At 42.7% G+C, this 576,716-nt stretch overlaps 1 protein-coding gene across 1 annotated transcript; it reads left to right on the top strand.

Moving 5' to 3' along the window:
• The first annotated feature begins 47,073 nt into the window (after nucleotides 1–47,073).
• On the top strand, nucleotides 47,074–421,988 carry LMO7 (LIM domain 7). Its single transcript, XM_029603031.1, has 34 exons — nucleotides 47,074–47,144; nucleotides 160,351–160,417; nucleotides 192,497–192,566; nucleotides 233,868–233,974; nucleotides 309,813–309,843; nucleotides 311,926–312,039; nucleotides 312,229–312,427; nucleotides 315,587–315,839; nucleotides 316,170–316,466; nucleotides 316,820–317,107; nucleotides 317,887–318,075; nucleotides 319,935–320,636; nucleotides 321,493–321,522; nucleotides 342,841–342,967; nucleotides 344,805–344,944; nucleotides 347,066–347,600; nucleotides 348,767–349,105; nucleotides 360,541–360,655; nucleotides 361,717–361,878; nucleotides 363,222–363,410; nucleotides 364,721–364,727; nucleotides 372,388–372,428; nucleotides 375,910–375,966; nucleotides 377,406–377,431; nucleotides 379,067–379,171; nucleotides 379,764–379,856; nucleotides 382,602–382,945; nucleotides 389,271–389,330; nucleotides 392,922–392,977; nucleotides 405,150–405,357; nucleotides 406,555–406,842; nucleotides 409,267–409,375; nucleotides 410,874–410,976; nucleotides 421,179–421,988. The coding sequence occupies exons 1-34, from the start codon at nucleotides 47,135–47,137 to the stop codon at nucleotides 421,199–421,201; spliced, it is 5,484 nt and encodes a 1,827-aa protein (XP_029458891.1). The 5' UTR covers nucleotides 47,074–47,134; the 3' UTR covers nucleotides 421,202–421,988.
• Nucleotides 421,989–576,716: the final 154,728 nt, after the last annotated feature.

The raw sequence follows: 576,716 nt of genomic DNA on the forward strand, positions 1-576,716 counted from the left end.
TAAATGTAACCCCCTCTTGGATTAAAATCCCTAATACAGGGATCACACAGGCCCAGGGCCACACTCATTCTCCCGGACCTTTCGCTTTTCTCACAACTTCTCTGCAGTAGTTAGCACCTGGGAAGCCGGGGTCCAATGAGCAGGGAAGAGGGCAAGCATCCACGGCCCTAGGTTGTTTTTTTTTTGGGGGGGGAGGGGGTTGAGTACTCACACTTGTAAATGTCAGCAAGTTTCAGCAGACTGGTTCTCAGCTGGGAAGAAGCAGGCACAGACTTGGACTGGTATTCAAATAAAATTATTTTACTGCAACTTAAAAAAAAAAAAAAATAGAATTCAGGCGACCAATGGCAAAAATTAATTCAAGCACAAGATGGTGCCGGCCATCCATTGCTCCTACCATGTGACAGGGGCTGACCAATGGCACCGGTAGCCCCTGTGACATAGAAGGTCAAAGGCTATCGGTGCCATTTTGAATACCGGCAGCCGAGGGTGTGAGTGCAGGAGATGGCTCCCGGACCCCTCACTGGACCACCAGGGAGTTTTGGTAAGTCTTGGGGAGGGTGGGGGGTTTGTTTAAATTGGCTCCTTTAGATGGCCGAATAATTTGGCGAAGATTCATTGTATTCGTGGGGAATCGTGATTCGTTTCGCTTCCCCACGAATACAACGAATATGGCCCTATACATTGTGGATTACAAATACGTAGGAAATGAATGCACACCCCTATTAGCTGGGGGTTGTGTCTGTAAGAGTGAAGGGAAGTGGGGAAGAGAACAATGTTGGTGTATGTGAGAGAGAAGGGATTAGTGCTGTGTGTAAAAATGCCAGATTGTGTGGGAAATTAGAGAGGGGGAGCAGGACAAAGCCTGGTAAAGAAACCTGCTCCCCTCCCCCTCCAAATACAATTCAGATCATCTCTCCCTTGATCTCAGATACTATCCTAGAACCTTCCTTTCTACCTCTCTCTCCCTTCTCCCCATATCCTGGAACACCCACCCCCCTTCCATATAGACACACACACATTTTCTTTTCTACTCATAGTAATATAATAACGATGGCTGAAAAAGCCCAAATAGTCCATCCAATCTGCCCAGCTAGTTTCTGATGGTAGTAACTGCTGCTTCGTGCAGGTTTCCCCCCAAGCCTTATGATAAGGGTAGTAATATTTGCAATCAAAGCCAGGCAACTGTCAAACCCATAACAGAATTACTGCTAGCAATATTTTTACAGAATGAGCCATTTTTCCTGATAATTCATACAATGCTGTTGCTTGAATGTGCTTTGCTTTCGGACTTGGCCGTAGAAGCAGTCCTGCACTTTTTCCCTAATATCTGCGTATCAGTACCCTGGACTCCCTCAATTCCAGAACCTCTCCTATCCCAGATTCCTGTTCTTTTCCCCTTTCTCAACCTTCCCCATCTCCAGCCCTCTCTCCCTCTCCTCCTCCCATTCCCAGTCCTCTCATCTTCTTCCTACCCTTGGTCCTCCCAACCCACTCCTTTTTTTTTTTCTCCCCATCCCTGAGATCTCCTCCCTGTATGGATGTGTAAGATTAGTTTATCTCACCCATCAGAAAAATAAATAAATTATACAGACACAAGCAAGGCTTGCAAATTACTTCATTTTTATAACGTAGTATAAAGGATGGCAATGTTTACCAATGTGCTTTAGAATTTTCCAGTTTTTGTTGCAGAATTTGCCCCTGGGCTGCCACACAAACTGTAGGATTGTGCCTTAGACTTTCTACTCCCTGTTGTCTGAAATCACGGGAGTGGAGGGTTGCTGAGGGTGGCAAAACCCTAAATCCGTCACTGCTAAACTTAAGTAGATAGAACAATGAGGCCAGATGGGATGTTAAGAAAACTTAGGGAAGTTCTAGCAGCTCCACTGGCTGACCTTTGCATGCTTCTTTAAAGTCAGAAACAGTTTGGCTGTGGTTCCTAGTCACAAAAAACGGAAGTAAGGAGGAGGCTGGAAGTCTGAACAAATTAATGGAATTGCTGCTAAAAGAGAGGATAGTGCGGTTTCTGGAATCGAATGAATTATAAAATCCGAGGGAGCATGGCTTTACCAGAGGTAGGTCTTGTCAGACAAATCTGATCAGTTTTTGTGATTGAGTGACCAGAGAACTGGATCAGGGAGAGCGCTAGATGTAGTGTGCTTGGGTTTCAGTGTGGCCTTTGACATGATTCCACATAGGAGAAATAACATGGAGTGTTCTTGGTATGGGCTTTAATGTGACTGGGTTAGATACGGGTTGTGTGGAAGGCAACAAAAGGTAGTGATAAATGGAGTTCACACTAAGGAGAAGGATGTTACTAGCGGTGTGCCACAGGAAGAAGTCCTTGGGCCAATTCTTTACAACATTTTCGTGAATAACATTGCAGAATTGTTGGGGAAAAGTTTGTCTTTTTGCCAACTATATCAAAATCTGCAACAAGGAAGACAGTCGGGGGAAGATGTGGAAAACATGAGGAGGAATCTAATGAAGCTCAAGGAACGGTCTAGGGTCTGGCAACTGAGATTTAATACTAAAAAAAAAAAGCAAAGTAATGGATTTAGGCTGCAAAAATCTAAGGTAGATGTACAGTAAAGAGGATGAAATTTTAAGCACAAAAGAAGTGGGATCTGGAGTGATTGTATCTGATGATCTTAAGTGGCCAAAGCAGTAGATAAAGCAATGGCAAAAGTCAGAAAGATGCTTAGGTACATAGGAAGAATGGTCAGCAGAAAAAAGGAGGTGATATTGATCCTGTAAAAATCCCTGGTGATCCTTCAATTGGAATATTATATACAGTTCTGGGATCCACATCTTCAAATTAATACAAGCCAGTTGGAGGCAGTCCAGCTACTAAAATGGTCAGTGGTGTTTTTCTAAACCATATGGGGACAGACTTAAAAATCTAAACATGTACACCCTAGAGAAAAAGTAGGGGAGATATGACAGAGACAGATACATTTAAATACCTCCAAGGTTTTCATGCAGAGGAGGCAGGCATCTTTCAAACAGGCCAATACGGAACTGTGCGCTCAGCCAAGCGCACCGTTAGCCTCCGTTTGAATGCGCGTTTTTAATGCGCTATTATTACCCCTTATAGAGTAAGGGGTAATAGCACGTGGAAAACGTGTGCCCAACCCCCTGAAACTAATAGCGCTCATCACATGCAAATGCATGTTGATGAGCCTATTAGGTATTCACCCTCAATACAGAAAGCAAAATGTGCAGCCGAGCCGCACATTTTAATTTCAGACGGCACCGGGCAAGTGTACAGAAAAGCAGAAAAAACTGCTTTTCTGTACACCCTCCGACTTAATCATAGCAATATTAAGTCGGAGGCTCCAAAAAAAAAAAAAAAAAAGAAAAATCTTATAAAAGAAAAAACCCCAACAAATCTGCCCGCGGGTTGGAAATTGGATGCTTAATTTTGCTGGCGTCTGTGTTCCAAACCCGTGGCTGTCAGCAGGTTTGACAACCAACGCTGGTAAAATTAAGCGTTGGCTGTCAAACCTGCTAACGGCCGCTGCTTCCGCCAATAAGGAAGTGCTAGTGTCCCTAGCGCCTCCTTAGTATCGCGGGCCCTAATTTAAATCCAGAATTGCACACCCAGGAGAGCTGCCTGGGCGCGTGTTGGGAGAGCGGGCGCTTGCCTCGGAGCGCCGGCTCTCCCACGCGGTTTACTGTATGGGCCTGAAAGAAAGGGAGGCTGTAGAATGAGGTGTTATGGGATGAGGGTGAAAAGTGGTGGGACTCAGGAGTAATGTAAGGAAATATTTCTTTACAGAGAGGATAGTGTGCAGGCTAAATATTTTGTGGTGTTTCATTTCCCTGGGGGGTGCTTATCACCCAAATTTTGGTTTGTTGAAGGATATTTTCCTCTTTTTTTTTTTTTTTAATTTCAGCAAATAGTTATAGCGTGCATTGTTTGTAAATCGGGACCTTCATTTTCAGTTTTCATTTTATTTTGCCTGGGAATTTCAATGTTAGAATAAAAAGAAAATAAGTGGAAAACTGACTTTTCCACTGACTCCTGTGTGTTATAACAAAGTCCTTTTTCCACTCTTGTTTTTTTTGTTGTTTTTTTTTGTTATAACATTGAAATTTCCAGGCAAAATAAAATAAAAACTAAAAACAAAGGTCCCTACAAATGTTGTGCTCTAAAAATGATAAAAAAAATCAAGAAATTATATTGTTTCTTTTTTAAAATAGCATGAAACAATATAACAAATGAAAGCACATCCCTAGTAGTAGATGCCGAACAGCCTCCCATAGAGGTGGTGGAGACGAGGACAGTGTCTGAATTCAAGAGAGCACGGGGCAAGCACAGGGGATCTCTGAGGGAGTGGCAGGAACTGTAGAGCTGAATAGTTGGACTGGATGGGCTGCAATGGTCTTTCTCTGCCATCCTCTTTCTAGGTTTCTAATTCCTTTCCTTACTCTGTTTTTTTTTCCTCTTTAAATTTTCTTGCCATTTCTTCCCTTTCTGTTTCTTGTGCCTCTCTTCACCTCCTTCCAAGTGTCTCTTCTCTCCCACTCCCCTTTGGCACTCTTTCCTGTCCCTCGTTTCCCATACATTCTCCCTTGCTGCCTTTCTTCCTCCCATGTACCCTTCCTACCACGGTCCATCCCCCACCCTGATTATGTTGCCACCATGTAGATCAGCTCTGTGAGAAGTGGTAAGGCTGACAGTAACTTTAAGGACTTGGTTACAGCCTGCACTGCATGGCAGTGCAACCAACTGGAGAAGAATGTAGAACATGAGAGTAAAAGGGTGAGTGTTGAAGGAAGCCCTGCATGGGCCAGAGAAAAAAATGGAGGCAGGTGATGGATGGAGCATTTCTAGACTTTTGCAGCTTGCTTACTGCAGCTATGAAATCACAGATAACCAGGGGGCTGGTGTAATAAGCTGTGCTGAGCCTATCGTGGGTTTTTCAGCACTAACCTTACTCGTGTAAAAAAGAATTCATGCTAAGAAACCTGTGCTAGGCTTATCACAGATGCATGCAAATTGCATTTAAACAAAGCTATTAGCTATTACAGGGCAATGCAGAGAGCCGTGTTAGCAGGGACACATTTTAGTGCATATTTATTAATAGGGAAAATTTTAACACGTGGGTCAGGGCAGGAGTAAAAGTTAACTCACATTTCTGGTGGCCATTGTGGTGCTGCATGTAGGTGCATCTCTGAGCTTTTCTATGGCAAAAATGAATTACATACCATTTTTTTAGGCTTTGGTACATTTTGCAGGGGGCCTGAAGAATTAGTGACAATCTTTACAGCAAAGAAGAGAGAGAAAATATTTTATCGCCAAGGAAGAGAGGAAGGTCTGAAAGGAGCACGATGTCCTGGCTCAAGCCATTTGCAGAAGGGCACTCCGGCAATAGTTTTTTTGCCTGAGAACAACACTGCTGGTCCACTACAGGTTACCAGATACAGATGTGGTGCAGATGTATAAACTGATCTCTAGGGTAATTCTCTCTATGAAGAAATCAGAGATGATATTGATCTTTTAACATGCCATTCCAAGCTTGGTCAAATTTCTCACTACCTTGCATTTTCTTGCCATTGGCTCATTACAGAATACAGTGGCTGTGATGGCTGGCATGGACCAGTCATCATTATTTTTCAAGGCATTTCAGCCAGGTACTGAAGAGCTTTAATGAAACGGGTCAAAGAGTACATCAAGTACCTACTGCAACTTACAGAGTGGCAAGAGATGAAGTGTGCTTTCTTTGATATAGCTGGCATGCAGAATGTAACAGGCACAATCGATTGCACCCATGTGGCTCTCACACCCCTACATTTATTTATTTATTTATTTATTTATTTATTTAATATACCGACGTTCGATCGAGATATCACATCGGTTTCCAGATAACTCAAAGAATAGGGTAGTAACAGCCCTATTTTACATTATAACATTGTCACATGGGAGAGAAATGGCATATCATAACAGGACACATTTTCACTCCCTGAATAGTTGTGTGCAATGCGCACATGAAGATCATCAGCGTTGTCTCCAAGGTTTCTGGAAGCAGTTATGACTCCTTCATCTTTACACAGTTGACACTGGTTCAAAATTTCACCAAAGAGGAAATAGGTCAAGGGTATGGTTATTTGATAAGTTTGAAATAGAAGTCAAAACAAAGTTTAAGCTAAAATGTCTAAATGTAATCTCTCTGGTGTGGGTAATGAAAGCAGAACAGTGCATACATTCTGGTGCATGGTGCCAGAAGCAGGTACTATTCTGCTGTATATCCAAATTTTAGCTATCTGTGCTGTGTAAATGTAAACTTTCTGGGATAGGTACCAAAGGCAGAATAGTACATGCTTTCTGGTACATCCTGTCAAAGTGTGCACTATTCCACAGCACATGTAAAATGTATGGGGTGAGTGCCAAAAGCATTGACAGAAAATCTAAAATGTGAGCTCTTTGGGGTGGGTACCAAAAACATTTCATAATTTCCAATTTTTTTTTTGCAAGAAATGCTGGTTGCGATTGCAAAGTATGGCTGCTCACACCCCTGTCTGTGCCATGTACAGCAGCAGAAAAACACTACAAGGCACAAATGAGAACCAAAGTGGTCATAGAATGTACATTTGGTGTCTTAGAAAGCTGGTTCTGCTGCCTTAACCACTGTGGAGGAGCACTACAGTATTCACTGGAGAAAGTGACGGATATCATCATGGTGTGCTGTATGTGTCTTAATCTTGCCCTGGATCCAGACCTGAAGCCAGAGCTGAATATTTTTGCACCTGCCGCAGACGGCGATAGTACAGCATGGGTGAATGAGCTCTGTTGCGGTGTCATAGCAAACTATTTTGGATGTACATTTCAACACATAGGAGGGCAAGTTGACAGGGTCAGGGACGGTTGTACAGAAAAGTGTTCTAACTCCATTTGTCGTCTTATAGATTGGTACAAACCCCAAGAAAGATGAATATCAGGAGAAATATGCTCTGTGGCCATCTGCCTTTTTAATTAATAGATTTTTAAATGTGTTTTTATGCACTGTGGCCATGTTCCTGATTTTTAAAATGTTCCAATGTTTATTAAAACTTTATTTAAGTGACATGTGTATTGACAGACAGGTCTCTTTCTCCATCAGCATCACTTCATTGTATCACATTTCTAATCCTAGGACCACCCCTTAATAGGCCCTGCATGCTTGGTCCAGAGATTTTCAAGAATGGTGCCAGGTGTGAAAATCTCTGGGCCAAGGAGAAGCCTGTGACCCAGTTGCCCACCTACTAGGAAAAAAAACATTACACAAGTAACATTTTAAGATTGTTTGTTTATTTCATTTCAAAAGTAATTGCAGAGGTAAAAATATAAGTTTGACTTCAAAGCAAGTGCATAAAATTCAAGATTGCCTATTCAGCAAGAGTCAGTAACATTACAAGTGCCATTCTGACACACTGGGAAGTAGGAGCAGGAAAGCAAACACTATTTCTGCATCCTGCAGAAATAAGCAATGATGATGCACCCACATGCAAAAGAAAGGGAAAAGAGGAAAAAAAATGATGAAAGCATGTCTGGAGCTGTCCAACACCCACTTGGAACCAGCAAGAATAGTGCTGTGGAATGCTAAAATGTAAATACTTACAGGAAGAGAAGAGACAAGCATTGATAGCAAGTCCAGCGATGGCGGAGATGAGAGGGAGAAGCAACTTCTTAGAAATGAGGTGTCCAAGTGAAAGAAGCATCTGTGGAGGAAGGAAGAAAAGGAGTGCAATCAGCATTTCTGCATATTGCAGCAATGAGCGACAATGATACATCATTGGAAAATAAAGCCTCTCCCACCATGCAGCCCTAAGAAGACAGTGCAGTGGAGTTCAGAAATAGTCATTGGTGGTCCGGTGTGGCAGATGATAAACTGATGTCTTGAGTTCTCCATGGGAAGTAGTTCCTGAGGCTGTCATTAGTCTGGCATGGGTTGGGTGGGGTAGTCCAGCATGGTATTTGACTGCAGTATGATTATTGCTGGTCAGGTTTGGGCCTAAAAACAAAAATGGACCATACCAAAGGGTCCAGCTCTGACACTAGCATCAGCTGCATATCTCAGGGGGAAGCAATGCCCAGGAAACCTGATGGGCAACCAGTCATAGAAGAGAACTGAAAGTCATCAGTGGTCCAGCAAAGCAGTTGACTGTGAGATAGTCAAGGGTGGTCCAATGTGAGGTCAGTATAGATCCAGGTGGAGTCATCAGGGGTCCAGTGCAGGGTCGGGTCCAGCTCAATCAAACAGTTTAGTGCTGTGGGAATGTGCCTTGAGGATATGGCTTTTGTCCATTGTTCCCACCTCTGGATCTACGTGGGAGCTGCTGCATTCAGTGGTTTCAGAATTTGATGAAAAGCTTGTCTCTTGGGGGAATATCAGCTGAATTGCACGGGTAAAGGTTCAGTCCATTTCCTTTATGGACAAGTCAAGTCCTTGTAGGATACCAACAGTGTCATTGGATGAAGCTTGAACTCTATCAGCCAAAACATTGGTTGTGAAGGTGATCTCCCTCGCAGACTGTCTGGACTCTCTGTGCAGCCGACATATCTTCTTCATGTGTTCCATCTCCTGTTGTATTGCCATCCATCCTACCATCATAATGGCCTCAATGAGTTTCAGCCTTACAAGCAGTTCCACTGTGATCTGTTCTGACATTGCATCAATGCTGGAGAGTAGTGTTCCTATTGGTGGGAGAATTTTGTGATGTGGCACCCTATCGCTGATCACAGTGGCATCTGTAAAAATGCCTATGCTGGTGCCAGGTATTACTGGGATGACTGACTTGGCTGTATCTGGCCATGTTACATGAGGCTCAACCATCTGACTGTCATCCATCAGAGGAGGAGGTGGTGGATCCAGAGATGCAAACTGGTTCTTTGTGGCAGCTCCCCTGTGGCAGGCTCCTCTGTGACCATTGGACAATGATCACCTAGGAAAATAATAAGAAAAGACATATCAGAGCCAAGTACTATTACATCCTTCTGATTGCAGCCCACCAATCAGGTCTGTTCACCCCAGAGAAACATTCCCCGCCATACTTACCTACTCCGTCTGCAGATTCTGTGTCCATGCCACCAGTACGCACACCAGCAATGTTTTCCCGCTGGAGAATTGCCAGTATCAGCTATATGTCACATGGTGGGATGCCTCCTGTCTGGTGCTTGGACCTCTCGATCAGCATCACCTTGGCCTTGACAGCTTCTCTGTCATTGATGCTTCAGTTGTTCCACTGTCCTGGTTGTCACTGACAGATTGCTGACATCCTTGGCAATGCACACCCAGATCATCATCTTGAGCTTTGACAAAGTCTTCTGCCTGAAGAACGTACTGTACCTCTCGCAGACCTGCCGCACCAGAAGATCCTTCTCTTCCTCCATGAAGCACACATCGCATTGATGCTGCTTCTCCTCCAGCTGCTGGCTGCTGGTTCCCACTTGTTCATCACTCCCAAATGATGATTGGGATGAGTTCCTACCTCCCTGAGCACTACTCTCACTACCTGCTCCCCTCCCCTTCCCCCTCCTCTGAATCCTCCACCCACTTTCTTTTCTCCCCCCCCCCCAATTGCCTCCTCTAGTTCATGCATGCCACTGTCCTCCTACCCCCTCTCCTCTTCTTGGTTACAGTCCACGACTCGTGCACCACACTCCTCATGGCCTCTCTATCACCACTCGCCCACTTGACAAACTCATCCACTTTCCCACTCGCACCCCCTCTGTCACACTTAATTCTCTCCCCAGCACAAACACCCACGCCAACCTTCAGAAACTTAAACACAAAAGTGGGCAGACAATAATCAGATGCACTCAAGATTCATCAAAGCACAGACAAAAGACTAAAGAATGGGAAACAGCAAGAGAAAAACAAGAAGCACAAAAGACACCACTCAGCCATCACAAAGCACCAAGAACAACCATTAACTCCAACCTCCAATGCCTAGTCCAGAGCTCACCTAACATCACCCAGCACTGACAAAATGGCCCTGGAAGAAGATGCCTTTTATTTCCATGCGAGGAGGAGTGTCTAAGAAAGCATCTGCTGTGAAAGGTCACCATGAGGTCTAAGATTACGTTTAAAAGAACTACAGAGTTTTCTGACTGAGACTGGGAAAAATGTCGCCTATTCAACTATTTCAAGATTATTCTACAACCATGGCCTGATGAGAGGTTGGTAAGAAGGAAGTCACTGCTGAATAAAAGCCTTATGATTTACAACATAGTTTTTGCAAAGAAACACTTAAGGGACATTGAAAACATATGGGAGAAGGTTTTATGGTCTGAGACCAAAGTGGAACCTTTTGTCTTAATGCAATGTGTGGTGCAAAAGAAACATAGAACTTCACCCTGCTAACACCACCCCTATGGTAAACCATAGTGGCAGGAGCATTTTGTTGTGGGGACGCTTTGCAGCAGCAGGGACAGGGAGACTTGTGAAAATAGAAGGAAAGATGTCAGGTGCAAAGTATGGTGGAAAAGGTGTTCCAATCTGCCATAGACTTGGGACTGGGAAGAATTGCCTTTCAGCAGGGCAATGATCCTAACCACAAAGCAAAAGCAACAATGGAGTGGCCCAGATCTGAATCAGATAGGAAATATGTGGCAAGACTTGAAGATTGCAGTTCAGACAATCCCCAGTCAGCTTGAAAGAGCATGAGCTCTTCTGCAAAGAAAAAGGAGCAAAAACTGCACCATCCCACTGGGCGGCATTTGTAGATAAATGTTCATCCTAAATGACTCGTGGTTGTTGCAAAAGGGGCTTCCACCAAGTATTGAGCCATAAGGTGTGGAGACTTATGCAATCAAGACTGTGTGTTTTTAAATTAATTACTTTTATGTTCAATATATTTTTATTGAGCGATTGCACACACAAAACACAATGCAACATTGAAGAATACAACCAAGATATGAACACCATAGAAGCACATTAAGTTGCTATGAAAGCCTGAACAAATAAATTAATTACTTTTAGAATATTTCTATAATTGTTCCGTCATGATGAAATGATAGAGTATGTTGTGTAGATCAGTGAAAAAACTCCTACTTTGATGCATTTTGATTTGTATTCCTAATAGATTGGTAAAGCAAGACTTCCCTTTGCTAAAACCATGTTGACATGGCCCCATTAAGCCATATCTTTCCAAATGGCCAGTAATTTTGTTTTTAAGAACAGCTTCTACTATTTTGCCGGCACCGTCAGCCTTGCCAGTCTATAGTTTCCTGGATCACTTCGAAGTCCTTTAAAAAAAAAAAAAATGGTTACATTGGCCATCCTCCAATCTTCAGTTACTGTGGCTGTTTTAAATGATAGGTTATAGATTACTGGTATCAAGTTTCAATTTCATATTTGAGTTCTTTTAGCACTCTGTGGTGTATACTATCCATTTACAGTGATTTGTTCCTCTTTAGTGTGTCAGTTTGCTCTATTACATCTTCTCCTTTTACAATGTTTTGTTTTAGTTGTTCAGCAGCATTGCCATCAAAGAATGTTTGTGGTGTGGGACTAGGGTTGTCAGCTGGCTCCAGATTTTCAGAACAGGTTGATCCAGTCCTGATTTTACCCCATTGCATGCTGGACTTATTCTGATATCCCTATTGCATTCCTTAAGAAAAGCAAGACTATAAGTAGCTGCATTCAGGGGAGTAAAACCAGGCCTGGATTAACCTGTCCTGAAAATCTAGAGTCAGTTGGCAACCCTATGTGGGAATGTCCCCAACATCCTTCTCAGTAAAGACTGAGGCAAATAATTCATTTAGTTTTTCTGCTATTTCCTTGTTCTCCCTAAACACCCATTTTAGCCCTCAGCCATCTAGGGGCCCAACTGACTCCCTCACAGGCTTTTGGCCTGGAATGTACTGAAAAATATTTTTAGTTCTTACCTCTGTCACTGTTTCCCAACCAGTTTTCCATCAGATTTAATCAGGTGTGCCATGGAAAAGTCCCCACTAATGGGACTCAGGTCTAGACCAGGATTTGGACTCTGCTATCACAGCAGCAAGAGATACCAGCAGAGCTCTTTTCTAAGCACATGTGTAGTACTGCATGCCTCTCCTTCCTACCTACAGCATGAGACCTGGAATGTGGAAAATAATGTGGATGTAGGGTGTGGTCCTGCATCATTTACCACACACATTGTACCCAGCACGTCCTCTTCCTCCTCTTCCTCCCCTGAACCACCTCCTCCGTTGAGTCCGTCCAGTGTTTGTCTTATCGCCAGGCTGAGACAGAGAGAGTATCCACTGAGCACCAGATTTGATTCACTTTGAGTCTTGGAAGCAGCAGAAGTGAAGCTGTGGCAGCCACAGTAACTAACCAACGGGCCGATTCAATAAAGTCTGTGGGAGAGCGGGCGAATGCCTGCTCTCCTGGCGCGCGCTTCAGTATTTAAATGAGGCCCAGCGGTAGAAACGGGCAAAAGGAGGCGCTAGGGACACTAGCGCGTCCCTAGCGCCTCCTTTTGGCCCGGATCAACAGCTGTCAGCGGGTTTGACAGCCGACGCTCAATTTTGCCGGAGTCTGTTCTCGAGCCTGCTGACAGCCACGGGCTTGGAAACTGGACGCTGGCAAAATTGAGTGTCCGGTTTTCAATCCGACAGCTGCCGGCCAACTTCAAAAAATTTTTTTTTTTTTTTTTTTTACTTTTGTTTTTACTTTTTTTACCCTTCAGGACCTCCGACTTAATATCGCCATGATATTAAGTCGGAGGGTGCACTAACTCTAATGCTTCATTGGAATCCTTCGAAGATACCTCCCGCCGAACCATGCGCTGCTGAGCGATTGTCGGCTTTCCCTTTTGATCTAGTTTAAAAGCTGTTCTATCTCCTTTTTAAAGGTGATCCTTTTTTTGATTACATCGAATATATTTTGTCTCGCTTCCAAAATGGTAATTATAAATAATGTGCATACTTCTTGCAAACTTTTAACATCGGCACTCCATTTAGTTGTTTCCTAACTAATGCACTTTGCACTTTTCTCCAGCATAGCACACTTTGCTGCAGGGAGTTACACAAGACTCTAACACTATTACTTGGATCAAATTGACCCTTTAGAGGCCTGCAACCTGCATCCCTCTCAATCAGCTGCTGGCAGCTGAGTCCTGTTTTTACAAGGTGTTATCAGTCAACATCGCCAATTTTCCTGATTAAAGGTGAGGGTAGGTGGGCAATCGCCAGTGCGCCAACACTGATGGGCCCACCAAAGAGCCTGCATCTTTGTGAGCCCCTTCGTGAGGCTATGAAAGGAATTCTAATTCTTTATCAGTCGGTGTTAATGGTTTTCCAGTTCAGATATGTTACATTTCTTACCTTCTGGATGGCTGATATATGTGGTGCCAGAGACAATATGGAATGCCTCCTATACCAACCTGTGGTTGTAACTTGACTCGTGGGAGATGGCTTGTGCATCCTTCGGTTACACCTTTGAATATTGATGAACTTCAATTTTTACAGCTTGCCTATATTAATGCATGTTCAGTGAAACATAAATCTCTGGAAATTTGTGAAACATTGTTACATTTAAATGTTAATATGTTTTTCTATAGCTAAATCATGGCATTCTGAGGCTGATATATTTATTTATTTAACATTTTTCTATACCGACCTTCATGGATAAATACCATATCAGGACGGTTTACATCGAACAGGGGTGAAAAATAACTAGGTAAAGGAAGAAACAAAGTTACATTAAACGAGGACCGTGAACTTGGAAGCTTAGGTAGCTGGAAGAAAAAAGATAAAGTTAAGTTAAAAGGAGAAATAACAAATTCCGGACTAGAGATAGTTCGGATTAGAGTTAGTCCACATGTTAGAGTTGGTATCCATGCTGTCCAGGATGGCTGGGCCTGCTGTCGAAAATGCTCGGTCCCTTAATTTATATCCCTCAGATTACACATATGAGGGTGTGTCAGTAGGGGTAGAGTTTTGGTCATTTAAAAAAAAAACTGGGAGTGGTGAAAATTCCTTTTAAATGTGAATGGATATTTTGCTTGTCTTATATAAATCCTAATCAAAATATGTCTATAGTTAATGAAGTCATAAGAGTTGCTTGCATCTTTGCATTTACAGTATAGTACCACTTGGCAGAGATCAGAGAACGGGCAATCTCAGTTGCAGGACCCAAATTGTGGAACTCATTACCCGAAGAATTAAGGTTACAAAAGGACTAATATTTTTTAAAAACAACTGAAAACTTTATTATTTAAAAATGCTTATGAGCTAACGGCAGAGCAATAATCAATATGACTGTGCGAGAAATAATCCCTTATTCTGTCTGTTTTGTTGTGCTTAAAGCTATAATATCTGGCTTATGTGTGTTTTTATATTCTTTCATTTTATTTTATTTTAATTTATTTTTTTTCTTATTTTATATTTCTCAAGTTTAAGTCTATACTTTTACCATATTAGTTAAAATGTTTGTATTTTATTTTGAATTTAATTTTATTATGTAGCAAATAATTTGTTTTATTGTAATATTATATAGGGTTTTCTATATAATTGAGTGTACACCTTGAGACTGCTTCAGATTGATGGTACATAAAACAAATAAATAGTAGATTGATAATAATAGATTTTAACATACATTTTGATGCTGATGAGTCAGCTACATAATTCAGGCTTTTAAAAAACGTTATCTCTGCAATAAAGTTGCATCAGTTGGTCACAAGTCCCACACATGGTGTTGGCCATATTGATTTTGTACTAGTGGACAAAATGCTGGCCAATGATAACTGTGTCTCTCTTATTAGAGATTTATATGTCCAATGGTCAAACCATAGACTCCTGGTCTTTGATCTACAAATAGGACAAAAGTTAGATTACGCTTATTTTATAGATAACTAGATCAGGGAGAACCTAAATATGGAACTATTTGGGGAACTATGGTAAGAAGCCAAATCAAAGGCTGTATTTGTTTCTCTATAACAAACAATTGATTGGTGAAATGCTATTTTACAGCAAATATATGAAACTGCTACACCAATAAAATTGGTTCATCAGAGATTATGCCATGATTGTGCACCATGGTATACCGAGGAATTGCTTGAATGTTATAAAGTTTTACGTAATATGGAGAGGAAATGGAATCTGATGAGAATAAACAGCTTATGGTGCTGCATTAGCGACATATAGTCAATTGTTGAGTTCTACTAAAGGGAGTTATTATTCTACCTTAATAATTCCTTGAATAAGCCATTGTAGTTATTCTCTGTAATTAGAGGTTTATTAACCCATTCAAGAGGTGAGGATGATAGTCTTCTGATGAGCAATGAATTGGCAAAGATTTTTCCTGAAAAAGTTCAGGGTTTACAACCTGCTACATCCCTGAATTATGAGAGACTAACTTGTCAAGAGGAAAATAATACAGTGAAATGGGCTACCTTTGTTGTCTTGTAGGAAATTACAAGACATTATCCCTATGATAAAATGCAGGCATTGCAGTTTAGATCTATGTTCACTGGGATATTAAAGAGTTTGATATCTCCTGTTGGGGATATTTTGCTTCATATTATTAATTAATAATTGCATACAGAAACATTATTGGGTTCTTTGTTAGATGATATATATCAGAATTTGGAACAGAAAAAAAATCATACTTATTCAATTCGATATTACATCTGCATTCAATAGCATCTCTCATGCCAATTTATTATCTAAATTGGGGGATATGGCATAGGTGGGATGGTATTGAAGTGGTTTCAATCTTATTTATGTAAAGGCCGCTCCAGGCACATTACCATTAAGGATCTGGTAACTCTTGGTTCAGTTAGGGTAGTATAGGATTGGAAAGTGGGGAGGTGCCATTCCTTACAGCCTTCCCATTGAGGGTGCTGGAATGGCAGAGTTCTTTAGAGGTTTTAAAAGCAGCTCTCTCCTGAGAGCTCTGGGGGCAGTGCAGTTTTGGTTTAAAGTTTAGAGGAGGTGTTGGAGTTTGGCTTCTTCTGGATTTTTGGCCTACCCTGAATTCAGGTACCACCGGTCAAGGTTGAGGTAGTTGCCTTGCAGCCCACTCCTTGGCTGCTGGGTGGCATTCCAGGTTCTTTTGGGCTTTTTGCAGATTTTTTTTATTTGTAAGAAGCCTGTAAGGCCCCTGGGTGTTGTCTGAGTAGAGGGTTCAGGGGAACCCTCTCCTTGGGGGGGGGGGGGGGGGAGAATAAGGAAGACCTGCCACCTCTGTGAGGAGAGAGGAATGGTGGTAACCCACTGCAGAGACCTTCTGGTGATTTTACCTTTCAGTTCAGGAAAAGACTTTTGGTTAAAAGATTAGGGAGGAATTGTTTTGCTGCCCCTCTTCCTGCCCTGGAAAAAGGATCATCGAGAGCTATGTGTACCAGTGGGGATCCCTTCCATCTTGGGAGAGTTGAGAAAGGAAAAAGAATAAGAGAGGTCAAGAAAAGAGAGAGAAAACTAACTGTGATTAAAAACAACTGAACACTTACTGAGGGACACCCATTTGGAGTCTTCAGCCCATGGGGAAAGAGGATTGTGGACTCTGCATAAACTTGGTTACCATCTTGTACCAGATTTTGGAAGGGATTTTCCTGATACCCTGCCCACTCGGGGACCTCACTTAGCCATAGCCAAGTCCTGGAGGGTGAGTGTTTCCCATGCCCTGGTATGTGAAACACATGCACAGATAGAGCAAGAGACTGTAAGAAAAGAAAAGACTGTCTACAGTGCTTGGAACTATATTTATGGTGCCATTCATCCATGCGATTATCCATCAGTAAAGATTTTCCATTTTGGACACTAAACCACAGCTTCAGGCATACATTGGCACATACAGCACCTACAGTGGTGAAGGAACACTATACCTCTCCCTTGGGAAAAGAGTACAACGACACCCCAGTCACTCTGAGCCTTGAAAGGAAATTGCTTTCTCCCCACCCAACAAAGGACTCAGGCCTTGGGGGATAGAGATTTGTGCAAAGTCCATGTAATCTAGCCCCAATAGACTTGCAAAATTCTTTTATGGCCCCCACTGGCATGCAGCCAGCAACCAGGGATGGGGTTACATTAAGATGGGCGGAAACAGCAAGTTCATTTTAATAATGATTGCTCTGAGAGGTTTTCCATGTCTAAGGGAGTGCCATAAGATTTATCTTTGTCATCAATACTTTATTTATTCATTTATGTAGACATGCTGGGGTACATTTTAAAACACAGCGCACGTGTGTACTTTTGTTTGCGCACCAAGTGTGAACAAAAATCCGGGGTTGGCGCGCGCAAGGGGTGCACATTTGTGCAACTTGCGCGTGCCGAGTCCTGCACGTGCTGCCCGTTCCCTCCGAGGCCGCTCCAAAATCGGAGCGGCCTCAGAGGGAACTTTCCTTCCGCCTCTCCCCACCCCCTGGCCCTATCTAAACCCCTCCATACCTCTGTCGCACAAGTTATGCCTGCTCGAGGCATAACGCCCACGGCACCGCCCCCGGATGATGCGCCGACCGCGTCATGCCCATCCCAAGAAAGCCCTGGGACTTATGCGCATCCCGGGGCTTTGCGTACCTGGAAGCCTATGCAATATAGGCTCAGCACGCGCGTAACCCTTTTAAAATCCGGCCCATTATATACCGTCATTCCATGATTAATTGACAACGGTTTACAATGTGACATTCATAGTTATAACAACAAACAAACAAGGATTGCTTACAGTGGTGGTATTCATAGACAGGCATTAATATCTATCAAGTGAAATTTTCTAGTACATTTAATAATTGATCTAGTACTTGAGGCAAAGATAAGGAAAATTAAAAACGAGATGATTGCTTTCACATCTTAGTCAGTGGAATATTTTGAGAATCTTACATTTTCTCGTTTGATTTATTCTTCATGATTTGATTATGATCTTTTGTCCTTCTTGCCTTTGTGGCTCTGTATATTCTGATGTTTTTAAGTTAATTTATATGTATTTTTGAATAGTCATAGCTCACATTTAAATCTCTTTCTATCTGGTAAAATACGTAACATATCAGCAAAGAATTCTAGAGTTTTGGACCTGCTATGGAAAACGCATGATCTCTTATTTGTGTCAGATGTGTGTGCTCCATATTGTGGGAATAGTCAATCCTTTATTTTGAGATCTTAGTGTTCTCTGACGATTGTACGGTTGTAGTGACACTCCTAAAAAAGCCGATGTTATTGGTATGAATGATGTTGAATATTATCTTTAAAACTTTATAGTATATTCTGGATTGTACTGGTAACCAATGCAGTGACATCAGCGAGGGTGTAATGTGATCATATTTCCTAGATGCTAATAAGTGTCTTGCTGCGGCATTTTGTAATAGCTGTAGTGGTTTTAAATGACATGCTGGAAGACTTAGTAGTAAGGAATTGCAGTAGTCCAGGTTTGAGAAGATTAGAGTTTGCAATACAGTACGGAATTCCACAAAAGTTAATAATGGTTTCAACTGATGTAGTATTCGCAACTTGGCGTAACGTGCCTTGATTAATTTACTGATGTGCATTTTCATTGTAAGGTTCTCATCTAGCTGTATACCTAAATCCTGTACTTGGTTTGAAGGATTAATTTCGTACCACATTCCAAACATGATCCCTTTCAATTTTGTGTGGACATTGAAAAATGTATGCGTTCATTATCTCTCAAATTACATTTTTCTAAACAACCATTTGAATATATACAGTCTTCAAGAGTATTTGATAAATCAAGTTGGAGTCCACCAGATCTGATGGATCCCATATCTTTGTGAGCGACATTGCGGACGGGATAGAAGGTAAGGTTTGTCTTTTTGCGGATGACACTAAGATCTGCAACAGAGTGGACACGCCGGAAGGAGTGGAGAGAATGAGACGGGATTTAAGGAAACTGGAAGAGTGGTCAAAAAATTGGTTATGAGAGATGTAGACCTTTATGAACAACATCAATTTAAGAAAGGCATTTTTAAAGCTAAAAGAACAGCATTCAAGAAATATAAAAAATCCCAAAGGGAGGAACACAAAGAAGAATATCTGATTCAACTGAGGGAGACAAAGAAATTAATCAAGTTGGCAAAAAGTCAAGCGGAAGAGAGGATTGCCAAGGAGATAAAAAATGGTGACAAAACATTTTTCAGATACATCAGCGAAAAGAGAAAAGTCCATAGTGGTATTGTGAAATTAAAAGGTGGTAATGATCAATGTGTGGAGAGAGACGAAGATATGGCAGAAATATTAAACGAATACTTCACTTCTGTGTTCACTAAAGAAGACCCTGGAGAAGGACCATCTCTACACAACAAGAAACTGGAGGGAAGTGGAATAGATGAAAATCCTTTTACAGTAGAAAATGTATGGGAAGAGCTAAAGAATCTGAAAGTGGACAAAGCCATGGGGCCTGATGGGATTCATCCAAGGATACTGAGGGAGCTCAGAGATGTTCTGGCGGGTCCGCTGTGTGACCTGTTCAATAGATCCCTAGAAACGGGAGTGGTACCGAGAGATTGGAGAAGAGCGGTGGTGGTCCCGCTTCACAAGAGTGGGAACAGAGAGGAGGCTGGTAACTACAGACCGGTTAGCCTCACTTCAGTGGTGGGAAAAGTAATGGAGTCACTGCTGAAAGAGAGAATAGTGAAATATCTACAGTCCGGAGAATTGATGGACCAGAGGCAACATGGATTCACCAGGGGAAGATCCTGTCAGACAAATCTGTCTGACTTTTTTGACTGGGTAACCAAGGAATTGGATCAAGGAAGAGCACTCTGTCATCTACTTGGATTTCAGCAAAACTTTTGATACAGTTCCGCACAGGAAACTGGTGAATAAAATGAGAAGCTTAGGAGTGAGTGCCGAGGTGGTGACCTGGATTGCAAATTGGTTGACGGACAGAAGACAATGTGTGATGGTAAATGGTACTTTCTCTGAAGAGAGAGCGGTTTTAAGTGGTGTACTGCAAGGATCGGTGTTGGGACCGGTCCTGTTCAATATCTTTGTGAGCGACATTGCGGACGGGATAGAAGGTAAGGTTTGTCTTTTTGCGGATGACACTAAGATCTGCAACAGAGTGGACACGCTGGAAGGAGTGGAGAGAATGAGATGGGATTTAAGGAAACTGGAAGAGTGGTCAAAGATATGGCAGCTGAGATTCAATGCCAAGAAGTGCAAAGTCATGCATATGGGGAGTGGAAATCCGAATGAACTATATTTGATGGGGGGGAAAGGCTGATGTGCACGGAGCAGGAGAGGGACCTTGGGGTGATAGTGTCTAATGATATGAAGTCTGCGAAACAATGCGACAAGGCGATAGCAAAAGCCAGAAGAATGCTGGGCTGCATAGAGAGAGGAATATCGAGTAAGAAAAGGGAAGTGATTATCCCCTTGTACAGGTCCTTGGTGAGGCCTCACCTGGAGTACTGTGTTCAGTTCTGGAGACCGTATCTACAAAGAGACAAAGACAAGATGGAGGCGGTACAGAGAAGGGCGACCAGGAAGGTGGAGGATCTTCATCGGATGACGTACGAGGAGAGATTGAAGAATCTAAATATGAACACCCTGGAGGAAAGGAGGAGCAGGGGTGATATGATTCAGACTTTCAGATACTTGAAAAACTTTAATGATCCAAAGACAACGACAAACCTTTTCCGTAGGAAAAAAATCAGCAGAACCAGAGGTCACGAGCTGAGGCTCCGGGGAGGAAGACTAAGAACCAATGTCAGGAAGTATTTCTTCACGGAAAGGGTGGTGGATGCCTGGAATGCCCTTCCGGAGGAAGTGGTGAAGTCTAAAACTGTGAAGGACTTCAAAGGGGCATGGGATAAACACTGTGGATCCATCAAGTCTAGTGGGCATAAATAGAGAGGAGGCAGCAAACACTGCACGGAGCGGCAGGAGCCACTGAGGCATTCACGGAGCGGGATGCCAGTGGCCAGTAGTTGGTGTTCCACCTTCAGGCAGCAAAACACTGCACGGAGCGGCAGTAGCCACTGAGGCATTCACGGAGCGGGATGCCAGTGGCCAGTGGTTGGTGTTCCACCTTCACGGAGTGGAAGGATGGAGGGCTGCCATCTCAAAAAATAAAAAAAAAACAAACAAGCAAACAAAACAGGGGTGGGTAAGGGGCAGGGGTGTGGCCTGCTGGTTGCGGTGGTTGCTACCCCTGATTGAGCTGGATGTTCACTAGGATGGCGCTGCTCTCTGCATTGGTGGAGGGGTGGAAGGGAATTGGGGCCGGAGGGTGCTGGAAGCCAATAGAGACAGGTGGGAGGGAGTGAAAAGGGGGAAAAAAAATGGATAAACTGCGTAGCTTGCTGGGCAGACTGGATGGGCCATTGGTCTTCTTCTGCCGTCACTTCTATGTTTCTATGTTAAATAATTTGAAAGAAAACTTGTCCATAGTCATTATTGGAGCTTGCATAGGCCTTGAGCTAGGGACATTCAAGGCTTCAGCAATTCTGTTGGAGCTTGTGTCGGCGTTGAGCTTGGGCTGCTCAAGGCTTGGCAATTCTGTTACGCTGACGATGGGACGGAGCGCAACTGAGAACTCTCCAGCATGGGACAAGGAGAATGTATGCCCTTGCGGTGAGAACAGTCCAAGTCTGGGAGTCAGGAACAGACGAGGAAAATCCATGAAGACTTGGAGCAGATGTGAATGAGGAAAGTCCTTGAAGACTTGGACATAGACACAGAGGGGATGAGCAAGACCCTCAAGCACCCTACACAGCTCAGAGGCTGGTCGTGGACCACGCTGTCCTCTACGCACCCTACTCAGCCTGATGGCTGGACCACGTGAGGAGCGGGACAGGCTCGGGAGGTCTCATAGCACAGGAGTGAAGCAACCCCTCGCCTCCAGAGTCAGGACTGGATTCAGAAGCAGATAAAACGTGGAACTTGGAACTCAAATTAAAAACAAGGCATGGGTTGATCAGGACCTGGAGCATCAGGACCGGGATGAGACATCGGACATCAAGACTGGAACATCAGAACTGGAACCAAGGTTGAAGATCAAGGATGCCAGGCAAGAGCTGGAGAACTTGGGAGGACTAGCCCCTTGCCAAAGCAAGGACTGACTGGCAGAGAAGCCCTTTTATAGGGCTGGAAGAAGGCAACTCCCTGGAAGGAGTTCAGGAGGACCACACCTGCTTGGCCCTTTAAATCTGAGGAAGCCACTGGCCCATCCCTAGAAGAAAGCTGGGCAGAACCCTGGACAGCAGCCATGCTGCCTCTGTGAGGAGAGAAGACTGAGCAGGGCTGGGCTGAGAAAACAGGCCCCGACGAGTGGTGGCGGCGTCCAGCTGCCAGAGAAGGAGCTGGAGGCAGCCCCCCTGCCGCAGACAAGTCTGGGGATGCAGCCTTTGGGCCATGGAATGAGATGGCGGCATCGGTGGCTCCCAGGTACAGACAAGGCTGGGGCTTCTGCGGCCTCCGGGCTGTGGAACAGCGGCGGGAGATCCACGCCGCAGGAAAGGCCCCTGCTTCTGTGGCCTCCGGGCCGTGAAGGTAAGTGCCTCCCATGGCACAGCCGCAGGAGGAGTGCAACAGCCATCATACATGCTGATAAGGGAGGGTCCATAGTTATACAGATCGGGATAAATATGTTGATGAATTAAACAATCAATTGGAGGACAAATCGGTATATAATATACTTAAATCAGATCCAACTAAACAAATACAATGTGAAATTAAAATTTTGACAGATCAGGCTTTGGAATCTGGTTTTCTGTCTAATAGAGAACATAAATTTTTGACTGTCATATATCCCAGTATACTGACAATATACACACTACCTAAAATCCATAAAAACATGAGAGACCCTCCAGGAAGACCTATCATATCAGCCAAGGGATCTGTTCTAGAAAAATTATCAATGTATGTGGATACTTTTTTGAAGTTATGTCTTTGAAATGAAATCTCACATCAAAGACACTACTCATTTTCTAAACATTTTGAATAATGTGGAAAGTGATTGCAGTGATTATCTTTTAGTCACTTTAGATTTATTTATTTAAAAACTTTTCTATACCATCGCAACGGTTTACAAATGTTAGATGTTAAATCGTTGTATACTTCAATACCCAAAGGTCCTCTTATGAATATTATTAAAACTATTTTGAGCCAGAGAATACGTCCCTATGATGTGCTGACTAGTTTTATCATGTATTTTTTGAGGTTAGCTTTGACAAAACATTTTTTCATTTTTGAAACCAGATTTTTCCAGCAAGTTTCAGGGACTGCCATGGGTGCCACCATGGAGCCATCCTTTGTGAATTTATATATGGAAAGATTTGAAAATGATTGGGTATTATAAATCTCCTTTTTTTGAGCACATTGCCCTCTGGAAGAGATACATTGATGATGTATTTGTTTTATGGTCAGGAATTGTGTTCGAATTAAACAATTTTGTAAAGTAGCTCAATTCATGTGAAGAGGAAATACAATTTTCCATGTCATATAACTTCTCAGAGATTTCATTTTTAGATGTAAAAGTTTACAAATCTGTACAGGGCAACTTGGAGACAACTTTATACAAAACCCACAGGGGCAAATTTTCAAAGGGTTACGCGCGCCAGGCCTATTTTCAAAAGGCCTGGCAGCGCGCGTAAAGCTCTAGGATGCGTGTAAGTCCCGGGGCTTGAAAAAATGGGTGGTCCGAGGGCAGGGTGGGGGCGTGACCAGAGGCCTCTACATGGCCGCTGGGCTGGGGGATCGCGCGCCAGTAGTTGGCCAGCGTGCGCAAACTTGTGAAATAAAGGTACGGGGTTTTTTTTTTCAGGCTGGGGAGTGGGGAAGGAAGGGAAAGGTGGAGGGCAGAAAGGAAAGTTCCTCAGAGGGAACGGGGAAAGCCAGCTGGTCTCCCTGAGGGCTCGGCACGCGTAAGGTGCACAAGTGTGCACCCCCTTGCGCGCACCAACCCCTGATTTTAAAACATGTATGCGGCTGCACACGTATGTTATAAAATCGGGTGTACATTTGTGTGCGCTGGGTAGTGCTCACAAATGTGCGCCGCATGCGTACCTTTTAAAATCTGCCCCACAGATTGTAATACTTTTTTGAATTTCAACAGTTTTCGTCCTATTCATCTCAAGGAGAGGTTACCATATTCATAATTATTAAGGATCCGTAGGAAGTGTACTAATTTGAGTGAATTTAAAACACATTCACAACGTAAATGCATTGATATGTTGGAACGTGGCTACCCCTATATATTGTTGAAGTGTTACAAGAGGGCTCGCTACGCAAATAGAGAACAGTTGTTAATGAAAATAAGATCCGAGTCTAATGACAGCAACAATTTAAATTTTGTGACTAGATACACAACCTTAACTCCAGGTCTGGTCAAAATATTAAGATTGCATTTCAATATTTTACAATTACTTCCATGTGTTAAAGATTCAAGGATAGGTACATCGTGTGTATGCTCTAAAAACATCAAAGAGATTGTAAGTCCTTATCTACCGTAGACAAAATGTGACACAATTCAAACATTGTCGGGAGATAGGGTTTGTGGTCACTTTCGTAGTGGACAGTGTGTTTTTTGTTCAAATATGATCCAAGGAAGATTTTTTGTGAATCCTCAAGATTCAAAAAAATACTTTTTGAAGGAGTTCACCAATTGCAATTCAGATCATGTTGTATACGTCCTTTTGTTCTCCTGCGATCTTGTATATGTTGGCGAAACCATTAGACCCCTCAGGGTCCGTTTTGCAGAACATTAAAGCTGTTTAAAATAGCAAATTGAGTTAGGTGGTTGGTGGCTTTCAAAGACCGATGATTGGAATAACCTCTTAAAATACCATATCGTTCTAGCTAGAACAGATATTGAAGCTCTGAGGTCTTTTCTACTCCTTATATCAATATCTTTTGTAGTTACATCTTTAAGATTTGAATAATGATATATACATAAAGAGCACTTACACGTGTATAATCTTTTGACAATTCAAGGGCATACATTGTAGCAATTTTAAAAACTTATATGGAAAAAGTGCATTTATACATCTAGTTCCCAGTTATATTCATGTAAATCATTTTCAAAATTAACAGCTTATATTGTGAGCCCTTTGGGGATAGGGGAATACCTACTGTACCTGAAAAGCAGAATATAGATCAAATAAATAAATGTTATCGTAGTCTTCCTTTTTAAAGTTAAATGCTACTGAAGAGGTTTTGCTTAGTATCCACTGTCCAGTGATTATGTCAAATTTAATTGTTTTATGATAATAAGTAGATCCATCACCATTACCCCTTGCATTTTACTGAAAACTAGATCTAAAGTAGTTCCCCCCCCCCCCCCAATTGATTCTATGACCAGCTGCTGCATAAAGCAGTCATTTATAGCAACTAGGATCTTTACCCCCCTAGCATGTCCTGATGTGACATTTAATCAGTGAATACTGGAGTAATTCAAATCTCCTATTATTACCGAGTTGCCAGTTTCAATAGCCTGTCTAATCTCTGTTAGCATTTTAAAGTCTGTTTCCTCATTCTGGCCAGGTGGGTGGAAGAATACTCCCACTATTGTACTCTTCCCCATCACATCCATAAGGATTATAGTGTGCAGTCTATTTCTTGCAAAACTTTTATCCTGCTTGACTCTATGCCACCCTTAATACATAGTGCCACTCCTTCACCAATTTGATCTGTCCTGTCATGTCGATATAATTTGTACCCTGGTATCACGGTGTCCCATTAATTATCCTCCTTACACCAGGTTTCTGAGAGGCCTATTGTGCCCATATCTTTATCTAATGCCATACACTCTAACTCCCCAGTCTTATTTTCCAGACTTCTGGCATTCACCTACAGATATTTGAAAGTAAGCTTTTTAAATTTGTTTTTCTAATTTTATTTGTATTCACAACCTGCTTATTAGCAGATGCAACAGGCATTTTTGAATCATTCATATCTGCAGGCCCGGATGTAGGCATAGGCAATGTAGGCAACTACCTCTGGTGTCAAATTTTAACACATGGAGCATTGCCGATGCTGCCCCCATGCAGGCCTGCAACCCTTTCTTCTTCCAAGTCTTTTCCCTGTGGCAACAAGAACTTCCTCTAAACAAACATGGGGCCTTTGCACCAGTGCATGCACGATCCCAGCAGGCCCCCATAGTACTTTACCCCGAGTACGGGTTGCCTTGGTAGCAGGAAGGCTCTGCTGTAGCAGTTTATGGAGGTTCTGTGGGGCCTGCTGGGAGCATGTCTACGCTGGTGCATTTATTTAGTGGAAATTCTTGCTGCAGTGCTGACAGGATGGAACCTGGAATGGGAATAGAGGGTTGTAGGTCCCGTGGTGAGACAGCACCCATTGATTTCTGGGGGAAAGGAGGATACTGCCCCTCCCCCACCCTGATGATTTCTGAGGGGGTGGGACTCTCCTCTCCCCCTCACCCTCATGATTTCTGGGCGGGGGGACCAACCCCCTTTAATCCATACCCTTGAATGATTTCTGGGGTCTCCCCAAACAAAATTGCTTATGGGCACCCACATTGTAAATCTGGCTTTGCATACCTGTGTGCTCTTTATTTAAATACAACTGGGATACTTCAGCCTTTACCACCGCCTCTCTATCAGGATTTTCTAATTTCCCTATTTTGAAGATGCCTCTCTCCAAACCATGTGCTTCTGACTGACTGTCTTGGATTTCCCCCTGTGATCTAGTTTATAAGCTGCTCCTTACTAAATATTAATGCTAGCAGCCGGGTTCCACCCTGGTTAAGGTGGAGCCATCCAATCGGAATAGGCTGCCCTTTGCCAGAATGTTTCCAAGTTCTTAAAAAATCTAAAAGTGCATCTGCTGAATAAAATAAGTGGTTTGGTTAGGGTGTTTGCAAATCGTAAATTTTATTGAAAAATTCAGCACACAAGGGGAATCTTTATAAGTTCTTTGGCCACAGAGGTGCAAAGATCCTTGGCAGTGAGGAGGTTAAGCTGACAAATGTTAAAAGATGTAAGCTTTCAGAACTACTTCCCTCCTTCCCTCTGGCAATACATTAAATGCCATAAATATGGTGGCATTTGAAGTCAATGCCCTGTTTTGTTTGGTGTGGATTAGGCTGTGCTATTTTTCTCCCAACTAAATAATGTTTTCTTTGTTTTAAATAAATAAACATGGAATTTAATAGGTGCTTTGTGCAAGAGGGGAAGTAGCTCCTGATGGGTGTGTGGCTAGAATGTGCCTATTCCTTTTCAGTACAGATGTTTTGGAAGCAGATCCAAGCCATCAATCTGTATTATTTATTTATCTGTCCATCTAGGTTTAATAGACTGCTTTTCCATACTTGCTCAAAACAGTGACCAATAAAACATACAGAATATAGTAATAGACAAAATATTAAAAAGTAAAAAGTTTGCATTGCCTAAAATACAAGTCAGCAAGAATAAAATAGTAAATACTATCCTATCTAATATATAATTTTTCCAAAGTTTGTTTGCCTGTTCTTTATGCATTTGGACCCCATTTGAGTAAACGTAACCAGACTTGGCAGAGGACACCTTTTTGTCCAGAGGAAGGTCATAGACTCTTTTTTTTAACCAAAACGTCCAGTCTTTTCCAATCTAGAGGCTTCAAATGGAGACCTTAACATTTAAATGACAGATTTAATTTTGTTATCCTTGCATAATCTAGCATGCCTTGCAAAAAAAAAAAAAAGTGTAAATTTATATTTTCTTTGAAACAAATGGTTTAAGAGAGTGACCTGCAAAGATATAAATGTAAACTCTGTAACAACTATGGGAGGGGCCACAAAAATACCTCTGCCTCTAACTCCAGCTAACTCTGGCCGTGCTGTAGGCAGATCTAAAGTTATCCAGATGTACCCATCTGGCTAACGTTTAAGATAGCCGGGTATATGAAGCAGCGCCGCTGAATAACCCAGTTAACTTAGTAGAATAGGTGTATCCGGCTAACTTAACTAGCCACTCAGCAGTTGAATATGGATCCCAACATAAAAGAAACACACAATATTACTATTACAAGTAATATAGCAGAATCAGTGCATGCACATTTATATAAGACATTTAGATTCTCATACTCCATAGGATATAGCTTTGGAAAATAATGAAAATTATCTTTTTGTAAATTATAATGGAAAACTACTAATCCTGCCCAATATTTCAGTTCAGTTCATTTTAAGAAAATTTAATATTGGGTTTCGAAATTCTTTTCTAATCTCTGGCCAGAATATTAGCATAATTTCTCAGTTTAATTTCAAGTGATGGTTGAATCCTTTAGATGAACTTCTCTGCAGTCCAGATGAGCAATGAAGCAGCTGCTGCTGCTAGGGAGATCTGTGATCTGCATTGACAAGATACTTCTCACCAAATTAAAAGAAATTCCCTCTCTACTTTGCATAAACTCACAGCAAATCTTCTGAAATTCCATGTGATTAATTTAAGCTAATACTAATAGTGTAAGCAATGGGATCACCAGTTGTGTCCCCATTCACGAGTTAATATTTCAAGGTATTTTGAGTGAGGGAGACCCTGAGGTGTCCTGATGAGGTGCAAGTTTGGAGATTTTGGGCCAGAGGATTCCTGAAAACTGGGGGGGGGGGGGGGAGAGAGCAAGAGAGAGACAGAATCTGACACTCTATATATCTCCCACTGTGAGAGGGCACTTTCAACTCAGGGTGGGTTTAGGGGTGCTGGTGTTACATTGGTCTGTCCAGGGTGCAAGAGTCTATAGACCCTTGTAACACAGCCCCCCAAAAACCACCCTGAGTTGAAAGTGCCCCTGTTACAATGGGAGATATATAGAGTGTCAGATTCTGTCTCTCTCTTGCTCTCTCCCCCCCCCCCCCCCCCCCAGTTTTCAGGAATCCTCTGGCCCAAAATCTCCAGACTTGCACCTCATCAGGACCAGTAGTAAAGTTATACAGATAACATGATGCACGTTACCATGGTCAGCCTTGCAAAATTCGGGGGTTACATGCATACTTCTTGGCCCCACCCCGGAATGCCTCTTTTCTGCTTCCTTTTTCTTGACGCTCGCAGAAGTATGTACACGCATACTTCCTGGCTTCTTAAAATTCATGTTCCTTGCATGCAGCCCACATACACGTATATGGGGCCGTTTTTGCACGAGCAGTGCTTTAAAATCTACCTGTTTGGTTGTCTAGCATGAACTGCATATTTGAGTTCTTCCCAAAGTGGTTCAATGATTATGAGGTCAGGAGACTGTGATGGCCACTCCAGCACCTTCACTTTCTTCTGCTGCAGCCATTGAAGGGTCGATTTGGCCTTATGTTTCAGATCATTGACATGTTGGAAAGTCCAAGTCCACCCCTTGCACAGCTTCCTGTCTAGTGAATGCAAATTCTCCTCCAATATTTTCTGATAAGATGCTGCATTCATCCTGCCATCAATTTTGACTAAATTCTCTGCACCGATGTAGCTCATACAGTCCCCAAACAGCAGAAATGCACCTCCATGCTTCACAGAAGGGATGGTGTGCTTCTCTTCATAGGCCTTGTTGACTTCTCTCCAAACACAGCATTTGTGGCTGGGACCATAAAGTTCAATTTTGGTCTCATCACTCCAAATTATTTTGTTCTAGAAGTTTTGAGGTTTCTCTGTGTGCTGTTTGGCATATTGTAAGCAGGCTGTTTCGTGGGGCTGGTGCAGTAATGGCTTTTTTCTGGCAACTCTACCATGCAGCCCATTTCTGTTCAAGTATCTACTTATTGTGCATGCTGAAACTGTTGCAGAAGTGGATCCTTGGGCTGAGGGGGAGTTGGCGGAACCTGCAGGGAAGAGACCTGCATGTTCCCATGGTTGGCAGGATTTGCCGGCTGATGCAGAGGCTCAACTCGAGCTTTACCAATACCAGCCCTCATTCCCCTTAGCTTGAGCCCTCGGGTGCCAGGACCAACTGGACTTAGGCATGGGCATCTGTGGAGGTGAAGATCTATCGTGAAGAAGATAGTGGGCCAGTACAGTAAGAGAACGTGGAGACTGGACAAGCAGCAGTCAGGGCAGGTGGCAGGCAAACAGAATCAGAATCAGGTTGTGGTCAGAGTTGGGTGGAGTTCACTCATTATCATGGTGCAGGCAGTGGTCAAGGCAGGCAGAATTGAATCAGTAATGATGAGCAGGTAGTGGTCAGAGGCAGGTGGAAGTCAAGCAGTGTCAAGGTCCAGTAGACCAATCCAAAGTCAAAGCCAGAAGTCTGATCTGATGAGAAATGAAGAGGAGAATGAGGGACCACAGGAGCAAGATGAGATGCTGAAGACAGATGAAGGGAAGACTGACCACAAAGATGATAACTCAGAAGACAAACCAGTCAGCCAGGAAGCAGGAACTTGGACACAAGAACTCAGGAACAATACACAGTGGATCCAGAAAGCAGGGATCAGGAACCAGGAGCACAGAGGCAAAGCACTTCTCCAATAGTTGACCTATTATCAAGGCAAGGAGAGGTAGGAGAAATGGCTTTAAGTAGTCCCTGTCCTGTGATAGGGCATCCTTGGGCTTTTTCCATTGTAGACTCTTTAAAGGGAGCTCAGTTAGGTGTGTGCGAGTGCCTATGGGACACCTGGGGAGCAGAGTTGGAGAAAGGTTGAGTGTGAGGCCTGCTGTCAGAGTCGGCAAGGGTGGCCATGATGCCAGTGATGCCCAATGGGCCACAGTGCCCTGGAGCACAGACCTCCCCAGGTGTCGGCAAGCATCATATCAGGCCTGGGGCTGAAGGCAAGAGTGGTGGTCCAAGGGCAGACCTGCAGACCGCCGATCGCAACAGAAACACCCATACCACTTTGTTTCAGAGAAGCCTGTATTTCAGTAGAAATTGCTTGTGGGTTTTTCTTTGCATCCCAAATTTTCCTGGCAGTTGTATCTGAAATCTTTCTTGGTCTACCTAACCTTGGCTTGGTATTAACAGAACCCATAATTTTCCAATTCTTGATCAGAATTTGAACAGTAATGATTGACATTTTCAAATCTTTGGATATCTTTTTATTTCCTTTCCCTGATTTATATACTTTTGCTCACAGATCCTTTGACCGTTCTTTTGCTTTCCCCATGTTTCAGTAACAACCAAAGTCAGTGCAGCCCTGGATGAAATATACAGATACTAATTATACAGATACTAATTACAATCAAACAAGGCACAGGTGTGGATACCTACCCTTAATTACCATCTCAACCTGTGTGTGTCAACTTGAGTGAAATAATCAGCTTAAACATTCAAGTGTATGCAAACTTTTGAACCAGACCATTTAATTATTTCCTTTATTACTATAGATTGTTTAATGATTGTGTTATTCTGTTATGCATAATAGTTTAATTTGAAATGCTTTAAAAATAACAGACATATGTTTTGTCTGATTACTCATGTTTTCTTGAAATGCTACACATCTCAGAAATTCTGCCAGAGGTATGTAAACTTATGAGCACAGCTGTAGTATTTCATGGAAAGTTAATTATAATAAATCCTAACATCATCTCCTTCACTAATGTCCACTTGGTGTCAGTGTAATCTGCCAAATAATACAGTACTGCCAAAGGGGCTCCTTTAAGACATCAAGAGAAAGTGTTAATGACACTTCCGTTGACTTTCAAAAGGTACATTTGGCACTTACATTCCTCTGAAACTATCAAACAAAAGGACTGCAAATAGTTGTTTACACATTACCATTTATCTTTTAAACTTAATTTTGCCAGCATGACAGCAGTGATTTTGAATTCATAAATGCTGAGGGGGAGTTGGCTGCTTTTTGATTTGAAAAAAAAATGCAGCTGAAATGAAGAACTGGAATGTGAAGAAGAATTTCATCTGTAAATAGAATGGCAGCTTCTTGAATAGCTGAAAATGTAAAAGAGAGGCACATTTGGTTAGATAGTCAAAGAATATGGCAAGCAGCCTCATGAGCCACAAAAATGTGGCAGAAATGGGAATTTGGTTAGATACTCAAGGAATAAGACATGCAGCTTCATTAGCAGCCGCAAATGTAGAAGTTACTTTTCTCATGGGCAACTTTATGTAATGTGCTCAACAGTTCAAACTAGAAAAAATTTGTATCTGTTCAAACCTAACTCTAAAATAAAAAACATTGTGTATCCTACCGCTTTGAAATATAAATTTGATCTAATATATATTTTACAAAGTTTTATTTTTTTTAACGCTTTCTAATACATCAACCATTAGATTCTGGATTTCCAGAGCAATACCAGGTAACTCAACTAGTGACATTATAAAATCCAATTTATGAATAAAACAACTAAAAATGTAATGAATTAAACTAATACAGCTAAAAAAAAATACATAACAAACATCATAACTCCTGTTACAGCAGAGATTCAAAATACAGCTGGAGATAGAGGGAGGAGTCAATATGGCGGCATGAGTGCAGCATTGGTCTGATCTGCTCGTTTGTTTCCCCTTACCTCTTGTTTCTTCGTGTTGAGATGCCTCCTAAGCAGAAGGGAAGAGTTCGGGTGTATCCCTCAGCACCCTCTCTTCCTTTGGGGCAGTGTACTATCCCCGAATTAGCTGTAACCTACCCGACAACAGGGGTGGTGATCCCTGCTGATGGGACAGGAAGGAGGAGCTTCTATCTCATCGAGGGAATTTCTCTGAGCCCCCCCCCCCCCCCTCTCCTAAGGATGCCATTGGCAATTTCCTCCCTGAGCTCTCCGGGAACGGCGCTTGCAGCTTCAGAGTTGGAAGGCCCTGGTTTAGCAGAGGAGGGGGCAGCCGCAGAGGGTTAGGAGTGTTTCAATTGCAATGACAGTGGGAAATGAAGGCTTGATGGTCCCAGCAGCAGTATCTCAGGTGGATTATTCCAGTGGAGGTGAGCCTACTGTGATATTGTCTCAGAAATCTCAGACTGTTTTGGATTCTACTGTTATCATAGATCTTTGCTCAGATATATCTCCATTCCCCAAACCTGTAGTCGTGACCTTAGATTCCCTATGGGAATTAGTGGCCCAGCTAAACAAGGTTGTTTCTCACAAATTTAAGCAATTTCATCCAAGTTGGATGCTCTGACACAAGAACATAACTCTCAACTCAAAGAACATACCAATAGAATTCAAAATCTAGAAGACCAAGCAAAAACAGTGCAGAGAGTTCAGACAACTATTATCCAGGAACGTATAGTTTAGAATAGGAAAATTTAATTTATTGAAAATTGATTGAGGCGTCTGAATTTGCGGCTTTTGAATTTTCCTAGAATAATGGATGAACAGCCACGAGTTAGCCTTCGGAAATATATGATAGAGATTTTACAGATTTCCCCAGAAAATATTCCTTCATTCAACAGAGTATATTTTCTTTGGTTTGCACAAGCAAGAGAGAATGCTGTACAACACCAATTGGACTTTGGGAACTTAACTGAATTCCTGGAATCCTCTACAGTTGAGATTTGTGAGAGAGCCACTTTGTTGGTTTCTTTCATATACGATCAAGATGTAGGCTTGGTCATGCGTAGCTATTTCCAAAATCTGGGGGTTAATTTCTTTGGCCAGTTTTCCCAGACTTGGCCAAGGCCACTCAGGAGAGGAGAAAGGGCTTCTTGATATTATGTCAAGAATCTCAATCTTTAGGCACAACCTTTCAGTTGAGATATCCCTGTAAATGCATTATAAAGCTTAATAACGACACATATATCTTTTTTGTTCCAGAACAACTTAAAATATTCCTTGAATCACGTAAACGGTTATTGCCAACTTCCTCTCCTCAAGAAAGCCCTATAACTTAGGTAAACAGGGGTAGTAATTCATGTTAAGCTGTTTCTTAATTCTATATAGCTTATTTGATGTGTTCCTCAATTAGTTCTGTATATATTACCTGACTGTGTAAACGGTGCTTCTCTGCTACAGGACTCACAAGGATATCACAAGGAATTTAGTTGAAGCAAATATGAATTTATTATTGTATATCCTTGGAAGACACAGACTGCCAAACCTTCAATATAGGCAGGGCATTACTGTCTCTTCCAGTATCTTGTAAAAGCTGTATTTTATAGGTTCAAACCATACACAGAAAATGCCTGTGACGAGGATTACTTACGCAATATGACAGTGAAATAAGCTAACCTTTTTTAGCCTGAGTACTCCCCACCCACCTTAAGGTCCCTTTGTTTTAGCTTTGCTTTTGATGTTCCCTGCTTCTCCTGGTTTTCTGTGTTCTGTCAATAGATCAACCATTTCATTTCCAGGGGGCAGGGAGAAACTTTGATTTCAGTTGGAGTCTCTTGGAGCCAGATAAGCAAAGAATGCAGTTTCATCTGCCATCGATAACCTCATGACCTTTAAATATAGGCTTTGCAGAGCCTAAAGATATTCCAGATACCATTCACGCACAGGTCAGCTTAAGTTCATTGTATGCCAGCAGTTTCAGTTAAGTCAGACAGCAAAGGATTCTGGGGTAAGCTGAGTGAGCCAAAGGCCTGAGCCAAAGTCTTCATGTTACGCTGCCATATATCATTTCCCTCTTGTGCCACCTTCAATGGCAAGAGTGGCACACCAATAGGTCCACGACGATGGGCCATAACAAAGGGGCCTAAAAAGTGTGTCCTAACAACTAACCTTGGAATTTATCAAGTGTAAAGCATAGTTGTGTGTGTCTCTCTAGATTCCAAATTAATGTAAGTGATACTCATATAAGCATAGGCATTCACTAGTTAATCAACCAATAACATTAAAACTGAATTACAATAAAAATCATCCAGTTCTATAGTTAAACTGCAAGTATGATAATATCATAACTTGAGATTACATTGTATACGTATCAAACAAACACTATAAAAACTAAAAAAAAACTGGCAGAAGGAAGAAATTATTCTTAAAAGGAATAGAGAAAGTAATAAGAGGCAGTTCATTAAAGTGGACATAAAAAAAGAAAACAGACTAGCAGAATAAGAACAATGTTTTAGAGCACATATAGTGTTTAGTAGGTCAAAGCACTACATAGTGCTGGAGCCAAGATAAGAAGAAAAGAACAATGAGCAATTAGTATGCCAAAAGATATAGTAATAGTTGCATAGCCCTATGACAGTAGGCCTTATTTCGAATGGGTGAATCTCTGCAAAGAGATCAATCTCAGACTCTAAGCAAAATCTAATAGGTAGTATTATAGGAAGAATATTCAGAAAGAGTTTCAAGAAAGAAATCAGAGTAAAAAGGGAATAGGATATTGAGATTTAAAAGATCAGCAAAGTGATTACCATAAGTGCAGACTGCAGAACAAAAGAATAGGAATAGCTTATAGCAAATAGATCAGTATGTATTTAACATATGCTGGTGTAGAAGAAAAAAAATATATATAAATATATATATCTATATGTATATCCCTCTTGAATCGTAAGTTATCATATTTGAATCACACTGAGACATATCACTATCTACGTGATCAAAGCAGCTTTCATAGATAAAGATAAAAAAAACATAGTACATAATCATTTAGCTGATTCAGCAAAGAAATACATATAAGTATTAGAAATTTTAAGACTAGACTTGAACACCTAAGTACTGGCAGAGAACAAAAGAACCTAGATTCTGCATAAAGTCACTCCCACAGAACAAAGAAAAAACATAACGATCAGGTATATATGGTAAGAGCATGTCAGTCCATATAGTATGTGATGAGTCTATGTCGAAGGATAATTTCTGCAGTCAGTGCGAATACAGTTCTTTTAATAGGATTCAGTGCTGGTGGCAGAGCAGAATCTTTCAGCTCCTTATTAGATTAGATGCATATTTATGAATTCGAGCCTAGATGAAAGTACAACAAATCAAATTAAGCAATAAGAAAATGCCATCATTTCATGAACTCCCTACATAATAGTTCCACATTGTGTCAATGCAGCATGCAGAGGTCCAAACCACAAACAACTATTCAGGCAATACATAAAAACATATATTTCACAGAACTGACTACGTAATGCATGCATTCATTCATTCTGCATGCTCAGTATTACACATTTAACACATAACAGACAACATGACAAACTTTTGAGCTCAAAAATTAAAAATAAAAAGTACTTAAAGATTTAAAAGAATTGGATCGATCCACAAAAGAAAACAAAAAATCAGGAGTAAAATTAAAATAGATCTATAAAAAATGGAATGGAATCAAACTGGGAAAAAAAACTATAATCTTCATCTCCCATGGGACAGAGACAGATGTGCTTTGTTCCTTTGTACTCTGGAAAGAAATCTAGCATATGACAATTAATATAATGATTAAAATGAAATTGAAAAATGACATTACAGTTTCCTTAAAATTCAGCATTCTGTTATACCTTAATTCAGCAGAAAGCAGTCATAAAGCTACTTTCCTGTCTATAACATTCCACCTCTAGGAGGCACTGTCCCCTGTGATAAGAGCTACTTCCATTTACAAATCTAAAACCTTTTTTATTTCCTGTACTATAAACTCCTAACTCACTTCCTAAAAAGAGAAACCTAAAACAGACAATTTTGCACTTAATTAGAATTGATTTTATTTCCTTCCTATACTAATATGCTTCATAAAATTCCTACTAACAGCTCCTGTAAATACCTTAAATAAAAGTACAGATCATTTCCAGAAGCACAGACATATCAGCTGGGAGTCTGAAAGTCTACAAAATAAAAGAACGGACTTTATATTATACTAGAGAACAGTTAATTCCCTACTGTGCACAACCCTGGGCACTCATTAATATGCATTAGCCAAGACCTGCAATTCTATGTGAGGGATTTCCCTGTTTTGTTTTGTTTTTGTTTCAATCTATTTCTCCTTTCGGATATGTATACCTGAGCTCCCATCAAAATAAAAAACCACCACCATCCCTCTTCCAAAAGTTAGCATCTAGTGAGGTATAAGCAAAACTGAGAAATATCTATCATCATTAGAATATAACATAAATGCTGTAATTAACAAATACTGCAGCATGGAGTTCATGCATATTAGTGCCTTCTGTTCATTTCTAACCTTTGTTTAATTAAATACATCATATATTCGCACAATTGTTTAAAAGCAAACCCACGGTGAGAGGTTTAAATGCAACTGACTCATATTTTTGTTTCTAACAAAGACATCCAGAAGCTCCCTCAAAACAGTGAGCTGTACTGTAAAGCACGTTACACTGTACCCCATAACCAATTCACCGACAAAGCACTTCATACACCCGCATCCAGCATAAAAATAAATCTCTTCCCTCTTTCACATTACTATGTCCCTGCTAATGCCATCAAATTCACTTCCACCTACTTTCAACAACACAAATTTCTGTTTTCAAACTAAACAGATCAATTCATTGAAATGGAGTCGCTCTCTTTTCTTTTTTTCTGTCTCTCTGCCCATGCACTCAAACGAAAAATGCCCAAATCCCTCTACCATGGATATTATTTCCTCTGGGTGTAATTACTGCACCTATTAATTGATTCTGGGGGTAACCTGCATTACACCCATCCTGTCCATGTTGTATTTCTAACTCAAATTCCTTATCTGGACATGCTTTAACTCCTACTGTCCCAGTTACCTTATTTATCTCTCCATCTTTTTGTTTATTATGTATAATAATACATCCCTGAGTTTTACATTGTCTGGGTGGCTGTTTTCTACAAAAGTCCTTTCCTAGCTTACTCTGTTTTATCTTTTCCTTTTTCCTTATGCTTTTGTCCTCTTCCTCCTCTATGCTATCACTTTCCTCTTCCTTCTCTACACTTTCAGCTATTGGAAGCTTAAGTACCTCTCCAAACCCTTTTCTTAGCTCATCTACAGTCAGACCTAATTGCACAATGTTGGATGGATGCATTAACCCTTTCAAAATGCAAGTCATCTCCTGCCATCCTTCCTGTAATTCTACCTTAGGTGGGTACCTAAGTACCGCAGAAGCAGGGGAAACCACTGCTGGCAGAGAAGCTGCAGGAGCACCTGTGGACAGATTTTCCAGACATACCCTCTCCTAGATTATCAATAACAGATAATGGAGTCACTGGCAGAGGGTCTAACTGCAATGGTTTATAACCTGGAGCCACATCTTTTGGATCTACAGGTCCTAACTCAGCAGGTACAGCATGTAATGGAAATTGCCCTAGACTGCCATAAACATCTGGCAGTGCTGGGTACAAGCCTGAAGAACTAGAGGCAGGGAGCATGGAATAATTAACAGAAACTTTCTCAGGTGCATATGGTGGAGGCCTCTTATCCCACTCAGTATCCTGATGGACAGAATCTCTCTGCCTATACCATAAATCAAATACTTGCAAATGCTTAGCTAAAGATTTTCCTGTCTTTGAATCTCTAATATATTTAAGCAAATGTAACAACACAGAAGATTGTAATGAGCCGTCTTTCAGCCAAACAAAGTCTGGAAATGCTTTAGATTTCTTACACCATTTAATATGATATTGTTTAACTTCCTTAATATTAAGTGGATTTGCCTCTTAAACTAACTCTAAAGGAGTTTTCATATTGTCCACTAGATGGCACCCCTACAGCAGAATACACACCACTGACTCTAATCAACACGAACTGTAACCTGCTAAACTGCAAAAATTTGCAAAAATGTATTCTGATCCCCCTCCTTCCTTTCTTTTTTTTTTTTCTTTTTCTTTTTTAAATAGTAAACAAGGCTATCAGGGTAGAGAAGAATAGATGGAATCCCAAGATGTTAAACTCAAAAGAATTGAATTACCATCAGTCCATCTTCGGGAACCAATTAGAACACAAAGAGGTATAGCTCGGCCAAAAAAAAGACCAAAGGGAAAAAACAAAGGCAGCCCTAAAACTCAATATCTAATGTGAGATTTAACACACAATCACTATACACTGTACATGTGCACACAAACAATCAAACAATGGAAAATATATATATATAATTAAAAAAATATACTCACAGATCATTGAAGATTGATTTACATACTTACAAAACTGGATCCATCAGACGCATAACCGCCAGGGAAGTGCGAAAATCTCTTTAAGCCTCGTCTCTGAGCTCAATCTCCTCCGGGTATTACTACTCTAGCAATGCTCCTCCAGACCACTTAAGTCTGGGTACTCTTCCTTTGGACTTAAAACCAAATTAAATGTCTGAGAACTTAGTGTGGAATTGGATCCTGTCCACCAGAATTCAATGCAACACTACCCAAAATAAGAATAGCCTCAGCTATTGCTAAGTCCCTTCGTGCAGTCGCCAAAAATGTATATATTACCTGACTATGTAAATGGTGCTTCTCTGCTACAGGACTCAAGGATATCACAAGGAATTTAGTTGAAGCAAATATGAATTTATTATTGTATATCCTTGGAAGACACAGACCGCCAAACCTTCAATATAGGCAGGGCATTACTGTCTCTTCCAGTATCTTATAAAAGCTGTATTTTATAGGTTCAAACCATACACAGAAAATGCCTGTGACGAGGATCACTTAAGCAATATGACAGTGAAATAAGCTAACCTTTTTTAGCCTGATAACTCCCCACCCACCTTAAGGTCTCTTTGTTTTAACTTTGCTTTTGATGTCCCCTGCTTCTCCTGGTTTTCTGTGTTCTGTCAATAGATCAATCATTTCATCTCCAGGGGACAGGGAGAAACTTTGATTTCAGTTGGAGTCTCTTGGAGCCAGATAAGCAAAGAATGCAGTTTCAGCCATCTGCCATCGATAACCTCATGATCTTTAAATATAGGCTTTGCAGAGCCTAAAGATATTCCAGATACCATTCACGCACAGGTCAACTTAAGTTCATTGTATGCCAGCAGTTTCAGTTAAGTCAGACAGCAAAGGATTCTGGGGTAAGCTGAGTGAGCCAAAGTCCTGAGCCAAAGTCTTCATGTTACGCTGCCATATTTATTTTATTTATTTATTTATTTGTGGTTTTTATATTCCGGACTTCATAGGATAACATCAATTCTGTTTACATTATAACTTCAAAATCAGCAAAACAGAGGCTTTACATAGAACTTATAGGAAAATAGTGAATAAAGTAAAATTAAATAAACTATATAATGAACGAGGCTTAAATAGAGTGACTTAAATAGAAGTTGTTGGATAACTGAGATGGTAGTGAGAGAAATGGTATCAGTTCTCCCCCCCCCCCCTTTATTTCTAGCTTGTGGTGTGAAATACTATATATTTTTCTTATAAAGCAGTGATTTCATAGTTTTTGTTTCCATTCTTTATTTCTGTAAAAAGAGTAATGCTTTGTAAAATTGTTAAAAATTAATAAAAATAAAATGGAAAAAAAATACAGCTGGAGATAAGACATTAGATATCACTAACAGGAAAATCTTGCTGTCATTATTAATGAGGTATGCCTCTCTATGTATAAAGATGAGGGAATTTAGACATGGGGGAACTTGCCTTCTGCCTGATAGATTATCTGTTTTTTGTTTTTATATAACTACAAACAAAAGAGAAAAATGTGGCATCTAGTCTGACTTGCTGCTCTTAATCCTGCTGTAACCATCTGTGGACTGTATTTGATATTATGTGGTTCCTTGCATAGTGATCCAGATCTAGAGTGGGCCAAGTTCAAGAGTATTCCAGTCTCAGCCCAGGCCATGCTCAGATGTGTTCGCCCATCAGCAGCATGGACTGCGGCCAGCCCTGGGGTTGTGCAGGTCGCGCCGTGGCACAGGAGCTCACAAGCACATTCTGTGCTCCGACTTCAACACTCTATACCAAGTGTAAAAAGAATGGATTTTTATTACTAACTACTTTCAGTGTTTACAAAATATGAGGATTCTCCAAGTTATCTTGTAGGAGCTCCTAGGACTATTAAAATGGAAAACAGACCATATAAATTGTTTTGTCAAAAGTGCACAAGAAGCAGGAAAATATAAGCAATCAAGGATTAGGGGCGTATATGGAAGAAAATGTTGGTTTGTGTCATTGCATCATATCATTTCAGCATTATATTTCTGTCATCTTGTTTCCTCTTCAATATCATTCCATGCATTTGTTTCATTTTAGTGGGAGACAAAACATTTTAGCATGCACTAAAATGATGAGACCAAATGAAATTTTATTAGGTTCTTTTGTGTTTCTTTGGTTGGAAAACAAGACAAATGAAAGAGGAGATGGAGGGGATGTGGATTGCCTTTTCTCTGCCTATTAGATAATGAATATTAAGATCAAATATGCTGGGACAGTTATGCAAGACTGACTGCAAGTAAAACTAAAAATATGCCTCTATTAAGGTAACTGTGAATCTAGTTTAAGCTGATTGTAATTCACATTGAGACCATTCTTGTAAAAAAATATGCGGAATATAAAATGTTTGTAAACAAAATAAAAAAAAAATATTGTTTTAAAAGGACAGTGCATCCCTATCGAGGATCACATAGTCCCAATTTGAACAAAGTATAGCAATTATATAGTTAAGGTCCCTGTTTCCTGTCATTCTGCAGATGAAATTGTCATAGGCTGTGATAATTACTACAGACACTTTTTTTTAAAACATAGTCTTGCAAGGGAACGATGGCAAAAAAACCCCTGTTATACATAAATAAATAAATCAAATAAGCCATGGCTGCAAAAGCCACTTTTTAAAGAGACAGTACCGCACATTAAAAGTGTTTGGTTAGACCTTACATCAAAGACAACCGCTTACAATTTACACACATCCCCCTCACTCTAAGGTGTTAACTGGTCCCTGGTTAGTTTGAAAGGGCCATACTATAGGTGAGAGGCTAGTTCAGGTGACAGAAAACCACAGATTTTCCTAGTACTGATCACTCTCAAAATCCCACTACACAATAGATGTACCAACTTTGCACACAAGCATGGCTTTCATATAAACAAGATTTAATCTTATGGGAGTAGTGGTGGGGAGGATAAGTCCCTCATCAATGATCCACAGAGACTCCGGCATAGCCTCTAGCACCATTTTGTTCCTAGGACTCGGGATTGAGCTTCCTCTAACTCTCGTCTGCCTTTATAGGTCCCTAGCCAGGACTTCCTGTGGTGCTGGCTGATGTCACATCTTCCAGAAGTATATAAGGAAGTCTCTTGCAATCAGCCAGTGCCTCGGCAACAGGTCTCCTGAGTGGCCTGCCTCTCAATCAGGTCAATACAGTAAAGTGCGGCCTCGGTTACCCTGCTCCTAACCCGCTTTCTACTCACTTTTCGGCTGCGTTAGTCCAACCCGCGATACACTATCCCCTTTAACTCATTCTTACCGCCTCTTTAAATCACCGGGTAACCCCTTCCTCCCGTGGCATGTATATTAGATGTAAACGATCAAATTAGCTATTCCCTCCCATACAGTAATGTGCGCCCCGACTATCGCTTTTTTAACCTGCCATTTTGCCGCGCGTTTAACCTGCTAACTTACCGCCTACCCTTACCCCTGCATTAGAGGCAGGGGTAAGGGTAGGCGGCAAACTTTCCCCCAGCCCCCGCTCACCTGCCCTGGCCGCGTCCATGGGTGCTCGTCTCCGGGGCAGCCCCAGTCCTCTCCCCTCCTCCCGAAGCAACGAAAGTGGGAAAAAGCGAAAAAAAAAAAAAGTAGCAACGAAGGCGTTTGACAAAGTTCCTCATGAGAGGCTTCTAGGAAAAGTAAAAAGTCATGGGATAGGTGGCGATGTCCTTTCGTGGATTGCAAACTGGCTAAAAGACAGGAAACAGAGAGTAGGATTAAATGGACAATTTTCTCAGTGGAAGGGAGTGGGCAGTGGAGTGCCTCAAGGATTTGTATTGGGACCAACGATTTCAATGTTATCCACTATGACGCCTAGATCTCTTTCTTGGGTTGTAGCACCTAATATGGAACGCAGCAATGCAAATACCAAACCAGGCCCCATAACCTTAATTCACCACCTACTGGAGAGACACCATACAGAGAAACAACATGCTAGCAGCAATACTGCTCCTCAAATTGCACACAGACAGAACACAGACTGACCCTTATCTAATACAGGATAAGGACTTCAAATTAGAAATAGGAACATGCAAACAAAACCAAAATAGAAAGCCTGAGAAACCAGATTCTGAGCAATGGAACTCTAAAGAGTGAAACACAAAAATATAAGAGCTGCACATACCCAAAGATGGCATATTCCAATCACTAAATACTCAGTTGTTGTATTTTTTACCTTTGTTTTGTTGTCTAATCTTATTTTCTAATCACTTGGTCCCAGTCTCTTTTTTTTTTCCACTTTTCCCTTGTCAGTCTTTTCCTAATTCCTTCTCCAGAGTTGCTTTCTTTCTGTTTCTTTATCTCCCCTTCCTCACATACACACACAGGCTCATGCTTTCTCTCACAGACTCCCTTACACATACAAGCTCTCATTCTCACATACTCTACCACACACAGAAGATCACTCTCTCACTCACACACCCAGACTCCCATTCTCACACACAAATATGCACAATCGGCCTCCCATTCTTACACACACGCACAAAAACTCAGGCTCCCAGCCACAATTGGGCAGGAAAATGCCCAGAGGAGGAAGAAGGCAGCGGTATTGTGAGGAGCCTGCATGCTGTGAAGAAGAAGGAGTGTCATGGGAGCAAGGAGCAGGCTGATGAAGGGAACTATGTCAATGACAGCATCAGGTTGTACCAGGAGTGCAGTAGGAGGAGGAGGAGGAGCCCCGAGGCACGCAACATTATCGAATCATGGCCTGCCTGTTTTCTTCGCATTGGGGCTTTCTCATGGCCCTGATGCCCTTTGCTGCTCATTTTCCTTTTCGTTTTGAACTGTGACGGCGCTGATTGAGGGCACTCACCGCTGCTGCCTCCTATTAGCTGTTCTGGCCTGGTTGCTGCTGCCTTCTTTCTGCTCCTCCCAGTGCTGCATCTGGGCCAGCGGCAGGGCAGGGAATGCTGGCCTGCCCCCTCCTCTCATCTTTGTTCCGACGCCTGTCTGTATCGCAGCTCTAGCCGTCACTGCTGCTCTGCTTCTCCCAGCTGGAAACGCTGAGATAAGCAACAGGAGGGCCAGCTTCCAGCTGACATGGCCCTTCCCTCGCCGCATCGCGTCGGGCCTAGCATTGCAGTTGAGAGCCACCATTTCTGTCTCCTTCCCCCCATTGCAGTCAAATGCCTTGGGGAAAGTTCAGCTTTCTCAGCGGCTCCTCCTCACATTGTGCTCTCTTTCATTGCTCCTGCTACTCTGCTGATGCTGTCTCTGGCTTACTCCTTGCTCCGACTCCTTACTCCGACGCTCTATTTTCTTCTTTGCAGCATTCAGGCTCCTCACAGTACCATGGCCTTCCTCCTCCTCCGGGCATTTTCCTGTTCTGTTTTTATTAACTTTGGATACCCCTTTACATGAGATTTCATCGCCACCACGGGTATGGCCTTGCATCATGGATTCTCTTTGTGGCTACAGGGATGGTGGTTTAGTGTGTGGTGCACGGTAGGGATGTGAATCGTTTTTCTGACGATTGAAAATATCAGAAGATATTTTAAAACTCGTCAGAATTCAAGGGGGGGGGGCCCAAACCTGATAGGAAAACCCCATGAAATTTTTGTGGGGGTTCTCTTATCATTTGGGGGGGGTGGTGGTGGGAAGAAAGGGCATTTAAAAATAAACCCCAAACCAACCCTGACCCTTTAAATTTAATTCTTTCACATCCCTCACTCTCCTAACCCCCCCCAAAACTTTTAAAGTACCTGGTGGTCCAGTGGGGTTCCCGGCAGCGATCTCCCGCTCTCAGGCCGTCAGCTGCCACTAATCAAAATGGCGACGATGGCCCTTTGCCCTTAGCATGTGACAGGGTATCCGAGCCATTGGCCGGCCCCTGTCACATGGTAGGAAAAATGGATGGCGCCGGCACGACACAGCCGATTAAAACAGGTAAGAATCGCAGGAACGAAGATTTCCCGCGGTTTTTACCCGAACTCGACACCAGAAACGAGTCCGGTACTGATTCACATCCCTAGTGCACGGCCCACTCTTTTTGAAAGTTGGTGGTGCCTGTGTACCACTGTGTGCTATGAACGCTATGCCCATGGGCAGGATTCCAGGGTGTGGCTTCTTATCTGAGTAACTTAGATTAAGTGGCAATATTCAGAATTATCTGGCTAAATTAGCAGGATAAGTTAGACCTGCTATTGAGTGGGTTTAAAGTTAGCCCGTTAAATGTATCCAGCTAACTTTAACTTATCTGGTATATTCACCAGCGTGGCCATGCTGACGAATATCCTGGACAAGTTAGCTGGCTACTTTTATCCAGCTAACTTGTTCAGCTGGATAGTGGCCTAATATCGACCTCAATAAGCTTAACTGTGCCACTGCACAGTTCCCAGATGCTGATGTCAGCAGAGTGACTTAATGTCTGAAAAAGGATAATGAGTCTCAAATATATTATAATGAAGCCACTAATGTATTATGCACTAGAGAGCTGCATGGGGCCTTATGACAACTTTTGTTTTAAATCAAATTCAAAATATAATACAATGTATTTCCCTAAGGCAGTGAATACCTTTTAACCAGAAATGTGTTCTGTGTTGTGAAGTGAACTGACCTCTTTGTCTATGGCTTTTATGCATGGAAATTTATTTTCTGGATCTTTAAATAAAGTTGTTTTTTTTTTTTTTTAATTGTGCCGTGTGCTGTCATGTAGAGGACTTGGGTTTGATTCCCTGGGTCAGCTCGGGCTGGGGAGTCTCAGCCATTGCTCAAAAGTGACATCTTCTGGCCAAACTTGGAGTGCGCACATGACAGCATCGGGAATTAGCCCTACTCTGACTGTCATTGGGCTAGGCGCGCTGTTAAAATAGGGGAAAACCAGGGAAAACCCCCGTTAGTTAAGCCCAATAGAGGATGGTTTTGAGTGAAGTAAAAGTGAAAAACCTCACAATGGAGCAGTAGGAAACGAGGGGCTGTGCAAAAAACAACCAACCACACAAAACAAAACAAAAAAAGTGTTAGAAATGACTATGTCCTACTAAGAATTACATGTTTATGCTAATGAAATGCTCAAAATATAAGTGGGGAATACTAAACGGCTATGAAAATAAAGGACACGTGTATACACGAGAAAGGGAGGGCCAGCTAGGAGAGGAGAAAAAGAAAGGCGAATTGACATTTTGCAGCTTCCAGGTACATTTTGTATTAGACTTGAGGCACTGAAAAAAACCCAACCCAACAACAGGTGTAAACTGAAATCAAAAGACTTCCCAGTCTGAAAACAACCTGTCAGCTGCTTTCTCTGGTACTTTTCAGAGGCGTGACACTGTCCCCTCGGGCTTCGTGGCGCTTTCAGTGCTGAGCTGCTGTACCGTAGGACCGAATTACAGAGACATCAGGGCTCTCACTCTTGTTTGACCTGAATGATGACCTGCGTGTTGCAGCTTTTAAGGTGATATCTGACATAGCTATTGCATTTTTTTGCACGCGATTTTATTTTTGTTGTTGCATTTATTATTTTTGTCTTCTGTGCTGTGGATCGCCCCCGGCCGATGGGGGATGAAAAATGTTAAGTAAATAAAGAGCTGCTCTAATGAGACGATAATGAACCACCGGGAAATGCGGACAGCAGTGGGGTATTGCCCGACGAACCCATCCGATGCAGCACAGAAATATTTGGTAGCCAGGAGTAGGGATCCTCCCTGCCCGGCTCCTTTGCTGGGTTTCTTTTCCCGGCAAACTGGCTCGATCCCTCTTTTGAGGCAGCCGAAAAAGATAAAAGTACGAGACGAGAGGCTCCGGGAGCCCGTCATTCAATTACTGTGAGAAAGGGAGAGAAAGCTGTGTGCGGGCTCCGGATTCAGATCCCGCCCCCACCCAAGCACAGGTCTGAGGGTGGGGCCGAGAGGCTGCGCACCCTCCCCACGCCCGGCGCAGAGGGCAGGTAAGCGCAGGAGCCGCTGTCTCCTCCCTTTCGTTATCCCGGGCCTTGGAGCGGAATAAGCGAGACAGAAACCGCGGATCGGCAGCGTGGGATCTCTCTCTCTCTCTTTTTTTTTGTCCTGGTCACTCAATAAGTCCGGGCTACTCCTCTCTCTCGAGGTTTGCAGTCGCCGATTCCCACTCCGTGAGTGTTTTTCCCAGGTCCGCTGTCCCAGCAAGGCGCCCAGCCCCCCCCCCCCCCCGGTACAACAATGCCCGCGAGGAGGAGGAGGAGGGGAGGCTTCTGCTGAGCACCGGCTCCTTCCTCCCGCCCTCAGCGCGCGGCTCAAACCATTGCTGTCAGCTGGCCGAGAGGAGGACTCGAGTGTCACTTTTTTGTGATTTATTTTCTATTTTTTTTTTTTTTTTTTGCTTTTCTTCAGTCATGGAGCGGCGAGGCAGCGTGGATCCCAGCTGCGACTTAGCCTTCGCGGAAGCTCGGAGATGGGTGGAGGTGAGAGGATTGTTTCCATTCTTACTCTGTTGCTCCGAAGGGCAAGTTTGTTTTTTTTTTTTTCTTTTCTCTCTTTCACGTGCACGAGCTTCTTTTGCTACATTTAAAAGTTGCACGTTTTGGAAGATTATTAAGGGGACGAGGAAGACCTTTTTTTGAAGGAGTTGCTACTTTTTTTTTTTTTAATTTTTTGAAAGGAATTGAAATTGTGTTGCGGTTAGGGCGCGTAATCTCTTCTGTCCAGCTAGTTCCCGCAGCGCTGTGCTTTTGTACGTGAGCGTTTTGTTTGGTGCGTTTGAGAAACTTTATTAGCATTTCTATTAAAGGGGGCAGGGGGTAGAAACTTCCCGCGATTTTATAGTGGATGACTTCTAGTGCCTTCTCCCTCCCTCCCCCCCCCCTTCCAGCCTGCTGAAACATTTCAGATTTTCCAGTCCTCCTCCTCCTCCTCCTCCTCTGTGGTTGCAACTGCTGCTGTGGAATGGCAGAAAGATGCCAAGAAGACCACATCTTGAAAATGAAATGAAGTAATGCACAAAAAGTGCCAGGGTTGGACTCCCCTTTTTATTTCATGTCTAGTACTAATTAGAACCTTAAGCCTTGGTTCTGGTTCCTGGAGAGGGTGATGGCTGTGCCCTTGCATACCTACGCTAGCTGCGGCGCTTACAGGCTCAGGAGTTAGCCGTGCTACACTTCCGTCAGTAGGGGGCCGACTTTCAGCCCTGGGGATGTGTGCGCGCGCGCCCCTCTGAGGCCTTCGTGCTTCATCTTATTAGCAGGAGCCACTGGAAAGGTGTTAGCATGTGAGGGTTACTAAAATGCATGCCTCGCTGGGTGGTAGTTGGAGCCTTATACTGCAAGGCAGGGTTGCTCTTGCATCTCGTGACCAGGCTAGAGGGACGTGATTGTTTTAAAAAGAAAAAAAAAGTTCAGGAAACGCTTTCTCCTTTTTAATAGTAAATGTGCAAGTTAAATAATTTGGCATGCACCCTCCAACCAGGTATAAAAATCCTGATTACTTTAGCAGTGTACAGATTCCTGGTGGTTAGTACTTTTTGTTTTCGTTTTAAAGACGTCAAACGAAATCTGAAAATCCTTAAAGCTTCTTATCACCCCATCCAGCTGTAATCAATTAGAAGATGGTTTTCTTTGGGTCATTGAGCTAGTTCATTAGAAAGCCAAATGGGTAGCGCATGGAGAAATTCATTTATTTATTTATTTTAAGATCTGGACCTCTTCTTGCTTTGGTGTTCTCTGGCATTTGTCTGCAAACAATCTGACGCTGTGAGGATGCTTTGCCTGGTTGGATAAAGCATAGTGCAGTGTAATGGGCGTCATCCTATCTGTTAGGTTCCTGAGGGTTGGGGGGAGCTTCTGAAGGCCTTGGGACCAGCTGGCAAACAACAAACCACCAGCCAGATCAATACTGCCCCGCAGTTAAGAAAAAAAAAGCAAAACCCCAAAGAAGATTTTAAGATTTATGTTTGAGTGATTTCTTGCTTCTCTTGTTGAAGGCACAAGGGATGTCTCTTGCTGGGGGAAAAGACATAATTTAAGTTCCTACTTGTCTGCTTGCCCCATTTGTAGTCTGCAAAATCCGGGAACCGACCAGCAGCGTTCCTTTACCCATCTTCTTGCAGGCATGGCGCTGAATTAGGAATATAGTATGAGCATATCTGAAGAGTGAACTTGGATGTTTATGCAGAGAAGTGGTGTGGCCCAAGTGTCAGTTTAACCCATTATGTCCCAGTGCCCTATTTAGAGGATAGCTTCTTAAAATTTGGGACATAATGGGATAAACTACATAAAGTCAATGATAGAGCCAAGAGAGAGAGTGATAAGCAGATGATCGATTTTCAAACTATAGCTAGAAGAGGATTTCAAATTCATTGTTGTGAATTAGTTGGTTATCATCTGATAACGTATGTATAGCCTAGGCTCAGTATGGTGATGGCAATTTTTTTTGTGTATCATGTACATAACTTCCCCTCGCATTTTAACAATTACAGATATTACATCTGAAATATCTCTTCTCTTTTCTCTCTGTATGGTCTGAGCATCTGATGTGCGGTGCCAGCTGGCTGACGTCTCCCTGTAGCATGAATAGCCAGCTGGACCCACAGGTACCATGGGCTCAAATTCACTCTAATGGGCCACTTAGATGAGGTTGGTAGGATAAGACAGTGACCTTGTACCGTGGAGCAATGGCAGCACAGGTGGGACTGAGGTGACTGGATTTTACTCCACCCTCTTCGCTAGCTTTTCCTTGCCAGGTGGCCCATGACCAGGAAAGCAGTCCACTGGGAACCCTTCCCAGGGCCCCAATGATCCAGTTTGCTCCTGCTTTAGACCTGATCTTTTCATAAGGCATTGATGCAGTGTGAACATGCAAACTGCCTTCAAAATGCAGGTTGCCCAGTCTTGTATAGGGAGACCAAAAAAAAAAAAAAAGATCCTTCTTTCTCTTCTCAGATTTGAGAACTATATATGAGGGTAGATATATCAAAAAGAAAATCTACATCCTCCTCCACCCTCCCTTTAAAAGAAAAAACAAAACAGTGGAGGAAAACTGGAACAAATTTTGCCCTGGAGCAGACTTTGATATGTTGGCCTCACAGTCATAACGGTGTAACAGAGAAAAATCTAGGACAGATTTTGTGGAGTCTATTGGTATTGTTTATATTGGTGCTGGTGGAAGATCATCTTTAACTATGCCAGAGACTGTTAGGTGACATGAGCTGGCTAACTATGAAGATCAAACTTAATTTATTTAAAAAAAAAAAAAAAAGGAAGTTATTTTTTATTGTAATAAAAAAATTCAGGTTGAAGGAGACTTGTGAAGGTTGAAATGCACGAAAGACATTTGTGTCAAATAGTGTTCAAGGTATCTGCTAAGAGTAATGGTGATGATAATCCGTTACCAGATGGCTTTAGTTTGCAAAGTAAGAGCTGGTAACGTGATCTCCTTGCTAAAGCAGCAAAAACATTATGTCCATGAAAATTCAGCTACTGCAGAAATATGTGAAGGAGCCCAGGAACCTCTGCATGTTGGTGATGAGGGGAAAACCTCCCCGGGAGTGTCAAGACAGCAGTGTGTAAGTTATTGCAAAGATGCAAAATTTTAAAGAGGCGAAAGCCCATCAAGTTTTTTTTTTTTTTTTTTTTTTTTTTTATTTAAAAATTTTTTATATACTGACGTTCATCCGGGATATCACATCGGTTTACAGTGTAACTGAAACAGGCGCCTGGGATGGCGGTTTACATCGAACAGATATAACGAATTTAACATAAGAACAAATGAGGAGGGGGAAAAGAGGAGGGAGATAATTAAACAAAACTTATGAGCAAAATTTACAAATATATATAGAGTATCACTATGTACAAAGTATTCATAAATACAGCAATGCCATGGAAATACAATTGTGTAGAGTTATACGGGAGGAGGGGGGGATGGGGAGGGGGTTGGGGGGTGTAGGTGGGGAGGAGGGGTGGATGGGGTAAAAGGAGAAGGCGAGCTGAGAAATCAGGAGAAGGTAAGAGGACTGAACAGGAAGGGGGCGAAGGAGGAATTTAGAGGTGGGAGTGAGGAATGGGGGAGAGGGAAGGAGAGTATGGGTGTGAGTGTGAAAGTGGGGGAATTAGGTGTATGCTTTGGTGAAGAGCCAGGTCTTTAGCTTACGTTTGAATGTTTTTGTGCATTCTTCTTGTCGTAGTCGACAGGCATTGCTTTCCAAGGGTGGGCCCGGCGATAGAGAGCGCTCGGGCTCTCGTGGAGGTAAGTTTGTAATGTTTGGGAGAAGGTGTAGGCATGGAGGCGAGGTGTTGGTGTCTGATGGGCCTGTTGGATTGGTGGAGGCGGAAGGATTCGTTGAACCAGTTCATTTCAGGGTTGTATAAAGCCTTGTGGACAAGGGAGAGAGTCTTATATTGGATGCGTGATGCAATTGGGAGCCAGTGTAGGTCTTTTAATACCGGTGTGATATGGTCATTTTCTGCGTGAGTTAGTCAGGATCCGGGCTGTTGTGTTTTGTAATATTTGAATGGGTTGAATGGCATTGTTCGGTAGGCCAAGGAGAAGAGCATTACAATAGTCGGTTTTGGCAAAGATGGTGGTTTGAAGAACTGTGCGGAAGTCGGGGGGATGTAGTAGGGGTTTTAGTTTTTTTAGGGAGTGTAGTTTAAAAAAGCCCTCTTTTAGTATATTGCTGATGAATTTCTTAAGCGTGAGATGGTCGTCAAGGATGACACCCAGATCACGGACTTGCTGGGCGAATGGTGTATGAATAGGAGGGGGGTTAGGATGATTTTGGGGTGAGATGAGCATGATTTCAGTTTTAGTAGTGTTAAGAGCTAAATGGATGGAAGCTAAAAGCTTGTTTATGGATTGGAGCGTATCATTCCAGATATCCATAGCTTTTGGTAGGGAGTCAGTGATGGGTATGAGCAGCTGAACATCATCAGCGTAGACAAAGTGAGGCAGCTTGAGACTAGAGAGGAGGTCACAGAGGGGTAGCATGTAAATATTGAAGAGAGTTGAGGACAGAGCTGAGCCTTGTGGTACACCCTGATTGAGGTGGATAGTTTTGGATTCGTGATTTCCTAGTTGGATTTTGAAGTTTCTGTTACTGAGGTAGGAATTGAACCAGTTATGGGCAATACCTGTGACGCCAATTTCAGTTAAGCGTTGTAGGAGAATTGAGTGGCTGATGGTATCAAAAGCGGAGGAGATGTCAAGGAAGGCGAGAATAAAGGATTGCCCTTTGTCAAATCCTTTAAGAATATGGTCTGACAGGGAAGTAGAAGTGTCTCAGTGCTGTGGGATTTCCGGAAACCGTATTGAGCAGGTGCAAGGATACGGTTATCTTCGAGGTATTCTGAGAGTTGTTTGTTGACAGTTTTTTTCGAGGAGTTTGGAGATGAAGGGGAGATTAGAGATGGGGCGGTAGTTGGCGAGGTCAGAGGGGTCAAGTTTAGGTTTTTTTAGGATAGGTTTGACGATTGCCTGTTTAAGGGGAACAGGTACTTGCCCCGAGTTGATGGACAGATTAATGATGTTTGTTAAGGGTTTAGCGATAAGGTTAGGGATGGAAAGTAGATGTTTGGTAGGGATTGTGTCCGAGGGATGGGAAGAGGGCTTGGCTTTCTTGATGAATGATTCTATTTCAAGTACTGAGGTGCAGTCTAATGAGGAGAGAAGTTTAGTGTTGTTACTAGTGATGGTGTGGTTGAGGTTATGATTGGAGAGGCTGAGGGGAGTGGTAGGTGTAGTATAGAAGGTGGACAGCAATTTGTCTATTTTGGTTTGGAAGAACGTGGCAAGTTCTTCACATTTGGATGTGGCTACTTCATCTGGAATGTCGGGAGCTGCTGGCTTGGTGAGTGAAGCTACGTAATCAAAAAGTATTCTAGGGTTGAATTGGAATTGATGTATTTTATTAGCGAAAAAGTCGCGTTTTGTCTTATTGATTTTTTCGCTGTACAGATGTAAGGAGGACTTAAATTGGGCAAGGTGTGTAGGAGAGGGATCGTTACGCCAGATCTTTTCAGATTTTCGAAGGCATTGTTTTAGGTTCTTTAATTCTTGGGAATACCAACGTTTCCTTTTTTCATTGTGTAGAGGAGAGATGAGTTTTGATTGCAAGGGGCAGATAGTGTTGGCTATATTATTGGTAATATTGTGCCAGGAAGCGAGTGCTGTGTCTGCATTGGTGAGATCTAGTTGGTCGAGTTTGTTAGAGATAGCTGAGATGAGGTAATCTCTAGTGCAGTTTTTCCTGTAGTGGATAGTTTTGTTAGTGTTATTATGTCGGGAGGGTGTCTTGTATGAGAGAGAGGCTTCGATGAGGTAGTGGTCTGACCAGGGAATAGGTGTGTGGGAGGGGGGGTCAACCTGAATGAGAGCATTAGTGAAGAGGAGGTCAAGGGTGTGACCCGCCTTGTGAGTGGGGAAGTGGATGGTCTGTCTGTATCCTAGTGCGTTCAGTGAATCTAGGAATGCGTCACAAGTGGGGGAACGGGGAGAAATGTCGACGTGGAGATTAAAATCTCCTAGAAGTTCTACTGCCCTGGATTTTAAGTGTCTGATTTTGTGGTAGATCCTGAATGTGTCTCTTCCCCCTGCCCTCCCCGGCTCAATATTGCAAGAAACCCAAGTAACATGAAAGATCAGAATTCCTTCAGTAACTTTCAGTGGATGCTAAACTACTCCCCCCCCCCCCCCCCCCCCCCCACCAATTGAATTAGAGCAAAAGAAATGATGAGTTGAAAGCAAGGAGGAGGGGCTGGGGTAGGTAACTTTTTTTTTTTTTTAACCTCTCAACCACACGTAAGGAAAATATAAAGGAATTGACACACAGCTTTTGATGTTTGCTGCCTGTGCAAGATTTGGCTCTGGTGTACAGACAAGATCGAGGGCTTTTTTTTTTTTAAAGTACAGGTGCTAGAACATGTTTTGGTTAATTCAGTTGGCATTTTAAACAAAATCACTTGCCTTCCCCCCCCCCCCCTCCTTTTTTTTTTTTCTCGTTTCATGCCTTAGCAGAAATCCTTTTTAAAAATTTTTATTTTCAAGAACTTCTCTTGCTGAGATGCTCAGATTGTTAGGAATGTTTGTAGAGCAGGTGTTCATAGAGATGATTCCCTGCGGGCATCGCACACAGATCCATAGAAAGCAGGAACTGAAGAACGGAATGAGGGAGGGAAGATTTTATTTTTTTATTAAAGACAACGTTGGTGTGTCTTTTAATGTGCATTCTTTATTCCAGTCAGGGTGTGACCATTTTGGGAATGATGCTGATTTTTCTCTTTTCATCTGTTCATTTTTTTTAAAAAATAATTCTTTCTAAATCCAACCCCTCTTAACACGCAGGTCATTCATATTCACCGTGGTTTCTCCAGATCTTGCTTGGTCATCCTCTTGTCTGTTGGTTCCACTGAACACTGTCCATCACTGCCTGACTTTCTTCAGCTCTTCACCACTTTCCCATTTTTTTTTCTCCAGCAGTCCCTACTTGTCCTCAGATTTTGCTGATCCTGACCCTTCACAGCTTCAGTAGTCAAATTCTTAGACTCTGTCACGCTGTGTTTTCCACTTCCATCATTTTTGATGTTCCCATTCTCCCCCCCCCCCCCCCCCCCGGTCTCTGTGCTTTCTTCTGCTACTCATTATTAGGCTCGCTGCCTTCTGTAAATCCAGCTCTCCACCTTGGCTGCTTAACACACTTAACTTCTAGCATTGTCTGCTACATCAGGGTGAAGTGTGCCGGCAAAACCCCAGTGGTCCATTCAGCCAGCTTTACATCTTGTGTAACGCTGCTCTTCTGCCAGCCAAATCTTCCCACTCCAGTCTCATTTCGCAGTCCTCTCGTACTGCTGTTACTTTACACTTTTAGAGAGTTACTAGACATGGGACACTTCCTGCTCCATGGAGTTTGTAATTTACGGGGCGATACAGTACAGTGCGCGCCGATGGAGCGCACTGTTGACCCTCTATTGGACGCGCGTTTTCGACGCGCTAGTGTTACCCCTTATTCAGTAAGGGGCCGAAAACTCGTGTCCAACCCCCCGAACCTAATAGCACCCGCAACATGCAAATGCATGTTGATGGCCCTATTAGGTATTCCCACGTGATTCAGAAAACAAAATGTTCAGCCAAGCTGCACATCTTGCTTTCAGAAATTAGCGCCTACCAAAGGTAGGCGCTAATTTCTTCGGGCAACGGGAAAGTGCACAGAAAAGCAGTAAAAACTGCTTTTCTGTGCACCCTCTCACTTAATATCATGTCGGAGGTCCCGAAAGTTTCCACAAGTGGGGGGGAAAAAAAAAAATTTGAAGTCTGCCCGCGGCTGTCGGGTCAAAAACCGGATGCTCAATTTTGCTGGCGTCCGGTTTCCGAGCCCATGGCTGTCAGCGGGCTCGAATCGACGCCAGCAAAATTGAGCGTCGGCTGTCAAACCCGCTGACAGCCGCCGCTCCGGTCCAAAAGGAGGCACTAGGGACGCGCTAGTGTCCCTAGTGCCTCCTTTTGCCTGTTTTTACCGCCGGGCCTCATTTGAATAGTGAATCGCATGCACAGGAGAGCGGGCGTTTGCCCGCAGACATAAGAACATAAGAAAATGCCATACTGGGTCAGACCAAGGGTCCATCAAGCCCAGCATCCTGTTTCCAACAGTGGCCAATCCAGGCCATAAGAACCTGGCAAGTACCCAAAACTAAGTCTATTCCATGTTACCATTGCTAATGGCAGTGGCTATTCTCTAAGTGAACTTAATAGCAGGTAATGGACTTCTCCTCCAAGAACTTATCCAATCCTTTTTTAAACACAGCTATACTAACTGCACTAACCACATCCTCTGGCAACAAATTCCAGAGTTTAATTGTGCGTTGAGTAAAAAAGAACTTTCTCCGATTAGACTTTACTGTATCGGCCCGTTGGTCAAGACAAAACACACATAACAAACGAATCGATATCGTGTGTGTATTGCAGGGAAGTGGTTAGTATTTCACTGCTGCCTGAAAGTGAGTTTTTAGACTGGACTCTGAGATGGCTAAGAGGGTAGAGCATGTCACACCGAATCAATTCTCTTCCTTGCATATACAGCACAGCAGGGTGGAAAGCATGGAGTGGGGCTGTGGTGCTGGAAGAGAAGGGCACAGATTCTCGCTACCCTCATTGCTGCTTCACATCTTTAACTCGTTCCTTTGACCACCTCCTCTCCTCCTAGCCACTCTTCCTGCTAGTCCTTCTTTAACTCTTTTCCTAGAAATGACTTCTCTGCAGCCATTGTGTTCTTGCCACTCCTTAGGATAATGTTGTTGTGTTTTTTTCTGCTCTCCCCGGATGCACTGTGCTCTTCTCACGGTTCAGAAACTGCTACCTCTCCTAGTAATTCTCTACCCGCTGTCCTGACGGTGTGTTAGCTGTCTTCAGTCTCTATCTGCCAGCCCTTTCCCTCCATTTTACGAACAAGCTACAGCATGCTCAGTGACAGATTTAGGATTTTGCCAGACCTAGGCACTGCTGGTGGTGTTGCCCGCCCCCCCTGACCTGTAAGGTTGGGCCACAGGAACTGGAAGGCCTAAGGCACAGGCCCCCCAGTTTGCAGAGCTCAGGGGTTGATTCTGTGGCAAAAATGTGAAATTCGAAAGCACATTGACACACATTCGATCTTTAATTTTACTTTAGGAGAATAAAGGACTTTTCCAGCCTTGCTTTTGTCCCCTCAGCCGTCTCTTCTTCAAGCTGAACAGTCCTAACCTCTTTAGTCTTTCCTCATAGGGGAGCTGTTCCATCCCCTTTATCATTTTGGTTGCCCTTCTCTGTACCTTCTCCATCGCAACTATATCTTTTTTGAGATGCGGTGACCAGAATTGTACACAGTATTCAAGGTGCGGTCTCACCATGGAGCGATATAGAGGCATTATGGCATTTTCTGTTTTATTAACCATTCCCTTCCTAATAATTCCTAATATTGTTTGCTTTTTTGACTGCTGCTGCACATTGAGCCGACGATTTAAGTATTATCCACTATGATGCCTAGATCTTTTTCCTGGGTGGTAGCTCCTAATATGGAACCTAACATCGTGTAACTACAGCTTGGCAAAGAACTGGCCTTGGTTGTCTTGTATAAGTAGATGCCAGTGGGTATAAAACTTTGTCACCTTGTTACCTGGCAGTTCTGGCAAAAAATATATATTTTTTTTAATTAAAAATTTTTTTTTTATGATGGATTCTACAACTTGGAAATGTATCGTAATATTCTCATTAAAATTCATCTTTTTAAACTGCCTAAAAAATAACAGGGGTAATTTTAGATGTCTCACTTCAACTCTGTGTGAAGTACCTGTAATGTGCGTGATTGACCGTGGATCCCATTATTGGCAATGGGGCTTATGTTAGAAATCCTAAGTATTCACTAATGCATGATAATGAGTGTTTCTGTGCATTAGCAAATAGAAGTGTGTTTTTTTTTTCTTTTTTCTTTTTTCAAGAAGAAAATGATTCTGTAGTATGAGGATAGGAATTTAGGAGAAATCTTCATCAGCCTGTCATCCCCAGTAAAGGCAAAGATAGCAATCCCCTTGGCCATATGGATGCATGTTATGCTCCAAGTAGTTTACAACTGTTGTGCTTTGAAAATGTATGCTACAAAAGATTTTTAATTGGGAATTTTGGAGTCTCGGGAGGGGTGTATCTGTGGTAATTTTGCTTGGCTATGAGAGAGTTCAAGCTGACAGGGTAGTCTGGTATTTGGAGGATGTGTTCTAGAAGGATCTCTTGTGTTCCTCTCATCAGTGCAGCTCGTGCTATTTATTGTACTCCTGTGTTAGCGTCATTGTGTGTGGTGCCTGTAATTCATGCTAAATATAAAATGGCACACCACCCACCTCCTTTATATATATATATATATATATACACTTTTTAAATATATAGTTGCTTTATTGGCCCTGGTGGAAACTGACTTAATCGCAGGTTGTGACTCAAATTTTTTTTTTTTGAGTTGTTAGACCCACAAAATTATTCAAAGATGTTTCTTCCCTGTGAAAGCTTTGGAAACCTAATAGATGACTTGCAGGATGGTCTCACACTTTTCTTTTTTCCTTTTTTTTTTTTTTTTTTTTTTTTTAAAAGAAACAGTACCTAGGAAAGATTACAGTACACTTTTTAAAAAAAAAAATTTCAGAATTTTCTTTTTGAAGAGATCACTAGTTAATAGGTAAAGTCCCCCATTCAGTAATTTAAATTCTGATCCTATGAGCGCTCCGAGGCTTTCAGCTGTTTGGGCAGATGTGCTAAATATATATAAAGGGCAGGTGTGTGAGGATCCTGGTCTGTCATGATGTGGATTTTGCTCTTCCATTTGTAGAGTTCAGGTGAAGGAAAAGCTTCACCAAGCATGTTTGAGTTCCTTCTGCATGATATTGTCTGGTTTTCACTGAAACATGCATGTCTTTAAACTTCATGTATGTTTTTTACATTACCGTATTGCAGAACAATTGTGGTCACTCTCTCACCTTACGTGGGAGAGGCCAATGGAACATCGGCTTATTTTTCTATGTAACATAGAAGACAGGCAAGTAAACCATGTATTCTTTTAAAAATGTCTCGGTGCAAGAAACCCTTCTTTATCAAATGCATCAAACTGCTTATCCCTCTATCTCTTTGCCTTGTTTAAAATTTTGAAACTTGGGCGGTACAAAGTGAGGCAATTTCTGGCAGAGTACAAAGGGTTGCTCTTGCATCTCAAAGGAGAGGGTAGAGCTGGTCTCATTAGATCCTGAAGTTAAATATATATACACACAATTCCAAAGTTACAGCTGGTTTGAATCAGCAAACTATACCCGGCTCTGGCTGCTCGGGCCAGATGAAGGGAGTCTTAACTTTCTGACAGCTAGTTAAGAATATTTTATTACTATAGTGGAGGTGCTAGCAGTTTTGCTGGCGTATTGTTTTGTGCCATAAATCTGCAAGAGCAGACTATAAAACCTTGGCTCCCTTGCTGAGAAGAAATGTGCCTGTGGCCTCAGAGTCCGTATACTTTGAACAGAGAAGTACCTGATAACACTAACCAGGGAAAAAACCCCACAAATGCTTTGGTGGTTGTGAAACTTGAAATGAGTGCTCAAAGAGCTGCTGAAGCAGTTTCGAGTGTGCATGGTGGCCAACTACCAATAAAGTTATCAGTTAAAAAAAAAATAGAAAGTTAAATCTGGCAGATACCAGTAAAAAAGAGAGAAATACAAAACAAAACCTGGGGGTGAGGTTTGAAGCGTTGCTCTTTCACTGTATAAGGTCTCCATTTGGCAGCATTTGGGGTTGGCTTTGGGTACTTGTTTTCAACAAAAATATCCAAATGATACAAAAATGGGGGCCATTAAGCTGTTATAAAGATGCAAAGGCTTATGTATTCTGAAGAAAGATGATGGTTTTTAAGATATGTGGCACCAATATATTAGAGGACCATACCAATGTCCCCTGTAACATTTGAAAGGCTGCATGCACATATTTTCTTTTTGCAGTTTTTCTTTTATTTTTTTTAATAGGATTGAGTTCAAATTTGTTTGCTGTGAGCCAGTATAATGCAAATAATATTGGGATTTCTTATGCATGCTATGCTTTTGCCATGCTCACGGGGTCAGAGTGTGTGTGTGTGCATAGCTTAGAGGGAACAGAGGACCCTACAGAAAGTTTAGCCTTACAAAGGAATACTATTTCAGACTAAAAAGAAATGCTTCTCCATATTCAGTGGCTGGATTGTTTATCTAGTACGGAGGAATTATGGAAAATTTTGGCTGACTGAGATGGGCATGGTACAGCGTTTTAAGTTGGTTCAAAAGAAAATTGGACAGAGTTGGTGAGCATGTGTGGAGTGTTTTTCATTTTATTTTTATTTTTTTTTGTGTTTACCACCTCTGTCAGAATGTGGGGACCCACAGATCCTGTGAGATTCTAGGGTCTAAAAGTAAGAGTGAAGCTGGCAGAGGAGGGAACACAAAGGTAAGAAAGGAGAGAGGATAAAGTCCCAGATTCACCCACCAGAAATCTGGTAACTCTTGTTCCCTGTAGTGTTACTATTTACTGAGCTGTTGATTTTGGAAGAAGGGGGTTCTTGTGTAGTGAGTTGTCCCCATGGGAAATTGCAGTAATCCTCAAAATATACCTAAAAGTATATTCTTTAAGTTTTTGTTATATCACTGTTTGGGCCAAATACAAAAGACTCTGGGCCGAGGGGGATATCCTACATGTAAGAACTAATTATGTACCAGAAAAAATCTAATTAGCCAACAAAATGCCACTGTTTCTCACATGTAAATTCTATATGGGAGATAAGCTAGGTCAAACTTTGAACCTGATTCCAGAGCATTCAATGTACTCCTGGAGCTATAAAGCTACTATATCATCACTGTTACATGTTTCAGATTACTAAACCGAAAAAAAAATTGCTTTATTCTATCTTTGTCTGGGTATGTGGGTTTTCTAATCCTCTTGGTCCTGGTTTTTTTTTTTTTTCCTGTCTTTTTTCTTAATTCTTTTTCCAGGCTCTCTTGCCTTTCTTCATCACTCTTAGTCTTTTTTTCTTTTTCTTATTTTCCTTCATTTATTTCTTTAATGCCTTTAAATCACTTTCTGCCCCCTCCCACCATATCCTTCACTTCTCCAGTTTCAACACTTGCTCCTCTTAGCTCTTGGTCTTTTTGTCTCCCTCAGTATGCCTCCCTTATTTTATTTATTTTATTTGTTTTTATATACCGACATTCGATCGAAATATCACATCTGTTTACATCGAAACATAACAAATAAGGCATGAACTGCTTATTTTTACATTGCAAGAAGTTAACTTGGTGGGAGGGATATATTTAAATAAAAGGATTGAAACATTTTACCATTGTAACATAGTAATAGTTAAATAACATAGGAATAATAAATTAAAACGGAGCTATCTATATGTATCACCATCCCCCTGATAATCTCCCTTCCATCCCCAACCACTCCTCTTAACATTTCGATTTTACTATCCTCCCGTTTTCCTCTGGTATGACTCTACTCTTCTGGTCTCTTCCCTGCCCCCCATACTTCTCTTATTCTGTCTTATACCTTCCTCCTTCATTGCTTGGTCTCCCTCCCAAATCGTCGCCTTTTTCACTGGCTCCACTCAAGTCGTCCCCTGTGCTTCTCTGTTACCCTCCTTCCCCTTTCCCCCATCTCTGGATCTCTCTCACTCCCATTACCACCTCTGCCCCGCACCAACACGATCTCTCTGGTTTTCTTTCATACGTACTCTGAACCCATGCAGCAAGGAGGGGGAAAAACACAGCAACCCTTGCCCCGGGTTTCTCATGCTTGCTGCAGAACACATGGACCTAGGAGAGAAAGAGTTGACTTTCAACATTCCCCTCCTTTCCCCCCTCTAAAGTGCACTCAGAAGTCACATTTGTGGCCTGGGGCTGACTGGGCTGTAGCCCTAGACTCTTGTTCTTGCTGGCAAAGATGGTCCCAGAAGAGAGAGAGAAGATGGGCTGAAGCGGATACAGCAGGGAGAAGTAGTGTGTAAAGTGTTCCTTCCCCCCACACACACACTTCATTCACGGAGGCAACGTTTTATTTATTTATTTAATTTTTTTGGTAAAGTTTTTGGGCTACTGCACAGAAAAGTTGTTAGGGATTAAAAGCTGGTTAGGCTCTGACCTCTGGTCTTCCCTCAGTGTAACCACCTGTATCTAGCATTAAAATTAAAAATCTACAATTTTTTTTTTTATTTTGTCATCACCTGACTTTTTAGTACATAGAGTACGTTTGTATCGTGGGTGTTATCTCTACATGTTTAAAAAAACAAAACAAAAAACCCCCAAAAAACTGAGAAATAAGGCTTTTCAAAGTTTTATGTTAGGTGAGTAAAAAAAAAAAAAAAAAGTAATAGGGACTCTAAAAGTGGGAAGCTGCTTTTGTGCCTGGAAGTAGTTTCTCTCTCCCCCCCCCCCCCCCCCCGAAACAGGAACAGGAGAGGGGAGCAAAGCTGCTGATCGGCCCGTGGCAGCATCTACACATGAATAGCTTGCGAGCAAAGCAGGATGAGGTGCTGGGCGGTGATGTCAACATGACGTCAAACTTTGGCTAATGGAATGTGGCCTGGGGGGCTGTGAATCCTCCTGGATATTGGGGAACCTTTGAGCAAAGCTCCTCTGCTGTACCTGGTAGAAAAGATTTGCACGGCGTTCTACAATACTCGTGCTTTTTGTTGTGTGTTGAGAGAAGGGGGGGGGTGTTATAGGCTTGGGGAGGAAAGGTATTTGTGCTGCACTTCACATTTTGTGCCCTTTTTTTTTTTTTTCATACAAAATTCTGCTCGTGTGTAAATCCCGCATAAGAGACTGCACCTAGTTTGCACCTGCAGCAGTTTTTTGAAAGAACTGGTGGGAAGTACGCATGATCTTTGCCCCGGTTTGGGCCAGCAGGAAATTGTCCCTCTCCCCGTTAGCTCCTCTGCCAGCTTCCCTGCACACAATAAAAATGAGCATTTCCCAAACGCTTTGAGACATACCATTATGTGGTGGTGCTTTTCAGTCGCCTGCGGTGCATGGGCAGGTTTCCAAGACTTCTGTTGAGCTGGCCCATGGTCTCTTGGCTCTATAACAGGGGTAAGCAATGCCAATTCTCGACTCCAGTGCTGCAAGCCAGTCGGAGTTTCAGGATCTCCACAGTGAATACACATGAGATGGCATTTGCATGCCATGAAGGTGGTATATGCAACTGCATCTCCTAAATATTCAGTGTGGATGTCTTGAAGACCAGAATGGCTTGTGATCAGGGGAACTGGCATTGCCTATCCCTGCTCTGATTTTCTTTTTCAGAAGCAGCAGCGCTACATAGCTGTGCATTGCTTTTTTTGAAGTGCATAAAATATTTCCCACCATGTGAGGGGAATCTTCTTCTTCTTTTTTTTTTCTTCTTTGGCATATACTCCCCTTCAGAAAGTAGTGGCAAGATTCTAACCAGATGCTAGAAGCAATTCTTTTTACTACTAAAAATTATGGGCAAAATTACTGTAAGTATGAATTCTTTTTTTTTCTTATTGTTGAATGTGAATGAACTCAGGAAGTCTTTTGAAACTTGCACCGTAATGAAAGCGATATCATCTGAAATCAATCTTCAGCAGAGCTTTTCTACAGGGAGCCAACTCCCGTTTTAGAGGGAGAAGATGCAGCCTGCTTCAGAAAATCATTGTATTCCTCTGCAGGAAGTGCCTGCTCATGGCTAGGGTTAGGAAACCTCCAGTCCTCGTGGATACCAGTGCGCTCAGGTTTTTAGGATATCCCTCATTGAATATGGCATGATTTGCTTGCATGAACACTGATGCACCCCGCTATCTCATGCACACTTCTTAGCTGTATCCAGAAAACCTGAGTGGATTGGTGTCCATAAGGACTGGAGGTTTGCCAGCTTCTGCTCATTGCAAAGGGTGGGATTGTTCTGTTGCCACAGTAAGTGCTTTTTGGGAGAACTAGTTTTCCAGTTTATTCCAGACTTTTGTTCTAAAAGAGTAGGCTGGCTGGAATGATGCCAGATGTTTCCCTTGCCCATACACTCTAGGTAACAGCACCACCCCAGGCTTTCTCTGTGTTGCACTACCCTCCCCCTTCCATTGCATGCCAGTTCTATAGCCCTGGTGTTCATTTGCCATGATGCTCGGCATTGTTTGGAGTTGGAGAAAAACATCTGGGGCAATGTGGAGTAGGGCTGGAACACCTGTTTGCAAAAAACTGTTCACAGTGTAAGTAAGTATGCTAAGTAGGAGACACGGTCAATTGCAAAATAACTTTTTTTTTTTTTTCTTTTTGGTGTGTGTAGGTTCCAGCTACAATAAGTAAATGCACTGCAGAAGACTTTTTGGCTAAGGAAGCTTTGAGCACCTTTAAATTTAGGAGAACTGGGTAGGGAGAGTTTTTTTTTGTAGGATTCATTATTGCCATGAGTTATTTTTTTCTTTATCAGGGATTAGAAAATTCCTTTCTGGCTTACTTGGCCGGGTAGTAATGCACTTGTATCCCCTCCACCCAAGCTCACTCTTTCCTTTCCTCCGTGTGACTCTTTGGATTCTGATGGGGATGTGAAGATGCTGCCTTCTTTCAGCCATGAGAATCCACTTGGATTTTTGAAACCCTAGTCCTTTTTTTTTTTTAAAATTTTTTTTAAATTTTGAAATGTCAGAACATACACCAGGCACTGAAATACAAAGTAGAACAGCAGCACACCTCATAGTGAAATGCAGAGTATTAGCAAGGAGTAAAAGCTTCTATTAGGAATTATAAAACTTCCAGTATGAGTCCCAAATCCTGTCATACAATTTAACATTATCACGTAACATAAAGGTTAACTTCTCGAGCAAGGCTGCAGAGTGTAGCTGAGATCTCCAGTCACCCAGAGTCTGTACAGACTTCCGTTTCCATGCAATAACAAAATGGGCAACATGTAACATTTGATGCATAAGCAACCTTTGCTTACTCACTCTGTGTGCCTTCCACAGCTCCAAAAGACAAAGTTCTGGAGAAGAAGAGAAAGCAATTAGCAATTTCCCCAATGAGTCGTCCAACCCTCTGCCAGAAATAGGATATCAAGCCTTAATGCAGTCTTGAAACTGCTGTCCTGTCTGTGCTTTTGGATTTTCACTACAATTGAGCACCATTTTGGAATTTCCCTGCAAAGGTGCTTTTTTTTCCAACTTTTATTTTGTTACCTGACAACATACAAAGCCACATTTTATTAAATTCTCAAGTCATACAGAGTAGAATATTATATAATGTAACCCCACAACACCTGTAGTCAGAATTATAAAATTTCCAGTATGGATCCCAGAACTTATGATATCTCAAAGCATGTAAATTAACTTCTCTGATAAAGCAACAGAATGTACCTGTGTTCGCCAGTTTTCCAGGGTAGGAACAGATTTCCATTTCCATGCAATAGAGAAACTAGCAGCATTCAGCAATTGCTGAATGCTGCTTTTTAAATTTCCCCAACACTTGGTCTCCCCATAACCCAAGGAGACATAACTCCGAAGTTAGAGGGAACAGTCCGTGATTTACCCTATAAGCCGGCCAATCCTAATCCAAAAAGTGGAAATATATGGACATTCCCACCATGTATGTGCCCCTCTGCCCACAGCCTCGCCAACAAATTGGTGATGCAGAAGTTGAAAATTTTGAGAAAAACACCGGATATCTATAACTACGCATGAGCCTCACCATTAGTTCAGCCCTTTGCACACAAAGAAGACCTGTGAGCCCTAGTCCAAATCCTTCTCCAAACCCTAGTCTCCAGTTGTAACCCCAGCTCACTCGCCCAGTGCATCTCAGCCTTTTAAGGTGGGCTCTAAGTTAATATGACTGAGTAATCGCCCGATACAGCATAAAGCATACTTTCTGCCTAACTAGCCCCTTCATGAAAGCATGTTCCACTGGGGTGGGTTGCACCCAGTTCCAGCCTTTATTTCCAAGTTTGGCCAGCACATTTTTCAGATGATCATAGTATACCTGAGATTGAGTTGAAATCTCAAACTTTTATACTGCTACTCCACAAAAGATTTGTCTATCATCTTCATACAGATGACCTAGGCAATAAGAGTTCAGACTTCCACCACTGCTTAGCTTCAGGACTAAATGTATGAATTGTTAGTGTTGGATTTTCCAAAGGGGAGAAAAGGCCAGGGGACCCTGACCCTTCATACACAGCCCTTTGCATATCGCCCTCCAAACCTTGATCGTGCATGCAATCGGGAGGGACAGTTACGGTATGCCAGTCTACCTCAGGAGAAATAGATTTCTCTGTTATCAATGAAACTAGATCCATCCCTTCAGCCAGGTTTCTCTCAATAGCCAGGGAGAGGTTCAATCCTTATATAACCATACAAAAACCCCTACCAGTCTTGATGCCCAAAAATACACCTGAACATTTGGAAACGCCATACCTCCTCACTCCCTGGGCCTCCACAATGTACTTAATCTCACCCTAGCAAGTTTGCCATCCCATTAGAAGTCCAGAAGCATGCTATTAATAGAAGAATCTATTTGGAAGAAAACAGGGTACATGTTGAAATGAATATTCTTCCCTGTTTGTTCTATTTATTATCTTCACCACATTAACCTGTTCTCCTCATGAAAAGTAGTATCCCTTCCAATCCAATAAGTCTGTCATCTTCGTAAATACAGGAGCATAATTTAAATTTATATAGTTCCCCAGATTACCAGGTACATTGATCCCCAGTGCCCTTCCTCGTAGAGAAAAAACCCCTGTCAGAACATCCATTAGTAAGGATCATACCTTAGGCTGATCATATAGTGCTTGGATCCAACCACAGAACTTCATTAGCACTCCATATTTCTCAAGAATAGTAAATAAAAAGGACCATTGATACCTGTCGATGGCCTTTTCAGCATCTAAGCAAAGGAGCTTGCCCCTTTGTGCACTCCTTCGTGTAAGCCCGAAACGCTTATACCACTAGATACTAGCCTCTTGGCCGATGCCACTAAAATAGAACAAATATGCTTTATTGAACCTATACTTGGACAGGGCTTAAATGGAGAGCTAAGAGGAAAAAAAAAACCCCTAAAAAAGAGGTAAAAGAACACAAAGCTGATCTCCGCCATGATAAATAACAGCTCTTCCTCACTGTCTTCCTGCTTCATGTTTACTCCTATTGAATGTTCAGTCTCCTATAAAAAAAAAAAAAAAAAAATTCCCTCCAACGATCTGCTAGAGGGTTTAAATCCCTCTATTTTTTTGCATATCTGAAACCTGGCTGAATGACAAAGATAATGTGCTCTTAAACCACATTTCGAATGCTAACTACAATCTATTTCATTTTCCAAGACCCAAATAAAAAGGTGGAGGATTATTAATTAGTAAAAAAAAACCCAAAATAAAAACCCAACAAACTAAAGCTGGAACCTTACAAGGTAGAGACTAACCAACCTTATAAGGCTGCAATTTTAAAATCTCCTCAAACATAGGACTGATCTACTATCCTCCAGGCATACTACAAAAAGATTGCTCACTACTGATAAACACCTTAGCAAATAATTCAATCACCACAATCTACATTAATTGTAGGAGACTTTAACCTCCATGTAGATGAAATGTTTTTAAAACAATGGAAGCCCTGTGATGTCACAATTGTCTCAAAAGCCACTCATAAAGCAGGTCACACGCTAGACCTAATATTTGCTAATTCTAGTAATTGCCTAATCAATACTTCGCACACAATATTGTCCTGGTCTGATCCATTAATAAAAGCAGAAATAGCCTTCACCAACCAAATCCAGAATAGTATAGATATAATCTTACTTTCAGGAAAAAGATGGAGATGGAAGTACATTCTGAAACATTAGAAAATAAGCTCCGTGAACTAAATCAAACCAATTTCACATCTGCATTTGATTCCTTGGATAAGATTGTCAATGACATAGCTGAAAGCTTTAGTCCTGTCCAGATGAAAACTACTGAGACAGAAAGAAACATCTCCAAACATAAGAAGCCCTGGTATAATGATGAATTAAGAATCACAAAAGAAAACCTTAGAAAATTAGAGAAACAATGGTGGAAATGCCCATCTGCTGAATCCCTAGGAAAATATAAATCTTTCCTTACAAAATACTGTTCATTAACAAAGCAAAAAAAAAAAAAATTACTATGCTCAACAGATTCACAGAGTTGTTTTTAATTCTAAACTGCTCTTTGATTAAATGTTAAACATTTAAATTTAACATTTAAATTTGTTAAACATTTAATTAAAGACCCATCTTCCATCTTGAGAAGTTATAACTTCACAAAGGCCGCTTCCAATGAATATGCCATCGCACTCTTAGGGAATCATGTTTTCAACTTATTGATTTTTGTCTATCTGTTCTCTAACAAAAGCACCTGAAGATTCTAATGGCATGGTTAAGTGGTCCCTATTCAATAAAGTATCAAAACTGGAAATTTGTCAAGTCAGTAGTAAAATTAAACCTGCCATTCACTCACGTGACTCAATTCCAGCCAGTTCCTTGAAACAAGTACACGGGGTTATCACCGCACAACATTAATTAACCTGTGTCTCAGAACTGTTCCAAATGGGTTAAAACAAGCCTTGATGAAGCCGATCCTAAAAAATAAGACTGACGATTGGGACAACTATCGTCCAATATCCAACTTGTCTTTTCTTGCAAAGGTTCTTCAGAAAGCAGTGTTATCCCAGCTTGTGAATCACCTGGAAGATCAAAACATTCTCTTCTGAAATCAGTTTGGATTCAGGAAACATCACTCAACTGAGACATTACTCCTCTCATTAATGGACTTGGTTTTATAAGGGCTTGTCACAGAAGAATCTTATTGTCTTGTGCTAATTGACTTAATGGCTGCCTTTGACACTGTGGACCATAACCTGTTATGCCATCAGACGAGAAACATTGGGATCGATGGCAGGGTTCTCAGATGTTTCTCTTCATTTCTATCTAACAGAACATTCCAAGTCAAATGGGCAACCATATATCTAATACATTCCAGTGGCTCAGCCCTCTCAGCAACACTATTCAATATTTACATGCTCCCACTGTGTAAATTACTGATGAATCTAGGAATAACTTTCTTCTTGTATGCTGATGATTTACAGTTTTACATTCCACTCTCCAGATCATTTGAAAATACAACTTGGATACTACCTATTTGAAAACAATACAAGAACTTTTGCAGCTTAAACTAACATTAAACCCTAAAAAGACTGAAATCATTTGGCTGAGTAGAAACTCATTGATAGCTAAACCACTTGCCCTTAACCTGGGTAACTTTCAAATTAATCCCTCAAAATATTGGATTTAGGTGTGCAGCTAGATGAGAACCTTACAATGAAAATGCACATCAGTAAATTAAGACAGGTTATGCCAAGTTGTGGATACTGCATCAGTTGAAACAATTATTAACTTACATACTATATTGCAAACTCTAATCTTCTCAACCTAGACTACTGTAAATCTTTACTACTAGGTCTTCCAGCATGTCACTTAAAACCACTACAAAATACCATAGCAAGACTTATTAGGATCTAGGAAATAATGATCACATTACACCTGTGCTTGTCACTGCATTGGTTACCAGTACATGCCATAATCCACTATAAAGTATTAATGATAATATTCAACATCAATGAATCCAATAACACCGGCTTGTTAGCAGTGACACTATAATCGTACGATCCACAGTGAATGCTAAGATCTCAAAATATCTGCCAATATTACTGAGAATGAGTATTGGATGATATCTTATCTTCCCCCTCCATAACCAGATTGATCCTAACCTGGTTGGTTTTTGGTGAGGATGTGAGGGAAATGGAACTATGTTGCATGTCTGGTGGAATGCGCTGAAATTCAGTTTTATTGGGGTAAAGTAATACAAGATATGACAAGGATCAATTTAAGAAAGGACCCTCTGCTGCTTCTGTGCTGGGAATTGATTCTAAGATGGATAAATGAATTGCACCTTGTATAGTAGCAGCTTATTTCGAGAGTGACTCGATCTGAAAGAAGCTGTCCTTTATGCACATTTACTGATCCGTCGTATCTAGCATGCCTGGTTGATGGGGGGGGCAAATGGACTGTTCTGGGCAGAGACAAACTCCAACAGTATGAGCCTGTTTGGAATCCATTCGAAGAGCAGTGTGACATTGATGCATTTAATTCACGAAACAATATAATTGCAGAAGATTTTTCCCTTTTAAATGGGTTTTATAATATGATAGAGTGGGTGGGATTGAGTTAAGATTTATATTATATATAAAAAAATTCTGAATGTGTCTGCAGGTACTGGCTATGTTTTTGACTAGTTGGTTAATATTTTTAAATACCCCCCTTCCCCCAGTGAATAATATAGTGTATGGAAGAAAATTTCTGTTTAAGTGGTGACAGAGCTATAGATACACTGCAAAACCAACCAACCAACCGGAAAACTACAAATTTCTATATGGGGATTTTTGTGTGTGGGGAGTATATTTGCGTGCTAATGTCCCAAATATTCAAACTTAAGAAATGTAAATGTGCGTGTGGGGGAAAAAAAGTCTAGTTAGTGCACAGTAACACTTTTAGTGTGCAGTAAATGGGTTTACACAGGAAACAGCCTCCACAACAAGTGCTTTAAAAAAAACAAAAAACCCCAAACAAACTGTGCCTAAAAAGCAAACACTTTTAACTTCAAGGTTTAGAGTTCGGATTAGAATCCTATAAGAGAAAAAAAAAGAAAATTGGTGAGTTAGACATGTTTGTATATCAGATGGGACTTGGATGATAGTGAATTAGACCCTCAAATCGAATTTTAGTTTTTTTTTTTTTTTGTGAAACTAAGTGCAAAGTTCCAATGGAACTCTACTAAGAGGCATAATCCATCTGTGTAGGTCGAAGAGAAGTATCCTTAGCAGTTTACAGCTCCCCCCGTGGGCTGCTGTATTGGAAATGTCTTGGGTTCTCATCAGGATATAGCGTACCACTCAGTCCAGGGTCCTGGGGGGAGGAGCTCAGCTTCAAGACCCTTTCTGTGTTAGTCACACCCCAGTCCCTCTTCATACACCCAGTAAACAGCACTGATGATCTCTTAACGTGCTGCAGACTGTGGGTTCCAACTCAGTTTTACAGATTATGTTGCAAAAGTGAATTGATTTATTTACATACTCAAAAGTGAAAATTGTTCAAATGATTAGGACAAACTGAGTTGCAATATATTTCTGACCTTATTTTCTCCAATAACCAGTTCTGTTTTCTCAGCCAGTTCCTTAGTGATTTTTGATTCTTTTACTTCTTTGGGGACTAAAGTATAGAGCAGATTTCAATCTTCCTATGGGAAGGTATTTATACCAATGCAATATTAACAGCATAAGTTTGTTTTTGTTTTCCAGTCCCTCTTGTCTGTTACTCCTTCATTCCTCCCAGGGAAATGGAAAGAAAGAAGTTAATCCCAATTTACCTCCAGAAATCACAAGAGTCCCATTTCTCATACCTATTCCAAAATCCTCACTAATCCTCACGCTCCTCTTTGTGGCATCTGATGGAGACCTTTTCCCACCAATCTTCCCTGGTGTTTTTCCCTGAGTTTATACAGCATTCTTACATCATATCTCAAATTCTGCTCCCTGGAAATGGATGGGAGTCTATTCTTCCTTGTTGACTCATCTTCTTCTCCTTCAATCCTTTCATAGAGAGAAGCACCACTCCTAAAACCAGCAGCATCTGAGCCCCTTGGCCCTGGGGTACTCAGAAACACAGACAAAATTATTTTACAAAATTAATCCAACATGAAGCAGGAAGAGTGGAAAACACCATCCTCCTGGCAACTAAAACAGTTACCAAAACATTGACAAAACTACATGGATAAAGTTCTTTGTCTTCTTTCTAGTCCCAAGTCTCTATGTAGAGACCTAACCCAGAAAGTAATAAAATTGGAGCAGCATATTTTATGCTGCCCCACAAGTGAAATCCACACCCTAATATGGTCACGTAATATGGGGAGCAAAATTCAAACCTCTGCTTGAATACACTCTCTCTATAGCTCCCCAGAATTATGGTTCAGTCCTTCTGGTAAGGAAACTAAAGGCTCTTACATATAGAAACCATCTTAGGGTGTGGACTTCTAGCTGAACTTTTAGGAGGCAGATTGGAGCTGTAATTGCTCTTGTTTTGTCCCTCTTATTTTTGGGAATGAAGACCTTTGGGCCTTATTCTTTAAGGTCTAGGTTAGAAAGGTGGAAAGGGTGCTGCCTTCCCATGTTTAGGAAATGTTATCTTTCCTCTTGTGTTGAAAGAAGTCTTCATCCACCCTTCCTCCTATTGTTTTAGATATTGAAGACTTTTTTTTTTTTTTCCTTCTAACTGACTTCCATGACCAAGGGAATTTACCTCCCACCATCAGGAAAGTAGTTTTTTTTCCAGTGGAGTCTCTCAGCCAGAGAGATCCACTGACCCTTCCTTCAAAGTTTGAATTGGAGAAATGGATCTTCATTTGTTCCTGGGAGGAGGGAAGAAACAGGAACTAAGAACTGTGGCACCCATCTGCTGTTAATCACCAACATGTCCTCAGAATATTCTGGAAGGAGGCTGGATATGATGTAAGCAATCTATTCAAGACATCTGGATTAAGGCATGCAAAATGGACTTTGTCATCTAGATTAAGTTAAGTACTCATGTCTATCCACCCTGTAAAACTCACTTATGAATGTTTTGCATGTAACTGTTGAGAACTAGTGATTCTCACATGGAATGACTGTATATAAAACATTAAAAAAAAAATACATTTCTAGGAGGGAGCATCAAATCTACCCCTGAAATTGGGATGGAATAAGGCGTGAAAGACTAGAGTAAACTATCTTTATAGTCTCAAACTTATTGTAAGAGGATTATGTAATGGACTGTATCGAACAAGGATTTATAAATTGTCACCTACATCAATTTTAAAATCAACTATCAAGTGTTTTTAGGTTATATTGGAACTGCATTCTGCATCCAGCATGCTTTTTACAGTTAATGCTAAAGACTATAATAATGCTTAGGGCTTTGGATTGAAATCCACCCCCACACACAACAGGGAATCCTGGAAAGCAGTGGGTTCATGAACGGTATGAGAAGTGTGAACAGCATAAGCCTTTGAAACTGAGTGGCCTTGGAGTCTAATATTTGAGTACTTCAGCCCAAGGCTTACATATGGGTACTTCAGCAGGTAAAAATTGAACAATTCCTGTGTTCTCCACACCCCCCCCCCCAAAAAAAAAACAAACCAAAAAAACAACCCAAACCCTCTGTTAGACATGTTATAAGTTAGTTTGTCACTCTTACCAAATCGGAGGTTTGGCATTACTAGAAATGGCAATGGAAGGTGTTCTGTATCCAGAACATTCTACAATTTAAGGCAGGCAAAGGTAAGGGAATGTCAGGATGCATGGTTTGTCAGACAGTAAGCGTGTGCGTGGGGTGCAGCCTGCCAGCAATCGCTGCTGGGAATGCGGGGGATACCTCCTAACCGTCTTCAAGGTCTTGCCGCCATCCCTAGGTCACTGTGTATCCTTGCTTTTTCTTTTGTCTCCGTGCCTTGTGCTGCTGAACACCCTGCATCCCTGTGTCCTAGCTAAATGCAGCTGGCATGCTGGCTGAATCTTGTTCTGTTCGTGGCCGCAGGGCTGTGTTTGTGCTGCTGTGTACTTGACAGCTGCCACAATGGGCACCACTCGCTTTCTGGAGGCTTTGGTCCTGGGCATATTCAGTTGCAGCAGCAGTAGTGGACTAATTTACGATCAGCAATTATAATTTTGTATGTTTTGCTTTTAGGACAGCAGAAAACAAAAACAAGCTAAGTGGGGAAATTTCTTCTAGAGAAAAAAAAACCACATCCTATTAGAGGTGGAAAGTGTTACTGTCTGGCTTTCCCTTCCTTTCCCCCTCTTTTGTGATACAGGATCCTGTGTGCTTATCCCAAGCTTTTTTGATTTCTGTTACTGTTTTTTTCCATAAGGCAACTCAACATGTTTAAACATTGACTTTTTTTTTTCCAATAGCTCAGTGCATACCTGTAAATTGTAAAACAGCTTTGCAGAGGTCTAATTTTTGCAAAGTGACTTTAGTGTGCAGCAGTTGGATTTACAGCATTGGGACTGCCCATCTGCTTTATACTTGGCTCGCTTATTAATGCTGCATCAGGGGGTTGTTATGGCCTGTGGATGCCCTGAGTCCTTGTGTTGTGGGCTGGCCAGTTGGCACCATTTCTGCTAGTCAGGCTAGTTAAGCCCTTTCTTTTTTTTTTTTTTTCTTCTTGACCTGGCCATTGCTCTTACTCTTTCTACTTTATATCCCCCTCCCAACTTTAGTCCAGGCATTGCAGCATCAGTCTTCAGCTGAAGGGTTGGGGGAGGGGTGCATTCACCAGTGCTCCCTTCCAGAACCCTGCATCCACAGGTCCTGAATCCAGCCACTAGGTGTCACTAATGCATAACCGGTTCCCCAGTGGCTTTGGACATCTCTGCAGAAGCTCCAGTCCCCCAGCCAGCCTCCAGAGCGAAAGATTTCGCCGGGGATTGAACCCAGGGTGCCTTGCATGAAGGCGTGCAGCGCTGCCCCTAAGCCAGCAGGTCAGCTCTATCCTTTGCTAAAACGAATCCATACCTTGTCCATATGTTGTGGTGGGTTCGTGTTTTTTTTTTTTTTTTTTTTTTTTTTAAACTGAGTAAAAGCTAAGCTGCATCCACCTGACTGGCATAAATGAGGCCAGCTGCCATACCATTGTACTGGCAACCTTTCATGAACTGCAGTGCAAATGGGAATGGTGTATCTGCACAACCTTTGGCTATGATGTGCTCTGCTAATTCACGTCTCTTTATTGATCTGGGTTCAGTCACAGAATGTTCTTTAAATGAGTAGTTTGGTAATATTACGGACAAGCAGAGATTTTAATATTGGGTTTACCTCCATTCATGCAGAATTGATGCTCCATGACAGTGCAGGTTGATGTACAATCCAGCACGTATTAATGTCTATTCAATGTAAAATTGTTTAAGTGAGTACATAATTCTGGGAGCAAACATTACTGGGCTTGAGCAGCAAAGACTTAAGAGCTGCAGAGCTCCACCTAGTGGTGAAGTATAATTGTTGCACAGGTATAATGTCAGTAAGTAAAGTATTAAGTGGTGTGTGAGGGTAAAACTGTTTTTCAGCATGGGTGTTGCTGCAAATTTTTATGCCAGAGCACCACTGAACCTCATGGGTATGTAAATAACCAAGAATATCGAATGCTCAGTCTGATCACGTTTCCCAAGTTTTTTCAGCCTGTGATCCCAGTCCTTTTTAGGAGACTTGTTGGGACTACACCTTAGGGTTGTTTTTTTTTTAGGCATTCTTTTCAGGGAAGTATTGTAAGAATGTCTTGTGTGCCTGTTGGTGACACCCATCCATGACCTTTTTTGTTTGTGTGTATACAGATGGTTTACATATAAAATGTGTGTAAATTCTCTGCACATGCAGATTGAAAACAGGTACAGAAAACAGGAGGGATGTTCCGCCATTGGCAGCAGCTGGAGCATGCACATTCCTGACCGCTGGTCTAGGTGCTGTGAATGCTACAAAATCATGCAACTGTTGCATTTGTTGTAACTGTAACTGCCAGACATGGCATGTATGTCCCAGAAGAAAGTTTCAGTATTGTTCATAGACTCCTGCTAACCTGGATATGGTTTTTGGGGGGGGACTACATACCATAATGTAAGATTAAATATTTTCAGATATTCTGAATAAGATCTTCAGTCTTTGCTTACTGATGCACCACTGTTCTCTACCTCTGCTTCTGAACTGAGTGCTATCTTATGGACTGAGATCAGTTTGCAAAAACGTGCCACTCTTGCTGAGCTGCATGCTGCCACTCATTGAGTATTGATGAGTCTGACATACCCCTCTGAGACTAGATTTGGAGTGTGGGTTTTTTTTTTTTTTGCCACTATTAAATCTCCATCTGTGGATTCTCACTTGGACAATTTTGTTCTTTCGCACCTCAGTTTGTTGACTTTAGTTTAAAACATAGAAACAGAAATGATGGTAGAATCAAATGGTCCATCTAGTCTGCCCAGAAAGCCTATGCTAATATCTGCAGTGCCATGCAGGTTACCCCCATTCTTATCAGTTTCCCAAACTGTAAAAGTCAGGGCTCTTATTAGTTACTGTCTGAATCCAATTCCCTGTTACCCTTTGCCGTTGAAGCAGAGAGCAATGATGGAGTTGCATTAACAGTATGTAGGCTTATTGAATAAGGGTAGTAACTGTAATACCAGCAAGTCACCCCCATGCACTCCATTTCCATCCTGTAGTTTTTAGGGATTCACAGTGTTTATCCCATGCCCCTTTGAATTATTTCACTATTTTTGTCTTCACCACCTCCTCATGAAGGGTATTCCAGGCATCAACCATCCTTTCCATGAAGAAATATTTCCTGACATTGGTTCTGAGTCTTCCTCCCTGAAGTTTCATTTCGTGACCCTTAGTTCTACTGATTTTTGAATGGGAAAGGTTTGATTGTACATCATTAAAACCTTTCAGGTATCTGAAGGTCTGTATCATATTGCCCCTACAACTCCTCTCTTCCAGGATATACATTTTCAGATCCTTCAGCCTCTCCTCATAGGTCTTCTCATACAGAACCCAGACCATTTTGGTTGCTCTTCTTTGGACCGCCTCCATCCTGTCTTTATCCCTCTTTAAATGTGGACTCCAGAACTGAATGCAGTACTCCAGATGAGGCCTTACCAAGGACCTGTACAAGGGCATTATCTCCTTTTTCTTACTGGTTATTCCTCTCTATGCAACCCAGCATTCTTCTGGCTTTAACTATTGCCTTGTCACATTTTCACCATAATCAGATCTCTAGACACTGTTACCCAAAGATCCTTCTCCTGGTCTGTGCACATCAGTCTTTCATTCCCCATCACATGCAGCTCTTTTGGATTGCTGAACCTCGGATGCATGACTTCTTGACATTGAATTCCAGCTCCAAATCTTTGACCTCTCTTCCAGCTTTCTTAAATCACTTTTCATTCTCTACTCTTTCAGGCATGTCCATTCTACTGCAGATCTTAGTATCATCTGCAAATAGGCAGATTTTACCTTCTATCCCTTCTGCAATGTCGCAAAGATATTGTACAGGACTAGTCCCAGCACCAATCTCTGTGGCACTCCACTTAACACGGTACTCTCTTCAGAGTAGGTTTCATTTACTATTATATGCAGTCTCCTATCAGTCAACCAGTTTGTAATCTGCTCACTTCTGAGCTTCTCATTTTATTCACAAGTCTCCTATGCGGGATCGTATCAGAAGCTTTGCTGAAATCCAAGTAGATCACATCTAGTGCTCTTCCTTGATCCAATTCTCTAGTCACCCAATCAAGAAAATCAATCAGATTTGTCTGACAGGACCTTTTTCCTTCAGCAAAGTCTCCATTAATTTTCCTGCCACCGAGGTGAGGCTAACTGGCCTATAGTTTCCGGCCTCTTCTCTGCTACCACTCTTGTGAAGCAGGACTGCCACTGCTCTTTTTCAATCCTGCTGCACCATTCCCGTTTCCAGGGATCTATTGAACAGATCCTTCAGTGGACCTGCCAACACATCTCTGAGCTCTCTCCATATTCTGGGGAGTCTCATCTGGCCCCATGGTCTTGTCCACTTTGTTTGCCTAGCTCCTCCCATACATTCTCTTCTGTAAACAGAGTGTTTTTTTTTGTCTACTCCATCCTCATCTATGGTCTTGTTTAATCACCAACGGGCCTTCTCCAGGGTGGTCTTGAGTGAATACAGAACTGAAGTAATTTTTTTAATATTTCTGCCATTTCTTCATTTACTCTCCACACATTGCTCCTTGTCACCTTTCAGTTTCACTATACCACTTCTAACCTCTCTTCTTTCACAGATATATCTGAGAAATGTCTCCTCGCTTTACCTATTTGGCCATCCTTTCTTCCGCTTGACTTTTTGCTTTCCTTATTTCTTTCTTTGCCTCCCTCAGTTTTAACAGATATTCTTCTGTGTTCCTTTTTTTGGGATCCTTTATACTTCTTGAATACTGTTTTTTTTGCCTTCATTTTTTCAGCCACTTCCTTAGAGAACCAGATTGGTTTCTTATTCCTCTTCCTCTTATTTCTTTTTCTAACACATAGATTTGCTGTCTTTGTAATAGCTCCTTTTAACTTGGCCCACTGTTTCTCTTCACCCATTTTCTCCCTGCCTTCCAGTTCTTCCTCTAGGTATGTACCCATTTCAAAGTCTGTATTTTTGAAATTCAAAACTTGGGTCTTCATGTGCCTTCCCTGTATCTTATTTGCAAAATTGAACCATACCGTCTGATCACTGGTGCTCAGATGAGCTCCTACATGACCAGTGTAATTGGCCATTTTTATTTGTGGAAAGTACTTAGTCTTCATATTTTGGTATCCAGAAGCATCAAGCTTCCAGGTGATATGAGGATAAGATACTTGCACACAGTTGCTAACTTTTGACATGATCTCTTATTTAGATCCATAAGCATCAGAGCATGAGAATGCTATGTTGTACCACCATAAATACAATTATTTGAAAGGCGAGAGGACAGGTAAAAGGTAACATTTTGCTCTTTTGCAGACCTCTCTTCAATAGGAGAAAATCTGTTTCTTTAGTTTTGTCGTAAATTCAGCTTTTGCCATTCTTTCCCGTAGTAATGTTGGCCTTGATGAATATAATACCTTACTGACTTCTTTGCTTATTCTCCCATTTTTATTTTTTTTCTTTCCTCCTTCCTTCTGACTACTGTTCCCTCTCCATGGCACCCTGGTTGGGAAATGCTGCTCTGTTCTGATCTTCTTCTTGATGCTTTCTTGTGCCCCAGTTGTAGGTAAACAACCACATTCCATGGTTAACTGTGAAATGCCATTACATTAGCAAAACCTGCTGGGTCTCTGGCATCTGTAAACATGTCCCACTGTGGGAGTGCTGTGGTAGAACTTGAAACTGAAGTAGCATGCAGATGCAGTGCTGTGGCTTTGAATCTTTCCTTTGCTGGCTGATTGCACGCCCTCGAACAGCCATGAATGCACTTCTGGACTGGCCATTGTTTGTTTGTGGCACAAACCATTGCTGAAGCATTTTTTTTTTGTGTATAATATGCTGAACCAGGGCACTGTGCAACAAATTACAGCAAGCTACAATGAATTCCTCTCCTGAGGAGCATACAGTCTTTAAGTGGCCCAGCTGTGGCAGTGGAAGGTACTGCTACCACTTTGATGTGGCATTGGGCAAGTCACTGTCAGAGTAGTTCATCTTGTTCCTAGCCCATTCCTCTAACCAGATATGGATTAAGGTGGTTTCAGGTCTCAGGTGGTACCCTGGTCATAGGGTCCCTACCCCCCATTTTACTTCCCTTACACTTAATTCAGATGATGGATTTGGGTCCCTGGTGATTCTCCCCTGCCTCTCTTAATCTGCCACTGGCTGTAACCGCAAGGCTGCTACCTCTCCTTTTCTTCAGTTAACCGATGAAAGATGCAGAGTAATAAAAAAAGAATGTCCTCTGGCATTTATTAAGATAAATCACCGTGGTGGGGAGAAACTATGGAGTTGATTATCAGACCTGAGCCCAGACTTGCCAATTGAGTGTGTTCCAGCTTCTGTGGGATCATGTGCTTGGATGAGTCCAAGGCTCGCTTGTCACTTTTCATCTCGGGATGTCTCCTCAACGGGAGGCTTTTTCTGGCGAGAGGGGCCACTTGAAATTCCAAAGGACTGTGCATGCAAAAAAAAAAACATAGGCTAAGGGCTGTTTTTGTTTTCAAGTAGTTGAAGTTTATGTTCGGGCTGTGTTTCTGTTTGTAAAAGTACTGGGGTTGTGCATCAGAAGGGTTACCGTTACCAACAGCTGGTTTTGTGTGTGTGATCCTTGCAGTTCCTGTAAAGTCGGCAGGCTTGTTGCGTGAACTTCAGAAAAATAAGCGCCTTTTTTTAATGTTAGCTGAACTCTTAGCTCCATAATTGTTGTAAATATCTCTGGCTCTACAAAGGTGGTGTTAGACCCAAGTAAGATGTGTTCAATAATGCAAATCAATAGCGAAGCAGTTAAAAAAAAACCCAAAACAAAACACCTTTTTGTTTTTCTGTTTGCGGGGGCAAACCTGTTCCATGGTGCTCCCTTCAGAGAAACAAATGTGGTTGTCCCTACCGGAGCCGAACCATAAGAGAATAAAACAAGTTCCTGGCCCATTTTTTACCCAGTCTTGCCTAGATGAACCTGTATAGCGAGGGTAGCTGAGCCTGGGGCAAGTTGCCTCTAAGATGAAACCCCTCAGTACCGCTTTTCTGCCAGCAAGGGTCTCCACAGTAGTGGCAGCCACGTTTTTTGTGTGGTTTCCCTCCCCCACAAAGCTAGAGCCTGAGCTTGTTATCCTTATGTGCCCAAGCTCTGTTGGTGGGTAAAACTCTCATCTGTCTCTCCTGAACGGCAGCCACAGTGCACAGCTGGCCCTCTGTGTGTGAGTGCGTAGCACTGTCGTCATGCGGTTCGCCTGCGAGTTTATCTTCCCACCTAATCAGTTTAATAGTGGCTATAGTTGGAATGCTGCTTTTAAGCAGCAGTGAATCCGTGGTGGTTTCCTCTTTAGTATGTTGGCCCTAAGGGCTCGAGGGGAGACTCCTCGGAGACTAACTCCTGAGCATCGCTCGTGGCTGAGAGGGTTATAATCCTATTGTTCAAACTGAACTTGCATTACTTTCAAGGGAAACTGAACTTGCATTACTTTCAAAAGGGAAACTTTGATAAAATGAGAAAAATTGTTAGAAAAAAACTGAAAGGAGCAGCTACAAAAGTAAAAAATGTCCAAGAGGCGTGGTCATTGTTAAAAAATACCATTCTAGAAGCACAGTCCAGATGTATTCCACACATTAAGAAAGGTGGAAAGAAGGCAAAACGATTACCGGCATGGTTAAAAGGGGAGGTGAAAGAAGCTATTTTAGCCAAAAGATCTTCATTCAAAAATTGGAAGAAGGATCCAACAGAAGAAAATAGGATAAAGCATAAACATTGGCAAGTTAAATGTAAGACATTGATAAGACAGGCTAAGAGAGAATTTGAAAAGAAGTTGGCTGTAGAGGCAAAAACTCACAGTAAAAACTTTTTAAAATATATCCGAAGCAGAAAGCCTGTGAGGGAGTCAGTTGGACCGTTAGATGATCGAGGGGGTTAAAGGGGCACTTAGAGAAGATAAGGCCATCGCGGAAAGATTAAATGATTTCTTTGCTTCGGTGTTTACTGAAGAGGATGTTGGGGAGGTACCTGTAATGGAGAAGGTTTTCATGGGTAATGATTCAGATGGACTGAATCAAATCACGGTGAACCTAGAAGATGTGGTAGGCCTGATTGACAAACTGAAGAGTAGTAAATCACCTGGACCGGATGGTATACACCCCAGAGTTCTGAAGGAACTAAAAAATGAAATTTCAGACCTATTAGTAAAAATTTGTAACTTATCATTAAAATCATCCATTGTACCTGAAGACTGGAGGATAGCAAATGTAACCCCAATATTTAAAAAGGGCTCCAGGGGCGATCCGGGAAACTACAGACCGGTTAGCCTGACTTCAGTGCCAGGAAAAATAGTGGAAAGTGTTCTAAACATCAAAATCACAGAACATATAGAAAGACATGGTTTAATGGAACAAAGTCAGCATGGCTTTACCCAGGGCAAGTCTTGCCTCACAAATCTGCTTCACTTTTTTGAAGGAGTTAATAAACATGTGGATAAAGGTGAACCGGTAGATATAGTATACTTGGATTTTCAGAAGGCGTTTGACAAAGTTCCTCATGAGAGGCTTCGAGGAAAAGTAAAAAGTCATGGGATAGGTGGCGATGTCCTTTCGTGGATTGCAAACTGGCTAAAAGACAGGAAACAGAGAGTAGGATTAAATGGGCAATTTTCTCAGTGGAAGGGAGTGGACAGTGGAGTGCCTCAGGGATCTGTATTGGGACCCTTACTGTTCAATATATTTATAAATGATCTGGAAAGAAATACGACGAGTGAGATAATCAAATTTGCAGATGACACAAAATTGTGCAGAGTAGTTAAATCACAAGCAGATTGTGATAAATTGCAGGAAGACCTTGTGAGACTGGAAAATTGGGCATCCAAATAGCAGATGAAATTTAATGTGGATAAGTGCAAGGTGATGCATATAGGGAAAAATAACCCATGCTATAATTACACGATGTTGGGTTCCATATTAGGTGCTACAACCCAAGAAAGAGATCTAGGTGTCATAGTGGATAACACATTGAAATCGTCGGTTCAGTGTGCTGCGGCAGTCAAAAAAGCAAACAGAATGTTGGGAATTATTAGAAAAGGAATGATGAATAAAACGGAAAATGTCATAATGCCTCTGTATCGCTCCATGGTGAGACCGCACCTTGAATACTGTGTACAATTCTGGTCGCCGCATCTCAAAAAAGATATAATTGCGATGGAGAAGGTACAGAGAAGGGCTACCAAAATGATAAGGGGAATGGAACAACTCCCCTATGAGGAAAGACTAAAGAGGTTAGGACTTTTCAGCTTGGAGAAGAGACGACTGAGGGGGGATATGATAGAGGTGTTTAAAATCATGAGTTGTCTAGAACGGGTAGATGTGAATCGGTTATTTACTCTTTCGGATAGTAGAAGGACTAGGGGACACTCCATGAAGTTAGCATGGGGCACATTTAAAACTAATCGGAGAAAGTTCTTTTTTACTCAACGCACAATTAAACTCTGGAATTTGTTGCCAGAGAATGTGGTTCGTGCAGTTAGTATAGCTGTGTTTAAAAAAGGATTGGATAAGTTCTTGGAGGAGAAGTCCATTACCTGCTATTAAGTTCACTTAGAGAATAGCCACTGCCATTAGCAATGGTTACATGGAATAGACTTAGTTTTTGGGTACTTGCCAGGTTCTTATGGCCTGGATTGGCCACTGTTGGAAACAGGATGCTGGGCTTGATGGACCCTTGGTCTGACCCAGTATGGCATTTTCTTATGTTCTTATGTTCTTACTTTAGTTCCGTAGACGGCGATTTGAATTCGGAGATGATGCAGAGGTCAAGTGAGGGCTCCCCCCCCCCCCCCCAGTCTAAGCTACTGTACAGCTAAATCCACCCTAAAAATAAAACATAGTTTGAGTCCTGGCCTTAAGGTTTCTTTTCACATTGATTTAGATGATTTTGCACTCCCCCTATCTAAAACGATGATTTTTTTTGTCGACACCGGTAGTTAACATGTGTTGCAAATCAAAGCCTTTAGCAGTACAGTAAATCATGTCTTAGTAGAGCAGCAGATTTTAGGGTCATCTGGCATGGAACACGGAGAATTCTTGACCAAAATGCTTGGATTAAAAGATTAGGTATCCTATGAAATAGCTATGGATTTTCCAGTTAATTTGACTCTGAAGACTGTGACTGCATGGGTCTCGCCAGCCATGTTTCATGTCTCTGCTGGATTTTCTACTTTTCAAATGGCGTCTTGGCCAGGATAAATGTCCAGAAGAAAATTACCCCGGTGTAGAAGTGACCAAGCACTATTCACAGGCATTCAACTAAGTCACACAAACGAGAAAAATATATACATTCAGCCCACGTGGCCAAAACCACCACTTCATTTTATAGCGCACACTTCAAAGTGTGTGGAGTTTTGGTGCCAGATGCAAATAAATACTTACAAAGCCCTCCCATATGGATGAGTTTGTTTTTTGTTTTCCTGTGTCTGTCTGTTTGCATTGGTCATTTCCTAAGTCCAGGAATGATGTATGCGAGGCCTGGAGAACCACAAAATGGATGGCCAAACCATGGAGCTGATATAATAAAGTGCGCTCAATGGTTGAACCCGCAGTGTGCACACGTTTTTTTGTTTTTTTTTGTTTTGTTTTTTGTGCACGAGCTTTACTGTTGCAGGTAAAGATCACCCCCCTCCCCATACAAAAAATGTGCTATCAACAGTGTGCATACAGGTTAGCGCCCTCTCATGCAAATCCTGTGCTCAGGATGCTATTAGTTATTCTCCCCCCCCCCCCCCCCCCGAATATAGGGATGTGTGCTGGTTTACCTTGGGTTTTCTTAGGCCATAATGGTCTATGTTTCTATCTGGTCTGCCTACCCACACCAACTATTCAGTTTAATAATTCCTGCCACTCCCTTGGAGACACTCTGTTTATTCTATGCTTATTCCTGGTCTCCACCACTTCTTTGGGGAGCTGTTCCATGCAGCCACTACCATCTTTGTAAAGACCTATATTTCCTTAGATTACGCCAGTCTACCCATTTAACCCTTATTGAAGAACCTCCTTTCCTTTGAAAGCCCATCTCCTCTGCAGGGAAACCCTGGAGGTATTTCAATCTCTCTCCTATCCTGCTCTTCCTGTAGGGCAGTGGTCCCCAACCCTGTCCTGGGGGCCCACCAGCCAGTCGGGTTTTTGGGATATCCTCAATGAATATGCATGAGAGAATTTGCATGCACTGCCTCCATAACATGTAACTTTTCTCTCATGCATATTCATTGAGGATATCCCCAAAACCCGACTGGCTGGTGGGCCCCCAGGACAGTGTTGGGGATCACTGCTGTAGGGTATACATGGTGATCAAGTCTGTCCCCATATACTTTAGAATGAAGATTACTGATCATTTTAGTAGCCAGGCTCTGGGATGACTCCAACTGATCTATATCCTGTGGAAACTGTGGTCTCCAGTACTGTATATTGTATTCTGACTGAAGTTTCACCGTGGATTTATACATATTGTCTCCTTTTTTTTTCTTCTTCTCCTTATGCAACCAGGCATCTTTCTGGCTTTTGCTGTAATCTTATCCACAACCTGTTTGGCTACCTTAATATCATGAGAGAGAATTATTCCCAGATCCCGCTCTTCTTTCATGCTTAGAATAATTCTCTCCTCCCCCATACTGTTACACTTCTTTAGGTGAGACTACATTTTTAATATTAAATTTAAGTTCTCAGACCTTACACTTTCCTGGAGCTTTGCTAGATCTCTCCTCCTTGTTTTCCATATCTTTCTGGCGGTCTACCTTGTTGCAGAGTTTGGTGTCATCTGCAAAAACATGATTTGCGCGCATAAACCATGTATTTTACAAAGCACGTTTTCTACGCATACAAAATGCTCCTGATTACAGCTTCTGCCTATGGACTAAAAGCTTGAAAACTTTACTCCACCTCGGACTAGGAGTTAAATTTCCGTTCCCCCCCACCCCCATTTTTACTATAGTTAGAAATGGAAGGGAAAAATAGAAAATACAGTAAAAGAGAAGAAAAGACTTTTTTTGTTTTTTTAGTGGTTGGAGGAAGTCTAAAAATGGCATTGTGAGACTTGGAGGAGGTGAGGAATAAGTAGAAGCTGACAAGGAAAAGGCAAAATTACTCAAATTAAGTGTTCACTGTAGTAAGCGCAGAGTACATAAAACAAACACATGCAATATAGGAAGTGAAGTAAACCTCCATCCATTTTCTGAAAAGTGTGTTTGTGGATAGCTAACCAAAAATAAAACTGAGCAATGGGGCCAAATTGGATACATCAGAGAGATTTAAGGAAACTTTAAGAAGTTCTGGCTGATCCGCTGGCTGACCATTTCTACACTTCTTTAGAGTCTGGAGTAGTCCTGGAGCACTGGAAAAGGGCGGATGTGGTTCCTGTTCATAGAAGTGGAAGTAAGGAGGAGGCTGGGAACTGCGGGCTGGTTAGTTTGACCTCTGTGGTGAGCAAACTCATGGAATTGCTGCTAAAACAGAGGATAGTGCAGTTCTTGGAATCCAGTGGCTTACAAGATCTGAGGCAGAATGGCTTGACCAGAGAGGACTTGTCAGACAATTGTTTTGATAGGGTGAACGATGAATTGGATCAGGAGTGTGCTAGATGTAGCGTACTTGGATTTCCATAAGGCCTTTGACACAGTTTTACATAAATGAGTTCTAAATAAATTGAACACTCTTGGTGAGGCCTCTAAAGTGACTGGCTGAGTGGTAGGTGACAAAAAGGTGGTGTTAAATTGACTTCACGCCAAGGAGAGGGACACTACTAGTGTGCCACAGGGATCGGTCCTTTGACCACTTCTTTTCAGCATTTTTGTGAACAATGCAGAACTTTGGGAAAGGTTTGTCTCTTTTTATGAGTGGATTGGCCACTGTTGGAAACAGGATGCTGGGCTTGATGGACTCTTGGTCTGACCCAGTATGGCAATTACTTATGTTCTTATGAACCTTTTCGTTATGCACATTTTTATTGGTTTGGGGCTTTTTTTTTTAATTTTAGCTTCTGAAGCATTAGCATACTGAACTGGGAGTTAAATATTTAGTGTGTGCATTAATAGACTGTGTGTGTTAAATTTCAGTACAGTTTTAATGCTCAGCTTGTTACATTGGCCCATATGCAAGTTAACCAGATACTTGCATCATATGTCTGTGAAAGTCTTATTGGGATATTCATTGTGGAGATCTTGAAAACCAGACTGGTTTGTGGCACTTGATGACTGGAGTTCCCCATTCCTTTTCTGATACAAGCTCTGCTGCTTTCTAAAACTAATCTGAGTGCCATTGAGGAAAGTTCTGTGTGGCCTTTATATAAAAAAAAAAAATAAAATGCTAATTGTAATAAGCATTTTATTAGATTCCTAGAGACTAAATCTTCCACTGTACATCAGTCTGAACTTGTCCTTAATCAATTATAAGCCCACCAAGGTGTGTTGGGCTGTAGAAGAAAGTTTGTTTTGCCCCATTTATGTGTGGACTTTTTTTTATAGAAAAATCAGAACTACAGGTTTACATTTACAGCGTGTCCAAATATTTTGGACTGATTTGGGCCTGTTCCAAAAAATACTGATCTAGTAAGAGTTAATCACTACCACAAGGTTCTACCATGAAGGCTTAACAAAATACCAGGTTCTCATAGTAGTAATTCAGGTATTTAATCCTCCCATCAGGGGCAAGATGTTTTACAGATGAGATTCAGGCAACAGGATCCCATTGCATACAGCCCATCCCCCCCAAGGAAAAACAAGATTACTGCGGCTGTCTTGGGAAGCATTCTGGTAATTGTGGCATTTGACATTCTGGCAACCTGGGCCATCTAGGGTGAGTAACTCAGCAGATGGCAGACCCCGGGTGAATTTCAGCTCAGTCAGGAAGTATTCTTCTAACAGAAGGTTGAGAACTATCTCCTAAGATGCTTTGGCATGGAACATTTAGCTTCAGATCCAGCAATGCTGCTCCTGATACTTCTCAGAAAATAAATCCGTGTAACTGAGGCATTTTTAAATCTGGTCTGGCCAGGCATGTCAGTGTGCTTTTTCCTTACCTACTTTGCTCCCGTGAGGAAGTTCATCCTGTGCTTAGTAAGTACCAGTCTCACTTTTTTTCAAGCATGAAAGAATTAAATTAACAGAAGCTCACTTTTTTTTTTTTCATAGACCCAAGTATAGGGCCTGAGCTATGACATGAAGCCTGTTTATTCATTGGTCTTTTGGTTAAAACGGACGGGAACAGAAGTTTAAATGCTGGCCTGGATGTGAGCATCAGGTATTGCTGACTTGTTTTTTTTGATGGCATATTCGATCAAGTCTGAAAGCACACTGGTTGGGAAACACTGTTCTAAGTGAAGTCAGAATCTATCTAAATCCAATATTGACAGGTGGATTATGACCTCAATTTAGTAATCTTGTAAAGCAAAGAACCTGTCATGTTGCTGCTGTTGACTCAAGTCGGGAACTGTCAAAGTACTGCAGCTTCTTGGGCAGAGAAGAAGTGACGCTGATATCGAGCCCTTTCCAATTCTTGATATCATCATCATGACTTGTGTAGTACACAGCAGATGTCTCATAATGGACAGAATCTACTACTTGGCATGTACAAAATGTTTTCTTGTAATAGTTTTTTATTGCATTTGGATTTAAAAAGGGAACCCTTTTATACCCCCGCTCCCCCTGCATTTGGAGGAGTTTATTATTTTGGCAGAGGGAGAGCTGAATCTTGTCATAGGTTACAACACAGAGATGGAGAGGTAGATGAATAAAAAAAAAACACCCACAGTGGTTCCTTACTATGTCACATTCATTCTTTCCTTTCCCTACCTAGAAAAATGCCTGGTTTCCATTTCCTCTAGCTATAGCTTCTGCGAGTACAACAGGCAGGACTAGCTCGGTGGCAGTGCTGGTCCCTGGTTGGATTCTCGAGTTGGGTCTTCCTCTCACTGCAGAAGTAGTGGTCACAGCCTCTGGGGGAAGGAGGGGAGGGCGCGATGGTCGTACCTAGTGGCCAAATTCAGATCCCATAATTGCAGGGGTTACAGAAGAATGCTTAGTGCATGACCCCTGACTGGTGACTTTCCCTGCAGTGACCAGACTAGGTATGCTGGGGGGAGGAGGGTGATTATAAAATAGAGGGAAAAAAATTCCTGAATGAAGGCTGAAAGCAAAAAACTATCCCAGACCTGGTTCTGATTTGAGCTGGAAGCAGAAAGAAGCAGGAGGGAAAACAGAGTTAAAAAAAAAAAAATACAGTAGGCAAAGATTTCACTTTCTAATGGATGTTTGATCAATTTTTACTATGAATAACATTTTGCTCTTGCTCCCTCGTATTGTCCGATTCAGTTAAGTAATTTTGTCACTGTTCTGACCATAGCTGCTCTGGATTCAGGGAACATGTTTAAACGTTTTTTTTTTGTTTTCCACAAACTGACTTACAATAAAAAGTTATATTTTTAGTCCTGCAGTTTCCTCCTTTAGAGTGCCTAACGCAATTGGATCTGGCTGCTGTTGGACTACGATGCCTTATTTCATTCATTTATGTCTACCCAGGGGTTCCCCCTGTTTTTATAACATTTTGTCCATAACCCACCCATTGCGGTGATGGACCTTGGCCCGGGGGCCGCAGATCATGGCGTCCTCCAGTGCTCAGTAAGCATGCACCCTAACTCTGGCCAGTAGGTGGTGCTGTTGTGCGATCGGCAGAGACCTTCTTTCCCCTAGGGATTGTGAACACTGCTCTGGTGCATCCAAAGCCCTGGCCAAGCCAGGGAATTCCAAGACTCAGGCCTAGGTCCTTTGCATGACAGCTCAAGTTCTCCTGCTGAGCACTCATCCCAGCCCAGGTATAATTTAATTTGATGAGGGGCGATTTCTATATATACACGTTCTTTCTAGGGATTTTTCCTCTGTCCGGTAATTAGAACTAAAATGACTAGATCCTTGTTCTGAATGAAATTAACCAAAGTGTGTGTGAATTTTTTATTTATTTTTTTACATACACTGGCAACAGTGTATGTAAAAAAAAAACAAACAAACCATAAGGGGTTCGGCGTGTCAAAGCCCCTCCCCCCCAAAAAAACCCCCCAAAAAAAACTAATAGAGCTTATCTCATTCAAATACATGTTGAAGAGGCTATTAGCTATTCACCCCAAACACAAAAAAAGTGCACCCGATCAGCACATTTGTGCACTCAGAAATTAATGCTAGCCCAGAGTGGCCCAAAGAAGTGTACAGAAAAGCAGAAAATATTGCTTTTCTGTTCATCTGCCGACTTAATATTGTGGCGATTAAGTCGGAGGAACCAAAAGTTTAAGAAAAAATGTTTAAAAAAAAAACAAACAAAAGTGCCAGCAGTAAGGTTAGGAAAAAGGATGCTCGTAAAATTGAGTGTCCATTTTCCTAAGCCTTTATTGTATCTGCCTGTATGGGACTAGCTAATGTGCATGGTCAGTCTCAACTGGATGGTTACTCTAATAAAGTTCCTGTACCATCTCCCCCAAATGAAATTCTAAATGTTTTTTTGAAGGAAAAAAAACCCTAGTGTTCGAGATTCATTACATTAGAAACTAATTGCTCCACGTTTATACTTGCTTTTGCAGAGCATTGGCTAGAGAGTGGCTGCATTCGTTTAGTGGTGGGGGCGAGTTGTGGAAAATAAGATTTCCCTGAGATCTGCATGACGTTTTAACCCTTAGTTGTCTGATCTTTGACCTGAAGCCCAGAGTTTTGCTGCTCTGGATTTCTTGTTTGAAATTGCCTTGTGACTTATTAGAGTATTCCTCTGAGCAGTTGAAATTTTAGGTATAAACCAGTGTCTGTGACATGTTGATTGTTGATCCTCCTCTTGAAATTGTATGTGCGATATTAATCAAGCTCCTGACTTAGAGTGAACAGTACAAATAAGCAAAGGATTTTTTTATGATGACCCTCTCAATCTATGGATCTTCCTGCGATAGTCTGTGTGAGTGAGGTTTTTCATTTTGTTTTGGAATTTTCATTTCATGTTTTTGCTACCAATATCTGAACCAATGGTCTATTTCTATTTAAAACTTATCTTTATATGTAAGATACAAATTTTAAAAAAGTAAATTAGACATGGTGCTATGGTGTAAAAAAAAAAAAAAGCTCTAGAAAATTATGAAACAGTGTGGTGAAAACACATTTTAAATAAAGGTTGACTACTGTTTGAAATGCAGTGTTTTCTGATCTGTGATGCTTGATAGAATCCATGCCAGTAACCTGTCAAATACTCGCTCACACTTTCTCTCCATCGACATCAGATACAAATCTGCCATTATGTGTGAGTGAAGGAGCTCAGTAAGTTTCTTTTTTTTTTTTTATGGCGTGTGCAGCAGGAGTTCCTGTGCCTGTACACTGCCTTGTGAGCCCTTCAGTCAGTTTTCATCTAAGCTGCCACATGGATGTGTTCCCAGCCTCTTAAAACTTGTTTAAGCTATTCTTGGCCTCATTCAGCCTTATTGCATCTTTGTGTGTTTTTCTTGGCAGTCCCTAAATCAAACTTTGAAGTTCATCTCTGTGCCAGCAGGTGTAAGGGGCTCTGATCTCCCTCCACCTATGAGTATTGGTTCATGGAAGGATTGTGCCATTCCAAGCCTCTGGTCAGTAAATCTCCAGTTCCTTGGGACCTCAGCATAGTCCTTATTCAACTCATGAATTGTCCCATGAATCTCTTGAGTTGATGGGCATAGTTTCTCACCTGGAAACTATTATTACTTGTTGCTGTCACTTTGGCGCACAGAGTAGGTGAATTACAGGCTCTGGTTTCATATTCATTGCACTTGCAGTTCTTTTCATAACAGGATTGTTCTACATAGTCACCCCAAATTCCTTCCAAAAGTGGTATCTGTGTTCCACATTAACCCAATCTATCGGGCTGTCTGCTTTCTTTCCGAGACTGAATTCACACTGAAGAGATCAGACTCTTACCTCCTAGGAATCTCTTCCAGTCTAAGCATATTACTTAAGATCTCTGCATCATCATGTTTCTCAGCTGTTTGTGTCCTTTGATCCCAATAAATTGTGACAGGCAGTAACCTCTTTTATTGGTTAGTAGACTATGTTGTGAAGTGTTCAGTGCTGGCAGACTTAGATTAGACTTTGGTCAAGGCTTAAGTTAGAGCCATGGCAACTTTGTGGTTCATCTCAGGGGCCACTTTTCATTGAAGACACATGCAAAGATGCTATTTGGTCATCAGTTTGCCCCCTTACATCCAATTGCTGTCTGAATGACATATCGTGAAGAGGCAGTAACTTTGGGCAAGTAATTTTATGCACCGTGTTCACCCAGTGGTCCACTCTCTCCACTGGTGGATTCCGGGTTGCCTGTTTCAGTTGTTGCTCAGATCTGCAACCTTCAGCTTGGGACTCTCCATGTGTAATGAATGTTTCATGGTTGCTTGTCATTGAATAAAGTAACATTTGCTTACCTGTAGACAACAGGATGAATCTTTGTAGACAAGATGAATAAAAAAAAAAAAAAAAAAGGAACAGCTCAAAATAAATAAATCAAACTAACTTACCCTTTATTCAATCAATATTTTAAATACAAAAACAAATTTATACATTTTAACGACTATAGAAGTAATAAATCAATGTTAAGATCTAAATGCATTCAGTACTGAAAAGTATAAATAAATCAAAATTCTAAATTTTAAGAACTAATGCTTCCCTACATCCAGATCTGATCACCCCCACACTTCCATACATACACACTCACCATCATTCATACAAACTCATTAAAAACCACTAAAAAATCATATAGAGAGTCTCGTGAACAATTTCAGAAACCTCTCCTGGACCAAACAAGGTACTTAGCTTATAATAATGTCCATTGGAAGGTCCAAAATGTTCCAAATGTAATATTCCAAAAAGATGGAATACAATTTTTTGGAATACTAAGGAGGAAGTTTTTGTAAACATCAAACAATCTAAGTCACAATCTCAGTGTCAAATGACCAGCTTCCAAATATTTTGTATGTCCCATGAAAGGATGAAAAGCTGTAAAAAACCCAAAAACCAAAAAAACAAACAAATGAAAAAACCCCAACCCCCCCCCCCCAAAAAAAAACAAACCCCAAAACCAATGTGGTGAAAGGAATATTTGGCTCATCCAATTTGAGGCATTGGCTTATTATAACAGTTAGAACTGGATCCACGATGTAAAGGTGCAGAACCAACCTACTTGTGCTCCTTTCTCTGTGTGAGTCTGTGTTACAGGAGCACAGAGCAGCCAAAATGTTCTCACCATGGAGCAAAAGACTCCTGTTACTTTCTATTGAATTTGAATTCCAGGAGCGCAAGAGAATGAAGGTATACTCCCTTCTCTTCAGGAGCTCCCAACACATGTATTCTCCCAGGAATACAGGGCAAATATATTCTCCCAGTGCTGCAGGTTTCGGCACCCTAGTGCCTGCATCAGGGGATTCCCAAAGAGTCTATTAAAAAAAAAAAATATATAAAAAACAAACAAACCATAAAAACACAAAAGCTATATGAAAAAAATATGTAAAACCAATAAACTTACACACTGTCATTCAAACCATCCACAAAGAGGCATGAAGCAAATGTGAACCATTTTGAACACCACCAATCACCTCAAAGTTAAATACCCCATGACCAATAAGAAGGCACGGACTGCCCAATCAACATGAGGAAACCCTGCTCCCATTGGTTAAATACACAAATGGACTCAAAACACCTAAAAACCTAATATAGAAAAAAGGACCTGATAGAAAACTGACTAAACAAAAAACAGACCTGAAGGAAAACCACTATAGTAGGTCTCAAGGAAAGGGTCAGAAAAACATGCTCCACTTCCTTATTTGGACTGGCAGGGGCTACTGTATTCCATTTAAAGTTGTAAGATTGTTCTCTGTGTCAGATACTTGGTTCCATTCAAAAGCTGACCTGCAGTTTTAGCATCAAAGATGAGTAATGAAGATAGATTTTCTTAGGCACTTCAGTTAGGACTCAGGTAGAATTGTGCTGTGGCCTAGGAATTAAGTCAATTTTTTAAAATTTGTTTTCTTAATATACAAGAAAACATTTGAGCCAAGGTATACATAAGTACACACACAGAAGAATTCTTTCGACTACTTGGTAAAACTGCACCCTGGCTATTGCTTTTCAGAGGTGCAATAGGTGTATGTTTCCTTTTAAATTATGGTAGTCTGAGAGACCTGTTGTAATAGAAACATAAACACAAAATAGGGCACACAATCTCGAGGTACAGAACAGAATATGAGGTCATGAGTCCTGTAATCCAAACCTATACAAAACAGTTCTTTATAATACAGTCCCTCTACCGTGGAAAGTACAGAGGTGGTGCAGGAGGCAGCTCTTCAGTCAATGACTTGACCCAGTGTCGACAGAGCTGCTGTAGAGCACATTTGAGCCTGATGCTTCAACAATTGCAACCATTGTGGCCTTGAGCTCCTCCTTGGTACCACCAGTGTCATCAGTCCTTAGTAAGGATGAACCAATCCCAATTTCTGAAGATGTTTTTCTCCTTCAGCTCCAGCACAAAGGGTCTTTCAGTCAGTAGGAACCTAGCTGCCAGAGCTGGGGAAGAATTTTACTCTAAAGACTGGAGAGGGAGGTTGGAACCTCTCCTATCCAAGATGGAGACTTTCCTGAATAGTGCGGCTATTCTGTTCCTCAGAGATTCATGCATTGCTTCAGGGGCTCCTCCTGGGTAAAGCTAGTCCATGTCCTATGGTGGAAGATTCTATGCCCTCCAGAGGAGGGGAAGTTGAAGATGCAGTTTCCCTTATCTGGATCTTGGTTGATGGCTCATGGCCCAGTGTAGCTCATCTTTGGGGAAGGACGATTCCTTAGGGATTCCTTTAGATTCCCTTCCAGACTTTTCTCAGCACACCTATTCTCTAGCTACTTGTACTTTTTGAATGCTAGCAAAGACCTTGCTCAGTGCTATTAGGAAAGAACAGGACCTAAGTATGGATTAATTTGGCTACTGCAATTTCTCTAACTTCCAGCAGACTCTGCATTCATTTCAGTGCATAACCGCCTCAAAAACTTGCAAATGAGGATGCAGAAGGCTCAGACTTCATCTGTCAGTGACCTGAAAGCTTGATTTTGAAGTATAAAGTCCAGGTCTCCCCATTTTTGGAGTAGTCCAGCTACAGCATCACTCTGTGGTGGTGGAGTCTTCATTGAAACATGCAGGAACACACTTGTGATTACTCTCCCATCTCTGGAAAGGACCCAAAGGCACTGGATGTGTATAGGAAAATGATTTTCTAGGGAGTCATGCTTTTGCTCAGATTAAGCCTCATCAAATGTACATGGTATCATATTTTCTCAAGTGTGTAACCAGCATGGCTCTTTCACGCATAACCAGCATGGCGCTCTGCTTCAGCGGCAGGGGAGAAAGTCTGATGCTTCACTTTCAATGCATGTCCAGCATAACTCTCTGCTTCAGCGGCAGGGGGAATGAAGAAAAGAGGATCTATATACAGACAACCAAAAAGGACTGAATTACATAGTCTGGGAAAACAAGCATGGGCGTAGCTTGCTTATTGCAGCGGTTACTACCCTTAACTAATTAAGCTAAATATTTCACATAGATGCAGTTCCATCACTGCTCTCTGCATTAATGGTGGGGGTGGAAGGGAAATAGAACCAAAAGGTTACTAAGGTTACTAAGTATGAGAAAAAAAAATGTGCAAAGCTTGCTGGGCAGACTGGATGGGCCGTTTTGGTCGTCTTCTGCCGTCATTTCTATGTTTCTATGTGTGCAAAAGTTGAAAGCTTTGATAAAATCATCTGACCCTGGGCATGCAGATGTCAGTCAAGCTGTGGAAGAAGTGAAAGGATCTTATCCGTTTTGTGTATAAAACATTCAACAGCATGGATAAAACTTTGGCTGCTTCTATAGAAGTACAAGGCTTGCCTGGTTGTGAGTGAGTGGCCTTTATGGGGATGTACATGACTGGCAGATGTAATTTGTACAGGGCAACTCTATTTGGGAATAAGGTGCACCTAAGAACATAGGAAATTGCCATACTGGATCAGACCAAGGGTCCATCAAGCCCAGCATCCTGTTTCTAACAGTGGCCAATCCAGGATACAAGTAGGTCTAATGCTGGTAATGAGCAGTGGCTATTCTGTAAGTCATCTTGAGTAATAGTAGTTTATGGACTTCTCCTCCAGGAGCTTGACAAAACGTTTTTAAAATCCAGCTAAGCTAGCTACCTTAACCACATTCTCTGGCAATGAATTCAGAGCTTAATTGTGCGTTGAGTGAGAATTTTCTCCAATTTTTTGTTTTAAAAGTGCTACTTGCTAACTTCATTGTGTGCCCACTAGTACTTGTATTATCTGAAAGAGTAAAGAATCATTTCACAATTACCTGTTGTCCTCTCATGATTTTGTAGTGCTCTATCATATTCCCCCCCACCCCTGCCCCCTCGGCTGTCTCTTCTCCAAGCTGAACAGCTCTAACCTTTCCTTATAGGGGATTTGTTCAATTCATCCTACAGTTGTCAGCAGTGGTGGGTGGCCAGCCCACCACAGCCCAACAGCAGAACATTTTTCCTTTAAGCATATTTTCTTCCAAAGATGTCATTGAGCTCTGCCCACTGTAAATCAGCAGAGGGAAGGGTGTCATGAAAGTCCCAACAGCAATCACAGCCTAACTTTATTTTATTTTTTGTTTTTGAGGCCCAGTTCTCCTCCAGCTCCGGTGGGGGTGAGGGTCCAGTTCTTCCTCTTGGAATGGATCCACATTGTATAGGGCAGATGGGTCCTGGTAATAAGCAGAGTACAAATGATAGTCATGTTCTACAATATTTACAATCATTTGTGCTTCTCTTGCCCTCTGACCTGATGGATGTTGGTCCTCTGTTCCAACCCCTCCCAATCTGCTCAGCTGCAGCTGGAAGTGGCATGTTTTCTTGAGCAGAAAGCGATCAAGCTTGAACCTTTTAGGAATGTGGTAAGGGGTTCTGTCTAGCATTTTCTAATCCCCAAGGAGTAAAGAGGGATTGAGGTATATCCTGGACTTGGGAAGCTAAACAAATTGTTACCTAAGAGATGTTACAGATGAACTCCCTCAGCCAATTCTTACCTTCATTCATCTGAAGGATTGGACTTGCACTCTGGATCTGAAAAATGCTTATGTGCACATTCCCTTTCACTCTGCCCATCGGAATTTCCTCAGGTTTGGGGTGAAGGTTGTGCTTCCTTTAGGCAGCCCTGAGTGTGTTCCCAAAATGTCCAACAGTAGTAGCTGCACAGCTTTGTCAGGGAGTTTGCATATTACCATTCCTGGACAGTTGATTGGTGACTGGTTCATCTCTGACAGGAGTCCCTCAAAGTAATCACCTGGCTTCTCCATTACCTGGCTTTTTTGGTAAAGTTCTCAGTCCAACTTGGTCTCTTCTCAAAGAACTCAATATTTTAATTCATGAAAAGTTAATGATGCATAGGAATCCAACTTTTCTAATAGAAAGAAAGCTGTACAACTAGGAGTCCTGATATGAAACTCAAAGGGGGAGACTCAAGAACAACATCAGGAAATATGTCTTCATGGAAAGGGTGGTGGATATATGGAATACCATCCTGAAAGAGGTACTGAAGACAAGAGCTGTAATAGAATTCAAAAAAGGCATGGGATAAAAAGAGGATCCCTTGTGGCTAAAGAATAGAAATGAAAGGAGAGTGACTTTTGTTAACTGGGATAATGTGAACAGAATGGTTTCTGCTCTTAGTAGAAGCATGGGGGTAATTTTTATGGAGCAGCAGTTACTACCCTAAAAAACAATTGTTGGGCAGACCTGACCACTTGGATCTTTCTCTAACATTTTCTATGTTTCTATGGAGCTTGGATAGATTCTTCAGGAGGAGGAGTGTCTCCCTATAGAAAGAGCTGAAATGTTGATGGGGCTGGTAACGTGACTTTTATATAGCAGGACTATGCATCTGTAGATTGGTTCTGGTGGTTCTCAGTCATATGGCCACAGTGGGCATGTAGTTCCTTTGACTTATGTACACATATGGGGCCTTCAGTGAGACCTCCAAAACCAATGGGATCAGCTCTATTGATTAGTTATCCCTCCAAATCTCTTAACTTTTGAGATGAGAGCATCCGGAAGGTTCTAATGGTAGGTCTTTCACTATGTATTCTGGTATATCAAGTGATTCTGCCTCCACCAGAGGATGGAAAGCACACACTAGTGATGCATGGACCCAAAAGTTATGGTCCCTAGTGGGCAGTCATCTGCAAATCGACCTTCTAGAACTATGAGCCATCCATTATGCTTCAAGGGCTTTTTCTCACCTACTTTTTGGGAAAGAGAATCATGATCCAGTTGGACAACCAGCTACCCCTATTCTATGTGAAGAAACAGAGGTACACCCTCTGTGAGAGAGCCCTTTGAATCTGGTCATGGACCAGTTGCCACAATGTTTATCTGCAGGCAGCCTATCAGGAATCCAATATGTTGGTGGACCATCTCAATAGGGCTCATGAATGATTTGTTCATTTGCTGGGGAACACTGATGACTGACCTGTTGCTTTAGAAGACAAAAAAAAAAAAGGTCGAGAAGCTTTGTTTTATGCATCCCAGTGGCTATAGATCAGATCCTGATGTTATGGTGTTAGTCTAGAGAACAGGTCTACTTTGTGTGCCCTCAGGTCCTTTCCTTGCCAGGACTGTCCAGAAGGTCCTTCAGGACAAGGCAAAAGTAATTTTCATGGCACTAGCCTGGCCACCGCAAGTACAGTATTCATATCTTGTCCATCTATCAGTTCAAACTCTGGTTCCAATGGGGATGTAGCAGGCTCTGCCATTTGAATGATCTACATCTGACCCTTACTGCATGGATATTGAATGCTCAGTAGCCTTCTCCTTACTTGTTCCTAAGGAGGTGGAGAACATGCTGATCTCAGGTTGGAAGCCTTCAATCAGAATATCCTACAGTTTCAAGGGAAGAAAAAGTTTTTGAGACAGTGTGGGACCAATAAACAGAATTACCACCACCTCCTGTGGCTTAAGGGACTTGTTCAATCCTATTCTTCCTCTTCTCCTCTGGCTTTAGCACCTCTTCAAATTAAAGTTCATCTTGGTACCATTGTGGTATATTGCCAACAAGTGGGAGAGGCTCCAATCTCCCTTAACCGTTAGTACTGAAGTTCATGAAAGGTCTGTGGCATTCCAAGCCTCCAATTAGTAAACTTCCAGTGCCTTGGGACCTCAGTGTAATCCTGGCTCAATTTGTGAAACCTCCCTGAGAACCTTTCAAGTCGATGGGCTTGAAGTTTCCAACCTAGAAAGTTGTAGTCATCGTTTTGACTTGAAGAGTAAGCAAATTGCTAGCTCTGGTTTCCTACTTGCCATGCCTTCACTTTTCAAAACAGGGTGGTTCTGCATACTCTCCCTAAATTCTTTCTGAAATTCTGTTTTCTACAGCAACCAAACTATTGTTACCTACTTTTCCCCCCAAGACCGCATGTGCACTATAAAAGAGCTATTCACTGCTTGAACTGCTAGAGAGCCCTAGTGTATTGCCTAAAGATGACTACCTCACTATCAAGATTCTAAGCTGTTTGTGTCCTTTTGATTCCAATAGATTGGTAAGGGCAGCTGCCAAATGAGCTCTAATTGGCTATCACTGTAATGTGTTGACTGGCTTATGGATTACAGACTAAGGCTCATCAAGTGAGAGCCATGGCAACTTCAATAGCTCATCTCACGATCTAAATAAAGCTGCTACCTAGGTCATCAGTTCACATCTTTGTCCAACTACTGTCTAGACAGGATGTCCCAAAGAGATCATAATTTTGGACAAACAGTTCTGTGCAACCTGTTCACCCAGTGGTCCACTTTCCACTGATTGGGTTTGAGCTGTCTGTGTTTGACACTTGGTCCTTAATGCAATATTCAGCTTGGTATTCTCCACATGTTATGGCTGATTTTATCCAGCTGTCTATGGAGAACCTTGTTTACAGGCAAGTAAACTTGCTTTCTGTGTAACGTGACTCTATAGAAGGAACCCTATATTATCTTTTTAGTTCTTTGGGAAGCGAAGAATGATTTTTGGTACATTTTAAGAATGCAGAACATTAACAAAACTATTGAAATGGATTCTGCATTTTGGTTTAATGGAACTGAAGCATGTTTTTTGGCATGATGGTCATTCTCTTATTGCAATGTGCAATTTTTGTTTCATAATATGCTTAGTGTTTGCAGAGCTAGTGTGTGGTGCAGAAAAAATGAGGTGATTTTTGCAGTTCACATGTAATAAAATTGGATCTGTAGATTTATGGAAGTTTGAATTGAATGTCTATCTCAATGGATTTGGCTCTGTAAAGATTCTCCTTTCCCCTCTGGTGAGGAGGGGCCCTAATGTGAAATATTTACCTGTGGTCTTCCTCTTTTTTTTTTTTTCTTTTCTTTTGTTGGGTAAATGCCATATGTGCTGAGCTTTGGAAACCACACTTGGTGTGTTTTGGTGGGAGTAAGTTTAAATATTTTAGCCGCCTGAAACAGAGCTTAGACAGTTGGCACTTTTGTTTCAGTCCCTCAGAGCTAATCATTTATAAATTGCTGAGCTCGGGGGCACAGACTAATGGCATTCCAGCCACTAAAACAGGTCTCCCACTATGTCAGAATGGAAAAATCTGTATTGGCGATGAGGTTGCTATTCATTTGAACAAATAAAATGTTTCAACATTGTGTGTGTTGTGTTAATCTATCAGATTATCTGTATATACAGTGTTCATTCCATATGCACAGTAATTTTAAGAAGCAATAGTGTAAAGGTTGTATTGGTTACCCTTACAAAGGGTCAGACGCGTTTACAAAATATGCCAAAAATGTGTAGTCTTTTCAACTGACTGAATTCAAAATAATATGGAGGTGAGAAAATGAGCATTTTTTTGGGAAATGTTAGTGCCTGGAGTTATGATTGTGTTTCAGGAAAGTTCAGTTTGATGTGTGAAGATCCCATGGAAAATAACTCATCCTAGAATTCCTGACTGATCTGCAAACATGCTGTAAAGTAAAGCACACAATGTTACAGAAACCTGTCCTGTTAAGGACGTGAGAGTGAATGCAAATGATGGCATACACCTAGGATTTGTGCACCCACTCGTTTAATTGTAGGAGCTGTGTTTCTTAGGGCTTGTTTAGCAATATAGAAAAAAAAAATAGCCTAGGGTGCAGCTAAAACTTGTTTTGCCGGGAGGGTAGAGAACTTAATTAGTTTTTAGGTAGAAATCTAACTAGTTTATCTCAACCAGAGGTAGAGGCAAGGTGACCCCACCCAACCAAGAATAGAAATACCAGCATATATTGTGGAGAGCATGTGAGAGTATGTCTGCAAGTCCCTTATTTAGATAATATCTAAACTAGTAAATCTTGCTGTGGTGGTCAAACTACCCTTTGACCCTTGGCATGAAACTCAAGGATCTCTGTCATACTCTAAGATCTTTGGGCATATGGAGATCCATATCAGACACAGTCTGGATAGCAAGCATGCATTCTCTAGCACAGAGTGGCACGTTCCTGTACACATCCAATATTCATATAAGCCCAAAACATTCTTGTGGAGGAGACAATGAGCCTTATCGTTTTTTTTGCTGATTTAGATAAGACTCTTTGTTGTTCCTGTCCTTAGTCTTTCCTCTCAATGGGGCCAATGTAATAAGGTGCGCTGAAGCTGCCGCGGGTATGTGTGTGGATGTATGCGTGTTTGTATGTGCATTTTCCCGTGCAAAGCCCTATACGGGGATATAATAAGGATTTTGTGCATGGGGGAAAAAAAGCACGTACAAACGTGCTTACAGACCTACAGTTTTTCCTGTGTGAGTGCATGCTAATGGCATGCAAAGGAGGTAATTAGCTAATCATTGGCAAATCAGGGAGCCACGCTAATGCTAGTGCGGGTTTTTTACTGCCACGGTCAAGGCATGAGTTAAGTATCAGCACCGAGTTGGGGGGGGGGGGCGGGCTGGGCTGGGCTATGTTGGCATCCGAGAGTCCTGAAAACCACTTAGATGAGCCCCTAGCTCAGCCCTTGACTGTCAAGAATAGGTAGGTGCCTTTCTGGGCGCCAGAGCATCCATATTAGCTCCTGGCTGAGTACCTATATCAGCATCCGAGCATCCAGATAGGTGCTCAGTTGGACACCAGTCTTGCTGCTTTGCTAGTGTGAATTAGCATCCATGAAAATATTTGCCATAGTTATTTGAAATATTAAAAATACTTTCTAGGGTCATTCATTTTTTTTTTTTTTTAAATTTATCTCTTTATTAGTTTTTCAACATAATACAAATAAGGATTATACCTTACCATAAGGCATATCATTTTAACATTACTCACAAATGATATATATTTGAACTAACTCCAATTTTTTTTTTTTTTTTTTTTATATACTATTGCCTTATTTACCATGAAATCTGAGAGATACTCTTAGGAAATTAGCAGAGCAGTCTCTTACAATCAGTGAAAAAAAACAAGAAAGTAGTGGAGATATCAATATACATCCTGAATTCACAACAGAAACTAGGTAGATTCCTCTCTAGAAATTAACAATTTTTCTAATTGCTCAGGCTCCAGAAATACATACCATATATTATCTAATGTTGTACATGTGCATGGGAATTTAATCAATATTTGTGCTCCCAATGCTCGTGCTCTGGGGCACAAATTCAAAAACCTTTTCCTACGAATTTGTGTCGCTCTTACAACATCTGGGTAGACCAGGGTCATACTTTCACTTAATAGGGAGACCGTTCACTCACTCGCTTTTATGTGCGGATTATTGGCGCAGGTTTTGAGCGTGGATGTGGCCGCTTATTACATAAGTCCTTACCACACTTGGGTACACACATTTTTCCATACATGCGTGGATTTCTGCGCGCAAATCATTTGCATAATTTTTTTAATATCCTGCGGAAGCGGCAGCTTCAGCCACGTGCGGTCCCACGCTCATAACTAGCGCCTGTTTTGCCGCGGGTCTTATTACATGGGCCCCAATGTGCTGAAACAGAAAAACCCTTTGCTTCTTTCATAGGAAACATGATGATTTCTGAAAACTTCAGATGTTGCTGTGTAGACCTTTAGGATTGAACTCAACCAAAATCTTGATTTATCCAGTTCAGGACCTGTCAGTAAACATAATGCAGGACACCAAGTGCCTTAGGATCCTGTCTTCCTATGTCCTTGAAGGGACTGGCGACCAAGAATATTCCAGTTGTGGACAGAGGGCACTTTACTGCTGGAAATCAGACTGGGTAGGAAGTTTGTAGAGAAAGGGAAGAACTTTATTCTTTATTCTCCAGCAAATAGTATCCATTGAAAAAACATTTTACTCCTATAAATACGTTTATTTACCTCTAAGAAAAAGGAGAATTTCAGCTGGTGTTTCTTCTTCCCTATCCCAGTGGACAAAAATTCCTGTTTCAGCCTCCTCTGAATGACCTGTGGCTACATTATAACTATTTCAGGGGCTGACTTACTAAGGCTTTTTTCCTGTTCTGTGTTTATGGGAAGAAAGCTTAGTGAATCAGGCCCTAAGCGTGTTTCTTTGGTAAACTTGTCTTTCTCTGTGTTTCTAGAGTATAACTATAGGGACTTGATGTGTAGCTTGAAATAAAGCTTGAAGTTTTTATGATCTTGTCTCCTCTCCAAGGCTACTATGGCTACAGGTTCTGTTTTTATTTACACCTCTCCTGTTCTAGAGAGTTCTCATTTACTTACAGAAAATGCAGTTTCACTTCACCTCCGGGGAATTAAGCAATTATGCATCCACATAATTGTGTGCATAATTGCATTAATTTACAAAACAGTTTGTACTGCAGATGGAGAGAGTGAAACAGCCTTTGCCTCAGTGGGCAGGAAGGAGTGAGGTGTTGTTGGCACACATGAGCCAGTGTCTGTGGCAGCAGAGAGGGGAGGGGAGTGAGAGGTGGAGAGGACCTTATAATATGACAAGTCCCTACACAGAGGTAGATCCATTAGATCAGGATCCAGAGGTTTCAGTTGGTCAACTTAATGATTGTATGTCTGCAGTGACTGAATGGTTGGTAGGAAGTAAGTTAAACTTAAACCCCAATAAAACTGAAATTGTATGTACTAGCCCTATGTCTAAGTGGGGTTATGGACATTACCCATGGTTGAGGGGTTGACTGCTAGTCTGTTTCTGAAATTAAACCAGTGGGAGTGAAGTTTGATTCTTGATTAAATTACGAATAATTCGTAGCCCTGGTTTCACAAAATGCCTTAGACTGAGACAGTTGCATCCTTTTCTTGATTTTGGAAATACAATCAAGGTGTAAACATTTTTAATTTTGCACACAGATTATTGTAATACCCGTTATGGTTTGTCAGAGAATTTCTCAGACTCCAGTTTATGCAGAACAGTGCAATTAGAATAATGATTGATAGTTTGAGGTGAACTTCAGCAATGCCTCTGCTCCTGAAGTTGCATTGGCTAGATGGACTTTTTTTTTGTCATTTTGCAGGGAGCATGTCCTCCTCATCTTTAATGACAGATTAAGTTGATATAATCCATTCCAAAATTTTGGAATTGTCAACTTTCTGTGGATTCTCTAAATTCAGACAATTTACTACGTATGGTTGAAAAATAGGACTTTCTTCGTCATCAAGTAGGCATGAATTATCCATAATGCATAGATGTCATCTGACATGGACCCAGCTCCCAGTGCTCAATGAAGACTTTACTAAGCATGTGTGGGAGTTCCTCATGTATACACTGAGGGGCTTAAGAGGCAGTCTGTCTTCATCTGTGCATGGGTGTGTCAGTCTAAATATTTTTTTTCTACTCTTTGGGGGCCTAGTGTTCCTATCTTTCTGGTTACTTCTAACTTTTATGCCACTGCCTGGGCAACCCCTTCAATAAATCTTTTAAGTTCTTTAAATGTTATAAAAAGAATGGAGAAGATCAAGAAGCTGCTGTAAGTAGGTTCAAGGCCTGAATCTGTGGATGCCAGTTGTCCATCCTTGATATGCATTTTGTTTGCTATTGTTTAGGCCTAGACCACAACTCTTTCAACTGCTTTGGGTTTGTCCCAGTGCACAGCAGTACTACACCTGGAAGTTGGAGGCCCTAAGGAAGATGCCAGCAGGCAAGAACCCAAAGCCTCAGCATGAGGATGAGCAACAGTGCCCGCCTTGTCAACTAACAGTGTCATCAAATTCTTGGTGCAGTAAGTCCAAGGTGATGGGAAGAATCTCCCTTACAAACCTGTAAACACAGGAGATCTACCACCACACCCTCACCCCCACTAGCTGGATCTGCCTCAAGTCAGGGATTGAATGTAGCTAAGAACCCTGTGGTGTTGGGTGAGGTGTCAAGTAGAACACCAACCTGAAGGACCCCCTTTGAGCCAAAGAGATTAGCACAGGGTTCAGCTAGTGTGGTTCCTTCCTCAGCACAAAGGTGAGACATAGACACTGGGACCTGCGTTGATGAGGATTTCATGGCATGGAAGATCCCTTTGGCGCGGAGCAGTTTATTTTACCTAGATCTAAAGCCAAGCAGGGCACCGTGCCTGTCATTGGGGTGGAATTCCGTCTAGGGTGCAGTTAATATGCCAAGCACAGAAGAGCTCATCAGAACATACTTCTAAGTGTCCCATGGTGGACATCATGGTGTGGAAGGAGCTACTGCCACCATCAATGGAGTAAGATGCTAACTGATGGGAATTGTTGATGCTGCTGGTGCAGAGCATCTTGAGCTGGCCATCTGCACAGTGGGTGAGAGAGCCATGACACTGGGGTTTTTCTTCAGCTTTACTGGCAGCATTAAGTGAGGCTACATGATCTGGATGTCCAAAGAGGATGTGTCTCCTCCATTCCAGACAGGAGCTCAGATCTAGTAAATAACTTATTTTCCTCCTTAGGCCCCGAAGACCAAAGAGGGAGATTTAGAAACTTCCCTGCTCATGTTCCACACCGGTGCATGCTTCTCAGCTAGTTTCCAACGCTGGGGGTAAATTCTCACCATGAGATGATGGGTTCTCCTCCTCTAGGGGAGTCCTTTCACAAATCAGAAGAAGATGTGGGTTCCTTCCATTTCCCTATTGGACTAGCAGAGATGTTCACTGCTGTCACATATTTCATTGGAGTTGTGGCTTAGTGTTCTCCTGTGGCCAGATGCAGAGGATTATATGGGCATCCCATTTGATTGTGTACTGGACTTATCTCTGGAGGTTCTCTGCTACTCCAGGTTTTTAACTAAACTGGCAAAGACACTGGTCATCAGTGTTTAGAAATGAAAAGGACTTGAATAGATGACTTTAGGCTCATTCAATTCCTTCAAACCCCAGCAGACTCTTCAGGCTATCCTAGTTCACAAACTCCTCCAGGACCATCAGATGAGGATGTGGAGGATGTCTAAACTGGACTTGAAGCATAGAGTTTAGGACTATGACAAATCTTGCTGTCTCTATTGCAGGCAGCACATGCATTGTAAGATAGGAGTAAGCAGAATGGTGATCATTTTATCAGAACTCTAATGGCAGGATGTGACATTTTCAGGTTCAGCCAAAAAAAAATGCTACTTGTCAGACTGGCTGATCTGAGATTATAATATTAGCAGGGAAGGGGATGAAATTCAATCTGCATTTTCTGCTGCATATGGCAGGTTTTCCAACCAGAGTACTATGGCACATTGATCTGCCTTCAGACCTCATTAGATATGTCATGGAAAAGTCACTACTGCCTGATGCTCGGATCCAGGCCAGCACTTGAGCTCTACAATCAGCACCTCGGAGCAAAAAGAGAGAGCATCAGTAGAGACTCTTAAACATGTAGGTGCTCTTTTCTGGGAACATGTGTAATCATGCATGCCTCTTTTTCCTTCCTACAGTGGGAGCCCTGGAGTGTGGTAATTAAGGGCCAATATGCAAAGCTTGGATAATTGGGCCCTGCTTTATTTGGCGCGCACACACAGCACCTCCTCATCTTTCCTTTCCCAAGTGTCCTCTCTTATCACCAGGCTCAGTGAGCACACTCGGTAACTGGGAGCAGCAGCAGTGAAGGAGATCTGGCAGCCAACGGAGACAGCTGCTCGTATCAGACCACGGACTCCCTTCTCCTGAACTTGTGTATAGAAGCAGCTGGTCCATCATGATGGGTTCATGTGTGCCTGCCTTCTCGTCCCCTTTTGTGTGTTAAAATAAATAACATTTGGAGAGACTGGGGTTTTCCGTGCTTTCATAGGTCTCCTCTTGGCTATTTGGGTTATCTGCATATCCACACTGACTGCTTCATGGAGGCTGGTGTGCCATGCAACATTTTTGTTAATGTAGGTGTGCCTTGGGTGTGAAAAGGTTGGGAAGGGCTGCATATGGTAGTGCCTCAAATTACCTTGTAAGCACTAATGCATCTTCATCAGGAGCCACTAAGAATTTAAGGTGAGTAAAAAAGGAAGAGACCTACTGTGGTGGCACTTTATCTTGTGGGAAGGAACATCAGCACTTACATGGAGATCTTCTGGTAGTGCAACACTTACCAGAAAATATGCCATGATCTACTTACTCCCGATGCTCTCTCCTTGTAATCTGAGGGTTAAAAAAAAGCTCCAAAGATCTCAGGTATGCCCGGATCTGTGGGTTCCCCCCCCCCTTTTTTTTAAATCTGCTTTGAGAGTATCTTTTTCCTCTTCCTCTGGTGCTATTTAGCACTGGCATTATGCCACCATTAAGCCATGAGCTGGCCACAGGATGGAGGAAGGGAATCACTTCTCAAGCACTGTGGCTTCCTTCGCTTCCTCCTTCCCGTGTTTCTTATTGGTTGACAAACCAATAGGTCATGAGAACGACTTTTGTTTCCCGATCTCCTGCAGTCCTTCAAGCAGTAGTGGAGGCACAAGTGAGACTCAGCCACAGAGCTATGAGATCAAGCAGCACAGAGATGCAAGTATTTAAAAAAAAAAAAAAAAGTGATGACACCCCATTGGTAAAATCCTCAGTATTGGGCTTGAAAAGGGAAGATTGACTGCAGAAAAGAATAATTAAGATACTGGATGGGAGCAGAGAATTGATTGATCAGCTGTCACTGTTTGTCCAGTTCCCTCCCCTCTGCCCACCAGCATACTTCTCTCTGAAGACCTTTGGAGGTGGATGAGTAAATACTTGGGCTATTCTATTGGGTGACTGGTCAAGGTCTTTTTGTGAAAAAGAACAGCAGGAGGCGCTGATTTGACCTACCATTACTATAATGTATTGCTGAAGAAATCCAATGGCCCTTAAGTTTCTGGGAGCGTTAAAACTAAAGCATCTTCCATGAAATCTCTCAAGACTCCATATTTTACTGTGTGTATTGTGGCACAGAATCTCATTTCCCTTCTCCAACATGCCCTGTTGCGGACTTCATACTTATGCTTATATTGTAGAAGTTCGGCTGTAGAGTCTGTGCTGCACAGGTACCACCAACTTTAAAAGGGGTATACCATACACAATCAGCTTTAGATGCCATTACCAGTCCTGAATCTTGTTTTCCTCTGTGCTTCCCCAAGCCCCATTAATCCCCTACTCTTCCCCTGTTCTAACTGGTACCTCTAAATAGTTGTGCTGCAGCTTAGATATGGGTGCCACTTCCCTCTGGCAGCCCCGTGGTGAAAACAATCCGTGGGCTCTGCATCCATGGAAGCCCACATGGTTCAAACACCTGCTTTTGGAACTGTGTGGTCTTGTACAATTCTAACAGCAGATGTTTGAACCATTCAAGCCTCCATAGATAGAGCCCTGTGTTCAAATGGGATATCTTCATTGCGGGGCAGCAGGAGTGAAGAGGTGGCTGTATTTAAACAGCTGTATGAAGGCTTAGAGGTGCTGGCTTGTGCAGGGGAGAGAAGGAACAGTTTAGAGGAAGAATGGAACCTGAGGGAGAGAGCAAGGTATAACGAGAAGCAGGGACTTGGGGGGAAGGGCAGCAAAGGAATGGGAATTAGGGACTGGGGTGGTGTAGAGGAAGACTGGGATCTGGGGACTTAGAGCAGGTACTTGAGTGGAGAACGGGGAGAGAACAGGAACTCGGGGACAGCAGGTACTTGTGTATTGGGGACAGGACTAAAAGCTGGAACTCAAGAGTTGGGGGGGGCGGTGGGTACTGTTGGGGAATGTTAGATTGGCTGGGGGAGTATGAGGGAGAGATGGGTGGAGAAGGATTGAGAGTTGATGTGAAAGCCAGTGGAAAAGGATTGGGATGCTGTGGAGGAGTGTGAGGAAAAGGATGGGTCTGTGAAGGGGCTGATACAAGGTGGGAATGGGGCTGGGTGATACAAGGTGGGAATGGGGCTGGAAAGAGGGGTAATAGAAGCCAGTATGGCTTTACCCAAGGCAAGTCTTGCCTCACAAATCTGCTTCACTTTTTTGAAGGAGTTAATAAACGTGGTTAAAGGTGAACTGGTAGATGTAGTATATTTGGATTTTCAGAAGGCGTTTGACAAAGTTCCTTATGAGAGGCTTCTAGGAAAAGTAAAAAGTCATGGGAAAGGTGGTGATGTCCTTTCGTGGATTGCAAACTGGCGAAAAGACAGGAAACAGAGAGTAGGATTAAATAGACAATTTTCTCAGTGGAAGGGAGTGGGTAGTGGAGTGCCTCAGGGATTTGTATTGGGACCCTTACTTTTCAATATATTTATAAATGATCTGGAAAGAAATACGATGAGTGAGATAATCAGATTTGCAGATGATACAGAATTGTTCCGAGTAGTTAAATCACAAGCAGATTGTGATAAATTGCAGGAAGACCTTGTGAGACTGGAAAATTGGGCATCAAAATGGCAGATGAAATTTAATGTGGATAAGTGCAAGGTGATGCATATAGGGGAAAAATAACCCATGCTATAGTTACACAATGTTAGGTTCCATATTAGGTGCTACAACCCAAGAAAGAGATCTAGGCGTCATAGTGGATAACACATTGAAATCGTCGGTTCAGTGTGCTGCGGCAGTCAAAAAAGCAAACAGAATGTTGGGAATTATTAGAAAGGGAATGGTGAATAAAACGGAAAATGTCATAATGCCTCTGTATCGCTTCATGGTGAGACCGCACCTTGAATACTGTGTACAATTTTGGTCGCCACATCTTAAAGATATAATTGCGATGGAGAAGGTACAGAGAAGGGCTACCAAAATGAGAAGGGGAATGGAACAACTCCCGTATGAGGAAAGACTAAAAAGGTTAGGACTTTTCAGATTGGAGAAGAGACGGCTGAGGGGGAATATGATAGAGGTGCTTAAAATCATGAGAGGTCTAGAACGGGTAGATGTGAATCGGTTATTTAGTCTTTCATATAATAGAAAGACTAGGGGGCACTCCATGGTTAGCATGGGGCACATTTAAAACTAATCGGAGAAAGTTCTTTTTTACTCAACGCACAATTAAACTCTAGAATTTGTTGCTGGAGGATGTGGTTAGTGCAGTTAGTGTAGCTGTGTTTAAAAAAGGATTGGATAAGTTCTTGGAGGAGAAGTCCATTACCTGCTATTGATTAAGTTGACTTAGAAAATAGCCACTGCTTTTACTAGCAACGGTAACATGGAATAGACTTAGCTTTTGGGTACTTGCCAGGTTCTTATGGCCTGGATTGGCCACCGTTGGAAACAGGATGCTGGGCTTGATGGACCCTTGGTCTGACCCAGTATGGCATGTTCTTATGTAGTAAGAGACCAGAATGATCTGGAGGAGAGGGAAGGAGTGAGTGACAGAAGGAGCCGGGGCTAGTGGGGGAATAATGAAGCACAGGAAGAGGATGAGTACAGAGAATGGTGGAAAGGGGGACTAGAGAATAGCAAGCTGGAAAAGGAGTGAGAGACGGGGGCCTGGGTAGGAGATGGAAAACTAGTAGATAGGTGAGAGGTGAAAAGTGGGAGACTGAGGACTGGAGGAATACAGAGGGGAGAAGAAGAGTACACTTAATTATGAGTGGATAGAGAAATGGGGGAAAAAGATGAAGGGAAAGATCAGTGCTTGAGACAGATGTAGGGAAGGAAGGGAAGAAGACAGGAGGAAAGAAATGGAAAATGGAATGGGGAAATGAGACCAGGATCAACTCAATCACAAAAATAAAATGCTCTGACAAAGATTGAAAATAAAATATTTTCTGTTTTTAGAGAGTGGAATATTGACAGCTTTAGGAATGTGCATTTCTTGACATCTTTGCATTTTGCTCAGTTCAGGAGGAAATGCATTTTTTTCTTTTTCTTTGGTGGTGCACTGCGTGCAGAGTTGGGTTTGTCAGGGTTTCCATTTGTCTGCTCTTTTCTCTTATTTTGTATTGGGTTAGGGTCCATTTTGTGTTCTGTGTGTGTGAATGAGGTGAGGGATTCTGCTGGTGTGTAATATTTGGCTTGTTCTGGTTTTCCAGTAGAAAGTGTCCTAGGGCCTAGAGTGAGATGTGCATTGCTGCTGTTTGAGCCCTGGGAGTTTATGGTTTGGCAGGTTTTCTCTATAGGTTCTGAGTGTCTTGTGTGTGTTCACAAAGTTTCTGGTGGTAGGTGTTTGTGTGGCTGTTACGGAGATGACACCAGAACTTGAATTTTTTTTTGGCTCTGAATTGGTGAGGGCCTGTCTTTTGGAGATGTATCTCTTTGAGTACCTTATCAGGGGTGGGGATAATCTCATCCCATTCCTTACCTCAGGCAGCAGATTGCTTTGAGCTATTCTTGACTGCTGGCACCAGTTACCAATAAAATAAAGCTCTGTTCCTGCTCTGGACTGCTGACACTGAATTACCTCCCACAGCCCGTTATCCTCATCCTCAATCCGCATGTTAGCATATCCAAGGAAACATTTCAGGTCTGGGCCTTTGTTGATGAGGGGACATAGGCTAGTCACATGGAAGTAGCAAAATACTTGATGACTACAAACTTCAGCAGTTATCCTGTACCCCTGAGTGTCAGGTACCATATGTGACACACAAAACTAAGTCTGTAATATGGAGCCCGAGAAGCTGATGGAATAAAGATTTGTTGCTTTCGTGACACAAGCTGTACCAGCTGCAGACAGTATTGCAAAGACTTCATTGACGTCCTTCCTACAGTTAAGAACATAAGAAATTGCCATGCCTAGATCTTTTTCCTGGGTGGTAGCTCCTAATATGGAACCTAACATGGTGTAAGTACAGCAAGGGTTATTTTCCCCTATATGCAACACCTTGCACTTGTCCACATTAAATTTCATATGCCATTTGGATGCCCAATCTTCCAGTTTTGCAAGGTCCTCCTGTAATGTATCACAATCCGCTCGTGATTTTAACTACTCTGAATAATTTTGTATCATCTACAAATTTGATAACCTCACTCATCATATTCCTTTCCAGATCATTTATATATATATATTTTCAGTGGAAGAGGGTAAACAGTGGAGTGCCTCACGGATCTGTAATTGGACCGGTGCTTTTCAATATATATTGAAAAAAAAAATATATATATATATGAGAGAGAGACAGGCACTGGTCCAAGTACAGATCTGTGAGGCACTCCTCTGTTTACCCAATACACTACATCTACCGGTTCACCTTTATCCACATGTTTATTAACCCCTTCAAAAAAAAAAGAAGCAGATTTGTTAGGCAAGACGTCCCTTGGGTAAATCCATGTTGACTGTGTTCCATTAAACCAATTCTTTCTATATGCTCTATGATTTTGATCAGTTAATTGAATGCAGTGTATTGGTGCTGGAGATCCAGGTTGGAATTCTGTTTGAGATCAGGTGGAGACTAGGTGTGTGCCAAGGAGGAGTCATTGCTTCTGTGGCAACCCTTGCCAGCCAACGAGCGATGCTGAGGATGTGCCCCTCTCTCAGGAGACTCTCCTCCAGCCCTTGGTCCAGAGAAGGTCCCTTTTGCATCATGTACATGCTCCCCGGGGAGGAGGGACTTTTAAGTTGGATTGTGGAAAGGAGTGGGGTGAAGGGGGAAAAAGAAGTTGATCAGATCTCTTCCTCCATCTCTTGGTAAGCAACGAATTGTTTTGACAGGTCCCTTAGTCCTTCAGTGCCCAGACTTGCTCATGACAAATGGAGCCACAATCTTTAGCCTGAGCACATCCCTACGCCAAACTGTCACTGGCTGATGCTGTGTTTGAGGACCACAAACCGGTAGGCTTTTCATGACAACCCTAGGTTGAGAAACTTTTCCTACACATGGCTTCAGTTGTTTGCGAATCAATCTGGTGCACATTCATTAGAGAGAGCCTGAAAACTCGACCGGTTTGTGACCCCCTGCTCTAAACACACAAGTTTGGCATAGAATTATCAGGCTCCCATTTTTAGGGAATGAGTACAAGTGATTTTGTGTTCCTAGAGAATTCCATTAGTGTTGCCTGCAACTGTCTGCTTATACAGACAAATTAGCCTGTTGCAGTGTAAGCAACTCAATCATTTTGTGGTTTTATTGAAATTACAATGGAGCTTGCTGTGACATTTTTATAACAGATGAATATTTTGCATTGAGCTATTAAGTCAGGGAAGTAACCTAAAGCCATACATCTGTACTGTGATTTTTTAAAGTGTCTATTAAAAAAAAAAATAATAATAATGCACTGCTGAGATGTATCTTAGTATGTGATTTAAAAACCGGATTTCAACCCTCACTCCTTCATCCTATTTCAGGCATCTTGTCTGGTCACAATTAGTTACCTCCTCTTATAATTAGGATCTGACGTGTCAAGCCAGCATACCCTGTAATGAGTGGAAGATCTTAAAAGAAGCATTTATCAAAGTGGGTTTTTATATATATGTGTGTGTTTGATCTGCCTTTACGGTACATAGTTCTGTCACCCAAGAGGAGGGAATGAGAGTGCGGCTCAGCTGTGCGAGGCTCTTAAGTTCAAAGTACAAATGGGAAAGTGTTTTGTGGGATACCTTGATGCAGGGCTGGAAAGATATGAGAAAATACTGGTTGCCAGCAGGAGCATTTAATAGCCACTACTCATGGGGAGCCTAATTTAAACCCCATAATACAGGCTTTTAAAAAAATAAGTCAGTAACTTGAAATTTGAGTCCTTATTTTATTTTTCTTTTAAAAGAATTGCCCTTTGCTATTTGAAAGCAATGCAAACTCGTATTAAATCAGCCAGTTATAATAGTACATACTGGGTAATTTTCTCACGTTTAATAGACTGAATAAATGTAACGCTCATATTAAAATATAGTGGTTGCTGTATTGGACATCTTCGCAGTTTAACCACTGCAGCCTCAAACAGGTTGTCCTGCGTCTTATTTCTTACGTTGGCATATAGGCCTGTAAAATATTTCGAGGAGGAAAGGCTCTGTAAGTGTGTGTACTCCCCTGATCTATGCCCCTTTGCTCAGATTCGGGCAGAAAACAGACTTGAACACACTTTTACCCTGCACGAGCTCTCTTATGTGCATGGAGGCCGGACAGTGTCCTGAAACAAGTCTGTGAGAAATGTGTGTGTAGGAATGAAATGAAAGCCCTCTTTCCGTTTCCTGTGAGAAATGTTTTAATCATGTTTAATGTGGTCCAGGAACAATTTTTGGTGGGATACTGAGAGTAGGCACCTTTAAACAATTGATCATTAAATCCCCCAAAAAACCACAGTGCAGACTTCGTGGGGAGTGGCGCAGAGCCACCCATGCACACATGTAGGTTTAAAATAGAGAAAAATATTCCTGCTGCATTGCTGTTTAATCGGTCAGCCGCTTACAGGAAGATGGGTCCGGCGAGGCTTGATATCTTGGTTTTGCCACTTTATTGTTGCAAACTAAGGTTTTAATGTAAGGGAAAATGTTCATTCTGTAACAGCAGAGGTCAGGAGACTTCAGTGAATGCATAGATTGTTTACCAGCGAAAAATGCATAACTGGGCGGAAGCAGAATGATTTTTCCATGGCTTTCCAAAGCAGACTGAGCCCAGTGTTTACAAAGGAGCATGTAGATCCGGTAATGCTTCAAGCCATTTCATCTCTGTATAGAGCAGAGACGGCGGGGAGAGGGGTGGTTATGACAGGGAAAACTATCGAAGGAGTGGTTCTCTCACTATGCTGCAGGGGGAATTGAAATGTTTCTTGTGAAATTTTCTAGCTCTGATACCAGTGTAAAGTGGGTGGAATGCCTTTCCACTGCACGATTGTATCTTGAAAGTAGCCAGACCAGCTAGAGTGGTCAGCTCAAATCACCTGTGTCTTGGTGCTCACTTCTGTTGTCTTTGTGCTTTTTTCTTATGTACTTTAAAAAAAAAAAAAAAAGAGGTGCGACTTCACCAAGTGGCCACACCCCGCTTTCAAATCTTTCTTCTCTCTGCGCTTCGGTTTGTACTGTCTTCGTGCCTGGCAGGTATCAGTGTGGCGACCGACTGCATGGAGCTCATAAACAGAGGCAGTCCCGGTTTGCTTAGATTCACAACAGTGGGAGTGGCAGTGCCATACCTAGACTGCTCGTGGCCTCGAGTGACAATTTTAATATTGGAGTCCGTTTGGCCAGAGATGAGACAGATAAAACTACTATTTTATGTACATTTTAATCCCTTTTTTCAGAAGTACAAACTGGCACTTGCTCGAATTGCCATCCAATGCCACGTATATTGGCGCATATTATTTTAAAAACATTTTCCCACTAAGGTGGATCACTGCTGGCTTGCCCTCACAATAGTGACACATAACTGCTGCTTTAATGGCTTGTTGGTCCAGACCCTAAAGGGCCCATCCCCTGAGTAAAAACAAACTAGTTGCACTTACAGTGCCCAGTGCTGCCTTATGTCTGTAGGAAATAGTTGCCAAAAACATCACATGGCTTTAGGCCTGCACCTTTTACTCAGTCTGTATGCATAGCAGTAGGCCTCGAACGTTTATGATGCATGTCCTGTTTAGGGTCACTGGTGTTTACTCTATCTAGTTTGTCCTCTAGAAGCACCGTTGCTGATGCTTTAAACCTACTGCAACCCTAGCTGCCAATGTTCCTCAGGCTAAACTTTTTTTAAAGGGGTTACTATAGTGGTATTCGTGCCGCTCTCACAGTACCCATGTGCTGTGATTTTCCCGAGCCTCTACCACCTAAGCTGGCTTGGATTCGGGCCTGCTTCTCTGCTGCAGTCATAGATGTGGTTGAATTCAGGGCTACCACCTCCAGTGCCTCTTAAGTAGCGATATCAAGACAGAAATGTGTGACACCAGGACCCCACCACTACTAGGATGCATATGTCAGACTGGTGCCCAACGACCTTTACTACCACATCTCCCATACTGGCAATGACTTAGAGCCTGACAACTCCTAGATAAGTAATGAAGAGAATATGGTTTTGTCTTAGAAAAGGTTGTTATTCCTTTGCATTTTAAAATCAGAGCCATGATCTGTCATATGGCTGACCAATGCATGTGTGGTTAGGAAAGTGGAACTGTCAAAATCTTTAGCACTGTCTCGGGAATGAATAACAGCACAGGAAAGCTGAATCATTGTTTTATCTACTGAATAAGTTAAAGATGAAGCAAGGTAAACATATTTGTCACTAGCTCTTTAAAGATTAAGACTCTGCTGTCTTGAGCATTGAGATGTGAAATGGCATCCTGTGTCTGACCATTAGCACACCCTGGGTGTGTTTCAAGGTGCATGGCCAAAGGCTGAGTAACTCAAACACCAGGGTAGTGTTGTAATAGGCAGGAAAGCACCTGTTCACATCTTGGAGGATAATTAAAGTTGCTTTGCCTTTTAAGCATCAGGGTGCAGTATGTACCCTGATGCTTTTTGGTTTTTCTCAGCCAGGTAAGATCGCCTCTGTGTGTGACATTTTTGTCGAGCGTGTATGCAAAACAAATGCCAAGGGTGGCCAAGGATGGGAGAGGTGCATCGGTAGGTAATGGATATTTGCTTTCTCTCACTGTTGTGCTTCCCTCTCACGGCATGAGATCAGATTGGCTGTTTATAATTCAACTTACCTTTTATCTTGATTGGAGTCCCTGGAGGAAAAGAATACTGAAAACCCTCCAATAAATTGCATTCCAAAGTTCTTTGCTAAACTTTATCTGACGTACATGGTGCTGCTAAGTGTGAGATGCAGGTTGGGACAGCATTCCATGCAGTGGAGAGAGGATTGACCACTAAAAGGAGCTGCTTTAAAGCATGTCACTGATATGGTGTGCTCTGGTTTTTATCATGGCACTCTTTTTTTTTTTTTTTTTTTTTTTTTTTTTTTTTAGCAAAGCATCTTCTTTTAGCAGCTTTCACAGTAATGTGATCGTGTGCAAGTAATGGCAAGAACTGGTACATTTTAGTTTGCATCTCTATGGCTACAAAACAGTTAAACTTACCTTTAGCTATTTGCATATTATTCATAGATCTGCAAATGCATAAGACCATGGGCTCAGTTGTCTTCCTTTCTGATTCTCTATCACTTTGGGTAGATAAACATGAATTCCCATACTTAAAATGTCAACTTTCTCTCCATTTCCACCACCATATCTCTTACCCAATAACTAAACCCTGTTCTACCACTGCTGGCTGGCTGTCCTGAGCATATTTAAATTCTGTTTTAGTGATGGCCTAGAGCTCTACCACTTCTTCTGCTGGTAGGCTTGTTGCAAGTCCTAAATTTTAATCCAGCATCAGTCCCCTTCTCATGTCCTACCACCAATCTTTCTAATACTCCAAACCACCATAAAAGTTAGTAAGGCTCTTGCCCAAAATGTACCACTAGCTCTTGCTGCTCTTTAAGGTTATTACTGTGCCCACTCTATCCAGGTTGTCCCACACTACCTGGAAGCTCAAAGCAGCTCTCCGCTATTTTATGCCCATTGGCTTTTTTCTTCTGTCCTCTTTGGTCTTAAGTTCCATATGAATGAGCAAAATGAACTCCTTCTTCTCTAGTTTTTTTTGCCTATTAACCCCTACTATTACGACTATGATCATTCTTTATATAGTAGCACTAAATTAACACACATAAGAGACAGTCTGTTTTGTGGAAATTTAGTTTCTCGTCAGGACAGGCAAGACAAATTGTTTGGGGAGAGAACCAAGAAAAAATGTAATGTAAAGCTTCAAAGGTGAGTAATAGTTGGGTTTAATTGACAGCAGGTATTCATTTTTGTGGGGCAAGCAGACCTGGATTTGTCAGTAAGCACACTAGGCCTGTGTCTAGGGTGGCAGAGATCTGGGGGCAGCAGGTTGGCTGAGGACTTGCTGCCTTTCAATTGTGCTGAATCTTACTCAGCAGAAAATAGCTCTCTGCTTCCTGACCCAGCCTCTCCCAGGCAGCCAGCAGAGAACAAAAGGGGAGGGATTGACCCTGAAGCAGATGGAGGAGAGCAAAGAGGGGAATGTCTTATGGGGTGGATAGGAATTCTTCTTCCCTTGATAAATTATTTTCCCCAGATCATCCTTCCTATCTCTCCCTTCTCTCAATATTCAGGAGCCACCTATCAACCCATCCTAGTCTCTCACCTCCCCCCCTTACTTACTCACTCAATCTCCCATCTTACACACGCACACTTTCTCGCTCTCTCTCGCACTCGCTCTCTCTCTCGCGCGCTCTCGCACTCTTTAACTATTCCTGGTGATTCTCCCTTCTCCTTTCTCTATCCCAGAGATCTGCTCCCTTTGCTGATACTTGAAATTCCTTTTCCTCAGACAATGAAAAGAAAATAAATTATGCAGACACATGCAAGGCTGGAAAGCTTTGTTTTAAAATGTAAGATAAAAGATGGAAATGTTTGTCAGTGTACTTCAAAATTTTCAAATTTGTGACACAATTTACCTGACCTGCTGCAGAAAATTGTGGGGCTGTGCCTTAGACTTTCTGCTCTCTGGTGTTTTGGTGAGGGGGTGGGATTGATAGAACCAACAACGCCAAAGGGCAGTAAAAACCTAAAGTCTTTCACTGGGGGCAAAGCCCTGATTTCTTGAAGCTTTACCCAATCAATACCTACAGTACCTAAACGTAATCTGCTTTGAAGTGCCAAAAAATAATAAATCAAATAAATATGAGTGAGGTAGAAAATGTGGTGTGGGTCAGGAGCAGGGAGGATGAGTCTTTTTAAGACCAATTTAACTATTGCAACAAAGGCTTCTCTGCAGCCTTTTTTCAGCCTTACTAACACACCAGCTAACCTGCCCTACTCTGTCCAGTACATGTTTAAATGCTATCTTGGTTCTGGATATTCTTTCTTCTGTTGCCAGGACTGTTCCAGGCATCTACTAAAATCAGTAGTGTTCTTATGTTTTCGCTGAACGTTCCTCCCTGCAATCCCTTGTCCTTGAATTTCCTTTTCATATCCTCCTTATCCTTTAATTTCCTCCAGCAAGCAGGTACATTTCACATGTCTTAAGCCCGTTTGTAGTGTGTGTTGCAGCACCTGTATCATTTTAGTAGCTTTTCTGAACCACTTTTCATGCTCATTTTTATGAAGGTGTCCCACCAGTGACGATTACAAGCAGCTTTTTCCTGCTGCCTCCACCTCTGCTTATGCAAATGAGCATGCAGTTAACTTTCCCAATCGCTTTGTTACATTGACGGACTACCTTCAGGTCATCTGAGATATTTCTTCAGGTTTTGAGTTTTTGTTCTTCTAATTGATATGTGGCTAATGCAGGGCCGGTGCAAGGGGATTTGGCGCCCTAGGCGAGCCTTCTTCCTTGCGCCCCCCCCCCCCCCCCGGTCTCGGCCCCGACTCCTACCTCATTCTCAATCACGCCCGCTGACTGGGGTTTTCTGGGTCGCGAGCAGATTGGGCACTGCTTGCGGCCCGCCAAATCTCCACTCCTCTTTGCCACCACTTGCGGCCCCATATGGCTCGCACCCAGTGGCGCACCAAGGGTCTCCAGCGCCCAGGGGCCAATGCATTTGTGTGCCACAGAAAATCAGTGGCATCTCTAGACAGAAGAATTTGTTTTGGGTGGGGGGGAGCCAAAATGACATTTCTTCATCACACCCACCTCTATAGCATGGATCCTGCTTTAAAATTGGTTATAAAAAAAAGTGTTGTTAAAAAAAGTCCAAAGGGTCCTCTGCATTATTTTAAAAAGCTGGCCAGTTTCACACTTCTAGTAAAACTACTATAAAATTATTTGATAGCCTCATTCAACTAATTCTATATGGATTATGAGAGTGAAGTCTGGAATATATAGGAAGGGACAGAATGTCAATATAAATCCTGCACCTCCAGTTCTGTATCTCTGTGCATCCACTGAAATTCCCCCAAACAATGGAGCTTGGATGTTTCCCTTACAGCTCATCATACTAAAAGATATTTTCAAATTCTGGTGTCACCTCACAGTAACAGCAGCACAAACACCTTCCACTGCCAGACACATTGTGAACTAACACAAAGCACCGCAAAAAAGACACCCAAAATCTATACTGCAATCCCATCATAACATAACAGTAATAACACCAAGACTCAAACAACAATAACCCTACCTTTGAAAAAACAAGGGTAAATATTACACTGGGTCCTAGAATACCAATACACCACCTACTGAGGAAACAAAACAAACCCAATTGCTATAGATCTCTATACAGACACTATATGATAGCAGAATCTCTCATCATGGTCACACACCCTCACCAAATACAGAATACAAAATAAAGGAGCACAAATTAGAAAAAACTGAAATGGAAACCCCAAGAAGCCAGACTCTGTGTATTAGCAATGGAAAAACAGAACAACCATTCCTCATAAAACAAATAAAATCAAGAAACAAAGCATCAGTTATAATAGTAAAACGATACTAATAAAATATTTTAAAACTACTGATAAATAGAATTTCTATTAATTAAAATCATATACATTTTTACAATTTCCCAAACACCAATAAAATATTTCAAAACAGTACATATATCAAATAACACACAATAATTAAAATTAATAAGGATTTTAAAAAGCCCCTGCTGTCCATACATGGGAGCTCTTGATTTCCAGTCACCCTGATATTGTCGAGGATTAGGAGGTTATCCTCTCTCTCTCACACATACTCACATATCCATTCTCTCTCACACATACACTGTCACATACATACACATTCATGCTCTTATACCCAACCATAACCTCTCGCTCTCACAGACACTGACACACTCAGGCTCTAAGGCACTCTCTCCCCCTCCACACACACCCCCACACAAACTCTTACTCCCCTGGATTTTCTCATACACACTCATGCTCTCACTCTCACTGGCTCCCTCACATACACACACTCCCAGGCAAGCTCCCACTCGTTCTCACACAGACACAGACACACACAGACAAGTTCCTAGTCATTCTCACACTGAACCCCAGGCAGGCTCCCATTCATTTTCACACCACTCCCTCCCCATCCCCCAGGCATGCACACATTCATTCTCACACACACAGACCCCCAGGCAGGCACCAATTTATTCTCACACACACCCATACACCACAAACAGGCAGGCACCTATTCTCACACATACAAACCCCAGGAAGACACCCATACATTCTCATTCACAGACACACCCTCAGGCAGGCACCCATGCATTCACACACATACACCGCCAGGCAGACTCCCATTCATACACATGCACACACTAAAGGCAGAGACCCCCTCTCTTTCTTTTGCCAGCAACCTCAGAGCCTCTCTCATTCTTCTGCTGCCACTGTCACTGCCGCTGTATGGCTATTGCGGAGGTGCTGGTTGCTGCTATTGGCACTGAAGCCCATTCTGCTGCCTCCTCTGTGCAGGCCCCATGGGCTTCCAGTTCCTCTATGCTGATCTCGTACATTGTGAGATCCGCATAGAGAAAGTGCTACTCTTGCACATTCCCAAAGATTACATGTTCCAATCAGTAAAAAGTAATTTATTTCTTTTTACATTTGCTGTCTGATCTTAGTTTTCTAATCGGTTGGTCACAGGCTTTTTTTTTCCACCTTCCCTTTCTTATTTTTTTGCCAATTCCTTTATAACATATTTATTTTCTCTCCATCTGTCTGCTTCCCTCAAACACATGGTCAGGTTCTCATTCTCACATGCTTTCTCTCTCTCACATACACAGGCACTCATTCTCACATGCTGTCCCTCATACAATCATTTATACACAGTCTCTCTCTTGCACATGCTGTCTAACTCTCACTCCCACATGCTGTCTTGCTCAAGCACAGGTTCTCACTGTCACATGCTCTCTCTCATACAATCATTCCTACACACAGGCTCTCACTGTCACATGCTGACTCACTCACACACACACAGGCTCTCTCTCACTCCCACATGCTGTCCTGCTCAAGCACAGGCTCTCACTGTCACATGCTCTCTCTCATACAATCATTCCTACACACGGGCTCTCACTGTCACATGCTGACTCACACACACACAAAGGCTCTCCCATGCTGTCTCTGCAAACATTCAGGTCTTCACTCCCACACACACACACAGTCTCTCAACTCATCTCATACACGCACACATACACACTGTACAAACCCTTAGTCTCTCTCTCTCACCTCTGGGCCTCCTCTTCACGGGCCACTGCAGGATGGGCTCTGCAGCGGCCCGGTCTTCTCGAGCCGCGCTGATCCTCTTCTGAACGTGGCAGATGCTCCTCCTCCTTCCGGCAGGCGGCTGATGCTCCTCCTCTTTCCTGCCCGCGCGGCTCCGGCAACATTTTTCTTCCGGGGCCGCGCGGGCAGGAAGGAGGAGAAGTTCCTGCATTGGCTGATGCTCCTCCTCCTTCCTGCCCGCGCGGCTCCGGCAACATTTTTCTTCCGGGGCCGCGCGGGCAGGAAGGAGGAGGAGCACCAGCATGTTTAGACGCGACTGTACCACGGCCCTGCGATCTTCTTGCTGTGTGTATCTGCCATTGGGATGACGTCCACCGTCGGCCATTGGCCGTCAGCGGCTCGGCGCCCCCTAATGCTCAGCGCCCTAGGCGATCGCCTAGTTCGCCTAGTGCTTCCGCCGGCCTTGGGCTAATGGAGGTTTGCATCCCAAAGGCATTATGCTATATTGTTAGCATTGAAACTCATTTTCCAGTCCTTGAGCATGCTTCCAGTTCAAATTCTTTTTTTTTTTTCCACATGAAACAAATAAGATTGGAAATGAGGTAAACCTAAATCAATTTTCAGAACAGTGTATTCATGAGGAGCTAACTAAACTTAGTAGCTAATGCAATGGGGCCAGATGGGATACTAAGGGAGCCTAGTGACGTTCTGGCTGGTCTGCTGACTGATCTTTTCAATTCTTCCTTAGTCTGGAGTAGTTCCAGAGGACTGGAAAAGGGCAGATGTGGTTTCTGTTCATAGAAGTGGAAGTAAGGAGGAGGTTGGGAACTACAGGCCAGTTTAGATTTCTGTGGTGAGCAAACCAATGGAATTGCTGTTAAATCAGAGGGCAGTGCAGTTTTTGGAATCTAAAGGATTGCAAGATGCAAGGCCGCATGGCTTTCCCAGAGGTAAATCTGGTCATAAAAATCTGATCAATTGCTTTGATTAGATGACTAGAGAGTTGGATCAAGAAAGAGTGATAGATTTGGGTTTCAACAAGGCCTTTGACACGGTTCCGCATAGGAGACTTAAAAAAAAAAAAAAATTAGGATCAATTCCAAGGGTGCACAGAGTGACTGACTGGGTTATTTATTTATTTAAAGGTTTTTATATACCGATGTTCATGTACTAGTACATATCACATCGGTTTACATAGAACCAAAGTTGGAAATTACATCTAGCAAGTGGATACAAATAACAAAGGCTGAGTGGGAGGTGACACAAGGTAGTGGTAAATGGAGTGTTCTGAGGAGAGAGGGTTGTTACTAGTGGTGTGCCTCAGGGATCGGTCCTTTGACTGATTCATTTCCACATTTTTGTGAGCAATATAACGGAAGGGTTGTTGGGAAAGATTTCTCTTGCTGAAAATACCAAAATCTGTAACAGGGTGGATAGCCAGGGAGGAGGGATCTAGTGAAAGCTCGAGGAATGGTCTAAGGTCTGGCAGCTAAGATTTAATGTGAAAAAAAAAATGCAGAGTAATGCATTTAGGATGTAACAACCCCAAGGCAAAGGTACAGTATTGGAGGTGAAAGTTTTCTAAGCACAAAGGAAGAGCAGGATCTGGGGGTAATTGTATCTGATGATCTTAAGGTGGTCAAATAGGTGGATAAAGCAATGGTAAAAGCCAGAAAGATGCTTGGCTGCATAGGGAAGAGGAATGGTCAGCAGAAAAAGGGATGTGATTTTTGTATCTCTATAGGTCCTTGGTGTGAGACCTTACTTGGAATACTGTGTACAGTTCTGGAGACTGCACCTTCAAAAGGATATAAACAGGATGGGGTCTGTCCAGAGGGTGGGTACTAAATTGGACTGTAGTCTTTGTTCTAAAGCATATGGAGGTAGACAAAGATCTAAACTTGTAAACACTACAGGAAAGGCGAAATAGAGGAGATATGAAAGAAACATTGAAATGTCTCAGGTTTCCATGCCTAGGAGGTGAGCCTTTTTCAATGGAAAGGAGGCTCTAGAATGAAAGGTCATGAAATGAGATTGAAAAGGGGTAGACTCAGGAGTAATTTTAGGAATTATTATTATTATTTTTTTTTACAGTGTGTGGTGGATGCAAGGAACAGTCTCCCAGTGGAGGTGGTGGAGCAAAAACAGTATTTGAATTCAAGAAAGCATGGGGATAAATACAGGGGATCTCTAAAGAAATGATGAGAATTATAATGCTAAATTAATTGGACAGATGGAGACTGGATGCCGTCGTGTTTCTGTTTCTACTCTGCTCTGCATTTTGATATCATTTGCAAACATGCACGCTTTTCTCTTAAGTTCCTTAGCAATGTCAAAAAGATATTGAAAAGAACTGGTCCCAGTTCTGAGTGCTTTTGTACCCCACTGGTCACTGTCTTCATCAAGGTGGTCTTTGTTTACCACTATGTCCTGCCCTCCAATCAGTTCTCCCTCCCCGATTTACATCTTTCTGTTGTATTCCTGTGCTGTGTAGCTTGCTTGTTGTCCGTGCAGACATATCAAAAGCCTTACCGAAGTCTAGGAAGGCAGTATCTGCTGCACCTCCCTGATTCACCACTTGTATCGCTTCCTTAAAGAACTCAGTCTGTCTGGGATCTACGCTTTGTGAAGCCATGTTGGCTGGTGTCCTATATTTTAGTTATTTTGATGAGCTGCATTATCTTCTCCAGTAGTGGGCAAAACTGTGAAGGTTATACTAAAGCTAGACCAGTGAGTTTATAGCGCCTGCCTCTTGTGTAGTGGGACCACCTTCGCTTTCATCCATCCCTTTGAAAGCTTGCTTCTCTTAAAGGACAAGTTGAACAGAGTTGCGAGGGGTGTGCTTATCACATTCTTAAGCACTTTTGGTATCCTTGAGTAATTACTATCAGGTCCCATGGCCTTATCAATTCATGTCTTTGTTGAAGGTAGCTCCCCCTCCGATGTATTCTGTCTGTAAATAGGAACTGTGATATTCTTCGTTGTGGCAGCATTAACAATGTTTAATACAGTCCTCCTTTCTTTATTACAAGTGTGTTAAAGCTGGCTATGACTGCATAACACTGGTTCAGTGTGTCCTTGTGTAGCAGGGAAGATCTTGGGTATTCAGAGTCCATTACTATTGCATAGCAAGAGATGAGGATGGAAACGACATAAGGCAATTCTTTGACCTCTTAAAATACAATTTCCTGTAATATATATATAACTTCTTATATCTTTCTTAGTGAGGATTTATATCAAACATCATAAAACAAATTGCTGGTACCAGAGATTACGATGATTTTTTTTTCCCATTAACGTTTCATGCGGTATAAAGTTTGGAGGACATTGGAAACGGCTATTTCTTACAAAGGGATTCCCCCCCCCCCTTTGCCCCATTTGGTGCTTGGGGGAGGGGGAAGAAAGCTTAGCTTAGTAATTAGGTACTTAGTTTACATAATATTTTCAGTATTTGTCCAAAGTACGTAGTGCTAGTGACATTGTTCCCCATGTAGTCCAAAAAACGATTCCATATTCTATAAAATTAGGCTTTTTTTGTGTCGACTTATAAGCCACGGTTTTCAGTGAAGCAAAGAACATTAACACTTTACCCATATATCAGCTCTGTGCTCATTTACATTTCCAGTTGAGCACAGAGAAATTTAGAGCAATGCTGTAAATGTCTTTGAAAGCTTTTCATCTTGTCTGATGGTCTGAAGGACCTTGTCATGTAGTTGAAACCTCCTCTTGGTTTAGGTTCTTTGTTTTGGGCCGTTGCTATTTAAATTACACTTCATTACATACAGTCCTTCCCATGCTATGCTATATCTGATTAATAACATTGCAAGTGAGGCTTGGGACAGAAGTTCCCACCAAGAACGTTTCTAATCTGCTCCAGTAGACTGGTAGTGGCTTGGTTTCATTGGTTTGTCTTAGAAGAGGCTGACTGTTAGACTGGTTTTTTTTGTTCGCCCACCCCTGATAGCAGAACCACAACTTTTGCCATGTGTGCACTTTTCTTCCTTAGCTAAGGCTGTCAGTTGGAAGCCAGCTAGGCCCCACCTCCTTTCTTCTTGCATGTTTAGAATTGCACTCAAATGCTTACACGAAGCTTATCTATGTTGTTGAATGTATGTTTGGGGTTAGTTCATCCCGTCATTAAGATGGTATGTGTACTCGTCTCCTAACCTTTATTTGGAGAATTTTGCAATTTAATATTTACTGCATAATGAATGCTGTGTGTGTGTGTGTGTGGGGGGGGGGGGTCTTATTTCGTAAAATATAAATTCTCTATTTCTCTAGCTTTCATTCCTTACCAAACCCTCCTTCAACCTTTTTTTCCCACTCCTAGTCCTCTCTTCCCCCTCCTCCAGCACACACCTTTCTCACTGTCTTCTTCTCTCTATCCCTCTTTCTAACATTCTCATCATACCTTCTCTTTTCCCATGGTAATATAGCTTTTCCCCTTTACTCTAGATAGTCAACAGAAGCCCATTAGGGAGTTCTGCTGCTCCTTTACGCCACAGCACCTAAGTGGGGCCACAGTTGATCACTTGTCAGTGGCTCTGGCCCTACCTCCCCCTCATAGCACATCACTGACCAAGAAGAGCTGGAGGAAGAAGGCTGAAGCAGTATGAACATCAGCAAGGGGCCCAAGCAAAGAGAGTATGAACTCTGTCCATGTGGTTGTTTCCCCCTCCCCAACTCTGCAGCAAATACTTCTGTTTATACAGTAAACCCAACGCAACAAGGAGAAGAGGAAAACAGCTGCAATGACCATGAGTGCAAACTCTCCTCCAGTCTGTGGGCTGGCCAGGGGGGAAGAATCCAAAATAGGAGGGTCAAGGGTCATCGGATGGAAAATGTACCTGCATGTGAATATGGTGGTGGTAAGATTATTTTAGCTTTGAATTATACCAGACCAATATTCACAGGCCTAATCTGTATTTAAATGCTCTGGCAGGTGTCTTCTTTATACAAGTGCTGAGTGGCCTTTAACTAAATTTCATTCTGGTAGAGCCATCTTTTCTAGTAACCTGGGGACAGATGGGCAAGCTGCTGGCCTTACTAACTGCATCTTCACTAAAGAACTCCTTCACTAAGCCTATACTTGCTGCTTTTAGTTGTTAGTAAGATACAGGGGGAACCTTTCCTTCTGCTGAATAAGCTTCCTTTTATAACAGGAAGTGCAGACACCAAGAAAACTCCAAAACTTTGGGTAGTTCAGTTCGTTTCCCATTTCAGCATGAAATTCCATTTGGGGTATGCAAGCTACGCCCCTCTTACTCTACCCTCCTACCTTCCCAGTGCTGCCTCAGTAATATGATGGCCCTGCAGGGTTGGAGGTTGAAAAAATTATTTCATAGTTGAAATATTTCAAGTCTCTTAACTTCAATACACCCTTTCTGAAGAAACAAAGTAAGTACTTCAGGTTCATTTTCTAGATGAAGCAACAGGAACACATGCAATTGTGTGAAGTATTTTTGCACCTGCAGTGTTTCGTTTGTGTCTGTGCTTTGTAGGAGTTGCTAGGCAGGAGTCTAGCCCATTTCGTGCCTTTGCATTCCAAAAGGTAATGGCTCATGGAAACCAGCATGACTTACGAATCATGCTTCAGGCATCTGGCCTCTGGGTTCTTGAAACACATTTTAATGTTTGGGGTTGATTTTGTCTTGAGTTTGCAAGACTGGATAAAGGCAGTTCTGATAAGCATTTTTTTTTTTTATGGCATTTGTTAAAAAGTTGCTGACTTTGTATTGCTTCTTCTAAGGCTCTTTAAAGACGACAACTTTTGACAAATGCCCCAAAAAAAAAAAATGCTTATCAAGATGAGCCTTATCCAGTTTTGCAAACCCAGGAATATCAAAACCAAAAATCCAAACACATGTTTCAAGGAGCCAGAACAATATATCAAAAGAATATTCCTCTCTGACCCACAGTATTTAATCATAACCCAACCAATAAATCAGAAGATTAACATCATCTCGATTCTATTTCAAAGGAGTAACTGTTTTTCAAGGAACCAGAATACAGATGCCTAAAACAGGGTGTAAGTTATGCTGGTTTCTATGACCCCTGTTACCTTTTAGAATAGATTTGGAAACAAGTCTTAGTAAAAAAAAATAAAAAAAAAAAAATTGGGAGAATTTTTTTTAAAGCTCTGAACAGCAAGTAATGAATCTTCCAGGCAATTTGTTGATCTGGACTGGCCACTGTCAGAGGCAATGGATCCTTGGTCTGACCTAGCAGGGCAGGTCTTATGTTGCTAATTATCACAGCACCTGTGCCAGCATTGGTCTAAGATGCTGAGCTGAAGAACAGTGGGTGGTCACTTGGTACAATTGACACATCTTATGGTTATGTCTCACGGTTTTCAGCAGCCTATATACAGGAAGCATAAAGAGGGTGGTGCTATCCATTTTCTCAAAGATGGATCTGCATTTTGAAGTATATCTCAGTGGTAGTCAGTGCATTGCAGGATACAGTGGTCCCCCCTCCCCCCTTGCAGATGGTTATCTCCGGACAGGTGTGGTCAATTTGGCATGGATGGATGGCTGCCTATGTAGGCCACTTTCATACTTTTCTATTGATATCAGTGGTGATATCTGTTTATCTGGCTCCTTCCAGAGGCTGATTGGGGGGGGGGGGGGGGGGGACTTCTGGCATCAGTCCTCTGTTCCTATTAAAGACGTTCTTGTGTACATACCTGACTATATCCAGTAGCCCTGTACTGAGTAGAAGTAAGGAGGGAGGTAAAATGGGTGGCCTTTAACATAGCTCACATACCTAAAGTCCATGCTAGTTTGGCTCCATCAAGGAGTTAGGAAGCCATGGCTGGAACCTGGGGAAGCATTGTCACAACCTGAACATTCAGTCCTGCTTTGACAATAGTCTTCTGGTAATGCACATGTTGGCCAAATGTTCTGGCTCCTGCAGTGTTGCCCAGGCATTTTACTGGGTAAGTGTTGGAATCTTTATTACTGAAGACTGCAGTATTATATTAACTTCTAGCATTTCACAGATTGCCCCTTTCTGTGCTTGTAGGTGACTACTCCCTCTAATCCTGGCTGCTAACTCCCGCCCACTCCCACGCTCTCTGAAGAGTGGTATAACTATGCCCCGTGCCCACTGGGTCCCTGACTGAGTGCACCTTTTGGACTGCTGAAATTCTGTGTTCGATCAGTAGACCATGCTGCGACATTCTTGCTCATATATCAGTAAAAGTGAACAGGGTGTTAACATATGGTATATTCCATATTTGTGTCCATTATAATCTTTCCTGGATGGATAAGAGTTTGGAGGCAGAAGACGGGTACAGAGGAGGAAGTTGAAGATTCTAAAAGGATCGCTGCAGGTGCAGCATCCCAGCCAGTGGCACAGCATTTTAGCTAAGAACTGTCTAGAAGTGCTGAGAGCGTGGTGGTGTTCTCTTGGTTGATGGTGCTTGTAAACTATTATTGATTGTAACTTGTGATGCAACTATTTTTTAATCATAAATTTGATTGTAGTCCACTTTGAGATTAATTTAGAAAAAAGGCAGAATATCAGATATTTCAAATGTATGTAGGAGCAGATAGGGAATTTTTGTTTTATTTATAAACCACTTTTGTAAATCATATATTGTCAGATGCTGCATGACCCTGGTTTAAGCATCTTGGAGCTAGCATTGTAAAAGTGGTGTGGTGCTTTCTCATATTCATAGGTTGGTTTAACCCAGTGATGGCGAGCTCTCATGCCATAAACAGGCCATGTTTTCAGGGTATCTACAATGAATATGCATGAAAAGATTTGCGTGCACTACCTCCATTGTATGCTAATCTATCTCATGCATATTCATTATGGATATTCTGAAAACCTGGCTTGTTTTTGAGGTACTTGAGGACTGGAGTTTGCCATCACTGGTTTAACCCATGTGAATGTGTGCATGTCTCCTTTGACTGGGGTGTGCAGCTGAAAAAGTTTTCATTTGTTTCGTAGGGTTTTTTTTAAAATTGTCTTCATTTTTGCGCACACTAAATCATTTGTGCAAATTAAGTGTTTTTATGGGTGCATTTACTTGTGTATGCACACGATTGCATGTCACGTATTTCAGTTAGTGTGCACAAAATGAAACTAAAATGACAGCAAAGCTCCTATTTGTGACTAGAACAGATCTTCATGAAATAGTGATGGTAGATGGAGATGTGGTTTGCAGACATGTCTGCTTCTAAAGATTGCAGCATTTGCTTGATACTTTCTAAAGCCATGGCTCAGAATGTTTTCTGTCTCTCCACCCCCCCCCCCCCCCCCCCCCCCGTGAGTGCTGATATTCCCCATAAATGTCAGTGTATGCGAATGAGGCGGTGTAGAGATTTGAAACATGGCCAGACATTCTTGGCAAATTGCCCTTAATTTGCACCGAAGTGTCTGCCTGCACTGTGCAGTTTTCCTGCCTACTTTTCTTTTTCCTATAGGATGTTGCTGTCACTTGAGTGGAGCTCGTGTATAGTGTAACAAGGCAGCTAATGCATTCCATAGCTCAGAGCAGGGTTCATTATTTGCTCATTGTTGCCCATTTCACTGCTATACAGCCTCTGTTTCAGCACTTACTAATGTCTTAATTTGCCTATCTTCCTGAATAGATATTAGCACAGCTGCCTCTATGGCCTCAAATATTTTGGACAAGGCTAATGCTTTTCATCCAAGGCAATCGGGTTTTTGACAGGTCACAGTACCAAATCAGCTTTGGTGGCCCTGTTAAATGAGATGAAAAACTAAATTGGATGGTGCCAAGGATGCACTTACTATTTTAACTGATTATGAGCACAGCCTTTGACACAGATGATCATTATTTGGTGATCCATGCACATTCAGAACTTGGTCTTGAGGGTATGATTCTAGGCTGGTTTAAATCATAGCTGTTAAATTGCTCCTACCAAGTTAGTTTGGGATCTGAACCTCCGGAATCAAGGTTAGTTATGCGGAGTCCCTCAGGGCTCAGACTTGCACCTATATTGTTTACTTTATACTTGGTCCCCTTAGCAAAAATGATCTCAGATCTTGTTTTTTATTTGCTGATGAAAATAAATTTGTCTCCTATTTAGATCCTAATTTCCTTGAGGAATTAGGGGAAATCCAATCAGTGTTTTAAACAAGATCACTTTGGCTTTCTGCTCATAAGATGAAGGTGAATCCAAAATAATCAGTGGCCCTATAGGTGAGTAGGAGGCATGGGCCTCCTAAAAACACCCCACAAATGAGAAGTAGTGAATACTTTGGGTATTTTAAATTGATTTAAAACTCTCTGTACACCGACGTGATATCTCTGAGCGGCGGTATATAAAAACCAATAAATAAATAAATAAATATGTAATCAAATGGCAACATTTGTTCATGTGCCCTATTTCCTAAAATATATATTGCCTTTTCTTGGGTTGAGCCATTTGGGCTATTGTAATGCTCTATATCAGGGGGTCTCTAAATCTGTTTCAACTCCTAACAATATGGAGGCAAAATTGTATTTAAAGAAACATGTTGGTTACCTATCTGTAGTGAAACATTTAAGATCCTATACCTTGTATTCAGATCTTTATATAGGGGCCAACTTAAATATCTTGCCAACCTTCTGACCCCTTTTAAGCCTTGAAGATCATGTCATTCTTTACATCCTCAGAAATTAGGTTAGAAACTACAAGACATATAGCATTTATCTATCGTGCTCTCTCTTTGGAATGCTCTCCTGTTTAGGTAAACGTTTAATAATTAGATTGAAGTTTATAATCTTCACTAACTCTTTAAATGTCTGTATATTTTATGTATTAGTTTTTACTTTGTGTGTGTGATGAATATAAGAAATGCCATGCTGGATCAGACTAAGGTCAATCAAGCCTAACATCTTGACTCTGACAGTGGCCAGTCTTGGTCACAGGTACCAGGCAGATCTCAAAAAATAGATCTGTTGCTTGTTTGCTCCTAAAGATAGCAAAAGCTTTCTTTAGTCTACCTGGCTGCTAACGTTTTATTGAAACTTGTCCAAAGCTCTTTTAAACCCTGATATGCCTATAGCCATGACCACAATCTCTGGCAACAGATTCCGCAGCTTGATTATGTATTGTGTGAAAACATACTTTTATGATTTGTTTTAAGTCTGGTTAAATAAGAACATAAATGCCATAGTGGGTCAAACCAAAAGTCCATCAAACCAGGTGACAGAGAAGGGCACCCAGAAGATCTATCTAAAAGGGGGTTCATAAAAACATTTCAATCTCCCCGCATACACACTTTATCCTATCCAAAAGCCATCTTCTATAAAGGCTTCTTGGTTGTGGTTAGGGCCATACACATTCACAAGGACACATTTATCATAAAGAGAACAATTAAGGGTCCACAAATGACTTGTGGACTTGCAAAGGCAAGTTTTATTAATCAAGACACAAACTCCCCAGCTACGGGAGGTTATATGATGAGTAATAAACACTTCCTACCCAACCACTTCTAAATTTATCATGTTCTACATTGGATAAGTGAGTTTCCTGCAGGAGAAGAATCTGAACCTGTTTACGGCTTGCCCATTGTAATATGTTTCCGTTTTATGGGGGACGAGATACCCTTAACATTCAAGGGCATAAGTTTTTAAAAGCAGACATCAAACGAGAGAGAAAATATCAGGCTCAATAGGGGTCACATACCTGTGATAGGGCTCCAGGTCAGCTGAGGTGTTTTCACTCTAACAGGTAACCCCACCCAAAAGAGAAGTAACCACTGGATCCAAGATAACCTGACTTACTGGCTGGAGGTGTTTTTAAGATAGTGACAGAGGTATATATAAAAAATAGCAATGGCATCCAAAGAAAAGGATATCCCTTCCAGCCAAGTAGCAAGTAAAGCAAACCCTCTTACCTCTACTAGAGAATCAAGATATCATATGAACCCCCTGACTCATAGCAAGGGATACGTCAATTGGCATCCTCGGTAAGGCCAGAAAAAACAAGCAATAGGCATTGCAAGCAAAATGAGAAATAACTTGGAAACAGATTAGCAAATGAGCACTCCCAGTCAGACCACACTGCAATGCATACAGGGAAATACATGTTCACAAAGGGGTAGATTTTATAATTTTGCGCGAGCGCGTACTTTTGTTCGCACACCAGGCACGAACAAAAGTACGCTGGATTTTATAAGATACGCACGTATCTTATAAAATCCGGGGTCGGCACGCGCAAGGGGGTCACATTTGTGCAACCTGCGCGCGCCGAGCCCAGCGCGCGCTGCCTGTTCCCTCCGAGGCCGCTCCGATTTCGGAGCGGCCTCGGAGGGAACTTTCCTTCGCCCCCCCCTTACCTTTGTTGGCAGGCGTAAATCTGCGCGCACCAGCGGGCTGCTGGCGCGCCATCACCCGACCCGGGGGCTGGTCCGGAGGCCTCGACCACGCCTCCGGGCCCGCCCCCTGAAATGCCGCGTCACGCCCCTGAAACGCTGCGTCATTTATGGAATGCCCCCGACACGCCCCTTTTACGAAGCCCCGGGACTTACGCGCGTCCCGGGGCTCTGTACGCGCAGGCGGCCTATGCAAAATAGGCACGCCGGCGCCCTGCGCGCGTAAATCCGGCCAGATTTACGCGCACAGGGCATTTAAAATCCGGCCCAAAGATGTCATAGCAAGGAAACCGCTGCAGCGGGACCCTTACTCGCAAAGCCCACGCTAAAAATAAAAATGGCAATGAGCATATTAGTGAGGGGCAAAAAGGCAAAATTCCTGATTTAGTGATCACTGGTAATTGCCATTGCACAAAAATCAAAGGAAAGTATGCCTCATAATCAGACAGCATGTTAGAGCCATACAGCAAGTTTAACAGACATAAAGTAAGAACGTGAAAAACTAAAAAAAGAAGGAACTCTGGTGAGCAACAGTACAATCCAAAGAAACCTCTTGGCCTCGCTCCCACAGAGCATTGTAGAGTAGTGGAACCTCAGTGTGAATATTGCTGATCACTCATGGCACATCAGCGGGTTGGTGTGGTGTTTTCATATCAGCCAGGAGCTGTTCCACCTCTTTCTAAGTAGAGCACCTTGTTATCGATGGTAACTTTCAGCTTGGCAGAATAAAGCATGGTGTAAGAGGCCCATGTAGCTGAAATCCCGCTTCACAGGCCCAAAGGCCTGACACCGTTTCTGCAGCTCTGGTGAGAAATCGGCAAAGATCATTATCCTTTTTGAGCAGACATAGGTGCAGCATTGCAGTGCGCCCGATTGACTTTAAGGGAAGCCATCTTTGCATGATATTAAGTTACTGGGGGAACAAACATGCCTCGAAGGCGACAGCTTTGCAACTCTTGTTTCTTTTTCTAAGAGGCCAATGATGCAAATGTTTTTCTTTGACTGATTTTTCTAAGTTATCTGTTTTCTGGATGACAAACGTCTGTAAGTACTCCATTTTTTCCACCTTAGCCCTTGTGGAACACTGTAAGACAGTAGTTGAAATTAGGAAGGAAAATCATTCAAGACCAATTGTCATGATCTACCATTAAGATCGGAAACAAATCAGTTGGGATGTATGTCAGATAATCCCAGGGACAACAAATGATCTTTCAACATCAGATGATCCACTGTGCCAAACACTATGGTAAGGTCTAAAAGCAGCACGGCAGAATCAATACCTCTATCAAGATTTTTGTGAAGCAGATTGAGAAGGATTAATGTACTTTCTGTGCTCCTGATTTTTCCGTAAAGCCAAATTACAAATCAAGGATCGCGTTATTGTCCAGATAGCGATTAATCCATAAATTATGTGTATGAAATCTCAAATATATTACAAATGAGGCAAAATAATCCAAAGACTTTAAAAACATTTTAAATGGAAATATATTCCCATTTCACTTAGGTAAAGAGGAGAGCTTTTAGTTTACATGTGATTGTTTTCCTCATATACCTTTGCTATGCACACCTAATGCACGTTTACTCCCTTTTCTTCTTTTCCAAAGAGAAATATGCTAATTCATCCAGGAAAAGATATCTGGTACTTCTATACCCTCTGACTATAAGCTAGCTGGTGTTTTGTACAAGGGTGTGACCCTTCTCCTCTGGATTTGGGGGGAGGGGAGGACACCATTAAATACTGGGCAAAGTCCTGACTCGCAACAGTCAGCCACAGTGGAGTTCTCCAATAGAAAGGATTTACCTTCAGGGCCCTAGGTGCTAGACTTGTCTTCTCAGCTTTAATAAAGAGGCTCCACACAGTTATGGTGTTCCAGTCTAAAACTTTACAGTAAAACTTAAATACAAATCTGTCACATAATATATTTTCTTTGTTCTATCCATAATACACAGTTTTACACAAGGGGATTCTGATTTTATCTGCCACATTCCTGCTGGAAATTTCATCTCTTTGGATTGGTGGCAATTTCCCATTTTCTGGGACAGCCTGTTGTACATTTTAGTTCCAGTGCTTGGTCTTTGTTGCATTGTCCTTTCTCCTTAAACGAGTGCCAGATGGGTTGCTCTCGCTCTCTCCTGGACATTTTGGAATATCAGCTGAGTTAGTGACAATAGAATCCTTCACCTTCTCCAGATCATGCCACTTGATCTTTTTGTGGGCTACCAGGAGCACCACCAGAAGATGTCCTGTGCGGCCATCTGCTACTCACTGCGAGCTTGGAAGCAGGAGACAGGGTTTTTCCCTCTCCAAACTCAAGCTAGTCACAACTCCTCCAGAAACTTCCCTTGGTTTACTATATAAAACTCTGGATTGTACCATTGAGGCCATTCCTGTGGGGGAGACCCTACTAAAATTATTCATTCCCCCTTGCTACTTTTCTACTTTCAATATAACCTCCTGTGGGAGGACCATAGTCCCTAGGGGAAAAGCGCAAGACTGCTTCCTCAGCCAAGTCCAAGAGCGAAGCATGTTAAAGCAGCAGCATTTTATGAATTATCATGAAGGCTGCTCGCCCTGTAAAAATGTTGCTAGCAGTAATTTTGTTATGGGTTTAACAGTTGCTTGGTTTTGATTAATATCACTACCCTTAACATAATTGAGGATAACATGCACGGGGCAGCAGCTACTATCATAAGCTTGCTGGGCAGACTGGATGGACCATTTTAGTCTTTTTCTGCTGTCATTCTTATGTTACTATGTCACTAGAGTAAAGGTCCCACTTACATGTGGGTAGATCAAAATTTACCAAAAAAGCAGAACTTTCTATTCAATAAAAAGGAGAAAGAAGAGGCAAAAAAACATATGTACCCTTTACTCTAGAAAAAAACACATCTAAAAATTCACAAGCATTTCAAAAAATTGAAACAATTTTTTTGAGATACAGCATCAGAGGTGCTAGAGATTCAATAACCCGTCTCCTGCCTTGCAATGGGCTGCAGATAGCGTCCAAAAAGCACCAATACATCAATCATCTGCTGGTCAGCTATACCCTAAACCAGTAGTTCTCAAACTTTTTTTCGGCTGGGACACACCTGACAGATGGTTCTCACATGCGTGACACACTGAACTTGTGACCATCACAGGGCTAAATGAAAACATACATTCTGCCTACACAGGAACCCCCTCAACCCCCAGCAATGAGTGCAGAGCAGATCTAGGGCATTATCCTGTACAACTCACCATACAAATAAGATATTTTGGTTCTGATGACATCTCAGTAAAAGCAAAACAAACTCCCTTTACTGACAGGCACAATAGCCTTCCTTATGAAAAGATAGTAATTTACCACTGATGCATGTCCTATTGAGAACACAACAAATAAGATTGATACAAATGTCGTCTTGCTAGTATTTACTCACCTCACTCACTCACCCAGAATTGACCTTCACCAAATACAGAAAGGCCACAAATTATAAATATGGAGACAAATTGGAATGGAAACCCAAAAAAGCCACTCTGCATACAGTGCAAACCTGGAGAAACTGAAAGAGAAATTTAGCACCTAACACAGTCCCAGGATCTGCAATAATGCACACAAACTAACTCGCACAAAGTTACATCTGTATTATGGAAAACACTCAAACAGTAACAACCCTATCCATGAAAAGGCAACACTACAAATATTAAACCAGGCTCTAAACACTACACTTCCTATTAGGAAAACAGACTAAGCCAAGCTGCTATAGATCCTGACACAGAAATAATTGTAAAGCTATAGTAATGTTACAAAACAGCTGATGAGCAGAATAATATCTAACATCTAAAAACTCATAAAAATTGTCCAAATAGCAATAAAACATTTCAAAACAGCAGACACATCAAATACCCAATAGTTTAAATGGCAGTAAATAAAAAAAAAATAAAATAAACTTAAGCCACCTTTACTTACCTTCTCCAGGAACTCTCCTATTCCAAAAGCACACATCAGAAGCAGCAGTGGCTGCTGAAGCTCTGAACTCAGTCCTCTTCCTTAGGGCCCACAACCAATCGTGCACACACCCCAATTAGACCACGCAGCTAGGGTCTCTCTTTCTCTCACACCAGTCTGTCTCTCTCTCGCCAGTCACCTCCCTGACCAGTCTGTCTCTCTCTTGCACACATGCTTTTGCTTCCTTTTTGCCACATACACAAACTTACTCACCCAGGTTCCCATTCTCATACGCATGTATAGGCCCTCACCGCCAAACCTCTTCTTCCTTCGCTGCAGGGATGGGCTCCAGTTCTGCCGTGGCTTTACTCCAGCAGGCCTTCTTTTTCACTGCCACTGAGATGAGCTCCAGTGGCGGCCTTGCTTTGGTGGGGTCAGGCTTCTTCACTATGAGATGCCCCTTCTTCCTGCCCCACCAGTCTGTCGGAGGCTTCCTCCCTTCTTCCTTCTCTTGCAGGAGCAGGAAGAAGGGAAGAGGCTTCCCACTGGCACATGGGGGCAGGAAAAAGGGGGAAGGGAAGCACACCTGAAGCAGTGGGACACCGGGAGCCACGACATACTGGTGTGTCATGACACACTGGTTGAGAATTGTTGCCCTAAAAAACTATACTGATGCTCTAAAGAGGATATATATGAAAAAGTATACAGCATGGACAGTGGTGCTGTTGGATTTGAAGAGCTGGCCCTCCTTATGGAGATTAAGACTTTCTGATTCAGCTAAGTAATTTTTCTTTAAGTAAAATCCTTTAGGGTATAGCTGACCAGCAGATGATTGATGTATTGGTGTATTTTCTGACACTGTCTGCAGCCCCTTGCGAGGCAAGTGATGGGTTATTGAAGCTCTAGCACCTTTTGTCTAATGCTGTGTCTCAAAAATAGTTTCCATTTTTTGGAATGCTTGTGAATTTTAGGATGAGTTTTTTTTTTTTTCTAGAGTAAAGGGTATGTGTTTTGCCTTTTTTTGTTCCTTTTTATTGTAGATTAAAATGACAGGTATGTTTATTTATTTTTTATATACAGACATTCGATCTCAATCGAGATATCACACCAGTTTACATTCAGGTACTGTAGGTATTTCTCTATCCCCAGAGGGCTTACAATCTAAGTTTTGTACCTGAGGCAATGGAGGGTAAAGTGACTTGCCCAAGGTCACAAGGAGCGACAGCAGGACTTGAACCCTGGTCTCCTGGTTCATAGTCTACTGCTCTAATATATCACAGTATTCCTCTCACTGTTGCCTTTTCAGAAGACAAAAGTGGAAGTCATGAGGTTGCAACTTCATCCTAATTCTGGAACATTTAGACCTAAATCCCGTGGTCTAACTTAGGCTTTGTCATTTCGGAAAGGAAAGTGTTTGTTTCGCTGGCTTCTCTCTCTTTAGCTAAGACCAGTATGGCACCAGCTATTCTCACGAGTAAGCAGTAGGGCAGGGACTAATTTTAGCTTCCTTTCCATCAAAAAGCCCGTATTGAGGCATAAGTTTAATTTCAATCCAAACTTCAACATGTTAATTCAAATCTGAGTAATTGGTGGGATATTGGAGCAGTGTAACAGAACAATTACGGTATACTTTGAGCTGGTAGCTGCTGCACACAGCTGTCTTAGAAGAAAAGTAGCATGGAAGCACATAAGTCCTAGAGTAATGTACCAAAACTGTATTCATTTTTGAACCATTTAAAAACAAGATTCCTTGAAGTAGACTTAACTTTCACCAACAAACCTTGGCCTAGTGCTTCATGATTTGGTATTCGCACAGCTCTTTTGGATGTGTCTTCTGTTGTGCTGTCATGAATACTTACTGCATTTCTTGTGTGACAGATATGAGTAATACCCATCCCTTTCATTGCAAGAAGTCTCACTGGACATACAAAGATTTTCTCTACAGACTTTGTCAGTGAGCTTAGTACCCACCTCCAGGGCAGAAGTTGTGATCAGCGATGGCTTTTTCAAGAGCACTGGGCACATACAGTATCAGCTGAACATGTTTACCTAGGCCTCACCCAGATACAGGTATGCGCCTGCAAGTTTCCACCAACAGACAAATGGAATCAAGAGCACAACACACCCTGCAGAAGATAAATCGTACGTCAGTACTCATGGATTCTTTTCTTTTGACAATTTGGTATCAAGCAAGGAATGTTGCCAAACCTGGTTTATTGCCACAATTCAGAATAAAAACTGGTTCAGTTGTGAGCTTGAAAAATGTAAGTTATTTGTGTTCTAGTTTCTAACATCACAGGCATGGAAGGGACTGTTCAGTGGATTGTTCAGGGTGCACAGCTGTGAATTTGCCTGCCATTAGTTTAACCTTGATTGAGTCCCTTGACCTCCCTGCTCTCAATCAGAGATTGTAAGAATTTGAGGGCAAGTATATTACAGTACATAGAAACAGATGATGGAAAAAGAGCACTAGGTCCACAGTCTGCCCATTTTATGTCTGCCTGCTATGTAAATTCAGTACAATGTTATATGCGCTGGCACTCAAGTACTGCATTTTGCATCATTACACGTATCTAGCTTTCTTTTGTTAGGTACACGTAAAGTAGTCATCAAACAGCATTGCGTTGTTTTCGTAGGGCTAATGGAGTTACTGCTCGAACAAGATTGTAGGTCAAAATCCAGCATGCCAATGGAGGTTATATAATCAGTCGTTTTGTTGTAGTGTTATAATAAATACCTAAAGCAATGGACCAGCCTCCTGCTCGGCAATGGCTCACCACAGTGGGAAGATTTTCCTCGTTCTTCAGTAACGAGTGCTTCCTCTCTACGTGTCTCCATAGAAATGTTTCAGGCTTTTTTTGCTGCTTTTGGTATTGATTAGTTCTGAAGAATGGATCCCAGATGGTCTTGTGGCAGGGCAGTATTCAAAAAGCAGTTGGCCTGGTTGAAGGTAATCGTATGCCTGAGGATCAACAAAGTCGCCGATTCTTACCCACTTACCGGGGGGAGCTGTTTTCAGCTGCTTGTTTGGGTGGGGCAGAAGAAGAAAACGTGTAGACTACGTTTTCAAATCTGCACACTTTATTTTCAAAAAGAGAAAAGCAGATACAAATTTCATTGGGGGCCCTCCCCTCCCCCCTCACCTCTTCTGGTGCGGCTTTCAAAGGGAAAGCATATTTGTACTTCCTTTTTGAAAAGTGGTCCAAAGCTGGAGGGAAGCAGCACATGTGGCCTTTGCATCAGTGCACCCGTGTCTTAAAATTGCCCCCCTCTCTCCCCGAGTCATGCTTGACATCTTTCCATACTAATTTCTAACGGCCGTGGTGGTGGCGGCCTCCAGGTCTCTCTGATTTTGTTAATGAGACTTTGAGCCTTTGCACACATGGCTTGTGTTCCTTCACAAAGTGCCTGTTGGTGAAGGGAGGAGCTTTTGTTTGACCTGACACTACACTTGAATGTGAACATTTTTTGCCATAGTTTTCTTTTGCACTTATTGCGGGGAGAGCTGCTGTGTCTGTAGGGTTTCTTTACAGAGCTGTATGTGTAGGGATTCTGACGTTCTGCATACTGTTAACAATGGACCCGAATTTCACTCCTTACATAGAAGGATTTGTTCAAAAAACACCACATGCAGAATCTTGAATAAGGCTTTATCAATTCGGGGTGGGAAAATATTTATTTGGGACAGTTATGTGCAAGTCAATTTTTAGGCAGCAGGAAAAATATAAAACTTTTTTTTTCCTTTTTGTTTCTTTTGGCTTAATTTACTCATTTTTGCTGTATATTTAGGGAGGGACTATTCAGTTTTGTGTTGTGTTTTTTCCTGACATCTCTGGCAACCAAGGAGGATTGCTTATTCCCCAGGGCTCAGCTGAGCCCCAGAGGCATTGCTTCCTGCCCAGGCTCTCGCTGACTGTGCCACCATGGCATTCTCTCCCTCCTCGTGGCCTGGCAGGCATGTCCTCCCACACTTTTGGTGGCACAGCAGCAGTCTGCTCCATAAGACTTGTTTTCTCCTCCTCCTGGTGGTCTCTGCAGATGTCGGGAATAGAATTTTTGTTGGCTAGGTGACGGGGTTTTGTTTGGTTTTTTTTTTTTTTACCTTTGTGCATAATGTAAGGAAAGAGTGTGTGCATTTTACTTTACAAAGAACCACATAGAAAAGAACAAAGTGGAAGGAAGCATAAACAAGAACAAACAAACCAACAAAATACTTTGCACACTTATCACACAGAATGTGCAGTCACTCTCAAACTAAATCATCATGAGCAGCTTACTTTGAAAATAGGCAGGTGATAATCCTGGTTGAAGAATGATGATATATGACAAATAGATGAAAACAAGGAGCAGTGGTGATTTTCTGCCAGGTCTGACCTAGAACCTTTCTGAACTTGCTTTAGTTTTGCCATTGCAGCCACAGTGGAAGGCAGAGGCTGCTGCTGGCCCTGACCTGATAGTCTTGTGTGTGTGTGTGGGGGGGGGGGGTGTTCCCCTTTTTCAAAATTACCATTGATAATGGGGAAGAGTGAACATGGCTTTAACAAAGGAAAGTCTTGTTTTACCAATTTTTAGATTTTTGTGTCTGTGTAAATAAACATGTAAGTGAGCCAGTTGGATTTTAAGATGCCATTGACAAAGTCCCCCATGAGAGGCTTTTCAGGAAATTACAAATCATGGGATAGGCGGCAGTGTCCTATTGTGGATTGGTAACTGGTTAAAACAGGACACAGAGTAGGACTAAATAGTCTGTTTTCCCTATAGAGAGAGGTCATTAGCAAGTATCACAGGGATCTGCAGTGGATCCTGTGAAGTTTAGCACATTCATAAATGATCTGGAAAAGGGAATATAGAGTGAAGTGATCAAATTTGTAGATTGACACAATTATCCAAAGCTAAAAAAAAAAAAAATGGATTGTGAGGAACTGAAGAAGCATCTTGTGAGATTGGATGTCTGAATGGCAGATGAAATTTAAGGTGGAAGAGTGCAGAGAAATGCATTTGTGGAAAAATGAATCCCAACTATAGGAAAACAATGCTGGGTTCTCTAATAGGAGTCACCGGCCAAGAAAAGGACCTTGGAGTGGAGTGGACAATTGATTGATTGACATCTTTAAAAAGCAAATAGAATGTTAGGAAAGATCTGAAAAGGATGGGAGAATAAAATGGAAAATATATTCTCTCTATCAATGCATTGTGTGATTGCATCTTGAAAATTGGTTGAAACATAGAAATGATGGCAAAAAAATACCAATGGTCCATCCGGTCTGCCTAGGAAGCTTCCTATAATGGTATCTGGTGCACCATGCAGGTTACCTCATGTATCAGTCAGTTTTGCTTGACGTGCTTTGCTTATGGATTTGGCTGTAGAAGCAGTCCGGTGTTTTTTTAGTCTGAGCATCAGTACCCCAGACTGTAAACAAAAAAAGTCATGGCTAGTGTTGGTTGTCTCTGAATTCAAATTTCTTCCCTTTCGGCTCCCACCCGCTTCTTTGAAGCAGAGAGCAATGTTGCAGTTGCATCAAAAGCATCAAGGCTAAATGGTTAAGGCTAGTAATCTCATGCCTTCTGTTAAGGGTAATAATTGCTGCTCTGCTCAGGTGACCCCAAAGCTTATCAGTTCCCCAGACCATAAAAGTTGAGGCCCTCATTTGCTGTCTAAATCCAATTCCCCTTTCCCCTGCTGTTCAAGTAGAGTATTGAGGCTTATTGGTTAAGTTATTCCTGTGCTCGCTTTCTTTCGTTTCCTTTAGGACTTGGCCATAGCAGTCCTTTGCTTTTTCCCTTATATCTGCATATCAGTATCCCAGACCATGGAAGTTGGGGCCCTTGGTTGTCGCCTAAATCCAATTCCTCTTATCCCCTGCCATCTAGCAGTTGCATTAAAAGCATATTGGTTAAGGGTAGTTATCTCCATGCCTTCTGCTAAGGGTAGTAACTGCCATACCAGCAAGTTACCCCAGCGCACGCTTATCGTGTTTCCATACTTTAGAGATCCACAGTGTTTATCCCATGCCCCTTTGAGTTTTGACTGTTTTCTTCTTCACCTCCTCCTCTGGAAGGGTATTCCAGGCCTCCTCCACCCTCTCCATGAAGAAATATTTCATGACATTGGTTCTGAGTCATCTCCCCTGGAGTTTCATTTTGTGACCCCTAGTTCTGTTTTCTTTCCAAAGAAAAAGTCTGTCTATATACATCATTGAAACCTTTTAGATATCTGAAAGTCTGTATCATATCTCCCCTGCATCTCCTATCTTTCAGGGTGTACATATTCAGATTCTTCAGTCTCTCCTCATAGGTCTTCCGTCCCCTGTGATAAGCTACACAGGGTAGGGCTCTTCAGCTTGGAAACTATGGCTGAGGGGGAGCATGACGGAAGTTTATAAAATCATAAGTGGGGTGGAATGAGTAAATGATGCTTATTTACCTTTTTAACTGATATTAAAACAAGAGAGGATACTCCATGAAAGTAAGAACCAGCAGATTTAAAAGAAATCATGGAAAGTACTTTTTCACTCAGCACACACTGTTGCTAGTTGATGTGGTTAAGGTGGCTTGTATAGTGAAGTTTAAAAGAAATTTGGACAAGTTTGTGGAAGAAATATCCATAACACATTAGTCCGGTATACTAGAGAAAATTATCTCTGGGAGTGAGTAACAAGGAATAAATCTACTTCTCTTTTTTTTAATCTGCTGGGTACTTGTGACCTGGGCTGGCTGCTGTTGGAAGAAGGATGCTGGGCTCGATGGACCTTGGGCTGATCCCAACTTGAAATTTACGTTCTTTTAAGGAGGAAGCGGTTTGATAATGCCGAACTACTTAATTATTGATTTTTGATATGGTCTCTTATTTAGAGGGAAGATTATTGATATACTTGCTCCACCAACCAAAAATGAGTTGGTTCTGAGACCAGTATAGATAGAGTTGTGATTCTGTTAATCTTTAACATTTCAAATGTTCCTTTTTTCCACCATGCTAGAGCTGGTGATTGCTTTCAGTTTATCTTATTAATATGCATTTATTATTCATTGCAATACTTTATTTTTATTTATTTTATTTGTGTTTGTCTATACCGGCATTCACGGAGATTCGTATCATGTCGGTTTACATAAAACAAGGGGTGAGCAATACATTATAACATACATAACTAAAACATAAGAGTATACATTACAAAAGTATAACAAGTGCATGGAAGAAAAAGTTACAATAAAACAGGGGTTATTCTAACTGGGATTAGAGTTAGAGGAAAGATAAAAGTTTAACTAGAAGTAAAACATTGTAGTGATTAGTTGGTAGTGTCTGTTTCAGTTTAATAGAAAATGTTTTATTAAATAAATGTTCTATTAAATAAATGTTCTATTTGATAGCAAATGTTCAGTATTGCTGCATTTGATGGAAGTGAATCATTAAGGGTCTGGAAATGCTTTCATGAACAGCCATGTTTTCAGTCTCTTCCTGAAGGTTGGGAGACATGGTTCCTGTCTTAATTCTAAGGGGATTGAGTTCCATAGTGGGGACCTGCTGTGGAGAAGGCCCAATCTCTCAATGTTATATGTTGGGTGGTATTGTTGTGTGGTACCTGTAGATATTCTCTATATGCTTCTCTGATGGGTCTGTTGGAGGAGTGTTTTTTGAGAGCTATTTGTAGATGGAGTGGAGCCAGTCCATGGATATTCTTGTAGAATAAATATTTTAATATAGGGTTTCCCAAACCTGTCCTGAGGGCCCCCACAGCCAGTGAGGTTTTCAGGATATCCACAATGAATATGTATGAGAGCAATTGCATATCATGGGGAGACTCAATATATGCACATTTTATCTCATGCATATTCATTGTGGATATCCTGAAAACCCGACTGGCTGTGGGGTCATCAGGATAGGCTTGGGAAGTTCTGGTTTAATATGTAATGGCTTTCCATATTATCAATAAGAACATTGGTAGGGTCTGAATTGGAAAGCAACCATGTTTTTGCAGGGAGCCCTTGAATCCACCTTCAGCATGTCTAGATTTCCTCATAGGAACAAAATCCATAAATTGAGTTTCTTTGAGATATCTATCAGAACCCCAAATACCTACTCTATGCCTGTGATAATGGAGCAGTACAAATGCTTGAACTGAGTTTCCTTGACTGAAATTGGCTTATTGTAAATTGAAAACTAGAGGGTAGCTTCAGATAAGTGTATTTTTAAGCTCATCTGACCACTTGCCTACTCTGGAAGGACTAGTTGAAAACGTTTTAATTACACATTTATAAAAAAAAAGCTTTAATGGATTTCTTAACCTTTTGTTTAATAAAATAATTATGGTTCAAAATCTCTAGTTTGCCTCCTTGCTTCTCCACTGATTGGAAGAAAAGCATGGAGTTCTCTAGTGTCAAGGTCAAACATATTACTCAAATTCATTTTATTATTGATAGGCAGATCCTGGAAACCTAATGTTGATGCTTTTATAGTCTCTGGTTTTAAATTGCTTATTCCCTAGGCTGGGGACAAATTCTGAATTACTTTAGAAGGTTAGGAAAGGAGATTTGAAGATGTAATACATAGCTTCCTAACTTCAATCATATTTTATTAGTTTTACTGAGGGATTGAAAAGTTTTTTTTATTTATTTTTATTGCATAACGACCTTTGCTGCTTTCTTGTAGCTCTCAGATGCACTTAGTTTTTGACCAAGTTACACATAGTCCTAGGGCAGTGGTTCCCAAGCCTGTCCTGGAGGACCATAGATGGTCAGGTTTTCAGGGTATCTGCAATGAATATGCATATGAGAACTTTGCATGCAATGGAGGCAGGAATGCAAATCTACCTCAAGCATAGTCATTGTGGATACCCTGAAAATCTGAATGGCTGGAGAACTACTGGTTTGGGGGGTGATCTCTCCAGTGGTGTAGGGGATATCATTGATGTAAAAGTTTACTTGATAGGATTGAGACCACATCCCTGTCTTACATCTTGCTCCTGCATGTTAATTAGCTCACAGCTGAAGGATAAATTCATAGATTTAATTATAACATGTTTTTTATGATTCTGAACTAAAACCAGGTAGTAATTCATGTTAGCTGACCAATACTTTTTTTTTTTAATGTAAGGCCCCCGTTGAGAATATCTCTAAAGAACAGTCCCTGTAGAAAGGTCTTACTAGACAGAGTAGGCCAGAAGAGTGCACCAGTACCCCCACCGGAGGCGGCTATGATGGTCCTATTTAACTTAAATGTTAGTCAGTGTAAGTGTGTGATTTTTTTTTTTTTTGACAGGAATATAGTCATTTGTTTTCCCCTAACATGAGATTGCCCAAGAAATTGGACAAAAGCTTCTTTTCCTCTAGGTTTTTGACCCTTGCAGGAGAGAAATTTTGGATGGTAAGGAGATTTAAACATTTTTTTTTTTTTTTTATTGGGGTTTGCCTCAGTTATAGTTGTGTTGGTCTGCCTCAGGGACTCTGTGCCAGCACAGCAGAAAGTGTTTGGAGGAGTGCCCAGTTGGTGCCACTTGGAAGGAGAAAATGAAAGAGGAGGAGGAAAGGACTATTTGTAGTCAAGATCAAGCAGTGGATCCCAGTTACAAAGGGGAATCCTAGACACAAAAGGACTCTTCATCTACCCCAAGTAGAGCCCTAGGATCCAGAAGGGAAGCCTAGGAAGTGTTCAAGGGAAGAACAAACTTTGCCTATAAAATGTTTCATTGTGTACTAAGGTTCTCACAGGACAAGCAGGATGGTTGTCCTCACAAATGGGTGACATCGAGGATGGAGCCCACCACGGAAAACTTCTGTCAAAGTTTAATAGAACTTTGACTGGCCCCTACTGGGCATGCCCAGCAAGGCACTGACCCTGCAGCCAGCAGGGGGTCTCCCTTCAGTCTTCTTTTTTCCGCGCAGCAGTTGCCACGCGGTGAAAGGAGCTCTCTAACCACGTTCCTGACAGGAATTTGGAAATTAATTTCCTAAGAAATTTGCCCCTCAGGGGTCTCCCTTCGACAAATTTTTTAGTCATCTTACGGAACCCGGTAAGTTTTTTGCCTTTTTCCATCGACTGCCGTCGAATTTGGCCTTCGAGGCCTGTTGGCACTTACCGATCCCCAGCCTAAATTTTGGCTTCCAGCCATGGCAACGGGGTTCCGTCGTTGTCCGGATTGTACCCGGACTATGTCCATCACAGACCCCCACAGGGTTTGTGTAATGTGTTTGGGTAGTGAGCATGATGTCCTGACTTGCACCAAATGTGCCTTAATGACACCCAAGGGTCGCAAAGCCAGGATGGAGAAGATGGGGCTCCTCTTCCATGCACCCACCCCAACGCCATCGATAGCATCGACGTCATCGGAACCGGCACTGTCGAAGTTGTACCATCATCGTCAACCCTCCGGTGACCGTCCGCCATCGATCGCTTCTCGGCCGTCTACTCCCGTCCCTTCCCCGGATGGGCGAGGGGATCGGAAGGAAAAGCATCGCCATCGACGGCACAAGTCTCGGCCTGTCGAGGATCCACAGCCATCGACCTCTGCTCAAGCCGAGCCACCGACGAAGAAGCCGCGAACAGACCGGACGCCCTCCACGTCTCGTTCGCCGGCATCGAGGAAACCCTCACCCTCTCGGGGTGTGGGGGCCGTGATCCCACCGGTTACGGTGGTCCCTCCGGCCCTGCCTCAGCCTCCCTCTCCCGTCGAGCCGGGTATGGTTACCCCTGGTCTCCGGGCAGAACTGGACCGGCTGGTCCAGGAGGCCATCGAGAAAGCGATGAAGAAATTACAACCTCCATCGGTACCGTCTCCGGCACCGGTTCCAGTGCCGCCCCCGGCACCGACGCCGGCACCGGCTTCGCCACCGAGGAGAGAACCGACCACCGAGCCGTTGATACAAGCGCTAGCACCGCTACTGAGCCGCATGGAGGCACTCATGACGGCCCTTCCATCGGTGATTCCAGTGCCATCGACAACACCACCGTCTCCGACTGGTTTCTCATCGGCAGGAGAAACACCGTTTCGAATTCCCCCTTCCGGGGTAGTTCCATCGGTACCTTCTGGTATATCTCCACCGATTTATCCTTCGGCTCCATCGATTCCGCGCCAGGCACCGATTCCATCGGCAGCACTGAAGCCATCGATGCCATTTCTGGTTCCACCTACCGCACCGATTCCACCTCGGTTTCCATCGATGCCTTCAGAGCCTCAGCCAGGTCCATCAGGGCTACAAGCCCCACATGATCCCTACGATACCTGGGGTGATGATGATACCTCTTCTGACACAGATTTGCCTTCGCCACCATCTCCTACAGAGAGTAGAAAAAGATCTCCTCCTGAGGATCTATCTTTCATTAATTTTGTGAAAGAGATGTCAGAAGTTGTACCTTTTCAACTACAATCTGAAGCTGATGACAGACACCAGATGATGGAACTACTTCAATTTCTGGATGCTCCAAAAATCATCGCTTCCATCCCTATACACCAGGTGTTTTTGGATCTGCTCAAGAAAAACTGGGAATCTCCTTCATCGGTGTCACCAGTTAACAAGAAAGCTGACTCCACATACCTTGTCCAGTCAGCACCAGGTTTCCAAAAACCTCAACTGGATCATCGCTCTGTTGTGGTTGAGTCCGCGCAGAAGAAGGCCAAGCGTCTTAAGCCGCACTCTTCTACCCCACCTACCAGGGACAACAAGTTCCTGGATAGTGTGGGACGGAAAGTGTATCATGGAGCTATGTTGATTTCACGCATAGCTTCATATCAACTTTACATGACTCAATACAACAGAGCCATCCTTAAGCAGATGCAAGACTATGCTGACACGTTGCCGGACCAATACCAACCGCAGCTTCAAGCCCTTCTTCACAAGGGATTTGAGGCAGGGAAGCACGAGATTCGGACTGCCTACGACATTTTCGATGCTTCCACGAAGGTTTCAGCCACAGCCATCTCAGCCAGACGGGCTTGGTTAAAGTCATCCAACCTTCGCCCAGAGGTCCAAGATCGTCTTGCTGATTTGCCCTGCTTAGGCGACAATTTGTTTGGAGAGCAAATTCAACAGATTGTGGCGGAGTTAAAAGACCACCATGAGACGTTGAAACAACTCTCATCTGTCCCACCTGAGGTGACCTCCAAGCAACCGCAAAAGAAGGACTCTAAGAAGTCATTCTTTCGACCACGCCGCTACTACCCTCCGTCAACTAGGGCTCGTCCTGCACGGTCCTCTAACAGGCCTCAGCCTCGTCAGCCGAGAAAGCAAAGACCTACTGTAGCCCCACCTCCTGGGCCTGCGGCGGGCCTTTGACTTCCCTGTATTGAGCATATGCCAACTCCCTCTTCCACACATCCCTGTGGGAGGTCAGCTGTACCACTTCTTACCCCGTTGGAAACAGATTACCTCAGATCAGTGGGTGCTAGCAATTATCGCACAGGGTTACCACCTCAACTTCATAACACTTCCGCCAGACTCCCCGCCCCTTCAGGCATGGAGTCTAACCAGCCATTTGACTCAATTACATCAAGAAGTATCCCTTCTACAATCAAATGCTATAGAACCCGTCCCTCCTTATTAACAAGGGAAAGGATTCTATTCCAGATACTTCCTAATACCAAAGAAATCAGGGGGGTTACGTCCAATTCTGGACCTTCGGGCCCTCAACAAGTATCTGCAAAAAGAGAAGTTCAAGATGGTAACCCTGGGCGCCTTGCTCCCTCTGTTGCAAAAGGGGGATTGGCTGTGCTCTCTCGACCTCAATGACGCTTATACCCACATTGCGATAACACAATCTCATCGCAAGTATCTGCGTTTTCTGATAGGCCACGACCATTATCAATACAGAGTACTACCTTTCGGGCTGGCATCTGCTCCACGAGTCTTTACCAAATGTCTCGTAGTAGTAGCAGCATTTCTCAGGAAGGAAGGTGTCCACGTCTACCCCTATCTGGACGATTGGCTAATCAGGGCCTCCACCCCTCAAATTGCGCAATCCTCCCTAAAGTTGACAATTCACACACTCCTCTCCTTAGGGTTTCTTGTCAATTACGAGAAATCTTGCTTGGTCCCATCTCAGACCTTATCCTTCATTGGAGCAGACTTGGACACCTTACAGGCAAAAGCCTACCTTCCACTTCAACGAGTCCAAACTCTCATGTCTCTAGCTCGCCAGCTCCAGTCTCAACACACTGCCACAGCTCGCCAATTCCTCATCCTCCTAGGACACATGGCATCCTCGGTTCAAGTTACTCCCTTGACCCGACTAGCCATGAGAGTAACGCAATGGACTCTGCGACACCAATGGCTTCAAGCTTTCCAGCCTCTGTCCTACATCGTCACAGTTACACAAGCGCTACGCCTGTCTTTAACCTGGTGGACGACTCAAGTCAATCTCCTTCAGGGCTTACCCTTTCTCCTCCCAGATCCACAGGTAATCCTAACCACCGATGATTCCCACATCGGTTGGGGGGCCCATGTGGACGAATTACAAACTCAAGGGTTGTGGTCGCCAGAGGAAGCCGCACACCAGATAAATTTCTTGGAACTTCGAGCAATTCGCTACGCACTCAGAACTTTCAAAGATCATCTATCAGATCAGATAATCTTAATCCAGACAGACAACCAAGTGGCCATGTGGTACATAAACAAGCAGGGAGGCACAGGCTCCTTCCTTCTGTGTCAGGAAGCTGCGCAGATTTGGACAGAAGCCCTCTCCCTTTCCATGTACCTCAAGGCCACTTACTTGCCGGGAGTAGACAATGTATTGGCAGACCAGCTGAGCCGTGTCTTCAAGCCACACGAGTGGTCACTCGATCCTCTGGTAGTGACCTCTCTGTTTCACAAGTGGGGTTTTCCCCGCATAGACCTCTTTGCGTCCCCTCAGAACCACAAAGTGGACAATTATTGCTCTCTCATTCGGAGCCAACACTCTCAGCCGAGGGATGCCTTCTCCCTCAAGTGGACGACAGGTCTGCTTTATGCATTCCCTCCACTTCCTCTTCTGTCAAGGACTCTCGTGAAGCTACGCCAGGACAGGGGAACCATGATCCTGATAGCTCCCCACTGGCCACGCCAAGTGTGGTTTCCCATACTCCAGGATCTCTCCATCCGCAGGCACATCCCTCTGGGAACGGATCCGCATCTGCTCACTCAAAACGACGGATGCCTCCTCCATCCCAACCTCCAAGCCTTATCCCTGACGGCATGGATGTTGAAAGGTTAGTCCTTCAGCCTTTTAACCTTTCGGATTCGGTTTCTCGTGTCCTGATAGCTTCACGAAAGCCCTCCACCAGAAGATCCTATTCATATAAATGGAAAAGGTACACATCATGGTGCACTTCTCAGTCCCTTGATCCCCTTTCCTGTCCAATCTCTAAGTTCTTGGACTATTTATGGCACCTATCAGAATCCGGTCTAAAGACCTCTTCCATTAGGATGCATGTCAGTGCGGTAGCCGCCTTCCATAAAGGTATAGCAGGTGTCCCTATTTCAGTACAACCCCTGGTGACACACTTTCTTAAAGGCTTGCTCCATCTGAAGCCACCCTTACGTCCTCCGGCCCCATCTTGGGACCTTAATCTGGTTCTTGGTCGTCTAATGAAACCACCTTTCGAACCTCTGCACTCCTGTGAATTGAAGTATCTCACATGGAAAGTATTATTCCTATTGGCTATCACTTCAGCTCGCAGGGTTAGTGAGTTACAGGCCTTAGTCACCTATCCGCCTTACACTAAACTCCTGCAAGACAGGGCGGTGCTCCGCACTCACCCTAAATTTTTACCTAAGGTAGTTTCGGAGTTTCATATCAATCAATCCATCATACTACCTATCTTTTTTCCCAGGCCCCATTCCAACTCTGGGGAACAGACTCTGCATACCCTAGACTGTAAACGAGCTCTAGCGTTTTATCTAGACCGTACAGTTGCTCACAGGAAGAGCACTCAATTGTTTGTCTCCTTCCATTCTAACAAGTTGGGACAACCTGTGGGTAAGCAGGCTCTTTCCTCCTGGTTGGCGGACTGCATTTCTTTTTGCTATCAGCAAGCTGGCATTCCTTTTCAAGACCGTGTAAAAGCACACTCTGTGAGGGCCATGGCGACTTCGGTAGCACACCTTCGATCGGTGCCGCTTCCTGACATCTGCAGGGCTGCAACCTGGAGTTCTCTCCATACCTTTGCAGCCCACTATTGTTTGGACAAAGCTGGAAGACAGGACTCCATCTTTGGCCAATCTGTCTTGCGTAACCTTTTTCCAACATGATGTACCAACACCCTTCCACCTTCCCAGTTGGGTGCGGATGCCCTTTCCCAAATTCCACCCCAGTTGTTGTGCCTGTTGCACGTCGTTGGGTGCATTTGGTGCAAGCCAGGACATCCTCAGCTCGGTACTCACCCATTTGTGAGGACAACCATCCTGCTTGTCCTGTGAGAAAGCAAATGTTGCTTACCTGATGTAACAGGTGTTCTCACAGGACAGCAGGATGTTAGTCCTCACGAAACCCGCCCGCCACCCCGCGGTGTTGGGTTTGTTTTAGTTTTTACTTTTTAGGCACTGCCTGTAGCTTTGAAATTCAGACTGAAGGGAGACCCCTGCTGGCTGCAGGGTCAGTGCCTTGCTGGGCATGCCCAGTAGGGGCCAGTCAAAGTTCTATTAAACTTTGACAGAAGTTTTCCGTGGTGGGCTCCATCCTCGATGTCACCCATTTGTGAGGACTAACATCCTGCTGTCCTGTGAGAACACCTGTTACATCAGGTAAGCAACATTTGCTATACCACACTGAAGAAATGTAATGGATCTGAAGTTCCTTTTGTTGTGATGTTTGAAACATCACAAATGTGCGAGGATTTTTTTTTTTTTTTTGAGGGGGTAAGGGTTTAGAGATTTTATTGGAGACTTTGACTAGGGCTTTGAATTAGAATCCTTCTGTGTGTCCATCCTGTATCTGAGAACCTAACTTAGGTTGAGAAGAGTAAGTCAGGACTCAGCCCTATATCTAGTGAGCCTCCTTACTGTAGGATGGAAAGCGTTACATGAATGTTATCTGAAACAGTGTGCATAGTATTTGTATGTAAAACGTTATATTCTGCATCTTCCTAGAAACAATTCCATCCAGTGCAGTTCGCAATAGTACAACCATTTAAAAAAACAAACAAAAAACCCCCCATAAACATACATAATTAAACCACGGTCACATTATAGTCACATAAAACAAATAATAAACATAAATACATTATAAAATGATTAAACAGTTAATTAAAACATTCCTTGAAATGCTTCCTCAAAAAAAGTTTTAAGCTGCTTCCTGAATGCCTCTGAATTTCTGCCCTTCCCTTAATTGCACTGGCAGCAAGTTCCGCAAGGTTGGAGAGATAACAGAGAATGCTCTGGTTTTTGGCTGTGTGTACATTATGCTAAGCACTTTCAAAACCTTGGCTCCGAAAGAGTGTAAAGTCCTGGAGGGCACATGCCAATCAAGTTTGTTGCACAATGACCAATATAATTTAGAAATACATATGTTTATGCACAATTACCAGCAATCTAAACTTGGATCTCCATCGCACTGAAAGCCAGTGCACTTCCTTTAGTGTATGGGTTATACGGTCTCTACGTGTGAGACCTATCAAAAGTCAAGTGGCAGCATGCTACAGTATCTGTAAAGCTCTTAACAGATTGTCAGGCAGTCCTATGTAAAGATATATTTCAGTTATCTACATGGCCCATCACCAAAGACTGAGCACAGTTGTAAATATGGCAGTAGGGGAGAATAGGTCTTAACGGTTTTAACATTTTGAATTTTTAAAATGCAATTTTGGCTAAGTGGCCAATCTGCAGTTTAAAGGTGGTTTTAAAGGAGTCCAATAGGATTCCTAAGGTGTGTACATCAGATTTAAAAAAAAAAAAAAAAAGTTGAAAATCCTTATAGCTAATGCTAGCACCATTAAATGGAGTTCCTCCCACCCGTACACCCTTTGTTTTCTGTATATTTAACTGTGGGCAATCATGTCTCAATGTTCACCATACAAATGCAACAAAGAGTTTGTTTTGGCAGTACACTATCCCCATTGCAAGTGATGTAAAATTGTCGTTGGCATAGATAAAATATTTAACTCCTAGTGACTGAAGAACTTGTCCCTAATGGAGCAAGACAAAGGCTAAAAAGAACCAAAGATAGGGTGGAGCCCCGAGGGACTGCAAAGGACACAACTCGCATGTTGAACTCTGTGACCTTAATTGAATTCTCTGCTTCCTGTTCTATGTGTGTGGGGGAAAAAAAAAAAGCTAAACTATTTCAGTACAACACCTGTAAAACTAAAGCTTTGCAGATGAGATACAAGGAGATCAGGATGCACCCTATCAAGTAGAGAAACTGATACAAAACTTGTGATTTGTGATTCATTTACAGTTTTGATGTGGTCCTTTCTGATGTAGATTTGGATAATGTTAATTAAAAATATGCTAAAAATATTAGTTGACCCTTCCTTTAACAATCCAAAGAAACTAAATTTGAGCTTTTATAAATGAATAAGGCTAGCAATATGCAAAAGAAGTATAGTAAACCTCTAATTTGCCTTCTGAAGGAGCCAAAAGTTGATAAAGATAATGATTTGTTTGACTCTGACCCTATTTCTCCATTCTGAAGCCTCTCCCCAACAATTTACTTCATATGAACAATATTTTTATCAAGAGTATTTTTTTTTTCATTTTGTGTTGATGGTAAAAGTTTTGATCATTTAGATAACAAAGTCACAGAAAAAAACAGAGGGAGGTATGAGTGAAGTATAATACTAAAACTTAAAAAAAAAAGTTTTAAACAATCTTCTGGTGGGATGCATGGGCTGAATGAAAGTTGCATTAGTTAGCAAAGTCAATAAACAGGCATATGTAACTAAGTTATAGTTTCCACCTACTCCTTGTTTTCTATTATATGGTTTGGGAGCGTGCTCTCTCTCCCTCCAAAATTTGGCAGATGTTGCCCATGACAGAAGAATCTGCTTTCAGGCAAATTTTTTCATGGGTAAGGCTCCTGCTGTAGGCATATGGACAGTGGCAAGAGCTACTTTGTACAAATGAAGCATGCCAAATAAAATAAAATAAAATTCAGGTCCTGTCTCTGGTACCAAAGCTATGTAGCAAGTATTTGTTAAAAAACTAAACAGAAAACTTTATTCACCCTAACACTAGTCATGGCTTTTCATTGGTACATTTGGGGAGCCACATGTGTGTTGAGCAGCTGCACTTGCTCCCCACCTACAGGTGCCTAAAGCTTCTGCCATGGTCAAGATCTTTGGCGTCACAGAGAGATTGTGTGATCTGAAACTGATAAAGCGAGATTATTATGAAACATGCCTACTCTGTGGTTACACTACAAGCGTACATTTCCCACTTGTTCTGTTTTGTTGTGCTTGTTTACCAACGCAGTCACAGGACCAGAGGTGGTGGCAAGAAAGTGGCAGGTGAAATCGTATTTCAAGGAAGATGTTAATAGAGTAGAACCAGGAGGTCAATTAAAACTGCCTTCATCAGTAACACTGCATTAGCATGAGCTACTTGGCATACCAGAAGCAGAAAGATAAGTCGTCTTCAACTATATTTACATTACTATGAGTACAGAATTTCCTTCAGTAGGGAGGAATAGGAAGATGTTTTTAGGACCGATACATGAGGAAACATTTTGGGAGAGAATGGAATATTAGCTCTCACGGTCTTTGTTTTGACACTGGAACAACATTTACACGTTCTTTAGAATACATTCTTTCTTCTCTTATCCAGTGGTGCTGTTGAAATCTAAAATCTGCATTGATTACAAAAAAAGAGAAATCCGAAAGGCTGAACGGGAATGGCGAAAGGGACTGTATTGATCAGTTACATGTGGAATATCAAATATGTACGTGTAAATGAGTGAATTTTTGCAGGCTTGGAAGGAGTCCTATATCACGCAACTACAGCAATTGCTGCTTAAACCTCTGTAATTCAGTTAATAAATTAACTGATTTCCCCCCCCCCCATTTCTAATCAGTCTTTTGCAGAAGAATTTGATTATGAAGGTTTTGCGGAGTAATGTGATAGAAAAATTTTAGATTTGCAGATTTAGAGGATAGTTTTTTGATGGTTTCTAAGATGATGCATCTTTGGTAAGGTAAAGTATTCTTTTTGTCATTTGCATCTCTGTCTGTTTTGGGCACCTTGTAGTTTTGATTCAGTTTTTGAGGTTTTAACTAAATTAGTAAGTTTGCTGTTTGAAGGACTGGTGCCTGCTCTTTGCTTTTAAAAAAAAAAAAAAAAAAAAAAAAAAAAGGTTTGTTGTGTGGCCAGTATTGAAAAAAACTCTCTCAGCAGTCTCTTCTCTAAGCTGACGAGTCCTAACCTCTTTAGCCTTTCTTCATAGGGGAATTGTTCCATCCCATTTATCATTTTGGTCATCCTTCTCTGTGCCTTTTCTAATTCTGCTATATCATTTTTTGAGATGTAGTGACCAGAACTGCATGCAATACTCAAGATGAGGTCTCACCAAGGAGCGATAGAGGCATTCTAATATTCTTTTATTCTCCATTCCTTTCCTAATATTCCCTAGCATTCTGTTTGCTTTCTTGGTTGCTGCTACTGCACACTGAGCAGAAGATTTGAATGTATTAATGGGGACACTTAGATCCTTTTCCTGAGTGGTGACTCCTAATGTGGAACCTTGCATTGTGTAGCTATAATTGGAGTTACTCTTCCCTAAGCGCATCACTTTGCACTTTTGCACATTACATTTTATTTGCATGCCTAGTTTCCCAGTTTTGCAGTGTCCTCTTGCAATTTCTCACAATCCTTTTGTGATTTTAACAAATTTGAATAATTTTATCATCGGCCAATCTGATCACCTCACTTGTTCCCATTTTATAAATCTATTAAACATCTGTCCCATAACAGATCCTTGGGCCACTCCACTATTCACCTTTTTCCATTGGGAAAATTTACCGTTTAGCCCTATTCCCTGTTTTCTGTCTTTTAACCAGTTGGCAATCCACAATAGGACTCTGCCTCTATCCTATGACTTTATAATTTCCAAAGATGTCTCTCATGAGGGACTTTGTCAAATGTTTTCTGGAAATCCAGATTGAGATGGATGTCTTTTTGTGTAGTGTGTTGTCTTTTATATAAGTGGTGAGCCTGCATTCGTTATCCAGAATTAAAGTGCAGTGATTTGTCTGTCAGATTGCATATGTTCAGTTCTAGAAGAATATCAAGAGATGATTCAGGACTTCCCCTTTACCCTGTCTCCTCCTGATCAGTGTGGGAGGAAAAGGTTTTACTTGCCCCCAATATTCTCGATATAGGTTTATCCACTTTTGTCTCCTATAATTTTAAAAAGTCACTACCACATCTTAAGGTTTTATTTATTTACTTTTCATTTAAAATTATTTATATATTGTCTAACAAAATATTGATCAAAATGGTGTACAATGTACATAAACAAAAATAAAAGCAGGAAGATACAATTATGAAATTACATTAAAATCATAGATAATTTTTATTTTAAAACTTGTTTAGCTTCAAAAACAAGAAATGAGACAAATCAAATTAGGTGGAGAGTACATGATGAAGAATGCTGTATATAATGTAGTTAGGAAAGATTTGTATCTGGGGTGACAAATGCTTTTGTAAAGAGGTTTTTAGTGATTTCTTAAATTATTTTGGATTTGAGATTTGACGAAGGTGAGTAGGTAATGAGTTCCATAATTGCGGGCCAGCTACTAAGAATGCTCTTTTTCTTGTGATGTTTAGACTCGCTAAGCGTATCGATGGAATGTCTAGTAAATTTTTGTTCAAAGATCTTGTCTAGATGGTTTGTAGATTCGAAGGATAGTGCAAAGCCAGATTGAGGATGGATTATGTAGTAAGTGCAAAGCCAGATTGAGGATGGATTATGTAGTAAGGAGTTCACAAGGGACAGGATTTTATGTAGTATTCTAAATTTAATAGGCAGCCAAATGCAGAGTAAATAATGTGGGGGAGAGATGATTTTTGATAGATGAACTATACTGGCAGCTGAATTTTGAATCTGTTGTAAAGGTCTGACTGCAGAGTCGGGAAGTCCCAGGTAAAGGCCATTACAATAGTCTAGTCCTGAAAAAATTAAGGATTGAAGAACAGAACGGAAATCCCGATAGAAAAGAAGTGGACGTAAGCATTTTAAGAGATGTAATTTGTAAAAGGAATTTTTAACTGTTAGAGAAATATGCTGAGATAGTGATAAGTCAGTTGAGTAAAACTCCTAGATTATGGGCTTCAGTGAGTATTGGTATGGAAATACCGTTTAAAAGGAAGTGTGAAGGAGGACCGTTGGAGGGGTTAGTGATTGTGCTAAGAAATAGAATTTTAGTTTTGTCAGTTTAGTATTAAGCAGCTGTGGGGTAACCATCTACCAATGGTATTTATTTATAAAGTTACAGTGGATAGGGTTTCTCTCCAAGAGGTTTTATAGGGTACAAAAAATTGTATATTGTCTGCATATATCTTAAATTGGACATCCAAAGCTGAGAGTATGTAACATAATAGAATTAGTTAAATATTAAAGAGAATAGGTAATAGCAAAGATCCTTGAGGGACACCAGAATGGTTAGTGTATGGAGCAGAGTAATGTGAAACAATATTGACCTGATAGTTTCGGTTCGACAAGTAGCTTTTAAACCAGTCGAGTACTGTTCTATTTAGTTCTATAGATTGAAGTATTTGGTGATCTAATGTGTCAAGTGGCCAAAATGTCTAGAAATACCATTATGAAGTCTGTGTTTGTCGAAGCCATGTAAATAGGTATCAAAAGATGATAAAAGTAATGTCTCGGTAGAATGACCTTTGCGAAAACCGTGTTGACAGGGATGTAGAATTTCATGTTCTGAGAGAGATTCATTTAGCTGATATAGTACGGTGGATTTTAGTTTTGATAAGGGAGGCTATAGGTCAAAGATTAGCGAGGTCTGTGAAACCTAGAGACTTGTTTTTTTGTACCTGGGGAATCGATGTTTGTTTTAGGACATCTGGAAAAATTCCAAACTCTAATGGTTGGTTGATTAGGTTGCAAAGATGATCATTAAATACCTCACCCAGGGCCTTAAATAAGGTACCCGAGCAGGGGTTTAAAGGAAAATTTGATTTTTTTTGTTTATGAAGAATTTGAAGTACTGTTGTGTTATCTATAGGTCAATCATAGGGCTAGGAAGAGCAAGCTGCTACTTGGGTAGATGAGAGAGGACTCTGGCAATTGCTTCTTATTTCTCATTAGTCTAGTGAAGAAATACCTGCAGAAGAAATTGCTCTTAGATCCTGACCTTCTCTTGGTTGTTGAATGTCAGAGCAGTTAGATCGGTTTACAGATCCCTTATTAGTCGTGGTTAATTCTCACAGCCCGTTTTTATGCTCTTAACCTCTAATCCTATAATACTTTTCCTGATTCCGAAGTCTGAAGATGACATTTTACATAAATTCCATGCAACTTGTGTGTTGCTGTTTGGAAAATAGGATGATAGCTATCACTGAACCCCTTTTTGGGGGCACACAGAATTAGAGGTGGCTGATGCCTGATTGTTTGAACCCACAGAGACTGTTGCTTGGCTCACAATTTCCAAAAATGGTCAAGCAGATGGTGTAGTGGACCTAGCTCAAAGGCAAGGCCTATGCATCTCATGCTGGACATAGAGACACCAGCACAAAACAGTCTCCTCTGTGACCTTCTGACTGCACCCCTGTCTTCTGTTAAATGAAAGATTCCTCAATAAACCCACACCTTGGGAAGAAGGAGGGACACAGGTATCTTTAAACAAAACTTTTCTGTTTCCATTTCGGGACATCCAGAAGTCAGAAGAAAATTCCCCCAAATACCTGATTTCTCAGGTGCAAAGATTTCATACAGCATTAGTAGCAGCAACAATGATGACAAAATACTCTTCACCTAAGGATCTTATTTTTCAGATAACATAATTTCTTTCTTCCCTCTAGTGTAAAATACAGGATTTGTCCCTCTTCATGAAGAAATCATATCCACTGCTTGCACACCTCATGGATCTTTTCTAGGCAAGGATTTGGTTCCCATCAACTTTGATGATCCTTGATTTTCTCCCAGGTGGCTCAGTGTTGCTTTGAAGTCTAGTATGGGACTCATGGAGTCATGTCATTGTAGATACTGGATAGTGGCTGCAGGCAGGGGAGAGACTCCCCCCCCCCCCCCCCCCACGCCGACTTCACTGAAGCTTCTAGAACTGCTCTAAGAAGAAAAGGCACATTCCTACTTTAAACACCACCTTATAGTGACCCACGGAATACTCACCCTAGAGGTTCTCTTTCACAGCACCCCATAAGATGAGCATCCCCTTAAATAAACCGCTGCCAAAATGAAACTTCACACCCATAAGTAAAGGTTAAGTGACACCCATTAATATTTCTCTAAGGGCAAATTTCTAGTGATCAGGAACTAATTCAGGGCCCCAGCCACGTTCTGTGATAGGTGGAGACATTTTAAAGCTTTATTTTACAAATTTTTATTCTGTGCGACCTAAAAATTAGAAAGCTTGACTTTATAACCAGGATAACAATCTCAAGGCAAATTGTAGGTTTTGCAGTGCAGAACACACTGCCTTTTTAAAAATTGCAAAAGGTTATGTAAATGGTGGTATTTTGCTGGCCCACAAACTGAATAATACTGATAGATAAAGCATAGCTGACATTTTTTTAAACGTAAAAAAATGCTCAACTTGCCTTCATACCTATTACCTAACTGAAAGGGTGACCGAGAATGGACCAATTTTTACTCCTCCCCTTACATCGTTCATTGTGCAGTATCTCCCACACAACCATTTTCTGGGCAAAGTCATGGTTTTATGTCACTGTTCCCATTTGTGTGGTGACTGAGCGTGACCCAGTCTCCATGAGCTGGTTGCTAGCTTGCTGCCACAAGCAAAGTATGCATTTCTCTAAAACGAGCGCTCAAGCGTGCGATGACTTGCAACCAACACACCGTTTTTACCTTTTCAGGAGCTGTGCATGGTGCTTCCTCTATGCACAGTTAACAAGAGCAGGGTGAGCCCAAATAATATTGATTTGTGTTTGGGGAAAAATATATACAACTATATACCATTTTATATACCAGTTATCTCGCTTAGGATAATTGGTATCTAATGAACTGTGTGCAACTTACTGACCATAGCATCTTTTGATATTTTGCTACCTTTTGTTGCAAGGAATGAGGTGATTGAAAATCTTGGCTTTTCTTTTGCAGGACGTTACGGGGAAAAGCTTTGGCAACAAGGATTTTCGATCGGCTCTAGAAAATGGAGTTCTGTTGAGTGAGTAAGTAAAATGCATGTGAAAACAATCTGTACTCTGAAAATGATGCCAAGTAAGCTGTCAGGGTGTTCATTTTTTTTTCAAACTTCTGGTTAAAAATATGCAGATTCATACTAATTAAATTTTTGCATATCTGGCAAACAGCCTCAGGATACATTCGAAGCTGTGCAAATGGGCAAGTCATTTTGCACAGTGTATTGTAGAATAAGTGGCCAAATTATACATTTTTTTATGCTTCTAACACATGGGAAGGCTGGAGAGGATTATGTAAAAGGGTTTGCCTGTCTGGGAGAGAAATCACTCTTCAAAGAAGGGATGAAAAGTCACCAAAATAGGCTTGCTGGAATAAAATGGGAATATTTTAAGTTCAAAACCACAAAACACTTGTCAATGATTTCAGAGAATGTACCCTCCCAAAAAACTTTCCATTGCTTTATTATGGGAAACTGAAGCAGCTTGTGAAGGATGGCACCTTTCTGTCCACCTACAGTTTGCAGCCAATACCCCCTTCATCTTTCTCTTTCTCTCTCTCTCTTTCTCTCTCTCTCTTTCTCCCCAACCCACATACCTGTGCGCACACCATCATTGCTGCCTCACCGCCCCCACCATAGACGGACTGGACATCACTGTTCAGGTGGCTGGAGCCCACTCTTCTTTACTTTATACATTTTGCATTTACACCAGAATGTATTAGAATTAAGCAAACTGGGATAATGCTTTTGAGTGTTGCTCTTGGCCAAGAAGCTGAGGGGAGGAGGCAAGCTGGCTTTTGGAATCTGCTTGCAAACATTCTGAAACATTTTAAGTGCCTCCCATAAGCACCACAATCCTAAGGGCATGCCACCTACAAAGGTGCCTTCCAGACTGCTGTCCTGCCGCCCCCTCCCCCCCCCAATTACATCATGGTGGGAAGCCCATACTAAAACATAGCATGTATTCTCACAGGACAAGCAGGATGGTTGTCCTCACAAATGGGTGACATCGAGGATGGAGCCCAACCACGGAAAACTTCTGTCAAAGTTTCTGGAATTTTGACTGGCCCCTACTGGGCATGCCCAGCACGGCACCAACCTTGCAGCCAGCAGGGGTCTCCCCTCAGTCTTCTTTTTTCCGCGTAGCAGGAGCCACGCGGTTAAGGAGCTCTTGCCACATTCCTGACAGGAATTTTCTTCATAACTTCTTTTGAAGTGAAATTTGCCCCACAGGGGTCTTCCCTCTTTAAAAATTTGATCCGCGATAACTCGGTAAGTTTTTGCCGTTGTTTTTGTCGACTACCGTCGAGTTTCGCACTCGAGGCCTGCTGGCCGTCGACCGTCCTGCGGCTAAATTTTTGTTCAATGGCCATTGTGTCAGGGTTCCGTCGGTGCCCGGACTGTACGCGTACAATGTCCATCACAGACCCTCATAGGGTCTGTGTTTTATGTTTAGGGAGGGAGCATGATGTTCTGACTTGCACCAAATGTGCCCTTATGACACCGAAAGGTTGCAAAGCCAGAATGGAGAAGATGGGACTCCTATTCCATGCTCACGCTCCGGCGCCATCCATCGCATCGACGTCCTCTGAACTGGCACCGTCGAAGTCACACCATCGTCGACAACCTCCCGGTGACCGCCATCGACGTCTCCACAGCCATCGACTCCCGTTCCTTTCCCCGATGACCGAGGGGATCGAAGGGAGAAACATCGCCACCGACGTCACAAGTCTCGGACTATCGAGGAATCGCAGGCATCGACCTTGGTACCATCCGAGCCTCCTCCGAAGAAATCTCGACCAGAAGCGGCACCGTCCACTTCTGTCTCTGAGACACCGAGGCAACCCTCACCCCATCGGGGTATGGGAGCTGTGATTCCACCGGCAACGTTGGTCCCTCCGGCTCAGCCTCAGCCTCCCTCTTCTGCGGAGCCGGGTCTTGTTACCCCAGGTCTCCGAGAAGAACTGGACCGGCTGGTCCAGGAGGCCATCGATAAGGCGACTCCGACTCCGGCACCGACACTGGAATTGATTACCGACCCGATTCCAGCAGCGCTGGCACCGCTACTCGCCCGGATGGAAGCGCTCATGACCGCCCTTCCACCGGCGGTACATGGGTCACCGACAGCACCGGTGCCCTCCCCGATGCCAATCTCATCTAGTGGAGAAAAACCGTATCGAATACCTCCTTCGGGTGTGGTCCCTTCGATGCCATGTCGTCCCTCGCCACCGATACATTCCTCTGGGGCGATATGCACATCGGCTCCACCGAGGCCTTCGATGCCGGCACCGATGCCTACGATGCCGGCAACAGGGATATTCTCAATGCCCCCGGTGATTCCTTTGAGTTTCTCGGAGCCTCAACCGGGACCTTCAGGTATCCAACCCCCTCATGGTCATACAGGTCAGCACCCTGATCCTTATGACACCTGGGGTGATGATTCCTCCACAGACACAGATGATTTGCCTTCACCACCCTCTCCTGCGAGAAGTAGAAAGCGTTCTCCTCCGGAGGACCTCTTTCATAAACTTTGTGAAGGAAATGTCAGAGTTGGTCCCTTTTCAGCTTCAATCAGAACAAGATGACAGGCACCAAATGATGGAGCTACTCCAATTTTTGGATGCCCTCAAAGTCATCACTTCTATTCCAATTCATCAGGTTCTTATTGACCTTCTTAAAAAGAATTGGGGAAACTCCTGGATCTGTTGCGCCAGTAAATAAAAAAGCTGACTCTACCTTGTACAATCAGCACCTGGCTTTCAGAAACCTCAGCTAGATCATCATTCTGTTGTGGTAGAATCAGCCCAAAAGAAAGCTAAACGAATAAAGCCATACTCATCCATACCTCCTACTAAGGAAAATAAATTCCTAGATAGTATAGGTAGGAAAGTATACCAAGGGGCCATGCTTATTTCCAGGATAGCTTCTTATCAGCTATATATGACCCAATACAATAGGGTCATTTTCAAGCAGTTACAGGAATTCTCAGATACCTTACCAGAACAATTCCAACAACAACTTCAATCCCTACTAACTAAAGGTTTTGAAGCTGGGAAGCATGAGATAAGAACAGCTTATGACATCTTCAATGCTTCCACCAGACTCTCTGCTACAGCCATCTCAGCAAGACGCTGGGCTTGGCTTAAGTTGTCTGACCTTCGTCTGGAGGTTCAGGACAGGCTCTCTGACCTGCCCTGTTTAGGGGATAATTTGTTTGGTGAGCAAATTCAACAAATAGTTGCTGAATTGAAGGATCATCATGAGACCCTTAAACAGCTCTCATCCATTCCTTCTGACTTCCCTTCTAAACAACCGTTTAAGAAGGACCCTAAAAAGTCATTCTTCCGTCCCCGGAAGTACTACCCCCCGCACACTAAATCTAGGCCAACGAGGCCTTATCATAAGCCTCAGCCTCGCCAATCTCGAAAACAAAAGGCCGCAGCAGCTCCACAGCCAGGACCTGCGTCCGGTTTTTGACTTTCAATTAGAGAGCAGATGCCTAATCCTTCTTCCAACCATACCAGTGGGAGGTCGTTTAAGCCACTTTCCAGAACAGTGGCATCACATCACCACAGATCAATGGGTGCTAGCAATAATTATTGCACAGGGTTACCACCTAAACTTCCAAACTCTTCCTTCGGACTCTCCACCCCTGCAGGTGTGGACACTTACCGATCACTCTGTTCTTTTAGAGCAGGAAGTTTCCCTTCTCCTCCATTCAAACGCTATAGAACCCATTCCTCCCTCTCAACAAGGACTGGGGTTCTATTCCAGGTACTTTCTGATCCCAAAAAGGTCAGGTGGACTTCGACCAATCCTAGACCTACGGGCTCTCAAGTACCTTTACGGAGAGAAGTTCAAGATGGTAACCCTAGGCTCGCTTCTCCCTCTGCTGCAAAGAGGGGACTGGCTCTGCTCTCTAGACCTAAAAGACGCTTATACCCACATTGCGATAACTCGAGCTCATCGCAAATACCTCCGCTTTCTAGTAGGCCAAAACCACTACCAATACAGAGTGCTCCCATTTGGCCTAGCATCCGCACCACGAGTTTTCACCAAATGTCTCGTAGTGGTTGCAGCTTTTCTCAGGAAGGAAGGTGTCCATGTCTACCCCTATCTGGATGATTGGTTGATCAGGGCCCCAACCCAGCAAATCGCTCGGTCCTCCCTGACCTTCACAATACAAACTCTAATTTCTCTAGGGTTTCTTGTCAATTACGAAAAATCCTACTTAGTTCCTTCTCAAACCTTATCCTTCATTGGGGCAGACTTGGACACCTTACAGGCAAAGGCCTTCCTTCCTCTTCAAGAGTCCAAACCCTTGTGTCCCTAGCTTGCAGGTTGCAGTCTCAGCGCTCAGCAACAGCTCGCCAATTTCTAATTCTGCTGGGACACATGGCCTCCTCAGTTTGTGACTCCCATGGCCCGCTTGGCCATGAGAGTCCTGCAATGGACCCTGAAATCACAATGGATCCAAGCCACTCAGCCTCTGTCGACCATTGTCCGCATCACCGACGCACTCCGTCTGTCTCTTGCTTGGTGGAAAAATCAATCCAACCTCCTACAGGGCTTACCTTTTCATCCTCCAGACCCTCAAATAATCCTCACCACCGACGCTTCCAACATCGGTTGGGGAGCCCATGTACACAATTTACAAACTCAAGGGTTCTGGTCTCCAGAGGAAGCCAAACACCAGATAAATTTCCTGGAGCTTCGAGCAATCCGATATGCTCTCCGAGCTTTTCAAGATTGCCTATCAAACCATGTAATCTTGATTCAGACAGACAAGCAGGGAGGCAAAGGCTCCTTCCTTCTGTGTCAGGAAGCTGCGCAGATTTGGGCAGAAGCCCTCTCCCATTCGATGTACCTCAGAGCCACCTATTTGCCAGGGGTGGACAATGTACTGGCAGACCAGCTGAGCCGGCTCTTCCAACCACACGAGTGGTCGCTCAATCCCTTGGTAGCGAACTCGCTTTTCCAGCAATGGGGTTATCCCCACATAGACCTCTTTGCGTCCCCTCAGAACCACAAAGTGGACAATTACTGCTCTCTCATTCGGAGCCAGCACTCTCGGGCCAGGGATGCATTCTCCCTCCCGTGGACAACTGGTCTGCTTTACGCATTCCCTCCACTTCCGCTTCTGTCGAAGACTCTCGTGAAGCTACGTCAGGACAGGGGAACCATGATCCTGATAGCACCGCACTGGCCACGCCAAGTGTGGTTTCCCATACTCCAGGATCTCTCCATCTGCAGGCACATTTCCCTGGGAAAGGACCCGCATCTGATCACTCAAAACAACGGATGCTGCCTCCATCTCAATCTCCAAGCCTTGTCCCTGACGGCATGGATGTTGAAAGGTTAGTCCTTCAACCACTTAACCTTTCGGATTCAGTTTCTCGTGTCCTGATCGCTTCACGAAAGCATTCCACAAGAAAATCTTATTCCTACAAATGGAAAAGGTATACCTCATGGTGCACTTCTCAGTCCCTTGATCCCCTTTCCTGTCCAACTTCTAAATTCTTGGACTATCTTTGGCATTTATCAGAATCAGGTCTAAAGACCTCTTCCATTAGAATGCATGTCAGTGCGGTAGCCGCCTTCCATAAAGGTATTGGGGGTGTCCCTATTTCAGTACAACCCCTTGTAACACATTTTCTTAAAGGCTTGCTCCATTTGAAGCCACCTTTACATCCTCCGGCCCCATCTTGGGACCTTAATCTGGTTCTTGGTCGCCTTATGAAACCACCTTTCGAACCTCTTCACTCCTGTGACCTAAAATATCTCACATGGAAAGTGTTATTCCTTTTGGCTATCACTTCAGCTTGCAGGGTTAGTGAATTACAGGCCCTAGTTACCTATCCGCCTTACACTAAACTCCTGCAGGACCGGGCGGTACTCCGCACTCACCCTAAATTTTTACCTAAGGTAGTCTCTGAGTTTCATATTAATCAATCCATCATACTACCTATCTTCTTTCCCAGGCCCCAATCCAACTCCGGGGAACAGACTCTGCATACCCTTGACTGTAAACGGTCTCTAGCATTCTATCTAGACCGTACAGTTGCCCACAGGAAGAGCACTCAATTATTTGTCTCTTTCCATCCCCACAAGTTAGGGCAACCTGTGGGTAAGCAGGCTCTTTCCTCCTGGTTGGCGGACTGCATCTCTTTTTGCTATCAACAAGCTGGCATTCCTTTTCAAGACCGTGTTAAGGCACACTCTGTGAGGGCCATGGCGACTTCAGTAGCACACCTTCGATCGGTGCCGCTTCCTGACATTTGCAGGGCTGCTACCTGGAGTTCTCTCCATACTTTTGCAGCCCATTATTGCTTGGACAAAGCCGGAAGACAGGATTCCATCTTTGGCCAGTCTGTCTTGCATAACCTTTTTCCAACCTGATGTACCAACACCCTTCTGCCTTCCCGGTGGGGTGCGGATGCCCTCTACCAAATTTTTACCCCAGTTGTTGTGCCTGTTGCATGCCGTTGGGTACATTTGGTGCACGTTCGGACATCCTCAGCTCTGTACTCACCCATTTGTGAGGACAACCATCCTGCTTGTCTTGTGAGAAAGCAAATGTTGCTTACCTGATGTAACAAGTGTTCTCACAGGACAGCAGGATGTTAGTCCTCACGAAACCCGCCCACCACCCTGCGGTGTTGGGGTCTTTTTTCTTTATTTTTTCGGCACTGCCTGTAGCTTTCAAACAAGACTGAGGGGAGACCCCTGCTGGCTGCAGGGTTGGTGCCGTGCTGGGCATGCCCAGTAGGGGCCAGTCAAAGTTCCAGAAACTTTGACAGAGGTTTTCCGTGGTTGGGCTCCATCCTCGATGTCACCCATTTGTGAGGACTAACATCCTGCTGTCCTGTGAGAACACCTGTTACATCAGGTAAGCAACATTTGCTTTCTATCTAATGTATAAAAACCCAAAACATCATCCTCTTCAAGAAATCAATGTTGAAAAGCACAAGACTTAACTCTGTGCACATTCTCACTTGTTTTCTTTAAAATGCTACCATGTAACTTTCTAATATGACTCTTGTGTTTTGTCTCCTCACATTTAACCAGCATTTTAAACATTTTAATTTTCTGGTATGTTTTTGAGCACTAAAACCACATTGCCTATACATACATTTTATATCTCATGAGTGCAGACCTACATTAGTGTTCTGTTTTGTGTATGAGTATTCACTTCAGAACACTGGTTTTGTCTGTGGCATTTTGGTGTGACTAACAGAGCTTCCACACTTCTGCCAATGGTTGGTTGAAATGCATTTTGTCTTCTACAGTGAGGTCTTGCTCACTTTTCTTTTTTTCATTTATTTCTTTTGTATTGTGTAGTTTCTCCATTGAATGAACCTGTCTTTTCAGAAATGCTTTCTGGTCCTGTGAATTGATGATCTGTTCTGTTGTCATATAACCTGGAGACTTGTAGTGCGCTCTCTCTCTCCTTAGCAGAGAGAGAGAGAGACCGAAATAAAAGCACAGTGTAATAAGACTCAACTTTTGGTCACCCAGCAGCAAGTCTCGAAGCATAACAGCTAATGCTTTTCACTTGATCTTCAAATTGAGACCCTAAGTGATGTTTACAGTGACATGTATTGCTGAATGAATTCTGTTTTCATGAGATGCCTTTTATAGTGGACATCTGATTGCTGACACTACTATAGATCACCTTTCATGCACTGAAGGGCCTGAGTATAGAAAAAAAATGTGGTTGGATGTTAAACTTATTTCAAGCTCCTTTCCCCCCCCCCCCCCCCCCCCACCTATTGTTGCTGAAAGGATAGTGCTTAAACATTTTTAGTTTGATTCACTTTGAGGGAAGAAGTTTTGATCTGTTGCATAGAGATTATGTATATAATTTGTATGCACACATTTCAGGAAATTGAAGCTTTTTGGTTTTGACTGGACAGTCTCCAAATACTTCCTTAAAATAAAGCATTTACTCTTCATGAGACATGCGCTCTTTCAAGTGACAAGTACAAAATGCCTTCTCTGTATTAAATAATGAAGAAGCTCTTGTGAAAGAGATTGAAGTGGTATCTGAAAAGAAAGAAGAAACCCAATGCATACAGAAATTCCATAATACAATCAATAACAAAAGGAAAAAGCTCATTGTCAGGTCGATACAGCAAGGCCGCGTTAGAGTGCGGCAGTGCCGGGCGCACCCTCGTTCCCCGCACGCATGGTCCTGCTCACATACCGCTCGATACTCTATTCAAATTGCTTGCAAATGCAAGCCGCGTCTGCGAAGCGTTAGGCGAAGGGTTAGGCCTGCACAACCCATTTTACTGTATAGGCGCTTAATACAGTGCCTATACAGTATCCTGGGTACGCTTGTACCTGTCATTTCAAATGTCATTTCAACTAACGCAGGGGTAAGGGTAGGTGGTAAGTTAGCAGGTTAAACGCGCGGCAAAACGGCAGGGTAAAATAGCGATAGTCGGGGCGCGGGTTACTGGATGCTGGGGATTAGCTAATTCGCTTATTTACATGCAATATACATGCCGCGTGCGGAAGGGGTTGCCCGGGGATTTTAGGACACGGTAGGAGTAGGTTAAAGGGGATAGTGTATCGTAGGAAGGGCTAATGCGGCCAGAAAGTGAGTAGAACGTGAGTTAGGAGCGGGGTAAACGTGGCCGCACTTTACAGTATTGAGCTGTGTGCTGGGTGACTGTCATCAGTGGCACTAATTTGGGAGCTCTTTTCGAGGGAAACACTACAGTTAAAAGCCTTCCAGGATCATTGGCTGGCAAAAATGCTATTCAGATAGTCTGTGATCAAAGAAGAAAGCAAAGACTCTAAAGTTGATATTATCATCCATCTGGGAACAAATGACCTTGCTAGAAACAACATCCAAGCAGTACAGAGAGATTTCCAGTCTCTAGTGAAGCGGATTAGTCACATGGCGACAACCATTGCCTTTTCAGAAGTGTTACCTATTCATGGAAAGGGGAAGGAGAGGCTAAGCCATATTGATAACTTCAATGTATGACTCAAATCCTGGTGTAAAGAACAAAGTTTTGGATATATTGGGGGCTGGGGCCGTATATGGAACAGTAAAAAGCTCTTTGTCAAAGATGGCTTATATCTGTTGTAGCTCAATAAAAACTTCCCAAGTTTTCTCATCCAAAACAGCTAACTTCCCTCCCAATCAGTCTTCACAACAAAGATCCTTTAAGTTTGAAATCATTTATTGCATAGATAATTTCCTATTACTCACAATTATTGCTTCCAAATGCATATGCTTCTAGCAGAGATCTTTGTTGCTGGAGATAGGCAGGAGAAGGGAGACAGAGTTCCTTGGGATGCAGGGTAGGACGACGAGGTTTTGAAGCTGATTAATCTTTTAGGATTAAAGCGGTAGGAGGAATGTAAAAAGCCATTCGTGTAACACAGGTTACAAGCACGTGTGTCTTCTACATGGCATGGCTGAGACTGACTTACAGTCTTGGAGAGTGATTACCGGAAGCGTCCCCACAGGCTGGGGCCAGGGGCGAGAACCAGTGGTAGCGAGCCTAGGATCCATGTGGCACAGGGGGGAACGTGAAGGGCAGTCCCTTCAGCCAATAAGGCACTTAAGAAGACCCAAGTTAGATTGAGAGAGCATGCAGACCTTTCCCCAATGGGAGGAGCAGAGGGGAGGGGGCTTCTGTTAAAGGCAAGGCTCCCAGACTTTTATCCTGGGTTATAGAAAGTGTCACAGTGTCAAGACTTCTCAGAAGGGAGGGGCTGTAGTAAACATAGGTGGGCTGCAATGTATACAGACACAAACATGTACCCTTTACTGGGGACAGAACACTGTCTGTGGCAGGAAAAAGGATCATAAGAGAAATTCAAATCCTAGGTCATAAAGCATTTAAACTAGATGCCAGGGGTGGCAGAAGGAAATTTTAGAATGTCACCCCAAATACAAATGCAATGGAAAAGGGTGAAGTGGATAACAAAAGTCAGCTAAAGGAGTCCAAGAAAAGCAGTAACCTGAACAAGAAAAGCTGGAAAGCTATGAGCACAAATGCTCGTAGTTTGGGCAATAAAATTCCAGATCTGCAAGCCCTAATGGTGGACCCCTGTTCCGAGGTAAGGTTAGCACTGCCAAAGAGGGAGTTAACCCTCTCTGGTCCCTACCGTCAGAGGGCAAGGCTTGAACGTTCACCCGTCGAGTAAAGACTTCGCCCTGGAAGCTTGCGGTTCCCTCAGGAGGCGCCCTTAGGAACCCGGCCGCTGGGACTTTGGAGACTCCCTCAAGACTGAAGATTGATCTGGATGCAGGCGCTTCCTGCAGGTCATAGATTCCAGACGGCTGGTGCCTCCAGCAGGTTGAGTCAGTCCAGGAGTAAAAGCTGAAGAGTAGTCTAAGGCCCTTCCAAGGGTCGAAGCCAGAAGAAGGGTCCGCAGCCAGTCCAAACGCAATCCTGGTGAAGGGTCCGCAGCCAGTCCAAGGTCAAGCCGAGAGAAGAACGACAGCCGGTCCAAAGGTCAGGAGCCAAGAATCAGTCCGAGGAAGGAGAACAGAAGCGGGATGAAGATCAGGAACAGAGATCAGCAACGCCAGCACAGGATCCAGGACCAGAACCTCAATACAAAGGCAAGGTCTGAGAAGCAGACCTTGCCTTAAATACCTGGAAAGAGGGAGGAGCCTCAGGAGGGAGCCACGACATTTCCTATCGTGGCCCCTTTAAATCTATTCTTCAGCCGCGTGCGCGCGGCTCTATGCAGCCAGGAAGAGGGAGGAGTCAGCTCGGCCCCACTGGGCTCTGCGGCCGGCCTGGGCAGCGGCCAAGGCCGCGGGAATAACGCCGGAGGAGGCTCCCTGCTCCTGCAGGAGCCTCCGTGCCCACCGGACGTCGCGGGTGAGTATCTGGTCCCGGCTGTGGGCCGCCTCGGCCGGCGGCCATAACAGGTGGAGGCAGACTTGGACATTGGGATACAGCCATACCAGGCTATAACTTGTTAAGGAAGGACAGAGGGGACAGAAAAGGGGGACGAGTAGCTCTTTATGTCAAAAACAATATCCAAGCATTTGAGCTGCAAGGAAGATGGTGGGGGGAAGCAGCATGGGCCGTCCTTTTAAAAAAAAAAAAAAAAAAAAAAAATGATGGGGCATCCATTTTTATTGGAGTGGTTTACATGCCTCCAAATCAAATGGAAAACTTGACAGAGATCTGGTTGAAGACATCCAAAAGATGGGAAAGAAGGAAGAAGTGGTGATTGTTGGAGATTTTAATCTGCCAAATGTAGACTGGAGAATCCCTTCTGTAGAATCTAACAGTAGTAGAGAGAGAGTGGATGCCCTGCAAGGGGTTCAAACAAATGGTAATTGAACCCACGAGGGAGGGAGCTATAATCTATTTAGTGCTCACTAACGGAGATAATGTCTTTAATGTCTGGGTAGGTACCCACCTTAGCACAAGTGATCATCAAACAATATGGTTTCATATTATACATAGGATATGGAGAAGTTGCACGAATACCCGAGTTGTGCAGCTCAAAAACACGAACTTTGTTGAAACGGGGAAGTACCTGGAGGAAGAACTAGAAGGCTGGGTGAAAATGAGATGTGGAACAGTGGGCCAAACTAAAAGGAGCAATTACCAAGGCAACTAATCTATATGTTAGAAAAGTAAAGTAAAGCAAGAGAAAGTGAAACCTATCTGGTTCTCAAAGGAGGTGGCTGATAAAATAAAAGCTAAAAGAACAGCATTTAAGAAATATAAAGGATCCCAAAGGGAGAATCACAAGGAAGAATATCTGATGGAACTGAGGGAGACGAAAAAAATAATCAAAGCAAAAAGTCAAGCAAAAGAAAATTGCCAGAGAGAGCAAGGTGACAAAACATTTTTCAGATACATCAGAGAAAAGAGAAAAATCCAAAGTGATATAGTAAAGGATCAATGTGTGGAGAGAGATGAAGAAATGGCAGACATATTAAATGAATACTTCAGATTGGTGTTCACTAAAGAGGACCCTGGAGAAGGACCATCGCTAGTTAACAAGAAACTGGAGGGGGGAGTGGAGTAGATGCAACTGTTTACAGAAGAGAATGTATGGGAAGAGCTAGGAAAACTGAAAGTGGACAAAGCCATGGGGCCTGATGAGGTTCATCAGAGGATACTGAGGGAGCTCAGAGATATGCTGGCGGGTCCGCTGCATGACCTGTTCAATAGATCCCTAGAAACGGGAGTGGTGCCAAGTGATTGGAGAAGAGTGGCGGTGGTCCTGCTTCACAAGAGTGGGAGCAGAGAGCCTGGAAACTTACAGGCTGGTTAGCCTCACCTCCGGTGGTGGGAAAAGTAATGGAGTCACTGCTAAAAGAAAGGATAGTGAACTATCTACAGACAGAAAAATTGCTGGACCAGAGACAGCATGGATTTACCAGGGGAATGTCCTGTCAGACAAATCTGATTGACTTTTTTGATTGGGTGACAAGGGAATTGGATCGAGGAAGAGCGCTCAATGTCATTTACTTGGATTTCAGCAAAGCTTTTGATATGGTCCCACACAAGAGTACGCGGGATTTCAATAGATACGCGCGTAGCCACTAAAATTCGGGGTCGGCACGCTCAAGGCTGCCCAAAATCGGCAGCCTGTGTGCGCCGTGCCGTGCAGCCTACCTCCGTTCCCTCCGAGGCCGCTCCGAAATCGGAGCGGCCTCAGAGGGAACTTTCCTTCGCCCTCACCTTCCCCTACCTAACCCACCCCCCCACCCCGGCCCTACCTCTATCCCGGGCCGGCTGCCGCGCTCCATGTTCCGGTCTGGGGGCTGGTCCAGGGGCCGCTGGAACACCCCCGAAACGCCGCATCACTCCCGGCACGCCCCCAACATGCCCCTCCATGCAAGCCCTGGGTCTTGTGCGTGCCGCCGAGCCTATGCAAAATAGGCTAAGCACGCACAGGGGGGTACACGCGTACCCCTTTGAAAATCTACCCCATATACTTTAAGGTTATGACCTCAAAACTGTGGAATGCTTTTATTCTTCTTTGATATGTTAGCTTTTATTGAAGTGTTGAGGCTTTATATAGCTAATACATTTAGATAAGTAGACCTATTAATATGCTACTTTTTTAAAAATGGGGATTTAGGTCACTGTAGTAAGTTTAAGTATTCTAGATAAGTCTTGTAGTCTGCCATTCAGTTATTTGGGTCAGTATGATGGGCCTGAGGCAGAGTCTGTTCAGTATGTAGTAATCTTTTTATGTTCTCATAATTTCTTGATTAATCAGGAAAGGTGGAAAAGATAAAAGATAACTTGAAGATACTGGAAGAATGGTCAAGGGATTTATAAACTGTACTTATGAGAGGTGGCTTAAAGTGGTGGTATGTTATATTATAGAACACACAATCTTGTAAAAGCAAAACTTTTATTAAATATAATAAAAACATGGTACAAAATCAGCAGAGAAAATATCAGTGAATCAGTAATAAGCACACAGTATCACAATAAGCATTACATAGATTAATACAAGCAAATAGTTATTGTAATAACAAAGATAGGACTAAAGAGACTTTTTACAAAGAATACTTCCCTCATAGGTCTTCCTGTCTAAGAGCCAAAGTCTGTGAGCTTGGAGACTCCAGGAACCAGCTACCTGCTCGTGTCCATGGCTCATCCAAAGAATACTGCAAAATGCAATTCCTTATATTCTCATTTTCTGGCTTTAATCCAGCATCTACAAGTGTTAAGTGTTCTGGTTCATACTCGTATCTCTGACAAAAGCTAGCTGTAGCTTGTTAACCTATGGCCAATTAAAAATCCTTGTGCTACCTAACTCCCAAAAGATTTAAACACAGGCCTTCACCAACCTTATTTCTTAGAAGAACAGTGTATCCTGGCTTATCTTCAGCTCATTAGTACCAAGCAGCGTACTATAGTTTCAGGCCTCAATGATCCTTATGCTAAGCTATGAGCAATTTGTGTGTATATATTGATCCACATTTATCAATTATTGGGAATTATTTTCATCCACTATTAACCCCAACTTTGCATACACTCATCTTCTGGGAATCTAAAAATAACTCCCTAAAATCTTATTATAACTGATAAAACTGTAAAATCATGCATCTGGATACAAAAAACTTGTCAACTTAGGAGAGCAAGAGCTAGCAAGTAGTAAACAGATTTCTGAATGATGTCAGATGACCTGAATATGTAAACCATAGAAATCAGGGGAGGAGGAATATGAAATATAAGAACATAAAACTTGCCATGCTGGGTCAGATCAAGGTCCATTGAAGTCAGCATTCTGTCTCTGGTGGCCAGGCCAGATCATATGTACCTGGCAGATCCCATAAAGCAGGTCTAATTCCTGTTGTTCATTCCCAGGGATAGCAATGGTATAAATAACGCAGAAGCAAATATTTCTCAGAAGAAAAGAAGTTCTAGAACAAGGGGCTTGAAGAATATGATTGATCAGATACACAATATTAGGAAGGAAAAATACCCAGACGCCTCTGCTGTACTGTGGCCTGTCAGAGGTGAATGAACTTTGAGTGCCTTTCTGAGCATGACTTGCAGAATATTTCTGAGAGAGATCTACTGGCACCAACAGGAAGAGGCCTATTCAATGGCAACATTTACTTCATAATACAATGAAGCTGGGTTCGCATGAAACCAGGATGCAAGCTTTTGTCTTACAAATGCATATCTCAACGGACAGGAGCCAGGTGAAAAGAAGATCCTTTGAGGTTACAGTTTTAATTAAATCCTGGTGCCAAGAAACGGACTTCAGGCCTAACTCCTATTGAAGCCACAGACTTGCTATTTGTTTACACAACAAAGAAGAACAACAGGATACTAGAAGGAACAGAGTGCATCAAAGCCGTGGTGATAAAGGAACTTTTATGGTGGAAGGGTGGTTTCAGGGAAGACAAGTAAATAGTATGATTTTTACAAATGAATGGAGGATGTCCTCACAAGCATTTCCTATACATGATAGATTGTCATGACAACAGCATAATGTATCTTTGTAAATAAGTCTTTGGGCAGTCACGTCATTCATTCTGGAAACTTCGGTAGTGCTGTATTTTGATTATATAAGTCAGGGCATGTCATATAGTCATGGAGATGCTAGTTATTACAGATAGAGGGCATATAGCAACTCCCAGGAACACTTGTCTTTGACTCTTCTTTAAAAAGCCAAAATAAATTAAATTTTAAACCTCTTGCTGAGTTGAAGTGTTCTTGTTGCCCTGGCTTTGAGTCCAGAAATTATTGACAGGCTCCAAGTGAATAGACTTAGGAATAACATGAAAAATAGTCTTTACAGAAAATGGATCTTTGGAACAGATTCCTAGGGTGGTGGGAGCAGGACCATCTCTAGCCTGGAGCAGGATCTGGTGCAGGAATGAAATGATACATGGGTCCTCATTTCATGTCCATTCCCTTTGTTCTCACACCTCCATTTGCTCGTGCCTGTCTCTTCTCTGGTTGAGGACAACTGCTGCAATCCTAGGTTAAGTGAGATGGGATGCAATTTTGAAATGGCGAAATCCCAGGTAGCTGCAAATGAAAGCTCATTGGTACCATAGCTCAGCAGAGGCTGGCTTCATTTGAGCTAGAAGCCCAAAGAAGCAAGAGAGAACTGCTGGTCATATAAAGTGATCTAATTTATTATGCATGGTTATGTGCAAAGTGATATATAATGTGGATTTGCGTGTGGGTCCTGCGCTAAGTTCTTGGCGACAGGGGCTGCTGATGAGGGAGGTCATGGACCATTTTAGCAGCCATGCTCCTGGGTTCTTCTCATGTAGGGGGACAGGACAAGTCTTTTAAGGCCCTTACAGTTTCTCTGGAGGTCTTCTACAACAATCCAGCAGGGAAAGCACACACCAAAACAAAGATCCTTTACTGGTAAAGATAAGATATGGGTGGCATCTTTATAGACCAATTTATTGAGGCAGAGCTTTTGAGGACAGAGTCCACTTTATCAGATGCATGGAGTGTAAATCAGGAAATCTGTAAAATATATGAAGAAGGTGGGGAAGAGGATACAGAGCAAAGAAGGCACTGCCTGTACTACACTTCTTGCTGTCCCCGAAAGCTCATGCCTCAGATTGCTTAGTCTATAAGGTGCCACCTGCCTCTTGTCGTTTATTTATTTATTTTTTTTACAATACCAGACTAACACAGCTATCCCTCTGAAAACTTTACTGGTAAAACTTACTCTCAGGGGAAAAAAAATTACAATAGATGCACAGAAAAATGGAGTTGCAAGAATCACAATCTCTATCGCTAGCAATTCTGCACCCCTTGGCAGTAGGTACTCTGGGTAAGAAAACGCCTCTCTGGGCTTTTCCCCTGTTAGTACCTTCAAGTCTAGAAGCAGCTCCTGGAATCCAGTAGATTAGACTGAATGCTGCTCTGTAGATACAGACAAGGTGAGCCTCTGCTAATGCTTTCCTCAGACAGCAACTCTAGGGATCTTTTCCTTCTTAAGGCAGTTTTAACTCTGACTCCCCAGAAAGACAAATCCCCACACTCTTCCCATCATGCTGAAGAAATCTGTTTTGTTTTTCTTTTCCTTTTCCAATTGTAACCGATCATCTTGATGCCTCTGGTAATAGGTGGGTTATCAAATGTGAAAGAATGAATATGACGGGGTTAGGCAACTTTGGTTTTGGTCCTAAAGTACCACAAATAGGTTGAGTTTTCAGGATATCCCCAATGAATGTGCATGAGAGAGAGATGTGCACGTACTGCCTCCATTGTCTGCAGATCTATTTGTGGCACTAAGAGACCGGAGTTGCTAGCTCTTGAAGGATGAGCTTCGCTTCTTTTAAGGCTTCTGTGGATCATGGGGGAAATCTTGGACCCCAAGACAAGTCTTCTTAATTCCGAAGGCCGGGGCACTCTGACAATGGGCCCTAGCCACTGTCCCAGGATAAGGAGGCAGGACAGGCATTCCTCTCCTCTAAGGAATATTTCTCTGAAAGAGACCCTGAAGAACACTGAACCGTGAAGGCACAGGAGATGTGTAAAAACAAACATCTCCCACTGCAGAGTGCTAATGTCCTCTGACATCCCACTCAGTGTCTGAGACTCCAAGGCCTACTAGTAAAGGTCATTTTTGTGACCCTTTTGCATATGTTTTGTAGAAAATTAACATAGCACAGTGGAGCTTAAAAGTCCACAAAGGAATAAATTCTGAACACTTCAGGATATAAATTCATAATTGCATACCTTTAATCCCAGGTATCAACTTCTTAAGTATTTCTTAAATATTTTTTTTAAACATCTGTGTGTTTGAACGAAGTGTCCTTTTTATAAAATCTCATTCAAAACCAGAAGGAATTTCAAAGTATGATGATAAATATTTCCCAAACTGGCAATTACTCTTGAAACATCCATCACTGCTTTGTGATCCTGAACATCAGGCAACCCCCCCCTTCCCCATACTCAGCTTGAAAGAGGAGGCATTCGAGTAAAAACCAAAGCGTTCTGTGTTTTAATGAGTCCACCTGCTTCAGGGATTCATATGTAGGGTTTTATGCCATTCAATAAGAACTGAAATATCTCATTGCAAAACTTGTCTACTTTTTTTTTTTTTTTTAAATGATGAAATTTGAAATCTTATGAATGGCACATGATTCTGGGGACCCAAAGTGTTATGAAATTAAAAAAAAAAATCAAAATCAAAGTAAAATATATCAATCAAATAGAGTAAAACAAATGCAAAATATTTAAATAAAGCAGACTACATCTTCCACTCACTAGGAGAGTAGAAGATGGCATCTCTTATCTTAGCCCCCCCCCACACACACTCTCATATACAAATATCAACATATATAAATTCTCTATGAACTGATCCACCTCAGCCAGGGGATGAAATAGGCTGCGTTGAAAACTATAATGCTGTTTAGTTTGACCTATATTTTATACCACAGTAAACTAAAATAATTCTGTACTGTTTATGTGTGAGTGACTGCTCCCATATGGACTTCTTAAACTACTCTAATTTCTTGTAATTCATTTTGAATCCAATTTGGATAAAAATGGAATATCAAATGTTTGGAGGTAAGTAAATAAAACATTACATTTCCAACACACTAGCATATTTAAAAAAAAAAAAAAAAAAATCTACCTCATTTTTAAATAACCACTGCCACCACCAGCATAACCCAGAATTAGCCACAAAATTGAAAAACTGCTGTCTGGACTGTTGGCAGAGTAGCACTGCTCAGGCCCTGATGTGACAAAGTCAGAACCAAGCATGTGCTGAAGGGAGCCCTCACACCTTTAGAATGAACACGGTGAAGTGTAAAAGACTACTCTGCACTATTCAGCGATTACATGCAAGGCTGCTTGAGTTGTGAAACTGCAAGGGAAAATAAACACTTTTATGGTTCTCTTCATTGAGATCATGCTGATGTGACAAGACACACAGGCAGAGAGGAAGGACTGTAGGCTCCGACTGACTAATACAGGTTATTGGCTGTTTAGGTAACCTTTAAAAATGTTTCCCCTTCCCAAGCAGGATTGGTTGACATAGTCAAGGAACGTTTAACCCTTCGTTCTCTGGTCTAGGGTATGACCTTGTCATATCTGACTCCAACACTGTCATATATTATCACCCAGTCCTCTCGATCATTCCTAAAAAAAAAAAAAAAGTTTCCAGTGGATTCTTCTGGTAGCCGCCTTCCACTTAGCTACCACTGATGAAGACTTGCAGAGAAGGGCTCCAGAGACCAAAATTGGGTGGGCAGGGACAGTCTTAAAGCTATGGATGGGGGGGGGGGGGGGGGTTAGATGGAACAATTCTCCAGCAGTTGGTCAGTGAGGCTTGGCGTTCCTCTCCTCTGTGGTAATGGCATTCCAGTTAGAAGCTAATACTGATGACCTCAAGAGGGGGCGAGGTTCAGACATAGACTTGACTTGGGTGGGCAAGAACAGTTACAGTACTACAGAGGAGCCCAGAAGTATCAACTCACTTCCTCTGGCCTCCAGCAGATGGTCAGTGGGGCTTGGCTCATATTTCCTGTTTTTCAATTTCTTCCATAATGACTCTGCATACTCATATGAACTATGTTTTTTCTTAGTTCCCTCAACCAAGCTAGTTATTAAGATGTCTTAAATGTAAAGAAAAACTTCTTCAGTTTCATCTTACAAAGTATAGCCTTCTATTCTTTGTCCCTGGGCATCCTTCTCACTCCACTTTCTCTATGGTTCCTTAGTATCTGATCCAGATAAACCTGGCTGCTGTCATTTTATTCTGTTTACTAGCTGAAAAAGCCCATAAAAAATGACAGGCAAAATAAGTAGTTTTGTCCACGCACTCGCTCTTCCAACCTCCTCACACAGGCTCCCAGTCAGTCATTCTCTCACGCTGTCTCACACACCCTTTCACACACTTAGTCTCTATATACCCTCTTCCTGGCTCACTCGCATAGGAACAGTTTTTAGCTTCAGTGTGTACTATTTCCAGGTTGTGCCCTTTGTTGATCTTTAAGCACTGAGGGCATCTTGTGCATTTTTTCACCATGCTACATGCTATGTTGCTTGGTGGTATATGTTTAGCTATGAATGTACACTGTGGACACTTTCAGTGTTGAATTTCAGTGGAGTGTGCTCTGTCTTGCTAAGTGCATTGTCACTGGAATGTGAGCTATCCCTCATTAGTGGTGACATATTACATTATTTTTGGTTCAGGTCCACCTGGTTCCACCATGAACAATAAAAATAAATTTCCTCTCATTTATTTGTCAAATCCCTAGAGCCAATTTTGAGTTGTAAATAACTACTACTTTTGTTACCAGATAAGAACATAAGAAATTGCCATACTGGGTCAGACCAAAGGTCAATCAAACCCAACATCCTGTTTCCAACAGTGGCCAATCCAGGCTACAAGCACCTGGCCAAGTACCCAAACACTAAGTAGATCCCATCCTACTGATGCCAGTAATAGCAGAGGCCATTCCTTAAGTCAACTTGATTAATAGCAGTTAATGGACTTCTCCAAAAACGTATCCAAACCTTTTCTTAAATCCAGCTACACTAACTGCACTAACCACATCCTCTGGCAACAAATTTCAGAGCTTAATTGGTGCGTTGAGTGAAATAATTTTCTCAGATTAGTTTTAAATGTGCCACATGCTAACTTCATGGAGTGCCCCCTAGTCCTTCTATTATCCGAAAGAGTAAATAACAGATCCACATTTACCTGTTCTAGACCTCTCATGATTTTGTTGACCTCTATCATATCCCCCCTCAACCGTCTGTTCTCCAAGCTGAACAGCCCTAATCTCTTTAGCCTTTCCATCCCCTTTATCATTTTGGTCTGCCTCACAGAGCTTGACTGCATGCCAACTGATATTTTATATATATTATTCAACACACAAGTAGGAGGAATGCTGCTGCTCCAATAATTATTCACACACAAGGAAAGAGAGCAGAAAAAAATCATACAGTCCAAGGATTTGTAGTTTTGCAAAAAAAGGAAATTGTCTTCCTTGCTTTTATTATTTCATAAGCGGCTACTCCAAAAGCTCAATGCGATATACCATAGTTTTCAACCAGGTCCCCCGACACGGACCGTGTTTTCGCTCAGAACTGTGGGTGGGACTGAACATAGTGTGTAATTTCAACCACTAAAAACAGAAAATTATACATTAGTAATAACTGAGGACTGTAGCAAGATGGGCAATATAACATATTAGTGCCGGGACACATACCTTAAGTCAAGTCCAATTTAAAGTCAGAAGAGAGCGGGCAGAACTAACAGAGATGCTCATTTAAAGGAATGTATTCTGGTGCGAAAATTAGTGCCAATGAGAGAGCACCAAGACAGATAACATCCACCAATCAGAAAGCATACAGAAGGCAAACAGAATACAGTCAAATGAAATGGAACGATTCTATTTCATTGTTAAGTCCCTTCGGAGATAAACAATTCAGTCTGAATATCCACTTTTGTTCCCTACGTGTCAAGATTTCTGCAAAGTTACTACCTCACGTGGGGTGGGGGGGGGGGGGGGGGGAGGGGTAATGTCAATAAGAAACTTGAGATCAGATTCGGAGTGTGCATGCAAGATCCAATGAGGTACCAAAGGAGCAGTTTCACGCCCAGTCCGAATATTGGACTGATGTTCAATAATTCTAGTTCGTACCGGCCTACTGGTTTTGCCCACATACAATTTGGGACAGGGACAGATAATTACATAGTCACACATGGTAACTTTAACTCCCTTTTGTAGTTTTCTTTGCATTGTACTTTACAGCAGCAGTATTTTTTCCCTTTAAATGCAGATGTTTAATTTCCAATGTAAAGTTCTTTTTTGTGAGCTATCACGGTTTCATTATTCCTTCCCTTGCACCTTGGCTGCTTTAGTTGTAAAAGTGTAGCTTTTGATCTGATTTCTTCCTTGGTACGGAAGCAAAGAGATGTAAACCGAAGCAACAGGGTCGACTTGTCCTAGATAGACAGTTTTTATGAGCTGTGGTAGACTTCTCTTTTTTTTTTTTTTTTTGCTGCTGCTGCAAGTTGGTTGGAAGCAAGCATCAAGCCATTCCTGTTTACAACCATGACAGTGTTTCCTTTAAAGATCAAAATAACAGAACCTGGTGGGGGTGTCGCCGGGAGAGTCTGCTGTGACACGGGAGTTGGAGCGGGCTTCGGTGTCTATCGACGAACCATCCCTAAGCCCCGGTGCTCCAGTTACCCCATCCCATCCTGCCCGTGGAGACACGCTGGAACCGGTGGACCCTTTGCTGCCGGAGTTGCAGCAAATGGAGGAAACGCTTGAGGCGGGTTTTCCAGCAGGCGCGACCGGGCACTCTCAGGGTGAGAGGACCTTGGCCGCCCTGAGAGAATTGAACATCGGTATTGCGAGCGGTGCAGGCAGTTTTTTGCCGGGGAACACTGCCGCTGGAAGGAGATAGACGGATCTGGAGGGATTGGGACAAACATTGCAGGATATTCCGGTAACCTCTACAGAGTCTAAGCTGCTAAACAAGCCTGATAATGTAACGTTAGATTCATTATGGACTGGTATAGCTACTCTTGAGAGAGCAATTCTTTCATTAACAGTGATGGTAAAAGGATTTCTGTAGGAGTAATGAAGAGCTTTCATCGCAGGCAGGAGGAGGGAAGGCAAAGAGGGCAAAGAGGGTTTGACCTCCCGAGCCTCTTCCTTTTATTGTACATTCATACAAAGGCAGATGATGTGTCATTACATGATTGGCTACTTTCCCATAGCAACAGAAGAGTCATTACACCATTGGCTTTGGCTCAGGGGGTGTGCACGGATCATATCATTGGCTGCTGAAATCTATACCTCCTGACTTTGTCCTGCCTCTGACTAGGGAACACCCAGCCCTTCTTTCAGGCTAACAGGATTAATTATAAGCCAGAGAAATACATGAAGTCAGGTATCCTCTCCTAGGCAGAGACTTAAGCACAAGTGATGCTTTTATTCAGGCAAATGTCAGGGAGAAGGGAAGTTAGTGTTTAACCCTGATGAAATGGCTTGCTGGCAAGCGCATATTTCCCACATCTCACCCTTTTTGTTTTTGTTTAGGGCAGCTCAGTAAAGCTTTAGACCCTTACTGAAATCTGTTATGTCTTGGTATGGGCTGGAAATAGGGGAAGAGGGATTATGGAGAGAAGAAAGCTGATTCGACGTGGTGTGCCAGCTGTCGATGAGCTTCTGAATCTCCATATCACCCAGAGCTGGTGCAGGTGGTGTGCCAACTCTGCAGGGCTCCGGATTCCCTATTAGGCATCTTACAAGACATCTTTGTATCCGGGCTGAGAGCAAGGTTTCAATATAGATATGAGGGTTGGGTATGCACTGAATACAGCATCACAGGCAAATAATTAAGACAATTACAGTAATTATAATAGAAATCACCCTTTTGAGACCAGAAATATCAGGGAGCCAGGACCATAGCCAGTCCCATGGAGAAGTTGGTATTCTGTCTGAAAGTGGTGCATCAGCAACCATGGTTTCTATCTGCTCTGTGGTATGTGTGAGGTTTGCTTTATAGTCTGATATGTACACACAGCAATGAGATCCAATTAATGCACAAACACCATCCTTTAAGGCTAAAATAGCTTCTAAGGTATAGCTGTTCTGTAATGCTACTTCTCTAATCTGAGAGACTTCTGTTGTGAGTAGTTTTAATGCATGGACTGTCTGATTAAATATGGCAGTCGTCCAGTTAGCTAGGATGTGTAAGTCTCTGTAATTCATAGCTGTTCCCATTGGAGGAAACAGGCTTCTAGCTATCTGAGTTTCTGTATACTTTTCTATGGGATTATTTATCGCCTCCCTTTTGTTACGGAGCCTTGCTTTGGGTAAATTTTTGACTGCATAGTACGAGGGAAGGATGTAGCCTAAAGTGCATCTGTCTCTCCATCTTGGGGAAATGTACATATATGCTCTACGCCCACATACCATCCATATGTTTCCTAACAGATTAGTGGACATGTCATTGGTTATCATTTGGGCTATATAACTACAAAAGGTAAATCCTTCATCCCCTCTATACTTTCTGTACCTGCTTGGGTCTCCCACTGCACATCCTGAAATCTGCCAATTGCATACATATATGTGGTATAACTATGCAAGTGTTCAGTGATTAATACAAAAGTTCAGTTACAATATGGATATTTCCCACCTGAATTCCCTTTCCCATCCCCTGTATCATAGTCCCAACAAAGAGCGGCAGTCTCTTGAATACAGCTACCAATGTGTAGTATGGTATTACCACTGGAGAAGTAATGAAAACCTCTCTGTAAAGGATAATTAGTCCATACTGTAAGGTTAAATGGTACAGCATGTATCAGTAGTTCTCCGCAGGCTTGGGTTGGCATATGTGTGCAGATCCAACAGTCTGTTCGATTCAACAGGTGTGAAAAGTTCTGTGCAGAGGATGTACATGTTGTTCTGTCAGAGTCCTTGTTCTGAAATCGCCATAGCTGGAGAAATAAGGCAAAGGATGAGGATGCAGAACACAATTGTTAATGAGTTGGCATTCAGGCAAGAAAAAGCGGCTAATAAGTTCTCTGGAGTTTTCTCAAGGCCTTGCTGTTCTAAGAGTTGTGCAGATTGGTTGGATAGGGCCTTGATCTGTCCCCAGGTCATGTGGTGCTGCTTTTTGCAAGGAGTCCGGTCTCTGTCCTTCTGAGGGCTGTGGAGGCTCAGGGAGAAGTTTGGGATCGGGTCCTGTAGACCTGGACACCTTTCCATCTTTCCACGGCTTGATACCTGTGGAAGCAAGCAGAGAAACATATCCTCGTTCCCCATTTTAAGGGAACGGGACCGTACCAGACATTAACTATTCTATACAAAACTGATGGCTGTGGGTGACTAACCCTAGTCCCATAATGATTACTCATGGCTGTGGTCTTAAATTTATTTTAAGTGATTTAAAACAATACTTTGTTCAGCCAATCCTGTTTAGGGGAAAATCCAGGGGCAATCCCCCTTTTTTCTTTTTGTTTGGTCCAGAGCTCTTAAGGGTATGATTTGCTCTCTCCACAATGGCTTGCCCTGTGGTGTTGTAGGGGATGCCAAATAAGTATTTAATATTCAATTAACAAAATTCATGCAAAGGAATGGCTGCAGTAAGCAGAGCCATTTTTAGTTTTCAGAACATAGGGGTAGGCCCATTATCAAGAATTTTTTATGCAGTGATCAATTTTCATTCAGTAAAATAGCAATAAATGTAAATTAATCATTTAAAGGAAAAGTCATTTGCAGTAAGCAGAATCAAATGACAAGTATATTAGACATTACATTAAACATATGTTACACAAGACTGACATATATTCATTCATCTTGCAAATATTAATTTACACAAAACTGACACATTCATCCATATTCATTCATAGTCTTCTTGGCATCAAGACAGACTACAGATAACACATAATATGAGCTAAAAATCTTATCAAAAAGTTATCAAAAACAAAATTAGATCAAGGATCAAAAATCAAAAGTCAAAAGGTGTTAGAAAAATGTTTGAAAATGTTAAAATAAACTGCAAAGTGTCCATCTTCACATCTCTTCATGGCAGTGTCAATCTGGAAAATATTAAAAACTGGCATACAGCAAAAAATTTAAGGTAAGGATAAAAGTGAAATTCTTACTTTTTTAACCTTGAAGAAATCAATTCTATCATTCAATTTAATAAAATCAATTTGGATTTGCAAGAAAAGGTTTGTGAGGGATTGCTTTATATGTAGCAACCTCTGTCAGTAAAAATTTTAAGGTTCAAAATTCTGTAAAAATTTTGTGAAAGAGAAAATAAAACTGAAGTTTCCTTAATACAGAAGGTCTGTAGGCCTGAAAAATAAAAACTATTATACAACAGAATTATTAAAACAATAATATAATATACTTGTAGAATAACATAGCGCCTCCTAGTGGAGACCCCATCATTACTTTATAGATTGCAACTATTGTTCCAGGTTGCAATCAATAATACTCTGAGCTTAAATTCAATGTGGAGTATCAGAATAGAATTTCTTCTTATAATTATTAGAATAGGAAATTAAACACGCTGTTTGCTCAGCTCTGTCTGCTGCATGCTAAAGTTTGAAAGTATTAAAAGGATTAATAACAGATGAAGGGCTAGTGTAGTAATGCATTGAAGGTTGAGGGAAAAGATTTGGATCAGCAGGATATCTGAACTGTCTCGTGCCCCCCTTTGAAAGCTGCAAGCACAGTTAAAGAAAAGTATTAGTTATAACAAATATAGAAACTAGAGAGAGAAACTGCAGTACTAAGTCCAGGTTTTTTTCTTTCTTTTCAAAAGTTCTCCCTCCCTCCCCCATGAGTGGCTAGCAAGAGTTACAGAAAAAGGGGGGGGAGGAGCAGTGTTTCTCAAAAGAAAAGAACTACACCCAAGGAGTTAATCCTTCAGTCAATAGAAACTTAAAGATAGCATTGTTTAACAAATTAACATCAACCATAGACAATGGCTTGGCAAGGACAGATTCCCTGCAGACAGACACCATTCCAATCCACTTTTGTCCTGAAGGTAGAATCACAGTAGCAATTCAAACTATAAACTTAAATCTTAGAGAAATGGAGTCATTTTAAATGTGAGCCAAATAAACTTTGCAAAAGGGAAATTTTCACATGTAATTTACACAGTAATTGTTCAAATCTCAGTACAGTTTTTAACATAAGCTCTGCATACACTTTGTGGGGGAAAATACTCTCAAAGTATGCAGATGTTTTGTAACTGAATTTCAAATAGAAATCATTTTTTTTTTCCAAATCTGTACTGTTTGTAAAGGGAAACCATTTTTTCCAAATTTGTACTGTTTGTAAAGTTACTTTGCCTAATCTGTTCTGCAAGAGGTCATTGAAGTGTATAATTAAATCAATTTTTTCATAGTGATATTTTCTTTGCTTGTAACGCATGCCCAAGATTTTACACCCTGATCTCTTTGAAGACCTGGGGGCATAGTCACTGCACATGGCACTCAACTCTATTGCTGCCACACCTAGTTCTTTGTTTCTTTCTGTAATGGGAAGGACTTGAATCCCTTTCAATAATTCCTCTCTTGTGAGATTTCCATGTTCTAGGTGAAATCCCATGGTGGTTGGTGGGGGAAGGGCTTGCAGGCAAGATGGAGGAAAGCTAGTTTTTCTGACCTCAGTGTTTTCTATTTCCTGGGGCATTTTCTCTGAGGTGGATGCAGAGGAAGCCACAGGAGCCATGTGAGTGTGTGTCCCCAGATGTTCTATTTCATTTTCTGTCCCCCTTTGTTCATGGTTCTTTTCTGAGATGGGGAAGGCTTGAAGTCCTTCTAATAATTCTGTTTCTGTAAGGTTTTCTTTCTGCAGTTTCTGCTGAAATTCAATGCTAATCGCCCCACCCAGGCCAGGTGGTGGCTCTATTGTTCTCAAGGGTTGCTTTTCTGAAGAAATGGGGAAGGTGTGAATTGGTTTGGGTGTGGGTAGTTGAGGATACAAAGAATTTGCTGTCTCTGAGGAAGACTGAGAAGATGGGGGAAGGGTATGTCTGCCTGCTTCTAAAAGCACATGGTTTGAAACTGCTGTTTTTAAACCTTTTTTTTCTTTGCATTCGATGGCTTCTGTACATTTTTGCCAAATTAATAATTGCTTGATGGGAGCTCTTGGAGCTGTATGAAGACTATTGCCTATTAAAATCCAGTCCTGGATATTCAGAGTTCCAGCCTCTATTGAATACCATGGGCAGCGGCAAGCTATTTCACTTATCAATTCTTCTAAATCCCCTATTCTGACTTGCGCTATTTCCCCCCTGGTGACAAAATAATGATTCTTGATTATTTTCTGCAGCTTTCTTGCATGACACGTCTGCTTAGCTGACAGATTTCCCCCCATACTCACGATTGTTGGGAGCAGATTTGCTGAAAAATTACTTACGATTAGGGAGCAAAATTCTGCTGCTATGGTAGCTACCTAGGCTGTTCCAGCCGAGTGAGCAGGGAGCATCACGGCGCGGGTCACCACATGTAGGAGTAATGAAGAGCTTTCATCGCAGGCAGGAGGAGGGAAGGCAAAGAGGGCAAAGAGGGTTTGACCTCCCGAGCCTCTTCCTTTTATTGTACATTCATACAAAGGCAGATGATGTGTCATTACATGATTGGCTACTTTCCCATAGCAACAGAAGAGTCATTACACCATTGGCTTTGGCTCAGGGGGTGTGCACGGATCATATCATTGGCTGCTGAAATCTATACCTCCTGACTTTGTCCTGCCTCTGACTAGGGAACACCCAGCCCTTCTTTCAGGCTAACAGGATTAATTATAAGCCAGAGAAATACATGAAGTCAGGTATCCTCTCCTAGGCAGAGACTTAAGCACAAGTGATGCTTTTATTCAGGCAAATGTCAGGGAGAAGGGAAGTTAGTGTTTAACCCTGATGAAATGGCTTGCTGGCAAGCGCATATTTCCCACAATTTCAAGATCAGTTTAATGTAGTAAATCCTATTGTTTTATCTAATACAACAAAAATACAAGAAATGGATCAACAAATACATCAAATTCAGCAGATACAAACAGAATTAATCCAAGGAGACTCTAGACTAGAGAAAAGAATGGAACTCTTGGAAAATAATTTTAGATATAACAATCTTAGATTAATTAACTTTCCTAAATGCAAACTAATTTCACCTAAAGAGCAGCTAAAGAAATTCTTTCAGGATTCACTGTCTATTCCTAGTGGAGAACTACCAAAAATTCAAAAGCCCTATTTTATAACTGGGCCTCAGAAAAAGAAAAATGGTGGAGGAACAGGGGACAATGAAGACCGGAGTAGGCCCCCAGAGACTTCTTCACTATTGGAAGATCTGACGGGATTTCTTGAGACAACTCAAGAAGAGCAAATTGAGGAAAGAGGAATACTTCTAGTAAAATTTGCAAATTCTGAGGAAAGAGACATGATATTAAAGACTTTTTCTATAGAAATAGAAGCAAGCTCTATTTAGGAGGGAAAATCTGGGTTTTCCCAGACATTATGAAAACACAAATGCGTAGAAAGAAATTTTTCACTATGTCCTAGAGCACGGCAGTTGGGTGCCAAAATAATGATAAAACTTCCTTGTAAATGTTTCTCGAGTATTGGAAATAATAGGTATGAGTTTATGGAGCCAAACCAATTAGAGATTTTCCTTAACTCAAGAAGTGAATCCCTTCCAGCTCCTGTTAGCAGTACTAGAATAGTTTAAATAAACCCACCACTCTCTATTTCAGACTTTAATTTCTTCAGTAATTCTGCTCCTTTAATGTTACCTTTTGCTCTCCCAAATTGCTTGGTACGTTCAGATAGTAAGAGAGAAAATGGCTTTGAATATATAGGGGCGGATTTTCAGAGCCCTGCTCGCGTAAATCCGCCTAAAACCGGGCGGATTTACGCGAGCAGGGCCCTGCGCGCCGGGAAGCCTATTTTACATAGGCCTCCCGGCGCGCGCAGACCCCGGGACTCGCGTATGTCCCGGGGTTTTCGGAGGGGGGCGTGTCGGGGGCGGGCCCGAACAGCGCGGCGTTTTCGGGGCGTGTCGGGAGCGTTCCGGGGGCGGGCCCGGGGGCGTGGCTACGGCCCGGGACGGCCCAGGGGCGTGGCCGTGCCCTCCAGACCCGCCCCCAGATCGCGTCCCGGCTCGCTAGCTGCCCGCTGGCGCGCGGGGATTTACGTCTCCCTCCGGGAGGCGTAAATCCCCCAACAAAGGTAAGGGGGGGGGGTTTAGACAGGGCCGGGCGGGTGGGTTAGGTAGGGGAAGGGAGGGGAAGGTGAGGGGAGGGCAAAAGAAAGTTCCCTCCGAGGCCGCTCCAATTTCGGAGCGGCCTTGGAGGGAACGGGGGTAGGCAGCGCGGCTCGGCGCGCGCCGGCTATACAAAATCGATAGCCTTGCGCGCGCGCCGATCCAGGATTTTAGTGGATACGCGCGGCTCCGCGCGTATCTACTAAAATCCAGCGTACTTTTGCTTGAGTCTGATGCGCAAGCAAAAGTAGGCTGTTCGCGCTCCTTTTAAAATCCGCCCCATAGTTTAGATTGAAGCATTTAAATATTTGGTTTTTGTGGAATATATATTTCTTGTTAAAAATTTCTACTGCTTTATTGTAAAGTACTTTCTGAAATTTACGGCATGTATTAATGCTTGTGATTATGATAAAATTAATAGAGAAAAAAAATAACAGAACCTTTGAATGTGGCTCTTTCATACTACCTTGTTACTGAAGTGGCTTGCTGAATGACTCAGGTTAAGTACCGTTGCTTTAGTATTTATCTTTGCACCCTTATAGTATGTGATTTCCCCATTCTGACCCTGTGGGAAATAACCCTTAGAGAATCTGAGCCGTACATGTTATCCAAGTAGTTTAAATTTTTTAAAGTAGTTTCACATTGATGGATGTTACAGGCCCTGAACTGCAAGCACTCCTTGGTACGTGCTGGTGTGTTTGAACATTGCGGCAGAGTAGGTGGAGCTGCCTTTCCTTGCTAACTTACTGCCCTGCAGCAAACGTGTGTGTGCAAAACAGAATATTCTTTGCTCAGGTGAGGCCATTTTGGCTTCTCTAAAATTATTCATTCAAATATTCTGTTCAAAAATGTCTGCAAAAATATTAGACATCTTCCATTCTCGGTAGTATCAGGATGTGCTTTAAAATATTTTGTTTTAAAGTAAAAATATGGCGTGTTCCAAATTCATTAGTTACAGTATATCATATTTTGTCAAGTACTGTAATCTGTTCTCAAGGCACAATTTCTTCACTGAATATACATGTGTGTGCAGAATACTTTCTGATAGGTGTCAGATCTTACTAATCTATTAGAAATTCTTTAAAGACTGAGATGCCTTTTTTTTTTCTTGGACAGGTGTAAGAATACAGTAGAGCATATTTTATCCAGAATGGTTGGGATCAACCAATATTCTGGATAATAGTATAGGTCAAAATGCAGGAGGGGGGAGGGACTGCAAGCCACATTTCAGATTTTAGGTAGAAATCTGAAATTCAGAGCCTCCAAGGTGGCATTCTCTGAAATGCTCCCTGTTCCACATGCAGGTCCCCAGAGGCAGGCAGAGCTCCGGAGTCTCAATGCGTGGATGAGATGATGGTGCAGGGAAGAAGGATTTAGTTTTGTATGGAATTGGATAATATTTTGGTGAAGGGAGAGACTTTTCCGAAAGGATAGATTCCACCTTAGAGTAGAACCAGGCTGCTGGCGCTAACCTTTAAAAAGAAGATAGAGCAGCTTTAAAACTAGAACAAGGGGGAAAGATGAGTCACTCAGCAGTCATGGTTCAGAGGAATGTATCTTTGAAGGATACTAATGAAACTGAGTTCATGTGCTTATAAGTAATGAATCATCTGAGCAAAAAATAATTCAAAATTATCCCTATCAATTGAAAAGCAGGTTGTTAATACAAACAAAAAATGCACTTTGAAAGATCTGTCTGCCAGTGCAGAAGTCTAACAAAATGGGAGAGTTAGTGTACAGTAGTGAAAGATGAGACATAATTGGCATCTGAGACCTGGTGGAAGAAGGATAATCAATCTGACAATGCTATATCAGGGTACAAATTATATCGACATGATAGGGAGGATCAACATCCACATTAACAAACATAGAAGCAAAGAATTCATTTAGTCTTTCTGCAATGGCCTTATCTTACATTGGCCAACCTCCAGTTTACATCCGGGAGGGTAAAGAGTCCAACAGGATAGACTAAATGCTCAGAATCTATATGGGTAGAAATCCCATGTGTGTTGGGTAAGAGTATAGTGATAGTATACTACCGTCCACCTGGACAAAATGGTCAGACAGATGATGAAAAGCTAAAAGAAATCAGGGAAGCTAATCAATTTGGCAGTGCAGTAATAATGGAAGATTTCAATTACCCCAATATTGACTGGTTAAATGTAACATCAAGACATGCTAGAGGCATAAAGTTCCTGGATGGATGCTTCATGGAGCAATTGGCTCAGGAAACAATGAGAGAGAGAGCTATTTTAGATTTAATTCTTAGTGGAACGCAGGATTTGGTGAGAGGTAACTGTGGTGGGGCCACTTGGCAATAGTGATCATAACATGATCAAATTTGAACTAATGACTGGAGGGGGACAGTAAAATATATATATATATATATATATATATATATATATATATATAATCTACAGCTCTAACACTAAATTTTCAAAAAGGAAAACTTTGATAAAATGAGGCATGCTCAGTGTGCCTAGTCAAAGTTCGAGAAACTTTGATGTAAGTTTTCTGTGCCGGGCTCCATCCGAAGGTGTCACCCATGTGAGAAGACTAACATCATCCTGCTGTCCTAGGAGAACACCTGGTCCATGTAAGCAACTCTGCTTTACAAACGGCGAGAAATCCCTTTTCATATTATGTAGCAATATCTACCTATTTTATCTCTGGTTAAATTGTAATTTAGCAAGGCTGATTGCTAAATTGATTAAATTGTTTGGTTGTTAATATCTGTAAAGGTTTAATGTGAGAGAGGAAATGAAGAGAACATGGCTGATGGAAGGTTTCATGTCTGCTAACTTCTTTGCTGATAAACTGGCAAGATTATTTTGCCCTAGCCTTTTTTCATTTTCAACATTAGTCTAATTGTGTGATTTCATTGTCTCTCTCCTCTTTTCCCTATAGTTTGATTAACAAGATAAAACCTGGTGTTATTAAGAAGATCAATCGTTTGTCTACACCAATAGCTGGCTTGGTAAGTAAGTAATGAGTAAACTTTGTTCTGGAAATTCTTACTTCTTGCCTTCAAGTTTGTTCTGAAAACTCCTAATTTGCAGGAGCAATGACCCTGCTGATATTACCATGCAGGCCTGATTTGTCATTAGGCATGCTAGGCCTGTGCCTAGGGCAGCAGAAATCGGGGGGGGGGGGGGGGAACAGGCTAGCTGAACATTTGCTGTCTTCAATAAAAATAATCTAAATTATACTAATAAATACAGTGTAAAACTACTTTAGTTTCAAAATGTAATATAAAAGATGGAAAAGTTTGCCAGTTTGCTTCAGAATTTTTACATTTTTGCCACAGGATCCACCCCTGAGCTGCCACAAATTAGGGGGGGACTGTGCCTTAGACCTTGTGCCTTCTGTTATTTAACCTTTGGGGAGTGGAGGCAAGAGGAGGATGACAGGGGGGATGCGACAGTACCAGCAGTACCTTGGAGTGCAAAAAATCCTAAATCTGTCACTGTTACTATGCATTTGGATTGGGTTGAGAATTTTTCCAAAGCTATAAGTGACCAGAGAGATCACTAAACAGAGCCATCCACAAAAAAAAAGCTTAGATTATAAAGATGTTAAATGTGATTTGTTTGCATACATTAGTTACTGCAGTGGCTAAGGGGCGGATTTTAAATGCCCTGCACATGTAAATCCGGCCGGATTTATGCGTGCAGGGCCCTCGCGCACCGGCGCGCCTATTTTGCATAGGCCGCCGGCGCGCACGTCCCGGGGCTTCGTAAAAGGGGCGGGGAGGGGGTGTGTTGGGGTGTTCCCGAAATGATGCGGTGTTTCAGGGGTGTGACGCGGCATTTCGGGGGCGGGGCATGGTCAAGGCCTCCGGACCAGCTCCCGGGTCGGGTGATGGCGCACCAGCAGCCTGCTGGCGCGCGCAGATTTACGTCTGCTTTTAGCAGGCGTAAATCTGCCAACAAAGGTAAGGGGGGTTTAGATAGGGCCGGGGGGGTGGGTTAGGGAGGGGAAGGTGGGGGGAAGGCGAAGGAAAGTTCCCTTCGAGGCCTCTCCGAAATCGGAGGGAACAGGCAGCGCGTGCTGGGCTTGGTGCGCGCAGGTTGCACAAATGTACTCCCCCTTGTGCACGCCGACCCCGGATTTTATAAGATACACACACATCTTATAAAATCCAGCGTACTTTTTTTCGCGCCTGGTGCGCGAACAAAAGTACGTGATCGCGCACATTTTTAAAATCTACCCCTAAGTGTATAGTGTAATGTGTAGTTCTTCCAATCAAAACAACCATCTTGAACAATGTTATGGTTCCTGTGTGTGTGTGTGTGTGTGTGTGTGTGGTATTCCAGGAATCCAAATTAGTAGGTAAAATTTCCCCCTCATTTACTTATGTAACTTTTTATTTTGCTGTAAACAAATAACATGTAGCACTATTAGGATTATATGGTAGCAAGTTACTGGTTTTGTCGAATTGACCTTATTTAGGTTTCCCACTCTCCATGTGTTTCCTTTGAAATTTGCAGAAATGATTTATTTATCTTTGATTAACCGCAATTCAATGTGTATCAACGAAGCTGTTGTGCTACAGTTGATCCTTTGAGGTAGTATGGCTGAGGCAACAGGGTCCATGTCTTTAGCGAGTGCTCCACGGTGACAATTTCAAGAATCTGGGTCCACTAACTTGTGTCTGACATTCTTGTGTGAAAAAGAGGAGGGTTTCTTAGTTTAGTTTAGTGTTACCAGTAAGCTAAGCTTTTCTGAGCAGCATGTAACAGGAGGATAGTGAAGGTGTGAAAAGGATGAAAAATATTTTCACTCCCATTTTGGTCATTTTTAATCTGAAATGGAATGTGGACGGAGTTCATTTGTTCGGTGTTGATACTACGGCTACCGCAACAGTCATTTCTACCAAAAACAAAACACAAGTCTGATGTGTTGGCATTGCTGTCTAATCACGGCTTGCATTCCTTTGCAGTTACATAAAAGCAGCAGCCTGTTCCCTTTTTAATTGCTTTAACACAGGCTCTTAAAAGTTGCAAATGAAATGAGGTTCAATATCAGTTTTATTTCTCTCTTCCAAGAGTTCAGGCTGTGTCTGCAGGGCTGGAGGGTTGGTGTGATCTTCATGGCCAGTTACATATTCAGTTACTTGAGTGTTGCGGAGTCATTTTATCTTGATTCATCAGATGCATCAAAATAGTATTTAAAAATATTTTTTTTTTATGCACAGTTCTTTTATTTACTCTTCCTTGTAGGTACAAGGATAGAATATTTTGCTACTCTTGTTTGTGAACCAATTGATCAATCTAGCAAGAAAATATTGTACTTTTTGCTTAGCTGGGTTAGTAAGGCCATGCTTTAATATTTAATCTGGAGCACCTGATTTATACCAGGCATTCTGGCAGACAACAGTGGCTATAAGAGACCCATCACATGCTGAAATATAAAGAAAATACTTCTTGGGTGTCAACTTCATTAGAATTACTCTGTTTTTCGGGGGGCGCTGGCGAGCAGAGCTGGAAGATGGCCGCTTGAGATGTAAGCTCCACTCCCATTAACAACATTGAGGCGATCAACAGGCAGCACGCTGTATTAGAAGTTGCCCGAACGCAAAAATATTGAAGGGGAACGTTTTGGGATGGCAGCTCGCAAACGAGTGACTGATTTAAAACAGTTTTCGTTTAGCAAAGCGGCGGTGGACGTTATGCCCGCCGAGGACGAGCAGGCCGCGGGAAGCCACGAGTCGGGAAATGGCGCGGATATCCCGGGGAGCGCTACGGAAGCTGGAAATATGGCGGTCGCGGGAGCGTCCCCTGATTTTCCGACCCGAGCAGAGCTGCGTACCTGGTTCGTAGAGTTTCGGGCTGATCTCAAGGCGCATAAGGCGGAACTACTCGCTTCCATTGCGGACATGAGGGAAGATCTGCACTCGATGGGAAACCGCGTGGACGACTTAGATCTGCGGGCGGACACCCATAGTGAAGCCATTGAAGTTTTAACCGCGCAAAATAAAGAAATGTCGGTGGAGTTGGACCTGGTGAATGACAAGCTAGAGGACCTGGAGAACCGCTCGCGGAGAGCGAATCTCCACTTGCGGGGAGTGCCCGAAACCGAACCGTATATGGACTGTATGCAAACTGCGGCGGCCATTTGCAAATTTGTTTTAGACAAGGGACCCTCTGCTGCCAATGCTGACGGAAAAGAAATAGATCTAGAGAGGGCTCACCGGGCGCTGGGCCCACGTAAAGAGAATCAACCGCGGGACATAATTATCAGATTTCATCACTATCGGGTCAAGGAAGAAGTCCTTAAGAGTGCACGATCACAGCAACAATGGACATGGCAGAATAACGCCATCTCTATTTACAATGATCTCGCTCCCTCTACACTACAGAAGCGCTATTCCCTACGGGAAGTAGCCTTAGCCCTACGCAATGAGGAGATTCGTTATAGATGGGGGTTTCCTTTTGCCCTTATCTTTCAGCGAAAGGGAATAACCTACCGTGTTCGAACTCTGGAGGAAGCTGTGGAGAGCTTTAAAAAAGCAGGCCTGGAAGCCCCTTTCACTCCAGCAATTTTGAAACGCAGCATACCGCCCGTGGACCCCACCCCGAGGTGGAGGAGACCGGGTCCGGGCCGTGGACGCCTCCGACGCCAACACTCCAAGATGGGGGAACCCCAGATCGAGAAGGGCTGATGGCTTGCCGTGCCATTGAAATGTTTTTCAGCTAGTAGTGTCATAATCTGATGCTGTTGTTGTTTTCTCACTTTTACTATTTGGGCAGCAGTTGTGTTATGATCTGATGTGCTGCGCTGTACCTGTTCCATTAGCTATATCATTTGTAACTGTTGTTCATTTTATGCCTCACGCTATTATCAAGGCCAGAATGTGGGGGTGGTGGTCTGCAGGGGCTACCGGTGTTGTTCTCTGTGCATCCCCCACCATGATTCGCGAGGAGATAGCGAATCCATTCTATGAGGGTAAGGGGATTGGGTACCAGGGGCCGTGGAACTCCGACCGTGGATATTCACTCTTTTTTCAAACAATCAGATTACCTAGCACATATATGCATAACCTGTTCAACCTCCAATGTCGTTTTTCATGGGAAAAACTGGTGAGCTTCTCAGAAGAGAATTCCTTTCCCAATTTTAGCTCTTATGGTGAATGTGGTATCTCTGAATGTTAAGGGTTTAAACACCTTTAAAAAGCGTTATTTACTTAGAAAGGAGCTCCAATCTTATAGAACAGATGTAGCGTTTTTACAGGAAACTCACCTGAAAAGGAGGTATGGCCATTTATTGACCTTTAGGGAATACCCTCATGCTTATCTTGCTGCGAGTGGCCCGCAAGCTAAGTATGCCGGGACGGGAATCCTAATCTCAGCCCAGTTGGTGTTTGAATATATATCCCATGTCGCTGATCCAATGGGGAGGTATGTGCTATTAAAGATTCGTGTGGGGACCCAAACCTATACTTTGTTATCGATATATGCCCCTAAAGGGGACCAAGTCCGTTTCTGGCAGGGGATCCAGACTTTATTGTTGGACCATGCCGATGGCTCTATTATTATCGGTGGGGATTTTAATGTCACCCTGTGCAGGGAGGTGGACAACTCCAGGGAATCCTTAACCACTTCCCATGCGAATAGAAATTCTTTACGGGGTCTTATGGATGTCTGGCGGAATCGGAACCCGAGGGCCCGGGTTTATACTTATTACTCTGCACCCCACAATAGCTACTCTCGTATAGATTTCTTCCTTGTCGATGGGGTTGATGAGTAATCATGTGCATGCAGTAGACATCGACACCTGTACATGGTCCGATCATGCCCCGATCACAATGGAAATATCCATGGGCGGCAGGGACACGGGTGACAGGTTTTGGAAACTGAATGAGTCCTTACTGCAGGATGACAGTTTTATAAAGGAGCTGAGTTCCCGCCTTCAGGAATATTTTCACTTTAATAAGACCCCATCGATTACGCCGGCTACTCTTTGGGAGTGTTCCAAGGCCGTGGCTAGGGGCCTATTGCTATCTAGAGCAGTACTCTGTAAGCGTAAAAGGGAGCAAGCCAGGGCTGATTTGCGCACACGCATAACCGAGGTGACCAGGGAACATATGAGTACGCAATCGTCACGCAGTTACCAGAAATTGTTAGCTTTAAAATCTAACCTTGCTTCTCTTGACAACCACCAGGTTCTCCACGCCCTTGAACTGACTAAACAGGTATATTATGAAGGGGGGGACAAGGCCGGACGCTTGCTGGCTAGGCAGCTGCGTTCTAAGATTACTCAGAATAATATCTCCAAAATAAAAGATGATACCGGCCTTATCCATACATCTGCCTCGGACATTAGAAAGACTTTCTCGGACTTCTATAGTTCTCTGTATAGTGCCCAGGCCACCATTGTCGATTCTGATATTGCAGATTATCTAGGCAGTGTAGCTCTCCCATCTTTAACTCCCGAACAGCAACAGACCTTGGATGCTCCCATTACATCTGGGGAAGTAGCTTTGGCAATCAAGTCCCTTAAGATGGGTAAATCACCTGGCCTTGATGGGTTCTCCGGAGCTTATTATAAAAAATGCTCATCCATTGTGGTTGAACCTCTGACTGATTATTATAATAGTCTCCGAGACGGAGGGTCTATTGATCCCCATGCTAACACTGCGGGGGTTACGGTCTTAGCTAAGCCGGGTCGGGACTCTATGGTGTGTAGCTCTTACAGACCCATCTCACTTATTAATGTCGATTTAAAAATATTGGCACGTCTATTAGCACAGAGGCTTAATAAATTTCTACCGGGCCTAGTACATTCCGACCAGGTTGGATTCGTACCCCAACGCATGGCGGCGGATAATATCCGCAAGGTTATAGATCTTATCTGGTGGGTGCGCAAGAAACGAATACCGGCAGTGTTACTGTCTCTGGATGCTGAAAAAGCGTTTGACTAAGTGCACTGGCCGTTTTTGTTTCACACCCTGCAAAAACTGGCTTTTGGGCCCTACTTTATCAACTGGATTAAAAAGCTTTACGATAAGCCCCAGGCCAGGGTTAAGGTCAATAATGGCTACGGGCCGGCGTTTCCTATTGGTAGGGGCACCCGACAGGGGTGTCCACTTTCTCCATTGTTATTCGCTCTTTATATGGAACCCCTCACTACTAAGCTTAGAGCCTCTTCTGTAATTCAGGGGGTGCAGCTGGGCGACCGTCAATACACTCTTTCTTTGTTTGCTGATGATGTGCTGTTAATGTTAACAGACCCAGAACGATCCCTCCAGGGCGTGATGCAGGAACTTACTGCCTTTAGTGAAGTGGCGGGCCTCAAGGTGAATATTGAGAAGTCGGAACTCCTCAATGTCAGCCTGGACCCCGGAGTGATGTTAACCCTTAGGGATCAGTTCCCCTTTAAATGGGCTAAGTCTCATGTTAAATACCTAGGGGTACAACTTTCCCCCAAATTAGCAGATTTATATTCCTTAAATTACCTCCCACTTCTTCGTAATATCACTTTAGATCTGAGCCGCTGGAACAAGAGAGGTTTCTCGTGGCTTGGAAGGGTGGCAATTATCAAGATGTCCATACTTCCTAAGCTGTTGTACCTTTTTTCCTCCTTACCAGTTTACATACCATCTTCGATATTACGAAACTGGCAGAAAAAGATTTTTGATTTTATTTGGCGACGACGGCCGCCGAGGGTGGCCAGGTCAGTACTATGTCTGCCGAAATCACAGGGAGGACTGGGGGTGCCTAACCTTCTGAGCTACTACTCAGCATCGCAATTAAGGGCGATCATTGATGTTCATCGAAAGGTTGCGCCGAAGCAATGGGTAGCTGTTGAGCAGTCAATTGTTGGTCCAATGGAGTTGTCCGCTATACCCTGGCAGCCTAGATACACATGGTGACAGGTGCTAGAGCTACCTGGATCCCTGGCGGTCACTCTTAAGGTATGGGCCCATAACAGGCGACGTCTCCTCGGAGATTATAAATTCTTTTATCATTCGTCGTTGATGAATAATATTTGTTTCCCCAGTGGGTACCAATCTAGGAGGCTCCGCTATTGGCGGGAGCGGGGGATAACTTCTATTGGGCATCTATTCTACCAGGGCTCCATTCCCAAGAGGGAACAGTTTTTTGAGTTACATCAGCTTGACCACCGTGACTACCTTGCCTATGCTCAAGTACTCCATTATGTGCAGGGGTTGCAAAGAGCTGGGTCTTTGTGCCCGGGAAGATCCCTTTTGGAATCGTACTGTCTTCACAGTGATTGGCTTAAAGGACTGATCTCTAAAGCTTATCAATTGTTTTTCCCACCACAAGCAGTGCCAGGCAAATTTATTTCTAAATGGGAGACTGACTTGGGTAGGTCACTTGGGAAGCAAACCTGGGAGGAGGTCTATCTTCATGCCCGGAAATGCTCTATCTCGGCACTCATGCAGGAAAACTGCTACAAGATTATTTATAGGTGGTATTATACTCCAGATAGGATTCATCATTTTTCCTCTTCTGTGCCAGACTCCTGTTGGAGAGCTTGTGGGAAACAAGGTACCTTTATACATATATGGTGGGACTGTACTGTTCTGGTACCTTTGTGGGAGGAAGTATTTGCTTGGTTAACTAGGGTGTTGGACGCACCGATACTTTTTGCTGCTGAAACCGCACTATTACAAGTTTTTCCAGATACTGTTAATAAGCACCATCAGCGCTTTTGTATGCAAATGTTTATCGCAACCCGTACTCTGATTGCTAAGAACTGGAGGACTGCCTTGGTCCCACGACTTACTGACATTGTTACTTTATTACATCGATATCAGAGACTGGCTTCATTAACGGCAACTAAACAGAATCAATTATCCTCCTATCTCAAGATCTGGAAGCCATTCTTGGACTACTCGGCCCGTCTTTGATCATCCTGGCGCTAATCCTGGACTGAAGTAACTATTGGGCAGGGGGCTGGGCTTTGTTGAGTGAAGCCTACTCTTAAAGGATTACCTGTGGCGACGCAGAGCGAACTTATCAGCTGGAGGATTCTAGTCCCTGGAGGTCAATACCTCGTCTGATTTTGTCTTGTGACATGTTCCACGTCGGACTCTTTTGGGTGTTTTGGCAATGGACTGGTACCCTATTACCTGGGGGGAGGGGGAGGGCATGGGGAGGGGGGGGGGGTCAGTTCAGTTCACTTGACAGTGTGTTTACTTGATGTGTTTTCAGTGGTTTCATGTATCGTGTGTTTTACTATGCTGGTTGTTTGTACCCCACTGATGGAAAATAATAAAAACGTAAATTTAAAAAAAAAGAATTACTCTGTTTTTCAACACATGTATTAAAACCCTTTATAATGATGCACAACCAGTGTTTTTGAATGTTGCATTGCAGTGGGAAGTCTCATAAATCTTCACTTCAGTTTGTATTTGTCTTTTCTAAGAGCTCAAGATATAAGGATTAAGATCAGGATAAGTTGTAATTCCAACACTAACAGATGTAAACATCACTTGCAAAAATCAAGATCAATTTTCAAAATTAAAATTTCAACAAAATTCAACAACCTGATGCATAACCATCTAAAATAATTTCCATTTTATTTAGCAGCTACAGTTTTGTGTGACTAAACCTAAAGACACTGATACAAGTAATTAAAAAAAATGATAACTTAAAAAAAAAAGCTATTAAAACCAGGAATCTGCTGTATGATAACATTAAAAAAATCATAAAGTCCCTTGAAGCCACACGTCTCTGCAAAGCTGATTCCACAACTGTAGCTCTACTTAAGACAGACTTTTGGGTTACCACTAATCTGGTTAATTTCTGGGACAGGATACGTAATGAATCTTCATTTGCCAAACAGTGTGCACACGTGGGGATCTGTTTTCTCAAATGTTTGGTCTTTAAAATGTTTACAAGACATAGATCTAAAATATGTATCTTGTGTTAAAGCAGAGATGCACTTGGTAGTGGAGCTCCCTTAGTAAAGGAGAGAGACTCTATCTAAAACTACAGCCTACCAATAAGCAGGCTGCCCACATTTGAAGTATGAGCTATTATTTATTTTTAGTGTTCTTATGATGCTTTTATCCAAGGTGCCTTACAGTATAAATCAATGAACAAAAACTATAAAAGTTAAGACGTATATGATTAAAGGAAAGCCAAAAACATTTTCAGTTTGGATGTGCCTGAGAGAAGAAATATTTTGGTGGTCTAGTGAAGATAATTCCAGTGGAATGGTTTAAGAAAAGAGAAGGCCCAAAAGCATGGCTTGCTTTGAGTGGGGAAGAACATGAATGATGTGACTGATAGAAACAGAATGGGAGGATCCATAGAGAGAGGTGTAAAGGATGACTGGTAGCATGGGGCAGAGTCATGAATAAACTTGAACAGGTCAGTAGAAGAATTTTGTAGCTGGTAACTGTGAAACTTGACGGCAAGAGCTAAGATAAGCAGGGTGACTTGGGAAGTCTGATAGAGAGAGGCAGCAGAGATTCTGGAGGAAGATTGCTGCAACAGGCTATAAGCTTTCCCACAATCTAACTGCAATAAAAGAGCATGTGTAAGATGGAGATAGGAATCAAGGGACACACATGAACAGATTTTTCCTAATATTGACTAACTGAAAAGCTGAGAGAAGAACAAAAGGCAGAAATGGAAGAGGCGAGATCATGAAGGATGAATGTGTGTACCAAGATTCCTACCAAAAAGAGGGCAATGCCCATTAAGCCAAATAAACAAACTTGGTTTCCAAAAATAGTTACTATGAGTTAATAAGCCTACTCCCTTTTTTTTTCTTTTTTTAAAAAGTAATAGTTGCTTTTCACCTTGGTAAGAAAAGTAGCCCTGTAGTTGGGGTATTGGGCTATAATTTATTGCAATATCGAGATATGAATAAATTCCATTCTGCCAATGACACTGCAACCCTGGGGTAGTCTCTTTATCTTGCCGTGCCTCTGGGACCTTGTTGATAGCAGTGCCCCATCAAAAAAATGTTCTCCTCTTGCTTTAGGCTTTCCCAAACACACTCATGCCATAGCTGTGTTGATCTGTTGTGCTTGGGGACCCCTCTCTAAAACACTGGGAGCAAAGCATTAAAATCAGAAGCAGGGATAGCTAACCTTCTCGAAGCAAAGCCCCTTTATCAAAAACTTCCCCCAATGCATTTGTAACAATGTGTGCTTGACCTAATTGCTCTTAAGTTCTTCTTTTTCTACAGTTTACTTCTAAAGTTTTAGAACCTGTCAAATTTATTCTTTGAGAGTGTCTGTGCCTCCTTGATCAGGCCTACCACTACAGTATGGACACATTTATTCCTCTTGTCTGGCATTTTATCATTTAACATTGGTAGGAATGATTCCTGAATACTGTCTGGTTGCAGATAAATTATTCAAACCTGTATTTGTTGTAGACCACTTTTGTATGCATTCTTGGACCCGGAAAATGAGGTTTATGAATTAAATGTAAATTAAATGTTGAACAGGAGGAGGGGATCATGGCAGTACATTAGGGTATCCATAGAGTGTATTGCTCGGACATTTGGTTTTAGATACTTGCCGGAAGTATAGGAAGATTGTGTGTGTGCACTATTCGGTAGGTATATTCTTCTGTCTTTACTCTGCCTTTATCTTTCCATTTCTAAAGAACTAATAGTAATTGACATTTCGTCTTTTAACATGAACTGAAGCACACACCATCTTCTCATGTTATCTATATTTTGTATAATTCATAAGAAATGTGTTTAGTTGGCTAGGCTGTAGACTCTCAATATTGCCACAGTTAAAGCAAACTATCTATTTAAATATGTTGCTATTTTAAAATGTGCTGAATAGTAATGCTAAAATAGAGGACCTGATTTTCAAAAGGTTTTACATGTGTAAATGCACTCTGCATGTGTATAAATCCATAGGATTTATACACATAAGTGCATTTTAAGAGGTGAATTCTAAAAGCTGTACATATACCGAAATCGGGAGATGGACCCACATCTAGCACTACTGTGTGCCCATCTTATTTTAAAAGTGGGAGGATACAGGCACATCTCTTATTTGGGGGGAAGTGGCGTGGGCATTCCAGGGCGGGGTCATGTGTTCAAGTACTTATGTACCTGGGTGCACGTCTGGTCCAGTGCTGCATAACTTTACTTCTGCTATGGAGGGAGGTGTAAGTTTAAAAACAAAATAAAAAATACAGGCATCTGTAAGGGATTTGAAGGTTCTGGGTAACTGGTGGTGAGGGGTTTGGGAGGACCTAGGAGAATACTGGGTGAAGTAGATAAACTGGTGAAGCTGGTCCTCAGTTGGACGTGCGTCTGTTTTAAAATACAGGCAGTTGCCCGTCCGAAAGCCAACTTACACTGCAGGGCGCACACAAGCTTAAAATTAGCACATAATACGCGCACCCAGGCTATTTTATAACATTCACACATGCATACGTGCAGGTTATAAAATGGCCACATTTTCGGGCACGTGCTAACACGTGTATATGTGCGCCCACTCGCCTCTTTTAAAGCTGCCATCTTAGTGCGTAAATGTTTTTTTGAAATTGCTACGATAGTATGTTACGTTTACATGTGAAAATCCTTTCAGAATTCATCTGTGTACTACATTTTTTCAAAAAGTAGATCAACAGTCAATGAGACTTTTCCTATTACAAAAATCTAGAGTATTTTTCTTACAAGTTTTTGAAAATCTGTTCCTGATCCTCACCATTTTCCTGTACTGAAAGCCAGAGAGATAACTCATCTTCCCTGGAGTCTGTTTTTGCAGCTGTGCCCTCAGCTCCAACAGCCTGGGAACTTCAGCAGTACTTGAGATCAAAACGGTGCCTTTGGGGAGTGTAGCTGGTGGAAGTGGGGAGCTAAATGGAGGGTCCTTTTTAATCCTGTAGTCAGATCTGAGGTAGCCTGTAATCCAGACCAATCCAAAGGAATCTGCTAAAATTCTGTGATCTCTAATTGCCATCAAAGGAGCTGGTTAGACATTGCTGTGGTTAGGGAGTTTTTTTAAATCATTCCTTTAAACAGAACTTGAGAAGGAAAACCTTCAATATTGTGCACTTACATACATGCTTGTTTCATATACAGAATTTTGCTAAATACCAAATGTAAATACTAATGTATTCCAAAATTGACCTAATAAAGGGTGTCAACTCCTTGAAGCTAATCAAGAAATGTATTCAGTTCAATAAAAAGGCATAACCTTTTATTCTGTATATTCTGATGATCTTTATTTCCTCGCATTCAAGAGGACCAACATGACAACCAAGCTACCCATTCAAATACTTTGAATAGCATCTTCCTCTGTTCCGCTGGCACTCTGAGTCTTGCTGTAGCTGATCAGCGAGAGGTTTACAGAAGACTAGCGCTTAGGGGGTGAGAGGGTCAGCGGTGAGGGCAGAATCATGACCTTGGTATGTGCTGAGGAAGATGAAGTGGTTTCTCGACATAGCAGTTCCCTCTACATGGAGAGGAAAAAAAGAGGTTAAAATAATTTGTAGTGTACATTGCCCTCTGGCAGATGAGTTTATTTTACACCTGCTAGACCTATGATGAACAAGACAGCTGGATTTCACATAATCCAGCATCTCCCAGTCATACTCCTGGTAAAAGGGGTAGAAACAAGCAGACAAGTAGAGGGTGCAGTTGTATTTGGGCCCAAAGCTCAGTGAGATACAAAATTATAAGAATAAATGTATGTTTGAAATGAATAATTGTCTGGTAAATATCTGCAGAAGTGGATTTCATCACTCAAGATTTCTTACATTTTGAATCTCTCGTAAGCTAAATAGTAACAAAGGCAATAGTTTTGGCCTGTCAAAACAGTTCACTATGAAAAAAGAATAAAGCAGAAATCATACGCTGTGCATGAAGATTTTTAAATGGAGGTGGGGCAAAATTAGTTTTTCCCCCTAGGTTTCCAGTAAATACAAAGATTGACAATGGTGATGGCACAACTATATTTCTATAAGGAGTAAAACTCAATGTATTTGAAAACACAAGTGTATTTTCCTGCAATCAGTTACCAATAAAAGACTTCATTTTTTTTTTGGATATCTACTGTGATTTTTATTTTTAATCTTGACTGGACAGAAGAGTTTGCAGAAGAGCTTTAGAGGAAGAAATTCCTCTAAGGGCCTTGGGAAAAACAGACCCTTTCCTCTCTCCGTGGGAAGAACCCTGGATCCTGCACTCTCATGACCTCTCCAGTGAGCCCAATGCCCAGGTAGAAGTCTAGGCAGGGGCTACATTTATTTTACCTTTTTTTTTTTTTTTTTTTTTTTTTTTTAACTGGGACTTGAAGACATCGGTACGTCTTGTAACTCAATGGGGAAATTGTTTTGTATATGAGGAGCTCATAGGGCGAAGACAGAGAAACCTGGTTCTTTGAGGGTAGAGGAGGGTCAGAGGTGAGGAATAGCACTGGATTAGCATGAAAGGGGTAAGGAGGGGCCAGCTTGTGGATTCACTCTGAAGTTGAAAACACAATTTTTATACATTTTCAAATTTAATGGGGATCTAGTAGACACTAGAAGATGATATGCTGTGCGAGTGCCCGGGCCCCTGCCAGAGATTAACTGAATTTTTGGTGTTCTGAAGGAGCTGAAAAGATGACGAGGGAAGTAGAGAAGATAATCGCCAAAGGGAAAGAGAACAAACCTTCAATATATTGTACAGTTGCATGCTGAGAGCAGTATGGGCAGAAAAAATATGGGAGCAGTGAGAGAGAGTTCAAGAGTTTAACTGTTAACCCCTCCCTGTTTTTCAGAATTGAAGAAGCTAAGAAAAAAAAATCAATACAGAGCAGTTAGGGTGTAGGCAATATGATTGTTCTCTAACCTGTCTTATACAGTGCACTTCCTTCCCCCTCCCTCACACCGGTTGGGATGGGCGGTGTTACAGAAAATTACCTCTATTACCTCCCCTACTTATGGGATCCAAATAACTCAAGACTATGGGATTTTTCCAGAGAATCACTTTTGTCCAAATTTTCAGGTTTATCAGAATAAAATAGACCATACATATCTCTACAGTCCTTGCTGCTTGCCATATGTTTATATTGAGTAAAGCTCTGCATCATTAGAAAACTTAACTTGCTTGCTTAGGATATATTAATAAACGTAACTAATTAACTACCCCCATAACGTTTAGGAGATTACCTGCTGTTTTACCCTGAAGCAGGCTCTAAGGAAGTCTCTGCCAAAGGGAGCATGCATTCTTGTCTTCAGTCACTTGCTGGGCTAACGCTGGTCTGAACCCTGGAGAAGAAAGACAGGTTCAAGACAAACAGCAAGGTAACAACAGGGCTTTCTTACATGCGGAGGACACCAGAGCTCATCTGCTTCATCGCAGGATAGGGTAGGTGGATGCTTGCTTGGGTGTTGTCCTCAGGTGTTAATAGTTCTTTTGCCAGTCCCCTGACCCCTGTCCCCAGGTGCTTTTAACAGGCAAAGCATGGATATGTAAGAAGCTCTTGCCTAGTCAAGCAGTGGGACAGACGGGGTTGTTTCTCCATTTTGGACTGCTGACTCCCCCCCTTTCCCATTGGTGATGGTGGGGGGGGGGGGGTCACTGCTCCAGCTGTGTGGCGACCCTGGACCAGGATCTAATTTCGATCGTGTAACCTCGACCCATGATCTGTCTTGTGATGTCAGTTCTTTTGTATGAGATGACCTGTCTGATAAACTGCACTTTGGATAGGCTGTCTTTCATCTCTGGGCAGATTTGGTTTTTCACATCTGTTCCCTGTCCTGGTCAGCATTGTTTGTGGAAAGAAGCTCTAGCCTTTAGTTAAACAGGCAAATCAGAAAACCTGGACATGTTTGGTCATTCTGGTCAAAAGTTCCTCATTTTGTTTTTCTGTTGAAACATTCATGTTGGCATCCTCCTAGTGGGGTCAGTATTCATATTTGGTTGTATATAGTGGTAAAAAAACTTGATATAAAAGGGAATATCAGAGAAAACAGGAAAACAAAGTACTTTGGACTTTTAGGATTAACCATCTGGAAATAAGAGCAAGTTCAAAAGGTAACTAGATAAAGAAGAACATTGAGAAATGGAGGAAAAGGGATGAAGGAAAGAGAGGTTTGGGTGTTGTCAGTGCCATGGTGAGAGCAACTATAGGAAGAAACTGGAACACAAAGTCTGCAGATGTAGCCCTAAGCAAGGAGCCAAAGACAGAGCCCTGAAGAAGACCTTGGTATTGTTCACTCCCAGAAGTATAATGTGACAATAGGGAGTAGACTTTACCATTAGAGTCTGCTGGGTTCTTGCAAGCCCGGACTGGCCACTGCCAGAGACGCATACTGGGCTCAGTGGACCATTGGTCTGTCCCAGCATGGCGTTTGTGCTTATCACTAACCTCTTAAGACTGGGGGGGGGGGGTACCTCGTTCGGTGGAGAGCACTGGTCTTTGGCACCTGGCAAAGGACTGTCAAGGTAATGGCTAGGGGGTGGGGGTGGAGAAAACTCCTATTGGGCTACATGGCACTGAATGCACAAAGGAACAAGAGGGAAACTTCTAGGCAAAAAAACCCAAAACAAAAACCCGTGACTGTTCGATCTTCTGTAAATGTATATAATTCTTCTTGAGCCCAGTCATACTATTTGCCAGCACAATTTCCTGTGACAGTTCTAAAAGTTTAATTGTGTGAAGAAATACTTTTTTTTTTGTGTATCTCCTTGTACTATGAGAAGTGAAAAGAATTCCTCCAGAGCACTGTACGGCTGAAAAAAACCTCTGCTACCTATCTGGGCATTTTTGAATCACTTCATGAAAGTCATCTTGGTGGTTCCCACTTTTCTTCATGAAGTTGAGAGTTTCTTCTTTTGACACCATCTTTTTTTTTTTTTCATTCTTTATTTATCATTTTCAAATACAATTATCATACAGTGTATTCAATGAAATACACAGGCTGGAATCAATGATAATTCTAATTTTACAAAAAAGAAAAACATACCCATTAACCCAAAATTGAGTTCCAACCTATTTCAATAACAATACAAATGGAGAGACAATGAATCTCTAGCTAAAGTAATAATGGGAGAATATAGAGAAAACTTATTTATCAAGACATATAAGTGGCAAAAACCCATCTCATTTCCTTACTACCCTATTGGTCTATCGGGGAAGATGTTGGAGGATGCTGTTCCTTCTTATGCTCAAGAAACGCCTTGAGTTGATCAGGGGAAAAGAAAATATGACTCTTGCAATTTAGTTACGAGACACTTGCAGGGAAATCTTAACTTAAAGGAAAAACCCAGTGATAACACCTCCTGACGCAAGGATAAAAATACCCTGCGCCTTTGTTGTGTCATCGCTGCCAGATCAGGAAAAAATTTAACTGGTTTCTCCAAATATAGAATGGGAAATCTGTTAAAATACTTTTTCATTATCTTGTTCAGATCATTAACAGAAAAAAGGTTACTAATAAGGTACCCCAATCAATAATTTTCATATTTGAATCTTCCAAAAACCTCGTTAAGTCTCCCTGGAACATCTCTTCAGAAAAATTTCTCATCCTTGAAGTCTTTGGAAGAAAATAGCAGTTGTTAACTATAGGAAGTTCACTTGGGGCCACGCCTAGCGCATCTTGAAAAAATTTTGTAAGAGTGAACACAGGTGTTTCTCCTGTCACTCTGGGAAAATTTAAAATTCTAATATTAAGGCACTTTGCGTTGTTCTCAAGTGCTTCTAATCTATTAGCAATTTGTTCCCTGTCTTTCACAACTGCACTGTTAAATTCCTGATTTTTGATATCTTTATTTTCTAAATCTTTAATCCTTTCATCAGATCTCTTTAAATGATCTTGAATCTGAACAGATTCCTGCAGATATCTCGTATTATGAATGTCCATTTTCCCTTCTAATTCCTTAATATTTACTGACATCCCTGCCATCATTTCCCAGATTGAGTTCAATGTTATCAGTTCAGGTCTGACAGGCAACTCCACTTTTCTGCTAGTAGATGGTATATCTGCATCATTGTCAGTACTTAGTTCCTCTGGGCTTGTGGCAGGGCTTCGTATCTCTCCTGCCATAACCTCTTGGGAACTGGTCTCAATTAGGGCTGATCCATTGCTTTGTCCTGATTTTCTCTGAACTGGGGAAGTCCAATATTTGGACTTAAAGAAGCCGCCTCTGCGGAGTTAGGGAGTCCTCCCACACTTCCCAACTCATCAGGTTCCTTGGCTCTCTGAGTTTGCGAGATAGGTGAGACCATAAAATTTGTGATTGCCTGTTGAAGGGGGGAAGCTAATGGAGAGGGCAGAGAGGGAAAAACCCTCACTTTCCCCTTTCTCTTAGCTGGCATGTTGGCAACTCTCATCTACAGGCTTTCACTAGGTCTCTTAATTGCCACTCTATTTGCTAGAGTTCAAAAGGAGGGGAGAGGTTCGAAATTATTAAATACCTGGGGTAGTGGCAAAGTCGGATGAGCGCGCGCCCCTTTTAGCACGCACGGCTTCAGCGACACGCCGGCTCTGCTACGCGCCGCTTGTAGCACGTTCTTATGTGCTGCTTCCTTCTTCCGGTCCGGGGCTCCGCCCACTACCATCCGCGCTCTCTCTGCGACTGTCGGGGCTTGGAAAAAACGCCCCCGGAGGGCAGGTTTGTGGGCAAGATGTATACCACCGAAGATGATGATCCTTCTTCTCCCCTCTCTCTCAATTACTGGCCTCCTGCAGCGCGTTCTTATGGGCTGCTTCCTTCTTCCGGTCTGGGGCTCCGCCCACTACCATCCGCTCTCTCTCTGCGACTGTCTGGGCTTGGAAAAAACACCCCCGGAGGGCAGGTTTGTGGGCAAGATGTATACCACCGAAGGTGATCCTTCTTCTCCCCTCTCTCTCCTTGACACCATCTTAATGGAGGTGGAAACATGCTGGGACAGACCAGTGGTCCATCGAGCCCATCATTCTGTCTCCGGCAGTGGCCTGTCTGGCTTGCTTGCAAGAACCCAGCAGAGAGATTGTAATGGGGAAGTCCATTCCCCATCTCCCAGTCCCAGAAGTATGAAGTAGAGGCCCAGTTTATATCTGGCTAATCATTGTTTATGGACCTGTCCTCCAGAAACGTATCCAAACCTTTATTATTATTATTTCCGCTGCAGTAAGTGAAAGGAGTTTGGTTACCACAGCTTTCCCAGCTTTGCTTTCTTTTTCTTTTATTTAATCTCTTGTAATAATAACCCCTGGAATGCATGACAACTTGTCTAGTGAAATTGTAAGCCTGAGAAACCAAAATATACCCTCATTGTTTATCATTCGGCCTTGAGTGACACGAATTAAGTGTCGTTCTATCCTGTTCTGATGCATTTTCATTTTGACTGCAGTGCAACGCTGTCGTCTTTGGAAGATCAGTAAGAGGGACCTTTAGTTTGTCGGTGCTTTCTGGTTGATCAATTTTATGCTTCATCCCTCACTCTGGGCACACATCTTTCTGTTGCTCCTGTTAAAAAAAAAAGAATTGAGTTGTCAAAAACTCCACAAAATTCATGATTATCACACACAATAGGAATACCTTATTTTGGCTAAGCTGAGGGATGTGCTAACCAGTGCCATTCTGTAACAACCTCTGTCTCTCAAACTAAACTCTGTGACGCGAGTATAGCTAAATGGATTAAATGCAAGTAGTCCCTGAAGGGTTAAAATGTTTGAAGTGGATTACAGCCAGGGCCAAGGAATGTGTGAGGTGTGAGCAGACCTTTTTCCTCAGGTGTGTGTGTGAGAGAGAAGCTGAAGATAAGTTACTAAATAGAGGGGAATTTATTGTTGAGAAGTATTTTTATGACAGTAGGATAAAGTTGATTTATATATTGTTGTAAATATATTCCAAAAGTCTCCTGTAATGCTTACCTTTTATAATGCAATTTTATCTGGACTTTATCATGCTGTTACTCCTGAGCAGGTTAGAACCAAGATATTAATGTTGAGTAATATTTTTTTTGTGCAGTATTGCTGATTTTGAAGGGATGTTTGTAATGCATCGTTCTTTTGTTCATGCTTTTGACAGCTATAGACCACTATAACAGAGCAAGTCAAACAAGTGGATATAAATTAAATGGCTTGTTTATTTTAATATACAGAAAACATCAGTTAAGCTCAAAATTAAGGACACAAATCACTTTTCATAGACATAAAACATTCCAGAAAAAAACAGAATGACAGTTCAGCAGGTGAACACTTCTTGAAGGAAGATCACACCCTCAATGACCTCACAATCTCAGTATTGAAAGTGAAATAGGATGAGATTGGGATGGTCACTCATTTAAAAACAAAATACAGAAGGTCTTAAGGACATTGACTCTCTAACCCATTATCAGATAGCTGTAAAATTCTCTTGGTCATCTTCACCTATCCCAGCTTCCCTTTATTGAGCTATTGTGTTATATGTAGGCAGCCTAAAACTGAAATGATTCTATACACTTTAAACTCACTGTGGTAGCACTTTCTTCTCAGACCTGATAAGAGAGGATAACTCAAGTAGTCAGAGTAAGTTAGTCCAATAAAAAAAAAATCACCTACATACCTACACGGTGGTGGTTTGACCCTTATTTCAACATGCTGAAAATTTTTTTTAAGCTTTTCTTGGGGTGAGGGGCAGGATATGTGGGAACACTTCCAGTTAGGGTGATAGGACTGGGGAGTCTCCTCAGGTAGCCCACTGCAGTTACTTTAGAGTCAGCTGTGTTTACTCACATGCAGTACATCTGATTAGTGCCCCCTACCCTTGCAGCATCTTAACTAAGGTTCCTTGCACTGCAGTTAGTTGCTTCTCAATAGCATGGGGCCAGAATTATTTTGTAACCTATTTTTCCTTCGTAAGTAATTTTAACCTTTTGAGGGTAAGGGAAGAGGGGATTGTGCCTTGTGGCAGTCTAGCTTGGTCCTTTTCCTTGGAGCCGATGTAACAAAACCCATGTCAAAAGCAGTGCTACTTTTTTTTTGTGCCAGTTTCTTTGATACCGCACACGACGAAAACCAGTAGCCCCACTCAATGTAATAACAATGGTATGCAAATGAGACCAGTGTGTTAAATCCACACAAGGCAAAAAAAAAAATCATGTGCCAAAACCTATGCTAAAAGCTCTGATGCAAAAAATTGCGGGGAAAAAATTGGTGCTAATTTAAAAAATTCAGAGCGACTAGGAACAGAGCCAAGGCAAGGCAGCAAGGTGCTAGGGTGGCCACAGCAAGGAACGCGGAGAATCAGTTTAGACAGGGAGCTGTGAGTGAGGGAGAGTTATTTATTTATTTTTTATAGGGTTGACCATGCAGCCCTATATGTACATGTGTGTGATATATACATATCTCTCTCATATGCATGCACACATTCTCACTCTTGCACACTTGCTGGCAGGCACGCATACTTGCATGCTAGCTGACAAACGTGAAAACTTGATGCATGCTTGCTGATGTGCTCACCAACTCACTCACATGAGTTGTTAAAAATGTTTTTTTTCTTATATTGTGGGTTAGCAGGGTTCCAGGCAGGGCCTAAGGAGAATAGGGTCTGAGAGAGCTTACTGTAAATGCTTTGGGAGGAGGTGCTTCTTGGTATGGTAAGGGGAGGGATGCAAAGCCCTGATTCTGTGTTTATTTTTCTTTCCTTTTTTTTTTTTTTTTTTTTGCCATAGCCCAAGTATGAGGAGCCGGGGGCATAGAACAGTGGGAGTCCGTGAGACATCCGTGGGAAGGCTATTGGCTGCCTCCTGCCTGGAGAGGCAGTGCAGCAGGAGTAGTTTACCATGGAGGCTGAAGTGCGAGGGTTCAGAGCAGCAGAAGCAAGTTGAGGGAGCTGTTGCCATGGAGACTAAACATGGATGGGAGTGTCTTAGATGAGCAGGCCTAGGAGACTGAACATGGTGAAAGAGACCTGAGAGAGAAGCAGGTCCAGGGAGCTGCCGCTGTGGGGAAAATAAGATTGAGTGAACAGAGCTTTGGAAGGAGGCTCCTCGAAGAGGAGATGCTGCAGGGCCTTGTTCTGGTTGCAGCGTCTCCTCTGGCATAGGACCACTGGGTCAGTCAGTCACATGTCTTATGTTGATCGCAATCAGCCCACTGGGGTGTGCCCAAAGCCCTAATAGGCCAATCTGCTCCTGGCTCCTTCCATTTTTCCCTGACCTGTCAGACTCTTAACCAACAGAGGCACCAGCAGCAGGTTTCCTCTCCCAGGTTTGCCAGCAAACCTGAGAACTGTGGGGTTTTGTTCTGCTTGAGATTAGTAGGAGGAGGGTCTTCACTTAGGTTTGATTCAGCTTTTATGCTTGTTAAGCATCCTTCCATTCTCTTTTTTGCCATCTCCTACCTAATCACATTTTCCCCCTTTCTCTTTTTTCACTTCCCTTGGGTATGCATGTGGTTTCTAAGATATGGGATCTCTACTAGGCTACTGTTTTTCTGTCATCAGTGTCAGAGAATCTGCTCTTTTAGCCATGGCTCTTGATTCCTTCTCAGAGCAGGGCAGGCAGGGTATCTTTTTTTTTTTTTTTTTTTTTTTTTTTTTGGATAGGGCTGGAACCCTCAGGAGATGACCCCCTCCTCCAATACCTTAGGCAAGGGCCCTGTGATCACATTTTGAGAACGACTGCTCTAGGTCATAGGAATGTAGTTATTTCTGGGGATAAGGGAATTTATAACCTCACTAATTTTCCTACTGTCTGAGTTCTAATTTTTAGCATATCATGTGGTTTCTGATGGTACGCTGGTTCTTGGTTGCATGTTGGCAGAATTATACCTCTTGTGACCACAAAAGAAGTTTGCCTCATTTCAGAATTAAAAACACAACTTACAATAGGTTTCTGAAAATCATAGACTTATATGGAACATCAGTCAAACCTATATATTACCACACCCACAGCTTCTAAATCCCACGAGCTGCACACTGCACTACCTAACTTGTGCTTCTATTTTAAAGTGCAGTTCTCAGAAGTTACCATTTTGCCAAACTTCCACTTATTCCATGAAAATATTCAGGGCTGTGTCCCCCATCTCCCAAAAGAAAACCAATTTTAAACCAATTGTGTAGCAGCTCAGAGGCTGTCACACAGAGAGCCTTTTTGATAGTTTTGTAGTTGGGAGATTTTGAAGATTTTTACAGCTGATGTTTTGGGTATAAACTGTAAAAAAAAAAAAAAAAAAAAAAAAAAAAAGCAAATAACTTAAAACAATTCACTAAAAACCATACTTCTCTGGCTGTTTGGAGTCCATGGAAAATCATTCATGGCTCTGCTAAGAAGCCTCTCTCCCTCCAACCAACCAAATAATTCTGCCCAAATTCAGGTTTTATTTTTGTCTCATCTTTTCTTTCCAGAAAGAAATGAAAGGTAAATATGAGAGGGTTTAATTACCAGCACATTACAGTGATTTGGACATGAAGCAGTTTTCGGCCTTGTTAAGAAAAATTTTTATTTGCATTAACAAAAATCCTTAGAGAGCATGTTTTCTCAAGCTACATTGGTGGTGAGCCTGTGATCTGTGACACCCAGAAGGTTTTCTGCAGCTATGAGTCATGAATAAACCAATGAGTTAAAATACTGAGCAGTTTCACATTACAAATTTTTTTTTGTGATTGGGGAGCTACATATATACATACCTGTATAAATGAGTGATTGTATTATATGAGCAAACCCACGTTTTCAACATCTTAAGAAGTTACTCAAGGGGAGTACCTTTCCTCCTTCTTTTTTTTTTTTCCTGTTTTAGTTTTGGAGTTGTAACCGTGCTGAGTGCTGTTGCATGGAAGAGCCAGGTTCATTTCTGTTCTCCCTCCGCTCTTCAAACCGGCTGGGGATGGTGGTAAGGTAGCCTTTGCGGCCCTGGAGAAGGGGGAAGAGTCTGTGCCATCACTCATTGGCTGGATTTAGGGGTGAAAGTGTGCATCAGGTTCCAGAGGGCGTCATGCTCTGTGGCTCCTGCTCAAGGACTATTGAATAGCTCAGGGGGATGGGGGAACGAGCTGGTGCATAAAAACAGAATGAGAAAACAAAACCATCAAGAAAACTGTGAATGAAAGCTGACTGTGCCATAGCACAAAGATGTTACTACAGTTGGCAGGATATAGGAGATCACACATAATGTAGTCACAATGAATGCTGACGAAAGCTTGAAAATGCTATGGTATATAAAAATCTGTAAAATAAATAAATCAATATAAACACTTATCGCTCTAGCAAAGAATAAACCTTTTTTATGTGAGTCAACTAAGTTTAACCAAAGAATTTTTTGTTATTAAAGGACAGTCATACCACCCCGTGGATACTAGAGTTACTACTTGAACTTCTAGTCTTTTCACCGCTGCGAGTACACGTTAATCATTGGTCCATAGAAGCACTTTCAAAAAGCGCATATATTTTTTCGATTTTTTTTTTTTTTTTTTTTTTTTTTTTTTTTTTTTTTGTTAAAGCTTTTTTTATGTAAAAACAGATACTTCACCTGTTTGGTTAAACTTTGTTGACTCACATAAAAAAGGTTTATTCTTTGCTAGAGCGATAAGTCTTTATATTGACGTCCTTTTTTAACATAGTGTATAGGAGATGACAGAGCTCTAGAGATTGTGTTCATATCTATGTGCCTGCTGCCAGCTGTACTGCCTCTTTCCATCACAATATTGGAGTGTGGATTGGTGCTATTGGAGAGAGCCATGTCTGAGTTTGGTTAGAATGGAATGACATTGCTGGAGGGTGGGTATTAGATGTGGTTCATAGGACATCCATTACTAAATATTTCTTGATGCTTGTGCATTTTTAGAACCATAATGCTTCTCTTACAAGGTTTCATTTGATTGTACTTTTAATATAAGCCATTGGAAGTATCAAGATTGATGAAAGTTGATACAGTTAACCCAAAGCTCTTATTTTTTTTTTTTATAAACAGCCATCTGCCATTATATAGAGCTGGCTGGGATATTTTTTAGAGGCATCCTTTGATTTTCTGATAATGTTAAGATAAATCATAAATCTCATGGCTAGGTTTTATATTTAAAAATACATAAAATGGAATGGCAGTACAACTTTCTTGGCTCTGTTTTAGTTCTAATTTCTTATGTTTCATGGTTTAGTTTGCTATCTTGCCTGGAAGAATATTCATTTAAGGATCCAGTATCTTGCATTGAATTTTTCAATGATAATCCCATTCCAACAATATGAAAATTGGCTCTGTTTAATAAACACAATTTATTTTTCCTTTTGCCTCAAATTATTTACTAAATTCAGTCAAAATGTTCAGACTTAATCTGTTTATACTTCAGCCCACACTGTTCTGACTCCCAGCCTTTCTGAACCAGAGCTGTGGTTAGAACATCACCCCATTGATGGACTTCAAATTTTATCTATTTGCCAGATTTAATACCTCAAGAAAATGAGATCCAAGCAACTGAAGGCAGATATAATGCAGTTTGGGGATTTATATATTATAGACACAGGTAACAGTCCATATCTTTGCCTGCCTATGTTGGGTGTACCTGTGGCTTCCTGTGGTTAATGTACGAAAGACTGTCACTTCAAGGCTAGTCTATATATTTCATTTTCTGTTCACCATGAATGGACATTGCAGCTTCCTCTGCTTTTTTAATGAAAAGTAATTTTTATTAAAGATGAACAATGATACAAACAATTAGCCTGGTCTACATTTGGTCCTTACGTACCCTAGGAAGCAAACAAGAACATCATGTAAGTGCTGAATACTCATCGCCCCAAAAACACATACAACCCTTCCCTTTGCTCTTCCTTCACCTTGTCTCCTTCCCAAGACATCGTTGCACTCCCTCAGAAATTACCATAAGAATTTCTCTCGCTTTGTGTCAAAAATAAATATTAAAATAAACTTTGCAAAAAAAAATAGTTGAAGATGTACATTTCCGGTTATGTCACACACAACTGATAGTTTCACTGCGCTTTCTCTGCTTATATTCTTCTGTAATGTAATACTGATTTCTGCACATTAGCAGGTGCTGCTGTGAAGGATGTAATCTGTGCATAATAGGTTCGCTGAACCTATCTTCTTTCTCATTGGATGCCTAACTCGCTTGTTTTTGATTTCGGAACTTCTTAAGGTTTGTTAAAGAGAAATTCAAGAGTGTAAATTGGGACCTTCACGTGAGATACTGTAAAAGAGTGTATGCCAGTGTAGGATACTTTAAAAAAATAAATTAAAAAATTCACTTTTGTGCATTAGAGTCCATTAAGAGTGCCACTTTCAAATGTTCCCTAGGATATGGCAGTCACGTGTAAAGAGTCAGTTTTAATGCAACTGTAATAAATGAAAAGAAAATGTAAAATATTGTAAACACAACTTAGGTGTGCAGTACTGTCTATTTTTTTTTTTTTAACATAATGTCAGGTCACTGGTGTACATTTCCTTAATCCAGTGTGAGGCTGCAAGCCACCCCATGAATTTGAGGAAGTTTTTATAGTGAAAATATACACCAGAAAATGTATTTACTGAGTTGCTAAGTTAAGCAAATGTCTTCCTCCACCACAATGCCTTTATTGAAACATTCCCCACCCAGCCCCAGGGAAGAGCACACTGTTAAAGGAATTAATATTTGAAATCTGTAGATGGAATGCGTGACTGCTTCGCTGGATTTGACAACCTTACAGAGAATGTGGGGTTGTGAGGTTCTTGCTGTAGCCTATTCATGTCACTCGCATCCTGCTGGGATACCTGCATTTTTGCATGCCCTCATAAAGAGAATGCAGGTGTCTGTTCTTCCTGCTTTTTTTTTTTTTTTTTTTTGTCAATAGACAGGCAATATAAAATGAAAAGCATCATTTTATCCCCCTATTACCCCAATCCCATGCTCTTTAACAAAGAAGTCATGATTAAGAAGGAGAGGACAAGGACTTCCACACCACATGACTACCTTAAAGGTCCCAATTATCAGGACAGGTGGCTGAACTTTATCTTATTTCTAGGTTAAAGAGTGAAAAAAGGCTCCCAAACCTTGGAAAACCAAATTCTCTTCTTTAACTATTTGTTCTGAGATGTCTTAAAATTCATCAAGAGGAGATCCAGCATCCCTGCTTTCCATGATGCTGAATCTGGAGCTTCCCTCTAACCATTTAGCAAGTATACCATGTTTAGCTATCAACCAGCCCTTATGCAAAAGTATCTCATGAGACTTGCCCAGGAAACTATTGTCAGACAAAAGGCAGGTAGACTTTGGAACACTCTTCCCCATGCATGGCCACTATTAATAAATGGGCAATACATTGCCAAAAATGCTGGATAGCAGGGCATTCTCGGACAATGAAAAAGGGTGGCACTAGACTGCCCACACTTTAAACACATATCAGAAGCAGTTATACCAGCACAATATGCTCTATGGATAAAGAATTGTGCAGCATAGAATTTGAAATTGAAGCTCTAGCAGTTGAGTATTTTCTATAATACGGTATATAGCTAGGTTGCATTTATACATATCCTGTTCAGTGTCATCTGCATATCCAAATCCTATACCTCTGCCATATTATATAGAATAGTAACTGTAAAGTGATGCACATGTTGCGCTCCGCGGCCGCAGATGGCCTTCTGGCCTCCGTTCCTGGGCCTACCTGAGGAGGATGGACAGTGCCAACTGTCATCTTACCCTTGGGGTTCCCTAGGCGTGTACATGCTCCCCGACCTGCTTTAACCATTTCATGGTGGGAACCTTGGGGCGTCTCCATCAGATGACGTCATTCAACTCCGATACTTAAGCTTGCCAGCCCAGACAGCCGGCGACCTGGCAACGAGTTCACTTGCTGTATCTACTACTCTCACTTCAGCGTTCTTCCTGCTTCCGTGGTGTGAGACTATCGGGTACCTGCTCCTCAGGGACCTTCACCCAGACTTCTGCCTACCTTGCTTCCCGAGGCTTCCTACGGAACTACTACTTGTCTTCAAGTCTCTGTGAGTACCACGCTGTGGACCCCTGTTGTGATATCTACGTGTACCCCGCTCTGCGGACCACTACCATGATCTCCCATCGAGGAACCCTCCAGCGTATCATGTCTTCAGACCCAGTGTAACTACAGTGACTGTATTTATCTCACGGCACCCCCCACTCCTCGGGTAGTGCCGCAGCTATTGCCTGACTCTACTCATCTGAGCTGAGGCCGATGTCAGCATCTGCGCTGTCACTCAATGGCCCACCTCCTGGGGTCACTTTTACTTTCTCCATTTATATCTCTGCTGTATATCATCCCGCAGCCGAGACTCCACCTCCCGATGGTGGGGCTCCTCCCCTGGGCAGTACCACTTCTCACTTCGGCCAAAGGGCCCACATACTGACTAATACTAACAGCACATGAGTATTTCCTGGTTCTGTAAAGATGCATGAGCCTTTGAAAACTACCAGACATCTATCCTGCTATGTTTGATGAAAATATGGAGAGGATATAACTATGGGCCTGGAGATGAGCAAAAAATTCCTTTGAAAACCAAAATGGGATGGACAATGCTTGAACAAATTTGTCTAGAAACATTTAATAAAATCTTGCACCGTACCCACCCCTGCCAACTGCAATCTCTTAAAGATTGGATAAATAGCTCCTGGAGGGAGCAAGGGGGTCACCCACTAAAGGATGTTCCATGAAAGTTTTGCCAAGGCCCTAATAAATTTCCAGACAGCCCCCATAGACCTAATAACCATAGAGTGGGATTAGACGAGCAATAGAGTATCCTTTTCAGCATGTAAGATACATTGCAAATTGAGGGAGCTACACCAATCATATTTTTAAGGCTATATCTGTAAAAACTCCAATGTTATACAACCAACGCCCCTATGCTCTCATGAGACATTCCATATTATAAAATCTAAAGTAAGGGCCCATGGCCTTCCTCCTCTCTGGATGCCTTTCGCTTCTCTTAAGGTATTCTTGCCATTTTCACCGCCCCATAGCAAATATGAACATGTCCTTCACAACATATGGATGTGTGTCTTGAGTAGAACCAAGAGAATCATTTGTAAAATCTATAACAACTTGGAGACCAAGATCATTTTTGATTAATGCTATCCTATCCAACATTGATAAGGGAAATTGCATCCAACTCTGCATTTTCTGCTAAAACTCCCGTAGAATGTTATCTGAATACTACTTGGTGCTGTCTGTTTATCTTTAAACCAAGATATTTAATACTTTCCCAACTCAATGGGAAGTATGCCAAACTCTAATGCAAACCACCTCTAATATCCAGTGCTTCAGACTTGTCTAACTTGAACTTAAGTCCTAAGAAACTATCAAAATCCTGAAATACCCTAAGATATTGGGTAATAATTGCTTAGAATATGGGACAGACATCAAAATATAGTCTGCAAAAAACACCTTGAGACAGTCTTTGAAAGGATTGTCTCCCAAGATACACTTCTGCTCTAACTTGTATATCAAAGGTTCCACTGATAAAATGAACAAGAGTGGCAATTTAGTTTAAATCTTTTTATCATTACATTGAACAATAAAAACAGCTTCTGATGTGCACTGTTTTCTGGTGCATATCAGGACACGTCAACAGCAAACCATAAATCAGTCAGTTATAATCCCCCCCCCCCCTCGTCTTCATAAAGTCCAAGTATCAAATTCCTCCAAAATGCTATATGTAGTGCCTAGTAAATAGTACGGTAGCAGACAAAAAAGAATGGCAAGTTAAAAGGTGCCCCTGAACAACTCAAAACTCGTAAACAACCATTGCCATTGATTGTGCCACAGGTACAAAAGCGTGATTGAATCCAAAATAGGACCTAAGACGCCAGATTTTTCCAAAACAAATTTTAAACACCAAGAGACTGTATAAGGCGGAAAAAAGCATCAAATACTGCTAACAGAGGTTCTTTAAACTTACTTTGTGTAGACGTCTCCAACACTAGAAGAAGCCTACGCATGTTGACACCAGACTTCCTCCTATAAACAAACCCTGCTTGCAGTGGGGAAACTAAACTGGCTATCAATTTAGCAAATATTTGTCTTGATTTAACAGAGAAGTAAGATGGCATGAGCCCAGCTGATTTGAGTCCCCTGCCTGGTTTAGGTAAGACGATTGTCACCGTTTTCAGGCTATCGGGCACCCGTCCTAAGTGGAACATGCACTCAAATAATGCCTTAAGGCTTTCTAAAACACAACATTGAATAGACATAACTGTCATCCACTCCATCTGGTCTTGGTGACTTAAACAAGTGCAAACCTGTGATAACTTTTGAAATTTCCTATACAGAAGTTGGAGCATTAAGCCTCTCCAATTCTAATAAAGACAACTGTGGAAGACAAATCTTGAACAAATGTAGAGCACTTGAACAAACTATCATTCTCAGCTGTATATAGATCCTTAAAACTGCTTAAAAATTGACAAATTAATTTCTTTGAGGTATGTAATATTTCACATTTATCTTGTAAAGCAGATATGAATTTTGGAGCCTGCTTAAGCCTTAACCAGATGGGCTAAAATTTTGCCTGTTTATTACCATGCAAGAACTTGTGTTTTCAGGGCCAGCAGTGAAACTCCAGCTCTCTGATGCAACTTATCATTTAGTACTTTCTGGGTGGTAATACATTTCTTTCATCTGCACAGCTTCAGGATCCTGCATTCCCTGCTTATGAACATTTAGACTTTCCCCAGTTCAATAATAATCTTATCCATGGCATGTCTCTTTTCCACCACATATCCAATAATAATTCCCTGCAGAACCATCCTAGCAGTTTCCCAAAAAAAATTGGCTTGTCTCTGTTGCCCATTAGTATCCATATATAGTTTCTATTTCTGCACTACAAATTCTCTAAATTTCTCATCTTAATATAGCCAGACATGCATTTTCAATTGATCAAAGATCAGATTGAGTTTACTCTCAGCTAAAATACAGGACACTGGGGCTTGATTTGATATTACCAGCATCTCATTCTGTGCTATCTGCAGCTTAGAGAGAAAAAAATAATTAGATATTAATATACAGTCTATCTTGGTCTGCATATTATGAGCAGTGCATAGTGAGTACAATCCTGAACTAAGGGGGTTTAACATTCTCCAAAAATACAATTGTAGAGTATCACACACACACTATATCCTCCTGTTTCTCCCCATGGCCTGGGTGCAGGGCTTAGAGTGCTTACCAGCTGAGGAATTGAACCTAGAGAGGTAATATGGGATATCACAATCTAAAAATGAGTGTTCACACCGATTGGGTGCATAAGTCAATGCCAAAACTGTATCCTTTGCCAAACAATTTCCCTAAAATTACAACAAATCTTCCTTTGGATCCCAAACACATATGCAATTTAAAACAAACCTTGTGCAGAAGAATTGCCACCCCATGTCTTAGAGAAACCTGAGGCAAAAAAAAACCCTGATACCTAATTCCTATGCAATTTATGTTCAACCTGAGTCATACGTATTTCTTACAAAAAAAAGATTATTACCTTTTACCTTTTCAAATAGTACAAAATATTTTCCTTTTTAATCGGGGAATCTAAGCCTGCCATATTCCATGTAATCATTTATTAAGGGTTGTTATTCCAGATATCGCTGGTGGTAAAGAAGGAAAAAAAAAAAGAAATTCCTTAGGTTAATAACTCCATCCCAGCATGAGCTGCGTCTCCCCTAACATCTACATATGGCTGGCAAACCTCAGTCTTGCTGTTGCATTCTTTTTCTTCCAATGTAAGCCTCCCTGCACTCTCACATCATATTCCCTCCTTAACCCCCAATAATATGAGGCTCAACAGCCTCCAAAAGTAACTGCTGCTAACAGGGCGCATGAGAACCAAAGCACATTTGGGTGCCACCCCACTCCCAATATCAATGCAGATCATATGTTCCCACAAAGCATATAGAGAACAGACTTAATCTGCATGCAGTGTAGCAGTTTAAAACAACCCTAGGTCAATAAACTCAGCTCAGCAGGTTGCAGCTATAACGCATAAATAGTGTATGTCTCAAACTACAGTTCCAACTAATCTTTTTATTTTATTTTTTTTTCTCTTCAATGTAAGTTGAAGCTTCTCAAGTCTAAAGAATTGGAGCTGGTTAAAGTCCTTGTTAAGGTATTGTAGCCTTTATTCCAAGAGCAAAAACGCATAGACAAACCTTACTGTAAACATCAAATCACTGGATTTGTCATGTGGAAGCCAGTACAAAGTACAGGTAGGCAACAGCATATTCTCTATCAAAGCCAAGCCAACGCCCAGCACCAACTGAAATAAAGGAAACCAGCAAACAAGCCAGTCTGTCACATGCAGATTTTATAAATCATGCAATTCTCTTCTCCATGCAGAGGCAAATGAGGGCCACAAAGATATAGATCACATAATCTGCATATTGGTCTTCCAACCATTCAAATTACTGAGAGCCCCTCCACCCCCCTACCCCCCAGATCAGCAAAGTAAAGAAAAAAATAAACGGTCAGTCATGGCATAACAAATTTTAAGTAAACATTGATGAGAGTTCAACTATACTACTTTTAGAGTCTCCTGATGCCTCTTCTGAGCTGCTCTGCAAAAACCTTGACTGCCGCAAATGTAGCAAGTGTGTATTCTCTCCTGGTACCAAACTTTTTAACTTTGCAGGTTAAAGGAGCGCAAAGTGTATGTTGTGTACGGCCAGTTATGGACAAAGTGGAGTAAACTCCCTGTTCTTAGATGAGACCCAAGCTGAGAAATCCTGAAAGATTAAAACTTTTGAACTCTTGGTGTATCTGCGATATGCTCTCAAATTATTTTGTGAGCATTGTTTAGCAGCTTCGCTATGACCATTCTTGGCTGAGCTTGTTCTGCAGCTCGTTTCCTAAGGAGATGACTGATACAAACTATCACATTGTAAGGATACTCAAAGTGCCATTGAATTTATGGGCAAATGCTTTCGACCGATTAAATATAAAGCAATGTAGGTATACTGACAAATACCGGTAATGCTTATGATGGTCCTTCCTTAAAAGCATATCATTTATTATATTACCAGTAAGCATTTTAATACATGTCAGCACAATCTTCAGGCAAAAATAACTTTTCTACTGCCCCCTACCAAGCTAGCAAAACCTTTAGTAGCAGGCGTCTACAGCTTTCTTATAGGGATATTCCCATCTCAAATGGCAGCTCTCGACTTAGCCTGGACTTATTCCAAAGGGCCTTTGCCTTCCTGGCAATCACTCTGGTCATCTTGGCCTCCAAGAGACTTTGATCGTAGTCGATTGCCATGGGCACACAGGGTTGGTGCTCCAGATCTTTGGTTAGTGCCCCCAATTTCCAATAGCTGTTCTGCTTACTGCTTCAGCTCCCTCTCCCCCGGGCAGCCTGCAGAGAACAGGAAGGGGAGAGGATGGAAAAGGGAGCCGAGCAAGCGTGTGCTTCTCAGCAGTGCTCCAGACTGTCTTCTCCCTCATGTCCTCACAGGAGGGGAAGGGGTGAGGCAGGTAGGCATTACAGGCAGCTTGAAGAAGGGTAAATGCAGAGGCCATGCTGTTTCCTCTCCCATCTTTCTGAAATAAACAATGTAAATTTAGGCTGTTTGAAGTGGAGAGCCAGGGTATGGAGATGCATGAGAATTGTGGTGAGTGCAAGAGCACAATGCATATTTTGGGGGGTGGGGGTGCTGCCATAGAGAAAGTCAGAGGGGGAGAAGGATCTGTATGTAAGAGCCAGAGGTGGTAATGGGGGGTGAAGAGACGCAGAAATTGTATTGGAGCAGAGCTGGTGATAGAGAGGGTGTATGAGTCAGGTTGTGAAGAGGCAAGGGAGGTATGGTGACAGAATTAGAGGTAGTGAAATGGTAGGCTGGTGACAGAGCTAGTGGTGGTAATTGGAGCATGAGAGTCAGAGGCGTGATGTGGTTTAAGGAGGCCGTGATAGAGAGCCAGTGGTAATGATTGGGAGGAAGAAGAGTTTGTGTGAGAGAGAGAGAGAGAGTGTTGTGGGGTTTATTTTGATTGGAGATTCTCTTTGAGTGGTCTATAAATGATTGTAAATAAATAATTATTCTGCTTTTTAACATGAATGATCTCACAGTGGATTACAATAAATTTAAAGTAGGTTACGATAGTATTAGATGAGAGCCAGAAAGGGTATTGGGGGAACAAGTATCAAAGAGCCAGAGAGAATATTGATGAGGGAGGGGAGAGTATGCAAGGAGATGACAGGAGGTAAGAATAGATCAGAAAGATTTTTAGGGGATAATTGGGGGTGAGGGAGTCAGAGTAGGGATGATGAGGCGAGGGAGACTAACTGGAGGGGATGGGAGAATGAGAGAAGGTGAGTGAAATTAAATGATTGAGAGGAGGTGAGAGTCAGTATGGGGATGATGGGAGTGGGGTGTGTGAGGGTGACTGGAGATTGAAGATGGTGAGAAAACAATGGAAGGGAGAGTTTAGGTAAGTGAAATATTGAGAGAGAAAACTGGAAGGTGATGGAGGGATGACATCTGGCTTTGAGAGAGAATATTTTATAGTGATGTAAGGGAGAGATGAAGATAATTTAGATGAAAAGGGAATGATAGATGGGAGGGGAGGAAGTGATGAAGACAGAATAAAAGTAAAATGGGAAGGAAAACCTAGAAAAAGATTTAGAAGATAGACAAGAGGAAATCAGGAAAAAGACTAAGATCAAATGCAAAATAAACCCCACTCAGATAACAAAAGTAGAAAGCATTTTATTGTCACTTCAGTGATTGGAATATATAATGCAGTGTACTAGTAGCTGGAGTAAACTGGATTCTCTGCATGCTGTGATTACTTTTATGGGATCAGTGTAAGTGGTGGTCAAAAATATTATAGATGAGTTATGGAGACTTGAGAAGGCGTATCTGATATGACATTTGAAGGAGGACCTCTCTGGTTTGAAAAGCTGCTGTACAGTATTATATAATTCATATGTTTATACAGTAAAAGGTTTCAGAATCTACCAAGAATCCTATGAATGGAATATAATTTTCAGTGTCAAATGCCTTATGTACAATGTATTTTTTGCTAGAGATTAGTGGTGGAGGGTTAAATTTTGTGAAAACAAGGAGTGCCTCACCACGTGGAGCAGAGCTGGTGAGACTCTGCAAGAATCAACCGGTGCAGTGTATGTCCTTGGCTCTTCCAATGTGACCAAAGCGATTTTTTAAAAATTGTCTCCATAAAATCAGCAGGATCTCAGTAAATCACTGTGTCCTGTGTTTGTACAGGCTTGTTCTTTGGGGAGGGGGCACAGGCCTGGGGACTGACCAATCATGATTGTCAATGTATTTGGGCCCATAGGGGAAGGGATCCCTATGGGCCCAAGCCCTATAAGCCTGTGCCCTGAATGTAAGTACTTAGCAAAACCTGCCTTGCAATCTCCAAGTCCTTGGTTAGCTTCACCTGGACCTACCAATTAATATTGTCTTGCCTTGCCTTGCCTTCAGTCAGGTTCTTCTCCTGACTCACTTCAGGGTAGCTGTTCCTTGGATGACAGTTCCCAGCTGCCTCTTGTTCCTCTGCTTTCCTCTTTCATAAAGGGGCATTAGTTCATCTTTCGTTGTTTCCTTCACAGTGCCTCTGCATGTTTGACTAGCTAATTCCTCAGTCTCTCTGAAAGGTTTCTGGTGGTTTGGAGTCCCTACCCCTTCATACTTTCATATTCTACTTTTTTTTTGACTCCTTCCCCAACTTGCATAATACATCATTAGGCTCCTTCCATGTGAATTATCATTTTAGGATAGGCTTTCGTTCTCTTGAAATCCCAGATCTCTGGTATTGGGTCGGGGTAGCCCAATAAGTATGCTCATGCCATGTCAGCTTGCACTAAGGGAAAGAAGCCAAATGTGGAATGGAGGAGCTGCCTAGTGGTTAGAGCCAGCGGGCTGAGAACCAGGGAAGCCAGGGTCCAGATTCCACTCTCGTGTTCCTTTTGACCTTGAGTAAGTCACCTTTTACCTTCCATTGCCTCTAGTAGAAACTTAGCACCTGATTTACTAAGGCTTTTCTCCCATTCTCTGTCTATGGAGAAGAATGCTTAGTAAACGAGGCCCTTTGGATTGTAAGTCCTCAGGGGGTACAGGGAAATACGTGCAGTATCTGAATGCAACTTGCCTTCAGCTGCTAATGAAAAGGCATGAGCTAAATCCTCACACTGCCTCATTTAAATATGCTGAAACCCGCTTAGGTGGCTGAACTCCATAGGAATCAATGGGGGTGAAAAAAGTAACATGGGAAATCTTTTGTAAGCAGAGGGAAGTCAGAATGATATGTGGGACTTAAGGTGCATGTGGAGTGCCAAATCTTTGTACTCTTTGCTTTTCCTTCATTCCCTTATGAGCAGCACTGCACGTCAAGGACTCTTCCCTTCACAAATGCATCTTGGCATTCCACAACCATCAATTGGTTTTTCATTAATAAATTCATCTTAGTGGTAGCATGCATTGATTGGCTGTGTTTTCCTGCTCCCCTCATCTATGTGCAATTATGCTGAAGCAAGCCCATTTAGGCAGACTCATCCCAGGACTTACACAGCTTTTCCTTCTAGTTAATGATCTAATGACCCGTTGGAAGGCTGGAATCATTGACTCATTTCCGCTACCCTTGTGGTCGGTCACCAGACTATAAAATCATGTTTCTCTCTCCTCCCCCCCCCCCCCCCCCCCCCCCCCACTGACCATGTTTTAGACTGCAGCATCTGCACTGCAAGTATTTTCCCATGGAGTCCAGTTTCTCTGTTCCTGGTGGTACTATGATAAGGAATGGGTCTCTCTGGCAGCTACTCTTACCCATCCTATAAATAGCATCTCTTTTTATCATTTTTGTGTGTACATAGCCTGTTGCATAATAGCAATAGTTTGAACTATTGATCTGTCCTGTCTTTGAAAAGGGGTAATGAATGGTTAGTTAATATATTTTTCAGAGCTATATGGTAATAAATGTGGCAACATGCTACATTCATTCTGCGTTTTTCAAAAAGACAAGGGTATCTGACATAGATTTGTGACGGTGTATACTCCCTTATCCTCAAGTAGAGGGAGGATCAACTGGATGACAGCAGAGTGCATCTGTGGTGCAAGAGTGGCTGAGGGGATGCAGTGTCTGGAGCGCATACACAGAGTAATTGTGGAACAAAATGGTGCCCAGGAGGCAACAGTTGCTTTTGGTGCCCCTGCCCATCCACCTCCTTCCCTTTTGGGCTGACAAGATTCGACTCAGACTGGCTTAGAAAAGGGTAAGTGTGCAACCATAGGCTGTTGCCTTGCTTAGCCACCCCTTACACGTGTGTGTGTTCTCTCTGTGATACTTTCGTATCCTTTCTAGACTGCTGGCATAGATGCTATGTGTAGGCAGCATTTTTTTTGTTGTAGGTTTTTTTTTCCTGAGTTCATTATGTGAAAGAATAAGTACCGTATCAGTTCCCATGCTCCTTTTTATGGCAAGAACCATGACGATGTGTTCTTGTGTCATCATTGCAGATGTATGGGCTTGCTTTTTTTTTTTTTTTTTGCCTGCTTATTTGTAGGCATGCCTTAGTTCTTTTCTGATGCCATCTGTGGTTGCCATTCACTGGCTCTTTGTAGGTACAGCTATTTATCTAACCTTTACTTAAGGCTCTGATATTTGATATCTGAATGCTAGTCCATATGTTGCTAAACTTTCAACATCTCGTTAAGTGTCTGCTGCTTGCTTTGATTGCATTATAGAACTTGATTTATCCAGTAACCGTATTATATAAGCTAATGTTGCATGAAAGTTTAACATTCTTTTGTAGTGACTTTTTTCTTTTCTCAGGGATTGAATAACTTTAGTTGTGCAAATGGAATGCATGTGTACTATAATGTGGTCAGGGCTCCAAAAATATGGTTGCCTGGTTATCAGTGGTGATCAGAAGCACCTAGGAGGTGGTGGCAAGGTAGGAAGCAGCTCGAATGGCCACAGAAGAGTTTTTCTGTTTCTTGCCTGCACTGCCCTCTGCCTCCATTCCTTTCTTTCCCTGGAGCAGGAATCATAGGAGCTGCTCCAAGGAGCCATGGGAAGGCAGCACCCAGAGCGGGCAGCCATGGTTCAGAGGGGAAGAGGAGGTGGTAGGAGCCTGATTATGGCCTGACTCGAGAGTTTCAGGGAGAAGGGACCAGCATATTACTGGAGCCTAGGGTAGGATGGCTTGATCAAGGCCTGGGGAGAGGCTGAGAGAGAACTAAGGGATTGAGCAGGGAAGTGAGGGAGAAGACTGAAGAATTTAAAATTGCTCCACTAGGAATTATTGGGAACCTGTGCATCTGTTGTAGTACTCTGGGTTGGACTTCTGCTGGCCTGAAACAAATATTTACAGCAGTTCTGAAGGCTCCAGGAGGTTAATGAAAGGGGTTTGGGTGACTAAGTGAAACGGAGAGCTATTTTGGAGCATCTATGATGGCAAACATGCCTTTGGTTCAAAGTCAAGCAGTGCTAGATCAGCACTAGACACCAAGCCACTAGGTGGCAGAAATCTGTCTTCCTGCTGGCTCAGTATAGAGCTTCTTCCAAGGGTTGTGGGGAGGATCAGGTTTTTTGAGAGGAGGATGTGGGTGTCTGCAACAGTGAGGGGCGTTCCCCCCCCCCCCCCCCCCCCCCCCCTGGCTAACTGGCCCTCTTGGCTGTTTAGTGTGAGGGAATCTGAACCCTGTATGCTGATACTTGTGTTATGTATAGTGCATGAATGCCATGTTTAGTGCATTTTTCATAACTCGCATAGCACTATGCATCCACATTCTTTACTACTTTGGTAGCAAAGTAATTTTTTAATATTCACACCAAAAATGTGTTTTTTTAGTGCATATTTTTTAGTGTGCTTTTGGCAGTTTATAGAAAAGTGGTAGGGAGGGGTAGAGGGTCAATTCAGAAACCTTTTTTTCAGGGATGGCCCATTGGATCCCAATGGGCCATAAAAGATTTTCTTAAAGGGGGCTAGCTCCACTGTCTTTTCCCCCTCTTCTTGTCCCAAGGGGTGGGTTCTCTTTTGGTGTTGGGAGGATAACCTTCTAGGTTCAAAGATGGAATGAGCTCCCTTGTGTGTAAGATGACACAGCTCTTTGGGGCTGGACTCACTGGATGAGTATTCAAATTAAAATGTACTGTGACTGTAATCAAATCAGGAGGAGTAAAGTGTGTCCAGATACATCCAGGTTTCTTGTTTGTTTCAGGATGTAGATTTTTAATGGCTCTACCTCTGTGGATGTTTCCCTCAAGGCAGGGGCTTGGAACTTGATTATCCTCCACGGGTTGGAGAGACGCTGTCACGGGGTGGAAAATCCTTTGGGGGGGGGGGTCTCCAGATGTTTTTCACTCATCTCCTTGGATTTCTCTCCACCTGCAGGCAGACCTTCCTGGAGGAAAGGTCTTTTTGCTGGAAACAGTTCTTACTTTCAGTTCTGGGTAACGAAGGGGGCAGAAAAATCTTCCTTCTCCAGTCAAGCAAAGAAAAATATTCTCACTTCTCTGGGATGGTTGCTGCAAGCTCCTCTTGAACTGGGGGAAGAGCTAAACAGCTCCCTCTTGTGTCCCTGGAGAGGGTGTTTCAACCTATGACTCAGAAAACAAAACCTCACAAAACTTAGCAAAAAAGGGCACAACATTTCTCTCTAGGACACTCTCTTCCCTCCAGTCTATAACCAAGACCTTGCAGGGCAGTGTCTCTCCCTTCCTTATCCAGGCTGGGGGGGGGGGGGGGGGGGCTGAACTTGGAGAACACAATGTAACAGCGCCTTTTCCCTACTCTGCCATACTCCTAACTCCCTTTCCTGGGCTGAGGGCTATCCTTCTAACAAGCCTCTGGAGGTGGTGCTGTTCGGAGTGGTATTATCCCTCTTAGCTGGCAGCTAAAGCGCTGGGAGTTGGGAGCCATCTAGTGGAGACTCAAGGGGTCTCCACACCTCTCTGCACCTCTTCAGGCCGAATAGTTTCATTTGATCCCTACTTTGCATCTTAAAATCATATATACAGTTAAAAGCCTTTGCAGTCACAAACATAACTTTGTATGTTTTAGATATAAAGATGATTGTAGGCACGGTGGTATGTGAGATGCTGTGACTTAGGGTCCGTTGGTGCCTCTGAGAGCTAAGGACATAGATTCCTGGAAATCATTCTGTCTGGTGTCACTGGATGTGCAAGATGGGCGGGACAGGGAAGGAGGAAGAGGTGACCCAGTGGCAAGAAGGTAAAAAGGCCCTGGCGTAAAAATGACTGAGCAGAAAAAGGAATAGGTGGGGCATGTTGTGTGCATGTGTTGGGCAGATATTTAAAGTGCAAAAATATAATTCACTGACCAGAATCAAATTTGAAACTTAACATTAGAGGTTACATTGGTAAAAACAAGGACACAGAATTGACTTTGACATTCTGGTTTAGATGACTTTCTTTGTTTAATTTTTCTGATTGGGGGAGGGGGGGGGGGGGGAGTTTAATATCTGATCATTGCCCCATGTAAATGGACAAAAGCATAAATCTTCCTGCTGTACCGGGCCTGAAGAGTTAGCCAGGTAGATTATAGCTTCTGTCCATTATAAACTGAGTGGAGTTCGCAGGATCATATCCATATAGATTTCTTTGGTTATTTGCAGAGGAAGCTTTGCTATTGAGAGATCCTGAAACCCTAAAATTAGCCTCCCTTTTCTCCTACCCTCTCTCTGTTCCCAAGAAGCTCTTTAAATTCAGCTGATGTGTTGTGACTTGCGATGCCTCTGTTTCAAAAGCTGTGGCCGGGTAGTCTTTCTGCTTAATGACAGGATCTCACTGACTCTGCCTTCCAGTTTGCATGGTGAGCCTCAGATATTTTGTGTTGTACAAGGAAAGCAGATGCTTCCCACCCAAAGTGATTAGGCGCTCCCTAACGCAAGCAAACTCTAACATGTTTTTCTTTTTAATGTGAACACCAGAGAAACCATGCCCCCCAAAAATAATCCGCACAAGCAGCCCAGCACTGGAACTGAACTCTAACCCCGAAAAACCAACCTCTCATCTCCTGTTTTTAACTTTACAATTTTGTTCTGCTTTCTGAATATCCAGTGATAGTAAAGAATTCGGGTTAACAACATTGGCTTGGGCGTAGTTAATGAACTACGTTTGGTTCACTTTCTCTGGGACAGTGGATTCTCTCCAATAAATACGTACAATTTGCAAGTACGTAAAATCTCCTCATTTATAAGAGTGCCATTAGTGTCCGTTGCTTTGGACCACGTTCACATGGTAAGTGGCCCTATCTCCAGAGTGCAAAGTCCTAGCTTTGAGCCCATGTAGATGCGGTGACTTAAGGTTGCACAATGGGCGGCTGTTAGTGAGCTAAGCCGCTGATGCACTGCCACGTTGCCCGGGCCGTGGAACCTGTGTTCGCACGCTGTGCTTGGAGCCTCCGAATAAAGGCCGCCCAGTCTTTTGACTGGGAAAAAGCCTGCGCAAACTGTGAAGCTACCCTTTTTTTTTTTTTTTTGTACCGGGGAATGGGAGAACTCTATGCTTTCGCTTGTTCAGTCTTCAGTTTCTTAGACTGGGAACAGGTGATGGCACAGGAGGCTTGAACCAGTCCGTGCTCCTGCCTGTGAGATGGTCAAAGAACAGACCTTGGACATAGCTCGGGAAGAACCGCGGCTCCCTGGAAGGCACACCACCGCAGTGTTGGAAAATGTGTGTGTGTGTATACAGGTTTGGGTGGAACTAGGAAAAAGGGAAATGCAATTAACCTCCCTTGTTATCTAAGTGTAAGCCAGGGTCACAGATTGCGTGAGTGTCTTTTGTATGGCAGTGATTTAGTCCTGGCTCTGGCATTACTACAGCAGCCCGTCCGTGGCAGGTGCAGCACATGAATAGCTGCTGCCTGAGTTCTTAGAATTGTGCAGTATCGGAAACCAACTTCATTCCGTTTCCGTGCTTTTATTTTTTATTGGGTGGGAGGGAGGTTTCTTTTAACTGAGCCTCTCTTGAGCAACCAAACCCAGATTCCAGGTGCAATATTCCATAATCAGTCTGCAGTTGGTAATCATAGAAACATGTTCCTCCTCCTCCTCCTGAGCCTGCACTGCCAGCAGTTTCTGGGTGGGTCAATGTCAGTAGCTGAAGTTATTTTTAAAGACAGAAGAGGTGAGGTTTGCCGTGTAAAGCCAGGAAGAGGGCGTTCGTATTTGCAGAGCTGACATCAAAAGTGTACACTCTGCCTACTGGCTAGGCTCTCGCCCTATACCAGGTAATCTTTCCAGTGTGACACAGATCAGAGCCAACTCTCGCTCATTTATGAAATATTGCTAGTATTTATCCCTGGGAGATTGCTGTACCTTTTTTTTTTTTTTTTTTCTTTTCTTCAAAAGTCGAACTTTGGAGCTTGGGACTCTCTCTTGATAAACAAGTCATCGTCCTCGTTCGGTGCCGCTTCTAATCAAGCCACCGCTTTTCCTCTTCTCTCCGCAGGATAATATAAATGTATTTTTGAAAGCTTGCGAGAAACTTGGATTGAAAGACGCTCAACTTTTTCATCCGGGGGATCTTCAGGACTTGTCGAGCCGAGTCACTGTCAAGTAAGTTTCACCTAAGCTGGGAGGGGGTGATAAATATCTGTCCTGTTGATGTACAGTGGCTTGAAACAGGACCCTGTGTAAAGAATGCTTTCCTGGTCCCTAGAAAACAGAATGTGCTTGAAACTGTTTTTGGTTTGGTTTTGTGTGGAGTGGGAATCATGGATGAGTACCAAGTGGGTTGTGTCTGCCTTTTACTTCAAAACTGAATGGCACAGCATATTTGTCTGCATTTCAAATTGTAGTTTAATGTGCTTGCGGCAGAGCCGTAGAAGGTGTTATGAATGATTTTGAAATTGTAGCAAAGTTTGGAGATTATTCTAGCTATTGAATAGACTGCTTAAAAGGCATGTGAAAGATAAGTGGCTTTTGGGGGGCATTCAGAGGAAAGTAAAAAGCAAAAATAAAAGATAGATCTGGTAAACTAGAATTGTATGTGGTGGTCTTTGTTCTTTTAAAAAAAAATTTGTATAAGGACAATTCTGGTCTTTGCCTGTGTGTACAAAGATATATATAATTTGTATATAACATTTTTTGCATAATTTTTGGAAGCAAAATTTCCAGTGAAATGTCATTTGTAGTTCTGCCTGCTGACTTTTCCGTTAAGGGTCACTGTCATGTTTAGCAATAGTATGAAATCTGTCTTTCTGTAGTGGATTTTATGGTGGCCCATCCATCTGTCACATATTTAGGGCCCACTGTTACTAAACGCTCTTCCCCGCAGACACAGAATGAGAGAGAAGCCGTGGTAAATCGGGCTCTTGGTCTGCTGTCAGGATTACAGCATTTAACTTAGTGTTTTAGCAAAAACAGTGGTGCAACAAGTCTTTTTCCTCAGGCTATGCTGGCTGCTTGCAGTGACGGTTACTCCTTTAATGTGCTGTAGAGTTAAATGCCAGGAGAGAGAGAAATTGTAGCTTGTCATTTAGTGGCAAAGGAAATCCTGGGTCTGGCCCCTCTTCTGCCAGGGCTGTCAAATTCCAGGTGGGTGATAATGCAATGGCTGCTGCCGAAATGGATCCCCTGCTGGCACAAGTGCAGCCCTGCGGGGGGTGATCCAATCTCAAAGGAGGCAACCCCTTCAGCCAGTGTGGGAACCTGAAGCATCCCAGATTGGTTGCCTGAGCAGAAAAGAAATGGAAAAAATATTTAATAAATGCCTTCATTTTGATTCACAAAATGACAGTTTGGCTTGTACTCTTGTCAGATTCCTTCTAAGTGCACCAGCTGTCCCCCTTTACCTTTCAAAGAAAGGAAGATGCGTCTTCAGGCAAAGCTAATTTCTTTCTTTTAGCATTCGTTTTTCAACTTTATGGAAGTTGTTGAAGGTGGTGAAGCAGATTTTCTCTTCTCCGCCTAGAGCCTTGGTAGATTCTCTCTCTCTCTCCACCTGCCAGCTGAAACCTTGCTAGACTCTTGGCAGCTTATAAAAACTTGTTTGGCCAACAGTTACAAAAGGTTATCTTGCACTTTCAGGACCACAGAGCCTCATTCTTCATCCCTCTGGAAAGAGGTTCTGTATGCTCAAAAGCTCATATGCAGTGAAATCTCTGGGTAACTGTTTTGTGCAGTCAAAGGAATCTCATCCTTCCAGCACCAGCATGACTTCTAAAACTGTGCTGGAGCACACTGGGGATTTTTTTTTTTTAATTTGAAATGCTACCTGGGGTGATGGTTGCCTTTTGAAATTGTCAATTATATAATAAAGGCTCATTGTAATAAACATCATTGATCTGGCAGCTACCATACTGAAAGAGAAAATTAGATGTGGTTACAGTAAGTGAACCACAGTTCAGTGATTTAAGACCGGGAAGTGAATATCCTGTTCAGAAAGGATAGGTATATTAAAAAAAATAAATAAATAAAGGGGGGAGTAGCTTTATGTTAAGGAAAAAAATAGCCATTCAGAGACCAAGTGAGCAGGGAGCAAATTAGTTGATTTGCATTGCCTTGAAGAACCTAGAGTGTCTTGCATTTATGTAGATGTAATCTGTAGGCCATCATCATAAGGGGAAGAGGTAGTTAGACTCTGAGGAAAGATGCTGTTAGGGGTGGGGGGGGGGGGGGGTAAATCTAGCCAGTGTAGATTGGAGAGAACCAGATGGATCATCTTAGAAGAAGGGGGATAGTGGAACTCTTGCAAGAAGTCTTCCTCAAGTAGGACTTCCTTGAGGAGCCCACTTGCAGTGAGGCAGCGCTGACCCTGGTACTGACATATGGAGATAGTATACTGTTATGGTAAGTGACAGCCTTGGCTCCAGTGATTACACTGAATCAGTGTGGTAAACACTGGATCAGAAAGAATTGCTAGAAGAACCAGGGTCCTGGATTTTGGATGGACTAAATTGAACAAAATCGATGTTAAGGAAGCCTGATCGGGAGTCTGTAATTTAAGATAAGAGGGTCAATGAATACCAATAAAACAGAGTATTGAAATGGCAACAAATCATTGGGCTGGGTATGTTAGCAAGGGGGGAGAGAATTAAGAGACCGCTATGGTTCATCAAATGAAAGAGAAAAAGTAAGAGCAAAAAAATAGCATTCAAGAAATACATAGACACAATAGGACAGACAGTTATCAAAAGAAACAAATGAAGACAGGAAGGGCAGCTACACAGGCAAGACTGAAATGGAGGAGTTCATTTCTATATCATTTATATGTAAGTGAAAAGTGGAAAACTGATAAAGGTAAGTGAAGGAGTAAGAATTACAGGTGTTGGCAGGCTTAGTGAAGAGGAAGCTCAGAAGAAAGCAGATATCATTCTTTTGTGGTATTCATAGTAGAAGTGGGTGATAAAAGAAAAAGCAAGGTGTGATCACATTACCATTTACTCAGGAGGTGGTAGCGTAATTAAAAGTAAGTAATGCTATGGGGTATCTCGGAATACAGAAGTAGCTAAAGGAGGTCCTGACTGTCCTCTTGATGGCTGTGTTCAAATTATCACTTGCACTAGAGCTTCCAAAAGGGTAGAGAAGAGCAGATGGGCTGATTCATGAGGATGAGAGCAAGGATGAAGTGGAAAACTGTAGGTTTATCATCCGTGCTGGGCAGGGTACTGGAAGGACTACTGAAAGATAAGAGTAGTGCAGTACCTGGAAGCCAGTGGGTTTACAGAATTCATATACAGTAGGATTTCACAAAGCTTGGCAACAAATTTCTTTGAAGTGACCAGAGTAGTTGATCAAGGAGATGCAATAGATATGGCCGGTCTAGATTTCAGTAAAACCTTTGACACAATTCACCATGGAAGACTGGTGAGCAAGCTATCCAGGGAGGGGGTTGGAAGAAAAATTGCAAATTAGATGAGAAGTCTGGTTGAACAAGAGGGTGGTATTCAATGAAGGGAAAGTCACCAGTGGGATACCAAAACAATCATTGTTAATCTTGGTGCTCTTCAGTGTCTTTATAAATGAGATCGAGGAAGGGTTTGAAGGGAAGATGTGCAACAGAGTGCACATACCAGAGGGAGCAGATAAGACAAAATGACTAAAAATTTAGAAAAAATGGTCCAGTGGTGTGGCAACTACAGTTTAGTTCAAGGAAATGAAAAATCATGCATTTGGGTTGTAGAAATTGAAGGAACCAATTACCTTTTTGGAGATTAAGAGCCAGCAGTCACCAAATGGGGAAAAGATCTGGGGGTTATCTTCTCTGATCTTAGAGTAGCCAGGCAGTGTGACCAAGCCTTGTGCATAGAAAGGGATTGTCAACTCCTATCTTCAAGAGCCACAAACAGGCCTGATTTTCAGATGTCTGTAACTGATATGCATGATAGATTTGCATGCACTGCTTCCATTGTATGCAAATATATCTCATGCAAATTCATTGTGGATATCCTGAAAACCAGCCCAGTTTGTGGTTCTTGAAGATAGGAGTTGACCACTCCTGTATGAAGTAGAAAGAAGGAATTAGTATTACCTGTCTCTGCTGAGGGACTTTGAAAACTGACATTTCTGGATTTTTTAGGCTTTTTTTTTTCCACTTCATTTGCTTTGTGTGTGTTTAATCCAAAATAAAGCAACCCCTCCTCCTCCCGAGAAACAAAATGAAATGAACGGTGGTTTCTTTTGTAAATAAATAAATAGGTACCCTCTGACCCTCCCCCTCCTTCCCTATCTGCAGGTCTTCAGTGGTCATTCTAGCCTCCTAGCTCTGGGATTTCCAAATGATTCCAGCTTTAGTTGGACCGGTGCCATTTTGAAAACGCAGAGCTGTGGGGCAGGAGCAACTAGGAATTGCTCCTGTCCCGGGAAGAATTGGGGTGGAGGGGGCCTTTTATGTTTGCAGATTTGAGTAAGAGGCATGCAGCCCAGGTGGCATTTTTTTTTTTTTTGGGAGCGCTGGCAGTTTCGTAATAAGATGCATGAAATCTCATTTGTTAAGCACTATATTTGGTTCTGGAAACATCTGCAAACGAATGACAAATTAGAAACTATTCAAAGGAGGGACACTAAAATGGTGTGCGGCTTTCTCTCTAAGCCACACACGGAGCGTGAAGGAGCTAAAACTGTGCTGCCTAGAAGAAAGAAGGGGGAAGGGTAAATGTGGTAGAAACATTCAAATATCTAGCAGGCTTAGATTAGCGGTGGCGAGAAGGCCCCAGATAATGTTAAGACCCCTGACAGCACCGGCAATCAGCACACAAGGACAAACTGGGGAGATCAAGTGGTTCTTTTCTGCTAACAACTTCTAGGTTTGAGTTGGGTTTGACCTGTTTAGGTTGTGGCTGCTATATATATTTCTCTTATTTATTTATTTAATGATTTTTATATACCGGCGTTCATCCAAGGATATCACGTCGGTTTACTTTAAAACAAAACGTCAGAGCGTTGTACATAGAACATGGTAGTAATAATTATGAACTAATATAAAATAACTATGAGAAGAGAAACATAGTACATATAACAAGTTAATAATAATTTTGAACTAGAATATAAATAATTAACAGAGTAAAGACTAGTTTAATCGATAAAATATAGATTAAAGGGAAAGAGGGGGTGGAGGGGGGAAGGAGGAAGCGAGGGTAGGACATAAAGAGGGATTTAAAAAAAAAAAACAAAACAAAAAACTAAATTTCATTTTATAGGATTTCCATGAATATTTAAATTATTCCCATGCTCAACCCAAAAAAATAGGATAAATCCATCTCCAGTTTATTTTACTGCTTTTTGTTTAGTAAAAATCCTTTAGGAGTTACTACTTATGAGATCTACTGATTTGATACTATGGGACTGTCCTTCATATTGGTGAGTGTTTTTGTGTTTCACCTTTAGCATGGTGACGTTCTCCCTATCCCTTCTACAATGATCTTTTAGGACTGCAGTGCTTGGGGTCCTAGTCAGCTCTCTTTGCATGGCTCCCTCACTGCTTTGAACTGGGAACTTAGATTTGAAATACTCCTGCTGCAGGGAGGGGTAGGGCAATGCTTTTGCTTGCATGCTTTAGCAGGCCCTACTCAAAACCAGTTTTAGTATTCAGTAAATTAGTGGCATTTGTAGATTTTATTTTTTTTTTCAGTTTTATAAATCATTTTAATGTCTGCTTCTGGCCACGAAGGACTAATCTGAAAAGGATGCAGGGGTGGGTAAAGCTTGGGAAACTTTTTGTGTAAGGTGTATTAACTTGTTTCAGTGCTTACCACAAGGCCATGATGAAACAGGGGGGCCTGTGCATGAGTTAAAGTGGCTGCAGGAAAAGAACAATAGATTGGGTCTGGAATTCTTCCGCATTCAAGCAAGATGCTAAGGTTGCAAAGACTATTTGTTGAATGTTTGCAAATTGGCAGGGGGTGGGGGCTGGCAAAGGGGGTAGAGAGAATAGTGTATATCAAGGGCTGCAACCTTTCAGAGCACCACATCACACACTTGAATGTTAATACAACCTCCCCCTGTATGTGTGTGTATGTATAGTGTACATTTTCAAAGCCTCGCTTTAGCATTAAACAGTTTTATGCATGTAAAGGGCTCGTTAGAAAACGTGCTGATCTTTACATGCACTCCTTCTGCAGGCAATGTAATTTGTGCATACTTTTGTACATGCGGAAATGTTTGGGGTGGGGGACAGAGTTTGGATTTACTTACCCCCATACCTAAACTATTTTAAACAGTCTGGCATAAATGCACATGCACAAGTTTTGCCACGCTAGGGGCAGGTGGCATTTTGTGCAGGGAAGTATGCGTGTGATCTTTTCCCGGACTCTTCAAGGGGCTTTGAAAGTCTGCGGGCAAAAAGTGCCCGCACTCTTTCCTGTCTCTGAAAATAAACCACCTCTGAGGCTTTTTGAAAATTGCTAATCCTCCATGCAGATAAAAAGGACACCCGTTGTCCCATGGCACGCATAGCTTTACCCGCATAATGCAAATGTGTTCCCGGGGCAGGATTAGGGCTGAAGAGGCAACATCACATGCAGTTCAGCCCATGAAAAGAACTTGCAGAAAAAGCAGTTTCAAATTACAATATTAATCAAAGCAAAACTACATGCATCGGTTTCCTTTAATGATGCAAACCCGGAGGGTCAAAACTGCCTGCAGTATTTACATCATGGTGGGGACTTTATTATTGCTCCCAAAACACAAGGCCTAATAGATTAACGCATCACAAACAAATTGTGACTGATATAGGAGGAAGAGAGAAATAATGTGAAGGAATAAATTTCCTTTCACAATGAGTTATTCTCATAACTTCCCCCCCCCCCAGACCTCTCCTCTGCATCCTGATCAGCCCCATTACTCTTCTCGCACAGGCCCACCACTCTTCCCCTATTCAAAGCCCCTGCTTTCACATCCCCCTGCAACTAAGCTCTGTGGTTCTCCCAGCCCCCTTAGCTCCAGGTAAGATCTGCTGTCTTCCATCCTCTGCCCTCCCCTCAACTCACACAGCAGTTCTTACCGCTATGATCAGTGTTTTTCCTCGGGCTGGCAGCAGACTCATCAACTGCTGATGATTATTACTGTGGATTACCATGTGGGACTTTGAATTACAGCCTGAGACTTACAGGCAACAGGTTTTACAGGAGAGCAGTATCGGGAGGTGCAGCTGCGGTTATAAGGTGATGGGCTTCTCTTCTGCCGGGGTTGGGAGGGAAGAGGTAATGAAAGCTACAAATATGTACGCAAAGGGCCGCATGCGGCTCGGGAGCCTCAGGTTGCAGAGACCTGGTGTTGGTATATGCTGGGGGAAAACAGAACTGTTACATATCTCTTCTGTCTTGCTTTCCCACCTCTTTCTGTCATTCCTCATCCACTCCTTCATTGTGGTCTCCTTGTCCTCCTCATTTTTCCCTCCACTCTGCTATGGGAAGACCCACTCTAATATAGAGGATTATAGAAAGCTTGTGATAGTGGGGAATCAGAGCTGTAAGCGGAAGAGGGGTTTGTCCCAAGAGTTACCTAGAAAACTATAGATAATTCATAATTTAAAAAGTCTTAAACATAATTTGCTCCATTTATCAGTAAAATGGTGTGGAATAAATGCTATTGTATTGATGACATTTTGGTAGCTTCAGTGTTCATGTTTGCTTTTTCCCATTGTATTGTCTTAGAGTTGTATATCAATATTCTTATAGCACTGCTGCCCTGTATATTTTTTTTATTTAAAAAAATTATCAACTGCAGCACTCCAGAGTTCATGGTGGCTTAGAATAAAGGGAATAGTGCAGTAAGGATATATGAAGAATCCACACAATGAGTCAAAATCAATGTTAAATCTTTTAGTGAGTACGGCAACTCCACGATTCAGAAGTTACGGGACATGTCATCCAATTTTTCAAATTGGATTGTTTGAAAAATTGGATGACATGTACCGTAGCTTCTGAATCGTGGAGTTGCCGTACTTACTAAAAGATTTAACATTGATTTTGACTCATTGTGTGGATTCTTCATATAGCTCTGCTGCACTATTCCCTTGGATTGTTGGTTTATTATGTGCAGTATCTCCTCCTTTGTGGCTTACAATAAAGCACATAAACAGCAAACATGAAACCCAAAAACAAAGATGACAAATTAAATCTACCTTGCGAAGGACGGGTCATCATATAATATGGACAGCTCTCAAAACACAAGAGCATTTTTCAAAATAAAACACAATGAGAGTAATTAGTGCTATTGAAACCTTATTGAGAGAGTCAGGTTTTCCCGACCTATCTTGATATAACAGTATCTGGTAATATATACCATCGTTCAAACAAATCCCATGAAGTAGGCCCTATGGGTAGCTGTTGACCATGAAAGCTTTTTCAAAATGAAATCAAAATGACAGTGGTGCTATCAAAAGCTTAGATAAAGAGCCAAGTTTTTAAGGCCTTTCTAAATATAGCAGTGTCAGATATTATACGCAGCTGTTCAGGCATTGAATTCCATAATATTGACTCTTGACTGAGAGAGTGTGATGTCTTGTTTCAATGAGTTGGGCCAACTGAGGAGATGGAACTTTGAGGAAACCTTGAGGTTTCACATTCAGCTGCTGAGCGACTTGGCTAGTTAGCTGGATAAACCTATCTGGCTAACCTGCAGGGTATATTCAGTGGCACTCGGCTAACTTAAAGCTAGCTGGGTAAGTCTATCTGGCTAACTTTAGGGACAGCCTTACGACGGCTCTACTTCCTACCCCAGGAACACCCCCATCTTATCTGGCTAAATTCTAGCCTGGGTAACTGGATAAGGGCTAAATATAGCCATGTAAGCTATTTAGAAGGATAACTATTAGGTCTAAATGGCTTTTGAATATGGATCTCCCTGTGTTTGTGTAGATACGCAAAAGTGAGGCCATCCAGGGTGTTGAGTAGTTTGTGTATAGTTATCTAAACTTTATACCCAATGCTCCAATGGGTAAGGAGCAGAGCCAGCAAAAGGAGTATAGAATTGATGTAATGTTCGTGTGACCCTATGCCAGTTTAAACACGAGCAGCAAACTTCTGAAGAACTTGAATTTGAAGCCATCTCAGTGTTATCGGGGGAAACTGATTGCAATAATCAATTTCAGAGAATATTAAGATAGAGCACCCATATTTGTATAACACTGTGATGTGTTGCAATTGATCATTTTTTATGGACTGTTCACACTCTGCTGTTTTTAGGAACCAAAGATGTTTCTGATGGATACAGAGTTTATTCACTGTATATAAAAGGATAAATTTTCCTTTTTCTGTATTTGTGGACTCTATTCACGTATGGTTATGTTTTAGAATCCATCATAAAGTTAATCTTCACCTCTTGATCTTTTGTTAATGTCTAAATGTCAGCCTGCAGGTTTCAGGTTGCAGTCTTTCGTCAGGCAGATCAAATTGCTTTGTAGGGAGACAAACCTTTTAGATTTGAAAAGTTCTGCTCTGTGCACTAGATTTGTTGCACACTTCATTAATATTGTGACACACAGACCTTCAATAAGATTTTTTTTTAACTCATTCTATCCTGAAATTTTTAATGGAAAGGAGCTTTCTGTGAGTTTTAAGAACATTTATAAAGTTGTCAGGATATACTGCACTGGACAAGAATTAAAATGACTGGACTGCTGTCTCATTGATCTTATGAATAACACTTTGAGTAAAGGGGAGGCTAAGTGTCAATGACTTAGTGCCTCTTGGAAGGTGGACAGAAGAATCAAATCCAGGTATCCAGGTTCCATGAGCATTGTGCTCTGTTCTCTGCTGTACACATTGTAGTCCCGACCTGTGACGTGAGCATATTGCTCTTTGGCTGATCGCTCTGTTAAGCATGATGTTTGCATCAATACTTTTTTTATATCTTCATAGGAGTATGAGAACAGGAAGATTTCTCATGGAAAATTGGTTAAATAGTATTGAGAGAGAGAGAGCACTTTGGTTTCCAGTGCTGCCTGTCTTTTTTTTTTTTTCTTTCTTTCTTATTCTGCAGTGCTGGAAATTGGACACATCAAACAGTTCTTGTCACAGTGTACACAGAAGAAGAGAATCACCATGTTTGTGGCAGTTCTTGTCATTAGATAAGTGAATATTCTTGCTTTGCATTTGGTACCACAGTAGATTTTCTTTGGGGCCTGGTTATCCAGTTGTCGTGCCAATCACTTTCTCTCTCTCTCTCTCTTCTTTTGTGTTACTATTTTAGAATAGTTCATGCTTGTGTTCGTTGCATTAATTTTATTCCTTACTTTTCACCGCGCTTCATATGGCATAACATGGACACAACCAAATGTGCATTTTATCCAGTGACTTGGATAAGATCATCCTCTGTTCTGGCAGTGTTTTCAGATGTTAGCTTTTTGATGTTTGCTGGGGTGGTGTAGAGTTGCATTCCTGATCCAGCAAGTTGTGATTTTGCCAAGACTGGGGGTGTAAGCCGAGCTGAGCGACTTGCAGTTGTCAGCACTGTTGCTATTTTAAAATGTTGATCGGCTTCCTACCAAGTTCCTTTTCATAAGAGCAGTAACTGTCGCCCCTGATAACTGGCATGTCCTCTGGAGGGAAAACAGTATGGTATTTCAGATTTCCAAACCTGATCCGCTCCGACGCTTTGTAAGGATGTCGTACTGGTACCTTGTGAGGCAGAGCCGGACAGACAATCTGCACCTCCATCAAATAGACAAACACACAAAATCTATCTTGGATATCACACCACAAATAGATTGGCTGTGATTTAGAGTTAGCATAGTTAAATATAGTTATAACACTGAATTTTTAGGTAGTAGAAAAATAACTGGGTGTCATTCCACCAAAATAGTTGCTTAAAAGAGCTCAGAACTACCTACATACTTTTTTTTTTTTAAACTGCTGCTATTATAGGTCTGTTTAGTAACCATGCAATAATCCTCAACAGAAAATTACCCCCTTATACCACAAGAGGCTAAATCTGATCCTCTTCTGCCAGCTGGTTGTAAAGAAATCCACTCTGGGGAGCCAGCAAAAGAAGCTGAAGTTTTTAAATTATGCAGCCCTCCCTCTCAATTTGAAAGGAGGTGGGACAAGATGAGGGAAAGAGTTGCTTTTTTATTCCAATAGGGATCATGGAGCAATGTAACTCTCGCTCCCGTGAGCAGCAGAGCTGGTACTACTGGGTGTACAAACAAGTCAGCCCCTGTCCTGCCCACCACTTATCAGACTTAAGTGGATAAGGGCTTATCTGGCTAGGTAGCAGCAGCTGAATGGCACTGGAGATTTAGCTGGTGCCACTTAGCCAAATAATTCCCTACTTATCCGGCTAAGTAGCGCTGAATATCAGCCTTTTTGAGTTTAATTATTTAATGTTCTATTTGTCAACTGTTTTGAAATCATTTTATTGATATGGTTTTTCTATTGTGATTTTCTGTTTCTTGATTTTATTATTTTGAGGAATGGTGTGATTCTGTTTTTCAATTGTTGCACTGCATACAGTCTGGTTTGTTATGGTTTGCAGTTCAGTTTTTGTCTGCACATTTCTATTTATACTTTATGATCACTTAATTCTATATTTGAGAGTTTGTGTTCTGCAGGTTTGGCTGAGGTGTGGTATTTTGCTAGCATATAGTTTCTGTGTAGGGATCTATAGCATCTGTTTTCCTTATAGGAGTTGCATTGATGATTTAGGGCCTGGTGTAACATTTGTTATGCTGCCTTTTCATAGGTAGGGTGGTTGTTATTTGAGTGCTGGCAGTTATTGCTACTTTGGTGTGGGAGATTTACTATATTATAACTTGGTTTACGCATGGCTTTCTGAGGGCCAAGCCCACACCCAGCACGTGTTACAGCAGGCTATTTGCAGGGTTTTCTGTTTGGCACCACAGCAGTGCATGTAAATATGTGTAATATTGTGATATTTTTACCTTAGAAGACTGGTCTTTGAATGTCCTGTTTATAAATACATAATTTTTATATAACCCCAATCTCAGGTGTTGGCTGCATGCTGATGGGGCCATAAAATTAATTTCTTGGGGGCTGGATCTCACTGGCTAGTTCTTTGTACAAGTCTCTATTCCCCAGGGCCTGAGTTCTTTGGATGGGGGGGGAAGTAATGGAGTGCTTTGTACTTTTCTTTTCTTTTTTTTTGTTTTACACTGGGAGAACTATTTCTTTTCTTTTCTCCACTGTGGCTGCTGTAAATGCCAATAAAACAATAGAGACTTTGGTTTAGTGTCTAGAATAAAAATCTTTACTGACTTGAAATCAGGTGAAATGACACGGTTAACACAGTCCTTGGCACCACAGTAAATCTCCAGGTTAGTCTTTTCCCTCAATCTGTGCATAGGTCTCTACTACCAGACTTGGGGAGATGCTCACTGTCCAGGGCTTAGATGTAGTGAGGCCCCAGGTGGGCAGGTCACCCTTGTTTGGGTAGGAGCACCCATCCAGCACTGGTAAAAAGGGTAAAACACAAGTCTCTCTCCCGAGGGGTGTCCTCTCTAGATCCCAAACTTGTTCTTACAGTTCTCCTCTTCTTCTCTTTTGAATTCCATGATGGAAGGTATCCTCGCAGGAAGGGGGCCAAACTCTTCCTCCTGAGTGGCCAACCAAAAAGATTGTCTCCCCCCAAATTAGATTCAGCACCTACCCAGGGCCCCCTAAGAGGTTTTCCCCGAGACCTCTCCCTGAGCATACACCCTGGGGTCTCAGTCTTATTATAAAAAATGCAAAAACTCCCCCCCCAAAAAACACCCCAGGACAAGCCACCTTGCACTTAAAGAATGGGCTACAGGAGTGGAGTCCCCGATCTGACCCAAGGACCACAGGCAGGATGGAGCTCAAATAGGCCACAAAACCAACAGAGGGGAAAAAAATCTCCAGACTTCCTCCGAGCCTCCAATTAAACTAATTCAGCCTCCAGAGCTGTCAGGAAAGAGCTTTTATTCCCATACCCAGGGGAATGGCCATCCCAGCACCCTCAAAGGGAGGGGCTCCTTATGAATGTTGCCACCCCCCAAATTACCAGCTCTGTGCTATACTATCTGAACAAGGGGTTATCAGGGCCTTAATGATGATGAACCCGGAGGAGCCATTACGTATGTGTGGAGAGGGCTGTAGTGGGGGAGGATGGGATACAAGGCTGTAAGGTTTGCCTAGAGTGCCTAATACCCTTGTACTGGCTCTGTTCCCACCCATTTTACCCCATCCATGAGTCCAACGTGCCAGAATAGGGCAGGAGTGATCCCAAGGTGCTCCTGTCCTTCCTGCCAATGTATAATAATGGGGCTGGTTGGCGCTGTGGCCAGCATAGTTTTGTTGTATGGAGTTATTTTTTGTACAACAAAATGGCACCGGGCCACATGGGCTAGCTGGCACTACTTTTACACACTGGTAGTTGGGGCAGGAGCGCCTGGGGTTTGTTTCTGTTCCATTTAGGAATTTCTGGACTTGAGGGTAGGAGTTGGGTAGGTGAAGGCCTGGGAGTTGTGTGTCAGTTTTTAAAGTTTGGATTGCTGGATGGAGCTGGGCCTCTTTTTTTGGGTGGAGAAGGCGAGGGGTGGAACTGACTGAGTGTGAAAGAGATTGCACGAGAGAGAGATTAAGACAATGCGAGAGAGATGGAGAGTTTGAGACAGACTCTGTGTGATGGTTATTAGAAAAGCTATAAAAAGTATCCAAAAATAAAATAAAAACAGAATGAGAATGGAACAGCTATGTTCACACAGGGCAGCAAAGAAGCTAGCGCTGGCCCTGGTAGGTAAGCAGTTGAAGAAAAGTTTGTCAGGTCAAATTGTAGGCTATAAGGCTGAACACTTGTCAGCATAAGAGTGCACTGTGTATCACTCAGTTTCCTAACTTGTTTGTGTAAGTTGGTTTTCATACAGCCTAAGCAAATAACATTGTTGGTTGTTAGGATTTGTAAGCAGGCTAGGCTGTGGTGATGTGATTTTATTATTACTTTAGAAACTAAAGTAAGATATTCTAAAACTATCACGAGGAGGGCTTGTAGCTAGAAGCATATTTAGTTTTTATTTATTTGGATTTGTAAGCTGCTTTTTGAATACATGATTTGCCCAACGCGATTTGCAGTAAATTAGAATAGCATATGACAAAGGTCATTTGAGCAGGTCGGTGAGTTGTAATGTGAATTTAATAAAATGACAAGAAGGCTAAATGCCACCTTAGTGCTTGCCAAACCAAAGTGATGCTGCTTGATGATCAAAGTGTATTGGATGTGCATAAAAAATAGGACAGGATCTGAGCTTGCGTCAGGTACTGCTTTCAAATATCTTAGCTTCTGATTTTGACCAGGTCCTAAAATTTAATCAACAAAAAACGTTGTGTGCTGTGATAACTTATAGTGGCTAGATAGTAAGTAAAATAACATTTTTTAACAGGGTATCACTCAACTTACATCATCAAAATTTGAAATGGATTTAATTGAGTATTTTTTTTTTTAACAATTCTATAGGTGTTTATAAACAGTCGCCTAGGTAGATGTTAACGGAATCTGTTAGCATCTACCTGAACTGTAAAAAAAAAAAAAAAAAAAAAAAAATAATTCTCAAATCCATTTCAAATCTTGATGATGCAAATTGAGTGCGACTCATCCTGTTAAAAAATTTTTTTACTTACTATTTTAACTCTTATAGTGGCTAGTTAGTAATCACAGCACACAACTTTTTTTTTTTGGTTGATTTACCTTCTTGTGTGTTTCCTGCGCATCTGTCCATATTTTTTGTGGTGTTTACATAAAACTTAATTACCAGATCTCTGAATTGGGGAACACATGACAGTTGAACTTGATAACTATATAGCTAAAGGGACTGCTTATGTAATGAGGTTGAACCTATAACTTGACAACTATTTCTCCTTGTAATTGTTTATGATATGGGCATGGCTCCCGTCTCAAATATTATAATTGCAATTATTGAATAATAGAAGGTAGAGAATTCTATTCTTACTGCTCCAAAAATGCACACAACCCTCTTTGTATAAGCTTAACTAGAAGAATTCCAGTTGAAGGCAGATGATTAGATACTGTGGCGTTCGCTAGTGTTCAACAGTTGTGCTAGACTTGCGATGGTGTTTGAAAATTTTGCTTGCCAAGTGTTTACATTTGTAAGGTTTGTTGTGAGAGAAAACAATTATCCTAAAAAAACACACTGAATTAGGTAAGAGCTCTTGCTGGCCTCCAAGGAAGAACTTTCATTGAGCTGCATAAATGTTTGTCTCTTAGTAACTTTAAACTGATTATGTAATTCTATCTGCTTTTTCCTATGTTCTGTGTTACCTGCCTACTTTTAGGATTAAGTTGAAAATGAGGCTTCTGTTTTTACCTGACTTTGCTGATCAACAAATGTTTAAATAAATTTTGTATGGTAGAAAGCTGGTGTTTAAATGACACATTATATATACGTCCCAGAAAAAGTTGTAATAGCATCTGTCTAGGATTTAGCAATACTTTTCCAGATATCTTATCCAATATCAGGAGATGAGTCACCAATAACATGAAAACAAAATTAAAAACGATCCTTGCTGTCAGCTTTTCAAACAAGGAATGTAAGTGCCATGCTGAATGAGACCAAGATCCACCAAGCCTAGAATCCTGTCTGACAAGTACCTGGCACATCCCTAATATTTGATCTAATTTTTATCATTCCCAGGGATAAATGCTGACTTTTCCATGTCTGCCTGGTTAATAACTATTTATGGATGTTTTTCAGGAACATATCCAACTCTTTTCAACTTCACTGTGTTAGTTGCCTTGACCACATCCTCTGGCAACAGTTTCCATAGCTTGATTGTGCGTCGAATGAAAAAAATGCTTCCTACGAGGAGTTCAATCTGTCTGTTGCTAGTTTCATGAATTGTCCCCTAGTCATAGTGTTTGAAAGGGCAAATAATTGTTCCCTACCCATTCCATCCAATTCATTATTTTATAAATCTCAACCATATCCCCTCTCCATCGTCTCTTCTCCAAGCTCGAGCTCTAATCTGTTTAGCTTTTCTCCATAAGGGAGTTTTCCATCCTTGTTATCATTTTTGTCACCTTCTTTGTACTTTTTCTATGCTTGCTATGTTCTTTGAGATGGGGGTGACCAGAACTGCACACAATACCATAGAAACATAGAAATGAAAGAAGAAAAGGGCCAAATAGTCTGTCCAGTTTGCCTAGCAAGCTTATGGGAGTAACCTACCACTCTGGGCAGGTTACTGCCGCATTTCTCTTAGGGTAGTAACTGCCGCTCCATGCAGTTATCCCGAAGCCTTATGATACCCATAAAAATTGCAGCTAGTAACATTTTTTACCGGATGATGAACTTCCTTGAAAATTCAAAGTGTTGCTTGATGTGCTTTATTTATGACCTTGGCATTAGAGCAGTCCTGTGCTTTTTCCCTTATGTCTGTGTATCAGTACCCCAGACCATAGGACCCTTTTGGTTGTCTGAATCCTTTTCCTCTGCCAAAGTATCATTTCTCCCCTGCACCTCCTCTCTTCCATGGTTTACATATTCAGATCCTTCAGCTTCTCCTCATAAGTCTTCTGATAGACCCCCAAACCATTTTGGTTGCCCTTCTCTGGACTGCTTCCATCCTTACTCTATCCCTACTGAGATACAGACTCCAGAACTGAACACAGTCCTCCACATGAGGCCTCACCAAGGACCTGTACAAGGGCATTAATTGCCTCTTTTTTTTCCTTATTGGTTATTCCTATCTATTCAGCCCGGCATTCTTCTGGCTTCTAGTTGTTGCCTTATCACACAGTTTTGGCATCTTCAGATCACCATTTATTATTACCCCAAAATCCCTCTCTTGGTCCCTCATATCAATGTTTCACCCCCCACCACATAGTTCTTTTGGATTACCGCACCCCAGATTCATGACCTGCACTTCTTGGCATTGAATCCCAGCTGCCAAATCTTTAACCATTCTTAAAAGTTTCTTAAATCACTTTCATTCTCTGTGTGACAGAACCTTCCCCTGGTGAATCCATGCTGCCTCAAGTCCAGCAACCGCCCAGATTGTAGATAGTTCACTATCCTTTCCTTCAGCAGAGTCTCCATTAATTTTCCCAGCACAGAGGTGAGGTTAACTGGCCTGTTTTTTCCAGCTTCCTCTCTGCTACCACTCTTGTGAAGTGGGACCACCGCTGCTCTTCTCCAAACCCGTGGCACCACTTTAATTTCCAGGGATCTATTGAACAGGTCCTTCAGCAGACCCACCAGCACATCTCTGAGCTTCCTCAGTATCCTGGGGAGTCTCATCTGGCCCCATGGCCTTATCCACTTTCAGTTTGCCTAGCTCATCCCATACATATTCTCTTTTGTAAACAGTTTCATCTACTCCATCCCCCATCTACGGTCTTAATCAGCATCGGTCCTTCTCCAGAGTCTTTAGTGAACATTGAACTGAAGTATTTAATATTTCTGCCATTTCTTCTGCCTTCTCCACACATTTCTCCTTGTCACCTTTCAATTTCACTATACCACTTCTGGCCTCCCTTCTTTCTCTGATATATCTGAAAAATGTCTCCTTGCTTTGCCCCCTTTGGCCTTCCTTTCTTCTGCTTGACCTTTAGCTTTCTTTTTCTTTCTTCATCTTCCCTGTGTTCCTTTTTTTTTTTTTGGGGGGGGGGGGGGGGGAGAGAGACTGGTCAGGGAGGTGATTGATGTGTGTGTGAGAGAGAGAGAGAGAGTGGGCATGGGGTCTAAGGAAGAGGACTGTGAGGACAGAGCTTCAGCAGCCCTTGCTATTGGCCTGTAAGGGAAAGGAGTAGGAGAGTTGCTGGAGAGGGTAAGTAAAGGTGGCTTTTTAAGTTTCTTTCTTGATTGACTACCATTTTAATTACTGGGTATTATTTGATGTGTCTGCTGTTTTGAAATATTTTATTGGTATTTGGACAATTTTAAATAATTTTGAGTTTTTAATTGTTGGATGTTCTGTTCATCAGCTGCTTTGAAACATTTATGATAGATTTACAATTATTTCTGTCTCAGGATCTATAGCAGCTTGGCTTATTCTGTTTTCCTAATAGGAAGTGTATTAGTGTTTAGGGCCTGGTTTAATATTTGTAGTGTTGCCTTTTCATAGATAGGGTTGTTACTGTTTGAGTTTGTTCCATAATACAGATATAACTTTGTGTGGGTGTGCATTATTGTAGATCCTGGGACTGTTAAGTGCTATATTTCTCTTTCTATTTCTCCAGGTTTGCACTGCATACAGAATGACATTTTTGGGTTTCCATTCCAGTTTGTCTCCATATTTATAATTTGTGGTCTTTCTATACTTGAAGGGTGGTTTTGTGTGTGTGACCGAGGTGAGGTATTTTACTAGCATGTATGCGTTTGTATCAATCTTATTTGTTGTCCTTTCTCAATAGGAAATGCCTTGGTGGTAAATCACTGTCTTTTCATAAGGAGGGCTATTAAGCCTGGTAGTAGAGGGAGTTTGTTTTGCTTTTACTGAGATGTCATCAGAACCTGAATATCATTTTGTATGGTGAGTTGTATGGGTAGTACCCTAGATCTGCTCTGCACTGATTAGGGGGTTAAGGGGTTCCTGTGGATGTAGTGTGTATGTTAACATTTAGCCCCGCAACATCAAATGTTCAGTGTGTCATGCATGTGAGCACCATCTGTCAGGTGTGTCCTAGCGGGAAAAAAGATTGAGAGCCACTGCCCTAAGTCAGTTTGATTAATAGCAGTTAATGGACTTTTCCAGGAAATTATCAAACCTTTTTTAAACCCAGCTACACTAACTGCCCTAACATAGCCTCCAGCAACAAATTCTAGGGCTTAATTGTGCATTGAGTGAGAGAGAATTTTATTTGATTTGTTTTAAATGTGCTACTTGCTAACTTCATGGAGTGCCCCCAGTCCTATTATCCAAAAGAGTAAATAACCAATTCACATTTACCCATTCTAGTCCTCTTATGATTTTATAGACCTCTATCATATCCCCCCTCAGCAGTCTTTTCTCCAAGCTGACCAGCCCTAACCTCTTCGGCCGTTCCATCCCCTTTATCATTTTGGTCATCCTTCTCTGTGCCTTCTCCAGTGCAACCTTATCTTTTTTTTGGGATGTGGTGACCAGAATTGCACACAATACTCAAGGTTCAGTCTCCGTTGAATGATAGAGGCATTATGACACTTTCCGTCTTATTCACCATTCCCTTCGTAATAGTTCCTAACATTGTTTGTTTGCTTTTTTGACCACAGCAACACACTGAGCTGACAATTTCAATGTAGTATTCACTATGGTGCCTAGATGTTTTTTCTGGGTGGGAGCTTTTAATACGGAACCTAACATCGTGTAACTACAGCCAGGGTTATTTCTCCCTATATGGATCACCTTGCACTTGTCCACATTAAATTTCATCTGATATTTGGATGCCCAATCTTCATCTTTCAAGGTCCTCCTGCAATTTATCACAATCCGCATGTGTGTTAACTACTCCAGAATAATTTTGTCTCATCTGCAAATTTGATTACCTCACTTATCTTATCCCTTTCCTAATATTCTGTTTGCCATTTTGACTGCCGCCAGACACTAAGCCGAACATTTCAAGGTATTGCCCGCAAGGACACAGAGGTTCTTATCCTGGGTGATGACTCATAATGAGTGTTGCATACCTGTAGTTGCATTTATCCACATTAAATTGCAGTGGTCATTTAGATGCTCAGTCTCCTAGTCTCAAAAAGTCTATTTGCAGTTCCTCACAATCCACTGTTTTTTAACAGCTTGAAACTTTTTTTTTCCTCATCTGCAAATTTGGTCGCCTCACTCATTGTTCCTTTTTCTGAATATGCTAAATAGCACAGGCCCTGGTACAGACACTTGGGGTACTCCACTAATGATTTTTCTTCATTTGGGAAACTGATCATTTAGTTCCTCCCTCTGTTTCCAGTCTTTTATCCAGTTACCAATCCACAATAGGGCACTGCCTCTGATCCCATGATTTCCCAATGCCTTCTGAAAATCCAAATAAAATATATCAGCTCACTTTTATCCGCATCAAAAAATATCTAATAAATTGGTAAGGCATGAGTTCTCTTTGCAAAACCAGTATTGACTCTCCCCCATTAAATCATATCTGTGGTCAGTAATCTTGTTTTTAAGAATAGTTTCTACCATTTTTACTGGCACCAGTGTCAGATTCACCAGTTTATAGTTTCCTGGATCATTCCTAGACCCTCTGGTCTTCTGGTACCGTGGCTGTTTAAATCACCAGAAACAGGTCTGCAATTTAATGTTAGAGTTCCTTCACAATGCTGAGGTCAACATCATCTGGTCCTGGTGATTTGTTAGCGGCAAATCTGAAATACTACAAATCTATACCATCAGCAGCCACATGTCATATTATACTAAAACAGAGGGAATAAGGTTTGACTTTATTAAAGAATTAGACCCTGTTTAAAGTCATGGCATAGGCATTGGAATGAAGTGCCCACAAAGGCCATGGACTGCCCAAAGTCGAGCCTTTCCCTCCGAATTGCTGTGGGAGATCTGGGGTTGCATTGGGACAGTGGTGCGTCAGTCATGTTTGCCACCTTTGCAGCTTTGTTCCCTTTGCTGCTTTGAACTGCACAGGACTCTCTGTACAGCTGTGTGGCTCAAAGTAGCAGTCGGCTCGGGTGGCAGAAAAGGCCGACAGTGACACGACCCAAGACTCTTATCAGATGGGAGGGGGAGGAAGGGAGATCGTAGGAGGGGAGAAAAGTGATGGTGCAGTGGAGAAGAGGGACTGGAGCTTGACTGGGTCCCCCCACCAACTAAAAAGGCATTCCAACACCTCTGGGCCCTGGACATACATGTTGCAGTGGAACATACGGGTTGTGGTAATGTTTGCAGCTCTTTAGCTTTATAATCTCTGTAGCTGAGTCTTGCTAAACGTGCAGTTTTCCTTTTTGAGCCCTAGCTAGATGAGTTATGGCTTTAATACACATTTACAGTTACATAATTGGTTAGGAAGAAAGAAGTTTATAGAATCCATCCTCCTTATTGTAATAACACACTGCTTCCCAAATTTTATTTTTTCCTGGCCTCCTAAATTTCTGGGACAGTTTCAACTTTTCTTCTGGCCCATCAGACACTCCAGCGGTAGTGGCAGCTCCTTCCTGCCTCTCCTAGACTTAGCTATAAACCTAGGAATTATGTTTTTTGGTAAATCTGAGTAAAGAGTACGCAAGGAGAGGGGAAGGAGGTGTTTACTAAGCATTTTATGATCTACTTAATAGGGCCAAAAATTGTGAGGTTAAGCAATGGTGCTCCTTACCAGCAAGAAGGTGCCACCAACCTAGCTAAGGGGTTTGAAGATCACTGCAGGAACCTGTACTGCTTGTCCCCTTGTGGTGATTCCTTCAGCTTGCTGCTTGTTGACATCTACTCAGATACCAGCACAATTATCTATCTTACTTTTGTCTGTCAAAACACCAAGTGCTCCCTTCTCTCTTTCATTTGCCTGGAATTTTCCTTTCTGCGTAATCTTCCTTTTTCTCTCTTCCCCTTTCTGCTACCACCTTCTCTCCTTCCCACCCCTGTTACTTTTTTTTTTTTCTCCTGTCCCAGCTTCTCCCGCCATCCTCTGATGTGTGAGGCCGCTAAGGTGGATGACCCTTCACTAAGCCTCTGTCCCTGGTAAAGCATCGGCATCCTCCACGTCTGCTTTGATCAATGGCTCAGAACTGCTGTGCTGCTTCTGGTTGCCATTCTCACCACCTCTGTGGGCAGACAGGCAGGGTTTCTAATGAGATGAGGCTGGAGCCATCTGAAAGGAAGGACTTTTCATATACAGTTGTGCTCGCAAATTCTGCCAGGGATGTGTCAACTTATAAGATTTGTAGTATTTTAAGGAAACATGAGTGATCATACAAAACACGTGTCTATTAGCATTAGGAATGCCTCCCCTCCCCAATACATTTTGTCTGTAACTGCTTTGGTAAGATCTCTGTAGGGTCTTTAACTTTACTTCTATAGTGCAATTAGATTTCCTCTTAAATGTGCATTTTTTAATGTAAACTCTAGTTTGGATAATCTTTTTCAGCATGTGCATGTCCTTATGTTCTACTTTATTAGCTTAGTGGCCCTTCCTTGTACTTTTTTCGAATATTTAATGCCTTTCTTTTTATGAAGGAATCGAAAACAGATTAATGCAGCACCATGCAGAGGAACCTGATTTTCCAGCTCAGATCTTCCACTCCCTGATGAGAGGGTTGGGGCGTGCATGCAGCATTGCACCTCACATAACACCTAGTGGTCAAATTTAGGATGCAAGATTGCAGAGTTCCAGAGAGAGAGCCATAATGCATAGCTGCCAGCAAAAGATTGTTGCTTCAATGACTGGATTAATGTAAACTGTGTGTGGGGGGGTGGAATTTCTGGGTGGTTGCAAATGAAAGGCCCAAGATACCAGGTCCCAGCCCCGGTTCCTACTGAGCTGGAAGCTCAAGGGAGCAGTAAAAAAAAAAAACCCAAAAAAACAAAAACTGCCTGGTCAAAAAAAGAATATTTGATCCATCATAGGGACTAGCCCTAGTTATTTCTTTTGACTGGAATAGCAGAGATCAAAATAGATTTACTGGAGAATAGTGAATTTGCATTGTGATAGTTTAGAGAGACTGCCTTTTCTAAGAAGATAAATATCTTACTTAAGGTCAATTTTTGCATAATATAGTTGGGACAAACAATGGAACGTCTGTATCCGTGTTCAGTGTAGTCTTCCCTCCCCAGTCTAGATATTTAATGCCACATTTTGATCTTAAGTGAGAGCGAATGCACATTTCTGAAAGGATTAATCAATGCCAGAAGTAGACACAGTTGTCTTGATGCAATTATATTTCCTCATTAAGAATGGTATATTTCTAATTTTTTTTAAAACCAGTAAAGGCTATGGGATTTGTGCAGAAAACGTTTTTTTTTAAATGCGTGTGATGCTTGTGTGCGGCGTGACTTCTGGGTTCCTTGTCATCTGGGAATTTTTATAATGTGGGCATTTATCGGTGTGTGTGTGTGTGATATATAGAAACATAAAGATGTCAAATATGTTTACAATTTTGAGCTACAAGGGTTTTGTTTGAAGGTCAACTTTTATGTGTTAGTAAGGAGCCTTTCTAGTGGTAATGCAGTTTGCTGCTTAAAAAAAATAAAAAATTATAGGATTGCTGCTGCAATATGCTTAAAACAAAGTGTCTGTAGATGTCGTAGTTTGGTGGTTATCTTCCTCTACTACTTAGCACTGTGGTAGTATTGATGTATAGTATAAGCATAACTTTTAATTTAAAAAAGTCTTGTTGTGCGCTTTGATTTCTCCCCTCCCCTGCTTTTAGACCTGATTGCATTTGCTTTACATGGATGGATACTTTAAAAAAAAAAAAAAAAAAAAAAAAAAAAAAATGTAGTTCTGTGGTTTTTGTTTCTAAATGTTCAATAAAATTATAAATTAAAAAAAATGCAGTTCTAAGATTTGCTGTAGGAGAGGAAACTTAATGGCAAAGTCTCTCTTCTTTATTGCCACACACCCAGTGGTGGTAAAGTTCATTGAGTGAAGGGTTATAGGTCTGGTTGCAGAACTGATTCCAGAGATGAGTGCTTGCAGTAACATCTAGGGAAAGTTCTGCTTTCACTTATGCATGGTTGCTACAAAGGTTTTTGCTTTTGTTTTCCCCACACCCTACCTCAACTCAAGCATCGCAGTTTTGGCGTCTCTGCTGCTTCGAGGACCCATAACCCTCTTTATAGTGGAGCTGTGCAACTATATTATCTTATGGATCCATTTTTGAAAAGAAAAATCGATACAATAAGTGTGTTTTTTTTCTTTTTATAGATGCTCTAATAATTCTGTTGAAACTGTTCATTAAAACAATATTTATCCATTATTTATTATCAAAACTCAGTTGTCATTTTAAGCTAAATGTGTGTAAAAGTTTTTGTATGGAAAGGAAATCCATTTTTAGTAAACAAGTTTAATAATTCCCAAAACTTTCAGTGAGGCCATTAAGCCGTTGGTGCTTTGCAGGTTTTTAGACTGGGCAGCCCTGCAACCTCAAACTGAATCTCTATGAAAGGGAAGGGTCAAAACATCAGGAGTCTGATCGCACAGGGTGGCAATTGATTTGGCTGAGCTTGCCAGTTGTACAAAGTCATTTGATGGCATGACTGACAACGCGGATAGCTAAGACCATTTTTCAAAGAAAACCATGGTAAAATCGCAACCTCCATGGCTAGCTCTCGGTGGTTCGGTCAGCCCACTGCAAACTTTTTTCAAAGCCTACAAGGAGGAGAGGGGAAGGAGGACCTCGAGTCTCTCAGTGTCTTGGTCTGTCCTCACATTTTAAAGACCAGGTATTGGCAGAATGCGAGTTTTCGAGCTACTGAAATGAAGTGCCTTGAGAATTGTGGAATTTTGGTGCTCCCTGAAAGATGGTTTTCTGAATTTAGCCATAACAGCTCTTGAGATGTCTGCATGTTCCTACTGAACAGGGCGGCCCGTGAGAAATCTTTTTCTTCTCACAAAGATGTATTGAGAGATGACAGGTGCGCAATCAAAATTAAATTAAAAAAAAAAAAAAGTGACCTGTTTCAAAACCCTAGCAAGTTGTAATATGAAAGTAAATGACTATTTTCCTTTGTAAAAATCTTGAAAGAAAGTTCTGGCAAGTTGAAATATGTATATAAAATGACCATTTTTTTTGCTATACGTTTTGATATGTAAGAGACAGTAAAATGTGAATGTTGAAAAGCCAGAAAGAAAGGGTTTCCCCATCACGGGTAAACAGATTCTGGCTCCTCCTGTACGTTTTCCTAGGACAAGCAGGTTTTACTGCATTGCATGTGTGGATTTGTAGCTCTGGCTTCCCTGAGAAGAATGGGGAACCATGCCAGTTGGCTAGTCTTGTTATGATGGCATGCTAGTTCAGGATCTGTTTGACTCTGAAATAATTATTATTCAATCAGATGAGGTATGTTTGGATAAGGTTTCCTAATGCTGTTTGGACCATACATTTTATTTTATTTTGCCAATAGCACAGTTGCACCCATCACACCAGGGGTAGGGCATTCTGACCAGTCTGTGGTGTTCCCCTACACAAATTGGATTCTCCAGTAGCAACCAAGACCCCTTTATAGCTTCAGCTAACTTAGGGATCTGTTAGTATTAAACTGTTATGGTTGAATCCAGGGTAACTGTACTTTAAGCTGTACTTTAAAAATAAAATAAATCCTAGCTTCACCCTGGAAAATGGTAGGTAGTGACTGTGTGAATGGAAGATTAGATGGTGAAGGATTTAACAGGACAGGATGTGAAAATGTTCATAGTAACTGGCGTTTCCGCAGTAATGGGATGCTTACAGCCTGGGTGGGGCTTACTGGCTGCTTTGCCTGTATCATCGAGTACCTACTATGAACCTGTCCAAGTTGGCAGACAGCATGTGAATGCAAGGCAGCTCTCGCTGTACAAAAACATTTCCTTTGCTTCAGGGGCCACTCCTCTTGTTGCCCAGTTTGACAGTGTAAACTTATGGATTTAATTTTTTAAAGTTAACTACTCTGGGCTGCAAATAAAAATGCTCAGCACCTCACAGCAGCACATTTCAGGTATATTAAGAACTCTTTAAAATGAAGGCCATTTATCAGTGTAAAGTTTATTTTGGCATAAGGAGTGGCTCTTTTATAAGCTTTGTTTTTTTTATTTTTGCTTTTTATTTGAATGAAAGGAAGAGTCCAAGATCAGGCATTTAGCCTGGTCCTGGACTCATTTAGCCTGGTCAATCTTAAAACAGTCCACAAGTTAATCCTGGTTGCATGGTATTTCCCTGGGAAGAAGGCAGGTCTAGGGAGGATACCGGGGGAGGGGGCGGGCCCAATCTGCAAGGAAAAAGAAACAGGAGCTACTCTAAAGCTATTTATCTGAAGACTACTGTATTTTTGTTTCCAGCATGGCTGAGGTAAGCAGGCTCTCGAAGGCCGATGCAATTTCGGTGCGCGTTATACGGGCGCTCATGGTTGTGCCCACTCCAACGCGCGCCGATCCACCTCTCCCGGGTGCCTGATTTTATATTTAAATGGGCTGCCATGGAAAAAGGAGGTGCTAGGGAAACGTTTGCGTCCCTAGTGCCGTCTCAGCTTCGGGCGCTCAGGAGCGGTGGCTGTCAGCGGGTTAGGAAAACGGAAGCTCAATTTTACGAGCATCTGTTTTCCTAACCTGTGCACAGCCACGGGTTAGGAAAGCAGATGCTAGTTAGTTGAGCGTCCATTTTCCTAATGTGACTGCTGGCACAAATTATTTATTTATTTAAATTTTAATGGTTCGCCCTTTTCGGTTCCTCCGACTTAATGTCTCCATGATATTAAGCCAGAGGAACTACAGAAAATCAGTATTCTGCTTTTCTGTAAACCTTTGGGACTCCTCAAGAATTAATGCCTGCTCCGTGGCAGGTGTTAATTTTTGAGGGTATAAATGTGCGTGTTGGGCACACATCTATTTTTTTTTTTGCATTGGAGGTAATAGCACTCATCACATGTAAATTCATGTTGAAAAGGCTATTAACTACGTGCTTGATTGGACGCACGTTTTGGACGCGCTAACCTCCGTTTTGCATCGGGGATATGGATGCGCATCTAAAACGCATGTTGAGCCGTGCACTGGCCACAGCATATAGTATTGCATCGGCCTGTTGGTGATTTAATTTTGCCTGCAAATAATCTGTAGAATAGCCAGAGCCCAGTCTATTCCATCTTCCGGCAAGCCTAAAATTACTCGTGCTGTGTTACGAGTCAAATCAGCTTGTGGTGGAATACTCTTTATGATAGAGCATAGAATTTGATTTTCCTCCTCTGAGATACGACCTCTGTACTGCTCACGTCACTGGCAGCAATCTCTGCAGAAGTGGCAGGGTAGTTTTTCCCCAGGATCAAGTGTATCACCTGTCAGGCCCCCTTGGACAGGAGACCAACTAATTTTCTGCTTTACAGCACGTTGGCAGCTTCCATAAAGTCCATTTTTTAATTCAGTATTTATTTTCACTTTGAAGGAAAGCTGCTTCTGAATTTTTGATATCCTGGTTTTATGTTCTGTATTAGCACATCGTAACCTCTTAGCAGCCCACAGGATGATTTGCAAGCTTTCCCATTTCAAGTTTTGCATTTTAATCTCTCTTCCCCCACGGTAATGTCTGTTTCTCACAGGACAAGCAGGATGGTTGTCCTCACAAATGGGTGACATCGAGGATGGAGCCCACCACGGAAAACTTCTGTCAAAGTTTAACAGAACTTTGACTGGCCCCTACTGGGCATGCCCAGCACGGCACTGACCCTGCAGCCAGCAGGGGTCTCCCTTCAGTCTTCTTTTTTCCGCGCAGCAGTTGCCACGCGGTGAAAGGAGCTCCTAACCACGTTTCCTGACAGGAAATCTGAATTTCTATATTCTGAAGAAAATTTGCCCCTCGGGGGTCTCCCTTCAGCAAATTTTTACATTCGCGAAATTCCGGTAAGTTTTTTACCGTTTTTTGTCGACTTACGTTGAATTTGGCCCTTGAGGCCTGTCGACAGTCGCTAATCCCGCGGCTAAATTTTTGGCCCAAGGCCATGGCGACGGGGTTTTGCCGATGTCCGGATTGCACCCGGACTATGTCAATCACAGACCCCCACAGGGTCTGTGTTTTGTGCCTAGGCAGCGAGCATGATGTCCTGACTTGCACCAAATGTGCCTTAATGACGCCCAAAGGTCGCAAGGCCAGGATGGAGAAGATGGGGCTCCTCTTACATGCTCGCACCCCAACGCCATTGATAGCATCGACGTCATCGGAACTGGCACCGTCGAAGTTGCACCATTATCGTCAACCCTCCGGTGACCGTCCACCATCGATGACTTCACGGCCGTCGACTCCCGTCCCTTCCCCGGATGGGCGAGGGGATCGGAAAGAAAAACATCGCCACTGACGGCACAAGTCTCGGCCTGTCGAGGATCCACAATCATCAACCTCCGCACAGACCGAGCCACCGACTAAAAAGCCTTGATCGGACCTGGCACCGTCCGCGTCTCGCTCGCAGGCACCGAGGAAACCCTCACCCCTTCCGGGTGTGGGAGCCGTGATCCCACCGGTTACGGTGGTCCCTCCGGCTCTGCCTCCGCCTCCCTCTCCCGTTGAGCCGGGTCTCGTTACCCCTGGTCTCCGGGAAGAACTGGACCGGCTGGTTCAGGAGGCCATCGAAAAGGCGATGCAGAAGTTCCAACCGGCACCGGCACAGACTCTGGCACCGACTCTGGCACCGACTCCGCCACCGAGCAAGGACCTGACAGTCGAGCCACTAGTGGGAACACTAGCACCGTTACTGCACCGTATGGAAGCGCTGCTAACGGCCCTTCCATCGATGATTCCAGTACCACCTGCAACACCACCGTCTCCGACGGGATTATCATCGGGAGGGGAAACACCGTTTGTTATTCCCCCTTCAGGGGTGGTCCCATTGGTGCCTTCTCATCCCTCACCGATATATCCGTCTGCTCCACCGATTCCAAGGCCGGCACCGATTCCATCGACAGCACCGAAGCCCTCGATGCCGTTTCCGGTTCCGCCTTCAGTACCGATGCCATCGAGATTATTCTCCATACCCTCGGTGATTCCTCTCAATATCCCGGACCCTCAACCAGGACCTTCAGGGCTTCAAGCCCCACAGGATCCCTATGATACCTGGGGAGATGACACCTCTTCTGACACGGATTTGCCTTCGCCACCGTCCCCTACAGAGAGTAGAAAGCGTTCTCCTCCTGAGGATCTCTCCTTTATTAATTTTGTGAAGGAGATGTCAGAGGTGGTCCCCTTTCAGCTACAATCTGAAAAAGATGACAGACACCAGATGATGGAACTTCTCCAATTTCTGGATGCTCCTAAAATCATCGCTTCCATCCCTATTCACCAGGTGTTTCTGGATCTTCTGAAGAAGAACTGGGAATCTCCTTCATCGATTTCCCCAGTCAACAAAAAAGCTGACTCCACATACCTAGTCCAGTCAGCACCAGGTTTTCAGAAGCTTCAGCTGGATCATCGCTCTGTTGTCGTTGAGTCGGCTCAAAAGAAAGCTAAGCGCCAAAAACCACACTCTTCAACCCCACCTACCAAGGACAACAAATTCCTGGATAGTGTAGGAAGAAAAGTGTATCACGGAGCTATGCTAATTTCACGCATAGCTTCATATCAGCTCTATATGACTCAATACAACAGAGCCATCCTCAAACAGATGCAAGAGTATACGGACACTTTGCCTGACCAATATCAGCCACAACTTCAAGCCCTCCTTAGCAAAGGGTTCGAGGCCGGTAAGCATGAAATTAGGTCCGCATACAACATCTTCGATGCTTCCACTAAAGTTTCAGCTACAGCCATCTCAGCCAGACGTTGGGCTTGGCTAAAATCATCAGACCTACGCCCAGAGGTCCAGGACCGACTGTCTGATTTACCCTGCCTAGGCGACAACTTGTTTGGAGATCAAATTCAGCAAATAGTAGCCGAATTAAAAGATCACCATGAGACGTTAAAACAACTCTCATCTACTCCATCTGAGGTGACCGCCAAGCAACCACCTAAGAGGGACTCTAAAAAGTCTTTCTTTAGGCCACGTCGGTATTACCCTCCCTCGGCTAAGCCTCGACCTTCACGGTCTTCCAATAGAGCTCAGCCACGTCAGCCTCGGAAACAAAGACCTACCGTGGCCCCACCCCCTGGGCCTACGGCGGGCCTTTGACTTCCTTGTAGAGAGCACGTGCCAAACCCCTCTTCCAGCCATCCCTGTGGGAGGTCGACTGTGCCACTTTCAAGACCGCTGGCTTCAGATCACCTCAGATTAGTGGGTACTAGCAATCATAGCACAGGGTTACCACCTCAACTTCACTACTCTTCCTGCAGACTCCCCGCCTCTACAAGCATGGAGTCTCACCAATCACTTGGCTCAGTTACAACAAGAAGTATCCCTTCTTCTGCAATCAAATGCTATAGAACCCGTTCCTCCATCTCAGCAAGGAATGGGATTCTACTCCAGGTACTTCCTGATACCAAAGAAATCAGGGGGGCTTCGTCCCATCTTAGACCTTCGAGCCCTCAACAAGTACCTTCAAAAAGAAAAGTTCAAGATGGTAACCCTGGGCTCGCTTCTCCCTCTGCTGCAAAGAGAGGATTGGCTATGCTCTCTCGATCTCAAAGACGCGTATACCCACATTGCGATAACGCAATCCCATCGCAAGTACCTGCGGTTTCTGGTGGGCCGAAACCATTACCAATATCGAGTACTACCTTTCGGTCTGGCATCCGCACCACGAGTCTTTACCAAATGCCTTGTCGTGGTTGCAGCATTCCTCCGGAAGGAAGGTGTCCACGTCTACCCCTACCTGGACGATTGGCTAATCAGGGCTTCCGCCCAACAGATTGCTCAATCTTCCCTAAAATTGACAATTCAGACTCTCCTTTCCTTAGGGTTTCTTGTCAATTACGAGAAATCTTGCTTAGTCCCATCTCAAAACTTATCTTTCATTGGAGCAGACTTGGACACCTTTCAAGCAAAGGCTTACCTTCCTCCTCAAAGAGCTCAAACCCTGATATCCCTAGCTCGCCAACTCCGGTGTCAGGACACTGCCACAGCTCCCCAATTCCTAGTTCTCCTAGGACACATGGCATCCTCGGTTCAAGTAACTCCCACAGCCCGACTAGCCATGAGTTACACAATGGACTCTGCGACACCAATGGATTCAAGCTCTTCAGCCGCTGTCCTCCATTGTCATAGTTACACAAGCGCTACGCCTATCGTTAATCTGGTGGACGAATCAAGTCAACCTCCTTCAGGGCTTACCCTTTCTCCTACCAGATCCACAAGTAATCCTAACCACCGACGCTTCCCACATCGGTTGGGGGGCCCATGTGGACGAGTTGCAAACTCAGGGTCTCTGGTCTCGAGAAGAAGCCGAACACCAGATAAATTTCTTGGAGCTGCGAGCAATCCGCTACGCGCTCAGAACTTTCCAAGCTCGCCTATCGAATCAGATAGTCTTGATCCACACAGACAACCAGGTGGCCATGTGGTACATAAACAAGCAGGGAGGCACAGGCTCCTTCCTTCTGTGTCAGGAAGCTGCGCAGATTTGGGCAGAAGCCCTCTCCCGCTCCATGTACCTCAGGGCCACCTACCTGCCGGGTGTAGACAATGTATTGGCAGACCAGCTGAGCTGTGTCTTCCAACCACACGAGTGGTCTCTCAATCCTCTAGTAGCGACCTCTCTATTCCACAAGTGGGGATACCCACACATAGACCTCTTTGCGTCCCCTCAGAACCACAAAGTGGACAATTATTGCTCTCTCATTCGGAGCCAGCACTCGCGGCCAAGGGATGCCTTCTCCCTCAAGTGGACAACCGGTCTGCTCTACGCATTTCCTCCACTTCCTCTTCTGTCCAGGACTCTCGTGAAGCTACGCCAGGACAGGGGAACCATGATCCTGGTAGCACCGCACTGGCCACGCCAAGTGTGGTTTCCCATACTCCGAGATCTCTCCATCCGCAGACACATTCCCCTGGGAAAGGATCCGCATCTACTCACTCAAAACGACGGATGCCTTCTCCATCCCAACCTCCAAGCCTTGTCCCTGATGGCATGGATGTTGAAAGGCTAGTTCTCCAGCCTTTTAACCTTTCGGATTCGGTTTCTCGTGTCCTGATAGCTTCACGAAAGCCCTCCACTAGAAGATCCTATTCATACAAATGGAAAAGGTATACATCATGGTGCACTTCTCAGTCCCTTGATCCCCTTTCCTGTCCAATCTCTGACTTCTTGGACTATTTATGGCATCTCTCAGAATCAGGTCTTAAAACCTCTTCTATCAGGATGCATGTCAGTGCGGTAGCCGCCTTCCACAAGGGTATCGGGGGTGTCCCTATCTCAGTACAACCCCTGGTAACACGCTTTCTCAAAGGCTTGCTCCATCTGAAGCCACCCTTACGTCCTCCGGCCCCATCTTGGGACCTTAATCTGGTTCTTGGTCGTCTAATGAAACCACCCTTCGAACCTCTGCACTCCTGTGACTTAAGATATCTCACTTGGAAAGTGTTATTCCTTTTGGCTATCACTTCAGCTCGCAGAGTTAGTGAATTGCAGGCCCTAGTTACCTATCCGCCTTACACTAAGCTCCTGCAGGACCGGGCGGTACTCCGCACTCACCCTAAATTTTTACCTAAGGTAGTTTCGGAGTTCCATATCAATCAATCCATCATACTACCTATCTTTTTTCCCAGGCCCCACTCCAACTCCGGGGAACAGACTCTGCATACCTTAGACTGTAAACGGGCTCTAGCTTTTTACCTAGACCGTACAGTTTCTCATAGAAAGAGTACTCAATTATTCGTCTCTTTCCATCCTAACAAGTTAGGACAACCTGTGGGTAAGCAGGCTCTTTCCTCCTGGTTGGCGGACTGCATTTCCTTTTGCTATCAGCAAGCTGGCATTCCTTTCCAAGACCGTGTCAAGGCACACTCTGTGAGGGCCATGGCGACTTCAGTAGCACACCTTCGATCGGTGCCGCTTCCTGACATCTGTAAAGCTGCAACCTGGAGTTCTCTCCATACCTTTGCAGCCCACTATTGTTTGGACAAAGCTGGAAGACAGGACTCCATCTTCGGCCAATCTGTCTTGCGTAACCTTTTTCCATCATAATGTACCAACACCCTTCCACCTGCCCGGTAGAGTGCGGATGCCCTTTCCCAAATTACACCCCAGTTGTTGTGCCTGTTGCACGCCGTTGGGTGCCTTTGGTGCAAGTCAGGACATCCTCAGCTCAGTACTCACCCATTTGTGAGGACAACCATCCTGCTTGTCCTGTGAGAAAGCAAATGTTGCTTACCTGATGTAACAGGTGTTCTCACAGGACAGCAGGATGTTAGTCCTCACGAAACCCGCCCGCCACCCCGCGGTGTTGGGTTCGTTTTATTTTTACTTTTTAGGCACTGCCTGTAGCTTTGAAAATCAGACTGAAGGGAGACCCCTGCTGGCTGCAGGGTCAGTGCCGTGCTGGGCATGCCCAGTAGGGGCCAGTCAAAGTTCTGTTAAACTTTGACAGAAGTTTTCCGTGGTGGGCTCCATCCTCGATGTCACTCATTTGTGAGGACTAACATCCTGCTGTCCTGTGAGAACACCTGTTACATCAGGTAAGCAACATTTGCTTTCTCTAGAGTAATTTCTCAAACATGGTGAATGGGCAGAAAAGAAAACTCTTCTAAACTCTCATTAGTTTCCAATGAAAATTGATGACAAACTACTGTTTGATCCCTGTTTAAATAATGGGACACAAGAAGGTCTTGATTTATTGGTGATTATTGCTGACCTGGAGGCTAAGGCTTAAGGCAGATTACTCTTAATTTCCTGAGAAGTGTAATGATTCCCAAACACAAAGCCTTGCAGTGTTAGATTTAAGTAAGTGTTTCATAATTAGCTGTATGCATTTTCCCCTGTATCAAGAATCCTGCTCTGCTCAGGAGTTATTCCTAGCCCATGGGACTGGACCCCTCTACCTTTTTCTCCCCTTAGCCTCTCTGTAATCTTATGGGCCCAGAAAATTTGCAGGAAGGCCAAGAAACAAAACAAAAAAGCGTGATTATGCAGCAGCCCATCGAGAGGTTAAAAGCAAGTTAGCAGCTTGTGAATTTATAATAAATTGAGCGACACGTTTGCAGTGTTATAAAGAACTCCACATTCTGATTTAAATTTTGTATTGTCTCTGGCTTTTCCATTTTGTTTTGTTTCTTTTGGTGTTGAGCACTGAGCTGGCCTTTATTTGCAACTTGTTGGGTTTTTCCATCCCTATTTTGTATTCTCCATTCAACTTGACTCAGCCATTACAGTGATTGTCCTTGGCCAGGGGCCACAAGATACCGGTTCCTCCAAAACCTGGCTAATGTGGACACTGGCTATTGAGCGGTGCCTATGCCTCTTTCCTCTCAGTCTGTGAGGACTGCCCCCACAGCATCCCCAGTTGCCCTGGGAATCACATGGCAGTGCACCTCACTTGCCTCTAAACAAGCAGGCTGGCCCCCATCTTGCTGGTGGCTGGAAAATATCAGTAAGTACTGCATGGAGAATTTTTTAAAACTTAATTATTGGGGAGAAGTAAACTATTGGGGTATATTTAATGTGTTTGTGTGTTTTGTTTTAAATAGTCAGAAAGTCAGGCAGTAAACAGAAGTTTGTGTGTTTTTGTATTTCCCAACAATCCCATCCCTAGCTCATCCTTTAATTTATAGACAGGTGTCACTTTCACACTTTAAGTTAAAAGGCTGCTTTATTTATTTAATTTTAACTCAGAAAATCCCCACACCTTATCAAGAGTTTGATCGTTCCCCTGTAGGCTACTACCAGATATATAGGGGTAGATTTTATAAATGTACGCGCGCGCGTACTTTTCTTCGCGCACCAGGCACGAACAAAAGTACGCCGTTTTTTATAAGATACGCGCGGCAACTTGTGCACGCTGAGCCCTGTGCGCGCTGCCCGCGGAGCGGCCTCGGAGGGAACTCTCCTTCTACCCCCTGCACCTTCCCCTACCTAACTCACCCCCCCCCCCCCCCCGGCCCTATCTAAACCTTCCCCCTATCTTTGTTGTTAAAGTTACACCTGCCAGCGGGCTGCTGGCGTGCCATCACCGGACCCGGGGGCTGGTCCGGAGGCCTTGACCACGCCTCCGGGCCGGTGCCACGCCCCTGGAACGCACCAAAATTTGCGCTGCCCACCCGACACGCCCCGGGACTTATGCATGTCCCGAGGCGCACGCAGGTGGTTTTAAAAGGGTTACGCGCGTACCTTATGCACATAACCCTTTTAAAATCCGGCCCATAGTGAATACATTTAAAGGACCTTAATCGTACGCAATCCTATACCCATAGCAAACCTAAAACTTAACTAGGAACTGAACAAATTTAAGATGAAGGCAGCAGTCCAAAAGCAAGAGGGGGGGGCCTCCCAGTCTTTTTGCATAGAGTGGCACATGTATGATTTTTTTTTTACCTGCCAGTGAGAAGAATGTATGCATCTGATGCAAAGAGCTCTTGTCTCTCAGAGAACGAGTCCAATCTCTGGAGGTTACAGTGGCAGACCTGGAGGAGCTGAGGCAGACAGAGGTACATAGATGAGACCTTCAGGACACAGTAGCCAAGTCCCAACTCCAATCTGGCATCCCTGGTGCTGCCTTGGAGGAGGAGGGTCTCATGACCTGGAGCAGCAGGAAATGATCCTATAGAAAGGACCTGCTCTCTCTGGGAGAGAGCAGGTCCTTCTGCTAAGGAGGGAAGTGTTAGGTTAGCCGTCATAGTTGGTGATTAGATTATTAAAAATGTAGACAGCTGGGTAGCTGGTGGGCATGAGGATCACCTGCCAACATTTATTTAAAAACTTTTCTATACCTTCGTTTAGTAATGCATCATGACAACGGTTTACAATTAGGCATGTAAGTTTGGTTTGGTTTATAAATTATCTAGAGTGTGCCAATAAATTTTCGGTTATATGTTTCAGTAATATCCTCTATATGGAAAGTGGATTGGAATTTCCATTTATACAATTAATAGGATAATCATATACGTGTTATACTGTCCTTCTCAATTTAATACTTAATTATGATAAAAATAATAAAGTAAGCAATTATGCTTTTGGGTGACTTTCACCTGTGTGTCGGCATTCTTATTCATCGACCTCACTGTGAAAGGCTTTTTTGAAGAGCCATATTTTTAAACATTTTTTGAAGAGTTTTAAATCTTTCATTAGTCTTAATTAGAGTGGTAATGCGTTCTATAATATTGGCCCCGCTAAAGATAGTGCTCTCTCCCTAACTTGGGTCAGTTTTGCTGTTTTGACCGAGGGTATGGTTAGTAGAGCTTTCTTGGCTGATCTGAGATTTCTCTGGGGGACATGCAATCGTAGTGCAGTGTTTAGCCAATTGGCATTTTCATCATTGATTAGTTTATGAATTGTGCATAGCGTTTTAAATTGCACTCTTTGTTCTATTGGCAGCCAATGTAAATCGGCAAGTGTTTGAGTGATATGATCCCTTCTGCCTTTTCCAGTAAGTATTCTGGCAGCCGAGTTCTGTAGTATTTGCAGTGGTCTTAGTGTTGCATATGGTAATCCTAGGAAAAGTGTGTTACAATAGTCTGTGCTAGCGAATATTAGTGCTTGCAGAATTGTTCGAAAGTGTGCTTGAGTTAATAAGGGTTTTAGTCTCCTAAGGACCATTAATTTGGCATAGCCTTCTCTAACTTTCAGTGATATGTGTCGATTATTACTCCTAGGTTTCGAGCTTTCTCAATTAGCTCCACTGTTTAGTCATTTTTAAGTTTGGGATTCTTAATTATTTCAATGCCTTTTCGTTCAAGATGTATAAATTCTGTTTTTTCAATGTTAATTACTAGTTCCATTTGGTTTAGTAGTTTAATTATATCTAGGTACAGCATTGCAAAGTTCAGTGTCTTTTCAATTGTTTGTTCTACCGGTAGAATTAGCTGAATGTCGTCAGCATATATGTAGTGTATGTTCTCACAGGACAAGCAGGATGGTTGTCCTCACAAATGGGTGACATCGAGGATGGAGCCCACCACGGAAAACTGTCAAAGTTTAAACAGAACTTTGACTGGCCCCTACTGGGCATGCCCTGCAAGGCACTGACCCTGCAGCCAGCAGGGGTCTCCCTTCAGTCTTCTTTTTTCCGCGCAGCAGTTGCCACGCGGTGAAAGGAGCTCTCTAACCACGTTCCTGACAGGAATTTGGAAATTAATTTCCTAAGAAAATTTGCCCCTCAGGGGTCTCCCTTCGACAAATTTTTTAGTCATCTTACGGAACCCGGTAAGTTTTTTGCCTTCTTCCATCGACTGCCGTTGATTTTGGCCCTCGAGGCCTGTGGGCACTTACCGATCCCCAGCCTAAATTTTGGCTTTCAGCCATGGCAACGGGGTTCCGTCGTTGTCCGGATTGTACCCGGACTATGTCCATCACAGACCCCCACATGGTTTGTGTAATGTGTTTGGGTAGTGGGCATGATGTCCTGACTTGCACCAAATGTGCCTTAATGACACCCAAGGGTCGCAAAGCCAGGATGGAGAAGATGGGGCTCCTCTTCCATGCACCAACCCCAACGCCATCGATAGCATCGACGTCATCGGAACCGGCACCGTCGAAGTTGTACCATCATCGTCAACCCTCCGGTGTCCGTCCGCCATCGATCGCTTCTCGGCCGTCGACTCCCGTCCCTTCCCCGGATGGACGAGGGGATCGGAAAGAAAAGCACCGCCATCGACGGCATAAGTCTCGGCCTGTCGAGGATCCACAGCCATCGACCTCTGCTCAAGCCGAGCCACCGACAAAGAAGCCGCGAACAGACCGGATGCCCTCCACGTCTCGTTCGCCGGCATCGAGGAAACCTTCACCCTCTCGGGGTGTGGGGGCCATGATCCCACCGGTTACGGTGGTCCCTCCGGCCCTGCCTCAGCCTCCCTCTCCCGTCGAGCCGGGTATGGTTACCCCTGGTCTCCGGGCAGAACTGGACCGGCTGGTCCAGGAGGCCATCGAGAAAGCGATGAAGAAATTACAACCTCCATCGGCACCGTCTCCGGCACCAGTTCCAGTGCCGCCCCCGGCACCGACACCGGCACCGGCTTCGCCACCGAGGAGGGAACCGACCACCGAGCCGTTGATACAAGCGCTAGCACCGCTACTGAGCCGCATGGAGGCACTCGTGACGGCCCTTCCATCGGTGATTCCAGTGCCATCGACAACACCACCGTCTCAGACTGGTTTCTCATCGGCAGGAGAAACACCGTTTCGAATTCCCCCTTCCGGGGTAGTTCCATCGGTACCTTCTGGTATATCTCCACCGATTTATCCTTCGGCTCCATCGATTCCGCGCCAGGCACCGATTCCATCGGCAGCACCGAAGCCATCGATGCCATTTCTGGTTCCACCTACTGCACCGATTCCACCTCGGTTTCCATCGATGCCTTCAGAGCCTCAGCCAGGTCCATCAGGGCTACAAGCCACACATGATCCCTACGATACCTGGGGTGATGATGATGATACCTCTTCTGACACAGATCTGCCTTCGCCACCATCTCCTACAGAGAGTAGAAAAAGATCTCCTCCTGAGGATCTATCTTTCATTAATTTTGTGAAAGAAATGTCAGAAGTTGTACCTTTTCAACTACAATCTGAAGCTGATGATAGACACCAGATGATGGAACTACTTCAATTTCTGGATGCTCCAAAATCATCGCTTCCATCCCTATACACCAGGTGTTTTTGGATCTGCTCAAGAAAAACTGGGAATCTCCTTCATCGGTGTCACCAGTTAACAAGAAAGCTGACTCCACATACCTTGTCCAGTCAGCACCAGGTTTCCAAAGCCTCAACTGGATCATCGCTCTGTTGTGGTTGAGTCCGCGCAGAAGAAGGCCAAGCGTCTTAAGCCGCACTCTTCTACCCCACCTACCAGGGACAACAAGTTCCTGGATAGTGTAGGTTGGAAAGTGTATCATGGAGCTACGTTGATTTCACGCATAGCTTCATATCAACTTTACATGACTCAATACAACAGAGCCATCTTTAAGCAAATGCAAGACTATGCTGACACGTTGCCGGACCAATACCAACCACAGCTTCAAGCCCTTCTTCACAAGGGATTTGAGGCAGGGAAGCACGAGATTAGGACTGCCTATGACATATTTGATGCTTCCACGAAGGTTTCAGCCACAGCCATCTCAGCCAGACGTTGGGCTTGGTTAAAGTCATCCAACCTTCGCCCAGAAGTCCAAGATCGTCTTGCTGATTTGCCCTGCTTAGGCGACAATTTGTTTGGAGAGCAAATTCAACAGATTGTGGCGGAGTTAAAAGACCACCATGAGACGTTGAAACAACTCTCATCTGTCCCACCTGAGGTGACCTCCAAGCAACCGCAAAAGAAGGACTCTAAGAAGTCATTCTTTCGACCACGTCGCTACTACCCTCCGTCAACTAGGGCTCGTCCTGCACGGTCCTCTAACAGGCCTCAGCCTCGTCAGCCGAGAAAGCAAAGACCTACTGTAGCCCCACCTCCTGGGCCTACGGCGGGCCTTTGACTTCCCTGTATTGAGCACATGCCATCTCCCTCTTCCACACATCCCTGTGGGGGGTCGACTGTTCCACTTCTTACACCGTTGGAAACAGATCACCTCAGATCAGTGGGTGCTAGCAATTATCGCACAGGGTTACCACCTCAACTTCATAACACTTCCGCCAGACTCCCCGCCCCTTCAGGCATGGAGTCTAACCAGCCATTTCACTCAATTACATCAAGAAGTATCCCTTCTTCTACAATCAAATGCTATAGAACCCGTCCCTCCTTGTCAACAAGGGAAGGGATTCTATTCCAGATACTTCCTAATACCAAAGAAATCAGGGGGGCTACGTCCAATTCTGGACCTTCGGGCCCTCAACAAGTATCTGCAAAAAGAAAAGTTCAAGATGGTAACCCTGGGCGCCTTGCTCCCTCTGTTGCAAAAGGGGGATTGGCTGTGCTCTCTCGACCTCAAGGACGCTTATACCCACATTGCGATCACACAATCCCATCGCAAATATCTGCGGTTTCTTGTAGGCCACGACCATTATCAATACCGTGTCCTACCTTTCGGTCTGGCTTCTGCCCCACGAGTCTTTACCAAATGTCTCGTAGTGGTAGCAGCATTCCTAAGGAAGGAAGGTGTCCACGTCTACCCCTACCTGGACGATTGGCTAATCAGGGCCTCCACCCAACAGATAGCTCAATCCTCCCTAAAATTGACAATTCAAACACTCCTTTCCTTGGGGTTTCTTGTCAATTACGAGAAATCTTGCTTAGTCCCATCTCAAAACTTATCCTTCATTGGGGCAGACTTGGACACCTTACAGGCAAAGGCTTACCTTCCTCTTCAGAGGGTCCACACCCTAATATCCCTGGCTCGCCAGCTCCAGTCTCAAAACACTGCCACGGCTCGCCAGTTCCTCATTCTCCTAGGACACATGGCATCCTCGGTTCAAGTCACTCCCATGACCCGACTAGCCATGAGAGTAACACAATGGACTCTACGACACCAATGGATTCAAGCTTTTCAGCCTCTGTCCTCCATAGTCACAGTCACACAGGCCCTGCGCCTATCCTTAACCTGGTGGACAACTCAGATCAACCTCCTTCAGGGCTTACCTTTTCTTCCACCGGATCCGCAAGTAATCCTAACCACCGATGCTTCTCACATCGGTTGGGGAGCCCATGTGGACGAATTACAAACCCAAGGGTTATGGTCCAAAGAGGAAGCCGAACACCAGATAAATTTCCTGGAACTTCGCGCAATCCGCTATGCACTCCGAACTTTCAAAGATCATCTATTCCATCAGATAATCTTAATCCAGACGGACAACCAAGTGGCCATGTGGTACATAAACAAGCAGGGAGGCACAGGCTCCTTCCTTCTGTGTCAGGAAGCTGCGCAGATCTGGGCGGAAGCCCTCTCCCACTCTATGTACCTCAGGGCCACTTACCTGCCGGGAGTAGACAATGTATTGGCAGACCAGCTGAGCCGTGTCTTCAAGCCACACGAGTGGTCACTCGATCCTCTGGTAGTGACCTCTCTGTTTCACAAGTGGGGTTTTCCCCGCATAGACCTCTTTGCGTCCCCTCAGAACCACAAAGTGGACGATTACTGCTCTCTCATTCGGAGCCAACACTTTCAGCCGAGAGATGCCTTCTCCCTCAAGTGGATGACAGGTCTGCTTTATGCATTCCCTCCACTTCCTCTTCTGTCAAGGACTCTCGTGAAGCTACGCCAGGACGGAGGAACCATGATCCTGATAGCACCCCACTGGCCACTCCAAGTGTGGTTTCCCATACTCCAGGATCTCTCCATCCGCAGGCACATCCCTCTGGGAACGGATCCGCATCTGCTCACTCAAAACGACGGATGCCTCCTCCATCCCAACCTCCAGGCCTAGTCCCTGACGGCATGGATGTTGAAAGGTTAGTCCTTCAGCCTTTTAACCTTTCGGATTCGGTTTCTCGTGTCCTGATAGCTTCACGAAAGCCCTCTACCAGAAGATCCTATTCATATAAATGGAAAAGGTACACATCATGGTGCACTTCTCAGTCCCTTGATCCCCTTTCCTGTCCAATCTCTAAGTTCTTGGACTATTTATGGCACCTATCAGAATCCGGTCTAAAGACCTCTTCCATTAGGATGCATGTCAGTGCGGTAGCCGCCTTCCATAAAGGTGTACAGGGTGTCCCTATTTCAGTACAACCCCTGGTAACACGTTTTCTTAAAGGCTTGCTCCATCTGAAGCCACCCTTACGTCCTCCGGCCCCATCTTGGGACCTTAACCTGGTTCTTGGTCGTCTAATGAAACCTCCTTTCGAACCTCTGCACTCCTGTGAATTAAAGTATCTCACATGGAAAGTGTTATTCCTTTTGGCTATCACTTCAGCTCGCAGGGTTAGTGAATTGCAGGCCCTAGTTACCTATCCGCCTTACACTAAGTTCCTGCAGGACCGGGCGGTACTCCGCACTCACCCTAAATTTTTACCTAAGGTAGTTTCTGAGTTTCATATTAATCAATCCATCATACTACCTATCTTTTTTCCCAGGCCCCACTCCAACTCCGGGGAACAGACTCTGCATACCCTAGACTGCAAACGAGCTCTAGCTTTTTATCTAGACCGTACAGTTGCTCACAGGAAGGGCACTCAATTGTTTGTCTCCTTCCATCCTAACAAGTTAGGACATCCTGTGGGTAAGCAGGCTCTTTCCTCCTGGTTGGCGGACTGCATTTCCTTTTGCTATCAGCAAGCTGGCATTCCTTTTCAAGACCGTGTGAAAGCACACTCTGTGAGGGCCATGGCGACGTCAGTGGCACACCTTCGATCGGTGCCGCTTCCTGACATCTGCAAAGCTGCAACCTGGAGTTCTCTCCATACCTTTGCAGCCCACTATTGTTTGGACAAAGCTGGAAGACAGGACTCCATCTTCGGCCAATCTGTCTTGCGTAACCTTTTTCCAACGTGATGTACCAACACCCTTCCACCTTCCCGGTAGAGTGCGGATGCCCTTTACCAAATACCACCCCAGTTGTTGTGCCTGTTGCACGTCATTGGGAGCATTTGGTGCAAGTCAGGACATCCTCAGCTCGGTACTCACCCATTTGTGAGGACAACCGTCCTGCTTGTCCTGTGAGAAAGCAAATGTTGCTTACCTGATGTAACAGGTGTTCTCACAGGACAGCAGGATGTTAGTCCTCACGAAACCCGCCCGCCACCCCGCGGTGTTGGGTTTGTTTTGTTTTTACTTTTTAGGCACTGCCTGTAGCTTTGAAAATCAGACTGAAGGGAGACCCCTGCTGGCTGCAGGGTCAGTGCCTTGCTGGGCATGCCCAGTAGGGGCCAGTCAAAGTTCTGTTTAAACTTTGACAGAAGTTTTCCGTGGTGGGCTCCATCCTCGATGTCACCCATTTGTGAGGACTAACATCCTGCTGTCCTGTGAGAACACCTGTTACATCAGGTAAGCAACATTTGCTATACCTAGTCCTGCCAGTAGGTGGCAAAGGGGCAGCATGTAAATGTTAAATAGGATCGCCAAAAGTGCTGAACCTTGGGGGACCCCTGTCTTTAGTTCGATCTTGTCTGATATTGTGTTTATCTGTACCTGAAAAGATCTATTGTTAAGGTAGGATGTGAATCATTCAGTTGTTTTGTAATCCTATTTCTTCTAACCTTTTCAGTAGTATGCTATGGCTTACTGTGTCAAATGCTGCTGACAGATCTAATAGTATCATGTATGTTTTCCGTTGTCAAATCCGCGTAGTACATTATCTGTTAGAGAGATTAATAATGTTTCGGTGCTATAGTGTTTTCTGAAGCCATGTTGCGAGGGGTAGAGTATGTTATCTAGATGTTCCGCTAGTTGCTTTTGTACCGCTTTTTCTATTAATTTAGCAAGCATAGGTAAGTTTGAAACAGGTCTATAGTTACTTAAGACATTTGGGTCACTGTTTTTCTTTTTCAGTATTGGTTTTAGTATTGCATTTTTAAGTGGGTCTGGCATTACTCCTTCGCTAAGTGATAGATTAATTATTTTGGCTAATGTGTAGGAAGTTATATCAGCTAGTTTTTTTATATCTATGGTAGGAATGGTGTCAGTTTTATGTGGGGCGGGATTCAAATTTTTTACCATGGATTCCACTTCGATCTGGGATACTTCGTCAAATGTGGGCCATTGTGTCATGTCTCTTGTGCATTTTGATTTCCTGCTTTGTTAGGATTGGAATCTTCGCTTTAAGGCTTGTGATTTTGTCTGAGAAATAGTGTGCTATATCGTTGCATTTATTCTCTTGTGGGGTTTGGGGCGTCTCTGTTTTATCATTAGTCAGATTTTTAACTATGTTAAATAGTGTTCTTGGGTTGTTTGTATGCTAATGCCAGAAGTCCAAGAAGTAAGATGGGAGAATTAGAATGTATAGCAGTAAATAATGACACAGACTTAATTGGCCTCTCAGAGACATGATGGAAAGAGGATAACCAATGGGATAGTGCCATAACAGGGTACAAATTATATTGTAATGACAGAGGAGCATCTTGGTGGCGGGGTGGTGCTTTGTCTGGGATGGCATAGAGTCCAACAGCATGAGACTAAATGCACAATCGAATCTTTATGGATAGAAATCCCGTGTGTGTTGGGGAAGAGAATAGTGATAGGAGTATTCTACCATCCACCTGGCCAAAATGGTGAGATGGACAGTGAAAAGCTAAGAGAAATTAGGGAAGCTAACCAAAGTTATGGGAGATTTTAATTATGCCAGTATTGACTGGCTAAGTGACATATCAGGACATACTACAGAGATAAAAGTTCCTGGGTGGAATAAGAGTTTTATGGAGCAATTGGTGCAGGAGCTGACGCGAAGGGGAGCAATTTTAGATCTAATTCTCAGTGGAGTGCAGGATTTGGTGAGAGAGGTAATGGTGATGGGGGCTGCTTAGCAATAGTGATCATAATATGATCACATTTGAATTAATGACTGGAAGGGGGACAGTATGTAAATCCAAGGCTCAAGTGCTAAACTTTCAAAAGGGAAACAAAATGAGAAATTTTATTTTATTTTTTTAAACTGAGAGGTTCAGCTACAAAGGTAAAAAATGTGCAACAGGTGTGGACATTTAAAAAAACAAAACAAAAAACAACCCCATCATAGAAACACAGACTAGATGTATTCCATGCATTAAGAAAGGTGGAAGGAAGGCAAAATGATTACTGGCATGGTTAAAATGTGAGGTGAAAGAGGTTATTTTAGCCAAAAGATCTTCATTCAAAAATTGGAAGAAGGATCTATCAGAAGAAAATAGAAGAAGTTTGCCATAGAGGCAAAAACTCACAATAAAATCTTTTAAAAATGTCAGAAGCAGAAAGCCTTCAAGGGAATCAGTTGATGATCAAGAGGTTAAAGGGGCACTTAGAGAAGGTAAGGCCATCACAGAAAGATTAAAATATGTCCCTGCTTCAGTGTTTACTGAAGAGGATATCTGAGAGAGACGCGTTCTGGAGAAGGTTTTCATGGGCGATGATTCAGATCAACTGAAGATGTGGTAGGCCTGATTGACAAACTGAAGAGTAGTATATGCCCCAGGGTTCTGAAAGAACTAAAAAACGAAATTTCAGACCTATTAGTAAAAATTTGTAACCTGAAGATTGGAACATGACCAATGTAACCTCAATATTTAAAAAGGGATCCTGGAAGCTATAGACGAGTGAGCCTGACTTCAGTGCTGGGAAAAATTGTGGAAACTGTTATAAAGAGTACAAAACATGGTTTGGGACAAAGCCAGCATGGATTTATCCAAGGGAAGTCTTGCCTCACAAATCTCCTACATTTTTTTTGAAGGGGTAAATAAACAAGTGGACAAAGGTGAACCAGTAGATGTGGTGTATTTGGATTTTCAGAAGGCATTTGACAAAGTCCTGCATGAGAGGCTTCTAAGAAAACGAAAGTCTTGTGATAGGAAATGATGTTCTTTTGTGGATTGCAAATTGGCTAAAAAACAGGAAATAGAGTGGGATTAAATGGTCAGTTTTCACCGTGAAAAAAGATAAACAGTGGAGTGCCTCAGGGATCTGTACGTGTACCGGTGCTTTTTAATATATTTATAAATGATCTGGAAATAGGTATGACGAGTGAAGTGATCAAATTAGCAGATGACACAAAATTATGAGAGTTAAATCTCAAGTGGATTGTGATAAATTGCAGGAGGACCTTGTGAGACTGGAAAATTGGGCTTCCAAATGGCAGACTAAATTTAACATGGACAAGTGCAAAGTGAAGCATATAGGGAAAAATAACCCTTGCTGTAGTTACACAGTTAGGTTCTATCTTAGGAGTTACCACCCAGGTATGAAATCTAGACATCATAGTGGATAATACATTGAAATTGTCGGCCTAGTGTGTTGTGGCGATCAAAAAAGAAAACAATGTTAGAAATTAAGGGAATGGAAAATAAAATGGAGGGTGTTATAATGCCTCTGTATCTCTCCATGGTGAGACCGCACCTTGAATACTATTTGCAGTCCTGGTCACCGATTCTCAAAAAGGATATAGCTGCACTGGAGAAAGTGCAGAGAAGGGTGACCAAAATAAGGAGAATGGAATGGCTGCCCTATGAGACCAGAGGCTAAAGAAGTTAGGGCTGTTCAGTTTGGAGAAGAGATGACTGGGGGGTGGGATATGAAAAGAAGTTGAACAAGTTAATATAAATCAGTTTATTTATTCAGATAATAGGACCAGGGGCATTCTATGAAGTTAGCCAGTAGCTCATTTAAAACAAATAGAAGAAAATTCTTTTTCACTCAGTGCATAGTTAAGCTCTGGAATTCATTTCCAGAGGATGTGGTTACAGCAATTAGTGTTACTGAGTTTAAAAAAAGGTTTGGATAAGTTCCTAGAGGATAAATCCATAAACTGCTATGATGGTAATTTAATAAGCAATAGTAGCTTGTTGATCTATCAAATGTTTGGGTACTTGCCAGATGTGACTTCGATTGGACTATTGGAAGCAAGATACTGGGTTTGATGGACCCTTGGTCTGACCCAGAATGGTATATCTTATGTTCTTATGTTATGTTCTTATGTCTTGTGTGTGGTGGTCAAATGCCAGAAGTGGGTCCTGAGTGGTATCAACCATAAACTGGTGCTCTCAAGCAGACCAGAGCTTTAGAGAAACAAACTTGCTTTGGTTTTGCATGTGATTTGTGTTTGAGGTGCTGTTTGCGCATCTAATGACAGACTAGAAAATCTCTTATTGAACTAGAACAGGAACTGGATAATTACGTGAGTGGAAATGTACTTTTCTGCAGAGAGATCGGTGGATGTCATTTATTCCCCCTCTCCATGTGTGCTCTAGATGTGGATTATCTCCTTATCTGCAGAAACAATATTTGGCTGCTGTTGTCAGCTGTCTGTTAGTGACACCATATCTGTGTAATTCCTGTAGGTTGGGCTCTCTGCTTAGGGTGACTGGGAATAGGATCTGTCTGAAACGAAGTCCACAGTGTAGCAGAAAATCAGTTCACTGCTTTTCTTTTCTTGTTTTGTTTACAATAGTACTGTAATGATATTGATTAGGTCGTACTTGATCCAACCCCAGTCTGACCTGTTTAGGTAATTTAATATGGGTAGCAAACTTTCAGCTCAGATTTCTATGGATAATTGGCAGGTTTGGTAATGTACTATAGTATCTTTCTGGGCAGGTAGTGAGTAGGATAATTCAGGTCAGGCTCAGCTCTGATTGTAACATCTATACAGTAGCCTCAACTAACCTGGGCAAGGAAACAATTCAATGTGTAAACTCCAAATAAAATGTGTTTAACAGAACAGGGAAAGGTTAATATGTCTTGCATGAACAGTACAATCTTGGGTGGGGAGGAGACTTTTTTTGTTGGGGAGGGAACCGAAGGTTATCCCAGTAGTTTCTTCCTTCTGCTTTGGATTTCCAGATCATTTGGAAACGTCTCCTGTTCAGCTGCTAGCTCTTGCCACCGATCCACCAGGCCGGCTGGATCCAGTAAATCTTGCTTTAACATTTTATTTCTTAATACTTTTTAAAATAAATATATAATCTGTCCCTTCCATAGATGTTCGGGGTGGAGTACGTATCACCTACAGCATGATAAAAGCAAAATATAAAGGGATATATAATCGCACATGGTTTAAATTTGTTTGGTGAAAATGATTTTTAACAGGGCTGTTTCTCCAAGTCTTTCAGTGTAGATTCAAGATAATTTTATTTTGCACTTCCTACTACGACAGTGCCTGAGGAGTTGCCATTAACTTATCTGTAAATAAATTGGCTAGCCCTGCTTTCTTCACTAACCTTCCTCTGAGCCATGTGTACACCTTAGAACTACCTAGAGCCAGGGCTGGTATAAAACCGTTTAGACCAAACCAGGTATCAGGCCTAGGGCAGCATCTGCGGTCACAGCACACAATAGTGCTGTATTATGGCAGGTTTGCTATACAAGCTGTTTGGTTTTTTTTTTTTTTTTTTTGCAGGGTTTTGTGGTATTTCAGTGTCTGGTAATGGTGAAAGTTTGTCACTATTACTGAGGTGACACCAGAATTTAGAATTTCTGTATATATAAGAATTAAGAACTTGTAGTTCAGCCCAGTCAGCTATTTCAGAGATGGTATATATATATATTTTTTTAATTTATAAATGTATGTATTTCTTTTTTTATTTTGTGTACCACCAAAAATTGCAGATGATACATTCATTAGGCACAGTTTAATATTTAAGTCTAATGTCCAGTTATGTGCTCTTACAGGATCCTTCTGGGAGCGGTGGTAGTGGGTGATCATGACTGAGTTTAATTATCAAAATCTCAGGAGGTGGGTGGGGGCTTGGAAGTTTCACCTCATACCATTGTGTGGGTGCAGACTAGGCTAGCTCTGCTCCTGCTTCCCTTCCTGTTAACCAGCTATTTGCTTGAAAGAAACCGAATGTTGGCTTTCTTGTTATACATAGATTTAAACGTTGTTTTGTAAGGGCAAGTAGCAGACACATGTTATGGCTGGCAGTGTTTAACTTCAGGGTGTGTTATGTTACCAGTTTGTGTAGCACTGACATCAAGCCTTCCAGAGTTTAATCCATACCTTCATCGATCATGAACTGCTCTTTGATGTTCTTTTGTGTGTGGCATTTCAAATGTCCTGCTTTTAGTTAAGGAAGCAGAAAGCCTTTCACCCTTGTTTCTTAAGATCTGTAGGAAAAATGTAGCTGTGGCACGCCTGCGGGTTTTGTTTTTTTTTCCATTTTCTCCTTTCATGGAAAAGGGAAGTTGGTTTAGCTAACGTTCCCATCTGTTAACGCCAAATCAAATCCAAAATCACGTTTTGTCATGTACTGGGTGCCTCCCCCCTTTTTTTTTTTGTATAAATGTGTTACTGCTGCTTGTGGGGTATACAGAAATGCTTGTCTGTCTTCGTTGGGGGTTTTTTGTCCTCCTTGCCAAAGGTGCAGGTGGTAGCTTTCTTATATAATAACCAGCACATGACGTATTTAATCTTTAGACAGAGGACTACTATAAATCAATTTTGTGGACATTGTACCTGAAGACTGGAGGATAGCAAATGTAACCCCAACATTTAAAAAGGCTCCAGGGGCGATCCGGGAAACTACAGACCGCTTAGCTTGACTTCAGTGCCAGGAAAAATAGTGGAAAGTGTTCTAAACATCAAAATCACAGAACATATAGAAAGACATGGTTTAATGGAACAAAGTCAGCATGGCTTTACCCAGGGCAAGTCTTGCCTCACAAATCTGCTTCACTTTTTTGAAGGAGTTAATAAACATGTGGATAAAGGTGAACCGGTAGATGTAGTATACTTGGATTTTCAGAAGGCGTTTGACAAAGTTCCTCATGAAAGGCTTCTAGGAAAAGTAAAAAGTCATGGGATAGGTGGCAATGTCCTTTCATGGATTGCAAACTGGCTAAAAGACAGGAAACAGAGAGTAGGATTAAATGGACAATTTTCTCAGTGGAAGGGAGTGGACAGTGGAGTGCCTTAGGGATCTGTATTGGGACCCTTACTTTTCAATATATTTATAAATGATCTGGAAAGAAATACGAGGAGTGAGATAATCAAATTTGCAAATGATACAAAATTGTTCAGAGTAGTTAAATCGCAAGCAGATTGTGATAAATTGCAGGAAGACCTTGTGAGACTGGAAAATTGGGCATCCAAATGGCAGATGAAATTTAATGTGGATAAGTGCAAGGTGATGCATATAGGGAAAAATAACCCATGCTATAATTGCACAATGTTGGGTTCCATATTAGGTGCTACAACCCAAGAAAGAGATCAAGGTGTCATAGTGGATAACACATTGAAATCGTCGGTTCAGTGTGCTGCGGCAGTCAAAAAAGCAAACAGAATGTTGGGAATTATTAGAAAGGGAATGGTGAATAAAACGGAAAATGTCATAATGCCTCTGTATTGCTCCATGGTGAGACCGCACCTTGAATACTGTGTACAATTCTGGTCGCCGCATCTCAAAAAAGATATAATTGCGATGGAGAAGGTACAGAGAAGGGCTACCAAAATAAGGGGAATGGAACAACTCCCCTATGAGGAAAGACTAAAGAGGTTAGGACTTTTCAGCTTGGAGAAGAGACGACTGAGGGGGGATATGATAGAGGTGTTTAAAATCATGAGAGGTCTAGAACGGGTAGATGTGAATCGGTTATTTACTCTTTCGGATAGTAGAAAGACTAGGGGGCACTCCATGAAGTTAGCATGGGGCATATTTAAAACTAATCGGAGAAAGTTCTTTTTTACTCAACGCACAATTAAACTCTGGAATTTGTTGCCAGAGGATGTGGTTAGTGCAGTTAGTATAGCTGTGTTTAAAAAAGGATTGGATAAGTTCTTGGAGGAGAAGTCCATTACCTGCTATTAAGTTCACTTAGAGAATAGCCACTGCCATTAGCAATGGTAACATGGAATAGACTTAGTTTTTGGGTACTTTCCAGGTTCTTATGGACTGGATTGGCCACTGTTGGAAATAGGATGCTGGCTTTGGACCCTTGGTCTGACCCAGTATGGCATTTTCTTATGTTCTTATGAATACTAATTTCTTGTATGCAGAGTCATTTTTTATGTAAATTTTGAAGAAAAGGGAAGGAATTTGTTTCTTTGTAAAAAGAAAGAACTTAATATAAGAAAGTATAGGCAAAAAAGATTGCCAAGGTTGAACTCTCATTGTACTACCAGAAAGGAGAATCTTATTTTGTCATTCTGCTTTTAGAATTAAAAGGCGATTTGTATGTATCTGCCTTGCAAAGCATCTTATAAGTAGCCAGTTCTCTGTAGATATTAGTCTATACCCGGCTATGCGAGTCCTTTAATGAGTAGATTGATCAAATGGTATAATGGACCTCACAGGCACGTCCCTCAGGGTTCAAGTACATGCAAAACCTGTTAGGATTATTTTGAAGAATGGCACGGCACACTGACAGTGTTCCCTGCTTAGCCGGCTTATTTATAAAATTCATAAACAGATGTGCAGTAAACAGCACACATCGTTCTTCCTCCAGTGAAACTTTCAGCTGTTTACAACTGGAAGCAGGTAAATCACAAGTCCAAAATCCCTTGGAGTCATCTTGTATTCCAGGATAATTAGTGCTTCATTAACACTTGATTTTTCTGTGATCTCCTGCACAGGGTAACTTGCCACCCTAAATCCTAGCTGTGGAGTAAACAGTCTTCAGTATCCCCCACAGGCCGAGGATTGCCCTTTTTCAAACAGGATAGGACACTTAGGCCTGGATTTATCAAAATGCACTAAATATCGCATGCGATAGGAAAAGGGGTGTGTTTTATGGTAATAGGCAGTTTAGTGCTAATACCTATGCGAAGTGCTATCTTAGCACAAATTGCAATAACTTTTTCGCACTGGGTTCGATAAGTGCCAGAATTGTTGTACTTCCTACATACAACCACTGGGGGGACCATGTTTAGTAGTTTTAAGCTCCTGGAGAGCCAGTCTAGCTATCAGGGCCACTGGGGAGGAGGGGAGAGAGACTAGCCATAATGCCTTCACACTAGATAAATATTTATATCTCTGGGAGGCCCACGTAGTAACTCGAGGTGAGGTTTAGGTATTAGTGTAGGGGTTAGGGGCCACTTTGACATTCAAAGTGAGACGTATGAACAGAACAGTGCTCTCTTGTGAAGATTTGATGACCTTCGGAGTCAGGAAACTCACCAAAAGATGAGATTTGTGCAATGTTCTCTCAACCTAGCTTGATGGACTCTCTACTAGGTAACATCATGCTAGGTTCAGAGAACATTGCACAAATCTCATCTTTGGGTGAGTTTCCTGACTTTACAGGACTCTGATTTTAATACTTATCTGTTTTGTGTCCTTGAGTTTCTGTAGCTGAAGGTCATAACTTCTTCCCTATGGCATCAACAGGCCTACCAGGGCATCAATTGATTCTAGGCCTCTCCATAACACAGGTGTGCGCAAGCATACACACAACAAATTTGTCATGCATTTGGTCTTGCACTGCGATTGAAATAGCCATCAAGATGACTTTTTGTAATTTGTTATACGGGAAAAAATGCTCAATTATGCATTGAATATGTTGCATACATTGGCAAGAACCAAATCTTTTTTGCATGAACACAAAATGTCATTCTCTTTGGTTATTTCAGCAGTGGTCATTCTAGTATTTAATAGGCTCCTAAAATTGTGTTTGATGCCACAACACCAATGGCTTGGTATGTTGTATGAGATTTCGTGTTTTGTTTGGACACTGATTCTGAACCCCAGAAATTTTGAGGTTCTGCAGTGACTGAATCAAGCTAACATGTTCTTAGCCATGGTCATGAGACTTATCTGAGCAGTCACTGCATGGAAGTTTATTGCCAGGCCAAGCTCTTCCACTAAATCTCTTCCATTCTTTTTTTTTTCTAATTTATTACAAGTATTTAGTTTGAAATGTCTATTCTTTGCTTTTTTGTAAACTGTGAGCCAAAACATTTACAGGACTTCAAATAAAAGGTTTTGAGATATGGAATGGGGGAAGAGATGTACTGAGGAGGAAATAGGAAGCTGCCTGGATTGTTAGAATATAAACCTAGTCAGGAAATAATTTATAGTGTGGGGAGCATCCTCTTTTATACAAGATTTAGTAAACGAGTTTAGACTTTTTTCACAATTTTCTGAATTGGCCTACCTTTGGTCCATTTCCAGCTGATATTACCTGGATGGGTTGCTGCATGTCAGACATGCAATTAGTCTAAATTTTCTAGAGAATGAAATTACATACCAAACTGATTTCCTTCTTTCCATCATTCTCTGACTAAAAGAATATTCTTTTGGAACTCAGTTGCTTGTTTTGGTAAAAGTGAGTCAGATTCTTGATCATTGCTGTTATTAAAGGTTATAGTTCCTTGAGATGCTTTAAAGTCAAGATCATCAGTCAATAAGAGCAAGTGTCACAAACAATGTCTATTTTTACTCAAGACATTTCTTTATCATTGAAAAATACAAAAATCTAAATATCACAAGCTTATAATTCAGTGTTATACAAATACATTTATATTGGTACAAATAGATATTTGAGTCCTCATTTTATGGACATCAATTAACATACATCAACAAATATGTAGCATGTCACAACACAATCACCAGTATATTTAAAATTTAGATTAAAACCCACACATTCAGATAACTCATACTCAAGCACAAATTACCCAAACATCTAACCCACATGCACACAAACGTTCAATCCCAAATTCAACCTTCCGATGTAGAGTTCCAGGTCTCATCCACTTATCATATCACTCCAAGTTTAGGTTTCCAGTAAAGAACTCCAGGTCTCATTCTCCTTCCAATCTTGTCCCAATAATTGCCCAAGTTTCGCCTCACAAACGAGGCTGCTTCAAGGGTACATCCAGGAACCGTTGCACCATCCAGAGGCACATTGAGTCAGCACAAAACAACCAAACGTTCTTTACATCTCAGATTCCTTCAACAAAGATCATGCTATTCAAAGTGATGGTATTGCTATTTCATCTATTGCAGATTCAGTTAAGTTCATTCTGTTGGTGTAGGGAAATTGTAGGATGAAACACAAAATAAAATCAATCAATAGTGTAAAATGAATGATAGGCCAATCAAGTGTTGGCATAGTAGGCAGTAGTTGGCATTTGAACATTATTAAACTTCCTTTGCAAGTAAGTATTCATCAAATCCAATACAAATGCATCATGTTTTTTTAAGTGGAGAAATTTTAGCCTCTGCCTAAGGCCAAAATTTAAACTATTGTCTTAATTGGCACTCGATATTTGCCATGTTATGAATGTTCTCCTTTGGGTCGATTGAAAATGGATAGTACAAGGCTAGGATTTAAAATATTTATTCAAATTGCTCTAAATTGCAAACTCTTTGAAATGCATTGGCTGCTTGTAGTTCTGCCACTTTTCTCCTTTGAGAAATAGAGCAAGTGCCAAAATAAAAGCCCATTGTTTCACCAATCTGTTTCAGTGGAAACCATTTTCGTATTAACCTGAGTATCTAGAAGTCTGCCTCTTTAGTGGGCGGATAGAAATAATTGTTTACTACATTATTTAAGTTATGCAACCATAGAAATATGTAGCTGGTGTATTTTAATGGGCTGAAAATAATTGGAGGCATGCTGTCTGTGGCAATACAAACATTACTGCGTAGGAGAATAACTTCCTCTTAGAGTGGTTTGTAATAGAAAAAGAAAACAATTGCATTGTATAGAAATGCCAACTGTCCTGTAGGTACTATGAATAAGATCATTCAACATCAAATGTGAAGAAAATCATTTTCCTTGTCTAGCTTACTAAGTTTAAACAATATTGGCGATGCCTCTCATCCTTAGGGTTCTTTGTTTTCAGTGTAAACTGATTTTTACCCATAAATTCCTGGATTTTTCAAAAGTGATAGCCAAAACTTAGGGTGAAAATAGGTTTAAACTGATTAGAGCAGTTCCAGAGCTCCGGATGCAGTGTCTCAAGGCGTCCAGTAATTTCCAGAAGCCAAAGCACCTGCAGTGTTTCAAGTTCTGCTCTCCACCAGCTAAACACTAGTCCTCCACTGCCTCTGATATGGCGTTTCCACTCCCACCTCCTTCTCCCCCTCTCCCTAAGCAGCAACATGCCTGCTGCTTGGGGCCATCAGTGTAGAATTTGAAGCAGACCACGCCCCTCAGAAGCACTTCCCGGCAGGCTCCCTGGCCCTGCAAAAAAAGTGCAGTGCTTCAGAGCACAGGAGTCTCAACAAGCATGCTGCCGAAGGAGAGAAGAAGCCTGGAGCCACCACTAGTAAGGAGGGAATACTGTTGCAATGGGGGGGAAGAGGGAGCTTCTTGTGTGGGGAGAAAAAGGGACATGCTGGTCAAGGGATGGGGTGATAGATGGGGGATGCTGCTGAGTGGGAAAATCTACTTAATATTGTTTTATTGTCCTGACTTCTGTCCACCAAAATAAACTCCAGTATTTACCCAGAAAAATGAGTCACAATTTTCCACTGATTTACTCCTGTTTTTGTTCTATAAACCCTAATAAATTCCCAGGAAAAATTTAAAAAGTAGAAACTGAAGATGAAGGGCCCTCCTCATTCTGTGTCAGTGTTCCCAAGTGCACATTTGGCACCTGGACCATAAAAACAAGCGGACTGTGGCAAAATCAAACATTTGAGCGGTAATTCGTACGTAGTGACTCTCCTCACCAGCTGCATGTGTTCCCTTATTGTAGGTCACTACTAATAGGGAAAAGATGGGGTATAGAAAAATGTCTGAACAAGTGTGTTGTCATTTAGCATTAATTTCCTGTGCCTTGAGGTTCCATAACTAATTTACAGATGCATTCAGGAAATATTGACGTAGCAATGAGTCTTCATGTGAACGTATTGAACTAGGCAAAATGGCCGTCAAGTGGGCTGGTACAGGTTTGCCTTAAGCACATCATGCTGAAAAGGCATGGACTTAATGCTGTTTTTGTATCTCAGCGTGTATTTCAGGTCAGAGTTCTCAGTGTGTCCCATGAAACGTTTCAGTATTAAATTTTTAGAATTCCATTGCTACTGGTTGCTTTATATTTCCCACCTCCTAGAGTGCATTTTCCCAGCATTTTTTCTGTGTCCGTTCCCACCCCCCTCTCTAAGTTGAAATTCACATGCTTAGAAAAAAATGGGTCTTTGTGGCTTTTAGAAGGTACTTGTGATCCTTCATTTTCCAAAATATGCTGCAAAACATGCAGTAAAATGGTACCCTCTGGAAACCTGTATGTTTGTGCCGATTACCGATTATTCTTTCTGTTGATGTTACAAGGTCAGCTCATCCTCCCTTAATTACTTTAGAAATTCATTTTAATACATTACAACTCTTAGCTTGGACACTGTGGTTTCTAGTCACTCTTGTATTTTGGAATATAAACGTGTGGCTCCAGGCACAGGTTTGATTTGATTTCTTATTTTACTTTGTGTGTTCTGATCTGCATCTTTGAAGGTACCCTGACAAGGCAAATCCTCTTCTGCTACATTTATTGCTTCTTGATTGTGGCATGGAAAACCTTGCCTATCTTTTTCTGTCAAGCTTTTCCAGTCATAAAATGAAGGGATGCATTGTGCTTTAGGTTAAAAAGAAATAATAAAATAAAATAAAATTCTAAGCCATTAGTGTGAGAATTCTTCTATTATATATGCACATGTACAGCAAACGGTTGTTTTAGGATGGTGGCATGGATCCTACCCTCCTACAGGTGAATGGAACCAGATGACTTCTTGCGGTGTCTTCCATATGTAAACAGAGAATCTCTGTAGAAGGAATAAATGTATTTCTCTGTTCCTTTAATACTGAACTATCTTCAGCTGAAGACAGATGATGGAGTGCAATGTTTCTGCACTAATTTAGTTGAATGCATGAGGGAGAATGAAGCAACACAAACCAGTTTGATTAACCAGAGTTTACAGGGTCTTTTACAGATGATTTTTTTTAACTTAATCATTTTTAGATGACAAAGCTCTGAAACCTGTGAATTTGTCATAGAATTCAAGAATCGACAGTTAAAGGGATACAGCTTCCCAAGTTCCCAGAATCATGCACCAATGTGCATTTTCCCTTTGAAAATGAGGTGCACTGGGAAAAAAATGCACATCTCCAACGAAGAGTCAAATTGTGTTTTAATTAGGAAAACTAGTACCTGCAAGTTGGGGAGCTGTCAAATTGCTGTCTGACTCCAAGGACAGAAAATGTGACCCATCTAGCTTTGAATGGTTCCAAGTGGAATGCTTAGCCTTTGGTTGTCTTGCATCATCTCCTTAACTTTTTCTGTGTGCTCCACAGAGCAACATTCATGGTTATTCACTTTGAAGGGCATATTGTAGGCCATGTGCACAAAGTTGGCATATGCAGTCTTTACCTGTAACTGAAGATCTGATTAGCAACGTCTCCTGACAGTCTAATATATCTGTGATGTTTATTTTTTTCATCATGCGCAATATTTATTTATTTTATTTTAAAGGATTTATTACCAGCACCCTCCAAAATTCAGGACGGATAATACAATCCTAATCAAACAATATAAAAATATAAAGATATTTATAATTAAAAACAAAGACGAGGCCTGTATGTTAAAGCCTGGCTGGAATCAAGATAAAAAGGGCAGAGTGGAAGGGGAGAAATAGTAATAAGGGAGTTAAGGTTCACATAGATCTTTAAATGATAGCTTGAATAGGTAGTGCTTTAAGGCTTTTCTGAAGTCCTTAGTATTAGATAAGGCTCTCGGGGATAGAGGAGTAGAGATCCATATGATTGGACCTGTGATAGAAAAAGCACGTTCACTGGTCACTGTGAGCCCAGTGGTTCTAAGAGTGGGAACTTGGAGAAGGAATTGATTTTTGGATCTGAGGTTGCATGGAGGTACATAGAAGTGTAGGGTGGCTGATAACCTTGGCCTTTTAACGTTGTGTATGAGACTGTGTATTGTGGATAATATTATATATCGAATTGTCCAATGCAGACGTAACCGATGCAAAGTAAACAGGGCCGGTGTAATACATTCATGTAGCTTTTTTGCTGGTTATTAAACAAGCAGCTGCATTTTGTACCAGTTGGAGAGGTCTGATGGTTGATTGGGGTAGACCAATAATTCTGAGAGAATTACAGTAATCAATTCATGTAAGTGTTAGTGATTGGCGTACAGTTCCGAAAGTGATTTGGTTCAAGAAAAGGCTTGATATGTTTGAGGAGGCGTAACTTGTAGAAAGAGGATTTAATTACTGATTTAATGTGAGCTTGCATGTCCAGCTTGGTGTCAAAGATGACACCACTGTTTCGGATGTGTTTGGATACGTGAATGGTAGTATTGTCTGTGGAGATGGTGTTTGGAATGTCATTGAAGGCAGGATTTCAAAGGGTCATTATTTGTTTTTTGAAAGATTTAGGCAAAGCTTATTGTGGGTCAGCCATGTCTTGATGGAAGATAGAGATAAATTGAGATGTGGATTGCCAGTTATGCCAAGTTGGAAAGTAAAATTGAATGTTGTCTGCATAAAGACAATAGGAGAGGCCTAGAATGGAAAGCTGCTATTTATTTAAAAGGGATTTATATCCCGTGCCCATCAAGGTTCGGGACGGTTTACAACAGAACACCCACAATAATTGTAACAGACATAGAATCAGTTAAAAATAAATCAATGAAAGACAAGATATGAGATACAATGAAATAAAACCAGAGTGACATAAAATAAAATTCACAACAAGAGTAATGGTGACTATTTAAAAGGGCAAGAGGTATATATTGAATAATGCAGCAGAGAGTGCTGAACCTTGCAGAAGTCCAGTATTCAAGGCAAACCATGATAAAGTGGCAGAATCTATATATATTTGTTGGGACCGGTTCTGCAGGTAAGACTTTAAACTAGGAGATAACTGTACCAGATAAGCCAATGTTGGTGGGATAAGAGTAGTATCTCATGATTGATGGTATCAAAGATGGCAGATAAGTCTAGAAAGATTGACATGATGTACCAGAGTCAAACCCTTGTTGAATAACATAAGTGCTAGATAATAAGTGTTTCAGTACTGTGATGTGATCTGATTCTAAATTGATATTGATTGAGTAGGGAGTGTTTGTCTAGCTAATTGGTAAGCTACTTTAATCCTACAGATTCTATAATTTTGGAGAGAAATGGGAGGAAATGGGGCGGAAATTACTGTAGTCAGTATTAGAGATTGTAGAATTCTTTTGTATTTTATAACAGCAGCAGTTTTTAAGGAATCAGGCAGAACACCGGTGGACAGCGAGGAATTAATTTGGGAAATGGGCAAAGCAGAGTCATCTTTGAGTTTTAGTAAGACTGTTGAGCAGGGTGTTAAAGGACAGGCGGAGGAGGATCTCATATTGTAAATTTGTAATTTTTCAGTACTAGCTACTGTCTTGAATGTATCCCAGGTGATGTCGAATGTAACATAGGAAGGGAGGTATGTTGTTGCAGGAAAGGAGTTAACTATAGTTTGGATTTTGGAATGAAAATAGTTTCTAAATGCTTTACATAATTCATTGGGTGAAGTGGCCTCAGAGTATTTGGGTCCATGACAGTGTTTTTTTTGTAATAGATTTTATAGTATTAAAAGATCTGTGGGTTATTGTTGGCACTTTTGAATGTGTTTAGAATAATTTCTTTTGGCTAGATTGACGGCTGCACAATAAAGAATAATTGTTTATTAAAGAGATCTTGATGCAAAGGTGTTCTGTGTTTCTTCCAGGCATATTCAGATCTATGAAGCTCGCTCTTATGCAGGGCTAAGGTACCATGGAGCATATGATCTACTGCGAAATAGCTATTTTAAAGGAGCGATCTTGTTCATAGAGTTGGATAGAGCAGAGTTCCAGATGTTAACCGTATCATTAGTAGTATTCCCAGGCAGGTTGGAAATTTAAAGGGAGGAATTCATCTTTAAGAGTTGCTGGGTCAAATGTTTTCATTTGTAAATGTACTAAGTGGATGGTTGTGAGATAAATGAAATTAGTTAAAATTAATCACAGCTTTGATTAGGTAACGGTCAGACCAGGGGATAGCAGAAATAATCAGGCCGATGCAGTAAAGTGTGCTGAGGCAGAGCGCACTGTTAGCCCCCGTTTGGCCTCATGTTTTTGACACGCTATTTTTATCCCTTATATAGTAAGGGGTAATAGTGCGTGGAAAATGTGCGTCCACCCCCCCCCCCCCCCCCCGAAACTAATAGCGCCTGCAACATGCAAATTCATGTTGATGGCCCTATTAGTTATTCCCGTGCGATTCAGTAACTAAAATGTGCAGCCAAGCCGCATATTTTACTTTCAGAAATTAGCGCCTGCCAAAGGCAGGAGTTAATTCTGGCCAGCACCGGGAAAGTGTACAGAAAAGCAGAAAAAACTGCTTTTCTGTACACCCTCCGACTTAATATCATAGCGATATTAAATCGGATGCCCCAAAAGTAAAAAAAAGTTAAATCTGCCTGTGTCCGTTTTCCGAACTCGTGGCTGTCAGCGGGTTCGAGAACAGACACCAGTAAAATTGAGCATCGGCTGTCAAACCCACTGACAGGCGCCACTTCTGTCAAAAAGGAGGCGCTAGGGATGCGCTAGTGTCCCTAGCGCCTCCTTTTACCGCAGGCCCTCATTTACATATTTTTTCTTTCTGAATCGCGCGCCCAGGAGAGTGGCCTGGGCACGCATCGGGAAAGCGGGTGCTCTCCGGCTCTTCCGTGGGTTTTTCTGTATCGGCCCATACGATAGTTGGGTCACAGCAGAATTCCAATGGATTGAGAAAAAGCAGATCTAGGGTATGACCAGCCCTATGAGTAGGAGCATTGATAAATTGTTGCCAGTCACATACATTCATGACACTGAGAATGTTCAGCAGAGTGGGCTGGGGGGAGGGTTGATCTACATGTAAATTAAAATAATCTAAAATGACAGTTTTGTCAGGGTGAGGGAGAGAAGTGGAAAGGTATTCAGTTGGGGGGGGGGGGGGGGAGAACAGTTATGATCCAAAAGACCTGGGGGCCAATAGACTAAGCAGAGATTTATATCATGACTAGTGAGCAGCATGACTTAGAAAGGCAGGGATTTGTTGACCTGGGTTTCAGAGAAAGTGAGAGTTTGTGAAAAATGAGTCCTGTGCCTCAATAGCAAGTTCAAGAGAGATGATAAGAATAGTCCTGAGGGCAACTCTGGTTAATAGAGAAAAATTGGAAGCAAAATATTTGTATTGCTGTGGAAACCTAGACATATGTTTGGGTTGTTTTTTTTGTCTTTCGGTGAATGATGTGATGAACTGATGTGTTGAACTCAAGTTTTACATTTTCTACCTTTTATAGTTTTTAGCATAGTCTGTGAAAGACACTTGTTTTTGGTTTGTCTGTCAAACTGTAACAGTGTAAAACACAAAAATTTGTATCTGGATATTTTTTGTGTGAAATAAAAAAAAAAAAAAATTGAATAAAATTTGGATATTCTTATTTTCTGCCTAATACAATAGTCATTCTAAGCAGATCAGCATTTGGCGGGATCAGCATTCGGTGTGAAGTGTTTGAAAAGTGTGAAGAACACGCCTGGTCCTCCAAAAAAGAAATATTTTCGATGAGGGGGTGTCAACTTTCTGACACCTGTTAAGTCTAGTTGGAAATGATCTTATCTGACCAGAACTGTCATTTGCTGTCAAGTTTGTTTGCTAAGATGGATGATCAAGGTAATAATTAAAACTGTCTCAAAAAGGAATGTGCAGCAAAGAAAGCTAGAACTTGCCAGAAAATTGTAGAAGGTTCAGGTACAACAGGAAGCTAATGCATTAGCCCAACAAAGGACATTGGTTGATTTTAGAAGCAACTTTCAATTTAAACCAGCTGGAAACAAATCAAATGATTCATAGCACTAAGAATAAGCTGCTGCTTCCATATCCTTCCTCATACACTTATGGCTGCACTTAGTGGACTCTTAGCTATAGTCTGCTATTGCCAGCTATTCCCGTGCTGTAGTCATAAGACGTGTAGCTCTTTTGCTCTTAGGTGCAATGAGGCAGGTTCTTTGCATATGGTTTTGGGGGGAAGGGGCTTGTTTCAACAAGCTGCTATGATCCACTTCTGCAAGAACCAGTTCACACAACGTTTGAGGTTCCCAGGATGTGCATCTCCTTTCAAAAACTAAAAACAAAGGATCACAAACTTCAGACAGAGCTATCCTCTTGCAGTTTGTGCAAAACCATACACAAAAATAATCCCCACCGTTTTGGAGGACGGTTGGAGAGTTTCTCTGAGTTGGATTTTTGTAGCCTGCCTGGAAGCCTGGGCCTCCATCCTGCCTTGGGGTTTGGTTGGGGGACTCCACTTCTGTAACCCCACCATAAGGGCTGAGTGACCGTCCTGGCTTAAGCTTTGGGACTTCAAAACCTATTTTGTGGTAGGAACCTTGAGACACTTCAGCCTCTCTTGGACACAGGGCTTGGGGAACCCTGTGTTTGGGGCACCCACGGGTGGGGTAGGCCTGCCCCTTAAAAGTGGTGACACAAAGCAAGGAGAACGTCGGTGTTATCATTTCTGGGGAAAGGGCTTTCAATCAAAAATCTGGGAGGAAGCTTTTCTGTTCCTCTTCCTACCCGTCAGAGGAACAGCTGGAGCTGCTGTTTCCAGGAGGATCTCATCCATCTGAGATCCACAAGGGGCAAAGTCTAAACGAGAGAGGAAAAGATCAAGGAAGAGAGGGAGGGAACTGCTGACTATGAATAAGAAGTTAAAAATCATTGAGTATACCCAAACAGTTTTTGCTCCTGGGGAGAGAGAATTGGACTATCTGTGCATAAATTGTTTAAACCATTTTACCAGTGCTGGAGGGGTTTTTCCTGCCCACAGGAGGATTGCCGGTCCACCTGGGAACTTCACTCTTCTATGCCCTGGAGGGTGGATGTTTTCCTGACCCCCCCTGGTACGAGACACCCATTCAACAGATGGTGGGAAAGTGACCGTAAGACTAAAAAAATTCCGTGGTGCTTGTGCCGTATTTCACCAGAGTTTTCAACAGCACGGACTTTACATTTTGGGACACACAACCAGTGACTCCAGAGTGTTACTTTGGCACCCAGAGCGCACAGTGAGGACACATACCCCTCTCCCAGGGACAATAGAAGGATTTGGGGCCCTGAATGTTGACTCTTCCTCTCTTCCCCCACCAGAAAAAGGATTCCCTCCCCCCCCCCCCCCCCCCCAGGAAAGAGAGTGAGAAGAGAACTAGCTGGAGTGATGGCCCCTAAGAGACTGCATTCTTTTATGGCCCCACTGGAGTGGGGTAAGCTCCCTGGGGCGGGGTTACATACGTCCTAGAAAATGCCACATCCCCCTAGTAGTTTTCATTAAGGCTGGGATTGCTTCTCCCAGACCTCTACAGGGTTGGGGGGGGGGGGGGGGGGTGATGAGGAGGTCCATCCTTTGCAAATCCCAAAAGAGAAGGGTATTGCTGGAAACTGAGTTGTGCTGACAAACTTATCATGCAGGCATTGCAGCCAAAGCTGTCTAAGCCCACTGGTACCACACGGTATTTTTTAAAGCTTGCAGCTTGGCTGTTACGATCTTGGGACCGAAGTGTAAAAAAAAAAAAAAAGTGCTGAAAATGGGTGCTGGGTGTTCGGCGCTTGCTTTCCTAGCATGCCGCCAGGCTCCTCTCCTGGGGGGGGGGGGGGGGGGGGGCGCCACGCAATATTTAAATTAGGAGTCGCGTTGTCAAGGAGGCGCTAGGGTCGCTTGCTTTCCGCTAGCGCCTCCTCCACAGCGGGAGCCCGCGAGCGGTTGGCTGTCGGTGGCCGTCTGCCGGTTAGGAAAACAGGTGCTGAATTTATCGGTTTCCGTTTTCCTAACTGGTGCACAGCCATGGGTCTGGGAAACGGATGCTTGTTAACTGAGCGTCCGTGTCCCCAAACCTGTCTGTGACTCTAAAAAAAAAAAAAAAAAAAAAAAAAAAAAAAAAAAAGAAATAAAATAAACTTTAAGCTTTCCTTCCTCCTAATTAATATCTCAATCATAATAAGTAGGAGGATTTCTGCTTTTCTGTACAACTTTAGTTTTGTGCAAAACTGTTTTTAGATGCACACTTTTGCATTTCGGGTGATTAATTAATTGCCTCATCAACATGCATTTGCATGTTGATGAGCGCTATTAGTTTCCCTGTGCGTTTGGAGGCGCTAATCCCTTTATATCATAAGGGGATTAGGTAGCGCCTACACAACCCACATCCAACTGTGGGTTACACAGTGCACTCGGCCCCCTTGTGATGCATGAGATTAGCACAGCTGGCTGAGGAGTTTGAGAAACATTTAGGCAGTCTGCAGAGCCCAGTAGGATGGGCTGTGCCAGCCAGCCTGCCTCAGTCACCTTTGTCCCCTGCTGAAAATCTGAAGAAGCGATGGGGACTGGGTGTCTGATTCTCACTGCATCTTTTCCGGATCAGCTGAGTTGAACAGACTAGGTGTCTAATGGCAAATCTGATCTTGATTCTCCTACCCACCCTCGGCAGGCACATGTGACCAGTTCTCACTTTTACAGGAGTGCATGGAACTGGATGATGCTCTGAATTAGAACATACATCTTGGGGATACCTTTAATAGGAAACCTTAAGGGCCCTCCAAGAGCGTGATGTAAACATTTGTAGGATTAATGTTGAGATGTAATTATGTATTGTATTGCAATATATCTGTGGAACAGATTTAAACTTATAATTCAACTCTTTCCTTGAATGGATTCTATACCCTAACCATTGTCTAAAAAAGCTTAAAATGTTCCGAGAAAAGAATTTAAGAAATATGCGCTCAGTCTTTTTTTTTTTTTTTAAACTGTTTTCGTGTCAGCCCCTGGAAGTGCCCTGGGCATTGTAGGCAAGGGGGGGAGAGATTAGGTATACTCTGAGCCACTGCTGCCAGAGGGAGTGCTGTGCCAGAGCTTATGCATGGGAGGAGGGGGCAGCGCCAATTTCAGTTTTTGCATAGGGCGACAGCCATCCTAGAACCAGTGCTTGGACCACGTCCCTGTACCCAGAGCGGTGCATCTCAGCATGGGGTGAAGTCCAGCTGTGCATAAAATGGCAATAATAAAACACACAGCAGAAGAATGTGTGGCAATCAAACTGGACAATAGCATTATAAATGAAGCATAAACAATTTAATGAGTGCACACACCAATAGTGCACAAAATTTGAATACTAAGCGTAAATACGTAGTTATACAACTTTGTATAACTACGTATTTACGCTTAGTATTCAAATTTTGTGCACTATTGGTGTGTGCACTCATTAAATTGTTTATGCTTCATTTATAATGCTATTGTCCAGTTTAATTGATTGCCGCACATTCTTCTGCTGTGATTTACCTAAATGTGTGTGCCTTTAACTCCGCCCTTTATGTATGCTTGCGCCCAATAATAAAACACATCCATTTTTTTTTTTAAACAAAGATACTAGATTTCATTGATTGCTGTGATGTCATGCAAGCTCATGACAGCTGTTTCTGTGTTTTTTCCAACAGGTACCTAGTCAAACACATTTTCCTTTCATCTTCCTTTCTTTCAGCAGCAGCAGCTATAGTCATGATGCTGCTCTGTAAAGACCACTGGAAGGCCCAATTGTCTGCTAAAATTAAGCACTTGGGGTGGGACTTCGTACTGATGACCACTCCCGTGCTTCAGGGCTAGTTCTGCTTTCTAAAGTGTCTGGTTACTGTCCGCTGTTGAGTACCTAGCATGGGGTGCCATATCTAAGTAAATGCAGTAAATCTGAGTTGTAATTTGAGCAATAAATAGAATCTCAGCAGGGCATTTATGGGAGATGCACTAAGCACACAGATGGTTTGTTTGGCCTGGTGCTCCAGCTGACCCCCAAGTTTCCTATATGGAGAGCCTAACCATTTAGTACTTGTAACTCTTTGGCTATGCATTTAATGCAGTGATTCCCCCCCCCTCCCCCTTTAGAAAGCAAGGGGCCGGTATCCAGATGCAGGGCCATGCTTGGGGGTGGGGTGTGAATCATCCAGTTCCGTTCCCCCCCCCTCCCCCCAAGGTAGCCCAGCTTCTTGCTGCAGAGTTCAGTCGCAGCATGGAGTGAAGGAGTTGGCTAGTGGTTAGGGCAGTGGGCTGCGAACCAGGGAAGCCAGGGTTCAAATTCTGCTGCTGCTGCTGCTTGTGACCTTGGATTGTCATTTCACCTTCCATTGCTTCAGGAACAAAATTTAGATTGAACTCTCGGGGGGGGGGGGGGGGGGGAGCAGAGAGATACCTACAGTACCAGAATGTCTGAAAGGCAGAATATAAAATAAAGAAGAAAACCCTCCCTCTCTCTCTCTCTCTAGCCTTCCTCTCGCAGGTAGCAGCCATAAGTGAGCAATGCTTTTACCTGCTGTACCTTATCTGCGATCACGGCATGGGAAAAGCACCAGTGGTGGAAGGAGGTTGAAATAGCAAGAGGGGCACCTCTGCTATTTTTCTCAAATTTAGATTGCAGAAAGCAATATGTTAAATGGAGAAAGAAGACAAATATATAATGGTGCTAATAGTAATTAAAATGACAGGGCACCGAATGGTTCATAGTATGGGCAGTTACTAAGTTCTGGTCCTATTCTATATCATCCCCTGCTCATGGCAGACAGGGCTGCTGCACCAACTCTGTTGGCCAGGGCAGAGAACAGACTGGAGCAGGATAGAGCTGCTCTGTTCCCTAATCCAGCCCCTCCCCTCCTGTCATTTCCCAGGGTCTGATGCAACCTGTCTGTGTGTGTGTGTGTTGGGGGGAAGGGGGTGCAAGTACCTAGTAAGTCAAAAGTACAAGCAGATAAAAAGCCCTGTTTTTTTTTTTTTTTTTTTTTACTGTTGCACTCGACTCACAAGCACCTGTTTCCAGCAGTATCCTTTTTAATTTGAGTGGAAATGCACATGCAGGGCTTGCCAAGCTACAGTAAGCACTAATGAGTCTATTCTGTTAGGCATATTTCCATGATGGTCATTAATAGTTTGTAATTTCACAGCAGTTATTTTGGGAAATGAATAGGACCCCCCCCCCTTACAATATTCAACAAATATGGACATTAATGAAAAAGCTGGTATGCCACTGAACCAGAAGGAATCTTTCTTGGTGTACTGTACATTGGTGCTCTGTACATTAGCTAACAGCTAGAGGTCCTAGTGATCAGAGATCTGATCTACACTGTTCTGTCAAACTGTAATTACTAGGAACTCCATAATGTTCCTGTACATACATTGCTTTAATTTTTACAAAACCATTTAAATACCTCTATTGGGTGCCTTCGCTCAAAAGCAGGTGTTGATAAATTGTGTTTCCTCTTTAGTTAGTGAGTGGCTTGCACACATGTCTAAATAGTGGTTTGTTTTTTTTTCCTTCCTGTATTGACTTACAACCTTTGCTTCACAGAGTTTGAAAAGTAAAGCAGATACCTTCCCACACAGTCCATAGAGCAATGTGCTGCATCAGGGGGTCTCTTAATTACTTGCCTTACATGCTGCCACGTTTCGGGTTCTCTTGCTGTGCTGACTATATTGCTCCTCCAGCATGGGACCTGTTCCAAGTGTGCTCGGTTTCTCAGGACCCCTTTCCCCTAGGGCAAATGCTGCAGAGGTTGACCCCTACCCTTAGCGGCATGAGGCTTAAAAACTCATTAGTGCCACACAACTACAGTCGTTCCCAAGGCCCCTCTTCCATCTATTGACAGGTTGTATTGGGCGGCGAGGGGACATAGGCTTGGTATCTGTAATCCTTGTGGGTGGCAGTTACTTAATCATACAATGCAAGTGGTAAGAAAACACAAGTATGAAGATGAAAACAATCCAGTTCCATGATTTTAATTTGGATTGTGCATTCCTAATATTGGCGAGGTGGGTGGTAGGAGTCTGGAAAGAGATAATTTTGGGAAGTTGAGTGTTCATTAATTTGATGCTATAACGTGTCACATGGTAACTTGTAAGCAGATGGGGGTGTGCTTTTTTTTTTTTATTATTATTATTTCACTACGGACAACTTAAGTACCTTACAGCTACTGCCTCTGATTATGCCATTGTGTTCTCAACAAGCAAAGGAGCAGCCTGGTTACGGCTTCTGAGGGCAAAGGAATTTGTTTGCAGTGATTAAGATAGTGAACTTTCTTGTTTGCTTCAGCAAGTCCTTTACCTTTTTTAAATTCCTAGAGTTGCTTTGTAAAGATAAATAGTAGTTAAGTCCATACTCTGTGCACTGTTTGACACTAGATCTGAGTGTTCAAGAAGTGATTATTAATGGCTATATTTAGCCAAGTATGTTGAGTGTCTAAAAGGTCACATTGTCATTGACTGTAAAGAGCAGGGAATGTATCTTTAACAACAACAACAAAAAAATCCTCTTGGAATTCATTTTCACTAAATGAAGGATAATTTATGTGAAAGTGATGCTAACTGGTTCCATTTTTATGTTAGAACTTGTTTTAAAAGATTCTCTGAAGCCTGGAGGCATTACTGACCCAGATCTTGTTTGCTGTTGGGGGGGGCAGAGGACAGAGGCTTCAAGTACATGGCGGCAGCGGAGGAATGCTGATTCTGTTTATATGCTGGAATTAGTACATTTCTGATTTGCTTATTTATGTGCTGTCATTCACTGAAGAGTGAACAGTGGTTCCAGTTTAAAAATACAACCCCCCCCCCCCTCCATTATATGACTCCCTGGCCTTGAAGTTGCTGTCTACCTATCCACATTGAAATATACCTTGCAGTGAATTTCTACAATTCTGTATATTGTCCACTTGTTTCCCCTCTACACTATAATTCCAAGGACCCTGCTTGAGTTCCAGGTTTATCCTGCCTTTGCCACAACTAAGGATTAAAGATGTGTGAGCAGTTTGAAGTCCAACCCGAACAGGCGGGGTTCTATGAAAATTGTTGGATCTGGAGGAAATTCAAATCAGGTCCATTGGAATCTATAGCTGGTTTTGCCAGATTGGTTCCTCGTATTTGCTTTAGACATATTGTAGTGCCAAAGCAGATTTTGTCCCACGTGAATTTTCTTTTAAATAAAAAAAAAAGTTGAGTAACGGCTTCAGCAAACCTGTAGAAAAGGTTGTTTTTGCAAGTTTGTCAAGTCAGGTTCTGAACTTCCTTAAGGAAGTCTGTGCATCCCTATTGAGAATTGTCTGCCTATTGCAAGTCCTTGTGAACTCTGATCATGCTCATGCCAAAACTGATGGCCTTTTGAAGGCTGGCTCATGCATTTACTACCTTCTCTGTGAATAAATGTTTCTTTGTGTTACTCCTGAATTTGCTCCTGCCATGCTAAAAATCATGACCCCTTGTTTTTAGAAACTTTTATTCACCATATGCTTACCTCTTGTATGTTAAAATTTGAATTGTTTTAAAGTTATAATGTCCTCTTCTCCTTCCTTTTAGGAAGTGTACACTTGTAGTGCTATATAATGTTTAATAGAATGGATATTTATCCCCTTAAATCTGATCTCACAGGTCTGGATGGGCCAATTTGCACATTATCTATTGCCATCTACTATGTTACCTTATCCTTTGGATTGCATCTGCTTCTGGGCTTCCTAAAGCTGTCCTGGAGGGCCCCCCACAGCTGGTTGGGTTTGCAGGGTATCCCCAATGAATGTGCGTGAAGAAAATTTGCATATGTTGGAGACCCGGTGTGTATACACATTTTATCTCATGCATGTTCGCTATGGATTTATTGAAAACCCAACTGATTGTGGCATCACCAAGACAGGTTTGGGAAATCCTATTCTGCTTTCTCCTTCCAGAAACTGGACAGTACAACATGACTCTCAAATCACTTAGAGACTAGCTCACTAATTCACACACTCTTTTTTTTTTTATGAATATATCACATATTCCTTATATTGCCAGTGGCTACCTTTGAATAAGTAGAAAAGGGACAATCCTATCCAGAACATGGCTTCAAAATCGTGATGCTCACTAATAGCCCACTGGGGAGTTCACTATATAAAAACAGAATATAGTTAACCACTTGTGCACAAATTCCAAATATGAATACAGAATTTGGAGGGAAAGACTTCAGAGTTGAAAGTATAGATAATGAAACCTAATTGGGTTCTTTTATTGGTGAAAAACCCTCCATTTAAATTTTTTTTTTTCTGATTTCCTATTTTAATATTACCAAACCCTAACCTATATCAAAAAGTTATTATTGAAAATTTAAGATGCAAAGTAACATCTTAAATGTTTATATTCCAGGATATGAGCGTGAAGATAGCATCTTAGAGACGAAGACTTAAAACAAAACAAAAAACCCCACTGACTGTTTTGCTATTGTGCTGCTTCAGGGCTTGTATATTTTCTGGTCTCAGTTCCAGATAGTTACTTATGAATTACGCCATCAAGTTTTTGACCAGCGATTGAGATGAAGGAGCCCTTTGAGGTTTTATTACCTTTACACTCAGCTCTGAGGGCTTTCCCTATGATTTTTGTATTCAACTTAGGAATTGGTACAAAAGTGGCTAATTGTACTCTGTTTTAATATAGTGACTTCACCAGGGGACTATTAGTGAGTGACATTCCAATAGCCAACTTTTAATCATAGTCCCCTAAAAGCCATTTTGTCGCTTTATATAATCTTATTTTATTTTAAATGAAGTGTTCACATATCTTTCACATTTTCAAAACCACTAGAGAAATATTTTCCTCTTCAATACATTAAAAACCCAATATCCTTTTATTTGCACAAAATTATAATCCACAATATTGAAAGGACTACAATTCATGAAATAAAAACACATTCAAACAGGAAAACATACTCAAACCAACCACCGTCAAGAGCCATTGTGGAAGATGGAAAATTGGACAGCTGAGCTTGTTTCATTACTCTGGCAGTTACAACCCCTGAACACCTTGCTGAGCAGACTAGGTAGGTGCACCTTTTTGGTTTTCATCTGCCGCCATTTACTGTGGTTCAGGGGGTGTAACCATGTGTCTGCTGCTAGCTCCCTTTTTCTTCACAGGCATTTTCTTCAATCTCTCTGCAAGTATTTATGTACAGTCTCATAGCAATATCTTTTCTCCAGTCTTGCAGCAATATTTGTCAGAGGCATCATCCTTGTAGCCAATCTAGCACGTTCTTTTGTATATCATTGACTCAAGGTTACAAAACATGCAGTACCAATCAAAACTCATCCTTTCAATTGTTGCTCGTGTTCCATTTGATATTCTTCTTACTATCCTGCATAATCAGCAGTCAGATGTAACATTTCCCCACTGCGTGTCTCAATGGAGTACCACCGGATATTTTCAATCGCAAATAGCTGAGTCCCGGTCATTAATAATCATGGTGATATTGATGAAACCAAATTTTGTGTGGATTGATGACCGTATTAAATTTTCACACACAAGTGGGAATCTCTCGATTCTATAAACACTTACTATCACCTCTGCTAGTTATATTTTGACCTGATATTCCTGTGTGCGCTCCCTCTTTTTTTTTTTTTTTTTTTAATATAAAAGGAACTTGTTCTGTTTCTGCTATGCATTTCCTATGCAAAGCTTTAATAGCTTAATTCTGTCCTTGTTCACAGAGACAGGAGGCTGTTTCTTTGATTCCAAACTTTATTAATAGGTAAAACAAATAAGTCTTACTGTCCATAAGCTGAAGATTACAGCAACCAACATAATCTGGGCCACAGAACTAAGAGCAGGTAAAACGAAAATAATTATGTAGGGGTAGCCAGATCAGCTGCTGAATTGCACAGGCCTGGCCAGTGTAGAGCTGACCAGAATTGAGAGAGAATCACAAGGCAAAAACAAACAAACCAGAAACCCCTGCTTTCAAGTCAGTTTAACCCTTTAGAGCCACTGACTACAGTAACAGCTGTGAAAGTGTGCAGGCTGATGACCAGTTGGCAGTCCAACAGCAAACAGAAACTATGCAAAGTAATACATGAAAAGCTAAGCAGCATTAGTAATAGAAACAGACAAGTTACTGTGAAAGCGAGACAACAGTGAATAAATAGGAAAGTGTCTGTGGATACAGGCCAGTTATCTATTTGTACTGTAATACTTTTGCTTAACACTATAACGTGAGCAAACTCTTGCCCCTCACTTGCTGACTCAGATGCAGTTGTACAGGAAATGTAGACACATGCATATCTGTGATTTTATTTTTTGTGTATTTGTGTGTGTATGTCTCATTACAAATGGAAACTGTAAAAAAAAAAAAATTGTGCAATTTTTTTTTTTTTTGCTTGCTCTAATTCTCCCTCCCCGAACTGTACTCCCCTTCTGGCACCCATGGAAGAGGAACCCAGGTGACATGTGTGCGCACTCTCTCTCTCCTCTCTTGGGGCCTGAGAAGGGGGATTCCACAGTGGTCTGCAGTGACCATGGTGCACCGAAGCCTTAATGACAGCAGCTCCCGTAACTGCTCTGCATTGACTGTTATCTACTTTTTATTTTAAGAATGTTACTTAAAAAAAAAAATCAAAACCAATTTTGGGGGAGAGGGGCAAAACTGTGGCTTTTACCCTTTCAAAGCACACTTCAGCTGTGCAAACAGTTTTTAGTGGACTGGAGTGAACATTTGATATGGATGTCTGTGAGTAACCTAAGGATCTTTCTTTTCTATTACTTCTATTACTTCCATTACTTCCATTATCTGAAATCTTGTATGTGTATTTAATATTGATGAGTATCTGGATTAACGATAGCATTTATGATTGTGTTCACAAAAATACCCTTTTTACAATGTCCATGCAAACATTCATGTTACATGCACTTGCTTTCATTATTGGACCGTATCTTATTTTTGCAGGGTTAACATTTGTCTTTTATGATTGTGAGTGACCTTATTTGCAAAGAAAATTATCCTGTCACTGGTTTCAGTGAATACATGGTGTAAACTTGGAAAAAGCTTAATTTATCCGCATCCCCAAAATTAGAGTTGGAAGACTGTGACATTTTGCTATAAGGGATCAAAAAATGTGGTGTGGTTAACACTTTTTTTTTTTTTCCTCCAGGAATTCATGGCAGCTGTATTAATAACATTATTCAAACAATTAGCTTGCCTTGTTGTTTTCATTCTTTCCCCTTTTGATCAATTTCTCCTTTTTTCCTCCTAATATACTATGCATTTTTAATTTAATTCTTTATACCTTTGTATTATGGTCACGTCCGCACTCCAATCTTCAGCTCTTCATGCTTCACGTGTATTGGTAGGATGCCAGCAGTACCTTCCTGGTTTATTCAGCTATTACCAATATTATGAATCTAACAGGGTCATTTATCAAATAGCGTTATGGCATTTTCGCATGTGTTGTGGCGTTTTTGCATGCATTAAGCACCTTTAACGAATGCGATAGCACCATAATGTATGGTGCGATGCAAATCAGAAAAAGAGAAGGCGTTAGGGGTGGGAGTGGGCTGGGTTCACTGTTTTGCGAAGCCCTATTGCACGGCTTTAATGCAGATTTTAGCTACACCTTTTTCAGTAGCATTAAGCAGTGCGATAGCTTGCATTAAGGCTTTATTGCATGTTGCAATGTGTTCTCAAATGCTGGTTTTGAAGCTCCCAGAGCACCAGCCTAGCTATCAAGGCCATCCTAGAGAGAGAGAGAGACTAGACATAATGCCCTCACACGAGATAGGTATTTATATCTCTATGGGGGGTCCACCTAGTAACTTGAGGTGAAGTTTAGGTATTAGTGTAGGGGTTAGGGGCCACTTTGGCATTCAAAGTGAGACATATGAACATAATGGTGCTCTCTTGTGAAGATTTGATGACCTTCGGAGTGAGGAAACTCACTCAAAGAAATTTGTGCAATGTTCTTTCAACCTAGCTTGATGGACTCTACCTGGGTAACATCAAGCTAGGTTGCGAGAACATTGCACAAATCTCATCTTTGTCTGAGTTTCCTCATTCCGAAGGTCATCAAATCTTCACAAGAGAGCACTGTTCTGTTCGTATGTCTCACTTTGAATGTCAAAATGGCCCTTAACCCCTACACTAATACCTAAACCTCACCTCGTGTTACAATGTTGGTCTCCCATAGAGATATAACTACCTATATAGTGTGAGGGCATTATGGCTTCTCTCCCTCTCCCCTCAGTGGCCCTGATAGCTAGGCTTGCTCTCCAGGACCTTAAAACTACTAAACATGGTCCCCCCAGTTGTATGTAGGAAATACAACAATTCTGGCACTTATCTCAAACTGCAAAACAGTTATCGCAATTTGCGGTAACTTAGTGCTTCGTATAGGTATTAGCGCAAATTGCGATAAACTGCCTATTACCATAAAATACGCCCCTTTTTCTATCACATGCGATATTTAGTGCATTTTCATAAATCCAGGCCTAAATTGGAAACGCCTTAAAAAAAATTGCTTAGATAGTAAATAAAAATCATAGCTAAGGGAGAGACGGTAATGTTAAACGGTGAACTGGCTTTTAAAAAAAATATAAATTACAGACAGGCAAAAGGTTTCTTAATATATAGTCTTGTGAGTAAAATATAAGGTTAATATCAAAGGGGGCCACCACTAATGCATATTTATAAACTTTTTTTGTACAAATTCTGACTTTTTATCAAATTTCATTTTATTTTTCTTGTTGTATTTGTATTACATACCAAAATCTCATAAAGAAATAAAACAATTGCTCACATGTCAGTTGTTAGGCTTAGAAGGACAGATTCCTGTCCTATTTGCGGTATATAAAAACTTTTAAATAAATAAGTTCAAGGAGTTTGTGTTCTGCGGTGAGTTGTTGCATGGGGCTCTATAGTAGAAGGAGCCATATTGGCGTAGTTTGAGTAAATCCTAATAAAGATTTTCCACCCCTCCAAGTTTTCTGGTCTGGGGTTGGTGTTCTATGGTGAAGCCTATTGGGCCGTGTAGAGGGACTATCCCCACTCCCCCCCCCCCTCTAGTTTAATCAATCCATGTTCAGTTATGCCAGCATTATCTAGGTGGTGGTCATTATTGATGTCATGGAGTTTTAGGAGATTTCTTATTTACTGAACTGGCATTCACCAGACCTACGATGCCACATGTTTGCTTGATGTGCCCTTGTGATAGAGGATACTTTTTATTTATATTTGATTTATATTCCACTTTTTGCCATTATTAGGAATGTATAAAACTTCCTTATGGCTGATCTCCTGGGAGGCTGGGGAATACCATGGTTCCCTCTTCCCCATCCCACTGGAATCTCCGTAGATTCACTGCCCATAAGGTCTATGCCATTCTTGGTTAGGGTGTAACTGTGTGGGTGGTGCTGGTTCATTTGCTCGCTTGAGTGGTGGATGGTTGGGATTGTTTGGTATGGTGCGGGATGGGATCTAGCGCTATCTTTTTATGCCAGGGCTGACCTGTGTTCAGGTAGTTTACTCTGGGTTGACAATGGGGAAGGAGTGGGAAGTGGTAGTAGTGGTATACTCTGAACTTTTAAGTGTATTCTTTTATGAAGAGATAATTGGGAGGATTCTTTAGCTTCCATGATTATATCCCATTCCATCCATTGAATAGTTATTTCTTTAGTGGTTTAGCTTATGTAGTGCTGCCATGGTGGTGTGTTGATTCTGTGGCATGGGTGAGCAGATCCTGAGGGTGGACCTCGCCTGTTGCGGGCTGTGTAAGAGTTTGGCTTCTTGCAAAGTTGCGTCCAAAGTTGCACATAAAGGGGCGTGCCCTTTGGCCTGACCCTTTAGAACAGGAGCCCAACTCTGGCACACCCCTTTAAAAGGCCTGGGCTGCTTCTGCAAACCTCACTTTAGAGGGAGGGGCACCGCACGCAAAGTCATGCATCGCTGATTCTGGGCCTATGTCCCGCGAACTTTAGGTCTCTAAAATGTTCCTCAGTATCTCTCTGGGAGAGGCCTAATCAGTTTTAGAAAGAGGAGAGATGGAAGGAGAGTCCAGAAGCAATAAGAAAAGGGTAGACTGGGGTGTGAAGGTGAGAGAGAAGATGAAGCACATTAGAGAAGAGGAGAGATGGATGAAGAGGCAGAAAAAATTAAGGAAAAGTGAAAGAAGAAATAATTCATAGGTACAAAAGACGTTAACTGCCTTTAAAATGCTTTCTATTTTTGCATATTAAGTATACATTTTCATAAAAAGCTGCTCAAGGCACAACAGAATTTTCTTACACTTGCCTCAGAATCTACCTCGAGGGGCAAGGCGAAGGGGATCCTTGGTTGGGCTCATTTGACAAGCCTTTCCATGGCCTTGGCAGCCCATGAGTCCTCAGATATCCTGCGTGCTGTATTGCTCCTGAACAGGACTTATTTGACCTCTACAGAGTCAAAATAAGTTTCTCCTTCCAGTGGTGATTTGAGTATGTTGAGGTATGGGCTCAGTAGCAAGGCCTGTTAGAGTGGAAGAAGCTCCTCTCTATCTTCAGATTAATTTTCTTTGAAACATCTTTTTTTTATTTTTAATTGCTGGTGTCTCTCATCAATGCTGTTCCTCGGGAAGCCTCTGAAAAGCAGGTATGAGGGGGGAAACTAGCCTGTGCTTGAATTTCATCTCTTCTTCGTTTCTTATCCATAATGTGCAAGGCTTGGTAAATGGGGCTCGTGCAGTTATTGTGTATTTGCTTAAGAGTCCTCTCGAGCCAAATCTGTTTGAAACAGGATGTACCAATGTCAGCACTTTCAGTTTTGTGTTTGTAGTGAAGCCAGAGTTAGTAAATCATTGTACCTTTCGCATGGAAGACGGTGACCTTTGTATTCTAGAACAAAGCATACAATATTCCCATTTTTGTTGTCATAATTTCAAGCTGTGCTGCCTGGTGTGCAAGTAGATTGTGACAATTGAATGCTTTCCTCTAACTGTGCCTTTTGAGGTTTTCAGTTAAGAGTACTGAACATTTTCTCTCTCTTCCCATTGCAGACAAGAAGAAACTTCCAGAAGGTTAAAAAATGTGAGTAATGCTTGCTCTGTCAATGCTACGAAAAGAATTTTATGGAAAGAAAAGCATGCAAAAGTGTGTTCTAGCTTTTGTCTTCTCTGGTTGTATGGCCCCATAGGTTGCACCCCTGTCAAAACACCTGCTGCCCCATGAAAAATACAGGGATAACTGCATAGTCACTAATAAAAGGGGGCTGGCTTAATAATTAGAGCTCTGCACTTCCAAGTTTGGAACCTAAGTTTGATTCCTTTAGTCAAAAATGAAGTCAGATTTAAAAAAATAAATAAAAAGTCTGTTTTGAGAAGTGGTACCTTCTCCTTCCATCCTTGGTGGCTGTTTCAAGCCTTTTGTATGCACCAACTGATGGACTTTGCAGACTTGATTCATGGCCTCAAGATGCAATTGAGTTGATGAATGGTCTACCCTTTATGGACATCACTAACTCATCACCGTTTATATCATGCTTGTGCAGCATCAGACTTCAAAGCCTGTTACAAACAGAATTGGCTTTACAAAGGGGTACGGTGAATGAGGAAACGCAGCAGAGTTAGGCCACACCAGTCCTCCAGTGCCGCAGACAGGTAGATTTTCAGGATTTCTAGAATGAATGTGCACGTTAGAGATTTGTGTGCACTCGGTTGGGTGGTTAGGGGGCCAATGACCCCTATTTCCAAGGGGGCTCAGGTCACTGTCAGTCTGCCCCTGTGCATATTCGTTGTGGATATTCTGAAAATCAGACCAGTTTGTGGCACTTGAAGACCAGAGTTGCCTACCCCTGCTTACGGTTTACAGTTAAAGTGCAAATGCAAGTATGTGTTAGTTTACTTCCAAGTAGCAGTATAACTTTGTGCCTTGAGGGTTTGCAGTGCAAGCTTTTTTGAATTTTTATGAACTGTTTGTGCATTTGCACTTCCTGGATTCTGTGGAAAAGATAGCACTTTGTGAAATGGAAATTGGGGGGTGGTTCTAGGTTTCTGGTACCAGGAACCTACCTAGAGTTTAGTGTAGGTATATGACTATTAACCACCCCTTTCACAATTTTTTTTTTTTTAGAAATATGGATATTTGTTTTTGTTCTCTCAAGAAATTATCCATTTTGTTGCTCACTGCTGTGGTTGGTTTAGCAAGCCTTAAGCTTGTGCATGAGAGAAAAATGAAGACCCCCGGAGCTATGCATGTCACCTTGCTGATGAGACAGGAGGAAGGGTTATCTGGGAGTGGATGAACAGGAGTAAATAGGCTCGCTTGGTACAGACAGAAACCACCCCTCAGCAGGCTATTTAAAGGAAGTGCCGAGTTGGGCTAAAGCTTTTTAAGCCGCAGAGCTAATGTTTGTACTGAAGTCGCACATGTTGGGTGGAAGAAGCAATGGGCTCTAATAGCCTTTCTGTAGAGCAGCAGCAGCCATGATTTTTACAAAGTCAGAAAGATGGGAAAATTGAGGGGGATGATCTTAAATGTGTATACATTTTACCATAGCATTTAAATAAAAAGATCAGGAATTGTATAGCGAATTCTATAACAAAAATTGTGTACACTAAAGTTGAAATTAGGATGTACTTACATAAAAAAGTGTGTTTTTTATTGCCTACTTCTGTCTACCAAACTTTACCTTCTCAATAATTCAAGAAAGCCCGGTAAAGTATAGCGGACCCTTAGTTGTGAAGGGGATATTGGTGATCAGTTATTGGAACCGATGCATTAAGAGAGTATCAATTGGGCAGACTAGATAGTCTGTACTGTCCCTTAACTGCCGTCCATAGTCTAGATTTTTGTTTCCGTATCCATCAGAACGAGAACCCCCTAGATAGTGGTAGCAAAATATGGAGGGACAAACCTACAGCACAGAAGAATGGGGGGGCAGTGCTGGAATAAATGAAAAGGAAGAAGCAAGACGTCTTGACCTCTGGTAGCTGTCACTGATTCCTGGTTTAGTGCATGCAGAGCATGAGGAAGGAGAGTCACCTCTGTTACCGCACAAGTAAAGCCCTGCTAAGAAGTGAAATTGCTTTGAGCTTTATTGTGCGGTTATTTGTATAGCCGGGACGCTATTTAATAAACTAGTAAATGTTTCTGTTGGGATTTTTATTTTAGGTTTTGATTACCTTGTACTGGCTGGGCAGGAAAGCACAAAGTAACCCATATTATAATGGTCCTTACCTGAACCTGAAAGCCTTTGAGGGATTATTAGGACAAACGCTAACCAAGGTAAGGCATCTCAGTAGAGCAGCTGCAAATTTCATCATGATTGCTCCCTTGTGAATGAGTTCTTAACGCACACTGGAGAGTTTTCGGTACTGAAGCGCCGTTCACTTTGAGCGTGGTTTAGATAGCATTATTCCCGCAGATGCTAAGCTAATTGTTTCTTTAAAGCAGCTGTGTATTTTCTGCCTTTAGGCACTTGAAGAGTCCAGCAGTCTGAAAAGGAGTGGCAGGGACAGCGGATGTGGTGACATTTGGTACACTGACCGAGAAGGCTCGCTATCGCTTTCAGCAGCTCACAGACGCGACGACTCCTTGGATAGCCTAGATTCCTTTGGGTCGAGATCTTTCACCAGCTTTTCATCGGACACAACCCTAAAGGGGAGCAGTGAAGGTATTTCTCTCTCAAGAGCCTGCCCTGGTTGATACGAGTGTCTTGGCAACATGTTCCTGCGCACAGGGGCTGATGCAATAAGATGTGCATTAAAACAGGTTCTCGCGCCCGTTTTCCTGACACACACACAGCTATGCTTCCTGGGCACCCGATGCTATATTTTAATGAGCTGCTGTGTTAAAAAGAATGTGCTAGGGAAGAATTATACATCCCTAGCCCTTAAATGCATCGGGCACCTAGGCGACGTGGCTGTGCACCCACAATTGCAACGGGCACTCAATACAAGCGTCCATTTTATCCTACTTCAGGTCTATTTCTGGACGCCCAATATCAAGGGGCGAAATTGGCCTGGGGCGTGTCTCTTGTGCTGTTAAATTGTGTCCAGAAATTTTTTTTTTTTTTTGCATCAATCCATTACACTATTTCTTTATTCTTAAACACCTCAAGCAGCAGGTGTTTAAGAATAAAGATAGGAACCACACAGGACACTATTTTTTAAATTTCTCTTAAGCCCTTGATTCACGGATTGATTTAGCACCAGCTCTGGGGCTGGAGTTAAATTTGCAACATTAAAAAGTGTGCGTTAGGCGCCCAGTGATTTTCTGCATCGGGGTAATAGCTAATAGTCTCATCTTCACGGAATTTACATGTGATAAGCGCTCTTGGCTATTTTTGTTAAGGTACACTAATCTCCTTATTGCATCGGCCGCTAGTCTAGCACTCCAAACCGTGTGTAAACCTGTGCACTAAGCCGAGTGCACTTTATTGCATCGGACTGACAGTTCTCAGAATATTCATGGGTCAAGTTATTTTAGTCAACATGATGCACAAGTACTCTTTCCCTACTGTCGATCAAGTGCAGTGTATGAAGTTTTTTGTGGACTGACTGAAAATGGGGAAATGAATTGAACAGTGTGGCATAGTCTGGATGATTAATGTGTCAGAATGAGCGATGCCCCATTCCCTGGACGGTTTCCAGTTGAAATGTGGCTTAAAACATATGAGGTTGCAAAGAACTTTGCTAATTGCATGTATGTTCAGTTATTTAAAACATTTATTTATTTTATTTATTTAAACGCTTTTATATACCGACAACCGTTTGCACATCGTGTCGGTTTACATATAACTTAAAACCAGGGTATATATAGGCATAGCCTTTACATAGAACAAAGAACAAGTAAATACAGTAGTAAAACAAAAAACTAAATAAATTGGAGGAGGGAATCAACAGGGAGCAACATAGGTTGGGATGGGGTGGGAACAACAATGAGGGGGTGGGGTTATATACAAGGATTCATAAATACGTACAAAGTTGTTTCAGGCGATTGTTCGAGGGAGAGAAGACGGGAAAAACAAGGGGGGGGGGCTGGAAAAATGTGATGGCTATATGTGGGTCACAGAGGGAAAGGGGTTATCTATCGAGGGTGAAGGGGGGTAGGCTTGAAGGAAGAGCCATGTTTTGAGTTTTTTCAAAACATCTGCTTTTTCATTCTTTGGTGGCAGATTTTTATGTTAAAGATGGAGGAAAGATAACACAGATCTGTGGGGGATGTAATGGATGTTACGTGAGCTGCTGTGCAGACAAAAACTGAATTAATGACAGGGGTTTTGATCTAATGTAGCGCATGTACAAAGGCCCTGCTGTCATCACTATTGACCTAGCCCCAACTTCAAGGTTGTAAATAGAGGCCACTCTTCCAAAGGACAGTTTACATTTGAGAAAAAAACCCCAATGTAATGGAGAAAGCACATGGAAGTATTTCAAGGGAGATGGGACCCTTTCCAATGGTTCATTTACAGCTGGTAATTTAACTGTTAGGATAGAAGGAGCTGGAGATGGTGTTTGTAATATTTTTTGATTGAGGCATGCTGGAAACACCACTGTTTTAAAGACTAAAATGCCTTTAAATCCAACTGCGAGAATTTCTCTCTCATGGCTCAGTTCAGAATGCAGTGGTAAAATGCTCAGCAGGATGGCTTCTTTTGGCACTTTGGTGATGTTTGGAAGTAGCTGAAGAGACCACTAGGGCTATGGCATGACTGCATCAGCATGCTGCTTTGCGCCTCTTCATGCTGGTGCAGAAATCATGAAGAATTCCAGCTGTAACTAGTGGGAGTTGAAGTGAGATTTTTCTTTTTATTAGATATGCAGTCTAGACTTGTCTACCACCATCCTGCTTACAACTGATAATACAAGTTCTGCCTGAAAGACAAGTATAAAATATGTTGAGCAATTTGTGCATTTTCTTTTAAAATGTTTCCTTTCCCCAAATTCAGGTTTTGCACTCGTTAGTAAACTTTGCTATGTAAACAGCCCTACTTGATTTATTTTTATTAAAGAATACAAAACTACTAAATGAGGTGATACCTTTTTATTGGACTAACTGAATACATTTCTTGACTAGCTTTTGAGAGCTAATACTCTCTTCCTCGGGTCAGAATAGAATGAGGAAAAGATGACATTTCCAGAAAATATAAGTGACTCATTAAAGGCATTCCATGGTAGTGTGGAGGGAGAAAAGATGAGGGTTTGATGGGTGACCAGAAGGCAGTAAAATTTATGGTTCATAATGTGATGAGAAACCTAGGTCTTTGAGTCCTTTTTTTTTTTTTTTTTTTAAATTCTGTTCTGAACTGTCTGATCATTTTAACTTCATGTCTTGCATTCCTGTATTGTGTTAAATATTAAATAGCATTAAAATTCACATTAAGGTCCAGCTCTGGTAGGCATTATTCACACAGAAAATGGACAAAACCCTTTAAGACTTGTGGCTCTAAATGGGATGGACGCCATATGGATGAGCTGTAGAAACTATTTTGTGAATACCTGTGCACTGAGGTGTTTGGGGCTTGGTATATTTGTTTTTATGACTTACTGGTCATGAGATTAGCACTTTGTTTTGTGTGCAGAGTATGGAGTGGTGAAAGAATTTTATGTATGTAACACAAGTATGTAAAGGGAGGTCCACCTAATAGATCTTATCACAGCTTTGTGACAAGTTGCTGAAAAAGGTCTGCACTGTTTCTATCAGTAGCTTACCGGCTTCCGGCAGAAAGTTTAGAGCTCCTACAGAAAGTCACTGTTACTTCACAGATTGCAGCCAGAAATTAAGCCTGGAGATGACACATTTCTCATCATTTCCCCCCTCCTTTTTCCAGGTTGTGAAAGCGACACAGACTCTGAACTACTTCACAAAATGCACGATCCAAACAAAGATGATATGTCCTATCGTAGGGTTTTAACGGTAGAACCTAAGACGGTTGCTGCGTTCAACCAGTTTCTGCCAACCAAAAGCCAACAGGGAGCATATTTACCAGCACCCCTGCGAAAGAAGCGAACAGACAGACATGAGGACAATCGGAGGAGCTGGGCGAGCCCAGTGTACACTGAGCCTGATGGAACATTTGCAAGGTATAAACTTAGTCATTTGTATGCGATGTAACACACAATGCAGACTTCTCTATGAATGCAGAAAAGACGCGGGTTTTACTTTGAGAACCCCTCAACCTTGTTTTCTCTTAGTTGGATGGCTTAGTTCTATATTGACAGTTAACTATATTGGAGGTGATAATGAACAGTTCACTATAAGAGCATTTAAGCTTGACAAGTTGTCTTCCTTATAAGCTACAACTTCGAATAATTGTAGTTTCCTTATCTGTGGGGGGAAAAATGCTTCAGTTTATGAGAGAAATGATGTTTTTTGTTTTGCTTTACTGTCTTTAATTTTTCAATTGGCTTCAGTGGAGGCAACAGGAATCCTCTAGTTCCATATCGAAACGACCAGGTAAAAAACAACTTTCCAAAATCGGCATCGCACCACATGGCCGCTCAGCATGATGGTGACTCTGATTCAGGAAAGAACAGAAAGTGCTCGGATCTTGTGGATGCTTTTGCAAATTATAGGTTCCAAATGGGCAGCCACCTTTTGAACCCTGTTGCATGGGATCACCTCTACATACTGAAAACAGGCTCTCCTAAATCACCTTCAGAAGAGTTTCCTCTGACTGGATCTGTAGTTGCTGCTTCAGAACAGAGGAGGTCAGGTGCTAGCCAGGATCTGAATAGCTGCTGTGCATCTGACTTTTAATCTGTCAATAACTGCAAATCAAGTGCTTGTTTAATCTGGATTTCTTTATTAACAGGACCACTAATTGTTTGATTCTTTTTCATAAATCCTACTTGCGTTTTTTTTTTTTTTTCAAATCTTGATTAGTTGAGTTCTTCATCTGATATAAAAGGCTATTATAATAACCATGCAGCTATGTTCTGGTGAAAAATGAGAACTAACCTGCTTTACTCATTGAGCAAAAAAAAACCAAAACGCATGCCTTCTGTAGAGTATATCTAGCTGCACACAATAAGTATCCTAACTGGTTGGGCGTTTTGAACAGTGTCCAGAGGCAGAATTTGGGAGCTAAAGACTACAGCAGGTCAACTCTGAAAGGTACTTTGAACCCCATTACAAATAACTCAAAGAAGGAAGAACACTCAACATGGATCCCACACTTCCGAAAAGATGACCTCTATATTCGTAGGCTAAACATGCCAGCAACTAGCTCCAGTGTTTTGTCCGATACATTTCTGCCCAAATGGTGGACCCCTGAAGAGGAATTGTGTTGGAAAAAAATCAAACATGGCTCCCATTCCCGACCCTGGTACAAGGAGTTTCAAGGATTCAGGTCTGTTTCTTCCAATTAATGGCTCCTTTAATTTAGCTTTTCCTGTGATCCTGACTTAGAACTGAATCCCTAATATCTTTGCTTTTCTTAATTCCTTTCATTTCTGAACTGATAGTTTGATTTTATCTTCAGTTTAATATAGCATTTTAGACTGTACCCATCCTAAAGCTGTATTGGAATGTTCTAATTGCATTCTATTGCAAAAAAATATTTACACACCATTCTTAGGAGAAAAATATTAAGGTATTTTTGCCTTTTTTTGGGGGGAAGGGGGTTGGGGAAGAGTAGGGGTGAGGGAGCAGGTTGGTAGAGATTAAGTTAGGTGGTAAAATCCCTCTTGGGGGTTCAGTTTGATAGGACGAGCAGGGGTTTTGGAGCACCAGTGTAAAGGAACAGAAAGTTCTTGGCACAAATGAACTCTGTTTTGTTTATCTAGCCAGGTGTGTATAATGCTATCTTGGTGCTATACACACACCCTGGGAGGATCATTTCAGCCTAGCTGACTTTCTAATTAGCTGGGTTAAAATACTGCTTTTACTAAAGCTGCCTTTGCTCTCTTAATATCTCGGGCAACTACTTAAACGTGAAAATTAAAATAAGCCACTTGATTCCTTTTGTGATTTTTTTAAATTTAACACTAACTATATATATATATATATATATATAGTATGAAATTGGATATCCCTGTTCCTAGGTCAGCTGTGCATGTTGTATGCCTGCTGAGTAAAGTGGCACACCTTCTCTTCAGCTCTTTCTTTTATTTCCTAATTGCTCTATAGTAGGAGGTCCGAGTCTGAAGATGATGACTCGGAATGTGAGAGAAGCCAAATCATTAGCGGCGAACAGAGAGTGAAGCGTAATTCAAACGTGGAGTTCAGAAGAGATTCAGGCTCTCGCATTGCAACACCGGCTGCAAAATCTTCAGAAAACGCACGGGGGGGAGCTGCTGATACTTCTGATCAGCCAAGGTTTATATACATGCATGACTTTGACCAGTCTTGTGTCCTGTGGCTTAAAGCATAGTCTGCAGCTGTATGTTGTCTTGTCAGATCAGGAGAATAAGAGGAAATGTGGAGAGCTTGTATTTAAAGTTTAGGGACACATAGTGTGCATTATATATTAGCAGCATCTGTTACTAAAATTTCTACAAATGTATGATGTGCAACATTAATATAGTAATAGTACAGACCGAGGCATCATTACACATCTGAAAGGTGTTACAGGTTTATTGTGTGTGTAAAGTAAAACACAAGGCCAAAAAACTTCCCTGGGGAGATTCTCTATTCTGAAACACAACACCCAACATTAATATTCTGCAGGCAGCCTCCCGTAACAGTATCTATCACCCAAAACACTACACACCATATTCACACTGAGTCAGGATAATTGTGGATGCCAGGCTAAAAAGTGAATTTATTATTATTGCTAAGTTACGCTTCTAAAAAAGGTGCAATAGAAATAATATACAGATACTGCAAAGACAATAGTTGCAATAATATAAAACAAATCAGTTGAGCCATCCTCAGTTGAGGATGGCTCAACCAAGGTTTCTCTTTCCCTCAGCCCAGCACCTTTCTATGCTTCTGTTAATTATGCCCTTTTTGTCTGTACATCTGAAAGCTTGTTTTGAGAAAACTCCTATAACTTTCCCAAAACATGGACCAGGGTGAGAACTCCTTCCCCATATCTTTATTTACTACTTCTGGACTCAATTGTTTTATAGTCATGGGATTGGTATGAGTATAGAGTCCAGTGAGGCCTATCTTCTGCATACATCCTAAACCAAGCTTGTCAGACTTAGGGTATATTTATAAGAATATAAGAAATCCCTGGTCAGATCAAAATCCATAAAGCCAGCATTCTGTCTCATACTTCTGACCCAAACTAGCTACTGTATCTGGCAGATCCCTAATAGTTGATCTGTTTCTTGTATCTCATGCCCAGGGATAAGCACTGGCTTTCCCAAGTCTGCCTGGCTAATAACTGTTTATAAACTTTTCCTTCAGAAACTTGTCCACACTCTTTTAACCCCACTATGTTAGCTGCCTTTACCACATCCTCCGGCGATAGATTCTATAGCTTGATTTGTGTACTGAGTGACAAAATACTTTCTATGATTTGTTTTAAATATGCCATTTACTACTTTCATGGAGCATCCCCTAGTCTCACACTTACCCCACATCATGGGACTGCAAAGCAACTGTAAGAATAGAAGAAGTAAAAAGATGTGGTGAGGGAGTTAGTCACAAGATAGTGAGCTGTTTCTCACTCTTCACTGTGTTTTTTTTTTTGAGAAAACTGTATGTGTTTCTCAAAACATGGTTTCAGATGTGCAAATCAAAAGGGTAAAACAGACAAAGGGGAGGGAGAGGGTCAGACAGCAAGAGAATTCTCATCTGATAGACCAGACTTGGCTACCATCCTAATAATCATAAGTAAGCATTATTGCAAATGTATCTGCTATATCTGTGTTATTTCTCTTGCACTGCTTTTAGAAGCACAAGCTCATATTAATAACAATATTGTTTATCCTGGCATCTGCAGTTGTGCAGACTTGGAGTATGAGTGTGGTGTGTAGTGCTTTAGGTAACAGATGCTGTCTGTAGGATGCTGGTTTGAGTTTTGTGTTTCAGACTAGAGAACCTCCCCAGGGAAAGGGGGCCTGGGGCTTCTGACCTTGTATTTTACTTTATGCACACAAGAGTGAACCTGTAACAGAAGGTAGTTCTGTTCTGCTCAGACTCCCTGTAAATGTTGTCTTAATGTGTTCTTCCTCTGCACTCTAATGAGGTTCTTCCTTCCTTCTTTGTTCTTTTCCTTACTTCAGTCAGTTTTCAATACTACAAGCCTTACAAAAATTCTCTGCTGATTTCCTCTCTTCTAAAACTAAACCCAAACCTGACCCCACTTCTGGCCCCAGGGTTGTAACTTACACAAAGGATGCTTTTATACCAGCATATAAGAGAGAGGGCATTATGAATGGGTATTTGGATCCAGATTTGGAAAATGACGACCTGTTTGCACGTAAAATTGGAGCTTTCCATATTAATCCAACTGTGGCTTATCGAAGAACCCCTGCCCGAGAATGTCATATAGAAAAAGACATAATACTACAGCCAAAGGATGGTGATGGTGAGATTCCAGACTTGGAGAAGGATGACATGATTGTTCGCAGAGGTCAGAGACAGAAAAAAGAGGTGCCTTTGTCAGGTGCACCAGATAAATACCACCCTGTACCATTTCCAGAGCCGTGGACCCTCCCAGAGGAAATACAAGCAAAATTTCTCTGCCCGATTAGGAAGACCTCTGAATCTAGGAAGGAATGTCGTCAAAGTAGGATTATAGTACCTTCAGAGCAACGAAAGAAAGATGATATGCTGGCTAGAAAGATTGGTTCTTGGCAAGTTGCAGGTTCTGTGCAAAGAAGCAATTTCACTCCAGGCCCTTGCAGTGAGGAGGACTGGAAAAAATGGGAGTCCATCCGAGAGGCTAGCAGAGTGAAGCACAAGAAACGGCAAATGCTTGAGAGGTCAGATTGTGCCTGCACCGTAGCTGAACAATGTAGCCTTTGCATGCTCAGTATTTCTGTGAGGTGCAATCCATAATGCAAATTAATAATTTGTTGCTGTAGGGAGTTACCTTTTTATATGAACTGTTTGACATTGACTATATCCAAGTTGCAAATGAATTATGCAAAGCTATGCAAAGTTATTTTTTTCCTTTATATTTGGATGGTGTAATGAGTTTTGCAAGACCACCTCTTGAAGAGGTCATGAGGACTACTTTTAAGATAAATTATCCTGTGTTTTGCCTTACACCTTTTCTTCAGTGTATGGGCTTTGATAACAGTAAGAAATGTCACTTCTCAGTAATTTTCTGAATTATGCTTGCAAGCAAGTTTTTTTTCTTTTGTTTAGCTCTCGAGGAAATCTTGGTTGGAAACTTATCTTAATGATGAGTTGATCATAGAAAATTGACCTTATTTGCCATGATTTAAAAATTCCACTTTGTGCAGTATTGCATATGTTCATTTTTCTGCCTGAATTTGTGTGATTTTTTTTGTTTTTACAGTGGCTTTTTTTTTTTTTTGTTGCTTTGGACTTTCATGCTTAACCATTTAACTGCAAGTATTATTGATACAGAGGAGAACTGTATTTGCTGTTCAATAAACTTTATATCTAGACTCCAAGCATCATTACCGTATGTGCTGCATTAGATTATTATGAGCTTACTTTGGTTGTGTGGCCATATATTTTTGCTTTAAGCTTTTTCATTTTCAAGCTGCTTTTTCATGTGTTCTTAAATGTATTTGCTCAGAGGATAATTGCTTATACACACACACACAAAACTAGAATATCAATTTTTGGTTTTCTCTGGTTTCTCAGACTGCTTCAAAAGCTTTCCTTTGATGATGGGTAAGTCTGTGCTTGAAAGGTGAAAACCCTTTCTATAATCTGTTCAGTGCATCATTGTGCCAGCTGTGATATCTTGCATGCACACCAGAAGCAGCAGTGAGAAACTGGGCTGCAGCCTACAGATAACGGTGCATGCATGCTGCTTCAATATGGAAGGCTTTGGAGCTGCTAGTTATGCAACAGAAGTAATTTTTGCACTGTAAATAGCTTTTTATGACTTATTTATTTACAGCAATTTATACCCTGCCCATTCCCAGACACTTGTTCTGGGCAGCTTACAAAATATTCATAAAAACCACTGTACATCAATAAAACACAAGTTAAAACAATTTCAAGTCAATCAAAAGCTCCCCACAACAGCTGTTTTCAAAAATACTGTAATCCTCTAACTGCCAGACCTACTCAGGAAGGCTGTTCCACAATAATGGGGCAGTCCAGGAAAAAGCTCTGTTCCTTGTTTTAACTCCTGGGACCATTAACAAGGAAGCTCCTGCTGATTTCAACAGGTGTGCTGGAACATGCCTAGAAAACAGAGCTCTTTAATCTGGCCCTTCCCCATGAATAGCCCTAAGCATCAGCGTTAACAACTTAAACTTAATTCTCTGACAGACTGGGAGCCAATGCAATGTTTTCAGCAGTGGGGTAATGTGCTTCCTAACTGGGGTTCTGGTTAACAAGCGGGCAGCTGCATTTAAGACTTAATTGCAAATCCTTCCACTGACAATTGGGCAAACCCATGTAGAGGGTATTGCAATAGTCTAAGGTGGAAAACACAAAAGTCTGGATAATAATCCTGAATTCCCCCTTAAATGAAATATACTTTAGATGGCACAGTTTGCAGTACTTGAAAAAAAAAAACAAACTTGAGTGTACTACAGAGGATAATTGCTCCAGAAGGGAGACATGAGAATCCAACCACACCTCTGGATTCCTGACCAAGGCCAATATGGGAAGAACTAAGCCATCTAAAAATAGAGTAGGATAACTATCCACCTTTCCCCTTAAGAATCGAAGAATCTAGCTTAGATACATCACTCTGCTTTACTAATGTAAAAAGTTGTGATTCATCAATAAAAATAAACATTTAATAACAGACTATTTGAATTCATCCAAATATTTAACTCTGCGAAGGACCTTATGAATAAAGTATTCTCCACAGCCCCCCCTAACAGGAAACATCATATGGATGTTGTCAGTGTAAATCATAAATTAAACCCCTAATTCTTGCAGCAGATGACAAAGGGGGAGCAAACCAAGATTAAAAAGGACTGGGAGCAAAGAAGAATCCTGGGGGGGGGCGCGGCACCAGAAATCACTGGAGCCAAGGAGAACAATGGTCCCCTATACAAAGCTGCTGCACCCAATCATCCAAAACAGAACTAAACAAACCATAGACTGTACCACCATTACCCACTTCTCTCATCCTTTGCAGCAAAATAGAATGGGAAAGAGAATTAAAGCTGAGGTTATAGCTAATAAAAACTACTATAACGGTACACTTCTAATCTAGTTCTCGCAAGATGAAGTCACAGATGAATACCACAAGGTCTCCATTCCTTGTCCTCCTACAAAACCCATATTGACTCTTATTTAAGATCTTATTATCCTCCACAGTTTACTAGCTGGGTCAATATCACCCATTCTAGGACTTTACACAAAGATGGGGAGTATAGAAATTGGGTGAAAGCTGGCCGGGTCCTTAAGAGGCAGATGAGAAGCTTTCAAGACAGGGCACACAATCCCCTTCCTGGATTGAACTGGCATCACCCCTTCCTCCAGAGAAAAACTAACTAGGGTCGTAATGACCCTGATCTCCCCCCATATTCTGTCAAACCCAAAGTGGACCAACACCAGTGGGCTGAAGACTTCAAAACCGCTAATCTTCCATCTCTTGAAGCCATTGGTTCAAAAGCATCCCATGTTAGGACTCCCTTTAGTTTATAGGGGCAATTGATTCAAGCTGCAGAACAGTCTGCAGCCTCATCCGTATTTGAGCCAGCTTATCACTATAAGAGGTGTCAAAACTGTTACAATCCGCCATCTCTGCACTAACTTTTTCTCTTACAGGTTCCATTAAACCAACACCAATTCAAACAAAGCTTTGGGGCAGTTCACAGAAACTTGAAGTTGCCTTCTATTTTCTTCAAATTCCTGTTTGTATAGGCATTTAGCTGTTAAACTCTATCCATGGCTGATTCTTTGCCTTATACAATCTCCTTTCAGCACGCCGCATAGTACATTTCTCTACTAAAGATGCAGAAAACCATGAACCTGCTTCTGCAGTAAAGGAAGTGACTACACCTTAGATGGAGCAAGTATATCTAATACAGCTGTTAATTTCACCCCCAATGACTCAACCAGGACATTAGTCGAACTACTATCCACACTATTTTTCATCTTCTCTCATTCAACCCCAAATAAACTTAAATCATTGGCTCTCATAGAGTGATGCTTAATACTCCTATGTTTACCAGAGGATGACTTATGTCCCAAAAATTTGAAAGACATCAAGAAATGATCTGACAATATCATTTCCTCTAAATGATGCTCCTGTACCAAATTATTCGGAGCTAAATCTTTTTCTTGTCTTTTTCTGCCGTCATTACTATGCTACTGTGTTACTATGTAAATCAGGGGGGACAAATGCCAAATTCAAGGCTACAGCCAGTGCAATGAGTAGGTCAACCCACTAACTGGGAAAAACCTGTTGCCAAAGTTGCTCTCAAACAGGCCTATCCTGTAAAGTGCGGCAGCGTTTACCCTGCTCCTAAGCCGTTTTTAACTTTGTTTTCGGCCGCATTAGCCCTTCCTGCGATCCCGAATCCCCTTTAACCTACTCCTACCGCGGCCTAAATTCCCTGGGCAACCCCTTCCGCCCGCGGCATGCATATTGCATGCAAACGAGCGAATTAGCGCGATATTGCATGCAAACGAGCGAATTAGCTATTCACCTAGCATCCCGTAACCCGCGCCCCGACTAACGCTACCTTTCCCTGCCGTTTTGTCGCGCGTTTAACCTGCAAACTTACCGCCTACCCTGACCCAGGCGGTAGAGGCATGGGTAAGGGTAGGTGGAAAGCTTTCCCCCAGCCCCCGCTCACCTGCCCCCGCCGCGATCATGGGTGCCGGTCTCCGTGGCAGCCCCAGGCCTCTCCCCTGCTCCCGAAGCCCCCCCCAAAAAAAAAAAGCGAAAAAAACGTTGCAGCCCCCCTCCGATGTCCGGACTGGGGCTGCCACGGAGACTGCAACGGCAAAGCGACTTTTCAGTGTCCCTCCTCCTCTCGGAGCAGGGCGGAAAAGCCGCCTTGCTCCGGGAGGAGGGGGGACACTGACAGCGGCGAAGCAACGGCGAAGACAGCGGCGAAGCGACTTTTCAGTGTCCCCCCTCCTCTCGGAGCAGGGCGCGAAAAGCCGCCTTGCTCTGGGAGGAGGGGGGACACTGACAGCGACGAAGCTTTCCCCCAGCCCGGACACTGGCGAAGCCAGAAGACAGCGGCGGAGAAAACGGCGAAACGACTTTTCAGTGTCCCCCCTCCTCTCGGAGCAGGGCGGAAAAGCCGCCTTGCTCCGGGAGGAGGGGGGACACTGACAACGGCGAAGACAGCGGCGAAACGACTTTTCAGTGTCCCCCCTCCTCTCGGAGCAGGGCGCGAAAAGCCGCCTTGCTCCGAGAGGAGGGGGGACACTGACAGCGGCGAAGCAACTTACTTTTCTGAAGCCATCATCAGGAACACATGCGATCGTAGCTCCTCCCGATGAAGACAAAGATGGCCGCCTGCACGGGGAAAGCGTGCAATTGGCCGCTGAAGACGTGATGTCGTGACGTCACGTCTTCAGCGGCCAATTGCACGCTTTCCCCGTGCAGGCGGCCATCTTTGTCTTCATCGGGAGGAGCTACGATCGCATGTGTTCCTGATGATGGCTTCAGAAAAGTAAGTTGCTTCGCCGCTGTCAGTGTCCCCCCTCCTCTCGGAGCAAGGCGGCTTTTCGCGCCCTGCTCCGAGAGGAGGGGGGACACTGAAAAGTCGCTTCGCCGTTTCTCCGCCGCTGTCTTCTGGCTTCGCCGGTGTCCGGGCTGGGGGAAAGCTTCGTCGCTGTCAGTGTCCCCCCTCCTCCCAGAGCAAGGCGGCTTTTCGCGCCCTGCTCCGAGAGGAGGGGGGACACTGACAAGTCGCTTCGCCGTTGCTTCTGCGCTGTCGCCGCCGTTGCTTCCTGGTATCTGTCATTTCAAATGACATTTGAAATGACAGATACCAGCGTGGCGTGAAGCCTTAGGCCCGCGCACCCAGGATCCTGTATAGGCGCTCTATCCAGTATCCTGGTTGCGTGGGCCTAAGGCTTTTCGGACGCGGCTTACATTTACATATAATTAGGCTTCAGGATCGAGCGGTAGGTGAGCTGCACTGTGCGGGCGGTAACCGTGGGTGCCGTAGGCACTAACGAAGCTCTTCCTACCGCTCGGTACTGGATCACCCTGAAAATTCTTTAACCACACTTTGTTAACCCACAATGTACTCTAACATTAAAATCCCCAAGCAACAGCAATCAAGGATAGGTCAAGTGTCGTATGGAAATAAAATCTATAATTCTCTTTAAAGAAGATCCTTTTATCCCAGGCGACCTATAAACCAGCACAGTAGCTCAAGTCCCTATGGTAACCAAAATACTTTCACTTCCTACCCTTGGCTTATGTGGAGTCTCCTGAACAGCAAGACCTTACCAACATTCTGTGTAAGATAAAATGAGAGCACTTTTTCAAAGCAGATTTCTGCGGATAAAACCCTTTGTGTCTTTTTTTTTTTTTTTTTTTTTTTAAATCCTCAAATTCGTGCAAACCTTTGTGTATATGTAAAAATGTATATTTGTTTCCTATGTTAACTAAGCTGTTTCATTGTATTCGACTAAGGAATTTTTTCCTGCTTTTTCTGTTTCACTGTAAACCGGCATGATTTGCATTTAATGCAAGAATGTCGGTATATAAAAGTTAAAAATAAATAAAATAATAAATTGGCTTTTTGGAAATTGCCCATCCTCACTGTGGGTAGAAGTATATGTTCTATTTTTACCTGCATTGTAAGGAGGCATTCCTAAGTGCGCATTTAGGTTGGAGGAAAACAGATTGTGTGTTCACATCTACGTGTTTTTAAAACATTTTCCTATCCTTTCTTTTTCCTGCACAAAGAGCAGGTGCATAATTTTTCTTTTATAATTGGTGCAAACTCCCTAGGTAAAAATATATTCACTGTATTTGAACCAAGGTGGGCGATTTGGCCTTTGGCCCAGTCAATCTGTCCAACTGCGCTTCTTCCAGAGCGCGCACATTTCCATTCTCAACCCAATACCTGCTCCCCTCTCCTATTTTGTTTACCTGAATTTTCAAGCCTTTCATATATCTCCCAAGCCTATCCAGAATCCATTAAAGTACTGGCCTTCACTTCTACTGGTAGGTCATTTTAGGCTTTGTCATCCTTCTTTCTAACTTTTTAAAAGACCAACATGAAAAGGCAAGATTTAAGTACTGGACAAAATTAGGGCAAAGGGTGCGAAAAGCCTGCAAGTCAGTTGGATTGCACAATTTTGAAATGGCCCATCGTTTGCTCAAGTATTTAAATTCTTACTTGCAAGCAAACATAGGCTGTATGGTTTTTTTTGTTTAATCACTAATATACCACTCAGTGAAACTTGTTAATCAGTTGAAAGCCCGGTCCCAATACAAACATCAACAATCATAACAGGGACACTCTTTCTTATTCACCCCACGAATTCGACGTAATGTCATTAGACCATCATAATAGGCATCACAGTAAGGTAAAATTTATACCGGTGTTACTCAGCCTTATGTTTAATCATATTAATCATGATTAAACATAAGGCTGAGTAACACCGGTATAAATTTTACCTTACTGTGATGCCTATTATGATGGTCTAATGACATTACGTCGAATTCGTGGGGTGAATAAGAAAGAGTGTCCCTGTTATGATTGTTGTTGGTTTTTTTTGTTGCCATCATATTTCTATCTGGTCTGTCCAAAACTGGTGAAAAGCATGGTGGGATTTTTTATCCTTTTTTTTATTTAACACTTTCAGATTTAAATGTAGACCAGGCAGGAAGATAAATTTTCTAACGAGTGTTTGTTTGTGGCAGTGTATGAGATTTGAGATCATTCGAAAAATGCAGGAAAAGAAAGCTGCTTGTATTGGCTTACAGGTTAGTGTGACTTTTGATGGAGCAGGCCATATTAATACTATTCATTGGGTGTAGCATACTCCTACTGCTCCCAGCTAGTCCCCTTCCACCCCATCAGCCTGGAGTATCAAGCTCATGGTAATAATATAGCTTCCTCTTAAAATGGCATTTTAAAAGATTAGAAGCTTAATTTCCTATCATAAACACAAAAGGGCAAAACAAAGAAAAACCTAGCTGCCTTCAAGCTCTGCCAAAACCTGTGGAGCAAACACAAAAGTACCCTTTTAAGTCTAGCTATGTCAGTTCCCAAAACACAGTTATACTTAGTTAATTACAACAGCACCAAAGCTGAGGACACGTCTGTTTCCCAAAGCTCCAAGGCTTTTCTCCACTGTTGCAATTATTAGTCCATAGTTCCAAGCAAACTTGTCGTCAGCGCAGAGGTTTTTATCAGGTGGCTTTCCCCTCTGTCTTTCATTTGCTACATACAGAGTTCCAGTGCAGCCCACTAAATTTTATTAATTCTCAATACAAGTCACCTAAGCTCATGAATCCTGGCTTTTCTCTGGAGTTTGTCGATTACCGCAGGGTTCCAGCACAGCCAGGTATATACCTCTCGTTAATTTTACTTCTATTTGGTTTTTCAACAGAAAATGCAATTACCTTCCTGACTTCACCTGCAGTCTCCCCGGGGGCTGCAAGACTTGAATACTGCCACTGTCTAAGAAGTTAGATATATATATTTTATTTCCTCTCCAATGTGGCTTTCCCTTCTTGGGCTTGCTCTCCACTCTGATGTGGAGTGACACAGTCTCATTTTGGGGCTATGAGCCCTGTTGCCTGTGTAAAGAAAGACCTCTCCCCAGGATTCAAATATTGAAGCTTTCTATTCAGGGGTGCAAGGGTGCATGTTTCTTTTTGCTTGATGCTAATTCATTTTATGTTGGGTCACAATGTTTAAATAATGGGAAATTTTGTTAACATGTAAGACCTCCTACATTAAAATAGTCTGTAGTAGGAAAACTCCAAGTGCAGTATTTTATTACTCATTTCATTGTGATTGTTCATATTTTTAAAGCTAAGAATTTTGTTCAGGAAGATAAAATATCTCAACAAAAATGTAACTTTCCTTAAAAATGGGTAACTTTATTTTTTTGAATTAGCTCTTTTCTTTCCCTTCCCATTTCTGTCCAAGTAATTTAAATGTTCATCCAAACCCCACCTCTGCTCTTCCCCCCTGAGTTCTCCAGTTGGAATGGATATTTACCCCAAGGCTAAAACCTTTCAGTGTTTCTCATATTAGATTAAGGCATAGCATCTACACTCTTTGCCCTCTTCTTGCTTCTTTTCCAGCAGCTCGTTTGATGGATCCCTACCCAAATTGTCTGGCCAGATAAGATGGTGCAGGCAGTTTTGACATGGTTCTGAATCTCTGTGCTAGCAAAGCATACATCAACATGTGCCTACAAAATAAGATACGAAGATCTTGTTTCAAACAGAAATGGTGCTTTAAGATACAAGCACATTGAACTAGTATAAAACTGTTTAATATAGATGTACTGCCAGACTGGAAAAAAAATCCTTTACGAAATATAAAATCTTAAATTCAAAGTTTGATTAAAAAACTGAAAACAATTGTGTAAAATTGTTTTAAGCATGTGTAAACAATTCAACCAGCTTTAAGTAAGGATGGGCATTTTTTATTTGCAAGCTTCTTTCTTAGAAGTTAAATGTTTAATAGATTTAAGGTGCTTGTCCTTCCAGACGCAGCCAATCTGAAACACAGACTGTGTCGGGAGACTGACCTTGATGTTAACTGCACCACTTGTTGAAACCCCAAATAAACTTATGCCTTTGGATCAATGAAAGCTTTGCTTTGTGAATCTTCTGGACAGTACACCTACGTTCAAGTGCACATTTTTGGTTTTGACCATTTTTTGATTTGCCACATATCCTTTGGGGAATCCATTAGATTTATTTGAAAATCCAAAGGGAGTTGGCTGATTCAAAGAAATCTACTCTTGAATTTTCCTGCAGAACAAAAGCAGATTTGGTCACAAGTAACATAGTAGGATTTAAAAAGGGTTTGGACAAATTTCTGGAGGAGAAATCCATAAGCAGTTAATTAGGGAAATCCAGTACTAGTTGCTGGGCATGAGTAACAACAAATTGGATCTGCTTTTTGGTGTGAGTCACTGTCAGACTGGATGCTGGGCTCAATAGACCTGATGGGAAAGTTTGAATCCAACTGATGCGGCAAACCTCCAAAAACTGTTTGCTTGTTAAGTAAATTGGGTGGCTAACCTCTTTTTATAAAGAGCGTTGTATATCCCTATTCATATTCTTCTGGATCTCAAGTAATGAAAACTAAAGGGAATCTGTACCACTGTGCTTCATAAATTCCTAGAAGTTCCTTGTCCAGAAATTCTAACCCAGGGCACATTGCTTTGTAAGCTTTCTAAAATTTATTTTTGAGAAAATGTTTTCTCACAGGACAAGCAGGATGGTTGTCCTCACAAATGGGTGACATCGAGGATGGAGCCCACCACGGAAAACTTCTGTCAAAGTTTAAACAGAACTTTGACTGGCCCCTACTGGGCATGCCCAGCAAGGCACTGACCCTGCAGCCAGCAGGGGTCTCCCTTCAGTCTTCTTTTTTCCGCGCAGCAGTTGCTACGCGGTGAAAGGAGCTCTCTAACCACGTTCCTGACAGGAATTTGGAAATTAATTTCCTAAGAAAATTTGCCCCTCAGGGGTCTCCCTTCGACAAATTTTTAGTCATCTTACGGAACCCGGTAAGTTTTTTGCCTTTTTCCATCGACTACCGTCGAATTTGGCCCTTGAGGCCTGTTGGCACTTACCGATCCCCAGCCTAAATTTTGGCTTCAGGCCATGGCAACGGGGTTCCGCCGTTGTCCGGATTGTACCCGGACTATGTCCATCACAGACCCCCACAGGGTTTGTGTGATGTGTTTGGGTAGTGAGCATGATGTCCTGACTTGCACCACATGTGCCTTAATGACACCCAAGGGTCGCAAAGCCAGGATGGAGAAGATGGGGCTCCTCTTCCATGCACCCACCCCAACACCATCGATAGCATCGACGTCATCGGAACCGGCACCGTCAAAGTTGTACCATCATCGTCAACCCTCCGGTGACCGTCCGCCATCGATCGCTTCTCGGCCGTCGACTCCCGTCCCTTCCCCGGATGGGCGAGGGGATCGGAAGGAAAAGCACTGCTATCGACGGCACAAATCTCGGCCTGTCGAGGATCCACAGCCATCGACCTCTGCTCAAGCCGAGCCACCGACAAAGAAGCCGCGAACAGACCGGACACCCTCCACGTCTCGTTCGCAGGCATCGAGGAAACCCTCACACTCCCGGGGTGCGGGGGCCGTGATCCCACCGGTTACGGTGGTCCCTCCGGCCCTGCCTCAGCCTCCCTCTCCCGTCGAGCCGGGTATGGTTACCCCTGGTCTCCGGGCAGAACTGGACCGGCTGGTCCAGGAGGCCATCGAGAAAGCGATGAAGAAATTGCAACCTCCATCGGCACCGTCTCCGGCACCGGTTCCAGTGCTGCCCCCGGCACCGACACCGGCACCGGCTTCGCCACCGAGGAGGGAACCGACCACCGAGCCGTTGATACAAGCGCTAGCACCGCTACTGAGCCGCATGGAGGCGCTCATGACGGCCCTTCCATCGGTGATTCCAGTGCCTTCGACAACACCACCGTCTCCGACTGGATTTTCATCGGCAGGAGAAACACCGTTCCGGATTCCTCCTTCCGGGGTGGTTCCATCGGTGCCTTCTGGTATATCTCCACCGATATATCCTTTGGTTCCATCCATTCCACGCCAGGCACCGATTCCATCGACAGCACCGAAGCCATCGATGCCATTTCTGGTTCCACCTACGGCACCGATTCCACCTCGGTTTCCATCGATGCCTTCAGAGCCTCAGCCAAGTCCATCAGGGCTACAAGCCCCACATGATCCCTACGATACCTGGGGTGATGATGATGATACCTCTTCTGACACAGATTTGCCTTCGCCACCATCTCCTACAGAGAGTAGAAAAAGATCTCCTCCTGAGGATCTCTCTTTCATTAATTTTGTGAAAGAGATGTCAGAAGTTGTACCTTTTCAACTACAATCTGAAGCTGATGACAGACACCAGATGATGGAACTCCTTCAATTTCTGGATGCTCCAAAAATCATTGCTTCCATCCCTATACACCAGGTGTTTTTGGATCTGCTCAAGAAAAACTGGGAATCTCCTTCATCAGTGTCCCCAGTTAACAAAAAAGCTGACTCCACCTACCTTGTCCAGTCAGCACCAGGTTTCCAAAAACCTCAACTGGATCATCGCTCTGTTGTGGTTGAGTCCGCGCAGAAGAAGGCCAAGCGTCTTAAGCCACACTCTTCTACCCCGCCTACCAGGGACAACAAGTTCCTAGATAGTGTTGGACGGAAAGTCTATCATGGAGCTATGTTGATTTCACGCATAGCTTCATATCAACTTTATATGACTCAGTACAACAGAGCCATCCTTAAGCAGATGCAAGACTATGCTGACACGTTACCAGACCAATACCAACCGCAGCTTCAAGCCCTTCTTCACAAGGGATTTGAGGCAGGGAAGCACGAGATTAGGACTGCCTACGACATATTCGATGCTTCCACAAAAGTTTCAGCCACAGCCATCTCAGCCAGACGTTGGGCTTGGTTAAAATCATCCAACCTTCGCCCAGAGGTTCAGGATCGTCTTGCTGATTTACCCTGCTTAGGCGATAATTTGTTTGGAGAGCAAATTCAGCAGATTGTGGCGGAATTGAAAGACCACCATGAGACGTTGAAACAACTCTCATCTGTCCCACCTGAGCTGACCTCCAAGCAACCGCAAAAGAAAGACTCTAAGAAGTCATTCTTTCGACCACGCCGTTATTATCCTCCATCGGCCAGGCCTCGTCCAGCTCGATCCTCTACTAGGCCTCAGCCGCGTCAGCCTAGGAAACAAAGGCCTACTGTAGCCCCTCCTCCTGGGCCTGCGGCTGGACTTTGACTCCCCTGTAGGGAACACATGCCAAACCCCTCTTCCGGACATCCCTGTAGGAGGTCGACTGTACCATTTTTTACAACCTTGGTTGCAGATCACCTCAGATCAGTGGGTGCTAACAATTATCGCACAGGGTTACCACCTCAACTTCATATCTCTTCCGGCAGACTCCCCGCCTCTTCAAGCGTGGAGTCTATCCACCCATTTGGCTCAATTACAACAGGAAGTATCCCTTCTTCTGCAATTAAATGCTATAGAACCCGTTCCTCCCTCTCAACGAGGCACGGGATTCTATTCCAGATACTTCCTAATACCAAAGAAATCAGGGGGACTACGTCCCATTTTGGACCTTCGAGCCCTCAACAAATATCTTCAAAAAGAGAAATTCAAAATGGTAACCCTAGGCGCGCTGCTCCCTCTGCTACAAAGAGGGGATTGGCTGTGCTCTCTCGACCTCAAGGACGCTTATACCCACATTGCGATCACACAATCCCATCGCAAATATCTGCGGTTTCTAGTAGGCCACGACCATTATCAATACCGTGTCCTACCTTTCGGTCTAGCTTCTGCCCCACGAGTCTTTACCAAATGTCTCGTAGTGGTAGCAGCATTCCTAAGGAAGGAAGGTGTCCACGTCTACCCATACCTGGACGATTGGCTAATCAGGGCCTCCACCCAGCAGATAGCTCAATCCTCCCTAAAATTGACAATTCAAACACTCCTTTCCTTAGGGTTTCTCGTCAATTACGAGAAATCTTGCTTAGTCCCGTCTCAAACCTTATCCTTCTTTGGGGCAGACTTGGACACCTTACAGGCAAAGGCTTACCTTCCTCTTCAGAGGGTCCACACCCTAATGTCCCTGGCTCGCCAGCTCCAGTCTCAGAACACTGCCACGGCTCGCCAGTTCCTCATTCTCCTAGGGCACATGGCATCCTCGGTTCAAGTCACTCCCATGACCCAACTAGCCATGAGAGTAACACAATGGACTCTACGACACCAATGGATTCAAGCTTTTCAGCCTCTGTCCTCCATAGTCACAGTCACACAAGCGCTGCGCCTATCCTTAACCTGGTGGACGACTCAGGTCAACCTCCTTCAGGGCTTACCCTTTCTTCCACCGGAACCGCAAGTAATCCTAACCACCGACGCTTCTCACATCGGTTGGGGAGCCCATGTGGACGACTTTCAAACCCAAGGGTTATGGTCCAAAGAGGAAGCCGAACACCAGATCAATTTCCTGGAACTTCGAGCAATCCGCTATGCGCTCCGCACTTTCAAAGATCATCTCTTTCATCAGATAATCTTAATCCAGACGGACAACCAAGTGGCCATGTGGTACATAAACAAGCAGGGAGGCACAGGCTCCTTCCTTCTGTGTCAGGAAGCTGCGCAGATCTGGGCGGAAGCCCTCTCCCACTCCATGTACCTCAGGGCCACTTACCTGCCGGGAGTAGACAATGTATTGGCAGACCAGCTGAGCCGTGTCTTCCAACCACACGAGTGGTCACTCGATCCTCTGGTAACGACCTCTCTGTTTCACAAGTGGGGTTCTCCCCGCATAGACCTCTTTGCGTCCCCTCAGAACCACAAAGTGGACGATTACTGCTCTCTCATTCGGAGCCAGCACTCTCGGCCGAGGGATGCATTCTCCCTCAAGTGGACAACCGGTCTGCTCTATGCATTCCCTCCACTTCCTCTTGTGTCAAAGACTCTCGTGAAGCTACGCCACGACGGGGGAACCATGATCCTAATAGCACCCTACTGGCCACGCCAAGTATGGTTTCCAATACTCCAGGATCTCTCCATCCGCAGGCACATTCCTCTGGGAAAGGACCCGCATCTACTCACTCAAAACGACGGATGCCTCCTCCATCCCAACCTCCAAGCCTTGTCCCTGACGGCATGGATGTTGAAAGGTTAGTCCTTCAGCCTTTCAACCTTTCAGATTCCGTTTCTCGGGTCCTGATAGCTTCACGAAAGCCTTCCACAAGAAAGTCTTACTCATACAAATGGAAAAGGTACACATCATGGTGCACTTCTCAGTCCCTTGATCCCCTTTCCTGTCCAATCTCCAAATTCTTGGACTATTTATGGCATCTCTCTGAATCAGGTCTTAAAACCTCTTCTATCAGAATGCATGTCAGTGCGGTAGCCGCCTTCCATAAAGGTGTACAGGGTGTCCCTATTTCAGTACAACCCCTAGTAACCCGTTTTCTTAAAGGCTTGCTCCATCTGAAGCCACCCTTACGTCCTCCGGCCCCATCTTGGGACCTTAACCTGGTTCTTGGTCGTCTAATGAAACCTCCTTTCGAACCTCTGCACTCCTGTGAGTTAAAGTATCTCACATGGAAAGTGTTATTCCTCTTGGCTATCACTTCAGCTCGCAGGGTTAGTGAATTGCAGGCCCTAGTTACCTATCCGCCTTACACTAAGCTCCTGCAGGACCGGGCGGTACTCCGCACTCATCCTAAATTTTTACCTAAGGTAGTTTCTGAGTTTCATATCAATCAATCCATCATACTACCTATCTTTTTTCCCAGGCCCCACTCCAACTCTGGAGAGCAGACCCTGCATACCCTAGACTGTAAACGAGCTCTAGCTTTTTACCTAGACCGTACAGTTTCCCATAGGAAGAGCACTCAATTATTCGTCTCTTTCCATCCTAATAAGCTGGGACAACCTGTGGGTAAGCAGGCTCTTTCTTCCTGGTTGGCGGACTGCATTTCTTTTTGCTATCAGCAAGCTGGCATTCCTTTTCAAGACCGTGTTAAAGCACACTCTGTGAGGGCCATGGCGACGTCAGTGGCACACCTTCGATCGGTGCCGCTTCCTGACATCTGCAAAGCTGCAACCTGGAGTTCTCTCCATACCTTTGCAGCCCATTATTGTTTGGACAAAGCTGGAAGACAGGACTCCATCTTCGGCCAGTCTGTCTTGCGTAACCTTTTTCCAACCTGATGTACCAACACCCTTCCACCTACCCGGTTGGGTGCGGATGCCCTTTCCCAAATTTCTCCTCACTTATTGTGCTTGCTGCACACCGTTGGGTACATTTGGTGCAAGTCGGGACATCCTCAACTCGGTACTCGCCCATTTGTGAGGACAACCATCCTGCTTGTCCTGTGAGAAAGCAAATGTTGCTTACCTGATGTAACAGGTGTTCTCACAGGACAGCAGGATGTTAGTCCTCACGAAACCCGCCCGCCTCCCCGCGGTGTTGGGTTCGTTTTATTTTTACTTTCTAGGCACTGCCTGTAGCTTTGAAAATCAGACTGAAGGGAGACCCCTGCTGGCTGCAGGGTCAGTGCCTTGCTGGGCATGCCCAGTAGGGGCCAGTCAAAGTTCTGTTTAAACTTTGACAGAAGTTTTCCGTGGTGGGCTCCATCCTCGATGTCACCCATTTGTGAGGACTAACATCCTGCTGTCCTGTGAGAACACCTGTTACATCAGGTAAGCAACATTTGCTATCTTAAAAGGGTAACTTTCAATCAACTCTGCATGGCCCCATACAGCACGTGTGGAAATCTACTCTAGTATTTTGTAACTCAGGTAGAAAGTACACGCTTTCCATGCATTGCAAATATTTGTGCGTTTGTGTTAATGTGCGTGGACCACATATGTGCAATTATTTGCAATACATTGAAAGTGTGTACTTTCTACTTATTTTATAAATATAGGTATGTATATTTTGCACACAGTGTTCGTATAACATCCTGATTTATATGCAGTTAAGCATATTTTAAAATATGCACATACTTGAAATCACTAGTTTGCGGATACCTCCATGAGTTCACCCAGTCTCTCTAGTTCCTGAAACTCTTCTTATACCCTGAACTCCTAGTTTACTCAGATCTCACATAACAGATAAGTGATATCAATTGCACTACATAATTAGCAGATGTAAAATTGTGCAAATAAGTTGCCTAATATATTTGAATAAATATCTCAAGGTCTGGTTTTGGAACATCCCTAGACCACTCCTTTTTTGAGCAGGTAAATATATGGGCGAAACCAAAAACGTGTGTAACATTGGTGGCTATAGAATAGCATATGCATGAGTTCAAGCTACTTGGGTGCATTATTCCTTTGAAAATTAATTCATTAAGCTTTTCACAGGCCACTTTTTCAAATACTTATGACATTTATTGCAATGCACTTCAGATATAAAACTTAAAAAAAACAAAACAAAAAAAACTGCTCTTTTTCTGAAAAGACAGTAGTATTTCTCTATCTATCACCAAAATATGGACAGTTTTCTATTAAACCTTTTGAAAATGAAATCACTTAATTGAATAAAATACAGGAGGAACTTTGAGCAGAGTTTAACATTTGTTCATTATTTTACATTTACTACTCAAATTCTAAAGCACAATAATCAGGAAAACATGTCTTGTGGTAGTCTGCTTACATAAGAACATGAGGTTTGCAAATAGTTCATCTGGATCAAAACAGAGGCATTCTGATATTCTCTATTCCTTTCCTAATAGTCCCTAGCATTCTATTTGATTTCTTGGCTGCTGCTGCATGTACTATCAATAATGCCTAGATCCTTTTCCTGAAAGGGACTCCTAATGTTGAACCTTGTATTATGTAGCTATAATTTGGGTTATTCTTCTCTGTGCACTTTGCGCTTGTCCGCTTGCGATCAACAGGTTAATTTATTACCTGCGCTTCCTCTCTCTTGTCAGTCACAGCTTCATCTTCATTCTCCGGACGACAATCGCAGCGGAGCTTCCTGTTTCCTGTTACCAACAGTGGCTAATCCAGGTCATAAGTACCTGGCAGTTTCCCAAGGGTAGACAGATTCCATGCTGCTTACCCCAGGGATAAGCAGTGGATGTCTGCAATTCCACCTTACGGGCCGATACAGTAAAAAACACGTCCGAAAAGAGGCGCTAGGGACACTAGCGCCTCTTTTCGGACAGGAGCGGCGGCTGTCAGCGGGTTTGACAGCCGACGCTCAATTTTGCCGGTGTCTGTTCTCGAGCCCGCTGACAGCCACGGGTTTGGAAACCGGACGCAAAATTGAGCATCCAGTTTCCATGCCGCGGGCCTTTTTCAAAATTTTTTTTTTTTTTACTTTTTTTAACTTTTGGGACCTCCGACTTAATATCGCCATGATGTTAAGTCAGAGGGTGCACAGAAAAGCAGTTTTTACTGCTTTTCTGTGCACTTTCCTGGTGCCCGGAGAAATTAATACCTACCTTTGGGTAGGCGCTAATTTCTTAAAGTAAAATGTGCGGCTTGGCTGCACATGTTACTTACTGAATTGCGCGGGAATACCTAATTTATTTATTTATTTATTTATTTAACGGTTTTATATACCGACATTCATCAAAGATATCACATCGGTTCACAGCGTAACAAGAAACTAGTGCCAGTGACGGCGCTTTACATCGAACAGGTTTAACATAATACAATTAAAAAATATTGGAACATAATAACTAGAGCAAGAGGAAAGGAAGGGGAAATAAAACATAAACTAAAATTAGAATAACATGATTACAAGATAGTAAAAGCAGAGAAAAAAGGGGGGAAGAAGTGACAGAAGGATAAAATTAGATTAGTAAATTATTGTAAGCGAAGATTGCAGGTATATACAAAATGTACAATTATAGGGAATAATATAAAATAACAATAGTTCAGGGAAGGGGAGAGGTGAGGTGAGAAGGGGAGGGGGAGAGGTAGGGAATGGAGGGGGGAAGGGTAACACAGGAGGGAGGGAGAAGAGGAATGGTGTAAGCTTAGGTAGAAGCCGGTTCAAGCGGGGGCTCATCCGCTTATAGTGAAAAACCAAGTCAAGGGGGACAGAGAAGGGAGGGTGTAGATGAGAGCACGGGGACTTTAAGTATATGCTTTGGTGAAGAGCCAGGTCTTGAGCTTGCGCTTGAAGGTTTTTGAGCATTCTTCTTGGCGAAGTTCAACTGGCATTGTGTTCCAGAGAATAGGCCCGGCGATAGATAATGCACGGGCTCTCGTGGAGGTTAATTTGTAAAGTTTGGGTGAGGTGGTGGGCATGGTGGCGAGATGAATGTGTCTAGTGGGTTTATTGGCTTGGTGAAATCGGAGGGTGTCATTGAACCAATTCATTTCAGGATTGAACAAGGCCTTATGAACGAGTGAGAGAGCCTTATATTGAATACGGGAGGCTATGGGAAGCCAATGTAGATCTTTTAGGACCGGTGTGATGTGGTCGTGTCTGCGAGTGTTGGTCAAAATCCGGGCTGTTGTATTTTGTAGTATTTGAAGGGGGTGGATGGCATTGTTGGGGAGTCCGAGGAGAAGGGAATTACAATAGTCGATTTTGGCAAAGATAATGGTTTGTAGAACCGTACGGAAGTCAGGGGGATGAAGTAGAGGTTTAAGTTTTTTAAGGGTGTGAAGTTTAAAAAATCCATCTTTTATTATACTACTGATGAATTTCTTCAGTGTGAGGTGGCCATCGAGAATGATACCCAGATCTCGGACTTGTTGAGCAAATGGGATGTGTGAAAGAAGAGAGGGGTTCAGTTGGTTTTGGGGTGAGATAAGCATAATTTCAGTTTTAGTGGTATTGAGGGCTAAGTGGATGGAAGATAGGAGATTGTTTATGGATTGAAGGGTATCTTTCCAGATATCCATGGTTTTTGAAAGAGAGTCGGTAATGGGGATGAGCAACTGTACGTAGTCAGCGTATATATAGTGAGGGAGGTTGAGGCTAGAAAGGAGGTAACAGAGGGGTAAGATGTAGATATTGAAAAGGGTTGAGGAGAGGGATGAACCTTGTGGGACACCTTGCTTGAGGGGTATGGCCTTGGAGATATGATTTCCTAACTGGCCTAATAGGGCCATCAACATGCATTTGGATGTTGCGGGCGCTATTAGGTTCGGGTGGGTTGGACACGCGTTTTCGACACACTATTACCCCTTACTGAATAAGGGGTAAAGCCAGCGCGTTAAGCGCGCGTCCAAATGCCGGCTAACAGTGCGCTCCATTGGAGCGCACTGTACTGTATTGGCCTGTTAATAACGTATGGACTTTTCTTCCAGGAATTTGCCCTAACCTTTTTTAAACACAGCTACACTAATAGGTTTCATGACATCCTCTGGCAATGAATTCCAGATCTTAATTATGCATTGAGTAAAAAAAAATAGTTTCTCAAGTTTTTAAATGTATCACTTAGTAATTTCATTGTGTTCCTTAGTCTTTGAACTCTTTGAAAAAGTAATCAACTAATTAACGTTTACTACTTTCACTCCACTTGTTTTATTAGACCTCTTATCATATCTCCCCTCAACCATCTCTTCACCAGGCTGTAGAGACCTAACCTCTTTAGTCTTTCCCATAACGAAATTTTTCATCCCCTTTATCATTTTGGTTGCCCTTCTTTGTACCATTTCTAACTCTGCTATATCATTTTTTTTTTTTTAAGATGTGATCAGAGATGCAGATATCACACCATGGATAAATACAGAGGCATTATGATATTCTCAGTTTTATTATCTGTTCCTTTCCTAATAATCCCTAGCATTCTATTTGATTTCTTGGATGCTACTGCATTTATCAGTGATGCCTAGATCCTTTTCCTGAATGGGACTCCTAATGTTGAACCTTGTATTTTGTAGCTATAAGCTGGGTTGTTATTCCCTAAGCGCACTTTGCACTTGTCCATATTAAATTTTATGTGCATGCCCGGTCTCCCAGTTTTGCAAGATCCTCTTGCAATTTCTCACAATTTTCTTGTGATATAACAACTCTGAATAACTTCACTTGTTCCCATGTCCATATTGTTTGTAAGTATATTAAAAAGCAGTGGTGGGGCATTCCAGTATTCACCTTTTGCCATTGGGAAAATTTACCATTTACCAGGGAGTAAACAAATTTCATCTACAATTTGAATAAAATTTATAGTTAAAATTCAAAGAAACTATTTTCATGTGGCGGTGGTCATTCTTGGTGGGGTTTTTTTAAACCTCCTTTCTAAATTCTAATCTGCTTTAATCTAAAACCTTTCCCCTTCATTTATATAATTCAAGATGTGTACTCGGGTTAATTTTCAGATGCATTTCTGCAGGTAAAATAGTGCGCTACCTTAATAAATGACTTGTTATAAAATTGCTGGCCTGAAATGCAGGTAAACTTACATGCACATGCCCCTGTAGGTGATTAAATGTATCTGGGCTGAGAGGAAGCATTCCTGGAGGTGGGGATTTGGGAAAGGGTCTGGACTTAGGCACATACTTTTGGTAAAAGTGTGTGTACATTTTTTTTCAAATTTTCTGCACACAAATTAGCAGGCGGAACTGTCTGTGGGTAGTTTTTGGTGGGAGAATTTTCAAAGTGAACACACGCACACACTCATGCACACACAAGTACATGCATGCATACTTACTTTGAAAATCAGTGTAGTTTATGACCATATTTGCCAACTTCCTTATATGGGCTGTTACAGAATTATCCCCTATAAATAAAGCTATGTAAAACAGGCACAGAGTTCTGCTGAGGTGATTTTTTTCTTAAAAGTGAAAGTTCTTGTTAACGCATTAATAGTAGGCTTGCTGCGTTATGCTTTTGCTCTTAACTTTTTTTTTCCTGCATGTGTTGCTTCATAGAATGCATTTTTTGTAGAACTGTTAGTAAAAGCTATTTTTGCATGTCATTCATTTTATTTTTAAAACTGTATTCAAAATCTCTGCGGAGCAGCACCTAAGTGCTATGTGGACTGACCTTCAGATAGGCCATAGAATAGCATTCGCCTAATAGACAAGCACCTAAAAACTATATTGCTGATCTCCAGGAACTTATCCAGACTCATTTTATGCATGCCAGCTATTGCAGCTGCCTTCGTTGGCACCCTACTTGACTGTTCCTTCATCTAGGCCGAAGGTTGAATGACACAAAAACTGAGTGCTGGTCCTTCAGAACAAAGCTGAGCTATAGTCTCATTTACTTGCTTGGTAGCTAGTTGAGGGCAATTCCATTGTTTTGTTACTTATTTATATAGTTTGATTTTCTTGTTCCATGCTTGGAATTTGATGAGGTGTGTAATAAAATTGGATTCGGGTTGGGAAACGCTGGCTGCCCACGTCCCCATAGTTGTGTTAAGGAACCATAGATTGACATTAAATTGTATTTCAACAGTGAAAATAGAGACCCCAGTATGGAAGATAAAGGGTCTCCATGGATAGCTAGAGTGAATTATTTTTGGTCTAAAATATTTAAGATGGTGCCTTTTTTTTTTTTTTTTTTTTGTACTATACTCTTCCCACATGTTCTTGCCAAACTTAAGAACTTATTCATATGTGATTTGGTTTCGTTTTTGGTTTTACCTGCAAAAGGACAAGAATCATTTCAGATTTTTTTTTACTTGCTTTGTTTTAGATTTGTAGTAATTTATGCAGTATGGCTTTTTTGCAGTTAGGTCTGTGGAATCCTGCTGTGTGTGTGTGTGTGAGCTGAGAGTAGGTTTTTGGTGGATATGCCCATTCATTCCCTTGCTTTTTATCTATTCCTTGTGAAAAATGAGCTGTCCTAAACCAAGTGAGGCACTGGGTTGCCCATAGTACTGCAGATAGGTGCTCGGGTAAGAAATGTTTAAACTAAATTGTGGAACCAATGATCCTTAAAATTAATATCTTCTATCCTCCTGGATGATTTTGTTCTTACCACGGTTGTTTCTTTGCTTAATATAATTAGACCCTTAAAATAGTACTAATTTGTGGATTTCTTAGTTTGAAAAATGGTTTAAAAACTCTGACTGTAAAAGCTATAGACTAGAAGGGAAAAACTCATTGGGAAAAAAAAAGTTACATTTACTTTGCAAGGCAGAATGGCAGTTGTGCATTAAGAGACAGTCTCCTAGATTTAATTGCAACGGGAATCCTAGCTGAGTTGAATCATGATTCTGTTACACATACTGCAGTGGCAATGATGGAGATCCAGATCCTGCCAGTCCACAGTAAGACGGTGCAATTTATAACAGGGCCTAGGGGATTCAACCCAGCTAGAATCGCGCTCATTGCAATTAAAACTTGCAGAGTGGGGATTGTTGGGTTTTATTGGTTCTTTTTAATCTTGGTGTTTTTCCCCCCCATAGGAGCAAGTCAGTGGAAGATGTTAGCGCGGAGGACTTGCAGGCTCAGCAGGCTCAGCGTAAACTTCGCTTTGAAGAGCTGCAGAAAATAAAATCCAAGATGCAAGAACAGGATCAAATATGGCAGGATGTAAGTACTGAAAATTATTTTCATATCTCAATTTTTTAAAATACCGTATTTTTCGCTCCATAAGACGCACTTTTTTTCCCCCAAAAGTGGGGGGAAAATGTATGGAGCGAATATAAAAAAAAAAAAAACTAAAAATCTAACAAACCCCCCCCCACCCTCCTGACCCTCCCCCCAAGACCTGCCGACTTAATTTACTATAACCCCCCACCCTTTTGACCCCCCCAAGACCTGCCAAACGTCCTTGGTGGTCCAGCGGGGGTCCAGGAGCGATCTTCTGGGCTTCGGCCGTCGGCTGCCAGTAATCAAAATGGCACAGACGGCCCTTTGCCCTCACTATGTCACTGGGACCGACCAATGGCAGCGGTAGTCCCTGTGACATAGTAAGGGCAAAGGGCCATCGGCTGCCAGTAATCAAAATGGCGCCGACGGCTCTTTGCCCTCACTATGTCACTGGGACCGACCGCTGCTATTGGTCGGTCTCAGTGACATGGAGAGAGCAAAGGGCCGTCGGCACCATTTTGTTTACTGGCAGCCGACGGCCGAAGCCGAGGAGACCGCTCCTGGACCCCTGCTGGACCATCAAGGACTTTTGGCAGGTCTTGGGGGGGTCAAGAGGGTGGGGGGTTGTAGTAAATTAACTCGGCAGGTCTTGGAGGTGGGTCAGGAGGTTGGGGGTTGTTAATTAATTTAAAGGGTTGGGATGGGGTTTTTTTTGGGGGGGAGGGGTTCCCAGAGAAAGAAAAGTTTTCTGATCTGGGGAGTGGACCGAAATGGCCCTCCCCAGACCCGAAAACAAAATGGGGAGGAAAAAAAAAAAGCTATGCACTCCCCTAATTTGCTCCATAAGACGCCCAGACGCAGAGCCGGTTTAGCACAATTTTTTTTTTTTTTTAAATTTTCCCCCTCTGAATCCTAGGTGCGTCTTATGGTCAGGTGCGTCTTATGGAGCAAAAAATACAGTATTCTCTCCTTTTCCTCTTGCTCATATTATTTTTTTTTTTTTCGTTTTAACAGCATTAGAATTCAGTCAGAAAAAGTACTTGCCTTTTTCATTTAGTTCAGGATGCAAACTGCTCTGGTTTTCAGGTAACCAAATAGGCACACTAACTTTTCCCTTAGATCAAATGTGTATAAACGCCTCATAAATATTCATTGTGCATGTCCTAAAAATAGGCCAGTTTGTCTCTCTCAAGGGCTGCGTTTTTACACCCCCATTTATAGATTTCCTTTGTGCCGTTTTCAGTCCTTGATACCCTGTTGGGGGGGGGGGGGGGGGGCATTATGAGGAGACAAGGGCACTTTCCTACACCTTCCTTTTGTTCCATGTTCAGTCTGATAAGAGTCTGTTTAGAAAGAGTGAATTTTTTCCAAATGAAAATTTTGCTGCCAAAATTTTCATACAGTGCTTCACAGTATAAAACCCCAAAGTAGGATGGCTTCTGTGGTACTGCAGTGGGAAGGATATTTAGGTGGACTAGGTGAGCTTTCACCATATTTATCTGCCATCTTATTCTCTGTGCCTATGAAAGATCAGATGGACCATTTTATGTAACTGGAATATGGTTGGTGGGTTTTTTTTTGTTTTCCTTTGGGCTTTTTTTTTTTTAAGATATTTAGGTCAGATTTTAAACAGGAGCGTGAAAGATTTAGCCATTTAGTCTTGGCAGAGAAACTTGTACTGCATAAAGGAAAAACAGGACACCTGAGAATCGAGTGAGAATGCACCGTCCAAGCTGTGTAACAGGATACTGCATGATAGTCCAATGAGCTTTTATTTCAGCAGTGCTATGCAGAAAATCGGGTGTACTTTTTTTTATTACTCTGCTTCTTACCTTAGGATCTGGCAAAATGGAAAAATCGACGAAAGAGCTTTACCTCGGATTTGCAAAAGAAGAAGGAAGAGCGGGAAGAGTTTGAGAAAGCAGCTGAGAGCTCGGACCGATACATCAAAACGTTCCGCGAAATGCAACAGGACAGGTAATGAGAGCACTGCCTTGCATTTAAACCTGAAATGTCCGCACGTCCTGTAAGCTTGCAGTTTTTCAGATTTGTCTCAGGTTATTTTAAATTAGGTTAGTTGCATTTGACTTCATGTAAACTTTTACAACAATTTGGAATATAATGGTTATATCTGTGCCTCTCTTTTAAACTGTAGTTAGAGGAAATGGACGGCTGATACTAAACAGCTAGTTGGTCCATTTTCCCGAAGAAAAAAAAGCAGTTAAAGCAGTGTACAAGGCAGCAGAAGGGAGGTGCTGAAGAAACTAATAAACTCTTATCACTAAGCAAAGCCATCAATAACTTTAAGTTTTGTAGAAGGATAATGCATTCTCTACTAGGCTGACAAATGGACTGATTTTTTTTTTTTTTTGTTTCCCCGTGAGCACTGCTGAAGTTGGTTCCAACCTGCCCGTCTTAATCATTCCAATCATCAGTCAATGAAATAGTTGATTCCTAACAGACTAATTTGTAACTCAGCTGAATTTTTATTTATTTCTGATCAGTTAACTTCATATCTGACTTGAATTCCTAAGCATGAACAGTATGAACTAGGAATCCTGTTTGTCTAACAGGGAACAACAGGGTTGAGGTGGAGGGTCATAATCAAACTTTTATATATGCAGCTACTGATGAGAGAAACTTCTGGTATAAGTAGGGTGTGCCAGAGCAAATAGTTTCAGGCATGCATTAAATTAAATTACAAAAAACTTTGTTTTTTTGTAATTATTTCAAACAGTGCTTTTTTGTGCTGTGCAAAAAAAAGCACTGTGCAAACAGTATCCCCTGAGTGAAACTCAGGGGATACTGTTTGCACAGCATATAAAGTGCTGTTTTTATATTCATCTGAAGTACATATAAGGTTTTGGGTTTTTTTTTTTTAAGGGAGATGTGGTTGGTTGACTAGATACAATATTGTGCTTGAACTGTACTTAGATTATGAACCTTGCAAATGTGACAGTAACAAAAAGTACAGTCACAAGTAGGGATGTGAATCGTGTGCCCGATCGTTTTAACGATCAGGTTCGGTAGATGGCCAGCGCCATCTAGGAGCACTAGATGGCGCCGGCCATCTAGTGCTCCTACCTTGTGACAGGGGCCGGCCAATGGCACGGATATCCTGTCACATGGTAAGGGCAAAGGGCCATCGGTGCCATCATTATGAATGGCAGCCGATGGCCTGAGAGCGGGAGGTCGCTCCCTGTGCCCCCCCCCTGGACCACCAGGTAATTTTAAAAGGTTTTTGGGGGGGGGGGGGGTCGGGAGGGTGGGGGAGGCTAAGGGGGTCGGTTTAAAGGGTCGGGTGGTTTTTTTTTTTTTGGTTTTTTTTTATCAGGCCATCGGTGCCATTTATATTAGTGGCAGCCAAAATGGCGCCGATGGCCCGAGAGCGGGAAATCGCGCCAGGACACCCCACTGGACCACCAGGTAATTTAACATTTTGGGGGGGGTTCAGGAGGGTGGGGGAGGGTAAGGGATTGGTTTTAAAGGGTCAGGTTGGGTTTAGGGGTTGTTTTGGTGTGCCGGTTTTCCCGCCCTCCCCCCAAACAATTCCCGTGCCCGATTTAACGATTTTTGACGATAAATCGGGGGAATTTGTATTGTATCGCGCACGCTAACAATTTTTGACTATTTAAAAAATATCGATGATTTTCTTAAATCGTCAAAAAAGGATTCACATCCCTAGTCACAAGTAGTTTTTTTGTTTAACCTCTTAAGTGATGCTCAGGTTTACCTTTTTATATGTTGTACCCTTGCGAAAATTTCCTTGTAAGATTGTACTGCTAGGGAAGGGGAGAATAGAAACACTAAGAGGAAAATAAAAACAGCCTTATGATCCAGCAAGTTCTTCTGACATAGTAATGTCTGAAAATGGTTCCTGGTGGATGTCTTTAAATATCTCTAGTTTTGCACCATTCTTAGAAGGGAATGAAAGCACCTACTTTCTATTGGTCAAACAATGTCATCAACTAAGGGGGATGGTGGGGCAAATTCTTTGAGGAGCTTTGCATGGTTTTACAAGAAAAATTACCAGAAAGCAGTGTCCTGTTGTCACAAAGCCATCTCCTTGCATTTCTAATGATTTGCTTCTTATTTTAGGGAGAACAGGGAGCAGGAACATCATAATGGCAGCTTATCAGAAGCAGGATCCAGGAAGCACTATTCCTTCAGTGATGATGTGTTTGAACAAGAGGCAGAGCCTTCCAGATCGCCAGTACCAAAGGGTTACACTGCGAAAGGCCGTGTTCAAGAAATGGAAACTTCCAAGCGGCCAATTGGAAAAGGTTACCCTGTGGAAGTTGCAGCTCAGGAAGAGAGGCCTTCGAGACGGCCCATAGAAAAGGGTTACACTCTGGAAGTTGATGCACCTTACAGTAGAAAGAAGAGTGAAACAAGCTATGGTTCTCAAAAGACCATCACAACTGTAGAACATAAAACCCCCTCAGAAGAACAGAAATCTGCTCCATTGTTTACATACCATTCAGGGACTGCTCAAACTAGGCTAACACAAGTTTCAGCATCTCTCCCTAGAAGCTACCAGAAACCTGATGCCTCCAGGATAACATCTATGGTTACACCTAGACCTTTTGGGGTCCAGTCAAAAGGAATTTCATCACTTCCCCGATCATTCACAGTAAAAATCCATTCTGTTTATTTCTCAGTATCTGGCAACAAACTAAAATGTGAAGCATAGTGGTTTTAAGTTACTTGCTGCTGCTGATATTCAGTAAATGAATTTAGCATGTAGATTGGTGGCAATAGAGGACATAAACAGAATAGAATTTTTTTTTTTTTTTTGGAGGAGTGGGGGGAAGGAGGAGCCCAAGGTTTACATGGGTGGGAACTCTGCCTAGATCACCACCCTGACTTCAGCCTTTCCCTATCCTAAGTGGACCTTAAAGGGTAATGGCTATGAAACTCTTTAAATTTCTGGCCACACTCTGTATCTCCTGTGTGTTTTACCCTCTCTCCCTGCCCCATCTCACTCACCCTCTGTGTTAACCCTCGTATAAAGTAGATGCATTAATCTCTCAGGGTGATGAAGACCAATTATATAGATAGGCTTTCAGCCTTCCACCCAGCCTAGGCATTTCTGAACTTTTACGGGGTTGAGAGGAAGGGGGATAATTACTGGCCAAAAGTAAATGGATTTTCATGGCCTCAAACTTTTACATGTTTAGATCAGGGGCAGTGGTGGTTTCCCATTCAAATTACCCCTCCTGAAGGCACATGGATTATGGTGTGACAGCGATTCTGATGTCTCCAGGCTCTAAGTCCTGTACCTTTAAGGAACAGACTCATGTGGGACATGACCTTGCTGCTAGGGTTGGGGTCCTGAACCAAAATTGAGACTGGGTGGGGGGGTGGGTGTGGAAGATGCCCACCCATGGCTACACCTCTGGTTTTAATGTTTGTATAAAATAACCAGAAAAAATATTGCTGGGAAAAAATCATGTCCTATTGGTTAGACACAGGGTAATGATTCAAGACAAGTGCTGTAACGTCATTTAAAACAAATTCATGTGCTATTGACCATGTGTGATCTTGAACGAGCTACTTCATCACTCTGTGCCTCTGTGTCTGAATTGAAGTTTAAGCATTTGTCTTGATCTGGCTTTCCCAGTTAAATTATTATTGCCACTGCATCAGAGAACATGAAAATGAGAAATCTAGGCAAAATCTTTGATGTTGGACTTTAATTGTTTAAGTTTCAGTTTACTAAGAAACTAGATTAGCATAAATGTTTAAAAGATGGCAACCACATCTGTACAGGTAACAAGGGATACCCTTTCCTTCTAGATGGAAGATTCACGTAAATATAATGGAGAGCTGTATGGAGCAAACCAAGCCCCGAATAACTTGGCAACCAACTCACTGCCCAGACAAGAGGCTTACCAGCAACACAGCAGCAGTGCATTGGAAAGTGATGAGGAGGTGACAGATGAGGATGAGGAGGAAAAGCAGGAAGACACTGAAGCGGTACCATCAACTGAGCCAGCGTTTCCTTTTTACCAAAACCAGGATGCAGACCACTCTGATCAGAAATTGACAAGATATAACACTTCTGAAGCCATGACAATTACATCTTCTACCAAATTGAGAAACCTGCCAGTAGCTGGAACCAAAGGGCCAGAACAGGTGAGCTGGAACATGACTTTTTTTTTTTTTTGCTAAAAACTCAAGCTAAGCTTTTCATCATAGAAAATTGAATAGTTAATATCACTTAGGAGTCTAGCTACTAAGTAACAAAAGAACTGGCATGATATTTTGAGTTTTCTGCCAGTGGAGAACTTCCTGTCCTCACTCCACACCCCAAAATCAGATTTGGAACTCTAGACCTACTGAACCTGTCCCACTCTGAAACCAGGTTTGCACACTAGCTTGTCCTCAAAATGATCTTCCTAATCTCTTAATATTTCTAAGGCAGAGGTGATTGTCTTCAGTCACTTTCCTTTGACTGATGTTCCATCCAGCTTTAAATTTGGTGAGTGTTAGGATCCCAGTTTCATCTTCTCGTAAGAATATCTGAGCAAGATTAGAGACTCTCTTTCCATGTGTGAACAAGCGAAATCAGTGGCAAAGGTCATCTTTAAGATACGGATGGTGAGCTAGTCAAAACCCGTGTTGGGACCAGATGATTTTTGCACAGTTATGAAAGCTATGGCATTGACCCCACTTGATTACTGCAACTTGTGCAATATGGGAGTTGGTGAGTATCCTATGGATGTTACAGCTGCCACAGAATGCAGTAGCACATATTCTGACTAGCATGAGTATCAGAGAGCACATTATACTGGTCAACCTATTCTCTTTAGAATTAAATATAAAGTCGTTATGCTGGTTCATAAACTCCCAACTCGAAGAACTTTATATGTACCGACCTTTCGCAAAACCTAAGGTCTTCACAGCACAGTTTGTTGTTGGTGCCTTTTCCTCAGCTTCTCACCTCCATGGAGACTCAGGAGCATACCTTCCTGGTTGCAGGCTCGATTCGCTAGAACACTCTGAGTCTTTGTCTGCCATGTCTTGCACGCAGACATATTAGGAAACTCTTAAAAGGAATTTTTATTTAAGAACATAAGTTGCTATACAGGGTCAGACCGAAAGTCCATCAAGCCTAGCATTCTGTTTCCATCAGTGGCCAAACCAGGTCACAAGAATCTGGCAAGTACTTGTCTATGACAAATAGTCAGGCCTTTGAATATGGGAGTTTTTTTATTCCTCTCCCTTTTGGTTGCATTTTTATATTGACTTTCTTAGGCTATATCGTGTGAAATCACTCTCTTTTTGTTAGTCATAAGAACATAATAAATTGCCATGCTGGGTCAGACCAAGGGTCCATCAAGCCCAGCATCCTGTTTCCAACAGAGGCCAAACCAGGTCACAAGAACCTGGCAAGTACCCAAACACCAAGAAGATCCCATGCTACTGATGCAATTAATAGCAGTGGCTATTGGCTAAGTAAACTTGATTAATAGCAGACAATGGACTTCTCCTGCAAGAAATTATCCAAACCTTTTTGAAACCCAGCTACACTAACTGCACTAACCACATCCTCTGGCAACAAATTCCAGAGCTTAATTGTGCGTTGAGTGAAAAAGAATTCTCTGATTAGTCTTAAATGTGCTACTTGCTAATTTCATGGAATGCCCCCTAGTCCTTCTATTATCTGAAAGTGTAAATAACCAATTCACATCTTCTCGTTCAAGACCTCTCATGATCTTAAAGACCTCTATCATATCCCCCCTCAGCCGTCTCTTATCAAAGCTAAAAAACCCCAAATTCTTCAGCCTTTCCTCATAGGGGAGCTGTTCCATTCCCCTTATCATTTTGGTTGCCCTTCTCTGTACTTTCTCCATTGCAACTATATCTTTTTTGAGATGCGGCAACCAGAATTGTACACAGTATTCAAGGTGCGGTCTCACCATGGAGTGATAGAGGCATTCACCATTCCCTTCCTAATAATTCCTAACATTCTGTTTGCTTTTTTGACTGCTGCAGCACACTGAGCCGACGATTTCAAGTATTATCCACTATGATGCCTAGATCTTTTTCCTGAGTGGTAGCTCCTAATATGGAACCTAACATTGTGTAACTACAGCAAGGGATATTTTTCCCTATATGCAACACCTTGCACTTGTCCACATTAAATTTCATCTGCCATTTGGATGCCCAATCTTCCAGCCTTGCAAGGACCTCCTGTAATGTATCACAATCCTCTTGTGATTTAACTACTCTGAATAATTTTGTATCATCCGCAAATTTGATAACCTCACTCGTCGTATTCTTTGCAGATCATTTATAAATATATTGAAAAGCACCAGTCCAAGTACAGATCCCTGAGGCACTCCACTGTTTACCCTTTTCCACTGAGAAAATTGACCATTTAATCCTACTCTCTGTTTCCTGTCTTTTAACCAGTTTGTAATCCACAAAAGGACATTGCCTCCTATCCCATGACTTTTTAGTTTTCTTAGAAGCCTCTCATGAGGAACTTTGTCAAACGTCTTTGTCATAGTTTGTCTTGTCTGGTCATGTGCTTATTATAGATGTTTTATTTGTAAATCATCTTGAACTGTGTATAGGCGAGAGAGAAATTTCTTTTAAATAAAACCAGAGGGAGCCAGTTTCCGTCCTGCCATCAGCAGCGCCAAATTCGAGTGCCTGAGTGCCAAATCGCATTTTTTGGCACTCAGGTCAATGTGTCAGCAGCACCATTTTAAATCTGGAAATCCAGTTCCCACCTGCTAGTTAAAGTTATGAAGACCATTTTTGAGGCAAGCTGGGAGTATGTGGGATAGACTCTGGAGGACCTGGCTTTCTGAATGTGATTTGGGGACAGAAAAAGAGAGGCCCTGAGATGCGATTCCAGTTTCACAGGGCATGGGTTATTCATTCTAATAAAGCCCTAGGCCACATGAACTTTTAGCATTAGATTTGCCACATTAAACTTCAGCATGTACAGAACATTGGATAGTGCACTGTTTAATGAGCGTTTGCAGTGGGGGTTTTTCGTTTCTATTCAGATCATTTATGTACAGGGTAACCCTAACAAGTCTCATGATAGTTAGGCAATGCCCATATTACTGCCAACACCTTTTAGTACCCTGTTTCCCCGAAAATAAGACAGTGTCTTATATTAATGTTTGCTACCAAAGATGCACTAGGCCTTATTTTCAGGGGATGTCTTATTTTTCCATGAAGAAGAATTCACAGTGGCCCTGCTGCCGGGGCCTCTTCCTCTTCTCGGGCCACAGCGGCCCTGCTGCCGGGACCTCTTCCTCTTCTCGGGCCACAGTGGCCCTGCTGCCGGGGCCTCTTCCTCTTCTCGGGCCACAGTGGCCCTGCTGCCGGGACCTCTTCCTCTTCTCGGGCCACGGCGGCCCTGCTGCCGGGGCCTCTTCCTCTTCTCGGGCCACAGCGGCCCTGCTGCCGGGGCCTCTTCCTCTTCTCGGGCCACAGTGGCCCTGCTGCCGGGGCCTCTTTCTCTTCTTGGGCCGCTGCAATGATTTGCGGCGCCCCGTAAGCGCTTCTCCTCTTCTGCACGTGCTGATGCTCCTTCTCCTTCCTGCCCACGCGGCTCCGGCAACACTTACTTCCGGGGTCGCGCAGGCAGGAAGGAGGAGGAGCATCAGCGGGTTTGAACGCGATCATTTTCTTCGGGCCGTGGTGATGTGAGTTCCACCACGGCCCTGCCGATCTGCCTGCTACATGCGTGTCACTGACGGCCGCATGAGCCTCCCTGCGCCCGGGGGCATTGGCTCCCCTCGGGATACCACTGCTCGCGGCGCCCCCTACTGTAATACCGTACTTTGGCTGGAAACTTTATACCGGTACAGTAATTTTAAAAAATGCAAGCTGCGTCTACGGTAAGAAGCATCCGTGAAGCGTTAGGCCCGCGCAACCCATTTTACTGTATAGAGCGCTATACAGTATCCTGGGTGCGCTGGCCTAACGCTTCACGGACACGCTCGTACCGGTATCTGTCATTTCAAATGACATTTGAAATGACAGGTACCAGGAAGTGGACGGTTCTCCTACGCTTGGGACTGCCAGTCCTCTCCCCTCCTCCCGAAGCAAGGCGCGAAAAGCAGCCTTGCTCCGGGAGGAGGGGAGAGGACTGGCAGTGTAAAGCAATGATGTGACTTACTTTTTTCACAGCCCTCCTCCGGAGACGGACATCGGACACAGATCGCGGCTCCCCTGCCTCCCGGTGGTGAAGGTGGATGCCTGCACCGGCGAAAGCGGCCCCTGTGCGTGCGATTGGGCCGCTCAATGCGTGACGTCATGACGTTTGGCGTCACGGCACGTGACGTCACGCATTGAGCGGCCCAATTGCACGTACAGGGGCAACTTTCGCCCGTGCAGGCATCCATCTTCGCCTCCGGGAGGCAGGGGAGCCGCAATCTGTGTCCGTCGATGTCCGTCTCCGGAGGAGGGCTGTGAAAAAAGTAAGTCACATCATTGCTTTACACTGCCAGTCCTCTCCCCTCCTCCCGGAGGAAGGCTGCTTTTCGTGCCTTGCTTCGGGAGGAGGGGAGAGGACTGGCAGTCCTGCGCGTAGGATCGCCCGTCCTCTTTCCCCTCTCTCCCTTGCATCTTTTTTTTTTTCGCTTTTTCGCTTTTTTTGTGCTTTTATTGCTTCGGGAAGTGGGGAGAGGACTGGGGCTGCCCTGAAGACCATCACCCATGGACGCGGCCAGGGCAGGTGAGCGGGGGCTGGGGGACAGTTTGCCGCCTACCCTTACCCCTGCCTCTAACGCAGGGGTAAGGGTAGGCGGTAAGTTAGCAGGTTAAACGCGCGGCAAAACGGCAGGGGCGCGCGTTTAACCTGCTAACTTACCGCCTACCCTTACGGGAGGGAATACCGTAGCTAATTCGATCGTTTACATGTACTATATGCTAGGTCTTACTTTCGGGGGAGGTCTTATATTTAGCAATTTGGCAAAACCTCTACGAGGTCTTATTTTCAGGGGATGTCTTTTTTTCGGGGAAACACGGTACATAGAAGCCTGTGTTAGAAAAAAGTTTCTTTGAGTTCTTTTTTTACACAAAGGTGAAGAATTGGCCCTATGCCAGAAGAATGTCTCTCTTTAAGCAGTGACCAGACTTCTTTCCCAGCAACTCTTTCTAGTGTACGTGATACATTCTCAGTTACTGCTGCTGTGCCCTGTTCTACTTTCTCACAGTGCAGGCTTTCAGAAGCTGGCTTTGCTCTAGAAGTGTGAGCCAAGCTGGCATTTATCATCTTTTTGAGGTTAAGTGGAGGTGATATATTTGCATGGTCTGTTCTTTGCAATCCCTGACTGCTGGTTTCTGTTAGGTACACCTGACCTGTTTATCAGGTAAATCACAATTGGTGGCAGTTAAAGTGAAACTTGTCTTTTTCTGTATGGTGCCCTTAATGTTCAAAATTTGCTTGAACATCACTGAACTGTTGTCTTCAAAATTGTTTAATTTTTAATGTCAATTTTTTCCTTTGAGGTATAACCTTTGTGAAGTTTTTTAATCACTTTTCGTATGTGTGTATTGTACTTAATATTCACTTTATGATCAATGGTTTCTTAACCCTTATGACTTCAGAACTGTATTACAGCTACTCATATTCTCTACCATCGACTACTGCAACTCCCTACTGATTGGAATACCATCTTCCATCCTCAAACCTCTACAGATTTTGCAGAATTCTGCAGCCAGAATTCTGACAGGAACAAGGAGAAATGATCACATAATGCCCATAATGATTTCACTACACTGGCTTTCAATTAAAGCACAGATTGAACACAAATCCCTGACCATCATATATAAAATACTAAACAATGAACATCAGGGACTAACTGGCTTAAACATTACCCCCCAAAATCCTTAAAGAAACCTACACTCAAACACCTCAGGACGCTTAAATGTCCCCCCCATGAGAGATGCTCACTTGACAACAACCAGAGAGAAAGCTTTTTCCATTGCCTGCCCTAAAATTTGGAACTCCCTCCCAAAAGATCTGAGAACACAACCTAACCTCAAAACTTTAAAAAAAGACCTAAAGACATGGCTGTTCCGCAAAGTCTACATTGACAGTCAAACTTCTCATCATCCTAACACCCAAAGGAACTTCCAACCAAATCCACAAAATAACTTGACTCCAACCAGCTCCAAATAAACCCACCTCGGTGATAAATGATTCTCTTCTGGACTATAATTGTTTAATATGCATCCTGTTATTCCTTTTTTCACAATTGTTAAAAGAAGTACTATTTGAATCTTGTAAACAGTTATGATGGCTTCACCAAATAACTGTATATAAAACTCAACAACAAATACATGGTGTAAAAAAATATTCACTTTATGGTGTAAAACAGTTCCACTTTGCAGAAAACTTTCATAGTCCTTAGTGCAGAATATCTTCAATTGCATGACACTGTTGCTAAATCCCACTTAATATTTACATCCTTGGTATTGTGCAAGAGCTAGCCTGTGAAAGTTTAGGCTTGTCTGTTTGAACTTAGACTGTACATCTAAACAGGCCCACTGCAAAGGTTAATTGGCACCCTAGTGAACTTTCAGCTTTATGCATGTGGGCTCCGCTCTTCAAGATTTTGATAATTAAAATCAACAATCATCATCTGGCTAACTTTAGGATATCTGGATATATTCAGTGGTGCGGGCATGCCACTGAATATATAGACAGTTGGATAAGTTTATCTGGCTAACTTGCCGAGCCATACAGCGGCTGAAATAGACCTCATGCAGTCTTAAGGAGAGGGTGACATCAAGGACTTAAACAGCTGTCATATGAATTGGAAACCTCCCAAATGTACTATTCAGATTGACCTGTTGGGTTTCTCTGTATCTGCAAGGCACCCATTACTAACTCATAAATGGGGAGTCAGCCCCAGATCAGCCCTAGGCAGTTTTCACGCAAGTTTGCGCTAAGGAAGTGAACATTTACTGTCATATGTAGATTGACATGAGAATAATAATGGTGGTATCCATGTAGTATTTCTGCCATATAAGAAGGCGGATCTGAATTTTCTTCATTGATTCTTGTGCAAGATAGTGATTGAGAGAAACTCATCTACAAATGCATTCCCTCTGCGGCGACTCATTACCTATCTTCTCTCTCCCTACAACCTTCCCTGTGCTCTTCTCCTTCATTGCCAACTCCTGACGCCACGTTTTTAATCTTGCTGTGCAATATTCATGGAATAGACCTTCTGATTTAGTAGTCATACTCCCTCCCCCCCCCTCCCCCCGACCATGTTCAAGTCCAGTGTAAAAACTCGCCCTTCGGGGGCTGCATTTAAATCCTAAACATTTCTCTCCAATAAATACACTTCCCACAGACTCTTGTCTTAGACTGCTTTTGTATATCTGTACATCATTGCATATGTCTAGAAAGACTTGAAAAATAAGCAGTAGTGAAAGATTGGGTGGGGCATGGTTAAACAGGTTTTATTTGGCCATTCAGTAAAATAGCATACAATATACTGCTGCAACGGTCGGTGAATCACTCTACGTAACAAGCGTATGTTACAGATTACTAGCAATTGTAATCACTATAGAGTCACCAGATCCCTGGTTCACAGCACCAAAGGCCAGACCCAGGCAGATGCTTCAACATGGTGGTATAACAAAATTGCTTCAGTTTCAGTCTTATCCCCTAAACCATTTTTTCTCTTAGACACATCATGCATGCAAAAATGTGCATCCAATCTGGGCGCCTTTTTTTTTTTTTCAACACGTGCACATCAACCTCTCCTGGGTGCACGATGCAATATTCTAATGAGCGGCCGCACTAAGTAGAAAGCGCAAGGGATATATTGTGCGTTCCTAGCACTCAAAAGCATCAGGCTCCCAAAAGACATGGCTATGCGTGGGTTAGGAAAACAGATGCTCATAATGAGTGCTCGTTTTATCCTGCTACAGATAATTTACCGGCACAATATACATACATGGTATACATGGCCTGGAGCGTGTATATTGTGAGCCCCCCCAATTTTATTACCATCAAGCCTTTCATTTTTTAATAGTTTTTAGTCATTGTGCATTTGTTTGTGACGAAATAGGAAATGGAGATGATATTTCCTTCTTAGTCACGCTTTGGGAGGGTGACGAAAAGATAAGAAAACCCACGAAACTTCGTGTGGTTTTCTTATCGTACTTCAGGGGGTAGAAAGAGCACATAAAAGAAAAAAATCCCAAACCCTCCCCAACCCTTCAAATGTAATTGCAAACCCCCCCCCCCCCCCCCCCCCCCCAAAGACTTACCGAAAGTCTCTGATGGTCCAGCGGGGTCCTGGGAGCAATCTCCTGCTCTCGGGCCGTCTGCTGCCACTAATTAAAATGGTGCTGATGGCCCTTTGTCCTTACCATGTAACAGGGGCTATCGTGCCATTGGGTCGGGCCCTGTCTCTTGGTAGGAGCAATGGATGGCTCGAGCCATTTTTTAAGATGGTAAGTCTTGGGGGGGACTCGGGTAAGTCTTGGGGGGGTCGGGAGGGTTGGGGGGTTGCAATTAAATTTGAAGGGTTGGGATGGGTTGAGGGTTTTTTTTTTTTTTTACAACCCCCTGTCTGCCCCCTCTTTCCCCCCCCCCCCCCCCCGGGTTTCGGGCTTCGTTTCGGGGGGGCAGACGGAGTAAAATTGGCCCGAACCGCGGGAAAACGAAATTTCCCGTGGCGAGCTGATAACTAAGGCCGAACCAAATCACATCTCTAGTAAGGAGTAGATCTTAGTATCATGATACTAAGTAGGAGGAACCAGAGAAGCAGTGTATTAGTTGTTTAGTTGAGCCCTTGATGCGTGGCAAGGCTCTATGCCAGTTCCGGGGCTGGCAATAAATTTGCCATGTTAAAAAGTGCATGTCGGGTGCACGGCAATTTTTTCCATCAGGGATAATAACTAATAGAGATGTGCTTCGTTTTTTTCTACTGGGTCGTTTTTTGACTCGGATACTTCGTGGTAAAATTCTGGTTTTCTCGTTTAGTTTTTTAGAAAAACGAAATGAGGAAACCCGAAACTGGCCCAAAAAACGAAGCGGGAAAACGAAGCTAAAAAATCCCCCCACCCCAAGCATTTAAAACATTACATTCAACCCCCCCCCCCACCATCCCGATCCCTCCCCAAGACTTACTAACGTCCCGGGTTCCATTTGTCCCTCCGTGCCCGGTGTGCCACTGCAAGCCTTGCTCAAAATGGTGCCGAATAGTCTCTGAACTACTATGTCACAGGGGCTACCGGTGCCATTGGTCAGCCCCTGTCACATGGCCATCAGCACCATCTTGTGCTCATACCATGTGACAGGGGCTGACCAATGGCGCCGGTAGCCCCTGTGACATAGTATGGGCAAAGGCTATCGGCGCCATTTTGATTCCTGGCATCGGACGGCACAAGTGCAGGAGATCGCTCCCGGACCCCCGCTGGACCCCCAGGGACTTTTGGCCAGCTTGGGGGGGCCTCCTGACCCCCCCCCCCCCCAAGGCTTGCCAGTGATCCCTGGGGGTCCAGCAGGGGTCCGGGAGCGATTTCGTTGTCAGCTGCCAGGAATCAAAATGGCGCCGATAGCCTTTGCCCATACTATGTCACAGGGGCTACCAGCGCCATTGGTCAGCCCCTGTCACATGGTATGAGCACAAGATAGTGCCGATGGCCATGTGACAGGGGCTGACCAATGGCACCGGTAGCCCCTGTGACATAGTAGTTCAGAGGCTATTCGGCACCATTTTGAGCAAGGCTTGCAGTGGCACACCGGGACAAATGGAACCCGGGACTCTGCTGGACCCCCAGGGATGTTAGTAAGTCTTGGGGAGGGATCGGGATGGGGGGAGGGTGGTTGTATTATACTTAACCTTAATGTTTGGGGTGGTTTTTAATTTAAAAAAAAAAAAAAAGTGCCCCTCTCCCCACACAAACCAGAAAAATGAATTTTCCCTGAAGTTCGGTGAAAATCCTTTTTGGGTTTCGGGGCCCCCGAACCACGATGAACTAGGCAATTTCGTTGCAATTGCCTAATTCGTGATAAACGATTGCACATCTCTAATAACTAATAGCCTCATCTACATGGCATTTTACATGTAACGAGCGCCATTAACTACACATTTGCTTGGACACATGTTTTGGATGTGCTTACCCTTATTGCATTGGGTGTTAGTCTAGTGCATCCAAAACATGCGTGCAACCACAGGTTAACCTGTGCGCTAGGCTGAGCGACTTTTATTGCTTCAGCTTAAGAAAGGGGGAAAATGTCTTACTAAATTAGGCCCTATAGCGCAGCTTTCAGTGCAGTCTTAAATTATGGAGTGCTGTGTTCAGTTCTGGAGCCCATATCGCAAAAAGGATAGAGACAGGATGGAGGCGGTCTGGAGAAAGGCACCCAAAATGATGGGGGTCTGTATTGGAAGACCTATGAGGAGAGGCTGAAGGATCTGAATATGTAAACCCTGGAAGAGAGGAGATGGAGGGGAGAGATGAAACAGACCTTTAGATACCTAAAATGTTTCAATGATTTATGAACTTCAAACCTTTTTCATTGGAAAGGAAGCAGTAGAACTAGGGGTCACAAAATGAAACTCCAGGGGAGATGACTCAGAACCATCAGGACATTTCTTCACAGAGAAGGTGGTTGATAACTAGAGTGCCCTTCCAGAGGAGGTGGTGAAGAAGAAAATAGTCAAAGAATTTAAAGGGGCTTGGGATAAACACTGTGGATCCCTGAAGGCTAAAGGACAAATGAAGAGGGTGCATGGGGGTAATCTACACGGTACAGCAGTTACTGCCCTTAACAGAAGGCAAGGAATTACTACCCTCAGCTAATAGCCTTGATGCTTTTGATGCAACTGCAACATCACTCCCTATTTTTTTTTGGGGGGGGGGGGGTGAAGGGTTGGGGAATATAGATATAGGCCCTAACTTTTAAGGTCTAGGGTATTGGCATGCAGACATAAGAGAGAAAGCACAGGACGGCTTCTGTGGCCAAGTCCCAAAGCAAAGAATGTCAAGCATCATTGTCTGAATTATCAAGAAGGCTCCTCACCCGGTAAAGATATTCTAGCAGTAATTTGTTATGGGTTTGACAGTTGCTTGGTTTCGATTGTAAATATTATACCCTTAACATAAGGTTTAGGAATATCCTGCACAGAGCTTGCAGTTACTACCCTTAACAGAAACATGGGGGTGTCCTACACGGAGCAGCAGATAATGACGTGGGAAACTTGCTGGGCAGACTGGATGGACAATCTAGTCCTTTTCTGCCATCATTACTATACTATATCTAGCAAGATCATGCCACACCATACTAAAGTATTTAGGAAATCCTAGCAGAATGAATGTTTTTTTTTTCTTCCAAATATTAAATTTTAGACATCCAAGCAGTCCTTTTTCTTATCGTACTCTGTTTTGAAGGTGTGTTTAGCCATGAAATTGTGTATCCAAAAACCCCCATTTGTGCTTCCATTCCACTATGCTGCTAGATAATTAAAGCATATGTTGTGTGTAGTCTTGTTTATTTAGTGGCTAAACTTCCCTGGATGTTGAAGACTGTGAAAACAGATACTCAGGTGTCGTGTTCTGTTTTTCAGGAGCAGTACAGCGATATGAGAGTCAGCATTAACCAGAGACCTGGTAGCAGCCATGGCTTTGGGTTTAAAACCACCTGGAATAGTAATGGAGTGTTTGTGAACTTGGTTGAAGAAGGTAAGTCTGTGTTAAATTATTATAAAAGTCTGTTTATCATGACTTTTATCATTAATAAACATTTAACTATCTGAAAGATATTAATGCACACCTTTTCTGATGGAAGAGAAGCTATAGAGGTTAGGGTCAGAGCTTGAAGCTACAAGGAGATAGATTCAGAAACATTGGAAGATATTGTTTCACAGGCTGGTGGGTGCACAGAATGTCCTACCAAATGAGGAGGTGGAGAATAAAAAAAAAAAAAAGCATGGGATAAACACACATGATCCCTTATTGGCAAGAAGACTGAAAGAAAATACTGGGGTAACCTGCATGGAGCAGTGGCTCAACCCCAGACCGCACTGAAAGGATAACTTTGCATCCAAGAAAGATATGGGGATAACCTATACAGAGCGGCAGTTTACAACACTAACAATCTCCCTTTGTAGGTTTAAGATGAATATAGCGCATTGAAAATCTGGCTTTGAAAGTGGTATTTCAAGACACCCAAATTTGGTGGGTTCTGAATCGCAGTCATGTGAGATAAATAAATAGCCCCTACTTTCATGTTTAGGTGACTGGTATCACCGGGCTGCATAAATGCAAACTGTTGGCAGGACGTCTGAGTTGATATGGTTTGAAAGAGCCTTCTAAAAATCCCTCTTCATTAGTCCATGCATATTTGCTTTTAATTAATGAATAAGGTGTCTTCACATTTTGCAACCACAGACAAGTTTAGTGCTTCGTCCTTTATTTTGAGGCCATTTGTTTGTGTAGAAACTACAATTTTCCTGTGGCTTTTTAAAAAAATTTCATCTCATCTTAGCACCATAGGTCTTAAAGAATTTTAAAATAAGTCTTAGTATTATAATTAGTCCAAGGGACATGCAGTCATGTCTTGTGTTCTGAAAACTTTCAGAGCCAATAGAATCCTCCTTGCTCGCTTTTACTTTGGAAGAACAATAACGTTTTTTTCTTTTCCTGAGTTGAAGCAGCCTGTGCACCGGAGGGGAGGGGGGGGTGGCTGGGGGGCGGATTCTGGTTTTCTACCTGTAGTTTATTTGGTCCTTTTGCATATTCAGGGAGCCCAGCAGAGTTTTCCCAGTTACGTGTGGACGATGAAATCCTGGCCATCGACGGCACAGAGGTTTCGCGTATGGACTACAGTCAGTGGAAGGAAGCGTTGGGCAGTGCCCTGGAAACTGGAAACCTGGTAATGGATGTCAGACGATATGGAAAGAATGGTGAGTTGTTTCCCAGGGAAACCAAAGTGCATTCTTTGCAGTGAATAATCTTTGCCTCTTTTTTTTTTTTTTTTTTTTTTTTTTTAGCAAGCTTTCTGTAATGGGTGGGAGCCTTGCAAGCTAAGTCTGCTTCCTGTAGGAACTATTTTTATCATTGGACCTGAGTGCTTTTGTGCTAATGGGCCTTTTTTTTTTTTTTTTCCTCCCTTTAAAAGAACAGGCCTGGGCGTTCTTGTTTTTGCTTTTGCTTTTTAAATAATGGATTGAATGATGCAATTTTACTTTATATAGCTCTTCGTAGTATAAGGCCTCTGCGCACTGAAACAGTGTTCAAACTGCTGAATACTGTTTGCCAATCTGACTAACACTTGTTTTAAAACGAAGCTGCAAAAGTTCAAGGATTGTATTTGCACTCCTAGAATAGTGGCAGATATAGGATATTTTTTCCAGATGAAAAACTGATACAACTTTTCTTGGTGCAAGTAGAATTGTGATCATGCTGGCATGGCTTTAATCATAGGTGGGCCTCATGTCTGTAGCCCACCTTGGAACAGGTGGGCTACAGACATGAGGCCCACCTATGGATAATGGCTATAAGATTTCTCATTAAAGCTGCTGTAATCCATTTTCATTCAGGGTTGGTAAATTTCCTCATATGGCTGCATTTTAAATGTGCTTATTTTTTAAAATAAACACATGCCTTCTGTATCTTGCAGAGGGGGGGTGTGGGATAAGCATGATTTTTTTGTTGCCTGCCAGTTTTGCACTTTCTCATGTGGGAACTAAAAGGACTCGTCTGGCAGTTATACGCTACGTGGGCCTGAAATGCAAGTGATGGCCACCTGGCTTCGTCACTCATGAGTGATAAGTCATTTCTAACTCATGAAATGAACCCCTTGTAGTTTTGGTGTTTGCTGTATCTGTCACATTCAGTGCGTGTGCATATATATGGTACAGGCCTCATTTAACATTCCTCACAAGTTTTACGAAACTGCCTTAAATGCTTTGTAAGGTAATTTGGAATAATTTTATTTTTTCTCTCACCCTGGTTTCAAACTGTCATTTAGTGAGCAGAGTTAAGTGAGTTTTGCACTGTATATATGATAGTTTGGTAAAATCTCCAGCATCTGTTGGCGCCAGCTCTCGAGACTTCTGTCTTGCATGTTTGGGGAAGGTGGTCTGTTTGCAAAAGCCCTAACCCTTTGTCATACTCTTCTTCTGCTTGCTTCATCACTCTTTTTTTTTTTTTTTTCCTGCTGTCTCATGTCTGTGTATTTTCATTAACTTTTGTTCTTTATACTTTGACATCCCTGTTGTCTACGTTCATTACTTGTGCCAATCAGACTGGGGCAGAGATCCACCTTCCCTGCCATTTAAAAGCCATAAAACCCTGAATCTTACCAGTATGGATACCAAACTTGTAGGTTCTCCCGAAAATAAATGGATTGATGCAAGTTCTGGAGTTTACAGTTCAAACAGATCTTCAAACACAACACCGACCAGTGATTTTCCTAGCAGTCTTAAAAATGTAAGTTGCTGTTTTGCTCATAATGTTTTAAAAAGGTAGCACTGATACACATTCTTAATATTTTGAGTTAATTTACAACTGCCTTTATCTCATATTAGCCGTTCTGCCATTTCATAACAAATGGTCTTCTATAATTTTGTTTTGGTTGCTTTTAACAAACTACTAATGTATAGTCACAGCAGACTGAGTTGATTGAAGTAAATAATATTTCTTAAAAACAAAACGAGATTTTTTTTTTTAAAGTTAATAAATAAAAATTCTCTTGGTGGTTTTATGGAGCTTCATTTATACATCTCCATATATCGTTCAGGCCCTTGAACTTATAGATTGATATATTGTATATAGAATACATGCTACAATTTTGGTGGTAATTTGCAATTAGTGGTAATCAATTTGTTCTAAGACTGAATTTAGAGTATATCAACCTTATTCAGTATTATTCACTGTATGAAAAAGACATTATCCTGTTTATTTTATTTTTCTCTGTTTTGTCTGTAACCTATCCCAATAACTAAAGTCCCAAGGGACCTACTCAAATTGTACTACTATAAGTATATCAAACAGTTTATCCTCACTGTTCGTTGGTGGTCTCAAATTGATAGGTGGTATACGTAGATGAAGCCCAAGAATTATTGTGGTATGCTGAGTGGATGTTCTTAGTAACCAGAAACCCCCTTATGACCAGTTAATTTCTGTAGTTTTCTTTGTGGTGTCTTTCGAGATAAATTCTTGTATCAGATGATGCCATTATACATTTTTATCTGGTCCTGGTTCTTTAAACTCATGCTCAAAGGTTCTTAGGACTTGTCCTGTTCTTATTCTTCAAGATTAAGAGAGGGTTTTTTTTTAACTTTTAGGAAGAAGGTGAAGGAATTATTTTTCTACAAGCTTTTGAATAAAGTTGAGAGGAGGGGCTGATTTTTAATTGGGTTGATTGTATGTAAGCTTGTCTTTCTAGCATTTTATTGTACTATATGTATAATTGTCATATGTAATATGTGATTTTTGTGTGGTGGTATATTTCTATTGTAATATGTTTATTTTTTTTTCTTTGCTGAGGATAGCTGCTGCTAAGATTTAAGACCAAGGAAATTTTAAGACTGATATTAAAAATCAAAGCCTAGCAATTTTAGTCTTTGTAAATATACTGTTAACTTGCTCTTATGCAAGTTGTGTTGACACTTCTGCCAGTCACTTGTAGATGAATTTCAACAAATTTTAAAGGCAGCTGTAAGACACAATGATGCAACCATACTTTTGCTCTTTCCAAATCAGTTTTTCTAGGACTGGATAAATATTATAAAGTTCTTGGAGCAAATTGGTCACCTTACTTTATATCATTTGTGTGAAGTGATTATGCAGAAATAGTCAACACACAAACCATCAGTAAATCAGGAAACAGAAGAAGGCTCCTTGGTGTATCACCCTATATCATAGTAACATAGTAAATGATGGCAGCTGGCCTAAATAATCCATGCATTCTCACAGGACAAGCAGGATGGTAGTCCTCACATATGGGTGACATCACAGGATGGAGCCCAATCACGGAACACTTTCGTCAAAGTTTCTAGAACTTTGATTGGCCCCTACTGGGCATGCCCAGCATGGCACTAACCCTGCAGCCAGCAGGGGTCCCCCTTCAGTCTTCTTTTTTCCGCACAGCAGTAGCCTCGCAGTTAAGGAGCTCTGCAGTGATTCCTGACAGGAATTTTCCTCACGGAATTACTAAAAGTTAATTTGCCCCACAGGAGTCCCTCCTTCAACTTTTTCAAGCCGTGGTACTCCGGTAAGTTTTTTACCCATTCTCCGTCGAGTTTGGCCCTCGCGGCCTACTGGCCGTCGACTGTACCGCGGTTCAATTTTTTCTATGGCCATGGCGTCTGAGTTCTGTTGGTGCCCGGACTGTAATCGCACCATGTCCATCACAGACCCCCATAAAGTCTGTGTAATGTGTCTTGGACAAGAGCACGATGTCTTGACCTGCACCAAATGTTCCCTAATGTCACCAAAAGGTCGCAAGGCCACAATGGAGAAGATGGAACTTCTCTTCCGTGCTCAAACTCCGACTACGTCCATTGCATCACGTCGTCAGAACCGGCTCAGTCAACTTCGCGCAGGCATCGACGACATCTTGGCCTTTGACACCCTCTACTCCCCCTCAGGACCGAGGGGATCGCAGAGACAAACATAGTCATCGACATCGAAAGTCTCGGACCATCGAGGGAGCAAAATCATCGACCTCGCCATAGTCTAAGCCACCGTCGAAGAAACCCCGTCCCGAAAAGGCACCGACCTTTTCAGTGACCGGGTCACCGAGGCAACCCTCACCCGACAGGGTATCGGGAGCCGCGACTCCGCCTTTAATGGTGGTCCCTCTGGCTATGCCTCTGCCTCCTTCTTCTGTTCCAGAGCTGGGGCTGCTTGCTCCAGGTCTCCGAGAAGAACTGGACCGGATGGTTCAGGAGGCCATCGACAACGCGATGCAATAACTCCAGGTTCCTCCGGCACACACACCGGTACCGATTGTGGAACCGACCCGATTTCGGCAGCATTGGTAGGATGGAAGTGCTCATTGCTGCTTTTCTACCGATGGACCCCAGGTCGCCGATGGCTCCGGTGCCCTCACCACTTACTCTGTCATTGGGAGGAGAAAACACCGTTCCGCATCCCTCCATCGGGAGTTCTACCTCCGCCATTGATGCCGATACGTCCATCGCCACCGGTCCAACCATCTGTGCCAATACACCCGTCGGCGCCACAGAGCCATGCCTCGATGCCTGCGCCAGTGCCTTCGATGCCTTCATCTGTGCCTCCAATTATTCCTTCGATTCCTTCGGAGCCTAGACCAGGACCCTCTGGTATCCCATCACCCCGTCCTCCTCTAGTTCCTAGAGGGGCAGGTGCTGATCCCTATGTCACCTGGACTGATGATTCCTCCCCAGACACCGATTATTTGCCTTCACCCATTGAAAGTAGAAAGCGTTCTCCTCCAGAGGACCTTTCCTTTATATATTTTGTGAAGGAAATGTCTGAATTGGTTCCCTTCCAATTACAGACTGAACAGGATGATAGACATCAGATGCTGAAGTTGCTACAATTCCTAGATGCTCCCAAGGAAATAACCTCCATCCCTATCCACCAGGTTCTTCTGGATCTCCTCAAGAAGAACTGGGAACATCCTAGCTCCATTGCTCCAGTCCACAGAAAAGCTGACACTACTTATTTGGTGCAGTCAGCTCTGGGTTTTCAGAAAACTCAATTGGATCACCAATCTGTAGTGGTAGAATCTGCACAGAAAGAGCAAAGAGATCAAAGCCTCACACTTCTTTCCCCCTGGCAAGGAACAGATGTTTCTAGATGCCATTGGTCACCGTGTCTTCCAAGGATCAATGCTCATCTCCCCGAATTGCCGCATATCAGCTCTATATGACACAATATAATAGGGTCATTTTTAAGCAGATACAAGATTTCACAGACTCCCTGCCTCAGCAATTTCAAGATCAGCTCCAAACCCTAGTAACCAATGTCAGGAAGTATTTCTTCACAGAAAGGGTGGTGGATGCCTGGAATGCCCTTCCGGAGGAAGTGGTGAAGTCTAAAACTGTGAAGGACTTCAAAGGGGCGTGGGATAAACACTGTGGATCCATCAAGTCTAGAGGGCATGAATAAAGAGGAGGCAGCAAAACACTGCACGGAGTGGAATGCCAGTGGTTGGAGTTCCACCTTCACGGAGCGGAAGGATGGAGGGCTGCCATCTCCAAAACAAAACAAAAAAAAACCGGGGTGGGTAAGAGTATGGGGCAGGGGTGTGGCCTGCTTGTTACAGCAGTTGCTACCCCTAATTGAGCTGGATGTTCACTTGAATGCAGATACGACGCTGCTCTCTACATTGGTGGTGGGGTGGAGGGGAATTAGGGCTGGAGGGTACTGGAGGCAAATAGTAACAGGTGGGAGAGAGAAAAAAGGGAAATAAAAAAAAATGGATAAAGTGCATAGCTTGCTGGGCAGACTGGATGGGCCGTTTGGTCTTCTGCTGTCATTTCTATGTTTCTATGTTTTGAGGCAGGCAAGCATGAGATCAGATTCTTATGCTATCTTTGACACTGCTACTAGGGTATCTGCAGCCGCTATTTCGGCAAGGAGATGGGCCTGGCTCAAGTCTTCCGACCTTCGCCCTGAGGTACAAGACAGGTTATCTGACCTACCCTGTGTAGGAGATAATCTGTTTGGCGAACAGATTCAACTGACGGTGGTGGAACTTAAGGACCATCATGAGACCCTAAGACAGCTCTCTCTGATTCCTTCTGACTACTCTTCAAAACAGCCCTTCCGAATGGACTCTAAGAAGTCATTCTTCCGCCTGAAGAAGACCTACCCACCACCAACCAGATCCCGTTCCACAAGACCTTTTCAAAACGCCCAGTCTCGTCAGACACGGAAACAAAAACCGCAAGCAGCTCCTCAACCAGGTCCTGTTTCAGGTTTTTGACTTCTACCTAGAGAGCAGCAGCCAGCTTCCATTGCCTCACATACCAGAGGGAGGTAGACTGTGCCACTTCAACATATGGCACTCAGTCACCTCAGAACAATGGGTACTGGCAACAATCCTCAGGGTTACCATCTGAACTTTCTCTCCATGCCACCGGACTCCCCACCTCTACCAACGCGGAGAACATCCGATCACTCCATCCTTCTGGATCAGGAGGTCTCCATCCTTCTCCAGTCCAAGGCAATAGAACCCGTACCCTATTCTCAGCACGGCCTAGGATTCTATTTCTGGTACTTTCTAATCCCCGAAAAATCGGGAGACGTTCGTCCTATTCTGGACCTATGGGCCCTCAACAAGTACCTCCAGCGAGAGAAATTCAAAATGGTAACCTTAGGCTCGCTTCTTCCTCTTCTACAAAGAGGAGACTGGCTCTGCTCTCTGGACCTCCAGGATGCATACACTCATATTGCAATAACTCCATCTCATCGCAAATACCTGAGGTTTCTAGTAGGCCCCAAGCACTATCAGTACCGAGTGCTTCCATTCGGCCTAGCGTCTGCACCATAAGTCTTCACAAAATGCCTCATAGTAGTTGTAGCCTTCCTCAGGACTCAAGGTGTTCACGTCTACCCCTATCTAGACAATTGGTTAATCAGGGCTCCCACTCAGCAAGCTGCTCTGTCGTCCCTCAATTTAACCTTACACACTCTAATTTCATTAGGATTCCTAATCAACTACGACAAATCCTCCTTAGTCCCATCTCAAACCTTGTCGTTCATTGGGGCAGACTTGGATACCTTGCAGGCAAAGGCTTTTCTGCCTCGACACATAGCTCTCACCCTCGTGTCTCTTGCACACCAGCTGTAGTCTTAGCACTCCACGACTGCATGCCACTTTTTCATCCTCCTGGGACACATGGCGTCTTCAGTTCAGGTCACACCAATGGCCCGTTTTACCATGAGAGTCATGCAGTGGACTCTAAGGTCTCAATGGACTCAAAGCATTCAGCCCCTGTCGACCATTGTCCACATAACCGACTTACTCTGTCAGTCTCTAGCCTGCGGGAAAAATCAGATCAATCTCCTCCAAGTCTTGCCCTTTCAGGCTCCAGACCCTCAATTAACTCTCACCACCGAGGCTTCCAACCTTGGCTGGGGAACCCATGTGGCCAATCTGCAGACACAAGGATCTTGATCTCCTGAGGAAGCCAAACACCAAATAAATTTCCTGGAGCTTCGAGCAATCAGATATGCTTTCAGGGCATTTCAGGATCACCTCTCAAAACAAGTTATCCTGATCCAGACGGACAACCAGGTGGCCATGTGGTACATCAACAAACAGGGAAGCACGGGCTCCTTCCTTCTGTGCCAGGAAGCTGCACAGATCTGGGCGGAAGATCTCTCGCATTCGATGTACCTCAGAGCCACCTACTTGCCGGGAGTGGGCAATGTGTTGGCAGACAAGCTGAGTCACATCTTTCAACCGCACGAGTGGTCTCTCAACCCCTCAGTAGCGAACTCCATCTTCCAACAAAGGGGATATCCTCAGATAGACCTCTTTGCGTCTCCTCAAAACCGCAAAGTAGAGAACTTCTGCTCTCTCATTCGCAGCAAACACGCTCAGCCCAGAGACGCATTCTCCCTCTCGTGGGCAACCGGTCTACTTTATGCATTCCCTCCACTTCCTCTTCTCTCGAAGACTCTCTTGAAGTTACGTCAGGACAAGGGAACCATGATCCTGATAGCACCTCACTGGCCACGCCAAGTGGGGTTTCCAATACTTCAGGATCTCTTCATTCGCAGGCACATTCCCTTAGGAAAGGACCCGCTTCTGATCACTCAAAACGACGGGTGCCTCCGCCACCCCAATCTTCAAGCCTTGTCCCTGACGGCATGGATGTTGAAAGGTTAATCCTTCAGCCACTTAACCTTTCCGAACCAGTTTCCCGTGTCCTGATTGCTTCACGGAAGCCTTCCACGAGAAAATCTTACTCTTTCAAATGGAACAGGTTTACGTCATGGTGCTCTTCTCAGTCCCTTGACCCCTTTACCTGTCCAATCACGAAGTTTTTGGACTATCTCTGGCACTTATCAGAATGCATGTCAGTGTGGTAGCTGCCTTCCATAAAGGTGTCGGGGATGTACCCATATCAGTACAACCCCTTGTAACACATTTTCTGAAGGGCTTGCTTCACTTCAAGCCTCCACTGCATCCTCCGGCCCCTTCTTGGGACCTCGATCTGGTTTTGGGTCAGCTCATGAAATCAGCATTCGAGCCTCTTCAATCCTGTGATCTTCGCTCTCTCACATGGAAAGTGATTTTCCTACTAGCAATCACTTTGGTTCGCAGAGTTAGTGAATTACAGGCTCTAGTTACCTATCCGCTTTACACTAAACTTCTGCAGGACCAGGCAGTACTCCGCACTCACCCTAATTTTTTGCCTAAGGTAGTTTCGGACTTTCATCTCAATCCATTATACTATCTACCTTTTTTTCCCAGGCCCCATTCCAATCCAGGAGAACAGGCTCTGCATACCCTTGACTGTAAACGGGCTCTAGCGTTCTACCTAGACCATACAGCTGCCCACAGGGAAAGCACTCAACTGTTTGTCTCTTTCCATCCTAACAGGTTAGGGCAGCCTGTGGGTAAGCAGACTCTCTCCTCCTGGTTGGCGGACTGTATATCCTTTTGCTATCAGCAAGTGGGCATTCCATTTCAAGACAGTGTTAAAGCACACTCTGTGAGGGCCATGGCGACTTCAGTAGCACACCTACGATCGGTGCCGCTTCCTGACATTTGCAGGGCTGCCACCTGGCGTTCTCTCCACACCTTTGCAGTCCCTATATTGCTTGGACAAGCCGGAAGACAAGATTCCATCTTCAGCCAGTCTGTCCTTCGTAACCTATTTACAACGTGACGTACCAACACCCTTCCGCCTGCCCATTAGGGTTCAGGATGCCCTCGGCCAAATTTTTATCCCAGTCCTAGTGCCTTGCACACCTGGGCACATTTGGTGCATTCTTGGACATCCTCAGCTCGGTACTCACCCATATGTGAGGACTACCATCCTGCTTGTCCTGTGAGGAAAGCAAATGTTGCTTACCTGTAACAGGTGTTCTCACAGGACAGCAGGATGTTAGTCCTCACGAAAACCCGCCCACCGCCCCGCGGTGTTGGGTTTGTAATGTTTCTTATTTTATTTTTCAGCACTACCTGTAGCTTTTAAAGAAGACTGAAGGGGGACCCCTGCTGGCTGCAGGGTTAGTGCCATGCTAGGTATGCCCGTAGGGGCCAGTCAAAGCTCTGAGAAACTTTGACAAAAGTGTTCTGTGATTGGGCTCCATCCTGTGGATGTCACCCATATGTGAGGACTAACATCCTGCTGTCCTGTGAGAACACCTGTTACAGGTAAGCAACATTTGCTATCTGTCCAGCAAGTTGCTTTGTTAGTAACTGCCACTCCATGCAGGTTACCCCCATGTCTGCTATCAAGGATAGTAATTGCCACTTTGTGTTTTCATGGGCAGTTGTTTTGATATCAGACTGCACTCGAAGGTTATATATTTGTAGATGGGAATTTGTTTTGAATGAGGAAGGTTATCCTGAACTTTGCATTTTTTTTTCTATCCTGGTGAATTTTCCTAATTATGGTCTTTGGTTGTATTTGGTTGAATTTTTTTTTGTGCTTAATTGTCTGCTGTTTGCTGTTCTTGATGCTGTGTAATTAATATCTATCTCTATATATCTCTATACATCTATAAAAAAAAAATTGTTAAATGTTTTTGTACACCGCTTTGGTATTCAGGGTCAGGATAGTGGTTAGTAAGAATTATAATTACATTAGTGTATGTAATTTTGCTTGCCTGGCTGTATTTAAAAAGTAGTATAGATTTGCTGGTTAGAACAAATTAATGTAATGTTAAAATCTGTAGGGTATTTCTCGTGTGTATGTATGTATATAGTATAAATATAGTCAGTTTCTTCATGCTCTTTTGTCTTAATCATAAGCCTTCATTCATGACTACCAAGGGATTTAGTCCCTATTCTGTATCCCCTCTCCTAATTTAGCCCAGTTGTTTTTGTGCTAGCCCTCAGCTGGGGGGGGGGGGGGGGTCATTTGCCAGTGCTCCTGGAACCCTGCAGTTGTGGTCCTAGACCTGACAACCAAGTGTCAGCTTGCAGCTTTCCCCCCATGGGCTGTGAATGTTACCACTCCAGCTAGCCCAGAGAGCAGAGTCCTGGTCCAGGAATCTAACCCAGGCTCTTTGCATGGTAGTGTACAGCACTGCCACCAGGCCCAGTTCTTTTTTTTCCTTTTGTTTTAATGTAAAAGATTTCCTCATTCATCAAATTGTTTTTTAAAAGGTACCATTTTTGTTAAATATATATAAAAAAAGTCTGAAGTTATGTTGTGACTTAAATTAAATCATGAAGCTATGTATGATTTATTTCTACTTTTTTTTTTTTTTTTTAGCAGATTGAAAACAAAAAGCATGAATGGCATGCAAGACGAGTCTGATTCTAAACAAAAAGGTAACTAAGGCATTTTCCAAAAGATCTCAGGAGGGTTGAAAAATGTGCAGCTTGAATTTGTGTTCTTTGAAGCACTGTGTACAACTAGACTATTTAGAATGAAATTACTGAACATTTAGATACATTTGTCTAAGGCTCAACCTTACTGACACCATGTCAGGTTCATGTTGACATTGTAAGAATATATGGTGATCTGGTATTTTTAGTGAGGGATGGCAGGAATGTTGCTCAACATTGCTGACACTTTCTCTGGGTACATTTAGAGGCCTAGCGTACGCATCCTGATGCAGCCAAGAATCTGAAGTTCATATGCAGGTAGTGTTCTGGTTTGGGCCAAAAAATCAAAGCATTTACTAGTAAATTCCATTTGTCACATTGGGCTTCCTCTTCTTAAGAGGGGCAAGGAAGAAAAGGTGATATGGTAATGAACCTCATAGAGTTCACCCAGCTGTTAAATATTCAAGGTGATGAAGGCCTTTAAATGTCTTGCAGCTGCTTTTCAGTGTAGTGGTGGTTTGCGCCAGAATGGCTTCCCTTCTATTTGATGGGAAAAGATGCATGGAAAAAAAATCTACTGAAACACGCTTACAAGCAGTAACGGAAATAGTAGATCCTTGACTTATGGGATTCTGGGCAAGGTACTACTTGTCCTATTTAAATAAACCCAAGCTGTTAAACATATATTTTGCACACTAGATGTGAATGTGGAGATGGATGCCCAAAGATTTAATTTCTTGCTTTGACCGAAAAGGAACATCTATTTTTTATTTTCAAAAAATGCTGTAAAACTTTTGCCAGGCTCTTAAATGTTATGCCATTTTACTGAATTTATTGCTGCTATCATTTTTTTTTCTTTCTGGAGCCTTCATTCCCTTTTGAATTTTCAGGAAATTAATTCCTTGGGGAAGAGATGGGTGGATTCAAAACTGCAAGCAAGGAAACAGACTTGCAGACTCCTTGTACTTTATTTGCACTACTTTTGTCCTAACCTGAAATCTGGTCCCAGATCTGATGTCAATCACCACATTGACTGCACAATGAACTGTTTTCCCCCCCTGTGCGTTTCTTTTTTATTTATTGGACTTTTACCCTGCTTTGATTTTAAAGTGCTTTGGTTAAAAGCTCTTAAGCCTGAATTGTGTGGCTTGAAGCTGCACTGTTCTAGCTGCTTAAACTTCCTAGTGATTATGGAACAGAAAGATGGTTTCACAGAAAATGCAAATGCATCAGAGTGCAGAAATTTTGATTTGTAAGTTGCCATCTTACCAAATGAGGGAAATAGTGGTCTGAATTGCATGGCTTGTTGAATTTGCTGAAGGAATGTTTCCTGCATCGTGTAACAAGATAAGAGACTGGACTGTTTGGATCATCTTTTAAAAGGTCCTCAGCAAGGATAAATGGATTGGGATTTAATTGTGCGAGCCTTTCCAAATTCGAACTCAATGTGAGTTAGTCGGGTACAGTAGGTAGATCCCTGCTCGGAGGACATAACGATCTTAAATTTTTACTTTAGGCAAGAGTGGATTATTTGACTCACCCAAGGGTCACAAGGAACATCAGTGGGAGAAGTGGGATTTGATTGAACCCTGGCTTTCCCGGTTCTCCGCTTGCTTTCCTCCGCCACTCCTCTGGTCCCTCTGACAACACAAAACCTCCAGATTGCTTGTGTATGACTGTTCTTTGACTTCAGTTTAGCTTACTACTGGGGTCCGGGCTTTAAAATAATTCTAACCCACTCATCAAAGTACATTGTGCTGAGCGGCTTCAAAAGAAACTCATAAAGTCATACAGACATACGATAATACAACATTTCGAACATCTGAATACATACACCTTAAAAACTTGAATTTTCAGCAGTTAAGCTTCATTAAAAAGATACGCTTTAAATTGTTTTCCAAAAATCTTTAGATCTGAAATGGTTCAAAGAGCAGGAGGTAAGAGTCCATAATTCTGGTCCAATGACCGAAAAAGCTCGGGTTCTTGACTGAGCCAGTTGAACCTGCTTTTCAGTTGGAACTGTCGTCAAGCGCCGACCAGGAGCCATTAGATGGCTTTAGGGAATCATCTTGGCATCAGCGGTCCTTTCACCTCTGGCTCTCACTGGTGTTCAGATCCAGCTCGGGCTAGTCTCCAGTGTTGGAGGCCATAAAAGCATTCATGGTGCAGCCCCTGTGAATCTGAATTCTGCTGTACAGCTCATCATTCAGGGTCATGTTGAGGAGATTTTCATTTTAAAATCACTTGATGTACTTTTGGGGGTTTATAATCAAAATATTTATGTGGGTAAATTCTGCTTTTTGCCTGCCTAAATCTGGCCATTTTAGTATATCCCCCTTTGGGTAAATCTGTGGCTAGTTCCCCTGGACAAACATAGGGTGGGGCTTGGGGGGGGGGGGTGATGGTGAGAGCAGCAGAATCTTTTCAGCTGGATAGTGGCATTCTGAACATTATCCAACTAAATTTATGCAGACAAGTCTATTCACGCAAATAGCAGGTCTGACGTTATGGATATTCAGGGAAACTGTTATCTGGATAATTTTGGCTGAATACCCCAAACTTATCCACTCAGTGGGTTTTTGAACATGGATCTCTCGGTTACTACACAGTAAAAATGGAAAACAGTCCTCAAGGTGTCTCTTCATAACAAGCCTTATGGTGCTGGCTACTAAGCCTTGTTTGCCTTTGCTTATTTCTATCAAGCAGATCCTCATAATAAATATATTATGAGGTTATTAGACAAGTGCAAAATCACAGTTTGACATTGCTTCTAGAATGGGCACATTTAACGTCTGTTGTGGGTCTTTAAATAAAGAGAAATTCCATATACCAGAAGCTCGCAGAGCAGCCAAATGTAAGCAACCTGGAGGCCTCAATTTGTCAGGGTGGTGCTTAGCCTTGAAGGGGTTCTTAATTTGTATTCTGGGATAATTCATGACAACATGGGCAGCAGGGCCTGTATATTCATGGGGAGTTGGCAGAATTCCATGGAGTTTAAATTGTACTGATAAAGGGGGGAGGGGGGGGGAGTGTTAGTCTGCTTATCAGCCTGCACTGTGCCCCCCCAATAACGCATCCAGCCCTCGCTCAAGGTCCATGTGAAGCCCCACTCGGGGTTTTTAGGAAGGACTTTCCCTACTGGTGCTCTCTACAAACCTGCTAATGCCAGTTTCATCAGAGGTTGGGAGAGGGGAAGGGGGCTTGAGGGAGACGTGCTCAGACTGCATGGTGGCAATATTATGCTACTTCCTCCCCAACCTCAGGAGCTATTCCGAAGCCAGTAAAGAGCCTGTGCATGCTGTAACGAAAGACTGTGTACCCTTTCCGTTCAGTGTGGTGTTTTCCAGTGATGTGTGTGTTTAAAGCTATTTGGAGAGACCTGTTGGGTTTATGTGATAGGTACTGCCCACTGTTGATGGATAACGATGCATGTTTGGATGGCATGGTATTGATTTTGTGTGTATTCTTTGTATTTCTCAAATAGAATCTGAGCCTATTTCTTTGAAAAACTATAAAAGGCGATCACAATTTTTTGAGCAAGGTAAAACCACCCACCTGTTAATGTTATGTGCTTTCATGGATCCAGGTCTTCCTGTACCTACTGCCTAACAGCAAACCTTATGGTGCTGGGTACTAAGCCTCTTTAGTCTCTGCTTATTTCCATCAAGACAAACAGACATAATACATTTATTTTTTCCCTAGGGTCTTCGGGTTTCTTTTACAGTTCATGGGTCTACCTTTGTGGTAATGGGTCTTCATGTGTCTCAATCTCACTTTACTTTGAATAAGTGACATGCTGTTTTAGAAATATTCTTAAAAAAAAAAAGCTTAATCTCTCCCTATGACCAAAGGAAGGAAAAAAGTTGGATTCTGTTAGCATTTAAGCTTATGGCAACTCATAAACAGCATGCCACTGAACACAGAACGTGTGAACTAGAATTTGAATAGTAAAAAAAAAAGTTTTTAAAATTTCCTTTTTATTTAGAGGAAATTTTGAGTCTAAATTGAAATAGGGGCCTAGTTTCAAATGTTTTTCCCCATGGAAATGAATTGGGTGGAAAAACCATTTTGAAAATTGGGTTCCTAGTGCTGATTGGGCTAAGCATCCTTGCATGAAGAAGTCGTTACTGGCTGAAAATGGCATTTGGTGTTACAAAGCACATGTCTTGAGCATGCAACACTAGCATGTCCCTTGAAATATGTTGGTATTGTTTCCAGTGTTGCTTTTGCTGTGTTGTGCATGCCGCCTTCAAGTTTCACAATTCATCTGTTTAATACTATGTCTTCCAAACTAACATGTCTTGAACTTTGTCTTAAGTGAAAGAGCACATATAGAATGCAGTAGCTCGTGCAGAGACATATAGTGCTGTTGAGTGTTGCTCTGATTATGACTTACAGGATTACTATTTGAAGTGTTAAAAAAAAAAATAATAACTTGCCCTAGGTGGCCCTTGGTTCGATATTGGAATTAACAGTAAAGTTTTCTTTGCAGTGCATTTGTGAAAGCTGTTGGTCTTAGCTTACCTGGTGACTAAATTTACATTGCCAGCTTTGGTTACGGTGCAGTGGTTTAATTCTGCTGTAAGGTGATGGTCACCTCAGCTGTTTACTAAGAAAAGGCTATCTGCTAGTCATAAAACTAGTACTTTAGGTTCAAGGGAATTTAAAACTGTTGTCTAGGGCAAGTTAACAGATGGTATCTGGAAAAAAAAAAAGTCTGGACTTCCTATGTGTCTTGTCTTTTTAGTGCTAGCACAGTTGCATTATGGCCTAGGACTTACGTCTGAGCTTACATGGCTATGACAGAGTCGTCATGAAAGTTATTGTAACTGTATTTTCTTCATCTTTGAGGGCAGATGCCTGAAGGAACTTCTTCAATGCAGTCAATTTGTGCATTTCACCAATAAGCAGAAAAAGGGCACTATTATCGGGGATTAGGATTTAACATTTTGTATTCACTCTCTCTTCTCCTTCAAACAGGAGGCTCGGAGTCTGCGATGGCTGATGTAAGTATTCTGTCTAGAGCAGGATGCAATTATTGCTGAATTCTTATTGTCTAATAGGGAAGCCGGTCCACATGTTTGATGTTTTGAACAAAAGTTTATATGCTGCTGTCAGGTTATTCCATTTAACGGTCAACTTTTGTAGAATGTTTTGTTTGTACTCTAGAGGATAATTTTCAAGAGCCTTTCTGCAGTGCTTTGCCCACAGAAATGGGCTTTTGTAAGATTATGCCCCACGCCTCGATATTCAGGTAAACTTATATGCGTATGCCAGGCTCACATGCAAATTTATCTGGACAGAGTGGAGTCAGAGATAGGGAAGGGTTTGGACTTTTTCAAATACATTTGGATTTTAAAAAGGGTGCACGTAAATCTTCACAGAAAAGTTGTGTAGATGTTTTATTAGGTGTAACTTGTGCAGGGTGGTTTTTGAGAGAATATTTTTCAGAGCAGACTTATGCACAGAAGTTTGCTTTGAAAACTGGTGTAAGTTCGCACAGAAGTTAGCTGGCAAATATGCGTATAGGTTGCAAAAGTACCCTCCTAAAGATTAACTTTAATAGTTATAATTTTCTTTCAACTAGCAGACAAGTCAAAATTGTTGCAAATTGAGAAGGTTGTTCTTCTTTTTTTTTTTTTAATCTTAAAGTAGAAAGCAGTTAATATAATCCAAATTTGCCAATGTGATATCAGACTTGCCGGTTTGGCACCAGAATGGATTGCAATCCGAATCTAGGTAGTACTCAAATTAGAAATAGGCTTATGTCTCAATCTGTGTAATGGCTTTTAGGTTGTCCTTCATCTTATGATGAGATCTTAGTTCCCTAAGCATTCTGGTTTTTTTGCAGAATGGAATGTTAGGTTTATCCATCTGCCCTAGAATAAGAAACTTGGCTTCCTGTCCTGCTTCATCAGTTTTGCATTTGAGAGCAACTTAAGATTTCTTAGTCTTATGCATATTGAGAATAGGAGTAAGTATTGGAAGGTTATATTTTAGCTTGGGGAGGAGTAGATATTGAGAGTTGTGGTTTAATCAAGTTTAAAGGCTGTGGCTGAGGCTGCTGTTCTCCTTGTCTACAGGCAAGTATTATACCTGTAAGATGGTGGTAGGGAATGGTGTGATATAAGGATGCTTTTAAGATATAAAACCAGATATTTAACTTGTTCATGACCTGCATCACATGTTACTCAGGAAAATGTGAAAGTATTGTATGCAAGACTCTAGTACAGAGGGTCCCAAACCTATCCTGGTGGACCCCCAGCTAATCAGGTTTTCAGGATATCCATAATAAATATGTATGAGATAATTTGCATTCCATGAAGGCAGTGTATGCAGACTTTCTCAAATATATTCATTGTGGATATCCCGACTGGCTGGGGGTCCTGCTCTAGTGAACAATTCTACTTTCTATGAAGATCTGTGATCAAGCTCCACCTCTTCTACTGTACAGTGTTTAGATCTCTTATTAATTCCTTTTACTCATGAGAGTTTATACTGTGTAAAGGCAAAATGATGCAATAGTTAGGGAGGAAACCAGTTTGAAAAAGCATAGGGGGAAAGAACATGAATTAGTAAAGAGTATACAGATGGCAAAGTATGTATATTTCTATTTCTTTCTTGTGCTTAATATTTTTTAGCTGCAGGTTCCAGCCATCAATGTTTCAAGCCGTTGGTCCTGGGATCCAGAGGAAGAGAGAAGACGGCAAGAGAAATGGCAGGCAGAGCAAGATCGTTTGCTGCAGGTACTGAAAGTGGGCTTGGTTACAATCCTAGTTCCTTGGTGCAGGCTGAAATGTCATTGCAGACCCACACTGGCACAGAATCGTAGCATTGGCCTACTTTGTGTTTTGAAGGGGGATATCAATAACATGATCAAAATGAAACTGCTAGTAATCAATCAGACTAATATATAAACGGGAGAGCGATATTCAAAGGGTTTGTCAGCATATCTTCAAGGGGGAAGAGAATAAAAAAATTAAGGTGGGGGAAAGGGGAGTGGAAGCCCCAGACAGTTGTGGATAAAACCCTGTGGTATAACCCCTTGCAAGGGCAGGAGGAGCAGGAAGGAACTGCTTAGGCGTACAATAAGAAAAAGGGGAAAAAATTTCACTTTTTAAAATGTATTCAGAAGAATTCAATTTTGCAGTCATTTACACCCTCTAAATTGAAAGTTATAAACGGGGAATAATGCACAGTTTTTCTGAGATCTTCCTGTAAAAAAAAATAAAAAATTGATAAAATAGAAAAAAAGAACTTTCCATCAATAGTACTTTTTCTGGTCAACCAGTTTATAATCTTGGCTCACTGAGCGTTATTTCCACCTTTAATTGCTAGGAAAAATACAAACGTGAACAAGAACAACTGCAAAAAGAGTGGCAACAAGCTCAAGAAGAAGCAGAAAGAGAGAGCGCACGGAATTCAGATCCGGTACAAGTTTTTTTTTTTTGTTTTTTTTTAAGTTCATCCTACAGCTTTTTGATGTCAGAGGGAAAAAAATCAAGCCAAGATAGAAATATGTCTCACATTATTGGCCCTGTTCTTGTCATTTTTGGGGAATTCTGGAACGTCACCATGAGCAGGGATAAATTGTCAGTGTAAAAAAGAGGGGATGCATTGCACGTGTTGCATATACCTCAGGTATACATTCTTCTTTCTAAAAAAAACACATTTTTTTTGTTGTTGTTGCAATTAATGTTGCAACAAAGTGCTTTATGCCCAAAAGAGTCCTATGATATAACTGCAAATTTTATATTGGGGTGCTTGCTTGTGTGATTTGAGATGAATTTCCTTACCAAAACTGAATCCCTAGGCCAGGGGTCGGGAACCCATGGCTCGCGAGCCAGATATGGCTCTTTTGAGGGCTGCATCTGGCTCGCAGACAAGTGTCGCCATACTTCGCGGTTCCCCGCTGACCCAGCTGCTCCCCGGTCCTCCACCGCCCGGGCTTAAAATGCTGTCAGCCCGGGCGGAACGCGGCAGGACAGCTGGAGTCAGCGGCACCGGCGTGCTCTCTTCTCCTCCCCCCGCGGCCCGGAAGAGGAAGTGGAGAGCATCGGGTGCCTGCGCGGGAAGAAGAGACCACACTAGCGTGGTCTCTTCTTCCGCGCAGGCACCCGATGCTCACCACTTCCTCTTCCGGGCCGCGGGGGGGGGGAGGAGAAGAGAGCATGCCGACTGGAGTCATCCGGGTGCCTGCGCGGGAGTCATCGGGTGTCAGCCGGGTGCCAGCGCTGGAGTCATCGGGTGCCTGCGCGGGTCTTCCCGCGCAGGCACCCGATGCTCTCCACTTCCTCTTCCGGGCCGCGGGAAGAAGAGAGCACGCTAGTGTCCGGGAAGAAGACTGCAGCGCGGCTCGGAGGAAAATGAAAATCTTCAACCGCGGCCGATGGGACTCCGCCTTCGCCTCCGCGAGGGCTGAAAATGAAGGAGGTTAGCGTTGGGAGGTGGCTGCTGCTGCCGCGAGTTCCCGGGGGGGGGGGAAGGGGGGAGAGAGAGAGTGAATGAGCGAGCAAGCATGTGTGTTTGAGATCCTGTGTGTGTGAGTGAGAGATTGCATGTATGTGAATGATTGAGAGCCTGTATATGTGAAAGAGAGTATGTCTGTGATTGAGATCCTGCCTGTGAGAGAGAGAGCATGAATGTAAGTTTACCATTGGGACCCTGTATGTGTAAGTTTGTAATTGAAAACCTGTTTGTTTGAAAGAGTATGTGTGTATGATTGAGATCCTTTGTGTGAGAGAGATCATGTGTATGTATGATTAAGAGCCTGTGTGTATAAGTAAGAGAGAGATCATGTGTGTCTGTGTCTGATTGACAGCTGGTTTAGGTGATGGAGCATGTGAGTATGTGATTGAGAGCCTGTGTTTAAATGAGAGAGAGAGACCATGTGTGTCTGTGTGATTGAGAGCTGATTTAGGTGAGGGAGCATGTGAGTATGTGATTGAGAGCCTGTGTTTAAATGAGAGAGAGAGACCATGTGTGTCTGTGTGTGATTGAGAGCTGATTTAGGTGAGGGAGCATGTGAGTATGTGATTGAGAGCCTGTGTGTAAATGAGAGAAAGAGAGGACATGTTTGTAAGCATGTGAATGAGAGTCTGTGTGTGAGAGAAAAAGACAGCATGTATTTATGTGATTGAAAGCCTGTGTGTGTGTAAGCGTGAAAAGATAGACAGCATGTGTGTAAATGTGTAATTAAGAGCCTATATAAGTGAGAGAGAAAAAACATTTGTATATGTGAGTGACTGAGAGCATGTGTGTATAGGTGTGTCATTGAGAGCCAGTGTGAGAGAGAGCGCTGGTATGTGACTGAGAGAGGAGAAAGTTCCAAGCAAACCACCCCACCTCCTGCTAATTCAGAACAATCTCAGGACCCCTGGATATCAAACGTTCCCAGGTATGCAGAGCAAAAAATTTTGTATCCTTATTATTTTTCATTACTGGATCTTTGTGTCTGCTATTTTGAAATATTTGTTGGTATCTGGAAATGTTTTATATGAGTTTTTAATTATTGGATATTCCACTCATCAGCTGTTTCGAAATATGTTCTTTTTGTTAGTACAGTTTTTACTGCTGATGATTTTATATTTCTTGATTTGTTTTATAAGGATGTGTGATGTTTCTTTTTTCCTTTGTTACACTGCATACAGAGACTCTGGCTTGTTGCAGTTTCCAATTCAGTTTTTGTCTGCATGCTTCTTGTTATGCGTTTTGGTCTCTTTATTCTATGTTAGGTGAGGGACAGCACGTGATTCAGGTGAGGTTTTCTGCTGGCGTGTAGTTTTCTGTGTAGGACTCTATAGCAGCCTGACTGGTCCGTTTTCCTAATAGGAGATGTATTGGTGTCTTAAGGCCTGGTGTAATATTTTCAGAGACTTATTGTACTTTAAAAGTGTGATCTTACATAAAATGCTCACATTTACTTGTATTTAGTTTTAAACATATTGTATGGCTCTCATGGAATTACATTTTAAAATATGTGGCGTTTATGGCTCTCTCAGCCAAAAAGGTTCCTGACCCCTGCCCTAGGCCTTCGCATGCAGTGTCTGCTCAGTATCAAAAAGGTAAAAAAAAAAAACAAAAAACCCAACCCAGGATTCCCACCTTTCCCCAAAACTAGAACATCCTTGAAATAAAACTCCTTGTGTTTGTAAGAACTCTTTTTCTTTTGTGCAGGAGCGTATGGTACGGGAATCGGATACTGCACATGCACCATCTTTTTCCAACTGGAGGACAAGTAAGGACGAAGTCCCTCAAAAACCGATCAGCGCCAGCAGGGAGGAAGAGGAGGAAAGGCAGCGCCGAGAGGAAGAGGCTTTTCGTATTGAGCAACAGAGAAAAAGGCAAGAAGAGGAGGCGATCCAGCGTGAGCGAGAAAGGAAGCAGAGAGAAGAGAGCAGACGGCAGGAAGAGGAGGAGCAGCAGAGGTACCGGAAGGAAGAGGAGCAAGAGAAAAGGAGGCGTCAGATGGAGAAAGAGAGAGATCAGCAGAGGCCTGTACAGATGTATCAATACCAGAGGTCTGTACTACTAGAAAATAGTACTTTTTTTTTTTGTAAACTCTTTATAACATTTTCAAGGCATATAACACAAAGTATATCAGAAGAACCTCTTCTATGTCATATTGGAAAAATGTTGAATCAATAAACAGCATATCTGGAATTTCCTCAATACACATTGTCCATTAACACATAGGTATATCATAGGGCAACAGGCTGTTAACATTTAATTTTCTTTTAAGAAGTCATGAGATGGACCCCAAATGGGAAGATATTTAGCATGCTCATTTATAAGGTCAAAAAGCAACATTTCAATATATGCTGTATCTCTGATTTATGAATGCCAGTACTCTGTGCCCGGGCATACCTTCCAAAATGTTGCTATAGTAAATGCCACCAAATGAATCTGTCCTGCCAAAACCTGGTATTTAACAGGGACTAGGGACCTATTCCATCTGCCCAAGAAACCCAGCTCAGGCGGCATCTGACTGGGAACACCAAGAATATCAGCAACTTCTTGCGTTACTTGCTTCCAAAAACAGCTGACCACTGGCAAAACCACCACATGTGAATATATATTCCGGCCTGACCGCAACCCCTCCAGCATCTGGAGTAAAGTACTCTTAATTTTTTAATATCTGTATAATTTATTTATGCCTGTTAGAATAACTTTTTTTTTCTTATTTTGTAATGAACTACAGACAGTTGATTTTAGATACGCGTAGTCCAGGTTGTAAGAGAAACTGTTATGGTGATATGACACAAGGCTAGAAGGGGGTAGGCACAAAAGTAATGCAGGGGCATATTTCTTACTAGAAAGAGTAAAGGATGCGTGAAGCCAGTTTTGGGTAAAGTTTAAACATCTTGTAACTAAAGAAGGCATGGGAGAGGAACAGTGGGATCCCTAGTAGAAGGAGAAGGTAAAACCAGAGATTGAGTAATCTGGAAGGGCAATGTGGAAGAGCCTTGCAGTCTGTGATCTGTTTGAAATGTACATACCCTGTTACATGAGGCACGGTAGACTCTGAAGCAGCCATAGCTACTGGCTGCTTTTCGGTAAATAGCTGGCTAGAGTCCATCTGTGATTGAATATTTGACCATGGGTAGCAAAGAAACAAAGTATTTTTTTCTTCTGAGGGTTTACTGTTTGATTAAAAGGTCAGTCTCTGCAAATCACTTGATGTCAGTCCAAAAGTAAAAGTCGTCATTGCTGAAATAAGTATGAATTCCCTTTTGACAAGCAGGTATGAACTGGCCATAATACGTGGGTGATGTCATCCGATGGCACTGACATGGACCCAGCTCTCAGAGCTCAGTACAGACTTTACTGAGCTTGAGCACACACTACCTTGTGAGCCCCTCAGACCTGCTTCAACCGAGCTATTGCATGGGCATGTTCCCAGTATCTCTCTACATTTTGTTGACTAGGCTTTTTTGTTGGCCTATTTTTTTTCGTCTCATTTTTTGATTTTTCAAACTGCTTCCCTGGCAGCCCTTCAAACAAACTTTAAAAAAAAAATGTGTACAATAGAGAAATTTGGGGGCCAGAAGATTGTAGTCAGTGGCTTTAAGGATTTGCTTCTGTGGTTGCCAGATGTCCATCACAGATTTGCATTGTTTGCTATCATTACCTGGGGCCAGATCATGATTCTGCCAACTGCTACAGTTGTGATAGGATGTCCCAGTAGATGCAGCAGCATCACATCTGGAAAATGGAGGCCCTGCAAAAGGCACAGCAGTGATCCTCCTCATCCCAGTTCAAGGTGTCAATGGTGCAGGAAAAAATCGAAGCAGGATACTTTTCCCTTCTGCTCTTGTAAGTCCCCCCTCCCTTATGGCACCTGCTCCTGAATCCATCTCGGATCAGGGGTTGAGTGTGGTGCATAGGAATGAGGCATTGGGGGGACACAGAAAAGAGTGCCCAAATGATGTAAGGGTTCTTCTCCGGGCCTTCTTCCTCTGCACTGAAGAAACGTGTGATGTCAGTACAGCCCTTTGCTGGAGCAGGACCTCCCCAGCACAGTTACTATGCTCGTTCATTGCACAGAAGATCCCTATGAAGTTTAGTCACCTGTTCTGTCCAGACCCAGTGTAGTCCAGGATATCGTCTGACTCATCAACATGGAACTTCTCCATGGTGCAACCTGCTAAGAACCTGTGCTTTTTGGGATAGAGTGCCTCTGTGCTGAAACACAGATAAGTCTTGTTCTAGCATAGAAGGAAGTGTCCTGGTGCTGTCAGCCAGACATGATACCAGTTAATGTGAAGTCTCAACACATCTGATGTGGACTGCTCCCAAGCTAGCCATAGCTATGGCTACCACTGTGCCGCCAGTCTGGGTATCTGATGATTTCTCCTCAAATTTCAGCACAGAGTGTCTTACAGTTATTGGAGTTTGTGAATAGTTGGTTTGCCTTTTTGAACCCAGAGGACCAGAGAGAGAGAGGTTGGAGCCTTTCTGTTCAAGATGGAAAATGTCTTCCCTTACAGCAGTGCTGTTCTAATCCCCCTCCCCCCAGAGGCTCACACTTCAATCTCAGAGGCTTCCAACTGTGGGAATAAGACCCTTCCCTGAAGTTGTGGATTTGCATCCTCTAGGAAAGTCCCATAGATCAAATAGGAAAATGACATCAGTACTCTCTGAATTCCTGGAAGCTATCCCTTTGGAGCAGTGGAGGTTTTCTACCTGGTTGCCCTGATCATTGTCCTGGTCATTGCTGAGTGCACCACCATGGTTGGGAGAGGAAGAGGGTTTCATAGGGATTTCTTCCAACCTCTAATTGGACTTTCCCAGCACATATCTCCTCCGGAAGATCTTTGCTACTCCCACTTTTTGGATAAGCTGACAAAGCCATTTTCTGTCAATATCAGGAAGAAGGAAGGCCAAGATTGGATGTCTTCAGGCTGCTTTAGTTTTTTTTCGTATCCAGCAGATGATTAATCCATTCTGATAGACTCTTAAAGGATCCACAAATGAAGATGTGAAAGAGATATCTTGCCTTCTGGTGGCTCAAATGTTGGATCTGAAGTATATAGGTTACAGACCTCTCTGGGTTTTGGGTTGGTTCAGCTGGCACACCACTTGGTGCTGGAGTCTGTTGAAACATGCAAAGCATATTCATGATCACTGTGACACACCACCTATAAAGAATTTCAAGATATTAAACACATTTGGGAAGGTGGTCTTCTAGGGAACCATGCTTAATGGCTCATCAGCTGTACATGGTATAGTATTTTGAATGTGAAAAAGCTGAAACCTTTGGAATTTAATAATACATGGAATAGACAGAATTCTGCTAAACTGTTGAGAATATGGAGGGGATAAAATGATTCACGTTCTTCTTTGTGCTAAGCTTTTGATACTGCAGCCAGGACCTCAGCAATTTCCATTGCAGTTTGAAGGCTCGAGTGGTTGAGTGTGAGTGACCTTTGTGAAGATGTGCGTGATGCTCTGGAAGATTTTCCCTACATTGGGGGCAGTTTGATAATAGGTGAAGGAGATAGTGGCTTTAAGAAACATCAGTCCACCTTACAGCCCAATGATAGTGCATTTCCTTCAACTGTTCTTTCTCCAAAGATGCATCTTCTGTTCCTTTGTGTTCTCAGGCTCCTTCTATTCTTCAACAGCAGCTGCTACCAGCTAGAGGCTGGCAGAGGGAAAGGCATCAGCCAAAGTCTCAGCAGCAGTCTAAGCATGAGGCCAGTTTTGATGATCTTGTCCTCCAAGTGGGAGGCACATCCAGGCTTGCCTTCCAAAATGGACCCATATTACCAAGGACAAATGAGTCCTGAATAGTGTGGAGTTTGGTTCCTGTTTATGTATTTTTCTTCCTCCTCCATTTCAAACCAGAGTGCTTCAATTTTCAGCTCTGACAGCTCTCAATCTCTCCAGCTGCAGCTGGAGGTGGAGTCACTTCTGCAACAGAAAGCAGTTGAGCTTGCCCCCTCTCAGTGCTAAGGGTTCTACAATCTGTATTTTCTGATCCCCCAAGGATTAAAACCTATATGGGGGCTAATGAGGGCTAATACTGTTGGTTCAGGAGAGGTTCAAGATGAATTAGCTCCAGCCAATATTTTTCTTTATTCAACCAAGTGATTGAATGTGTGATCTGGTCCTGAAAGACACAACTCACATTCCCATTCACCATCACACAGGAAGTTCTTCAGGTTTGTGTAAAGAACATCTGCTACCAGAATCAGGTGCTACTTTTCGGCGGCCCCGGGAGTATTTGCAAAACATTTTGCAGTAGTGGCTATGCAACTGCATCTAAAGGGAATCTGCATATTGGAAACTGATAGTTTCCAATAGAAGTTCTGAGGTTCCTCTAATCTCTGGGGTTCCTGGTCAACTTCCCTAAGTCCAACATGACTCTATTCATAGGATCCAGTTCAGAGCAACCTGGATAAATTCTTGCTTCCAGTCGAGCCACATTAGTAATGGCCATTATATACACATAGTAATGGCAGCAAAAGACCAAATGGTCCATCCAGTCTGCCTAGCAAGTTTCTTATTGTAGTAACTTCCGCTACATGCAGGTTACCCCAGGTCTTATGCTAAGGGTAGTAGTAATTGCAATCAAAACGAAGCAACTGTCAAACTCATAACAAATTAGTGCTAGCAACATTTTTACGGGGTGAGCAGCCATCTTGATAATTCAGAAAATGCAGCTTGAATGTCCTTTGCTTTTGGACTTGGCCATAGAAGCAGTCCTGTGCTTTTCCCCTAATATCTGCATATCTGTAACTAGACCATGAGTCGAGGCCCAGCATTGACTGTCATCTGAATCCAATTTAATGAGCTCTTTTTTGCAATGGGACCAAGCATCAGTGAGATAAGGCCCTGGTTCTGAGACACATGGCTGCAATGATACATGTTATCTGCACATTCAGGGCATTCAGTGGGCCTTCTGAAGCCTATGGGATCAACTTCTATCTCACCGGATCTTCGTGGCCCATGAGATGAGGGTATCCCTTCAGTGGAGGATGAACCCGGAGGTTCTGAAGGTAGGCCTCTCTCTGTGTGTCGCATTGCATTACGTGATCCTGTCTACTGACTCCTCCACCAAATTGTGGCGGGCATGGACACAAGCTGCATAGACCTAGATCTGCAGATCAGTCTACTGGAGCTATGAGTTATCTGTGAAGTAGGAGACTTCTTTCATCTGCTATTGAGCAAGAGAATATTGACCCAGATGTACAACCAGATGACCTTGTTCTATATAAACAAGCAGAGAGACATAGACTCATATGACCTCTGTGTGAGAGCCGTCCAAATCTGGTCAAGGGCTGGTCATCACAATGCCCATCTCCTGGCAACCTGTCTTACAGGGGTCACACACTGGTTGGTAGACTGCCTATGCAGAGTTCTGCAATCTTATGAATAGTTCTTGGATCAAAAGGTCATTGACAAATGATTCAATCTTTGGGAAATGCCAATGATCAACCTGTTTACCTCTGATCACAAGAAGAAAGTTGAGTAGTTTTGCTTCATACATCTGAGCAGCTACGATCAGGCTCCTGACACTTTTGGGTACTCACCGATTTATTGCCAGGACTGTCCAGAAGGTCATTCAGGACAAGTCAGAATTGATTCTCAAAGCATTGACGTGGCCAGATCAAGTGTGGTATCCATATATCATCCATCTCCTTTAAACTCAATAGACTGGAGCAGGCATTTGCACAGAGAATGGAGTCTAACTGGCTGGCTTGCAGATTACAGATTCTGCCAAGGCTTATCAATTGAAAGTCCTTGCAACTTCAATGGCTCATCTAGGGGCCACTTTCATTGAGGACATTAGTAAAGCTATTTGATCAATTTACATCTTCATATTCCACTAATGTCTCAACAACATATCTCAAATGAATATGAATTTTGCACAGCCTGTTCACCCAGTAGTCCAATTTTTTACTGTTGGGATCTGGGTTGCCAGATCAGTAGTTGGCTCTGCTATGCAACATCGTCATGGGGCTCATGACACAGCAGGTTTGTGTAGGACCTCCGGCACATGCTTAGTAAAGATTTTGAGCTCTGAGAGCTGGGTCTGTGTTGGAGCCATTGGAGGACATCACCCATGCATTATGGCTAATTCTTTCTGCTATTTGTGGAGAGCCTTGTTTACTGGGAAGAAAACTTACTACTCAACAGATGGCTTCACAGGACAGTGCCTCATTATCAAAATGGAGTAATTCTGCAGCTATTGAAAGTTCAATACTATTTAGATTTTTATATGATCTAGTCTTCAGTATTTGTTACCTTCTCAAACTATATTTAGGATATGATTTGTATCATTAGTCCACTTCTTGGGCATTTAGGTTTAATACATTTTTTTTCAAAATGTTTCTGTAGGCCTAATAACTATGAACTGTCCAGAGACCTTGATGAGACAGACAGTTATGGCTCCGATAGGTGAGTACCATGCTCTGCTGTACAGCTTGTTTTGTGAAGGACTGGGACTGTGAATTCAGGGTGTGAATATAGTTTTAGTTGGGAAGCAAGAGCATATAAAAGGATAAAATCCTACACTTGCGATTTCCCCCCTCTTCTCAGGAGCCAGATCCGAAAACTATAGTGAGGATTTTTTATTTGTTTAAAGAATTGGGGGGGAGGGGGGACAGGAGCTCATTCTGTGGAGCCAGAAACGAAGGTTAAAATTAAATAAGTAAAGCTTTTGAGCGAGTGTGGCCAACATACGGAAGAAAAAACTGAGTGCCATCTCTCTGGAAAAGTGCCCTTTGGTTTTCTGGGGGGGGGGGCACAGGCAAACTTCCTAACCAGTTCATAATGGAGCTACGGAAGAACTGCTTTCCTTTCTATTCCTCTGCGCACTTTTCCCTTCTGTTCTATGCGGTTGCTTTCTAGCATATTTCCATCTGTAGCTTCATCGCGATTCTGATGATCTGCCAAATTAAAGCTTTAAAGAGCAACATCCAAAGAGATTTCCAGATACTGAGGGTTTTACCCCTGTAAATTGCCCATCGTGCATGTGGGTGAATGTGCGCATGGACACTATTTGCATGGGGGTGTGTACTTTACCTGCATTTGTAGTGCAGGTGTTCCCGGGATGGGGGTCAGCTCATGGGAAGGGGTGGGAAGTAGAAAACTCTGTGCATAGTTTTGTTTGGACAAAGTATCTGTAGAAAAGCTAGGCGCAAATTTCTGCAGACGTCTTCCCCTTCGGCAGTTTTCAAAGTGAAAATTTCCTTTTGCAAACTGGGGCAAAGACAGTGGATGAATAGTGCCCATGGATTTGACAGTAACACAGGCAGTTTGAAACTTACCCCCTTCATTTTGCTTTGGTCCCCAAGGAGGTAGCAGAGAGGCATATGGATACTGAGAGCTAAGGGAAACTGTGCTGCTCACCTATATGACTGTGTCCCTGCCTCTGAAGTAGGAGGCAAAATGCATGATGGGAACGGGAGGATCTTGGTGCCTGTCTGCTGAAATTACAGCCGTTTTGGTATCCTGCTTTTCAAAACAGCTGCCATTAAATTGATAATGTGCTGTTTGGGAATAAAAGGGTCCCCATAGCTTTCACATACTTCTGTGGAAGTCAGTGGCCCAAGAAACCCGACTCTGCATGCAGTAGAGCAGTTCAGAAGCAGGAGTTCATTTCCTTCTACAAAGGTGAATTATCAAAAGTTGCACGTGTAAAAATTAGCAGTTCTGCATGTAAAATAGCATGTCCTCGCATATATAGTATTTTGAAAACCACAAGATACCCCACAACTTAGCCGGATAAATCTTAAAGCTCTACTTATCTGGCTAAATCAGATAGCAAAATATGTATAAAAAGCACTACATAACTGGATGAGTCAGAGAGTTGGCTAAGGAGTGCTTTTTAGACATAATCTGGTTAAATGAATGAAGAGGATAAACTGCATTATTTCTTGGGGCAACAGAAGAAACAGCATGTATACCAGCAAAATGTTCTGCCCTGGACATTCCTGGCGGTATGTTTTTAAGTTGGGAGTAAAGCACCGAGCAAACGTCCGATTTTGAAATGTGCCTGCACTATTTTGTTCCCTGTCTGGCCACTCATTCAAATAAGTGTAAAGCATGCAGGTGATTTCAGTGCATGTAGTTTGCCTTTGTGAATTTTCAAAGCGAAACAATGCCAGGGTAGCTCTCCTTTAAAAATTTGCTGTGGTCTCTGGAGGCTGGTACGGGCTATTCAAAATGCCCCCCAAAAATGACTTGTGTGCTTACAAGACACAGCCATGTAAGTTTACCTCCATATCGGATGGGCAATTTTATTCCTTCAGCTCAAGCACTATTTTTTTGTATCCACGGAAATGCCTTTGAAAATTAGGTTTCCCCCTGTATTACTTCGGCAACTAATATTGTCATGTAAATAAAGTTTTCTTGAATATGAATTTGAAAAAGACAAACGAAAACAGCAAGCACACTTGGAACTCCTGCTCATCTTGCCACTCTGACATCTGGAGAACCATGGGAGTTGGCCTTGTCCTCAGCACTTTTTATTATATATATATATATATATATCTTGCACCATTGGGAGCAGTTCTTAAAAACTTGGTGGTTTAATATTGTGAATATATGCTGATGACATTCACTTTTATCTACCTTTGTACTGATAAAGGTGATTTCCCTTATACCCCTTTTTAGCTCAGGAGCTGGCTGACAACGAGGTCTTTCTTTAAATCTAAAAAAAAACCAAAACAAAAAAAAACCCCTAAACTTTTATGGTAGTTAAACAAGCCCTCATCCAAGATTCTTGCTTTAAAGATTGACAGTGTCACTCTGCCTCTACTATTTGAGGTCAGATATCTTGGTGTTATTGATTCTGGCCTTTACCATGAGAATGCATAATAAGCATGTAGCAAAATTGGATTTTTCCAAATTAAAACTCCATACGCCACTAAAATCTCTGCTTCCCAGCGAGTTGCTTAGGACTATTCTTTAAATCTTAGTCTTGGGCCACCTAGGCCAGGGGTGGCCAGCTCCAGTCCTCGAGAGCCATAAAAAGGCCAGGTTTTCAGGATATGCACAATGAATATGCATGAGAGATTTGCATGCACTGCCTCCATTATGTGCAGATCTATTTCATGCATATTCTTTGTGGATATCCTGAAAACCTGGCCTGTTTTTGACTCATGGACTGGAGTTGGCCATCCCTGACTTAAACTATTATAACAGCCTATGGGCAGTTCTTCCAAATAATCTGATCCAGACTTTACAGTTAGTCCAAAATGCAGGTAGATTGAGTGGGGTAGGTCTACATGAGCATTGAACCCCGGACTTGCTGTGAACCTACATTGGTTACTAGTATGGTAGAGAGTGCAGTTTAAATAATCAGTACTAATTCACTTTGTACTCAAAACATAACTGCTTTCTGGTCCAAAAAAATGCACTGGGATACACTGGACCATTCTGTGTCCACTGATGCACATTTGCTAGCCTTGACTGCTGTCCAAGACTGTAAACTCTAGCTGACTAGACACAGAACATTTTCTTATGCTGCACCCCCTCATTGGAATGACTTGTCTATTGAGGGAAGGAACATCCAATCTTTTTAGAAAAAATGTTAAAACCTTGTTTAAGGAAGTTTTTTACATTTTATGTATGTTATTTTTAATGTGTTTGCATTATATTGTGTATATTATGACTGATTATAGTCCGCACTGAGAAATTGGAAGATATGGAATAGAAGTATCTTTTAATAAATGAAACACATTCAGAAGCTGTAAAGTATCTTTTTAAAAACAAAAAAAAATAGACAAAAGGCATTGATACTTCTCATAAATGTGTAAGTCTTCTGTGCTTTATAGGTTTTTTTTTATTCTGGAAAGTTCTTGAAAAGCATAAAATTTTAGCTCATGGCTATTTTCTTAATAAAAAATACCAAATTGGGGTAACTTAGACTTGAGATGTAAGCCTGCAAATAATGTTCTTCATGTTTTGAGAGTTTGCAGACTAGAGGCTTATAAAAAGAAATTAGTTACCTAACTGCTGTAATATTGTTTGTATTTAATTTAGGACTGAGTTAAGATCTGTGTCAGGCTTGGAGGATGATCAACCTAGAACTAGGACTGGTGAGTATTTATTTTTAATACCATGTGCAAAACCATTTCTCTGTATCATGAGGATGATTTTCAGAGTGAATTTGCATGGCCTAAAAGGAATTTAGTGCACGTTAATTGACTGTCTGAAAGTTGCACTCCCTCAGTGTGGCATAAAGTCCACGTATTTGTCCACTGTGCATGGGCTTTTGGCCACATTGAGAGGAGGCGTTTCCAGGGAGTGTGGTGTTTTTTTTTTTTGGGGGGGGGATGGGACTGGGAGGAAAAGTCTATATAGATGGCATGCTCAACTCTTCACGTGTACTTTTCGAGCCAAAAACTAGCTGCCAAAAAAGCAGGTGCAGATGACCGCACAATCTTTGTGCCCATGGCAAGCTTCAAAGTGGAGGTGGAAGTACATGCGTGCTTTTGCTACGAGAAGCAGTGGTAGGGGCCCATGGACAAAAAGTATTGCACGGAGGCTCTGTCCCAATGCAGACAGTTTGTGGGACCACTCCTCTTGTGCATCTTTTCACAATCTGATAGATAAAGAAGGGCCACCGGAAGGGTTTTTCCATCACCGTATTGCTCACCCTGTGTATGTGTGTAGGAATATGTAGAGCAGTGTGTTTCCCGCCCCTGTCAGGTTTGCAAAATTGACCCGACCGAATTTGCATAGGATAGATTTGCATGTGCTGCCGCCATTGTGTGCAGATCTTATCCCGTGCATCTTCATTGTGGTGATCCTACAAACCTGACTGGCCTTAGGGTCAGGGTTGAGGAGAACACTGATGCAGAGAGAGGCACAATCCATTTTTCTTTTTTTTTATAGAAGTGATCAATGGTTACTTAAATTTCACTATAAATCGATTGTGTAGGAAAATGCTTTAGAAAAGCATGTTGTAACAGAGGACAATTTTCAAAGCCATTTATCTAGGTGTATTGACCTCTGCCTGGCTAAAAGTACGCATGGGCTTCCATGGCTTCTACGCTTTTAGCTGGGTTACAAAGAGGCGTTCCCAGGAGGATGGGAGAGGGTGTTTATGCTAGGAGAGGAAACGGCACCTGTACATTTGTTTTGCCTCTGATTTGATGGTGCACACCTACCGATCACAGTTATACTTTTAGGTGGCGATTTACACGCTTAAAACTGGGTTTTACATTTGTAAATACGCTTTACCTTTGTAAGTGGGCTTTTGAAGATTGCTACAATTTATGCCATTAAATTATCAATAGGCTTTACATGCGCAAGTTAACTTTAAGCAGGTAAATGGCACTTGAATATTGCTATGCTAGTATGTTAATGTGCATAACTCCTTTGGAAAGTACATCCTAAGGTAGCTGATTTTCAAAGAGACACCACTATGGGCAGTTTCTGTTTTGAAAATTAGTTGCCAAGTAAATGTATGCCCCAGTGTGCGTACCTTACTGCTGAATGGTTTACAAATCTGACTGCGTTTCAGATGTTGAAAGTTACTACTTTTAATGATCCATGCATAATTAGTCCCAACTTTTCATCCATCTGCAGTATATAAATGAGATTCTTACTTCACAGGAAAGAGGCCACGGATTCCGAAATGATGAATCTGAGAACATTTTTTAATGCAACGCACAATAAAGCTCTGGAATTTGTTGCCAGAGGATGTGGTTAGTGCAGTTAGTGTAGCTGGGTTCAAAAAAGGTTTGGATAATTTTTTGCAGGAGAAGTCCATTAATTGCTATTAATCAGATTGACTTAAGGAATAGCCACTGCTATTAATTGCATCAGTAGCATGGGATCTTCTTAGTGTTTGGGTAATTGCCAGGTTCTTGTGGCCTGGTTTGGCCTCTGTTGGAAACAGGATGCTGGGCTTGATGGACCCTTGGTCTGACCCAGCATGGCAATTTCTTATGTTCTTATGAATATGCAGGAGCTAAATTTGCATATCCTGAGTCTCTACTGTACGCTAATGCACCTCCTGCATGTTCCTTGCGGATATCTTGAAAACCTGACTGGCTGGGGGATTTGGTAAGGCTTGATATCGGCAGAAACTGCTGGCCAGGAAGCAGAGAATAAAAGCAGATAAGCTGGTGGCATGGTACCCCTGTGAATGGGATTTCCTAGCCATGAGTAGTAGTATTAGCAATAGGGATGACTTTTTTTTTTTTTCCTAGATAGAGCATCTATATTTACTGTACTGTTACCAAGCTTATGAAGCTTGTCATGACTGGGACTTCTAGATATACTAGGTATACCAAATGGGTAATGTACCCTGTAAAACTGTTACGTTTGTCGAATAGATGACTCATATTCTGAGCCAATATTTCAGCCACTAGCCTCTGTTCTTTCACATACCTAACTTTTAGATTTTTTCTCCCTTTTAATCCCACCTGACATGGCCAGGCAGCTGAAAGGGTATCTCCTCTGAGGCACATCCTCAGCACAGCTCTCTTCCCTTCCTCCCCAAGCCTTAGTTTACCACCACACCAATGCTTCCAGGCCTGACTAAGCCTGATGGGATTCCCCCATACCACTGTTCTATAATCTAAGCCATGGGGCCAACCCTTGGCTTACTCATCTTTCATAAACTTTTCTATCAAAAAATTGATCCCATAACATGGATTTAATTTATGGAAGTGTTGGGCACTACCACGGAGAACATTGAGGTTGATTCCAGGCCCACGCTTCTGATCCCCAGGCTGACCTTTGAGAAGCCTCTGTTCTACAGCTTCAGTCATCACTCAATAGAGACACCTGTTGGCCAGAATCAGCCCAGGTTAGCCAAGTTCAGTGCAGTCCTGGCTGAGTTACTACGTTGACTGGGCAGAGTTGGAAGAGAAGATTAAAAGTGCGGGGACCCCCAAGTTTTGAATGAAGGCTCATAGTTTCAATACTCAGTAGAATCTAGTTCTGATTGAGCTGGAAGTTCAAAGGAACAGGAGGAAAATTCCAAGCCAAAAATCCTGTCTCGGTTCACAACCTGTTGTAGTTTTAAACTTTTTATTTTTTAACCTCTATCACAAACCTGACATGGTGGATGCAGTGTATGGAAAGCTGAATCTTTTTTTATTTTTTTTAATTGCAAATCATCAATGTTGGATTGGCCCCTATACAAAAATGCTACTGAATAGATTTGTGTAAACGTCTTTAAACAGTTTTCAAACTAAATTGATGAACCCCCACCTGTAGAATCCACAATTCACTGAATTAGTCTGAGTACCCTTCTTAACTGGTTAAAATGTGCAGCATGTCTGCAAGAGTCTGGTGCAGAATCCAGCAAGCCATTGGCCAGATGTAAAGGAGCCGATCCCCATCCCAGGTAAAGGGGAAAGGCCACAGTAGTGAAGGTGCGCTGCCTCCGGGGAGGGGTACAGAGGCTGGGGAGATGATCAGTGGGCTCAGCTTAAACCAGGAACAGTCCTCCCATCAGCCTCTTTTTCTTTTTTTTTTTTTTTCTGTGGTTTTTGCATGGTAAAGGATGGTGTTCTCTGCCCCCACCTCGCAGCCTATCTTTGTTTTTCTTCTCCCATTCCTAGATTGAGGTGGGGTTCTCTGGGTCAGCACTGGCCAGCAGACTCTGAGACCTTCATCAGTGGTGTAGTACACCATGTGGGCTCCTGCATCTCAGCCAGCATTCTGTGAATCTGGGAGACTGAGGTGGGAGCGGATCCTGGTTGGCAAAATCGTGACCCCCTCTGTGTTCTCTCCCAAGTCAGCTGCCACTGCATTCTTGTTTGCGCCGGATCTCATGTCCATAGACAGAGAAGAGTAACCCGGACCCTGTAGCAGACTACCAGAGCTGAGGTTCCACACATGGGAGCCTTCTCGCATCCCGTGCTGGATTGACTGTCTTGAATGCAGAGGGAGCTTGACAGATTGGTGGGTGCTCTGAGTACACAATCCCATTTGGCCAACTGCCAGCACTTTTGCAGGGGTGGGCAGACCCCTGACTGTGTCCCTGCGCTGGAGGGGAGGGGAGGGTGGTCAGTGGTTGCTGCCTTGTTTCCAGAGGACAGGGATGGTAGTGTCCAATCACGTGGGTCCTTCCCTGCAGGGCCTGCACCAGCTGACTCGGCCCAGGCATGACCTGGATTTGCCTGCCGGCAGCACCTAAGGCACGCGTGGCAGACTTCCCCCCTCCCAGCACAGGACTGACCTAATCCTGTGCAGTGATATCATGCCGGACCTGCACATGCTCGCCCTGGATCCTCTGGCAAAATAAGACCTTTTCGGGCCTTCAGTTTGAGGGCTGCTGTGAGACTCCTAAAGTCTAGATTTTGAAATACTGGCATAAGAAGCGTAGAGATGGAAGTTCCCCTTGTAGCATTTTTATCTCTTTTCCTTTGCTAACAGCACTGGTAGGGCAACACTGGATAACTCATGTATTTCCGGTGGAGGCCTGCTGTCTAAGAAAGGAAGGTGAAGTGTTCAGCTTCCCATCACGAGCTACAGCATGAAGGTTCTAGTTCTGCGCAGCCTAGGCAGTTGGTGGGATTCTGGAGACTAGCACATTGTTTCCTCAGTGAGTGCCCAGAGATCGTCCAAGATCGACCGGGCCCTGGTATTTATATGTGAAGGAGGCACATGGCCTACAGTGTCTGCTGAGCTTCATGATCATGTATACTGGGTGGCCCGGTAGCATGGATAATCCTTCTCCCCCCCCCCCCCCCCCACACCCCCACCCTCTGTTTCTCAGACAGCCTATGTCTTGAGACAGCCAGATGTGTACAAAAAAAAAAGACTGCAGGAATTCATTCAGTCGGGTCTGGAAAAACATGGAGGGCAGCTGCTCCTTGACCTCCAGTACCTCAGTGGTGTTGGCCTGGCTTGTGCAGGGGACATGGCTGGTGTTCACTTCACCAGAACCCCACTCTGAGCAGTCTGGGCACATCTATCCCCTTCCCCTGCTGCTTCAGGACAATTTGAGTACAGCTGCGGCCTGGCAAAAAGTGCGGGTGGTCTCATGATGGGGCAGTAAGCTTTACAGGGCGGAAATGCTTCGATATGCTGGGCGCATAGTCAAAGGGTGTGGCAGTTTTTGCACTGGGCTAGGCCTAGTGGCCAATGTTCATAATCTGGTTATAAAGGCATGACCTTTTATTTAATTTATTTGATGTGTGTTCTACTTTTGACACAGAGCGGATTACATTCGGGTGCTGTGGGTGTTTCCCTATCCCTGGGGGCTTACGTTCTGGATTGGTGCCTGAGCAATGGCGGGTGGGGTGACTTGCACAAGGAGCAGCGCAAGGACCCAATATAGGCTTGCTTTCTGTTTGAGCTGAGCAGAGTTGTGCCTTTTAAATCTGATCAGGCACCATGCCACAAAAAGGTCACCATTGCTTGATATGCAGATATAGACCACTGTGCAATAAAGGACACTAGCAGTGGTTATTAAACATGTGAGCACCTAGAGCATAGTAATTATGGGTGGCAGTTTGGGCACAGATGTCTGAGCCTTATTTTAGGTGGCACACATACTCTCCACAGCATCTCCTCAGTCTTCCTTCTAGCCTGTATCTCCAGGCTGAGTGGGAGGGGACAGCATGCACTGAGCACATGATGTGACTTTACTGAGGGCTGAGCAGCAATAACAGAACTCTTACAGCTACCAGCCATATAATAATTTAAAAAAAAAAAAAAAAGTTTTCATAGGTGTAATAACATCAGCGATCAGGTGCAGTAGCATTGTCAGGCAGAATAGTTTAGCTGCCATACTTCAAGGGTGGGTACAGTCTTGTGGCATACAGGTACTCAGTTCAGCAGACAATTCCCTGAAATGGAGAACCAACTAGCATTACTCAGGCTCATGTTTAGTATATGAGTTTGTTTTTCAAACCTCTATGCCATTTTGGATAGGGCCCAGGCAAGTGTATATAGCAACTACCATGTTGCAACAGCCTGTTTGATGGGAATTTTCACCTTTCAGTTCTTTGTGACAGCACCATTCAACCATGCTAGCGGTCATTGGTCTTTAAACATGTTTAGGCAAGCAGAGCATTTTGCCTTTTAATGACACACCTGCTAACTATTTGGTCTGATTTCCAGGCCGCTGGCTTAGCAGACATTTTATATATACCCAACACCTGCTTGTTATCAGATAATATAGCCATTTGGGGATGAATCTTCCTAGCATGCTTTGCATTTAAGTGTGCTTTTTCGCAACCTGGGACCTTCCAGGTTTATCACATACCACCTTGAGTGCTGGTGGTGTCTCTAGCATTTCCATTGAGAGACTGTTTTTCACATATAGGACTGAATTCATAAGGTCATCTAGCCAGATGGGTATTCTGGTCGAAGAGGGCAGCGAGCTCTGGCAGCTCAGACACGTCCACCTTCAGGGAAATAGTAACATAGGTCTTTCTCTGCCGTCATTACCCGCGGTCCATCCAGTCTGCCTGGCAAGTTTCTTATGGTAGTAACGGTCACTCCGACTGGATGGATGAGCTGCATCACACATTCATGAGCTATGGCTTCAGCTATCGACTATTCGTCCCAGGCTATGATCACAGCTTGACCGATAGTGGTCTTATTTCTGGTGAATTACCTCATTCCTTTAGGTACTCATCCAGGTATGCACACATTCCTGATCTAGTCTTGGGTGCAGGTGGGCTAGCTTTAGAGGAACCTACCCCCTCCCCAAGTTAAACGGAACAAGCTGTCTGTACCACTACGGCATCCCACCACCTTCCTTATTTTGTGAGAGTCTTATTTTCACACTTTTGGCATTGGCGTGCAGACATATTAGCACCGTTTGTTAGTAATATTTCTATCTTCTATGCATCCACTCCCTGTTTCATCAGATATTACAGGCAGTTTGGAGTCATTCTATCTTCCTACCTGGTATTTAAGCTATTGTAATCAATTTCATCTGCAGGCTATAGTTAAAATACGTCTCATCCCCCTGCATTAAGGGTATTCAGTCATGCCCAATAGCAGAGGACAGAGAACCCAATTTTCTTACTTTCATACACCAGCCAAACAGTGATAAGAACTGTTAACATTTCCTGTTCCTCAAACAATTCTTTGCATAAGTCGTCCCTGCAATAGATGGTGATTACTATTGGATTTCGGTACTGGGGACCCAGCACCTTCTTAGGACAGCATAGTGTGTGTGTCAGTCTCATAATCTGAAGGTCATGAGTCAATCCTCCAAGAAGGCAGCGATCAGCTTTATTACCCTCAGCACTTTCATGTCAGCATTTTCTGATTGTCGTCAGTCTCTCTTCCTGTAGCAGGTCATTTATGGCATCCAGGCCCTCATCACCATTGGGGATTTCCCCCTGGTGGGTAGCACAAGGGTACCTTGGCTGCAGACAATTTCCAACATGTTGGGCTCCAATGCACTGCTGATGTTAATTACGATCAGCTTTTGGTTTGTAAGTTTTATGATTCTTGTTTGCAGTACCATGGAGTTGAGACTACATAGTTTATCACATCTTCGGAAAAGATTCTTGCATCATCTTGAAGCCTCAGTGTTGTGCAGGTATTACTATGAATGAGGACAGTGAAGTGCTAGTCTGAAAGGTGTCTCTGCCGATAGCATTCTACCTGTTCAAGTCTGGTTCAAGGTGTGTTCTAGGACAGCAGTTAATTTCAAGACAGGACTGTTCTTTAAGTGTTCAACAAGGCAACGGCATAGCTTGTGCAAGACTGCCTTTCTGGCAGGTGAATTTGCGTGATTTGTACCCATCCCTGGTCTAGTCTCTAGTGTAGGTAGGCAAGCTCTAGAGAAACCTGGCAAAGCTGCCTTGTAGTCTCATGAGCATGTCAGTATCTGTTTCCAGCATGCATTTCAATCACCCTGGTTTACTATATGACTATAAGTTTCTTTGTGAGATCCTGTGGCTCTTGCAACCTTGCACAATATAACAGTTAATTCTTAAAGCAAGTTCCTGACGCAAGTCTGTGACTTGGCAGATCTATTCGTAGGAATCACTTACTCTAGACATCTCGCACTTCCTTACCAAAATGGGGTGTCTCCGATTTGAGTGCCATAGGCCAGGCCGGCAGAGGGAATTACTAAAGTGGTTCTGTTCCTGAAGCAATACAGGAACATGGCAGCCATGTCACCACAAAAGGCCTGCCACCAGGCATGTTGGGGATGTCGAAGCTTGTTTCATGCAGCTCTTGCTGCTGCGTAGTCTATGGATATATCGATTTCTCTACATGAGTTCCATTATTGCGTATCTCATTGGCTATGCATCCTCATCTCTGAACTTCTGCTGTTGATTTGGGTGCTATTATTCAGGTATTCAGCAAGAGTTTGCTTCCCCTGATGTACCATGTGCTATTCATTTGTTTGAGAAATGTGCTTGGTGAAACTCCCTTTGGGGTTGGTTAATTCAGGGTTGATATATCCCTTTGTGATCAATTATTACAGCATATAGCGCATCGAGTAATAACCATTGTGGGTTTTGGAAGGGGGCTTTGACAGGTGCTTGGGCTATATATATGGCAAGTATCATTATTCCTGAATCACATAGGTTGGTGCCAACCTGCAGATTCCTCCTTTTGGCTTTGGAGGGACTGAACTATCTTGGTAGCATTGCGCAGTATGTTTGCAGCATTACTGGTGGCTTGCCAAGCTGTTAAAATTGTTGAGAGAATATCAAGCAGGTTCTCCTGCTGCTACGGTGTGCATGGTATGTGCAATGTGAAAGCTGGTCAGGCAGCGAATACCAAGCAGGTATCTCCTGCCATTGTGTTGCATGGGAGGGTGAGAATGTAGACGAGTTGCCTGTCAAATCTTCGGCTTTGACAGCCAGGATTGACCTGATTATGCTCCCCTCCAATACTCCTGCTGCATCCTGAACTATGGAGTCCTGCTCTTGCTACGGACCAGGACATCGGAGGTGCGAGGCTTCAATGGTCCTGTGTCCCCAGCATCAGAATATTGCATTAGCATGATACATGATGAGCCTTTATGAACTGCAACTCAGGTAAGGGTGTGGTCACCCTATAGGGATTGCATAATGGTCTAGATTTACTTAATGGTTGAATTTAGTATTGTAATTTGACCTATGCTGTGGCCATATTGATCCAATAAAGATCTTCATTTGTGAATAATGTTGTGCCAGAGAGCTTCATTCATGGTAAAACTAAATGAAATTTGTGAGGGGAGGGTGGAGTTAGAGATATCATAGGAAAAGAGGAGATGAGTACGCATGCACCTGACTCTGTTATAAGAAATTGTTCCTATAGACCCAAAATGGGAAATTCCTTTTTGTACATCTTGCCCAGTGTGACTTAGATTTTTGATTTCAGCAAAATCCACTACTCTTTTTTTTAACTTGATTGACCATCCCTCACCCAGAAGTTCTATGTAATGAGGAGGTAATTTTCAAAAGGATTTACACAAGTAAAGAAATTTTGGAAAATTGCTACTTTTACACTTGTAATTCCTTTGAAAATTCACATCATAGGACTGAATTATCGAAAGGTTTTACACGCATAAAAGGGCTTTTGAAATTGCTACAATATATGCTACTTCTACATATGGAACTCCTTTGCCTAGGTCAACAGTATAACTGGAGTAAATGAGGAAGTTGCTTATTTGGATAAAGGGGATGTGCCACATGCTAACTTCATGGAGTGCCCCTAGTCCTTCTATTATCCAAAACAGTAACCGATTCACATCTACTCGTTCTAGGCCTCTCATGATTTTAAACACCTCTTATCATATCCCCCCTCAGCCGACTCTTCTCCAAGCTGAACAGCCCTAACCTCTTCAGCCTTTCCTCATAGGGGAGCTGTTCCATCCCCTTTAACATTTTGGTCACCCTTCTGACAATTTCTTATTATTTCTTATGAGATTTATTTATTTTATAACATTTCCATACAAAAAATATTAAAAACTAGTGCAGATGAAAATGGGGCATGCAGGGGTTAACATTCCCCTCTTAAGATGCAGAGTTTTAAAAATGAAATTACAGATGTTAACAGTATCCTTCTGTGATCTGTAAATTCATGTCACACAATTGTACAGTTTAATAATTTAGTTATCTGTGTAAATGACAAGTTTTGGTATATTCAGCCCCTATCTGGTTAAAATGTAGCTGGATAGAAAGGAGTTTTGGGGCATAACTGGGAAGATGTACTTACCCGGCTAACTTAGGGCCAGGTTCGTTAAGGCTCTTCTCCCATTTTGAGTCTGTGGGGAAAAACCCTTAATGAATCAGGTCCATAGCCGGATAAGTAGCGATATTCAAACTTATCCAGCTAACTTTAGACCACCTGCTGAGCAGATCTAGTTATCTGGGTATATTCAGCGGCATGACCGTACCACTGAATATCCTGGCTAAGTTAGCAAGATAAATCTTATCCAGCTAACGTAGCCAGCTGTGTCTGAATATGGACGTCTGGTATATCTTGGAAATCAGTGACTCCTGGGACAAAGGAGAGCACAAAATGTAGTCTGAACATGAAGCAGTAACATCGCCAGTGGAAGCTGAGCAAAAGGAAATGCTTGATCGGATGAGAGATGCAAACCCATGGAAAGGTGGGAGAGCATGCCTTCAGATTGGGATTAATGCTGCTTCTCATTACTTCTAGAGCATTAAAATCGAGTTGACTAATTTGTGGGTGAAATTCATTGCCAAATTTGTGTTGTACTGCAGTTTTGCTGAGCTTCATTTGTGATGGGGTAGGACTGTTGGGTATGAACAAATTAAAGCAGAACGTACAAACGTATTTGTTTTTTCAATCTATTTTATGCAACAGTGTATTCTGGTGCCAGTGGTTACAATGGCATGGTTGGCTTGGTGCATAAATATATTTCTGACATCACTTTGAGTTGATTCTTTGAGAACTGATTTTTTTTATGAATCGTGGCTTGATTAATCTTTATAGTCAATCGAGTAATTTGAATTAGAAGCTAGAAACACAAATCATTTATTTATTTATTTATTTATTTAACGTTTCTTTTATACCGATGACCGTTCGCACATCGCATCGGTTTACAGTGAACACAAAACCATTGGGCGGGGCCCTTACATAAAACAGATAATATACTGAACTAGGAAACATATAATTGAAATTAGGGGGGAGCCCTTACATCAAAACTATTTAGATTGACAGTTGGTGTTAATTAGTCTTGAGACATGCTCTTAGTAAGAGCTTATTATTTTTCAGTGAAGTCTGGTGGCAGATTCCCCTGAGCATAATCTGAAAGCTGTTTTGAATGTATTTTTAAGATGGGCGAGCCAAGTCCAGCTTCAAGCCAAGCTTCTGGCACTGGCATACCTTGCGACAAGGCCTTCATGGAGTTGCAAAAAAAAAAAACCTTGGGTTGCCCCATAAAGAATGTTGCACAGGTTAAAAAAAAAAAAAGCATACAAGTGCTCTGACCTCCCAAGGACAGGCTTTTACTTTGTTTAGATGTTACCTGGAGTGGAAGTCGTCCTCCTGCACTGAGAAAAAGCAAACGAGGAGAATCTTGGTGCATCAGACTAGAGAGCATGCCTCTGGTCTGATGCCAGAGAATGTGATCCGTGGCCAGCTAAGTACAGAAAAAAAGGAAGTGTTTGCCAGTCTGCCAACACAGAGGGAGAAGAGCACGTGATTGCTGGCCCACCACTGCTGAGGGAGAATATCATCTGATATGATCCTTGGCAGTGTGGATGATCTTAGCTTGTCAATAAGCCAGCTCTAGCAGAGGGGAGAGACAGTGATAAAGAGAGAATGAGACTGGAATGGAAAGAAACACAGAATGCACTTATATATCGAGAGTGATGAAATAGAAGGAAGACAAAAGTGAGAAGAGAGAGAGGAATGGTGAGATGGGGCTTGAAATGCAATAGAGAAAAGAAACTGGATGGATTGACAGAGTAAATGAAAGCCAGATAGGCACCAAAAATGTTGGAATGTTTCAATTTAACTCAAAAAAACGACATGTAAACTTTAGTATTGTGGAGGTCAGCTCATGTGTGGGCATGTAGTGCTAGGTCAGACCCTTGGCTCTGATTTGATTTAGTTAGATTTGCCTATCACATTTTCTGGCTTGCCTTGTCTGGTGGCAATAGTGTTGCTACAAAACAAGAATGAAGCTTCACCTTTCTAGTGAGGTTACGTGCATCCTGACATTCCAGTTCAGTGTTACCGATGCCCTTAAACTGCCTTTCCTGCCTCACAGGTCCCACAACACACATCACAGACTTTTAGAACAAACTTGACATGTTTTTGTTGAACTTCCACCACATTTCAGTGTGTCTACTTTTTCTAATTTAGGTAGCAGCAGGTATTTGGATTATACTTTGAATGTGGGCGATTCGCAGCAGGGATCCCAGAAAGACCAGGCATCAGCAGAGGTGGAGAGACAGCGGATCATTCAGGAAATGAGAAAGAAAACCTCGCTGCACAATGACAACAGCTGGATCAGGCAGCGCAGTTCTAGTGTTAATAAGGAAATGCGGAGCGCGCCTGACACGATGAGAAGGTAGGACCGTATTGAATATTGCAGTTCCTGAATGTTGGCCTCACATCAATTTTTAGCTTCGCCATACTTTAGCATGCAGGTAACAGTATTCATGTGAGACTTGTAAACCGCGGTAGCTGGAGCTCAAAGGAAGGGTGCAGGCTTGTATTTACTGTCATTGCACCGAAAGCAAATGATTTCAGATAATGATTTGCACATTTCTTTCATCTGATTCCTGGATAATCTGAATGAGTGAGGTAATTATTAACATACTGCTTCCAGTATGAGCTTTGGACAAAACATGTCTGTGGTATAATGAAGCCCATGAACGTTTTGTGGAAAAATGCATACAAATTATTGAAGGCAGCTGTTACTATTGTCATAATTTGGGGGATATGGCATGAATATCTGAGAATAGTATAGCCAGTCCTGCTTCCTCATTTATGACCAGGGGCAGTGGCTAGTTCTGTGTGTTCAAAAACTAAACAATTTACGTTGGGAATGAAATATACTGAAATAAAGGACAAGTTGATCTTTTGGTTTAAACACTGAATGCTTCTATTTCAAGAGCTTTTCTTATGAACTCATGTTAAGGAGCTGTATTTGATGAACTGCTTGTACAACATTTGAATGCTGGATTATTAAGTAGGTTGTAGTGTCAATCATTTCAGGAACATTAACAGCTGTTGTGCTATTAGCAAGTTCTAGATTAGGGGTTTCAACCCTATCCTGGAATACCTCCCAGGTTGTCAAGCTATGCACAATGAATATACATGAAATAAATGCAATACATGCAAATCTGTTGCATGCATATTCAGTGTGGATATTCTGAAAATGACTGGTGGGGGTGGGGGGTTACTCCAGGACTGGTGGACAGGATTGAAAACCCCTGTTCTAGATCATCTTGTCAATTATATTTCTGTTTTCTGAACACTTGATCATTGGAGACCAGCCTACCCTACCCTCTAGACAAAGTAGATAGACTGACCCTGGCACTTCTCACATTTCACAAAGAAACAAATACATTTGCAGGAGTTCTTTAGGTCATTGTGTAGTTATATTGCCTTTTCTTACTTCTATTCACCATCTTTTTGCATCATTGTTTGGGCAGAACTAGAAAATAAGAGGTGAATGAATGATGGGGAGTAGCTTGTAGATTAAAGCTGTTTCTATACTAATATCCATGCTCAAGACAATAATTGTTTGCCCATCTTTTAGAGGGGAATCTTTAGACAGCCTTGACGACTCCTCAAGAACAAATTTATGGAGACAAAATGCTGGCGTAACTCCACTGTCATCCGGTCAAGACTTCAGCCAGCCTCCCTCACTTGTGTCCATGTATAGCCGCAGCTACTCGCGGTACCCATCCTCCAGTGTGCAGCCTTCATCAGCCGGCTCTGTGAGAACTACATCTCTGTCCCACACCTCTTCCTCACCTACTTCAACACCGCCACGTAGCCAGTCTCCCACGCTTGGCTCCCAACCAGGTCCTCAGCAGCGCAACAGGTAGGTAGCTCGTTGCTGGTGGTGGGAGAGAGCTGCTCATAATTATTTATTTTTTTAAAGCTTTCTTCCTAATCTCACCAGGCTTATTTAGGTTTCTTGCATTTTATGAACTGTTTTAGGGCATGGTTGCCTCTACATTGAGCGGGTAGAGGAAAAAGTTCAGATACTTGGCTTTTTTAGAAAGTGCATGGTGCTCTGTGGAGAATAAAGTGCTTTAGAAGTTGTACTAAAAAAAAAAAAATTCAATGTAATAGAATAGAGGATTCTTTCAGAAGATGGCCCCATCAGAGAGCAGGAAGGCATTGCCTAGTGATTTCAGCTTCTGAAAGAATCCTTACTAAGCCACGAGGTCAGTATTGAAAGATACGTATTTGTTAGTAAGCTAGATAAAACTTATCCTGACAACTGACATGGGATATTCAGCAGCACAGCTATGCTGTTTGAGTATCAGTGTACAAACCGCTACTTAGCCGGATATAACTCATCCGGCTAAGTTAGACCTTGCAGTGTGGCAAGTCTAATTTATCTGATTAACTTAACTGGATAAATCTAAATATATAGGCATATATCTGGCTACTTTAACTGCATCAGTAGCGCCGCCCTGTTACGCCCATTGCCTCTCCCTGACTTATCAGGCCATCACCAGATGACCATTTCCAGAATCTGTTCTGGGTGATTTACAGCATAAAGTATAACATTAAAATATAACTAATACACTTCCAGCTAAGTGACAAATGCTGGATATTCAGCAGCCTGCACTTAGCCAGACAAGTTGCTACTTCTGGCTAAATAGCTTGAATATCAGTTTCCTTGCTTCATACATATTTTTTTTGTCTTTTTCAGTGCAGAGCCAGTGACAAGTTTTAATTTTAACCTATACACTGAGCAAATATGCCCAGTATGTAGAGAGGTGGCCTGATGAATACATCTTACAAAGCGACTTGTTGCTGAAATCTGTTTTCAGGTTGAATTCTTTATTCAAAAAAATATAATCTGGATGCCTCCCTACAGTTGATTGCATTTGTTTGAATATTATTTTTTTTTATTTTGAGCTTCCTTCTACAAGTATACTAAAATTTCCCTTTGATATTTCAAGAACCGATTCTTCTCTTAGTTGGCTGACCCAGCACCTATACCTGTTAATCCATTCACCCTCATGCCAGTGATACTAAAACTGAGCATGTTGACATTCTAGCACTGAAGAAATGTGACCCCCTAGAAATAAGCTCTATTTTGTTTGGCCCAGTACGGTAGTTCCTCCTCTCCCCTTTTTACTTCCAGATCAACTTGAACCAGTGCTAGGGTTCTGGTGCCATGAGCCTTTCTTCATAGCTACCCAGATATTCCCATCCCCACCCTCTTTTAATATATACTCTCTCTCTCTCTCTCCCTTCCATTCTTCCTAGTCTGGTCATTGCAGCCACAGTCCTGAGGCTAGGAGTCATGCACCAGGGCCCCCCCTCTGGAAACCTGCATTACAGGCTCAAAATCGGATTACCAGGTGTTGGCTCTTGATGATAGCCCTGACCTCAACCCCATACTCACATCTCAGGGGCTGTGAACGGTGCCTCCACATCATCCCCAGCCAACTCTGTGTGGGACACTGGACTCTAGAATCATATTGAGCCAGCAAGCTGGCCGGCTCCTCTGTATTTTTAATAGCAATTGAAAAGACGGCAGCAAGATCATGCCAAAAAAGCCTGGCTAGTAGGGAGAGGGAAAAGGTTTCATAAAGAAAAATGTTGGGAGGGGTAGGGCCAGGGTCGTGAAAGCTTCAGTGAGGAATCGGAGCGATGAGCAGTCCAATTACTGCAGGTACTGTAAGGAGAAAGCTAGGATAAGATTTGGAATTTGTGTAGCTGATGGATTTTAAAGAATGGGAAAACCTCATAAGGCTCAGTTTATAGTCACTTTTTTGTGCATTTTCTAAATGAAACCAGAAAATGCAAGACTACCCCTATCCGGACTAGTGGACACAAGAATAAAGGCTTTGGGATTCATTTTGAATGATCTAAAAATATCTGTCAAATGTTTTCCCTTGTTGAAATCTTGCTCTTTTTCATACAGACATGAGTTGGGTGTATATTTAAGGTGATTACTGTGTAATATATTATGGTGACATTAAGAATCTAATGATGGTGGGTCTGTGACGTGACAAGGATGTTGAAATACTGATGAGACATTTTAGGTAGGATCCATAAAGCATTGGTATTGATGATTTCCAAACGCTTTACTCTTGTAGTGACTACTGTTTTTTCATCCAGTTCAAGCACAGAGAGTACATATGCATCTACTGTTTCAAGGTTTTGTCTCCCAGTAGCCTGGTCACGTCGGAACGTGCGGGATCTCTCTATCTGCCTTTCAGCCTTCTTACCCGTTTCTAGGTTTGGAATCCCTCCAGTCACCATCTCATTCTGTATCTAGGTCAGTCAGTGGGAAGAAATTGTGCTCTTACTGTAACAACAGTTTGGGCAAAGGAGCAGCCATGATCATCGAATCTCTCGGTCTTTGTTTCCATTTGCATTGTTTTAAGGTGAGAGTTGAGAAGACCACCAGGAAGAAATGGCTCCTGCGATGCATGCATGGCTACTCAAAATTGTGGTTGCGGGCACTTTGCTAATCAGCTGCACGTTACCTCTCTTAACTCCATGCAGCAGGCCTCTCCATAGCAGCATGAGCTCTTCAGCAGTGTTGAATGATGCTATATTAAACAGGCAGCAGTATCCCACTCACCGGTTTGTCTCTGGCAAATTTAACAGCTTCAGAATATGGCTAAAAATGAGATGACCTGGGCTAAATTTTAATTTATTTTGTTAAATACCTTAAATGATATTCAAAGAAAATACTTTGTATTATGTTTAATACCAATTTATTGCTTTGTATATAAGCATTTCTTTATGGTTAACTGTACAACAGCTTGTCAACAAAGTTGTACAAACTTTTATTTATTTATTTTTTTTACATTTTTTAAAAATACACCTTCTACCTTGAAACTAAAGCACAGCACATCTGATCTGCACTGGCTCGGGGTAGATGTGACTATAGCGTGGCTGTATGCTCTTTTTGGAGCCCACTGTTTTGTGAATAGCCACGCTGTGGTTTTAGTAAATTCAGGATAATGGAACAGGGACAGAGGAGAGAGAATGAGGATGCACTCTCTGCAGAAGCCCAGCATGTCAACTTTGGCACGCCTGGTTTTTACTAGGGTAAGGGGTGAGCAAGTGTTCCTTCTATTGTAATACAGAACACTGCTTCTAGTCTGGCATAAATACTGTGGGAAAAATGAGAGGTGATGAAACAATAGAGGTAGTAGCCCCTGGTTTATATCATCTCTCAATATAATAACCTTCAAGAATTTGTCCAAAGTCCACCATTGAGAGACTAATGCCCCTTTTTAAATTTGTTTGCTCGCAACTAAGTACTTCTGGTTTTCCATGTTGAAGACTCTCTGAAGGGTTCAAGGAGGAAATAGCGTGTTTTAGATCAAGTTGAATAGCAGCTTGGTTAATGTCTGGGGGGGGGGGAAAGGAAAGAATATATTGGTCTAGTGTAAAATTCAGTTTAGCAATATGAGGCAAACCTACTGACCATAAAGTATTTCTCCCTTGCAAAAAAAAAAAGTGTTTGGGGAAAGATTAGTAGAAAATGTTGCATGGATCTTGAGCATCATACCCAAATACCCTGTGCCAAATCATTTTCATTAGCTGGGAGAGCGTTTCCTGTCTTCCTTTTGTTTCTAGGAAAACAATAACTTGATTGCATTGACTAATCATTGTTTCTAGTATGTCCTTCCACATACCATCGCCCAGCCCCCTGAATGTGTCTTGTGCTGGCTTTTAATGTTTACTTACTTTCCTAGTGGGAGATGAACATGCTAATCTTCTGGCTGCTGTGAGTCCACTAATCATCAATGTGTAGCTTTGTCTCTTGGGTTCCTGCTGCAGGCTTGGCTAACTTTGCTTTGAGCTGCTTTCTGCATTCTATGCATATTCTATGTGTGGATTTGGATTGTAACTTCTTGTTTCACACAGTGCATTGCGTGCGAAGCTGACCTCGGAGGTTCACAGTCCGGAGCCGAAGTCCGAATCCGAAATAATGAGCTGTACTGCAACAATTGCTACCTTAAATTTAAAGGTAATGGAAGTGGATGTTGTACATAGTGTTTGTTCTATGTGTATCTGTAAAACTATTCATTGGTGGGGTTTTGTTTTTTTACATCTGACTCCAAACAGCCTGCAAAAAAATATTTTTCTCAGCCATACATCTTTTTACTGTTAGTTTTTAAGAATCCATGTTCTTGGCCTACTGTGTGCAATTCTTAATCCTCTACCACCATGATTAGTATTTTGCAGTTTTGTTGTAGATAAAATATGTACATAAAACTAGAATGATGTGAACTATCCCATTTCAAACTTTGTTCAGGAATAGAGAGCAGAGGTTTTTTTAAAGGGTTTTGGTGCCATTTTTGTCCTTGTCAGTAAAATAGATAAGACCCCTGTCTCCCCTCTCCTTCCTCCCCCAAATAATTAAAGCAGACCTCTACTTCCTCCCCCACAAATAAGAAAAAGCAGAATCAAATTAAAAGCTTATCATTTTTCTAGATATACATTTGGTTAATAAAAACAAAAGTACCATTGAAGATGGCATGGCAGTACCTTTCAGGATGCACCCGTACAGAAGGAAAAAAATTCCATGTGGTGTGATATATATGCTGCTCAATGTCTAATTCCTTTATTAAGTGGAAATTATATTCTTCTTGTGCTCTTATTTGATTGTGTGACACTAATGTTCCAGAGATGGTTTTCAAGGCTGAGAAGTCAGATGATCTGAACCAAATCACTGTGAACCTGGAACATGTAGTAGGCCAGATTGACAAACTAAAGAATAGCAAATCACCTGGCTGGACCAGGGTTCTGAAGGAACTGATAAATGAAATTTCAAATCTATTAGTTAAAATTTGTAACCTATCATTAAAATCATCCATCGTACCTGAAGACTGGAGGGTGGCCAATGTAACCCCAATATTTAAAAAGGGCTCCAGGGGCTATCCAGGAATCTACAGTGAGCCTGACTTTAGTGCTGAGAAAAATAGTGGAAACTATTCTAAAGTTCAAAATCTCCTTTATTGTAAACACCTGTCTCAATCTTCTGACTCAGAGGGACATTAGGGGTGACCTCTCTTACTCTGGGGTGTCTCACTCCACACCCCATGTTGATTACTCACATTTTCTCTAACATCTCATGGGTCTTTCCCTCTTCATCCTTCCAGCAGTGCCCACTCTCTGGAAATGTACTGGGTTTTCCTCCTCTTGGATTATCCTTTCTCCTTCCTCTAGGCCATTTTCTTCAAATGGGAGGAATTGCTGCTTCTCCACTTTTGAATCCTGGACATTTCCTTGGGAGGAAAAAACCTTCTTCCATTTCACAGCCTTGGACCTCTACTCCCTTGAGGGGAAGAAGCCCTGCAGGGGCTCCAACTGGGCTGTTCCCTGGCCCCACCACCCTGCAGGCTGGCTATTCCAGGTCGTTACATTCCGGAGGTCCCTCTCACTCCACCTCCAATCTTGAAAGTTAGCAAAAAGGCATGCTACTGCCAAATCCTCCCATTTTTATACCTCCTGTTAACCTTTTACCCAATCAGGAAAACCCGCATTCTTAAGGAGACATGCACACACCATCCCTTATGCTAAATAATATTAATATGGCATATTCTCCTAGGACAAGCAGAATGGTAGTCCTCACAAGTGGGTGACATCATCTGATGGAGCCAGCACGGAAAACCTTTGAAAGTTTCTAGAAACTTTGGCCAACAGATTGAGAGTGCCCAGCCTGCTATTATCTGCATTCCATGCGAGGCTCCCCTTCAGTCTCTTCTTTTCCGTGGTGCAGTTGCCTCGCAGTTTGTGGAGCTCCATTCTTCTCCGTTTTTTGCCTCTATATTCTCGAGTTGCCTTCCAATCCTTGTCAGGTCCCCCTTCATGATCGGTGCCCTCCCGGTATGGTAGGTCTTTTTTTTTTTTTCAGCCTTTTTTTTTGATCTTGTGGTCTATTCCCGACTCTCCACCTCCTGGTGCCAGTCGGTCATTGACCGCATGCCGGGTCTTTTTCATGGTGTTGGCCAGTTTTTGTTGGTGCCCCCAGTGCCCACGGACTATGTCCATCATGGACCCACACAAGGTTTGCATCCTCTGCCTGGGAGCCTCGCACGATGTCCATGGTGTGCCAACTGTGCAATCAGAAGACACCCAAGGGGCATCGAGCGTGCCTCAACAAAATGGAGAAGCTTTTCGGGACCCTGAAATCCTTCACTCCTGTGTCTTTCTCTGATGTCCAAGGATCGCAGGGAACAGTCTCCGTCTCTCCCCCTCAAAGATTGGGGAGAGGGAGATCGATCCTTGGTCTCTCCCCTCCCCCCAAACCTCGGAGTCATCAACCTCCTTGGCACCGGGGAAAGACCGGGCCAAGCATCGGAAGCACTCTCACAATTCCCCTTCCCGGCACTGTTTGGGTTCCAGAGCGGCATCAGCAGCCACAGAGCCACCATCAAAATGGCACTGGCCACCGGAGGCCTCACCAATATCGGTGCAGGGCGCCATGCCACCTTGGGGACCCGAAGATAAGCCAGTGACTCCTCATCCTCCACCATCAGTCCTGATCACTCAGGACTTCCAGGAGGAGCTGGACCACAGGGTGCAATTGGCAGTGCTCAAAGCGCTGAAGGTGTTACCAATGCCACCAATGCCTGAGCCTCTGCTATCTATTTTGGCACCCCTTCTAGAGCATCTGGATATCTTGGACGCCCTACCAATGCAGCTGGTGCCTGAGGGGCCGTCTATGCCCCATGGCCACAGATGTCCTCCATCGGAGCAATCCTGATCCTTGGGTCCTAGGAGGATGAGACCACTGGGGCCAGGCCCCTCCAGCTTGCTGCAGCCGATTACCCCTCCCTCGATGCCAGGGGATCCATTGGTGCCGCCAGTACCCCTGCGTCCTCTGAAGCCCTTGGAGCCCTGGGTTGATGTCCCTCACAGCCCTGTCCCTCAGCACCCTGGCCTGTGAAGAAGAGGGTCCTGACTCTTAGGGTGATGACTCCATAAACTCATCCTCCAATGACCCCCTCTCAGAGTCTTTGCCCCCAGAGGAGCGGCACTGTTCCCTGCCTGAGGACCTGTCGTTTTTGGGGTTTGTCAGGGCTATGGCTGAGGCCATTCCCTTTCAGCTCCTCACAGAGGAGGATGCACATCACAAGATGCTGGAAGTCCTCCAGTTCATTGACTCTCCTAAGGAGATCATAGCAGTTCCGATCCACAATACTTTTAAGGAACTTCTCCTTCGTATATGGGAGCACCCCATCTCTGTTTCCCCAATTAACAGAGAGGCCGATGCCACCTATTTGGTGCAACATGCCCTGGGGTTTGAGAAGAGGCAACTCCCCCGCCAGTCGGTGGTAGTGGAGTCCACTTTAAAAAAAAAAAAAAAAAAAAAAAAAAAAAAAGGGCCATAGTTCCTGCACCCATACCTCCACTCCTCTGGGATGTGGGCATATGGAACTCGATGCCATAGGGAGGAAAATATTTCAAGGTCCCTATCATGTTAGGTGATTCATAAATCTAAATAAATAGTTTCTAAAGTTATCCAGAGACTAGCTCGAATTTACCACCTGAATAGGCTTACTGCTATCAAGCGAAAACAGCTTCCTAAGTTAGAGAAGCTGTGGTATCCATATACGATATGGCGTCAGAGGGATGCTACTGCTGGCCTGGTGGGAAGCCCTCCCCAATTTAGAATGCGGCCTTCCCTTCCAGCCCATGCCACCCCATGTGACCCTCGGGGATGTGGAGCCCACACGAATGGCCTACACACTCAAGGCCTTTGGAATGCCGCGGAAGCTTGTTGTCAGAAACTTTCTAGAGCATCGGGTGATATGGTACACCTTGTAAGCATTCCGGGATCAATTGTCGTCCGAAGCAGTTCTGATCCGGATGGACAACCAGGTTGCGATGTAGTACATCAACAAGCAGGGGGGCACAGGCTTGTTCCTCCTCTGCTAAGAGGCAGTACAGGTTTGCAACTGGGCCCTCTTCCACGGGATGTATCTAAGGGCAACCTATCTGCCAGGTCACCTCAATGTGCTCGTGAACCGTCTCAGCCGGTCCTTCAACCCGACGGTAGCGGTCAGCCTCTTCTGCCACTGGGGTACACCGGATGTGGACCTGTTTGCGTCCCTCTCAACCACAAGGTGAACAGATTCTTCTCCCTAATAACGGGGAATGGCAGTCCGGCCTGCGATGCCTTCTCCCTTCACTGGGGACAGGGCCCTCCTGTATGCGTACCTGCCTCTCCCACTCCTCTCGAAGGTACTGTTGAAGCTTCATGAGGACCATGATTCTTGGGTTCCCTCCTGGCCTTGACAGGCTTGGTTCCCACTCCTCCAGGACCTGTCTGTATGTGCACCTATCCCTTTGGGGACAGCACCCAACCTCATATTGCAGAACCAGGGTACTCTGCACTCCCCGAACTTTTGGGCACTAGCCCTCACAGCTTGGATGTTGAGCATATTATCCTCCAGGCTTTACAGCTTTCGGACTGTTTCCCGGGTCCTGATTGAATCCCAAAAACCTTTGACTAGGAAGTCCTACACCTCAAAGTGGAAACTCTTTTCCATCTGGTGCAGAGGGCATAGGTTGGACCCCTTTTTATGCCTGCTCCCCCAGCTGCTGGACTACTTGTGGCACCTGTCTGAGTCTGGGCTCCAGACCAGGTGCATCAGAGTATACCTCAGCGCGTACCACTGAGGTGATGGTGCGCCCGTTTTGGTCCAGCCCCTAGTTGGCTGTTTCATGTGGGGTCTCTTGGAGTTGTCTTGGAGTGACTGATACAGCCTCCCTTTGAGCCCCTACAGTCCTGTGGTCTGATGTTCCTCACCTGGAAAGTTATATTTCTGGTGGCAATCACTTCTGCTCGCAGGGTCAGTGAGCTTCAGACCCTGGATACGTATGTACCATACACGAAGTCTTCCATGATCGTGTGGTCCTGCATACGCATCCTAAACTTTTGCCCAAGGTGATGACTAATTTCCACATTAATCAATCGTTCTACCCACCTTCTTTCTGAGGCCACTTGGAACTTGCCTTCAGAACCCTGGGCTGTAAACTGGCATTAGCCTTTTACTTAGACTCACAGCGAGCCACCGACAGTCCACCCAGCTTTTCATCCATCCAGTTGGGTGTAGCGATGGGTAAGCAAACCCTATTGAACTGGCTGGCGGATTGCATTATCTTCTGCTACGTACAGGCTTACTCTGTATAGGCCATGGCGGCATCGGTGGCCCATATGCATACGGTCCCCCTCACTGAAATTTGCCAGACTGCAACCTGGAGATCTCTCCATACGTTCACAGCTCTATACTGCCTTGACTGGGATAGCTGTCAGGACAGTGCCTTTGGTTAGTTCATCCTGCGCAATCTGTTCCAGACTTGAACCCAACTCTCTTCACTCGTGCTCCTTGTGGGACCAGGCCACTCCCTGTTTTCCCACAGTGCTGCATTTGTGTTGTGCCTGTTGGCACCTTGTTTGCCCATTGTTGGTTTTTCTGGTTGAAAGGGGCAGTCTAGAGCTCTGTACTCACCCACATGTGAGGACTACCATCCTGCTTATTCTAGAAGGAAAGCACAGTTGCTTACCTGTAACAGGTGTTCTCCTAGAACAGCAGGATGTTAGTCCTCAGGAATCCTGCCCACCTTCCCACGATGTTGGGTTCACCTTCGGTTTGTTTTACTTTTTTGCTCATTTCTTTTGCTATGTTACGAGACTGAAGGGGGACCTCGCATGGATGTGTGGATAGCAGCAGGCTGAGCGTACTCAATCTGCTGGCCAAAGTTTCTAGAAACTTTGACAAACGTTTTCTGTGCTGGGCTCCATCTGATGATGTCACCCACATGTGAGGACTAACATCCTGCTATCCTAGGAGAACACCAGTTACAGGTAAGCAATTGCGCTTTGCTCAATTTCCCAAAATGCCATCCATTGGTCATTCAACATTATTACAAGTGCAAAAAAGAATTTGTTAGATAGAAACATAGAAACATAGAAATGACGGCAGAAGAAGACCAAACGGCCCATCCAGTCTGCCCAGCAAGCTTCACACATTTTTTCTCTCATACTTATCTGTTTCTCTTAGCTCTTGGTTCTATTTCCCTTCCACCCCCACCATTAATGTAGAGAGCAGTGATGGAGCTGCATCCAAGTGAAATATCTAGCTTGATTAGTTAGGGGCAGTAGGGGTAGTAACCGCCGCAATAAGCAAGCTACACCCATGCTTATTTGTTTTACCCAGACTATGTTATACAGCCCTTATTGGTTGTTTTTTCTTCTCCCCTGCCGTTGAAGCAGGGAGCTATGCTGGATATGCGTGAAGTATCAGTTTTGGGTTTTTTTGGGGTTTTTTTTTTTTGTTTTTTTTCTTTTTATATGCTAAGCAATAATCTTCCCAGGTCTCCCCCTTTTTATATGCTAAGCAATAATCTTCCCAGGTCACCCCCACCCAAAACATCTTGTTATACCAGAATAGAAAGGAAGAGCACAAATTTGATGGTCTCCCCATACTTAAGTTATCAAAGGAAATGCCTACATACCTGAGCCTTTGGCTAATGCCCTTACTGGCACCAGTCAGACTGCTGTGCTAGTGCAAGCTAGGTTGCCAAGGCTCTTAACTGCAGAAAAATTAATTCCTGCCCCAAGGCAGGGCTTAAGGGCTAATGCACCAACCCTGCAAGGGCAGAGTCAACATTCCAGCCTTGACAGCCCTCAGCAGCCCCCACCCAGTTCAGTCTCCTAACAAAAGTTGCCCCACCCATTACAATAGAATCCTGTCTCCTCCCCACCTCAAATCTTCAGAAAGACCCCCCTTGGCACCCTCTGGATCTCCAGCAAGTCCCCTGAGCACCAATTTCCACCCTGCAGCAAGAAATATATATCCTACTTTCTGTTGGCTTAAAATGGCAGTAATCAGCACTGCTTCACACTTTGACCCACACTTACTATGCAGGTCCTTTTAGGTGCCTTAGTAATCAGAATTTGAGAAATACTATCAGTTGGACTGTTACTCCTTACAGCATTCTGTCCTCCTTTTGTTCAAAATCCTCAGTCTGAAACTGTGGAGTGCCTCAGGATCTGTACTGGGACCATTGTTTTTTAAATATATTTATAAATTATTTGGAAAGGGAAATGGGTGAGGTGATCAAATTTGCAGACAATTATTCAGAGTTGTGAAATCATAAGCGAATAGTAAAAAATTGCAGGAATACCTTGCAAGACCAGAAGCCTGGGCATTCAGGTGGCAGATGAAATTCAATGTGGACAAGTGCAAAGTGATGCACATGGTGAAAAGTAGCCCGCACTGTAGTTACATGTTAGGTTCTGTATTGGGAGTTACCACCCAGGAAAGGGATACTTTCAAATCTTAGACTCGGTGTGTAGTGGCAGTCATAAAATTAGGAATTAAGAAAGAAATGGAGAATAAAATGGCAAATGTCTTAATGCCTCTGTATGGTGAAGTTACAACTGGAGTATTGTGTGCAGTTCTGGTTGCCGCATCTCAAAAAAGACATAATTGCATTGGAAAAGGTTCAGAGGACGACAACCAAAATGATAAAGGGGATGGAATGGCACCCCTAAAAGGAAATGTAAGAGGTTGGGACTGTTCAGCTTGGAAAAGACAGCTGAGGGCGGATATTATAGAGGTAGATAAAATCATGAGTGAATAGAACAGGTACATGTAAATCGGTTATTTGCTCTTTCAAAAAATACAAAGACTAGAAAGTAGCACATTCAAAACAAATTGAGTGTGAAAGAATTTTCTTCAATGAACAATTAAGCTCTGGCATTCATTGCTGGAAGATGTGGCTAAGGCTGCTAGCATAGCTGGGTTTAAAAAAGCTTTGGAGAAGGTCATAAACTGTTATTAACCAAGTAGGGAGTAGCCACTACTTATCAATGCATGATAGCAGCATGGGATGAATTTAATGTTCGGGTACTTGCCTGTACTTGTGACCTGGATTGGCCACTTTTGGAAATAGGATACTGGGCTTGATGGACCCTCGGTGTGACCCAGAATAGCAACTCGAATGTTTTGAAGTGCACATCCAAACAGCCAATATGAATTATACAGTTCATTCTAGTGTTTAATTTTGATTGCAGCTTTTGACTTAGAAAAAAGAGAGGTAAAATATATATATAACTTTAGTCAGTTGGGCCTATTTTGTTGACTCTTTGTTTTCTGGTCACACATACTGGACTGGGAGTTTATAGACATGGTATGCTGGCTTCTTAAAATATCCTACTTTCCCTGACAGCATGTAAGCTGGTTTGTACAATTGTGCAATCCAGTTTAGAATTAGGTACACATGCCTATTTACATGACAAAATAACATTTGACCATACTAATTGTAAAATCTGCATGCATTTAGAGTTTACTGCAAACCACCCAGAGCTAGCACACTGTGGGTGGTTTGCATCCCTCTGTGCAAACTTATAATTGACTGCTTCATCTCTATAGACAATCATTGGCCATCAAAGTTCATTATGTACTACTTTTTTTAAATTGATAGTGGAATGTGACAGACCAAATTTTCTCTCTTTGAACAAATGACTATTTTGTTCCAACTGCCTTGCTTAGTAGCTCATTAGAGCAGTCCTAACACTACCACAATGAAATGGAGTATATATCCTTTGGCTGCCTCATGAATGCATGACAGTTTAAACCAGTCACGGAAAGCACTCTTAGATAAGCCTCTATAGCTTTTTTTCATCCTTAATTCAAAGTAATATCATTAATGGATAAGCCCTGAGTGAGAAGACATTTATTTAACTTTATCTCTTGTGATACAGTGTCTACTTAGGTTGAAAAAAATGTTTTAATTTTTATTGAAATGTTCTGAAGTGATTGGATTGATCAAATGCAGGCCAAATCCTGAATGTTCTTAATGATCTCTGTATGCATATGTATCCACAATCAATGGCTCGTTTTTGAACTGAAGGTTATTTCTTAAACGAGTAACCCCACACAAAATGATGGGAGGTTTTTCCCTATTGAGTGGAGGGTCTGTTTCTCAAATTTATTTAGTGGATTCTAATTTATGGGTCATACAAATGAAGTCTGACCCGGATGGAGACAGGGATAATTTGCAATCTGTGCACTGGTCAGGGAGAACAACCATCCTCCTCCCTTCCATGAACCCTGATCTTTAATGCTGACACTAATAATGCATTAAGGAGTCTCATCACTTTTAGATTACACACAACCTTATTTCTGATTTTACTCCAGCCACTATGTACAGGAGTAGTATAGGTTAGGCATGTGAATACTACATAAGTAGAATTCATGGGATGCAGAGTAAATTTTCACCAAGTACTGTAGGATATCCCACAGCGCAAGTACCAAACTCAGCCTTCACTTGAACATCAACTAATTCTCTCAACTCCACAATCCAAGCATTTTCCAGGAATATGTTTTACCTTCCCCAGGGTACATTTCTTCCACTCCACAACATTAGATACTTTGCCCTGTCACATCACTGTCCCCTCACAACACACTGAATTGGGTATGTTACTTCCAAATTCCTCTATTTTTAACACTGGACTCAAATCCTTTTGGGAAATAAGGTTCACCCCCTTAGGTTTTACTCTGGACTCCCTCTTTACTTGTTTCACTCTGATCTCTCTACTTCTTCCCGGGGTCCTTCATGGGGGCACACTTCATCTCAAAACAATTCTCATTTCTCCTGGAATCACCTCCACCCTTCATTCTTGGATATTTTCCCCTAGAGGAAGAAAGCCTTCTTCCAATCCATCGCCTCGGGTCTTTTTCCCTTGTGGGAAGAGCCCCTGCAGGGCTCCACTCTATACTGGGGTGGTCCCCAGGTCCCACCAGCCTGCAGGCTGCCTACTCCAGGCAACCAGATATTTTGTGCTAAGCTATCTTCCACCAATCCAATCAACCCACATTCTTAAAGGGAGCCATCACACCACCCCGTAAGCTCAACTGCATTAGTACATCGCATTGCTCAGATCTGACCAAATGCCATCCAGTGGTCATTCAGTCTTATTACAAGTGCAACTTACAATGCTTGATTTAAATGATAAATGTCCTGGGTCTCCCCCACTCAAATGGTCTGGTGCTGCTAAAACAGAGCTTGATTCACTCCAAGGAGTGTCACCCCCCCCCCCCCCCCCACACACACACACACCCAAACCCACACATACCCACATGTCCTATATGAATAAGTAGCAACTGCTTGTGTGGAAACCCAACCTAAATTTTTTCATCTTTCCAACAGCTCGACAGCCAACTTCCATGTGATGGGGCTGTGAGTGCAGAGCCACTGTTGCAAATCACAGAAGAGGAGGTTTCTGCAGAGACAGATCTATAAATGTATGTCTGTGTTGTCCCTAAGACTAATGTTTTGGTTATCTAAATTGCCTATGAAATGGATTGTATTGCTGTCATTTGGATGTTATGTTTCTTGTTTTGAATTATTTATGAGAAGGAAATCGCGATAACAAGATCTCTTGAGTGGGGGGAGGGGGGGACTACAGTATTCACTTTTCTGAATTTGAAGCATGAGACACCATTTGATCAGAAGCAACCTCAAAATATTTTTGAGGTGAATTAATCGGCTCACTTGCGTTTCTAGTGATGTTTGAAGAGGGTGTTTTGTTTAAAAAATGCTCTTATGAGGGAGCAGTATTGTAATGGTTAATGTAAAAACATATTTTGCAATTGCTGTCTTTATTTTTCATGTACTCTGCAAATGTAAAGACTGTAGAGTTTCATAAAATTGCATAAAACTGCACTCAGATGTGTTCTGGTTTCTCTATGTATGTAATAATCTCCTTATTTTTTTTTTTATTAAATTTAAAAATTGTATGGCTGTTCGGTGGAGGTATTATATTTTGGAAGTCAGGCTTGTTTTCAGAAAGAAAATTGGCTGAAGGGGGAACCCATTAGAAAAGAAAAAAAGTTTGCTATTGAAAATGTCTATTTGTTTAAAGATATATTTGTACCCAAAATAGAAACTAAATACACAAAATATATTTTTCCTGTTGAATTAAATTTGTAAATAAAACATACTGAGGTTGCAACTAAATTGCCTCCATTGTCGTCTTTAATTCACTGCGCAGTGCAGATTTTTAGGACATAAAAATGAATCAGTGGACTTTACAAATATTTCGCAAACTTAACACTTTTTTTTTTTCTTTGCAAGAGGCTATCATCTTAACTAAGCTGAGAGTGGAAACTTGCTGGATGATTCCTTAAGTCAAACAAATCTTACTTATTCCTTGTGCCTTTTCATAACCAGAGTACTAGACACTAACCCTTTAAATAGTTAAGTAAGGTGGAGAAGAGAGAGGCCTTGGAAGAATCCAATCTGAAGACTTGGAGGTCTAAAATGGTTCACCAGTGGCAGGAGGTGGAGGCCAGCACTTTTAGCCTATTTTGAGCATCCTTGGGACTGATATGAAGGAGGGTGGAGGAAAAAGGTTTAGAGGGCTCAGGTAAGAACGGGTGGGGGGTGAATGTTGGCATTGGGTTCCTTATGGGAATTTATATGCTTATCTACCCAAAGAGGGGAGACTTGCAACTGGGCAGGCTGGATGTGCCAATTTGGTCTTCATTTGCCACTATCTACTTTGTTACTACGGTAAAGTAGCTCTTTGGAAACAAAATACAATGGCATGGAACTAATGTGAATGTTTCCCTGGAGTAAGTCTAATGAAGGGTTGACCTTGAGATAGCCTTTGTATGCATTTTTCACTTGCTTTGATTATATGTCCTGGATGAGGATACCCTGCTGTAGAGAAGGTTCCTGCACATTCTAGGTTTGGTATGTTAGGGGGCTCACATCCAGGACCCTCTTGATAGTTGTCTAGTTTCTCAAACATTAGATGAAGTATTTCAGAAAGCAAATTCTTAACAGTAAAAGTGTAAGGTGCACAGTGAAGGCATAATAAACTCCTTGAAGTACCAAGGACAGTTGGGTTATCCAGGAGGTGATGCCAAACACTTTCAGGATTCTCACACACCTGCAGATTAAGCTTGATTCACAGAAATAACGTGTCTGGCAGCAAAGCAACAGGAACCGTACCCCTACTCAAGGTGAGGAAGATAAGGTTTATTTAAAATGCTTTTTAAAACAGAGGCATGTTTAGAAATATAAGAAAGTGTAGTAGTGACTTTCTGTAATACTACTATATGGGAGACCTGGTTTTAGTTTGATTTGTTAGCCTGCTCTATTCAGCTGGGCTGAAGATGTGGCATAGACAGTGTTCAAAGGTCCTGTTGGGTGAAGTCTTGGCCTTTGTATAAGGGCAGCGTCTAGTGGCCAGACTTGGGGTGCGTGTGTAATGGGCTTTGGAAGATGCTGGTTTCTGTGGCCTTTGGCCACTGACTATCGCTGTGATGGTCAGTATAAACAGAAAGGTGGATTAAAAAAAAATGGAAGAAAACTCACAGGCAGTTTGTCACATATTTGATTTTTGATTTATATTTTTACTTGGCCATCCGTTCCTGTGATCTGGTAGTCCAAATGCTGCAGCCCCATAAGGTAATGTACTTGTAGAGTTGTTTTGTGTAACCATTCCTTCGTGGAAGGAATGACCTCTTACTTTCAAAAAGGCACATTAATTTCAAGACTATGAAAAGAAGCAGATATCTATACTGTGGTTTGCTTTTGCCATTTAAACTATAAATTCCTACAATAAATCTATGGCTGCTTCACTTACACATACAAACAAAAAGGATTTCTTTTGTGTTATAACAGTGATGTTTATAAAATAGATATATTGCCTTTTAAAAGTAAAATAGCTCATCACTGGTTGTAATTAACTATGATATATATATATAGAGAGAGAGAGAGAGAGATCAATCTAGATATATAGATATAATTTGAGTGTTCTGACAGACATGACAATTTGGAATATATTGAAGTAACTGATACCATCACGAGCAAACAAAATAACTGTCAAGCTGGATTGTCTATAAAAGGGCTATAATAAATCCTGAAAAATAGAAAATGTTTAGTTTTGTTTTCTTAATGTCCTCCACAATCTGCAGAGTTGTAGGAATTTTAAATTTGATACTTGAAGTATATTGGTGGAGTTATTGGGTAAAAAAAAATTGTATTTAATCTAGATTTTGCAATACTGATAAACTCTTCTCCCCAAAAGTGGCTTGTTACAACTTAGATTTAGTTTTTCAGTCCCACTTAAACTATGTAAACATTGTGGGCTGAATTTGGACCTGGTACATGAGTTCATGTTGACCACATATCTGGACATTATTCTCCAGAACGTACTGAATCTGTCATCCTGATTGGTCAGTTTGGCCTTCTCTGGTGAATAAAAATCTAGTTAAATTAGCATGACCATGTAAAATGTCTAAAAGTATATTAGAATGATTTTGTTGATCTCAAACCTTACATTATATTTTTCTTATCAGATAAGCCTCAATTTCCTGGGAACTTTTAATTTTGTTAAGAACTGGAAAAATACGTGGAAAAGATACATTGCACTCATTTTATGGAGAACATTACTTAATTTAAGGGTGCCTCTCTCTGCACCTTGTTGATGTGAGATGCTGTGTGCCTGTCGATGCTCTGGCAAATAAGCTGTTTGAGCAACTGCACCAAGTCTTAGCATTTGGTAATTAATGAGCAGTGTGTTCTTTTGATTTAGCTCATGCCTTTTCACTTGTCTTAAGTTATGTATATTCAGATGCAGAGGGAATTTCCCTGTTCCCAGAAGGGTTTACAATATGTTTGTATCTGAGGCAATGGAGGGTAAAGAGACTTGCCCAAGGTCACAAGGAGCATTGGTGGGATTTGAACCCTGACTTTGGTTCTTAGCCTGCTACTCTAACCACTAATCTACACTTCTATTCTGTTAGCACCTTTTTTCTGTCATGACACACCTGACAGATGTTCATGTGCATGACACTGCATATGTTCTACAGCTGAACTAAAATATTCTAGATATTTTTTCTTATAAAATGATGCAAAAGAGTATTTAATTTCAATAACTAGTTGTAAAAAAATATATATATTCAATTCTATTTTTAACAAAGTTTTAATCTTTGCTTGCTTCGTCAGTGAGAATTCTGGGACTGATGTGTTTCACACAGTTTTCTGATACAGGGTTGAATGGTAGGTAAACAAACTCTCATGCATCTCACTATCAACCTGGAGTTTTGACCTCTTCTGGAACTTATACAGAGCAAAGCTAGGATGTTTCCCTTTCAACTCACAATACAAAAAATTATATTCAAATTCTAATATCCCTCAGTAACAGCACTTCAAGATCCCTCCCCTGCCAGATACTTTGTGAAAAACCTGTGTGAATCAAAAACTCAGCTATATAGCAAACTTGCCATGCCATTAGAGCATCAACACCCAGGACTCAAACGGTAACAACCCTACATAAGAAAAGACAACATTGTAAATATAGCACACAATACGCATCCTATTGGAAAAACAAAACAAACCGGACTGCTAAAGATCCCTATACAGAACCTGCATGCCTGATAGATCCCTCACCGCTGTCACACACACGCAGAGCACAGACTGACTCTTAGCTATTACAGAATAAAGAACCATAAATTAAAAACATGCAGACAAAATACTGAAACCTCAAGAAGGCAGACTCTGGGGAAACTTTCAAACTGTACACAGATGTATAAAGTATGTGGCTAGTTTTTACCTGCAGAATTTACACCAATTTCCAAAGGGAAAATATTCCTGTTTGAAAGATGAGTTTGGAAAAGTATGTGAACAGATTTGTACCTACTATTTGGGTATCTTTTTCAAACTAAATTCACACACACAGGTACACCCTGCTCTGCATACTCCTCAAGCAGCAGGCAGATGTGGCTGTTACAGAAAGCATAGGCTTTCTATGTCAAATTATTGGTAACACACCTCCCATCTCTTGGTGACACACCAGTGTGTCCAGACACATTGGTTGAGAACCATTAGTTTAGCATACAGAGCTTCCTCCTCAGTCTGCTGAGACCAACAGTGGTCTCTCTTCCCTTACACACAGGCTGTTTATACAATCCTTTAATTAGGGATGTGATGAACTTGTGTGCAAGTGGAATGCAGTCCTATCCTGCCATATGTAAGTATAGTTCACAGAAAAGAAAAGGAGCGCTACTGCACGCTATCAAACAATCAGGCAAATGTGCAGAAAAATTCAATGTCCACACATAATTTTAAATAAGACGTGTTGTTATTTTAAGATGGCAACCCCACAGTGTTGTCAGGAAGAGGAAAGTACTGTGAAGAATTCATATGTGAATGAAATAGAAGATATGAGGATCATACCACTTGAAGAATGGCATATATATATATATATATATATATATATATATATATATATATATATATATAAATAAATAAATAATAGGGTATTTGGGGGAGTGTCAAATATGTATTCTGATACATTGTGTATTTATATATATATATTTGATATTTACATGTGATATATGTATTGTACTGTATTGAGTATGAATGTGGCTGTGGATATTCATTGTATTAATGGTTTATATTGTCTTTTTGTATGTTAGTGTAGTAAACACTTTTTAATAGGATTTATGATGTTAAAAATAAATCTTTATAAAATATATATACACAGGTCTCTATTGTATTGTTTATGTCCATACCCTCCCATGCCACAGTTGTATAACTGTGGAGTTTGCCATCTTAAAATAACAACACTTCTTATTTAAAATTATGTGCGGACATTGAATTTTTCTGCACATTTGCCTGATTGATTAGGTATAGTTCACAGACCATTCTAGACCAGATGGCTAGCAGCCTATAGTCTACTTAAAGAGCATGTTCCTCTCTGGGATGCTTTCATCCATTCCTTACTCAAAGAACTGTTTTTAACTCTTTCCCAGCTTCCTAAAAACATCAGAATTGTAAAAGGTCTATCTAGCCCAGTATCCTGTCGCTGACAGAGATAAGCATCAGGTGCTTAGAAGAAGTGTATAAGAAAAGTCGTATGTAGTTCTGTCCATGCTCTGTTATCATACTGTATATTGCATGTACCAAACGTGCAAAGAGACCGGGACAACATTCTCTAAGTAGGCATCTGTATCTACCATATCATCTGACTAGCAGTTACATAAAGGTCAGTTCCTAACCTCGTTTTGGGGAAGTAACAGTTCAGACCTGTCCACATTTTGGGGATAAATTGCCAAACATAAGGTGACTTAGCATGCTAATGCAGTTAAATCTCTGGAGACCGGGAAGAGTTATTTTTTTCCTTACATAATGCTAACCATAGTTCCCTGTCTTTCAACCAGTTTTTAATCCATAAAAGAACTTTTCTTTTTAGCACATGACAATTTAGTTTCATCAAAAGCCTTTAAGGAACCTTATCAAATGTGAAAAGATGCAACTGGGCTGGTGGGTGGTGTTGGCCTGGGGGGGTCCTGCTACTCATCCATGTGACCCAATTCCAGCTAGTTCATTATAACAAGTAAACCGTGAAATAATGCAACCATTATTAATCTTTTGCTCTCAGAAGGATTTGTCCCAGATAGGGCAAAGCAAGCAGTGATAAAACAAAAACCCTAAATAATAAATCTGGGAGAATTGATGGGGATAACTATCATCCAATTTCTAATCTTTTCTCGCAAAAGTTCTTGAAAAAGCAGTGTTATCTCAATGGTGAAAACCATTTGAAAGACCATGATATTCTATACGCAAACCAATTCAGATTTAGGAAAAATCACTCAACTGAAACCTTGCTCATCTCTTTAATGGACCCTGTCCTAAGAGGATTTGATAATGAAGAATCATACTTCTTTGTATTAACAGACTTAACAGCTGCATTTGACACTGTGGACCATACCCTCCTATAGGTCAGGTATACATAAACACCATGGATTTCAAACACAGGTAAGAGCCGCGGCGTCTTGGTGGAGAACGCCGTTAGTTTTGGACTCGATGTATGGTGGTTAAGAATTGCCGGTATAAGGAATGAGTTGTTTCGTTAAAAGCTGATCTGCTGAGAAGAGATTGAAATGAGATGAAAATGTGTTGGTATTTGTAATGAGGACAATATTGATCAGATTTGAATAGACACGGTGAGAAGGGTTAAGATGAATATCTCAGTATTTTAGATTTGAATTGTATGGCTCCCTATTATAGTAGTGGTGGTCCGTTGTGAAGACAAGTTTTTCATATCCCCTGATGAAATCTTGGGTGAAACAGGAGTCTCTTGTCGGGAAGAGGAACGTACTGTGAAGAATTCATATGTAAATGAAATAGAAGGTATGAGGATCATACCACTTGAAGAATGGCATATATATATATATATATATATATATATATATATATATATATATATATATATATATATATATATATAGAAATAGGGTATTTGGGGGGAGTGTCAAATATGTATTCTGATACATTGTATTTATATATATATATATATATATATATTTGATATTTACATGTGATATATGTATTGTACTGTATTGAGTATGAATGTGGAGAGTGGGTGTGGATATTCATTGTATTAATGGTTTATATTGTCTTTTTGTTTGTTAGTGTAGTAAACTCTTTTTAATAGGATTTATGTGTTAAAAATAAATCTTTATAAAATATATATTCACAGGTCTCTATTGTATTGTTTATGTCCATACCCTCCTATGCCATCAGCTGAGCAAAATTGGAGTCAGCAGGATTGTTAACATGGTTTGCTTCCTTTTTATCTAATAGGACATTCCAAGTTAAACTCTGCAACAACATATCAGATACATATCATATTGATACAGATGTCCCACAAGGCTCAGCACTATCGGTTCAATATTTATATGCTCCCTCTGTGTAAATTACTAGCGGGTCTAGGAATCAATGAAAATGCACAAAAACAAATTAATTAAAACAGAAAACACCAAGCTTCACACACTACATTCACTGAAACACCTTCTAACTTTCAAGGACTTACGCACGGTTACAAACGCTAATCTTCTCAAACAGACTACTACAACTCCCTATTACTAGGCCTTCCTACAGGGCTATTAAATCCTTTACAGTTGTTACAAAATGCCACAGCAAGACTTCTGTTAGGAACAAGGAAATTTGTTCACATCACCCCCTTCTCTGATATCACTGCACTGCTGCCAGTAAAATCCAGAATCCATTATAAAGTATTAACTCTAATTTTCAATATTATCCTCTCCAGTAACCCCTGCTTGATCGGAGTGTCTCTACAACCATACACACCACAGCAAACACTAAGATCACAAAATAAAGGCTTATTGACTGTTCCAACAATGTGGTGTACACATCTGTCACAAATAATAGAACTTGTATTTTACATAGCAGGCCCAAAGATGTGGAATTCCCTACCTAAGATGTTACATTTGATACAAGATAGAAAGAGTTTCAAACATGAACTAAAAACCTGGCTATTCAAAAATGCATATGACCTAACTTAAACTTCAGAAGGCATAGAACCACATTTAAGGTCAAAAATACTAGAAGAAGTAACAAGCAATGAAAGAAATAAAGCATGCTAAGACAACTACAGAGAATATATATGAATACCACTGAAATAGAACTTAACTATAACATTCTGCTGTCCAAGACTCTTAATATGTATGAGGATATCTAAGTAGATGTAGATTTATATCAGTCTTGCGGTGTTGACCTTTAATATGTATGTTACTATTGTAAACAGTTGTGATCTTCATTTGCAACGACCGTATATGCTGGGGTATATTTTAAAACAAAGTATGCTGGATTTTATAAGATACGCGCGTAGCCGCGCATATCTTATAAAATCCGGGGTCAGCGTGCGCAAGGGGGTGCACATTTGTGCAACTTGCGCGTGCTGCCCATTCCCTCCGAGGCCGCTCCGAAATCGGAGCGGCCTCGGAGGGAACTTTCCTTCCGCACCCACCCCCAGCCATATCTAAAACCCCCCCCCCTACCTTTGTCACACAAGTTACGCCTGCTCGAAGCAGGCGTAAGTTTGTGCGCACCGGGCCAGCTGCCGCACGCCATGTTCTGGTCAAGGGGCTAGTCTGGAGGCCACGGCCACGCCCCCGGGCCGAAACCACGCCTGCGGCACCGCCCTGGATGACACGTCGATTGCGTCATGCCCCGGACACGCCCACCCCAAGAAAGCCCCGGGACTTACGCGCGTCCCGAGGCTTTGCGCGCAGCAGAAGCCTATGCAACATAGGCTCGGCACGCGCAGGGCCGTTTTAGAAGGGTTACGCGCGTACCCCTTTTAAAATCCGGCCCAAAATGTCTAGCTAAATCAAATAAATATTGTTCTGTAGTTCTTGGGTCAATGCAGGGAATCCTTTTAAGAACAATGTTACATTGTCAACCCTTCAGTCTTCTGCTACTGAAGCTGTTTTGGTGATAAATTGTCTCCACGATGTTGTGGAATTTTCTCCCAGTAGAGGTTAGAATGGAGCTAAATTACTTTTCTTTCTGTAAGAAAGTCAAAGCATGGCTATTTTCACAGGTGTGATATTCTTTGGGGTTGTTAAACAGAGTAAGGATGGACTGAAATGATTTGAGTATGTTATCATTTTGCAGTCATGTTAAGTGTGTTTAGTCTTTTCTTATGCTTTTAATTAGTATACCACCTTGGGCGATTTAATTAAATCAGGGAGGCAGGTTATAAATTTTGTAAAATAGGTTATACATAGTAGCTCTGCAATTTCATATTTAAGCACTTTTTCAGACTTTTGAGTGCATGCCATCTGGTCTTAATGATTTGCTACTTTTATCAGTTGGCTCACAAACCTCCTTTTAGTCAGCTCAGTTTCAGTTCAGATTTATCTCATGTGTAGAATGACTCTAGTTGAGAATCCTTCCAACATCCTCTATACATGAATGGAAAGAATTCATTCAGCTTTAAGGCTATAGTTTTATTTTCCTGGCATCTTTTATACCCAAATCTAGTAACTAATTCTCAGACAGGCTTCCTGATTTTATGCATTAAATTAACTTGTTTCTATAGCAAGATGCTCCTCAAATTCTCTTTTTGTCCTACTTACTGCAGCTTTATATTTAATTTTGCAGAGGTTATGCACTTTTGTTACTCAGGGCATAATTTCTGTTTCTTGAATGTTATCTTTTTTTTTTTTCTCAATTAGCAGCCTTTATCCTGAAATTAAACATTACGGCTTATTTTTGAATTGCCTAGTATCCTTTTTGATTGGTGATACACTTATGCTGAGCTACCAATATGGTGTTTTCAAATTGTCTCTATTTATTATAATCATTATATCCTTGTTGTAATTTTCATAGAAGCTTCATCATTTTTCTGTAGTTCCAGGTTTTAAAATTAAATTGTGGTAGATGTTTTTTGGCCTATTTTCTTCTCAGAAAATACTGAATTTGACTGTGGGGACATTCAAAAAGGTGTGTTTAGGTAGAGGGAGGAAATAAAGCAGATCAGATTTTCCAATCTTCATGTGATGTTTTTAATTGAAATTTCAGTTGCACAAAAAACAGATGCAAAGTCCTTGGGTACATTGTACCCAGGGCCAGTATGCTGTGGAGGGGAAGGTGTAAAAGAGAAGAAAGGGATAGAGAGGTGAGGGGGAAATAGGTGGTAGACATTGGAGTGGGATAGATAAGGGATATAACGAGGGGGATATGGAAAAAGTGGAAGCAGGATAGAGGGCAAATTGACAGAGGTAAGAGAGGGTTAAAGTGAGAAGGGATGAAAAAAGGAGAAAGCTGAAGAAGGGGAAAAGGGTCTAAGAAGAAATAGATGAGGAAAGATGTAGGAGAGAGGAGGGGAGGTGAATGGATTGGAGGAAAGAGGGGCAAAATGATGAAATAGGAAAGGGGTGGGAGATGCAGAAAAGAGAAACATGACAGTGAAAAAGATCATATGACCTATCTGGTCTGCCCATCCATACCAACTGCTCAGCTTTGCAATCCTTACCACTCCTCCTGCAATCGCTTGTATTTGTCCCATGCTTTCTTGAATTCAGATGTTGTCCTGGTCTCCAGCACCTCCATGAGGAAGGTGATCCATTCATCCACCACACTCATGTGATATATTTTCTTAGATAACTCCTGATTTTGCCTTCTTTCACCCTCATCCCATGACCTCTCCCCTCATTCCACAGCCCCCTTTTCATTGAGGCCCATCTCCTGGGCCCTGATACCTTAGAGGTATTTAAATCTCATATCTCCTCATCCCATCTATCCTATAGGTTATATAATATGTGAAGGTGTGTAAGTCTATCTCCATATACTTTGTTTATTAATACTTGATTAATCACAAAGAATTACACATGTCAAACAACATGATGTACAAATAAAATAGGCAAAGCTAACAAAGCAATATACAGATAAAATTAGTAATAACTACAAATCAAATAAGAAAATTTTTAAAACTAAGTACAGATACAATTCAAATAAAAAAATGTAAAATAGACGTATACTGGCTGATTTAGTTAATAATCCATTGTGAAAAAGTCTGTGCAAAACAAATAAGATTTTAGTGCCTGCCTAAATTTAAAAAAAATCTTTCTCAAGATGAATATTAAGAAGTAAAGAAGTCCAAAGGTGAGGAGATAGGTAAGAAAAACAAATTACATGTGAGCTTTCAAAACAAATATTATGCTAAGAGAGAATTTGAAAAGAAGTTGGCTGTAGAGGCAAAAACTCACAGTAAAAACTTTTTAAAATATATCCGAAGCAGAAAACCTGTGAGGGAGTCAGTTGGAAGATGATCGAGGGGTTAAAGGGGCACTTAGAGAAGATAAGGCAATCGCGGAAAGATTAAATGATTTCTTTGCTTCGGTGTTTACTGAAGAGGATGTTGGGGAGGTACCCGTAATGGGTACTCCATGAAGTTAGCATGGGGCACATTTAAAACTAATCGGAGAAAGTTCTTTTTTACTCAATGCACAATTAAACTCTGGAATTTGTTGCCAGAGGATGTGGTTAGTGCAGTTAGTATAGCTGTGTTTCAAAAAGGATTGGATAAGTTCTTGGAGGAGAAGTCCATTACCTGCTATTAAGTTCACTTAGAGAATAGCCACTGCCATTAGCAATGGTAACATGGAATAGACTTAGTTTTTGGGTACTTGCCAGGTTTTTATGGCCTGGATCGGCCACTGTTGGAAACAGGATGCTGGGCTTGATGGACCCTTGGTCTGACCCAGTATGGCATTTTCTTATGTTCTTATGTAGCACTAAAAGTTCTTGTTGTGAAGACCGTAATTGACGAGAAGGAAGATAGGGAGAAATCGCAGCGGCAAGATGAGTGCCCCACCTCAAAGCCTTAAAAGTAAGGCATCCGATTTTAAATAAAATTCAAAAAAATATTGGAAGCCAATATAAATTAAACAGTAGAGAGGTGACATGATCTTATTTAGGTTTGTGAAAAATGACTTTGGCAGCTGTTTTGTGCCAATTGAAGTCGTTTAAGTTGAGTTGCAGAAAGACCATGTAATACGTTACAGTAATCAAGCCTAGAGATAAAGGCATGAGTTAGAATTTTTAGATCAGAACTATCCAAAAACAGCTGGAGATGACACTCAAATCTGAGAAAAAAAATAAAGACCTTAGAAACATGATGAGAACAATTGAATTGGTTGTCAAAAGTGAAGTCTAACGTAGTAATTGTATTTTTAATTGGAATAGCACAACCTGCCATAACCGGAATTAGAAGAGCAGGAGAAAGAGAAGTGTGAGTAACTAAATGGCTTCAGATTTTGGAGGATTGACAGTCAACTTGGAGGAGTACAACCAGTCTGAGACTTTAGAAAGACAGTTATTTAACTCTGACAGATTGTCAGTAGATGAGTTTATCACTAGCAAGAATCTGAATATCAGCATAAAAGTAATCCGAGAAACCCAAACTCGGAGTAGCAAGAGGAGAGAGAGATACATTGAAAAGTATGGGAGGAAAAACAGTCTTGTGGGACACCACTAAGAAGTGCGACTGAAGCAGAATGCTTAGAAAAGACCATTGACTATTTCGGTAGCCACCCTCTGTAGTGACTCCATCCAGTTTATATCCTATTGAAGGTGCTCTCTCTCTCTAGAAGTGGATACTAAATAGTATTCTAAATGAGGTCTCACCAGGGACACACATAGGGGCAATATCAGCTCATTTTTTTTCTGCTGGCTATTCCTTTCCCTATGCACACAAATATCTTTCTGGCTTTTGTTGTTGCGGTATTTATCTATTTGGCCACCTTCAGGTCATCACATATGATCACCCCAGATCCTGCTCTCATTTCTTTCATAGAAGAATTTCATCCCCTAAACCTGGACTTTCCAAACCTTTGGCCAATATTGACCCCATTTTAGCACTTCAAAATTCACATGACCTCAAAGGTCAAGCAAAACAGGGGTGCAGTTCCCCTCCAACAATCATTCCTTCTTGCGCTCTGGCTGAGCCCTTCTCCAGAGGAACTCCTCTATTAATCTCCACTCCTCTTAGCCCCCAATCCATCCACTCTCACTTCTCCAGCTATTATTGCATCCCTCCCCAGATGATCCTCTCTCACTTTCAAGACCTTATAACTCAGCTGATACTGTCATACTTTCCCTCACCCACCCCCATTCCCTCTTATCCCCATCTCCTCACCTCCCAGCCTCCAAACCCTTCATTTACATTCCCCCCAACAACTCTTCATGCATCTCTGATCTTCTGTCACTGCATCCTCACCCTCCACAGCCACTATCTCTCCATCTTCTCTAACTCTGAAATCCCTCCTGCACCCTCACCCTCCTGCACCTGAGGTGCAGGAGGGTGAGGGTGAGGTGAGCAGCAACATTTTACTTTGGGCCTGGGCCAAAGATGGATGACAACTGGAAGGGATGAGGGCAGACTGTGATGACAGCGGCAACATTTTTCTCTTCATTAGGTTTAGTGGTGGGGGAGAAGAGGACAGTGGCAATCTCCACTGACACCTACGCACTCAGTCCTCCTCCCATCTCATGGCTAATGATGACCTGCAAGTGGCAGCAGCATTACTAATGAAAGTCACGAAAAGACCTGTAGGTTAGTTTAAGCTCATGGGAAGGGAGATGGAGTGGAAGGGGAAAGAGAAACTGATCATACTAATTTTTCCAGCTATCATCTTATTTCTTCCCTGCCCTCTTTCTCAAATTCTAGAATCTGTAGTCCTACATAAACTCACTGATTTTGTTCTGACAATGACATTCTTGACCATCAACATGGATTTAGAAACACACAGCATTGAAACACTGTTATCCTCCTTTGACACCATCATTTGAGGTTTTGATGATAGCCAAGAATGTTTTAGTCCTACTAGACCTGACTGCCGCATTTGATACTGTAGATCGTGCAATATTAAGACTACAATCTGTTGTAATATTTGGTACTGTACTAATTTGGTTTTCATCATTTATAACTGAATGATCCCAACAAATCAAAATCGGTCCTGCTGTACCAATTGGTTTCCAGTGTACTTAGATGTTCCCCAAGGTTCTGCCTTATCGGCCATTCTGTTCAACATATCTGGTACCTCTCTACAGAATGCTGTTTTCAATATCATGGACCAATACACTTGATTTAGTTTTCTTCTGTCTAAATTCAGTAAAATGATGGTTTTATCACAATAGAATACAATTTAATATTTCTAAGACAGAAATCATTTTGCTTTCAGCTGAGAAATCACCTACTTATTCTGTTCCAACTACATTTGTTTCAAGGACACAGTCTGCCATTGGATGGAAGGCCAGGAATCTGGGAATTGTTGACTCAAATCTATCTATGAGAAACCAAATCTCTGCCATTAAGTCCTCTTTTCACAAATTGTTTAAAAAAAACTTGAAACCATTACTCAATTATCAACATTTTCACTCTGTTATGCAAAGTCTGATTGTGAATTCACTTGATTACTGTAGCTCTTTAGATCTCGTTCTTCCTGCAATTGTAACTCGTACCTTACAAATTATTCAGAATTCTGCTGCCAGGATTTGAACAGGGGCATCTCTCCATGATCATATTTCTCTTGTATTATATAATCTCCATTGGTTCCCTATTATGTACCATTCATAATATAAGGCATTGACTGTCATATACAACCTCTTCAATAACGATTTGTTTATGGATGAGCACCACTCTATGATTTTTTTTTCTCTTTATTGAATTTTCAAAATAATTACAAAGCATTTTATATCTTTGTACAGAAATATATCAAACAATATAAGCGATCCTCTGATCGATTCACATCAAAGAAAAAGAAATATCCTTTTTTTTTTTTATAGTCCACTAATCTATTAATGGGGGGGGGGGGGCAGATATAACAAAGGGAAGCCAAAATTACATAGGACAAATATCTATAGAAATTGTCAATAGCTTGCTCTATTCAATCCTTCTTTAAGCTAAGATATTGGACTGACTATTGGTGATGATACTCTCATCAACCTATTCTGAGAGTTAGGCCACGTCTTGAGATGTTCAGGGGTTAAGAAAATATAGGTGTTAAATTTTACCACACATCTGCATGGATACTTGAGTTGGTAATTTGCACATAGCAACCACGTCTCTTGCCTGACTGCTAAAAAAACCCTTCTTCTCTCTTGCATGGCTTTCACCAGATCTGGAAAGATCTGCACGAATTGGCCCATAAATTGAGTACCCATGTTTTGGAAATAGTTCCTCATAATTAATCCCATATCATTTTTATATATTAAAGAAATTAACAAGGTGGCTCTTTCCACAATTTCCATTCCTGATGATTCTAAAAGATCTGTCAGATTCTCCAGGTCTATGGGGTTCTGATTTCCAACACTCCTTGATCGAGAAAAAGGCAAAAAGTACACCTTGTTGAAAGGAATATCTTCTGATGAAATATGAAGAACCTCGATCAGTTATTTACGCAAAGTTACCCTTGGTAACTCTCCCATTACCTTGGGGAAATCCAGCAGTCTTAAATTAGTAGTCTGAGATGATTTTCCAAAAGCTCAGTTCTTTTTAAATTTAAGGCCATACAATCTTGAATTTTAGTCACTTAAACTTTCTGAATATCTTTTAATTGAGATTCTAACTGTTGTATTTTGTCTCCTTGCTCAGTCAATTTTAAATTGTAGTCTTGTGTCACCATCTCTAGGCATGTAGAAATTTGAGTAACCTGAGCCATAGTTCCATGGACAGCTAAATTTTGCTGGGCCAAAAGCTCCCAGAGCGAATCCAGAGTGACCATAGGTGGTTTGACCAGCATTGCATACTCCTGTTGATTTCTTTGTAACATTATCGCAGAAACTAACCCAGCTTCATTTGAAGAAATAGTTAAAATGTTTAGCATTCCGGACCAACCTTAGAGTTGCAGTGCCTCCATGCACTGGTGTTTCTCCTCCCGACGCTGCTCCCTCCAAGGATCCCGATATGCACTGTGGCCTCACGGGGTTCAATGCAGTTTCTGGCGGAAGCGTCGAGGATATTGCCTGCGGTGATCTTAGCGTCGGAGGGCTCAAGTGTTAAGTCCCCAGGCGATATGATGGCTTCCTTGCCATTTTCGCTAGCGGGGACTGGCTTCTCCTGAATCGGAGAGAATTGAGCGCACTCGGTGACAGTCCTTTGTCCCATGGGGAGAGAGGAAATTTGAGGGAAAAACCCTCATTCTCCCCTTTCATTTTGGAGGCATAATTCTCTGAGAAATAGCTTAAAGAGTAGAAATAGAAGCGGGAGCTCCGAGATGCGCTCCTAGCAAGCGGCTATCTTGACTCCGCCACTCACTCAATGATTTTACAAACCTTCCAGACAGCTACATTCTGCATCAAAAAATGTCCTAAAGGTTCCAACTGTAAAGCTAGCCAGACTCAATGTCACAAGAAACCATTTTATATCTGTGGTTGGATCTTTTATGGAACTCTGCTCCAGAATCATCACATAATGCTCTCACTATGAAAACTTTCAAAAAGCTTCTGAAATTTTTTTCACAAGCTTATGAAGATTGAATGCAGTTTCGTTCTCTTAGACTTGTTTTATCTGTTTTCCTGTCTGTCTTTAATTTGTCCTAATTGTGTATATACTTTTGTAAGCTGCCATGAGCTTTCATGAAATCTGCGGAATACACATTTTTTAAATAAATGAATTAAGATGGGATGTGAAAAGTGGAAATGGCAGAGCTTCAGAAATGGAACAGCAAAGGTGACAAAGCAGACAAAAGAATAGAAAAGCAGGGAGGAAGGGAATGGGTAAGAGGAAGGGACAAAAGTTTAAAAAGGGGAGCTAATGGGCTGGAAATGGAAAGACAGGATAGAAGTGAGAATGGAAAGGATAGTGAGAGGATGAAGAAAAGAGAAAACAGGTGGACATGAAAAGATGGGGACGAGAGGGAGTGAAAATGAGAAGTTATAAGCAGAAAAGAGGAAAGGGATAAAACAGAATACTAGATGAAGTGGCATCAACAGCAGTGGTAAGGGAAAGTAGAACAAAGAAAAAAAGAATAGGAGGTAAGAAGTAACATAGTTAATGGCCATTTTGGTCTTTATATGCTATTATCTGCTGAGCAAGTAATGAAGATAATTTGGTAGAAAGGAGAGGGGTTGGTGAAAAACAGCTGAGCAGGGCAAAAAGGGTGAAGAGAGGGGGAGGGGAGTGCAAGGGAAGGAGAAAGATGTGAAAAACCAAAAGAGAAGGGGGAGGGAAAAGGAGTTGCTTTTCTAATATGGTCTTGCTAAGGTACGTATTTGCAGTAATTGGTAGAAATGTAAATTAGATAGTCAATGTAATCAATGAGGAAAGTAGGAGCTCTGAAATTGACTTTATCCGTCTGGGAACCAACAACTTTGCTAGAAACAGCATCCAAGCGGTGCAGAGAGATTTCCAGATTCTGGCGAAGCAGAATGGGCACATGATGAAGACTCTCTTTCCAGAAGCATTACCTGTACATAGAAAGGGAAGGAGAGGCTAAACCAGATAACTTCAATGCATGACTCAACATCTGGTGTAACGAAGACATTTTTGCTACAGTGAGGGCTGGGGCTGTGTATGGAGATTAAAAGGCTCTATGTCAGAGATGGCTTGCATCTGTCTGTGGCAGGAAAAAGGATCCTAAGTGACAAATTCAAATAATATGCCATAAGGTGTTTAAACTAAAAGACAAGGGTTGCAGAAGGAAGTTGGAATGTCACCTCTAACAACTCCAGGAAGTGGGTGAAGACATTAACAAAACTCTGCTGAACAGGGCAGAAAAAATGTTCAGGAACAGCAGTAAGCTGAGGGAGAGATGCTGGAAAGCTATGAGCGCAAATGCTTGTCTGGGAAATAAAATCTCAGATCTACAAGCCCTAATAGTGGAGACGGACTTGGATATTGCCGCTATTAAGGCAACATGGTTCAGTGAGTCTCATGAATGGGATACAACCATACCGGGCTGCAGCCTGGTCAGAAAGGATAGAGATGACAGAAATGGGGAAGGAGTTAGCTCTGTGTCAAAGAAAAACATCTGAGCAACTGAAATGCAGGAGGCATGGGAAGAGGAAGAAGGGCTGAGAGCTGTCTTATAAAGAGATGACGGCACTTCCATGTATACTGGTGTGGTCTACAGGCCTCCAAAATCAGTCAGAAAAACTGGATAAATATCTGGCCAAAGACATCCAAAAGATGGGAAGGAAGGGTGAACTGCTGCTCATTTAATCTACCTGATGTGGATTGGAGCGTCCCTGCTGCCAAGTCTGCATGCATTAGCGAGATTTGATTCATATTCTGCTTTTTTGGCACTTTTTCCTTGTCCCCAGAGGGCTTACAATTTGCCATTTTACCGTCCATTGCCTTGGGTACAAACTTACCCCTAGATTCATCAAAATGTGATAAATTTTGCATTAATGATATCCGTGATTAAAAACAAAAAAAGAAAAGAGGCATGGTTGGGGTAATTTTTGAGCTAAATTTATTGCACCTGTGATATTTTCACTTCACAGGTTGCAAAGTGCTCAGAAAGGCATAGAGAGTGAGAGCACCTCTTTATAAGGCTCTCATATTAGTCATCTATTTAAACCACTATAGGAGGGTCATCTAGTAACTCAAGGTGAGGTTTTGGTAGTGGTCTAGGATTTGGGGCTAGTTTTACATGCACAAGTAGCGGTATGAAACAGCACAGTACACATCAGCATCAGTGAAGATTTGATGTGATTTGGAGTGAGGAAAGGTGCACAAAGATGAGAATTATACATTGTGTCCTCGACCATGTTTGATGCACTCTCACCCTAGCTGCTATCAAGCTAGGGTGAGAGTACAATGTACAAATCTCATCTTTGTGCACCTTTCCTCACTCCAAATCACATCAAATCTTCACTGATACTTACTGTGCTGTTCATACCACAATTGTGCATGTAAAACTGCACATAGTATAGGAAATTAAAATAAAGATGAAAACTATGAAGCAAGAATGACTTATGTTTGAGGATCAATCAAATGCAACTAATACAAGTTATAATAATTTAACAAAAGGAAATGTAATTTTGCAAACCTGGAAAGAAGTTTTAGTGAATTAACTGAGATTTAGAAAAATAGACATTGGCGTCATCAAAAAAGCAGAAGATGACTTTACAGGATTAGTTAGATTGGGTTTCTGCATTATTGGTTGAAATATTTGTTTGTATGTTTTGACCAGGCATTACAGGATCAATATTATAAAACTTGACTCAAGTTTTCAGACTTCTCCTAGGACTTGTTCTACCATAAATTCAATTATAGCTACTGAACAACAATCTCTCCCAAGCAGGGATTAATAACTAGAATTGAATCAACCTTATTGATCTCATTTTACACAGATTCAGATAAGGAATTGATTATGAAACTAGCAAAATAGAAAAAAAAATGTCTTATGCAGTTATAGACTAAATTTCTTTCATGACCTTTCAAAGTTAACACACGCTCTCTGAAAAGCCCTTATGTTGTTAAGACATGGTACTATAAGTATTAAAACTGAAAACAGCAAAGTTTAGGGTGATGCAGGCTCATGCATGTTCTTGATGCCAAATCTTTATTTAACCCTTTGTTGGGGACTTCTGCTTCCCAAGGGCATACAAACTATTTTTTTCTCTGGGGCTGCTCCTGCTAGCGTTTTTCCCTTCTCGCTTTGCCCAAGGGCTGGATCCTTTTTGTGGGGGAAAGCTTAAGCTTGTGACCCAGGTGGTGGTGGTGGTGTTTCTAGCTCCTCCTTGCTTGATAACTTTAATGCTATTCCTGAGACAAACAGGCAGGACAAGGTACTGGATGTTAAAATAAAAGTTTACGATTCTTTGATTTAATTTTAAAGTCCAATTTATCAAAATGTGAAGGTACAGTTGTGATGTTTACAGATGTCTCTCTTTTCTGGGTATGTGGCCTTTCTCTTATACTCCTGGGGTTTTAGTTTACCACTCTTACTCTAAGGGGTAGATTTTCAAAGGGTTACGCGCGTAACCCTCGAAAACATACCCCTGCACGCCGAGCGCAAGCCCCGGGACGTGCATGTGTCCCGCGGCTTTCAAAAATGGGCAGCGGTCTGGGGGTGGACAGAGTCCTCCAGCACAGCGGCCTGTGCCAGGGGTTGGCGCGCTGGCAGCCAGCCGGCGCACGCAACTCGGAGAAAAAACGTAGGGGGGGATTTAGGTACGGCTGAGGGTGGGTTAGATAGGGGAAGGGAGGGAAAGGTGGGGGGATCCGAAAAACAGTTCCCTCTGAGGCCGCTCCGATTTTGGAGCAACCTTGGAGGGAACGGGGAAAGCCATCGGGGCCCCCTAGGGCTCGCGTGTGCAAGGTGACAAGTGTGCACCCCCTTGTGTACGCCAACCCTGGATTTTATAACATGCGCGCGGCAGCGTGCATGTTATAAAATCGGGTGTACATTTGTGCGCGCCGGGTAGCAAGCACAAATGTACCCTGTGCACGCAGGAATTAAAATCTGACCCTAAGTGTATAAACTATCCCAGAGCTATAGGGAAATCCTATGGTAGATAGGATTTTTCCATGATAAGGGGATCCCTTCTTGGAGCAGATGGTTGTTCTTGGTCACCCAGCCTGTGGAGGTCCTGTGGCGGGTCTCCATGATATTGGTCCTTCTTCCTGATTCCAGTGGTCTGCAACTTCTCTGAAGGAAATGTCTGTGGAGAATGGGAAACTGGCTGTCCCGGCCCTGTCTCCCAGTGAGGAGGGATGGATCGAGAATACCTTTCTAATTTCAAAAATCTCTCCATTGCTGCTGCTATGCTGTCACTGCTGCTTGCCTCTTCTATAGAGTAGAAAAAAGCTCACAGGTCTCCAGCCCTTGTCCTATGGGTCTGAGGGGAGGGGGGGTTGCCTTCTCCAAAAGGGTTCTTCAAGGTTTAAAGAACAGTCCCAATCTCAAAAAACTAGGTTAAGTTCTAGCCATCAAAAATCCCACGCTGGGTAGTGCTGTCACTGGTGCTTGTATCCCCTAAGGAGTAGAAGGATGGCTCACAGGTCTTCAGCCCCTGGTCCCTTAAAAGGAGACCAAGGCTTTCCCCAGAATGAAAATCCAACAGAAATCTGGCAAAAATCTCTCTCTCCCAAATTTAGGTAGGACATCTCAGACAAGGGGAGTCTGGAGGGTAACCTTCTGGGGAAAAACCTTCAATTGGGCAGAGGTCCAACTTTAAAAAGGGGGAACCAGAAGAGCTCTTGCCTCTCCAAAGGTTAACAGAAAATGACATCACCAAATTTACTGATTACCTCACGAAATATCTGATTCACTAAGGGCTCTTCCCATAAACACAAAATGGGAGAAAAACCTTAATGAATCTGGCCCTAAGTGCCCTAAGACAACCAATCACAGCCCTCCAGATTGGGCAGGGGCTGAAAAGGAGTGGAAATCTCCCTAAGCTGTAATTTCTTGATAAAGGGTTCTAGGGCTATCCAGTGGCAGACCAGGGGGTCTCCCACATTTAGATGCAAAATTAGTAGAATTTTGATAGAATCTTGTCCTCCTGAGAAAAAAAAGAGATCAGATGTATCATTATTATACCACCTCTTTGAGTGAACTGAAGGTTCAGGTTTTTCAATTGTTTTGGTTGAAGAAATATGAATTATGATACAACAGACACACTGTAGGAATATCTGGTTCAATGTGCTCATGCAGAATATACAGGAAGTGGCTCTGATTTGTTTTCATGTTGCTTTGTCTGTTTTTTTGTCTTTAGGATTTTGAGTAGATTAGTTTGTTAGAAGATTAAGAATGTGTTAAAGTATGTCCTTGCTTATGTATCATTGTATTTTTTATGGACTGGTCTTTCCATATACTTCTTTTTGAGAAACTGTTGCACTGGAGGTGGACCCTTGGCCTGGTGCAGGATTGGTACGGCCCTCTGGTCGGACCCAGAGAGCACCTGCCACCAGGAGGGCGGAGCACACGAGGAGACAGAGGCTAGCTGGAGCTTCACCAATTACAGTCCGGGGTTTCCGCAGCTTGAGCCCTTGGGTATCCGGACCGCCTGGGCTTAGGTGGGCCTCAGAGGGTCTCCCGGAGAGGTAGCGGAGAGTCGTGCCCACCACGAGTAAGGGTGCGTGGCTGATGCAGAGAGAATGGACCAGACCTGAACTGGAGACTCCGGAGACCTCAGGGAGGTAACAGTTCAGGAAGGCTCTCTGGGTGGAACAGGCAGCGCCTGTGGGTCTGGTTGGATGAAGGCCGCGGGCAGAGTCCAAGCAGGTCAGTCTAGTAGTCACAGAAGGCAAGAAGAGTGTCCGAGTGAAGCACAAGGGTCAAAGCCAGGTATCCGTCCAGAAGTGGTCAGCCAAAGCAAGAGTGAAATCCAAGGTCAGTACCAGCATAGTCAAGGCAAGTGAGGGTCAGTTCCAGGTGGCAGTCAATGTGGTCAGGCAGGCAGCGGTCAGTCGTAGTCAGGAAAGCAGAGGTCAGTACCAAGAATCAGTCCGAAGGGTACTACCAGTGAACGTGGAGCGGGAACAAGATAGATCCTGGAAGACACAGAGGACCATGGGAATGCTGAGACAAAGGAGAGGCTGGAACAAGTAGACACTGCAATACAGGATCAGGCACAGGAGCAAGGAACAGGCAAACTCGATACACCAAGGTGTCAACCAGATTGCCAAGGCGAGGCTCTGGGGAAAAGGCCTCGCCTTATATACCAGGGCTATGTGATGTCATGTCCTGGCGCCGAGGACAGAGTTCCCACGCTGGGCCCTTAAAGGGAACAGCAGTCCGCGCGCACGCCAAGGGGAGGGGCCGACGCCATGGAGGACGCCGAGCCCCGGCGTGAGGAGTACTGAGAGCCGGAATGCCCCGACAGGCCTAGGGACACCTGGGAGCGCTGTGGGTGATAGGAACTGGCCGCGGCCACTAGAGACGGGGAGCCGGAGCTGATGGAAGGGAGAGCAAGGTGAGCAGGCCCCATCGAGGCACCAACGCGGCCAGGACGCGCAACAGAAACAATGCATAATTTAATACATTTTTAAAATAAAAATTATTTGAGTTCTTTAGTTTATTTTCTTGATCTCTTTTCTATTACTTAAAATAAAAGCGATGTATAGAAAAAAGTTTACAATATCAAAATAAGAATTAAAACAAACACAAATTAGTGAATAGCAAATAAAATATAGAATATATAGCATGTGTATGGATAAAAAAAATAAATCTAAGAACATACATTTAAATAAAAACACAACTACTAACAGGAGACAATTAAAAAGAAAAAGGTTTCATCCAAACATGCACAGCATGGAAAAGGTGAACTAAAAAACTTAAGATGATAAATACTACCCACACTCATTTTTGCCAATACTGACTACTGTAATTTGCTATATCTAGGTTTATCTGCAAGTACATTATCACTTCATATGTTACAAAATTCTGCTGCCCATCTTCTAACTGGTTGTAAACAGTTTGATCACATTACTCCCATATTGATCTCATTGCACTGGCTACCAATAAAACACTGTATTGAATATAAAATATTAACTTTGATTCAGAAAATTAACAGGGATTCTGATTGGATAAGAGTTGCTCTTCATTTTCATGTTACCCAGCATACTCAGACCAGCAAATAAAGAACTTCTAGACATACCGTCACTGCACTATACTTATTTAAATGAAATACATAATCATGCAATTTCTATTGCTGGCCGCAGAGTTTGGAATACCATGCTGGAATCCCTACAGCTGACTTCAAAATATTAAAAAAAAATCTAAAAACCTGGCTATTTAAGATAGCCTATGAAGTCAATCTGCATTCCTAATTTCGAGAGCTGATGATATTATTGTATTTTGCCTTCTCTGTTTTAAATTTTTTTTGTGCTTACTATGTTACATACCATGTATGTTTTAATATGTAAACAGCCCTGAATGTTCTTGGCAGTACGGTTAAAAGAAAGTTTGAGAAAATAAGCATGCCCTCACTTTTTTTTTTTTGTTAATTGCATTTTATTAAACAAATTGTATACAAACAGTAAGCAAGCAATGAACATATAATGTACGAATTCAAGTCTTCTTAGTGTCTATTATAGTTGACATCGAATTCAAAGAACCAGGAAATGTGCTTTCCAGATATCGTATGAGTTTTAATATTACGCTAATTAACTGCCAAGTAAGGTACAGCGTAAGAATTATGTACATAGGGGTAGATTTTATAATTTTGCGCGAGCGCGTACTTTTGTTCGCGCACCAGGCGCGAACAAAAGTACGCTGGATTTTTATAAGATACGCGCGTATCTTATAAAATCCAGGGTCGGCGCGCGCAAGGGGGTGCACATTTGTGCAACTTGCGCGCGCCGCCTGTTCCCTCCAAGGGAACTTTCTTTCCACCCCCCCGCACCTCCCCCCGGCCCTATCTAAACCCCCCCTACCTTTGTTGGCAGATTTACGCCTGCCAGCGGGCTGCTGGCGTGCCGTCACCCGACCCGGGGGCTGGTCCGGAGGCCTAGACCACGCCCCCGGGCCGGCACCATGCCCCCTGGTCCCGCCCCGAACCGCCCCTGACCCCAGACACGCCCCCTTCCCCTGCCCCTTTTACGAAGCCCCAGGACTTACGCGCATCCTGGGGCTGTGCGCGCGCCGGCCTTTAAAAATCCGGCCCATAATGTTTTGATACCTTTATTTTATGAGCTATTAAGTATAAAATACAACCCAATATAGTCCATAATTGTAAAGAAAAAGAAAATATACTGACATTTAACTTATATAAAACTAATATACCCATACTTCTCGATAAGGCAGGGTATTATCAACCGATTTAAGTGATGCATATAGAAAATAATTATCCATATATATATATATATATATATATATATATAGAACTATCTCTGGAGTAGTATAAAGGAGTTACTTATATTAAGTATCCGGTTATCTATAAATCCCTTTGACCGGCCTGGAGTCTATAGCACTGTCCACCAATTAGAAAAAGGTTATCTATTCTCACATTATTCTCCATCTCTATACTCCTTCCACTCTTAACTGTTATGTTTCTCTACCCAGCTAAGCCATGGGCCCCAGACTTTCTGAAAGTTTGATGTTTCAGTGCCGTTAACCTATATAGAGCGCAATTTGTCGATAATCTTTGGAGCCTTCCGGCATAGAAGATAGGGAAGGGGATTTCCATTTAGTGGCTATCTCACATCTAGCGGCGATGAAAATTTGATAACATAGCTGCCAATTATCGTGTGGATTGCCCCAGGGTAGGTTTAATAATACGTTTTTGGGGGTCAGACAAGGGCATCCAGGTAAAATCTCCTGAATTAGATGTACAACCGCATCCCAGATTTTTGGGCAAGTCCACCACAAATGATAAAAAGTACCTATATTGCCACATCCTTTCCAGAATTTATCTGATCGCTCTGGGCATGCCCTGTGTAATCTTACTGGCATCAGTTGCCACCTTAGTAACACTCTTACACTGTTCTCAGTAAGGCGGAAACTGAGCCCTTCTTAGTATTAACCATGCCCTCACTTTGAAATGAAATATTTATGCTGTGGTTGTGCTGCAGGGTTATCTTTGACAAGGCAGCCAGAGGCATTAAAAAACCATCATGCCATTTCCCCGTGAAGTTCTGTAAATACAATAGATTTGCTATCATTATGATAAGCTGCTTTGAAGATGTCTTTGAGGCAATTTAGTTGCCTGATTACCACAAGTACCTATGAACTTTTTTTTTCTTGGTATCCCAGAAGTTATTGTTTAGTATTTTGCATTTCTTTAAGTATTTTTGTTTTTATTTTTCTGGGAGTGATATATGTCTGGGAATTTCCAGCTAAATATTTAATTGGCATTTCTGTTATGAATTGTGAACATATTGAAAATGAAAAAGGTAATAAAGAAAACACTATATTTCTGAAAGATGATGATTTAAGCACTGCTTTTCATATCCTGATTTTATAGGTCAGATTTAACTTCGGGATCTAGTACACATAATAGGATACGGGGGCAGTCTGCAGGAAATTATCAGCCCAGGGACTCTTTCAAAACCAGTCCAGGGGGTATCTTACTCCCTTGTGCACTTTCTCTGCAGTACATGCATCAACACGCCAAGTGAACTCTGAAACCCGGCAGAATTAAGCCCAAATATCTCTGAAATAAATGTCACATTTTTCCTAAATAACTAAGAAATAGAGCATATTCTACACAAGCAGTGAGTAAACAAAGCCGCAGATCCCCATTCCATGCATGCAAATCAGTTGGGGCCACACCTCAAGTCTGCTTAGCAGAGTACCTCACCTTAGTCATACATGTAGAACACAGACAGACTCTCACCAAATACAAAATGAAGAGATAATAAAGTATAAATAGAAGCATGCAGACAAAACCTGAACTTGAAACCACAAAATAAGCCAGACTGTAAGGAATGGAAAAACATATTTCTCACTAAACATCAAACAATAACATCAAGAAATATAAAGCATCAATCATAATAGTAAAACCAAACTCATAAAAAGAATAAATATTTCAAAATGGATGAAAAGATCATTCAATGATTACAAACATTTAACATTGTTTTTTTAATTTCCAAACATTGATAAAATATTTCAAAATAGCAGACACAGCAAACATCCCCCAATAATTACAATTAAAGCTAAAATAAATCCCCTGCTTTCTATATCTGGGAACTTTAGATTCCAGTCACCCTGAGATTGTCATGGATTAGTAAGAGATGGGAGATATGTACAACTTTCTTCTCTCTCGGGCATAGATTTGTTCACGCAAACCGGCGTGAACAAATCTATGCCCGATTTTATAACATGTGCGCGCATGTTATAAAATCTGGGCTCAGCGCGCGCAAGGGGCTGCACACATGTGCACCTTGCACGTGCCGAGCCCGAGGGGATCCCCGATGGCTTCCCCATTCCCTCCAAGGCCGCTCCGAAATTGGAGTGGCCTTGGAGGAACTTTTTTTCCGGCCCCCCCCCCACCTTCCCTCCCTTCCCCTATCTAACCCACCCTCATCCCTAACTAAATTAACCCCCCTACCTTTACTCCAAAAGTTATGCCTGACTGAGGCAGGCATAACTTGCACGCCAGCGGGCTGCTTGCACCATGCCCCGGCACAGGCCGCTGTGCCGGAGCACTCGATCCCGACCCGGACCACCGCCATGCCCCCAAACCGCCCCCAGACCGCCGCCACGCCCCCGGCCCGCCGCCACGCCCCCGGCCTGCCCATTTTTGCAAGCCCCGAGACATATGCAAAATAGGCTCGGCACGCACAGGGGCAGATTTTCTCGGGTTAAGCGCTTATGTTACGTGCATAGCCTTTGTAAATCTGCCCCCTGTGTCACACACTCATGCTCTTGTTCACACACATGCTCACTGGTTCATTTGCTCTCTTTTATACTCACACACAGGCCCACTGGCTTAAATAGTTCTCTTGCTCAAACATATGCTCAATGGCTCACTTGTTCTCTCTCGCTCACAAACATGCTCTGGTAACCACAATAAGCCCAACTGTATTATGCAATAGAAAAACAGAAACATAATCACAACTCACAAAACATCAAGCAATAAAATCAAGAGATATGACATCATTCATAATATTAATACCATGAAAAGAATGAATACATCAAATAGCCGACAAACATAGGGGGCCCAATATTCAAAGCGCATTCAACACAACTTAACCAGATAAGTAGGACTTGTGTGGTTAAGTAGTAGCCGCTGAATATGCACTTATATTTAGTGTCTGCTGCTTAGCCACATAAGACCAATATAAATGGCTAAAAGGTTAGGTGCATAAGTTGTGGGTAGGTATTGAATAGAGAAACTTAGCTGCATAACTTATGCAACTAAGTGGCAATATTTTGGCTTAGCTGCATAAGTTTACCAGATACGTTAGATGGTTATAAGTGATGTGGCTAAGTATATTCGGAGACAAGGCCATGCTGCTAAATATACCATGTAATTTAGCCAGATACGTTATATCCGGCCAAGTTACTTAAACGGCCATCTTTCAATATGGGGCCCCTAATAATTTAAAAAGTCAAATAAATTTGTTCTAATATTTCTCAAACACCAATAAAATATTTCAAAACAGCAGACACATGAAAAAACACACCCCAAAATTTAAAATAATAAAATATTAAGTAATTAAGAAATCTCCAGCTCTTCATACCATTAAATAAATAAATACCTGGCATGTTTTGATTTTCCAAAGATTGTTGTGGATTTGAGTGAAGAAGGTCACACAGTGTTTATCCTCTCTCTCTCTCTCCTTCAAAAACATAGGACACTCTCATTCTCGTATACATGCAGGCTCTCACACACACACATGCAGGCTCTCACTTTCTCATGCACATATGCAGGTACTCTCATATAACATGTAAGCTCACTCTCATACACATGCAGACTCTCACTCTCATGCATATATTCAGGCACTCTCTCTTTCATACACACACATGCAGGCTCACTCTCATGCATATATTCAGGCGCTCTCTCTTTCATACACACATGCAGGCTCACTCTAATGCTCATATTCAGGCGCTCTCTCTCTTTCATACACACATGCAGGTTTACGCTCATGCACATATTCAGGCGCTCTCTCTTTCATACACACATGCAGGCTTACTCTCATGCACATATTCAGGCTCTCCCTTTCATACACACATGCAGGCTCACTCATGCACATATTTAGGCTCTCTCTCTTCCATACACACATGCAGGCTTACTCTCATGCACATATTCAGGCTCTCTCTCTTCCATACACACATGCAGGCTCATGCACATATTCAGGCGCTCTCTCTTTCATACACACATAGAAACATAGAAATGACGGCAGAAGAAGACCAAACGGCCCATCCAGTCTGCCCAGCAAGTTTCACACTTTTTTTTTCTCATACTTATCTGTTACTCTTGGCTCTTAGTAACCTTTTGGTTCTATTTCCCTTACACCCCCACCATTAATGTAGAGAGCAGTGTTGGAACTGCATCTAAGTGAAATATCTAGCTTAATTAGTTAGGGGTAGTAACCGCTGCAGTAAGCAAGCTATACCCATGCTTATTTGTTACCCAGACTAAATAATTCAGTCCTTGTTGGTTGTTGTCTGTATAGATCCACTTTTCTTCATTTCCCCTGCTGTTGAAGCAGAGAGTTATGCTGGATATGCATTGAAAGTGAAGTATCAGTCTTTCTCCCCTGCCGTTGAAGCAGAGAGCTATGCTGGATATGCATTGAAAGTGAAGTATCAGGCTTATTTGGTTTGGGGTAGTAACCGCCGTAACAAGCAAGCTACTCCCCGCTTTTTTGTGAATGCAAATCCTTTTTTCCACGTTTCCTCTTGCCGATGAAGCATAGAGCAATGTTGGAGTCGCATTAACCGTGTGTATGTTTATTGAATAAGGGTATTATCTCCAGGTAGTAGCCGTCATTCCAGCGAGCCACCCACTCTTCATTCACATCCTCTAGACTTTATGGATCCACAGTGTTTATCCCACGCCCCTTTGAAGTCCTTCACAGATCTGGTCTTCACCACTTCCTCCGGTATGGTGCTTTCTTTCATACATGCCAAAACAGTCGAAAGCCGTGTGCAAACGAAATAATAATACTAAGAAAGCAAATAAGAACATAAGAACATAAGAAAATGCCATACTGGGTCAGACCAAGGGTCCATCAAGCCCAGCATCCTGTTTCCAACAGTGGCCAATCCAGGCCATAAGAACCTGGCAAGTACCCAAAAACTAAGTCTATTCCATGTAACCATTGCTAATGGCAGTGGCTATTCTCTAAGTGAACTTAATAGCAGGTAATGGACTTCTCCTCCAAGAACTTATCCAATCCTTTTTTAAACACAGCTATACTAACTGCACGAACCACATTCTCTGGCAACAAATTCCAGAGTTTAATTGTGCGTTGAGTAAAAAAGAACTTTCTCCGATTAGTTTTAAATGTGCCCCATGCTAACTTCATGGAGTGTCCCCTAGTCTTTCTACTATCCGAAAGAGTAAATAACCGATTCACATCTACCCGTTCTAGACCTCTCATGATTTTAAACACCTCTATCATATCCCCCCTCAGTCGTCTCTTCTCCAAGCTGAAAAGTCCTAACCTCTTTAGTCTTTCCTCATAGGGGAGTTGTTCCATTCCCCTTATCATTTTAGTAGCCCTTCTCTGTACCTTCTCCATCGCAATTATATCTTTTTTGAGATGCGGCGACCAGAATTGTACACAGTATTCAAGGTGCGGTCTCACCATGGAGCGATACAGAGGCATTATGACATTTTCCGTTTTATTCATCATTCCTTTTCTAATAATTCCCAACATTCTGTTTGCTTTTTTGACTGCCGCAGCACACTGAACCGACGATTTCAATGTGTTATCCACTATGACACCTAGATCTCTTTATTGGGTTGTAGCACCTAATATGGAACCCAACATCGTGTAATTATAGCATGGGTTATTTTTCCCTATATGCATCACCTTGCACTTATCCACATTAAATTTCATCTGCCATTTGGATGCCCAATTTTCCAGTCTCACAAGGTCTTCCTGCAATTTATCACAATCTGCTTGTGATTTAACTACTCTGAACAATTTTGTGTCATCTGCAAATTTGATTATCTCACTCGTCATATTTCTTTCCAGATCATTTATAAATATATTGAACAGTAAGGGTCCTAATACAGATCCCTGAGGCACTCCACTGTCCACTCCCTTCCACTGAGAAAATTGCCCATTTAATCCTACTCTCTGTTTCCTGTCTTTTAGCCAGTTTGCAAGCCACGAAAGGACATCGCCACCTATCCCATGACTTTTTACTTTTCCTAGAAGCCTCTCATGAGGAACTTTGTCAAACGCCTTCTGAAAATCCAAGTATACTATATCTACCGGTTCACCTTTATCCACATGTTTATTAACTCCTTCAAAAAAGTGAAGCAGATTTGTGAGGCAAGACTTGCCCTGGGTAAAGCCATGCTGACTTTGTTCCATTAAACCATGTCTTTCTATATGTTCTGTGATTTTGATGTTTAGAACACTTTCCACTATTTTTCCTGGCACTGAAGTCAGGCTAACCGATCTGTAGTTTCCCGGATCGCCCCTGGAGCCCTTTTTAAATATTGGGGTTACATTTGCTATCCTCCAGTCTTCAGGTACAATGGATGATTTTAATGATAAGTTACAAATTTTTACTAATAGGTCTGAAATTTCATTTTTTAGTTCCTTCAGAACTCTGGGGTGTATACCATCCGGTCCAGGTGATTTACTACTCTTCAGTTTGTCAATCAGGCCTACCACATCTTCTAGGTTCACCGTGATTTGATTCAGTCCATCTGAATCATTACCCATGAAAACCTTCTCCATTACGGGTACCTCCCCAACATCCTCTTCAGTAAACACCGAAGCAAAGAAATCATTTAATCTTTCCGCAATGGCCTTATCTTCTCTAAGTGCCCCTTTAACCCCTCGATCATCTAACGGTCCAACTGACTCCCTCACAGGCTTTCTGCTTCGGATATATTTAAAAAAGTTTTTACTGTGAGTTTTTGCCTCTACAGCCAACTTCTTTTCAAATTCTCTCTTAGCCTGTCTTATCAATGTCTTACATTTAACTTGCCAATGTTTATGCTTTATCCTATTTTCTTCTGTTGGATCCTTCTTCCAATTTTTGAATGAAGATCTTTTGGCTAAAATAGCTTCTTTCACCTCCCCTTTTAACCATGCCGGTAATCGTTTTGCCTTCTTTCCACCTTTCTTAATGTGTGGAATACATCTGGACTGTGTTCTCACAGGACAGCAGGATGTTAGTCCTCACAAATGGGTGACATCACAGGATGGAGCCGTGTACGGAAAACTTTTCTGTCAAAGTTTCCACAAAGCTTTGACTGACACTGGCACACTGAGTGCACTGAGCATGCTCAGCCTGCAATTATCCCTCTGAGCCACAGGTGTCTCCCTCAGTCTCATCTTATAGGTAAAAGCGCAAGCGAAACTAAAATAAACGTGAAAACGTATAGAGACCTAACTCCGCGGGATGGCAGGTGGATTTCGTGAAGTTTAACATCCTGCTGTCCTGTGAGAACACCTGTTACAGGTAAGCAACATTTGCTTTCTCACAGGACAAGCAGGATGGTGGTCCTCACATATGGGTGAGTACTGAGCTGAGGATGCCCGAGAGTGCACCAAATGCACCCAAGACACGCGTGGAGTTTGGAACGGAGGGCATCCTGAAATCCTTAAAGGGTTGGTGGAAGGATGTTGGGTAGTTAACCCGAAAGGAATAGGAGTAAACGGACTGGCCAAACATGGAGCATGCCGGCTAGTCGTATGTAAGCAACAATGGGCTACGAAGGTATGGAGAGAACTCCAGGTTGCAGCCTGATAATATGTGTACAAGCAGCAGCGGCCGAAGGGAAGCTATTAAGGCTGAGGCGGATGCAACAGAGTGTGGTTACACACAGTGTTGTAGTGAAATGCCTGCTTGTTGGTAGGAAAAGAGATACAGACCATTTATTAGGAGGAATAGGGAGGGAGGGAGCAAGAGAAAGAGTGGTGTGGAAAAAGAAAAAAGGGTAATACCCTTTTGTATGCGTCATGTGGTAAATCTTGACATTTTGAATGGTAGGATTTTTGTGTGGAAGGTTTTGTGACGCTACCAGAAATCTGAGAACATCAGTTAGTCTACGATTTGGGACTGACTGGTGAGAAGGTAGATTGGTTACTGGTGTGATAGACTGAGAAGTATGGGAAGCATACTGGTCTCGGTCAGGGCGAGGGTTAGAGGAATAGTGAACCCCATTCCGGTTCAACATTAGAAGAGTGCTGGCTATGAGAGGCAGCAGAAGAGATATATTTAAGAGGCCCTTGATGGAAGAAAGGCATCTATGGGAAAGCATTGGAAACATGTGTAGGGAGTAGAATCTGTGCACCGTACGGTTCGATTCAGACGCAGAGGGCAAGTTAGTTGACCTCAGCGTTAGAAGATTTTTCCCTTTACACATGTAGTCGGAGACCATTCGAGAGGATAGAAACCTACATGGAGAAGGTCTGCTAGTGTGTTCAGAAAATCTCTTAGATGAGTGGCCCGAGGATGCATGAAATGAGCAAGGGCCAAGGATAGAGCTGCGCAGCTTCTCAGCAGGGCAGCTAAGGTAATGCGTGCTTGTGTGTTAGAAAGCACATTGTCCCTATGCTGTCTGTCTGTATGCACAAAGGTTTGTTGCAGAGGCAGTATTGGAAGGCATAAGGGTATAACTCATGACTATAAGCTTCAGGAAGTTTATGAGAAAACTGTGCCTGGAGTGGATAGACGCAGATAGGGTTGGGAAGCTTTTAGGCCAAACTTTACAACCCTAAGTAAATGTGAGCATGAGCAGAATCAGACTAGGTTTTGGTTCTAGATCTGGAATATGGATGAGGGAAGAAGCGGTTGCACAGCTTAGACCCACTAATATTGGAATGTCACTGAATGTAACCCATAGCAGTTTTCTATGAGGAAAGTGCATAGTGAAAAAACCCCATGGCCCGACAATGAAGAATTGAGGGCCTGAGGTAATAGAAGTTGCACGCAGGGACATGTAAAAGTTTACTAGAATGTCTGCGTGTATGCTGGACAGGAAGGTCTTTATGACTGTGGTGTTGTATAAGGGATTTATGGCAGTGACAGTAATCCCAGTTAGGAAATGTATAGTGAGTTATGAAGAAGTTAGAACTCCTTGCATGGACTGACTGTGGTTGTGCAGTTGTCCATGCAAGGAAAAGAGTGAATGATGTTGCAGTCCGCAGAGAAACAGCATTCACCAATAGTGATTCAATGAAAAACTTCGGCTGCCGAAGCTGAAGCCAGCGGCAGAGTTGTTGACTCACCATAAAGCACTTAGAAAGATTAGAGTAATGTACTTACTGCAATCTGGAAGCATGGAAACGAGAGTTACCATTTTACCTGTGACTTCTGAAGGAAGTTGGTACTTCAGAGGTCCAGGATGTGTGGAGAGTAACTACTTTCTGTTGAAAGAAAGAATAGTGTAAATAAAACTCCCCGACCCCCCTCCCTTCCTCCCTATGCGCTTCGTAGCGCTTGGGGGAGTGTACCGGGACTTTGGTACAAGGTGGGGTGGCCGCTCTGATATCCGGCCAGATGGGAGACCGGGGTGTGTCCCAGTAGAATGGCTGAAGTAATGTGGATATCATGTAAGCTCCCACAGGAGTGTGAGCGGTAAAGTCGTACCCGCATTTCTGTGTGCTGTACAAGGCGACACTAAGACCTGACATCAGGCTTCAAGGTGGACTTGTACTTGAGGCAATATTTGCTGAAGCTTGTGTTTAGCAGCGAACGCACCTGAACCTTGGTTTTGAAGCAGGAACCAGAGGATAGAGCATTAATCAGTACAGAGCCTCATTGCTGGAAAGGAGAGGAAGCCCTGATGCAATCCCAAAGAAATGAGAGGGGTTCTCTTGGTATTGTGGCTAACATAGCTAGCATAGCGATATGTGACACTAATCCAGTTCTTGAAAGGCACATGACCCAGAACTTTTTGAACCATGTGGTCTGAATTAGAGAACCATCTCAAAGGGAATGCCGCAGAAGCGGGTACTTACCATCTGACGTGGATCGCCGCAGGACGAGCCGGTGAAGATTGCTGGCTCCGTTGATCTCCGGAGTCCTCGAGGGGTAGGCCGTGGACGTGAACGTCCGCCTCACTCTGAAACCTGGTATGGTGGCACAGGTACAGAGGAGACAGGCCAGGCGTGATTGGCATTTCGACTGCTATTGAAAACAGAGGGCCAGAATCCCGCACCACGTCGGTGGGGCACGCCGGGAACAGGGGAGCCGATTAATGAGCTCATGATCCCCTCCCTCGTCGCAGCTGCTCGATGTGTCATGACGCCAATGCAGAATCCATCGGACCTTGATCCGGTGTTTCTTGATCACCCAGGGCTGCCAAAACTGTAGGGATCAGTGCTGATGGCAGTGGTGATGTTGCTCTGCCCGAGCATTGTCCAGCATTAAGAAGGATGGCACCGATGTGCTGGATGGCGTCAGCGGCGGACTATCACTGTGTTGGCGACGATGGGTGTCACGGTGCTCGGCCCGGTCTTTCCCCAGCGCCGAGATGGAAGCCCTCGCTGTCCTGGATGGCGATCGATGACAGATTGTCAGTACACCTGCTCTGCTAATAAGGGGCTTGAAAAAGAACCCAAAGTGTGGAGCATTGTATGCAGGCGAGGGCATTACGTGGCGGTGCTATGTCAGTATTGACAGTATCAATGGCAGCCGAAGCGGCCTCGAAGGCATCGTCAAAATTGGATATGAAAAAACATCGATGACTCAGCCAGAGTAATGATGCCAGTGATGGAGCACTGACAGCATCGGCATAGGTATCTATGGGAACGATGTGGCATCGAATAGTCGAGAAAAACATCGTCATTATCGAAAAGAGATACCGGCATCGACGGAGTCGGTGACCGCATCGATAGGAACGTTGAGGACACCGATGGGAACGACATGGGTGTCGAGGGCATTGCTGTATGGGGGCGGGCGCCGACGTCCTCAGTGGCATAGCCACGGGCATAGACAGTATGGCCATGGACATTGACGGTATCGATTTGACCGACTCAGGTAGCAAATGTGTGTGTGGAATTGACGCCACGGACAGGGGTGTCGATGACACCGACCTGGGCACCGATGGAATCGATGTTGGCATGGACCCCATGGATGGAAGAGACACAGACATCAATGGATCCATTTTGGCATTGATGCCAGCCATGAAATTGGCATTGGCATCGATGGCATCGATGGAAAAGGTATAGGCATGGATGCCCATCGTTGGAATCAACCTGGCATGGATGCCCATCGATGGAATTAACCTGGGGATCGACCTCCACCGATGAGATCGACCTGGAATCGATGGCCATCGATGGAATCAATCTGACATCGATGCCCATCGATGGAGAACACCTGGGCATCGATGCCCATCGATGGAGAACACCTGGGCATCGACGCCCATCGATGAACACCTGGGCATCGACCTGAGTATGGATGGCAGTGACGAGACAAGGTGTGCATCGAGGGCATTCACCCAGGTAAGGCGGCACCGAAGGAGCCCAAGGAAAAAACAGCTTGAAGGAGTAAAAAAACTTGGCAGCACTGATAAAAACGATGCAGGGAGGATGGCATCAGAGTACTGTGGGGGAGGGGTACTGATGGCACCTAACAATCCAGGGCGGTCTGAGGGGGGGTACCTACGGTAGCGATCGGGCATCGACTGCGCGAGGGTACCGGGGAACAAAGGACCCGAAACTAAAGGGGCCCTGGTGGTAATGGAAACCGTTGAAGTCCCTGTCCCACTAGCGCTAATAACCAAGCAGAGTGTCACAGAGAGACACTCTCGCAGGCTATGTGTAGTTAACTGAAAAAATAGGGAGAGGGAAGGCCTCAGTCGGTTAGCAGGCCAGAAGGTGACAGGAACCGACCGAAAAAATAAGTGAAAGTACTCACCGAGCATCGTAAAAATGTACGTGGAGAGAGACCCATGCAGGGAAAAGTGTCTATTGAAGTAAAAAGTAAAGTGTTTCCATGAGGAAAAAAGTTAACATTTCCTCACAGAGCTCCAACCACTATGCTTACTGCAGAGCGGAAAAAAGAAGACTGAGGGAGACACCTGTGGCTCACAGGGATAATTGCAGGCTGAGCATGCTCAGTGTACTCAGTGTGCCAGTGTCAGTCAAAGCTTTGTGGAAACTTTGACAGAAACATTTTCCGTACAGGGCTCCATCCTGTGATGTCACCCATTTGTCCTGTGAGAAACAATGTTGCATACAAATTTAAAAATTGAGAGACAGAGAATACCTCTTAGTTATTTACATAAGGACCATCATACTACCCCGTGGATGCTGAAAAAAAATTTTCTTTCTGTATTTTCACTGCTAAAGGTCACTTTTAATCATCAGTCCGCTTATATATATATATATAAAAAAAAAAAGAGATACTTCCCCTTCAACAGAGCCTAATATGATATCATGTTTCACAATGGCTGCCTCAGGAGCTCCCAATTAGTTCTTGTCTGGTGGAGAGAGTATGTATGTTAATTGTTGTGGCCCTGCCGAGACCTCCCTCGGGCCGTGCTGGGTTGTGCTCTGTTGCAGTCCCACCAACACCTCCCTCAAGCTGCGTCGAGTTCCACGGCAATCCCTCAGCAGGATCTAAGATTACCATGTGACCAGGGCAACTCGCCCACTGGGGGATACCCAATCCCCCAATAGGCCAATCCACCCTTGGTAGCATAATAAATGAAAGCAGAAAAAGACCAAATTGGCAGATCCAGTCTGCTCAATTGTGATTCTTCCTCTTTTCATAAATTCTTATACTAAAAGAAAAAACCAAAAACAAAACAGCTTTCCCCTGCCACCCATGTCTTTTACCTGAACATTCAACCCCTTTCCTACCACTGCCCTCACTATCAATCCCAAGCATGCCCAGAATCTGCTACAGTGCTGGCCTCTACCACAAGACTAGCAGTAAATCCAGTACCCAAATCCTGTCCATATCTCATCACCAAGTTTTCTAATAATCCACAGCTAGCGAAGCCATTGTCCAAAATTTTACCCTACTCTCCCAATGCTCATTGAAGTTTGGTTTTTAGCCTTGGCCTCTCCATGAAGATTATGACAATGCCTTCTTGGAATCCCAATACAGTCTATATGTAGGTTACCCCAATGAGTGCGTTCTTGGAAATGTAGCTTGTTAGGGTCATAACTGCCACTTCATGTTGGTTATGCTAGTGCTATCTTTGAATTATATTGAACTTATATCACTGCTTATAGGGCTGTCTGGGGCAGTAAGAATCAAACCTGCAGCCCCAAGTATTCAAGACCAGGGGATATTGTAGTGGAGCCACAGGGACTCTGAATCAATGAAAATCCTATAGTAAATATCAAGTAAAGCAAAGTTCCACCTCTGTGGCTTTCTATTGGACCAGCATTAGGTGAAGCCCAAATAGACAAATGCATATAAGGAGCTGCAGCCTGCCATATCATTGCTGGTCTGTTATCTTGTTGGCTGGCTGTGGCCCTGGTTCCTGCTCTTGTCTTGGCCTTTGGCTATGCTCCTGTTCTGGTCTTGGTCTTCAGTCCATTCCAGTTCCTGTTCTCATGTGGAAGTCCTGGTGGTTGCCAGCACCCATGGGCTCAGCTCACAGGGAACGGCAGGTTACCCCAATGAGTGCGTTCTTGGAAATGTAGCTTGTTAGGGTCATAACTGCCACTTCATGTTGATTATGCTAGTGCTATCTTTGAATTATATTGAACTTATATCACTGCTTATAGGGCTGTCTGGGGCAGTAAGAATCAAACCTGCAGCCCCAAGTATTCAAGACCAGGGGATATTGTAGTGGAACCACTGGGACTCTGAATCAATGAAAATCCTATAGAAAATATCAAGTAAAGCAAAGTTCCACCTCTGTGGCTTTCTATTGGACCAGCATTAGGTGAAGCCCAAATAGACAAATGCATATAAGGAGCTGCAGCCTGCCATATCATTGCTGGTCTGTTATCTTGTTGGCTGGCTGTGGCCCTGGTTCCTGCTCTTGTCTTGGCCTTTGGCTATGCTCCTGTTCTGGTCTTGGTCTTCAGTCCATTCTAGTTCCTGTTCTCATGTGGAAGTCCTGGTGGTTGCCAGCACCCATGGGCTCAACTCACAGGGCAGCTGCTTTAGGTTGCAGACAGCAGCTTCAGACCTCCTGGCTTCTCAAGGTATGTCTTTGCTTAGCCATCACATTTTTTTTTCATCCTTATTAGAGCGGGCCATGATAGCTTGGTCCAGCTCAAAACAATGGTCAAGGCTAATGGAGAAGCTTCATGCTTGCTCAAAAGACTTTAGGGAAGCAGTGCAAGGGCTGCAAGTCCAGTTTCATGCCCTTCAGATAAAAGTAGAATCCCTCCATGGGCCTACTGCTAGTCAAGGCATCACCTCCAGAGCCTCAATTACTACTTCCAGAGAAGCTTGGTGGGAATAGGGATGAAATATTTATTTATTTAAAAAGACTTGTTATCTGTGCCCTCCAATGATGCAGGGGTTTTTGCATCAATGCAAGTTATGGTTCCGTTTACACCTACATTCCTATCCATCAGAATCACTGAAGGTGGGATTTATGATCAGGCTGCTTATAAAGAAATCCCTATCATTAGTAATACCAAATAGAGTCATTCATCAATGCCCTCTCTCAGGCTTTTGGTGATCCAGATCACATTCAGTTGGCAGAAATTATGATTCTGGGGCTTTGTCAGATCTAATGCAGTGTAACTGAGAATGCCATGGAGTCAAATCTGTAGCGACGCAGGGAAAGGAGAGGCACGTCAGACAGGATTCTTATGGGGCCATCATCCTCTGATCATCCTCTGAGGATGTTGTTTTTATTATATCGAGTTACAGAATTCCACAGCATCTACTATACAGTATATGATTGGTTAATACGTCCTACGTACTGGTACATGTTGTCTGCGTGCATGCCTACTTTGCTATGGTTACAATCTCTCATGCTGTGCCGGTTTCTGTGTCAAGCGATCATACTGTATCTAGGGCAAGAGGCTAAGAGTAAAATCTGTAAAAACAAAAGCTTAAGAAATGCAGACTCTGTGTCTGTTCAGAACGAGATAAGCAAAATGCTGAGAATGTTTATGCAAACTCAGCGAAAAGTGTTAATGTAGGCCTTTCAGTGAGGAGTGCTAATGCAGGCCCTTCAGCCTCCGTGGTTTGCCAACAGAAGAGAAAAGGCTTGCATATCAACATCTCACCTTTTCTTTTTAAATTTAAAGGAAATCCTTATGTAGTGAATTAGGTAAAAGTATGTTAGCCAAATTGGGTAAGCAAGGAATACAGCAACAGCAACATATTAAAATAACAATACAAAGTAATACAATGAGAATTGTCTTTCTGAGACCTGCCAAGTCAGATGTTATGAAATTGTGCATGTGTTCAGTAATGGTTACATTAAGGAAGGAGTGTATTCTGGACATGTTGTGGTACAGGATGAATGTGTGAATGCAATATGGGTATTTCCCTATCCTGAGCCCTGTGATACTGTCATTAGTATAATCCAAACAAAAAACAGCATTCTCTTGTACTCTACTATCCAAATGCATTACTGTGTAATTGACTGGTGAATTTATAAAGACCGTTCTGTAAATCCACAGGTAAGTAGTCCTTCTCTGGAATGGGTTGGCATATGCATGCAAACCCAGCAATCTGTTTGGTTCAATAGTTGTGATAAAGTCTGTGCATCGGTAATGTACATATTGGATTGCCAATAGTTCTTGTTCAGATATTGCCATGGCAGGAGGGAGAATGCAGAATAAGAAGATGCACATCACAATTGTCAATGAATTGGCGTTCAAGCAAGAAAATGCAGCAAGCAAAACGTTCTCTGGAGAAGGCAAAAAGTTCTCTGGAGTTTTTTCAAGTCCCTGCCGCTCCAGGAGCTGCGCGGATCGGGGGTTGTGAAGACTCAGGGAGAAGTTTGAAATCGGATTCTGCAGTTCTTGGTGCTACGCCATCTCTCCACGGCTTAAGGAACCCAGACTGGACCTGAGGGAGAAAGCACAGTCCTCTTCCCCATGATAACAAGGGGACAGGGTCATGCTAAACAGAGTTAGATAACATTCTATACAAAACTGATGGCTATGGATTGCTAATCCTGTTCCCAAAATGATTGTCCACAGCTGTGGCCTGATTGGAATATGATATGTTTAAATGATTTAAGGTAAACAGTACTAGGGCAATTCCTGCTTTTAGTTTGTGTTTGTCAAAGGCTGTCTTACTCCACGACAGCCTGTCAGTGAGTGGAGTGGTAAGGGATGCCAAATATGTGTTTGATGTTCCAAAGTTGACAAAAATCAGTGAAGGATGGCTGCTATAAGCAGGGCCATTATCAGTTTTTAAAACAGAAGGCAATCCCATGACCGAAAATGTTCTTATACAGTGATTAATAACATGCTTGGTGGCTCCCCATTTTTTGGGGGGGTGACCCATAGAAAATGCGAGAAAGTGTCAATGGTTACATGTAAAAATTTCCAAGGGGCAAAAGGAGAATAGTGAGTAACATCCATTTGCCAGATTTCATTAGCATGTAAGTGGCTCCTAATGTGAGCAATGTAAAGTTGGTGTGTGCAACCTTTGGAGGGCTGATTGTAGTGTCAGAAGGATAACAGGTTCTCATCTAAGCAAGGGAAACACATCTAGAGCAAAACAAATGCAAAGAGAAAATTAGGCAAAAGGTATCAACAGTGCAGTTCTTAATGATGGCTGCAGGATGTCCTCTGTGGCAAAGGCATGGAAAAGGCTTGAAGGGATGATTTCTGAAAATCAATGGTGTATTCAGTCAAATTCAAATTAATTAATGAGAAGATTTCATCATGACTATAACTCTACTATACTATATGTTTTCCCACTTTATTATTAAAAACAATGAAGAAACAACTTAAGTGTATAGACAATTACATAAAAACATATATTTCACTCACAGCATGTTCAGGTGTCAGGACATACACATAGCACAGAAGACAGAAGGCAAACAATGAACACATATTCATCCATCCTACAAATATTCATCTACTTAACATCAAACAGACAACAGATAACACATAATTGGAGCTCAAAATTCATATCAAGATGTATCAGAAATAAAATTAGATCAAAGATCAAAAATCAAAAGATGTGTGAAAAACATATTTGAAAAATGTGAAAAAAAAAATTGGAAAATGTGGAAAAAAATTATTTGGATCGATCCAGTAGAAAACAAAAATCAGAATTCTGTTTAAAAATGAAAAAAATAACCTGCAAAGTGTTCATCTTCACATCTCTCATGGCAGGAAGGCTGTCAATCTGGAAAATATTAAAATCTGGCACACAACAAAAAATTATTAAGGTAATGATTAAAGTGAAGCTTTTACTTTTTAACCTTAGAGAATCAATTCTACTCTCCAATTTAATAAAATCAATTTGGATTTGCAGGAAAAAAAAGCTTGGGGGAGGGGTTGCATTAAATGTAGCAACCCCTAACAGTGATTGCTTGTCAAAGAATAGGAATCATAACTTTTTTCAATGTCTCTCTGTACTATCAAAACAATCTCAATTCTCTGTCTTTTCTCCCATAATTACCATTCACAACTCTGTCATACACATACACACACCTTTTAAACAACTTCCAATAACGACGCTCTATTTAAACAAAACTTCTTTTTAAAAAAAAACAACCTTTTGAACTCCGCACTTCCTATACTGGCAAGACACAGATTTTGTATTCACTGTAAACAAAATTAAACTTTCTTGCTAAATTATGGCTATATTATTCTCAATATCTTTAACTGCTTCGGGAATCTGTTTCTAAATTTAAAGGATTAATTCATTGAATCGAGTTTTCTCCTCAGTTTAAACCAAACGAAACCTAATTTTTTGCTTGAGAAACGCTGTTCTGCCCACACTAGCCCCCCCCCCCCCACTCTCACTCTTTCTTTCTTGTTGTTAACTCTTAATTGCCTCCCGTAAGATGAAGGGAGAACCTTTGAAAAGAAAAAAAAACCTAATACTTAACACTGCTTGTAACTTTCAGTAACCTCAGTTCAGTATTAAAGAAGTTTGGAAGTAGCATTGAAGGTTGAGGGCAAAAGAGGTTTGGAGCAGGAGATAATTCAGGAAGAAAAGGTATTAAGTATGTGTTATGAGAGAGAAATATCGCATGCGCTTGTTGATCAGATAACAGATACAGAAATTAGGGAGAGAAACTTAAAAATTGGTACCGTATAACATTAACTTACTTAATCTACAAATCCTTATAAAAAAATGTACCAGCAAATGATAACATAACTAGATAGTTTTAACCAGAAACTAGCAAGGATTTGCTGATCTCTTGGAAACAGATTCTATCTTAACCTACTCTGTCCTAAAATGAATATTGCAGTAAAAATGCAAATTATGTACACTTGCAATGCAAGCTGAAAGCCAACAATCATTCTGCGAAAGAGAAATGAGAGAGAAAAATAAATAAAGGACAGATTACACATGCATATAAAATAAGTATCTCAATTATTGAATTGCATCATTAATGCAAGCATTACATTTGCTTCATGTTTTAAACCTACATAAACTGCCTGCTGTGTTTAAACAAAACGAAACTTTTTTTTTCTTCAGCTGACTAGAGAAAGCACTCAGCATTCACCCACAGTAATTCAACCCCCCTCTTCTCTCTGATCTTCTGCTGTTAACCTTTTAACTGATTTAGCATTTTCAAGTTCTAAACTTTTAAACACTAGTAAGTACTATTTCAATATCAAACAATGCCTGAAATTAAATCTAATTGTTCTTACAATGTCATAGTACAGGGCAGAAAGCAAAACAGTGAGACTAAACAAGATAGGATAGGAAGAAAGTAGAAAAAGTAAAAAGAAATTATTTTATTGCAAAACTCTGCCAAATATTCACTTCGTTCCAAAAAAAATTCTCAGAAATTAAATCTAAACATGGCAAACAAATTAATATTACTTCTGATTAAACATTCATTAAGTATGCTGGACAATTTGAAAAAGAAAATCTTTTACTTCTATAAGAGAAACAGGCTTCCTTGTGCTATAGCTTATGCAAGGGTTAAATTCTGAGTCTGAGGACGGGAGCGTAGGACTGATATGGCCGCTTGGGGATCTGATCCTGTTCATCTCTGCTTTCGTGTGTAATATAAAATAATGCAAATAGTTTGTTAGAAATGTTCCTGTCTTTTTATGCTTAATAAACTGCTGCAATTGTTGTAGAACTGAAGCTGAAAAAACTTCAGTTCTCATACCAGCTTGTAAACACATTCCGTTCCGTCCACACAATTCATTCATGCAGAAATACTTCACAAATTAATATGAAAGCCATTCTTCGGATGTTAAACATTATCAAACCAGCTTTAAAATGCTGAAAAAAACTTGAAATTTAGGGACTAATAAACTGCATTATCAACTTGAAAATATTATGTTCATTTTCTGAGCACTGCGATACTCTGAGATTTTAAGGGAATCATTACCTGTTTTTTTGCAGGGAGTTCAAATCATTATCTGTGGACTGTACGCTTACAAAGAATTCAAAGAAGGCCGGCAGTTAATCTTAATTTACTATAGAAAACACTCACAGTCTTTATACTTCTCAATAATACTCTTTATGATAGTAAAGCAAAGAAAAGGTCAGAAAAAGAATTTCAGGAAAGATAGTTTTCCTGGGAGTTACTTTCTGCTCTGCTTCTAGTTTTTTTTTTTTCCTGCTGCTGAGATAATGACATTCCTAAGGGCTGGGTAATGTCGCTCATCCCGCGTCTTTCTGCAGGCAAGAATCAGTGCCTTTGTATGCTTCCCTTCTCGGGGCATTGCATAGCTGTTCAAAATGACCAGGTTGTTTGCAATTGAAACATGTCCCTTTTACCTTTTGAAATTGACCTGTGTGCAACGCAGCTGCCAGTGTGTCCATAAAGGCATGAGTGCCAATGTCTATGCAAGCCTGGAGCATGTCTAGTTTACTGACTACGGATTGCAGAGTTTTTCTACAATCTGCATTTGCTTTTTCAAAGGCTAATTTCTTTAAGAGTTCAGCGCTCGCCTCTGGGCTGTCTACCTGACGCTGAATAGCTTTTTGCAGCCGTTCCATAAACTGAATGTAGGATTCTGTAGCTGCCTGATGAGTCATTGTAAATGAATTTGTAGCTCTACCTGAATCAGGAACCTGCTTAAAGGCTGTAGTGACACAGCGATAGAACACTGAAAAGGCTGCAGCAGAAGGCGTCCCCACTGCTGGCAGTTCCAGCGTTGCAAATTGACCCACCCCGTAAAGTTGATCAGGGATATGTGCCAGATCTTTTCAATCTTGGGGAATTAATTTATAGCCTTTCGCAATTCCCTCTAACAGCCCATGAGAATAGGTGGAATGAATGTCTGTTTCTGTTAAAATATTGTAAGGCAGTGCTAACCACTGATACTGAATTTCACCCTCGGCATGAGGTACCTCCATGATGGAAAATGCTTGAAGCCCCTCTAATAATTCCTCTCCTGTGATATTTTCTTTCACCTGTTCTTGTTGAAACACCATGCAGACCGCACCACATAAATCAATACTGGGAGCGGTGTTTTGAGATGGAATCTTATCTGGACAAGTCGGTGATGCAGAATCAACGACTGTCACAGGCAATGGCAGTTGGGGGTACAGGGAGGTAGTCTGTGGTGAGGGGGGAGGTGGAGGAAAGTTAGTTTCTTGGATTTCAGGCTCTTTGAAGTGCTGGGATTTTTCTGAGGATGCCACCGGAGCCTCAGGTGGGGACGGTGTCTTGTGACTGTGTGGCCCCAGATATTCTATGGCTTCTGTGCATTTTTGCCAAAGTAAGAGATGTTGTAGTGAGGCACGCGGGGATGTGTGCAAAGCATTCCCTAAGTTAACCCAATTCTGTATCTCAAAAGAACCAGCTTCCGGATACAAAGGACACCTGTTGTTTATTTCTTTCAACAGACTTTTTATATCTCCTAGTCTGATATTAATAGCCTCTCCTTTGTTAATCAAGAAATGATTTCTTACTATTTGCGCCAGCTCTTGTGCATGAACTTTCTGCTGAGCTGACTGTTGTCCCCCCATACTCACAAATGTGGGAGCAAACTCGCTGGAAAATACAACGTGAGCGAGTCTGCTGAGGTGCATCAAGGCTATTCAAGCCGGATGAGTAGAGGGTTCACGTCTGAAGGGGGTCACCAGATGTAGCGATGCAGGGAAAGGAGAGGCACATCAGACAGGATTCTTATGGGGCCATCATCCTCTGATCATCCTCTGAGGATGTTGTTTTTATTATATCGAGTTACAGAATTCCACAGCATCTACTATACAGTATATGATTGGTTAATACGTCCTACGTGCTGGTACATGTTGTCTGTGTGCATGCCTACTTTGCTATGGTTACAATCTCTCATGCTGTGCCGGTTTCTGTGTCAAGCGATCATACTGTATCTAGGGCAAGAGGCTAAGAGTAAAGTCTGTAAAAACAAAAGCTTAAGAAATGCAGACTCTGTTCAGAACGAGATAAGCAAAATGCTGAGAATGTTTATGCAAACTCAGCGAAAAGTGTTAATGTAGGCCTTTCAGTGAGGAGTGCTAAGGCAGGCCCTTCAGCCTCCGTGGTTTGCCAACAGAAGAGAAAAGGCTTGCATATCAACAAAATCAGTTGCTGAAAGATTTAGACTGGAATGAACTGGCTCTCATGCTTAATTCTGGTGGGGTTTAGCAGCCCACATCAAGAATGAACTGGGCTGGCTAGAACCCCTAACCAACCTAGATACTCTGCTCACCTTATGCACAAGAATTGAGAGACTCTTGAGAGAGCAGAGCCAAAAAAAAAAAAGGAAAGAGAGTTAGACAATGAAAGGACAGGAAGCCACTAAGAAGAGGCAGTTAACTTCTGACGAGCCCATTCTGGTCTCTAGTACAAAACACCACCTCTCTGAGGAAAAAAAATAGTGATGCTGTTGAGAAGGTGTGTGCCTCTATTGTGGCCTTCCAGGGAAGTTTAAAAATTCCTTTCACAGCAGACCTCAGAATCAGTCATCTCCAACGGAGATACAGACCTCTGTCTCAGTAGAGGTAATTGGTCGGGAGGTAGTTATCCCTCTGAGTCAGCACTGTCCTGGGGATGTCTCTCTCATGTCACTATTCCAGTCAAACAGTTCTGGAAAAATAATAGAAATCCTGTTTTAGCCATGATTGATTTTGGAGCATCACAAATCTACATTTTTTTTTTTTTTGAAGGAGTGAAAAATGTAGACAAAGTGAACTGGTAGATGTGGTGTATTTGGATTTTCAGAAAGCGTTCAACAAATTCCTCATGAGAAGCTTCTAAGAAAACTAAAAAGTCATGGGATAGGAGGCGATGTCCTGTTGTGGATTGCAAACTGGTTAAAAGACAGGAAACGGAGAGTAGGATTAAAAGGTCTGTTTTTACAGTGGAAAAAGGTAAACAGTGGAGTGCCTCAGGGATCTATACTTAGACCAATGCTTTTTAATATATTTATAAATGATCTAGAAAGCGGTATGACGAGTGAGGTAATCAAATTTGTGGATGGCACAAAATTATACAGAGTAGTTAAATCTTAAACGGATTGTAAGATCATAAAAGCATGCCATACTGGGTCAGACCAAAGGTCCATCAAGCCCAGCATCCTGTTTCCAACAATAGCCAAACCAAGTTACACCCATGGCATATCTTATTTATTTATAAACTTTTATATACCGACATTCGTAGGAAGCATCACGCCGGTTCACAATTAACTATAAAGGATGGAAAATTACAAAGAACAGAGAGAGGGGAAGAGAGGAGCAGGCTAGAAGGAGAAGGTAGGAAAGGCAGAGGGAGAAAAAAGAAAGGTGAGAGAAAATAAATAGGAACAATGATATGTAGAGAAGGAGCATAACCTTATAATGCAACTACAATAATATCACAGGATATGTACATATAATAACACACTAGTAACCATATCTTATGTTATTATCTGTTTTTTTTTTGGACCTCATTTTCTTTCATCAACACTAGCTCCTCATATGACAGAAGGGATTAAGCATCATAATAGAGACCATCGATGGCTCTTCCTTATTTATCATCAGGGCCTGTAACCACTGAGATGGAACCTCTTGTCTTAATGACAATAAATAACCACCTGTTTTTGATCTCATGCCACATTTCCCAGTTATTCTCGGTCTTCCATGGCTGGAACGACATGAGCATCACATCAGTTAGAAGATCCAGCAGGTGATGTTCCCATTAACATATTGGCAGCAGTATGCCCATAGAAGACGCCCAGGAAATAGGTTCCAAAGAAGAGAATCTAGGCCAACTGTGTTGTCTGGCACTTGACGATAGGTATCCAAACAAAACTTTACCGCTGCAATTCTTCAAAGCAATGTTATGCCACTATATACACTAGTTCTTAACACAGCAACTTGTTATCTTGGTTCTCCAATTCTCCTTTATCTGTATGTGTATCCCTCAATAGATGGCTAGGGATGGAAAACTAAGCATTCTCAGATGGGCATGGATATTCCTAGTTAGAGACAAAAATCTCCTTTCAAAATACTGATGGTCAAATAAGATATTAAACACTGCATGGCTCCCAAATGTATCTTTTCTACCCAGGGTGAAGACTCCAGATTGGTGAGGGGGGTCTCCAGAAGTAATATGAAAGTCTGTCTTACAGTATTCCTTTTTAGATAACCTAAAAAAAAGAACATGGGACCTCCTAAGGCCTCACGTCCTATTCCCACCCAAAAAGTTCTGGGGCCATGATTCCCCTTGGCCCCCACTTAGCTGGTTTGGTGGGGACTCACTGGCAAGGCCTAGGCTCAGACCAAAGCCTTGGCCTTGCATAGGCTGAGGCCGTGGTAGGTCACTATGACCTCAGCCTAGGATGAAGACTGGGCTCAGTCCTGATGCCGTAGCCCAGCCCAGAGGCTGGGTACTGATGCTGGGGCCTTGGCCCAGACCCAGACCTGATGCAGGGCCCAGCTCAGATGCCAGGGCTTTGGCCTAGGCTGGGGCCCAGCCCTAGGCTTGATGCGGCCCAGCCCAGAGTCCGGGTCCTGATGCTGGGGTCTCAACCTAGACCCAAGCCAGATGCCAGGGCCTGGCCTGGAGGGTGGGTCCTGACACCTGGACCTCGGCCTAGGGTCAAGACCAAGCCTGGAGGCCAGGCGTTGCAGCTCTATTTATGCTATCCTCCTCTTTCTTCTTTAAACTGACACCATGCGCTGGGGTCACACAGGAGTTAACTCTGGCACATTCACCCCAGCAGATGGTGCCATTTTGATGTACGGCAATGCCTACATCAAAATTATGGAGACATGGTTCACAGAATCTCATGACTAGGAGATGGCCATCCCGGGCTATAACTTAAGGAAGGACAGAGAGGACACAAAAGAGGTAGGAGTAGCACTTTATGACAAAAACAATATCAATCCAACCGAAATGCAAGGGACGTAGGGTTTGAAGGAAGCATTATGGGCTATTCTAAAACAAGACAATGGTTCTTCTATTTACACTTGTTTTACTTCTTTTTTTTTTTTTAATTATTTTGTTTGTTGTTCATTTCATTTTCCCGAAATGAAATAAAACAAACAAAAAAAAACCAGAAAACAAAAGTATCCCATCCTCCTGCCCACCAAACCCATGCAAATTAAGGGCCGCCACTGGCCCCCTCCAGACCTCACCAACCTCTCTTTGCAACTCAATTCATACCCCATTGTCCGGTCTTCCAGAGGCAGGAGCCAATCCCCAGTCATTCTTGCCACGCAGCGCCAGGTTTTTAAAATGGCACCAGTCAACCTGAGGCTGGTGCCATTATTTTTGCATGGCAGACTGATGTACCAACATAATGGCTCTGGCCTTGGCTTGATCAGCAACTATTTTGCAAACATGGTGCTGTGGGGCAGGAGAGTTTAGGGATAGCTGCATAGGTTGGAGGGATCCAGGGAGCCAGAGGGGGGCTTTTATTTAAGTGGGCTTCTTGAGCAAGAGGGGGGAACCTGGACAAGGTGGCTTTTTTTTTTTGTATTGTGTTGGTGGCAGCAGCTTCAAGACAGAATGAAACACAAATGAAATTTCATTTGTTTTGAAAAGGAAATGAAATAGATATCATTGGCATTTCCTATTTTGTCTCAAATGTTAGAACATTCCTACTGTTTACCCCCTCAGGGGTGTGCATGCTGTTGCGGATCTTAGCGTCATCTGCAAAACAGCAAACATTTTCTTCTTAAATCCTCTGCAATATCACTTACAAAAATATTGAACAGAACCTATTCTAGGAGATCATCAATGAGGCGCTCCACTAATCACTTTTGTCTCATCAGAGTGAATTCCATTTACCACTATCATCTGCTGTCCATCACTTAACAACCAATTTCTACCACCACCTTGCAATCCATCTCTTACACTGCTTAGTTTATTAATGAGCCTCCTTTGTGGGACCGTATCAAAAACGTTGCTGAAATCCAAGTCCCTTCTCCTTACTACTTCTCAGCTAGACCCCATGCTTTCCAGGTTTTCGAAGGATTCTTCCCTTGGTCCTGCTAGGCCATGGTCTATGTAACCACTGTGATGGTTGAATTCGGATAATAGTTTGAGGCCATATCTCACATTTCTGTTAAAGGTGTAACACTATTATTATGCCATTAAATGTATTTTCAGGGTTTCTTGCATGGGGGAAATTTGCTTTCAAGGCCCTTCACATTGCTATTGTTAGGTCACAATTTTTAAGTATTGTATGCTTCAGTGATAACAGCATAGAAGTCATTAAAGTCACTACGCAATGAAACACTTGAAAGGTTTGTTGATTTCCAACTTTTCTCTTTACTAATAAGATGCAATTCTTTACAGCTGTTTTATTTATTTTATTTGGAACAAGTAGTTTTTAGTAGTTTTATGACTTATTTCAGTCATTCTAAAGTCAGATGTTAGCCAAATGATATAGTTCTTTGTTAATGACTTCTCATACTTTGTATCAAGCTCAAGATGTTTAAAGTAATTTAATTTACTTCTTAAGTTGATATAATTCAGCCTTCCCATTGGATATAGGGCAAGTTACTGGCTTCCCTCCCAATGTAGATGATGTATCAATAGATAGAATTTAGATTACACAGTTATTTTATTTCCTACCTCCTTCATGTAGGCTATCTTTTGATCTCCTTAGTTTCATCACTGAACCTGAAAGGCACAAGTCCCTCTCCTTCCTTCTAGTCAGTATCATGAAGATGCCTGTAGCTCCTCTTCTCTTCATCTTTTGTAGATGTACATGGGCCCAATTAGGGTCCACTTAAACTCCTTTCTCCCCTCTCTCCTCTCTCCTTTTCCTCTTCTTGGATCTTCGTGACCTCAGGTCCATCTTGCATGAAGTGATCCTCTCTCAAACAATAGATGCAATGCCTCATGGGGCATTCCTGGGTCCAGACTGACCTGGCGGGAACCCCCCTAAGGCAGACTTTCTTGATCCTCACGTTCTTGGCGCTTGGTGCCTCCACATGTGGAAGAAGGTGTTAGTGGGTGGGCTTTCCCTCCCTTTACCCCAGGAAAACAAATGGGACTGTGAACAAGGCTGGCAGTATGTACAAATATATACAGGTTTATTAGACTATATATTTCTACATGACTATAGGGATGTGAATCGTTTTAGGACGATTAAAATTATCGTCCGATAATTTTAATATCGTCTTAAACCGTTATGGAACACAATACAATACAGATTCTAACGATTTATCGTTATAAATCGTTAGAATCGTGAGCCGGCACACTAAAACCCCCTAAAACCCACCCCCGACCCTTTAAATTAAATCCCCCACCCTCCCGAACCCCCCCCCAAATAACTTAAATAACCTGCGGGTCCAGCGGCGGTCCGGAACGGCAGCGGTCCGGAACGGGCTCCTGCTCTGAATCTTGTCGTCTTCAGCCGGCGCCATTTTCCAAAATGGCGCCGAAAATGGCGGCGGCCATAGACGAAAAAGATTGGACGGCAGGAGGTCCTTCCGGACCCCCGCTGGACTTTTGGCAAGTCTCGTGGGGGTCAGGAGGCCCCCCACAAGCTGGCCAAAAGTTCCTGGAGGTCCAGCGGGGGTCAGGGAGCGATTTCCCGCCGCGAATCGTTTTCGTACGGAAAATGGCGCCGGCCATACGCGTATGGCCGGCGCCATTTTCCGTACGGAAAATGGCGCCGGCAGGAGATCGACTGCAGGAGGTCGTTCAGCGAGGGTTCCGGCGCCTCGCTGAACGACCTCCTGCAGTCGATCTCCTGCCGGCGCCATTTTCCGTACGAAAACGATTCGCGGCGGGAAATCGCTCCCTGACCCCCGCTGGACCTCCAGGAACTTTTGGCCAGCTTGTGGGGGGCCTCCTGACCCCCACGAGACTTGCCAAAAGTCCAGCGGGGGTCCGGAAGGACCTCCTGCCGTCCAATCTTTTTCGTCTATGGCCGCCGCCATTTTCGGCGCCATTTTGGAAAATGGCGCCGGCTGAAGACGACAAGATTCAGAGCAGGAGCCCGTTCCGGACCGCTGCCGTTCCGGACCGCCGCTGGACCCGCAGGTTATTTAAGTTATTTGGTGGGGGATTTAATTTAAAGGGTCGGGGGTGGGTTTTAGGGGGTTTTAATGTGCCGATTTTTCGATTTTTCGATTTTTAACGATTTTTAACGATTTTTCACGATATTTTACCCCCCCAAACGGCAACAATACGATTCCCTCCCCCTCCCAGCCGAAATCGATCGTTAAGACGATCGAGGACACGATTCACATCCCTACATGACTATGTACTTTGCTAATAGGATGTCAAACAGCACACTTATCTACTCGTGGTTAATAGTCTCAGTCTACGCAACTATATACATTTCTACAAGGTAGCAATAACATTTAGTACTTGGCAATTTGGGGTTGTTGGCCCCCATAATATACCACCCTATAGAATAGAAAGGACCTCTTGCATTCCCGTATACTCAAGTATTATTATTATCCTCCCCCCTTTCTCCCAAGTCTCACACATGTGAAAAGATGCAACTGGGCTGATGGGCAGTATTGGTCTGGGGGGAACATCGTATCTAAACCATCTCCTTCTGCTCCACTGACTCCACCACCTGATCTGTCACTGGGGTCCATGCTCTCCTGGGGGATCTGACTCCACCTCCCAAACTGCATCTTGGTTGCATGCCCTCCTGGGTTACCTAACTCTGCCTCCTAGACTGCTGCCAGGGCCCATGCCCTTCTAGGTGACCTGACTTCACCTTCTGGACTGCAGGTGGGGTCCACACCCTCCTGGGGGACACAACTCCACCACCCAGACTGCTGCTGGGGTCAATGCCCTCTTAAGGAACCCAACTCCGCTTCCTGAACTGCCACTGAGGTCCATATCCTCCTGGGGGACCCGACTCCTCCTCCCAAACTTCTGCTGTGGGTCCATGCCCTCCTGGGGGGCCCGAATCTGCTTCCCAGACTGCCACTGAGGTCCACACCCTCCTGGGTGTCCCAACTTCACCTCCTGGTCTTTCGCTGGGGTCCATGCCCTCCTGGGGGACCTGACTCCACCTCCCAGTCTACTGCTGGTATCCATGCCTTTCTAGGGGACTCGACTCTACCTCCCAGACTGCCGCAGGACTTTCCCTTGCTCAATGGGGACTGCTTGACCTCCAGATCTTCCACTGGGGTCCCCACACTCAAGGGGGGACCACTCCACCTCCAGGGCTGCTGCTGTCCTTCAGTTCTCCTCCCTTGGTAGGAAGGTTTTACCTAGCTTGGGTTTACAGCTCCACTAGGCTCATGGCAGTTTTAGCATTCAGCAGTTCTGGCCCTCTGCCATCTCAGCTTTCAGTGATTTTAGTTTCACTAAGCTCATGGCCAGTCATGCACTGTTACCCAGCCTGGATAAGTTACCTTGTCTCAGCCTGGCTTTTGCTTTACCTGTTGTCTGACCTTGTATGGGTCACCTCTCAGCCAAAAGGCTTAAACCTCTGTCTCTTGTGAGCGGGGGTTTCACAGAGTAAAACTTAAATTAGTTTAATTGAGTCCCAAGTTGCTGGGCATGCCAAACTTAAGGAAATTAAATAGAGACTTAAGGGTATATTAGGAGGTTGGAATTAACTCCCATAAAAAAAATATGCTCCATGGAGACAGAAGTTATCAATAGAAAAAAATCAGATAACAGCACAGGAGAATGCTGCCTCTGCAAAAGCAATAGGGAATCCACCTGGCAAAATGGTGCCTTGTCTCTAAGTGCTAGAGGGACATAGTATTCACCAGTTTCCTCATGAGGGAGCTGTAAACCCTCAATGTTATCCCTAGCTCTCTCCCTGTACCAATCGGTTTAGTCTTTTACCTAACTCTAGTAGAGGACTAATAGGTTCCCTATATATTGTTAATTCTTCAATATCTTCTGTATTTTTCGTAATCAATTAAAAACCATCAGTGTGCAAACACTTCCTGAAAAAAAGAATCATGACCCTAACTGTGTTGGTTAATAACACCCTTCTCTAATCTTTTGGTCTTTTCTAAAATTATAGAAAAAGTGGTAATGGATCAATGAAGTGACTATGTTAATAAAACTAACATTCTACATCCTATCAATCAGGTTTTCGTAAAGGCCATAGCAGAGAAATTGCTTTGCTCACACTCATTAAGGACATCAAGCTTAGGGCTGATGGGAGCAAGGATGCACTTGTTGTTTTTCTTGACATGTGTTGTGGGTTTGACATGTTTGTGGACCCTTGGTTGCTATATTGATGACTCCTCCCATGGGGAGGAGCTCCGTGGGGAAAATATAGCAATAGGCAGTCTCTACAGTAACGAACACAGAGAGAATATAAGCTTTATTATACAGCTGTAGGCAATGCCCGAGGAGCGCTCTTCAGCCATTGGAGTATGTCTAAGATGATAAACTTCAGTCCAGGCACTGTGTTGTATCAAGTGCAGAGAAGGTCTCACCAGAAGCTGGGAAGTGGGGGATGTCCGGTAGTGGTCCGCGGAGCGGGGTAGGCCGAGAACCCAGTCACAGATGACGTAGCCAGCGGTAGTAGATCCGGTAGTGGTCCACGGAGCGGAGTAGGCCGAGAATCTATTCTGTGGTGAGACAAGGCAGAGAGACTGAAGAGTATGAGTACTCACGAAGTCTGGTAGCTGTAGGAGAGGTGACCTCTGCAGTGCGAAGGTAGAGACGAGGCAAGGCCCGGAGCGCCGGAGCCCAGATGTCCTTGTAGAAGCAGGTCGACCCAGGATTTAGACAGGCGTGAAGCAAGGCCCCCAAGGAGCAGGTACCTGGAATGCCTTTAGTGTAGCCAGCGTAACCCCAGAAGGTTGTAGGAGCAAGAACTCAGAGCAGAACGTCTCTGAACGAAGTTGAAATTAGCTGGACCAGAATCCTTGCTAACTCGTAGCTGCATTGGAGATCGGAGGCTAAGTACCCGGAGGTAGTGATGTCATGTGGTGGAAATGCCCCTGACGTTCCCGCCATGATGTATTCAAAAGAGAGGGTGACGCACGCACCCTAAGTGACCTCAGTGTAAGATTGGTGAACGCAATCGCCAATGCTGGACCGGCGATGCCAGAGAGGTCGGCGAGGAGAGGCGGAGGCAGCCATCTTGCCCAGAGAAGAGGAAAGAGAAAGAAAAGAGATGAGACAGAGAGGGCGCAGCCATCTGCGACTGACAGGCACAACATGAGTGTAGCCTTTGACACCATCAAGCATGATCTGTTACTGGACCGCCTAAAAGAGATTGGAATAGTTGATTATGCACTCAGCTGGTTTACTTCTTATTTATCTTAATGGGAGGCACAACTTTCTGAGCTCCCCCCCTGCCCCTTTTCAGGTTTTCCTCAGGGTCCATTCCTGTCCCCCTCCTCTTTAATATCTTTCTATCACTCTTAGAAACTCTAATTCAGAGATGTGTATTTAGGCCCTCAATTTATGCCAATGATATTCAGATAACTGCCTTTTTTTGATTCTAAAATCACTTATTCAGTCTCTAATCTTGATAACTGATTTGAACAGGTAGCTAACTGGCTTTTGCTCATACATTTAAAGTAAATCTTGTAGAATCCGAAGCACCTTGGGTCAGTTGTAAAGTTACTGTTCCTAATGCACCTTGCCAACCACCAGAGGTCCTTCTGCAAACTCTTCTTCAGTGACAACAAAGGAGAAGTATTGGTTTAGTATTTCTGTTTTTTCCTGGTCTCTCTCCACACACTGCCCCTTATCACCTTCTTAATTTTACAATTCTACTCTGAACTTCCTCTTTCACTAACATACCTGAAACATGTTTTGTCACCTCACGTTGGGGTAGATTTTCAAAGAAGCATATGAGCGTTCATGTGCGTGTGCTTCCCAGCATGCGCATATGGTCGCGTCAATTTTATAGCATGAGCGTGCCGGTGTGTGCGTATCATAAAATCGGTGGGCTGCACGCAAATGCGCGCCATATTTTGTAATCCACACACATATGTGCGGGCGGTGCACTCAAGGGAGACTAGACTTAAGAAATTTTGCCCGGCAACACATCCCGGCCTTCCCCAGTTCCCTCCCAGTCTGCTCCAATTAAGGAATGGACTGGGAGGAAACTTCCCTACCCCCTATCTTAACCTCCCTGCCCCTTCCCCTTCCCATCTCTTCCCCACCCCCTAAACCCTTTCCCTTACCTTTTTTTCTTATTTTGTTGCTTACTGCTACAACAGAGCAGTAGCAACTTGCGTGTGCCGGCAGACCCTTCCCCGGTACAGCTCTGCCCCTTTCCTTTGGCCCAGCACTCTGCATGTAACGGGAGTTACATGCCTGGCCGGACCCCTTTGAAAATGTGTGCGGCACTCCTAACCCCCGTTTTTCACACGTGTAACTTTTTGAAAATCTACCCATTTATCTTTTCTCCCAGTTATGCTTTTACTATCCTGGTCTTTTTCAGCTTTACCTGATATTCTTTCTTGGACTCTTCTTTTTGAGATCCTTGGTACTTTTTCAAAGCTTCATTTTTTTTTTGTCCTTACTTTTTAGCCACCTCAGTGGAGAATCTTACCTAGGGCAGGTGCTCCGGGCCAAGAGTTGCTTTAGTACCTCCCAGTTCCCTTTCAGCAGTACCTGATTCTAGAAAGAAAGCTGCTGCTACTCAGATGCAGGGCTGTCCCTTGAGGGGAGGAGGAGGAAATTGGGGCAATCACCCGGTGCCCCCACTCCCTGATGGTAGTCCCATCCCTGCAACTGGCTGCAGAGTTCAGACACATCCACACTCCCACAGGCAAGAGGCAACAAGGAGCCGCACTTTTACCTGCTGTTCATAGTATGGGGAAAATCCCCAGTGAGGGAAGGAGCTAGTAAGAAACAGAGACACACAAATACATCTCTGGTGCTTTTCTCTCTTTCTCTTCTCCCTCCCATACTGGTGCTTTTCTCAGATTTAAATTCAGAAAACTTTGCCACAACAAAATTTGTACTTGTGTTGCCACAGTAATACGAAAAATAGTTAAAAGGAGAAAAAGGAAGAAAAGTATATGAGTGCTTTCACCATATCTCAAAAAAGATAGTTGCACTGGAGAAAGTGCAAAGAAGGGTGACCAAAATGATAAGGGGCATGGAATGGCTCCCCTATGAGGAAAGGCTAAAGAGGTTAGGGCTGTTCAGCTTGAAGAAGAGATGACTGTGGGGGGATATGATAGAGGTCTACAAAATCATAAAAGGACTTGCAGGAGTAAATGTGAAATGGTTATCTACTTTTTCGGATAATACAAGGACTAGGGGGTACTACATGAAGTTAGCAAGAAGCACATTTAAAACAAATTGGAGAAAATTTGTTTTCACTCATTGCACAATTAAGATCTGGAATTTGTTGCCAGAGGATGTGGTTAAGGCAGTTAGTGTAGCTGAGTTTAAAAAAGATTTGGATAAGTTCCTGGAGGAGAAGTCCATAAATTGTTATTAATCAATTAGGAATAGCCATTGCTTGTTGCCGGCATTAGTAGCATGAGATCTATTTAATGTTTGCTAGGTACTTGTGACTTGGATTGGCCACTGTTGGAGACAGAATACTGGGTTTGATGGACCTTTGGTCTGACCCAGTATGGCATATCTTATGTTCTTATGCTAAAAATAGTAATTAAAATTACAGGGTACAGAATGGTTAATAGGATGGAGAGTTAAAAGGTCCTGGTCTATATTGTCCCTGCCAATGGGATACAGGGCTGCTGCCCCAATATTATTGGCAGTGCTCTGCAGAGAACAGCCTTCTGCTTCCTGCTCTGTCCAGCTCCTCCCCTCCGAGGCAGCACCCTGAAGAGATTAGGAGAGGAGGGGCGTAAAACTGGTGCAGAGATGAGCTACCCTGTTCCCTAATCCAGCCTCTCCCTGCCTGACATTTCCCAGGGGGCTGATTCAGTGGGGAAAAAGAGGTGGCAGTATTAAGTAAGGGAAACATAGCCCTGCCTTTCAGGCTTGTGTGCTTTTAGACTCACAGGCAGACTCAAAAGAGCAGTGTGGTGCCTCCTTGCTGTCTACAATGGTTGCCCTCTTTATCTTACCTCTTGATGGTACCTGTTTCCTTTTACTTTAATTTACTTTCCTGACATAAAGATTTTGTTGCCTTTACTAGAGCTTCTTTTAACTTATCCCACTGTTCATCTACATCACCTACTTCCTCTCGCCCTACCAATGTCTTTTTAAGATACTTCCCCCATTTTACCAAAGTTAGCATTTTTGAAATCCAGCACTTTCAGCTTTGCATAACTCCTCTCTGCCTTAGGCATTATATCAAACCATACTATCAGATGATCAATAATGCTCAGATGGGCACCTATTCGGACATTAGAAATGCTTTTTTTTATTTGTAAAATAAATATGCCATCTGAATTGAGGCTACAAAGAGATATGAAACTGTTTAGAAAGGCGCTAAAAAGGTGGCTTTTTAATCAAGCATTTGATATAGAACTGAGCAAATGATTTTATCTTTATTTTAATTATTTTTAATTTCATTTTAATCCATTTATTGTAAGTGATTTTATTTATGAACTAATTAATGTTTATTTCAGTTTTATTTTAAGACCAAATTGTATTTTAATTTGTGTAATTTGTTTAATTTGTGTAATTTGATTTAAGTATCATGTCTGTTCTTTTTGAAATTTTTACAATGTAAACCGTTGTGAAGGTTGAAAAACTATACATCGGTATATAAAACCGAATAAATAAATAAGTACCAGGTCCAGTATTGTCCCTTCCCCTCCTTGGTTCCTTCACCATTTGTCTGAGCAGACTGCTTTGAAGGGAGCCCATGACTCAATCTTTCCAGTTCTCAATCTAAAGGTGAGACACTCCAATCCACATCCCACACTAGTTTATTCTAGCTAACTAATCTATGGAAGAGTTACTATTTTTGTTGATTCCATTGTATGGGATTTCACAAATGTTAAAGGACCTTGTCATGCGCCAGGGGGCTTATCATTCATTCCATTTCTTAGTAAAAAAATAAAACTTCTAGCAATGTATGTGTAATTATAGGTTAAAGCAAGCCAAAGGTTTGCACAAATCTGTTCCACAAGATGGCAGCATTTATACATGAATATAAGAGAAAAAGCAGGCCCCCATTTTTAATCTACTGAAAGAGTCAAATGAAGTTATTAAACAATAATATATTAGTTCAATAACTCATTTGTTTGGCAGATTTTATCTCCAGAGAGCTGTTTGTGATCCTAGGTACTCTAGTTAGATGTTCAAAGCTACAGGCAAAGGCAGTTAATGAAGCCAACAACAATTAGGATTAATAGGGCCTGGTAACAAAGCTGTTGTATTTCAGTGTTCATGCAATAGATTTGAGGAATAAGAACATTCCGTATAGCAATTAGACATTATTACAGTGTTGCAATACTTGTATTTGAGGAAAAGATCATATTCAATCATAAACTGTCAAGCTGGGATCTAAGTGTTCTGAAGGTCACCACTTTTTGGCATATGATCATATCCATATGCAAAAAACGTAGAAACTGCATAGAGACTTTACTGTTATAAAATGGAATGTAAAAGAATAATATACTTGATTGATAGATGTTTATTTTTTTGTTTAATTTTTAAGCTACAGGATCAGTTGCAAGTTCATGCTGATTTTGCCTGTCACATAGAGCACATTGCAACTGAGAGCTGAGTGAATCGTGGGAAACGTGACTAAAAAAAACATGTTCTAAAAGGGACGGTCATTGCACCTATACATCCTGATTTTCTTAGAGAAACAGGGCTTGCAAGTTCATAGACGCAATGGGGTAAGACCAAAAGTGCCTCAGAATATCCCTTATGGCATATCATTACCTGACCACTCTTAGCCAAGAGTGTATTTTGCTTTCTAATATCTTTTATTTAACAAGTGCAACCCCCCTTCAGGTCTGTCCTACCTGGGGGAATCTTGCTTTTTTTATTTTTCACACCTATGCTTGTTGGAAAATAGGCAGGCACACATTGTGATGAAGGGTGATGGTTGCCTGGGGGATTTAACTAGTTTACTGGTCCAGGGCATGCCGTATACCTTTCTCTCTTGCTAATTGCCCTGCATTGAAAGGGTTGAACCAAAAAAACCTACCGTCTGTAGGAGGAGAGCTGCTGCTAGCCAGCTATCATAATGATTGACAGAGACAGATCAGGCAAGGGAGAAAATGTCCTGTGTGCTTATCCTCGGTCAAGGAAAAGAGGAGAGCAGGTAAGACTGGTTGGAGAAAATTTTGGTCTGGCATAGGGAACTGATCAGGCACAGGGAATGCAAATGCTCTTGGCTATTTCTTTGATTTATTCACTTTAGTTTAAATACTAAAGATTTTGGATCAGCTTGCTACCAGTGTAGCCCTGTATCTGGGACCCTGTCTGGAGCAAAGACAACATCTTGAGAAATATTTAGCCTGTACCAAGCTACTACTGAAAGCTGCTTGCAATCAAAGACATTACTGTGTATTGCTGAAGCCTGCGACCTGGCAATCGCTGGACGCCCTTCCTCAGAACAAGATCCACCAGGACCAGGGACCGAGAGGTAAGGCCAATTGGAAGAGCTGCTGCTTGTAAGCTGAAATCTCTGTTATAGTGACAATAATAGTTACAGTTGGTCAGTTAGTATAGGATGGTTAATTTGGAAGACACTATTTCTAATGCATGAAGATTCTCTTGACTTCTGATCTCTCTGTTTCAAGAACATCCAAGGGGAGACTGAACTGTATTGAAACATTTTTTTCTTTCACCAAACACTGCTGCATTTTCACTGACCACCAGTTACCACAGAAAAGGAAGCAAGATACAATCTTTCGATCTCCATGGAGACAGTGTCCTTTGATCCTTTTGGGTTTTACACTAATGAAATGCTGTGACTTACAGAGACCCTTACTTTCAGTCCTACTGTGCCACCTGGTGAACATGTGGTGAATAGCTCCTGGTTTGTTCATAATATCAGGACATACATGATGACTATCAGTAGGATAGCAGCTGACCCTAGTGGTCAGAATAGAATATTGCAATTTACATTTGTTGTACTATATTGAAATTGATACCAATTTTCTTTGTTTTCTTACTTCTCATATGTTCTTGTATTTGTCAAATACATATTTTAGTTTATATTGTGCAATGTAAAAGTATTTTATGCATTTTGGTGGCCTCTGGGTAATATATCTGTCTAATTTGTGCAAAATGTTCAAGGGGAGTGTATGTGAGTACTCTTGGTGGGAAGGAGCAAGAGGGGTGGAGGCATCATTGGCACTAATTGTTAAGAACACCAAAGAATGGCAGATGTCATCAGGCATGGAACTGAACCCAGGACCTTTGGCACTGCTGAGAGAACCTATGGTAATAAAACACAGGAGTGCAACAGGGCTACCCATGGATACGAAGAATGAGATCAGCATAGAGTAATTCAGTAACTGAGGATAGCATTATATTTAAAATAATAAATTGTCTGCTGTGCATTAAATCTACTCTCTTTCACTGTTTAAATGTGTGAATATATATAAACAAAATATCAGGCAAAATGTGGTGCTAACTGGTGCTTATTATGTGCAAAAAAACACTCCAAGGGGAGTGGAAAAAAAAACACCTATGGAATTATACAAAACCTAATTACAATATAGACATTTACTACAACTCTTTATTCAAATATAACCACATGTACAAAAATGAACAAACATAAACCACTTTATCCCCACATAAAAACATTCTAACTTTCCCTTCTAGAGCATTAGGAACAATATATCACACACACAACCCTATTAAATATGTGCTTTATATGGTAAACCTAACAACATGGGATGGCTAATCTAAAATGCTGCTAGTCTATAGCTACCACAACCTGGAAAAGCCAGTATACAGAAGTGTTATTGGCGATAGCTGTTAAGTGCTAGCCTCTTTTCCTTCTTCTGCCATAGGTCCATTCAACTCAAAAATTTTCCAGGCACTGGGGTAAGGGAGGGGGGGGGGGGGTGGGCACAGCAATTCCCTGTCTTCTCCAATCCCCATGTAGAAGTATAAGCCAGAAACTTAAGTTATTGTTCCTGACTAAAAAAGTTGAATGAAATTGCAAAGGGGAGAATGGTAAAGGCAAATGGTGACATATGAATTACTTAGCAGTACCCTTGTTAGACAAAGAGGGGCCAATGCAAATTCTTTCCTTTGAAGCCTACAGAAGTCCTTCTCACCTATACAAATGTTAAATTACCCTCTGGCTCCACTACAAGGGTAGGGGGTCGGGGGATGCTTGGCTGGAAGCCAGTGGTATTATCCCCTGAACTGCAGTGGCACCACGTGGACATGGCTACAATTGCTAGGATTAAATGGATATTTCCACATAAGGAAAATTTTTGAGTTAAATGGACCTATGGCAGTTCTTGGAATTAGAACTTGGAGTGTAATCTCGGACCACAGCCAATGAGGAGCAGGGGACTGATTACTTATGAACTTTTAAAATTAGGTATAAAAGAAAAGGTCTTTTGTGTACAGTGAGACAGACAGAGTGAGGAAAAGACAGAAGGACATAGGAGTGAGGTGAGATGTGTTACAGAACTGGAGGTGTGGATTTATATTGACTTTCTTTCCCTTCCTGTATACGTTCCAGACTTCACTCTCATAGCCATATAGAATTAGTTGAATGAGGCTATCAAATCATTTTAAAAGTAGTTTTACTAGAAGTGTGAAACTGGCCAGCTGTTTAAAAGTACACAGAAGACCTTTTGGACTTTCTTATTAAGACTTTTTTTTATTGCCAGTTTTAAAGCAGGGGGCCATGCGATGGAGGTGGGTGTGATGAGGAAATGTCATTTTGGCTCCCCCCCCCAATTTCTTCTGTCTAGAGATGCCACTGGTTTTCTGTGACCTTAAGCATTAGTACAAGAAGGATTGGGGGGGGGGGGGTAGGCACTGAAGAGGCTCACAAATACATTGGCCCCCAGGAGCCAGAGACCCTCGGTACACCACTGCTCTCCAGCCTCTGAAGATGACCCCTTGCCTGTTTCAGGGAGTGCCCTGAGACAGGAGGGTGGGGGTTGGGTTACAAGAGGTTGATTACAAAGGTATTAGGAAGACGATATCGAGTAAATGCAACGCTATGACATGGAATTTCTAAAGAGAGATGTGTTCTTGATATTGGAAATGAGCTCATCTCGTGATCTCCAAACCTGCAATGAATTGTAAATGAGAATGAAGTCAGAAAGACCTGCTAAAGATATCTGTCTAACCATCTCGGAGAGGACAATTAAGGCACAGAAATGGCCTGAAGCACAGTATGTGATAATTTTGATGCATATTCCTTATGGCAGCCAGGATTATCACCCCATGTTACGTAAATCTCCACACCATGAGTGCTGGAATAACAAAGGACAAACTATTCTAAATATGCACAGTTTCTTGTATTCTTCCTCCAGGTGCTTGATATTTGCCCTCTAAGAAATAGGATGCTATTCTGTATGGATCTTTGCTCTGATCTGGTATGGCAACTTTTATGCCCTTAATGCAATATTGACCATCGTCCTCATTCACTATGATATATAGCACAAGATGGGGGAGACACACTGCCTGCGATATACCAGTAGGATGCAGACAAAGCATGGCGACAGTACAATTGACTTCAATGGGGGCGGCCTATGCCTGCTCATTACTGGTAAGTGAACATCATTGAATAAATGACCAATGATACATGACAAGTTATTGTTCTGAAATTGGAAACCTTGCTTGGAAAAGATTTTGAATGTATCGAATTATACAATTCATTACAACATTTGTGAGTTTTGTGGCCTGTCCTGCGAGGTAATAAATTGTTATTCAGGACCGGTGAGAAGACAGATGAGAAAAAAAAAAGTGCAAACTGCTTGCTGGTAATTAGGGATGTGAATCGTGTCCTCGATCGTCTTAACGATCGATTTCGGCTGGGAGGGGGAGGGAATCGTATTGTTGCCGTTTGGGGGGGTAAAATATCGTGAAAAATCGTTAAAAATCGTTAAAAATCGAAAAAATCGAAAAAACCGGCACATTAAAACCCCCTAAAACCCACCCCCGACCCTTTAAATTAAATCCCCCACCAAATAACTTAAATAACCTGCGGGTCCAGCGGCGGTCCGGAACGGCAGCGGTCCGGAACGGGCTCCTGCTCTGAATCTTGTCGTCTTCAGCCGGCGCCATTTTCCAAAATGGCGCCGAAAATGGCGGCGGCCATAGACGAAAAAGATTGGACGGCAGGAGGTCCTTCCGGACCCCCGCTGGACTTTTGGCAAGTCTCGTGGGGGTCAGGAGGCCCCCCACAAGCTGGCCAAAAGTTCCTGGAGGTCCAGCGGGGGTCAGGGAGCGATTTCCCGCCGCGAATCGTTTTCGTACGGAAAATGGCGCCGGCCATACGCGTATGGCCGGCGCCATTTTCCGTATGGAAAATGGCGCCGGCAGGAGATCGACTGCAGGAGGTCGTTCAGCGAGGCGCCGGAACCCTCGCTGAACGACCTCCTGCAGTCGATCTCCTGCCGGCGCCATTTTCCGTACGAAAACGATTCGCGGCGGGAAATCGCTCCCTGACCCCCGCTGGACCTCCAGGAACTTTTGGCCAGCTTGTGGGGGGCCTCCTGACCCCCACGAGACTTGCCAAAAGTCCAGCGGGGGTCCGGAAGGACCTCCTGCCGTCCAATCTTTTTCGTCTATGGCCGCCGCCATTTTCGGCGCCATTTTGGAAAATGGCGCCGGCTGAAGACGACAAGATTCAGAGCAGGAGCCCGTTCCGGACCGCTGCCGTTCCGGACCGCCGTTGGACCCGCAGGTTATTTAAGTTATTTGGGGGGGGGGGGGTTCGGGAGGGTGGGGGATTTAATTTAAAGGGTCGGGGGTGGGTTTTAGGGGGTTTTAGTGTGCCGGCTCACGATTCTAACGATTTATAACGATAAATCGTTAGAATCTGTATTGTATTGTGTTCCATAACGGTTTAAGACGATATTAAAATTATCGGACGATAATTTTAATCGTCCTAAAACGATTCACATCCCTACTGGTAATTATATTTTACATAATTTTTCTAGACTAAGTAGAGCTAGAAAGGATCCTTGGCTATTGAGCTACTTTGTCTCTGCAATGAATATCATAGATCAGGATTAGTGGAGAGAAAACTATGAAAAAGAACATTATATGCCCTTATTATTATTATTATTGTTGTTGTTATTGCATATCATTAGTCCTTGTCATATAACTGACCTTAGAAAGTATGAAAGGATATGTTATTATTCATAATTTGTAAGGCTCGTAATGGATTCTGATGTACATGGAATATTAAAAATTAAATTATTTTCCTCCTCCTGGGTTCACAGATATTTTCAGAGGATCTACTACCTTTATTGTGCTGCTTAAGACCCCCTGAGCTTAGGAAATATTTCTGGGTACAGACTCTTTTTTTTTCCAATTGTAATTTGTAACATGGGACTACCCGAGAATGTAGGATGGTTACAATTGATGGTGCATCTCACAGGTTCAAATTAAAACTGGGGGAGGTTAAAAAAAAAAAAGCAGCAGATCACGTGAACAGTTCTGAGGCCTCAGATGAAGAAAACCTGACATGTAATTAAAATAATCATCATGTACCCTCTCTTTTAAATGTAGCAGTTATTACCTCTTGATTAGGTCTGATTGCAAAAGTACTGTATTTGTTAACGGCTGTCAATCATGACCATTAATAGTTTTTGTACTATAAACGGTCCTTTAATTTCTCTCCCTCCCCCCCCCCCCCACCCCCACCCAAATAAACCAAAACCTTGTTCATACTTATGGGGTCCTAAAGGAGAAAGTATATTGTATTAGATATTGTAGTAGGGCTTTTTTAAAAATTATTTTTATTTGTAACACAAATCCATGCATCTATAACAAAGGCAGCACATCATACACATTGTGATATACCATGGTGCTGCCCAAACTTGGTTTTCAAGACTTTAATATAATTTGGTTTTCAGGATATCCACAATGCATATTCATGAGGTACATTTGCACACATTTAGAGGACAATTTTCAAAAGAGTCTAGTTGGCTAACTACTAACTGGTACCTCATTAAATATTCATCAGTATTATTACATATTTCTAAACTGCATTTAATACATTGTAATACATAAGCCCAAAAACACAACTATCATAAGTTGTGTTTTTGGGCTTATGTATTATAAGTATAAGTATATGTATTATAATAAAAACAAGAATGTTTTTATTATAAATTGCATTTTGACCCACATACCACATAAACATTATTAACCTATTACACATTAACCCACAATATGATATATATAATATGTCATAAACATGTTATATCAATACATTGGACAAGTTTAATTAAAGCTTTTTAACATCCTTTTGACATTCATTTAACATCATCAATTATCATATCCCCCAGACATGCCACCCCACAACACCCTTATAATACCAATAAATAATCACATTCACACCACATACATACACCATAAAAATACATAAAAAGAATAAATGCTCCTAAATGTTATTTGATGATATAATCCTAATCTGCTTTACATTAAGATACACAGCTTAAAAAAAGAATGTTCGCCATCATAGGGAAATCGTTGATGCCTTTGTATTGAGATTTCACTCACAAATTATTTGTTCACTACTGAAAACACTAAAAATCCCGACAAGGTTCCTTGTTTCACCCGACTAGGGTTTCTTCAGGGGAAATATATCACCACATCAACATATCACACTCTTCTCTCCCTTCCGAGCATTTGCTCCACTGACTTCACCAGTGTGTCTGGAGCCTCCCACCGCTCATCAATTCATGCTGCTTATATACAACAAAACATAATTATTTCCCATATACTGTCACATCTAATCTCAAAATATATATCCACTTATTCCATGGGCTATCACAAGGCTTACAGAATTACACACCACATCTCAACTCACATTGAAATCCACACAGCTTCAGATACCGAACTTCAATACTTCAAACACGCTCCAATTCCCGACTATGCAGGTATCATTCCTAAACTCTAAAAAAGATAGAACATAACCACTAGGGATGTGAATCATGTGCCATATCGTCTTAACGATTGAAATCGTGTGGCAGGAGAAGAAAATCGTGTTTGGCACGATTATTTCGTTGAAAAATCGTTAAAAATCGTTTTTTCCGATTAGTGCGCACTAACAGGAGTTAGTGCGCACTAACAGAAATTGATACAATTTGACACTTTTCAGGTCAGTTAAGGTCAGTTTAGAAATGAATATGTATTCCTATTGGCTGCCCTCTTATTTATTCATGTTACCAAGGTTCCCACTGACAGTATATGGGGGATGGGAAATGGAAACAGTTGGTAGCTTGACAAAAAAAGTAATGTGATCAGTCAATGTGACTAGAACTTGTGCCCTAACCCTGATACCAGGGGTGTTGTGATCTTCCTGCACACAGTGCCCTAACCCTGGCACCAGGGGTGTTGTGATCTTCATGCACACAGTGCCCTATCCCTATTAATACCAGGAGTGTTGTGATCTTCCTGTACACAGTGCCCTAACCCTGATACCAGTGGTGTTGTGATCTTCCTGCACACAGTGCCCTAACCCTGGCACCAGGGGTGTTGTGATCTTCCTGCACACAGTGCCCTATCCCTATTAATACCAGGAGTGTTGTGATCTTCCTGCACACAGTGCCCTATCCCTATTAATACCAGGAGTGTTGTGATCTTCTTGCACACAGTGCCCTATCCCTATTAATACCAGGGGTGTTGTGATCTTCCTGCACACAGTGCCCTAACCCTGGCACCAGGGGTGTTGTGATCTTCATGCACACAGTGCCCTATCCCTATTAATACCAGGAGTGTTGTGATCTTCCTGTACACAGTGCCCTAACCCTGACACCAGTGGTGTTGTGATCTTCCTGCACACAGTGCCCTAACCCTGGCACCAGGGGTGTTGTGATCTTCCTGCACACAGTGCCCTATCCCTATTAATACCAGGAGTGTTGTGATCTTCTTGCACACAGTGCCCTATCCCTATTAATACCAGGGGTGTTATGATCTTCCTGCACACAGTGCCCTAACCCTGACACCAGGGGTGTTGTGATCTTCCTGCACACAGTGCCCTATCCCTATTAATACCAGGAGTGTTGTGATCTTCTTGCACACAGTTCCCTATCCCTATTAATACCAGGAGTGTTGTGATCTTCCTGCACACAGTTCCCTAACCCTGACACCAGGGGTGTTGTGATCTTCCTGCATGCAGTGCCCTATCCCGCCTGCATTACTAGTGAGAGGCTGGCTTCACAGACAGGGGGGAGCTTCCTGACCCTCACTCCTCCCCTCCCCATGTCCCAGCCAGTGAATGGTGTGTGGATGAGGGGGGGGGGGGGGAGGATGGTGAAGGGTGAGACAGCTCCTTCCCTGCATTACTAGTGAGAGGCTGGCTTCACAGACAGGGGGGAGCTTCCTGACCCTCACTCCTCCCCATGTCCCAGCCAGTGAATGGTGTGTGGGTGAGGAGGGGGGGGAGGATGGTGAAGGGTGAGACAGCTCCTTCCCTGCATTACTAGTGAGAGGCTGGCTTCACAGACAGGGGGGAGGTTCCTGACCCTCACTCCTCCCCTCCCCATGTCCCAGCCAGTGAATGGTGTGTGGGTGAGGGGGGGGGGGGAGGATGGTGAAGGGTGAGACAGCTCCTTCCCTGCATTACTAGTGAGAGGCTGGCTTCACAGACAGGGGGGAGCTTCCTGACCCTCACTCCTCCCCTCCCCATGTCCCAGCCAGTGAATGGTGTGTGGGTGAGGGGGGGGGGGGGGGGGGGAAGGATGGTGAAGGGTGAGACAGCTCCTTCCCTGCATTACTAGTGAGAGGCTGGCTTCACAGACAGGGGGGAGCTTCCTGACAAAAATAATAAAAATAATAAACAAACAAGTTCTAGTCACATGAGTGATGATCATCACGTTACTTTTTTTGTCAAGCTTCCAACTGTTTCCATTTCACATCCCCCCAACCATTACCTCAGTGGGAACCTTGGTAACATCAATAGATAAGAGCACAGCCAGCCAATAGGAATACATATTCATTCCTAAGTGACCTTTACTGACCTGGGAAGTGTCAACACTTTGTTTCATTTTCTGTTGGTGTTCGTGAGTTTCCAGTTCCATTTTCCATCCCCCCAACCATCACCTCAGTGGGAACCTTGTAACATCAATAGATAAGAGGGCAGCCAGCCAATAGGAACACATATTCATTCCTAACTGACCTTCACTGACCTGGAAAGTGTCAATTTGTATCATTTTCTGTTAGTGCGCACTAACGGGAGTTAGTACGCACTAACACGATTTAACGATTTTTAACGATAAATCGTTAGAATTTCTATTGTATTGTGTTCTATAACGATTGAAGACGATATTAACATTATCGGACGATAATTTTAATCGTTGAAAAACGATTCACATCCCTAATAACCACCATATAATCTAATTCAATCTCCCGAAAGCACCAACCCATATTGTCTATACTCTCCGCACCATAGCGGTTCAGCCAGATGATTCAAACTGCTCTCGTATTGATACTTCAACACCACGGGCTTCCTTCGTATACACCAGGACTGCACAACCGGTCCTACTTCATAAATGCCTACTCATATACCAACCATTCCACTATCCACAACTTATACCCACACAACAACCAATCATACGCAACCAACAGCACAAATACCCTTATCCAAAATATAATTCACCTGAACCAAATAACTCATTTCACTCACCTGCAAGGCCACCTCCCCACCATGCCTGTACTCACTACTTCCTGAAACATCCCTCAAGACGTACTGCGTAATGACATCATCCATATGCCAAAACTCACCCCCTGACGCACACGGCGTTCCAAACAAACCCTGTCTCAACATGATCTCATTCCAAAATCACCTCCCAAAACACGAGTCACCAGGGTCTCCACAGCGCGCCCACACCAACATGCCGGGAGCTCCACAACACACCAACTCAACCACATAATGCTACCATGCACCAGATATCCAACTCACATATCCCACTCCAACAACGCACCAACAGCCAATCAAAAACCCGCCTCCTCACACCCTAATGACAACCTGAAGATCGAAGCCTAAACATGTATTTCACAAGTAGTTACTACCTCCTGAATACCATATGTTACCGTATTGGCCACCCTGCATTTCCTGGCATCCGGCTACCTCCAGACAACATTAAGGGTCATCAAGGGAATGTCCCAAACCACTTTTTTCTGCTGTCTGGGCCAGGTCATAACAGCTGTATCTGACTGCATTAATCACTAGATAGCATTTCCTCAGGATAGGCAGGACTTGATGGAATTGAAGAGAGGTTTTTATGCTATAGCTCACTTTCCCAATGTTCTGGGAGCTACTGACTGCACTCACGTAGCCATCATCCCACCCTGTGACAGGGAGGAGATCTTCTGCAACAGAGAGCTCTTCTACTCCCTCAACATGCAAGTGATCTGTGACGCTTGACTGCACATCCTCTACTTTGTGGCCAAGTACCTGGGAGATGCGCATGATTCCTTTATATATAGGCAATCGGGCCTCTTTGAAAATTTTGAGGATGGCCTTTACGGAGAGATGCTTCTTTCTCTATTCCGTCTCTGGCTATGTGCTTGCAGCAAATGGCATGGACATGGAAGGGAGGGGGCTGTGGGGGATGAAATAGAATCACTGACATGACAAGTGTCTTGTACAGTTAGGTCTGCATGCCATTGCGCCAAGGCTGGCTTTCTCTCCCCATGCTCAAGAGGCCTGTTGATCTTGTGAGGCCAAACAATGCCTCACAAGATAAAGCTTTGCGTGTGAACAGCCACTGCACACTTTGTAAAGGCTCACTTTAAACCTTGGCCTTTTCCAATCCTCCCATTTGGAGCAGTTAAAATCTCACTGGTTAATCATAACATTTAAGTGTCCACACTTCTGGTACTCGCAGATCCAGTGTGTCCTGCTAGTGATGGATTAGCCAGGATGTCAGGCACAGTTTGTCTTGCCCATCACGCAGGTAAACCAGAAGCAGCAGCCTGTGCATGTTTGTACCTAGCAAATTTCCTGTGTCAGGGCTGACAAGTTTGTATCTCTGGAGGACATACTGCAGACCAGCCAGGGACTTGCACATTTAGGCCACGAGGTAGATGTTTTTGTGCTAGAACAGGTATAGCAGCTTTGATGTACTGCATCTGGGTTTGATGACTGCTATGAAAAAATAGCCTAGTTTGTGACGAACATATGCATCTGGGGCTTCCACATTTGGTGGAAGCCCCAGATGCAGTTTCCTAGTCTGGAAGATCTGATTCAGATTCAGCTAGTGCTATAGTGTTCATATAATGTCATAGAAAAAGGAGGCATGGACTTAGGGTAGGGAAATAGACTTTTAAGGCTCATGCTAAACTAGAGGTTAGCTTTTACTGTCTTATAGCATGCTGTGGTTTAGCAGCCATATCTCAAAGTGACAGTGGTGTGAATGATGCCTCCATTCTGTCTTTGCCACAGGAGATTCTGGATATGGTTGCAGAACCTGGCTTCTTATCCCCATTGCTATTCCCAACATGCCGGCAGAAACGAGGTACAATGAGGCCTTATGTCCTATCTTCTGTGTCATAGAACATACCTTCGGAGTTCTCAAAAGTAGATTTCACTGTTTGGACAAAACGGGTGGAACTTTATATACTATATATATGCTACTCCTGATGCCCCATCAGGAGTAGCATATATAGTATATGCTACTCCTGCTCTTCTGTGCATTCAATAATATCACTCTACACCATGGGATACCAATGGAGATACTTCTGGATCTGCCCCCAGATCCCCCATGTGCATCCACACAAGATGATGACACCATGCTACGTGGCAACCAGCTTCGGCAAAGCCTCATAGAATGCTACTTTGCCTGTTAGGCCTTGACTACCCCTTCACCTTCCATGGAAGGGAGGCCAGTAGAGTGTTTGTACCTGCTCTCCTCTCTGTCATCTTTCTTTGACTCACTGCTCCTCTGACTGAGTCAGTGTGTAACAGAAACCACGTATGCCTAGTTACGCTTCATCTTGACAATGGAGCAGTAGACTATAGTTGAAAAATTATAGTCAAAGTAAAGATAACACCAAATACATGTGGCTAGCCTAATGTTTTCTGACTGATAGTGAGTCTAAAAGAGGCATGGGCTGCAATAGTGTTTGTGTAGGACTGCCAAGACAGTGTACATAGCTTGGCCTAGTTTGCAGCATTTTGCTTGGGGGGGGGGGGGGGGGGGGCCTACTCCTACGACCCTGTCTTAGCCATCCCACGTGGGTGAGATAGTGCCATAGGTGTGATGGACCTCCAGCTGGGCCTTAAACATGGAGAGCAACAGCTCTAGAAATTCTATAAATCACAAATAGCTCTGAAGCTTAAAGGCACAGCCTAAAGCTACAGGTTGACAGTTTAAAGTATCAATCACAGAGTTGTCATTTTACATCCTCATCCCATAGCTGACAACTATGTGCATGTGAAGTTATGCACCTGGGATGCTTTGTGTTGCATGGGCCTGCAAAGACACTGCTGCTAGCACTGTCTTAGTTGTTTCAGAGTCAGTTCTGTCTTCCGAGTGCTTACCTAGTAGGCCTTCTGTTACAGACTTTAGTAAAGCACCTGTCAAAGATTGTGGTATTCCAACAATGCTCATTGCAAGCTAACATTCCTCTTTGGGGTTACATGCACCCATGCAAAGATGCACCCTGCTACACCTACCTAGCCAAAATGTCAACTATCATGTACAGATGGTGAAGGCCTTTGATGTTGGGCTGTCATGTTGGTTATTTTAACTTCTAGTGAAGGCTAGACAAGGATGCTGGTCAGACTGTGTGAAGGTAGCATTGTGAATCAGATGGTGTCATGCCTTCACTTGTATTTGAAAGTCAGCTCTGAAATGTGAAGGGCACAGTCTACTTTCTAATGATGCTAATAGCACCTACATGTCTCCTAAGATCAGGTTCACATCCTTGAACCAAGTGCAAAGGTGTGTTAGGAGATATTTGCTTTGCCTGACACATCACAGGTAGCCTTTGTCAAATATGAAGATGTCACGACCCTTGGGCGGTGTAGCTCAGGGCTAGTCATGTGGTGCTGCTGTACGTATGTACTTAGAAAATAAGCAGAGTAGTTTGTTGCAGTAGCTAATATCAATTACACTCCTTAAGGTATCTGTGGCCACCCATAAAGCATATAGACTGAGGACTCCTGTGGACTCCTTTTCCTCACATATATAAGAATCGAACTAATATATTCTTCATATTGTTTCAACATTGATGTGAAAGATTTTTTGAGTTATAAAATGTGTGTGAAATTTGCCAGCATAAGACCTTAGATATTGTGTGCCACATTTCTGGATGAGTAGATATCTGCCTGTAGTGTACACCTTCCACCCCCACCCGGACCCTAAGGCTCTTCTACATTAGTACCTGGAGTGGGTCTAATTGTCCTGTTATTTGGGGGTGGGCATGGTTCCAAAAGCTGCATCTGCCAGGGAGGGTTAGCTGTTTTGAGGTGTGTGGGGCCTGAGGCCTGCCAGAACTCCTATTAGAGGTTCTCTTTTTTCAAGACAATGGCCTGCTTACCCTTCTTTCTGTAGAACACATTCTGCACACTCGACATAGAGGCTGTCACACCAGGCCACATCATTTGCAACTTACTCTGCCATATGTCTAAGCTGCCAGGTTAGGCCTACAAAGATTCTGCCACATATAGCTCTATATGTTTTATGTGCATACATAGAAGTGGGGGCACATTTCTGCTGTTGATTTTAGGGGACAGATTTAGCAGCAAACATTTGCCACATCACTTGTCCACTAGACAACCTGCACATTATGCACCTCTGTCTACTTGCAGGCTGCTCTAACACCATGTCAGCAGCTATGTGAAACTGAGGAGGAATGAGAAAGCTGTGTAGGTTAGAGAATCCCCATAGCCCAAGAGCAGATATCTAGGATGCTGTTGCTTGGGACCAGGCAAACCTTCCTTGGCTGGCTGCCTCCCCTGTACTGGCCTGGCATGTGGATCTGTATAATACCTGTTCGCTAAGAGAAAACAAACATCGTCAACAGATTGAAAGCAAGTCAACATCTTTGGTATTCACATTCTTCAAGGACAAGATATCAAATTGCACATTACATTGTAATTAAAATGAACAGCAAATTGAGTGTAGATTTGACCATACATTGTTCCAAATGGCAATATTACATATATAGTCTTATCTTATTCTTTTCCACAATCATGATTACAATAAAGAACATAGAAAGCAGAAGTGGCACTCCAAGAGCTACAGTACAGCTCTAATGTTAGAGCTGATAGCACGACTATGTCCATGTTGAAAGAGTACACTCAAGAGGACAGCCTAAGGGCTAAGGCAGCAGGACCAGAACCAAAGAGCACAGCATGGAGGCCGAGGACCAGGAGAAGACACCACAGCATGGAGGCAGGAGCCCCAGAAGACACCGCAGCATGGAGGCAGGAGTCCCAGGGGAAGACACAGCAGCAGCAGCAGGGTGAGCTGAGCTCAGATGAGACACCAACATGGAGGCAGCAGCAGGATGAGCTGAGCTGAGATGAGACATCAGCATGGAGGCAGCAGCAGGATGAGCTGAGAAGAGATGAGACACTAGCATGGAGGCAGCAGCAGGTCGAGATGAGATACCAGCGTGGAGGCAACAGGATGAAATGAGATGAGATGAGACAGACACCAGCATCAGGAGCAGAAGATGAGACATGATGAGAAGAGATAGCAACTGGACCATGACTGGAGACTGCATTAAGAAGGTTGGAGTACAGGCAAAGTATTGAGAAGGGATTTAGAACTAGACAGCAGGACAACAGTGGCAGATAGTAGACAACCCCCTTCAGCAAGCCGGCACAGGAACTCTTTCGTCAGGACAGGCCCAACAGACTTCTCCCACATATCTGGCACGGGAACACTGTAGTGAGGACAGGCCCAGCAGTTTTATTCCATCTAGCTGGCACTAGAATTCTGTGCAGAGGTCCGGCCAGGTTTCTTTGGACAAGTCTTGTTAGTTGGCATTGAATGTAAACAGGTCTGCTCCTTCATGGCCCTTTGCCATGGTGTGGCTTGCCACTAGGGGGGCTGCATGTCTTTGGGGGTCCTACCCCTGGATCATCTCTCAGGCTGGGGATTGCTGTGGGGCACGGAGTCCTGGGGAAGGCTCAGGCATATGTTGTAGTATCTGAGTAAAGACTCTGGTCATGTTGTTAAATGATGTCACCATCACTGTCAGAACTTGTGTGTGTGCTGCCATCTGATCTCGCAGGGCCTGGGTTTGATTGTTGACAGCACTCCTCAGGTGCCCTAGGTCTGCCAGTATATGGTAGAGATGGAGCTCATACTTCCTTTCCAGGCAGTCCAACTGCTCATGCATTAAGGTGTCTGCTGGTGCTGGTGGCGAGGCTGGTGCTGTTAGTGGTACTATGCTGGTCGTGGCACAAGCTGATGTTTCGGCCTCCACAAATGGCACGAGGGGGCTGGTGGGCTGCTCTTACTGAGTGCCTGCTGCCTCCTGCTGGTGATGTGGTGTGCTCAAGAGAGGTCGCGGTGTCTCAACTGGGTCCCACTGTAGGCTGGATTCCTCCATGAAGGTTGATTATATTTAAGCTCACGTCGAATGGGCTTGAAGAACCGAAGGTTCCTGAATCTGGCTGTGCTCAGGAGGCTGGTGCTGCAGCTCCTCCTCTTCCTCACAGACCTATGTTTGTGCGTCCATCAGCAAAGGGCAAGGGTGGTTCTATAATGAGACAGGATGAGGCGGCAAACTTTTGAAGCAGCAAAAATTGCCCTTCAAAATGCTGCATCCATGGCAGCCTCACCTTGCCTTCAGGCTTATCGATGCGCAGCTCTGCTGACAAGCCCGCATGGTCCTCAGTCCCTGTGGGAAGCAAGAAAGAAAGAGCAGCCGCAAAGTAAGCCAGGCAGAAGGATCATGGGTTTTGTGTTGGTCGTTGTGGGCCCATGACCATGGAGCCACTATGACCAAGACCAGGCCCCGCATAGTCTTTTAGCACAGAGCGGGAGAATCCCCAGAGGCTCTGCACTCACTCTGTTGTTTTTTATTTATTACTGGTTTTTTTTTTTTGCAGCTGAAGGGAGATCTATCAGAACTGCACAACCAGAAGGAGGAGGAGTGTGGGTGCCGTGCTGGAAGGAAGAGACCCATCGAGCCATATGCACGAGGAGGAGGAGCATGGGCTCCATGACGGAATGAAGACAGGCTGTGAGTGTGCACATGCAAGGAGCATTTTTCCCTCCCCCCTCCCACGCCTGAAAAAGGAAGAGATCCATTGCCTGTGCAGCTGCAAGGAGGCGGCGTGTAGGGAAAAAGGAAGAGCTATATTGGGCCCATGCAAAGGGAAGTTGCTTGGAGGAAATCTGTCCACCCTGGAAGAGGAGGAGAGGAGGCTGCTGTCATTGGTAGGTTTGGTGTGAGGACTATGTGTGGAAGAAGGAAAGAAGTGAATGTGCATGTGTGTGTGTGAGAGTGCATGTATGCATATGATAGAGGGAGAGAATCAGATGTGTGTGTGTGTGTGCGCGTGAAAAAGGGAGAGGAATGAGTGCATGTGTATGTGAGTGCATGTATGTGTGTGGAAGAAGGAGAGAAGTTAGTGTGCATATGTGTGTGGAAAAGGAAGAGGAGTGAGTGTGCATGTGTGTGAGTGAATGCGTATGATAGAGGGAGAGAAGTGTGTGAGTATGTGAGAAAGTGCATGTACATGTGTGAGTGAACATGTGAGTGTGCTATTGTGAGAAACATTGTGCGCATGCTGCTACTGCTCCCCCCCCCCCCCCCAAATCTCAGGATGACAGGAAATCAAAAGCTCCCAGGAATGCTCCTGGTTCCTTTCCTCAAGTGCTTCTGCCGGCAGCCAACGGGAGGCAGTGAGTGGGCCAACCCTGCTCTCAGCCGCATTTCATCGGGACCTTCCTCCCCTCTCCTTCCCAAACCAAGGGGGGAAAGGAAGCAGCAACTGGCAGCCCATCCAAATCCTAATCTTGGGGCCATGCCTGGGTCCCCTGACTACCAGTGTAAGTAAAAACTATTTTATTTATTAATTCAGAGGGGAGAAGAGAGAGAGAGAAAGCACCTGAGTCAATTAATGTGTGTTTTTGACTGAGAGTGAGTGTGTGTTTGTGTGTGTGTCAGTGTGCTGTGAAAATGCATGAGTCAATGAGCATGTGCAACTGTGAGCATGTATGTGAGCATGACAGCACGTGAGTGTCACTGAACAAGTGAGTGTGTATGCGAGGATGAGAGAGAGCATGAGTCAGTTTCCTCATAGGGGAGCTGTTCCATCCCCTTTATCATTTTGGTTGCCCTTCTCTGTACCTTCTCTATCGCAACTATATCTTTTTTGTGATGTGGCGACCAGAATTGTACACAGTATTCAAGTATTCATCCATGGTCAATCACTGAGTGGTGGCCCCAAGGCCTCCAGCATTACAATAGTCTTTCCAGGAATTGGTCGCCAGCACCACAGGGATCCCGTCATGCGTGGGCCAGGAAGCATCCTTCTGCCACTGCCACAGGGATCCTGTTATGCGTGGGCCAGGAAGTATCCTTCCACCCCCAACAAGATGAGCTATGGCTCCTGCATTAAACAGCAAATACCCTCTGCAAAGCCTGCAGAAACAAATCATTTCCCATATTTGACAAATGCACACCGTCCAGAGCATACAGTTCTGCACAATGTGTGTCCACTCACACATGCCTCAGATGATATCTGCCCATGCGTTGAATGGTCTTAGCTATCTGGCGATTGAATTTAGCATGGTATCTTCCCCACCATCCAATGCCCAGCATTTTCTGCTGGGGTATAATTTTGGACCAACAGATTTTTGAAGATGGCCATGATGAAACAATACAGCTCAAGTCATCCCTGCTTGTGTTCAGCAGCACAAGGCTAGAGGTGTGGCCAATGATTCACGCAGCACAACGATGGACGGAAGCTGCAAGTGAAGGAAGCACCTAAGTTTTGGTACATACCTGACCCTGACGCAAGTGCAGGGGAACTGTCATCCTGCCCAATGCATAACACAGAAGCTCTGGACCACCATCAACCCATCTATTGTATGACAGCCTGAGGGAGACTGGCAGTGGCATCGCTAGAAGTGGCTCCGATGCAGAATGAGTGACTGCTAAAACCTTTACTCTGAAGCCCGGCTTTTGACAATGTTCCCTTGGAGACTGGCAAAAACTGGTATCTGTTTAATGGGGATTTTTCCCGGTGAAATAAGAACAAACCATCCCCTTTGGGCATACGGATAAGCGTAGAGCCGCGGCTGCAACCGGACATGTTACAGGACCTCTGCCTGTTCTCAAAGTGATGCCATGACCATGTGCCCCTTGATCAGTCTTGGACTGTCTTAATCTTAGGCATAGCATGCCGTTCGAGACGCTGACGTCTTCCCGCAATAAGGAATTTGGCTGTGATGTGCTCTGCAATGGCACTGTCAACTCGCTATTGCACAAGGCTCCATAGAATGCAAGCACAAAGGCAACCTGGAAAAGCAAAGTTTCAAACTTGTCTGCTGCTACCACAGGATTGATGTGCCAAAGCAGTAACAGGAGGTCATGGGTCAGGACACACCAAAGCTTAACCAGGAGGTCATGAGTCATCGGTCTCTGTATATTGAGGTAAGAATTCCCTGTCAACCCCATGACAGTGAAATACTTCTCTGAGTGGCCCATTTCCAGCTTTGAGAAGAATACCTGAGCAGCCAAGTGTGATTGAACCAACCATTTGCAATGAGGAACACCTTCACTCTGTTAGAGCTGCGAATGGAAGCATTTCATGTGGATGGAGTGAATGATACGAAGGACCATAGCTGCTCTGGGACTCACTCTCCACCCAAGCAGGATTTCTCAAATCCCCTCACAGACATGTCCGTCTGTCAATTCGTCAAGGCCCAATGCTAGGGCCTGACATTATCTCAGATTCTCTCTGCCCCAAGTGGGATTTCTCAGATTCTCTCTGCCCAAGCAGGATTGAGGGTTTTGCTCTCCATGAGCCTCCCCCACAGGCATCGTGACCACTTTCACCAGAGGGGTCCTGGGCAGGCTTCCACACAGCAGGCCCCTCCAAAGCCCCTCACCAACATGTCCAGTCATCAATCCATCAAGGCCAACTCCTCAGGTCTGACATTAGTGCCCATGGCCCTAGTGCCAAGAGGTGGCCCTACTGCAACTCCAACACCAGGAGGCACCCAGAAGTCTGCTCATTTGCTGACTGGACCACCACTTCATTTTCATACCACAACACCACCCGTTGACAACCAAGTGCCTCACCCCAGGTGTGCATGGAACTACAATGGGAAAACAACTCAGGAAATATGATGTTCCTGGTTGGGCCACATGCTGTCCTGTGGTCTGGCAAATGTGCTACACACCAAGCTCCTTTGACATAAAACACCAAACCAATGCTTCCTGACACATCAGAGTATACTTGGATGTGTTCACTGCCGACTGATATAGGAAACTATGCTGAGATACCATTACAATCCTTTAGGATCTTAGACCATATAGCTAGGTCTTCCCTAATTGGCCTGCATATCCACAAGCGGTGGTGGTCACAAATCAGACCTTCTGAGGTGGAATCAAGCTCGATCCTTAGGAAAGTAAATAACATTACTGGGCCTTGAGACTTATCCTCTGCCAAAGGGACATCAACAGCTTCTGAAACATGTCAAACAACTTGACCCTTCAGGTGTACCTCCTTTTCCTATAAACAAGAAATCATCCAGATAGTGAACCAGTGATGCCGGCCTAGATGCTTCTGCAGTTGCTCAATGCAGGAAAGCACTGATTGTTTCAAAACAGGCGCACGAAATCCAGCATCACATTGACTGGCACCTGTTGTAACAGAAAGACCCCTCGAAATGGAAATCCTCCAGTGGGCACAACACAAGATGCTCCAATGGGAGCTCAGCAAAAGGTAGCTGGCAATCTGCCCCAGCTGAACCTCCCTCCTGAGTTTCTCCCTGACAAAGCTGGCCAGAATGAGCGCAGAAGGGGGCATTGACCACCTTAAAGGGTTGCGGCTGACCTGTGTGGGTAATAACAGAAACCATCTTGGAAACCACACAGCAAATTATTCACCCCAAGGAAACATTGCCCAACACTTCACCAGGATCGGGGTAACAACCCAGCTGCAACCTTTACTTCTCCTTTAGCAAGCTTTAGTTTTCTGGATGAGGTGATGGGCACCAATTACAGAAGTGCCTATATTTGCAATCAGCAGTGGAACTAGCTCCCTAGTTGTATCTCCAACAAAAGGACTTGTGTGTGCTTGGCTTGCCTGCCTCATGCTTGCTTGCTTGCTGCGAAAGGACCGCGAGCTCAGCTTGGAATCAAATGCCCATGCTGTCATTCCTGTGAGCCAGAGGCTGACATCCTGTCTTCCCCAAGACACAGTGGATCCACTGGCCATTTTGCCATGAAAAAAGTTCCATCATAATCAAGCCTTGCGAATTCGCTGTGCCCCTCATAAGCGCCCAAAATAGTGTCCAAGAATGTGAACAGGGGCTGCACTGCGGCGAGCTCTGCATGCCCAACCGAAGTCGTTCGACCAAATGCATGAACCCAGTTAATGATTCCTTCTGTCTTGCACTCCCTGATCCCCGAGTGGACTGCTGGCCACATCCAGGAGAAGGCCATGTGCAGACCCCTGCATGAGAAACCTTGCTGACCTGGGCACCGAACGGCACCGAGAAAGGATGGACCCAAATTCTGCCTGATACATGTGGATCCTGCCACACTGACTGCAGATGGAGATGGAGTAGCTGATGTCACAGTATATATACTCCTGCAGTGACCCCCAGCCTGCCGGAGAATCCACCTAGGTGGCCAGGAAAACCCACTTAATCTAGCGAACTATTGTAGCCAGCAAAGCTGGTTCGCTCTGCTTCCTTCCATCATAAAGGACAAATCAGCAATCCGTCTTCCAGAAAGGCTCCAAAACCTCCAGTTTCCACACGATAAGCCTCTCGACAACCAAGGGCCTCTATAGGCGATACTTCTTCCCTGACCTTATCCAGGGACAACAAGGAAATGGACTGATTGAAATGAAACTCCAAGACCACCTTAGGCAAGAAGGATGAGACTGTATGCAGCTGTAATGCCCCTGGAAAGAACATATAGCCACCAGTGTCCTTCTACTCCCAAAAGATTCAGGCAAGGTTTCCATCTGCGCCATTGCTCTAGGAGCATGCGACAAAGTCAAGAACTGTGCCTAAAGAAAGGATTGCAACTCTTGAGGTGTACTCAATGAGTTGCCATCTTCTGCTGAGGAACCAGTTAGGGGAGTTCCAAAACTAGGCACCCCACCTGAATAATCTTTACCCAGACCACATTTGGCTGGGAAGAACCAGGCTTAGTGAAATCAGAGGAGGACAATTATCCTGAGCCTCCAAACAGCACTAGCACAAATCTGTGGGCACCTATTTCTGAGATGCCCATAGATGACAAGCTGTGCAAAGAGAAAGATGCTTAGGCTCCTTAGGCACAGCTCCCATGATGGCTGAGAATACACTGAGAGGCGGCCTGAGGCATGCGACTAGCTGGTTTATTTATTTATTTTTTTGGATAGTTGCTCATCTAGGCGCCTAAAATTATGCTTCCATCACTTAAGGACACACACCTAGGTGCTTATCTAAGTGACCAAATTGAAGCGCACAGTAAACTTAAGCTCACAATACCACCTGTGCGCATAGGAAAGCATGCGGCCACTACGCGTTGCTTACTGTGGGCGCACAGACTACAAGGCCCCACTGTGCACTCAGAAACCGGGCGCACAACCTGGATGTATGGCGAGATGCAAATGCCGGACTAGCAATACAGTAGAGGGCAGCCTTAGGAAGAGCGCAAAAAGCCATTGTGGCCTACCACATGGCGCATGGCGAAAAAGCCTCCGTGTGGGGGTCTAGCCTAAAGAGGCAGCTCAACCCGCCAGGCTGCCCACGTCCCTCAACTATGCGAGTTCAGGCCTCTGTGACTCTCCAGGGAACAGCAGACTGCTGCATCTGCTCAGCACACGGTGCTGCACGGTCCTGTCCCAAATTGCCCGTGGCACTGCCGGCAACCCATTCTCTATGTCTGCCCCTTCTTCTTCCTGCTTCTGGCCCCTTGCCGGCATGGCCCTCCTGACTACGCGGAACCCTGCAACCACCACCGAAGCGCAGTGTGCGCTTTCATGCCGCGTCGGCCATGCAGGGAGGTAGGTGTGTGTGTGTGGGGGGGGGGGGGGGGACAGCCTGTGATTAAAAGGCTTTTAAATAAATTAAACAGAATATTTTTTCTTTTTCGCCCACCCCCCCAAACTTGTCAGCCGCACCCCCTCTGTCTCTCCCAGCCGCTGGCATCGCCTCTGCAGTGTATGCTGAATGGCTGTTCAGTGGCCCTGCATGCGTGCACCTGCATCCATCACGAGTGGCTACCCGGTGCTGCCATGGACCTGCTGGTGCTCTCCGGCCAGCCTACCTACCCGAGTGAGGTGCACGTTCTGGTGCAAAGATGGCATCCTTTGTACCTGGACGAGCACCTCGCTCGGGTAGGTAGGCTGGCCCTGGATATGTCTTCCCTGATGCCTTGCTGCTCATCTCCTTCCGTAAGGACATGTGCGCTGGCTGCCAGCTCATCCTGGGCACAGATGCAAATCACGCCGTGCCGCTCTGCACCGGGGGCCAAGGATAAAGAGGCCGAAGAAAGGGGAGCCAGCAGGTTTTAAGCTTTCTGCCAGTCCCTCCCCTCTGCCAGCGTCATCAATTCGCTCCCCCGGGACAATCGTGTGGTTCAGCATCGGGATGCATCCTGATGATGTCACCGCACTTGACACCGGACCAATGGGGGGGGGGGGGGAGCGATGTCACAAGCAGCGCCCCAGAACATCGCCACAGAGCTCCCGCTGGTGGCTTTGACTGGATGCTGCCGCCGCAATTACATCCGCCGTGGGAGGGGAAGAAGGGATCTACCTCCCTCTGCGCACCTCCGGCAAGCCCGGCGCAAAGGTGCCTGCAAAGATGCAGTGGGCACATGATTATTCGCAGCGCCCGCACATCCATGCTGGGGCACTGCCCATGAAATCAGAGATGATAATGGAGAGGAAGAGGGGTCACAGGTTTTATGTAACCCTTGGGAAAGGTAATCATGGTGATTACTAGGATAAAGGGGTGAGATGGTATTGGTTTGCATACAGGGCCGGTGCAAGGGTATTAGGCACCCTAGGCAAACCTTACATTCTGGCGCCCCCTCCACAAACACAATTTTAAATTATGCATTTATAACATTTTTTACATGAAAAATGACTTTCTGAGGTAAAATTAATATACAAGTTGTTGTGATAATTTCATGCACTGTTGTGATGCCAACAAGAAAACTTTCCATCTTGGAATTCATATGGCATCATACCTATTGTGATATATTTCGGCATGGTCCTCCTGTATCAACACAGTACTATTTGCCAACACTCAAAGAATAACAACCCCATCTATGAAAAAGAGTACCACAAATATTACAGCAGAATCTAAAATATCAATACACCTCCTATCAGGAAAACAGAACAGGCCAAGCTACTACAGAGAAACCACATGCTAAAAGAATGCTTCATCTCAGTCTTTGCATGCAGAACACAAACTCTCACCAAATACAGAATAAAGCCACATAAAGTATAAATAGAAATGTGCAGACAAAAACTGAACTGTAAAACGCATCACTCCAGACTCTATACAGTGTAGCAATGGAAAAACAAAAATTTCACCATTCCTCGTGAAACAAATCAATAAAATCAAGATATATAAATCATTAATCATAATTATAAAATCATACAAATAAAATAATTTCAAAACAGCTGATGAATAGAATATCCAATAATTAAAGACACACAAATTTTGAAAACTTTACCAAACACTAATAAAATATTTCAAACAGCAGACACATCACATACTACCCCAGTTATACCCCTTGTTAAATGTAAACCGATCCGATATGGTTATTTACTATGAAGATCGGTATACAAAACTGTTAAATAAATAAATAAACAAATAAAATGCTAGTCAATCAAGAAAAATGAACTTAAAAAACCACCTTTACTTACCATCTCCAGCAGTTCTCCTACTCCTTTCCCTTGCAGGCCACACCAGAAGCAGCAGTAGCTGCTGAAGCTGTCCTCACAGTCCTCTTCCTTAGGGACCACAACCAGTCTCTTCTCTCTCTCACACACATACACCAGTCGCACCCTCAGAAACTTTCTGTCTCTCACACACCAATCATCTCTCCAACCAGTCTCTCTCTCTCACACACACACAAGCACACACATACCAGTGATCTCCCTGATCAGTCTCTCTCACACATACACACATCACCTTTCTGGCCAGTCTCTCTCAATCACACAATGCTCTCGCTCTCTCTTACTTACACACAGGCTTTCAATCACACACATGCTCTCTCTATTTCATTTACACACAAGCTCTCAATCACACACATGTTCTATCTCACTTACAAACTGGCTCAATCACACACATGCCCTTTCTCACAGCCACAAGCCAGCCAAAAACATGCACCATCTCTCTCGCACACACACATTGACACACACAAGCACCCTCCCTGACTCACATATACAGCACACACATACAGAAGCACCCTCCCTGTCTCACATATACAAAGCACCTTCCCTGTCTCACATACACATTACACTCTCACAGAAGCACCTTGCTTTCAGACTTGCAGCATGATTTTTCACTTTTACTAAAAGTGAAAGTGATGCTCCCAACCCTTAAATAAGAAAACTACATTCCTATCAGAAGGCGAAATGACACCCTTCCTTCAGGTTCTGTCCTCCCAAGGGACAGCCACCCACACCATACAGCTTCTCTTGTTTTACGCTTTCAGGCAATAAAGCAAGTGTGTTTCTTCAAACTATCAGTCGTATGATTATTCATGTGGGAGATATGGAACAGAAAGACATCCTTAGTCAGCTTCCTTTTTAAATGGGAAGATTCCAGTCTTAGTCATTTAAAAATTATACATTTTCTAAAGGCTTTAAAAAAAAAAAGCAAAACCGTTTCAGATTGGAACAATTCTAGTATTCATGCTTAAATTATGCTTAAAAAAAACCCAAACCCCACCGGACACATCAGTATCTTAAATTTGTGATTTTGCTGAGATGAACATTTTAAATACTTACATATTTTTTTTGCTTTAGTATTTGTCTCTACCCACTTTGTTAAATTTTATTTTCCAGAAGAGGGATGCTTAAAAATCAGTAATTTCATCTTTCATCCAACTTTTCAAAAGTTGCGCTACCAGCAAAAAAGTTGAGGTATATGTATTATCACATTTCATTTTTTTAAACTGGCAGAATCCCAACATAAAGGTTGTTAATACCTGTAACACACACCTAGATTTTAAAAGAAAAAGTTTGATCAAATAGGCCGTATGACCAAGTTTGTTAAAAAGTATGTCTTCCTACTAGAAGGGATATGTACCTTGTTCCCCCCATTATAGTACCCTTTTTTTTTTTAGATCCCATCTAGGATAAAATTTCATATTTTTTATTCCCATAGTCATCGGTCAAAACACCCTACTGCGTAAGGATGGTGTGCGTTTAAATAGCTACTGCCATAGGTCATGGACACGCAGTGTCGGGTCTCTGTTTCTATGGTGGCCTGCATGGCGACAGGCCTCTGGATAGGAAGACTCTGTGCCACAGGCTGGAGGCCAGCCTGAAAGCTGGTGGTATAGGGCCCTGTCTCACACACAGAAGCACCATTCCTTTCTCACATACACATCACATACACACACACAGAAGCACCATTCCTTTCTCACATACACACACACAGAAAGAAGATCGGCGCAGCTGGTCTAGCTGATCATGTGGCCGAAGAAAGGAAGATCGGCGCAGCCGGAGACCAGGCGCTGAGACTTAGGGGGCACTGTGGCAGGCAGCCAGCCCCTGACTCGCCCTGCCTCCCCCCCCCAGTGCCACCCTCCCAACGCCCCCTTTGTGGTCCAGCAGAGGGCCCAGGAGCGATCTGCCATTCCCAGGTCCTCGGCTGCCACTAACCAAAATGACGCCAGTGGCCTTCAGCCCCCTACCATGTGACAGGGGCTACTGGTGCCATTGGTTGGCCCCTGTCACATGGTAGGGGCTAAAAGTCACGGCGCCATTTTGCTTAGTGGCAGCCCAGGTCCCGGGAGCGGCATATCGCTCCCTGGCCCTCCACTGGACTACCAGGGGGGCGTCGGGAGGGTGGCACTGGCGGGGAGGCAGGGCAAGTCGGGGGCTGGCAGAATTTTGAAAGGGCACTTTCTGCCCTTTCAAAATTCTGCTGCCTGCCGCGGCGCCCCCTAAGTCTCGGCGCCCTAGGCACAGGCCTAGCTCGCCTAGTGGTTCCTCCGGCCCTGTTTGCATATAACTTCTGTGCAGTCCCTATGTACTCATTGTTTATGGAATTATTTCTATATGTATGTTTATAAGACTGTTGGGTGTTCTATATGTATATATACCTCTTTCAATAAAAATTATTTTGAAAAAAAATTAAAAAGTGAATAAAATGCAAAACTGGATTGAAAGTCTCTCATCCTGTTCTATGCACTAAAAACATTTCTGAAAATAACTTGACATGGCCATATTTCAAGAAAGACTATCTCTTTAATTTTGGGAAGTGGTGGACCAATGATTAGTTAACGATTCTACAGGATGGATGAAGTTAGCTGTGTATGAGCTCTTAATCAACCTCTTAAGTTCTAGTTTAGATTGTTTTGCTGGCCTGGAATTTAAAATCTTTTGTTTTATTATTATTATTACACTACCATGTTTTGTCTGTTGTCTGCATCATAATGAAATGTGCAGAGGATGGTAAAAAATAGTGTGATCATCTTTTATGTCAGTGTCTTCTTAAGAGATTCACATTGAATATTGCTAATTAGTGTAACACCAGGATGTTTAAAGCTTAACACAGACACATCCATGCAATTGTTGAAGAGTTATTGCTTTGCAAATTATTTTGCTATACCATATTTTCCCAACTATTACAGCATATTCACAAACTGTTTATGGGATTTTCAACTTTTCTTAAAGCAGAAGTCAGTTATATGTGCTGCTTTTTTTTAAACATGCCAGGAGAATTTATATTCTGGTGCGGTCATATTGTCAGTTCTTCTGAAGGCAGTTTCTCATTGCATCTGTGACATTTGCTAGAACTTATGATCCTTATAAGAATGATATGCAACTGCTGGATTTCTCTCCCTCTATGTCTGATGCTTCATATTTGTTTATTGTTTCTGACAAAGGACTTTTAGATGTGATGTTTGAGTTATTGCCTTCAAGGCATATTCTCACAAAGTCTAGAACTTTCTTCTCTCTCTCCCTTTGAATGGCTTAATTTCTCTCAGCTCTTTGAGCATGAGCACAGTCTCCTGAAATTGATCAGTTCAGCACAAGTCTGAAATGGCTAAGGTACTGACAGATATACAGCACATTTTCAGAACAGTGCCAAAGGAACTGCATGCACATCTACTTGCAATTGTTAACAAGACTAATGGCAGCGACTCCCCACATGCTATGTTGATAACCTACTTCCTCCTAGTAGCCCATCTCAATCAAAATTGCAGAGAGCTGTCTACTGAACTGTGCTCTGGTATTAACTCTTTGATCTAATTGTAACCTTCATTCTTCAGAGTCTTCCCTGAAACCGGCCATGGGCCAGCTTCATGTACTGCAGATTCACATTCTCCAGTGAAGGCAGCACAAATGCTATACTTAAGGAGATCAATTATCAGTCTCTCAATAAGCAGCCCACAGGAAAAGGGTATAGAAATTAAAAGTAATCAGCTCAATAGTGCACTCCAAAACAAAAGAGCCAAAAGGAAGCCAAGAAAAGCAGCAAGTCAAGAGAGAATAGCTAGAAAGCTATTGTCCACAAATGCTCGTAATCTGGGTAATAAAATTCCAGATTTGCAGGCCCTAATTGTTGAGGCAGACTTAGAAATTGTGGCTATTACAGAGAAATGCTTCAGATTGTCTCATGATTGGGATGCAGCCATACTGGGCTATAACCTACTGAGGAAGGACAGAGATGACAGAAAAGCGGGAGGAGTATGCATTGTGCATAAGCGTTGGCAAGTTAAATGTAAGACATTGATAAGACAGGCTAAGAGAGAATTTAAAAAGAAGTTGGCCGTAGAGGCAAAAACTCACAGTAAAAACTTTTAAAAATATATCCAAAGCAGAAAGCCTGTGAGGGAGTCAGTTGGACCGTTAGATGATCAAGGGGTTAAAGGGGCATTTAGAGAAGATAAGGCCATTGCGGAAAGATTAAATTATTTCTTTGCTTTGGTGTTTACTGAAGAGGATGTTGGGGAGGTACCCATATTGGAGAATGTTTTCATGGGTAATGATTCAGATGGACTGAACCAAATCACGGTGAACCTAGAAGATGGGGTAGGCCTTATTGACAAACTGAAGAGTAGTAAATCAACTGGACCGGATGGTATATACCCCAGAGTTCTGAAGGAACTAAAAAATGAAATTTCAGACCTATTAGTAAAAATTTGTAATCTATCATTAAAATCATCCATTGTACCTGAAGACTGGAGGATAGCTAATGTAACCCCAATATTTAAAAAGGGCTCCAGGAGCGATCCGGGAAACTACAAACTGGTTAGCCTGACTTCAGTGCAAGGACAAATAGTGGAAAGTGTTCCAAACATCAAAATCACAGAAGATATAAAAAGACATGGTATAATGGAACAAAGTCCAGCATGACTTTACCCAAGGCTTGCCTCACAAATCTGTTTCATGTTTTTGAAGGAGTTAATAAACATGTGGATAAAGGTGAACCGGTAGATGTAGTGTACTTGGATTTTCAGAAGGCATTTGACAAAATTCCTCATGAGAGGCTTCTAGGAAAAGTAAGAAGTTATGGGATAAGTGGTGATGTCCTTTCGTGGATTACAAACTGGCTAAAAGACAGGAAACAGAGAGTAGGATTAAATGGACAATTTTCTCAGTAGAAGGGAGTGGGCAGTGGAGTGCCTCGGGGATCTGTATTGGGACCCTTACTTTTCAATATATTTATAAATGATCTGGAAAGAAATACGACGAGTGAGGTAATCAAATTTGCAGATGATACAAAATTGTTCAGAGTAGTTAAATCACAAGCGGATTGTGATAAATTGCAGGAAGACCTTGTGAGACTGGAAAATTGGGCATCCAAATGGCAGATGAAATTTAATGTGGATAAGTGCAAGGTGATGCATATAGGGAAAGATAACCCATGCTATAGTACACAATGTTTAGGTTCCATATTAGGTGCTACCACCCAAGAAAGAGATCTAGGCATCATAGTGGATAACACATTGAAATCGTTGGTTCGATGTGCTGCGGCAGTCAAAAAAGCAAACAGAATGTTGGGAATTATTAGAAAGGGAATGGTGAATAAAATGGAAAATGTCATAATGCCTCTGTATCGCTCCATGGTGAGACCGCACCTTGAATGCTGTTTATAATTCTGGTCGCCGCATCTCAGAAAAGATATAATTGCGATGGAGAAGGTACAGAGAAGAGCGACCAAAATGATAGGAGGAATGGAACAGCTCCCCTATGAGAAAAGACTAAAGAGGTTAGGACTTTTCAGCTTGGAGAAGAGATGGCTGAGGGGGGATATGATAGGGGTTTTTAAAATCATGAGAGGTCTAGAACAGGTAGATGTGAATCGGTTATTTGCTCTTTCAGATAATAGAAAGACTAGGGGGCACTCAATGAAGTTAGCATGTGGCACATTTAAAACTAATCGGAGAAAGTTCTTTTTCACTCAATGCACCATTAAACTCTGGAATTTGTTGCCAGAGGATGTGGTTAGTGCAGTTAGAATATCTGTGTTTAAAAAAGGATTGGATAGGTTCTTGGAGGAGAAGTCCATTACCTGCAATTAATCAAGTTGACTTAGAAAATAGCCTCTGCTATTACTAGCAACGGTAACATGGAATACATGGAGTAACCAGTGGTTGGTGTTCCACCTTCATGGAGTGGAAGGATGGAGGGCTGCCATCTCCAAAAACAAACAAACAAACAAAAAAAACAGGGGTGGGTAAGAGTATGGGGCAGGGGTGTGGCCTGCTTGTTGCAGTGGTTGCTACCCCTAATTGAGCTGGATGTTCACTTGGATGCAGATCTGGCGCTGCTCTCTACATTGGTGGAGGGGTGGAGGGGAATTAGGGCTGGAGGGTACTGGAAGCCAATAGTAACAGGTGGGAGAGAGAAAAAGATAAAAAAAAAAAAAGATAAAGGGCGTAGCTTGCTGGGCAGACTGGATGGGCTGTTCGGTCTTCTTCTGCCGTCATTTCTATGTTTCTATGGAATAGACTTAGTTTTTGGGTGCTTACCAGGTTCTTGTGGCCTGGGTTGGCCACTGTTGGAGGCACTGAGCTGGGCTTGATGGACCCTTGGTCTGACCCAGTATGGCATATTCTTATGTACTTATCTTATGTTCTTATGGACTGTATTAAAAAGAGATGATGGCACATCTATCTACACTGGTGTGGTCTAAAGGCCTCCAATTCAAACAGAGCAACTGGTTAGAAATCTGGCCAAAGACATCCAAAATTTGGGAAGGAAGGTGAGATGTTATTTGTCATTGATTTTAATCTGTGGATTTAGATTGGTGTATCCCTTTTGCAGAATCTGCAAGAAATAGAAAAACTGTGGATGCAATTCAAGGGGCGTTAGGAACCCATGAAGAGAGAAGCGATACTGGACCTGGTACTCACAAATGGAGACAGTATCTCTAATGTCTGGGTAGGTGTCCACTTGAGCACCAGTGATCATCGGATGGTATGGTTTGATATAACCACCAAAATGGAGAGATGTCACACAAAGATCAAGGTCTTGGATTTCAAAAATAAGGACCTTGGCAAAATGGGAATGTACTGTGAAAAGGAATTAGAGGGCTGGGAGAAGATGGGTGAAATGGAACAATGTTTGGGAATATCAATTCCTAAATGTGTAAAAGGGAAGGAAGGTTCTTATGTATGTTTGTGTATATTGAACTAATGTACAGTTGTGTAAAATAATATGTTAAAATGTTTTTCCTATTTCTCTCTTTAGCACTTACTGCTTGTGATTGTACAAAAGTGTTGAGCTGATGTGATAAGACACCTTGTTTCTCTTCTTGTTTGCTGCTTTCAGGTTTCACTTCTGATCTGCCCAGCAACTGCGCTGCAGCTTCTAAAGAGAGTAGGCTTTCTTGTTTTGCATAGATGTTTTGTTTTCCGTATAAATATCAAACTATTTTTTAGAACTTATTATTAAATGGCATGTGCATTCTTTTGCTGGACTACTTCCTTTGAAAACTGAGGTTAAACCTCAGCATCCAACAACAACAGTACATCACATTAAAAGATATAATAACAGCAATAAATCTTTATGTAGGAAAAATAAATAAAAGGGAAAGGAAACTGATGTGGTTCTCAAGGAGTTGACTGAAAAATAAAGGCTAAAAGATCATTATTCAAAACGTACAAAGAAACTCACAAAGAGAAACACAGGGAAGAATATCTGGAGAAAATAAGAGATGAGGGAATTAATCAGGACAACTAAATAGGGGTGACATGGGGGTAGATATTCAGAAGCCATTTAGACGAATAACTCAAAAGTTATCTGTCCAAATGGCAAATATGGCATATTCAGCCACTTATCTGGCTGAGTTATAGCCAGATAACTACTTATCTAGCTGTAATTTAGCTTGATAATAAAGGAGCATTTTGGGGACATTCCAAGAAGCAGCTAAGATATCCAGATAACCTAGCCAAATATCGGGTATATCTGGCTAGGTTAGCTTAAGGTATCCTTAGACCTGCCATGTGTGGCCAGATAACTTTCCACTTAACCAGATAACTTCAAAGATATCCAGTTATGTAGCTATCTGTATCACCCAAAAAAACATTCTAAGGGCCCATTGCCCGATTGTGAGCCTTTTCCTCCCCACCCCCTTAAACATAAAGCAACTCTGGTGGGCAAAGCAGCCCCAAAACAAGCACATCTTTTCTCTCTGCCTCCTGCTGCCACCATCACCACCTTTCCTTGGCTGGTTTCATTAAAAAAGTAGTCATCAGTTATCTAGGCCTTTATCCCCCTCCCCCTGGTCATAGTAGAAATTGTCTCACCCCTCCCCCACCTCAGGCTTTCCTAGCACCCCAGATTGCCAGAACAGATCCCTGCAGGGAGCGAGGGTCTTACTGACCTGCTCCGGTGAATTCAGGGTTGCTCAACCGGATATGTTTGAAGATATTCAGTTAAGTACAAAGTTATCTGGCCACAAAAGGTCAGATAACTTGAAAACCTAATTGGCTATATTCAAACATAGCCGATTAGGTTTCAAGTTATCCCGCTACATGTAGCTTGATAACCTTAAGCAAGTATATTCAGTGGGATGTTTATGCCTCTGAAAATACAGGACAAGTTATCCCATTAACGTTAGTTGAATAATGTCCATTAATCGGCCTACTGAATATTGGCTTCAAAGTTAATATAACATTTTAAAAAATAATAATTACCTGACCTGGGAGTGGCTGGATGAATAGTCTTCAGGTTGTCCTAAAATTAGAGCCCACGAAGCAGTTTGGACTTGCTGTGAGGCTAGGGGTTTATGAGAGGACCTGGAGCTATGGAGTTCTGCAGCTGGAGTCAGAATAAAGCTGCTTCAGATCCTGTGTGAGTGTCCTAATGGCCAAGCAAGGGGCTCAGTATGGGGCCAGGAAGTGTGGGCCTGTTACAGGTGAGGCCTGAATTTGGAATGGATTCAGTAGGACCAAGGATAAAGTGAGGAGCTGCCTAGATTGGTAGAGCAGATGTAGGGAGAAGCAGGGAGCTCCAGCGGTGCTGAGCAACATGGTGCTGGGCTGTTTAAGGACTGAGTAAGCAGGTAAGAGCAGCATAGGGCTGTTTCTACTGTCACTGCTCCCGCGATATTTCTGGGTTGCTGCAGTGTAAAAAACAAAACTATGTTCTGCCATGGTTTTGAATAAAATGGTGCAGTTGAGCATCTGAGGGCACTGGGAAAGCCCCCTGGTGCAAAGTTGGAGATCAGGGCTGTAATCCCACTGAAGTCAACAATGATGTTAGTGGGCATCCATGGGGCCGATCAAGAACTTTAAATTAAATAAAAAAATTAAGCAAATAAATCAAATTAAAATTAAATGAGCATAGTGGTAAGGTTAGCAGTCTTCAGGGATGCAGGACCTACCCATGTCAGATGTTAAGAAAGGATTTTAAAAGTGAAATCACTCTAAGTCCTGACATTTTTGGGCATAAAAACCCCTTAAAACATTTAAAATAAATTAAATTGAGGTTGGGTGCACCAGGAGAGAAGTTGTGAACCTCTATTCAGATGTTACTTTAATTGTAAAAATATTTTAAAAGGTGCCAGTGAGCAACTTTTGATGGTATCTTTCAAAGGGATGTGCAAGCCCACATTGATGTGTGTGCATCATTGTGCACCCAGGAATGTGGCTATTTATATCATTTATATCATACATGTACATAAGCACATATGTTATAAAATAGCCTGGGTGTACATTCTAATTTGCAATTGGACATGCACAACTGTCCACATCCTGGTATGAGCTGCATAAAATGGGGAATTTTATAACAGGCATGCATCCACACCATGACCAGTTTCATGAGTTCATCCACCAGTTTTCCAGTGTAGAGCTAGGTCCTCCACACCTTCTTGTTTAATAGCCTGTACTCCACCCAGTTATTCAAGGCCCTTTAAACCTCAGAGACACAGAAATGGTTTGGGTAGCAACCAGTTTCTACTCATTGGCATAGTTATACCAATTCCAGTCAAAGTATAGCTACCCATGAAATGTAAATGTAAATGCTACCAAATATTTTTTACAGGCACCATGGGACAAGAGCCATGCTCCTAACAAAGATTAGCTATTAAATTTTGAGGATATATGTAGACTTTGACAGTCAGAAGGCATTTATAGCCATATTACAGTTCCTTTACAGCTTATCTGGAAAGGAATATGATGAGTGAGATTATCAAATTTGCAGATGATACAAAATTATTCAGAGTAGTTAAATCGCAAGCGGATTGTGATGCATTGCAGGAGGATCTTGTGAGACTGGAAGATTGGGCATCCAAATGGCAGATGAAATTTAATGTGGGCAAGTGCAAGGTGTTGCATATAGGGAAAAATAATCCTTGCTGTAGGTACACAATGTTAGGTTCCATATTAGGAGCTACCACCCAGGAAAAAGATCTAGGCATCAAAGTGGATGATACATTGAAATCATCAGCTCAGTGTGCTGCAGCAGTCAAAAAAGCAAACAGAATGTTAGGAATTATTAGGAAGGGAATGGTTAATAAAACGGAAAATGTCATAATGCCTCTGTATTGCTCCATGGTGAGACCGCACAATGAGTACTATGTATGTACAGTTCTGGTCACCGCATCTCAAAAAAGATATAGTTGCACTAGAGAAAGTACAGAGAAAGGTGACCAAAATGATAAATGGGATGGAACAACTCCCCTATTAGGAAAGGCTGAAGAGGTTAGGACTGTTCAGCTTGGAGAAGAGACGGCTGAGGTGGGATATGATAGATGTCTTTAAAATCATGAGAGGTCTTGAATGAGTAAATGAGAATCGGTTATTTACACTTTTGGATAACAGAAGCACTAGGGGGCATTCCATGAAGTTAGCAAGTAGCACATTTAAGACTAATCGGAGAAAATTCTTTTTCATTCAGTGCACAATTAAGCTCTGGAATTTATTGCCAGAGAATGTGGTTAGTTAGTACAGTTAGGGCCGGATTTTAAATGCCCTGCGCGCACCAGCGCGCCTATTTTGCATAGGCCGCCGGCGAGCGCACAGCCCCGGGACGCGTGTAAGTCCCGGGGCTTCATAAAAGGGGCGGGGAGGGGTGTGCCTGGGGCGTGTCCGGGGTCAGGGGGCGGTTCGGTGCGGGACCGGGGGCGTGGTGCCGGCCCGGGGGTGTGGTCAAGGCCTCCGGACCAGCCCCCGGGTCGGGTGATGGCGCGCCAGCAGCCCGCTGGCGCATGCAGATTTACGTCTGCTTTCAGCAGGCGTAAATCTGCCAACAAAAGGTAGGGGGGGTTTAGATAGGGCCGGGGGGGGTGGGTTAGGTAGGGAAAGGGAGGGGAAGGTGCGGGGGGTGGAAAGAAAGTTACCTCCGAGGCCGCTCCGATTTCGGAGCGGCCTTGGAGGGAACAGGCAGCGCGCGCCGAGCTCGGCACGCGCAGGTTGCACAAATGTGCACCCCCCTGTGCGCGCCGACCCCGGATTTTATAAGATACGCGCGGCTACACGCGTATCTTATAAAATCCAGCGTACTTTTGTTCGCGCCTGGTGCGCGAACAAAAGTACGTGCTCGTGCAAAATTATAAAATCTACCCCAGCGTGTAGCTGGGTTTAAAAAAGGTTTGGATTAGTTCTTGGAGGAGAAGTCCATTAACTGCTATAAATCAATTTTACTTAGGGAATGGCCCCTGCTATTACTGGCATCAGTAACATGGGATCTTCTTAGTGTTTGGGTACTTGCCAGGTTCTTGTAGCCTGGTTTGGCCTCTATTGGAAACAGGATGCTGGGCTTGATGAACCCTGGCTCTGACCCAGCATGGCAATTTCTTATGTTCTTATGATTAGATTTTTCAAAACTCTGCAGCATTGGGTTTGGTGTTAGAAATTACATAAAACTTCAGCCGGCTTCAGAGATTCTAACATCCCTGTGGAATACTGTCATCAGAATTGTGCACCTTAAAGACTGCTTTTCCCTTTGGACCTGAGATAAGTACCGGTTTTTCTTAAGAATTGTTTTTTAATTGCATTCCAAAATTCTTAAAAATATACATTTGTGTTGGGCAAGCCATACTTTAAAGACAGATGATTAAAATCACCTAAGCTTGTGAGTCAGGATGTAAGACATAAGACAAATTTGTACAGTCCTGGTGCTTCTTATATGAGATCTTTTAATTAGAATACGGTGTTTTCCTTAAATAAACATTCCAAAGGAAATAGTGCAGAATGAATTGAAGGTCCACACAAATTTTAATGATTATGGTGAATATTTACTTAGTTCGGCAACTCCACAATTTCTAAAAAGCACATCATTATATTGAAGTCAGTCAGTGATGTTACCAGGAGTAAGGATCTTATGGCACAGAAAATTCAATGAGAGTTTTAGAATAAAGAAGGCTGAAAGTTTACAGGAGCAGAAGTGCTGTCACTGTGCTCTGTTCTATGGCCTAGTAGAAGTGGAAAAGTACATTTTAAAGAGAAAGAACAGTGAAAACATATTAATGTGTGCATGAAAAGAGTGAAAATGTGTGTTATTTATAGAAAAGTTTCCTGACAAGATAAAAGGGAGAGCCCGGATAGACTTATTATAAAATTGCTGTAACATGGAACTTTACTACAGCATAGTTAGTCTGAAAAAGAAGTGTCTGGTCAAAGAACTGAGACTACTAAGCTCTGACCAGTTTGAGAAAGCAAAGGTTGTTTTCTATAGTCAAGAGGGGAAGATAACGCTATTGAGTTTCTAACAGATAGGGGGGATTTATCGTTCTGTGATAAGTACAGCGGAATGATAGCTCACAAAAAAAGGGGCAGGAGGGGGGGTGATAGTGTGCAGCTGACTGCATCGCAGCAGCGCGGTTTCATCTGCTGTGGTTCGGCTGCGCCGCACACTATCGCCTCATGGCACCATGGAAAAATGTGGTGTTATTTCCTGCGGTGCTGCTGGCAATAATGTGTAAAACATTATCGCCCGCAGCGCTGCTGGGCCATAACCCCACCCAAACCCCACCTACACTCCTCCCCTTTCCCTGATTTACATAGTAGTGCTGCGATGAGGCTGGTATTTCGTGCATTAAGGCCCTAACACACATGATAATGGTAGATCACAAATTGATAAATGACCTTAAGAGTTTGTTCAGTGCATTAGGATGACACCTCTTTGCTTGAAAGTTAAATAATGCCATTAAAGGTATCAGCTGAAGGGAAAAAAAACTGAGTGACTCCCAGAGAAAAGCAGCTCCATCACACCAAGTGGACAGGCTTTTCACCAAAGCCCCTCAGACAGTTAGAGCAAGAGGCAATTACCCAGGAACAAGGAGACCTTGCAATAAAGAAACCTTTCCTTTATGAAATACACCAAAGAAGCACATTTCCAATGTATAAAAAAAAGGAAAAATTGCCTGTGGCATTGTGGCAATTTTAACCAAGTATGTGTGAAAGTGCTTCAGCATCACTGTTCTGTTTCATAGTTAGGGCTTCACTACTTATCATTTTTATTAGCTGAAAAAACAGTTGCATGCAGATAGCATGGACACTGCACATAGAGAACAGAGAACACTTAGCTTATTGTTCATTTATAGACTAAGATAATAAGAAAGAGGTTTACAAGAAAAAAGAGTATGACAGGATCAAGAGGACCTAGCAATTTGCCAGTAGCTGTTACAGATGCAACTCTAACAGCTAAGTGAGTATACAGAGAGCAAGGCCTGAGCAAATAAAGATAATTGAGTGGCAAGTTCACAAAAGCAGAGTGAGAAAAATATTTTAAAGGAAAAAGAAATGAAAAGGAAGGAAGGAACAAAGAAAAGAGAAAAAAGAATTCAAACAAAAATTTGAGAAAAAAAAACCCAGGATTAAGTTTATGTATTTACCTGAGTAGAAGGATCTAGAGAAGGAAAGTCCACATTTCCCTGAAAATATAAAGTAATTACAAAGACTTAATTCTTTTAATCAAATTATAGTGTAGCAGGAATAAGTGACACAAAAATATCTTTAAATTAAAAAAAAATATTTATCTGATTAATACAATTGAAGAGATCCTGATGAAACCCCCCTCTCAAGGGAGAGAGGGGTAAAGAGCATTCTACCATTTAAGTGAACTATAACAGAGAGAAAAAAGAGGACAATGCAGCTATGTAACATGAGCCCCCAGCCAAGGAAACACAGAATGAGATTGAAAAGTTTGCCAGACCCCTTACTGTGAAGGTGCTTAAATGACCATTGAGTAGCTGAGTCAGAGACTCAGGTAGGGAGATTGCATGTTACAGCTCCACCAGACTACTATTGATTTCTTGCAGTGAAATATCACTTTAAATCATACAGAACTATGAATGGAAATATCCTACACTGGAGAATTCTGAATGAGAGAGACAAAATGCCTTAGCAAGACTTCAATTAGGGGTAAAGAATTTTGAATACATCAACCCCTCACTGATTGCATTGCACTGGTTTCCAGTACAATCAAGAATTAATTATAAAGTATTAACAATATTTTTTAATATCATCAATGTCACAAGCCCCTACCAGAGACATTATGCCTGATGACAGAAAGAAAGTTACAAACGTGAACTAAAGACCTGGCTCTTCAAAAATGCATATGATTTAACATAAATTATCAATATAAAGATAACTTCACTATCAAAAAACAGAACAATGTCATTAGAATTAGCAAAAGTAATGAGTGATGTAACGTGTATTACAACAGTTTATTGACTAATCCGTGAAGATCATTGAACATATTTCAAAATACTGTCCTGCCCTCAAACTAACTTGTATCTAATGTTGTCTTGACATAGAACATGTATTTGTTGTTGTAGAGATCTAGATTATGAATATTGACCTTGAATTTGAATATTGTTTTTGTAAACTGTTGTGATCTGCTTTTGGAACAATGATATATAAAATGCCTAAATAAATAAATAAGATTTGTGAGAAAAATCTACTGTAAAATAGTCCTAGGAAGCCAACAGATTTTTACCCTAACAAGATGAGTCAGATCCTTGGATACCCAGTTCTCTTACAACAACAACAACAACAACAACAACAAAAAACCCCAGGCAGGATGGAAGGGTGTGCACAAATTCTCTTTCCATGGTCATGTCTGGGTCTTGGCCTTTTGACTGAAAGTAGATGACCCATCGGGGTCAAACAACAGAGGAAAAAAAAGTCAGGCAAGATGGAAGGGTGTGCACACATTCTCTTCTCATGGTGCTGCCCGGGTCTTGGCCTTTCGGCTGAGAGAAGGTGACCCATTCAGGCTGAGTAACAGTGAATGACTTGCTATGAGCGTAGTAGAGCTAAAATCACTAAAAGCTGAAACTGCAGAGGACCTAAATCACTGAACGGTAAACAAACCATGTGCTTCGTGGAGCTATAAACTCAAGCCAGGAAAAGCTGAGTGGCAGATCTGGAGGTGAAGTGGTCTCCCTTGAGCAAGGGGACCCCCATTGGCAGATAGAGCATTACCCCAGGAGGGCATGGACCACAGTGGCAAATCAAGCAATGCCCCAGGAGGGTGTGGACTCCAGCAACAGACCAAGAGGGGGAGTCAGATCCCCAGGAGGGTATGGACCCCAGCATTGGCAAGGAACTTTCAGTGGAGCGGAAGCGGCACCAAGGAGATGGCAGCGGTTTAGATACAACAGACCCCCCAGGCCAACACTGCCCACCAGCCCAGTTGCATCTTTTTCATATGGGTAAGACTTGGGATAAAAGGGGGAGCATAATAATAAAACTTGATTAAGCAGGATTGCAAGAGGTCCCTTCTATATGTTGGTATACTATGGGAGGCCAACAACTCCAAATGTTGTTGCTACCTTGTAGAAATGAATATAGTTGTATGTCTTGAGAATATTAACCATGAGTAGTTAAGTGTGCTGTTTGATATCTTATTAGCGATGTACATCGTCATGTAGAAATGTATATACTTACATAGGCTAATTTATTTATTTATTTAAAAACTTTTATATACCGGTATTAGTATGCATACATCATACCGGTTTACAATGTAACTTTAAAGGTAGAAATTACAATGAACAGGGAGGGCGAACAAGGAGGAGTATACAAAGAGCAGGAGGTGGAGGAATTAAAGCAATAAATAAAAACTGCAACGGACTATTTACAGGAATATACAAGGCGTAGGCAAGATACTTGCAGAAGTCGGTGTACTTAATCAGGGTAGGCTTGTCGGAAGAGCCATGTTTTAAGTTTTTTTCTGAACTTGGCGTAACATGGCTCTAGCCTGAGAGTGGTAGGGAGGGCGTTCCATTGTTTAGGGCCTGCAATGGATAGTGCACGGTCCCTAGTAGAGGAGAGGTGGGCTTTTTTCAAAGGGGGAATGGAGAGGGTGCCTTTGTTGACAGTGCGAGTGGGTCGTTCAGTGCGTATAGGACGAAAGGGTTCATCCAACCAATTGGAATTGTGCGAGTGGATGGACTTGTGCACTATGGTTAGAATTTTATAAACCGGTATATATTTATACATATTGCCAGTCCCATTTGATTTCCTGGGGTGAAGGGAGGGAAATCCCACCCACTAACACTTTCTTTCCCCCGGTGGAGGCACCAGGCACCAAGAATCTGAGAACCAATGGAGTCTGCCCTAGAAGGGGCTCCTGCCAGTTCAGTCCCAGACCCAGGTATGCCCCACGAGGTAAGTGGTCAATGGGCCATTACGATGATATTGTGAAATTTTTGCTACATGAGTCAAAAACCTAGGTTAAAGAAAGTTAGAACAGAAGAACAGAAGTTTTGCCATACTGGCTCAGACCAAATGTCCATCAAGCCTAGTATTCTGTAGAGATGTGAATCGGAACCGGAATCGGTTCGGATTCAGGTTCTGATTCACATCATGGTTTTTTTTTCGTCTGGCCCGATCGCGGTTTTGTTTATCGGCTGCACCCGAGCCGATAAACAAAAAACCCACCCGGCCCTTTAAAATGAATCCCTTAGCTTCCCCCACCTTCCCAACCCCCCCAAAAACATTTTACAGGTACCTGGTGGTCCAGTGGGGGTCCCGGGAGTGATCTCCCACTCTTGGGCCGTCGGCTGCCACTAATCAAAATGGCGCCAATGGCCCTTTGCCCTTACCATGTGACAGGGTATCCGTGCCATTGGCCGGCCCCTGTCACATGGTAGGAGCACTGGATGGCGCCAGCGCCGGCCATCCAGTGCTCCAGTGGGGGTCCCGGGAGCGGGAGATCGCTCCTGGGACCCCCACTGGACCACCAGGTACCTGTAAAAAGTTTTTTGGGGGGTCGGGAGGGTGGGGGAAGCTAAGGGATTAGTTTTAAAGGGTCAGGGTGGGTTTAGGGGTTATTTTTGTGTGCCATTTTTCCCACCCTCCCCCAAAACGATAAGAGAACCCCCACGAACAATATTGTCAAGGACTTTTGGCCAACTTAGGGGGGCCTCCTGACCCCCCCAAGCTGGCCAAAAGTCCCTGGGGGTCTAGCGGGAGTCCGGGAGCGATCTCCTGCACTTGTGCCGTCGGGTGCCAGGAGCCAAAATGGCGCGATAGCCTTGCCCTTACTACGTCACAGGGGCTACCGGTGCCATTGGTCAGTCCCTGTCACATGGTAGGAGCACAAGATGGCGCCGATGGCCATGACAGGGGTTGACCAATGGCACCAGTAGCTCCTGTGACATACCAGGTCAAAGGCTATCGGCGCCATTTTGAACTGGTACCGAGGGTACTGTAGAGTGCATGGGATGGCTCTCGGACCCCCCGCTGGACCACCAGGGAGTTTTGGAAAGTCTTGGGGGGGATCAGGAGGGTGGGGGGGTTGTTTAAATTGGTGGCCGAATAATTTGGCGAAAATTCGTTGTATCCGTGGGGAATCACGATACGTTTCGCTTCTCCACGAATACAACGAATATTGGCACATCCGTTGTGGATTGCCAATACGTAGGGACCGAATGCACACCCCTAGCAGTTACTACCCGCAACAGAAGGCAAGGGGTAACTTGCAAAGTGTTGGAATTACTACCCATGACAGAATGCATGAGGGTACCAGTTATTATCCTTAAAAGAGTGCTGGGCAGACTGGATGGACCACTCGGATCTTTTTTTGATGACATTTACTATGTTTTCTTTGCAAAAAGTGTTCAAGAAAAAAACCTAAATGTTACTGAAATCAGAAATAGAATTCAGTGGTACATAAAAGCCCAGAAAAACAAATCTTTATAATTTTAATAGCTAAAGAAGCTAAAGTGAGCAAAAATACAGTTTTCCTTTGCACTTGTTGCTTAAGTGCATTTTCAGGAAACTGGGATCTTCCTTAGAAACCTGGCTGAGGCTTAGAAGAATTCTTCTTCTCCCAATTTAAACAATAAGAAATTGGTTGGTGCCTTCCATCTCCCAGTCAAGCATTTCTTATCCCATAGACTAGGGACAAGTGCCTTCCAGAGCACTGCTGGGAGCTGAGGCCCTCCTGGAACCCACACCACCCAGCTGAGGAAGCAAAAAAAGCATGCTGACCTTTCTCTTCCTAGAGGAGCCCTTGTTGTCTCACCCTTAATCCTCTGGTCAATGGAGTCACCGATATAGTTTCTGGATGAGTGCAGGAGATTGCTCCCGGACTCCGTTGTCAGCAATAGGCTAGGATAGGCACCTGCTGCATACTCTACTACAACACTCCCATTTTAGACTTCTATGGTGAAAGCCCAACTGGCTTTACATAATTAATGAGACACATTTCACCAGATAAAAAAAAAAATTCTATTTCGTCATATCCAGTCCTCTATTATAGTCATGGACAAGGGTGTCAGTCAATGTAACTTGTATGTACCTGTGCAAGAAAAGGTGTTCATCTTTTCTTTTTCCTTCTTCTTACTGCATTTATCTGTATGTGGCAACCCCTCTCCCCAGTTGTCCACTAGATGTCACTGTCCCTGTATAAAACACACTATCAACGAGCTTCCATCTCTCACAGCCCCTTCCAACCTGGAGGGTCTGGATTGGATGCCTCAACCTTATTTAGCCTAGCCATTTTATACCTCTTTGGATCAGTTTTAGGAAGCCTTGGAACAGTAATGATGCTTAGGTTTTACACTGGTGAGGCCTCCCAGTTTCACCCTGGAGTTTCAGTAAGAAGTGATACCTCATTGTGCACTTCCTGCCAGAGGGTCCTTCTCCCACTAATTTACAGAAGAGATAGATTTCATGCCCGATTCCCTTTTGGGGTGAAGGGGCTATCACCCAGAGGACCGAAGACCTGTGAGTACACTCTAAACTCTAGGTGGACAAGCACCAGTGAAGGATCCTGCTGCAAGAGACAGCGATGGCTGAAGGTGTATCCATCTTTAACTTTAGAAGTAATTTTTGAACACCAGCAGTGTGGGGAGGATCTGATTCCCCCCTCCCCATTGGGATGCAGTGCAAAGGCAGCCTGAGCACATTCTGATTTTTTCCCAAGAGAAGCCCCAGAAATGTCAACTAAGGTTGAAAGAACAAGATCGGGAGACCCCAACTGGATCTCCTTCCAAGGGACCAGGACAGGCTAGGTGTCCAGGAAGGAGATGGAGTAAGGTAAGATTTTTGCTGTGAAGTGGGGACCCTTCAAATAGGATTCCTAGTTAGCTACTGGGTGAGCTTTGGCCAAGTAAAATCACCATGGGAACTTTACTCAGATGCCTGAACAAAGGACACCTACTTACAGAGGAAACCATTCAAGTATCACAGTCAGATGTAATTTCACTATTTATGGACAAATGAACTTTCATTTAATTAATATCAAATCAGTAAACTTTACCTTAACATCCAAGTCTGGTGCTGTTAATTTGTCCCAGCATCTCACCCCATAGGATGCAAACACACTCTAACTACACCAATACCAACAGGACACCATGGTTCAGGCCATAAGCAAGAGCTTCCCCCCATATAAAGAATTCTCCCAGGATTAAGAGTTAAGCAGGGGAGAAAATTGCTAACCGGAACAGCCCTGAAGAGGAACGAATATGTTTGTGTGCACTTGGGATTAAAACCCCGGTAAGGGTTACATGTACGTATATATTAATCCTATAGGTTATGATGCACTAAGATGTAAAATTATTGACATGGCTGTCCTGGTCTGGTTGCAAACATATATTTATAGTAAGTACTTCTGATTGTAATAGTCAATTTATTTTCTTGTGCAAGATCCACTGTTTCTTCACATATATTATTAACGAGAGTAGATGCTATGTTCAACAAATATATTTATTCCCAACTATCCTGCATGCTGAGCTAGCAAAACAGATGCATTTCTTTCTAATGCTACTTTGCCTCACAGAGATTAACTACTGCTCTGTGATTCCCACAGAGTCTAAGCTGTATGACCTGCTTTGCGGTGCTGGCAGCTACTTTAACAACACAAAGTACATAAACTTTCACCAATCTGGTGCCTCATATGTTAAAGCTGGCACCCTACCAAGACACTCTTGCTAGCTACCCTCAGAAAATGATCTCAGGAATCAGCCTCCCACTGGCTCCAAATATGCTTGATTTCCCCTGGACTCTGGGTAGTATTAGCATCCATATGAGGATAGTGAGGCTTCAGCTGTACTCGTGCTTGGCTCCAGCATTAACTTATTGAAACTTAAATTGTGACTCATAAAGTAATTCTTCCAGACTGAATTTTAAAATGACTGCATGCTATCTAGCACAAATTTTACAAGAAGTTACCAGTGGACAAATGCTTATTTTACAGATCATGCAGCAGGCAGGCACATCATGATTGAGATTGTGATGGCATGCATTTAGGAGTAGTAATCACTAGGAATTTTAACTAGTGATAACTCTGATCTGCACAGTCAGTTCCATCCTAATTAAATTCCATGAACTAGCCTTTTTTTTTTTTAGTGTTGACAGAAAGTGACTGGTGTTCATAAGAAGATGATTTTTTATTTTTTCATTATTACCCTTCAAACTGATTTGTAATAGAGCTGTAATACGTCTACTTGATAGTGGCAATGACAGCCTTCTTAAAACAGATTTTAAATACAGTCAAGCAGAAAATTGGTTATATTCAAAAGAATGGTCAGGGGTATGGGGGAAAATAATATTACGCAATGCACTATGAGGTACATTTTCAAAAGTTTAGTTGGGACTTAGGCATGTAAAACAAAGAATTAGATATGTGAATTGACTGCCACCTAGAACTATTTGCATGCATAAGTTCAGAATGTGCATACATTTTGCCATAAAGAAAAAAGGCATGCTGGAGGAAAGGTGGAGTTTTTGGGGGTGGGGAATGGGTTACAAAACCTAAGCCTGCAACTTGCATATTCCACCAAGTATGCGCGGAACCGATGTATTTATTGATTATAAGCTAGTACTCCAACACCGTTTTGAGGCAGTATCTAAACTGTGCACTTCTTTTTAATTGGGGGCTTTGCACTGCTTCTGAAAGTGAAAGTACCCTTGCACATTCACTCTGAAACTTGCCTTGGGTACAAAGTACGCACAGGGCCAGGTTTTAAGATTTACGGTGCACCCACATATCCGTTTTTTCTTTTCTTCTTTTTTTTCTTTAAAAATTATATATCTCTAAACCAGAGAAAAATTCACAAACCTTATAGCTAGACAAAAATCGTTTTTCAAAAAAAATGTTTTATGATAGACAATGGTTGTTTATGATTACTTTCTTTTAATCATAAACAAGCTACCGACCATCTTACTATTTCTTTGTTATTTATTTTCTCAAAAGTTTTAAAAGTCATTGTGAATTTTTGTCTAAAAAATGGGAACAGTTCACCACATAACTGTTTTTTAGAAGGCAATAAAAAAGTTGTTTTCTTTTTCTTCAGTTGTTAATCACTTCTCATTTACAACACGCAAAGTACTTAGCAAAGTCCCATAGTATTTAGAAAGCAAAACGTTTCATTACTTCCTGGTAGCGTTTTAGCCCGACATGGCCAGGTTTCGAAACATCTTCTTCAGGGGAAACTGCTTACCCACACCACCTCTCAGCTCACCAATATGCTATTCCATCAATTCTTCTTTCGTTTTTATTCTTAATCGCTACAACATCCTTCTTGAAAAATGGTGCAACATCCTTCTTGAAAAATGGTGAACCTACGTTCCCATTCACAGCACCCTCTTTTTAAAGGGACAACATCATGTGACCTTTTTATGATGCAAATGGCTCCAGCCTTCCTTTTAAAACTGACTCACCAATCAAAACATCAAAGTAATGATAACCAGTCAACCTGGTCATTCAATCCTGCTGGGGCTTCTGTATTCAACTTATGAATCCAAAGTTGTTCTCTATAATTGAGAAGTGACGCTGTATCTGCAAAAACAGTAGTGCTCACCACAATGTCAATCACTGTCCACATTAAATCAGCAAAATTGTGTCCTTGTTCCATACAATGACCCACCAACGGGACCGGCAGGACTTTGTTGTTAATTCTAGACCTATGTTCCATCGTTTGTAATTTAACAGCTCTTTTTGTTCGTCCTACATACGACTATGTAAATAACATTACTGGACATGCAATCTGTCAGATGATTGTGCCTCACTCTTCGACCAGTGTTTGGATCTACTCACACTTCTCCTTCGATCGTATTGTCACATACTGTACACAAACCAGATTTCAGATGTCCCCCTCCCAAAGGACTTTTAAATTGCAACTGTCAAAATTATGACGGATTCTTCTATCGCACTATTTCAAAATACCATCATGTAACTCCGAAGATAGCTCTAGCCTAGTATATTTTTATATTGACAGTGAGACCTCATATATTATGGCGGGCTATTAATTCGTTTGCCCTTGAACGCCAATGTCAATATTGTGCGGTGATATAATTTCAGCTTCACCGTATCAAAATGTTATAATCATCGGTCTCCCTGACAATTGTTAGTGGTAAGTCCTTGTGTCAATGTACACCATATTATAAAGGGCAGTAGAAAAGGTGAACACTTATCGTGGCACAGTGTGCAGATGTGCAGCAGGGTTAAAGCTCTGGCGATGGCCCGACATGGCTCGTGTTTCTGGGAACCTTCTTCAGGGGCCGCAGTATGCCAGTATTTTTCCCAAGCAGTCTTGGGAAAATACTGGCATACTGCGGCCCCTGAAGAAGGTTCCCAGAAACACGAGCCATGTCGGGCCATCGCCAGAGCTTTAACCCTGCTGCACATCTGCACACTGTGCCACGATAAGTGTTCACCTTTTCTACTGCCCTTTATAATATGGTGTACATTGACACAAGGACTTACCACTAACAATTGTCAGGGAGACCGATGATTATAACATTTTGATACGGTGAAGCTGAAATTATATCACCGCACAATATTGACATTGGCGTTCAAGGGCAAACGAATTAATAGCCCGCCATAATATATGAGGTCTCACTGTCAATATAAAAATATACTAGGCTAGAGCTATCTTCGGAGTTACATGATGGTATTCTGAAATAGTGCCCCTCCCAAAGGAGCCATAACATTATTCTTCTTCACATTTGCTTTTACTACCATATTGCGGATATTAAGACCTTGCGTAGTCGCAAACAAGGGCAACTCCGAAGAGTCCAAAGAGAGCAGGACCAGTTAAAAAAAAAAAAAGTGTTAAATAAATGTACTGCAACAGAGTACTTTATCTTCAGTCATAATGACCTCAGTTAAAAAAAACACTGGCATGTGTTGGCATTTCATGATACCTTTAAGGAGTTGCCCTTGTTTGTGACCAGCTTCAGATACCAGATAAATCTAGTTCTTGAATACCAAACAACATTTATTAGAATAAAGAACAGTTCAACACTCACTGTGAATGGTAAGTTACCGAGAATAGCCATACAGACAGCAGAGCCTGATTCAGCTATAAGTCTCTGAAGCCTAGTAGTTAGAGGAAGGCAATTGCTTCTGTAGTAGAGACTATGGATGCTAGTGGATGGTGAAAAAGTGATGCTTCTAGGAGCTTGTAGAAGGACTCAGGTTGAGCTGTGAACTGGAAGAGCCTTTTCCCCAACTGAAAATCCCTCCAGACAAAGGATGCTTCAGGTCAAGAGACCAATAGAAAGAGGAGAGAGAACACAGAGTGAAAGAGAGAGAGCAAGGTAGGAACAGGTCCAATAAGGAAGTTTAAACCATTCAAACAGCAGCTAACAATAACCAATCAGGAAAGGACTTAGAAACCCTGCAATATCAGAAGATGACACAGGGTTACAGAGTAAAATTTTTATTTATTGATTTATTTAAAATTATTTATATTCCATGCTCTCCAAAATGTTTGTGGGTGGGTTACAAGGTTGCATATATAATCATATAAAAAAAAAGCAATAAACATACTCAAAATAACTTGACAGATAAACAATAACTGATACCTAGGTGAAAAAAGATCACATGTAGAAAGCCTCAAATGATTAATATACTTCTAACAGATGGAAAACTGAGGAGGCTAATAAATAATATAATAAAGAACATATACTTGCATTGTGGATACTGGACAAACATCTCTCTTTTTTTGAGTGTGTAGAGAGCTCTACTGGGCCTCTACTGTCCCATATTAACAGAGGGAATAGAAGCAGATACGGTTGAGTTTTAGCTTCCTTATGTGGGAGTTTGCAATGGTAGAATCCATAGAGTATAAAATCCAGAGCCATCATTTTGCAGGGTGGATGTTTAGTTAGCCCTTAGAGGAAGCAGGATGTCTCTGTGACTGTTCCTGATTTTGTTGTATTTCTTTTGGGAAATGACCCTTGGGCCTCTGGGAAGGAGACCTGGAAATGGAACTGGAGAAGGGATACCTTTTACAATCTTTAATAATCCCAAGTGCATTCCCTTTTGATTTGGGATGAAGGAAGTTTTATTCACCTTTCCTTGTTCACTCTTTGGTTGTATTTTTAAGCTAACTTTAGCTTTACCATCTGCTTGAGTTCCACAAGGACCTGGGGACTCAGTATTTAAAATCTAAATGGTGTTGGGGGTCTCTTAACCCATTGGCCCTTGAAAGGCTCTGAAGAAATGAATCTCCATTAATGCCTAGGAAGAGGACAAATGTACTTGAATAAAGAACAGTGGCACTTATCCAGTGTTAACCACTATGATATCATCTGGATATTGAAGAGAGCACAGGGGGAAGTCCCCTCCATGAACCATCAAGGTCTATGAGGAGAATGGATAAGAAGTAATTTCAGTATATCAGGATAAAGGTATGAGACCCTTTCCACTAAATTTCAAGAACCCTATCCACTAAATGTTGAGGAGGGACCTCTAAAAATACCTCTGAAGCTGTAAAGGATCAATAATACAAGAACAATTTATCTTAAAGTAACAGATTTATTGAAAACCAATAAAGCGAATGGACTGTATGGAGAAGGAATTGAAAAAGACCAATTTCATTAATTTTCAAATAGGCATCAGTAAAGTTAAGTTGGAAACCATACTCAGCTTCCAGTGTGATCATTATTGCTTTATTCAAAAAACTGTGATGTGTAAATATGGATATAACAACAATCAGGGACTTGGAAATAATTTTTCCCCGACTAAAAGGCCTTAACAGAAGCACAGTTTGAACCATGCGAAGCCCTTACATGTGCACTTTAGGGTCTTCTAAATTGACATCAGCTTAGGGGCCATAAGAGGATTATTTATTGTGTGATTTTTGTTGGGAGGAAGTTTTATTCACCCTTTCTTCTCTAGAGAGAGGAGTGAAGAGTTGAGTTATTTTTAGAGTTGTCTGGGTTGAATTAAAAGAGAATACCCAGCTGGTACCTCAACTGGGAGGAGAGAGAAAGAAAAAAGCTACCATATTGGTGCTCTCAAGGGTAGATTTTAAAAGATGCGCACACATGGTTATAAACGTGCGCAGGGCTCAACGCATTGCGGGGTGGCATGTATTTTACAAACTTCGCGCATATGTGTGCGATCTATGCAAAATGGGGTAGATTTTATAAATTTATGCGCGCGTACTTTTGTTCGCGCATCAGGCGCAAACAAAAGTACGCTGGATTTTATAAAATCTGGGGTCGGCGCGCGCAAGGGGGTGCACATTTGTGCAACTTGCACGCGCCGAGCCCTGCGCGCGCTGCCCATTCCCTCCAAGGCCGCTCCGAAATTGGAGCGGCCTCGGAGGGAACTTTCTTTCTACCCCCCTCCCCCACACCTTCCCTTCCCCTACCTAACTCACCCCCCCCGGCCCTATCTAGACCCCCCTACCTTTATCGGAAAAGTTACTACTGCCTCCGGGCAGTAGTAACTTATGCGCGCCGGCGTGGCAGGCCCCGACACAGGCCGCTGTGTCGGGGCACTCGGCCACGACCCCGGACCACCCATATGCCCCCCGGACGCCCACGATCCCTAACTGTGCCCCCTGGCCACGCCCCTGACCGCCCTTTTTTGCAAGACCCGGGACTTACGCGCGTCCCGGGGCTTGCGCGCGCCGCCGAGTCTATGCAAAATAGGCTCGGCACGCGCAGGGGGATTTGGGGTAGGTTTTCAGGGGGTACGTGCGTATCCCTTTGAAAATCTACCCCATATGCGTATGTTTCGTCCGCGACTTGTGTGTGTCCGTCATGCGCATATGTGTGCGAACTATGCATAAGTTACTACTGCCTCTGGGCAGTAGTAACTTATGCGCGCCGGCGTGGCAGGCCCCGACACAGGCCGCTGTGTCGGGGCACTTGGCCACGCCCCCGGACCACCCACATGCCCCCCGGACACGCCCATGATCCCTAACCGCGCCCCCTGGCCATGCCCCTGACCGCCCCTTTTTGCAAGACCCGGGACTTACGCGCATCCCGGGGCTTGTGCGCGCCGCCGATTTTATGCAAAATAGGCTCGGCGCGTGCAGGGGGGGTTTAGGGTAGGTTTTCAGGGGGTACGGGCGTATCCCTTTGAAAATCTACCCCTATATGCGTATGTTTCGTCCGCGACTTGTGTGTGTCCGTCATGCGCAGCGCACGCAGATATATTTGTGCGTGCTATGCATTCGTGGGCGCAGGACCTCCCGCTCCTTCAGTGTGTGCAAAATGGCTGGCAGGGGGAGGCAGCCAAATTTCATCACCAGTGACATAGCTCTGCTTGCGTCCCTGGTGGTGGAGAAAGAAAGGCACCTCTTTCTCATACATGGACAGAGGACACACTACCCCTGCCTAAGGAGGGCCTGGCAGGAGGTGCAGGCCCGATTTAATCAGAGGGCCTCACACCCATGTGGAGTAAGTTGACATTTTTAACAGTTATGTAATCTACTACAGATGGGGGCACTGTGGGAGAGTGAAGGTCGGGTTAGGCCTGGGAGGAGGAAAGTGAGTGAGAAACAGAGTGTTATAGTATAGGGTTTTGGATGGAAAGTGTAATGTAAACCCCAAAGATTATTTGCATTGCTTATTTGCTACATGAGTACTGAACCTCAGTATCATGGTTCTTCATGGTAGCAAAATGTTGCATACTAGTATGTAAGTCCTATTAGTACCTACAGAGAACACTCATGGTACTCTTTTCATTTTTTCTAATAGATACAGGACCTGAAGAAGAAGGCCTGGTGGCTGCACCTAAAGAAGAGGAGGTGGTTGGAATGGCTACGGGCAGAGCAGGCTGGGCCTGGTGATAAGTGATCCTTCCTTGCTAATGGAATGTTCTTACATGATTTTCCACATGAATGTACTGTTTATTCTGACCCCTCCTTTTGTTTTCAAATGCTGCAGAACCTGAAGAGGACCAGGAAAGGCCAGGCCCAACTCCAGCACTTGAACCACCAGCAGCCACTCTGGGGGGGGGGAGCCAGGTTCTCTCTCCCCAGGCAACTTTGCAGGCGGTGGCCACCTCCCCATGCAGAGGCACACCCCGGGCCTCTCCCTAGTGCCCCCCCCCTACATAGGGCATACTCCCCGTTTTGCCCAGGCAGTTAGGAATGTGGGGACACAGGCGTGCATACACGGCCCTCTGGTTCCTCTACGCCCTTCCTCATGTCAGCAGCGCAGAGGCTCATCATCAGGAGCACATTCTCCCGATGATGAGCCTCTGAGTAGGAATGAGTTTTACGCTTTCGTGAGAGGGGTGCGAGATGAACTGAGGGGCGTGCATGCCTTCCAGGAGAAGATGGTCCAGAACACGGATGGGATCAACAGGGTCGTAAAGCTGCTAGGCAGCTGTAAGGGTCCGTCGGTCCTGACCATCCTCCCTTGTCCCTGCCTCCCTAACTCCCCGGGGTTTTTTATTTTCTGTAAATATTTTTGGTCCCTAGTTCTCTCATTCTCATCCTTTTTATAAAAAAAAATGCTGTTCTCTACAAAAGCTAAATATTTGATTAATATTAAAATAAATGTTTTTACAGTTTACCACTTGTGTGTTTATTTTAGATGAGGGCAGACTGGTAGAAGGGAGGGTGGTGATGGCTGGAAGGGGGGATGTCATGGATGGAAGGGAGGGTCAAGACAGAAGGGGGAATGTTATGGATGGGTGGGGGTCATGGATGGAAGGCTAGCTCAAGGAAGGGGGGCATGGATGGAAGGGTGCGTCATGGAAGAGGGATGGGAGCTCATGGAAGAGGGGATGGTATGGATGGGAGGGTATTGGCAGGGGGTGTTGGTGAAGCAAGGGTGGGTGAAGGGGAGTATAGTACTAATCAATAACATGCACAAAGAAAAAGAGACCGGTTTCTTTGATGGTAACACTTTAATAAATCTTCCAGTGGTCAAGGAGGAACAACCATCTGACAAGCCAAGGAGGTGTGGTGCAGTCAGCATCACCAGCGTTGCAATGAAGATCGACAGCACCGTCACCAGGTACACAGACAGCTGTGATGTCCAACTACATGGACATGCAACGCATATAGGAAAACACATGACTAAGATTTCCCTAGCTATCTTCTCATTATTTATGCACAGCTGTGGGCCACAGGGAGGCACTCAGGGCTGTGTAGCAAAAAATTATTGTGGTTAGATTCAGGTTTATGTGTTTATTTATTTTACACATTGTACCTGTAATACAGCTGACAGAGGATAGATTACACACTCATAGACGGTAGTTGTAGTGCACATAAGGATCATAAAGAACACATGATGAAGGAGGAACTGCTGAGGGACAGAACACCATTGTACTTATCAGCCCTATACTTTTTCTACTATTAGACAGAGAATGCAATCTCTGCAGTACTATACAGACCATGAAGCAATGTAGAGGGGGCAGCCATAGGCCCAAATATATCAGTAAATCATAGACTCTTAAAATATCACAGCACATATATAGTCACTTTTCTTCTTGTACACCCCATCCACATGCTCATATTTTTTTAGGACAAGAAATGCAAAATAGTTTTTGTAACCTCACCACTGTTAGAGCCTGGAAAAAAAAACAATGCTGTCCCAGGTATGTAATACAGGTCCCCTCTGCCTCTCAAACGGGCCGATACAGTACAGTGCGCTCCAACTGAGCGCACTGTTAACCCACCATTGGACACGCATTTTCCCTTACCCCTTATTCAGTAAAGGGCCGAAAACGCGCATCCAACCCGCCGAACCTAATAGCGCCCTCAACATGCAAATGTATGTTGATGGCCCTATTAGGTATTCCCGCGCAATTCAGAAAACAAAATGTGCAGCCAAGCCGCACATTTTGCTTTCAGAAATTAGCGCCTATCCAAAGGTAGGCGCTAATTTCTTCGGGCTAATTTCATGGCGATATTAAGTCGGAGGTCCCGAAGGGTAAAAAAAAAAAGAAGAAAAAAAATTTAAAATGGGCCGGCGGCTGTTGGGTCGAAAACCGGACGCTCAATTTTGCCAGCGTCCGGTTTCCGAGCCCGATGCCAGCAAAATTGAGCGTCGGCTGTCAAACCCGCTGACAGCCGCTGCTCCGGGCCAAAAGGAGGCGCTAGGGACGTGCTAGTGTCCCTAGCGCCTCCTTTTGCCTGTTTCTACCGCCGGGCCTCATTTAAATACTGAATCGCGCGCACAGGCGAGCAGGCGTTTGCCCGCTCTCCCGCGGACTTTACTGAATCGGCCCGAAAAGCCTTCAACATACCAAGCTATAGAATACCATCTGGCTACAAGAAATTTTGCAGAGCTAGTATAGCGGGAAGAGATTCAAGTGACATACAAATGTGAGCAGCTATAATGCATAGATTTATGAACTCACATAGACATGTGAGAAACAGACAAGACATGTTTGAAAGCGAAAGTCTGGCATAGATCTTTTAACAGAGCAAACACTGAAAAGTCCAAATCGGAGATATAAACTCTCTACACAAGTATCCCTAAACTGATAAACATTATAAACTCATGGAAATGTAAAGAATAAACCAGCCAGTGTAATAATCTGGCTTTTCTCATGGAGCTATATGGTCACCCTACATAGGCCCTAACAAAGAACCTCCCCTATACATTTTAATATACAGGCTATGCAAGTAGATCCTATGCTATTGATTGCATCAGTAGCATGGGATCTTCTTAGTGTTTGGGTAATTACCAGGTTCTTGTGGCCTGGTTTGGCCTCTGTTAGAAACAGGATGCTAGGCTTGATGGACACTTGGTCTGACCCAGCATGGCAATTTCTTCTGTTCTTCTTCTGTTCTAGACGTTAAAGAATCAACTTTATTAGGCCAATATACATACTGACAGCATTTCTTCATACGCACATGAAAGCCCACTGCACACTTTGACCTAGCTTATATGAACAAAGTCGCACCAGATAAAAGGTGTATACTGGCTTTGTACATAAATGTGTAGATCATGCACTCCTATAATATTAGGATAATGACTGCCCAAAAAGCAATGGCCCCTATGTTCATTACAGAGCTTAATAGAAACTGCTGTACTCTATACTGTGAACATATGATGGTAGAGATGTCACCAATATTGGCTTGCATACAATACATGAATACATTTACTATGGGAGTAGCTTTAAAAAGGCTACCTTAATAAGAACTGCCTGATGGATATGAGTTCAGCCTACTTAAAAAAAGGTTATTATTATGCTCATCTTCCTGCCGTAGATGAGGCATGCTGGCCAACTGCATCCACAGCTGGCCTCAGAGAAGGTACTGAGTATCAGCTGCTCAGAGAGAGTGAAGCTGATGTGGCTACCTTCTCCCTCTGTATTCCTCCTGGCCTACTTCCACTTTACAAGTCTCCTCAGGTCCCTCTACTTGTGCATCAGTTCCCTAATGCTACGATTGTGGTGAAATACAGAGTTGATAGCTTGCCTGATCCGCTTCCAGATCGGCTCCTTCCTGTATGCACCCACCCTCTTAGAATGGGAACCATATAGCAGATTCTGGTACCGCATGACATGCTCAACAAGCATGTCCACCTCAGCTGGCAAGAAGTTGGGCTTACGAATCAGAGCTGCACGTGCCTGAGACACGGTGAAGGTTGCCAGTGAGTGGGCAATTGATCCTTTGTAGGCAGACTAATTTGTACCTCACCCTGCGTAAATTATACGCACAGGTGGGTCCTATCTGCACATATTGCAGTTAAGCACACCGTCCATTAAAATTGATGCGGAACATGTGCGTGCTGGCTGATTTGTGCACGTTGCCTATTAACATTAATAGATATGTGTGTGCAGGAAAATGTGCTTATAGCTATTATCAATGATATCCAACATGTGCGTGTGAGTTGATTTGTGTGCTTTACAATATAAATTGCTGGCGCACATGTGTGTGCTGTTTCTTTTCAACATGGGAACTGAAGATTCTTAACCTACAAGAGTTAATAGCTATTCTACTTTGTCTCCTTCCACTCTTTAACATTGGAGAGTACTGACTGCCTTGCTGGGTGGGGGAGTGGGTTGATTAACAGCTGGCCATGATTGAGTTGACCTTCTCTGTGACCCTGCAAGCCTGATCTTGCAGTGTTCACCAGGGCTATTATGGGCAAGACTCCTCCTGTGATGAGGCAGTTTAAGCAATTTTAGTCCTATTAGCCTCAAAACACACTGAGACGTGGACTGATTTCCAACTTCTTTTACTAATAGTTACAGCTTCAATTCTTGTTCAAATAATGTCAGTAAATAATAGAACAGGTGAAAGACTAATAAACTTGTGACCTTACTTCTTTAACAAAGTCTCTTAATTTCTTGGAAGCCTGCCTCATAATACTTAATTTTTATTTTGCCCAATTACCCCAAATAGCTCAAATTATGCAGATTACTCAGGATTGAAAATAGCTCAATCCTGCTATATACACTCAAATTTAACCCAGTTTCTTCCCATTGTTGATAGTTAGAATAGAGTCCCAATATATTATTAGAACTTAAGTCCCATTTCTCTTATCTTTCCTGAAGTCTTCTGTAATACTTTAGATATCCTATTTAGTACCAGATGAGCACTCTCCTCTCAAGTACTACTCACTTGATTCTGTAGCAGACACAGTTCCAAATCCCTTCAGCTCTCTTTTGTTATCTGCAATGGGCAGAATTTCCTTCTATGATGATTCCTTCAATCTTCAGTTTTCTTCAAAGAGAAAGACACCTCTCCCCCAATGTACCTTGGTACCAAGGACACTCAGCTCCAAGAAATATAAATAATATGTAACTCTAAAAGGGAAAAAATCAAAGCAGAGGCAAGAAGGTTGAAAAAAGTCCTTGTTTATCAAACCAAGGAGATAGTCCAAAACAGTTAAAGTTAAAACTCCTCTGCATTGGGTCACTGTCGGTCTATCTTCTAAGGGAAAGATAGCTCCCTGCAAATCTTCCCTGTAATCCAGCTTTGAACACAGGGACTCCCCAATCCACAGCAACAAGAGGGACCAGGTTCTTACAGGGATTTCTTAAAAAATGAATTAAAAGAGTATAAAAAGCAGAATCAGGTGAGATGGGAGTCTGACCACACAAGGGAAAAGTCACAAATCCTTTACAATAAATAAAGGTGATACGCATGCTGCCCGCGGAAGACCCGCAGGGCGGCCCTCTCACCTTCTCACCCGGACTCCAGCTCCTGGTTCCTTTTCACTGGAGGCGGTAGGCCACCAGCTCTGACCTTGGGTCGCCTCTGGTGCCTCCAGCTCTGCCATGGACCCCAATGTTGCCAGCCAAGATGTCCCTGCTCATCAGGCCTCTCCGCATGGCCCGCGGAGAGACTCCACCATTGGCGCCGTGCCCCTCCCTAGTTCTTTTAAAGGGCCCGCAGCAGTAACTTGGCCGCAGCCCCAGATGCGTCAGACTCTTCAGCGAATATAAGCTCAGGCCTCGCTCCATAGCATTGCCTTTGCAACAGGTCTCCTCGTACTCTGAGTACTCGTTGCTGATAGAGAATCCTCTCTACTTCGTGTTCCTGATTCCTGTGGTTCCCCGGTTCTTGTCTTTCTTGTTTCTGTCTCATCTATGTGTTGGACTGACTCTTTGGATTTCGACTCTGCTTTGTTTAACCACGCTTCAGCCTATCTCCAGCCCCGGACCTCTGCTACGCCTGACTACTCTTCATCCTATATCCAGTGACGGACCTCTGCTACTCCTGACTGCTCTTCAGTCTATCTCCAGCCCCGGACCTCTGCTACGCCTGACTATGCCTGCCTTCTCTGTGTCCTGACCCTTGCCTTGATTGACTATGCCTGCCTTCTCCGTGCTCTGACCATTGCCTTGATTGACTACACTACAGACCTCTCCGTGTCCAGAGTTCTACATCGCTTGCCACGACCTCTGCCTGTCGCCGGCTCTGATCCTAGCCTGTCAGTGATGTCTCCTCTCATCTATCCCATGGACGTGGACTTACAAGGCTCCGGCCTTTCTTTGCTTGAGCGCCTCCAATTACCTTCTGTTCCTTTGGCACCTGAGTTCCTGTACCGAACCCAGTCCAGGGTAGGACTATGCCACCTATCGGCTGCTGTCTTTGGGCTGAACCACTTCTCTTTACTAACTAACCTCGAGGCCCATCTAAGTCCTGCCGGCCCCGGCACCTAAAGGCTCAACCTGAGGGGAATGAGGGCTGGTATAGGTGAAGCTCCAGCGGCCTTTAACTTCAGCCCACTCCACCTGCTGACAGTGGGGGCTCATAGGTCCCTACCTACGGGTTGCATCAACCCCACCTCATCCCAAGGGTCTACCTCCGATGCAACAAAAGGGGCTCCTGTTGGCTCGAAAAGGTAACTAAAAATCCACAACTGATTAAAATAGAAATTGAACTAAAAATCCATGAGGACTGATGGTGCATCAGGATGATAAACAACTCGAACACACCCTCTAAAGCTCCCACATGGGGGAGTAAAACCCAAACATCTATCTTCTAAATCTGCACTGGATCTCCCCAGAAATTTAGTACATTCCTTTTTGGGAGGGAAGCAAAGATTCCCTACATATGCATTTATAATAGATTTTACATGAATAAAGGCATTCAAAGTACAATCTTTTGACATAGAAACAGCACTTACAACAGTATATTATATTTTTATATGTTTTTAGTTGGCATTGCTGTGCAGTCAACCAGAAGATTCTACAAAAAAGACACTTGGAATCCATTGGATATTAGGATTATTGAAATGTTTATTTGTTTGTTTGTTTATTTATTTATTTATATGCTGCCTAGCCCAAAGGCCCTAGGAGCACAAAATTAACACACATTACTTTGAACCAATTTTAGACAAACAACGGAAACAAAATAGTGAAAGCTTCCAATGCTTGATGAGTGGCTGTTAGTGTAAATTTGAAGGGCATACACTTTCTCAAACTTGAAACCATGTGTGTGTACCAACTCAAAAAACAGGCCTTTAAGAATGCTAGTTGGAAAAAAAAGTCTTAGCTATATTTTTGAAGGTCTTATGACAATCCCTCAGTTGCAACTCTTGCAGTAATGTGTGCCAGAGAATTGAGGTGGCAATATAGAAAGAATGCTCCTTCCTCTCAGCAAGCCAGGCATGGCAGACTGATGGGATATTCAATAAACCTCTTTGAGAGGAACACAACAATCTCCTGGGATTATATATCTGGAGCATGGCCTTAGTCCAAGGCAGCGCATCCAGCATCAAATGTTTGTGTGTCAATACAACAGTTTTGTATTTGATCTTCTATTGTACTGGATATCTATCATGCAGCTGCATTCTGTAACAAATGATGTGGTTTAATAGTAGTGAAAGGCAAACCAAAATAAACTGCATTGCAATAATCAATATTGGAAAAACATTATGGCTTGCACTACTGTACAAAAATCTGTAGGTTCCAACAGTGACTTAATACAATATAATAATTGTAACTTAAAGAAACCTACTTTGAGCATGGCCTTGAGTAGATAATTTTGCGTCAACTTCACCCCAACACTTCTAGAATGAACTAAGCTCATACCCAATGTGTATTGCCAGCACTAAAGCAGTAACAATCCTATCTCTGCAAAGGCAACACTGCAAATATTGCACTAGGCCCTAACACACCAATATACCTCCTATTAGGAAAACATAACAAGATAGGCTATGCTAGATCCCTACACAGAAACTACATGCTAGTAGAGTACCTTACCTTGTTCTCACATGCAGAACACAGACAGACCCTCACCAAATACAGAAACATGCAGACAAATACTAAACTGGAAATCACAACAATTGAAAAACAGAAATATCACCACTCTTCAATAAATATCAAACAATAAAATCAAGAAAAATAAAACATCAATCATAATAGCAACGCCATACAAATAAAAATAAATATTTCAAAATAGTTGACAAACAAAATATCCAATAATGAAAAGCTTATAATGTTTTTTTTAAATTCTCCAAATACCAATAAAATATTTCAGAACAGCAAATAACACCCAATAATTAAAACTAATAAAGATAAAAAATCCCCTGCTTCACATACCTGGGAACTTTTGGTTTTCATTCACCCTGAGCTTGTCATACATTAGCAAACTTTTTCCTCTTTCTCATAAACACATACTTTCTAACATACACCTTCATTCTCTCAAACATATACTTGCTTGTACATTCTGTTTTTCTCACATACATACTATTACTCACACATCCTCATACACACACACTCACTCCCTCACTCTCTTATTTACATGCACTCCCTCTCTTTCTCAGTCTCACACACACACGCAGTCTCTCTCTTACACATACTTTCTTTCTCACATACACACATGCCAACTCACTCACACACACACTGTCATACACATTGGGGCATCTCTCTCACCATTGTTTCTTTGGCTGCCAGTGGAATGAACTCTGCCAGTGGTTTCTCTCTCACTCGTCATTCTTCATTTGCTGGAGGGATGGATTTTTCCTGTGGCCCTCGAGCTTTTGTCTCACTCTTCTTTCTTTTGCTGCCATCAGGATGGGTCTTCCTCTCTGAATTTAAAAGCATTTACTGTATGCTACTTCACAGTGCACATGATTTCAGCTGCATGTGAAAGGGGCAGGGAAGAGAAAATACACACTGGGATTTAAATTTAAAATCTCCTCATTTGCTTTACCATGCTTACCTTGTATCTGCAGTACAACAGCTGCAAAGTCCATGGGGACAGGTACCTGTGTCCCCTGTCAACTTGAATTTAAACCATGGGGGTTTAAAATTAACATCCTGTCTCTACCCCTAAAAATGATCAGAAACTCAGAAATAACACTAAAGGCCTCAAAACAGAAGTTGGTTTCTTTTTACATGTCCAGACATGTTTGTAGTAACTTCGGATTCTGTTGCCTGTTTCTTGGCCTTGCTTACTCTTCTGTCTGTTCCTACATATTAACCGGGAATTACTGTCCATTTTATTTTTCTCGGTTAAAAATATTACCACAGGATAAATATTAGAGCCTTTATCAATGTTTGTAGATTGTATTCTGAGATCATTAGTATCATTAAATAAATCATATGCTACGGACTCTGCATTCATCCACTAAAGGTTTCTTAGATATACCTTCTATTAAGCAGATGTACCTGAAAGAATCTCGCACGTATATTTTTGGGGTGGTTGGACCGGTCCTTTGGAACAATCGCCTTGAACCCCTAAGGTCATCTCATGATTTGTTCACCTTCAGGAAGCAATTAAAAACGTATGTATTTTTTTTAGGCTTTTGCTAATTCTAGTATACTGGGAATTCAATAGAGAAATTGTGCTTGACCAGTGTTTACTGGTGCCTCTTCTTGTCAGGTGGGTGGATTGATGTCATCTTCAGCTAGATTATTGTTATTTCTGTGTTTGTTGCTTGTTGACTTGTGCTGTTTACTTTGGCTTTTGATATGATTATGTATGCACTGTTGTCCCCTGCTGAGACTGGAGGCTCAGCGAGTCACAAATTTTTTAAATAAAGATATGTGTTAAGAATTCTAACTGAAGTTAAAGCTATGACTTCTAATATGGTTTTGGTGACCTTGAATGTACAATCCTTATATACCAACATTCCTCAGAAAGAAGGATTACAAGTTATAACATCAGCTATAGGACACAAAAGTGAAGCCTCATAAGATCTCATTTTGTAAATGATGCGTTCATTTACAATATTATTTAATACCTTCCATTTCACATCTATTTGTTTTGTAAAAGATTTACCTTATAGCTATTAAATAATATTGTAAATGAACGCATCATTTGCAAAATGAGATCTTATGAGGCTTCACTTTTGTGTCCTATAGCTGATGTTATAACTTGTAATCCTTCTTTCTGAGGAATGTTGGTATATTAGGATTGTACATCCAAGGTCACCAAAACCATATCAGAAGACATAGCTTTAACTTCAGTTAGAATTTTAAGTACACCAAGACCAGGTCTCTCTCCTCTCCCCTCTACATCCTTTCTCCAAATCTAGCTGTGACATTTCAAGCACATGCTGCTGCTGCTGTTATCCAGCCTGCAATGTAGGTATATGTTCAGGTATCATCATCCTCACTTCATTATGCAATGTCAAGATGATGGGTGTATAACTCTTGAGAGGTAATTACAATGCTACTAAATTATTCCATTTGGAAGGTATCACCTGCAGTTTGTTTACTGACCTTTATTTCTACATTTCTTTTGTAAGCGGGCTAATACATTGACCACCTTACTTTATCTTCGGAAGCCCCACTGCTGCTATGGACATGTAATTGCATTCTTTCTAAGAGAAGCGAGATGTGGAGTTCACAGATGCTATACAGCAAAGCCGGGATTGCTCTCTCTTATAGCCATTTTCTCCCCTCAGGGCACAGTGAGCAAAACCTTAGTTCTGCAACAACAACAAACGTGCTCGCCTTAAAGAAAAGGTCTTGGCATTGGAGCCCCTCTGTAACCTTAATTTTTGTGCTGAAGAGATACTTAAAAAAAAAGTCTCTAATAAATGAAAATGACTTTCTGATGAGAGGGCTCTTATCCAACTGATTTGCTTTATAGCTATATTTGATAATTATGTATTGCCACCAGGACAAATAATCCCAGTTGCATGATAATCTTCTAGAAAATCTGTGAGCTGGAACAATTTGTATTCATTTGCAGTTCAGTGGAAGTCAGGCTTCCTGCCGCTTTCAAAAGAGCATAAAAAAATGTGCATCTCTCCGAAAAATTTCTTCTGGCTGCATTTCTTAAAGCCTGCAGCTGAAAGGCGAATTGGATTAGATTAGAATACATTTCAGTACTGTAAATGCCAGTCAGAAAGATCCTAGAGCGATGTGAAACATATTATTTGTTTGTCTAATTTCTCAGCAACTGAAGATTTCAGGAAATAATTGGTAGCTCTTTTATATAAAGAGTTTCTGTGCAATAAAATCTAGATTATTATTATATGAAAAGAATGCTTTCTGATCTTCCAAGCTGCAAGGCAAACTTTTTTTTTTTTTTAATTTTTTTATTTCTTATACAGACATAACAGCTTCACACAACAACTACATATTTGTGATAAAGAAAGAAAATGGTACCCCACTAATGTATGGGTATCTCAAAATAACAAGGCGTTTAGATGAAAGAGTAATAAAATGAAACATACAACAACAAATAGGTGATCAACTGTCATTCTTTCCCCAATATTTCCAGTATGGACCCTTACTTTCTCCTGTTTTAGCAAATAAGTCAATAATTTCTGAATTAAGCCTCTATCATACACTTGTTTATGCCACAGCTCCAGAGCAGGTGTCATCTTCGGCATAGTCACTATAATGAACCTACCAGCATGAATTCGTTGTTGAAAGGCAAACTTTGGATATGTGTTTGTTTTTCATATGGCTATGGCCATTCTTTTTCTGGCTGATACAGAGAGTGTACTTGTATGAATGACTCAGAGAAGAGGAGGCAGTACAGTTATCACAAGGTTACATTGGGTACACTATTCAAAGCAAGTTCAGCGCTATTTAGGCGGATAAGTGGAACTTATGCAGCTAAGTAGTGCCTGCTGAGTATGCGCCTATGTTCAGCAGCTGTCGCTTAGCCATATATGGCTAAACGTTACACTCATACAAAATAGGCGTGGATTGGGGGCAGGGCGAGTTAGCCGTATACCGTAACTATATGCTAACTATTGATATTTGGAGTTAGCCGCATAAGTATATGTGTAAATTTGGTTGCTCCATAAAGCAGGTCTAAACTTAGCTGGGTAGACTTATCTGGCTACGTGTATATGTACACTTGTATATTCAGTGGCTTCGCCATGTCGCTGAGTGAATATACATTGTAACTTAGCCAGATAAGTTCTAAGTGGCTAACTCTTAGATTCATCAAAATGCTATAAATATAGCAGAAATATTTCAACTCTGGGTGGGTTTGGGGGGTGTGAGGGGGGGGGGGTGGGGGTGTGCTTTCCCATACACAGAGGAATTAACTGCAAATTAGATATGACGGATGAATTTCTATCTTTTGAATCAATGAAAGGTACCAGCAAGAGGCGTTGATTAGTATTCAAATGATAAAGATTCATCCATCATATCTAATTTGCAGTTAATTCCACTGTGTATGGGAAAGCACCCCCAAACCCGCTCCGAGTTGAAAGTGTACCCTCTTACAGTGGTATATATATAGCATGCCAAATTACTCTATACAGAGTCTCAGTCTCTCTCTCTCTCTCTAAAACAAATTTCCTGATAGCACACAGAAAAAAGGTATAGTTATTTCTCGTGTGTGTGTGTGTGTGTGTGTGTGTGTGTGTGTGTGTGTGTGTGTTACTCTATCACATTTTGTGCTACTAGACCCTCATTTCCATTAACTCCTCCCCATGTGTTAGGACCCTAATGCATTTTGATGAATGACCTGGTAAGTTACTTATATGGTCAGCTTTGAACATCTACCCTACGGAGACTATAACTATTTTCAAGAATACCATTTTCTAGACCTACAGGGCATCTGACGGCACCAAAATAAGACAGAACAGTAGATATTTCTATTTTTAGCGTACATTATGAAGGGAAAAAGCCTTATGAGGTCATGTGTCCATGTTCATGGGTCCCCCTTATGTATAGGGATGGATGTAGTGCTAGGGATATGTGATGCTGAGTGGTCAGGACTAGCCAGAGAACAGATTCCAGCCTGGACTCTGGGAACTATCTTTACAAGTACCTTTATTGTTAAGCAATAATAAACAAAACCGCTAGTTTGAGTACTTCAACAAAACGACTGTAACTTACTGTTCATATTCTTAAGGCTTCTTTCTCTCTGGGCCCCCTCATCCTTCTGGCCCTGGTCTCTTATCCCTGCTTGCAGTATTCCATCCTATCTCTGAATCCCTTGCTGGATTGGGACTTAAGGAGGACCGGTACAGATAGTTGTACCCAGTCCTCTATGGTGTTCTGAGGGAGTTCCTTACATGCTCCCTCACATACCCTTCACCTCAGCTCAGCCTTGTCAGGCCAGGTGTTCAGCCTTGCCCAGGCTAATTCCCAACTCTTCCTCTCCAGTGACCCACCCCTGGGTAGGATATCCTGATTCCCTATGAGCTGGGCCCCAGAGGGTCTTAAATGGCGGACAGTTGCATCCCAGAATAACTGGGTATGAGATCACAAGAAGGAGTCTCACTTCCATAATGGCTTGACCTGCCGTGGTCATCCTGTTTGTTCCCATGTATGCAGGTGTCTCTCTCTTCTTATAATTGATGCACTCTTTTTGGAGAAGGTCCTCATGAACGAGAGTCTTGCCAGACCTTGAATCCACCAATGCTTGGGTGGGAACTTTGTCCAGTTCCACCTGGATCACAAACTCCTTGCGGCGCTGATGAGAGGGTTATCACTAAACTACAGTTTTGTAGCTTTGCGAACGTGTTCAGCCACTCTTCTTCCCATTTTTCATTCTCATTCTGGGGTTCTGTTATTGCCGCTTTTCCTTTCTTGCACTGTTCTTCCAGCTTGTGTTCACACTCCATATTGTCTAACCATGGACACTCTGTGGTGTTATGATCCAGCGCTTTACAGAAAGAGCATGCCCACTGTATGGCCTCTTCTTTGGGTTGGACGCACGTTTTTGACGTGCTATTAGTATTACCCCTTACTGAATAAGGGGTAAAGCTAGCACGTCCAAAACACGAGTCCAATCGTGGGTTAACAGTGCGCTCCGGTGTACTGTATCAGCCTGTAAATGGGCAGCAGTCATTCTGATGCCAATTCCCCGCACAAAGGGTCTGATTTTAAAAAGCATTTACATGCGTAAATCTGGGTTTTACGCATGTAAATGCACTTTACTCGAGTGAGTGGGCTTTTGAAAATTGCTACAATATATGCCATTGAATCGTCCATAGGATTTATTCGCATAAGTGCACTTTACGTGAGTAAATGGTTTTTGAAAATTGCTACAATAGTAGTTACATTTATGCGCGTAACTCCTTTGAAAATTACCCCCAAAGGGTACAGAAGTGAAAAGAGTCCACAGTTTCATTCCTGAGTGGATTTAAACTCCTTGAGGTACTTTTCTTCTGCTGGGGTGAGGATTTTTCCAGCTTTGGAGTTTTCCTTTACCCCCAGAGACTTTACAGTCTAGTATATTGTTATTGAAATATTGTAATGTCGTATATTGTTTTGTTATTTGTATGATTTTATGTGATAGCTAAAATATACACTTTGGACATTTTTACCATAAAATTGGAAAGTGATTAATAATTTTTTATAAATAAATAGTATTGGCTGGGTCACTAAGTTTACGTCCATAACTTTAGGCCCTTCAAAATGGCAGTCCCTTGCTGAATGACCTCTCCAATCACAGTTGAATAACATGGAAGAGACTGCAGCCTGGGTCCTGGGTACAAAGGACAAGCTGTCTGCTCCTGAGGGTCACTGCTGGATAACTTCACTCTCTGTGCTTCGCCAGGAGGTTTGTGTAGGTTGTCCTGCAAGCCACCTTACCACATCGGGCTTTAACTGTGCCTGGTGGAAGGCGTCCATCACCTCCAGAGCTTTTTCCAGCGTGAGCCCAGTAAGTCAGCAGACACAATTTTGCATTGGCTGATCAAGCCCATCTAAGAATTGTTCCAGAAGCACCTGTCAGGCTACTTGCGAGGTCAGTCTTTGCCTCTGGTTGTAGCCACTTCCAGCTGGAGCTGCTGCTGATATGTTTCAGGAATATACCCCGCTCTCTCTTTAGGATAGTGGCCTTGACTTCTGCATAGGTAGCCGTCCCATCCAGGATGGCTGCTTGACTTCTGCCTGAGAGCACATATTCCAATTGACTTCAGGTCAAACCAAAAGGCAGGCAGTCCTCTCAAAGTTTCTCAGGAAGACTTCTGGGTTGTTATTTGCCTTAATTTTAAACAGGATGTGAGGTAACGGATTTGCCTGAGTTGAACTGGTCATAGCAGTCTGCACAGCCTGGGCTACCTGAGTTAACACTGTGTTTTGCAGCACAGGTTGTTCTCGGAGCATCTATTACTGGCCAGTTTGAGCTTGTAGGACATTCTGTAATTGCTGCTGCCCTGTGGCAAGGACTTGGATCACCTGCTCCAGCTTCCCTGCTTTCTGAGACATTTCCCCACTGGGTATCTCTCCGGAGAGGAGAGTGAAAAAACAAAAAGAACTTGCTGGCCTGTTCGGCCCTGACTCACTGCTTGACCCCTGACTGCGCAGGCAGGGCTACCCCTTTAGCCTGTTGTCACTTCAGTTGGAAAAGAGGTCCCAGAAGAAAGTGAACCCCCCCCCCCCCCCCCAAACTTTACAGGGTTTGTTTTTTTCTGTTGCAGTTGTGGGCTTTGCCTGTGCTTCTGGCTTAGGCAAGTGATCCCAGTGCTGCCACAGTCAAGACTTAGCCAGAGAAGAGACTGCAGGCTGGAGTCTGGTAACAATCTTTACAAGTATCTTTATTGTTAAGCAATTATAAACAAAACAGCTGGCTTGAGCACCTCAATAAAACGACTGTAACTTACAGTTCGTATTCTGGAGGCTTCTGTCTCTCTCCCTGGGCCCCCCCTCATCTTTCTGGCCTTGGTCTCTTATCCCCGCTTGCAGTGCTAAACCCTATCCCCAAATCACTTGCAGGGTTGGGGCTTAAGGAGGACTGGCACAGACAGCTGTACCCGGTCCTTTAATGTGCTCGGAGAGAGTTCCTTACATGTTTCCTCACAGGATAGTTAGGATTATTCATTGATTTATGTATTGCTGGGGAGAGTGTTATGATCAGCTTTATGTATAGTTTGTGTTATTTTATTGTTTACTACCTAGAGATGGTTTATTTAGGTGGTATATGAAATTTTAATAATGAATACATAAAGCATAACTTTTAGTGTCCTACTGACATCAGATTTTCAGGACAGGTCATGTGGTCCAAGGGGATCCTTGAAGAGTAAATTTTTTTTTTTTTGATCTGTATGTATATATGGATGCATGTATTTTGGAAAGTAGGCTCCATTAGTTCTGCTTGAAATTTCTTGTTAACGCTATAATTAGAGATATAAGTGTGTTTTTGAACCTTTCACAAAAAAAAAAAAAAATACCCAAGCCAAGGCAACTGAAAGGAACATTAAAAAATAAATATCCTGCTTACGTATGACATAATTAATACTGTGGCGCTGTTGATGATTGTTCTTGTAGCTAAAGGCAGGGTGCCATTGTCACTGAGGTTAGTTATTGTGAATCCTTTCAACATAGTGAATTCATTATTTTCACAAAAGGATGCATCATTAAAAATCAAAGTGGAAAAAGCCCATCTTAAATGAAACTGAAAGGGTTCAAAATGATAACTAGGAGTGTGGTTAGACTTTGTAATACAGAGTCTTGCAAGAAAGAAAAGAACATTCTATTTTGATGTCATTGTATATGGAAAAGCACAGACTATCCTTAGTTGTGAGAAAGTGAAGGTTAAAGGCAGAGATCAAGTGTGGTCTATGGTACTGAAAGAGAAAAGGAAAGTATATATACACTATAAGGGTCTTGTGATCTTTATGTGTCATCATGTTCACTTTGTGTCTTTCAGTGCTAGAGTGTGTATATTACAGTATTTAACTGGATTGCATGGTTCAGGTCAGTGATGCTATATTATGTTTGATGCCATTTACTTATCCTAGTTTGGATTGTGGGGTCTATTCTCTTATTAACAAATGGTACCATTAATCCAGTTTTGTGCTCTGCTATGAGGTCACACTGTGGCCTGTCTCACAAATATCTATCAGTCAGAATATATAGGATAGGGCAGTAGCACGGGGAATTATCCATAGGACCCAAGCATTTGTAGGAATGAATTCTTTCGTGGGACAGAAGCCCTCTATTTCAGGGATTCACAGTGCCTCATTTGTGAGCTGTTGACTCGGAGATTGCAGCTTGCCCATAAACCCGAATGCTTTCCTTTATTTAAGAAAATGTTGCTGGTTCAAGAGCACGCTCAAATAATTTTCAGAGGGAAAAGAAGGAACATAGCTGATTTTTAAACTACTCTGACGGTCAAATCAAACCTTTCATCATGTATACCAAGAAATATACCGGGAATTGCAAAACCTTTGCCTCCCCCATTGCAGCCGCAACCAGAAATCTGATAGAAACATGCACTGTACTACTTTAATCAGCATTCAACCTGGAATTAAACAACATACAATTCATAATTGGCATGCCTACCATTAGCTTGCAAAATGGCTTTAAAATGAGCAGGGTAACAGCTTTTTTTCTGTTTGTTGCTGGAATTTTAAATAATATTTTGGCTTTCTTGAGACAATTTTAGCAGTTGCCTGTCACCAAATTCCATTAAACATTCATCAGCAGTCTTGCTCCATTTATTTATTTAGAAATGTTTATACACCGGTATTAGTAGTGGACATCATACCGGTTTACATCCTCCATGTCCTCTGAACCTAGCTTTCACTACGACCTAATTTTTCAGCAGTCCACTTTTTTGTAATAAAGGTTGCTCTAGCATCACGCATCTCACGGAATGCAATACACTTAATACGGTGAATCTGATGCTGTTTTTCGCTATTGTATGTTCTGATGCGCATGTCCCGGGGCTTTGAAAAAGGGGCGGGAAGGGGGCGTGGGCATGAGCAGGGCACCAGTCCAGGAGGGGTCCAGGGGCAGGACCGAGGCCTCAGGCATGGCAGCCGTGCCGGAGGATCGCGCGCGCACCGGGAGGATTTAGGTAGGGCTGGGGGGCGGGTTAGATAGGGGAAGGGAGTGGAAGGAAAGTTCCCTCTGAGGCCACTGCAATTTCGGAGCGGCCTCGGATGGAACGGGGAAAGACAGCAGGGCTCTCCTAGGGCTCGGCGCGTGCAAGGTGCACAAGTGTGCACCCCCTTGCGTGCACTGACCACGAATTTTATAACATGCGCGTGCTCTATCAGAGACCCATCTGATTTTAGTGCCTTCATAAAAATGTAGGAGATTTGTGAGGCAAGACTTCCCTTGGGTAAATCCATGCCTGCTGTGTCTCATTAAACCATGTCTATCTACATTTTCTTTGATTTTATTCTTTATAACAGTTTCCACGATTTTTCCTGGCACTAAAATCAGATGGGTCTCTGATAGAGCATTACAGTCAGGACTTGAAGACAAGCTGGTGTAATGTCAGAATAAATGCTCCAAAGCCAGCAAGAGAGAAACAATCAGATACACAGATTATGCATAAAATATAAAGGTCAAAGACCTGAACAAAACACATTATATCACAGCACAAGATGAGATGTAGGAAGTCAGGAAGATGTAGACCCTTGAAGGAGGGTAGAAAAGCTAGAATTTGGGGGAGGGGGGATCAAGATGGTAGCAGGCTTTTGCTATTCTTGTGCCACAGATTTTTTGTTCTTTTAACATTGCTGCTATTTCCAGAGCCATAGCTAGGCAAAAACTGGCACCTATGACCAAATAAAACAATGTGCTTCCCTTGCGCCCCCTTCCCCTGGCTGTCACCACCACCAAAATCCCCTCTCTCTCTCTGTCTCCCATTCTCCTCCCCCTGCTACTATCATAAAAATCCCACCTTCTGTTCCCCCAGCCACCACCATCAATATTCCCCTCTCCTTCCCTTAGTTGCCTTACCCTGTGTCCCTTCCTCTACAACCAATAATTGCTGCCTTTCATCCATATGATCTTTGTCTACCAGAGCCCTCCCCCTCCCCCCCCCCCCAAATAAAAGTAGTGAAGCAGTGTGACAAGATGGTGGCTACAGCCAGAGAGATGCTGGGATGCACAGGGCGAGCCCAAACCAGTAGACAAAAAGGAAGTGATCCTGCCACTGTACAGGTCTCTGGTGAGGCTTTTCCTAGAATATTGTGTCCAGCATGTATCTAGCAAACCTGTCACACCAAAAACATACAATGCTATCTCTCAGAACTCAAACAGCAACAGCCCCACCTGTGAGAAAAGATAGCGCCGCAAACATTACACCCTCGAACAAAAAAAACGCCTCCTATGGGGAAAACACAATAAACTGGACTGCAATAGATCCTTTCCTAGAAACTGCATGCTAGCGGAATCCCTCAGCACTGCCACATGTGCAGAACGCACACCCTAACCAGATACAGAATATGGGATTGCAAATTTCAAATATTCAGAGGAAAACTGAAATGGGAGCCCCAAGCAACACGCATTGCAATGCTGGAGAAATACAAATGGAAATGTATTTTCTGCTGTATTGAGCAAAGCACAACCATTATAATGCACATTCGCAAAGATGACCTATTCCAATTACTAAAGTGAAAATAAAATGCTTTATTCTACCCAGGGCCAGCAGAAGCATTAGGTGAGCTAGACCTGGGCCTAGGGTGCTGACCATTAGGAGGCACGAGCCACGTGGGGCTGCGAGTGGCAGCAGCAAAGAGGAGTGGAGATTCGGTGGGCCGCGAGCAGTGCCCAACCTGTTCACAGCCCAGAAAACCGAGAACGAGGTAGGAGTCTGAGTCGAGGTAGAGACTGGGGGTGGCAGCGGGGGCAGGGGGGGGATGTGGGTGCAAGGCAGAAGGTACCTCGGGCACATAATCCCCTTGCACGGCTCTGATTCTACCTTTGTTGTCTGATCATTTTATTCTTCTAATATAAGAAGAATCTTTTTTTGCTTTCCTCTTGTTATCTTCCTTTAATTCCTTTTCCAGAGCCCATTTTCTGTTTCTTCTTTCTCCCTGTCATCTTCACTTCCTCCCCTATATCTTTCTGATTTTGTTCACTTTCCATCTCATTTTGCTCCATTTCTCTCTGCTCTGTCTCTTTATCTCTTCCTGTGTCTCCACCCATAGATTTCACTTCTCCTCCCTCTCACCTTCCAGATCTCCCCAGCATTGCCCATTCTCATCTCTCCTCCCCCTCATTGGGTTCCTTAATCACCAACCCTTACTCCACATCTGCCCTCTCTCTCCCTTCCAGCTTCTTTCCTTCTCTCTCCTAGCATATTTCCCCTACTAGAATCTCTCCTCCTCTCTCTTACTCTACTGCATCTCCTCCTCATAAAATATTTTCTCCTCCCAGCCTGTCTCTCATTGCATATCTCCCCTCTTTCCTAGCATTTCTGTCCTCCTTCCCCCAATTACCAGCATCTCTCTCCCCCCAGCTTCCCTGCATCTTTCCTCCACCCCTTCCCACCATCTTTCCTTTCCCTCCTCCCTTTTCCATAATTTAACCTCCACTTCCTTTCTTAGCATTTATTGAGACTCCTCCCCCTTCCTAGCATTTCCCTTCTCTGCACTCCTCTACATCCCTCTACTCAGCATTCCTTCTGTGTTTGGGTCCTTCTCCATTATCTGGCTGATTCATCATTCCTCTGTATGTATGTGTGTGAGAGAGAGAGAGAGAGTGAGTGTGTGTGTGTGTGTGTGTGTAATGTGTGTGTATGTGTGTGTGTGTGTGGGAAGGAAACCCAACCCGGCACGGAATGGCCTGCTTTCCCCTGCTCCAGAGCATTCCCACTCCTTCTCCCCTGCTGGCAGACCTTTAATTTAAATCATTTCAAGCTGCTCCAAGTTTTATCATCATAGGAACTGCACCAGAATGAAGTGATGAGGGTGCAGAAGGATGGGAGAAAGTCTGCATGCTCTCTGCTTCCAGGCCCTTCAGTAGCTTGCCACCCTCCTGGTAGGAGGTGGGGCCTGAAAGGATAGTATATGCAGACTCCCTCTCATTCTTCCATACCCACACCACTTCATTCTGGTGTGCAGTTCCTGCTGTGATAAGACTAGGAGCAGCTTGCATTTAAATTAAAGATCTGCTGGCAGGGGAGAGGGAGCGAGGGGGTGGGAGGTTTGCAGCACTGCCAGCTCCTGCACTGCAGCTGGCACCCTTCCAGCTGTTGACCATAGACTAGCTAGAACACTAGCTTTTTTCTATTTTAGGTTGGAGTACAATTATGTAACTTTTAGAAAGTTAAAGGATGGTTATTCCTGAGTATGGAGGGCGGAAGATACTGATAAGCAGGTAGCTAATTGGTTTGGCTGGGTGTGGCTCCTCTTAGGAGTATGGTGGCATAGTTTTACGATGATTTTTTGGTTCTTTGTTTTATTGATTTTATTGTATATTAATTTTGAATTATTTGTTTTTTGTTGTACACTTTTCTGATCAGTCTGGTACTGGGTGAACAGTATATAAAAAATGTGAAATAAAATAATTAAGAAATAAATAAATAAGTGGGCTGCTTCTTTGGGTCAGGTCCTTCTGCTTTTGTTCTCTTGCTCTCTTTCCTGCTGCTAAGCTGATACAAAGTTCACAGGTACTTTTGTATCCATGGTGCATGCGCACCAGTGGATTTTCAAAGGGAAATTCTGCAGGGAGTTTCCCTTTGAAAATGAGCTTGCAGTCTACCTGCGTCCTGCAAGCTGCATGGGGAGACTGAAAATGATGTCTGGTGTGTGTTTCTTTAGTTCTTTTTGCACAATTCATGTCCGTTGTTTTGTTGTCAGCTTGTTTTGCCAAGGTTAAAGATGTCTGGTGTGATTTCTCTCCTTTTCCCCACTTTTCTTATGTAAATGTAGTGATTGAGATGCCCTAGCTACCACCACTACTGAGGACGTTCTATAATGCAGAGGAAGATATTTGTTCTTTTTGGGGTTTATTGTGTTTAAGATGATTGTTTTTGGCTCTGTTGTGTCCTTTCAAGATAGTTTTCTTGATTTGTTGTTTGAAATTGCAATAAAAAAGAAATGATAAAATGTTAGATTTTGAGTGGAATGGGAATGATGAAATATCATAGGGGAGAGTCTTGAGAGATAAGCAGACAGATCTTCAGGAAAGAAGAATTGATTTTCATTATTGTAGTCTAAAAGGGAACTATGGGAGATGAAAAGAGTAAGAGAGTGCAATATCACACTTAAAAATGGCCTGCTCGGGGGTCTTATCATAGCTGTAGAAGATTTTAACAGAGTTATGCAGCCAAATCTCCATAGTTCAAAGATTTATGTATTTATTTATTTATTTATTTAGGTATTTTATATACCATCATTCCAAAAGAAGATCACAATGGCTTACAAAAGCAATATTCACATTTTAGGTCAGCATATCATCAAAGCAAAGCAAGATAAATCCAGAAGGGTAAATTTGCCTCTCATTAAACTTTTATGTCAAATCCCTTAATTTAATTGATCCTTGGATATCCCCCTCTTATCATGGATAGGGACTACAAATGCTTTTCTTGTACTTAGCAGACGTTTGCTGGAATGGGTTATATTTTGATGTTCAAACTGTTTATTCAGTCAAATATCATATTCGAAAAATAAAATACATTTGTTTGTAAATACAAAGTACAAAACAATACAGGGACTCATTTTCTTCCCTTCTCTCACTCTTCCCACACAAAACAGCAGCCTGTGAGTTTCCATTAACTTTCTATATGAAGCAAGTCATTTTCTTGTTAAATCTTTACAAATTTCACCAGTTCATTTCTCAATCGGTTATGTTTTTATAAGTCATTCTTTAAAATGCAATTATTGCTCTCAGACATAGGCAATATGTCTTCAGACAGACCATGCTCTTGTTACTTCTTACTTTCTATGTCATGTTCCTGATCAAACAAGCCAATTTCATTAGAGATTCCATAAAAATCTTTTAAAAGTTGTTTTAGTTATGGAAGCCTTCCGCATAACACCATCCAGAACCTCCTTGTATTGCTACAAAAATATGACATTGACATTAATTTTCCAGAGGGTTTAACCACCTAACTTTGGGAATTAGGCAGCTCTGAAAACTGACCAGGACTGGACTAAATTTAGCTGGATATTTTGCATTCAAGGGACAGAAAGGCAGATTGGAAAAATGAAGTAAGAGAATATACTATCATAAGGGACCATCATAACAAACAAGGGTTTAAAGTCAATTCATCATATACCCATAAGAACCATTATTGGTCTTAAATCCCAAGATCTGAAAATATAGTGTACCTTTTTTTTTTTAAAGACACACTATATTATTCAGAAAAAAAAGGTTTAAAGTCAATAGATTATCAACATTTTTAGTGTAAATGGGTAAAAATAAGATATATATATAATATAATACTTCCCAGAGTAGTTTTGTAGACCACATAAATGCACTGTATATACTCCCTTGACCATGAGGGGTATCAAATCCAAAGCAATACCACTGAAAGGTAAATCCAAACTAACAATAACCAAATCCAATACACATACTGATAATTATGAACACTGGGGAATCATCTTCAAATTCTTTCATGTAGTTTTTTTCATTGTCAATTTGCAGTGGAAGGGAGTGGACAGTGGAGTGCCTCAGGGATCTGTATTGGGACCCTTACTGTTCAATATATTTATCGTCGGTGCAGTGTGCTGCGGCAGTCAAAAAAGCAAACAGAATGTTGGGAATTATTAGAAAAGGAATGATGAATAAAACGGAAAATGTCATAATGCCTCTGTATCGCTCCATGGTGAGACCGCACCTTGAATACTGTGTACAATTCTGGTCGCCGCATCTCAAAAAAGATGGCCTGGATTGGCCACTGTTGGAAACAGGATGCTGGGCTTGATGGACCCTTGGTCTGACCCAGTATGGCATTTTCTTATGTTCTTATGTTCTTATATAATTGCGATGGAGAAGGTACAGAGAAGGGCTACCAAAATGATAAAGGGAATGGAACAACTCCCCTATGAGGAAAGACTAAAGAGGTTAGGACTTTTCAGCTTGGAGAAGAGACGACTGAGGGGGGATATGATAGAGGTGTTTAAAATCATGAGAGGTCTAGAACGGGTAGATGTGAATCGGTTATTTACTCTTTCGGATAGTAGAAAGACTAGGGGGCACTCCATGAAGTTAGCATGGGGCACATTTAAAACTAATCGGAGAAAGTTCTTTTTTACTCAACGCACAATTAAACTCTGGAATTTGTTGCCAGAGAATGTGGTTCGTGCAGTTAGTATAGCTGTGTTTAAAAAAGGATTGGATAAGTTCTTGGAGGAGAAGTCCATTACCTGCTATTAAGTTCACTTAGGGGTAGATTTTTAAACAGCGCGATTTGGCCTACTTTTGCTTGCGCATCAGACTCAAGCAAAAGTACGCTGGATTTTAGTAGATACGCGCGGAGCCGCGCATATCTGCTAAAAACCTGGATCGGCGCGCGCAAGGCTATTGATTTTGTATAGCCGGTGCGCGCCGAGCTGCGCAGCCTACCCCCATTCCCTCCAAGGCCGCTCCGAAATCGGAGCGGCCTCGGAGGGAATCCTCTAACGCCCTCCCCTCACCATCCCCTCCCTTCCTCTACCTAACCCACCCGCCCGGCCCTGTCTACACCCCCCCTTACCTTTCTCCGGGGATTTACGCCTCCCGGAGGGAGAAGTAAATCCCCGCGCGCCAGCGGGCCTGCTGCGCGCCGGGACGCGACCTGGGGGCGGGTACGGAGGGGGCAGCCACGCCCCCGGACCGCCCCGGGCCATAGCCACGCCCCCGTACCCGCCCCCAAAACGCTGCCGACACGCCCCCGAAACGCCGCGACGACCGGGCCCGCCCCCGACACGCCCCCCTCCGAAAACCCCGGGACTTACGCGAGTCCTGGGGTCTGCGCGTGCCGGTAGGCCTCTTTGAATGTAGGCATACCGGCGCGCAAGGCCCTGCTCGCCTAAATCCGCCCGGTTTTGGGCGGATTTAGGCGAGCAGGGCTCTGAAAATCCGCCCCTTAGAGAATAGCCACTGCCATTAGCAATGGTTACATGGAATAGACTTAGTTTTTGGGTACTTGCCAGGTTCTTGTGGCCTGGATTGGCCACTGTTGGAAACAGGATGCTGGGCTTGATGGACCCTTGGTCTGACCCAGTATGGCATTTTCTTATGTTCTTATGTTCTTAACTAATGCATACTTGAATATTTAACAAAGGCACAGTGCCACCATGGTTTTAAACAGAATTGCTGTTGTTTAAATGGCCAATCAAAAACTCCTATAAAAGTGTTCAACTAATTGCTTGCAAAGCATAAAATCTATAATAAAGAAGACATTTGTTCAAATGCATACTTAAAAAAAATTCCAGAATCACAAAGTGAACATAAATATAGGGGCTACATTAAAAAAAGGAATAATTCTAAATATCAAATTTAATATATGAATCAAACTCAAAAAGTAATTGTATTCAATTCCTGATGGTCAAAGGGTTCTTTAGAAAGTGGTTCATCAGGTGGTTTAGTGAGCCAGTGGCAGCACTTTGTTGAAATAGTAAGACCTGAAATAATGTCAGACAATTCCCAGTAGCTCTGACTCCAAAAGGTCTGACTTTTATTTATAAGGAAAATATTTACAAGTTATTCCACAAATACAATTCAAATGTACACAGTACTAGGTTTTTCTTTGCCGAGCTACTGGGTCAGTCTTAAAGTTCCAGTACATCAGTTTGGGTACCCAGGAGGCAGGGAGTCCTTTCCTGTGTCAACCCTCAGAACAGGATTATCTGGTTCAGGATTAGTGTGAAAATATCCATAAATGAAGACACTCATTAGTGGACTGAGTCGAACAAGTGCAAGACAAAGGTTTAGTCAAGAGCAACATACTCTCTCACTCTGGCAGCATTTATTGAACCTAGTAACAAAGCCTACAGACTCTACACTTCTTAAACAAAAAAATAAGCAGCAAGACATGCCAGACTTACTAGAACTGGCAAGAGGATCTGCCAGGGGTAATTCTTATTCCTGGTTGAAAGAAGGCTGGTTGATGGCAGTAGTGGGTGACAGAGCCGGTAGCAGGGACAATGAGCATGGACATATGATGTCTGTATGCTAATGCTTTGTCCAGGACCACTGAAAAGATGGCATGTTACCAAAGATTTAAAGGGTCCACAGCTGTTTGTGCTGCCAAGATACAGCTGTCAGGCATCCTATGATCCCATAAACAGCAGCCTTTAGAGAAAGGGAGTGAGGGGCAACAGTTACTCATTGACCTCCAAATATGCCCATTTGTATGCACAAGGCATGTTATCCTATGTGAATCCCAGCTTGTGACTAGAGGTGGGCGAGACAGGCTCAAATCCCATTGGGTGGTAGAAAAATGACTGTAATGCAAGTGTGTGCCTGCAATAGATGAAAAGCCAGGAAGACTGTTGTTCTCCTCTTAACATGGATGTGCTGTAGAAGGTGGCAGAGTACTTATAGGAGTGGGATGCATGAAATCAGAAGCCCCTCTATAATGGCATGACTGTTGGGGATCCAGCATAGGTGATGCAGAGATGGAGCTCTTGCATGAGCCAGATCAGGATTCAATGCCCAACATCCCTTGCACTGTTGATGTGTGGAAGAGGATGGTTAGGTTGTGAGGCTATGATAGCAATAGAGGGGGCTGCGGATTATCAGTGGTGAATTTGTATCAAGTTAAGCCAGATTACCAACCTGAAACTTGTTTGGCTGCCTGCCAGAAACCAGGTGTGGAGCATATGGTGAGAAAAACAACAGGCTGCTGATTGCAACTGGTGCCTAGGCTTTTCTTTAGGGCTGTACATAAGAACATAAGACATTGCCATATTGAGTCAGACCAAGGGTCCATCAAGCCCAGCATCCTGTTTCCAACAGTGGCAAATCCAGGTTACAAATACCTGGCAAGTATCCAAACATTAAATATATCCCATGCTACTAATGCCAGTAATAGCAGTGACTCTTCCCTAAGTCATCTTGATTAATAGCAGTTAATGGACTTCTCCTCCAAGAACGTATCCAAACCTTTTTTAAACCTGCTACACTAACTGCACTAACCACATCCTCTGGCAACAAATTCCAGAGCTTAATTGTGCATTGAGTGAAAAATAATTTTCTCCAATTTGTTTTAAATGTGATACTTGCTAACTTCATGGAGTGCCCCCTAGTCCTTCTATTATCTGAAAGAGTAAACAACATATTCACATTTACCCATTCTAGCCCAGAAATGATTTTATAGATTTCCATCATAACCCCCCTCATCTGTCTCTTCTCCAAGCTGACCTCTTTAGCCTTTCCTTATAGGGGAGCTGTTCCATCCCCTTTATCATTCTGGTCGCCCTTCTCTGTACCTTCTCCAGTGCAACTATATCTTTTTTGAGATGCGGTGACCAGAATTGTACACAGTATTCAAGGTGCAGTCTCACCATGGAGTGATACAGAGGCATTATGATATTTTCTGTTTTATTAACCATTCCCTTCCTAATAATTCCTAACATTCTGTTTTTTGAACCCAGTGTAGCTGGGTTCAAAAAAGGTTTGGATAAGTTCTTGGAGGAGAAGTCCATTAACGGCTATTAATCAAATTTACTTAGGGAATAGCCACTGCTATTAATTGCATCAGTAGCATGAGATCTTCTTAGTGTTTGGGTAATTGCCAGGTTCTTGTGGCCTGGTTTGGCCTCTGTTGGAAACAGGATGCTGGGCTTGATGGATCCTTGGTCTGACCCAGCGTGGCAATTTCTTATGTTCTTATGTTCTTTTTTGACTGCTGCAGCACACTGAGCTGATGATTTTAAAGTATTATCCACTATGATGCCTAGATCTTTTTCCTGCGTGGTAGCTCCTAATATGGAACCTAACTTTGTGCAAATACAGCATGGATTATTTTTCCCTATATGCAACACCTTACACTTGTCCACATTAAATTTCATCCTCCATTTGGATGCCCAATCTTCCAGTCTTGCAAGGTCCTCCTGCAATTGATCACTATCCGCTTGTGATTTAACTACTCTGAATAATTTTGAAGCAACTGCAAGATAAAGTTAGGCTGATGGCAGCTAAGGAGCTGCCTCTCATTCCTCTCCAACTGTTGCACAAGGAAAAAGAAGGGTGGTGATCACCAGCGCCCCTCCCACTGCTTGGAAGAGCAGAAGACTGAGAAGGGCAGCTGCTATAACAGCAATAATGTAAGCCAGAAGGCAGGAAAAGAGTGATGGGAATGGGCTTCATGGGAAGAAGAGACGAGTGTGAATGGGCTAGGTGGAGAAAACAAAGAGACTGGTCAGATGAGCTGGTGCTCTGGAAGGTGGATGGAGGAGGAGAAACAAGGTGTGGGAGGAGAGAGAAGGTCAGTGCAGGCTCCACACTGCCTTCCCTTGCTGCCTTATCACCTTCTGACTCAGTACCTTTTATTTTAGAAAATCACCCCTGAGAATTACATGATGTGTATTAGGGAAAAATTGTGTAGCGATGGTCCGCAAACACTTCATTATATGCCCTTTACTGCCCAGTTTGCCATTAATTGATCTCTCGTACAGACCTTGCTCCAACTTTGAACAGCAATATTTTTAAATTCCCCAGTCTTCCCCAATAGCTATTTGCCATGGCCTCCTTTCCACTCTCACATTGGGTGAACTCTGACCCCTATGGAAGTATGTGTTGTCATCAGTAGGAAAAGTAGGGGTCACTGGGTCAGAGTGGAAGGAAGTGTGGGCAAAGGAAGTTTGAGAGGACTGCTGTGTGACATAACACAAAAGGTGAGGGAATAGGGGTTAATAGAAGAAGTCTATGGAAAGTAAGGAGTGCGAGTGTGAGTGCTTGTTGTGGGGGCAGGGGTCTTAGTGTCTGGACTAGGTCTTCTGGGCTGCTTTTGATTGCTAGCAGGGCGATTGCTATGGTTTCCTACGAAGCTGCAGGGCTTCTGATAGTAGTCAAAAAACTTCAATTTATTACATTTATTGTACTTGGAGGGATGTGTGTGTGTGTGTGTGTATATAAAAGTTTGAGAAAGGGTTCCCCATGGTGGACTCTTTTACCATGCTTTAGGAATACATTTCTAATAGTAGAGCTGAATACCCCTCCCCCCTCACCAAGTTAGCTCCAAATCTTATTTTGCAACACTCAAATACTTCCTGGAGGCTAAACTAAATCCATGTATCTGACCAGGCGTTTTTGAAGAAAGTAGTCCATTGTGAATATCAGACACTTTGATACCTCCCCTCCCCACTACTTATTCTTTCTAAACTTGGCTAATTTGTATTGTTAATACAATACAAAGATCTCAGTAATATGAAAATAACTGCTGTATTAACAGAAGATTTCTAATTGAGAACTTTTATCAGTCTGGAACAGCAATGTAACATTTCCCAGCTGATAAAATGATTTTTCTAATCTTGTCTATTCTGTAATTGAAAATGCCCTTTAACTTGGCCTTAAGACTCAGTGGAGAAAGCTCTCAGATAACATCAATGCTTATCTGAGGCTTGTAAAAGTGCTGCATGGCTTTCCAAGAAAAATGTAAAATTGTGTCTGGTGGGGGAAGAAATTCTGCTTTGCTCTTCTGTATGGCAGAATCTTTTGGTCCCAGAATCTTTTAATGTTCTGTGTGATGTCCACGACCTAGACAATGACAATGGAATGTCATGTCTTTATTTAGAAGATATTTCTCTAAAAATACGTTAAACCTTCAGAGTAATATTGTTGTTTCGTTATCATTTCATTTTTCATATTTCTATACCGCCCGCACCAAGAAATGAAGGGTTACTGCCCAGTACAATGACATCACAATTCATTCTTTAATTCCGCACGACTTCTGGGTTAGATCCCATGTCATATTCTGTGCCAGCTTTATGAATGTCTGACTTAAAGCATAAAGAGAAAGGAGATCAGCAGAAATTATAAACATTAGCATGGGTAACACCTCAAAAAAACCAGTTACAAGTAAACTTGTTATTTATAAATACACTATTCTTAATCTTAAAAGTAGTTAAGGGTAAAGGGGGTATCCTAAAAATATAGACTTACCTGATGCAGAAGCTCCAGACAAGGGGAAGTGTTATCCAAAAGAGTCTGGAGTTAGTGAGGCCTGAGTGAGTAGGCCAGAGACAGTGACTGCAGCAGGGCAGAGGCCGAAGACGGCACTCTGCAAGGCTACGATACTGCCAAAGGCCGAAGGCCATAGACTGAGGACTCAGAAGGGAAGAAACCTGTAAAAAGAGAAGAAAAGAAAACCAAGATCAGAGAAATAAAATTACAAAAGAAAATGTAGCAACAGTGTGGGAAATGTGATAAGAATCAGTCACGATGAGCCCTAAATTAAAAGAAAACAGTGCAGAGAGGCTAACAAGCTATGTGGAAAAACCCTGTTTGCTGAGAAGGAATGGCAACCCGGACCCCAGTCAGGTGAAGAGAAAGACCATAGGAATCAGAAAGCAACCCACAGAATACAATTATTCCTACACCAAAATAGCTTGCAAAGAGAGAAAGGGAGACACAAAACAAGCTGACCAAACATGCCACAGCTGGGCCGGGTGATGACTACAGTGTAGGATCGCCATTCTGGCTGAGCCCTCTAGGGAACACACCACTGCTACATGAGAAAGGGAGAGACCCAGACAGAGCTTGAGAAGGAATGCAGAGGCCAACGGATGAGAACCGCGTTGGAAGAGGAAGACCAAACATCTGCAGCAACCCGGTATTGCCTAACAGAAACAGGTCGTAGCACCGCAAGCAGCCACGATGCTGAAGAATGCTGGCAGAAGAGAAAGGAGAAAAGACCGCATGACAGGGATAGAGATGCCAGAAGACTGCCCGCTGAGTAAGTGACAACGAGACGCCAAAGCCGAGAACAGCTGAAAGAAGGGGCCTGGGTCATGCCTCTGAGGCTGAAAAAAGAGAAAAGCATCAGAAGTAAAAGAGAAGGAAGTTTAAAATGATTAATGGGGATGGGCCGTCTGTTCCAATATGATTAAACTAAGCCGTTAAGCCCGTAACAACTGGCTACATTAAACATTTTTTTTTTCAGTTCCATTTCCCTTATCCATCATTCGTCCCGCCCGCCCCTCATCTCCCTCACCCTCCTAGTCTCCCTTCCACCTCCCGCCCTCACTCTTCTGCCCTCCCATCACTCCTCATCCCCCTCCCCTCCTCCCCTCAATCTCTCCTCCCACCCCCCACCCCCCAATCTCTACCCCTCCCCCTCTCCTCCCTCCCCTCCCCCTCACTCTTTCCTCCCACCCCCCCTCTCTGTCACTCCCCCGCTCTCCTCCCATCCCTCTCACTCTCTCCTCCCTCCCCTCACTCTCTCCCCCTCCCCTCAGTCACTCCCTCCTCCCTCCCTTCAGTCACGCCCTCTCTCTCAGCTCATTCACAACCCCTTCGGATGGCGCAGACAGAAGATCTCCGGGGGAGGTCCCTCCCTCCCTCGCGCATGCCGCCGCCGCTACTGCTCCTCGCTGCCGCCGCCGCCACTGGCACTACTGCTACTGCTCCTTGCCGCCGCCGCCACTGCTCCTGCTCCTCGCCGTGAGCGCATGCGCGGTAGAGTTGCTCTCTCCTGCGCATTTGCGGCACGTTGGTCAAGCTTCATTTATCTAGTAGATATGATCATTTTCCTCTCCCTGTGATTTTTGAAAGCATTTATTTAGTACATAAAAATATTTTTCAGCTTCCTTTAATTTTCCTCAAATGATCCTGAACCCTTTTTAAGCCTTTAAGTTCTTAGGCCTTCCTGACCTGGCCTTCTTCGCCATTGCAGGGATGGAATCCCGTGGCAGCCTTGCTGCTCCAGTGTCAGACAGCCTGCCCACCCAGGTCCACCCATGGCTATGCCACTGTTCTCAATAATCTTCATGTTCTCTATGTTCCTCGATGCAAGACCATCATCACAGTGAACTATCACTGCTTCTTTCTCCCAGGTGGCAGTTCAGCATCAGTGCAACTATCCAACGTCTGAACAAGACTAAAGGAAGGATGGCTGTGAGATACAAATCTTTGTAACAAATCGGAGCATGCCATGCATGTTGTTTTCATTCCTAAACTTAAATTTGTTTGAAAAGCTGTGAATTTAAACAGACAATATTTTGGACATATCTAAGTATTTCCGCAACAGAACAAGCAGTCTCTTGGTGCTAACTTTTAAAAAGGAGATAAAGCAGCTTTTAAACTAAAACAAGGGGGAAAGCCGACAGTAACTCAGTAGTTGTTGTGTCCGTCGGTTCCTGATGCCCTCTCTCTGCCCTCCTCACCTCTTTGGCGCCTCCCTCTTCGCTTGCGGGAAGATTGGTTGCTGCGGCGTTTCTCTGCCGAGGTCCTCCGGCGTCCCCGGTCCGGCTCCATGCTGCTGACCGCCATGTTTCCTGGAGGCCTAGGGGCGCGCGTGTGGCGCAGCCCCGACTGAAGTACTGGCGATGGCGTGAACCTCGGGGGCGTTCCCCGAAGATGACATCACCCACGACGGATATTTAAGGTCTTAGAATTTGCTAACAGATGGAGTTAGCGGGGGTTTCACTACCTACGCTACTCTGCCTCCTCGGACTAACCAGGGGTACCCGCTCCTCGGGGGCCTCGCTCTCTCTCTTACTTTGTAGATTGCAGTCTGGAACCGGTACTCGCTCCTCGAGGGCCCTTGTTCCCGGACTTCTTCGAATTCACTTCTGCCTGGAAGTCAGCACTGCCTACTACATCTGTGAGTTACCATCTCTCTCTCAGAGCTTTCTCTGGAACCAGGTATGTGCTCCTCGAGGGCCTATACTTTCCAGCTCCTGGGCTTCTATGAGACATTGTGTGAGTCTTACCATCTGGTTCGGTACATGAACTCTGGTTGCCCTGCCTACTCACTATATTTCAGTTTCTCTACAGCTCAGACTCCAGGGATCGCTGTTCCAGATTCTGAGGGACTACAGCCCAGCCGGGCATTCCAGCTCACTACTGCCACCTCTGGTGGTTCAGTATACTGTCTAATAAAAGAACTAGTGTGTGTCTGTCTCCATACTCTGAGCCTGACCGGTGGTCCCTCTCGGGGTCTTCCCCGGGGGAGTGGTCATCTGCCACTGGTCCAAGGATCCACCCACAACTCTCCTAAATACTACAGAATGCTAACTCCTATCTGATTGCCCATCCCATCAGATAGCATTTCAGAACAGATTGCTAACTCCCAAGCAGACTGTTAACTCCGTTTCAGAACAGTAGTGCATGGTTCAGAGGAAGGTATCTTCAAAGGATACTAAAGAAACAGGAGAGTTAGGGCATCCTAACAGAGAGGTTCCAGTATAAGCAAAAGTAGTCCATGTGCTATAAGTAATCACCAAATTATCCCTATCAACTGAAAGGTCAATTGTTAATACAAACATAAAACACACTTTGAAATGTCTATATGCCAATGCCAGAAGTCTAAGAAGTAAAATGGGAGAGAGAGAGTTTATAACAGTGAATGATGAGATAGACATAATTGGAATCTCAGAGACCTGGTGGAAGGAGGCTAACCAATGGGACAGTGCTATATCAGGGCACAAATTATATAGCAATGATAGGGAGGATCAATTTGGGGGTGGGTGGGGGGGTGGCACTTTATGTCCAGGGGGGCATAGAGTGCAACAGGATAAAGATAATTAGAGATGTGAATCGGAACCGGAATCGGTTCTGGTTTTGGTTTCGTGGACCATTGGGAAATTCTGTTTCCCACGGTCCGAACGTTTTTTTTTATCAGCTGTGCCCGAGCCAATAAACAAAAAAACCACCCGACCCTTTAAATCTAATTCTTTAGAGTCCCCCCCCCCCCCCAAACTTTCTTAAAATACCTGGTGGTTCAGCGGGGGTCCCGGGAGTGATTTCCTGCTCTTGGGCCGTCGGCTGCCAGTAAACAAAATGGCGCCGATGGCCCTTTGCCCTTACCATGTGACAGGGGCTATTGGTGCCATTGGCCGGCCCCTGTCACATGGTAGGTGCAATGGGCAGCCGGCACCATCTTTAAAAATGGCGTAGGCCATCCATTGCTCCATTGCCTCTGCATTCAACACCACATTTTCTTGCAACAGTCCTGAATGATCAACCTGACCTGGTGCTCTAGCAACCAACTTCTCAACCCTAAAAGCCCCCCAAAAATGCTAAAACAAAGGCTACATGAAAGAGACGTCTCATAACCCAAAAAACAAACATCCACTAACTTCTGCCACAGATGCACCAATAACTCATAAGTTATTGGATGCCTGCTATCAGGAGCCAAACCCACCTCCCTTGACCAACCCAACGACAAGCAGCACACCAAAAAATGGTTGAATGGACACCCTCACCCATGCACCTTAAAGAAAAAAGACAGACCCACAAGGTGACCTGAAACCACAGCCTTGGTAAAGCCTGTAAACCTAGCACTAGAGTAATGTAATCCATCAATAGCATATCAGATACCGGACCTCAAGAACATCCCTTGTACAACAAAAACTGCAGAACTTTCCTACAACCACCAACATTATGTGGATGAGGTTAATGATGCCCACAGCATGCTCCAGGCTTCTGGACACCAAACCTCCAAAGAAAATCAGGGACCACCGTTCCCAACAGATCCACTCCCAGTGCCAACCTCTGGAACACTGCCCACTTAGAATAAGAAAGAGAATCTGCAATAGCATTATCAATGCCAGGAACATGTTGTGCCCACACAATCAAATTCAACTGCAGAGACCACAGCACAAACATTCATAACAAGTCCACAATTAACACACAGCAAGCAGACTATCTATCGATCACCCGTAGGACCCCAAAGTTGTCACACCAAAATATGACCTTTCTGTTATGCATCCTATGCTCCCCAGATGACCAACACCATCACAATAGGAAATGATTCTAAAAAGGTAATATTCCTCATACCCACTGATACTCACATATAGCAAGCCCCCTAGTAGTAAACACCAAAACCAATGACCCCGGCTGCATCTGAAAACAATTCCAAATCATGTTTGACGATTGGACAATAGCTCCTTCTGCCACACTGACACCCCCATTTAAAATATCCAGAAAGTAGACCAGATTCAAAAATCTTCCCAAATACGGCATGTGATCCTTATATGATGATGCCTTCTACGAATGTTAGCCATAGATGAAGACAAAAACTGCAAGAAAATGTGACCCATGGGGAGCACCAAGAAGCGTATCTGCTGTAATGTAAGCTCTGTGCCCAGGTAGGCAGGGGCTACACATAGAAACAATGAGGCATACAAACTGCGAGGGTTTTAATTATAATTTTGAAAAATAAAACAGAAGATTGAATACTCCTGCTTTGGCAATGGTTGTAGCACTTTGATCTCCCCAGATGGGTTAATATGACAAATTGTTAGCCCCCGTATCCCGTTATTATTGTACAGATTCTCAATCTGAGCTAAAAGGCCAAGAAGGGACTGTTCTCAGCTCATGGCTTGGACCTTACATTTGATATTTTGATCTTAGCCAAAAGGCCAAGAAAGGAGAGTGAGGCCTGCTGTGACATCCCGGATTTAGGACGTTTGGTACTAGGCTAGCTTGCATGTACTTTTTCACATCATGAGTCAATAGAGGTGCCAGTCCATCTTGAGTAGAGGAACCATGAGCCATGTACCAAAACACCCATCCCAGTTAACAGCTGCATGTTCATTTATATTTATAAACTAATATTTCAGTGCTTAGATGAAGTAGAAAGAATAGTCATTCAGAATTCTGTGAAGCAGAAAGGATATTTGCAGATACATATACCTTTCAAGAGCTTTCCGAGCTCTGCTAGAGATATGAAATCATTAAATGTACCGCAGTTCCTTAATGCAATTTATATATGGAGCAGTTAGCACAGTCAAAAATGAGGCATTGTGGTGGCAGTGGGTGGAGTAGGGCTCGATGTGAACAAGGATTAATAATATGTTTGGAGAAAATATTTTTAAATTTAGAACATATTGATAGATATAGTAATGCAGATATATTCTGTAACGTACAGCTAGAACAGTAATACAAGGATGCCTACATTTGGGGGAGGAAGGGGGAGGGAAGAGTGGCACTGAACATGCACAGCCTTCTATTTTTGTGGCTGTCAGGATTTATTTAGAGACAGTAGGTTAGGACTGAAGTTGCTAAGAAACTGGTGGGCAGCCTGGTAACAGTAGTTAAGGAATTCTTCCAAAGAAGATCATTGTATCCAGGTAATATTTCCTTTACATTTGGTGCCTTTGAAAATATGGTCAGTAGAAAAAGGACTTAAATACATCCCTATGAAATTAATTTCTGTTTTCCGAAGCAGAAGCTTCTCAGCCTCCTGTGAAGAATATATCTCACAGCGCACAAATACTGATTGGGTTTTTGCAACACCAGCTGTCTTTGCATTATTTTGAAGAGACATTCAAACCCTATTATGAATATATAAAAATATAAATAGATTATTTTTGTAATTGAAAATAAAAATATGAGATGATAGTCATTGTTCACCAAAGTATTAGGCAACTTGAAGAATAGCTAATAAAATATTGTCATTCAACGAATTAAACAGGAAAAATGTGATCTAGGCAGAAAAGAGAACTATGCAATGTTTTGGACCAACCCTCCTGCACACCTGAGCTTCCAATTCAACTGAAAGCTGCCCTAACCCAACTCCCTACCATTTATGAAAGAGGGGGTCCAAAGCTAAAATTGAAATAGGTGGGTATGATGATTGTAATCTTGCAGTAAATTTGTGACACGGAGATTGTACCTAACATACACTGGCTTACAAATGGGGTTCATTCCTGTCATGCTGGGGGCAAAACAAACTCATTTTGAGTCAATACCTCCCCACCCCAGTAAAGGTTTTATTCACTGATTAAGGGGATCATTTAATAAAGGCTTATCGCACGCGATAACGGCCGTATCACGTGCGATATCATGCAAATTAGGGGGAGGGGAGGAGTCAGCGGTGGCTTCGCTGCCGGCTATAATGTTACTAACATTATCGTCGGCAGTAGCTGGCCGAATAGCACCACCTTTCACGGCAGCCGGCGCACCACCATGGTGCAAAGGCTGCAGGCTTTCGCAGGCCTGCCCCCCTGCCCTCTGTTTTCGCAGGATTCATCATTCTGTGAAGAATGATGAATCCTGGCCTAAGCCCCACTATCTGCCCTTAGTCATCCAGTAGACTGCTACTAACTTTAGAAGCCTATAGGTGCTCTATGCTGTCTGAATCCTTCCATTATGATTCTCTTCTATTTTTTTGAACACATTTTTAATGATTTGGTCTTGGAGGTAATTACGTGAGGCCAACACTGACTGTATTCTCATGTCAGTTCCCTGCAGCATGGACTCTGTTGCAGGACCATTTCATTTTTTGGGGATTTGTATACTAAAGGGCATTACTGTTAATGGCAGCATTAAATGTGCGTTAAGGAACATTAAGGAGGGCATTAGCTACTGCCTGCGTAATAAGTGCCTTAATGCATGCTATTTGCAGGTGTTCTATTACTGCCCGTTCCCTGACTATGGTGAAATGTGCATGCAAATGACCATAGAAAATATAAAATAACATATTCTCTTGGGTGGGGAGGAATTGAATACTTATTTTATCCTTTATTTTTAATATTTTATTTTATATGGTGATATTTATATATTTTACTAAGTTGAATTAGTGCTTTGTTTATATTTAAAAATAAAACATACAAAATGTATCACCAAAGACGAAGCTATTAAATCCAAGTATAATCTAGGAAAAAAAATTAACTGAGCTCCAATTCTTAGATGCAAAAATAGACTTGTTGGAAAAGAAAAGTTTTGAGTGCTGCCTTAAATGATTTGGTGCAGTTCAGCAAACGTAATCCTTCCAACAAAGAGTTCCAAAAAGCAGGTGCTGCAATAGAAAAAGAGCAGTCTTCATTTCAGCAAGCCTTACCTGTCAAGTTGAGGGAAATCAAGAAATCCGCATTGCTGAGATTTCAATGCACAGGAGGGTTGTAGAGCCGTACAAATGTGTTTGCTTTGTGGTTTTTGAAAAGCAGTTAAAAAAATCTGAAAGAGACCTCATTAGGTAATAGTTAATACCTTGTGGTTTAACATGGTTAGGTATGCATACTTTGCATTTTCACAGGGCGGCACATTCGGGGGGGGGGGGGGGGGGGGGGGGAGGCTGGCGACAACAGGAGAGGCCACGGGGCTGCCGCTGGTGGAGCCTAACCCGCCAGCGGCTGAAGAAGGAGAGAGGCCACTGGCAGAATGGAAGCCAACCCACTGGTGGCTCAGTGGCCTAAAATCAGAGGCCGGTGTACCTGTGGGTGCGCACGCGTCCCGCACACAACTTTACCAGTGGGCACACACAGCTTCCACTCCCCCCCCCCCCTCCCACAAGCAAGAAGGCTGGTGGGCCATGGTTAAGCTCATCCCACCATAGCCGAAAGAGAATAGGAAGCCTGTGGGGCTGTAGTGGAGCTCATTCCATCATGGCCCGATGACAACAGGAGTCCATGAGTGTGAGTGAGTGATAGCCTGTATGTATCTGTGAGAGCCTGTGTGTGTGTGAGAGAGTATGTATGCCTGTGAATGTGTGTGTGTTTTGTCTGTGTGAGAGTCTGTGTTCCTGTGAGAGAGCCTGTGTTCTTGTGTGTGTGTCAATATAGGTTCTCACAGGCATGCACAAACAAAGATATAATGTATATGTGAGGGAGATGGAGTATGTGAGAGAATGAATGTTATTGTGCATGTGTGTGAGAGAGACGATAAACTTTTTGCGGCCCTATCTCCACCAATCCATGAAATCTCAAGGTGACTGGAAATCAAAAGATCCCAGGTATGGAGAGCAGGACATTTTTAAATCCTTATTAGTTTTAAATATTGGGTGTAATTTGATGTTTTTCCTCTTTTGAAATATTTCATTTTTTTTGGAGAATAGAACTTTTTAAATTATTGGAATTTTTATTCATCAGATGTTTTGAAATATTTTATTGGTGTTTGGGAAATTTTCGATATTTTATTCATTAACTGGTTTGAAATATTCTTTTTATGAATATGATTTTAATATTATAATTGATGTTATATATTTCTTGATTTTATTTAATGTTTTATAAAGAATGGTAATGTTTCTATTTTTCTATTATTGCTCTGCATATAGAGGCTGGCTTGTTGTGGTTTCCAGTTTAGTTCTTCTCAGCACATTTCTCTTTATACTTTCTGATTTCTTTATTCTGTATTTGGTGATCATCTGTCTGTGTTCTGCATATGTGACCAAGGTGAGGTATTTTTCTGGCACGTAATTTCTGTGTAGGGATCTATAGCAGCCTGGTTTCCCTATAAGATTTTTAATCGTGTTCTATGCCTTGTGAAATATGTGCAGTGTTGCCTTTTCAAATATAAGGCTGTTAGGGTTGTTTTGGTATGGGAGGTTTATTATATTGTAATGGTAGATCTGTTTATTCATGGCTTTTCCCGGTCAGTATTCTGCTGCAGCATTTTGCAACAGTTGGAGTAGTTAAAGGTAACTAGCTGGAAGGCCTAGGACTAGAGAATTGCAGTAATGTGACAATATTAGAGTTTAAAAATGTAGATTGCATTAAAGTACCAAACATGCATGGACTTGGCAAAGGTCTTGTTGTTTCTTTTATAAGGTGTGCATTTATTGATATTGATGTGCATGCGCTATTTCCTAATATTATTCTACAACAGACCAATTGGATGCATATGCTTTGAAAAGTGTGTCTACTATCAAATATTGGACTTGCAAGGCCGAGCCCAATAAATTCACTACCACAGGGAGCTGGGCTGGGGAAAGACCAGGCATGAAGATTTATTCTTGGTTGTCGGGGAAGGGGGGAATGGAAGGGGAATCTCCTTAAGGCCTGTTGCCACATGAAAAGCTAACTACTCCTGTGCACTCAACTGTATCTTTTCCACTGGAAAACATTGTGACCTGTAATATGAAAACCTATAAAATCACTGCCATTGTTTCTGATTAAAAGAGTAACTGGTCCTTGCAAAGATGAGGACCTGCAAGATCCTGAGAGACTAGAGATCCTCCACTAGGTAGGCAAGGTGGTATTGGTGGAAAAGAATTACCATAAGAATTTAAAGTCCATGCTATATGTCAAGAAACAAGAATCTAGTTTTATTGAAACTTTATTCATTGGGTAAAAAAGAAAATTCATATGAGCCAATGTGGCTTACTTAAAATCTCTGGTTCTCTATTGAAAGTTGCTCAAACTTGTTACACCCCTCATCTCTGATCTGAAGCATCTTCAGCAAAGCCTCCGGCAGCATGCTGTTCCAAGGACCCAAGATAAAACTTCCTCCAACTCTGGACTGCCTTTATAGGTCTCTTAGTCAGGACTTCCTGTGGCGCTGGCTGATGATGTCACATCCTCCAGGAGTATATAAGGAAGCCTCTTGCAACTAGGCAGCGCCTCAGCAATAGGCCTCCTGGTGCCCTTGTGTTCCAGTGCATGTTGTTATCCATGTCTTGTTCCTGCCTTGTACCTTGCTCTGTTTCTTGTCGTGAATCCTTGCCTTGTCTCTTGCACCTCAGTGCTCTGTTTGTTGTTCATTTCCTTGCCTGTCTGCTCTTCTTCCAATTCCTGCTTGTTCCCTTCCGTGCTTGTCCTGTTGGTTCTGTCTGTCTTGTTTGTTCTGTTTGTCTCAGACTGACTTCCTGGATCCTGACCCTGGCCTGGCCTCTGTCCTTCTGCTGCCTGCCCTGACCCCTCTGGCTTGTTACCTGTTCTACTGCCTGCCCTGACTTCTGGCTTGTTGCCCATTCTGCTGTCTGCTGCCTGCCTTAACCCACGCTTGCCTGGACTCTTCTCTTGCCCTGGGGTCCCACCAAAGTCCTGCTGGCTCCTGGAAACCAAGGGCTTAATCTGCAAGGAATTGGGCTGGTATAGGGATAGCTCCAGTTGGTTTCGTCACAGGGTTTCTCTGCATTGACGAGGTGGGCCTAGTGGGCTTGCTAACCAGGCAGCGTCAATCGCCCCTCGGCACTAGGGGCCCACTTCTCCAACAGGCAATACAAAACCTCACCAAACCTGCAATATATCACTTAGAAATGTTATTTTTTATAGCCCGGCAGTTTTTTCCTCCTTCTTCTAGCTCAATCAGAATTGGCCTCTACAGGGCTATGGCACCCTGAGTATTTCTTTGCAACTACCTGGGTGAGGTGCCCTATTTTACATCTCCTCTCCCCATTTGTCTAGTCCAGTTATTACAAAGGCAGTCATTGACTGGGGGCAATGCACTGGCTCCAGGTCATCAGGATCAAGCTGCAGCATCCCCAGCCCAGTCCAGCCTGAGAATCAGAAGGCCGGCCCAAGCCTTCCTCATGGCAGTGTGCAGCATAACCTCCCAACATGGAATATTTTAACAAACAAACGGTGGCATGCAACGAATGAAAAGGTTAGAAGAAATAGAAAGGAGAATTACTTGTGCTGTTAAGCATTTCTGAATCAGAAATATGTAGAAATGCTGCAGGCAGAAAATTTAATTCCTTTAAAGAAGAAGAAGGTAAACACTATTTTGAGATAAATTTGTTCTTTTTAAAAATATCTGTTTAAATAGTATTTGCTTCTGGTGATTACTGTCAGGATTTTTTTACAAAGCTAAAACAGATAAAAGTACTTTTAGTCTTTTCATTAGTAGCACATAATTGCATAAATCTACAACTGGGGACATATGAATAAATTAAAGAATTGATAAATGTGACAGATGCTTTGAAAATCAGCCCAGCAATGTATTTTAAATGCTTTTTTTAATTACATGAAGGTTTAAAGAAACAAGAGTTAACAGCTGCAGACTCAATCATCGATCTGAAAAAAATCTTCCTTTCATGAAATATAAGTATATAAAGTATTTTTTTCAAATAACATTGTTTTGATGTAACTATTAATTGGCCACAGCTTTTACAGGTTGGACGATATATCTCAGCTGTGCATACTGTTTATGGCTGATTGCTTTATGAGCTGTGTGAGGGCTTCACTCTAGATTCAGAATACTTCAAATGGTTTCCATAAAACCATTGAAAGAATAGGCTGTAGGTAAGGCTGAGGCCTACATGGATTTCCTCTTGTGAACTCTACTTGCACAGAGAGAGTTTCTGGTAGAGTGAAATACTCGCAGAATGAGATGCTGTGAGGGGGGTTACCAAAAGAGTTAGCTACAGAGGGAGAGACTAAGAGGGCTAGGCTGTAAAACCTTAACTGTGCCACACCCTTGGGAGGCTATGAGGATGATATTCAATGCTACTTAGCTGAATGTTCGGACTTATCTGGCTAAGCAGCAGCAGCTGAATATTCAGACTCGCTGAAAGGCCACCACTTAGTCAGATAACCAGTTATCTAGCTAAAGTTAGCTAGCTAAGTGGTGGTGGGGAGAGGGTATAACCAGAAAAAAATGGGAGTTAAAATAATTTTATTTTTTTAATTACCTGGCTGCTGTGATTGTGAGGAGATGGCAGTGCTGAGCTGAGGCATGTCAGAGAAGAGAATTGCTGCTGTACCTGTGATCATGGGAGAACTTGCGCTGCCGTGGCTACTTTCATTTTCACAGTGGCAGCCTTGGGGGAAGCTGCCACTGCTTGGAGAAGGCTCAGTCCAGCACCTGGAAAAGGCCTCGGCGTGAATTAAGACGTGCAGACCAGGCTATCAGGTCCCAAGTGAGGTTACTTCCTGTCCCAAGGGGACAGGACAATTGAGGCAATTATAAAAGTTAAATAACAGGAATTAAATTAAAATACATTTTAAAAATCCTTGGGGAGGCCCAAGGAGGGTATTGTGTGAAGGTTGGCATCATGATTTCAATATGGCAGTTGTGATTATAAAAGTACTTAAAACTTCTAAAAAAGCAAACTAAATCAACTGGGGGGTGTTCTACATCTGTAGACTGACCCTAGTGGTGAATTTTGAGGATTAAAAATGTTTAAATTAGTGGCATTCCTGTATGGTCACGGTCATTCCTATATGGTCAAGGGAAAAACAAGGTTAAAAGTAAAGGATACATCCAAGGAAGCATTGAAAGTTCCTACTATCAACTTTTATTGAGGAAAATTTCAAGGAAAAAAAATGATTTAACTGTGGACATTATTGTCGCAGTTTTGGCGTATATCTGGGCAATGAAAGGGTTAAAAAATGCCAAAACTTCGAATGACCCTTTAAAAATAGTGGTTCTATAAAATCTAAGGGAAAAATAAAGTCGCAGAGTGCAGGGTTTCTTTCTCCTCAATGCATTAATAATATTGAAATCTCTTGTGAAATCTCATTGCTTGCACAGAGAGAATATCTGGTAGAGTGAGACACTCGCAGAATGAGCTGCTGTGAAGTGGGTTACCATAAGAGTTAGCTACAGAAGGAGAAAGAGGCTTAGGGGTTTCAGGCCTCATTTCTTTTCAGGAAACCCAGCAAAAAGGAAAATTTCTTTTTCTGGCCCTCACTCTGGGATATTCAGAGATTCTACTAGCAACATCAGAAACCCCGTTATACATAATTGCCACCTTATCCACTGTAAGCAGGAGAACCACTACATTCTAGAGGGGCGGGGTTTAGAAGGACATTCCAGGGAGGAGCCAGCTCAGCCAGATAAGTTATCTGGTTAAGTCTGATATTCAGAGTTAGCCAGATAATTTACCTGACTAACGGGCCGATTCAGTAAAGTCCGCGGGAGAGCGGACGAACGCCCGCTCTCCCGGCGCGCGCACAGGCCACTCGCCTGTGCGCGCGAATCTGTATTTAAATTGGGTGGTACGGTAGAAACAGGCAAAAGGAGGCGCTAGGGACACTAGCGCGTCCCTAGCGCCTCCTTTTGACCCAGAGCGGCGGCTGTCAGAGGGTTTGACAGCCAACGCTCAATTTTGCCTGCGTCGGTTCTCGAGCCCGCTGACAGCCACGGGCTCGGAAACCTGACGCCGGCAAAATTGAGCAGCCGGTTTTTGGCCCACAGCCACTGGCCAATTTTAAATTCTTTTTTCTTTTACTTTTTTTACTCTTTAATATCGCCATGATATTAAGTCGGAGGGGGCACAGAAAAGCAGTTTTTACTGCTTTTCTGTGCACTTTCCCGGTGCCGGCAGAAACTAGCGCCTACCTTTGGGTAGGCGCTAATTACTTAAAGTAAAATGTGCGGCTTGGCTGCACATTTTACTTTCTGTACGGCGCGGGCATACCTAATAGGGCCCTCAACATGCATTTGCATGTTGAGGGCGCTATTAGGTGCTGCGGGTTGGACGCGCGTTTTCCGCCCCTTACTGAATAAGGGGTAAGGGAAAACGCGCATCCAAGGGCAGGTTAACAGTGCGCTCTGTCGAAGTGCACTGTACTGTATCGGCCTGTAAGTCTGGTTGGCCCATAGAGCTGTTCTAAAGTTAG

Source organism: Rhinatrema bivittatum, chromosome 5, assembly GCF_901001135.1.
Source record: "Rhinatrema bivittatum chromosome 5, aRhiBiv1.1, whole genome shotgun sequence".
Classification (NCBI taxonomy): Eukaryota; Metazoa; Chordata; class Amphibia; order Gymnophiona; family Rhinatrematidae; genus Rhinatrema; species Rhinatrema bivittatum.

Bases quoted from the DNA above. Each gene is read 5' to 3' on its own strand.
- LMO7 (XM_029603031.1), top strand. The intron at 347,601-348,766 runs GTAAAAATCCAT...CTTTCCTTCTAG, and splicing joins CACTTCCCCGATCATTCACA to ATGGAAGATTCACGTAAATA. The intron at 392,978-405,149 runs GTGAGTATTTAT...TTTCTAATTTAG, and splicing joins TCAACCTAGAACTAGGACTG to GTAGCAGCAGGTATTTGGAT.